The sequence below is a fragment of the Muntiacus reevesi genome, chromosome 1, assembly GCF_963930625.1.
Source record: "Muntiacus reevesi chromosome 1, mMunRee1.1, whole genome shotgun sequence".
In the NCBI taxonomy this organism is placed as follows: Eukaryota; Metazoa; Chordata; class Mammalia; order Artiodactyla; family Cervidae; genus Muntiacus; species Muntiacus reevesi.
The window spans coordinates 22,723,837-23,215,407 of NC_089249.1; the positions used below are offsets into that span (position 1 = coordinate 22,723,837).

General features: G+C 38.1%; 4 protein-coding genes, 1 non-coding gene and 2 pseudogenes across 13 annotated transcripts; 4 read left to right on the forward strand and 3 right to left on the reverse strand.

Annotated features, from left to right (window-relative positions):
* Positions 1-250: 250 nt before the first annotated feature.
* Positions 251-91,383, forward strand: PKP2 (plakophilin 2). The gene is made up of 13 exons (XM_065939384.1): positions 251-517; positions 15,394-15,506; positions 15,867-16,546; positions 25,461-25,596; positions 45,864-46,071; positions 54,642-54,819; positions 68,836-68,953; positions 69,807-69,971; positions 70,843-71,016; positions 77,307-77,460; positions 81,548-81,737; positions 84,375-84,462; positions 84,593-91,383. The coding sequence occupies exons 1-13, from the start codon at positions 304-306 to the stop codon at positions 84,659-84,661; spliced, it is 2,487 nt and encodes an 828-aa protein (XP_065795456.1). The 5' UTR covers positions 251-303; the 3' UTR covers positions 84,662-91,383.
* A 21,467-nt stretch (positions 91,384-112,850) lies between these two features.
* Positions 112,851-135,556, forward strand: YARS2 (tyrosyl-tRNA synthetase 2). 2 transcript variants are annotated; one of them, XM_065939456.1, is made up of 5 exons: positions 112,851-113,653; positions 114,480-114,647; positions 121,361-121,516; positions 121,829-121,999; positions 134,797-135,556. In XM_065939456.1, the coding sequence occupies exons 1-5, from the start codon at positions 112,872-112,874 to the stop codon at positions 134,873-134,875; spliced, it is 1,356 nt and encodes a 451-aa protein (XP_065795528.1). In that variant the 5' UTR covers positions 112,851-112,871; the 3' UTR covers positions 134,876-135,556. The 2 variants fall into 2 exon arrangements, with proteins under 2 accessions (XP_065795528.1, XP_065795520.1); XM_065939448.1 differs by lacking the exon at positions 134,797-135,556 and adding an exon at positions 122,597-122,955.
* On the reverse strand, positions 125,011-190,609 carry DNM1L (dynamin 1 like). 5 transcript variants are annotated; one of them, XM_065939432.1, is made up of 20 exons: positions 190,419-190,609; positions 159,200-159,347; positions 153,717-153,763; positions 153,243-153,314; positions 151,911-151,997; positions 144,613-144,775; positions 144,100-144,220; positions 140,618-140,749; positions 139,224-139,430; positions 136,160-136,280; positions 135,916-136,071; positions 135,574-135,663; positions 132,356-132,448; positions 129,883-129,939; positions 129,152-129,229; positions 128,802-128,834; positions 126,609-126,785; positions 126,347-126,456; positions 126,058-126,217; positions 125,011-125,717 (listed from the first exon to the last, which is right to left on the reverse strand). In XM_065939432.1, exons 1-20 carry the CDS (start codon positions 190,518-190,520, stop codon positions 125,661-125,663), a joined length of 2,211 nt encoding a protein of 736 aa, XP_065795504.1. In that variant the 5' UTR covers positions 190,521-190,609; the 3' UTR covers positions 125,011-125,660. The 5 variants fall into 5 exon arrangements, with proteins under 5 accessions (XP_065795504.1, XP_065795478.1, XP_065795471.1 ...); XM_065939406.1 differs by lacking the exon at positions 129,152-129,229 and having other exon boundaries at positions 190,419-190,608; XM_065939399.1 differs by lacking the exon at positions 128,802-128,834 and having other exon boundaries at positions 190,419-190,608.
* On the forward strand, positions 167,238-167,775 carry LOC136159435 (ADP-ribosylation factor 1 pseudogene; annotated as a pseudogene).
* Positions 190,610-199,976: 9,367 nt separating the features above from the next.
* LOC136156746 (U6 spliceosomal RNA) lies at positions 199,977-200,079 on the reverse strand. The gene has a single exon (XR_010661229.1). It is a non-coding gene; the product is annotated as a U6 spliceosomal RNA (small nuclear RNA).
* A 26,256-nt stretch (positions 200,080-226,335) lies between these two features.
* On the reverse strand, positions 226,336-460,747 carry FGD4 (FYVE, RhoGEF and PH domain containing 4). Of its 4 annotated transcripts, none has more exons than XM_065939562.1 (18): positions 460,181-460,747; positions 307,981-308,133; positions 300,530-300,710; positions 293,797-294,304; positions 277,959-278,048; positions 275,266-275,411; positions 274,676-274,832; positions 258,467-258,605; positions 255,809-255,867; positions 255,337-255,483; positions 245,078-245,250; positions 241,511-241,541; positions 241,079-241,171; positions 240,641-240,766; positions 237,362-237,502; positions 234,883-235,023; positions 232,129-232,306; positions 226,336-228,457 (listed from the first exon to the last, which is right to left on the reverse strand). In XM_065939562.1, exons 1-18 carry the CDS (start codon positions 460,455-460,457, stop codon positions 228,330-228,332), a joined length of 2,868 nt encoding a protein of 955 aa, XP_065795634.1. In that variant the 5' UTR covers positions 460,458-460,747; the 3' UTR covers positions 226,336-228,329. The 4 variants fall into 4 exon arrangements, with proteins under 4 accessions (XP_065795634.1, XP_065795650.1, XP_065795642.1 ...); XM_065939578.1 differs by lacking the exon at positions 460,181-460,747 and adding an exon at positions 375,861-375,996 and having other exon boundaries at positions 226,343-228,457; XM_065939570.1 differs by lacking the exon at positions 460,181-460,747 and adding an exon at positions 337,748-337,920 and having other exon boundaries at positions 226,343-228,457.
* LOC136159441 (large ribosomal subunit protein eL33 pseudogene) lies at positions 308,649-309,042 on the forward strand (annotated as a pseudogene).
* Positions 460,748-491,571: the final 30,824 nt, after the last annotated feature.

Below are 491,571 nucleotides of genomic sequence, written 5' to 3' on the forward strand. Positions count from 1 at the left end.
CCGCTCTCCGGCTTCCTTGTGAGCAGTTCAACTCGCCAGGTGTCGGCGCGCGAGGTCCGCTCGGCCCAGCTCCCTAGCCGAGTGCTAGGCGCGCTAGAGCCGCGCCCCTCTCTGGCCTGAGACTCGGCTCCGGCCTCCGGAGGTCGAGCTCTCCTCGACTCCGGCCTCTCACCGGCGCGGAGGCGGGGCCGGGGGAGGGGCCGGGGCGGTGGGGCGGGGCTTGCACCGGTGCCTCGGGCTCCGCCGCAGCTTCTCCAGCAGGTCTCGCGGCAGGCAAGCGGCTTGGTCGCCAGCTCCGGCCTCATGGCTGCTCCCGGCTCTTCGGCTGAGTGCGGCTACATCCGGACAGTCCTGGGCCAGCAGATCCTGGGGCAGCTGGACAGCTCCAGCCTGGCTTTGCCTTCCGAGGCCAAGCTGAAGCTGGCGGGGAGCACCGGCCAGGCGGTCAAGAGCCTGCGGATCCAGGAGCAGGTGCAGCAGACCCTGGCCCGGAAGGGCCGCAGTTTCGCGGGCAGCGGTGAGTGGAGCCCGGCTGTCCCCTACACCGCCCTCATCCTGCCCTTTATCCCTTCCCTACCGCCGGTTCACCCTCAGCGCCCGGTTGCTTCCTCTTGCCTCTTCCTGAGGCTGCAGGACCTGGTGTGCACACCTGTTGGTTGCGGGCCATTGTACGGCCAGTCGCGCCTCCAGATTCAGACCAGCTTACTTTGGAAAAGCACTCTTTCTTAAAATAACCTCTTACTCAGATTTGTCATGCATGTATCTACGTACATTAAATGCATATACGTATGTATATGTATATATTTGAAAAGAATTCAGTCCAAGATTTTCACCCCTTCCTTAACCTACTACCCTAGGCCCCCCAACCCCACCCCAGGGGACTTCATCTGGAGGTTCCAGGAATCTGTAAACATTTTGAAATTCTGTGCAGAAATTTGATATGATCATTTTTTTCTGGGAGAAAGCGCCCCTAGCTTTTATTAAAAATTTTAAAGGATCTGTGACCTCCATAAATATTTTTAAAAAGAAAACCTGAAAGTACTGGCGCTCCCACAACCTATGGATTGGGATTGTGGGACTTGCCCAGATACTTCGGGGCACTCCACCCAGTGTATGGAGCGAGTGGTTTCATCTAGGAAGTGAAAGGTGGGAGTCTTTGGGCTGGGGAGCAATCACACCACCCCGCGGGTTGACTAGGAGGAGGAGAAAGAAGGGGACTTTGACCCGGCCAGCAGCAGTCCCGCCTGCCTTGCTTGCTGTGCCCCGCCAACGCACTCGTGAGCACAGCGCTGGTATTTTCAAAAAATTAAACTTTGGAGGTGAACAAGGCTTGGTTTGGCTTTTTTTTAAAAAAAACTATATTAGTAATTGATAGTCAAGGAGGTGGAAGGGGAAGAAGATCGCAAACCAGTTCTGAAAATTAGAGAATGTGAAATACTTTTTCTCTCTTGCTAAAAGTCAGATGATCCGATCCCACCAGTAATTATTTTATTAGTTGTTTAATTTTTTAATATAAAAGTATTCTAGGCTTATTATGGAAATAAAGAGAAGAGGAGAGAAACAGTTAAGTTGGCTTACCAGTTGTTTCATGCAATGTTGAATTGTTTCTCTAGGAAGTTAACTTGAGAAATGACAAATGTAGAATCGATTAGGAACAAGAAAAATGCTTACAGACCAGATCAGAGATATGAAATAGGAGAAGCTGAGAGGCTGTATTGTTTTCCATTTGTGCAAAATAATTTTAAAGGATCAGGCAATCAATATTTCCATACTTGAAAGGTAAAGAGAAGCTGTTTAATGATTAGAGTTGATGTAATTGTGTGCCTACTATGTGCCAAGAATTGGACTTTGTGGTGTGTATTCATTATGTTATTTATGTTTCCCCGGGGGGCGGGGGTGGGGGGATGCTTGTGAGGTAGGTTGCTTTGCTAAACAGTTAAGTAACACTTTATTTCCCACTAATAGTAAGTAGCAGAAAAACTCCCAAACCTCAATTTTTAAACTACTCATCAGTTATGTTGTTAAGCTTTTTGGTAATTAATACAAAATAGGATTTTTATTAGACCCAAGCCTCTCTATGGTCCATTTCCATTTTTCCTTTAAATATAATTGATAGAGTTCTGAGAGAGCGGAGACATCTCAGTGACACAGAACTGCCATAGCACATGGAAAACAAGAACCTAATTTACATTTAGGAATCTGACTAAAGACCCCAGGACCACTGAGGCCAGTTTTTGACCAGTGAGATCATTGTACTCCTTTAGCCTGTGCAGATCCAGTGCTAAACTGGAGCCAGACAAGCTGCTTCTGCATAGGGGAACACAAGGAAGGCACATGAAATATTTTTCCTACCCTTTGAGAATGGCCAGGAAGAGCAACCAGACATCAGCTATTCAGTAAATATAGGGAGTGAACAAAAGGAAAGGGAGCATTGCTGAGAATCTACCATGTGCCTAACCCTGTTCAAGATTACGTTTGCATTTTATTATATCCTTCAAATAATTATATGAGATAGATACGAGGATCCATTTCACATATGAAAAGTCTGTCAGTCTCTCAGTATTTATTGGACGCTTAGTCCCAAACCCACACATGCTTTGTTCTCGTGAAAATGGTGCATTCGTGTTGTGTGGTGAATTCAAGAACTTTCTGGTGTGTCTAGTCTTCATTCAGGGCACTGTGCAGGAGCTGAACTAAACACACACTCTTTTTGCTTTAAAGCAAGGAGTTCCAAGTCTATAGAAGGAAACTGCTCTCTAAAAAATGTGTTTATCAAATAAAAATGGTAAGCTACCCAAAGTAATAACAGCCAACAAACTATGGAGTTTAGAAGTATGAGTTAGACTATTTTCTGGAGGGAATTTTGAAAAGTTTCTTGGAGGAATTGGGATTTTAGGTCTCAAAAATTCAGTAGGATTGGACATAGGTAATGGGTTGAAGGAAGAGCATTTTCGGGGGAACAGCATGAATATTACAGAGTTCACCGAATTGATATGGTAGAACAAAGGGTCCTGTCATGATGCTTCTGCTATAACTGCTTGAGTCCAACTAAGGAACAAAGCTTCTGAGACTCAAAGAGGAAATGAGCTTCAGAGGAATTTAGCATTAACATACTATGGAACAGTTACCAGGGGTGGTTTGTGTATATTGTTAAAGTTCTTTGAAAAGGTCTGGGGGCTTCTTAGGGTTGTGAGTGTTGTTTCAATGTTACTATCCTGTCTCTAAAGTTGAAACAGACAGGGGACTGTTGAAACTGTGGTGGTCTGGAAAGAATCCTGTATCAACAGAAATTCCAGGAAGAAATGACCCTAATGTTAACTGCTTTTAGCTCCAGGGCCCTGGAGAATTCTGAATTGTTGACATACCTGTAAGATTGAAGCAGCAGATAAGCTGTTGAAAGCAGAGATGAGATAAATATTTGTTGATAAATATCCTGCAGGGTTCTTTAACTTGTCAACTTCTCTCTAATGCCTTTATATAAGTGAGTGGTTTTCATTGTAAGTTACTCTAACTTTTGATGTTATTTTTAAATTGTGTTGAACATTTTAAAATTGGCTGTAACTCTTGGGGGCTGGGGAGACGTAACAGAGCAACATTGTGATATGAGTCTGTATTATAGAAAATTTTAATTCTTTTATAAAAGTTAGAACTCATTTACAAATTGGAAGTTCATTATTATATTAGCAAAGGGAAGAATTTTAAGTGTCCATATCCTATTTACTACGTTTATTTTGAAAATACTGCTACTTTACTTATTATAACAGTTCCCCCTTGGGTGCCTGGGTAAGGAAGTCATGTTTTAAGTTGTCATATGTAATACTTATAAACACAATGAACAATATCCTAATAAAATTTGCGACTTTGGAAATCAACCAAAGGCATGCTGTTTACTTAAATGGTTTTCCTGGCCAAGATGTTTTGAATATCTGTGATCAGAAGGATTTGAGGGGAAAGGACTAAAAATTGGCTAAGATAGCAAAAAAAGGCAATTAATAGGTATTATTGGGGCTGGGGGTGAGGGTTGTTGGACATTGTTTAAATCCTGTGTGAATTACTTGTTGCCAAAAAAGGAATTCCAGGAATGAAGCAATTCTGGGAGCAAGGCGACTAGTCCTTTACAAAGTAGGAGAATTCTGGAGAGAAGGAAAAAAAGTTAGATGATGGGGTGGCAGGAACATGGCCGTGTTGCTGTGAAGGTAAAGTATCAGTAGTGCCACCTGATTTAATGTACTTCGTTGTCTGCCTAATATATAATATAGCCTAGTGTCTGGCAAAGCAATTACAATGATTTAAAAAAGTGTTTTTATTTTTTTTTCAGAAATTCTTCTGATTATAATTAGTCAAAGGAAATAGAATGTTAATAACATGGTGATTACCAAAAACACTAACTCCTCATCCCTAGATAATGGTGAAAACACATCTTTTATGGATAAGGTCTTGAGTGAGGGCATGAGTAGGGATGCTTAAGAGTCAATCGAAATGTAACAGTGTTTGATTATAAAAGTACGTTGCTCTATGTCCCGGATAAGGTATCAGAAATTACCTTAAGAGAAGACAACTGTTCACTTAGACTTTTTAAAGACTGCATTAATGTTATTTATGCCCTGTGTTAGTAAGTTTCAGTCATGAGAACAGAGGGTAGCTCACTTGAGCTAGATATTCTAGGCATATGTTGTTCACCTTCTCCTAACTGTTTTGAATATCAGCTTTAAATTTTTTCCAATATATATTAAAATAAGGCTTTACATATTATCTTCAAATAGTTAACATTAATTTTATATTCAAATTGAATTTCTGGTCTGATCAATAGAAATTATTAAAAACTTTTTTTCATTTTCTGAGAGAACAAGCATATCTTTAATAATAATGAAATATAAATAACAAATATGTTGCTAAAACCTCTGGAATTTCTATATCAGACTTGATTAATACTGTCTATAACAAGACCATTCGGTACTATCTCAGATGACATTCAAGAATTTTAAATTATACAATTCTGAGGTAAATCTTGGACGCCAGCTATTTTGTGCATGTACACAAATGTATGAAGACATAAATATCATACTTCTTCTGGGAGAGTAAATAGTAAAAAGAGTATTGCAAATGGGAATAGACAATTAGTAGAAATACAATTAGTAGAATATTTAATCTTTGTATCAGAGTGAACCATCCCCTGACTTATTAGGATAAGAACAATAAGCAGAATTTCAGGTCCTCTTAGAATTATTGAAAAATCTATTGTGTATCTTTTGTGTAATGCCATTAATGGTGACCGGATATATGACATAAAAACAGTTGCTCTGTTATTAAGAATATGTGCTTAAAGATGAGCTGAGGAGCCCAGTCAATATGTAGACTTAAATGAAAATGAATATTCAGAAAAAAGAACTTAAGCATTTGAAAACACAGCTTGCTGTTACCATTAAAAGAATTCACATACTTGTGTTCTTGGAATAGTCAGCTTTAGGCTTAAAAGTATTAATTGGCCAAAACATCATAACCAAAGTTCTGCAACTCCTTAATATCCAGAAGAAAATACTACTTACTAGATGCTTAATAAATTATTCCCACTAAATCTTAAATCTCACTAGTATGGTCACAGGATGGTGGTAAGGAAGATCACATCGGAATTATTGTATCTTGATGACCTTTTCTTTTGAAGGAGGAATATAAATTTAAACTTTTCTTGACAGATCACAGGAACTTATTATAGAATATCAAAATATTACAGATAAATAGACACACCAAAAAGATAAGAGAATGACAGTAAATGTATATTATGCAGATGTAGAATCAACCTTGCCACAATGAACATAGTCAGCTTTTCTAATCACCTAGAAAAAGTCTGCCTACCTTTCAGGGAGATTTTTTTTCTTCCTCTCTTTATTTCCAGAATAACAGAGAAACAATAGGAAATATTTGAGCACCTTCCGTCCACTCTAAGACAAAAGCGTATATGCAACTGTCATCCTCCCGGTTTGGCTCCACCGTGGTGATCCACAGGAAGGATTAAGTGCAAACTGAATATGTGTAACTAGGATATTTTGAATGTACAAGGAAATATTGACTGATCACCCATTAACATGTCAAGTGCTGATTAGGACTGCCAGAAGTGGTAGTAAAAGATGGATTCTGTGTTAAGAAGGTAAAAATTTACTTGGAACGTAAGACCTCTTCCTGCTTATACTCGCCTTACTCCAATTTGTTCTCCACCTAGGTAGTAAACTTTCTAAAGTCTCAGCACACCATTTCCTGATTTAAATGCCTTCAGTTTCTTGCTGTTCTCTACAGGAGCGAAATTCCTTATTCAGCATGGCATTTCAAGTTCTCTAAGCTCTGATGCCTGCATCTTCTCAAACTGGGTCCTATCACCACTTTTCTGGCGCACAACCAAATGCCAGCAATTTATCTCGCTCAGTTCCTCTCCCTATTTACCCTCACTCCCCCTCCCCTTCTCTTGGCTGGCTTAACTCTTAAATGCCCCTCAAAACTCAGTTCAGCCTGTGCCCCTGGATAGGCAGCTTTCCCTCATCCCTCTACCTCATGGTGTCGAGGTAAAGGTCCAAGTTAAAGATTTGATCACTGTGAGTCAAATAAGATGTTTCAATAGGGAAGAAACATGAAATATCCAGGGGGTTTCTGAAAATACATTTGGCAGACTTGGTGGATTTCAAGAAGGGACAGAAGTTTTGGAGAGAAGAGGTTAGCACTGGCAAGTGAGAGGTAGTGGAAATATCATGATTTAAGAGTTACTACAAAAACTTATAGTTTTTTAAAGGAAAAAGTTCTATAAATTCATCTATTTGACTGTTAGTTGCATCATTGTGAGTATAATGTGTTGTCATTGCAGTTCTAAAGTTTTATAAGTAATCATTATGAGATATCTCAGCAAATAAATTGGCAGGAATGCCAAAGTACAGTGATAAATTATAGGAATTCCTATAGATTTAAAAAATTCCAGGATGTATCAACTTAGTATCTTACCAGTATGCTAAATTACCAGTTTATAATCACATATTATGGCTACTCAAAGTATATGATATAGATGCCTGCAGTATAGAAGGAACTTTTAAATGTGTGTTTTGTGGTTATCTAAAGCAATAATTTGAGGAATACCTCCAAAATGTCATAAACTGATATCATAAACTACATAGAAAGTGAAAGTTAAGTTGCTCACTTGTGGCCGACTCTTTGCAACCCCATGGACTGTAACCTACCATACTCCTCCATCTATAGGATTTTCCAGGCAATAGTACTGGAGTGGGGTGCCATTTCCTTCTCCAGGGGATCTTCCCAACCCAGGGATCGAACCCCGGTCTCCCGCATTGTAGATAAACGCTTTACCATCTGAGCCACCAGGGAAGTCCTATAAACTACATAAGGGACTCCTAAAAAATAAGGACTTCTGACCGCTGGTTAGTATATTAGTGGGTGATAGCCATTGACTAGTGACACAGGGGCACTTGGAGTTCAGGGCCCTTCCTGCCAGGATTGTTGTCTCTCTCTGGCATATTCAACTCTGAAGCCAGCTGTGGTCACCACTGTACTGCCACCACTGACTCCTGGCATATTCCACTTGGTAAGAACTCATAGCCATTACTTTCCAACTGTATACTCAGTACGCTGAGCTGTTCCTCATGGTTGATCATGTGAGCCTTCTTAACTGGTCATTTACAGCACCACCACGTTTTGTTGATTTTTTTCATGATGCAAGACATTAATAGACTCTTGTCTTCTTTAAAACAATTCTTCACCATAGTTTTTTCAACCAACAAATTCCACTCATTTTCCAGCCTGAGCAAGTGCTTACCTGAGTTGTTACACAAGGTTGTGGAATTGTGGTTTTCATGAGTACATTTTTCTTAGAAAGTAAAAACAGAAGGTAAAAGAAATAATTTTTTTTAATGTTGAGTTAGGGAAAATGAATTCTATGTTACAGGACCTCACAAAAGTTCTTCACTAACTCAGGAGTCCTGATGTATGCTTCTTAGTGAAACTGAAAGAGTTACAGTCACTCCATCGTTTCCAACTCTCTGCAATCCCATGGACTGTAGCCCCCCAGGCTCCTCTGTCCATGGAATTCTCCAGACAAGAATACTGGAGTGGGTAGCCATTCCCTTCTCCAGGAGATCATTCCAACCCAGGGATGGAACCTGGGTCTCTTACTGTCTCCTGCATTGGCAGGCAGGTTTTTTACTATCCAAGCCACCAGGCAAGCCCATTTGGTTCTTGATGGGTCCTATTTTGTGTTTTCTTTTAGTACCTACTTTTGTTAGTAAATTATTTTTTAAGGAGCTATTTAAATATGAATTGCTATACGGATTCCTTCTAATAAGTTTCAAGACGTCATGTAGTTAAATCTTTTTTAAGGTATGTGGAGAAAGAGAGATGTTGTTACCCAGAGGTTGCTGTGAAAAGACCAAAGAGAAGAAGGTGATAGCTTTTAGACTTCCAGAGTAGTCTGTTTCCATCAAAAAGATCATTGTGAATTCATACAGTGAAGGCAACTGTTTGGGATTGAGCACAATAAATTGTAGCATTTAAATCAACACCAGTAGTGAACACACACTGATTTCTATGCGTACCTATTTTCATGGGAATTTCTTATACTGCCATCTCTACACATTCTTCCTTTGGAGCTGAATGGGAACCAAGTCAGTTTTTCAGCCATGCTTAGAGAGTGCTGGAGGCTTGAAAAAAAAATGCTTTTCTGAATGTGAATGCTACTCTCATCTCTCTAATAAACACAGGTTATTTAAAAGTGTTTGTTTAACAACTGTTTCACCTGTTAATGCTTGCTATAAGGGAAACTGTGTTTGATTTTTTTTTTTAATGTGCCCAGATACAGGTAATGGAGTCATAATTAGAGGCTTGTCAATTTAGTTTCATAAATGTATTGTTCAGTCGCTAAGTCATGTCTGACTCTGCGACCCCATGAACTGCAGCATGCTAGGCTATCCTGTCCTTCAATATAATAAATGTATTCAATTTATTTATCTATAATATATACAAATCAGTGTCTAAATTTAACCAATTAGATACTTATATATGTTAATATATATAAATAAATTATTAAATTTAACCAATTAAGTAGTAAGCTGATCACAAAAGCTACAAAGAAAGAACTGATTATAGAAATTAATTTTCTATTTTTGACTCAAAGAGTATTTCATTTTCTTGGACAATACTTGCATAGATGACCAAAAACCAAGATATTTTCCCACGAACAGCTGCTTAGGGATCACATCATTGAGATTAACATTCAGAATTGGAAAGAGAGAAAATTACATTTCCTGTGAGGTCTACACCTCTGCAATCCTCTAAGCCATTTGGAATCAAAACCAACCCCTCCTCACTCTCACCCTCCTACCCTGCCCCCGCAACTGCTTTGATCTGAATTGCTTGTTATTTGAGGAGGACTGAGTTCTGTAACTTCCTCCTTTATTTTCCTTAAATTGGGCTCCATAGATGTCTGCAGTGTTCTTAGAAGAAACAGTTTGGATAATGTTGCCTGAGTCAGTATTAATTTGAAATAGTCCCTATAAATCATTGCCTTTTTAGGAAATAGCAAAAGCACATTATATGAATGACTATTTAAAACCACAATAATGTCATTGTGATCATCCTCAATGGATGGGTCAATCAAAATAACTAGAAAAAGACAAATTCAACACCTGAATAAAAACTCTTAGATATAATACAGCGTGAATTAAAGCATGCAAACCAGTTTATCCCTCTTTCTACAACAGATTAATTCATGAAAATGTGTAAGATACAAATTTTGTTATCCAAATTCTGTTTTTAAAGCCTTATCTCATTTTTGCATGTTGCTTTATAATTTTAAAAGCATTGGATATATGCTTTCTCAGGTAAATGTCTCTCACCAACTCTGTTAATAGGTGGAATTATGGGAAATAAATGCAGGTAATTTGTCAAGACACTGAGAAAGTAGTAGAGTTGGGGGCCTCAGACAGATTATTTCAGTTTAAAGAAGATACCCATGTCCTTTTGTGATGTAAACAAATCCTTTAAAATAAAGGCATGACCTAATTTTCCATGTTAGAAAAGATGAATTTTTATGCTGGATTTGTTTAAAGCAGTATGTACCTGTATGTATAATATGTTTTTGTTGATTTCTTATTTCTGTTTTTGGAGAAGGGCATAGCTGAGTTATATGTTCAGTAGTCATATTATTATGTGTTTTATCCTCTGAGTGAACAGAAAATAATGACTTGCCTTAAGGAGATATGTTTCCATCCTGATTAATATTTTTTTTTAATTCCAGCCAGTTCAAAATATCTTTTAAATCTTAGATCACAGCTGCTAATTCATTAGTCCCCTATACTGATCTCAAACTCATGAAGGCCTAGGCAAATTAATGTGCATTATTTGTTATTTAAGATTGGCCTTTTAACCAGAGAAACTATCTATTGAGCCATCCTGCAGTTTGAATATCAAGAATCACAACTTTTCTTGCCAGGAAGAGAGTCTGTGATTTAAAGATCTAATCTTATTTTATTCCCTGTTACCAACTATCTTGTAGTTATTTTGGGAACCAGTAAATCTGTCTCAATTCATTCATCTGAAAACAGAAGGAGAACTTCCTTATAAGGGTTTATGTCAGCAAATAAAAAACTTACAGAGTATTTGGAGTTGTCCAGGTAAAGGTGCTAGAGGAAAGAGAATGATTGTTTTGGTTCTTATAAAAAACTGATGATAATTCCTCCCGGGTTTTGATAAATGACAATTTCAGAAGAGCCACAATGCAGTCAAATACTAGAGATCAATAGTAGAGATCAGTGAAAGGATGAACCCAGAGTTCAAACCTGATATTAAGTCTCTTTGCAATTTAAAGCAAGCAATTTAAGTTTGCTTTGAGCAAACGCCCTCTTCCAGCAACACAAGAGAAGACTCCACACATGGACATCACCAGATGGTCAATAGCGAAATCAGATTGATTATATTCTTTGCAGCCAAAGATGGAGAAGCTCTATACAGTCAGCCAAACAAGACCAGGAGCTGACCGTGGCTCAGATCATGAACTCCTTGCAAAATTCAGACTTAAATTAACCAATGTGGGGAAAACCACTAGACCATTCAGGTATGACCTAAATCAAATCCCTTATGATTATAAAGTGGAAGTGGCAAATAGATTCAAGGGATTAGATCTGATAGAGTGCCTGAAGAACTATGGATGGAGGTTCGTAACATTGTACAAGAGGCAGTGATGAAGACCATCCCCAAGAAAAAGAAATGCAAAAAGGCAAAATGGTTGTCTGAGGAGGCCTTACAAATAAATAGCTGTGAAAAGAAGAGAACCGAAAAGCAAAGGAGAAAAGGAAAGATATACCCATTTGAATGCAGAGTTCCAAAGAATAGCAAGGAGAGAGAAGAAGCCTTCCTCAGTGATCAATGCAAAGAAATAAAGGAAAATAATAGAATGGGAAAGACTAGAGATCTCTTCAAGAAAATTTGAGGGAACATTTCATGCAAAGATGGGCACAATAAAAGACAGAAGTGGTATGGACCTAACAGAAGCAGAAGATAGTAAGAAGAGGTGTCAAGAATACACAGAAGAACTATACAAAAAAGATCTTCATGACCCAGGTAACCACACATCATGAAGATGGTGTGATCACTCACCTAGAGCCAGACATCCTGGAGTGTGAAGTCAAGTGGGCCCTAGGAAGCATCACTACGAACAAAGCTAGTGGAGGTGATGGAATTCCAGTTGAGCTATTTCAAATCCTAAAAGATGATGCTGTGAAAGTACTGCATTCAATATACCAGCAAATTTGGAAAAGTCAGCAGTGGCCACAGGACTGGAAAAGGTCATTTTTCACTCCAATCCCAAAGAAAGGCAATGCCAAAGAATGTTCAAACTACTGCACAATTGCACTCATCTCACACACTAGCCAAATAATGCTCAAAATTCTCCAAGTCAGGCTTCAACAGTACATGAACCATGAAATTCCAGATGTTCAAGCCGGTTTTAGAAAAGGCAGAGGAACCAGAGATCAAATTGCCAACATCTGCTGGATCATCGAAAAACCAAGACTTCAGAAAAGCATCTACTTCTGCTCTATTGACTATGTCAAAGCCTTTGACTATGTGGACCACAACAGACTGTGGGAAATTCTTCAAGAGATGGGAATACCAGACCACCTAGCCTGCCTCTTGAGAAATCTGTATACAGGTCAAGAAGGAACAGCTAGAACTGGACATGGAACAATAGACTGGTTCCAAATTGGGAAAGGAGTACATCAAGGCTGTATATTGTCACCCTGCTTATTTAACTTACATGCAGAGTATAACATGCAAAATGCTGGGCTGGATGAAGCATAAGCTGGAATCAAATTGCTGGGAGAAATATCAATAACCTCAGATATGCAGATGACACCACCCTTATGGCAGAAAGCAAAAAAGAACTAAAGAGCTTCTTTATGAAAGTGAAAGAGGAGAGTGAAAAAGTTGGCTTAAAACTCAACATTCAGAAAACTAAAATCATGGCATCCGGTTCCATCACTTCATGTCAAGTAGATGGGGAAACAATGGAAACAGTGACAGACTTTATCTTTGGGGGCTTCAAAATGACTGCAAATGGTGAGTCACTGCAGCCATGAAATTAAAAGACGCTTGCTCCTTGGAAGAAAAATTATGACCAACCTAGACAGCATATTAAAAAGCAGAGACATTACTTTGCCAACAAATGTCCGTCTAGTCAAAGCTATGGTTTTTCCAGTAGTCATGTACGGATGTTGGACAATAAAGAAAGCTGAGCGCCAGAGAATTGATGCCTTTGAACTGTGATGTTGGGACTCGAGAATCCCTTTGACTGCAAGGAGATCCAACCAGTCAATCCTAAAGGAAATCAGTCCTGAATATTTATTGGAAGGACTGATGCTAAAGCTGAAGCTCCCACACTCTGACCACCTGATGTGAAGAACTGACTCATTGGAAAAGAACCTGATGCCAGGAAAGATTGAAGGTGGGAGGAGAAGGGGACCACAGAAGATGAGATGGTTGGATGGCATCACCGACTCGATGGACATGAGTTTGAGTAGGCTCCTGGAGTTGGTGATGAACAGGGAAGCCTGGCATGCTGCAGTCCATGGGGTGGCAAAGAATCAGACACGACTGAGCAACTGAACTGAGTTTAAGTTTCCCTCTTTTAAAGGGATAAGATAATAGCTAACTCTGCATCACAAAGTATAAAATAAAATAATTTGAGTTCCTTAAAAGTAATCTTGCAGTTTAAGGTGTTAATCCATGTTGCTTTAAAAAGCCTTACCACCCACAGCAACAATGTTGAGTTAAGAATGTAAGTCAAACATTTAGCCTCCTTTCCCACATGGGTGGGACTCTTCCTTGCAGCATTACCTCCCTGGTAGTGAGGGGTGGGGGTAGGGGCGAGAGAAGGAGCAGTGAGACCTGAGTTGGGGACTACAGACAGCCTGAGCCGGAACCTCGGGCACACACTGAGAGCTGAGCAGTTAAGCCTCGCACAGCTTTTGATATGGGGTTGTACAGAAGATTCCTTTCAGTGTCCAGGTTCTAGGCTTCTTCTGACACTGAAGTTAAAAATTAAGAGGCTGACTGACCTTGTGCTAACCCTTAAGAAGAAATCAAGCCCCTGGAAACAGCTGTCTGCCTTTGCTCAACTCCCCCGATCTTTAGGGTGATAGTTACAAGCCATAGCTGTCTTCCCCAGGACCCCTTGAGGCCTGAAACATGTTTACTAGCCAGATTATTTGGCTCCAGGAAATAAAACACATGTACAAAAATAATCTGGGATGGATTCTTACTTTTTTAGCTTTTTGACAACAACACTCTCCATTCCACCTCTCCCTCAAAATAGCTTATGAATATATTGTTAGTTAGACTATGATAATTTTTTGGGAAAGTATATTGGTATGTTCCAGTTGTATTGGAAAGGATCTACCTGTGTTATTTTATTACCAACATCTTTCACTAGTCTCTGAAGCCTAGAAGAGTTAATTGAGTATTTTATTTTTCCTCTAATTTCTAAAAGAATGCTATGTGACAGTAATTTGGTTAACATTCAGTTCAGTTCAGTCGCTCAGTCGAGTCCGACTCTTTGCGACCCCATGAATCGCAGCACGCCAGGCCTCCCTGTCCATCACCAACTCCTGGAGTTTACTCAAACCCATGTCCATGGTTAACATTAGGAAATTAGAAATTACCTAGGTTTTAGAGATATTTGATTATTTTGATTAGTTTTTTGGCTTTTTTTATTTTTGTTTTTGTAAAGCAGTGGGAGATTACAAAAGAACTGATTAAAAAACTGGAAGCTTTTTAAGACATTTGAAGCTCAAAGAGGAGTATTTTAAGATGTGCCTTCGTTAGTCTGACAGAACTTAGCAACTAAACAACAAACTTACTCGAGAGTCCCTATAGTCCCCACCGACCTGAGCAGGAAGGGCTCGTCTCCTGTGCAGCATTTGCAGGAACAGGCTACCTGTTACACCCCAAACTAAGAACCAGCCACCAGTTCTTTTTTGGTGTGGAAGTGGATTCCCTCTCCTACCTAACTCTCACATTGCCTAATGCCCCAGGCCCAGAGTTGGCATTTTTCAAACTGACTCATGTTTTGTCCGACCACATTGACCCATTATATTTGTTGCCTCACCTACATTCTCTCAGGAACCTTCAGAATTCCTGCCTTGGGTATTCCTCTAACTTACAGAAACTGAACTATTATAAGTACAGATCACATAAGCCAACTGAGTGTTTTCCAAATTCTTCAGCATTGTAATAAATGTTTAGATTTTTGTGAAAATCTCCTCTCTCCTTTCTTCCCTTTCCTCGAAAAAAAAATTTTAACTTTATTTTTAATTCAGCTTTTATTTTGAAAAACTTGTGGAGGATGTTGCCAGAACTTGTGATCCTCTGCCACATCCAAGTGTCATATTAACCTTGCACTGCATTGCATGCATGCTCAGTTGTGTCTGATTCTGCAACCCCATAGATTCTAGCCTGTCAGGCTCTTCTGTCCATGGAATCTTCTGGCAAGAATACTGGAGTGGGTTGCCATTTCCTATTCCAGGGGATCTTCCCAACCCAGGGGTCTAACCCGCATCTCTTGCATCTCCTGCATTGGCAGGCAGATTCTTTACCATTTCGTCACCTGGGAAGCCCCATGATAGCCTAGCACTGAAAAACACTAATATAAATCTTATACTTGTCATTGACTTTAATTACTTAAATTTAAAATATACTATTGTTATATATTCTTTCCTGGAGGATCCCATGGACAGAGGAGCCTGGCAGGCTACAGTCCATGGGGTCGCAAGAGTCGGTCACAACTTAGCGAGTAAACCACCACCACCACCACTGATTGGCCCACTTATTTTATTATATGCTTGATTACAGGAAATCTTCACCGAACTAGCAGTGTTCCTGAATATGTCTACAATCTACACTTGGTTGAAAATGATTTTGCTGGTGTGCGTTCCCCTGTTACTAAAACCTATGACTTGCTAAAGGTAGGATACCAAAAAATATAACCATAGTTATTAGAATACCAAGAAAACATTTTTAAACCTCTGTGGGTTATTTTTTAATGTGTACCGTTCTCAAGTATTACCATTTCCTAAATGTGTTATAAGAAGATTGGTTTTGTGTGGACATCATGGAAAACTGGAAACTTTAAACAGTATCAAATCCTGGTGCAAGTAACTAGACAACCAAGTCTTGTTAAGAACAGATTTTACCCAGAAAGGAGCCGACTTCTCCATGTGATTTAGAGAAACTAACATCTTGTCTAATAGTCTTAGGATAATTGATCTTCAACAGAGATAAAACTGATTCATGCCTCATTTTAATTTTATTTCTCTTTTGTGCAGACAGGCACAGCCCCCACTTATGAAGGTCGCTGGGGAAGAGGAACTTCGCAATACAGCTCCCAGAAGTCGGTGGAGGAAAGGTTGTTCAGGCAGCCTCTAAGGAGACTTGAGATTTCCCCAGACAGCAGCCCTGAGAGGGCTCAGTACGCACACAGCGAGCACCAGTACAGCCAGAGAAGCCAGGCCGGCCACACCTTGCGGCACCAAGAGAGCAGGAGGTCCACGCTTCTCGTGCCTCCTCGCTACGCCCGCTCAGAAATTGTAGGCTTCAGTCACTCCGGGGCGGTGAGCAGACAGCGTCACTACGACACCTACAACAGGCGCTACCAGTACGGGTCTGCGAACGAAGCCGTTTTTGACGGCGCCCCGGCCCACCCGGTAGTGCTCACCTACCCCAGGCCGGGGACCAGCCACAGCCTGGGCAACCTCCTGGAGAAGGAGAACTACGTGACTGCGGGCCTCGCCGCCGGGCAGGCCAGGCCGGCGCCCGTGCCACCGGGCACGCAGGGCCGGGCAGAGCGCTCGTCCTGGCATCAGAGCTCCTTCCACAGCACCCGCACTCTGAGGGAAGCCGAGGCGGGCGGGAGGAGGCCGCACATGACCGTGGGCCAGGTGGCGGCAGGAGGAAGTGGGATCGTGGTCGCCGGCGAGAGAAGCACTTTCGCCGAGGCCCAGTCGGGGTGAGTCCCTCCTCAATCTGCCGCGCTGGCAGTGCCAGCACATTCTGTTCCCACAGCCCTTAACTGCGTGAGCTGGCGCTGCTGGGGCTGCAGAGAAAGGCTTCCAGAGATAAGTGATTAAAATAATGACTTCTCAGGCTGCTGCCTAATTGACAGATTAGCCTATTTACCTCAGGGACAAGGGCCAAGCTACCTGCTTGTATGGCAGCTCTGCGGGGAAATGTGGCTTTTAGTCCATCTGTTTCAGTTTAGATGATGGCTAAAGGGAGGCCTGACCCCTTGGTTATGTGAAAATCTGCTTTGAATGAGAGCTAACTCCAAAGTAGATGAAGAAATGCATAATTACATGCATTTTTCTCAATCATTCCTTGAAATAAAGGAAGGAAAAAGGCAAAAATGTTTACTCGCGGTGTTAAAAGTGAACCGCAAATGCTGTTTTGATAACACTACCGAAAAATGAAGAGCTAATCAGAGGCAACTAATTTCTAAATGTCTCTTTACTTTTCTTTGATATACCTGATAATTTTATTCAATATTATTTGACTCTAGTATAAGGGATTTATCGGAGTTTTTGTTTTGTAGTACTGAATAATTAAAATACTTGAAATGTCAAAGTCATTCCTTTGCCTCTCCTGTTTACGTTATGGCTTGACTAATCTAGTGTTTGGAACTTTAACTTTCATTCAAGTTTAATGCTGGAGCACAAATTTCGTAAACTGAGGAACTCACTAAGAGAAAAGTTGAGAAATGGATGGATGATTACATTAGTAACTACTAAAATATGTATCATTATGGTAAAACATTAAATATTTGATTTTTTTTAACTTTTGAAGTTGGTTAATGGAAATTATTACCTTTAATCATCCCTTTAAGTGAAATTGTGCAGTATACTTATTGATTAGGTAGGCACCGGTGAGAAAAGATTTTAGGGCTAATCTAATCTTGAAGCAAGAAATATTTTTTATAAAGCAAAATTGAATATGAGACTTATAACCTTTCTTTAGAAAGTAGATCTTTGTCAATATGGACACACTTATAAAAAGAAAAATGCATGAGGTAATTATTTATGGAGGGAAAAGCTGATCAATTCTTTTAAATTGATAATTCAAGATGTATTAAATGCCTGCTATATTGTAAGATTTGTGCTTGGTCAGTTTTAATGAAGTGATTCTAACAGTAACAGAACTATTGCTTCACCTTCTCCACAACTGGCACTCTTCTCTTCTTCCATCTCTGTCCTCATGCTTCCACCGCCTTGTCACTTCCCAGTCTATCATCCACTCACTGCAGTATGACTTTAGTCCCCAGCATTTCTGAAATAGGCTCCCCACAGATCTTCCAAAGACTGCCCTAATACTACATCTGAAGCAGACACATAATTAGCACTTATATTAGTCTGTGGGCAGCATTTGATAAACTGCCTGTGAAATTCTCTCTTCCCTGGGTTGTCGGGACACCAGCTTCTCCTGATTTCTTCTAGCCATGTCTTAGTCTTCCCTGAGAGGACTTTTTTGCATGCCCAAGGAAGTCATCTTCATCAACCCTTCTGTTTTGGTCTTGGTGCTCTACTAAAGAGGCCCTGCATACTGCACTTACATCCTGTGATTCCCAGTGTTTCATTTTCATCTCTGTCCTCCATCCTCAACTCTAAATTTATGTGTATTTCTAACAACCTCATGGACTCAGTAGGTTCAAAATTAAATTTATCAGCTCTTCTCTACCTTGTATTCCTGACCATCTCCTCATACTAAAGTCCTGTCATTTATAAACCTGGGAGTCATTTTTGTGTTTTCCCTTCATAGTCACATATCACCATGCTATTATTTTTAACTCCTTAATGGGTTGTAAATTTTTACCCTCTTTCTGTCTCTATTGCATAGGTCTCTCTGCCTCTGGTCTTGCTTACTCAACCATTCTCTAAAATTGTTAGAATGATCTCCAAACTCTGATGATTCCTCTCCACAACTGATGATCTTTCCATAATTCCACCAAACTTTTGTGCTTTTTAGCATGGCACACAAGGCCCATGTTTCCACCTCTGCTTACACTCTAATCTGATCTCTTTATACTCTTCTTCACTCTTCATCATCTCCATCACCAAAAACATGCCTAAAAACTCAAAGCACCTTGAACCTCTTGCTTCTCTTGTTGTTGTTCCGTTGCTAAGTTGTGTCCAACTGTTTGCAACCCCATGGACTGCAGCATGCCACACTTCCCTGCCCTTCACTGTCTCCCCGGGTTTGCTCTAACTCAAGTCCATTGAGTCAGTGATGCCATTCTACCATCTCATCCTCTGTCAGCCCCCTTCTCCTCCTGCCATCAATCTTCCCCAGCTTCAGCATCAGTCCTTCCAATGAATATTCAGGGTTGATTTCCTTAAGGATTGACTGGTTTGATCCTCCTTGCTGTCGAAGAGATTCTCAGGAATCTTTTCTAGCACCACAGTTAGAAAGTATCAGTTCTTTATGGTCTAGTTCTCACATCCATACATGACTACTGGAAAACCATAACTTTGACTATATGAACCTTTGTCAGCAAACGGATGTCCCTGGTCTATGTTTTCCCTGGTGGCTCAGACAGTAAAGCATCTGCCTACAATGCGGGAGACCTGGGTTCAATCCCTGGGCTGGGAAGATCTCCTGGAGAAGGAAATGGCAACCAACTCCAGTATGCTTGCCTGGAAAATCCCATGGATGGAGGAGCCTGGCTAGGCTACAGTCCATGGGGTCACAGAGTCAGACACGAATGAGTGACTTCACTTTCTTTCTTTCTTTCTTTCTAGGTTTGTCGTAGCTTTTCTTCCAGGGAGAAAGTGTGTTTTAATTTCATGGCTGCAGTCCCAGTGATTTTGCAGCCCCAAAAATGAAATCTGTCTCTGCTTCCATTTTTTTTCCCTTCTATTTACCATGAAGTGATTGGACTAGATGCCACGATCTTAAGTTCTTTGAATGTTGAGTTTTGAGCAAGCTTTTTCATTCTCCTCTTTCATCCTCATCAAGAGTCTCTTTAGTTCCTTTGTGCTTTATGCCATTGGAGTGGTATCATTGGCATTTCTGAGGTTACTGATATTTCTCCCTGCATTCTTCATTCCGGCTTGTGATTCATCCAGCCCAGCATTTCTCATGATGTACTCTGCATATAAGTTAAATAAGCGGGATTACAATATCCAGCCTTGATATATATTCCCAATTTTGAACCAGTCCATTGTTCCATGTCCAGTTCTAACTGTTGCTTCTTGACCTGCATACAGGTTTCTCAGGAGGCAGGTAATGTGGTCTGTTATTCCCATCTCTTGGAGAATTTTCCACAGTTTGCTGTGATCCACACAAAGGCTTTAACATAGTCAGTGAAGTAGAAGTAGATGTTTTTTTGGAACTTTCTTGCTTTTTCTGTGATCCAACAGATGTTGGCAGTTTGATCTCTGGTTCCTCTGCCTTTACTAAATCCAGCTTTTATATCTGGAAATTCTCAGTTCACATATTGTTGAAGCCTAACTTGAAGAATTTTGAGCATTACCTTGCTAGCATGTGAAATCAGCAGAATTGTATAGTAGTTTGAACATTTTTTGGCATTGCCCTTCTTTGGGATGAAAGATATTAATTCACTTATTTTATTTCTTTTTCTCTTTCTGCCTTCTTTTCTTATCTCCTTCCTTTCTTTCCCTCTTCCTTTCTTCTTTTCTTACCTACCTATCTAATCTATTTCTTCCCAGTAGCTATTTTTTGACTGGTTAATCATGATTCTAGATATATCTCAGTTACCACCTTTTCCCTGACCACTAGGTGCTCCAGATAGCTGCACTGTGTGGCTGTCTCTAATACAGAATAATACATTGTGGTTATTCATTTACCTGTCTGCTCTCCCTCTAATTTTGAGTTATTGTTTTAATAGAGAAGATTTTATTACAATAATTAATCATATTCCAAGAATAGAAGAAATACTTGGGATCAATAAATTTAAAATAGAGGGCAAGAAATCTATTCTTAATGATCCCCAGAGTTGCCATCCTAGAGAACAGAAATCATAGAAATGACCACTTCTTGAAAATGTTGCTATGTATGGAAAGGAAAGGGGGTCAGGGATATTTGCTATAATGATCAAGGTGGCATCCATATCTGATTCTTTGCCTCCTTTGATATGTTCCATGGCTCATTTCAGTTCCCCAGCCTGCCCCTGAGAACACATACTCTGCTCCCCTATGCCTTGCAGTGTCTCATGTTTCAAGCTCTATCTAGTGCCTATATATGGAATTTGATTTTTTCACAAAGTCCCACATGTGAAGAAGTGTTCTTTCACATTTGTGGAACATTCCTATAGAGTAGGAATAAAACTATACTCTCTAAAACTGTAATCCTGCATAATGACAGAAGGTATTAAACAATGGGTCTTTGTTTCTAAAAGAAGAATGGCTGGTCATGTAGCCATTTTCTAATGTAGCTGAAAATCAAAACATTGGAGTAGAAGAGAGATAGTCAACCGCTGCTATAAATCAGACTATTGAAAAAGATTTAAGAAATCACTAAGTAAAACACTGTAATCAGTTTTATGAAAATATGATTTCTGTACACATAAGGGACTGGTGGTTCAGCAAATGAATATTAGGTTGCTCCGCTGTCCCCAGCACTGCAGTAAGCACCATAGAGATAAAAATTTAATGGGATATATGAAAGTCTAGAGAGGGTCTGTAAAGAAGAAAATAAGACACATCAAGTGCTAGATTGCACTAGTGTCTGCAGGAATTCAGAGAACAAAAGAGTGATGCTTTTGCATTAGTAGAGGGAGACAAAGGTGAGTGACTATGTCTCTGGTATGATCGCCAGTCAAGTTTGTGATGTAGAGCAGCACAGAACAGAAGAGATATCATATTAACTTCTCTTCACATCCTCTTAGTTACCTGATTCTTTAATTCTTTGATTATTCAGGTTTCTCACAACTTTATTGCTTCACCTAAGACTTTTGTAATGCCCTCAAAACTCTCTAGAAACTCATATCCACTGTAAAGTCACCTTTGTAAAGCAATGCTTTCATCACACCTAAAATCTTTGTGAGGTAGGAGTGTTTGCATTTCCTAAGCATCTGACAACACGAGGGAGCTCTTCACTCATCATCTCTTGTTTGCTTGACCTTCAGAGCTGTTCTGGTATCTGTGAACCAGCCTGGGGTAGGGCTGTGTTGTTATGGTCAGGAATGTGGTTGCTGAGGGATTGCATACCAAAAAAAAGTACTGTTTTTAATTTTTTCCTGTAATTGCTCATATTCTGACCAATAATACTTTACACTGCTTCCTGTTTACATTTTTATGATGAATGTATTGACATCATATTAACATATTAACTAAAGTGGTTAAAAAGACTCACTATTGGAGAATATATTCAGTGGATAATGGGACCCAGGAATAACTGCTCATCCTGATCCTTCCCTCCCCAACCCTTTCTCCCAAGCCACATTTCTATAGGCTTCAAGAAGTGTTTTGTGAGTGAGCAGAAAGGGAAGGAGGAGGGAAGAAATGGAGGCAGAGAAGAAAGTAGGGAGGAAGAGAGAGAGATTGAAGTGAAACCAAAGAGGAGCCTGTAGGGCCTTGCCTGTGTACAAAATTCCCTCCATGTCGCCCATTTCTTATTTGAAGAAAGGCTTTAGTCTCCTAGGCTTTCTCTGAGACCCAAAGAGCAAAAGCTTAAGCAGTTAATGATTAGAACATGAGTCACAGGACTCCTGGTTTATCATGAGGAATATAGATAACAATCTGACATGTATCTTAGAGTTGTTTTGCAGAAATTAGGACCCCTAATCATAGTGGATGGGGACTGTATGCTCACCACTAGCACCTTGACCCCATACTGGTTGGAACCAGAAGGCTGAGTGTTGATATTCTGGAACCATCATTCTGTTACCCCACTAGGAATCAATCAGAAGCATATCCACAAGCTGACCAGGCACCCTGCAACCCTCACCCCTAGTTTTCCTTTTAAATATCCTGTCCTGACAGCCATCCTGTTTTTGAGCATGAGCTGCCCTTTCTCCTTGCTTGGTGTCCTGTAACAAACACTATACTTTGCTTCAGCACAACCCAGTGTCATTAGATTGGCTTCGCTGTGTGTTAGGTGAGCAGACTCCAATTCCACTGGGTAAAGAGAGGAGAATAGAGGAGGAAAGGAATAGCTTTAGCTGGGGATAGGAATACAGAAGGGATGATATTTGAATTGAGTCTTGAAGAATGAGAAGAAATAGATAGAAGGGTGGGTTTCCTAGAAACATCAGAGAGAGTGGCTTGTGAAGGGGCATGCAGCATTTAGAAAAGGATTAAAAGTTGGGTGTGATTGGAGGATGAGTTAGTCCATCAGGGGAGGGAGCGAAGATGGGGTGGAGGGTGGCAAGAGATGGAGCCAGACTGATGTCAGAACATGTGCCATGCTATACGGTTGGACTTTACAGACATTAACAAAACAGAAAACTGATGCCCTGACAGCTGTGGCAGACGTTCTTGTTGAGGAAGTCTGTTCTGTTTGTGAATTGTTTTTAGTAATAAACTGAAGTAGCATTAGGTTGGCTGGTAGTGAATGAACTTCTTTGTGACTCATGTTCAGGAAAATAAAGGATTAGAGTAATGGAATTATTTGTTGGTTGGGAAATTTTGGTTTGGATGGGAAATTTTGTTGGGAAATTCACACTTTCCTGAGTCAGTTATGACTTACGAAATGGATTAGTGGCTAAATCTTTAAAAAAGAAGTATTAAACAGAAGGTTATTCTTAGCTTATGAATGCTCTGTCATCAGTTTAAACACCTATAGTGGTAGATGGTGAAAGACTTAAAATTTTTTTGACTTTTGATTTCCCTGTAAAGTAATTGGAGTCCATGCCTGTGAAATATTTCCATCTCTTTTTAAAAGGGAGTTTATGTTAAATAAAAGTGATTCAGATTCTAGTTTTAATGGTAATAGCCTACATTTTTACCAATTAAATTGACTCCTGAGGCATAAAAGTTTAAAATATGAGATCATTATGTAATTCTCAGTATAGATGCCAGAACTGCTTCATTTTTAATACCCTTATACTCATGAGGTAACACTTCCGTGTTTGAACATGTGTTTCAGAAGTAGTGGGAATTAGTTTTTAGTCATGAGGCCCGTTACTGTTATCCTCTCACCTGTGCCACACCCATTCACACACAAACATGCCCCTCACAACATAAAAATGCTCCCCTCAGTACGTAGGTGCACATATTGGTGGGTTAGCCTGATATGAGAGAATTTCTTCACCACGCTTGCTAGCAGATGCTGGAAAATACCCTCCCATAATGTTTAAGAAGCCTCTGTTAACTGAAATGAATCAGTTGTAATCCTCTTTGACACCATAGAGAATCCTAGGTTACTTTTAAGGCATGTCTTTAGCCGCAATCCTAAGGTGTTCCATCCTCAGTATGGTTTCTCTGAGGTGATACTTTGTCATCGTTGTTGTTCAGTCACGAAGTCATGTCGGACTCTTTGTGGCCCCATGGACTGCAGTATGCCAGGCTTCCTTGTTCTTCAGTATCTCTTGGAGTTTGCTTAAATTCATATCCATTGAATCAGTGATGCTGTCCTAACCGTCTCATTCTCTGCCCCCATCTTCTCCTTTTGCCTTCAATCTTTCCCAGCGTCAGGGTCTTTTCTAATGAGTGGGCTTTTCCCATTAGGTTCAAAGTATTAGAGCTTCAGCTTTAGCGTCAGTCCTTCCAATGAATATTCAAGTTTGATTTTCTTTGGAATTGACTGGTTTGATCTCCTTGCAGTCCAGGGGACTCTCAAGAGTCTTATCCAGCACCACAGTTCAAAAGCATCGATTCTTTGGCACTCAGCCTTCTTTATAGTCCAACTCTCATGTCCATACATGACTGCTGGAAAAACCATAGCTTTGACTGTATGGACCTTTGTAGGCAAAGTAATGTCTCTGCTTTTTTAATATGCTGTCTAGGTTTGTCATAGCTTTCCTTCCAAGGAGCAACCGTCTTTAAAATAAATAAATAAAATTTAAAAAATGAAAAAGGAAGTACAAATACACCTTGGTAATAGGCTGCCTAAACTTTGTCACCCTCCAGGCAGAAGTAAAAGGGGAAGGAGAATTAATGCCATTTTTGTGAGGCATTTGGGAGTTATTGTTTTATTCATAGCAATTTTATTTATTCTCTATAAATTATCTTCTCAGTATCAAACTATATCAGATTTTGTCAATACTGTGTGAATTTGCAATTAATAGAGGACAAAGTATGTTACTTAGCTGTAGCTGAATGTCATTTCATTGGTAACAGAATGTTTATTAAATTGTATTTAAAAGGGGCTTTTTATTAATATTATTGCATTTAACCATTATCTTTCCTGTTGGATTCTGTCATAACTTATTTTAACCAAACACACTCAGTTTTCCTGGCTTATACTGTTTATATACTACTATATTCATTAAGTAGTAGCACTTTTAGAATGCTTCTTTTAAAACTTATTCTCAGGTGTAATAACAGATTTTGAGCAGCTGTGAGAAAAACCTAATAAATTTTTGAGGGTAGGTAGGTATTTAACTTTCAGGTGTGAGATTACCAAGGTAGGGATAATTTTTAATTTCTGTGACCAAATTTCTTTTAAATTTCATTTCAGTTACATTTATATTTCATGTGAGACATATATGTAACTTAAATAGAGGGAGGTTTCTTCTCAATTCAGTGGTGTCCTCAGAGGCTATTCTGACCAGAAGTGGAGTGTTTCTGCTGCTGGCTTCCTGTACCTTCTGACCTCAGAAGCTAATTTTTCCTTTGCCTGAACAGGAGCCAAGGCTCAGATGTTCTAGGTGCTTCCCGATATTAGCCAGGTTATCCCCTGGAGGATCAAGTTGACAGGCAGGAGGGAGCAGGTTTGGAATCTTGCTGAATCTGTGATTGTTTGTCTAGGAATGTAGACATGGAGATGACTCTGGAGCGAGCAGTGAGCATGCTTGAGGCAGACCACACGCCACCGTCCAAGATTCCTATTGCAGCTACTTTCATACAGCATGAATGCTTTCAGAAATCTGAAGCACGGAAAAGGGTGAGTATATCATCTCAAGTCTGGTGCAAAACAAGCATACTTTCACATCTATTATGGTGATCCTGCAAACTGAAACCAAATTTAATTTAATATTTGAAATTAATGAATTATTTGTGGGCTTCCCCTGTGAATCAATTGGTAAAGAATCTACCTGTGATGTGGGAAACTTGAGTTTGAACCCTGGGCTGGGAAGAGCCCCTGGAGAAGGGAACAGCTATCCACTCCAGTAATCTGGCCTGGAGAATTCACAGTCCATGGAGTCCCAAAGAGTCGGACACGACTGAGTGACTTTAACTTTCATTTTTTTCATGTCAATCATATCTTATTTTTAAAATTAATTAATTAATTAAAAATAATCTTTTATTGAGACCTTTTAATCTAAAAATATATACTGATTACCAAAAAAATTTTATGCAATCCAGAAAATTAGAACATAAATGACTACATGTACCTCTCCCTTCTCTGTCTGACCTCTCCCTTTAGAACCATCTCCAGAGACCATTGTTTGAGGCAGTCTGTGTACTTTCAGATTTTTTTGAGAGAGAAGAGGGGAGAGAGAGAAAATGAGTATACATTTTAGGCTATTGTTTTCTATATTTAAAAAATATATTAAATGTGAGCAATGTGTTCTAAGTTTTTATTTTCCCTAGTTTCTTTAACATTACATCAGTGACTCAATGAATAACTTTATACATTTATCTTTTGGCATTTCCACCAGTGTTGCTATAGGACAGATCCTCTAAGATGGAATCAATAGGTCACTTTGTTTTAAATGGTACATTTGTGGGGGGTGGGGGGAAATCATAGTTTGAAAAGGTACGCAGTGAAAAGAAGTTTTTCTCTTACTTCAAACCCCAGTCTAGGCCTCCATCTCCCTCTTTTTCTCTCAACCTCCCATTCTCTGTCCTCCTCCTCCCCTTCTTCTCTCTTTGTCTCTCACATCAGTTTTAAGGTATCTTTCCAGAGTTAGTTTATGCATGTAGAAGCAGTTATTGGATGGGTTGATTGAATATCCTTTTTGTTTTAAAATAAAATCACAAATGGTAACAGGTTACGTACAATACTCAGTACTTTGTTTTAATTTAACACTATATCTTGGAAATCTTCAGTATATATTAGCCCTACCATCATTCTTTAAACTGCTACATAGATTTTTTTAAATTTATTTCTTTTTAATTGGAGGATAATTACTTTACAGTATTGTGTTGGTTTCTGCTATACCTCAGCATGAATCAGCCGTAAGTATACATATGTACTCTCCCTCTTAAACATCCTTCCCACTCCATCCCACCCCTGAGGTTGTCACAGAGCACTGGATTTGAGCTTCTTGTCTATTTTACATATGGTAGTGTGTATGTTTCAATGTTAACTCTCAATTCATCCCACTCTCACCCTCCTCTACTGTGTCCTCAAGTCTGTTTTTTATGTCTGTGTCTCCTTTGCTGCCCTGCAAATAGGTTCCCATCAGTCCCATCTTTCTAGATTCCATATATGTGTGTGTGTGTGTTAATTAAAACTGCTACACAGAGTTCTCTTGTATAAATGCACTAATTTTGTTTGTTCAGTTTTTTAACAGTTTTATTAAGGGTAAAAATGACAAAATTTTTGATACATGTTTTGATGCAGTGAAGCCATCATCACAGTCAATACAGTGAGCAAATTCATTACCTCCAAAGTTTCCTTGTGCCCCTTGGTTATCAATACATCCCACCCCTCCACAACCCACTTCCCATCCCCAGGCAGTCAATGATCTGCTTTCTGTTGCTATAGATTAGTTGAATTTCTAGAATTGTATATAAATGGTGTCATAGAGTTAATATGCATTTTTTCTGTCTGAATTCTTTTACTCAGCTTAAATCTTTCAAGGTTATATGTATCAAAAGATGTGTGTGTGTGTGTGTGTGTGTGTGTGTGTGTGTGTGTGTGTGTGTGTGTGTGTGTGTGTGTGTGTGTGTGTGTGTGTGTGTGTGTGTGTGGCTGAGCAGTATTTTGTTTTGTGGTTACCATAATGTGTTTATCCACTTACCTGTTGATGGGCCTTTGAGTTTTGGCTATTACAAATAAAGCTGCTATGAACATATGTTTACAAACAAATGTTTTAATTTCTCTAATGTAAATACCTTGGAGTAGAATGCCTGGATGATATTGTAGTTGTTCGACTTTTTAAGGATTTGCTAAACTGTTTTGCAAAGTTACTATACCATTTTACATTGCCATTAGCAATGTATGAGAGTTCTGGTTCTTCTATGTCCTAACACTTGATATGGTCAGTCTTGATTAGAGTCAATAGGTTTGTAGTAGTATTTCATTCTGGTTTTAATTTGCATTTTCCCAATGACTAATGTTGAGCATCTTTTCATTTGCTTGTTATCTATATATTGATACCTTCTTTGGTGAAATGTGTTTTTAGATCTTTTGCCTATTTGTTATTTGGGTCTTCTGTTTTCTTATTATTGAATTTTGATATTTCTTTATAGATTCTGGATATAAGTCTTTTTTCATATGTATGATTTGGAAATATTTTCACTCAGTTGTGTTTTGTTTTTTCATTCTTTCAACAGTTTTAAATTTTGATGGAGTATAAGTTATCAGTTTTTTCCTCATGGATCACACTTCTCATTGTATATCCAAGAAATCTTTCTGTACTCAAAAGGTCACAAAAATAATCTATATTTTCTTCCAGAAGTTTTTTTAAGTATAAGTCTTTATAGTTGAATAGTCCATTTGTGGTTAATCTTTGTATATATTGCAAGATGTTTACCAGAGTTCCTTTTGCTAAAATATATATATCAATATATGCAATTGTTTAGGCAGGATTTGTCAAAAAGATTACCCTTTTGGTACTGAGTTATTTTTGTACTTCTGTTGAAAAGGAATTAATCATATACATGAGTTTAATTCTGGACTATGCATTCTATCCCATTGACCCCTATCTTTATACAAATACCATACTGTCTCAATTACTATAGTTTTATATTAAGTCTTGAAATTAGGTACTGTTAGTCCTCTGACTTTGTTCTTTTTCAAATTATTTTGGCTGTTATAGGTTTTTTTTTGCAGTTCCATTTGAATTTTAGAAACAAGCTTGTCGATTTCCAATTTTAAAACCAACTGTTGGGATTTTGTTTTGAGGTTGCATTGAATCTGTAGATCAATCTGTGGAAAACTGACATCTAAACAAGTCTTCTGACCTCTGAACTTGGTATATTTTACCACTTATGTTAGTCTTTAGTTTCTCTCAGCGGTGTTTTTTAGTTTTTACTCTAGAGATCTTTCATGTCTTTTGTCAGACCTGTCCTTAAAGTACCATATTTCTAGATGCTTTTATAAACGGTCATGATTTTTTCATTTTAACTTTTTATAGTTTAATGATAGTAGATAGAAATTCAATTCATTTTATCTATTTATTTTGTATGTGTGTTATTACTCAATTTACTTATTAGCTCTTGTAACATATTTATAGATTCATCACATTTCTACATAGAAGATCATACCACCTGCAAATAAAGACAGTTTTTTTTTTCCTTTCCAATCTTTGATTTTGTGCTGGCTAGAACCTCCAGTACAGTGTTAAAAAGAAGAGCGGATATGTTGTCCTGTTCCTGATCATGAGGGAAAGCATCCAGCTGTGCTTTCATTCTAAGTATGATTTTTACCTGTAAGGTTTTCTGGTTGTTTTTCCTTTTTTTGAGGAATTTAATTTGGGGGATTTTTGTTTTTTTTTTTTTTTTTCTTTTTTTTGGAAGAAAGGAAAAGGCTTATACTTTAATATTCTTAATAACAGTTTTTCCTGCTTTTTGTCTTTTTTTTTTAAAATTGAGATATAATTGGCATATATTAATTTTAGACATACAATATAATGATACTATATATGAAAGTATTGTGCAGTGATCACAACAGTAAATCCGGTTACCATTCATCACCACACATAGTTATGAGAATTTATTTGTCATGAGAAGTTTTAAAATCTACTGTCTAGCAGCTTTCAAATATGCGGTACCGTATTATTAACTATAGTCATCAGGCTGTACAGTACATCCCTGGAACTATTTATTTTACAGCTCTAAGTGTGTACCTTTTGACCCCCTTCACCCAGTGTACCCTCCCTCAAACCCCCTCCCCAACCTCTGGCAACTGCCAACCTGTTCTCTGTATCTATGATTTTGTTTTTGTTTTGTTTTGTTTGTTTCTTAGATTCCAGATGTGAGTGAGATCATAGGGTGTTTGTCTGTCTCTGACTTATTTCACTCAACATACTGCCTTTAAGGTCTATTCATGTTGTTGCAGTGACCGTAATTGCTTCCTTTTTATAGCTGAATAATATTCTGTACATATATGGAATATATGTGTGCACACACACAGACCCCACAACTTCTATATCTGCTCATTCATCAGTGGCCACTTACGTTGTTTCCATGTCTCTATAAATATAATGTTGTAGTGAACATGGGGATTCATCTGTCTTTTTGAGTTACTGTTTTTGTTTCCTTAGGATAAATACCTATAATTAGAATTGCTGGATCATATGGCAGTTCTACTTTTCATTTTTTGAGGAACCTCCATACCATTTTCCAAACTGTGCCAATTTACATTCCCACCAGTAGTGCACAGGGTTTCCTTTTCTCCACGTCCTTGCCAGTGCTTTTATTTCTTGTCTTTTGGTGATAGCCGTTCTAACAGGTGTGAGGTAATCATCTCATTGTGGTTTTGATTTGCATTTCCTTGATGATGAGTGATGTTGTGCATCATTTCATGTATTTTTTTGGCCATCTGTCTGTTTTCTTTGGAAAAATGTCTATTCTTGTCCTCTTCCCATTTTTTAATCAGGTCGTTTTGATGTTGACTTGTATGAATTATTTGTACATTTTGTATATTAACCCCTTATCAGACGATTTGCAATTATTTTCTCCCATTTACAGGTTGCCTTTTTTATTTTTATTTAGATTTTTTTTTGGATGTGGTCCATTTATAAAGTTATTAGTGAATTTGTTGTAGTGCTTCTGTTTTATGTTTTAGTATTTTGACCACAAGGCATGTAGAATCTTAGCTCCCCAGCCAGAGATCAAACCCATACCCCTTGCACTGGAACATGTAATTGTAACCACTGGACCACTATTTCTGCTTTTGTTGCTTTTTTCTTCGTGTGTCAAATCCAGAAAATCATCACCATTACCAAGGTCAAGGAGCTTACAGCCTATATTTTCTTCAGGAGATTTATGGTTTCAGGTCTTAACATTGAACTCTTTAATCCATTTTCATTTGATTTTGGGGTATGGTATAAGATAGTTATATTAAACATGTTTGGAGCTAAGTTGTCCACCAGGAAGGGATAAGGAGCAAACTTGTCAAGAGCTGCACTTGCTGCATGTATATTTTCAACTCCTGTAGAGGACTAATTATCCCAGGAGCTGCAAGCACATCTAGTACATCTTAATTTGATCACAGTAACCTGTGACAGTGGAGAACAGCTAATCTTACCTATTCCCTAAGAAAGGTTTTGCAGCTTGCTATATCTGACTGGAGAATGGACATGTTGGGTTTTTAAAGTCATGCCTTTGGGTGCTCTGGGCATCATAAGGTGGTAGGAAGGGATTTTTCCAGCCCTTTACAACGTGACCAGCAGTCACCCTTCCGGGGGAAAAAAATGGAAACACAAAATTAGATACTGTAGGACATTTTCATATACTTATTGATGTCTATGAATGTTCAATAATTTGATTCAACAAGTTTTGGGTTTTCTGGTACTGAAATAAATTTCTGAAAATCTAGGAATAAATGTATTAAATACTTGCACAAAAACTGTGTTTCTTCAGAGGCACCTAAAAATACATTATCAATATAATTTTAGCTAAAATACAGCTGCTAAGTTCTTAAACTGCCTTCTATCAACAGATAAAGTGGTAAAAATCAACAAAATACTTATGTTTCTGCATTTTATGTGTGCTGTGCTTAGTTGCTCAGTCATGTCCGACTCTTTGCAACCCCATGGACGGTAGCCTCCCAGGCTCCTCTGTCCATGGGGATTCTCCAGACAACAATGGAGTGGGTATCCTATCCCTTCTCCAGGGGATCTTCCTGACCTAGGAATCGAATTGGGGTCTCCTGCAAGGCAGGTAGATTCTTTACCAGCTGAGCTACCAGGGAAGCCTGTTTCTATGCTTTCTACTACAATATATGTATGTATGTATGTATGTATGTATAGTATATATATATATCGGAGAAGGCAATGGCACCCCGCTCCAGTACTTTTGCCTGGAAAATCCAATGGACGGAGGAGCCTGGTGGGCTGTAGTCCATGAGGTCGCTAAGAGTCGGACATAACTGAGCAACTTCACTTTCACTTTTCACTTTCATACATTGGAGAAGGAAATGGCAACCCACTCCAGTATTCTTGCTTGGAGAATCCCAGGGACGGGGGAGCCTGGTGGGTCTATGGGGTCGCACAGAGTCGGACGCAACTGAATTGACTTAGCAGCAGCAGCATATATATATATATATATATATATATATATATATATATATATATATAATCAGTCAGTTCACTTCAGTCTCTGAGTTGTGTCCAACTCTGTGACCCCATGGAATGCAGCACACCAGACCTCCCTGTCCATCACCAACTCCCAGAGTCGGTGATGCCATTCAATCATCTCATCCTCTTTCGTCCCCTTCTCCTCCCGCCTTCAGTCTTTCCCAGCATCAGGGTCTTTTCAAATGAGTCAGTTCTTCATATCAGGTGGCCAAAGTATTGGAGCTTCAGCTTCAGCATCAGTCCTTCCAATAAATATTCAGGACTGATTTCCTTTAGGATGGACTGGTTGGATCTCCTTGCAGTCCAAGGGACTCTCAAGAGTCTTCTCCAACATCACAGTTCAAAAGCATCAATTCTTCAGCACTCAGCTTTCTTTATAATCCAGCTCTCATATCCATACATGACTAGTGGGAAACCATAGCCTTGACTAGATGGACCTTTGTTGGAAAAATAATGTCTCTGCTTTTTAATATGCTGTCTAGGTTGGTCATAGCTTTTCTTCCAAAGAGCAGGCATCTTTTAATTTCAGGGCAGCAGTGACCATCTGCAGTGATTTTGGAGCCCCCCAAAATAAAGTCAGCCACTGTTTCCACAGTTTCCCCATCTATTTGCCATGAAGTGATGGGACCAGATGCCATGGTCTTAGTTTTCTGAATGTTAAGCTTTAAGACAACTTTTTCACTATCCTCTTTCACTTTCATCAAGAGACTCTTTAGTTCTTTTTCACTTTCTGTCATGAGGGTGGTGTCATCTGCATATCTAAGGTTATTGATATTTCTCCCATCAATCTTTTTTTTTTTTTTTTTTTTTTTTTTTTAGTTGGAGGCTAATTACTTCACAACATTTCAGTGGGTTTTGTCATACATTGACATGAATCAGCCATAGAGTTACACGTATTCCCCATCCCGATCCCCCCTCCCACCTCCCTCTCCACCCGACTCCTCTGGGTCCTCCCAGTGCACCAGGCCCGAGCGCTTGTCTCATGCATCCCACCTGGGCTGGTGATCTGTTTCACCATAGATAATATACATGCTGTTCTTTCAAAACATCCCACCCTCACCTTCTCCCATAGAGTTCAAAAGTCTGTTCTGTACTTCTGTGTCTCCTTTTCTGTTTTGCATATAGGGTTAAAGTTACCATCTTTCTAAATTCCATATATATGTGTTAGTATGCTGTAATGTTCTTTATCTTTTTGGCTTACTTCACTCTGTATAATGGGCTCCAGTTTCATCCATCTCATTAGAACTGATTCAAATGAATTCTTTTTAACAGCTGAGTAATATTCCATGGTGTATATGTACCACAGCTTCCTTATCCATTTGTCTGCTGATGGACATCTAGGTTGCTTCCATGTCCTGGCTATTATAAACAGTGCTGCAATGAACATTGGGGTGCACGTGTCTCTTTCAGATCTGGTTTCCTCAGTGTGTATACCCAGAAGTGGTATTGCTGGGTCATATGGTAGAGCTTGTGCTTCATCCAGCCCAGCATTTCTCATGATGTACTCTGCATATAAGTTAAATAAGCAGGGTGAAAATATATAGCCTTGATGTACTCTTTTCCCAATTTGAAACCAGTCTATTGTTCCGTGTCCATTTCTAACTGTTGCTTCCTGACCTGCTTACAGATTTCTCAAGAGGCAGATCAGGTGGCCTGGTATTCCCATCTCTTTCAGAATTTTTCACAGTTTGTTGTGATCTACATAGTCATAAGCTTCAGCCTAGTCAATAAAGCAGAAGTAGATGTTTTTCTGGAACTCTTGCTTTTTTGATGATCCAACAGATGTTGGCAGTTTGATCTCTGGTTCTTCTGCCTTTTGTGAATCCAGTTTGAACATCTGGAAGTTCACAGTTAACGTACTGTTGAAGCCTGGCTTGGAGAATTTTGAGCATCACTTTACTAGCATGTGAGATGAGTGCAATTGTGTGGTAGTTTGATCATTCTTTGGCATTGCCTTTCTTAGGCATTGAAGTGAAAACTAACCTTTTCCAGTCCTGTGGACACTGCTGACTTTTCCAAATTTGCTGGCATATTGAGTGCAGCACTTTCACAGCATCATCTTTCAGGATTTGAAATAGCTCAACTGGAATTCCATCATCTCCACTAGCTTTGTTCATAGTGATGCTTCCTAAGGCCCACTTGACTTCACATTCCAGGATGTCTGGCTCTAGGTGAGTGATCACACCATCGTGATTATCTGGGTCATGAAGATCTTTTTTGTACAGTTCTTCTGTTTATTCTTGCCACCTCTTCTTAATAGCTTCTGCTTGTTAGGTCCATACTATTTCTGTCCTATATTCTGCTCATCTTTGCATGACATGTTCCCTTGGTGTATCTAATTTTCTTGAAGAGATCTCTAGTCTTTCCCATTCTATTGTTTTCCTCTATTTCTTTGCATTGATCACTGAAGAAGGCTTTCTTATCTCTGTTTGCTATTCTTTGGAACTCTGCATTCAAATGGGTATCATCTTTCCTTTTCTCCTTTGCCTTTTGCTTCTCTTCTTTCCACAGCTATTTGTAAGGCCTTGTCAGACAACCACTTTGCGTTTTTGCATTTCTTTTTCTTGGAAATGGTCTTGATCCCTGCCTCCTGTACAGTGTCACAAAGCTCTGTCCGTAGTTCTTCAGGCACTCTGTCTATCAGATCTAATCCCCTGAATCTATTTCTCACTTCCACTTTATAATCATAAGTGATTTGATTAGGTCATACCTGAATACTCTAGTGGTTTTCCCTACATTCTTCAATTTAATTCTGAATTTGGCAATAAGGAATTCATGATCTGAGCCACAGTCAGCTCCCGGTCTTGTATATGTGTGTGTGTATATATATATACATGTATGTGTGTGTGTATATATATGTGTCTGTGTGTGTATATATATATATATACACATCATGCATATATATTGGGCTTCCCAGATGGCTCAGTGGTAAAGAATTCACCTGCAATGCAGGATACGTCAGTTCAATCCCTGGGTTGGGAAGATCCTCTGGAAAATGAAATGGCAAGCCACTCCAGTATTCTCACCTGGGAAGTCCCATGGACAGAGAAACCTGGCAGACTGCAATCCATGGTGTTGCAAAAGAGTCAGACGTGACTTAGTGACTAAATAAGATAGTGGTACAGTTACATTCTTTTGCATGTGGCTGTGCAGCTTATGCAAAATCTTTTATTATGTATTCTTGGCTCCTTTGTTGTAGATCAATCAATTATAGTGTTTGGATTTACTTCTGGGTTCTCTAATCTGTTCCACTGATCTGTATGTCTGTGTTTATTTCCAATATCATACTGTTTTGATTATTATAGCTTTTTAATATAGTTTGAAATCAGGGATGCATAATGCCTTCAGCTTTGTCCTTTTTTCTCAAGATTCCTTTATCCATTCAGGGTGTTTTTTGTGGTTCCATATAAATGTTAGGACTGCTTGTTCTACTTCCATGAAGAGTACTATTGGAATTTTAATGGAGATTTCATTGAATCTGGAGATTGCTTTAGATAGTATAGACATTTTAATGGTATTAATTCTTCCAGTCTGTGATTGTGGAATATTTTTCCTATTTGTGTTTTCAGTTTCTTTCATCCATGCCTTATAATTTTCAGTGTACAGATCTTTCATCTCTTGGTTCAATTTATTCCTAGGATTTTATTTATTTATTTTTTGATACAATTGTAAATGAGATTGTCTTCTTAATTTCTCTTTCTGATAGTTTGTTATTAGTATATAGAAATGCAACTGGTTTTCATATATTGATTTTGGATCCTACAACTTTACTGAATTTGTTGATTAGTTCTAATAGTTTTCTGTGATGTCTTTAGGGTTTCCTATCTATAATATTGTGTAATCTGCAAATAGTGACAATTTTACTTCTTCCTTTCTAATTTGATGCCTTTTATTTCTTTATATTGCCTAACTGCTCTGGCTAAGGCTTTCAATACTATGTTGAATAGAAGTGGTGAGAGTGGACATCCTTATTTCTGATCTTCAAGGAAAAGCTTTCAGTTTTTTACCATTAAGTGTGATGACTTCCCTGATAGCTCAGTTGGTAAAGAATCTGACTGCAGTGCAGGATATCCTCCTTTAATTCCTGAATCAGGAAGCTTCGCTGAGAAGGGATAGGCAACCCTCTCCAGCATTCTTGGGCTTCCCTGTGGCTCAGCTGGTAAAGAATCCACCTGTAATGCAGGAGGCCTGGGTTCGATCCCTGGGCTGGAAAGATCCTCTGGAGAAAGGAACGACTACCCACTCCCAGTATTCTGGCCTGGAGAATTCCTTGGACTGTATAGTTCATGTGGTCACAAAGAGTCGGACATGACTGAGCGACTTTCGCTTTCACATTGATGTTACCTGTGGGTATAGACTTTTCATAAATCACCATATCAAGTTGAACAACTTCCCTTCTATCCCTAATTTAATAGAGTTTATTTTTACTAAAGGGCTTTCCTGGTGGCTCAGATGGTAAAGAATCCTCCTGCAATGTGGAAGTCCTGGGTTTGATCCCTGGGTTGGGAAGATCTCCTGGAGTAGGGCATGGCAGTCCACTCTAGTATTTTTGCCAGGAGAATCCCCATGGACAGAGGAGCCTGGCTGGCTACAGTCCATGGGGTTGCAAAGAATTGGACATGACTGAGGGACTAAGCACGCAGAAATTTTTACTAAGGAGTGACTTGAATTTTACCAAATGCTTTTTATACATCTATTGAAAGATTTCTGGGTTTTTTAATTTTGCTAATATTGTCTGTTACTATTATTTTTTTTTCATTTATTTTTATTAGTTGGAGGCTAATTACTTTACAATGATTTTTAAATTTATCCCATTCCTATGATAAAACTCACTTGGTCATGATGTACTGTCACTTTTTATATTTCTTAATTAGATTTACTAAAATTTTGTCAAGAAATTGCACAGCTAATTTATAAATGATATTAATCTGAAGTTTTCTTATAGTATCTTTGTCCAGCTTTAGATTGAGGATTCTCCTAGCCTCATAGAATAAATTGGAAAGTGACCTCTCCTCCTGAAAGAATGTGACTGGGCTTGGTACTCTTTCTTCCTTAAATGTTTGGTAGAATTCACCAGTGAAACTGATTTTACCTTTAAGTCTTATTTGTGAGGTTATTAACCATAAATTTAATTTAACTGATATGGGGCTATTTGGACAGTCCGTTTCCTCCTGTTGAACTTTGGCAGTTTATGCTACTCAAAGACCAAAATCTTTGTTCATTTTGTCTAAGTTGTTCCGTGCTCTTCATTTCTTTTTATAAATATCTTCTGATGTCATTTCCCTTTGCCTGAATAATTTTTTAAAACATTTATTATAGTACAGGTATTCTGATGATTAACTATTTTAGCTTTTGTATATCTGAGAAGGAACTTCATTTTTGCTTTCATTTTGCTTTATTAGCAACAAAGCTCCTAAAAACAGAACTTGAAACTTGTTATTCTACTGTCCTGCCACTTGCATTGTTTCAAACAAGAAATGTCCTGTCCTCCTAATTGTTCCATTATACTTAATGTGTCTCTCCCTACCTACTCAAGTTGCTTTTTTTTTTCTCAAGTTGCTTTTAAGATTTTATCTTTCTAGTTGCTGTGGACAGTTTGATCACAATGTACCTTGGTGCAGTTTTCCATAGGTTTTTTATGCTTAGGAGTTCATTAAACTTCTCAAAATTGTGGGTTTCTACTTTTCATCAAATTTTGAAATTTTATTTAAGAAATCTTCTGTCCTGCCTTTGGGAACTGCCATTACATATATATTAGGCTGCTTGAAGTTGTACCACAGATCATGTGTACTCTGTTTTTCTTTTTTAGTTGTTTTTCCTGTATGTTTCTTTTTGGGTAAGTTCAGTTTCTGTGCTTTAAATTTACTGATTTTTTTCTTCTGCATTGTTGAATATGCCATTATTCTCATTCAGTGTATTTTTTATTTTGTAAATTATAGTTTTCGTGTCTAGAAGTTAAATTTTAGTCTTTTTTTATATCTTCTGTGTCCATACTTAACATGTTTCTGAACATATGCAAGACTGTTAAAATAGCTATTTGACTCACCTTGTCTTTCTGGCTGGCTGGTGAGAATAGGCACTGTTCACAGGCCTTTGTGAGCCTGAGGAGCAGTAACTTTATTTAGGCAGTTACTTCCTTGGCCTCAGGCAATTTCCTCACAAAGATAAAACTGGTTAATACTCTACTGAATACTAATTGGGGGCCCTCTGCAGATCTCAGGAGTTCTCCTGTGCAGTACTTTTCTTACTTGTACTCTTTCTTCCTTGTTCTTGGATTCTTCACTCTTTCTTCTCAGCTCTGCTTGTTGAATTCCACTTAAGATTTCCCTCACAACACCACAGCCTGGGGTCTCTCTCAAGACTGTGATCTGAGGCAGCAGTAGGGCTCTCCTTCTTGTTCTCCATCTCTTAGGGATCACTGTCTATCTTTGCCTCATGTCCAGCTATTGAAACAATTAGATATTTTGTCTGGTTTTTAAAATCATTTAAGTGGTAGGTAAATCCAGTCTTCATTACTAGTAAGTCATTTTTAATTTTGATAAATAACTTGCTATAAATCTTCCCCTAAATTATACAAATTTACCCTCCCACCAACATGGTGTCAAAGTGCCTATTTACATGCACCATTATCACAAGATATTCTTCTTCTTCGTTCATTTTTGCTAATCTGGTAAGCAGAAAGAAAGGTATTACTTTATATTAGAATTTTCCTCTTTTTGAAATCAAGACTTAATAACTGATCTGGTTATCAGAATTACAGAGAAAATCTTTTAAAAAATTATAAACACACAGAGTTTGTCATTGTTTTTCATATATAAACTATGCCCATTATGTTTCACTTGCCATTATTTAGATTTTTGGGAGTAAAATGAGAACCTAATGGCCCTAATTCATTGGAGTTCATATCCTTCTAGATTCTTATATTTTTACCTAGCCTTTTAGGTTAATTTCTTCCAATTACAAATCTTTTCAAAGCTCTTCACCTTTATCTAGTCTTTCTGAAGCATTCAAATTAGCTTTCAGACAGACAGCTTTTTCAGAATAGGTAAATAAATTACATATTTACAGTTACAAGTACAGTTGGCATAAATGCATTGGGTAACAAACCTAATTTGCTCTTGGTAAAACAGAATAAATAAGAGTCCAAAGGCCAACATATACTATCCTGTCAGCTTTGACAGTACTCGAAATCTGGATTTCACAGAGTAGAAAGAGCATGGATTAATCCTACAGATTGAGTAGTAAGTCAGAGTTTCCACTGGTTTTTTTTTCCCCACTTGCATTCATTCATTAACTATTCATGAAGATGAGCACCTTTTTATGTTTTTTGACTTCGTATTTATTCATTGTCATTGTTTAACTCATTTGTTATTTTTCTAAGACATTTGCCTGCTTCTTACTGAGTTGTTAGAGTTCTTTATTATGTACATTAGCCCATCGCTACATATGTGACAATGTTGTTTCCTAACTTCTCTTATATCTTTCATTATGCATGATTTTAAATTCTTATGAAGTAAATTTGTCAGTATTTTTCTTCATGATATCTATTATGTATTGTTTCAAAAGATCTATTCCATCTATTTTTGCTTTTAAAAGTTACATAAGTCTTGGGTATTTCTCACTTACCCTTTATCTATGTTTATTCCATGGAAAAATTAAGGATTAAAAAAAAATAGTATATTTAGTAATATCTAATATATTTAGTAATAAACCTTCTTTATACACAAATCTTTTTTTATTCCCAGTTTTTAAAACTGAGCACTTTTATACATGCTTTCATTTTATAATGTGGGATTACATGAAATATTCTCTTGTTACCCAAGTTGGGCTAGATTTCCACTCTTAAATTACTAATTTGACTATAAATATAACTCTGCTTACATGTAGGATTAAACCTGTGCTTTCCTTCCTAGCTCTTATTCAGTGTGATAAAGCTAAGACAAAGACTGGTTTTGAGAAAATGAAACACGAAAACTATATGAAACCTAAACACATACATGCTTGATAGGAAATCTAAGAATTGTGACAATATAACCCAAGGGCATTCACAAAATCCCATTAATATTAAGAATGATGGTATAGTTTTTTTAATGTATTTACTAAAAACAGCAACAATTTGGATATAAAGGTCAATATTTGAAATAAAAAACTTTTAAGACCACTGGCAACTTTTCAGTTATTATTTTAGATAAGATTCAGCATTTAACACCATCAATTCCTCATTCCTTTTTGAAACTTTCTTTTTTTGGCCCAGAGTCTTCTGGCTCTTTTTCCATCTCTCTGGCTTCTTCAGGTTTCTTCTGTTTAAAAAAAAATTATCCTCAACCTGTACCTTAAATGTTTATGTTTCTTAGATGCTTTCCTGGGACTTTTCTTATATGACACCATCTCCTGACCCACCTTATCTACTCCTCTGACTTCCGCTAATGTGATCTCAGTGCTAACGACTCACAGCATCTCCAGACCATGTCTTTCCCTGGGTCCCAAACCCCATGTCTGTTTATCTCCTCGGCATCCTGCTGTACTCAATACCAGCTCATCTAAAAATGAACACAGCTTCTTTGCTGCATTTTCTCAAGTATCCAGTCCTCCTTCTAAACTTGTTCTTTCTGCTGAGTTGGGAGGTTCAAGCATTGACTCTCAAAAGTAGCCAGGGGCTGAGTGTGAGTCCCAGTACCCTAATCACCTATACTTTACCACTCTCAACCTCAGCTTTCCTACCTTTAAACTGAAAATAATAGTCCTACTACTGAGTTGTTGTGAGAATGCAGTTAGATAATCATACAACACTTGCCCTGAAATAATAGCTATCTCCTCTCTGAGTGGTCATTCACTCAGGTAGTTTGATACCAAAATGTGGACAGACTTTAAGCTTCTTTTTTCCTTACCTCTCATACTCATGCAGTCTTCAGGTCCTGTTAATGCTGCTCTTACACGTGTCCGGACTCTACCTACACTTTCTCTTCCTACTCAGTGCCACCATGCTCATCCCTGTCACCATCATCTTTGTTAATACAGCTCCTAATTAACCTCTCTGTGTCCATTCTTATCCACACCTAAGCCCACTCTCTTCATAGCATCCAGGAGACCTTTCCAATATCTGTCCTGCTTGCCTACAGTATAAAGAACAAATCCTGTAATTTATTCTGTAAGACCCTTCTTAGGCTGGTTTTATTTCCATGCCTACTTCAAATCTCATCACTGAAGCAGTGACTGCCATAACTGTTTTGCAAAATCTTTTTAAGTTTATTATAAAAAATTTGAGAAATTAAAAAAGAAAAAATGCTTTAGAAGGAAATTAAGAAAGAAAAAAGCCCAGAGTCCATCTATTATTATTTTGGTTTTACTCTCTAATTTTTTAATGTTTGCATGTACATAGATGTCATCAAATTGAATATGTAGCTTTATTTATGAGGACTTTTTGTTTTGTTTTTAAAAAGCATGCATAAATATATGCTTGCTGTTCAAAAACAATACAAAGTAGCAATCCCCATTCATACATTATAATCCCACCATTTCTCCCAAACTCCCTAGTCACATTCCCTTCCTTGTATCTGTGAGCAGAAATGCATAGATATTCAGCTTTTTTCAGTAACATTGCATGAATCATTTTCTTATAACATTAAAGATACTTTTTAAACAGAATTCCCTAGTGGTCCAGTAGTTTGGATGCCATGCTTCCACTGCAGGGACATGGGTTCGATTACTAGCTGGGGAACTAAGATGTCACATGCCATTGCATGGCACAATATATATTTTTTATTGGTGGCATAGTAATCATAATAGTAGTAACTACTATATGTTGAGAACTACTGTGGGCGTAGCACACAATTGCTCATCTTATATAATCCCATTGAACTGATGAGGGAACTATATGACCAATAAAATCCCTGTCAGTTCAGGCATTGCTCTGCCTCTTCTGTGGATTCCTCAGTCTATGAATATGTGACAGTTAACCATTAACCTGCCTTCCCCATCATTGGACATTTATGGTTTCTTATTTTTTAGTATTATAAATAATGTAGTTACTATTGTCATGTTAATCTGTGTCTGCATTTCAAATTATTTCCTAATGAAGTTTACTAAAAGGGAGTATGTTTGAAGTTTTTAACACATATTGACAATTGCCTTCCTTAAAGGTTATACCAGTTTACAAGGAGTGATTAATTGTAATGAGAGGAAAAGAAAGAGTAACACTTTGCAGAGGGAGGTAACATTTGAGCTGGTTATGCAAGATGAGTGGGACTTTGCCAACAGAAAGGCAGAATGGCAGAGCATTCCAGACAGGAAAAGAATTGAGAGTGAAGGCACTAGGGCATGAGGGAGCCCTTGTGCCAAGATATTTGATCTGTTCCCTCTTACTTATTTGCTATCAAGAAACCCTCATCATTTAATTCTTTAAGAGTTTTCAGGGAAGAGAATTGGAATAATGAAGGAGAAAGTTAAAATTCTTGTGTGCGATTCTGTCCTTTCATATATTTAGAAACCATTTCAAATGAAGTTTTTTTGAAGTTCTGATATGTTCATGTAATTCTGATTTTTTCCTTTCCCCAAAGGATTTTCCCCCCCTGAGGATTCAGGGTAAAGTAAACATATACGACTTCTCTGGTCCTGCCTGTTTCCCTGAATTCAAAGGGGCAAGAACAGTGCATTTAACATTGGACCTAATGTATATAGGGCTTCCCAGGTGGCTCAGCAGTAAAGAATTCACCTACCAAGCAGGAGTCATGGGTTCAGTTCCTGGGTTGGGAAGATCCCCTGGAGAAGGAAATGGCAACCCACTCCAGTATTCTTGCCTATATATCCCATGGACAGAGGAGCCTGGTGGGCTGCAGTTCATGGGGTCACAAAGAATCAAACACAACTTAGCAACTAAACAACAACAACAAATGTGTATAGGAGTCATTACCAGCTGTCCAAGTTATAGGCAATACACAGAATATCATCAACTTCTTGCACTTGATATGATTTATATTCATTTAATTGATAAAATGGGTAAAAATAGCTAAAATCTATTTTTAAATGTGAGGTAGGTGTCAAACACTAGGGAGGCACATTCTCCAGTGAGCAAAGCTGTAGCTGGATTTCAGCATTTATCCGAGTATGGTGTGTCTGAAGTTTCTTCTTTCTAGACTGGAGCAAGTGCTGAAAGCCAAGGGGATAAAGGTGACAGGGTAATGGAATGGGTCAGAGGGCTGTTAGCAGAAGCCAGCCATTCATGCCACCTGGACAAGGCAGTGGAGGTTTCCACTAGCCACTTCTGACCCATGCTGTCATCACAGGTAGAAATGAAATTTGGCCAGTAAGCCATTTCACATCATAGTTTGAAGAAGGCAACTTGTAAGTTATAAATTAAGAAATGAAATATTTCCATAGTCAATCTACCGTTTAAGGAGCTTATAGGATAGGGATTCAGCCATCATAAAACCTAACTATTGACAGAATTAGGGAAACACAAGAGTTATCGGCTGTTTTCAAGTAAGTTTTACCTTTCTGTTTTTGAAACAGATGATCAAATAGATGATCTGCTGGACCAGATGTAATTGATAGCTATCATTAGCATTTTCTTACGAACACATTAGAATGATTTTAGACATAGCCCAACAAAATTGCTGTAGCCAGTCTCCCATTGTCTGTTCCCTCTGAAGGGAGTCAAAAGTGGAAGTGTTCTTCTTTATTGCCTTAAAGGGACCCAAAGAGTACTTTGCTCTTAAGGTTCTTGCAAGCTATTGCTTAGATAATGTATGTATTAATATATAAAATTTTTAATACTATGCCAATACCTCCTAATGATAGAAGTAGGAGGAAGAGTTGTTATTTTTATTTTATTATTATTGTGGTTATTATTTTTCCTAGATTATCTTATAGCCTTGACTTTTATTCCTGACTTGCTAATCTCTCCCCAGTCCTGACAAAGGAAGATGTAAGACTGGAAGACAGTGTCTTAAATTCCATTTATCTGCCTATCAGATACATAGAAAATGTGAAATGCACCACTGAGCCAAGTGTGTAGCTCTCTCCTGTTTGGAAACTGTTGTGCAGTTAGGACATCATTCATAAAGTGATAAACTTTATCCTAAGGGGAAATATATTCACAGCAACTTAATTCCTATAAATTTCTGCATTAAGACAGTACAAGTGACTGAGATCCTTACCAAAAGGTCTTACCGACTAAAAAGTTTTAATCAGATGCTAGTGGAAGCCTCTGAGAAAGCAAGCCCTCAGTCTGTAACTTAACATTTCTCTTCAGCAATACTGCATCCACCTCCTGATTTCTTTCAACATTTGCAGCCTAAAACACAAAGTCACCTTGTTCACACTGTCATTATTTGGCCTCTTCTTAAACAGCCTTAGGTTTCAGAATCAAAGCCACCTTTTTTTTTCTTCCTAGTTCTTACCCTCAGGTTCCTTCTCCAATAGCATGCCCTTTCTTACATATTTGTATAGAAGAAATATTTTTTAAGTAGCATATTGAAAATTATAAAGCTATGTTATTTACTTAAAATGCTTGCATAACTTATTTAAATGTTTTTAAATAGCAAAAACAATTGATTATAAAAATAGCTTGCATTCTTCTAATTATAAAATAAATGTCATGGGAATGTAATGTACAGCATGATGACAATAGAAAGTTGCTAAGAAAATAGATCTTAAGAGTTCTTATCACAAGAAAAAAAATTTGTAACTATGTGTGGTGAAAGTGAAAGTTGCTCAGTTGTGTCTGTCTCTTTGCAACCCCATGGACTGTGTAGCCTGCCAGGCTTCTCTGTCCATGGAATTCTCCAGGCCAGAATACTGGAGTTCCCTTCTCCAGGAGATCTTCCCAACCCAGGAACTGAACCCAGGTCTTCCACATTGCAGGTGGATTCTTTCACAATTGAGCCATCAGGGAAGCCCAATTATCTGTGGTGGTAATAGACTTATTAAATACAGATACTGAATCACTATGTTCTACACCTGAAACTAACATAAATGTTATGTCATTTATATCTCAAAAAAAAAAAAAAAAACCAACTTGCATTTAGGGTTGGTTTTGCATTGCTACTACAATTGCCATGGTAAATGAAAAATGAATTTTTATTTCTACTACTAATGGAGGTGATTTCTATTGTGTATATTGACTATAGCTCTGTCCTGGAAAACAAATTCATGTAATACGGTATTCTTCCATAAAACTTTCTCTATTTCTTGGATTCCTAGTTCTCTTCATCTTTATTGTGATTAAGGCTTTTCTGTCCCCTTAATTGGGCTTCCCAGGTGACTCAGTGGTAAAGAATCTGCATACAATACAGGAGGCTCAGGTTCAGTCCCTGGGTCAGGAAGATCCCCTGGAGAAGGAAATGGCAACCCACTCTAGTATTCTTGCCTAGAAAATCCCTTGGACAGAGGACCCTGATGGGCTATAGTCCCATGGGGTCCCAAAAGAGTCAGACATGACTGACTAAACAGCCACAACATGCACTTAATTACCATTTATTCACCCTTTGTCATGTAACTTTGTCCTTCAATTTTTTCATAGGTTTCGATCTTAACTGCAGATTTATCCTGAGCCCTTGATGAGAGTTACTGCCTTAGAGCTGGGGTGTTGTACACTGGAGTGTCAGGTTGCACCACACCTTAATTGGTGGGAGCTATCAGCAAATTCAGTGAACTTCATTTGTTCATTCATATTACATTGACTATCTTTACTATCAAATAAAAATTAATAAGTATCTGAAATATGCATCTACTTCCCCAGGTTTATCAGCTTCGTGGCATCCCCAAGCTTCTACAGCTCCTAAAAGTTCAGAATGAAGATATCCAGCGAGCTGTGTGTGGGGCCTTGAGAAACTTGGTGTTTGAAGATAATGACAATAAATTGGAGGTAGCTGAACTCAGTGGGGTGCCTCGGCTGCTCCAGGTGTTAAAGCACACCAGAGACTTGGAGACTAAGAAGCAAATAACAGGTAACGCTCACTGACTATTAACAGGGCTAGCACGGTGCGCCCCAGCCAGCTGTGTTAATGTCATCTGTTTCTGAAGTTTCCTGAAACAGATGACGGATGTGCTCATTGTTATCTGTGAAATGCTTTCAAGGAACATTATTACTGCTGGCTTAGACCCCAGATTCAAGTCCAGTTTGAATTCCTTTTTTTTCTAAAGGGGAAATTTTTCTGAAGCTTTTGGTTAATATTTTTAATTAAATATTCTGTGCACCTTTCATCACCTGGACCCCTGTCAATACCAGCTTCCTAACTTCCCTGTCCCTTGACCTCCTAAAAAGAAAACATGACTAGATAGGTTCTTCAGTTCTCCATTTCATATTTCTATTCAAATACTGATTTGGAAAAATAAATATCTCTTTTCTGTGTGTGGATTGGAAAACTAAAATAATCAGAAGTAAGTAATGCTTTTAATAATTCTTGAAGCATGGAGAAAGAAGGCTTAATTTCATTTAAAGGAATAGTGCATATGATAGAAAATAACTCATTGAGAATGATTCATCAGCTCTCTGCTGAAACTCCCTGAATACATTTCAAAGAATGTAAGAAACCATTACTGAGTATAATCATCAGTAGTATTATCTTGGGGAAACTTTTACGTATCTTCAGTGTCCTAGGTAGTAGAAATTTTTAATTTATTCTCACAAAAACCTTAGGTTTTGAGATATTTTGAGGTATTGGGTACTAAATCTCAGTTCTACAGATGAGAAAGTTAAGTCCAAAGAAGTTAACCCTTTTTAATATATAAAAGTTATTCTTAGTGATAATAGTTGACAGTGTTCATACTTATTTGAAAGAGTTGCTCCATAAATATTGTTTAAATTGAACTGAATGTCTGTTGCACTTCTGCTATCTTTTATTATACAACAGTTGTCTTTTTTCCTATAAAAATGTTTTCATTATATCTTCTCTACCCATTTGCATCTCAAAATATCACATTTTTCTATCTTGATATAATTTAATTTTGTAAAACTACAGAAGTTTTGTAATTGTATAAAACTATATGAAGAGTTGCAGCATACTACCCTCCTGCTAGCATGCTGTCGTGTCCTATGAGAGATTTCCTTTCATATCCATAACTTATATTAAAGTACCTCAGAAATTAAGAGTAATCTCACTTATTCATTCATTCATTCAGCCAACATTTAGCGAGCAGCCTTCCAGTGTCAAGTAAGGCACATCACAGACTAGAGAGGTTGTGAATTTAATTTTCCATCTACTAAAGCATGAACAATTATACAATGGTTAGCCTTAAAAAAAAAAACAAAAACCAACCCTCACATTTAGAACTCAACATTTTCTTCATTAAACTACAGTAGTGAACACAAAAGAGAACTAGATACACACACAGTCAGAAAGGACTTCATGAAGGAGACATGTTTCATTGTGGACCTTAAAAGAGGTGTAGACTTTGGACTAGTGTTTTGAAGGAGAATGAAAGTTATTCCCAGCATAGTGAAAGTCACTAGTAGAACAAAGAAACTGCTGTTCATCTAGAGTAATCTTCAGTAATAAAGTGATCAAGGTTAGGGTGCATGATAGCCAGAAAACTTAGGAGGGTGTGTGGGTGTTTGTAAAGGAAATAATCTGTTTGTGGACTTCCTCTTCTTCTGTGTAGGAAGAAGGAAACAGAACAGAGAATATTCTGTGGTATTGATACCATAGAAATCATTCAGTCTTTAGATAATCTACAGAGCTGATAAATGGAATTTGTGCAATTCCTAGAGTTTCTAATGTAAGCCAAACATCACTACCAGAAAGTGCTCATTATATATTCATTTAACTGAGTTGATACTTGAATGTCTGATACAAATCCTACTAAACAACAGGCTTCGCTGGTGGCTCAGTTGGTAAAGAATCTGCCTGCAATGCAGGAGACCTGGGTTCAGACCCTGAGTCAGGAAGATCCCCTGGAGAAGGGAATGGCAACCCACTCCAGTGTTCTTTCCTGGAGAATTCCATGGACAGAGAAGCCTGATGAGATACTCTCCATGGGGTCCCAAAGAGTCGGACACGACTGAGCGACTCACACTACTAAATAACTTCCTTTAGCTCTATTAATAGAAGTGCTAAATAAGTGCTTTGTGAACCTCAAAAATAAATTGTTAACTTAGTTTAGACATGTTTATTTCTTTGTTTAGAAACATAAAGTGAGTAGCCATATATATGAATCTTTTCTTGTCTGTTTGTAAACATCTTTTTTTTTTAATTGAGCCTCTATTATGTGCTCAGTCATGTCTGACTGTTTGCGATCCCATGGACTGTAGCTCAGCAGATTCCTCTGTTCATAGAGTTCTCCAGGCAAGAATATTGGAGTGGGTAGCCATTTTGTTTGTCGAGGGAATCATTCCCAAACCAGGGATCAAACCCGAGTCTCCAGCGTTACAGGCAGATTACTTAACATCTATGCCCAGTCATAAGCTTGAACTTTCCATTTTTTACCTCTGTTCTTCCTGACAGCTCCATAAAGTATGGTATTATTGACTGTTTACATATGACCAGTGTAAGACTCGGGGGGTTACATGAATTGCCCAATGTTGCACAGCTAGCAAAACAACAAAGCCCAGATGTGAGTCCAGTATTACCTGAGTGTTTTGCTGTATCAAAGTCTCCAAAGTTGCTCCCTTTAGCAGCAACTGACTATCTCCTGGAGTTTGCTCAAAATCGTTTCCATTGAGTCAGTGATGCCATCCAACCATCTCATCCTCTGTTGCCCCCTTTTTCTCTGGCCTTCAATTTTTCTCAGCATCAGAATCTTTTCCAATGAGTCAGCTCTTCACATCAGGTACTGGAGCTTCAGTTTCAACATCAGTTCTTCCAGTGAATATTCAGGGTTGATTTCCTTTAGGATTGATTGGTTTCATCTCCTTGCTGTCCAAGGGACTATCAAGAGTCTTCTCCAGTCCTACAGGTAGAAAGCATCAATTCTTCAGCATGCAGCCTTCTTTATGGTCCAATTCTTACATCCCTACATGACTACTGGAAGAACCATAGCTTTGACTATATGGACTTCTGTCAGCAAAGTGATGTCTCTGCTTTTCAATATGCTGTCTAGGTTTATCACAACTTTTCTTCCAAGGAGCGAGTGTCTTTTAATTTCATGGCTGCAGTCACAGTCCGCAGTGATTTTGGAGCCCGTGAAAATAAGTCTGTCACTGTTTCCTGTTTTTCCCCATCTATTTGCCATGAATTGATGGGATCAGATGCCATGATGTTAGTTTTCTGAATGTTGAGTTTTAAGCCAGTTTTTTCACTCTCTTTCACCTTCATCAAGAGGCCCTTTAGTTACTCTTCACGTTCTACCATTAGGGTGGTGTCATCTGCATATCTGAGGTTATTGATATTTTCCCCAGCAGTCTTGATTCCAGCTTGTTATTCATCCAGCCTGACATTTTGCATGATGTGCTCTGCATAGAATTTAAATAAGCAGGGTGACCATATACAGCCTTGAAGTACTCCTTTCCCAATTTGGAACCAGTCCGTTATTCCATGTTCAGTTCTAACTGTTGCTTCTTGACCTGCATACAGGTTTCTCAGGAAGCAGGTAAGTAGTCTGGTATTGCCATCTCTTGAAGAATTTTCCACAGTTTGTTGTGATCCACATAGTCAGAGGCTTTGGTGTAGTCAATGAAGCAGAAGTAGTTTTTTTTCTGGAATTCTCACTTTTTCTGTGATCCAGCAGATGTTGGCAATTTGATCTCTGGTTCCTCTGCCTTTTCTAAATCCAGCTTGAACATCTGGAAATTCTCAGTTCACGTACTGTTAAAGTCTAGCTTAAAGGATTTGGAGCATTACCTTACTAGCATGTGAAATAAATGCAGTTGTACAGTAATTTGAACATTCTTTGGCATTGCCCTTCTTTGGGATAGGAATGAAAACTGTCCTGTGACCACTGCTGAGTTTTCCAAATGTGCTGGCATGTTGAGGGCAGCACTTTAACAGCATCATCATTTAGGATTAGAAATAGTTTAGTTAATACTCCATCACCTCCATAGTAGCTTTGTTGGTAGCGATGCTTCCTAAGGCCTACTTGACTTCACACTCCAGGATGTCTGACTCTAGGTGAGATGATCACACCATCGTGGTTATCCGGGTCTTTAACACCTTTTTTGTACCGTTCTGTGTATTCTTGCCACCTCTTCTTAATATCTTCTTCTTTAGTTAGGTTCTTAATTTTTCTGTTCTTTCTTGTGCCTGTCTTTGCATGAAATGTTCCCTTGGTATCTGATTTTCTTGAAGAGATCTCTAGTCTTTCCCATTCTATTGTTTTCCTCTCTTTGCATTGTCTACTTAAGAAGGCTTTCTTATCTCTCCTTGCTATTCTTCGGAACTCTGCATTCAGGGGGGTATATCGTTCCCTTCCTCTCTTGCCTTTCACTTCTCTTCTTTTCTCAGCTTTTTGTAAATCCTCCTCAGACAGCCATTTTGCCTTCTTGAATTTCTTTTTCTTGAGATTTATTTTCAAATAAATGACCTTTGTTATAATATGATATTCCTGATAAATTTTACAAAAGTTACGTTAAAGAAGGAATGATCCATGTAAGGGAAATTACAGAAGCACACTCCTCCTGTTTTATGATCATTTTGAAATATAAGTTTAAAAAGAATCACTTCTCCTCCTGCTGCTCCTTGAAGATTTAATCATAAAATTTACAAGTTTTGCTATTAATATTATACAGATTTGGTTAACTATATTTCTGGTCCTAAGGGCAATATTAATAAAACTGGGGTTTAATATCTATTAGATCCCTTTATTCAGTAACTATATTTTGTAAATATCAGTTGGCAATAAGTTTCTCAATAATACAGTTATCATTCTTTCACTTAAAATTGCCAGTTATTCAAATTATACCCCTTACCAGAATCCTGTTCCTTTCTTTTTGGCTAGAAAGAGAGTTTAGTGACAGAAAATTACAGACAGTACACCTACAATAAAGATCTGTAATAATAGAAATTAAAGCATTATGAATAAACTGACCAGAAGTTAAAGCAAATGAAAATCTAAACCCAAAATATAATGCAGTATCAGGGAATACAGAATGTAATCATTGAAAGGGACATCTATTCAGGGTCATCTAAACCATTAATTTCTCAATGCCAAAAATGTGAATCATTTTTAAAATGTAAATTCCTGGAATCCATCCTGAGAGTCAGGCTTAGTAAATTTTTTTTAGGAGTATGCCTAAAAAAATTGCGGGTGTGGCCCAAGAGTTCAGTTCAGTCACTCAGTCATGTCCGACTCTTTGCAACCCCATGAATCGCAGCACACCAGGCCTCCCTGTCCATCACCAACTCCCAGAGTTTATTCAAACTCATGTCCATCGAGTTGGTGATGCCATCCAGCCATCTCATCCTCTGTTGTCCCCTTCCCCTCCTGCCCCCAATCCCTCCCAACATCAGGATCTTTTCCAATGAGTCAACTTTTTGCATAAGGTGGCCAAAGTATTGGAGTTTCAGCTTCAGCATCAGTCCTTCCAACAGTACGTGATTCTGATTTGCCACTGGGCTCATTTGAAAACTGCTAGTCTCTTCTAATACTCTAGTTTTGAGATAAAGCACCTTTTTCATGTTTTCATAAAAGATGAGCTCATTTTTGTTGGCTCCAGTGATAATGCTGGATCTTACAAGATCTTTTTGTTTTCTTCAGTGTTCTTTTAGAAGTTTATGCTTTCACTGAGCCAAAATCTCCTTCCTCAGAATTTCCACTCATTGCTCTGGTTTTGCCACCTGTAGCTACAGAAAATGATATGTAGTTGTTAAATAATGCATTTTTTTTAGTTACTAGAGAGCCTGCATTCTTATGTGTATTAGACACTTTTCACTTTGGGTTGGGCTTCCCTTGTGGCTCAGCTGGTAAAGAATTCACCTGCAATGCAGGAGACCTGGATTCGATCCCTGGGTTGGGAAGATCCCCTGGGGAAGAGAAAGACTATTCACTCCAGTATTCTGGCCTGGAGAATTTCATGGACTGTACAGTCCATGGGGTTGCAAAGAGTCAGACACGACTGACTCTTTGAGTTAATTTTTCTACTAATAATTTAATTTTTAAAGATTATAGAACTTTGTATATTAATGGTATTTAACCTTTGTCCTGTATTGTCATATACCTTTTCCCAATTGGTAATTGGTCATTTACTGATTTTGTATGAATGTGTGTGATGGTGTGTGTAAGGATGTACAATCCTGAATCTCTGGTGAACATTTAAGCTCTTTCCTAGCTTTGTATCATACAGAAATTTGGCAAGCATGACATTTCTGTACAATATCTTACATTAAAAATTCAAAAACTATACTGAAACTCCACAAACCATATACTTCTGTAGTAATAATATAGCATGCCAAACTACAAAGGACATTGACTGTTGGGAGAAAATTCCATTCCCTTTGTTCAAATTAATCCTCTCTGGTTTTCATTGTAAGGTGTACTTTTCCTTTGAGTGCTCTGTGTGGTCCTTTTTAAAGAGAGGAAATGCCATTATGCTTCACATTTTAAGCTTCTGGCAGGCAGAGACTGTTAATTTGTTTGCTTATTTAGAACAGGAAGCTTTTATTTTCCTCTTCTCTCTTTTCTCTTCAGCTTTCTTTTGTAGCTTAGTAACTAAAACTCAACCTCAGACCTGCCATTCAGTTGTTTTCAGCCACCTTAGGAGTTTTCTGGAATTTTATTCTGTCTCTCCCCTTCTAGGACCTCTTAATATGAGGTGTAACCAATGAAGTCATTGTGTTGCAAAGCCTGTGGCTGAGTGACACTGCTAACCCCAAACGCCTGTTTGATCAGGAAAAGACCTCATCAGCCAGAATTCTAGTCCTCATGAAACACTATACCCTGCATTGCCTTGTCTAATGGAAGCTAGGTGTAAGCTGTGGTGGATATTTGGTGAGTTAAAAAATTAGTTACTTGTACACAGCTAAAGTAAACTGTTTAAGCCCCAAAAGACTACATCAGGCCTAGAATGCTCTAATTGAAGGACCAGATACAAGTATGGTTGATTAACTACTCAGCTTTAATCACAGACTAGTATTTCTGTCATTAATATCAGGGGAGGTAATATCACCACATAATTTAGCTGAGACCACCATGTTTGCTTTATTCATAAAGCAGACTCTGTTCTTCACGCAGACGAAGCAATAAATTTAAGAAGTAAGAATTACTGATTGGGCGGTGGGGCATAAATAGGAAGAAAATTCTCTCTCTTGGATGACAGTGAGTTATGGTAATTTACTGAAGAATGAGTGATGGCACAGGAAGTTGACACCTGCTGGGTCACTGGACCAGCGAGCAGTAGGGATATAGTCCTTCCACTCAATCAGAGGTATTTGAGCACCAAATTTGTGAGAAAAACAAATCCTAAATGTAAACATATGCAACTTTGTATTCTCTCTCAATACCCAGCTTCAGTCCCTGTGGATGCCCTGGGAAGTACAGTGTTCTGTTATCTTAATTTCTCCCTGAGTTGGCTGATACGGCCTTTCTTTTTAATTGGGGGTGGAGGGGATTCAAGAGGATGGGAAAGTTAAGTGAGTAAATGTGGTACCAGTCTTAGACTGATTCTTAGCCACTGCAAGTTGGCAAGTAGAGTAAATACTCATCTCTTCTCTGCCAAACTGTAAGATGAGGTAGCGCTAACATCGGAGAAGGAAATGGCAACCCACTCCGGTATTCTTGCCTAGAGAATCCCGTGGACAGGGGAGCCTGGTGGGCTGCTGTCCACGGGGTCACACAGAGTCGGACATGACTGAAGCGACTTAGCATGCATGCATGCGTTGGAGAAGGAAATGGCAACCCACTCCAGTATTCTTGCCTAGTGAATCCCAGGGACAGAAGAGCCTGGTGGGCTGCCGTCTATGGCATCACAAAGAGTTGGACACAACTGAAGCGACTTAGCAGCAGCGGCAGGGCTAGCATAAATTCTGGGAGGACATAAAGTCTACCATTGGGTAGGAGTTAATATTCTTTGGTGATATTGATCAGCCTACTCTTGACAGGCATAGGCAAAGGCTTTCTACAGGCTTTTCCTGCTGTTATTGGAAAGCAAATGTCAGGTGGGTAGTAGGGAAGCAGGAGTCAGGCAGAGATATTCTTAGATATGTATCTAAGGGAGAGAAATATGAGCCTTAAAATGTTGAACTCTTAATTACAGTAGGATCATTTCAAGCTTTCCTGTTGATGAGCCCAAAATTTATTATCCTAATGAGGTCAGCTTTGTGGTAGGATCTTTTAAGAGAATAGTAGTAAGAATTTTTGGCATTCATTTATGTTCTTGATTAATTTAAATATGTATAGTTTCACATTGTAAGTTCTCTTTGTTTTAGATATATTTTAATTGTTTTTTTGGGACAGCTTCCATTGGCATCTAACGATGTCTAAACAGGCACTTTGCCTTGTGAAAAGGACTATCTCTCCCACCTTCTTTTTTTTTTTTTTCCGTTTTATAACCAGTCATGGATCTAAGGGTGATGGTCTTAACTGACCTTTTCAGCAGTCATTTTGACCTATTTTGACCCTGTTTTGATGGTACTCTTTACTTTTCTAGGTTTGCTGTGGAACTTATCCTCTAATGACAAACTTAAGAATCTCATGATAACAGAAGCCTTGCTTATCCTCACTGAGAATATCATCATCCCCTTTTCGGGGTGGCCAGAAGGAGACTACCCCAAAGCAAATGGTTTGCTTGATTTTGATATATTCTACAATGTCACAGGATGCCTAAGGTAATGCCAGTCTACATCTCCCTCTACATTGTCTCTGTTGACTCTGAATACTACATCCAGATCTGTCTTAAACTCTACCCAATTACCTGGAAATACAGTTAAAAATTATAAAGATCACTCTAAGTACTAGAAGAACAATATAGAAAAGAGTATTGTTTTTCCAGACATGTTTGATTCCAGAAGCTACCCACATTAGCTCAGGAGAGAGAGCATATCATTTCCGATAGGTAAACTGGAAATCCAATCTGAACACCTACAAGTTCAGGCAGACTGGAATTTCCTGTCTCACAGGATTTAAGTCAGGCTGCATGCTATTTTTCAGCTGACAAAAATATAATTTAATGACATGGTAAAAAAAAAAAATAGTTTTGAACCTGGTGTTTTTAAATAGGCAACAAAACCTAAAAGGATAGATTATCTTGCCACAAGAATAGCTACAAAAGAAATTAGTTTGATCAGCATTTCTAAATATTGGGATGAAAAAGGTGCTTGAAATGTTTTCTACCCTGGACTGTCAGATGCCAGCTAAACCGGGAGGAAATAGAAGTGCATGCAGGAAGAGGAAATGTTAGTCTTAACTCCTCTAGAAATGTGTGTCTCAGGCTTTCTTACTTATATTTGAAAATAATCATTGTCCTTTATGTCTAAAGATTGAAAGAAACCAAATAGATATGTAATCAAAATTAGGCAGCCCAGAAGAAACTGGGATATATTTCTGCCTTTTGATCTTTTCTCTAGTTTCACAGTTCACATTTTGAGGGAATCTGTTTGGATGATAACAGAGGGAATTTATTATGGTAAGATGTTTATCTTATTCTCCATAATTAATCACTGTGTGTGTGCATGCACACACGCTCAGTTGTGTCCAATTCTTTGTGGCCCCATGGACTGTAGCCTTCCAGGCTCCTCTGTTCATGGAATTTCCCAGGTAAGAGCTGTGGAGTGGGTTGCCATTTCCTCCTCCAGGGGCTTTTCCCAACCTAGGAATCAAACCCACATCTCTTGTGTCTCCTGCAGTAGCAGGCAGATTCTTTACCACTAGCACCACCTGGAAAGCCCATAATCACAGAGTAATACATATGAAATACCCGGTTATTATGAAGAATTATGTCAGCCACTGAGAGTTTTTCAAAGATGAGTGAGAAAATTCTTAAGAAACCTTTAATCTAGCAGGGGATGCAGATGAACAAATAAACTAGAATGCAATGAAATATGTTATAGCAAATTTTTCTATAGCTCCCATTGCCTTACCACGTGCAGCAGAGTTCTTAGTGTGGCAGCTTAGGTTAGGACTCTTTCACTTCGTTGTGTACGTGGCAGGTACACAATTCAAACTTCCTTTTTTAAAATTTTTTTGCTTATTTATTTTAATTAGAGTATAATTACTTTACAATGTTGTGTTAGTTTCTGCAGTATCACAAAGTGAATCACCTTCACACCCCTCTAGGCCATCACAGCACCAAGCTGAGCTCCCTGTGTTATATATAGCAGCTTCCCACTAGCTGTCTGTTTTACAGATAGTGTAAATATGGTAGTGTATATATGTCAGTGCTGCTCCCTCAATTTGTACTCCCTCTCCTTCCCCTACTGTGTCCACAAATCCATTCTCTACATCTGTGTCTCTATTCCTGCCCTGTAAATAGGTTCATCAGTACCATTTTTCTAGATTCCATATATATACATTAATATGTGGTATTTGTTTTTCTCTTTTGACTTACTTCACTTTGTATGACAGACTCTAGGTTCATCCACATCCCTGCAAATGATCCAGTTTCATTCCTTTTTGTGGCTGAGTAATATTCCACTGTATATATCTACCACATCTTTTTATCCATTCATCTGTCACTGGACATTTAGATTGCTTCCATGTCCTGGCTATTGTAAATAGTACTGCAGTGAACATTGGGGTATGTGTGTTTTTTTCAACTATGGTTTTCTGAGGCTATTTGCCTAGTAGTGGGATTGCAAGGTCATATGGTATTTTTTGTTTTTTAAGGAACCTCCGTACTGTTCCCTATAATGGCTGTATCAATTTACATTCCCACCAACAGTTCACGAGGGTTCCCTTTTCTCTACACCCTCTCCAGCATTTATTGTTTGCAGATTTTTTGATGATAGCCATTCTGACCAATGTGAGGTGACACTTCATTGTAGTTTTGATTTGCATTTCTAAAATAATGAGCAGTATTGAGCATCTCCATGTGTTTGCTGGCCATCTGTATGTCTTCTTTGGAAAAATGTCTGTTTAGGTCTTCTACACACTTCTTGATTTGCTTATTTGTTTTTTTGATTTTGAGCTGCTTGAGGAGCTTTTGTACTTTGGAGATTAATGCTTTGTCAGTTACTTTGTTTGCAGATATTTTCTCTTAGTCTGAGGGTTATCTTTTCATCTTGTTTATGACTGCCTTTGCTCTGCTAGAGCTTTTGAGTTTAATTAGGTCCCACTTGTTTATTTTTCTTACTGTAGGAGGTGGATCAGAAAGGATCTTGCTCAATTTATGTCAAAGAGTATTCTGCCTGTTTTTCTTTAAGAGTTTTATAGTGTCTGGCCTTTCATTTAGGTCTTTAATCCATTTTGAGTTTATTTTTGTGTACGGTATTAGGAAGTGTTGTAACTTCATTCTTTTGTATGTAGCTGTCCAGTTTTCCCAGCACCACTTATTGAAGATGCTATCTTTTCTCCATTGTATATTCTTCCCTCCTTGTCCTATTCCATTGATCTGTATTTATGCTTTTTTGCAGTATCATGCTATCTTGATTACTATAGCTTTGTAGTATAGTCTGAAGTCAGGGAGTGTGATTCCTCTAGCTCCATTTTTCTTTCTCAAGATTACTTTGGCTATTCGGGGTCTCTTCTGTTTCTATACAAATTGTAAAAAAAAAAAAAAAAAAGTTTCTAGTTCTGTGGAAAATGCCATTGGTAATTTTATAGGGATTGCATTGAATCTGTAGATTGCTTTGGGTAGTATAGTCATTTTCACAATATTGATTCTTCAAATCCAAGAACCTGATATATCTCTCCATCTGTTTGTATCATCTTTGATTTCATTCATCAGTATCTTATAGTTTTCTCCATACACGTCTTTTGTCTCCTTAGGTAGGTTTTATTCCTAGGTATTTTATTCTTTTTGTTGCATTGGTGAACAGGATTGTTTCCTTAGTTTCTCCTTCTGATTTTTCATTGTTAGTTTATAGAAATGCAAGGGATTTCTGTGTAATAATTTTGTATCCTGTGACTCTACTAAATTCATTGATTAGCTGTAGTAGTTATCTGATGGCATCTTTAGGATTTTCTATGTGTAGTATCATGTCATCTGGGAAAGTGACCATTTTACTTCTTCTCTTCCAATCTGGATTCCTTATATTTCTTTTTCTTCTCTGATTGCCATGGTTGGGACTTCCAAACTTCCTTAAACCAAGTGACTCATGTAGCTGAGATGTTGACAGTCACTTGTGGAAGTGAAAGAAGTATACCAGGAACCATGGCCTCAAGGACTGGGACAGAAATTCAGCATCCCTAGGACTCAGTCTCCTGTTGACAGGCATAACTCAGATATATTGTAAATTCAGTTCCACACCACTGCAATAAAGTGAATATTGCAATGAAGCAAGTCACAAATTCTTTCATTTCCCAAGTGCATACATAAGTATATTTGTATTATACTATAGTCTGTTAAATATGCAATGACAGTATGTCTTTAAAAACTCAGTATACATATGTTAATTTAAAAATACTTTACTACTGGGATGTCCCTGGCATTCCAGTGGTTAAGACTCCCAATGCAGAGGGCCCAAGTTCAATCCCTGATTGGGAAACTAAGATCCCACATGCTGTGCATGGCATAAAATAAATAAATAAAGGCATTAAATAAATAAAGATTAAAAGAAATAATTACTAAAAAATGCTAACCATCATCTAACAACATAAGAGTTGCCACAGACCTTCAATTTGTTAAAAAATAATTGCAATATGTATAAAACTCAATAAAGCAAAGCATAATAAAACAAGATATGTCTGTACATCCCGTCTCTGCTTACTCTTCTTTGAAGACTGCTGGGCTCATTCTCTAAAAATGCAAACAAGCCTTCTCCACATAGCAGATCCCTAAATCACAGGCCACCCAGCAGAAAAAGTACACTTCTTTCTTCAAATGTCAGTCTCAGGGAAAGTTTAACCCTGGCCCTGCTTCTGAAAAGTGCATATCATTTGAGCCTCTGTCCCCTGGATTGGCCAGACCTGGATCAGATACTTGCTTCATGGCAACGATGACAACAAGGTTTGTTAAAATAGCAAGAGGGAGGGGAACACTTGCTGGGAAAATAAAGCAAAAATCGAAGACACCTTCCTCAGTTACAGCATATGCAATCTTTCTGGGTCTTTCTACAAGCTTCTTTACAGTCTTACTTCACATTTTTCCACAAACATACATCAAAGTATAAGCAAACTACAAAATACTTGCTTTCCTTAGATATTATAGGTAATTTCATATAATCAAGGCTTTATTCAATTTTATTTCCTGGGAAACATTTTCCATTATCTTCCAATTAAATACTTAATCTCCTAATCATCTAATACCAAAGATAAAGTTTATCTTTTCTATAAAACATTTTTCTGCTTCCTCAGACAAACACCATTAGTTGTTTTTAAGAATTCAAATAGGAATTTTTACAGGTAAATCACCTGTGTACAGATTTTGCATCCATTACTGTTTTTATGGGAAGTGATTTACATACCTTTTTTATTAGATTGTGAACTCTTAAGAGCTGAGCCTATGCATTGTTTTAATATCTAATTCCTAGCACCTAGCAAGGTTTCTTGGAGAAGGAAATGGCAACCCACTCCAGTTTTCTTGCCTGGAGAGTCCCAGGGATGAAGGAGCCTGGTGGGCTGCCGTCTATGGGGTTGCACAGAGTCGGACACGACTGGAGCAACTTGGCAGCAGCAGCAGCAGCAGCAGCAAGGTTTCTGACACATAGTAGTAAGCAAGTATAAAGTATTTGAGTGAAATGGGTAAATGAATGAATGAGCATATTAAAATCCATCATAAATTAGGTGGATAATCAAGCCTGGCAAGGTAACAAATTTGTAATGGAAAGTAATGAAACAGAAGTTAGAAACATTAGCTAAGGCAAGACTATGGGGGCATTATAAAACATGCTAATGAATTAATTTTCTTCTTCTGTAAGCAAAATTCAGAGTGTGGGGAGAATAGAAATATAAGTTCTGTGTGAAGTAGAAAAATTATATCAACTTGAAAGGTATGTTGGGAAGGTAGGAATCTAAAGACAAAGACGTTGGTTACAAATTTTGTCCTGTAGTCTTCTTTTATAAACAAGGAATAACAGACTTGCATGGTTTGAATGAAGCACATTTTTCAGATATATTTTATCCTAAATCCACTCCTATCATAATGATACCATTTTAAACTGTTTGCAAAGACAATCCAAAGCACTGGTTTGAACTACTTTCAGAAGCAGAATACTACACAAAGACTGGGAAATTGAGCATCGTGGTATTTGCTTACTAAAATAATCTATTCTTATTTCATCTGTATATCTAGTTTATAATAATAATAGCTAACATTTATTATATATTATGTTGTAAAAACTGTTCAAATTGCTTTATGAGAATTTACTCGGTTTCTTCTCAGAGTGACCCTTGTAAAGTAGGCCTTCCCATTTTATGGATAAGGAAACTGGAGCTGAGAGAGGTTAAGTGATTTTCACAACATCATACAGCCAGTAGGAGACAAAGCTGGTTCTAATCCAGGAAGCCTGTCTCCAAAACCAAGCTCTTCATCTTGTCCCGGATATGTTGATATTAATCAATGTATACAAACTGTATACGTGCTTACAAACTGCTCTGCTGTGGATTAAGCCTCTGCCCTTTACAGTCTCGTAACCTCACAGTCATGTTCTGTCTTATTATAGGTGTTATATGTGTTTCAGTAATTGTCTTTTTTAAAGAGTTCTATGCAAGTAGAACCTCTGCACTGAATTTCCTATTAACAGAGAAGACAGAAAGCATATGAAGTTGGAGGTCTTTCCAAGAGAGGAGTTGGCTTTGTAGATGTCACAGTGGGCATAAAAGTCAGTAAGGAGATGTAAATTAGAACCTAAGAAATGACCTATAGGGAACCTTCAGTCAAATAGACTGGATTTCCATGAGAGCAGAGCTGTGTTCTGAATAGTTGCTTACTTCTTTTTTCTTTTTAATTTTTAAATTTGTATTGGAGTATATAGTTGCTTTACAATACGATGTCATTTTCTGCTATACAGCAAAGTAAATCAACTACATATGTGTGTGTATGTATATATATACCCGCTTTTTTTGTATTTCATTCCCATTTAGGTTACCACAGGGCACTGACTAGAGCTCCCTGTGCTATACGGTATGTTCTCATTAGTTATCTGTATTATACAGAGTAGTGTAAATATGTCCAGCCCAATCTCCCAGTTCATCCTATTCCCTCTCTCCCCGTTTGGTGTCCATACGTTTATTCTTTACATCTGTGTATATATTTCTGCTTTGCAAATAGGTTCATCTGTACCATTTTTCCAGATTCCACATATATGTGTTAATATACAATATTTGTTTTTCTCTTTCTTACTTCATTCTATGACAATCTCTGGGTTCATCCATGTCTCTGCAAATTGCACCGTTTCATTCCTTTTTATGGCTGAGTAATATTCCATTGTATATATGTGCCACATTTCTTGATCCATTCTTCTGTTGGTGGACATTTAAGTTGCTTCCATGTCCTGGCTATTGTAAATAGTGCTGCAAAAAACATTGGGGTATATATATCTTTAGGAATTATGGTTTTTCTGACTCCAAGTTACTCTAAAAAGATTTTTGACTGGTGTTGACTAGCTCTGATAAAAATGAATCTTAACTGCATAAAAAGGTCATAAATGTTAACAAATATAATTTCTACAAGTTCATTGGAGGTATTGTCTCCCCTGCTGAGTGTGGAACCAACAATGAATTGGCATCCTGAGTGTATCTTTGACATTGTGGTTGACTTAGGTTAGTGTGGCTAAATTCCTTCAATCTGCTTTGGAGTAAAACATCTGCATACCAGTGGCTTTGTCTCTTGATTAACTTGATGATGAGATCAGTTCTGTGAGGGACTACCCCAGTCTTTATGTAGCAGTGGTGCAGAGTGAATATGCTCTGCAGGTAAAGTGTTTGCTTCATTAATGAACTTGTGACAGTGACTCCAGTTCTGCCCACCTGGAGCTGTTGCCAGCTCCAATGCCATAATGTGAGGTGGCATTCAGACAGGAGAACACACATGGGTTATCCTTCAAAAACTGTCAGGTACACCACGTGCATGCATGCGAAGTCGCTTCAGTCATGTGCGACTCTCTGCGACCCTATGGACTGTGGCAATTTTTTCTTAAACAATATGCTAGCATAATGAATAGTAAAGTTAGTAGAAGAAAAATAAATTGATACATTCCAATTTGTGGTAGAGCTGTCAGAAGCAGTTATTAGAATCTCTCCATACCTCCGCATGCAGTGGCATCATGTTGCCACCTTGAAATCAGCCATGGTAGGAATATTTACACCACAGAAGTTTGCAAATGCTACAAACCAGAACTATCCCCACTCCGCTTCCCTTGCCTCCAGGGGTCAGACAGGCACTTAAGTGGACAGATGTGAGACTGTGGGCTGCTGTCCGACTAGAAAGTGTGGGGGGAATGCTTACCCCAAAGAGAAGTAATATTCAAAAGTTCTGGAAAACACTTGAGGCCAGACACAGACTCTTCTGAGGCAGCCTCTGTTAGCAGTCTCATTCTTCAGTTGAAGAAATTAAGTGCCAGTGACTCTTCCACAATAATAGTAGCAGTTATCAGAAATTTGAGAAAAGCAGATAATCCATGCTTCTTGGGATTTTACCACTGGTCTGTCTTTCCTCTTGCTCTTATCCAGCCCTGTCCAGTCCTTGAGTGCCTGCTGTATCCGAAGCACTGTTTAAATTTCTGAAATTTCAAAGGGGAATGGGACCTATTTTTGCCCTGGAGGAACTCCAGGTTTAGTGGGGGAAACACACCAGAAGAGATAATCACAATCCATGTGATAAGAAGTGTAGAAACGGTCTTGAAAAGACTGTCATGGAGGCCCTGAGTTGCTTAACTGATGTTTCCTGGGAGGTGGGGAAAATGTTGACTGGAGAGTCACATGTGGTAAAGGATGAGTAGCTGTGTGAATGAATGTCTCCTCAATCATAGCTCATCATTCCATCACTGGTTCATTTCTGTCCTTTTTCAGTATTGCCATATAAAAATATTAATTCACAAAAGTCTGAAAAGTTGCTTTCCTGAAGTCCTGTTATTTGTTAGCCATTTGTTTAATTTTATCTCCACATCTGATTACCAGATGTTTCCAAGACTCACAGACTGAGAGAACCAGTGTGTGATTAGGGGGAGGGGATAGATTGGAAGTTTGGGACTGACATATACACACTGCTTCTTTTAAGATAGATAACCAACAGCACAAGGAATTCTGGTCAATTCTGTAATAAGCTAGAAAAAGAATTTGAAAAAGAGTAGATACATGTGTATATATAACTGAATCACTTTGCTGTAAATCTAAAACTAGTACAACATGGTTAATCAGCTACGCTCCATTATAAGATAAAAATTAAAAAAAAAAAAAACACAACCATTTCTGCATTGTAAAGGCTACCTCAGAATTTTGTTTAGAATAATAGGACAAAATGACAAAACATTACTATGGAACATTATGAAACATATTCCTTTTTCCTAATTGTATTTTATGCTGAATGAAGAAGAAAAGCGATTGGTAATGCATTTCACCTGCAAATGACTTAAACTTAACTCTTTCCTACATATGTCATGGTTTAGTAACTGTGTTTTAATGAATGTATAATGTAGTTATTTGTACTAAACTTTATAAGTCTTAAAAGAAAATTCCATTTTCACTTATCACTGAAGATCTAGCTAGGATGGGGAGTAATCAGAGGAAGCAAACTTTCTAGAAAGAAAAGCAATAATTATTAACCTTAATCGTGATGAGCCTCTTGATTAAGGACAAGGTTTTTGGTAATATCAATACCAACTACTTTTTGGAAAAAGAATATCTCCATGTATATTTTTAATATATTCAATTATATCTGTCTACTCCTGCACAATAAAACATGTAATTGTATTTTTGAATTTCATTTTTTACACATACCTGGATATCAAACTTCAGAACTTTGCTGAATCTGAGTTTCCTTAACTATGCTTTTCATTCTGTTTACCTTTGCTTAGTTATCCCTTATTCTGAGTACTCCTGACAAAAAGATTTATCTGGTCTGTCTCTGTGCATAATCCTATTTAGTTACTCAAATAATTAAGAATTAGATAATTAAATGACAGTCTAATTCCTCTTATTATTAAATAACTGTTTTCCTTTTTTGTAAGACATATCTTTAGTAAAGTTGATGTTCCTTGTCCTGGAAGGAACAAGACATGTGCTTTGTTCTGTTCCCAATGTTGCTTCTGTTTGCAGAATGAGCAGCTGACTTTGGCTGATGTTTGCGGTTACCTGCAGGATCTGATGTTGACTTCCGAATAACAGACAAACCCTTCTTTTGGCATAGAGTTTTTGTTCCTCTGCCAGTTCAAGTGAGGCTCCCCTTTTGTTCTGTGCAACCACAAGCTGCCTCTGCTGCTTTCTCCAGGTTAATCACAGACAAGGCCCAACTGTTTGATATGTATCAGCTGAGAGCTAAACAAAAGCCCAGACCTAAATCTCAAATAACAAGAGGAAGAAGGATGCCTCCTTATCAGCCAAGGTCTTATCAGGTTTCTATTGGGTCTTAGAATGGACTCAGACCAAGTTATTAAATTGACTGGTACCACTTGGGATACAATTTATAACATGTGTTATTAGGAAGCCTAAAATTGTTGGTGAAAATGAAAATATAGCCAGAGTTTTTTAAAAATCATTGTGGTGATCACTAAGTATGCTGATTAGACCTTTAAGATAGGTATATTAGCATACATGTAAATTTGTGTGTTACTAGAATACCACCTATTATCAGAAGAAGTAGTCCCTCGTGTTTTTTGTGTTATTTTTTTATTTTCTGCATCTTAGAATTACCTGTCGGTGAAATGTCTTGAAAAGATTCACTCCTATCCTATTATTGCCTGCCATTCTCATACCCTGGTGACTAACTATGGCCTTTAATTCCAGTTGTCCATATATGACATTTGGACATTCTGTGTTGTAACAAACTTTCTCTCAATGCTGATAAGACTATATTTGACAGCTTGCCTGCACATAGCCCCACACATATAACTTTTTATGATAGGGCCATTAAAAATCCCATTAGAAGTGGGTAAATCTGATTTTAAAAAATAGTCATAGGTCAGGAATCTGAATGAAATTCAGCACACCCTAATTTCAGGAATTTTGTGAAAGCATAATATTTGCAAAGTATACAATAATGTCTAGCACATGCACTAAATTGCAGTTATTCTTATCATTTGACACTGTTCACACTTTGGTTTGCCATAGAATTTAAAGTATATTGTCATTAATCTTAACAAAGACAGTTCTTTATTTTCATTCCAGCAAGGTCCTGGGTGTTTGTTTTCCGTTTTTGTTTTTTTTTTTCCCCTCCTTTTGATTGTGACACTGAGGAATGTGTGAGATAAATGGTCCTGGGGAGAGTCAGGAATCACTGATTCACTTTTAGATAAATCACCTGAAGCCTCCTATGTGAAGTTTTGGTCAGAGACATACAGAGGTTCAGATTCTATTTTTTTCTCACCCCTCACAGGTCACATTACAAAAAAATTCTTAATATCAAACACAAGCAGCTATAGTTTGCGCTGGTATCCTCCTACTCAGGCCCAGGGGAGGTGAAGAGCTCTGAAACAGCCCTGCCTTTATATTTAGAGTAGTTCACATCCTTCTCTACCCATCTCCTCCTGAGGCCCCAGCCCCTGGCCCCAAAGACCTGGTAGTTAAATTTTAATATACAGCAGGGTGCTTCTAATTTCTAGAAAGGTGCTCACATATTTACTCAGACTTCTGCTAAATTATACGAAGGGGAAATAAATTCATCATTTAATCAAATTCAAACCATAGACACTAAATTAAACATTTCCAATATATTCATTGGGTTTCCCTGGTGGCTCAGAGGGTAAAACGTCTGCCTATAATGTGGGAGACTCAGGTTTGATCCCTGGGTCAGGAAGATCCCCTGGAGAAGGAAATGGCAACCCAATATATTCATTGATAACTCTGATAATGAACTTTTATCGAGTAACTACTGTGGTTTTTATGCTCTGTTTTACTTTTCAACAAGATAGTTGTTTTAATATATTTCATGAACATGAACATGAGGTAGTTTTCCATATTAAACCTCTATCGGGCTACATCTAGGAAACAGTGATACATATTTCTCAGGACTCAGGAGACACAGTGTGAAAGGATTGATTCTTCCTAAGATTAGCCATGTTAATTCTCTCATTCCCACAAATTTATGTATTAACTGTTGAAAAAATACTGTAAGGTGAATTTCTTAATAATTTCCTAATAATTACTGATTATTTTCAGAGTGATACAATAGCAAATTCCTTTCTAACTAGTGACCTCTATTCATGGATGTATTGCTGTAAAATAATCCACCCTTATCATTTATATTTCTGAGTATCTGAGTAAGGTAGGAACTATTTTTGATATGCGAGAACAAATATTGAGGTAGTAGTGTTCCATGCACTTTCTGTCAGCAAAGGTATCAGCTGTCAGGAACCCCTGATAAGTCCCATTTCAAGCTAGTAGAGTCTGGATAATACCAAACTACAAGACAACAGTTAGTGTGTGTGAGCTGGAAGTACTGCCAAATTGAATTACCATCCTCACCCAAAATAAACAGCCTGAAGTTAAACAAAGCTGAGTCATTTATCTGCACGGTATGTAAGGGGCTTCACTAGGAAGAAAGACCTTTTGATTTGTCCCAGCCATTTTAAAACTACTGCCATTCTCCAAGCCAGATGCTGAAAAGGTCAAAGGGAAGCTTTAAAATATGATAACACTGTCTCGGAGTTGGGGGACATATGGTTCTTACTAAACAAATGGCAGACTGAATGAATGTTAGATAAGGTTTGCTCTACTCTGGTGCCGCCCTCGGCACAGAATAAAAAATAAAAAACAGCTCTCATATCCTGACTTCACCACTAACTTAATCTCACCAGTAAAAGTAACTTCAGCTCTTTGGTCCTCAGTTTCTCCATGTGCAATATAAGAAGACTATGAAAGATACTTTTTCAAGTTTTGTCAAGCTTAAGATCCCATGACCTTAACGGGCTCAGAGAATAGACAGAGGATCTTGGTTCAAATAATCATTTCTTGAGAAAAAAATTATAGGAAAAAATGGTTTTATTTACAGTCTATGAGCCAATTCATAATTTTCTTTTAGTGGACAAAGTATCAAAAATCTTTCAAGTACAGTGAAAATAAGGAAGTGAATAATTACATTAGAAACACCAAATAAGAACCAAAGTCACAGAGGGAATTTTGTTAAAATAAAAAACTCACTGTATCAATTCAGCAACCATTAAATTATTAGTACATGCTTAGTTTTAGGGTACTTGTCTTATCTCCTCAGCTATTAGGTTGGATTCTGAAACTGCATTTTCATGGGTTAAAGACAGCTTTATATTATAGATGTGATCTCCCTGGGAGCAGGTGCAGTGCTGGGTGCTCCTTCCTTGTTCCCTGAAGTTCTTTATACAATGCCAGGTACTTTTGTTCTTTGACAATATGTATTGAAAACAGTATTTGTGGACAGAAAGGCTTTTAAGAATCACTTAGTGCAGTATATTAAAGATGAAGAAAATATGACCCCCAAAGTTCTCAGAATTGAAGTTCTTTCAATGTTGAGTATCACACTGAGACATTATACACAAAAAGAATATGCTTTGTAATGTTCTGCCTACAGTGAAAGGAGCTGGTCTGATAAATTTTATAGGAATAGTTCTTAGCCAATGAAGTTAGCAAAAGAGAATAAGGGTGGTTCTCAAAATTCTATAAACCTGAAGTCGTTCTTTTGGCATTTGTGTTTATACAGCTGTTAACATTTTTGGGAAAAAAAATTTTTAAATAGTTAATGCTGACAAGAAAAATTAATGCAAAGGAACATAGTAATACCAGCATAAAAACATTATCTGAATCTGAAATATGATCCCTAAATATATTACTTTACTGTATTTGATAACCTTCAGTGTCTATAAGGAAGCACCTTCCACTTGTAGATTTAGTTACTGTTTATAGAAAAGTGTCATGGCTTAGCCAAATTAGAAATAGACTAAGTGCAAAGATGTTTATAGGTCATGCTTGTAACTTAGGTCTTATACACTGTGAAACTGCATTTTTCGTGACATCTCTCTGTCATTTTAATTATAAAATCATCACATTTTAGAGCATTTGGTTTAATATTTGTCAGTAACAGTTTATATTGAAGCCTGGAAAACCTCCAAATGGTATAGTCTAACACTCTGTATTTACAAATGAGGAAGCTAAGGCCCAGAGAATTTAAGAAATTTTAATTTAATTAGAGTAAAGGCACGGAATAAGTTGAAACTTGGACATGTAGTATATTGCTACAGCTAATATGCCATTTATTCTACTTTTAACTGTAAGATGTTTTCCTCATATATTTATACCCTTTCAAAAGTAGGGTGAAGATTAAATATATAATGCTCTGACCTTGGTGCTTGGAATAAAGTAGACAGAAGGCTTATATTACACTATTATGTGTTATGAATATATTTATAAGCTGTGTCCAAATTTGATGACTGTAGGCAATTGGTGATTTATTGAGTCTAGGACAAGTCTGTCATACTTTGACAAATTTTCCAGTTTTTCAAACCCTTGGGAAAAACTTTGAAACAAAAGTAAAGCTTTGAAACAAAAACCTATTAGATACAGAGCCTAAGTGTATCTCAGCCTAAGCCTAAATCTTATGACTGATTGTTTGTTTTTCCTGATAGAAACATGAGTTCAGCTGGCCCTGAAGGGAGAAAAGTGATGAGGAGGTGTGATGGACTGATTGACTCACTGGTCCATTATGTCAGAGGCACCATTGCGGATTACCAGCCAGATGACAAGGTGATTTAAGAGTTAGATATCTCTCATATTAAATTATTTATTTTGTCTTACTAAGACTTCAGAGTATTCTTGAAGTAGCCGCTAGGGTTTGGCTTTATTCATTAACTCATTTGTTGAGCTTAAGATTTCCCATACATGCTCATAAATTTTAAAATCTATGTAGTCCGGTTTTTCTTTCTACTTTCCAGACCCAAATTTCAAACTGTATAACACCTCTAGATATTTGAAAGGAGCTTAGATGCTACATTTTCAGCAATGAAATTCATCTCTTCCTTCATCCCCAAACTTGCTCCTCTGTATAATCCTTCTTAATAGTTATTACCATCTACCAAATGAAAATAGAAATCTAAGTAATCGAGGACTTCCTCTCTTCCATCACATCCCACATCCACTGGACAACAAATCATGTGCATTCTACTTCTGAAATACTCTTCAGTTTAACCACTCCTCTTTAATGCTGCTACTGTACCCTAATTTGTGCATCTTTCATACTGACTATTGTAGTCAACTCCTGATTGGTCCCTATAAGCAATATCTCCTCCTGTCTTCCAACTCCACATGGCTGGTAAGCAATGTACCTAAAATATAAAATCATTCTGAACACTCTGTAAAAACCAATGTTTTAAAAAATTCAGCCTCTACTTCTTAGCATTGTGCTCATGACCATTTATGATTTAACCTAGCCTTTCTAGCCATACTTAGTGAGTCCCCCAGGCACCCCCTAGTCCAGGCACACCCTGTTGCATCCAGTTAACCTTGTAAGATCTAAAGCCTCAAAAGTTCTGTGACATGATACCTGCGATGTTACCTATATATACATATATATAATCTATATTCATGTCCTATTTCTCAGGCCACAGAGAACTGTGTGTGCATTCTTCATAACCTCTCCTACCAGCTGGAGGCAGAGCTCCCAGAGAAATACTCTCAGAGTATTTATATTCAAAACCGGAATATCCAGGCTGACAACAACAAAAGTATTGGGTGTTTTGGCAGTCGAAGCAGAAAAGTAAAAGAGGTATACTGGGAAGTCTTTGAAAGAATAATTGTGCGTGTGTATTTCTAAGTACTTAGTGTATGTCCGGCTCTATTTTAAGTTCCTTTAATCTTTGTATCAATCCTATGAGGTGTGTATTATTAATATTTTCCTTTACTGATGAGGAAACAGAGATACAGAAAAGTTAATTGATTTTCCCGAAGTAACTCAGCGAATTAGTGGTGGAGATAGAATTCCATCCCAGGCAATCTGGCCCCAGATTTATGTTGCTAGCCATCAAACCATACTATTCTGTGCCCCGCAGTTTAGGAAGTAAACTTAATACCATGTGGCCACTGGTATAGCATTGTCTTAACATTAAAAGAAGCCCAGACATTCAGCTTTAAATGTTCTAGAAAACAAACAAGACATCCTAAAAGCAAACCACGTAGGAAGGATACCTTCCAGACTGGCATTTTATGAAAATTGAAGGAATGTGATCTCTCCTACTCTTCAGAGTACCACAGTGTTGATGAATGTGGAGAATACTTGGTAAATTTAGAATCCTCATGCTATCCTGGACAACTTCACAAGACTCTGTGAAAAGAGGCCTGTTTTTCTTATCTTCAGAGCAGTTGTGACTAATTTAGCTTTTAGCTTATCAGCAGCCTGAAAAATATTCTAGAACAGTCTTTGCTTAATTCTCTGTATTCTCTGTCATGGTGAGGGAGAAATAATCATCATGGGCTAAAAGTTAAGTAATTATAAATCATACATGTGTGCCTTTTTAATGTTCAAGGTCTTCTTATTAGTCTCTCTAGATAAGACAATACTTCTGGTCTCTTGGTTTGGGTATGGAATTGTAGAAATCACTTGGAGTCTTTAATTTTGGATTCCATTGTGTGTGTGTTAGCAATACCAGGACATGCCAATGCCAGAGGAAAAGAGCAACCCCAAGGGCGTGGAGTGGCTGTGGCACTCCATCGTGATACGAATGTATTTGTCCTTGATCGCCAAGAGTGTCCGAAACTATACTCAAGAAGCATCTTTGGGAGCTCTCCAGAATCTCACAGCAGGAAGTGGACCAGTGAGTATCATGCTACTTTTAAAAATAATGACATTATAGAGACACCTACATTAAGTTCAGAAATGATAGTGAAGTAAAACCATCAATTTTCTTGCTTTAGTCAAGAAAGTTCTCAGGAATTGCCAGAGAGTTAGGCTTTCCAGGACTTCCAGCCTCAGCTTCTGCAGAGCCAAGTCAAACTGTAAGTGAAAGACTCAGTATTTATCAGTGTTAGTCAGAGCTCTTTCAGCAAGAAGTCTCAAAATCCTACCTAAACTGGCTTAGGCAAAAGAAAGGAATTTCTTGACTCATATCACTGAAAGTCCAGGATGGGTTTTCCTTCTATTGTGGTGGGATATAGGTGCCCCAGGATTGTAATTGTGATTCTCTATCTCTGGCCTTTGTTTTCTTTCCTCTGTTGGTTTCTTTCTCAAAGGCTTTCTTCATATTACAGCAAAGATAGCCACCGGTGATTTCAGGCTTACCTATCATCCAGCCCAGTGTCTCCACAAGAAAAGAAACTGCTACTATTTTCCCAATAGCTCTAAGAACTTAGCTATTTGCAAATCAGTTTTTGTGGCTAGGAGTCTGTGATCTAACTGGTCAAGTCTGAGTTGTGTGTTCACATGTGAATTTCAGGGGCATGTGGTTGAGTGAGCAAGGGTCACTGCCACTTGTACCATGTAGAGTGACTCTCTGATGGAAAGTCAGTGTTGTTAACAAAAGAATGACTGCCAGAAGGCAGAGACAACATATGTCCACTGCAGTTGGAAAGGACGTCTGTGCTTTTGTGTCCCAGAAAGTCAACTACAAGATGAAGAGCGACGTCTCTTCTCAGATGTACTTACTTTATACCAGCAAAATCAAAATACTAAAAAGAGTAAAAACTTACAGGGTCCTGTGATAAGCCATAATGGAAAAGAATATGAAAAGGAATGTGTGTACATATATATGTATACCTGAATCACTTTGCTGTATAGCAGAAAGTAACACAGCACTGTAAATCAACTACACTCCAATAAAATTTTATTTATTTTTTTATTCTTTGCTTAGTTCCCCAAGCAGAGATCAAACCTGCATCCTCTGGATTGGAAGTGCAGTCTTAATCAATGAACCACCAGGGAAGTCTTAAAAACTTATTTTAAAAAAAGAGTAAAAACTTGTTCCTTCTTCCATGTATTTTGCAACATAGTAAGGAATTCTATAAATATTTAATTATTTGAACTAAGCTTGTGTTCTTTGCCTTGATCATAAAATGATTAATCTCTCTTCCAGTAGTTCATTATAAGGCCAGCCTAATTATTCATCATCAGAGAGGAAAGCACTCTTGTAGATAACAAAAATATTATTTGTTCTTTACTTGAGAAGCCATGTTCATTCTTTTATTGTGTTTATACAAAAGCTTGTTCAGCTTCAAATAAAATTGTGAAATACTGAAGCCAGTATTTCTCTAATTTTAGCACTGTGGTTAAGAATACAACCAAACTTTAATCTCTTTGAAATTCTTTAAAACATATTTGTGCACAAGGAGAAGAAAATGGGGAGTGGCCAGGGAGCCCTGACAGACAGAAAGACATAGTTTATCATCTTATCTTCCCACTTCCCCATGCTTGGTTTCCCAAAACCACTTCTTTCATTTTCCCAAACTACAGAAGCTCTTATTAACTAACAACCAGTCAACGTAATAGAAAAGATCAGAAATTAAATTGCTGTGTATTTATGATTTAAGCTCACTGTGCTCTGAGGGTGGTTCAATGTGAGCTAACCCTTTAATTTGGATTTAAGCCTCTTCCATTCCAAAATCTATGTTGGATCAAAACCATTCAGAAGTGTTTCCATATTCCTATCAAAACAAGAATATTTGCCACCTAATATACAGGAATATGCCACTTCAATTCTGAATATGTAGTTTGTTACCTAGATTCTAATTCCTCTATTCATTTATTAAACAGTATTTGAGCACTAAAAGGTACTAGACTAGTGCTAAGCATATAGTGATGAATAAGACAAAATCTCTGTGTTTGGTAATAATTTAGCTGGGATAAAATAAATAAATAAATAAATAAACAGAAATCTAAGATTCCAGGAGAGTTCTGAGTCCAAAAGGAATCCAGGAAATGGAGATATCTTCACAACTGTTCTAATTATGTGAAGGCATTTAAAATCATACCTAACCTTAGACCAGTCCAGTCCCCTGAAAGGAGACTGTACTAAACTGGTATTAATCTGTACCCAAAGCTGTTGGAGTTGAACTTAAATAGAGATTTATAGGAGAAAATTATTAGCAGCATGGGACTGCTGCTATGATAATGATAGAGGACTCTTTATTCTTGATAAAGACTCTTTATTCTTGATATTTATTCAATAAGAGGACTGTATTCTTTTAAGTTGTGAGATGCTTTTTATTAAAGTTTTGACTTATATGTACTTCTTTTCTAATTATTGCACTCCCTGATTTTCTGTGTTAGATATATGATAAAAAGAATACTTGGCTTTGTCATTTATAAAAGGAATCACTGAAAAACATTAAAAACTGGCCATTAAACATAGTTCTAGAAAATACTCCGTCCATCTACCTGTGTTCATAACAGAGACATCACTGAAAATTGATGGCCATGTGTCTTAGATGGCAAAGAACCTGAACTGGACTGAATAGCTTCTAAAAGATAGAGTATGAAATTTTTATATAAAATATGACAGTAATTTCTTGTCAGTAAGAATACCTTAATGTAAACTTTATTAGCTCAAGTATAATGGCCATTATCTTTAAATGACACAAAAAACACAAAAAATATAAGGAAAGGGGATGGGATGATAAAATTTGCCCATTTAGAAAATTCTGTAAATACAATGTGAAGTATAAAGTATAATATCAATAACTTCTGGGGGTGTAGTGTACAGCATGGTGACTATAGTTAACAGTAACTGTATCAGTTCTCATCACAGAAGGAAAAAAATTGTGACTATGTGTGATGATGGGTGTTATCTAAACCTACTGTGGTAATTATTTCACAAATGTATATCAATACATGTATCAACTCATTATGTTGTATACAAATAAAACTAAAAAGTACATTGCACAAGTTAAAATCCATTGAAATAAGCAGTTTTCAAGTTTCTAAAACACTAAAGACACTTAATTTGATACCCACTGAAAAAAAACAAAACATATTTCTTATATCACACCTTACCCACAGATTAGTTCCAGCAGCAGTGCGATTTAAATGTGGAAGATAGAACAATAGAGATTCTAAATGTTAACATAGAATATCTTCATGACCTGAAATAGGGAAAGATTTCTTAACAGTAGACATAAAAAGCACATAAAAGTTTCATGAATTGATTATATAAAAATTAATAGCTTATGCTAGCAAACAAGCACAAGCTGGAATCAAGATTGCCAGGAGAAATATCAATAACTTCAGATATGCAGATGACTCCACCCTTATGCCAGAAAGCGAAGAAGAACTAAAGAGCCTCTTGATGAACATGAAAGAGGAGAGTGAAAAAGTTGGCTTAAAACTCAACATTTAGAAAGCCAAGATCATGGCATGTGGTCCCACTTCATGGCAAATAGATGGGGAAACAGTGGAAACAGTGACAGACTTTATTTTTGGGGGCTCCAAAATCACTGCAGATGGTGACTGCAGCCATGAAATTAAAAGACGCTTGCTCTTTGGAAGAAAAGCTATGACCAACCTAGACAGCATATTAAAAAGCAGAGACATCACTTTACTGACAAAAGTCCATACATTAAAAGCTATGGTTTTTCCAGTAGTCATGTATGGATGTGCCAGTTGGACTATAAAGAAAGCTGAGCACTGAAGAATTGATGGTTTTGAACTGTGGTGTTGGAGAAGACTCTTGAGAGTCCCTTGGACTGCAAAGCGATCCAACCAGTTCATCCTAATGGAAATCAGTCCTGAATATTCATTGGAAGGACTGATGCTGAAGCTGAAACTCCAATACTTTGGCCACCTGATGCGAAGAACTGATTCATTTGTAAAGACCCTGATGCTGGGAAAGATTGAAGGCAGGAGGAGAAGGGGACAACAGGGGATGAGATGGTTGGATGGCATCACTGACTCAATGGACAACAGTTTGGGTAAACTCTGGGAGTTGGTGATGGACATGGAGGCCTGGTGTGCTGCAGTCCATGCTGTCAAAAAGAGTCGGACTGACTGACTGAACTGAACTGATGCTAGCAAAAGACGGTAAAAAGGCAAAGCACAGAAGAGGAAAAGATTTTGATAACACATATAAGTAACAAAGGTTGGTATCTAGGAAATATTTTAAAAAAAAACTCATCAATTTAACAATGAAAGGATAGACAACCAAATTGAAAATGGACAAGAGATTTAAACAGGCATTTCACAAAACATAATCTAGAAATGGCCATTAAACATTTGTAAAGATGCTCAGCTTTGTTAGTAATCAGGACAATATGAACTAAAATTGCTATATGTAAATAGTTATAGCAGTCATTTTCACAAATTCCCTAAAACTGGAATATGAAATCTCTATTTGGTAAATCTCATTGCTTATTTTCCTTATGAGCAAATTCTCAAGGCCATTCCATGTCAGCCTCTCCCATTCCTTCAATGAATCAGAATTCATGTTTCCATAATCATTTTTATATACTAGACCTTGAGATGACAAAGAAAATGCTATGAAAGTGATAGAGCTCAATGGCAGTGACTCAGAAGAGCAGAGCTTTTGCATACGAGGAAAGATGTAGTTACTTAGATGGACCATTGGAAAGAGAGATGAATACCTCCATGTTCAAGGAGGAGGAGTTTTACAGAATCCTACAGAGGAAGGATTTTTCTCAGAGGAGAGAAAAGAATCTAATGGAATGTTCTGCAAATTAGTGAAAGACAAAGCGTAACTTTGGAATAAACATTGCAAAATAGTGGTTATTAAACTTCCATGAGATACTCATGGATATTTTGAGTATCTAATAAAAATGATAGATTCTTTCCTTGAGAAAGATTATTATAAACACAAAAATAATTTTAAGGACCTCCTGTTCCCTCCCTGAAACCAATCCTAGCTCCTATATTAACTCCTTCTCTGGAAGGTATAGTGGAGAATGTAAGGAGAACAGTCTGCAGGAGGTAGGGAAAGCAAGCAGTGTTAGGTAAGATAAACAGGAGATAGACACCCTCAAGAATGGTTAAGAATGTATGGATTTTTGGCACAGTGACCTAATATTAGCTTCAAATAAAAATACATCAAGTTGCAGACACAAGTTAAGGCCCCAGTATTGTTGGGGGTTTACGCTGATGCCAGGTAGGGCCTACTTGATACTCAGACCTGTGAAAGTAGGTGACCAGCCTGATTCCAAGTTAAGATTTGCTTCTGGTGGACTTAGACCTGAAACAAGAAACTTGCACATGCAGCCTCCCATACAGAGCATAGAGTTACAGGTAATCTGACTAGCCATATACTCCTTTCTTTTAAAGTCCAATATATCTTTCAGAATAAACTGGCTTTTTAGAAATGGATAAGTTTATTAAGATATATAAAATGCCAAAGTTTAAACTAGAGAAACAGAAAATATGAATAAGCCAACAGCCAGTAAATACATTTAAATAGTAATCAAAGACATCTCCCTATAAGATTTTTCTCAGCTCAGTTGGTTTATAGCTCAGTTCTACCAGAGCCACAAAGTTGAGAGTATTTTTGTATTATACACATAGTTTAAGAAAATAGAAAAAGGAAAAAAACAATAAATTTTATGACGTTAGTATAAATTTCATCCTAAAACATTCTTTTCACAACAATGAACTGAAAATGTGAGTAAAAAGCAGATTATGATGAAAAAGAAAGGAAAGGGAAAGACAGACCCATTTTATTTATGAAGTAAAGTGAAGTGAAGTCACTCAGTCATGTCCGACTCTTTGTGACCCCATGGACTGTAGCCCACCAGGCTCCTCGGTCCATGGAATTTTCCAGGCATGAATACTGGAGTGGGTTGCTATTTCCTTCTCCAGGGGATCTTCCCGACCCAGGGATCAAACCCAGGTCTCCCGCATTGTAGGCAGACTCTTTACCATCTCAGCTAAACTGATGCAAAAAACATTGTAGCTAACCAAATCCAATATTTTTATTTTAAAATACTGAATAAACTGTCTTTATCCAGTAATTGAAAACTTAATAAGAATTTGAAGCTAGCTTTTTAAACATGTTTACATCTTATATTATATAAACATCTTATATATTACAATCTCTAGTAATCTACAGAAACTTAGAAATTTTACCCCAAAATGAAATATCGTAGTATTTATAGGACATGTCTCACAAAACAGATGCCAACATCAGTAGCTCAGACGGTTGTCCAGAAGGAAAATGGCCTTCAGCACACACGAAAGATGCTGCATATTGGTGATCCAAGTGTGAAAAAGACTGCCGTCTCTCTGCTGAGGAATTTGTCTCGGAATCTTTCTCTACAGAATGAAATTGGTGAGTATAAATCTCTAGATGTAATGTGTCTGTATTGAAAATACAAATGCACTAAAACAAAAACATTGTCCTTATCCCATTCTTTTTACAATGATGAGTTGAAAGTGTGAATAAAAAGCAAAATGTGATCAATAGAACTGGGTTTCGTGTACCTAGACATCAAGAGTAGACTTTCACACTGGTCTCAAATAGGATTTTTCTTAGTATCCAACTTCATTTTTGTTCCAATTACTACTGGAGAAAAATTTTAAACCATACTAATAACGAACAAGGTAGGTAATATATATAATATTTCTTGGCCCTCAGCTATGCCATCCGATGAAGTCTTTTTTAAAGCATGTCTTTCAGAATGTTCTGTGTAATCTGCTTAAGCACCATCCTTCTAAAATATTAAATAAACACACACACACAGTGATTGTTCACTTAAGAAGCTTGGTCATTGTTATACTAGAAAAAATGGATGGACGGATAATCACAGAAAGAATGAGTCATTGAATATAGCAGATTTGGCATAGGTTTTAGAATAAATACGATAAAACACATTTGCTCCCTTTTTTGTAAGCCCGTATTATTGACAAAAATAATAACATGTTACCCTTTCAAATAACATAATTTTTTATTCATTTTCTTTATATCTGAATATGTAAATGTTTGTGAATTAAGTCAAAAGCTGTAAAATGAGATAATAGGATGATAATGCTAAAATTAATCATGCTTCCTAATGTTCCATAAATTAGTCATTTCAGACTACTTAAAATTCAGTTTTTCAGAAATTCCAGTATAGTTGTTTGTTTGTTTGTTTTTAATGAATTAGATTACTTTGGAATCTACACACAAACTCACACAGTGTGGTTGTGTTTTAATAATGTCATTTTCAAAGACAACCAACAGCACAACGTTGAACAGGAGGTCTCATACAATGGTTTTGTGCCCATTATAAATGCAGAGAGCCTGGAAATTTTTCAGTGAAATCTGAAAGAAACTTGCCAAAGGCAGTATCTCAAAATTATGAAAGTGTTCTCCTCATTGTCTTTTATGGACTTTTGTGCTGTACTTCAATCAGGTGTATTATCCTTTGATTTTTTTTTTTCTCTCAAATGAAATATTGACTCCATCTTTAGAACACAGCTGATGAGAAGAACTGTGCTCTACACACTGAGCCTGTGCCTTCAGGGCAGAAATGCTATTGTCTCAGGTTCCACCATCCTCCAGCTGTTAGGATAATAGAGCTGTAGCCCCACAAGTTACGAAAGGTGATTTCACTGATAAACCTCTCCAGGTTTTATGGACAATCATGAGAAGAGGCTTCAGTAAGATAAATGCAATTTTTGAATTCCATATTGGCATTATGTCAAATATGTAATTTGAGTAAAATAACCTGTCTTGATTTAGAGTATTAATAGCCAGGAAGAAACGAAAATCAGTTTGAAACATAAGCTTTTTGTTTTTCTTGAGATTTGTAGGCCAAGTAAAACTTTCCATGTGTTGACTTGGAATGAAGTCATCACATTTTACGTAGATTTACAGAAATAAACTTGAAATTATATTTTCTTAAAAACTTGAAGATAGGCAACTTGGCATGGTGACAGAATAACAGGTCTCATGCAGAAGACACTGATCTGTGTCTTCCAATGCTACTTTGCCACATGTCACCTTGGATAGTCATTTAAGTGCCCTAAGCTGAGTAAAATTAGTAATCACTATGAACAGTGTTTTTCCAGGGATCAGATAACCTAATGTATGTGAAGGCACCAGCATTAAATAAAGTCTCCCTCAACAATATGACATTGAGCTATGATCCTCCAATATCATGATAGGGCCCTTAATGTTATATTTCACTGTTGAAGATCTAATTTTAACTATCTCAAAGTGAATGTATTTACTCAGGTCCACAGGGTATGTGTGTGTGTGTATAAAGACAGAATGACCCTCCTTTACTATATTGTAATATTTAACTTTGTCATTGTAAGCAGTTACATTACTTTCCTAAGAAAAACAAACAAGATATAAAATGTTAAAGACTCTAATTTCTCTAATTCTCACTCCTCCTCAAACATAAGCCAAAGTTTCAACCATAAAATTGATCTGTAGAATTGAACGTTCTTGTTGGTCACACAGAGGCAGGAGAGCTGAAACTCTCAGCAGGGATCAGTCTCAGTCCGGGCAGCCTGGTCTCAGCCACCCATAGCTGCATCTGGCAGAGAGATCAGTTAGACATTTTCTGGTGTCATTGTCTCACACTTGTTTTCATGCTGTCAACCTAAATTCAGCAAAAGGAAAATCAGGTTCTCAAGGCTTTTCATTCTGTGTTTTACCTTTCTAAAAGGAGGAAACCTTCTGGTAATAACTCACATCTGTGGAGAACTTACTGTGTGCAGGGAACTGTGACACAGTTCACACATAGTAACTCATTTAATCCCTCAAAACAGTCCTGTGAAGTAAATACTATTATTATCCCATTTTACATATTGGGAAAATGTAGCATAGAAGAGGTTAAGTAGATTGCCCAGACCACACAGCCATGAAGTGGCAGAGACAGGACTAAAATTTTAGAAGTGTAGCTTCAGAGACTCAGCTCTGAGAGCCAACATTACGTTGTGATGCTTAGACAACATTGAAAAAGGAAGTGTTCAGGCCTTTGAGCAGAAGGTATGTTTTTCCTGTCAATCAGTTCCAGGTATTATCAAAGGAAGACATACAGTTCATTTCCTTTTATTGAATTTCTCTTTTAGGCATAGTGATCGATGTTGAAATCCAGAAATAAATACAATAATTATCCTCAAGAAACTCATGGTTCCATTTAGAATTCAGACATGCATGTAACTAATTATAGTCTGGTATTAGAGAGAGGGATTACCAGGTGGCACAGTGGTAAAGAACCTGCCTGCCAGTGCAAGAGATGCAAGAAAGACCCTCTGGAGTAGGAAGAGACAACCCATTCCAATAATTGTTCTTGCCTGAAAAATCCAATGGACATAGGGACCTGGCAGGCTACTGGTTCAGTGGGTCACAAAGAGTCAGATACAAGTGACTAAACACACACAGCACCAGTATTCTTTCCTGAAAATTTCTGAGGACAGAGGAGCCTGTTGAGTTACAGTCCATGAGGTCACAAAGAGTCAGATATGACTGAGCATGCATGCATGTATCAGAGAGAGAAGTGCAGTTCAAGGTGCCATGTAAACTCAAATGAAGAAACAATGAAGTTAGGCAGAAGTATTTGTACAACCATGATAAACACAGCACTTTGTTAAAGAGCTGTGAGCAACAACAAAAGCAATAGAAGCATGCTATCTTTCAAAGAGAGTCCAAAGTAGTTAGAGGTGGAGAAAAAAGAAAACCTCTCTTGTTACAATAGAAAAAGCTAAACAAAAACTCTGTAACCAGGATATTACATATGTAGTGAAAAAATAAATTTTAAATAATTTATCTTTTTTTAAATAATGTTGTTATTTTCACATTAAGGAAACTTTGGGTAGTACAGATAATTTTTAAAGAATATTTTGAGTTCACCATCAATATTGTAGAAAAATAAGTCCTATTAGTATTTTAGTGTATTTCTTCTCAGGTTTCTTCTGTATGAGTTTTCCTTTAAGTATATCAGTTATTTGCACATGAAATATTAATAAATATTTTCTTGTTATTATACATGCTTCATAGATATGTTTTGGGATGCATGAGATGCTTTGAAGACATGTTTTAATTAATCATAGTCATATAACTGGGATGTTTAGACTTTGTAAATTTTTCATTTTATATGACACTATAATAAAGATCTCTGCTTTTTCAGTTTTTAAAGTGATATCTTCAGGATGAATTCTCAAAAGTGAAAATACTGAATCAAAAAATGTGAATATTTAAAAAAAAATTTTGACATTGCTGTCAGATTGCTTTCTGGAAAGAGTTCCAGTGCGCTGAGCACATAATATCATATTGTTTAAAATCTTTTTCTTTTTGTAATTTGAATATTAAAATGGTTGCATCCTTTCATATTTGCTAACCAAATGTTTATTCTTAAATGTTATTGAGATCCTAAGGTTAAGAAACAATCTTTTTAATCAAGTGTTCTTTTTTCTTTCATTTGTAGCCAAAGAAACTCTACCTGATTTGGTTTCCATAATTCCTGACACAGTCCCAAGTACTGATCTTCTCATTGAAACTACAGCCTCTGCCTGTTACACATTGAACAATATAATCCAAAATAGTTACCAGAATGCACGGGATCTTCTAAACACTGGGGGCCTGCAGAAAATTATGACCATAAGCGCAGGTGACACGTAAGTCCTTTAGCACTGCCTGTCAATGTCTCCCCTTTCCCCCACCACCAATCCCATATATAAATAATGTAGTGAATGTTCAGTCTTTGAGTACCATGGCCAAAAAATAAGATTGTAAAGCTGGGCCAGATCATGTGGCCCAGTCCCTGGTGATCAGTTAAGTGAAAACCTGAATCCTCTAAGCCAAATAGTTGTTCATTCTCTACTGAAATATCCAGAAATAGTCAAACTTCATAACTTATCTGAGTCATGCATTCCAGCATTTTATTGACCTAATGAATTGTTTCCCAGAGCCATAGCTGTGATTTAGGAAGAGAAGAATGTAGGCAAATTGGAGTCCTATGAACAAAGAATGCCCTTATCCTTACTTAACTATGTGAAACCAGGGTCACCCCAGGAGGAGAAGTAGGAGGCAACATAACAAGAAGTTCTTGCTTCCTCAGTTTTCTTTATCACATCTCTTCCACCTCTTACTCTCTTTTGAAAGTAGAAAGTTTAATGCATGTAAGTCATCTCACGTCCTTGTTTCTATGTCTTTAAATACTCTCCATTTTTTTAAAAAAGATGAAGAAGAATGTAATTATTACTGTTAGTTAATTTACAGTGGTGGGATTCCAAGGAGGTATGAAGATTATTATTTTTTCTCTTTATACAATTCTGAATTGTTTGACTTGTTAAATAAAATTAGTTTTGTAAGTAACCATAAAAGAAAACCAATGTTATTATAGTTCAGACTCATAATGAGTTGCAAAGCAAATGGACTTTTGACTTGTCGTAGACAAACGTGTGCTTGGCTGCACAGGGGCTAGCATAGGGATCTGTGGTATCCTAGAATGAGCACATCCCTTCTCCCACAGCTCCACCCAATTTAGCCCCTTGTGCGTTGTGATTTCCCTCTGCAAAGTTCACAGGGAAGGGGGACTCCATTCAGAGTCACATGATTAAAAGAGCTCAGTTAGAATGTCAGTTTCCCAAAAACAGGGAATATTTACCTGCTCCCATGTAGCAGTTTCTCTGCCTTTGTGGAAAGTCATCTTTGACTTTCCTTTGTGGAAATAGTCATCCAAACTTCTAACCAAATCTCCATAGATGGTATGTGACTTTTTTTTAATATGAGTATTCAGATATCATAATAAGCACAAGGGAATATACCATCACTTTTGGAAATTTCTTGTAGCTTAGCCAGTTATGGGGTGTGCTGTTCTGTTACCTCTTTGTTGTACTGAGTATCCATTTGTAAGTTTGTCCTCACATGTTCTGTCTCAGAAAAAAAACCAACAAGGACACCCTCCCATTGAGTCTGCTTCCTTGCTAGAGTGTTGTATAGCTAACCCATAATTTATAGACTAGCCTGATAACCAATCATCAATTACATTTCCTCTTTGAGTAAATGAGTTCCAAGTGCCAAGTAATCAACTTACAAACAGATTTTGTAACACCTTTGCAATTTAAGAACTTTCAATAATAAATATTAGAGCTCCATAGCTTTCATGGATGTCCTAATACTTCAGTTATTAGCAAGTCACTCTGAAAAGCCCCTGAGATACTAAAGAATCTGTGAAGTGCTAATTTGACTTACCCTCCCTATTATGCTAGTAGCTAGCTATTGAATGAGCCCAGCATGGGCTTCCTCATACAGCTTTGCATTCTCTATTCTTGGTTGCATACTTACAAATTCCTATGATAGGAAAAATAAAATATTTTGTTTATTTGTTCAGAGAAGAAACTACAGTCAGGTGCTAATTCAAATGATAAAATTCAAGAGAAAAATATCTATGAAAGTAGTGACCTTTAGCCAGAAACTATAAGTTTGAGATGAATTTAAAAGAACATCAAAAACTAAGAACATATAATAATAATAATAAAGTTAAAACAAAAAAAAGTAAGAGGACGTCCCTGGCTGTCCAGTGGTTAAGACTCCACACGTCCAATGCAGGGAGCATGAGTTTGATCCCTGGTCAGGGAACTAGAATTCCCACATGCTGTGCAGTGTGGCCAAAAAAAAGTAAGGACAGTGTCAAAATCAGTGGTGACTCAGATTTATAACAGGAACACATTTTCCATTTGCTATACAAAAAAGCATAAATTTTTAAACTATTTTAAATGCTCCAGTAAGAATTTATTAATTTGAAAAAGATACATAACTCCTACATTCATGGAGTCACTAAGTCTAAGAGTTATACATATTTTTCAGTCATAAACTTTCAATGGTTGGCTCTATAAATATGCATTATAGACAGATATTTTCTAAAAATATAAAATGTAAATACAAATATAAATTTTATTCTATAAATTCAAGGATTTATAAAACTTTTAAGAATATATGCCTTATAAATATCAGGAAGGGCTTCCCTGGTGGCTCAGATGGTAAAGTATCTGTCTGCAAATTTGCTTTGTATCTATTTATTTGTTAGCACTTTGCTAGTGGTTTAAAAAGATTAAAAAAAAAAAGCGCCCACATGGCTCCTGCCTCCTAAAGCTCTCCATCCTAACCTCTTGTCATGGTGAGTGGCCTGACTTAATGGATGGCTCCTGAGCAACAGCAATTAAAGAAGATCTACAGAACATCCAAGGGTAACATCCAGAAGCCTCACACATTCTCACTGATCAGGGGAAATGTCCTTTTCTTATTTTCAGCTGTGCCTCCAGCAAAGCAAGTAAAGCTGCTTCTGTTCTCCTGTATTCTCTGTGGACCCACGCAGAGCTCCATAATGCCTACAAGAAGGTAAGAATGCTAAAAAGAGCCAGCTATTGTTGTCCCACTTGATTTGACCCTGGTGATAAGTTACTAAAACCTACATTGTCTTGTGTGTAAATGTTGTTACCTTTCACATTTCTGTTTGCTTGTCCCAAAGGCTCAGTTTAAGAAGACAGATTTTGTCAACAGCAGGACTACCAAAGCCTACCACTCCCTGAAAGACTGAGGAATGTGAAGAAGTGCTCTCAGAAATACGAACCTCTTCATCCTCAGTTACAAAGAGCCCCAAAGGAAAACACCTATTTTTCTACTTCCCAGCTTAAGAAACCTCAAAAAAGCATATCCTGTTTCTACACTTTTCTATTTCCATGGTCCTTGAATCCAGAAGACATTTGTGAGTTTGACACCAGTAGATACTGGCAACAGGCTCAATTTTACCCTCTACAAATAGTGGTCTTTTTGATCAGGGCTAATAGTGCATGACCTCCTGGAATCAAAATATGAATTTATATGGAATGGACATTAACAAAGTAAATAAGGAAGAAAGCTGTTGTATCACTAGGATTTTAAATTTTGACTTACGTTTATATTCCTTTTCTGATTTCCATGTTTTGTTACTCACATGTGTGTTGTTTCACCATTGAGCCATGAGTGTACTGTTCTGCAGTGCTGAAACAGAAACAAGAAATATTTGTGGAGTTGTCCAGGAGAAAATATAATGGCAACACTGCCGGTTTGTTTACTTTGTGCTTGTTTTTATCCTCTTGGATTTTTTTCTTGGCTTTTCAATAAATGTAAGAAATTTAGATCACAGAGCATGCATGACTATAAGAAGAAGAAATTGAAAGGAAGTGATCATAGAAAATTTTTTAAATCTTTTCTACAGTTTGAAATTTGGTGTTCCCTCTAAATAATAAATAGGATTTTTACTCAAGGAAACACTTCACCTATAACAACACTATTAAATGCAAATTTCTCCTGACAGTAGTATTCACGATACTGTTTCCTGGACGTTAGCCACTGCAATGAGCTGGTGAAGAATGAACTTTACTGTTTGGCTACAGAAGGAACCTAGATCTGTCAATCTGTTGGATCAGCCAGGGCCATGAAAACCCAGCTCATTTTAATGAATTACATTATCAACCAGCCTACTTTGCCTAAAATTTTAAAAATAGCACAGAACCACTAAGTCTTATGTGATCTTCCTTAAGCCATTATTTTAAGTCAAGAAAACACTAGAGAAGAAAAATGAAATTATGTTGAGGAAAAAAATATTGTCTAGGCCATCCAGAAATGATATGAAAAATGCTAGCATTTAAAAGTTGACAGCATCATCTATTGGAGTCTATATTAAGTGTTATTTTAACTGGACTATGATTAATACCACTCAGATAGAATTAGTCTTCTTAACCATAATTCTGTTATATTTTTCTTTTTAAAAAGAATCTGACAATATTTACTTCAAGAAGTAAGAAGGGAAAAAATCCTTCAGCTCCTTTTGGCCACCAAAGTGTGATAGGAAATAAATTGCCACTTTCAATTTGAATGTGTACTTAAGTCTTTTATATTTGGAACTTAAATTCTTTCCATTTCAAAAGCTCAGTGAAGAAGACTAAGGTTACTACTTCAAAATGAAATTATTTAGATACCAATTTTTAAAACGCTGAAGAGAGAAATCTTCTCTTTTTCTAAAATTCTAATGATAAACATTTGGAGTATATTTATTCCTCCAGATAATTAATGTATATTTTAGAAATTTCTGTGCTTTTAAGGCATAGTAGAGCCTTCAATAATATTAAACATATAATGAGGCAAAAATAGCATTGCCTGCCTTGGTAGCTGGGTATATGTGACTTATTTGTGTATCTTGGTATCTGTGGTATGATTGACATGATGTTTGAGTATTTGACTTATGAAGTTCAACTTTAATTGCTAAGAGTGTAATAAGAAATATAATTGCTTCTATTTCTCCCCTAATTAGTCCTAAATTCTTTTCCAAGAAACACTTCCTGTAAGAAAGATGGGAGTAACTAGTGACTAAAGACGGAGAGACATACAAATCTAGATATTGTTAGATTTTAGTAAATTGAGTGGGTCTTCGACCATGAGAAGATAGACTATGTTTGATCCCCAAGTTCTACTTTGTTTACAAAAACCTCAGTACTTTACTGTCTATGAACACTTCCGAGGGAGGTCCGTATGCAGCTGAATATCACTTTGATCACAGGGCTATATACATACGCAAAGCTTTTCTTCTTTTCTGTGTGTCTGAGACTGTGTCCATGTCATCAAAGGGACTGAGTTGGACCTCTGCACTTATTTCTGCTAAGAGATCTAAAGGCCTTGTTGCTTTGTCAAGAATTCTTCATGATTTTCTGAAATGGGGGAGGTTGCTGCCCTGGATTTCTATTAAATGGAAACATTGTTTATACTTGATGGAAGTAACCAAAGGGTTATCTGACAAGATAAAGAGGGGATTAATGTGTCAAATGGGAAAATAAGCAACATGAGTAGATAAACCATAAAACCAATCTAATCACCCTATAAAAGAGCAATTCTTTAGAAGAAAGAAGGAAATGGAGGGGAGATATATATATAAAAACATGTATATATAATTTACATACTATAGTTACAAATGAAACTTCCTCTAAATAAAGTGCATGGAGTGAGGACTTCAATATGTATATACTTTGAACAAAATTGCAGAAGCTTCAAGTCACAAAATCTGAGGATTAGGAGCGAATTTAGAGAACATCTGGTCGCGAATTTAGAGAACATCTGGTCAAGTCCTCTTTAGAATATCTTCTTGTATCAGAAAAGATTCAGTTCTTATTAAGAGGACAGAGAAGAAAAATGTGCAATCATTTATTCAGTTAATGCCCAACATGACCCTGTAACTGGCCCATCTTAAGATTCAGTAACTTATATTTTAAAGTATTTGTTGTAGGAATGAAAATAGATTAAAAAGGAAACAAACTTTTCAAAATAAAATTCTACTTTAATGTTTTATTTATAGTAATACTGACAGTTTCACCTCTTAAGAAATAAACTTCAACCCTTTAAGGACTATGAGTAAAAGGAAAACTTTTTTATGGTCTATTCAGGAGAGAAAAATCAAAATACCACATATTGGCATAGGAGTTGTTTAAAATTTGTTAAGGGGAAAGCATTCTAAAAGTCATAGTCTGAAAGACAGTTGTTTAAAAAACAGCAGTATTCAGCCTGGAAGAAGAGTGTCACGTTATCTATCTTTAAATATCTGAAAGACCATTGTGTAGAAGATGACATGGTCTTCTTCTGACAGAGTAGAGGACAGACTAGGGTTAGTAGGGGGAGGCTTGTGTGACTATCTTTGACTGAACAAGAATGGACATATGTTGAGCGTTTCTCACAGCCTCCTCATAAAGTATATACTTTTTTATTTTCTTTTTACATTTTCAATGTGAAAATAACCTGAAGCAGAGAAAGGTTAGGTTACATTCCAAAGTGGCTTAGTTGGAAAATGCAGAGGGGCCATGTGAATCCAGGTGAGATGGCTTCTCTCTGGGGTTTCCCTGGGAGCCAAGAATGCAAGACTCTGTCTTCACTCTGGGGAAATGAGGGGCTCCTTTTGGTTTGTCTCTTGGCCAGTTAAGAGGACTTATTCTAGGACCAGCCACCTTGAACTCAAATTGCGGTTGCTCCACTTGCTGGGAGGGTAAGGGTTAGGCTTAGTTGCGGTAAAGTCCTTACTCTCTCTGAGCCTCAGCTTTCCTTCTCTGTTAATACGTGAATGATAGGGGTAGTTACCTCATGGGATCCCTTTAAGGATTGAATGTTTTCATAATTATAAAGCACTTAATGCCTGACAGTATCTACACAATAAACACTGACTAAATTATTTGGAGTTTTCTGTTTGGATGGGCCTTTGTTTTGCTTTTTTAATCTATTTGTTTGAATTTCTCTTTTCAGATAGGTTGATTTAGATAAAAGCCCAATCTTCCTCCCCCCAGTCAACCATTTTATACACACACATAGACACTTATTGACTCATTCCTCAGAAGGCCAGGTAGAATGAGGAAGATAAATATTGCCCAGACAAGTATTCCTCAAAGTCTGTTCTTCAGAACACAGGTTCTTTGGGGGTATTTATACATGTTATGTGATAAGAAATAGCCTATACTTAATAAGTTTGAAGATGGCTGAGTTATACAAAGATTGAAAAGATCTAGATTACAAGATTTCTCAGAGTCCCTAATATGCAGCATGCATTGTGAAATCTCCAAGAAGGAATAGAGTATGCTGCATGTTGCCAATCTTTTTGAATCAATAAACCCCTTTTTTTCCAGATGATTCTTGAAGCTGTGTCTCTGCTGTAAACACTGTGACATCAGTGATCTGAGCCATAGTCAAGAGGGGAAAGGGCATTTATCTTATTCGCAGTCTAGCCCGGGCTTCCCTGGTGGCTCAGTGGTAAAGAATCTGCCTGCAATGCAGGAGACACAGGTTCAATCCTTGGACAGGGAAAATCTCCTGGAGAAAGAAATGGCAACCCACTCCAGTATTCTTGCCTGGGAAATCCCATGGACAGAGGAGCCTGGCAGACTATAGTCCATAGGGTCACAAAACAGTCAGACATGACTTAGCCACTAAACAACACAACAGTGTAGCTCAGTTCATCTAGCTAAAGCCTGGACTACTGGTAAATCAGACCTGGGCCTAATCATGATTTAGTAAAACCTGAAAATGAGTCATTTCAATTTAGGATTAGTTCCTGAACATTTTGTCTTATTCCCACCTGGAGTGCTGCATCTATGGATGGAAAGACAACTCAGGAGGTATAGATAAGTCCAGAGAAACAGGTTGAGGCAGCCACAGACATTCCTTCATCTTGACTGATCAGACCTTTAAAAATCCCACTTCAAGAGGCAATTAATTCTCTCAGAAGCCTGAATTTTGCTTATAAGCTGCTAACATACATCTGGCATTTTTATTTTGAATAAAAATGAAGTCCAAAATGTTGCAGATTTTCTTTGAACCATTGCAGGGTGTTTTCTTATGTTTAAAAGAAGTTAGGGATTTCCATTTTCATTTAGAGTATCTTTCAACATACATACACTGAACACTTATTCCTAGAGCTGTGGACCAGTGAGATGTACCTTTCTAAGGAAGCACTCACAGCTCTTGATGGAACTGACTTCACTGTGACACCGTCACAGTTTATAGTGCCCTTTGATCCACCTGGGAAATGAGGAGTCATCAACTGTGTAGTGAGAGTTAAGGCACTCTAGACCTATACAGGTCTTCTGGAAAAGATCTCTCATAAAACAAGAAATGATTAGTGTGAGAAGCAGAGAATTATTAAGAAAATACTTTTGTTTTAGCCAAAATGGGTGAAGTCAGAATTGACAGCCTCTATAAGAGGAGTGAGTGAAAACTAGTATTTTTGAAAATTGACACTATTTTCCTCAGGAACTTGTTTCTTTTACTCCTTGCTCAAATTGGAGATTTTTGCAGTCATAAATTTAAAAGATAGAAGTAATCTATTTTAGTGGTATTTTCAAAACAGATTTTTAAAAGAGTTAGGTGTGAACATATTAATAGCATAATAAATCAAAACAGATTTTTAAAAGAATTAAGTGTGAACATATTAATAACATAGTAATATATTCCCACTTTTGGTGGCTCATATCTAAAGTGACCCAACTCCTCATCTCAGGTGGTGTTTCTCCTGTTTCAGTTTATCACTTAAAATGCTTCATTTTACAGTTAGCAAGAAAGTTCAACTCAAAATGGTTTAGGTAGTAAATGTTTTTTTGTCTAAGAAACAGAAATGTCAGGTTTAGGCTCAGATTTGGTTATTTAGAGATTGATTGCAGTCATCAAGAACTCAGATTCCTTCCATTTGCCTGCTGGGTCATTGTCACTGTATCAGATTTTGTCTCTAGGTTGATTTCTTCATTTTAACAAAATGGTACAGCAATTCCAAACACCTCATCTTCACAGAGCCATGTTGAAAGGCCAGAAAAGTAAGCATTCTTTTCTTGCATTCTTCTTTTTAAATAAAGAAAAATTTCCCAGAAGTTTCCATCAGACATCATTCATACTGTCCAGTATTAGATCACACATCAATTCCTAACTCAATTCATGGCAAGAAAAATGAAATTACAATTCGTTTATTAAACCAATCATATTTCACCAAAGGCAGGGGCCACCTTCCCTAGGACTCATGAATGGTGACTACTTGAAAAAAATCAGTGTTTTATTGAGCAAGGAAAAAGGGGGCTGCAGAATAGTCAACCAGCATTGCCTGTCCTATGTAGAGACACTCAAAAAGAATTCAACAATTTTAGCAAACTGATTTCATCTGACTTTCAAGGTAAGTGTTCTTTCAAATGCTACAGATTATCAACTATGGCTGTTTCATTGTATTCAGGACAAAGTTCATGAAAATTTATGGTTAAAGAATGATAGGTGAGCTAAGAGCTGCAGTTAAACCAAAAATCATGGTTTCAAGGAGAACAATAAAAGAAGATGATGTGCAATTAAACTACAGGGATGGAATAAAGTCATTTGAGAAACTACTGTGCCTCTTTTTTCATTCCTTACTTTTCTTGACAGCTGCCACTCCTCACCTTTAACTAATTATGGAACACAAGCTGTACCTTCATTGAGCAGATTACCTTGGAAGAAAGGTGGCTTGAGCATGAGCTGTTTGGATAATCTCGTTACTTCAATGAGACATTAGTTTAGCTGAGTAGAGAATGGGGTTTGGATTCTAACTTTACTTCTCAATGACTGTGTGACTCTGGAGAGTTACTTTAACTTTCTGAATGTCAATTTTACCTCATTGATAAAATGGAGTTGAAACTTATTGATTATAAGATTGTTGAGGAAATAAACTAACATGATGTTTCCAAATGTCTGGCTCCTGCTTAATAAAACATAGTGATTGTTGTTGTTCATTTACTAAGTGTGTCTAACTCTTTGCAACCCCGTGGACTGTAGCACACCAGGCTCTGTCCTCCATGATCTCCCAGAGTTTGCTCAAATTCATATCCATTGAGTCAGTGATACCGTCTAAACATCCCATCCTTTGCCGCCCTCTTCTCCTGCCTTCAGCATCAGGGTCTTTTCCAATGAGTTGGCTGTTTGCATCCGGTGGCCAAAGTATTGGAGCTTCAGCATCAGTCCTTCCAATGAATATTCAGGGTTGATTTCCTTTAGGATTGACTGGTTTGATCTTGAAGTTCAAGCAACTCTCAAGAGTCTTCTCCAGCACCACAATTCCAAGGCATCAGTTCTTCAGCATTCAACCTGCTTTATGGTCCAGCTCTCACATTCTTACAGGACTACTGGAAAAAACATAGCTTTGAGTATATGGATTTTTGATGGCAAAGTGATATCTCTGCTTTCTAATACACTGTCTAGGTTTGTCATAGCTTTCTTTCCAAGGAGCAAGTGACTTTTAATTTCATGGCTGCAGTCACTATCCAAAGTGATTTTGGAGCCCAAGAAATAAAATCTGTCATTGCTTCTACTTTTCCCCCTTCTTTTTATCCATGCCATGAAGTGATGGGACCAGATGCCATGATCATACTTTTTTGAATGTTGAGTTTTAAGCCAGCTTTTTCACTCTCTTCTTTCATCCTCATCAAGAGGCTCTTAAGTTCCTCTTCACTTTCTCCCATCAGAGGGGTATCATCTGCATGTCTGAGGCTGTTAATGTTTCTCTCAGCAGTCTTGATTCCAACTTGTGATTCATCCAGTCCAGGATTTCGCATGATGTACTCTGCATAGAAGTTAAATAAGCAGGGTGACAGTATACAGTCTTGTTGTTCTCATATCCCAATTTGGAACCAGTTTGTTGTTCCATGTCCAGTTCTAACTGTTGCTTCATGGCTCGCATACAGGTTTCTCAGGAGATGTATAAGATGGTCTGGTATTCCTATCTCTTGAAGAATTTTCCAGATTGTTGTGATCCACACAGTCAAATACTTTAGCAAAATCAATGAGCAGAAGTAGATGTTTTTCTGAAATTCCCTTTCTTTCTCCATGTGTGATCCAACAAATGTTGGCAGTTTGATCTCTGGTTCCTCTGCCTTTTCTAAACCCATCTTGTACATATGGAAGGTTCACATACTGTTGAAGCCTAAGTTGAAGGATTTTGAGCATTCCCTTACTAGCATGTGAAATGAGCAACTGTGCAGTAGTTTGAGTATTCTTTCTCATTGCCTTTCTTTAAGACTGAAGTGAAAACTGACCTTTTCTAGTTCTGTATAATATTTATTTATTTGGGAATACCAGACCACCTTACATGTCTCCTCAGAAACTTGTATATATATTTATATGTGTGCTTAGTCACTCAGTCATGTTGTACTCTTTGTGATCCCATGGACTGTAGCCCACCAGGCTCCTTTGACCATGGGGATTCTCCAAGCAAGAATATAGGAGTGGGTTGCCATGCCCACCTCCAAGGGATCTTCCCAACCCAGGGATCGAACCCAAGTCTCCAGCATTGCATGCAGATTCTTTATGCTCTGAGCTACTAGGAAAGCCCATATTTAAATATATTTATTTATAAATAATTTATAATATAAATAATTATAATATAAAATTATAAAATATATAAATATTAATGCAAATAATTATAAATTATTTTTATAACATATAATTTTGTTATTTAAATAATAATGAATAATTTTTTAAATAAGAGGTACAAACTTCCAGTTTTAAAGGAAATAAGACATGAGCATAAAATGCACTGTGTGGGAAATACTGGCAAAAACTATATAATATCTTCAGTGACACTGTAACAACTTATTTTGGTGATCACTTTGAAACGTATAGAAATACTGAATCATATTGTGTCTTAAGAATTAACATCACTGACTCGATGGACATGAGTTTGAGTAAACTCCGGGAGTTGGTGATGGACAGGGAGGCCTGGCGTGCTGCAGTTCATGGGGTCGCAAAGAGTTGGACGTGACTGAGTGACTGAACTGAACTGAACTGAACTGAAGAACTAACATAATGTTGTAAGTCAAATTATACTTCAAAAACAAACATAGAAAAAGAGATCAGATTTGTGGTTACTATAGGCAGGGGTGGGAGAAAGGGGAATTGAATGAAGGCAGTCAAAGGTACAAACTTCCAGATACAAGAAAAATAAGTACTAAGGTTATAATTTATAACATATAGAGTTAACATGGCCAAATGTCATATATGAAAATTGCTAAGAGAATAAATCCTAGTTCTCGTCACAAGAATAAAATTTTTTTCTATTTTGTACCTCTATGAGATGATGGATGTTCACTAAACTTAATATCACTTCATGATATACATAAATCAAATTAGTATTCTGTATACCTTAACTTATACTGTATGTCAGTTATATTTCAATAAAACTGGAAAAATAAGAAACCACTATGCAATGTCACCTCATTGTTAGAGTGGCTGTGAGTGCTAAATCACTTCAGTCATGTCTGACTCTGTGTGACCTATGGACTGTAGCCCACCAGGCTTCTCTGTCCATGGGATTCTCCAGGCAAGAATACTGGAGTGGGTTGCCATGCTCTTCTCCAGTTAAAATGGCCATCACCTAAAGAAAGATAAGAGATAACAATTTCTTTTGTGAATGTGGAGAAAAGGGAACCCTGTACACTGTCGATGGGATAAATTGATACAACTCATATAAAACAGAAATGAGGATCCTCAAGACATTAAAAATAGAATTACACAGTTCAGTTCAGGCAGTTCCGTTCAGTCACTCAGTCATGTCCGACTCTTTGTGACCCCATGAATCGCAGCATGCCAGGCCTCCCTGTCCATCACCAACTGGAGTTCATTCAAACTCATGTCCATCAAGTTGGTGATGCCATCCAGCCATCTCATCCTCTGTCGTCCCCTTCTCTTCCTGCCCCCAATGCCTCCCAGCATCAGGGTCTTTTCCAATGAGTCAACTCTTTGCACGAGGTGGCCAAAGAATTCGAGTTTCAGCTTCAGCATCAGTCCTTCCAATGAACACCCAGGACTTATCTCCTTTAGGATGGACTGGTTGGATCTCCTTGCAGTCCAAGGGACTCTCAAGAGTCTCCTCCAACATCACAGTTCAAAAGCATCAGTTCTTCAGTGCTCAGCTTTCTTCACAGTCCAACTCTCACATCCATACATGACCACAGGAAAAACCATAGCCTTGACTAGACGGACGTTTGTTGACAAAGTAATGTCTCTGCTTTTTAATATGCTATCTAGATTGGTCATAACTTTCCTTCCAAGGAAGAAGCGTCTTTTAATTTCATGGCCGTAGACACCATCTGCAGTGATTTTGGAGCCCCCCAAAATAAAAGTCTGCCACTGTTTCCACTGTTTCCCCCATCTATTTCCTATGAAGTGATGGGACCAGAAGCTGTAATCTTAGTTCTCTGAATGTTAAGCTTTACACCAAATTTTTCACTCTCCTCTTTCACTTTCATCAAGAGGCTCTTTAATTCTTCTTCACTTTCTGCCATAAGAGTGCTGTCATCTGCATATCTGAGGTTATTGATATTTCTCCCAGCAATGTTGATTCCAGCTTGTGCTTCTTCCAGCCCAGCGTTTCTCATGATGGACTCTGCATATAAGTTAAGTAAGCAGGGTGACAATATACAGCCTTGACGTACTCCTTTTCCTATTTGGAACCAGTCTGTTGTTCCATGTCCAGTTCTAACTGTTGCTTCCTGACCTGCATACAGGTTTCTCAGAAGGCAGGTCAGGTGTTCTGGTATTCCCATCTCTTTCAGAATTTTCCACAGTTTATTGTGATCCACACAGTCAAAGGCTTTGGCATAATCAATAAAGCAGAAGTAGATGTTTTTCTGGAACTCTCTTGCTTTTTCAATGACAGACCGAATTTTGGCAATTTGATCTCTGGTTCCTCTGCCTTTTCTAAAACCAGCTTGAACATCTGAAAGTTTACGGTTCAAGTATTGTTGAAGCCTGGCTTGGAGAAATTTTGAGCATCACTTTACTAGCGTGTGAGATGAGTGCAATTGTGTGGTAGTTTGAGCATTCTTTGGGATTGCCTTTCTTTGGGATTGGAATGAAAACTGAACTTGTCCAGTCCTGTGGCCACTGCTGAGTTTTCCAAATTTGCTGGCATACTGAGTGCAGCACTTTCACAACATCATCTTTCAGGATTTGAAATAGCTCAACTGGAATTCCATCACCTCCACTAGCTTTGTTCATAGTGATGCTTTTAAGGCCCCCTTGACTTCACATTCCAGGATGTCTGGCTCTAGGTGAGTGGTCATGCCATCATGATTATCTGGGTCGTGAAGATCCTTTTTGTACACTTCTTCTATGTATTCTTGCCACCTCTTCTTACTATCTTCTGCTTATGTTAGGTCCATACCATTTCTGTCCTTTATCAAACTCATCTTTGCATGAAATGTTCCCTTCGTATGCCAGCAATTCTACTTCTGAGAATATATTCAAAGAAAATGAAAACACTAGCTCAAAAAGTTATCTGCTGCCCCATATTCATGGCAGCATTATTTACAATAATCAAGACAGATAAGGAACCTAATTCATCATTGGATGAATTGATAAAGAAGCTGTGATACATGTAGATACTATACACATATACTATGAAATATTATTCATCCATGAAAATGAGGAAAACCTATCATTTGCAACAACATGGACAGATGGTAAAGGTATTATACTGAGTGAAATAAGTCAGACAAAGACAAATAGTGCATGATCCCACTTGTATGTGGAATCTTTTTTAAAAAGAACAAGCAAACTCATAGAAAAAGAAACCAGATTTATGGTTACCTTAGGTAGAGGTTCAAGGGAGAGAAAGTGTAGGAAGGTGGTAGAAAGGTATAAACTTCCAGTTATAAATAAATATTATGGTATAATGTACAACATGATGACTATAGTTAATACTTCTGTGTGATATATAGAAAAGTTAAGAGTATATCCTATGAGTTTTCATCAAAAAAATTAATTTTTCCCTTTCTTTTTTTTTTCTTTTCTTTGTATTGTATGTTTATGAGAAAAGGGATATTTGCTGAATATATTTCACAATATATTTCAAAATATATGTAAATCAACCCATGATTCTGTATGCCTAAAACTTAAACAATGATCAATTATTTTTCAATAAAACTGGAAAAAAGTAGAATCCTTATAAGAAATGGCAGAAGGTAGCCTTAATAATGGTCCTCAGACTTGAAAGGTTTTTGCCAAAAACAGTAACAATCTAGTATTTTTCTTGGGTTCAGAACAAGAAAACTCCCCTTTTGAATGCTCAGTGTTAGCAAATAAACCTGTTACATTTCCTTATGACCCTTTGTACAACATATTGTGATGTCATCTATAGTTTCCTTGGTCTGTACACTAACTGATGTTTATTGGCCTTCTCAATGTTAAGAATTTCACAGTGAAAAGATGATTTATAATCTGCTTCCCTCTTCATACTGTAATATGAAATACAAAGATAATGATATGGAACATGCGTATGTGAGCTCCATGCTGAAAGTTTGCATTTTCTTAGCCAGGAAGATCCCTGTTAAAGGCCATTTCCAGGACTAAAAAGAATTCAGGCTGAGACCTCCCCTAGGATGATATCCCTCTTAAGACAGGATTGACTGAGCCACACCCCAACATGGCACTTGAGAAAGATTTTAATCTTTTTAATCAGGATCGATTATACAGTGGAAGTAGGAAATAGATTTAAGGGACTAGATCTGATAAACAGAGTACCTGATGAACTATGGACAGAGGTTCATGACATTGTACAGGAGACAGGGATCGAGACCATCCCCAAAAAAAGAAATGCAAAAAAGCAAAATGGCTCTTGGAGGAGGCCTTAAAAATAGCTGTGAAAAGAGAAGCAAAAAACAAAGGAGATATACCCATTTTAATGCAGAATTCCAAAGAATAGCAAGGAGAGATTTTAAAAAAAAGTCTTCCTCAGTGATCAGTGCAAAGAATTAGAGGAAAACAAGAGAATGGGAAAGACTAGAGATCTCATCAAGAAAATTAGAGATAACAAGGGAACATGGAGAAGGAAATGGCAACCCACTTCAGTATTCTTGCCTGGAAAATCCCATGGACAGAGGATCCTGTTAGGCTACAGTCCATGGGGTCGCAGAGTCAGACACAACTGGGCGACTTCACTTCACTTCAAGGGAATATTTCATGCAAAGATGGGCTCAATAATGGACAGAAATGGTATGAACCTAACAGAAGCAGAAGATATTAAGAAGAGGTGGCAAGAATACACAGAAGAACTGTACAAAAAAGATCTTCATGACCCAGATAATCACGATGGTGTGATCACACACCTAGAGTCAGACATCCTGGAATGTGAATTCAAGTGGGTCCTAGGAAGCATCACTACAAACAAAGCTAGTGAAGGTGATGGAATTCCAGGTGAGCTATTTCAAATCCTGAAAGATGATACTGTAAAAGTGCTGCACTATATATGTTAGAAAATTTGGAAAACTCAGAAGTGGCCACAGGACTGGAAAAGGTCAGCTTTCATTTCAATCACAAAGAAAGGCAATGCCAAGGAATGTCCAAACTACCTGACAACTGAACTCATCTCACACACTAGTAAAGTGATGCTCAAAATTCTCCAAGCCAGGCTTCAACAATACTTGAACCGTAAACTTTCAGATGTTCAAGCTGGTTTTAGAAAAGGCAGAGGAACCAGAGATCAAATTGCCAAAATTCGCTCTATCGTTGAAAAAGCAAGAGCAGTCCAGAAAAACATCTACTTCTGCTTTATTGATTATGCCAAAGCCTTTGACTGTGTGGATCACAATAAACTGTGGAAAATTCTGAAAGAGATGGGAATACCAGAACACCTGACCTGCCTTCTGAGAAACCTGTATGCAGGTCAGGAAGCAACAGTTAGAACTGGACATGGAACAACAGACTGGTTCCAAATAGGAAAAGGAGTACGTCAAGGCTGTATATTGTCACCCTGCTTACTTAACTTATATGCAGAGTCCATCATGAGAAACGCTGGGCTGGAAGAAGCACAAGCTGGAATCAACATTGCTGGGAGAAATATCAATAACCTCAGATATGCAGATGACAGCACTCTTATGGCAGAAAGTGAAGAAGAATTAAAGAGCCTCTTGATGAAAGTGAAAGAGGAGAGTGAAAATTTTGGTGTAAAGCTCAACATTCTGAAAACTAAGATCATGGCATCCGGTCCCATCACTTCATGGCAAATAGATGGGGAAACAGTGGAAACAGTGGCAGACTTTTATTTTGGGGGGCTCCAAAATCACTGCAGATGGTGACTACAGCCATGAAATTAAAAGACGCTTCCTCCTTGGAAGGAAAGTTATGACCAATCTAGATAGCATATTAAAAAGCAGAGACATTACTTTGTCAACAAACGTCCGTCTAGTCAAGGCTATGGTTTTTCCAGTAGTCATGTATGGATATGAGAGTTGGCCTATAAAGCTGAGCACTGAAGAACTGATGCTTTTGAACTGTGATGTTGGAGAAGACTCTTGAGAGTCCCTTGGACTGCAAGGAGATCCAACCAGTCCATCCTAAAGGAGATAAGTCCTGGGTGTTCATTGGAAAGACTGATGTTGAAGCTGAAAGTCCAATATTTTGGCCACCTGATGCGAAGAGCTGACTCATTTGAAAAGACCCTGATTCTGGGAAAGGTTGAAGGCAGGAGGAAAAGGGGATGACAGAGGATCAGATTGTTGGATGGCATCACTGACTCAATGGACATGAGTTTGGGTAAACTCTGGGAGTTGGTGATGGACAGGGAGGCCTGGTGTGCTGTAGTCCACAGGGTCGCAAAGAGTCAGACATGACTGAGTGACTGAAGTGAACTGAACTGATGAAGAAGAGTCATGTTGGAAGAGAAGAAAAAGGAATGCTTCCTCTTCCTCTCCTTACAGGCATACAAGTCATCAAGACTGTCACAGCCCTCACTGATTGGAAGGAGAAAGCAGACTCTGGTCAAACGTGCCTGCAGAAACTAATAAAGTGCATAAAATAATAGCCCGTATTTTACCAAAGGTGTAACGCTTGTTACTGCTTCCATTCTTGTCAATAAATCCTCAAAAAGTAGACTCTATTCTCACTTTATTACAGATAAGAAAGCTGAAACTCAAAATGGCTAAGTAACTTGCTCAAAGTCACAGTCAGAAAGAATTTAAGCTGAGATTCAAGCCATGTTTGTCTTCTTAACTGCACTATATAGCTCCCCTGATTCAAAAGAACTCTAATCAGAACTCTGCCAGGAAAGCTGCTAGAGTAGGACGCAGGCTTCCGAGGTCAGCATGCACCAGCTCTCCTGGAAAAGAAGCACATGGTTACCTTGACTTCCAACAGCAAAAGCAGAGATTCAAAAGCAAGGGTTGAGCTACTCCTCGTCTGAGGCCCCTGCAAAAGTCAAACCCTGGGTAAGCAGGTCAGAGTGAAGAATTAAAGCCCCTAAGACTAGGATCATGGATAAGAGGTCAGCATGAAGCAGCCTGTTGTGGATTGCAAGATACAGGTTGACACAAGGCTTAAGCCAACTCTGAAAAAACAGTAGAATTGAGTTTAAAACTGTTTGGATCAGCATCACAGACTCTTTAAAAGTAGAGGGTACCCACTGAGAAGTAACATTCATCAAGATTGACTCATTATCCCAAGTACAGGGTCTTTCTATCCTCTGCTGTCACTTTAAATTGCTATTATACGTGGGTGAATACAGCTAAGTCCATGTGTTCAGCTATCAAATCAAGGCAAGATTCTCTGTATGCCCTTTAAAGAAGACTTGGTCTTCTGCAAAGCCATCTTAGTTCTAATAAAGCTAATGTAACCATAAAAGAGATGACATTTATAATTATCTTCACCATTTGGGTAAAGGTACAAATAGTGCAAACCCCATTGCAAGAGCACCAACTTTCTTGCCCTGTAATTGCAACTACAGTCTACACCACAGTCTTCGTATATTTTCAGTTTAGAGTTCTGGACATATTGTTGCCATCTTCTCTGCTGATAAGACTTCATTTACACCCTAAATGCTTTCAACTTGAGAGAACGCTGAACTGTATCTTTGCTAAGTACATTGACTTCATCTGAGGCATTAACAAGAATATGGTTTTATCCAAAGATGCACACTTGGAAGAACAAAGCTTTGTTTCTCATCTGAACAAACACGTCCAGTGAAAATGACTTAGTTTTGCTTTTTAGGTTGTAAAACCTAAGGTTACCCTTCTATCTTAAAGTGACTGTTACTTTGTAGGCAGAACCGTTGCAGTTAATATGATGTAAGTTTAGGGCGGAGTTTAGATGGATGGCTTACCTCTGTTATCTCACTGTGCCCACACCAGGACAAGGAAGCAATAAACCCAGAAACTTATTTGTCAAACATGAGCTGATTTTGAATTTATTATTAAAAAATAGTCATAATGCTTTAGTCTTAAAGATTATATATTTCACATTTCTGTCACATATACTGCTTTATGTGATTTTACAAAGGTAAATTGGATCAACAAATGAATATATGAGTTCTCAAACAACTATAAAGCACTGTACCCAGGATTGTAAAGGACACATTATTCACTCTCATATTCCTGGAAAAAATTGCCAATACCTATAAAAGTTAAAATTACATATCCCCTGATCAGCAATTGAATTTCTAGGAGTTCATACTACAGATGCATTTCTGCATATGTAAAATAGCATGTGTAAGATGATCCATGCAGCAGAATTTGTACTGGCTAAAGATTATGCTAATGATCATCATTAAGTATTGGTTAAACAAATTAAACAACAGACAAGACATGGAAGCAACCTAATTGTCCATCAGTAGATGAATGGACAAAGAAAATGTGGTGTATATACATGAAAGGATATTATTCAGCCATGTCTAAAAAAGGGGGAAATATAGATCAATGGAACAGAATAGAAAGCCCAGCGATATATCCACGAACCTACGGACACCTTATCTTCGACAAAGGAGGCAAGGATATACAATGGAAAAAAAGACAACCTCTTTAACAAGTGGTGCTGGGAAAACTAATCAACCACTTGTAAAAGAATGAAACTAGAACACTTTCTAACACCATACACAAAAATAAACTCAAAATGGATTAAGGATCTACATGTAAGACTAGAAACTATAAAATTCCCAGAGGAGAACATAGGCAAAACCCTCTCCGACATAAACCACAGCAAGATCCTCTATGACCCACCTCCCAGAATATTGGAAATAAAAGCAAAAATAAACAAATGGGACCTAATGAAATTTAAAAGCTTTGCACAACAAAGGAAACTATAAGCAAGGTGAAAAGACAGCCCTCAGATTGGGAGAAAATAATAGCAAACGAAGCAACAGACAAAGGATTAATCTCAAAAATATACAAGCAACTCCTGAACCTCAATTCCCAAAAAATAAATGACCCAATCAAAAAATAAGCCAAAGAACTAAACAGACATTTCTCCAAAGAAGACATACAGATGGCTAACAAACACGTGAAAAGATGCTCAACATCACTCATCATCAGAGAAATGCAAATCAAAACCACAATGAGGTACCATTACACGCCAGTCAGGATGGCTGCTATACAAAAGTCTACAAGCAATAAATGCTGGAGAGGGTGTGGAGAAAAGGGAACCCTCTTACACTGTTGGTGGGAATGCAAACTAGTACAGCCGCTATGGAGAACAGTGTGGAGATTCCTTAAAAAACTGGAAATAGAACTGCCATATGACCCAGCAATACCACTTCTGGGCATACACACCAAGGAAACCAGATCTGAAAGAGACACGTGCACCCCAATGTTCATCACAGCACTGTTTATAATAGCCAGGACATGGAAGCAACCCAGATGCCCATCAGCAGATGAATGGATAAGGAAGCTGTGGTACATATACACCATGGAATATTACTCAGCCATTAAAAAGAATTCATTTGAATCAGTTCTAATGAGATGGATGAAACTGGAGCCCATTATACAGAAAGATAAAGAACATTACAGCATACTAACACCTATATATGGAATTTAGAAAGATGGTAACGATAACCCTATATGCAAAACAGAAAAAGAGACACAGATGTACAGAGCAGAATTTTGGACTCTGTGGGAGAAGGCGAGGGTGGGATGTTTCGAGAGAACAGCATCAAAACATGTATATTATCTATAGTGAAACAGATCACCAGCCCAGGTTGGATGCATGAGACAAGTACTCGGGCCTAGTGCACTGGGAAGACCCAGAGGAATTGGGTGGAGAGGGAGGTGGGAGGGGGGATTGGGATGGGGAATACATGTAACTCCATGGCTGATTCATGTCAATGTATGACAAAACCCACTTCAATATTGTAAAGTAATTAGCCTCCAACTAATAAAATAAATGAAAAAAATAATAATAATTAAAAAAAAAGAATACTAGAGTGGGTTGCCATGCCCTCCTCCAGGGTTCTTTCCAACTCAGGGATTAAACCCAGGTCTCCCTCATTGCAGGATTCTTTACTGTCTGAACCACTAGGGAAGCCCTGTAACTATGGTGAGGGATGCTAACATTGTGGTAATCATTTCACAAATTATACAAATATCAAAACATCATGTTGTACACCTGAAACTAATATAAAGTTACATATCAATTATATTTCAACTAAAAAAGAAAACAAATGAATTGGGTTACAGTTTTTCCTTAGACTATAAAAAAAGAATAAGGGTGTTGCTCTTTCTGTACTGACTAGCAACTTTGCCAAGATACAATGTTAAATGAAAAAAGAAAGATGAAGAACAGTCATTATCAGTGTTATACATGGTATATTTGAAAAGACATGAAAGAAACTGATAACAATGGTTGTCTTTTGGAAGAAAACTAGGCCTATTTAAATGCCTCAAATTTGACTATTAGGTTTTTACATTGATCCTAAGATATGATGGCCACGTGGCTGAGATCACAGGCCTCATTATGCAGTGAAGAGTCACCCTTCTAGTTCGTAGAGCTCCTCGTATGTGTCTCTTCCCTTGGGTGGATTCTTGGCTTTTCTTGTAGCACAGACCCCAAACACCAGTCTTCACTTCCACCCCAAGTGAAAAAACTGAAGAAATTGAGACTGACTCCAAGTCAAAGGAAACATCTGCTTTGCCTAAGGAAGGATAAGAACAGCAAGAAGAGGAAGGATTGGAAGATATTGTTGAATTGGATGAGGACAAACATGAAGATGAAGATGATGGTGAGTGGAAGGAAGGAGAGGAAGATGAAGGAGAAGACAAATGGAACACTAATGGATTCCAGTAGTAGTAGTCACTCAGTTATGTCCAACTCCTTGTGACCCCACAGATTGCAGCCTGCCAGGCTCCTCTGTCCATGGAGTTCTCCAGGCAAGAATACTAGAGTGGATTGTCATTCCCTTCTCCAGGGTATCTTCCTGACCCAGAGGTTGAACCCAGGTCTCCTGCACTGCAAGCAGATTCTTTCAATGTCTGAGCTGCTGGGAAGCCCTTCCTTTTTTAATTTTCTTCAGTCCATGGAAGCAAGTTGCAACCTTTTATTTTTTCTCCTCTTGTGCTGGGTTGGTCTGTTTTTGAGGTCTCTTTTCTTCTTTATACTATGGTTCACAACTTATTTGGGGGGGCAGATACCTTGAGCAGAACTCAGTTGAAAGAAACTTTTTACCCTCTTTCTGTTCCAAATTCATTTTAATTCCTTCCAGTCTCAATAAAAACTTTGTGTGATCAACACCACCATGTTCTGTGAGAAAACAGAAGAACCTTCTGCTCCCTCAGTTCTGTTGGAAGCTGGAGGGTGCTAGCTCCTATGTAGTAGTGTACAGAGTTCTAGCTTTTTTACTCCTCTCTCTAAATATTGGACTCAAGAGATTACACTGTGTATCTATGTGAATATGGACAGTTAGCATTTACCAACATGTAGCTGTCTATTTTTCTCTTGTTTAAAACAAAAAAGCTTTTTAAAATGAGGTTATAGAGGTCAGCAAAGTATGGTTTTGAAATGATTGGGTGAGTTAGGTGGACATTTTAATTACATGGCTTTTCCTCTGGCATATTTAATTATAATGTTTAATGGACATCCTTATAGTATAACACCTTTTAAATAAAATTTTATCTTAATGAAAAAAATTTTTTAAATAGCTACCTTTCTAGGGAAAAGTAATAAATATCTTATTTCTATTCATGTCTCTTATATATATTTTTTTTACATGTGGGAAATGCCAAGTTATTTTCCAATATTCCAGCCAATTAGCAATTATCCAAGACTATGAGTGGCTTCCAGGTCCTTTCCATCTTGGGCTGAATCCAGCTGATATCTAAAAGAAATCATTCTTTCTTGCTTGCATGTATATCTTGTCAATTTTTCCAGGAACAATATTTTGTAAAATCAATGTAAGTGTGGGAATTCCCTGGCTGTCCAGTGGTTAAGACTCTGTGCTTTAACTGCTGAGGGTCCAGTTTCAATCCCTGGTTGAGGAGCGAAGATCCTGTAAGCCATGTAGCAAAGCCAAAAATAAAAATAAAAAATCAATATAATTGCATGTCTTTAAATATTAAAATGTGATGCAAAATAGATTCTCTGAGAGAAAACAAAACTGAGAATAAGAAGAGTGAGCAAAAGAACAAAAGTCAAAGGAAAAAAAAAGAGAGAGAAATCAAGGATTAAGTTAGTTAAGGCTTGAAGTAAGAAGGGTTACATGTATGCAGAGAGAAACTAAAAAGCCTTTTTTTTTTTTAACTCTTAAGAAATTTAGTGTCATTCTGAGGGTGATTTGGGATCCAGCAGCTGCAGAGAAAAGATCAAAATGACAAGAATCTCATAACATTTTATTCCCAAAGGAAGAGCCATCTTTAATACCTGAGAGGCCACAAAAGAAATTAGGTAGAAATTCAGACAATATATTTTAATAGTTCCTCTCAATAGTTCCTCTCAAATTACATGATTCATTCAGTCTAGAATATTTATGGAGGCATTTCTAATCCTACCAAGATGGAATAACGGTTAGCAGACTTGTCCTTCCACTGTAAACAACTGGAAAATTAGACAAAAATATGTGAAACACCTGGTTTTAGACCTGAGACAATAGACATTCCACAACTTTGATCACTGAGAGAAAGAATAAAATGAAGTGATGCCTATGATCACCTCATCTGTCTGCCTGGAGGCATTTCCCAACCCATAGCATAGGGAGGAAGGATCCAACCAGAGAAGAGCAGTTGCCAACAAGTAAAGGGAGAAAATTATCCAGCAAAGTTTGAAAATGTCATCATCAGTCAAGCAGTGAGGAAACATAAATGTATAAAATTTTGTGAATCATTTTGCTGTTATTTAACAAACTATAGCATAAACAAATACATATATACATAGATGCATTGCAATAACAATATCATTTTTGTTCATGTGAATTCTAATACGCTTTCTGGAATACGAGGTAAAAGCATAGATTATACCCTCAGGTCATGTGGTTTTCATGCATGCAAATGTCAATCATTATGTATGTTGTGAAAAATTGTTCTAAAAGATTATTTTAATGAGTACAGAATATATCATCTTATGATATATAGTATATAGTAACAGTGATATCTAAGAACAGGGCTTTGATTAGGTCACGAGGACCTATCATCTGCTTTGAGAATCCAAAGAAAGAGTGTGAAAGTCAGACACACAGTAGTAATAGCAACAATGATAACAACAAGAATAACATAACTGTCATTTATCAAGTTTCATTATGTACACAGCACTTACACAAGGTGGCATTTAATCTCCATGACAGTCCTGTGAGGTATATTATCATCACTATTCATATTTTACAGTAAGGAAACTGAGACTCCTAAAGGTTAAATGACTTTCCTATGGTAATTGAAGAAAATTTGATGCCAAACCTGATTCCAGAAATTATATTCTTATCCATTACACAGACTATCAAGTCATGATAGGATGGCGCCTAGGGAGCGTGAAACTAGAACCATGAGAGTGAAATAAATCAAATGAGAATTGAGTTGTCAGTCAAGATTCAGTGCAGGAAACAAATAACTCCAGAAAATTTATGGGCAAGGGATTCAATAAGGAATCATTATTGTTGGAAGGAACAAAGGAGTAGGAGTGAAGGGGCTGCCACTGGAATTTCTGTGGGCTAGTAATAAGGAGGATCAGAAAACTAGAACCAGAAAACCATAGCCGCTTCTACTACTTCCATAATTGCCTCACAACACCCATGAAGCTGGACACTAGACACTAGAACACAGTCTGGCTCCTTATAGTCACCCTTTCAAACTCTTGACACATTTCCATGACTTGCTTGCCAGGAGAAACAGCATCAGAAAGACAGCTTCAAAGACTATGCAACAGGGAAAGGATAATCTCTTTAAAAAATGGTATTGGGAAAACCAGACAGCCACATGCAAGAGCTAAACTGGAGGGGGTGAAGTCAAAATGGTGGAGTAGTAAGATGTGAAGTTCATGTCTCCTCACAACTAGGGCACCTACTTGACATTGGTGGGGGATAGATATGGACACCTAAGAGGATGAGAGGAATGCCCAAGCTACTATGTAGGATGTGGGGGTGGGGGGGAGCAGAGAGGGGGAAGAGATGGAGGCAGGAAGGAACAGGTACCCTTGAGGGGGAACTGGGAGAGAGAAGGGGGGTCCTACTACTGGAGGGGTCCACTCACCATGAAGAGAGCAACAGGAACAGGAAGGGACCCTCAAGGGGTTGGAGGATGGGAGGGTAATGTGGCCAACATTTCTCCTGTCCACTTCAGCCCCAGAGAGCCTACTGGGTCCCAAGCCTGGTCCTCCACCCTCTGATGCTCCCTCCAATGTCCCCTTCAGTGCCCCCTTCAGGTCCTGGGAGCATGGGAGGGAGGAGGAGGAGAGGAAGAGTAGAGGTAATTGGGGTGACAGGGAGGGACCCTTAGGGATAGGAGGATCAAAGGGGAACACAGCTAGTGTCTCCCTAATCCACTTGGGCCACAGCAAGCCTGCAGCAGTCCTGGTCCTGATTTTCCACACTTGGAGATGCAAGGCTGCACCCTGACCCCCACCCCTAGGGCCCTTTCCAGACCCCTGGGTCCTGAACCTAGGCCCCGCTCCCACCAAACATCAGCCCCACCTAATCCATACCCACACCTAAGCTCCAGCCCCGCAACTGCCAAGGCCTTTTCCAGAGTTTTTGGGTTTTTATTTTTTGCCATTGTGGTTCTGTTTTATCTTGTTGATGCTTATCTTGTTTATCTTGTTGATGTTATCTTGTTTCATTTCTATTTTTTCTAATATATGTTATTTTTCTAATTTTATTTTTTTTTTATTCTTTATTATTATTATCCTTTTTTTTTCCTTTGTGGTGTCATGCAGTTTGCAGGACCTTGATTCAAAAGTCAAGGGTCAGGCCTGAGCTCCTGTGGTGGGAGCATCATCCTGAAACCACTAGACTAACAGAGAACCTCAGACCCCCAGAAATGTTCATCAGAGTGAGGTCTCCCAGAGATCCTCATCTCTGCACCAAGATCTGGCTCTACCCAATTGTCTGCAAAGTCCAGTGCTGAAAGCCTCAGGTCATACAACCAGTAAGACAGGAACATGTTCCCACCCATCAAAAGAATAAAACAACAACAACAAAAATATGTTACAGATGAAGAAGGAAGGTAAAAATGTACAAGACTAAATAAATGAAAAGGAAATACACAATCTACCTGAAAATGAATTCAGGATAATTATAGTAAAGATGATCCAAAATCTCAGAAATAGAATGGAGGAACAGATCAAAAAAATATACGAAATGTTTAACAAAGACCTAGAAGAACTAGAGAACAGATGAAGAATACAAAAATTGAAATAAAAAAGAAAAATACACTAGAAGGAATCAATAACAGAATAGCTGAGGCAAAAGAATGAATAAGTGAGCTGGAAGATAGAATGATAGAAATAACTGCCAAGGAGCAGAATAAGGGGAAAAAAATTGAAAAGAATTGAGGACAGTCTCAGAGACTCTGGGACAACATTAAATGCACCAATATTTGAATTATAGGGGTCCCAGAAGAAGAAGAGAAAGAGAAAGGGTGTAATAAAATATTTAAGAGATTATAGTTGAAAACTTCCCTAACATGGGAAAGGAATATCCACACAAGTTCAGGAAGGACAGAGAGTTCCATGCAAGATAAACCCTAGGAGAAACACATGCATATTAATCAAACAAGCAAAACTTAAATTCAAAGAAAAAATATTAAGAGCATCAAGGGAAAGCAATAAATAGCATACAAGGGAATCCCCATCAAGTTATCAATTGATTTTTCAGCAGAAACTCTGCAGGCCAGAAGGCAGTGGCAGGATTTATTTATTTATTTATTTTAATTTGAATTTTTTAAATTTTTAATTGGAGGATAATTGCTTTACAATATTGTGCTAGTTTCTGCAGGATATATTTAAAGTGATGAAAGGGGGAAAAAACTACAATCAAGATTATTCTATAAAGGATCTCTTCCAGATGTGACAGAGAAATCAAAAGTTTTACAGAATAAGTGAGCTGGAAACTAAGAGAATTCAGCACCACCAAAACAGCTTAACAACAAAACTAGGGACACTTACAGACTGAAAGTGAGGATAGGGAAAAAGAAACTACAACAGTCTCCTGAAATCTCACCTCAGGAAACAAGGATAATCTCAAACTGTCTAGCCTTAAAACCAAAGCAACTAGAGAAACAAGACTAAAGACAACTGAAAATCAGTAGAAAGAAAGAAGTCATAAAGATCTGAAGAGAAAGAAATAAAGAAAACAATAGCAAAGATCAATAAAATTAAAAGTTGGTTCTTTGAGAAGACAAAATTAAATCTCATCAATTTTGATAGCTAGACTCATCAAGAAAAAAAGGGAGAACTCAAATCAATAAAATTGATTTGGAGAAATTACAACTGACGCTGCAGGAATACAAAGGATCATAAAAGACTACTACAAACAACTATGAGTATTACCCTGATGGCTCAGATGGTAAAGAAGCTGCCTGCAATGCAGGAGACCCAGGTTCAATCCCTGGGTCAGGAAGATCTCCTGGAGAAGGAAATGGCAACCCACTCCAGTATTCTTGCCTGGAAAATTCCATGGATAGAGGAGTCTGGTGGGATACAGTCCACGGGGTTGCAAAGAGTTGGACACGACTGAACCCTGTCACTTTCACTTTCACAAGCAACTTTATGCTAATAAAATGGACAACTTGGAGGGAATGAAAAAATTCTTGGAAACGTACAACTTTCCAAGACTGAATCAGGAAGAATCATACAGTATAAACAGGCCAATCACAAGTAATGAAGTTGAAACTGTAATTAAAAATCTTTCAACAAGCAAAAGTCCAGGACTACACAGATTCACAGGCAAATTCTATCAAATATTTAGAAAAGAGCTAACATCCATCCTTCTGAAACTCTTACAAAAAATTGCAGAGGGAAAAACACTCCCAAACTCATTCTACAAGGCTACCTGATACGAAAACCAGACAATGATCACACACACACACAAGACAGCTACAGGCCAATGTCACTCATGAACACAGATGCAACAACTCTCAACAAAGTACAAACAAACAGAATCCAACAACACATTAAAAGGATCATGTACCATGATCAAGTGGGACTTATCTCAGGGATGCAAGGATTCTTCAATACATGAAAATCAACCAATGTGGTACACCATATTAACAAATGGAAGAATAAAAACCATGTGATCATCTCAATAGATGCTGAAAAAGCTTTTGACAAAATTCAACACCTATTTATGATTAAAAACTCACCAGAAATTGGGCATAGAGGGAATCTATCGCAACATAATAAAGGACAAATATGACAAACCCACAAGATCATTATCAATAGTGAAAAACTATAAGCATTTCCTCTAAGGCCAGGAATAAGACAAGGGCATACACTCCTGCCACTATTATTCAACATAGTTTTGGAAGTCCTAGCATGGCAATCAGGGAAGAAAAAGAAGTAAAAAGAGTGCAAGTTGGAAAAGAAGTAAAACTGTCTGTGTACATTTATGCATTCATTTATCAATGAATTTGATAAAGCAGCAGGATACAAAATTAATGCACAGAAGCCTCTTGCATTCCTATACACTAACAATGAAAAATCAGAAAAAGAAATTAAGAAAACAACCCCATATACCATCACAACTAAAAGAATGAAATATCTAGGAATAAACCTACCTAAGAAGGCAAAAGACCTGTACTCAGAAAATTACAAAACACTGATGAAAGAAATCAATGATGACACAATAGATGGAGAAATATACCATTTTCTTGGATTGGAAGAGCCAATACTGTGAAAATGACAGTGCCACCCAAAACAATCTACAAATTCAGTGCAATCTTTATCAAATTACCAATTGCATGCTTCACAGAATTAAAACAAAAAATTTTACAATTTGTATGGAAACAAAAGACCCCGAATAGCCAAAGCAATCTCGAGAAAGAAAAATTGAGCTGGAGGAATCAGGCTCCCCAGTTTCAGCCTATACTACAATGCTATAGTAATCAAGACGGAATGGCACTGCCACAAAAAAAAAAAAAAAAAACCAGAAATATCGATCAATGGTACAGGATAGAAAGCCCAAAGGTAAACCCATGCACCTATGGTCACCCAATTTATGACAAAGGAGGCAAGACTATACCATGGAGAAAAGACAGTTTCTTCAGTAAGTGGTGCTGGGAAAACTGCACAGCTACATGTAAAAGAATGAGATTAGAACACGTCCTAACACCATAGAGAAAAATAAATTCAAAATGGATTAAAGACCTAAATGTAAGACTGAACACTATAGTACTGTTAGAGAAAAAACAGGCAGAACACTCTTTGACATAAATCATAGCAAGATCTTTTTTTACCCACCTCCTAAAGAAAATAAAAATAAACAAGTGGGGCCTAATTAAAAGAATTTGCACAGCAAAGGAAACCATAAACAAGATGCAAAAACAACCCTCAGAATGGCAGAAAATATTTGCAAACAAAACAACTGACAAAAGATTAATCTCCAAAATATACAAACAGCACATGAGGCTCAATATAAAAAACCAAAAAACCCAATCAAAAAATGGGTGAAAGACCTAAATAGATATCTTTCCAAAGAAGATATACAGATGGCCAAAAGACACATGAAGAGATACTGATCATTAATTATTCAGTTCAGTTCAGTTCAGCTCAGTCGCTCAGTCGTGTCCGACTCTTTGCGACCCCATGAATCACAGCACGCCAGGCCTCCCTATCCATCACAAACTTCTGGAGTTTACTCAAACTCATGCCCATCGAGTCAGTGATGCCATCCAGCCATCTCATCCTCTGTCGTCCCCTTCTCCTCCTGCCCCCAATCCCTCCCAGCATCAGGGTCTTTTCCAACGAGTCAACTCTTTGCATGAGGTGGCCAAAGTATTGGAGTTTCAGCTTCAGCATCAGTCCTGCCAATGAACACCCAGGACTTATCTCCTTCAGGATGAACTTGTTGGATCTCCTTGCAGTCCAAGGGACTCTCAAGAGTCTTCTCCAACACCATAGTTCAAAAGCATCAGTTTTTCAGTGCTCAGCTTTCTTCACAGTCCAGCTCTCACATCCATACATGACCACAGGAAAAACCATAGCCTTGACTAGATGGACCTTTGTTGGCAAAGTAACATCTCTGCTTTTTAATATGCTATCTAGATTGGTCATAACTTGCCCCTGGAGGAGGAAATGGCAACCCACTCCAATCCCATGGACAGAGGAGATTGGCGGGCTACAGTTCATGGGGGTTGTAACGAGTTTGACACGACTGAGCACTCATATGCCAAAGCTGTGCCCCACTTGGTTACCTGTAATGGAAGTAAATGAATTAAACAGGGCCTTTTGCATTTAATTCATTGGATTATATCTGGTTATAGCTTAGACAAGACTGCCACCTCCTGGCGAAGCTAATAAACACTGGTGACTGAGGTGTTCCCATCCTTTTGGGAATCGGTATTAGGAAATTGATTGCATCTCCAAGCCAACTCAGTATCTCTCCACGAGGTTCTACCAATTCCTAACCTCTCACAACCTCTGTGAAAAAATTTTTGCATAGGACCAAGATTTCAAAGAATTTGTGCATCACGACTTTTCTTAGGTGATAAGAAAGCGGTAATTTAAATTTAAACAAAAAATAATATTTTAGAACTCTCAGGTCTTAATTCTTAATCCTCACATCGGTTCTCTGAAGTAGGAACTATTATAAACACATCCACGTTACCAAGGAGGAAAATAAGGTCTACGGAACTTACGGTTACCCGACTTTTAGCGAAAACCCCACCCAGGAAGTCAGAACTCAAAGGCTGAGGCGATCAATAACCAAGTAACCGCTCCGCCTCAGTTGGGCATGCGCAGAAAAACACTGACAAATTCTATAGAAATTTCAAGAGGCGGGAACTGAGGGGTGTGGTGGGCCTTTAAGGTCCCAGCATTCCCTTCGTGTCGCCGCCAAGATGGCGGCGCCCATGTTGCGGTGCATTTACCGGAGCCAGTGGCTTGGTACCCAAGGCCTGTCAGGAGTCTTGCCCTTGGGGCTGCGTGAGGCCCACTCGGCCGCTCAGGGGTTGCTGGCGGTGCAGAAGGCTCGGGGTCTGTTCAAGGAATTCTTCCCCGAGAGGGGTACAAAGACAGAGCTCCCAGAGCTCTTCGACCGCGGCACGGGGGGGAAATTTCCCCAGACCATCTACTGCGGCTTCGACCCCACGGCCGACTCGCTTCATGTCGGGCATCTGCTGGCGCTTTTGGGCCTTTTTCATTTCCAGCGAGCGGGCCACAACGTGATCGCGCTGGTGGGAGGCGCCACGGCGCGCCTGGGAGACCCAAGCGGTCGAACCAAGGCGCGCGAGGCGCTGGATGCGGAGCGCGTGCAAAGCAACGCGCGTGCCCTGAGCCAAGGGCTAAAGGCTCTGGCGACTAATCACCAGCAGCTCTTTGCAAATGGGCGGACCTGGGGCAGCTTCACCGTGCTGGACAATTCGGCGTGGTACCAGAAGCAGGACCTGGTGGACTTCCTAGCGGCAGTGGGTGGCCACTTCCGCATGGGAACGCTGCTGAGCAGACTGAGTGTGCAGACTCGCCTCAAGAGCCCCGAAGGCATGAGTTTGGCCGAGTTTTTATACCAGGTGCTCCAGGCCTATGATTTCTACTACCTGTTCCAGCATTATGGATGCCGGGTCCAGCTGGGTGGATCAGATCAGCTGGGCAATATCATGTCTGGATACGAGTTCATCCACAAGTAAGCGCCTATAGGCCGGGAGAAATCTTAGGTCAAATACACACAAATAGCTTATAATGCACTGTCAGTATTGTGGAGTGACGCCCTTTGTTTCAGCCCTTGTTGGTTTTATATCCCCTAAGAGTCTAACGGAGTTAATTTTATATCACTGGCTAATGAGAACTAAAGTGCTAAATTAATGATATTAGGTATGGGATATATTCTAGAGCTCTGAAGGAAATAGACCACCTAGCCAGGATTCAGATTGTATCTGTTTGCTGCTTCTAAGAAGTTTTTTCTGTTTCTAATTTGAAAGACTGTTTATAACCTGACCGTGACTGGGCCACCTTGAGTAGTTTCTGCTTTTGCTCTGCACCTTCCTTGAAGCTGTGTTAGTCATTGGTTGGCATCTCAAAAAAAATTTTTTCAGCACCAAATATTTGCAAATAATGTATCTGTAATGGCATTTCCTGAGGGAGATGAAATACAGGGCTAGCTCATATTCTACTCATTTTAAAAATCCTTTAAAATATCTCTTTTAGTGTCTCTACCTGACCACACCTTCACCTAGTTTTCTCTCCTCTTCCCACCCAACCTTTAAAAATTTCTAGGCCCCAATTATGTGGCATTTCCCCTTGGCTTGCCCAGAGTCACTAGTTCAATTGCAGTTCAGAATGACGAATGTCAAAATAGGGTGCTGTGAAAGCAGAGAGATGGACAAGAATCCTGGTTTAGAAGGTTAAGGAAGGTTTCTTAGAGCAAAAAACCACACTGAAGTCAGAATGATTAGCAGAATCTACCACCACTTGAGCTTGAAGCACATAATAAAGTTCTTCTTTATGCATAGGTTGACTGGAGAAGATGTATTTGGAATCTCTGTTCCTCTAATTACAAGTACAACTGGAGCGAAACTGGGCAAGTCTGCTGGCAATGCTGTTTGGCTAAACAGAGATAAGACATCTCCATTTGAATTGTATCAGTTTTTTCTCAGGCAACAAGATGATTTGGTAGAAAGGTGAGTTCTTAATAATTGTGTGCTGAGAAAAATTAAGTTCATTAAGCTCATGATACAATTTTAGTCATTGACTCTCTCTCTACCTTTCATCCCTTCATAGTTTTTTGGGTTTTTTGTTTATTTTAACGTAGATTCTATTTAAGGCAGTACATCATGTAACATTGTCATTAAACACTGTTGGTTAAAGCAGAAAACCACTGTGGGTACTAAAAAAGTTAGAGCCAAGTTTATGATCTACATCTAGCAGGTACTTAGGACATAATTGCTTGCATATTCTAGTTTTTTACTCCTTTCATCATAAACTTTTATTTTAACCATTGTCTCTCAAGTTCCTTTTCTTTAACATAAAAGAAGGTCCTTTTTTTAAGTGATTTTTCTCATTGTTTCATAATATGTCAAACTCTTGGAAGAATATAAATTAATGAGAAATACATCTGTAACAAAGAAAAAGTGAATTTTTCCCAAAAAATGCCATTTGACATAATGATCATCAAAAATAATTTAGGAATAATTCTTAAATTTTTTAAATATCTAAGACTTTACTACAGAACGTGAAAAAACACTATTGAGTAGAGAAAAAACTTCTCTCAGAGGGTGTCTTGAGGATTGCCAGAGGGGACCAACAGTGGGATTTGGGTGAGTGTATAATAGTTGGTATATAGGATGTGAAGGCCCAAGAGGTGAGAATTAAGCAAGATGGGGGTCTGGAGCAAGAGTTCAGTCCATTTTGGGAACCAGTTGCCTGAGAGTAACTTCAGGTGTATCTCTTTAAGGAGGTTGATGGTGCTCAGTGAGGCCAGATGCCTGGGGCATCAGATGCCTGGGGAAATTCCAAAAAATATTATATTGGAAAGCCCATTGTTTAGTCTCTGGAGGGGTAAAGTGGGTCAGAGTCAGTAATGCCTGGCAATTCAAAGGGAACAAAAATAAATTTACTGAGGCAAGAGATTTGCATCATCCAGAGAAGTCCCGTGACTGAAGGCGTATCTGGAGGCCCCAGGAGAAAAGGGGAGTGGCCAGTGAAATTCACTGCAAATGGGAACATGGTTGGTCTCCCTAGGGAATATGTCCCCATCTGAATATCCTCCATTGGTTTGGGAACAGAGAATACCATCATCTGTTACAACTTTGGCTGCTGCTGAGAAGATGATGGTGAGTCCACTCACTAGAGCCCAAGCTGTTAAGGCCTGAATTCCTTAGTGACCCAAGGAGCCCATTTTTTTGAGCTGGTAGGGTGTGTGCTGGGCAGAGTGTGGCGGGCTTAGTACTGCAACAGTCTGCAGTACTGTTGAAATGGCTTCTAGCATAGAGCAGGTGGTGCTAGTATTCTTGCCAGGAGACTCCCTTAGACAGAGGAGAGTGGTAGGCTACAGCCCATAGGGTCACAAAGAGTCAGACACGACTGAAACGACTTAGCATGCACACACAGAGCAGGTAGTCTGAACAGAAACATAAGTAGCAATGATAGGAACTAGGGACTCCTTCCAGGTTTGGGCCAAACAGGCTTATCTTATATGAGAACATTGTCCCTTAGCCATTGGCCAGACCAACTCGAGGTCATTAGCAGCAGCCCAGGAGTCTATGAAAATGTAGGTCTGCCAACATTCTCTTTTTTTGGTTTCCTAAGGGCTTCCCTGGTGGCTCAGCTGGTAAAGAATCTGCCTGCAATGCAGGAGACCTGGGTTTGATCCCTGGGTTGGGCAGATCCCCTGGAGATGGGAACAGCTCACCTTCTGGCTTGGAGAATTCCATGGACTACATAGTCCATGGGGTTGCAAACAGTTGGACACGACTGAGCAACTTACACTTTCAAGGGCTAAGTGAACAGCTACAAGTTCTGCCAACTGGGCTGAGTCAGGACTGCCTTCTTCAGCTGGAGAGGCCCCTGAGACCAGGGGGAATGCTGCAGTCCTCCAGCTAGCTGCAGTGCATACAGGCGATGGTGGTGCTGTCACTGGTTAAGAATATGGACTCCCTGTCCATCTCAGACAGTTGGTCCCAGGGGTCTCCAAGAAGAAGGAGCACCACTACCAACTCCAAAAGGCTCTTAGGCAAGGAGCTGATCATGAGGGAAGCGCCATTCTCCTGTAATTTTTAAAAGCTTTGATATCCAGGTTAGCCCTCTCCTGAAGGTACCATTTTCATTTTACCAAGGACACGTCTCTAACCCAGGGCATTAGGTGGTTGTATTGGTTGAGGGCTGATTAGGGCCTCAGTTTCTAAAAGAACCCGGTAGAATCCTTTGGGGTTAGCCACTTAATCCAAAATTCATAGGAAAGCAAGTAGACTTATATTTGGTCAGAGACTCCAAGAAGACATAATCAGATATGGTCAAGTACTGACTTGGAATGTGGAGCCAGATGGGACTAAAGGTAGGGCTCATCGGCCTGCCTGCTGGGCAGCTTCCCAAATGTACTGTTGGGCTCGCCCCAGTGAAAGGTGGTGCCTTGCATGTGATTGTGGCAAAGAATTGGTAAAAGGTGAGGGATGTGTTGCCTCCAGAACATGAAAAGGCCTAGGACACCTTGTACCTGAGTGTACTGGTGGTTTAATGATGAGTAATTTCCTCCATGTCTAGGAACCCTGTCAGTGCTCGCCAGTGCCCTTTGAATGGTTTTGACAGACCCAGTAAAATGCACAAGCATTACCCCATGATTAGACAGAGCACCTTGTAAAAAGAATTCTCGGGACTTAGGGTCAAAGAGACTCAGGGTTAGAATGAAGAGGGGGGTCATTGAAGTCACTCTGGTCATAGAAATGATAAACCAGCTGGACCATGCCAGTTTTGCACCACAGGAGACAAGCCTCTAGCAGTAATCACCGTGGTGGAAGGATGGGCCGAGTCAGGCAGTAAAATATCCAGATGAGGCAAGGGAGGGCCCTGGTACCAATACTGGTGGCTCTAGGATCATCTGCCTTCCTTTCTTCTCCCTCTTCATCCTCACTGGAGGCCTATAACCCAGTCAGCCTTTCCAATGGTGGCAAGGGTATCTCATGAGGCATGTTGCTTTGTTCTATCCCATTCAGGGGAAATCTGAGGGGACTCAAGATCTTTGGTTTCTTAGAGGAAGGAAACATGTTTCCTGGACAGATAGATCTCTGAGAAGGTTGTAGATTTTAGGATCTTTAGATACCAGCCAGCTGATGCATTTCAGCAGCAATGAGTAGCAATTTAGGTTCCAAAAACCTGCAATTGCCAATCAACTCCTTTTCTTCCTTATGCACAGAATTTCAGTTAAGGTATAATGTCTGATCTATGTTTACTTCCTGATTCTCATTACCTTAATCTTACATGTTGTCACCAGAAAGTTTGTGGAAGACATCCCCATGAGCCTTCTTCATAGGTGGCTGCCTCCCTTTTCAGGGTGTCCCAGTCATCCTACCCAGGACTGGGCTCTCCCTCCAATGGCAGGTTACCACAGGGTCTTTGGGAGAGCCCTCGGCGTCTGGAGCATAACACTAGAGCCTTGGCATATTGGTACACAGCAGCAGTAAGCAACGCCCAGGAAGCCTCCATAGGGGTTCTGATTTATCAAGGAGCTGCTGTACTTCCTCAGGGGTCTTACAAGGCATTGGCACAAGATATTCTGAGCATTTATGTTTATCCACTGTTCAACAACATCACACCAGATTCTGAACCCTTGGTATCCCATCGGGTTTGGGGGACAGAGGAACAGCACGCCTCAGCTGTATTTCCCTTTCTTTGCTGTTTTCCTGTTACAGGGTTGTTTCATTCATCCAGGTTAGGAAGTGTAGTCCCAGTATGACTCACTCACAGGGCAGGTCTCTTTCCTCCCGACATATGTGAGTATCCTTTCCTTTGCCTTGCACTCAGAGCCTCAGGTCGGGCAGTGATAATAGCCTTGGGATCCATTCCACCCTCCTTAGCTCTCCTTACCCTGAGATGTAAAGGACCTTCATGTACGTTAGGAGTCAATCAGGGCTTTTATAATTAGTGGTCTGATCATCTCTTTAGAGGACATGACTTTGATTGTTGATCACAATACTGCGGATATTGTTGAATTGTGGCAGCAGTGACATTTTGAGATGAGTACTGAGGTAACATGAGGCAATATGAAAAAGACATAATAGCATCATGGACCTCCAGCATACATTGCTACCCTTGCAAACGAGTTATCTATCTGGGTTATCCATCTGGGTTATCCAGTTAGTAAACTAGTTAAAGCTAAAGGGCAGTCGTGCAGTCCTGCCAACTATGCCTTTGCCAGTTATGTGGGCCTCAACCTGTTGGTAGTGTTACCATCAGCTAGAAATGCCTGGTGGCAGGGGAGGGGGAGGTGGCCCTCACCTGGGCCCATACTACTTGCGGGAGCCCCCACAGACATTTCCTTGGCCAGAGCCAAACTTGTGACTAGATTAGACTTGTGGTTTATTATGACTATAAGACACACCTCAGTGACAATCATCAGGGAACCTTAAGAAGTAAAATGTATTAGTTAGTTTCTGAAGGGCACAGGCACACAGTGAGTCAAGGATAGCAAGGGAGGGAGGACCCACCCAGGGCTCTGCCTTTATTGGGTGCCTAGGATTCCACAGGTTCACTCTTCACTGGCTGATTTAACAGGGAAAACTAAGGAGTGGGAAGGCTGGAGAGGGGTCATTCAGGCAGTCAGTTATCTCAGTCACCCAGGGTTTTCTAAAAGGGGATTTTCATTGGTGGGGGTAGCCTGGTTCCTTGCCTAGTTGGTGGGTGAACTCTGGGAGTTGGTGATGGACAGGGAGGCCTGGCATGCTGCGGTTTATGGGGTTGCAAAGAGCCGGACACGACTGAGAGACTGAACTGAACTGATGACATACAATTGGCAGTTGTTTATTTGAGATCAGTGTCTTTGAAAGCAGTCAGAAGCTTAATGGCAAGCACTTACATTATACATATAGAACCACTTGGAAAAATATGTGGCTGTACCAGCTCAGTAGAATGCATTTATGACTTGTGTTAATACCAGCAGTACCTTTCCGGGCACATCCCTGACAGATTAGTGCACCAAGAGAAATACCTGGGAATAGAGGTAGCAGCACCATTAACTACTATCCAGGAGTAGGAACAACACAAAACATCCACACCAAAATACATACACTGTGAACTATTTTTAATGTGGAATGCTGTATTCAGCCGCTGCACACAAAGCAGCATGGGTGCATTGCCAACATCATGATGTGCCAGTGAGTGAAGTCGCTCAGCCGTGTCTGACTCTGCCACCCCATGGGCTGTAGCCCACCAGGCTCCTCCATCCATGGGACTTTCCAGGCAAGAGTACTGGAGTGGGTTGCCATTTCTTTCTCCAGAGGATCTTCCTGACCCAGGGATCAAACCCAGGTCTCCCACATTGTAGGCAAACACTTTACCATCTGAGCCACCAAGGAAATCTGATGTGCCAGAGTAGTTAAAAAAAAAAAAAAATGTTCTGTATGATTGCTTATATATATAAAGTCTAAAAAGAGGTAAAACTAAGTGACACTGTTTAGGGAGGCATACTGAGATGGTAAAAATATAAACAAAGTAGTGACTACCATCAAAGCTGGGAGAGTGGTTACCTTGAAGGGTGAGGGGACGTGATGCAATCATGCTTCCTTGGGTAGGAGCACTGTTGTGTATCTGTTATTGTTGTTCAGTTGCAAAGTCATGTCTGACTCTGCAGCCCTGTGAATGTAGCACGCCAGGCTTTCCTGTCCTTCACTATCTCCTGGAGTTTGCTCAGACTTATGTCCATTGAGTCGGTGATGCCATCCAACCATCTCATCCTCTTGTTGCCGCCTCCTCCTCCTCCTGCCCTCAATCTTTCCCAGCATCAGGGTCTTTTCCAGTGAGTTTGCTCTTTGCATCAGGTATTGGAGCTTCAGCATCAGTCCTTCCAATGAATATTCAGGGTTTTCCTTTAGGATTGACTGGTTTGATCTCCTTTCTGTCCAACGGACTCTCAAGAGTCTTCTCCAACACCACAGTTTCAAAGTATCAATGCTGTGCTTAGCCTTCTTTATGGTCCAACTCTCAACATCCATACATGACTACTGGAAAAACCACAGCTTTGACTATACAGATTTTTGTGGGCAAGCTGATGTCTTTGCTTTTTAATATGTTATCTAGGTTTAATACACTGTCATAGCTTTTCTTCCAAGGAGCAAGTGTCTTTTTTAAATTTCATGGCTGCAGTCACCATCTGCAGGGATTTTGGAGCCCAAGAAAATAGTTTGTCACTGTTTCCATTGTTTCCGCATCTATCTGCCATGAAGTGATGGGACTGGATGCCATGATCTTCATTTTTTGAAAACTGAGTTTTAAGCCAGCTTTTCCACTCTCCTTTTTCACCCTCATCAAGAAGCTCTTTAGTTCCTCTTCACTTTCTGCCATTAGGGTGGTATCATCTGCATATCTGAGGTTGTTGACATTTCTCCCAGCAATCTTGATTCCGGCTTGTGAATCATCCAGCTGAGCATTTTTGATGATGTCTCTGGAGCAAGAAGCATATATATGATGGGGATGGGGTCATCCGTGTCTAGACTATTACTTTTAAAAAGGAAGTATCTGAAACAAAGATGGCAAAAGTAAATCTTCAATCGGGGTGATGTTGTTTTATTGTCATATTTTTGGTACATTTCTGCATGTTATATTCCATAATCTAAAATAGAGGGGGGGAGACAAAAACTAGTTGTGTTACATAACTCTAACAGGCTTTTTTTTTTTCACCCCAAAGATACCTGAAGCTCTTCACTTTTCTGCCTCTTCCAGAGATTGACCACATCATGCAGCTGCACGTCACAGAGCCAGAAAAGCGGGGTCCTCAGAAGCGACTTGCTGCGGAAGTAACAAAGCTTGTTCATGGACAAGAAGGGCTGGCCTCTGCTAAAAGGTGACCTTATAGAATAATGATCACTTGATTAATTAGTTAAAGAGACTGCAGAACATTTGGAGCCACTGTTTTAGAGTTACTTTTTACCACTAACAAGGACTGTCAGTGTTAACTGGCTTAAAATACTAGCCTTCATTTACTAGGAAAAAAATTGTCCTGAATTAAGCTTATAAATTATACAAGATAAATGTTGCTGTTTGAAAAACTTCCCATCTGGAATATAATGGGTACTTCATAATTGGTTATTGGGTAGTAGAACACGTATCTGTATAAGCTGTCAACGTGATGTGGTTCTCAAAACATGTTTTCCAGGTGTACACAAGCCCTTTATCACAGCAGCATAGATGCGCTGGAAGTCATGTCTGATCAAGAGTTAAAAGAATTGTTTAAAGAAGCTTCATTTTCTGAATTAGTTCTTGACCCTGGAACAAGCGTCCTAGATACATGCCGCAAAGCAAATGCCATTCCAGATGGTCCCCGAGGGTAAGGTTATTTACCTTTTAGGTTCACAGTTATATTTCATAGCATGTGTTTTCAGAGATGGTGTTTTCCTGATAATGGCATCTCATTCCTTATAGATGTTAGGTTAGTCTGAGAATAAAGTGAAAACTGAGAGTACTTATTGCTGAAAATAAATTTTCTATATAGTATTACTGTACTCTTATTAAGTCCCTGGTAAGTTTTTTCTCCAGCATTAGAGAATTGGTTTAAGGGACCACAGTTGTATAAATAGGCTGAGATCAGTTGGCTCAAGGATAGTCAGTTTGAGAAGATCACAAGATCAGAGGCCCTAAGTATACAGATTCACACAGCCTCTCTCATGCTCAGTCTGTATCATCTTTATTTGAGGGGCATAGTGGGGTTGCTCAGCCTGTTTTAAAATTTTAGTTGAATTTTTTCCATCTGTTCCTTTAGAAGAACTAAAGGGGAGGCAGAATCTAGCAAACATGAAGATAACAACTCAGTGCTAATGGTTTCAATTAGCCTTTGAAATTTAAATGAAACAGTGATATATGTGTATTGTTGGGAGTGGTCAACAATGATTAGATTTATCTAGTTACTAAACATTTCTATTTTTAGGTATCGGATGATTACAGAAGGTGGAGTCAGTATAAATCACAAACAAGTAACAAATCCTGAGAGTGTTTTAGTTGTTGGACAACATATTCTTAAAAATGGACTTTCATTACTTAAAATAGGAAAAAGGAACTTCTACATTATAAAATGGCTTCAGCTATGATGAAAAATCCTTCTGGTGTTCAAACATCATCATTCATTATCAAGATATACAAACTTATATCTTCACTTATGCAACTCAAAACAAAGAATGGAGTATATTCTAGGCCTCTGTTGAGTAATTTCATTGTTCATACAGGTTCGTTAAGTTTGTGGAATATTTTATTTCCTGATCCTTAAATATTAAAGACTAACACAGAAAAGCATGCTTTCTAGGTTTAATCTCAATAATTATGCTTTATGAAAAACTAAATGCTAATAAGTTTTCTATCCTGTCCTTGCTCTTGTATCAGGTAAATATGTCACTGGATTTTTGTTGTTGTTGTTCAGGAAGCAAATTCTATAAAACAGGAGGAAAGTTAGAGGAAGCCATAGACAGCATTAGAAATTACAGTAGAAATAGTTTCTTTTTGAAGAAAAATCAGTACGTGACTTTTCAGAAAGCTTATAATTCAGTGTTCCAGTCTCCTGTGTTTCCATGAAATTAAATTTACTCATTAGCCTTGTTTTAACTCAGTAAAAAAGGTAGTGATGTCTTATATCAACTTTTAAATTAGTCTTAAGTTTCAACTTCTGTCCCCAGCAGATTGCAGCTTGAGATGAACCAAAAAGTTAAGTAACCAACAAGATAAAATAGAGGCAAAATATATACACGGAGATATCCAAACATATGAGAATATCAAAAGATATTCCAGGAAGGGAAGTTTTCAGGTCAAATTTAAAGGATCTGGAATTAAGATTCAGTCAAATTAAGCTCTACGTTCTTTAGGCAAGTTGATTCTCCAGAACCGTTTGCAACATCTAAAAAATCAGATCATTGATTTTTCTTGATTTCCTTAATTTCACTTGATCACTTGAGGATCAAGTAAAACACACACATACACACAAAATAGTTAACAATCAGATTTGTTCTAGAAAATCTTACAGGCAGCAAAGCATGGCTTTAGAGTTCAAATTCTAGCTATTTACTACCTGGATTATTTGGAGCAAGTCATTTTCATATGCAAAAAAGTGGAAATGTATTATAATAAAACCTCAGTCAATTACAAAAATCTAAAAAGAAAAAAAGTCATTAAACTTTTATATAGTATAAACTATATTGCTATGTTCCAAAGTAGATTTTCATGTACTCTTCTGGGAGTACAGTTAGGAAGAATTCACTTATTGACAAGCTTTTTAATGTCACTTCATACCAGCAACTTTATTTACAAAGTGAGAACATACAGGTATCCATTGTAAGTCAGAGATCATCTCTACATTTCAGAACTTCACTCGGTTTAAGGGCCAACAAAAGGAGGTTTCCTCTTTCTGTACCTGTCTTGCCTGTTTTTCTTTGTACATGGTGTGTAGTACTAACACGTGCATTACCACAGCAGGTAATGTTTTCAATTTGAAGTTTGCTGGAGAAAGGTGCATTATAAGGTTCTGTCCCCCTTTACAAAAAAAAGTTAGACTAGAATGGTAATCATCTGATCTATCTCAAATACATGAGTCATGGATGGCTATAATTTCAAAACTGATGCTTAATAATGGCAGAATGATTTTAAAGTATGCTAATAAACATTTTGGAAGCATGTGTTCTATAAAGACGGTACTGCTAACAGATTCTTAGTCCTGTATCACCAGACTGAATCTGTTATGTTTGAGATCAGTTGCTGATCCTGTTGTTTCTTGGTACAGTATCATTAGCTAAAGGTGACACACATTCATATGTTCCTGCCAATATTTCTTGATAAATGTCATAACATAAAAATAAATTTAATATCTGCAATATAGAATTCATCTTAAAATTCATCATGTAATTCATATCAAGAATAATCTGGGGAATTTTGGTAAAATGTGTTCATGTTCTAAATCTCACTCCCAGCCCTCTGAGAGCATTTAGGAGTATGTGTGTATCAGGATGTTTTTCTGTGAATAATAAAGCCCCACCGTTATTTTCGTACCTTTATTCTTATCTACTTTGTTGGTGTGAAGCAAAAGTAATAACTATTACCAACTAGAGAAAGAAGATATACTTAAAATCAGTACAGTATTTGGTTCTAAGACTCTCTTCCAAGTGAATCTTGAAGTGTGATCTGTGGGCTCCAATTTATAAATGGATTACTGGATTACTACTATTATATTTGAAAGCCAAGGAGAATTTACTAGTTCTAAAAACTAAAAGGAAATGGTCATGACCAAGTCTTACCAGATAATCAAGGCTAGATGGTTGGTTCTTAATGCAGTAAAACATAATTCATGCTTCCAAGTTTAAGTAAGATCAAAGGTCTTTTAATTTTTAATGCACCAGGGGAAAGTGGACCCAGAAGTGGAAGGACGGCAGCTACACATAATGCACATCACATCACTGTCAGTGTTACAGATCCTCTCGTGTGTTCAGCTTTCTTACAGACACATCAAAGGTTGCAGTGAAGCTCAATAAAATTAAATCAAAAGATAATTGGAACAGCTGACTACGTGAGTAACTTGTCAACCCATCTCTTTCAGAGCCAGGTCGGTTTATATAGTGCATGCATCGTAGTCGTATGAAATGGCGTCTTGGTGCATTCTTCTCGAAGGGCTATGGCAGCAGCTTTAAGACTACTAGCATATCACACAGGTCATTTATTCACAGACAGACTGCTGTACAGCTAGGACTATTAACGGTTCCTTTTAAGTTCAAATGAAACTGTCACAAGACAGACTTGACGTATTTGTATATACTAGGAAATTTTAGAAATAGCCATTTATTATTTGGATTAAATGTGTGATTTGTTCTGGAATACAGAATACAATTTTCAGTTTATAGCCAGTCTTCACATGAGCAGATTCATATCACTGCAAGACACAGGAGTTCATAAATAAAATTCTACTCAAGTAGGCAGTACTAACAAGTCAACAAAATCTCAGGATTACATAGTTCTCTTCACCAAAGATGAGTCTCTCGGATTTCAGCAATAATTTGACTGGCTCCTTGTAATGCCTGCATTAAAGAAGATGGTAAAAATTACAAATGTTTAAATTATAATACCAAAGAATCTGAATTAATATGGGATAATCTCTCCACTTTATATGTGGTTGATTCATATCTTTGCTGAAATTTGAATCGAATCAAGTGCCAACAGAGTAATATTTAGCCATCATACAAAGACTATATATTTTTTTTAAAATAATATTTTAAATATTTTTTAAAGCATTTTAAATAATGTTTATACCTACAACCCAAATAAGTTGGGTTGTAATTTTAAATAATTTTATTTTAAATAATAAATGTTTATACCTACAACCCAAATAAGAAAATTTTTTAAAAATTCACAGTTTACCTTTAGCATATCAGCTGCTTCTTTCCTACGTTGTGCCATGTCCTCAGATTCAGTCAGAAGATCATCCAATAGGGATGATTTATACAGCTGTCCTACTAACTCACTCTGAAGAGTATCTTTCACATGATTAACCAAAAAATGCATTACTGCCTTTGGCACACTGCAAAACAATCAAATAATCCATTTCTTTGAGAATAAAAACCTACATTTTTAAAAATACATATATTTTCAAAACGAGTAATAAATTATCCAGCAGTATTCTAGTCTGATTTATATACATAATACTAACCTGTCTTGAATATTCTTTCTGACAATAAGAAAATATGATTTGATGAGTCGTTCAATAACTTCACAATCTCGCTGTTCACGGGCAGATAGTTTTCGTGCAACAGGAACTGGCTAAATTGGGTGAAGCGGAGAACAAACTTACTGTTGTGCCATTTTGAAATGACAACACGTAACTACGTTTTTGAGATACCAGTTCCTTCTGTCTTTTAAAATGCTTTCTTGGTAATTTGGTTCTTTGTCCTCAACCAAATTCTACAGCTTACCACATCCAGCAAATTCACAGCGTGGCCTTTTTGTGGACTGGCTGGCATAATTGGAATTGGTTTTGATTTTTCCTCAGCTAGTAGCTCCTCAGCTTTTGAAGTTTTCAGCATTCCTCTCCAGTTGCCTGTTGTTGGTTCTTGAACAGCATCTCCAACCCCACCACCTCCAGATGCAACCTGAAAAAAACATGTTCCAAGACCTGTACCAACCATATCAAACTGGCATTATCTAAACAAAGTTAATATTTTTTTGATAGGAGTCAAGGAGACTATCTAGTACTCATCTGGAGTTTAATCTATTCAGAGAGATAGCAGGGTCAGAAAGAGATGGTGACTGGCATTTACAACTGAAACCCTGAGCTGTCTAAATAAGAGGTCCTGTTCTAAATTGCTGGCAAGGCCTTGGCCAGGATATCTTAAATTCCTTTTTTATTACTTGCTAACTTTTCAAAGTTTTTCCTCCTCTCCAACGTCTAACACTAGAGACTATGGAGAAAATGTGAGCTACCCTTTAAAACAAGACTAACCATTAAAAGCACAAGGAAAGCCAAAACTGCTATTCACATTATTTCTTCAAAGCAACTTTAAACACTGTTGAACTGTGATCTCTCTGAAAGTTCAGTGAACTCATGTCTCCAAAAGTTAAGACTTTATATATTTCTCAAGTCAGTTTATGTTCCTTATAATCACAGGATAAAAGTAGGAATCCTTTAATTAACAGAAACACGAACACACTCATGATTCTATGAGTTTGCATGCATGCTTGTGTGTGTGTGTTAAGTCATGTCCAACTCTTTGTGACCCCATGGACTGTTGCCCACCAGCATCCTCTGTCCATGGGATTCACTAGGCAAGAATACTGGAGTGGGTTGCCATTTCCTCTGCCAGGGGATCTTCCCGACCCAGGGATCAAACCCACGTCTCCTGCATTGGCAGGTGCATTCTTTACCACTGAGCCACCTGGAAGGCCCAATGATGACATTAAGCTGCCTAAAATGTGGAATATGACAAACACAACATCAGTCCCCTCAATGTTTATACCCATGAGAAAGGATATGCTAAAAGAAATCTAATGTCATTAATCACAAGTGCTTTTGCACCTTCTTTTTTAGGATGTCTGTTAGTCTTGATTTATAAAAGAAAAATGACTGTTTAAGGTAACAGGGAACACTAATTCATCAATATTTAAGACATGTTTTTAGATATTCTTTAAGATTTTACAATCTAAAATGAAGATAAAATGGCATTCAGAATTATAGAAATAAAAATGACTTTAACAGTGTGATAGCAATTGTTAAATGTTTTTTGTATCATTTTGATTCAAAACACTGCCCAAAATTTGTCTCTAAAATATGTATTAAAGATGATGTTTATCAATATATAGGTGGAATATTTATATACTACTTTTCAAATGAGTAATTGTATTTCTAAATGCCTGTTAACCATACATGAGTGATAGACCTACATATGAAATCTTAAGGAGAGTAAGCAAATTCAAGGTGAAGCCATGAGTAAAATAAAAAGCAATGATTTAAATGGTTCTCTTAAGATCTTAGTACAGTGGGCTGAGAGAAGATAAGACATTTAATTATAAGGCTTTATCTGAGGTTCAGAATCTTAAACCTGGACAATAAATAAAGGAAGGAGCTGAATGGCAAAAATAAAAATAAGAATGGGTCTGAATAACTTACAGGTTATTTTATCAAGAACTGACAACAGTCTCAAACTCTCACAGTCCCCCTCTATGCTCTGAATTTGCTTAGGCTGTTGAGGCACATGTTAAGCTTTAGGGTGACAAGTGCATAAGAAGGAAGTGACAAGTGCGTAAGAAAGCATAAGAAAGAAGCCTAAGAGGACCATCTATTAGCACTGGACAGATCTTAGAACCTTTAAAGAGGAAAAGTCCAAAAGTACAATTTTCACCTCCAGAATTTTAAATCCCTACCAAAATATTAAATTCAACAGTATTCTTGAAGGTAACAGAAAATGGTTGGAAAGGCTGTTATTATTTAAAACAATGTTAAAACTAGAATTAATACCATCTTAGAAGTTAGTTGATTAAGAGAAACATTAAACATAACAAAGACAATGAGAGATAGATGCCACTGTTACAAACAAGTTCTTCAATGGTTTTGAAGACAGTGTTTCTAAAAACCAGGGGTACCAACATTTTCATTGTGAAGCAAGACTCACATTTTTAGTTTCTCTTCTGCTGTCCTGAATTAACTGTTAAAAGATATGTTAAAACATGCAGTTTAACAACCAAAATTTAAATACCGATGGCTTGAAATTCAAAAAGTGCAGGATAATTTCCTCTTTAAATTCTTTTTCTGTGTGCATCTTCTATATTGCAAGCAAAAGCATGTTAACAAATTTATGTTATGAAATATACACTGTTAAACGATTCAAAATTTCTATTAAGACTAAAATTTGATCTTAGCACAATATCCCATATTAATATTCTGCTATTCAGTGTATTGTTTCCAGATGATTATGTTGCACCAAATTAGGCATGCAGGCTTAGATTAAGAATCAGAACAGACCTTGCCATCAGCCTCAGCAGAAGCAGCAGGGGAGGGCTCCTGGGAGGCAGGTGCCAAAGCACTTGGAACTTTAGAAGACTAAAGGCAAAAAATTCAGGGAAAAAAAAATCAAGGATGCCAAAAATGCATTCAGAAACATTCTATAAATACGAATTTTCCCATGAAAAACAAAAATGGGACATAATGTTTATTTTGCCTTATTTTCTGTACTATTGTCACTGTTGTCACCTTTGTTTAAGACTTGTTCAGATGAATTCCTAAGAAAAGTTCAAATCCAAAAGCTTCATTTTGATTTTTACAAGCTGATAAGATCTTTTATGGTAAAGAATTAAAGGTAACAGATTTTTACACAAAAACTTTAATATATGCAACTATTACAGGAAACTAAAACCTGGTACGCAGATATTGTCATCTTCCCTCTCCAAAAAAGCCTCTTGTTACAATAAAGTCATTAGTCATTTCAACTAATTTTTCAAAGTTGACAGTCACTGAATTCTTCAAAAAGCCTTGATACTTAAAATCCACCTTTAAGCATTTATTCCAATGTATTAAAAATATTTTATCTTTAAATTACTCAAAGCCATTCTGAAACTTGCATAACTTTACTCAAATATGCCAATGGAATATTAAAGTAAGAAGAAAAAATTACTCCTAGAACTCAGTAATATTCTGAGGCTCACCAATCCATCTCTGCATATTGGTTGGGAATATGCTTTAAAAACATTTTTTACCTTGTCTCGTGATACAGCTGAAGGTAGTTCTCTTGCTAGCCTGTTTCTCCTTTGTTCCTATAAAACACAAGAAAGCATAAGATTCATGATTATCAGAACATAAGAGATGTAAGCTACTAAAAAAAATGTTCAGCTTAATTGAAAAGTATGGAATAACTAACAGTATATCCTCCCACTGTTGAGATTCATACCATAATTATATTTTAAAACAAACAAGAAATCATTTAACCTGATGCTTCTCAATCTTTTTTCTGCTCCAACATACCTGAAGGATAAATACAACATCAGTAATAGTGGCTTTCTGTACCAAGAATTCTCAAGGGAGGGGCAGTGGACCAGCATCATCTCTGCCTTTCCCACTAAGTTAAGAATCACTGATTTAAACTGTTCCCACATAAAAGTGTACATAAGCCTTCAACACACCATATAGAATCTGAAGTACACAGATCACAGAAAACTTAAGCAAAGCCTTTAAAAATCACTCTAACCTGCTGACATTTGTGTTACATTCACACAATTCTCACAAAACAATAAGAAATATCTATAAGAATATTCTGCTTTCTTAGTGTTAGAAACTGAAAGTCTGTTCTGTAACTTGAGCAATTTAGCAGACTGATCACCTGCCACTCTTCTAGTTTGTTGATATCATCGATATAATTCTGGTACCAAACTATAAAGAAACTGTAAATTCAAACCAATAGTACCTACTGTATGTAAAGCACTGTAATAGGTGCAAGCCTATGAAAATATAGAAGGACGAAGGTGTTAATACTGGCTCACAAGCAGCATCAAATACAGCAGAAAAGCATTTAAGTTAAATGCAGTCAAAATGCTCCTGAGTAGAAAGCCTTTCAAGAACACTCAGACTTGCAAAAAAGGTGTAAGTTAACAAAGCTTCACAATGTTGCTTTTGGGTAAGAAAATTTTGTAACAACTTATACTAACTTTTCACTTACCTAGTGATAAAAAATATAGCAAATGATAAAAATACATGGATTTTTAACAACTTTCAGAATTACAAGTTAGCATTTAAATGTACATTTTCAAGAAGAACACAAAGCAAAAGGCAGAGGAATCAAGAGACCAGAAATTTTCATGCTAGTCTATTACCAACCATTACCAACCAGTTATGACCTTAGCCGGCCCTGGAGAGCTGGCTTACTTGCTTTGTTAACTGAACAAGTTACTAACTCAGTCCCGGTTTCATAGTCTATTAACATTACCTTTATAAGGTTGCTCTAAAGATTAAATGAGAGTATCTATGTGTTTGTTCTCTGACACATAGTTATTAAAATCAGAGACATTCACCTGTAAGAAAAATACTGATCTGAAATCATATCATAAATGACCTTGTCAGTACTAGAAAAACTGTTTCAGACAAAAATCTTCCTTGAAGGTTTCCATGTTACAGGAACTAACTCCTATCTTAAAGAAAGTGTCTACATGCCAATTTTTAACATGGCAATTGTTATAGAATCCACTTTCTTAAGTGTTTTCAAGTGCCTTACTTACATATGTTTTGGAATTTTTTCTGGCCATGCTACCCAGCTTGCAAGACCTTAGTTCTCCAATCAGAGACTGAAGCTGGGCCACAGCAATTCTCTGGAATTTTTTCTGACAATAGGAGTTACCTCAACTATGCAGCTAAAAAACAGTCCCCTATACCTGTTAAAGAGAAGGTGCTTTCCCCCTCTAACAGTGTCCAGCAAAATATGCAGTAAAGTAACAGCTGTTATCAGCTGTGGGTCTCGGGTTCTTCATCTTTTTTAACTAAAAGGTCCTTTGCAGTTTCCAAATTCCATGTTTACAATTTTCTCTCTCTGTGCATAAGAGAAAATTTGATACAGAAGAGAGACTGAGGTCTTCCTGGACTATGAAACAACAGAAAATTTTACTGTTTTGTATAAAAATGTCAGAGAAAAAAATTCATGCAGATACATCATTCTATCCATCAGCCTTGGCTCCTTCTGAGTTCTTATGCAACCTACAACATTAACCTCAAATGGAAAAAAGAAAGGATCCATGAAATGCAGAAATCATAGTAGTGGTGAAACAGTACTGTTTTTCCAAATACACTATAATTTAGGTAATTCTTGGATTGTTTCCTTCAAAGCTTTCAGAATCAAGTAAAAACAAGTTTAAACATCCACTGTTTTACATACTTCAGTCTAATAAACTGCAACAACAGTTAACTGAAATGGAACCAGGCAGTCCTTCAAATACAAATACTAAATCAATGAGCCCCAGATCCTCTCTGAGTTAGTTTCATAAGCAGAAAATAAGAACAATCCCTCCAGGTGATTTTGAGGATTAAATTTAAGAAAACAATGTAATGCCCTCAGCATAATTCTTGGAATATGACAATAATAAGGTATATAAATGTCTTATAGTTATTCCTTGCTCAGTAAATTTGATATAATTGATCTAAAACAGATTTTCTCTCTCAAAAAACACAAATTCAAATTGTATTTACCTCTATATTGTTGTTCATTAACCCACAAGCATCAGCAAAGTCTGGATGTTTTGTGTTGATATAAGCCAATTCAATTGCCACTAAGTTATGGACCTAGAAAAAAATAAAATTAGGCTATATACAATATTATGCCAACCTAATTTTAATTTAGGAAACATATTAACTTATTTAACAGATAAATTCTGAAAGACCATACAGGAAACATGCCTAAAGAAATACTTGATAATTATGCTTCGACTGATAAATCTTATACCAAATAACAATTTGCTCTCTCTTTTAAATTATTTATATTTCAGCATCTAAGACTGCATTTCTGACACTGAAGTAGATAAAACTATACTGTTAGGGAGAAAAAAGTTATCTACTTGATGCGTATCTAACTTCCAAGCAACTCTGCTATATAAAAACCTTAGATCATCCACTATTCCATGTCAAAAGCTCAGGTTCAATAATAAAACATTACAGAATCAGATATAAGTTAAAGATGTTAACTTTACTTGGGTAAAGGACACATTTAAAGGCCTGAGCTAACCTAATTGATTAGCCCTAATTATGAAGCACCTAGTTTAAATATATGTAGTTCAAAATCCTAATTGGGATAGTAATCAAAAAGGAAAGTTAAAATTAATTACTTTAGCATTATAGAGAGATTAAACTAAGTCCTAAGTCATTTCACTGTCCTGACAAATCTTAGGTATCAGAACAGCACTAAAAGATCAAACCAGTGAAAATGATTTATGTAAATGAAATTCTGGTGACTCTGCTATCAGTGGGTAGAGTCCAAGATCAGGCTAATCATGTTCTCACTCATTTTAATTCGCGGTTATGCTTGCCAGGAAAACAGCTGAGCAGCAGCGCTTACATTCTATACTTCCAAGGGTGGCTTTGTACTTGTAAAGTAAATGTAAGTAAATGTCCACTGGGGCTCACCACCCTGAGCCAAGGACCCAAATGCACTTTTAGAGACCAGAAAGGAAAAAAAGAAACGGTCAACAATTAGAGGCAATATGGACAATTTCAAATGCTTATCTCATATTTACGCCAATTTCAGGATTTTATTTTTAAGGATAGCAGCCATGATATTATGACATTAGGTCATCAAACAAGCAAGCTGTACAAACAGCCAAACTATCCTGACATACATCAAAGTTAAAAAATAACTTGCTATATAAAGGCTCAGTTTATGGGGGCTGAAGATAAAACCAACTTTCCATTAGACAGCGCTGCTATATGTGTGTGCTCAGTTGTGTCCGACTCTGTGGATGTGAGTAAGTAGAGCCACAAAATGGAAAAAGTTTAATGGCTAGGCTTAAAAAAAATCCTTGTCTATTATGTTACGTATGAGGGCACTGTATTAGAAAAAAATATTATTTCATTTACATCCAGTCAAAAACGAGTTTTTTAAGGTGGTAGTATTTTAATAGATCAATGTAACCCCTAGCATTAGTGATTCTACGTAACTGCCAGGATGTGACTTGAAGACATTTTATCAAAGGTATCCTAATAATATCTAAAGGCAGCTGAAATTAAAAATTATGGACAGGAAACTAATTACTATTGAGTGTCTGCTTATGTTTTAGACACTCTACTGTGAGAAATTTGCAAATGGTATCTCTTTGAACCTTCCCAACATACCGGAGAGCTATTATTTTAGTCTGTTTTACAATCAGGAAACTTACTAAATGATACATTTACCAAAGTCACATGGCTGGTGGAAGCAGAGCCAGATTCAAATTAAGATCTTAGTCCAAAACTTTTATAAAATAGGAAGCACTGAAACTGTCATGAGGTCTGGGTTCTACTCCCAGTTCATCCACAAACTAGGTGTAATGTGGGGTTAAATGATTCCTGACATCTTTGGTCTCAAACCTTTTAAAATGAAAACGTTACTCACTGATGTCTTCATACTTGTCTGCTTCTAATCACACGTCTTTCTCCCTCACCCCTGCTCTTTTTTTAATTCCCATTATCTCTTTTCAAGGCAAGCAAGTGTTATAAAAGTGTATTTGTAGATGGCTACTCTCCAATTTAGTTTCTTGTCCATGGATAAAATACACAGTTGATTAAGACATATATTTTTACCTGTTACTTAAGAGTACTGCTTTTGACTGTGGTTAATGGTAATAATGTGGTCTATGTTATTCAAACATTGCTTACTTAAAAGTCACACAGTTTGAATCTTGGCTGAATTACTTAATATGTGACCTTGGGCAAATTAATCTCCCTGGGCCTTCCTTACTTTGTTATAAAATGAGATAATACCTATTGCATAGAATTATTGTCAGAATTAAATAAAACAATTCATGTCAAGCATTACAGACAATTACTGGTGCCACCATCATCAATTTTAGGCCATCATTGTCATCCTCCTCACCATCCAAAGTACTTAGTAACACAGTTTCCTTTAGTTGAAACAGTTTTGTTAATTTTTTCAACCTTAGGAGCCAGCTAGATATTAACAATAAGAAGAATGTATCTGATTCACTCAGTGATGAATATGCTTTCCTTCAAAAGAAATAACCATCTCTGGCTAATAGAAATGGAACAAAGTATCTTGTCCAGACTTTAAACAGGTAACATTTTTTACCTTTTGGAAAATGAGATGTTTCTGGTTTGCCAATAGGTGTCTGAGACCTTTCATTACATTTTTAATACTTACATTTTTATACTGTGCGTGTCTATAATATTTCACTTTTTGTTTCTTGTATAGTAGGTTCTTATAATGTATTTATTTTTATTGAGCTGTGCCCAGTCATGTCTGACTCATGGCCACCCCATGGACTGTAGCCTGCCAGGCTTCTCTGTCCATAGGATTTCCAGGCAAGAATACTGGAGTGGGTTGCCATTCCTACTCCAGGGGATTTTCCCAACCCAGGGATCAAACCTATGTCTCTTGGGTCTACCTGCATTGGCAGGCATATTCTTTACCACTGCGCTACCTGGGAAGCCCATATATATAATAAAGCATACCTGAATACAATCCTCAACAATAAACTTCCGCTGGCTATTTTTAGGAAAATGTGGCTGCAGGCTAACAGTGATTAAAATATGAGGAAAAATGCATTTTATACTAGAACTACTGAGGTTTCCTTTGAAATAAGACTGAAATTCACTTCTTTTTCTTTTTGATACACTGGTAACATTATGCCTAAACTCATAAAGTATACAAAATGATTCTATTAACAGTGATTACAACGATTTATGAAATAATAGCTCACCATTTCATTTGTAACAGGCAACCGTTTACGAAGAAGACAAGTCACTACTTCAACTATGGCATCATGAAGTTTAGGGAACCGCAACAACTCCTATATATGATGGAAGTAAGAAACAGTCTGTTTGGTTTGAAGGAAAATTAATCACTGAAATACTAAACCAGATTTGGAAGCTATATTTAATTATATATATTTAACTATATATAAGTGATATCAAATATCACTTTTAGATAAGAAACTAAAATTTTAACTTTTAGTCCATCTTCTATATTTCCTCCTGTCCCTTGAAACTATCACCTCATGTCTTTTACTACTTAATCAGAAACCTGTTACATTTCTCAATACCTGTGTACTGTAATTGCTACAGTGCTGAATGATCCTTTGCATTTCTTCATGAACCAGTTCCACACAACGGAGGCTGGGCTCTTCCAGACGTTTAATCTGCCGTTTGACCAGTAACTCAAATGAAACTTCAGGCACAAACAAAGCAGGACGAGGACCCTAAAAAGATACAATCATGAGCTCTTAATGGATTAAAAAATAATCTTTAACCTCATTTCAAAAAATTCTAAAAGTTAAGCATACTCACAGTTGCATTTCTAATGGCAGTCAAAATGTCAATAGTGTTAAGGCCACCGAGAGGGTCAACAGATTCTAAGGTTCGCCCAAAAGTCTCATGGAAAATATAACATATTCGAGCACCCCCACATCTGAAAGGCAATGAAATATATGATTTCTAGTATTACTAAAAGGGAAAGACCCTACAAACTAGAAGTCTTTCTGTAAGCATTAAGATGATAGACAACTACATTTAGACCATTTCCATGTATTCTCAACTGTTATGAACCAATTTCTCTAATCTTTTTAATGGGGAAAGGGGTCATTTCACAAAAGGCATTCATATATGCATGTGCACGTGCGCACACACAGAGTAAATTGTTCTGTCAGAAAACATCAGTTAACTAATAACGACTAAACATTTTTCTCTGCTCTAGTTTTCAACTAGACGACATGCTCCTTAAGGATAAGAAAAGTATCCTACTAATTTCTATTTATTCACAATCTAGAGTAGAGATCAGCAAACTTTTTCTATGAAAGGCCAATTAAATATTTTTAGACTTTTCAGGCCTCTGTCACAACTTGCCAATTCTGCCATTGAGCACAAAAGCAACCACAGACTGTATGTAAACAAATAAGCATAGCTATGTTCCTGTAAACTTACACACGCTAAAATTTGAACTTTACATATACACTACATAAAAAATTCTTTGAATTTTTTTAAACTATTTAAAAAATGTAAAAATGATACTTAGTCAATGGGCTTATCCCTGCTTTAAACAAATTAAATCTCTACGCCTACATACTGGATACCTTGTGTTTCCTGTCTTAATGACTAGAAATCCTGGTATTATCTTTTATTTTTTTTTTTGTCTTTTATTTTATTCATGTAAGTCCAGTTGAAACTTTACAAATATGGTATATCCCCCAAATCATTCATTCTTCTCTATTTTAACCATCACTATTCACTACTTTCTTAACAGTAGCCTAGGCAGAAGGTACCAGTCTAACATTATACTAAGTGAAATAACCCAGACAGAAAAGGACAAATATTGTATGGTTTTCCTTATATGAAATATCTAGAATAGGGAAATTCACCTAGACAGAAAGTAAGTCAGAGGTTACCATGGGCTAGGAGAAGAGAGGAAGACAAATACCACTGTTTATTTGATACAGAGTTTTTGTTGGGATGATGAAAAATCTTGGAAATAGATACTATTGATGGTTGTACAATATTGTGAATATACTTGGTAGTACGTATGATACTTTAAAATAGTTAAAATTACCAGTAACTAGTCTCTCTGCCTCCAACCTTTACCTTCTCCAAATAGTTTGCATAATAACCAGAATTACCCTTCTAAAGTAGGGAACTCCTGTGACCAAAAATGTTTTCATTTTTTTAATAGTAGGAAGCTCTTCAAATTCTGACACATTACACTTTCCACAGTCTTGTTCTTCTTAGACACCTTTCCTGCCTTACTTCCTGTTACATCCCATCACTGTACGTGCCATTCTCCAAATTCGTCCTGCACTATTCTCTGCTGTTCCAAAGCCTAAAATACCCTTCTGCTTACTGCCTTCCCCATATTCTATTGACAGCCCAACCCAAATGCATTCCTAACTATGGAGCTCTCCCAATCCTTGAAAGAGATATAAATGATCTCTCTTCAATGTTCTAATGAGGCTTGATTAAATAATTACAAAGATATAAATATTCTATGGAGTTAACTCACACAGAAGGCTACCAGGGTCACATGAAAGTACACAGAACTGTACACCAACACACACATGAAGTGTAACTGGTGAAATCTGAATAAACTTCGTGGATTGTACCAATGTCCATTTTCTTGCTTTGTTATTGTACTACAGATATGCGGGATGTCAACGCTGGGGGAGGTGGGGTGAAGGGTGAATGGAACCTCTCTGTATATTTATCTGCAACTTGCTAGAAATCTATAGTTATTTTTCAAAATTAAAAGGCTTTTTAAAGGTGAGAGTTCAGAGAAATATATTCTTATATATTGCTACTAGTAATACAATACAATCTACTACTAACATGCCAGGTGGCACTAGCGGTAAAGAGCCTGCCTGCCAATACAGGAGGATGTTACAGAACTCCTAACATGTTGGAGGACGTTAGAGATCAAGGTTTTATCCCTGGGTCATGATGATCCCCTGGAGGGAGGCATGGCAACCCACTCCAGTATTGTTGCCTGGAGAATCCCATGGACAGAGGAGCCTGGTGGACTACAGTCCACAGAGTCGCAAAGAGCCAGACACGACTGAAGCCACTTAGCATGCACTACTAATATAGCAATGATAAGAGACTTTGAGGATGTGATATACCTTTTGATCTAGTAATTCTACTTCTAGAAATTTACCCTAAGGATTAACTTGGATACATGCTCCAAAGATAGTCCATCACAACATTGTATATATTTGTATATAACTGAAAGCAAACTACCAAGAGTAGGGGACTAATTGAACAAATAAGAGTATATGTCTAAAAAGTAAAATACTATATAAACCTTAAGGTTGAAAATACAAATATGCAACTTCTACTGGCTGTTTGTGACAAGTTGATTTAAAGAAATGATTCTGTAGTATCTGATTTTTAAAGATGTGTATTATAGGCATTTATATGTTCTATAAATATATAGAAAAATGTCTAGATTAATGCCAAAGTAATAGGGATTATTTCTGGATGATGGAATTGAAAGTAATTTTATCCTTATACTTTACTCTTTTTCCTTATCTGCATTTTTTTAGTTTTTCATGAACAATGTTGTTGTCCATATTAAAGAAACAAACTCTCTTAAATTAGAAAATGTTATACTTACCAATTAAAGTCTTGTTTTTAAAAAAAAAACACCTGAATGTTTACCATGTTTTACATATTTTTACATACTTTATAAGGCATTTTACATACATATCAAATATCGTTCATAATTTCTACAAAATTATATTCCTGTTTTACAGATAATAAATCATAATCAGATAATCTCAAAGTCACTGTAACAAAAGATGTTTATCTTTCTTCTTTATCTAACCTAGCAATCCAGGTAGCCAAATCCATAGAGAAATTTCTTACTTACAGCTCTGAAGTTTCAATGTATTTTGCAGTTCCTTCAATAGTATTACAATATTCTGTGGCAAATTTGGTAATAAGCTGGAGTAAAGTAGCACTTTTATCATCCACAGGTTCACCATAGCTATTTAGAAGAGACTGATATTGAGCAGCTAGAACATTTATTCTCGTTTTCAACTCTGGTAAGCAATCTCTGATGTGATGCATCAGTAACCTAACAAAGATTAGAAAGGAAGAATTTTAAAGTAAAATTGTGTATTTTGAAGATCCAAGGAGCTCAAATTTTAAAAATGCAAATAATGGGGAAACCTGTCAAACAACTTGTCTTGGCAGGAAATAATGCAATTTTAGAATAGACGTAAATACTTAGTCTGAAAAAAAAAATGACAGGAAGGAAACTGTCTTGTTAAAATGCCTTTTAAATTGCCTTCAATCCAATAAATGGTAACAACTGCTAGAGAATCAAATATAAATTTAAAAAATTTTTTCTCTATTACAGCAATTACCTTAAAGGAAGTTAGCTACACAATCTAATTATACCTACATTATTTTGGTCTCAGCACAGTGAAAATCAATCTTGTTAAAATCCATGTCCATCCACTTTTTATTTATTTAGGGAATAACCAAAGACACAGACATGATTTAGCAACTGAATGACAACAACAGAAGGAAATAGCTTTCACTTAAGTTGTGTATAAATCATCTAGAAAGTTCTTCTAATTCTTTGAATGATCTAATACCATCAGTGGATATTAAGAATTCAAAGGGAAAAAAAAAGAATTCAAGGTATACAGCTTACATTCTTTCTATGAACAGGACTAGAAGACATGCTAATTAGGACAAGATTATGTGAAAATTATATATTTTAATTCAGTTCTTGAAATACAAAATGGAAATGACATCAACTGCCATCTATTTCTATCATCAAAGTAGAATGACTGTAAATAATTTCATGGTTAATGTATTTTAAAAATCACTTGAGCATTCCTAGATTACATGATGATTTAATGCCAACTCCCTCAATAAAAGGGTTTCCCAGGTGGCACGCTAATGGTAAAGAAACCACCTGCTAATGCAGGAGATGCAAGAGACACAAGTTTGATCCCTGGGTTGGGAAGATCACTTGGAGAAAGGAATGGCAACACACTCCAACATTCCTGCCTGGAAAATTCCTGGACAGAGGAGCCTGGCAGTCTACAGTCCATGAGGCAGCCATGAGTCAGACATGACTGGGCACAGCTCAATAAAAATAAATACATTATAAGAACCTACTATACAAGAAACAAAAGTGAAATTTCATAGACAAGCACATTATAAAAATGTAAGGAATTGAAAATCAAAGGTCTGAGATACCTACTGGCAAACCAAAAACATCTCATTTTCCTAAAGGTAAAATGTTACCTGTTTAAAGTCCGGGCAAGATACTTTGTTCCGTTTCTATTAGCCAGAGATGGGTATTTCTTTTGAAGGAAAGCATATTCATCACGGATTGAGTCAGTTACACTCTTCTTATTGTTAATATCTAGCTGACTCCTAAGGTTGAAAAAATAACAAAACTGTTTCAACTGAAGTAAAATGAGGTACTAAGTGCTTTGGCAACATCCACTGGATCATGGAAAAAGCAAGAGTTCCAGAAAAACATCTGTTTCTGCTTTATTGACTATGCCAAAGCCTTTGACTGTGTGGATCACCACAAACTGGAAAATTCTGAAAGAGATGGGAATACCAGAACACCTGACCTGCCTCTTGAGAAATATGTATGCAGTTCAAGAAGCAACCGTTAGAACTATACGTGGAACAACAAACTGGTTCCAAATAGGAAAAGGAGTATGTCAAGGCTATATATTGTCACCCTGCTTATTTAACTTATATGCAGAGTACATCATGAGAAATGCTAGGCTGGATGAAACACAAGCTGGAATAAAGATTGCTGGGAAAAATATCAATAACCTCAGATATGCAGATGACACCACCCCTATGACAGAAAGTGAAGAACTAAAGAGCCTCTTAATGAAAGTGAAAGAGGAGGGTAAAAAAGTTGGCTTAAAATTCAACACTGAGAAAACTAAGATCATGGCATCCAGTCCCATCACTTCATGGGAAATAGATGGGGAAGCAGTGGCGGACTGTGTTTTTTTGGGCTCCAAAATCACTGCAGATGGTGACTGCAGCCATGAAATTAAAAGACGCTTACTCCTTGGGAGGAAAGTTATGATAACCTGGACAGCATATTAAAAAGCAGAGACATTACTTTGCCAACAAAGGTCCGTCTAGTCAAGGCTATGGTTTTTCCAGTAGTCATGTATGGATGTAAGAGTTGGACTATGAAGAAAGCTGAGTGCCGAAGAATTGATGCTTTTGAACTGTGGTGTTGGAGAAGACTCTTGAGAGTCCCTTGGATTGCAAGGAGATCCAACCAGTCCATCCTAAAGGAAATCAGTACTGAATATGCATTAGAAGGATCGATGCTGAAGCTAAAACTCCAATACTTTGGCTACCTGATGTGAAGAGCTGACTCATTTGAAAAGACCCTGATGCTGGGAAAGATTGAAGGCAGAAGGGGACGACAGAGGATGAGACTGTGGGATGGCCATCACCGACTCAATGGACATGAGTTTGGGTAAACTCTGGGAGTTGGTGATGGACAGGAAGGCCTGGTGTGCTGCAGTGTGGGGGGTCGCAAAGAGCCAGACACGACTGAGCAACTGAACTGAACTGAAGTAGTTTGGATGGTGAGGAGGTTAACAATGATAGCCTAAAATTAATGATGGTGGCACCAGGAACTGTCTATAATGCTTGACGTGAACTGTTTCATTTAATTCTCACAACAATTCCATGCAATAGGTATTGTCTCATTTTATAACAAAGTAAGGAAGGCCCAGAGAGATTAATTTATCCAAGGTCACATATTAAGTAATTCAGCCAAGATTCAAACTGTGTGACTTTTAAGTAAGCAATATTTGAATAACATAGACCACATTATTACCATTAACCACAGTCAAAAGCAGTACTCTTAAGTAACAGGTAAAAATATATGTCTTAATCAACTGTGTATTTTATCCATGGACAAGAAACTAAATTGGAGAGTAGCCATCTACAAATACACTTTTATAACACTTGCTTGCCTTGAAAAGAGATAATGGGAATTAAAAAAAGAGCAGGGGTGAGGGAGAAAGACGTGTGATTAGAAGCAGACAAGTATGAAGACATCAGTGAGTAACGTTTTCATTTTAAAAGGTTTGAGACCAAAGATGTCAGGAATCATTTAACCCCACATTACACCTAGTTTGTGGATGAACTGGGAGTAGAACCCAGACCTCATGACAGTTTCAGTGCTTCCTATTTTATAAAAGTTTTGGACTAAGATCTTAATTTGAATCTGGCTCTGCTTCCACCAGCCATGTGACTTTGGTAAATGTATCATTTAGTAAGTTTCCTGATTGTAAAACAGACTAAAATAATAGCTCTCCGGTATGTTGGGAAGGTTCAAAGAGATACCATTTGCAAATTTCTCACAGCAGAGTGGCTAAAACATAAGCAGACACTCAATAGTAATTAGTTTCCTGTCCATAATTTTTAATTTGAGCTACCTTTAGGTATTATTCAGTTCAGTTCAGTTCAGTTCAGTCATTCAGTCGTGTCCAACTCCTTGCAACCCCATGAATCACAGCACGCCAGGCCTCCCTGTCCATCCCCAACTCCCGGAGTTCATTCAAACTCATGTCCATCGAGTCGGTGATGCCTCCAGTCATCTCATCCTCTATCGTCCCCTTCTCCTCCTGCCCCCAATCCCTCCCAGCATCAGGGTTTTTTCCAATGAGTCAATTCTTCACATGAGGTGGCCAAAGTATTGGAGTTTCAGCTTCAGCATCAGTCCTTCCAATGAACACCCAGGACAATCTTTAGGATGGACTGGTTGGATCTCCTTGCAGTCCAAGGGACTCTCAAGAGTCTTCTCCAACACCACAGTTCAAAAGCATCAATTCTTCAGTGCTCAGGCTTCGTTACAGTCCAATTCTCACATCCATATACAACTACTGGAAAAATCATACCCTTGACTAGATGGACCTTTGTTGGCAAAGTAATATCTCTACTTTTTAATATGCTGTCTAGGTTGGTCATAACTTTTCTCCCAAGGAGTAAGCATCTTTTAATTTCATGGCTGCAATCACCATCTGCAGTGATCTTGGAGCCCAAAAAAATAAAGTCTGACACTGTTTCCACTGTTTCCCCATCTATTTCCCATGAAGTGATGAGACCAGAAGCCATGATCTTAGTTTTCTGAATGTTGAGCTTTAAGCCAACTTTTTCACTCTCCTCTTCCACTTTCATCAAGAGACTTTTTAGTTCCTCTTCACTTTCTGCCATAAGGGTGGTGTCATCTGCATATCTGAGGTTATTGATATTTCTCCCAGCAAAATTAGGTATTATTAGGATACCTTTAATAAAATGTCTCCCAAGTCACATCCCAGCAATTGCGTAGCATCATTAATGCTAGGGGTTACATTGATCTATTAAAATACTACCACCTTAAAAATCTCTTTCTTGACTGGATGTAAACTAAATACTTTTTTCTAATACATGAGTTTTCTAATACCGAGTGCCCTCATCATACATAATAGACAGGGATTTGTTTTTTTTTAAGCCTAGCCATTAAAGTTTTTCAATTTTGTGACACTGCTTACTTCATAAACATTTTCTCTTTAAAAGTATCTACAGGAGGTTTTAGTGAATCTCTTTTCTTCCTTTAGAGCAACGAATTCTTTTAACAATACCAAGATTATAGTAAAAGGGGAAAATATAGGGACACTATCACATTTCAGACTGAATCAAAAACTTTAGGTTTGCTTTGAAATGAGAACACTGCGATCTTGATTGCTCACCTGTTAACTACTCCAATTATTCCCAGTTTGACTGGTATAACCCTTCCCATCAATACATCCATGGCATCAGTACCCGCATCCATGAGATCAAGTTTAGTGATTACAGCTAGGGTTCTGCGACCTGATAAATGCAAAAAAGAAAAGAAATGACCCATTAAATTAAGCTTTTAAGTATTAAGAAAGGAAAATCCTAATCTATAATCCCACCTAATGTTATCTCTGCCAACATTTTGTTAATGTTTTTCTAACCTTTGCTTACAAATATTTTTTTAAAACTAATTTTAATCATGTTTAATTTTAAAATTTTTTCATATATAATTTTTATTAGCTATTTTTGCCTAGCCTATATAGCAGTTTATCCATTTCCATCAAAATTTCTATTTGATACTATGAGTAAAATAGAAAAGCATTACTAGCTAGACATACTCCTTTAAAAATTAAAAACACCTCTCTTGAAGGCAGATTCACCTCTGTTAACCAAGCATCTCATTAAAAATTTATATCCATCCTTACCATCTGGATCTACCTCTCTTGAAATTTTCAGTGCCTCTGATGTTGCCATATCTGTATTAGCAGCAGTGACAGCGAGGATAATGGAATTTGGATTACTGATGAACCGAAGAATGAGCTCTCTGATTTGAAGCTCAATATCTTTAGGTTGATCACCTACAGGCACCTGAACAAAACAGAGATGATCAAGGAACAGGTAATAAAAATCAACTCAGCTTTTTCCCCTCATTTAATCCACAGAATATAGGTGTTACTCCATTTACAGATAAATAAAATGAATTTATATACTTCAGTGTTCATACAAATTTGGTAATATGTATAAGTCTCAAAATGTAACTCCTGCAAATATTAAACGTCTACCATGTTAAGGATTGGTCAGTGTTAACTGTCTAGAGACAAATTCATTCATTCACTCAATTAGCAAATATTTATTGACAACCTACTATATTTCAGGTACTATTCCATATATCAGATTATATCACAGTAGTGAATAAACAAAGACCAAATTTCCTGCCTTCACTGACTTTTAGTGATAAAAAGGAGGTAATAAACACTTTATATACATAGTATCTAGGTGTTGGTAAGACTATGGAAAAAATAAAGACCAGGAGGCTAAGGAATACTTAGGTTAAAGCTTATACTTTAAACTATTATTTTAAACTGGATTATGCTTTTAAATTGAGTAATCAGGGAGACCTCACCCAGACAATGACATTTAAGAGAATGACTGCAGAATGAAAGAGAGAAGGGAGAGGTACAGGCAGCTATCTGGGGGATGAACATTTGAACAAAATGGCAGAAGACTGACTGGGGCAAAAGGAATAAGAAGAGTAATAAGAGACAGATCAAGGAGGTACTTTCGATCTCTATAAAAACAAAAGCTTTTACTCTGAGTGAAATGGGAAGCCTCTAGAAAGATTCTGAGCCAAGGAATGACAAAATCTTATTTTCACTTTAACAGTATCACTCTGGCTGCTTAGTTAATAAATTATGAGGAAGACCGTTTAGGAGACTATGGTGGTAATCCATCTGAGATGACAGTGGCTAGCTCAGGATGGTAGCTATAAATTTTTAAGACATGACAGAGTCCCAGATATACAGGCACAGTTTGTTTTATTGCATTTTTCAGATTTTGCATTTTTTTACATATTGAAGGTTTGTGTCAACAAGAAAGTCTATTGGAGCCAATTTTTCCAATAGCATTTGCTCACTCTGTGCCTCTGTATCACATTTTAGTAGTTCTTAAAATATTTCAAACCCTCCACCAGCAGAAAGATGATATCCAACTCACTGAAGGTGAGATGGTTAGCATTTTTTTTAGAAATAAAGTATGTTTTAATTAAGGTATGTACATTGCTTTATTAGACATAATGCTGTTACACACCTAACAGACCAGAGTACAGCTGACCCTTGAGTAACACTGACCCCTTCATGTGCTTGAAAATCTGCTTTTGACTCCCCAAAAACTTAACTACAAACATCCTCCTGTTGACTAGAAGCCTTATACCAGCAATAGGCAATAACATATATTTTATATGTATTATATACTGTATTCTTATAATAAAGCTAAAGAAAATGTTTGTAAGAAAACTGTAAGGAAAATACATTTACAGTACTGTACTCTGTCAGTACTTAAGTTTATGTCATCTGTTTACAAGATGTCTTATCTGTCAGTACCTGCATCAATACTGTCTTATGATACAAAACACTGTTGTTATACAGAAGATAATGTGAAAGAGAAATTCATATTTAAAGCTATAACAATTCATGCATTGATAATGAAGTAGCAAGAAGACTGTTTTATGATAGCCTAGTATAATTGAAATGATTGCTTCATAGTAGCCTAGAGTATGTAGCGAAGAGTGAATCATTATAAAATGTTTATAGATTCCAATGTTGAAGTCATATTCATAACACCACACAGAAACCAATTACCTGTGATGATGGGCTGACACGCAATTTCTCCAATTACAAGTGAAGGCATAGTGTACAGTAAAATAATTCTTTGAAAGCAAAGTTACAAAACAGAAAAAAAAAGAAAACCTAACACATTATTAATTTTATATTAAATGTCCCTCCCATTATGCCTATGTAGGGTTTTCCTGGTGGTTCAGACAGTAAAGAATCCACCTGCAATGCAGGAGACCTGGTTTGATCCCTGGGTTCTGACGATCCCCTGGAGAAGGGCATGGCAACCCGCTCTAGCATTCTTGCCTGGAGAATCCCCATGGACAGAGGAGCCTGGCGGGCTACAGTCCATTGGGTTGCAAAGAGTCAGATGCAACTGAGCGACTAAGCACATCCCTATGTAAGGATAGGATATTCACTTCAATACAAGTCTTGTACATGATGTTCTATATGAGTACACAGGCGATGATAAAGATGACATAAAAACATACAGTTCTTGCCATATAGTTACTAGATTTCACAAGAAGACACATACAACAGAATGCACGATTATTTGCTATTTGTTAAGTGGAAGTGGATCACCCTCGTCTTCACATCAAGTAGATAAAAGAAGAAAAGGAGCTGGTCTTGCTGTCTCAGGAGTAGCAGTGGAGGAGGCCAAAGGGGAGGCAGGAGAGGTAGGCACACTCAGTGTAACTTGATGGAAATACATCATAATTTCTGTCTGATACTTTTTTTTTTCACTCCAAAAATGTTTCTGTATGGTTCCATTCCTTCTTCAACCAAATCAAAAGTAGTCTTGAGTAACTGTGACTTTTCTCACAAAGTGCTTACTGTCGTTATGTTTTCCAGTACAGTTTCTTTTAAATCTTCTTTCCCACCATATGGGCTTCCTAGGTGGCTTAGCAGTAAAGAATCTGCTTGCAATGCAGGAGACACTGGTTCGATCCCTCAATCAGGAAGGTGCCCTGGAAGAGGGAATGGAAACCCACTCCAGTATCGTTGCCTGAAGTATCCTATGTACAAAGGAGCCTGGTAGGCTACAGTCTATAAGGTCACAAAGAGTTGGACATGACTGAAGTGACTAACCACACATGCACCCCCCTCATCTGGCACTGTTTCAGAAGCACTCATCTCCATCAAGTCACCCTCTGTTAATTCCTCTCACATAGTGTCTACTTTAGCTCTTGGATTTCTACGAGATCCATATCTTGAAAGCCTTCACCCATCTAACCCACTTTTTCTTTTTTGGTCATGTCCACAGTCACTTTTATGATTTCCTTGATTGGCTCTGTTGTAAATCCTGAAGTCATACACAGCATCTGGACACAGCTTTCTCCAGCAGGAATTTATTATTTCAGGCTTCATGGCTTTTTTAACAACAACATCTTCAATAGTGTAATCCTTTCCAGACTTTTCATGCTGTTCTCTCTATCAGGGTTCTCTTCCATAGGAATGACAATCCTTTCCATACAGTTCCATATGTAGTGAGCCTTAAAGGTCCATATGACCCCCTGATTTACAGGGGAATAAGGAACAATGTGTTTGGGGGCAAGTAGAGCACTTCAACACCTGTGGCCTGGAGCACTGTCTAATATCAAAAGAACTTTAAGTCAGTCCATTACTGGAAAGGTACTTCCTGACTTCAGGGACAAAGCATTGATGGAACCAATCCAGAAAAAGGGTTATGTGTGTCCAGGCCTTCTTGGTGAGCAACCAAAAGACTGGCAGCTGGTGTTTAATCTTTTGCCTTCAAGGATCGAGGGTTAGCAGCTTTATAGATAAGGGCAGTCGCAATCATAAACCCCCTGCATTTGCACGGAATAGTAGAGCTGGCCTATCCCTTCCTTTTTTGAATTCTGGTGTTCACTTCTCTTCCTTACTAATAAATGTCCTTTGTGGCATTTTTTTCCCCCAGAATAGGGCACTTTCATCTGCAATAACATTAAAAACCTGTTCAGGCAGCTATCCTTTCTCCTTAATGATTTTCTTAATGGCATCTGAGAACTCATCTGCTGCCTCCTATTAACTTGACTTTTTTTAAGCAAAACTTTCTAAAATTATCAAACTATCCTTTGCTGGTAATATATAATCCAGCTTTAGATCATTCACTTTCCTGTTGCTTTAAGTTGTCATATATTGAATATGTTTTTTCTCAAATCATGTTAGTCTACAGATATGCTTTTCCTATAGAAATCCTGTACCCAGATAAAAACTGAAATTTCAATAAAAAGGCATTTAACATAAAGTGCAAGGTTTTCATGCCTGCTGGCATACCTGCAGCATTGCTTTCATGAATTTCCTTTTTTTCCCCCCAATGCTTAAGCTGGATTCATTTATCTTGAAATGGTGGGCAACCATAGCTGGAGACCTCAATCTACAGACAGAGTACATCAAGCATTTTAACTTCTTGTAATGTCATGACTTCTCTCTGCTTGTTGGGAGCACTTCCAACATCACTAGTGGCACTTCATATGGGTCTCATGGTGTTATTCAGGGTATACAGTATTATACTAAACACGATGAAAAAATGCAAAAACCTCAGTTCAGTTCAGTTCAGTCATTCAGTCACGTCTGACTTGTTGTGACCCCATGGACTGCAACACCCCAGGCTTCCCTGTCCATTACCAACTCCCAGAGCTTGCTCAAACTTACATCCTTCGAGTCAGTGATAGCATCGAATGATTTTACCCTCTGTCGTCCCCTTCTCCTCCTGCCTTCAATCTTTCCTGGCATCACGGTCTTTTCCAAGGAGTCAGTTCTTTGCATCAGGTAGCCAAAGTATTGGAGTTTCAACTTCAGCATCAGCCCTTCCAATGAATATTCAGGACTGATTTCCTTTAGGATTGACTGATTTAATCTCCTTGCAGCCCAAGGGACTCTCAAGAGTCCTCTACAACACCACAGTTCAAAAGAATCAGTTCTTCACCGTTCAGCTTTCCTTATAGTCCAACTCTCACATCTATACACGACTACTGGAAAAATCATAGCTTTGACTAGATGGACCTTTGTCGGCAAAGTAATGTCTCTGCTTATTAATATGCCATCTAGGTTGGTCAGAGCTTTTCTTCCAAGGAACAAGCATTTTTTAATTTCATGGCTGCAGTCACCATCTGCAGTGATTTTGGAGCCCAAGAAAATAAAATCTGTCACTGTTTCCATTGTTTCCTCATCTATCTACCATGAAGTGATGGGACTGGAAGCCACAATCTTAATTTTTTGAATGTTGAGTTTTAAGCCTGCATTTTCACTCCCCTCTTTCACTTTCATCAAGAGGCTCTTCAGTTCCTCTTCGCTTTCTGCCACAAGGGTTGTGTCATCTGCATCTCTGAGATTATTGATATTTCTCCCAGCAATCTTGATTCCAGCTTGTGCTTCATCCAGCCCAACATTTCACATGATGTACTCTGCATATAAATTAAATAAGCAGGGTGACAGTATAAAGCCCGGACGTACTCCTTTCCCAATTTTGAACCAGTTCATTGTTCCATGTCTAGTTCTCACTGTTGCTTCTTGACCTACACACAAATTTCTCAGGAGGCAGGTAAGGTGGTTTGGTATTCCCATCTCTTTAAGAATTTTCCACAGTTTATTGTGATCCACACAGTCAAAGGCTTTGGTATAGTCAATAAAGCAGAAGTAGATGTTTTTTTGGAACTCTTGCTTTTTTCTATTATCCAACAGATGTTGGCAATTTGATCTCTGGTTCCTCTGCGTTTTCTAAATCCAGCTTGAACATCTGGAAGTTCTCGGTTCACGTATTGCTGAAGCCTGGCTTGGAGAATTTTGAGCATTACTTTACTAGTATATGAGATGAGTGCAATCGTGCGGTAGTTTGAGCATTCTTTGACACTGCCTTTCTTTGGAATTGAAATGGAAACTGACCTTTACCAGTCCTGTGGCCACTGCTGAGTTTTCCAAATTCCCTGACATATTGAGTGCATCATCTTTTAGGATTTGAAACAGCTCAACTGGAATTCCATCACCTCCACTAGCTTTGTTCTTAGTGGTGCTTCTTCCTAAGGCCCACTTGACTTCAGACTCCAGGATATCTGGCTCTAGGTAAGTATTTTACAGCATTACACTAAACATGATGAAAAACATGCAAGAACCTCAAGAGATCACATTTTACTGTGATATGCAAATTACTGAAGCAATGAACTACTGAGAGATGATTTCCATCACACAACATTTTGGGATACTCAACCACCTTGACTCAGTGCAACAGGAATAGAAGGTGGCTGTGAAATTATTACATTAGTACAGTATGTACTACAACCAATCTTATGCAGTTATGATTAAATACTGCATCTTCACATTTGTTTACATTTCTTTCTACTTAAAGCACCATGTACAGTCTTATGTCTATGGGTGTACGTTTTGATAAATTTTAACTTTTTACACTAGATTTGTGTATTAATTTTTATTAATCTTTTCCAGTTGTTCTAGGCTATGCAGTTGTCTGCAAGTTTTTTCAAATTGTTACAAATCTTGAAAAAATTTTCCAATATATTTATTGAAAAAAATTCACATATCACATATAAGTAGACCCATGTAGTTCAAACCCCTTGTTCAAGGGTCAATTGTATAGTATAAACATAACTTTTATATGCAATGGATAAACAAAAAAATTTGTATATTTGTTTTACTGCAATACTCACTTCACTGCAATATTCACTTACTGGGATGGTCTGGAACCAAATTTGAAATACCGCAATGTATGCCCATATTTTAAGTTAAGGAAAGCTAACAGGATTTGCTAACAGGGAAAGTACGGTAAAAGATAAGAAATGTCAAGGATGACTACAAACTTTTTGGCTAAGCAACTGGTACAACAGAGTTGCCATTTATTGAGATGGGGGAGACTATAGAAAGACCAAGTCAGGTTGAGGGACAGATCAGGCATTTGGTATTAGACACATCATGTTTTAAATTCAGACATGTATACATCAAGTAGACATACAAGATGAATATGTAAGCTGGAAATATTTGAATGTGGTCAGCATACAGATACTCATATTAAAAATCATAAGACTGGATGAAATCATCAAGAGGTTAAGTGTACACCCTTGACAAGAGGTCCAAAAATTGAGCTATGGGATACTCACTGTTTAGACATTGAGAAGATAAGTAATCAGCAAAAGAGACTGAGAAGGAGTGGCTGGTAAGATCAGAAATAATCCTCTAGAGTGTGGTGTCCCGGAAGCTGAGTAAAGAAAAGTGTTTCAAGGAGAAAGGAGGGCTCAACTATGTCAAATGCTGCTAAAAGATCAAGATAATTGCAAAAAAAAAAAAAGGCTGATCATTCCATATGAGGTTAAGGAAAAACTATGTTGTTTATTCAAGTAAAAACAAACATGACCACATCCATAATGAGTAACAACTATTTTTACCTTGGTCATTCCTGGCAAATCCACAAGTGTCAGATTGACAACATTGGGTGAAAAAATCTTAAGATGAATTGGTTCAGGGCTTACTCCCTAAAAATAAATTTTCAAATATTATATTAAAATCACATTAAAATGTCAATGAAATAAAAATGCTAAAGTAAAACCTCATTTCAAGTATTATACATTAGATGCTTTTAAATATTAAACCATAATCTCTAAAACATTTCAATAATCAAAACCTAATGAAACATAGAAAACAAGGCAGCCTGCCATAGATTATAATCCTATCCAACCTTATACTATTAATATACACAATTTATTTCCTGTTATTTCACATTCTTTTCTCCTGATTCTCAGAGATAACCTTTCTTAAATATGTTTAATAGACTCAGTGCTGAACAAAAGAACAATGTATTACTATCCGAATTTATGAGGTTCTTGAATTCAGAGTGAGACACAGGTAACAAGTAATCCAAATCAGGGAACTATGGCAGCAGTAACTAAAAGATAACCTACCCAGAGTTCAATAATAAATCTTAGTCAATCACTCAAACAGAGATAAATATCTTGAATAGACATAAAGAAATTAACATGGCTCCAAAAAATGCCTTTGGGTCAGGAAAACCTTTCCAACACAGTATCCAGCAGATAAAAAGACTCAATAAATATTTTTTTTAATATTAGTACTCAGCTCAGGCCCAGTTGTGCAATTAAATGTACCCATTCAAGAATGGAGGTAACAACACAAAGGGAAGAGAACAGAAAGGTAGTAAGAATAAAGAAAGAAGACAGAGAAAATAGAAGCATTTAAAGAAGGCAGTGACAGTACCTCATTTAAATGTGCCTCATTTACCATACAATGGTATCTGAGACATCTAATTTAAATTCTCATAATCTTAGAAAACAATTCACTTGTTAACATTACTTTTCATTTTCACTGAAAAAAAAAAAAAAAAAACAACCTTGCTTTGCCTCTCTTTGCTTTCATAAGTAAATCTCGACTTACTCAGGTAAGAAAAAGAGCTCTTCAAAATAAATGTATCTCGTAAGTTATATATTGCTTCTTGAGTTAGAGTACAATCAATCCAGCAGAAAAAAATATAACTGTAGGAAGTATTAAATTGAAAAACTATATGATAAAGTGATATATACAAGATCAAGAATAAACATCTAAATGAAATACCTGTTTGTATATGAAAGCTCTAAGAAATAAAAGTGGTTTTATATGAAGTTTCTATATATTTGAGAAAATACTCCACTAGCTTAAAAGACCAGAATGCTCTTAATGATAAATTTACTGATGGTTATACTTTCCAGCTCTAAAAAGATACCTACCTTATTATTTCCTGAAATCCTCTCTGTTTCATTTTCAATTTCTTGTCGAATTTCATCAAAATCTGTGTAAAGCTAAAAATTATTGAAACAAAAAAAAGTATTCAAAATAAGATTTTAAAAGTTCCTAAGAGGGCTTTGATAAATTTCAAGGATGTCTATGGATCTGCTTCAGAGAATTAGTAAACAAATTCTAATATACACAAACATCATTCTGAGCCAAAGTCAGAGTTTATATGAGTTTTTCAAAGCTCCTTGAGCCCACAACAGTTAAGAGTCTCCAAATTAGAGAGAATAAGGCTCAACTTAATGTTTTCCAAATAAACTACTATGGTTAGAAATGTTACTAAGATAAGATTTACTTTACAAGATAACAGTGCTACATTGCCAATCATAAGAAAACTAAATTATCAGTTACCTGTACCAAAAAAAATATTTTCAACATGTTACTTCTTCAACATGTTCTTTTATAATTACCTTATTTTTGGTGTGAAGAAATTTACCCCATTCTTCTGCTTCAACCCCTGGAAAGAGAGAAACTTCACTTATTGAAAACTATGGAAATTACCTTAGGAATCCAAAAAGACAGTACAATATTATTTGTTCCTACTTTCCCACTAACTATAAGTTAACTTATATTTGAAATCTAGATTTTAACTAATAAAACTGTTCACCTCTCCTCATATTGTAATAAAATATGTATACTTTTTTTTGTGGTATCTAAAACTTTTTATTTGAGCAAGTAGATATAAAGCGTATTTTAAAAAGACCTTAACCCATATATTAAATGACTCACTACAATTCTATAAAATGAATAACTCCTTCTAATTCATTATGTGTTCAGTTAAAACTGTTTCTTCCAAGAATCCTCTAAGAATTGGATTCCAAAAATCCAAGTATTTAGTATAATTTAGAGCAATGGCCAATTAAGTATTAGATTATATTTAATTCTTCATTTTCATCCAACCTGGTACCTGTCTTTCTCTTTTTCTTTTGAACTTTTTATTTTGTATTAGGGTACAGCCGATTAACAATGTTGTGATGTTTTCAGGTGAACAGAAAAGGGACTCAGCCATGCATATACTGTATATTTTATTTTTAAATATCTCACATATAAAAGCAATTTTATCTGATGAAAATACTCAAGCTAATGGCTAAAAGAAGAACACTTATGAATCATACTGAATAATAATGCAAAAAGCATATATTATAGACTTACACACATAACTCAAGGTAAAAATTTGCAACATGTCAACAAGAGTTAACTTTTTGTTCTGTTTTCTCATTTTTCATTTTAATTCAGTTTACTGTTGGCAACCCATAAAGTCACAATTTTCTGTTACTTTAAAGAGCTCTCAGTAGCATGAAGGTATTCTGTATGCATTTTCAAAGTGATTTTTACCCCCTAAGAACAAGATTATGTTTTTCCTTGGAATTGAAGGTAGGAAAGAAATGAAATGGCAAAGGGTAAAAGGCTGGGGGAACCTGGCATGTATACTGTATGGAATTGCTACTCGCCAGTAGTTTCCAATAATAGGTCTGTTCCTCTTGCACTTGCTGAAAAAAGGAAAAAATTATTCATTTTAAGTACTGTTTTGAGTGGCCCAAGACTTGGAGAGCAAGTTTTGCTCTAATTTTTCCAGACAAGCTAGAATGTAGAAAAATTAACTTCGCCTTCTCCAAGCACAACTATTCTGCTTTTGTCAAATTCACAGATTTAAATGTCTTAATGATTAACACATATCAGCCACCTGATATCAAAATAAAAATGACTGTAAGATATTCAAATAAGTATTTACAGAGGAAAAGGTGGAGCAGTTTCTTTGGTGGGTAAAGGTAACAAAACTGGATCCTTTTTGCAAATAAAATGCTCACCTACTTGAAGCTTAGTACATTCTTCCAAGAAGTCTCACTGGAGGATTGGAATAATCTAAGTGAACAGAACTCAGAGGCAAGTACTGTACACCAAAGGGTTGTTTTTTTTAAATTTACCTTATCATATAGAAGAGATCTGGCTTCACAAGCATGTTTTTTAAAAATAAAAATAAAATAAATTACATTCACCAAAAAAAGCCTGCATTGTGATGCAATGCCAAAAGGTAACAAGAACCACTAACACCTGCAATCAATCAATGTGGATAAGCAAATAAAAATGGAAGAAAAAAAAAAGCACACAGCCTGTAAGAGTACCAAAGCACACATGCAGGCATGATGGGAAAAGAAGGGCAAAAGCAAATGGATAAAGGGAACCTTTGGAAAGGTGTCTTGAGTTTTTCCATGTAGCAGGGTCTGTAGTCAAAGAGAAACAGCACAGAGTGAGAAGTTTAGTGCTCATCCCTAATATTTCAAACCTGTCTAAAAACTCAAATGTGCAAGAACCTGAACACATTTCAAATGCATATTCCAAATGCATTCAGTTATTCCAAATTTACTACTGTAAATTTTCCATTACAATTAGTTATAATTAGAGGGATGTATATAAATTTTAAATGGCATAAATGAAGTATATTGAGAGTCATAATTTATTTTTATATTTTCCACTACATTAATTTTATCACCTCTGGTTTCTAACTCTAATATAAGTGGATTGAAACTAATGTACTACTCAGAAATTTGCTATATAACTACAGGAAAAGATAAATTACCTAATGAAAAAAAAATCTACAAAACATATCAAATACATCTTGAAAGTAATAAAACCTTGAAAGTAAATATTAAAGTATTTACCCTAATTGCTAAGACTGAACTTAATAGGGGTTTATTTTCTTTGAAATATATAATAAATTTAACAGAAATAATTTTGGTATTCCGTCAGCATGCTACCTTTGGAAATAGTCTAAAAGGAGATCTGAGGACATACATGAAAAGTAATCATAAAGTTCAAAATTCAAACTAAACCACTTGAAAACAGCTTTTGTTTTTAATAGATTTTATCAGAAAATTCTTTTACATTGGCAGAAGTGGGGAGCAAGATGAGAAATACTATAAATCTATATACTGACACCTAAATTATATTATGTAGTTGGCAGAATGATCTCATGTTAAATAAATTTTCCTGATAATTAAATTATACATGGTAAATATTTTTTAAGAGTTTAGCCAGTTTTGATGGACCTATCCATGTTATGTTAGAATCCACTGCCCTTTAAACTTACCTACTAATGGTAACTTAGGTCTTTGTTACATAATAAAGCCGTTTATGTATAGACTACAAATCCCTATACAAAATGGTTAGAGACTAATTTTTTCTTTTTTTAAATTCTCCTGTTTTCCTCCCCTTTCTCCTCTATGGTTGCCAGGCTGCCAGGTAGTTCATACTTTTCTGGCTATCTCCTGCTTCATTGTTTCTAATTTCCTCTAGAATAGAGTGATTTGTGATAAGGTAGAATTGCTTATCCTGAGGATAAACAGGCTCTAATGATAAGTTAAAGAACTATCCTAATTATTAATAAGATACATGATATTTAGTACTCAAAACTTACAAAATCTATTTTGTGTTCTGGGTGTCTGAGTTGTCATTTTAAGTATTATGTTTTTTAATACAAAAAATAAGCACTAAGCTTGGGGGAAAAAATATATATAGGCAAAGATATGCAGGTTTACTGACCTACCACCACCAATAAGAGACGTCAACAAAATAAAGTGAACAATACAAACAGATAACAAGAACTGACACCGCTACAGTTGTGAAATGTACACCCTTTCTAGAAATGCTGCCCACGTACTCTGAGAGAAAAGATATCATCTGTCCTTTCCAAGGTGACTGAAGAAAATTAAGAGTTAAAAGAAACAGACATCATCATACAGTTACTTGAAGTTTTAGTTTAAGGCATTTGGTAAATTTGATGTTAGCAAGACTGAAATTTTTGAATAATTATTCTATACATTTGAAATTGGACCATAAATTAGCCCAAAATGATTAAATTCAAGGTTCAGAATTTCAATAATAAAGAAATATTACAGAAATGCAAAGTGATAAATAACATACCAAGAAGCTACCTAATATAATCAAATGACTTTTACATATCCTCTGGCATCCTATCCAAAAATATTACTTGTAACCTGTGACATCTACAACTTCATTAATCTACTTCAGTGATTCACATTCTATAGTCCTTGTAGATGCTCATGACATGTCTTTTTTAAAATCCCTTTAAAATAAAAATCAAGCTCTCACCATCCAGTAAGTGAAGGAAAGGATCAGATACGGAAATTAAAGTAACTTCATTGCATCAAACTAATGAAGCTGCTGGAGAAGGCAATGGCACCCCACTCCAGCACTCTTGCCTGGAAAATCCGATGGACAGAGGGGCCTGGTAGGCTACAGTCCATGGGGTCGCAAAGAGTCAGACACAACTGAGTGACTTCACTTTCACTTTTCACTTTCATGCACTGGAGAAGGAAATGGCAACCTACTCCAGTATTCTTGCCTGGAGAATCCCAGGGACAGAGGAGCCTGGTGGGCTGCTGTCTATGGGATCGCACAGAGTCAGACACGACTGAAGCAATTCAGCAGCAGCAGCAATGAAACTGCATTTAAAACAGATCTCTCGCAGAATGAGAAACAACCATGGTACTCTGCTGCAAATGTAATTTAACAACTAGAACATTTTACAGACTTTTATAAGTAAGATAGATGGCTTCCTTGATGGGTCAGATGGTAAAAGAAGCTGCCCGCAATATGGGAGACCACGGTTCGATCCCTGGGTTGGAAAAATTCCCTGAAGAAGGGAATGGCAAAGCACTTCAGTATTCTTGCCTGGAGAATCCCACAGACAGAGGAGCCTGGTGGGCTACAGGCCATGGGGTCACAAAGAGTTGGACATGACTGAGCAACTAACACACAAATAAGACAGAGTCTGAGCCAAACACTGAAGATCAAATATATTACTCTCATCAAACATTCCAAACTTCTCTAATATAAAGGTACAGTATGTAATAGGGCACACATTTAATAAGCAAACTTAAATATGTTGATAAAGAGAGCATTTCTTAAAATATTTTCAGTGTAACTAAAGAAGAAAGGATGGTGCATGTCTTCTAATCCTGATACTCCATGTTTACTATTTGGGTGAGGGAGGAATCTAAAGAATCAAAGTAATACATGCTATAGGTAAGTCTTAGCAAAATAAGCACAGTAAAAATAATAATAATAATAATTAGGGACTTTCCTGGCAGTACAGTGGTTAAAAAGACTCCATGCTTCCACTGCAGGGGACTCCATGCTTCCACTGCTATAGGTTAAGTCTTAGCAAAATAAGCATAGTAAAAATAATAATAATAATTAGGGACTTTTCTGGCAGTCCAGTGGTTAAAAAGACTCCATACTTCCACTGCAGGGATCCACTGGATCCCTGGTCAGGGAACTAAATAAGATTGCACATGCTGTGCAGTGTGGCAAAAATATCTTTTTTAAAAAACTCTTTCTACAAATAATATTTATCTTGGATTGAAGGGCCAAAGATTCAAAATTCACAGGCACATGGCAAGACAGAAAAGTGAAGGTGAGATAACACTGTTATGCAGAAAAGCTGAATCATTTTAATTTTATTTAAAATAAAATCTTTAAACTAGAATGTAAAATATTTAAATTCTAAAACAAGTTGAAACAAAAAACATTGCTTTAAGCACTAAAAGTTTAAAACATTCCAAAAGACACAAAAACTTTTAAAAATAATTGATTCTTGTTTACTAAGTATCTCACTAGATCCTCCACTAAATAGTGTTAACAAGTTTACTGAACTACATTACCAAAAAGATTCTTTCAAAAAAGTTGACTCACAGTCCTCAAAAACAAAAAAAAATTACTCCCTTTTTCCATGAGAAAAGACGCATATCACTTTCTTTACAGGACTTCTGACTTCGCTACAGCCACTAATTTCTGTCTAACTCATATCTTCTTAAGATTGACCAAAAATGAAGAAATTTTAAATAATTCTTATTCCAATTCTAAAATTTACCATTTTCTTCTCCTGTTGTTTTTCGTTTATCTTCAGGTGAAACATGGACTAGCTGCAGAATGAGAGGTCTCCGGGTGACAATACCAGTGCCTCTGGGAAGCAGGTCCCTCCCCACTAGGCTTTCTAGCACTGAGCTCTTTCCACTGCTCTGAAAATGGAATACACAAAAGCAAAATGAGTTTCTTAACATTTTTTTGCAACTCAGTAAGACTATACTATATAATTTTTTTTAATTATTGCAAAGTCTTTTAAAATGAAATAAAATTAGTTGTATTTTCAATTATACAATCTTTATTTCTTTAAAATAAAAAGGTACAAAAAGAATATAAATGCTAGTACAAAATAAAATCTGTAATTCAAAAAAAGGGAATATAAAAGTTCCACTTGCCCATAATTTTCCCACCTCTTCTGATACTCTCCCAACCATATAATATTGGTGTGTGTATATATATATATATATATATGTGTGTGTGTGTATGTGTGTGTGTGTGTGTGTGTGTGTATAAGGTATTTTCAAAACCCATATAATATTGGTATACATAAATTATGCCCATAACATGTAGATATTTTACTCTAAATAAGATAGTATTATGTGTATTTTTCTCTAACTCACTTTTATTTTTATTGTTAACAATCAGGGATATCATTCAATATCAATATATTAATTTCTTTAATAGTTAAATAGTATTTTGCATGTAAAACCAAACCCTGACTGATGGACATATAAATGGGTCTTGCTACAATGTTGCAATGAACGTGATTTGTACATACAACCATACTCACTTATTCTTTCATTAGACTTATTTAGTTCATTAAGTGAAACTGCTGTGATTAAAGAACATACAGATTTTATACTTTCACAGATACTGCCAGACTACACACTACAAGATAGGAGGCACCACACTGTGCTTCATGTTCAATCTGCTACACCCACATCAGCACTGGGCATTACCACTTTTTTGAATCTTAAATACTTTTTTTGGATAAACACTGACAGTTCACTTACATTTGCATTTCTTTATTCAGTCAAGTATCACTTTGTTTAAGGACCTTTTGTATATCTCCTTTGGTGATCTGCTTGTTCAAATGCTGGTATATTATGTTTCTCATTAGTTTAAAGATCTTTATCCATATAAGTATTTATCTTTTATTATGCTGAATACTTTCCCTTAACTTTTTATTTTGAAAATTTCAAAGCCACAAGAGTTGCAAGAATAGTAAGTGAATACCCATATAACTTAACAAAGGTACCCTATATCTTAACCAATTATTAACATTTTGACATATTTGCTTTATGTCTCTTACACATGCACATACTTTTTTCTTTTGCTGTCTCTTTTGTGTTAGTTAATATGTCATGACATTTCATCCCTAAATATTGTGGCATAGCTCTAAGAAAACAGCATTCTTCTATATAATCACACTACAATGATCTCACTGAGGAAATTTAACAGACACAATACTAATGAACAGTAAATTATCAAATATATATAAACCCATTGTCCCTATCATACATTTTTATATGATACATAAAATTGAAAAATTTGCTATTTTTTCAAGTTGATAATTCATGTTTTTCTGTAACAGTATTTTTTCTGTACTGTATTTCTTCTTAATCAAAACCATTACATCTTCTAATTTCTTACTTTCTACAAAGGCAAAAACCCTAAGCTCATCTACTGTATCAGAAAGGGTTTTCAGGAAACAGATGGCCCACTCAAGTTAGATTAATTTAAGGACAATTTATTTACAAGCAGACTATTTACAAAGTTTTGGATGAGGGGGATCACAAAAGATAGTGGAATAACCCAGGCTAGTAACAACACAGCAGCTCCTATCACCCACAAGCTCCAAGAGAAGGATGAGGATTTTCAGGGAGAACCAGCACCTACACATAGGAAGTCAAGTCAGGGGAGAATATACCCAGACTTTAGTCCCCAAGTCCCGTCTAGGTTTCCCATTTCCAAATCCAATCAGAAGGCAGAACACGTTAAGGGCCCATTCCTGTTGTCCAGAAAGGTCCCCTATGATGGAGAACAGTAATGTTGAGTGTATAAAGTGGGTCAAATTTAAAACTTGATGGTTTTCCATGGCTAAGTCAAAAATTTCTCTTGGTAAATGTCACTCTGCACTTGAAAATAGGTGTTATTTTCAAATATCTTTTGATATTGATTTCTAACATAATTCCACAATGATAAGGGAATAGACTGTATGATTTCAATACCTTTGTTGTTTAGTCACTAAGTCATTTCTGACTCTGTGACCCCATGGGCTGCAGCACACCAGGCTTCCCTGTCCTTCACTATCTCTATTCAATACCTTTAGACCACAAAATTTTTGAACCTTGTTTTACGCTCCTGGATATGTTTCAGTGTCTCCTAGTTTACAGCCAATGGGAACTTGAATAGGAATTTGCGTTGTGTCAAAACTGTATAAATCTTTATTATGTTGAATTGGTTCACCGTGATTTTCAGGTCTACTATATGCTTCTACTTCTCTGTATATTCATCCTATTAATTTTTGAGAGTTTGACATTGAAACGCCAACTAAAAATCTTAATGTAGCTACTTAAACTGTTCACTTCTAATTCTTTACCTTTATGTTCTTTTTTCTGACCAAATTTCCCAATTGACTATGACATTGATTTTTGCATCAAATCTGTATTTTATTGATTTCACTTTGTAATTATTTATTATTTATTTTTTAATACTGCTAATTTCTTCCTATCAGTGTGCGCAAAACGCCTCCCAGTTTCAGCTGGCATTCTTAAAATCATCTTCCAGACTTTCCAGTGATCGGCTATTTTTTGATTCTCACATACATCTGAAATTCCATGGCTTCTTTCTTCTTCTTAAGTAGATATTAATACACAGGTATTGAAGCTCTTGGTGGTCTATTCCCAAACCACTGGTACGTGAGGGTTTGTAGAGAAAAACAAGGTCAACTAATTTTCTCATCAATGTTCATGGATCTGGGGTTTTCCTATATGTTCTGTTTTTATGGGAAAGTCATACAGGATTAAGAAACTATTCTACCATTGCTATCATCCTCCCAGAATCCCCAAATACAAAAAATTGGTTATGTCTCTGTGGGAAAAATGAATATTCATCTGGGTAGTTAATATTTTATTTCTTTAACTGGGAGGTAGACACAATGCTGTCCTAATATTCTTTGTATCTTTTTGATGTTCTCAGTATTTCAAAACAATTTTTTAATCCTCCAAATGTGGCACATGATTGTATACTGATGAGGAAGTTAAAGAACTTACATTTCCACCTCCCTCCCATACCTAAGCAGACATTTGGTACAGCCACACACAGCTTGGATAGAGGTTACAGACTGGTCCCTTTGTCCACTCTGTCCTTCTGTGCAAGTGATTTATACTAGCTTAAGAACCCAGCTCTGCTACAAAGTTCAAAGTATTAGTCAAGCAATAACAGATATCTGGAAGCAATTCAGGTAACATTCCAATTTTATTTCACAATATCATATATGTGGGAAATAAAAGAATTTTTGAAATTTTTTCTGTTCTTATTGTCCAGTTATTTATGCTTCAGTGCATTCGATGGATAGTTATAGTACAAATGGATACAGAATTTTATAATCACAATTAATTCCCCCAGGAACTCTAAATTTTAAACACTTCTCCATGTCATCTAATATTTACTGATGCAGATTGAAAGTATGGTGCCAATCTGAGTCTCTTTCCCTTTCGGGAAATCTTTTTTTCCTCCTTCCTTCTATTTTGACACTTGGGAGAATTCTGGGGTTTTGTAAAAGTTTAGATTTCAGAAATTTACCCAGGTTATGTGAATCCTTTCAATATTTCTGCCCAGCAACTGAAATATGAAGATGTGGGAAACTTTGGCTTACTATCTGACTATTCTTTGTCCCTCTGTTCCAAGTGTTCTTTCTCAATTAACTATGACAAGGATTTTGGCTCTCTTAGCTCTCACCAACAAGTCTCATCTCTAATTTCAAAACATATGATTTTGATTTGACTTTTAATAGAATTTCTAAAGTTATTTTTCTATGTCATAAATTAGGTTCTCAACAATATCAATGTGACTGTTGTTCCCCATCACCCACTATGCCATTTTATTCTTCTTTCTTAAATGTCACAAAAAATACTTAAATTCCTCTCCTAAATTCTATCTCAACCTCAATTTGTTACTCTGACTATCTACCTTAGTCTCCTCCTTTGCAGCTACTGCTTTTCAATGTTTAAATCTACCAAATTAAAAAAAAAAAAAAGATCTACCAAATTTTAAACACTGGCAACTCTTTTTTTTTTTTTAGTTCAGTTCAGTTTCTCAGTCATGTCCAACTCTTTGCGACCCCATGGACTGCCGCATGCCAGGCCTCCCTGTTCATCACCAACTCCTGGAGCTTACTCAAACTCATGTCCATTGAGTCAGTGATCCCATCCAACCATCTCATCCTCTGTTGTCCCCTTCTCCTCCTGCCTTCAATTTTTCCCAGCATCAGGGTCTTTTCAAATGAGTCAGTTCTTCACATCAGGTGACCAAAGAATTGGAGCTTCAGCACCAGTCCTTCCAATGAATATTCAGGACTGATTTCCGTTAGGATGGACTGGTTGGATCTCCTTGCAGTCCAAGGGGCTCTCAAGAGTATTCTCAACACCACACTTCAAAAGCATCAATTCTTCGGTGCTCAGCTTTCTTTATAGTCCAAATCTCACATCCATACATGATCACTGGAAAAACCATAGCTTTGACTAGATAGGCATTTGCTGACAAAGTAATGTCTCTGCTTTTTAATATGCTGTGTCGGTTGGTCATAACTTTCCTTCCAAAGAGCAAGCATCTTTTAATTTCATGGCTGCATTCACCATCTGCAGTGATTTTGGAGCCCCAAAAAGTAAAGTCTATCACTGTTTCCACTGTTTCCCCATTTATTTGCCATGAAGTGATGGGACCAGATGCCATGATCTTAGTTTTCTCACTGTTCGTTTTAAGCCAACTTTTTCACTCTCCTCTTTCACTTTCATCGAGAGGCTCTTTAGTTCTTCTTCACTTTCTGTATGTGGTATATATCAATTCAAGACAGCAACATGGAAGGATCCTGAACTCACCTCCTATCATGGGCACACTGAATTTACAGCCACAGATAGAACAATTCCCTCTGAAAGAAACTAAAAAATTAGATGAGCAACTCCTACATATCAGGCAAATGACAAACACCCACACTGAAACAGGCTGGAGAGGCTGAGACACAGTCTCACCATAAACCTCACCCAGGGGTAGTAACCCACAACCGTGAGGGAACTCACAACATTCAGCTTCTCTGTGAGGAGCAAAGAGTTACAGCCCCACCTCTGGCAGCCCCAACTCCTAAGACCTGCACCTGAAAGACAGGCCACCAAAACATCTAGCTTTGAAAGCAAACAGGGTTTGCATTCATGAGAACAAGGCAGAGTGAACTAAGAGTTCTTGGAGGGATTGTATAGGTTCACTGTGGCTAACCTCCCAGGTTACAGTGCAGAGCGAGCAGAAAGAAACACCCATGTCCCAGTTTCCCCCTGAAAAAGGGATTTTTGCATGTACTTCAAAAGCTGCTCCCTGAGCCTCTAGCTTCCAACTGGGCTGAACCTAGATACTAAGATCCTCCTCTAGAGATACTGATAGATCTTAGACAACCTAAACTAATGGGACCCACTAAGAATAAGGTAGGCTATTTGGACAATCACAGAGGTTCGAGAGACAACCAAGACCTAGGGCAAGGTTGAACAATTCATCTCCTACACAAGGCCACTCTTCAAGACTTGGAGAGGTTGCTGTTTATTCTAATGCACCCAAACCACCATAGAGACTCACAGAAAAGAAAGAAACAGAGGAGTATGTTCCAAACAAAAGAACAAGATAAAACTTCAGGAAAATAGCCTTAATGAGATGCAGATCAGTGATATATCTGAAAAGTTCAAGTTAACAGTCATAAAAATGCTAAAGTTGCTCAGATGAACAAAGAGAGATTTTCAACAGAAAGAAAATACAAGAAAGTACCAAAGAGAGTTCAACGACAGACTACATGAAGCAGAAGAATCAGTAAACTTGAACACAGAGCACTGGGACTCATCTAATCAGCAGCAAAAAGACAGTTTAAGGGACTTATAGGACAACATTAAGTGGACCAACATTCACATTATAGGAGATTCAGAAGAAAAAGAGAAAAAGGGGCAAAAAACTTGAAAAAATAATGGCTGATAATTGCCCTAAGCTGGGGACGTAAGAGACATTCAGATCCAAGAAGTTCAGAGAGTTAGTATAAGATGAACCGAAAGAGACTCAAACCATTTATAATTAAAATGTCAAAAGTTAAAGACAAGGAGAGAATTTTTTAAATAGCAGTACAAAACAACTTACTATGTATAAGGAAAATCTCCCACAAAATCAGTAGATTTTTTAATAGAAACACTGCAGGTCAGAAGGGAGTGAGTGGCACAACATATTCAAAGTGCTGAAAGAAAATAACTGCCAACCAAGAAATCTCTACCCAGCAACGCTGTCTTTCATTATGGAAGAACAGGTAAGAGTTTCCAGACAAGGAACAGTTGAAGGAGTTCATCACCACTAGACTGGCCTTAAATGTTAAAGGGATTCCTGCAAGTTGAAACAAAAGGGAGTGAGTTAGTAACAGGGAAACAAAGTATGAATTTCACTGATAAAAATAAATATATAGTATAATTCAGAATAATCTAATGTAAAGACGGTAGGTTAATCACTTGTAAATCTAGTATAAAAGACAAAAGTAGTAAAAACAATTAGCAAGGGAGGGGAATAAAAGCTTTATATAAGCTTTTTATAACACTATACTGATGTTATCAAATTAAAATAGACTATATTATCAATTTAAAACAGACTTATAAATAAGTTTTAAATAAACTTCATGGTAACCACAAACCAAAAACTTATAGTAGAAATGTAAAAGATAAAGAAAAGGAATCTAAACATACCACTATATAAAAACCATCAAATCACAGAAGGATGAGAGTAAGAAAAGGAAAAAAAAAGAACAGGAATTATAAAAGTCAGAAAACAATTAACAAAATGTCAATAAATACATATCTATCAAAAATTACTTTAAATGAAAAAAAAATTACTTTAAATGTTAAATGGGCTAAATTCTTCAAATAAAAGATAGAGTGCTTAAAATCATAAAAAAAGAAAAGACCCATGTATACAGAGCCTACAAGAGCCTCACTTCAGATGTAACATAACATACACACAGAAAGTGAAAGGATGGAAAGAGGTATTCACATGCAAATGGAAACTAAAGAAAGCTCGGGTGGCCATACTTATAGCAGACAAAATAGACTTTAACACATTACTCACTGGGGGATTTTTGTAGAAACTAAAGTCCGTGGCCCATGATTTGTTATGTAAGAGAATATTGAAACATCTCCATTTGAGTAAATATCACCAACTTATATTGCACTTCATGTACTTATTTGAAGCCTTGTACGTGCCTCACTAAAGCATTTTAGTATTTCATTAAAGTGTGACAAGCAGTACAACAGGTACCTCTGTGCAGGGGAACGAACACCCAGCACACACACACCATGGTTCACTGCATCCTGCCCCGGAAGAGCAGACTCGACACTTTCTGGCGGCATTTTTTTTCCCCAGTCCTGTAGGTATTATTTCCTCTAGAATACGTTCTTTTATTTCACCTGGTAGTTGACAAGGTGGATCTTTGCAGGAAGCTCTTTTAGAAATGCCACAAGGGGCTTCCCTGGTGGCACAGTGGATCAGAATCTGTCTGCCAATGCAGGGGACATGGATTCTATCCCTGGTCTGGGTGGATCCCACACGCTGAGAAACCAGCTAAGCCCCTGTGCCACAACTACTGAGCCCGTGAGCCACACCAACTGAAGCCCATGCACTAGAGCCTGTGCTGAGCAACAAGAACCGCCGGCACAAAGAGAAGCCCGGCGAGTGAAACCAACACCTCCGAGCAGCAGCTGCCCTGTGGCCGAAGAGGGCTTCTCTGGCCAGTGTTGCTCCCACCTGTCTACAGCATGGGGAATATCTTTACAAACCTATTCAAGGGCCTTTTTGGCAAAAAAGAAGTGTGCATTCTCATGGTGGGCCTAGATGCTGCCAGAAAGACCACCATCCTGTACAAACTAAAGCTGGGTGAAATGGTGACCACCATTCCCACTAACAGACTTCAATGTGGAGATACAAGAACATCAGCTTCACTGCGTGGGACACGGGTGGCCAGGACAAGATCTGGCCTCTGTGGCACCACTACTTCCGAATCACACAAGGTCTCATCTTTGTGGCTGACAGCAATGACACAGAGCACGTGAATGAGGTCCACAAGGAGCTCATGAAGATGCTAGCAGAAGACAAGCTCAGGGACACTGTTCTGCTCGTGTTTGCTAACAAATAGGACCTTCCCAATGCCATGAATGCAGTCAAGATCACAGACACGCTAGGTCTACACACACTGCGCCACAGGAATTGGTACATTCAGGCCACCTGTGCCACCAGCAGGGAGGGGTCTACGAGGGACTGGACTGGCTGTCCAATCAGCTCCAGCACCAGAAATGAGCTGTACTCGTCTCTCCTCCCTCTTACTCCCTCCTCCCCTCTCACTCCCTCCTTCTACCCTCGTTTTACTCTCATGTGGCAAACGTGACCCTATGATGTGAGTGCCAGACGCGGTCTCCATGGTTGGTCACAGTGTGCTTCACCATGCTGTAAATGTGCAGATGCAGCCTACAACTGGGTTTTTATTTAATGTAAATAGTTCTTGTTTCCAATGAGGCAGTTTCTGGTACTCCTGTTCAATATCATGTGGTAGTCACTTAGTCCTGTCCAACTCTTTGCAACCCCATGGACTGTAGCCCACCAGGCTCCTCTGTCCATGGAATTCTCCAGGCAAGAATACTGGAGTGGGTTGCCATTTCCTTTTTCAGGGACCTTCCTAACCCAGGAATCAAACCTAGGTCTCCTGCATTGCAGGCAGATTCTCTACCATCTGAACAACAGGGAAGTCCCCCTGTCCAATATTACTCAGCTTTTTTTTTTTTTTAATTGTAAAAGGAAAATCAACCCACTGTTTAGTACAGAGAAGGGATTTTTTTTTTTTTTAACAGAGAAGGGATTTTAAGCACACAGGTCATCCAGGAGTTGCTGTGTCAGACGAATCCGATTTTCCTCCTCTGGGCTTTAGATCTGTGTTAAGATGCATTTTGGTGGTTGATTTTTAACCCAAACTCAGTGCATTTTTAAAAATAGTTACAAATACAAGACAAGGAGAACACTTGAACACACAGAAGGGAGAAATATACCTAGTATAGGTTCTGCAATAATGGCCTGAATCCAGTCTACTGGTGGTCTCTTTCCCACTGGGAACGTGGAACAGGGCAAAACCAGCCATGATCCATTCTGCATAGTCACAATAGGGTCCCTGTGATTTGCTGTCTTGGGTCATCCCACACCCCATAGCTTTTGTCTTGCCTTTGGGCTTACATGGCAACCCAGGAAATGGGGTGAAGGTTATAGCCACCACTCTCAGACCCCTTGGAAGAACCCCAGTCTCTTCTTGGGTCAGCATGGGCACTTTGGTTGAAACACCCTGGCTGGAGCAGGAGTCCTTGAAGTCCCCTTGCCTGCCTGATCTGGAGGCCCCTGTCTACATATGCTTTCACTCCCTCAGCCTAAGAGTCAGATCTGCCATCAAAAATGATTACCTTTTTCCTTTATATTTTCATAAAACACTGAAGAGCTAAGATGGCAGAGGAATAGGATGGGGAGACCATTTTCTCCCCTACAAATTCATCAAAAGAACATTTGAACGCTGAGGAAACTGCACAAAACAACTTCTGATCGCTAGCAGAGGACATCAGGCACCCAGAAAAGCAGCCCATTGTCTTCAAAAGGAGGTAGGACAAAATATGAAAGATAAAAAGAGAGACAAAGGAGCTAAGGGCGGAGACCCGTCCCGGGAAGGGAGCTGTAATAGAGGAAGTTTCCAAACACCAGAAAACCCTCGCACTGGCGGGTCTGGGGGAAGTTTTCCAATCTTGGAGGGCAACCTAACTGGGAGGAAAAATAAATAAAACCCACAGATTACATGCCTAAAAGCAACTGCCAGCAGAAAAGTACCCCAGACGCCCGCATCCACCACCAGCAAGTGGGGGCTGAACGGAGAGGAGCGGGCGGCATCGCTTAGGAACAAAAGAAAGACTGAGCAATTCCAGAGAAGAGCTTGCCAGCAGCGGACCGGCCCATCCGCCGCCAGAGGCAGGAGGCAGGGGGGAGGGGAAAAGGGCAAGAGACGGCACCCCCTACAAAACTGCAAACAGGTTCCCAGTTTCTAAGCAAAGACTTCCTGAGATTCTGGATGGTTGACATCTGCCAGGAGGGTCGTGGCTAGAGACCATCTCCCCAGAGCAGACACAAGGTGCACCCAACGGGCACGCGTGGAAACTGAGGCAGGGACCGCGGAGGGGATAAGGCGCACTGTACATGGGGAGAGTGCGCTCCTCAAGCTCCTGGCTGCCTGAGCTGCTCAGGCGGGGAAGGCACAAAAGGAAGGCCCAACCAAGTCTGCGCTTTTGTGGAGAACCTGAAAACTGGAACTGCATGCAACTCAGGGCCCGCTCCCTGAGATTTGTCTGCAGCACCCCTCCCTCCCCACAGTACGACTGAACAAGTGAACCTAAACAAGAGACCACCTCCACCCGCATGTGTTAGGGCGGAAATGAGACACTGAAGAGACCGGCAAAGAGAAGCCAAATAAAAAAAGGGAGCCGCTTCAGAAGGGACCTGTGCACAGATTAAAATCCATGTAGGTAACACCGACGACACTGGAAGGGGCCTGTAGATATAGAGAAGTGTAAGCTGGAACAAGGAGCTATCTGAAACTGAACTGAACCCACACTGCCCATAATAGCTCCAGAGAAATTCCTAGATATATTTTTACTATTTTTTTTAATTAATAAAAAATGTTTAATTTTTTTTCTTTTATTTTCTTTTAAAATTCCCTATTACTCCTCTATTACTCCTTAATTTTCATTATCATATATTTTTACAATTTTTTAATGAAAAATTTTTTTTCCTTTTTTTTAATTTTCTTTTAAAGTGTTCTATTGCTCCTCTATTACTCCTTAATTTTCATTTTCATTCTCATATAATTTTACTTTTTAATTAAAAAAAATTTTTTTTCTTTTTTTTCTCTTATTTCCTTTAATGTCCTCTATTACTCCTTAATTTTCATTTTCATTTCACTATAACCTTGGGGGGAAAAAAAGACCCTATTTTTAAAGCAAAGTTCATATATCTTTCTTAATTTTCTGTGTTTTTCTTTTTCATATTGTATTTTTAAGAGTCTAATCTCTACTCTAGATTATTAATCTTTGTTTTTCAGTATTTGATATCAATTTTGGACATTTAAGAATCCAATATTCGGTACCCATTTTTACTCAGGAGTGTGATGATTACTCTTTCCCCATTTTGACTCTCCTTTTTCTCCCCCAGATCACCTCTATTTCCTCCCTCCCCCTTCTCTTCTCAATCCAATTCTGTGAATCTCTGTGGGTGTTCTGGGCTGCGGAGAACACTTAGGGAACAGAGTACTGCCTAAATCTGTCTCTCTCTTCTTGAGTCCCCCTTTTTCTCCTCCTGCTCATCTCTATTTCCTTCCTCCCTCTCCTCTTCCTCATGTAACTCTGTGAACCTCTCTGGGTGTCCCTCACGGGGGAGAATCTTTTCACCATTAACCTAGAAGGTTTATTATCAGTGCTGTATAGTTGGAGAAGCCTTGAGGCTACTGGAAAAATAAGACTGAAAGCCAGAGGCAAGAGACTTAAGCCCAAAACCTGAGAACACCAGAGAACTCCTGACTACAGGGAACATTAAGTAATAAGAGATCATCCAAAAGCCTGCATACCTACACTGAAACCAACCACCACCCAAGAGCCAGTAAGTTCCAGAGCAAGACATACCATGCAAATTCTCCAGCAACGCACGAGCATAGCCCTGAGCGTCAACATATAGGCTGCCCAAAGTCACACCTAACACATAGACCCATCTCAAAACTCATCACTGTACACTCCATTGCACTCCAGGAGAAATCCAGATCCACACACCAGAACACTGACGCAGGTTTCCCCAACCAGGAAACCTTGACAAGCCAAAAGTCCAACCCCAGCCACTGGGTGAAACCTCCACAATAAAAAGGAACCACAGACCTCCAGAATACAGAAAGGTCACTCCACACACAGCAATCTAAACAAGATGAAAAGGCAGAGAAATACCCAACATGTAAAGAAACATGAAAAATGTCCACCAAGCCAAACAAAAGAGGAGGAGATAGGAAATCTACCTGAAAAAGAATTTAGAATAATGATAATAAAAATGATCCAAAATCTTGAAAACAAAATGGAGTTACAGATAAATAGCCTGGAGACAAGGATTGAGAAGATGCAAGAAATGTTTAACAAAGACCTAGAAGAAATAAAAGAGAGTCAATTAAAAATGAATAATGCAATAAATGAGATCAAAAACACTCTGGAGGGAACCAACAGTAGAATAACGGAGGAGAAGATAGGATAAGTGAGATAGAAGATAAAATGGTGGAAATAAATGAAGCAGAGAGGGAAAAAAAAAAGAACCAAAAGAAAAGAGGACAACCTCAGGGACCTCTGGGACAATGTGAAATGCCCCAACATTCAAATCAAAGGAGTCCCAGAAGAAGAAGACAAAAAGAAAGGCCATGAGAAAATACTCGAGGAGATAATAGCTGAAAACTTCCCTAAAATGTCAAAGGAAATAGTTACACAGGTTCAAGAAACCCAGAGAGTCCCAAACAGGATAAACCCAAGGCAAAACACCCCAAGACACATATTAATCAAATTAACAAAGATCAAACACAAAGAACAAATAGTAAAAGCAGCAACAGAGAAACAACAAATAACACACAAAGGGATTCCCATAAGGATAACAGCTGATCTATCAATAGAAAACTCTTCAGGCCAGAAGGGAATGGCAGGACATACTTCAAGTGATGAAAGAGAATAATCTACAAACCAGATTACAGTACCCAGCAAGGATCTCATTCAGATATGAAGGAGAACTCAAAAGCTTTACAGACAAGCAAAAGCTGAGAGAATTCAGCACCACCAAACCAGCTCTTCAACAAATGCTAAAGGATCTTCTCTAGACAGGAAATGCAGAAAGGCTGTATAAATGCGAACCCAAAACAGCAAAGTAAATGGCAAAGGGACCATACCTGTTAATAATTACCTTAAATGGTAAATGGGTTGAATGCCCCAACCAAAAGACAAAGACTGGCTGAATGGATACAAAAACAAGACCCCTATATATGCTGTCTACAAGAGACCCACCACAAAACAAGGGACACATACAGAATAAAAGTGAAGGGCTGGAAAAAAATATTTCACGCAAATGGAGACCAAAGGAAAGCAGGAGTCTCAATACTCATACCAGAAAAACAGACTTTCAAATAAAGACTGTGAAAAGAGATAAAGGACACTACATAATGATCAAAGGACCAATCCAAGAAGAAGATATAACAATTATAAATCTATATGCACCGTAATATGTACGGCAAATGTTAATGAGTATGAAAGAGGAAATTAACAATAACACAATAATAGTGGGAGACTTCAATACTCCACACACACCTATGGATAGATCAACTAAACTGAAAATTAACAAGGAAACACAAACTTTAAATGACACAATGGACCAGCTAGACCTAATTGATATCTATAGGACATTTCACCTTTTTCTCAAAAGCACACAGAACCTTCTCCAGAACAGATCACATCCTGGGCCATAAAGCTAGCCTTGGTAAATTCAAAAAAATTGAAATCATTCCAGTCATCTTTTCTGACCACAATGCAGTAAGACTAGATCTCAACTGCAGGAAAAAAACTATTAAAAATTCAAACATAAGGAGGCTAAATAACACGCTTCTGAATAACCAACAAATCACAGAAGAAATCAAAAAAGAAATCAAAATATGCATATAAACAAATGTAAATGAAAACACAACAACCCAAAACCTATGGGACACTGTAAAAGCAGTACTAAGGGGAAGGTTCATAGCATTACAGGCTTACCTCAAGAAACAAGAAAAAGTCAAATAAATAACCTAGCTCTACACCTAAAGCAACGAGAGAAGGAAGAAATGAAGAACCCCAGGGTTAGTAGAAAGAAAGACACCTTAAAAATCAGGGCAGAAATAAATGCAAAAGAAACTAAAGAGACCTTAGCAAAAATCAACAAAGCTAAAAGCTGGTTTTTTGAAAAGATAAACAAAATTGACAAACCGTTAGCAAGACTCATTAAGAAACAAAGAGAGAAGAACCAAATTAACAAAATTAGAAATGAAAATGGAGAGATCACAACAGACAACACTGAAATACAAAGGATCATAAGAGATTACTACCAGCAGTTCTATGCCAATAAAATGGGCAACTTGGAAGAAATGGACAAATTCCTAGAAAAGTATAACTCTCAAAAACTGAACCAGGAAGAAACAGAAGATCTTAACATACCCATCACAAGCAAGGAAATTGAAACTGTAATCAGAAATCTTCCAGAAAACAAAAGCCCAGGACCAGATGGCTTCACAGCTGAACTCTACCAAAAATTTAGAGAAGAGCTAACACCTATCTTACTCAAATTCTTCCAGAAAATTGCAGAAGATAAACTTCCAAACTCATTCTCTGAGGCCACCATCACCTTAATTCCAAAACCAGACAAAGATGCCACAAAAAAAGAAAACTACAGGCCAATATCACTGATGAACACAGATGCAAAAATCCTTAACAAAATTCTAGCAAACAGAATCCAACAACATATTAAAAAGATCATACATCATGACCAAGTGGGCTTTATCCCAGGAATGCAAGGATTCTTTAATATCTGCAAATCAATCACTGTAATACATAAATTAACAAATTGAAAGATAAAAACCATATGATTATCTCAATAGATGGAGGAAAAGTCTATGACAAAATTCAACATCCATTTATGATAAAAACTCTCCAGAAAGCAGGAATAAAGGGAACATACCTCAACATAATAAAAGCTATATATGACAAATCCACAGCTAACATTATCCTCAATGGTGAAAAATTGAAAGCATTTCCCCTGAAATCAGGAACAAGACAAGGGTACCCACTCTCACCACTACTATTCAATATAGTTTTGGAAGTGTTGGCCACAGCAATCAGAGCAGAAAAAGAAATAAAACGAATCCAGTTAGGAAAAGACACTTCTTTTCCTAACTCTCACTGTTTGCATATGATATGATCCTCTACATAGAAAACCCTAAAGACTCTACCAGAAAATTACTGGAGCTAGTCAATGAATATAGTAAAGTTGCAGGATATAAAATCAACACACAGAAATCCCTTGCATTCCTATACACTAACAATGAGAAAACAGAAAGAGAAATTAAGGAAACAATACCATTCACCACTGCAACAAAATAATAAAATACTTAGGAGTGTATCTACCTAAAGAAACAAAAGACCTATACATAGAAAACTATAAAACACTGATGAAAGAAATCAAAGAAGACACAAACAGATGGAGAAATATACCATGTTCATGGACTGGAAGGATCAATATTGTGAAAATGAGTATACTACCTAAAGCAATCTACAGATTCAATGCAATCCCTATCAAGCTACCAACAGTATTTTTCACAGAACTAGAACAAATAATTTCACAATTTGTATGGAAATACAAAAAACCTCGAATAACCAAAGTAATCTTGAGAAAGAAGAATGGAACTGGAGGAAACAACCTGCCTGACTTCAGGCTCTACTACAAAGCCACAGTCATCAAGACAGTATGGTACTGGCACACAGAAATATAGATCAATGGAACAAAATAGAAAGTCCAGAGATAAATCCATGTACCTACGGACACCTTATCTTCAATAAAGGAGGCAAGAATATACAGTGGGAAAAAGACAACCTCTTTAACAAGTGGTGCTGGAAAAACTGGTCAACCACTTGTAAAAGAATGAAACTAGAACACTTTCTAACACCATACACAAAAATAAACTCAAAATGGATTAAAGATCTAAATGTAAGACCAGAAACTATAAAACTAGAGGAGAACATAGCAAACACTCTCCGACATAAATCACAGCAAGATCCTCTATGAACCACCTCCCAGAATATTGGAAATAAAAGCAAAAATAAACAAATGGGACCTAATGAAACTTAAAAGCTTTTGCACAACAAAGGAAACTATAAGCAAGGTGAAAAGACAGCCCTCAGATTGGGAGAAAATAATAGCAAATGAAGCAACAGACAAAGGATTAATCTCAAAAATATACAAGCGACTCCTGCAGCTCAATTCCAGAAAAATAAATGACCCAATCAAAAAATGGGCCAAAGAACTAAACAGACATTTCTCCAAAAAAGACATACAGATGGCTAACAAACACATGAAAAGATGCTCAACACCACTCATTATCAGAGAAATGCAAATCAAAACCACAATGAGGTACCATTACACGCCAGTCAGGATGGCGGCTATCCAAAAGTCTACAAGCGATAAATGCTGGAGAGGGTGTGGAGAAAAGGGAACCCTCTTACACTGGTTGGGAATGCAAACTAATATAGCCCCTATGGAGAACAGTGTGGAGATTCCTTAAAAAACTGGAAACAGAACTGCCATGTGACCCAGCAATCCCACTCCTGGGCATACACACCGAGGAAACCAGATCTGAAAGAGACACGTGTACCCCAATGTTCATCGAAGCACCGTTTATAATAGCCAGGACATGGAAGCAACCTAGATGCCCATCAGCAGACGAATGGATAAGGAAGCTGTGGTACATATACACTATGGAACATTACTCAGCCATTAAAAAGAATTCATTTGAATCAGTTCTAATGAGATGGATGAAACTGGAGCCCATTATAGAGAGTGAAGTAAGCGAGAAAGATAAAGACCAATACAGTATACTAACGCATATATATGGAATTTAAAAAGATAATAACGATAACCCTACATGCAAAACAGAAAAAGAGACACAGATGTACAGAACAGACTTTTAGACTCTGTCGGAGAAGGCGAGAGTGGGATGTTCTGAGAGAACAGCACTGAAACAAGTATACTATCAAGGGGGAAACCGATCACCAGCCCAGGTTGGATGCATGAGACAAGTACTCATGGGTGGTGCACTGGGAAGACCCAGAGGCATGGGATGGGGAGGGAGATGGGAGGGGGGGATCGGGATGCGGAACACATGTAAATCCATGGCTGATTCATGTCAATGTATGGCAAAAACCACTACAATACTGTAAAGTAATTAGCCTTCAACTAATAAAAATAAATGGAAAAAAACTAATTAACATTCCTCCTTCCCAAACTAGAGCCAGACATCCTGGAATGTGAAGTCAAGTGGGCCTTAGGAAGCATCACTACAAACAAAGCTAGTGGAGGAAATGGAACTCCAGTTGAGCTATTTCAAATCCTAAACAATGATGCTGTGAAAGTGCTGCACTCAATATGTTAGCAAATTTGAAAACTCAGCAGTGGCCACAGGACTGGAAAAGGTCAGTTTTCATCCCAATCCCAAAGAAAGGCAAAGCCCAAGAATGCTCAAACTACCGCACAATTGCACTCATCTCACACGTTAGTAAAGTAATGCTCAAAATTCTCCAAGCCAGGCTTCAACAATACGTGAACCATGAACTTCCAGATGTTCAAACTGGTTTTAGAAAAGGCAGAGGAACCAGATATCAGATTTCCAACATCCGCTGGATCATCAAAAAAGCAAGAGAGCTCCAGAAAAACATCTATTTCTGCTTTATTGACTATGCCAAAGCTGTATTTGACCGTGTGGATCACAATAAACTGGAAAATTATGAAAGAGATGGGCATACCAGACCACCTGACCTGCCTCTTGAGAAACCTGAAGGTAGTAATCAGGTATGGATATGAGAGTTGGACTGTAAGAAAGTTGAGAGTCGAAGAAATGAAACTTTTGAATTGTGCTACTGGAGAAGACTCTTGAGAGTCCCTTGGACTGCAAGGAAATCCAACCTGTCCATCTTAAGATCAGTCCTGGGTGTTCACGGAAGGACTGATGTTGAAGCTGAAACTCCAATACTTTGGCCACCTGATGTGAAGAGCTGACTCATTTGAAAAGACCCTGATGCTCGGAAAGATTGAAGGCAGGAGGAGAAGGGGACGACAGAAGATGAGATGGTTGGATGTCCGACTCCATGGACATGAGTTTGGGTAAACTCCGGGAGTTGGTGATGGGATAGGAAGGCCTGGCGTGGGGCGGTTTATGGAGTCACAAAGTGTTGGACACAACTGAGTGACTGATCTGAACTTCCCAAACTCTTCCAAGAAAGAGGAGGAGGGAATAATTCAAAATTCATTTTACAAGGCCAGCATTACCTGATACCAAAACCAGGCAGGACCACCACAAGAGAAGAAAATTGTAGGCTTATATCCCACAAAAACATAGATGCAAAAATCCTCAACAGAATCACAGCTAGCTGAATTCAAAATTCATTAAAAGGATCATATACCATGATCAAATGGGATTTATTCCAGGGATACAAGGATGGCTCTGTTACACAACGCAGTAACAAAATGAAGGATAAAAATCAGATGACTATCTCAATACATGCAAGAAATACATTCAATATCCAATTCAATATCCATTCATAATTAAAAAAAAAAAAACTCAACGAAGTGAGTAAAATAGGGAGCATACCTCAACTTAATAAAGTTATATATGATAAGCTGTCAACTAACATACTCAATGGTAAAATGGTAAAAGCTTTCCCTCTAAGATTAGAAACAAGACAAGGGTGCCTACTCCTGACACTTCAACTCAACAAAACATTGGAAGTTCCAGCCAGACCATTAGATAAGAAAAAGGCATCTAAGTTAGAAAGTAAAGTAAAACTGTTACTATTTGCCATATTATATGAAGAAAACCCTAAAGACTCCAGGAAAAACAGTTAGAAGTAATCAATGAATTCAGTAAATTTGTAGGATACACAGTCAATATGCAAAATAGTTTTTGTTTCTATACCATAATAATGAACTATCAGAAAGAGAAATTAAGAAAACAATCCCATTTACAATTGCTTCAAAAGAATAAAATACCTAAGAATAAACTTAATCAAGAAGGTAAAAGACCTGTACATTAAAAACTATGGAACACTGATGAAAAAATTGAAGATACAAGTAGAGATAGTCTGTGCTCATGGATTAAAAGAATCAAGAATTCTAAAATATCCATACTACCCAAAGTAATCTACAAATTCAATATAATCCTTATCAAAATTCCAATAACATTTTTCAAAGAAACAGAGTAAATAATCTTAAAATTTATAAATAGGATAGCTAAAGCAATTGTGACAAAGAAAAAAACTAGAGGAGAGGCATCATACATGTTTCCTGATTTCCAACTATGTTTAAAAGTTGTAATAATCTGGGAGTTCCCAGGCAGCCTAGTGATTAGGATTCTGAGCTTTCACTACCATGGCCCTGGTTCAATTCCCCTGGTCAAGGAGTAACTGAGATCCCTCAAGTCACAATAAGATGATGCCATAAAAGATATCACTTCACACCTGTTAGAATGGCTACTACCAAAAAGGGAAGAAATAAATGTTGTGCAGGATGTGGAGGAAAGGAAACTCTCATATGCTGTTCGTGGGAATGTAAATTGGTGCAGCCACTGTTTTAAAAACAAATACACAGACCAATGGAACAGAAAGCTCAGAAATAAACCTACACATATATGGACAATTAATTTACAACAAAGACGACAAGGATATAAAATGGGGAAAGGATAGTCTCTTCAACAAATGGTGTTGGGAAACATGACAGCCACATGCAAAAGCATAAAACTGCACTACTATCTTACACTAAACAAACAAACAAGCAAAAATCAGCTGAAAAATGGGTTAAAGACTTGAATATAAGCCCTGAAAATGTAAAACTCCTAGAAGAAAAACAAACCGTAAGCTCCTAGACACTGGTATGGGTGATGATTTTTTTGGATTTGACACCAAATCAAAGCCAACTAAAACAAAAATAAACAAGGAGGAGTACAAAAAACTAAAAAGCTTCTGCACTGCAAAGGAAAACATAAATAAGGTGAAAAAGGAACCTATGGAATGGGAAAATATATTTTCAAACCATTTATCCCAGAGAAGAAAACGGCAGCCCACTCCAGTACTCTTGCCTGGAAAATCCCATGGACGGAGAAGCCTGGTAGGCTACTGTCCATGGGGTCGCAAAGAGTCAGACACGACTGAGTGACTTCACTTTCACTTTCAGTTCTCTCAATCATAGAGAAGCAGTCTTCTCTTAAGAAAGGGAGAAGCAGCAGCTGCTTGCTGCCAGCAGTCCCCAAATCTTTTTTTTGGCTTTGCTTTTTATTTTCTACGTATCACTGAATATAATTAACACTGGCCACCTTGAATTCATAGTTGTAACAAAGGAACAGACCTAAGACATCACCAGCACTAGCCTAAGGAGAGCTGACCCCTTTCTCTGCAGCTGTGGTTTACTACTTCCTGGGTTAGAAGGAATAACTGAGAGCTCTGCATGGATCAGACCCTTCAGTCAAGAACCAGTGTGTTAATAGTGTGAATTAGATATATTAACTACCTGCTCTGCTTAATTGCTATGAAACTGAACTAAAAAGCAGTTCAGCAGTTATAAAGCACATACTTTGTTATGTGCTAGGCTCTGCCTCCTGGCCTGTAGATAATTTAAGAAGACCTACGGAATACCATCAGACGTGCTAATTGTATTTGGGTGTTAACAAAAGCAGATCTAGACAAGCTGTCCACTTAAATGGTACCTTTTGGTCAGAAAAAATTTATTTAAAGATTGTGATCATGTAAAATTACTCAAACCTTCTAGCAAAAATATTTTTTGAAAAATAAATTAAATGCCTTTATTAAAAAAAAAAATCCAATTAGAGGCTAACATACAAAACATACAAAGAACTCAGACAACTCAATAACAAACAACAAAAGACAACACACACACACACACACACACACACACACACACACACACATAACCTGATTTAAAAATGAACTTTGGGGAATTCCCTGGCAGTCGAATGATTAAGACTCCAGGCTTACACTGCCAAGGGTCAGGTCCCATTCCTGGTGGGGGAACTAAGATACCACAAGCCACATGACATAGACAAAAATAAATAAATAAAAATGAACTTAAAAGCCAAGTAGATATTTTTCCAAAGAAGACATACAAATGGACAATAAGGACATGAAAAAAGGCTCAACATCACTAATCAGTGTGCTGTTTTGTGTAGTCAGTAGTACCTGACTCTCCACAACCTCATGGGCAAGAACACTGGCTGCTGCTGCTGCTGCTAAGTCACTTTCGTATCCAACTCTGTGCGATCCCATAGACGGCAGCCCACCAGGCTCTCCCGTCCCTGGGATTCCCCAGGGAAGAACACGGGAGTGGGTGGCCATTTCCTTCTCCAATGCATGAAAGTGAAAAGTAAAAGTGAAGTCACTCAGTCGTGTCCGACTCCTAGCGACCCCATGGACTGCAGCCCAGCAGGCTCCTCCATCCATGGGATTCTCCAGGCAAGAGTACTGGAGTGGGGTGCCATTACCTTCTCCAAAGAACACTGGTGTGAGTTCCTACTTCCTCCTCCAAGGAATCTTTCTAACCCAGGGATTGAACCTGTGTCTCCTGCATTGGCAGATGGATTCTTTACTGCTGTGCCACCTGGGAAGACCCCTAATCACTGGGAAAAAAACAAATCAAGGCCACAACATATTACCACACACCTGTTAGAATGGCTATTACCAAAAAGACAAAAAATAAATGTTGTTGAGCATGTGAAGGAAAGGAAACCCTCATATGCTGCTGATGGGCATGTAAATTGGTGCAGCCACTATTTTAAAAAACTGTATGGAAATTCCTCTAGAAATTAAAAATAGAGCTATGACCCAGCAATTCTACTTCTGGGTATTTATCTAAAGGAAACAAAAACACTGAACTGAAAAGATATATGTATCACCATGTTCGCTGCAGCATTATTTCAAATAGCCAAGAAATGGAAATAACCTAAATGCCCACAAGTGTATGAACAGATAAAATAAAATAAATAAATAAAATACACACACACACACAGAGGAATATCATTTAGCCATTAAAAACAAAGAAGGAAATCCTGCTATTTGCAACAACATGAATGAACTTTGCTAAGTAAAATAAGTCAGAGAAAAAGCAAACAGCGCACGATCTCATTTGTAAGTGGCATCTAAAACAAAAACAAACAAGTCATAGAAAACAGACCAGTGGTTGCCAGAGGTGGTGGGGGGCGGGGGGTGAAATGGGTAAATGTGATCAAAAGGTACAAACTTCCAGTTAAAACTAAGTCACGGGGATGTTAAGTACAGCAAAGTGATTATAGGTAATAATACTATAGTATATATTTATAAAGTGTGAAAGTTACTAAGTGAAAGAAAGAAAGAGTTAGTTGCTCAGTTATGTTGACTCTGCACGGCTGGACTGTAGCTCACCAGGCTTCTCTGTCCATGGGATTCTCCAGGCAAGAATACTGGAGTGGGTTGCCATTCCCTTCTCCAGGGAATGGAGAAAATCTTAATAGGAAATCTTAATAGTTCTCATCATAAGAAAGAATTATAACTGTGTAGTGACAGATGTTAAGTGTTGTAGACTTATTGGAGTGATTATTTCCCAATGCATACACATCAGATCATTATGTTACACAACTGAAATTAATATAATGTTTACATGTCAATCATATCACAATTTTTAAAAATTTATGTGTCAACACACATACACCAAACAAAACATATCTGTGCACTCCCAATTTTTACCTTAGTATTCTAAATGCCATCAGCTTCTTCAACAATTGGTTAGATCAACAATTGTTTCCCCCTGGTGATATAAACACTCCCATGTCTGCACTCTTCCACAAAGGTGAGCAGCTACAGGAGCTTCAAAGTGGCAAAAGTCACAGCCACCTTGCTGTGAAAATAGGGCTCACTTGGCAATGCAATGTCTTTGCTCTTTACATCTCTGATATTCCCAAAACTGACTCAATACCCTGTATACTTAGGGGTTAAAAATGTATGTATATGGTCTCAGGGTCAGTTTTTAGTTTCTTCCAAACTGCACTGTATTGAGATTTATAATGTCCTGAAGTTATATTTTGAGATGGACCCTTAATATTTTGTCATAGCTCTAGCTCTTTCTGATAACTAACATCAACTGGGACCAGGAAGTTGTATTCTTTTCATGCAACGGAAAATAGAATTGTTGTAAATATTCACTCATGTCACATTAACCAAAGCTGATTTAGTTTTTAACTTCTAAATTTTTACTTTTCATTGCATAAAGCAGACCTCTCAATTGTTTATTTTGATATTAATATATAAAAATGTACATTTACTAATTTTTTAACTTTTTATTTTGAACTAGTTTTAGTTTTACAGAAGGGTTCCTTAATATTTTTCATGTTTAAAGAGTTCATTTTTTAAATTTTTATTTTTGGCTGTACTGGGTCTTGGTTGCTGCATGCAAGTTTTCTCTAGTTGCAGCCAGCAGGGGCTACTCTCCAGTTGCAGTGTGCAGGCTTCTTACTGCAGTGGCTTCTCTTGTTGCAGACCATAGGCTCCAGGGCCCAGGCTTCAGTAGCTGCAGCTTGCAGGCTCAGTTGCGGCACATGGGATTAGCTGCCCCAAGGCATATGGAATCTTCCCAGCCCAGGGATCGAACTAATGTCCTTTGATTGGCAGGCTGATTGCTAAGCACTGGACCACCAGGGAAGTCCTATCTCATTATTTTAAATAAAATATTTCTGAGTATCCTTAGAAATATTAACTTTTTGGGTATTTAAATAAATACACTAATATGTTTTTATCACAAAGCTCAAACACTCCACTTATTGACAAAATGGGCTTCCCCAGTGTACTTCAGACAGTTAAGAATTCACCTGCAATGCAGAAGACACAGGTTCAATCCCTAGGTCAGCAAGATCCCCTGGAGAAGGGAATGACTACCACTCCAGTATTCTTGTCTGGAGAATTCCATGGACAGAGAGCCTGGCGGGCTACAGTCCATGACGTCACAAAGAGTCGAACACAACTGAGTTACTAAGCACACAGCACACACTGGCAAAATATAAATCTAAAATTTAAACTACTTCAATTATCCCAGATCCAAACTAGGTAAAATGCTAAAAATCTAACAGTCCTTAAGGAGCAGTTTTTTCCTTGGTTATAAAATACAGGCCCAGTGCTATCTGGAACATAAATGGTAAGAGTGAAATATAGATATCTGAAAAGCAAAAATAATATCCAGAAAAATCCCTACTTTTTCCATAAAAGCAGGAAAACTTGGGGAATGTGGCATGAATCTACATATTAAAGAACTCAGTGAAACTCCACCATGTAGGATGAAGACAAAGAGATCCACATGGGGACAAATTATAGTCAAACTGGTGAAAGACAAATATTGAAAGCAGCAAGAGAGAAGCAAAGAATCAACACAAATACAGGGGATCCTCAATAAGATTAATAATAATAATACAATAAATTTATCACTAGACATCTTGGATGCCAGAGGTAATAGTATGACATTTAAAGATGTGAGACAAAAAAATCTATCAACCAAGAATTCTAGATCTGATTCAATACTTCGAGGGCAATACTCCCCAAAGCAATGCAGATTCAACACAACCCCTACCAAAATCCAAACAATCTTGTCTGCAGAAATGGAAATGCCAGTTCTAAAACTGCTATGGAATGAATGGCAAGGGACTCCTCACTGCAAAACAATCTTGCAAAAAAAAATAAAAGAAAAGAACAAAGTTGAGAGGCTCATTCTTTTTGTTTTCAAAATATACTACAAAGTTACAGTAATCAAAACTGTGTGTGGTACTGACTTAAGAGGAGACCTAAAGACCAGCAGAAAATAATTGAGAGTCCAGAAATAAGCCTATACATCTATAGTCAACTGATTTTCAACAATAGTGCCAAGAACTAAAGCTGGAAAGGATAGTCTCCAACAAATAGTCCTGGATCAACTGGACAGGCACATGGAAAGGAATGAAGGTGAACCTGTACTTCATACCAAAGACAAAAATTTACTCAAAATGGATCAATACCTAAATGTGAGAGCTGAAACTATAAAACACTTAAAAGAAAATACAAAATAATAATAAAATAATAAATTTTCATTACCCTGGACTTGGCAATGTGTTATATATGATACTGAAATCACATGCAAGGAAAGAAAAAAATAGATAAGTTAGACTTTATCAAAATTGAAAACTTTTGTGCATCAAAGGAATGATCATGAAAGTAAAAAGACAACCCAAAGAATGGGAGAAAATACGTGCAAATCATATACTGATAATGATCTTGTATCCAAAATACATAAAGAATTCTGGCAACTCAACAGTAAGAAGACAAATAATCCCAACAAGCACCTAAAAAGATAGATATTTCATTAGTCCCTAAGGAAATACAAACTGAAACCACAATGAGATACCACTTCACATTCTCATCAGAATAGCTATAATAGAAAAACACAATAACAAGTTTTGACAAGGATGTAAACAAGTTGGGACCCTGGTATTTTGCTACCATAAATCATCTGGGGCTTCCCTGGTGGCTCAGATGGTTAAGACTCTGCCTGGAATGCAGGAGACCCAGGTTCAATCCCTGGATTGGGAAGATCGACTAGAGACGGGAATGGCAACCCACTCCAGTATTCTTGCCTGGAGAATTCCATGGACTGAGGAGCCTAGTGGGCTAAGAGTCAGACACGAGTGACTAATACACACATAGACAGTGTAGAAACAGTCTGGTGGCTCCTCAGAAAGTTAAAACATAGAATCACCATATGATCTCATTTTATTTGTAGATATATACCAAAAAGAACTAAAAACAGGCATTCAAATATCTGTACACAAGTATTCACAGCAGCACCATTCACAACAACCAGAAGATAGAAACAATCTAAACATCCATCAACAGGTGAATGATAACATTATGGTAGACTCACACAATAGAAGGTTAGTCAGCAATGAAAACCAAGCAACGGTACATGCTACAATGTAAATGAATCATGTTACACTAACTGAAAGAAGCCAAACATAAATGGCCACATATTGTATGATTCTGTTTCTATAAAATTTCCAGAAAAGGTAACTCTATTAAGACTGAAAAAAAATTGGTGGTTGCCAGGGACTGGGGGGGAAGAGAATTACAAAATGACAGCTTAATGGATACAGAGTTTTCTTTTGGGGTGATGAAAATATTTGACCTAGACAGAGGTGGTGGTTGCACATTATGAATGTACTAAATGCCACTGAATTATACACTTTAAAATAGCTAATTTTTATGCTATGTACATTTCACCTCAATGATTTTTTTTTTTAATTCTTTTAAGTAATCAGCACAGAGATCTGATCTTTTAAGGTCTACACAGAGAAACAAGGGAAAAAGAAAAGGAAAGGGAAAAACATGAGTTTACTTAAGAGTACTCACAATATTGAAAGAATTAAACACTGAAGGAATGAAACTAAGATCAGTATTTGGCACCAAATTACAAAACTTAATGAAGCCATCACCTCTACAAACACAAGACAAATGTAGACGTTATCAGGAAGGAGAGGGCAAGATTTCAGAAGGATCTAATAAAATGTAGATAACAGTGCTGCAGAATGCAGGAAGAGGGAATATATATGTGCACATTTTTTAAAAATAAAGAATTCCAGAAATGATTTAGCAATTTCTAAAAAAATACAACAGCAAGAGTTTGTAAAGGTGTACAGAACCTGAAACCTTCATATACCAGATAGAGGTTTGTAAAATGGTACACTACTGTGGAAAACAGTTCCTAAGGAACTATGGCAGTGCCTTTTTTTTTTTTTAATGGCAGTGCCTTAAGAAGTTAAACAAGAGCTACCAAAGTGAAAGTCGCTCAGTCGTGTCCGACTCTTTGCGATTCCATAGACTATACAGTCCATGGAATTCTCCAGGCCAGAATATGGAGTGGGTAGCCGTTCCCTTCTCCAGGGGATCTTCCCAATCCGTTCAAACCCAGGTCTCCCACATTGCAGGCAGATTCTTTACCAGCTGAGCCATGAGGGAAGCCCAAGAGTTACCAAATGAACCAGTAATTCTACTCCTACATACAAGTAACCCCAGAAAAGCACAAAAGGTTAAAGGCACTAACAGTACAGAAAAAAAATCTGCATGTAACTATACGGTTGGCCCTCGATAGCTACACTTCCACATCCACAGATTCAACCATCCACACATTGTGTAGTACTGCAGTATTTACTGGAAAAAAAAAAATTCAAGTAGGCAGTACTGAAATATTTACTGAAAACAATCTGAATATAAGTGGACCTGTACAGTTCAAACACATATTGCTAAAAAGTCAGCTATATATATCCAAGAGAACTGAAAACATATTTTCACACAAAAACTTCTAAACAAAAGTTCATGGCAGCATTATTCAATATAGGCAAAAAGTGGAAACGACCCAAATATCCATCAACTAATGAACAGATAAACAAACTGTGGCATATCTAGACAAGGGAATATTATTCAGCCATAAAAAGTAATGAAGTATTAATATCAATACATGCTACAACATGGATGAACATAAAAACCATTATGCTGAGCAAAAGAAGCCAGACACAAAAGGCCACATATTGTATGATTACATTTATTTATGAAATGTCCGAAGAGGCAAAACCAGAGACACAGAAATTAGTGGTTGCCAGGCCAGGGTGCAGGGCAAAATGAGGAGTGAGTGCTAATGGATATAGAGTTTCTTTCTGGGGTTATGCAAATGTTCTGGAATTAGTGATGATGGCTGCAAAACCTAGTGAATACACCAAAACCCACTAATTGAGTGGTTGGAATGTATGTTACATGAATTATACCTTAATTTTTAAAATAAACAGTTGGTTTTGCAGGTTGGTCATTTAAAATCCAAGATTCCTTTTCCTTCTGTATTTGTCTGAATTGCTGAAAGTAAAGTGCTGAAATTACTGAAATAACAGGCAAAGTGAAAAGCACAATACTAGCAGCACTAATCGGAGAAGGCAATGGCGACCCATCCCAGTACTCTTGCCTGGAAAATCGCATGGATGGAGGAGCCTGGTGGGCTGCAGTCCATGGGGCCGCTAAGAGTCAGACACGACTGAGTGACTTCACTTTCACTTTTCACTTTCATGCACTGGAGAAGGAAATGGCAACCCACTCCCGTGTTCTTGCCTGGAGAATCCCAGGGACGGGGAAGTCTGGTGGGCTGCGGTCTATGGGATCGCACAGAGTCCGACACGACTGAAGCGACTTAGCAGAAGCAGCACTCATGTCACCTCTATTGGGATTCCTCTACTAGGTTGTGGTTTACAGGGTTTATGTGGACTACCTACCTGGAGGGCTCCCCCTTTCGATTCTCAACTTAAACAATGATCAAATTTCCCAAGTGGAATCACAAATGTCACTGAAATCTTATCTCCTCCTCTACCTGCAAAGTACACCAAGGTTTAAAAGTATCGACCTTCTCTCTTCCCATTTTCTGTTCTTTCCACATGGAGGTTCTCAGCAAAAGAAAAAGAAAAGCAATTTATTTAGCTAAATCATAAAACCTGTGAATGATCAAATAAAACATCTCTCTCTCCTCAACTTCTCCAACTCTCTCGGCCTCATATAAATATTATTTGAAATTTAAGAAATAAAAATATTCAGGGGTCAGCAAAGGTTGCCTGGAAGTTGATACTTTGAAGCAAGAATGCCACCAAATTCAATAGGCTACTGAAGAGTGGCATGCCCTTAGACTAAGCTTCTCTGCTTTTTCCAGTTTTAAAATCAAAGACTCACTATTACACTTTTCAAATCAGGTTCTATGAACCATCTACATCAGAATCATCTATGTTGCCTGGACCACCCCAGACTTGTAAAATCAAAATCTCTGGGGATGGGGTCCAGGAAATTTATTTTCAAAGTAATTCTTATACATTCAAGTTTGAGAAAAAGTTCCCCAAAATGAGACCTGTAGCCATTTAAAGTATAGGTAAAGTGTAAGACAGAGACATTACTGCCACTGAGAAGTTTACCACTCGAACTAACTACAGAGCACCTACTACATCTGTAACTCACTGACTGTACACTACTCCATTAAACGTGACTGTGAGGTGCTGTATATATGCTATACAACATTAAATGGCTTAGATGACAAAGTAATGATGTACTTATATTCAAATCCAAAGGTTTTTTTTCAACATATTGAGGAAAATATGGGGAAAAAATACATTGCTTCTATTCTTATGTATTTCTTTTGTACCTGAATAATAAAGGACTGAATTTCAGTTATCAAGGGCATGAATGAAGATAACCCCTATTAAATCAAGTCTAAAATCTGAATATTTCCCTTCTGCGTAATTCTAAACATTAGCATGCAAATATGGCATACACCTATATAGCATTTAACTATCACTATTATGATGGTTTTTGCTGACATATGTTAACAATGACTTTCACAGTGCTGAGATCTTTACTTTTCTACCCTGCTCCCTCCCTAATTTTGCCAACAGATTTACTCACTGAAATAAACTCTATTTCATGTAAGGAAAATCCTTCTTGATTTTAAACTATTTATGCTGACACACTAGGCTCTGATTCTTTTACTGCTTCATGCTTAAAAAGCATTGAGACCCTCTTAAAAGTATTTGGAAAGTTTCTGATCTACAGCTAGGAAACACAAATTACTATCAAAGAAGATTTAATTTCTTCTCCTCTATTTTTATTTACAAAAACAGATTGGTTTTGATGATAGAAGTCCAAGTATTTAAAAAGTATTATCCAGTAACTCATTCAAAGTATTTATCTTTGAAGCATCTACTACATACACAGAGACTGTACCAAGAGCTAGGAATAGGAACACAGCAGTGAACAAAATAAACTAAAAAAAATATATTCTCTTAATTTACTATGTTAATGAACCAGAGTATCTAGCCATTACAAACATTAAGTTACAAGTACCATAATATGTGAAGGCAGAATTGAGCACATATTGGTATAGGATCTATACCAATCCTATAATCAACCAAGGAAATGTGTTTCTGAAATAATTTCTATTGTTTTAACTATTTAAAAGCCCCTCTCGCCCACCCTAGACAGGATGTCTACGGTTTCCAGGGTTACTAGTGTCTGGAAACACTCTTGAGTCCCCTCTCAAAATATTTATACCCTATACTCTATATTAAGTTCCCTCTCAAAATATATATACCCTACACTTTAATTTTTTAGCAAGAAGTAGTGATGAACCTGATGGAAAGTGAGGAAACAGTCCCCTTTCCAACGGAAAACATCATTTCGAAAAGCCTGTGTTTGATTCTCTTCAACCAAGAAAAGCAGCAGGCAGAGAAAATGAAATGTATACTTCTCTGTCATACTAAACATAACAGTTATTTCTTCAACATTTCCACATGTAAAAATGTATTATCTACAAGAGATGCCAACATGAAAAGATCAGAGAACCTTGATGCCCAATTTAGATGGAAGTCAAAAAACCACAGCCTACGCAGAAAAATTGACTCTCTCTTCCTTATATCCACAAACTCCAAGTACAAGTTGGTCTGGGGGTTTTTTTGCTTGTTTTTAACTGCTTCGGTGTTTTCGAAACGGGAGTCACACGGCAGGAGAACACTCAGGTGCACACAAGTAGGGGCTTCCTGGGCCCCGACACCGCAGTTCCGAAACTGATTCCGCAGCCCCTGAGCCAGGCAAGGAGGGAAACAAACATCCCGCCGCCCTGAAACCAACGTAGAGGGGGCTACCTGACCCCGCGTGCCCCACGCGTCCCCCAGGTGCCCTTGGAAGCAGCGGCCCGCGGGCGAAGCCGCGCCCGGTCCCCGCGGACTCCAGTTCCGCCCGCCCGTCCCTCCCCCACCCCGCCCCCGGGACCCGCAGGACCGCCGCGCCGGCTCCGCCCCTCGCCTCCCCGCCAGGCCCCGGACTACCAGCCCCGGTGCAACGCAGCCCCAGGCGTCCAGGCGCGGCAGCACCCTCCTCCCACAGGCCGCGAAGGCCGGTCGGGGAGCAAGCGCTGCCGCAGCCTCATCCAGGCCTGCGCCCCAGGCTCCGGCCTGGACGGAAGCCGCCCTCCTCTCTCACCTGCGTTCCCACCACCACGATCTGAGGCAGCTGGATGATGTCGGCGCCCACCGTGTTGAAGACGTCCTGGAGTTTGTTAATAACAGGAATTAGCGCCTCCATAACTCGTAACACACGAGACCCCAGCCCGGCCGGCCGCGGCAATGAATGGGGCCGGGGCCCAGAGTCCGCCTCCTTCCTCCTCTCCCCCGCCCTCTCCTCGGGAGCCCGCACCCATTGGACCCCGCCCGCCCGCTACCTGCCCCCTCCCGACGGGCCATGCGCCACGACGGAGGCGCCGGAAAACAGTCGCTGCTGGGAGTTGTAGTTCTGGCGAGGTGGACCGCCGGGACTTCCAGCTTCCGGAAGGCTTCGCAGCGCAGGCGGGTCGCCAGCGTGGAGGGAAGGATGCTTGGGATTGGGCTGCTGTCAAAAGAATAGGGAGCGAGGCCCAGAGAGTCAGAAGGAAGAGATACATTTATACTTGTCCGCGAGGCAAAATAAGTGTGAAAATTTCGGATAGGAATATGTGTTAAATATAGAGGAATCTGTTCATTATCCAGGACGTTAGTTCCTGAAAAGGACACTGTCAAGTCGGGCTGGTTGGAAAGGCTTAAAGAAAAGTAGCCTCAGACCCCCCAGCCAGCTACAAATGGTATACAGGCTGATACTAGATGTGAGGTGCCATTCTGCAACAAAAATTACTAAACCAGGTCAGGTTAGAACACGAGGGTTCTCTAGAATGTTAAAATGTATTCAGAAAGAATATAAAATTGCCAGGTTTTCAAGAGAAGGGCTGGGACTGGGCCCTCATTCTCTATATTCTGTATAAATATGTATTCACCGTGGCCTCATTTCTGGCAAAGTGGAGAGCTGATAACTGCCTTACTAGCTGTTTGCTAAGTGTGCCTACTGTTTTATTTCTAAGTGTTTTTCTTTTTTAGACGGACAGTATCTCTCCTCTACTGTGAACCTCCAAAGGTTTCCTCTCTCAAAATAAAAAAAAAGGTGATATCTGAACAAAGAGCCAAAGTAGGGGAGGAAAAAGACCCCTTACCTACTTGACTTTTCTCCATGGTGTATCTCCATGTAACATAATACATACTGAACTTGTTGACTTTCTCTCTCTTCTAGATTACCAGCTTGTAGACGCCAGGGATTTTTGACTGTTTAATTCACTGATGCATCCCTAACCCCTGGAAAGGGACAAACAAGGTAGTTCCAAACTCATTATCTTCTGAGTCTGCAATCTAACAGAGGATGACACCGTAATAGACAAATGGGTAAAGTGCTGTGACTGGGTCTATTATGGAGTCCTTTTTCTAATCCAAGATAGGAGTGAAAGGTCAAGCAAGACTTCCTAGAAATCACTAGGTATAATCTCCTTGAGAGTAAGCACCACTCCCTTGAGAGTAAGGACCACTGCACAACCTTACTGAATACATTCACCAGCACAGCCATACATATCGTGTGCTAAGTCGTTTCAGTTGTGTCCAGCCCTGCGACCCCATGGAGTGTAGCCCACCAGGCTTCTCTGTCCATGGGGTTTTTCAAGCAAGAACACTGTAGTGGGGGTTGCCATGCCCTCCTCCAGGGGATCTTCCCAACCCAGGGATTGAACCCACATTTCTTATATCTCCTGCATTGGCTTTACTACTACTACTTCCTTACTACTAGCACCACCTGGGAAGCCCCCCATATACATTGGCTGTGGGGAATATGCTTGATTTGTTCAGCAAGACACATGAGAGATGATCAGTAAATACTTCTGAACAAATGAATTAAAGTTCATCTAAGCTAAGACCTGAAGTTCCACTAGTGTTGTTTGGCATCAAGTTTTATGAACATTTCCTTCTAATTCTTTTTTTTTTTTTAAATTTCAGAGTCAAATTATGAGACAAACAACTTGAGAATTCCAAAAACAGAAAGCAGACCAAAGAGAGTATTTATTTTCTACCAAAGATAGTATTATATAACAGTCAGATGTTACCCACTTTGTTTCTCAGCACTCTGTTGATGGAGCTTTTGGTCTCTTCTTTATCTCTGAGCAGTCTATATTTTGTCTGAGAAGAAACAACAGACAAAAGGAGAAGGTAGGCTCACAGTGAAGTTCCATGGGCATAACCAGTAACTGCTTCATAGGGGCAAGGTGCCCTGGGCAACAACTGTGCAACTGCTTTTCCTTTATTTGTGGCCTCAAAGGACACAGTCTTTTTTATTTGTTAATGGCAAAATTTAAAGAGCAGGTGTATTAATATATAATATAATATGGGGTAATATTATAATATATCCATGGGGTCGCAGAGTCGGAGACGACTGAGCGACTGAACTGAACGGGGAAATTGTCTGCAGATGGTAACGTCAGTTAGGTGGCTCAGAAGCTAACAATTAAATCTGCTAATAGTGAAATACTGACAAACCCTTAGAGGGCAGCGTGACAACACAATTAAGAATTAAGAGTAGTAGAGTTATTTCTTCGCTCTAGACTGTTTTCTTTGCTTTGCTCCACGCCCATATACCAGTGGAACTTATCACTTCCTTTAATCCTCCCACCTTCAAAACATGTGGCATATTTTATTAAATGTTTGAGTTAATAGGCTGATTTTACCTCACAACAATGCCAACAACAAAATGTTACATGTTTGACGTCCCTGTTCTTAAACACCTACCCTATCTCTGGGAATTTCTCATTAGCCTCTTTATATCTGTACTTCAGGTTCCCAAAATGTTGTTTTGCATTCGTAGAAACTCCTCAAACCTCCTTTCTCCTCTGTTTTTCAGGACTCTTTTTCACCTTTCCTGCTGCTGCTGCTAAGTCACTTCATTCGTGTCTAACTCTGTGCGACCCCATAGACGGCAGCCCACCAGGCTCCTCCATTCCTGGGATTCTCCAGGCAAGGATACTGGAGTGGGTTGCTGTTTCCTTCTCCATCTTACCTACACCAACTCAAAGCCCATACTTTATGGTGAAGAAAAATGTAGCTTTTCAGACCTTGGTTAGCTGCCTTTGCATATCCAAGGGCTCACTGGTACACTGTGGTAAACAAAAGTGACAAAAGCCAGGATTTCTTCTGTCACCAGCCCAGTCTAGGAGAGACTTTGAACATCTCTCCTTTCTAATTCCCAACCAGTCCATCTAACCAATAATGGGCAGCATGAGTCAATTTGAGTTTTAAGAACTAGTTTTCTGGGACTTCCCTGGGTTTGGTTAAAAAACCACCTTCCAATGCAGGGGACATGGGTTCGATCCCTGGTCAGGGAACCTTCGTTCCCTTCGATCCCACGTGCCGCAGGGCAACTAAGCCCATGCACCACAACTGCTGAGCGTGCGTGCCGCAACTAAGGCCTGATGCAGCCAAGACATAAATAAATATTTTTTTTAAAAAGAATCAATCTTCTAGAAATGCTGTATAACTGGGATGGATGATAAAACTTACACATCAGTGACACAGCAAAATTAGTGAATAACATAGTGTATCATAAAGTTCTAAGTATATTACCTATAATATGTATAAAGTTTTATCCATCAGTTGATCTTTCATTTCTTTTTGATGGCTTTTATTTATTCTCTTTCCTCTTCAGTTACTGAATATTTGACTAAATGGATAAATAGATAGATGTCTGTATAAATGAATGATTATATGTTTTGCATATTAAATATACTTTATTTGGGCTAGTCAAGAAGTAGAACTTATTATTTTAGACTTAGTACATCATGAGGGAAGGAGTTCTGGATTAATCATTCTATTTAAGAATGATGTGACCTTACTCCCAATCCCAATCTATAAAATAGGAATAATAACATAACTACTAAAGATGTGACCTACTACCAAAATGAAATTAAGTTTTTAAGCAGCATTAGCAGTACTAGGAAGCTAATGCAAAGGTAGAAAATGATATACCTCAAAATCCCGACAGCAGACTTTAATGTGTGCTACTCTTCACACCACTGACAAAACCAAAAGCAAACAAACCAAAAGTAAAATAAAGAATATAAATAACTAAATCAAAGCTATATTAAAAACTAACGCTACAAAGGTGAATAGAATACATTCTGCAAAATTGCTCAAATCTCTCTTCTCATTCTCTCCTCTGAGGAAGAAAATCAGCAAGTAACTAGAATTAATATGGAAGTCAGCACATAGGAGAGGGATCTAGCCTGGGCTTCCTAGATGAAAGGATTAATAGGAGTTGACCTGACAAAGATGAAGGGAAACAACTTCCAAACCAGACCGAGGGAACGACTTGTGCAAAAGTGAAGAGAAAGGAAAGGACATGAGGCATTCTGGATGGTTTAAACAGCTTAGTATGGCTTAGATAGGGCGCGGCCTGTGAGGGAATAGTGAGTGTCAAGGCTAATAGCTGGTCAGACCAAGGTGAACTCATGAGAGGGAGGAGTGAGCGATGTCTCCTGAAGATAATGAAGAGAATCAGAAGGGTGACCAAAGAGAGACATGATGTTATGAATTTTACAAAAATCACCTCCATCCCACTGATTTGGGATGGGGGAAGAACAGGAAACCTGATAGGGAGTATTGTGGTAATCAAGTCAGAGATGACGGTAGTATATCCTGGGGTGGTAATGATGGGTGTGTGTGTGTGTGTGTGTCACTCAGTTGTGTCCGACTCATTGTGACCCCATGGACCGTAACCTGCCAGGCTGCTCTGTTCTGGAATTCTCCAGGCAAGAATGATTGAGACACCTGGACTAATTTAGAATGCACTTGTCCAGAGAATATAAAGAAGAAGAAAAATGACCAAGGGCAAAATGGGTAATAGGACTATTTAAGAGGAATCAGAAGAAGGATGTTAAAGAAATAAATCATAAAATGGTGACCAAAAAGATAAAAGGAAAACAACAGCTTGTTCAAAATGTATTTCAACCTCTTTCTTGTGGGTCTTTTCTCTTTTTCTGTTGCTTCAGAAACTAAAAAGCTAAAAGCTACATATCCAGATATATTTGCAACAAAGCACTCCAGGTATTTTTGTTCCCCAAAACAGGCTCAAAGGCTTAAATTCTGAACTAAACTGTGAGAGGATGGAGGAGGTATGCAAGGCATCCATTTTGCTTGTGCAGATCATGAACGTGAGACACAGTTCTGGAGTTGATGGTTCTGATAATGTTTTCCTGATTCTCAGATAGTGGCTAAGGTGAAGCGATCCTGAGAGCCAGTTCCTGATTGTAGTAAACATACCACTAATCCTAGGAGTCCCAGTGATTCTGGGAGTATTTCCTAGATGTCTAGTCTAGAGCCTGTTTTTTAATTCATCCTAACAGAGGAAATATTAAGCATCTAATTCCATGTATTAAATCCCTTTCTGCTTAGATTTGATAGAGAATTGTATTTGTTTTCTAGGGCTATTGTGGCAAAGTACCACAAACTGGTTTCTTTAAAACATAGATGTTTATTGCCTTATATCTCTACAAGTTAAAAGTTCAAAGTCAAGACCTCAGCAGGTTTGGTTTCCTTTAAGGACTGTAAAGGAGAATCTGTTCCATGGCTCTCCCCTAACTTTTAGTGACCACAAACATTTCTTTGTTTGAAACAGCATAACTCCAATCTCTGCCTCCTTCTTCACATGACAGTCGGCTCCCTGCATGTGTTCACATCAACTTGCTTTCTGTGCGTGTCTGTCTCTGGCTCCAAATGTCCTCCTTTTATAGAAGCACTTGTCTTATTGAATTAGGGCTCACTCTAATGACCTCATTTTACTAGAGACAGAAGAAAGATTTTTTGAGTTTGGTGTGTTTTTTTTCTTATGTAGACCATTTTAAAAGTCTTTATTGAATTTGTTACACTATTGTTTCTGTGCTAAGTTTTGTTTTTTTGGTCGCAAGGCATGTGGGATCTTAGCTCTCCCATCAGGGATTGAACCTGTCCCTCTCTCCATTGGAAGACAAAGTCTTAAGCACTGGACCACCAGAGAAGTCCCAGGAGAAAGATTTTTACATCAAGGCATTTTTCAACTTGATTACTTCTGTAAATACACTATTTCCATATAACATCATATTCTGAGGCCCTGGTGGAATATATTTCAATCCATAACAAGGAGTATGACAGGAAAATTTGGCATTCTTTATATGTTCAAAATGGATCTCTGAGGAGGCCTTGAAAATAGCTAAGGAGAGAAGCTAAAGGCAAGAGGAAAAAGGAAAGATACACCCATCTGAATAAAGAGTTCCAAAGAATAGCAAGGAGAGATAAGCAAGCCTTCCTAACTGAGCAATGCAAAGAAATAGAGGAAAACAATAGAATGGGGAAGATTAGAGATCTCATCAAGAAAATTAGAGATACCAAGAGAACATTTCATGCAAAGATGGGCAAAATAAAGGACAGAAATGGTATGGACCTAAGACAAGCAGAAGATAAGAAGAGGTGGAAAGAATACACAGAAGGACTATACATAAATGATTTTAATGACCAGCTAACCATGCTGGTGTGATCACTCACCTAAAGCCAGATACCTTGGAGTGTGAAGTCAAGTGGGCCTTAGGAAGCATCACTATGAACAAAGCTAGTGCAGGTGATAGAATTCCAGCTGAGCTATTTCAAATCCTAAAAGATGATGCTGTGAAAGTGCTGCCCTCAATATGCCAGGAAATTTGGAAAACTCAGCAGTGACCACAGGACTGGAAAAGGTCAGTTTTCATCCCAATCCCAAAGAAAGGCAGTGCCAAGGAATGTTCAAACTACCATATAATTGCACTCATCTCACACACTAGCAAAGTAATGCTCAAAATTCTCCAAGCCAGGCTTCAACAATACATGAACTGTGAACTTATAGATGTTCAAGCTGGATTTAGAAAAGGCAGAGGAACCAGAGATCAAGTTGCCAACATCTGTTGGATCATAGAAAAAGCAAGAAATTCCAGAAGAACATCTACTTCTGCTTCATTGACTACGCCAAAGCCTTTGATTGTGTGGATCACAACAAACTGTGGAAAATTCTGAAAGAGATGGGAATACCAGACCACCTGACCCACCTCTTGAGAAATCTGTATGCAGTTCAGGAAGCAACAGTTAGAACTGGACATGGAACAACACACTGGTTCCAAATGGGGAAAGGAGTACGTCAAGGCTGTATAATGTCTCCCTGGTTATTTAACTTATATGCAGAGTACATCATGAGAAATGCTGGGCTGGATGAAGCACAAGCTGGGATCAGATTGCCAGGAGAAATATCAATAACCTCAGATATGCAGATGACACCACATTTATGGCAGAAGGCAAAGAGGAACCAAAGAGTCTAAAGATTAAGATGAAAGTGAAAGTGAAAAGTCGCTTAGTCGTGTCCGATTCTTTGTGACCCCATGGACTGTAGAACCCAGGCTCTTCCTCCATGGGATTTTCCAGGCAAGAATACTGGAGTGGGTTGCCATTTCCTTCTCCAGGAGATCTTTCCAACCCAGGGATTGAACCCAGGTCTCCCGCATTGTAGGCTTTACCACTTTACTGTCTGAGCCACCAAGGAAAGATGAAAGAGGAGAGTGAAAAAGCTGGTTTAAAACTCAACATTCAAAATACGAAGATCATGGCATCCAGTCCCAATATTTCATGGAAAATATATGGGGAAACAATGGAAACAAGGACATACTTTATTTTCTTGGGCTCCAAAATCGCTGCAGATGGTGATTGCAGCCATGAAATTAAAAGACGCTTGCCCCTTGGGAGAAAAGCTGTGACAAACCTAGACAGCATATTAAAAAGCAGAGACATTACTTTGCCAACAGAAGTCCATCTAGTCAAGGCTATGGTTTTTCCAGTGGTCATGTATGGATGTGAGTGTTTCACCATAAAGAAGGCTGAGCACTGAAGAATTGATGCTTTTGAAGTGTGGTGTTGGAGAAGACTCTGAGAGTCCCTTGGACTGCAAGGAGATCCAACCGTTAATCCTAAAGGAAATCAACCCTGAATATTCATTGGAAAGACTGATGCTAAGGCTGAAGCTGCAATTCTTTGGCCACCTGATGCAAAGAGCTGACTCAACTCTGATGCTGGGCAAGGTTGAAGGCAGGAGGAGAAGGGAACGATAGAGGACAAGATGGTTGGATGGCATCACTGACTCAATGGACGTGAGTTTGAGCAAGCTCCGGGAGATGATGAAGGACAGGGAAGCCTGGGGTGCTGAAGTCCATGGGGCTACAAAGAGTTGGACATGACTGAGCAACTGAACAATAGCAACAATGTTCATGAAGTGGCACTTCCTTGGTGGCCCAGTAGTTAATAACCCACCTTTCAATGCAGGGAACATGGGTTTGATCCCTGGTCAGGGAACTAAGATCCAAATGAAATAAGGTAGCTAAGTTCACACACGCTGCAGCTACTGAGCATTCTAGAGCCCATGTGATGCAAACAGAGTGCTCACACACCACAACAAAAGACCCAGCATGACAGAATGAAGAAATCCTGTGTGCTGTAACTAAGACACAACACAACCAAATAAATATTTTCAAATAAAAATCAATCAATAAATATTCATGTAGTTCTCATATTTCCCAGCTTCCTTTGCAGGTTTGTTGGGGTCATGTGACTAGTTCTATGAGCAGAGTTAGTGTATGTTTCTCCTGAGCTGGGTTAGTGAAAAACCTTGTTTGACACTCTGGTTTGCTTTCCATGTTTTGGCAAACTCTGAAACCATATGTTGAAAGAGTAATGTAGCAAGATGGTCAATCCTGTCAGCCTGGGTCTCTGCCTGTCTACATAGAATAGAGCTCCCTGCCAAAGTCTGTTAGACATGCAACATGAACAAGAAGTAAATCTTTGTGGTGTAGAAATACTAAGATTTAGAGGCCAGTTGCAGCAGTTGGTGCTAATTATCTTCATTAATACAGTCTAACCCTGATGGTGTTGGAGAAGACTCGAGCGAATCCCCTGAACTGCAAGGAGATCCAACCAGTCCATCCTAAAGAAGATCAGTCCTGGGTGTTCAATGGAAGGACTGATGTTGAAGCTGAAACTCCAATACTTTGGCCACCTGATGCAAAGAACTGACTCATTTGAAAAGACCCTGATGCTGGGAAAGATTGAAGGTGGGAGGAGAAGGGGATAACAGAGGATGAGATGGTTGGATGGCATCACTGACTCAATGGACACAAGTTTGAGTATGCTCTGGGAGTTGATAATGGACAGGGAAGCCTGGCGTGCTGCAGTCCATGGGGCCGCAAAGAGTCGGACATGACTGAGCGATTGAATTGAACTGAACTGAACCCTGATGGACATATTATTGAAAAAGTTCCTGTGATGGAAATTCAGGTTCTCTCCTGAAGTAGGCCTTTTAAAGCATCTGCTTTAAAAAATTTAAAAAAAAAAAAGTGTCTCTTTCAACAGAGACTATCCAATAACAACAGTATAAAAGTTTCTACATAACTGTATTAGTCTCCTCAAGTTGCTATAACAAGATACTATAGACTGGGTGGCTTGAGCAACAGACATTTATTTTCTCAGAGTTCTGGAGGCAAAAATTCCATAATCAAGGTGCCAGCAAGTTTGGTTTCTGGTAAAATCACTTTTTACCTTGCAGATAGCTGCTGCCTCCTCCTATTCCTCCTCCTTCTTTTAAAGTGTTGATCTTGTTTTAAAAAATATGGAACATTTCATGAATTTGTGTGTCATCCTCATGCAGGGTCTATGCTCATCATTTCTGTACAGTTCCAATTTTAATATGTACTGCCAAAGTGAGCTCAGTAGCTGCCTTCTCGATATGTTCTCATATAGCCTTTCCTCTGTACACACATGGAAAGAGGGAGTTCTCTGGTGTCCTTCTTATAAGGGCACCGCAAGTATGGCCATTATCATACCCTATCTCCAATTCAGTCACACTGGGTGTTAAGGTTTCAGCATGTGAATTTAGAGGAGACACGGTTCAGTTCATAACAATATTACTAAGTGAATAATATAAAAAATAAAAAAGCTCACTGCACATTGTACTCTCCAGATGAGAATCACTGTTAATAGTTTCTTTCTGTTCATACTTTCCACTGTCCAGACACAAACATATAATATAAATTAGATTGCTGTTTTTGAGTCACCTAGTCACGTCCAACTCTTTGCGACCCTATGGAGTGTAGCCTGCCAGGCTCCCCAGTCCATGGGATTCTCCAGGCAAAAATACTGGAGTGGATTGCTATGCCCTCCGCCAGGGGATTTTTGCAACCCAGGGATCAAATGCACATTTATTATGTCTCCTGCATTGGCAGGCTGGTTCTTTACGACTAGAGCCACCCGAGCGCTATGTAGTAGTTCATACTACACATACTGTTGTTCATTCACTCAGTTGTGTCTGAATCTTTGTGACCCCATGGACTACAGCATGCCATCTTCCCTGTCCTTCACCAACTCCTGGAGTTTGCTCAAACTCATGTCCACTGAGTCAGTGATCCAACCATCTCATCCTCTTTCATCCCCTTCTCCTCTTGCCTTCAATCTTTCCCAGCATCAAGGTCTTTTCTGATGAGTTGGCCCTTCACATCGGGTGGCCAAAGTATTGAAGCTTCAGCTTCAACATCAGTCTTTCCAATGAATATTCAGGATTGATTTCCTTTAGGATTAACTGGTTTGACCTCCTTGCAGTTCAGGGGACTCTCCAGAGTCTCCTCCAACACCACAGTTCAAAAGCATCAATTCTTCGGTGCTCAGCCTTCTTTATGGTGAAATTCACATCCATATATGCTGCTGCTGCTGCGTTGCATCAGTCATGTCTGACTCTGTGCGACCCCATAGACAACAGCCCACTGGGCTCCCCTGTACCTGGGATTCTCCAGGCAAGAACACTGGAGTAGGTTGCCATTTCCTTCTCCAATGCATGAAAGTGAAAAGTGAAAGTGAAGTCACTCAGTTGTGTCCGAATCTTAGCGACCTCAAATCTGTAGCCTACCAGGCTCCTCTGTCCAAGGGATTTTCTAGGCAAGAGTACTGGAGTGGGTTGCCAGTGCCTTCTCTGCATCCATACATGACCACTGAAAAAACCATAGCTTTGACTAGACGGACCTTTGTCAGCAAAGTAATGTCTCTGCTTTTTAATACATTGTCTAGGTTTGTCATAGCTTTTCTTCCAAGCAGCAAGCTTCTTTTAATTTCATGGCTGCAATCATCATCTGCAGAGATTTTGGAGTAAAAGAAAACAAAGTCTATCCTTGTTTCCGTTGTTTCCCCATCCATTTTCCATGAGATAATGGGACTGGATGCCATGATCTTTGTATTTTGAATGTTGAGTTTTAAACCAGCTTTTTCACTCTCCTCTTTCATTTTTATTTTTAGACTCTTTAGTTCCTCTTTGCTTTCTGCCATAAGTGTGGTGTCATCTGCATATCTGAGTTTATTGATATTTCTCCTGGCAATCTGATCCCAGCTTGTGCTTCATCCAGCCCAGCATTTCTCATGATGTACTCTGCATATAAGTTAAATAACCAGGGTGACATTATACAGCCTTGACGTACTCCTTTCCCCATTTGGAACCAGTGTGTTGTTCCATGTCCAGTTCTAACTGTTGCTTCCTGAACTGCATACAGATTTCTCAAGAGGTGGGTCAGGTGGTCTGGTATTCCCATCTCTTTCAGAATTTTCCACAGTTTGTTGTGATCCACACAGTCAAAGGCTTTGGCGTAGTCAATAAAGCAGAAGTAGATGTTTTTCTGGAACTCTCTTGCTTTTTCTATAATCCAACAGATGTTGGCAACTTGATCTCTGGTTCCTCTGCCTTTTCTAAATCCAGCTTGAACATCTGGAAGTTCATGGTTTACGTATTGCTGAAGTCTGGCTTAGAGAATTTGAGCATTACTTTACTAGCGTGTGAGATGAATGCAGTTGCGCAGTAGTTTGAGCATTCTTTGGCATTGCCTTTGGGATTGGAATGAAAACTGACCTTTTCCAGTCCTGTGGTCACTGCTGAGTTTTCCAAATTTCCTGGCATATTGAGGGCAGCACTTTCACAGCATCATCTTTTAGGATTTGAAATAGCTCAGCTGGAATTCTATCACCTGCACTAGCTTTGTTCATAGTGATGCTTCCCAGGGCCCACTTGACTTCACATTCCAGAATGTCTGGCTTTAGGTGAGTGATCACACCATCATGGTTATCTGGGTCATTAAAGTCGTTTATGTATAGTCCTTCTGTGTATTCTTTCCACCTCTTCTTATCTTCTGCTTGTCTTAGGTCCATACCATTTCTGTCCTTTATTTTGCCCATCTTTGCATGAAATGTTCTCTTGGTATCTCTAATTTTCTTGATGAGATCTCTAATCTTCCCCATTCTATTGTTTTCCTCTATTTCTTTGCATTGCTCAGTTAGGAAGGCTTGCTTATCTCTCCTTGCTATTCTTTCGAACTCTGCATTTGAGTAGGTATATCTCTTTTTCCCCTTTTTCTTTAGTTTCTCTTCTTTTCTCAGCTATTTGTAAGAACTCCTCAGACAACCATATAGTTCCACACATATAATTCTGGTTTTTCACTTATAATAAATAAAGTTCCATATATTACAGTTTTTCTTCACTTATTGCTATGTCTTCCATACCAGGACATAAAAATCTCAAAATATTCTTCGCAATGGCTTCACAGTAATTTCTTATAAGGATTATGATAATTTATTTAACAGTTTTTCTCTTGGTAGTTGATAGATCACTTGGAAATTCTTAAATTCTTTATGGACAATGCTGCAGAAAATATCCTTATACATGTATATATTCATAATTTTGTTAATATTTCAGCAAAGTAGATTCCTAGAAGTTAAATTGCTAAGTAAAAATAATGCATGTTTAAATATGAATAGCTATTGTGTGCTAGTTTATATTCCAATGAAGTTATATAGGAGTACCCATTTCCTCATGCCCACCTTTGAATAGTATCAATAATTTTACTTTTGCTAATATAATAAGGTTAAAAAGCAAACATTTTTATTTGTATTTCATTATTAGTATATTTTTGCATATTTGTCCTTATTTCTTTTGGGTGAGTTATTTATTCACATTCTTTGCCCATTTCCATTGCTCTATTATTTATAAATAGTTATTTTTGATCAAGGAGGAGCCAAGATGGCAGAGGAATAGGACGGGGAGACCACTTTCTTCCCTACAAATTCATCGAAAGAACAATTGAATGCAGAGCAAACTTCACAAAATAACTTCTGATCGCTAGCTGAGGTCATCAGGCACCCAGAAAAGCAGCCCATTGTCTTCGAAAGGAGGTAGGACAAAATATAAAAGATAAAAAGGGAGACAAAAGAGCTAAGGACGGAGATCCGTCCCGGGAAGGGAGTCTTAATAGAGGAAGTTTCCAAACACCAGGAAACCCTCTCACTGGCGGGTCTGGGGGAAGTTTTTGAATCTCGGAGGCCAACCTGACTGGGAGGGGAAGAATAAATAAAACCCACAGATTACGTGCCTAAAAGCAACTCCCAGCAGAAAAGTACCCCAGACGCCCGCATCCGCCACCGGCAAGTTGGGGCGGAACACGGAGAGAAGCAGGCGGCATTGCTTAGGGTCAGGACCGGGCCTGAGTGCCCTGAGGACAATCGGAGGGAGTTTTTGTGAGATACCAACTTAAACTGTGGGATAGTAAGAGGGAGAGAGAAAATTAACAGGCCCGAACTCACTGCCAGCCGTTCACAGAACAAAGGGTCTGAGCAAGTCCAGTGAAGAGCTCGCAGTCTGCAGGCTGGCCCAGCCCCGCTGGAGGCAGGAGCCAGGGGGGAGGGGATAGGGGCAGGCTCAACCCCAAGGACCGCATCCCCTACCGCACTGCAAACAGGCCTCCAATTTCTAACAAAAGACTTCCTGAGATTCTGGATGGTCGACATCCACCGGGAGGGTCCTGGCGAGACACAGGGCTCAGGCACCCGACGGGTGCAAGCAGGGACTGGGGCTGGGGACGCGGAGGGGAGAAGGCGCGCTGCACCTGGGGAGAGTGCGCCCGTCAAGCTCCTGGCTGCCCGAGCCGCTCGGACTGGGAAGGCACAAAACGCAGGCGCAGCCAAGTCCACACTTTTGTGGAATACTGGAGGGTGGGAACCGCGCACAGCGCAAGGCACGCTCCATATAGAACAGCCGGGAGCCTGAGCAGCGTAGACAGGGAAAGCAGCACCAGTTCCTCTCTGCAGCGCGACAGAATTAGCAACCGGAATAAGAGACCCTCTCCGCCCGCCTGTGTCAGGGCGGAAATTAGGCACTGAAGACCCCAGCAAACAGAAGCCAAATAAACAAAGGGAACTGCTTCAGAAGCGACCGGTGCAACAGATTAAAATCCCTGTAGAAAACACCAACTACACCGGAAGCGGCTTATAGATATTGAGAAGTGTAAGCAGGAACGAGGAGCTATCTGAACCTGAACCGAACCCACACTGACCGCAACAGCTCCAGAGAAATTCCTAGATATATTTTTTACTTTTTTTTTTTATTAAAAAAATTTTTTTTCTTTTTTCTCTTTTATTTTCTTTTAAAATTCCCTATTACTCACCCATTACTCCTTAACTTTAATTTTCATAGATTTTTATGATTTTTTTAATTAGGAAAAATTTTTTTCTTGTTTTTTTTCCCATTTTCTCTTTTTTCTATTTTTCTTTTTCTCTTATTTAGTTTTGAAGTCCTCTATTCCTCCTCTACTACTCCTTAATTTTCATTTTCATTACACTATAACCTTGCAAAAAAAAAAAACCCTGTTTTTAAATCAAACTTCATATATATTTCTAAAATTTTTTTGTGTGTTTTGGTTTTTGTTTTTAATATTGTGTTTTTGAGAGTCTAACCTCTAGATTTTTAATATTTGTTTTTCAGTATATGATATAAATTTCGACATTTAAGAATCCAATATTCAGTTCCCATTTTTATTCAGGAGTGTGTTGATTACTCTCTCCCAATCTTGACTCTCCGTTTTCTACCTCAAAACATGTCTATTTCCTCCTATCCCCTTCTCTTCCAAATCCAATTCTGTGAATCTTTGTGGGTGTCTGGGCTACAGAGAACACTCTGGGAACAGACAACTGCGTAGATCTGTCTCTCTCTTCTTCAGTCCCACTTTTTCTCCTCCTGCTCATCTCTATCTCCTTCCTCCATCTCCTCTTCTTCATGTAACTCTGCCAACCTCTCTGGGTGTCCCTCACGGGGGAGAATCTTTTCACCATTAACCTAGAAGTTTTATTATCAGTGCTGTACAGTTGGAGAAGTCTTGAGACTATTGGAAGAATAAAACTGAAATCCAGAGGCGGGAGACTTAAGCCCCAAACCTGAGAACACCAGAAAACTCCTGACTACATGTAACATTAAGTAATAAGAGACCATCCAAAAGCCTCCATACCTACACTGAAACCAACCACCACCCAAGAGCCAATAAGTTATAGAGCAAGACATACCATGCAAATTCACCAGCAACACAGGAACATAGCCCTGAGTGTCAACTTACAGGCTGCCCAAAGTCACACCTAACACATCGACCCACCTCAAAATTCATTACTGGGCACTCCATTGCACTCCAGAGAGAAGAAATCCAGTTTCACACACCAGAACATCGACACAAGCTTCCCTAACCAGGAAACCTTAACAAGCCAATCGTCCAAACCCACCCACTGGGAGAAACCTCCACAATAAAAAGGAACCACAGACCTCCAGAATACAGAAAGCCCACTCCAGACACAGCAATCTAAACAAGATGAAAAGGCAGAGAAATAACCAACAGGTAAAGGAACATGAAAAATGCCCACCGAGTCAAACAAAAGAGGAGGAGATAGGGAATCTACCTGAAAAAGAATTTAGAATAATGATAATAAAAATGATGCAAAATCTTGAAAACAAAATGGAGTTACAGATAAATAGCCTGGAGACAAAAATTGGGAAGATGCAAGAAATGTTTAATAAAGACCTAGAAGAAATAAAAAAGGGTCAATTAAAAATAAATAATGCAATAAATGAGATCAAAAACATTCTGGAACCAAGAGTAGAATAACGGAGACAGAAGATAGGATAAGTGAGGTAGAAGATAAAATGGTGGAAATAAATGAAGCAGAGAGGAAAAAAGAAAAAAGAATCAAAAGAAATGAGGACAACCTTAGGGACCTCTGGGAAAATGTGAAACGCCCCAACGTTCAAATCATAGGAGTCCCAGAAGAAGAAGACAAAAAGAAAGCCCGTGAGAAAATACTCGAGGAGATAATAGCTGAAAACTTCCCTATAATGGGGAAGGAAATAGCCACCAAAGTCCAAGAAACCCAGAGAGTCCCAAACAGGATAAACCCAAGGCGAAACATCCCAAGACACATATTAATCAAATTAACAAAGATCAAACACAAAGAACAAATAGTAAAAGCAGCAACGGAGAAACAACAAATAACACACAAAGGGATTCCCATAAGGATAACAGCTGATCTATCAATAGGAAACTCTTCAGGCCAGAAGGGAATGGCAGGACATACTTCAAGTGATGAAAGAGAATAACCTACAACCCAGATTACTGTATCCAGCAAGGGTCTCATTCAGATATGAAGGAGAAAAGCTTTACAGACAAGCAAAAGCTGAGAGAATTCAGCACCACCAAACCAGCTCTTCAACAAATGCTAAAGGATCTTCTCTAGACAGGAAATGCAGAAAGGTTGTATAAACATGAACCCAAAACAACAAAGTAAATGGCAACGGGACCACACCTATCAATAATTACCTTAAATGTAAATGGGTTGTATGCTCCAACCAAAAGACAAAGACTGACTGAATGGATACAAAAACAAGACCCCTATCTATGCTGTCTACAAGAGACCTGCCTCAAAACAAGGGACACATACAGACTGAAAGTGAAGGACTGGAAAAAAATATTTCACACAAACGGAGACCAAAAGAAAGCAGGAGTTGCAATACTCATATAAGATAAAATAGACTTTAAAATAAAGGCTGTGAAAAGAGACAAAGAAGGACACTACATAATGATCAAAGGATCAATCCAAGAAGAAGATATAACAATTATAAATATACATGCAGCCAACATAGGAGAACCGCAATATATACAGCAAACACTAACGAGTATGAAAGAGGAAATTAATAGTAACACAATAATAGTGGGAGACTTTAATACCGCACTCACAACTATGGATAGATCAACTAAACAGAAAATTAACAAAGAAACACAAATTTTAAATGACACAATGGGCCAGCTAGACCTGACTGATATCTATAGGACATTTCACCCCGAAACAATCAACTTCACCTTTTTCTCAAGTGCACATGGAACGTTCTCCAGAATAGATCACATCCTGGGCCATAAATCTAGTCTTGGAAAATTCAAAAAAAAATTGAAATCATTCCAGTCATCTTTTCTGACCACAGTGCAGTAAGATTAGATCTCAATTACAGGGAAAAAATTGTTAAAAATTCAAACATATGGAAGCTAAATATCACGCTTCTGAATAACCAACAAATCATAGAAGAAATCAAAAAAAGAAATCAAAATATGCATAGAAATGAATGAAAATGAAACCACAACAACCCAAAACCCATGGGACACTGTAAAAGCAGTGCTAAGGGGAAGGTTCATAGCATTACAGGCTTACCTCAAGAAACAGGAAAAAAGTCAAATAAATAACCTAACTCTACACCTAAAGCAATTAGAGAAGAAAGAAATGAAGAGCCCCAGGGTTAGTAGAAGCAAAGAAATCTTAAAAATTAAGGCAGAAATAAATGCAAAAGAAACTAAAGAGACCATAGCAAAAATCAACAAAGCTAAAAGTTGGTTTTTCGAAAAAAAAAAAACAAAATTGACAAACCATTAGCAGGACTCATTAAGAAACAAAGGGAGAAGAACCAAATTAACAAAATTAGAAATGAAAATGGAGAGATCACAACAGACAACACTGAAATACAAAGGATCATAAGAGACTACTACCAGCAGCTCTATGCCAATAAAATGGACAACTTGGAAGAAATGGACAAATTCTTAGAAAAGTATAACTTTCTAAAACTGAATCAGAAAGAAATAGAAGATCTTAACAGAGCCAACACAAGCAAGGAAATCGAAACTGTAATCAGAAATCTTCCAGAAAACAAAAGCCCAGGACCAGATGGCGTCACAGCTGAATTCTACCCAAAATTTAGAGAAGAGCTAACACCTATCTTACTCAAACTCTTTCAGAAAATTGCAGAAGAAGGTAAACTTCCAAACTCATTCTCTGAGGCCACCATCACCTTAATTCCAAAACCAGCCAAAGATGCCACAAAAAAAGAAAACTACAGGCCAATATCACTGATGAACATAGATGCAAAAATCCTTAATAAAATTCTAGCAAACAGAATCCAACAACATATTAAAAAAATCATACACCATGACCAAGTGGGCTTTATCCCAGGAATGCAAGGATTCTTTAATATCTGCAAATCAATCAATGTAATACACCACATTAACAAATTGAAAGATAAAAACCATATGATTATCTCAATAGATGCAGAGGAAGCCTTTGACAAAATTCAACACCCATTTATGATTAAAACTCTCCAGAGAGCAGGAATAGAAGGAATATACCTCAACATAATAGAAGCTATATGTGACAAACCCACAGCAAGCATCACCCTCAATGCTGAAAAATTGAAAGCATTTCCCCTGAAATCAGGAACAGGACAAAGGTGCCCACTCTCACCACTACTATTCAACATAGTTTTGGAAGTTTTGGCCACAGCAATCAGAGCAGAAAAAGAAGTAAAAGGAATCCAGATACGAAAAGAAGAAGTGGAACTCTCGCTGTTTGCAGATGACATGATCCTCTACATAGAAAACCCTAAAGACTCTACCAGAAAATTACTGGAGCTAGTCAATGAATATAGTAAAGTTGCAGGATATAAAATCAACACAGAAATCCCTTGCATTCCTATACACTAACAATGAGAAAAAAGAAAGAGAAATTAAGGAAACAATACCATTCACCATTGCAACAAAAAGAATAAAATACTTAGGAGTATATCTACCTAAAGAAACTTAAGACCTATCCATAGAAAACTATAAAACACTGATGAAAGAAATCAAAGAGGACACAAACACATGGAGAAATATACCGTGTTCATGGATTGGAAGAATCAATATTGTCAAAATGACTATACTACCCAAAGCAATCTATAGATTCAATGCAATCCCTATCAAGCTCCCAGCGGTATTTTTCACAGAACTAGAACAAATAATTTCACAATTTGTATGGAAATACAAAAAACCTCGAATAACCAAAGTAATCTTGAGAAAGAAGAATGGAACTGGAGGAATCAACCTGCCTGACTTCAGACTCTACTACAAAGCCACAGTCATCAAGACAGTATGGTACTGGCACAAAGACATAAATATAGATCAATGGAACAGAATAGAAAGCCCAGAGATAAATCCACATACCTACAGACACCTTATCTTCGACAAAGGAGGCAAGGATATACAATGGAAAAAAGACAATCTCTTTAACAAGTGGTGCTGGGGAAAACTGATCAACCATTTGTAAATGAATGAAACTAGAACACTTTTTAACACCATACACAAAAATAAACTCAAAATGGATTAAAGATCTAAATGTAAGACCAGAAACTATAAAACTCCTAGAGGAGAACATAGGCAAAACACTCTCCGACATGAATCACAGCAGGATCCTCTATGACCCACCTCCCAGAATATTGGAAATAAAAGCAAAACTAAACAAATGGGACCTAATTAAACTTAAAAGCTTTTGCACTACAAAGGAAACTATAAGCAAGGTGAAAAGACAGCCCTCAGATTGGGAGAAAATAATAGCAAACGAAGCAACAGACAAAGGATTAATCTCAAATATATACAAGCAATTCCTGAAGCTCAATTCCAGAAAAATAAATGACCCAATCAAAAAATGAGCCAAAGAACTAAACAGACATTTCTCCAAAGAAGACACACAGATGGCTAACAAACACATGAAAAGATGCTCAACATCACTCAATATCAGAGAAATGCAAATCAAAACCACAATGAGGTACCATTACACGCCAGTCAGAATGGCTGCTATCCAAAAGCCTACAAGCAATAAATGCTGGAGAGGGTGTGGAGAAAAGGGAACCCTCTTACACTTGGTGGGAATGCAAACTAGTACAGTCGCTATGGAGAACAGTGTGGAGATTTCTTAAAAAACTGGAAATAGAACTGCCATATGACCCAGCAATTCCACTTCTGGGCATACACACTGAGGAAACCAGATCTGAAAGAGACACATACACCCCAATGTTCATCGCAGCACTGTTTATAATAGCCAGGACATGGAAGCAACCTAGATGCCCATCAGCAGACGAATGGATAAGGAAGATGTGATACATATCACCATGGAATGTTACTCAGCCGTTAAAAAGAATTCATTTGAATCAGTTCTAATGAGATGGATGAAACTGGAGCCCATTATACAGGGTGAAGTAAGCCAGAAAGATAAAGAACATTACAGCATTCTAACACATATATATGGAATTTAGAAAGATGGTAATGATAACCCTATATGTAAAACAGAAAAAGAGATACAGATGTACAGAACAGACTTTTGGACTCTGTGGGAGAAGGCGAGGGTGGGATGTTTCAAGAGAACAGCATCGAAACATGTATATTATCTAGGGTGAAACAGATCACCAGCCCAGGTGGGATGCATGAGACAAGTGCTTGGGCCTAGTGCACTGGGATGACCCAGAGGAATCAGGTGGAGATGGAGGTGGGAGGGGGGATCGGTTTGGGGAATACATATAACTCCATGGCTAATTCATGTCAATGTATGACAAAACCCACTGCAATTTTGTGAAGTAATTAGCCTCCAACTAATAAAAATAAATGAAAATAAAATAAAATAGCTATTTTTAAGGGTCATTTATATTTATGATGGCAAATAAACTTTATTATATGTGTTTCAAATATTTTTCTCTCAATATGCACTTTGTCTTCTAATTTTGTTAATGGTATTCTTAACTCTATGGAATTGAAGTGACAGGGTCAAATTTGGCCCATTTTCAGGTAGATGGTACAGCATATGTATGTTGGAGGTTAGGAATTAGACTCCAGGCATGACAGGTGGGCAGGGCAAAAATAGCCACTACAGATACCTTCTCAGTGCCTAAGTGCAACACTTAGAATGCCTTATCTGACAATCAGCCAAACTTATTTGCCTGACTAAAATCTTTGAATCTTGAAGAGGAGATTTTATATGCTTATCAGCACTAGTGCTGAGACCACCAGCTACCTTATTGAGTCTCACAGGATCCACTGATGCTCAGGGACTGTGGCTGAGAGACTGAAACCTTCTGAATGGAAAGGAAGGGAGAGCAGACTGGTCTACAGTACCAAATTGAGGAAGCATATGAGTAACATTTGAAAAAATGGAAGTGACTATGTGTATTCATACATACAATATATTAAACTTGCATATGATACCAAATACAGGCTTTCAAAGAGGCAAGGAGATTCATGGGAACAATGAATAATAAAAATGTAAACAATAAGAATCTTACAACACTAAAACCTAAGGGAACATTAGCAATTTTCATGATTTTAAATTTTAGTCCACTTCAGTATTTTACAAATAAGGAAACAAAGGTTCAGAGAAGTAATATGATGAGCTCAGGTTTGCAGCTCTAGTTACTAGCAGAGACAGGATTAGAACTCAGTTCTCTTGACTCTCAATTTGACAAAACCTCCTCGATTTAGGAGTTCCTTGTATCTCTGGATAAACAACAACCAAAAAACCCATACATTTAAAATAAGACTTTTAGTAGAATTAAAATACAATAAATTAGTAATCAGGTTTTAAAATTATTTTAAGTCTCTGTCTGAGACCCACTGCATTCTTTGGTAGAAGGTGAATCCTAGCCCTGAAGCCAGCTCAAAGCCCCAGGAAGCAGCATCCCTGAGTTTTGCCCACAGATTCTGACTTCATCTAGACAATCAGTTCCCCACATCAGCAACTCAGAGCTACCCAAGACACACCTCTGGCCTATGTACCTTGCTTGTAGGTTTTCTAAAAGCCACTTCCCACCCTCAAACCCACCCACCCTCCTTGCCAACTGTGTGTCAGAGAGCACACCTCCCTGTCTAGATCCCTTTATGGAACATTAGCCTGTTGGCAATCTTTGGATTACTTTTATGACACCCAAACTAGTGTATGTTCTCAAGCTAGGAGATTGTCTGAGACTGTGTTTAGATTGTTTCATCCGAAAGAAAGGGTAGAAAGTGAGGTTGCTCAGTCGTGTCCAACTCTTTGCAATTCCATGGACTGTAGCCTACCAGGCTCCACTGTCCATGGGATTTTCCATGCAAGAGCACTGGAGTGGGTTGTCATTTTAATGAAAAGTATAAGGGAAAGGCAGAAGTTGCCTGATGTCTGTTCAATCTTTTGCCCATGAGCTAACTGCTATTAAGAGTTTCTTGTGTGGGAAGGAAAGAGTGGGACGAATTGAGAAAGTAGCATTGACGTACATATACTACCATGCGTAAAATAGATACCCAGTGGGAAGATGTTGTATAACACGGGGAGTTCAGCCTGGTGCTCTGTGATGGTCTAGAGGGATGGGAGGGAGGAAGAGAGATGGAAAAGGAAGGGCATGTGTGTATGTATGTATGTATCTATCTATATATATACCTATAGTTGATTCATTGATTCATGTTGGTGTACAGCAGAAACTAACATTGTAAAGCAATTATCCTCCAATTAAAATTTTTAAACTTTAAACATTTTATTTTGTAATTTTGTATTGGGGTATAGCCGATTAAAAATGTTGTGGTAGTTTCAGGTGAAGAATCGAAGGAACTCAGCCATACACATAGTTGTGTCCATTCTCCCCCAAAACCTCCTCCCATCCAAGCTGGCACGTAACATTGAGCAGAGATCTATGTGCTATACAATAGGTTTATCCATTTTAAATATAGTAGCGTGTACATGACCTTCCCAAAGTCCCTAACTATCCCTTCCTTCCCTCAGCTAAAATTTTTTTAATTTATTTAATTGGAAGATAAATACTTTACAATATTGTGATGGTTTTTGCCATATATCAACATGAATCAGCCAAGGGTATATATGTGTCCCTCCATCCCAAACCCCTCCCACCTCCTTCCCTACCCTATCCCTCTGGATTGTCCCAGAGCACTGGCTTTGGAATGCCTTGCTTCAAGATCAAATTTGCACCGGTCACCTATTTGACACATAGTAATAAACATGTTTCAATGCTACTCTCTCAAATCATCCCACCCTTGCCTTCTCCCACTGAGTTCAAAAGTCTATTCTTTGCGTCTTTGTCTTCTTTGCTGCCCTGCATGTAGGATCGTCCTTATTGTCTTTCTAAATTACATATATTGTGTTAATATACAGTATTTGTCTTTGTCATTTTGATTTACTTCAGTCTATTATAATAGGCTACAGTTTCATCCATCTCATTAGAACTGACTCAAATGCATTCCTTTTTATAGCTGAGTAATATTCCATTATGTATATATACCACAACTTCCTTATCCATTCATCTTATGATGGACATCTAGGTTGCTTCCATGTCCTAGCTATTATAGTGCTGCAATGAACACTGGGGTACATGTATCTCTTTCAATTCTGGTTTCCCCTGTGTATATGCCAGCAGTGGGATTGTTGGGTTGTATGGCAGTTCTCTTCTGTTTTTAAAGGAATCTCCACACTGTTCTCCATAGCGGCTGTACCAGTTTGCATTCCCACCAACAATGTAAGAGGATTCCCTTTTCTCTACATCAAGAGTTGCCTACATGTGCTTTTAGAAATTTTCCACACATGCCTAGGTAGGAGTACCATCACATTGTTTTATAATTTATTTCTTTAAATTTTCACATACTATCTTGTCATTGCCTTTTAAAATTACCTCATTTTAAACCTGGAGATGTATAATATGTATGTAGGACACAACTTTCTTATGATTTGGTTTGTTTTCAAAACTACACTGGGGCTTCAAAAGGGACCTACGCTGATTGAAGTTGAAAATTATTGCTGAAGTATTAATATATTTCTTACCTAATACAATCCATGTATATGGCTTAGATAGGTTACCTGTGCTATCTGAGCTTCAGTTTTTCCATCTGCAAAAAAGGTACAATTTCTTGGCAGGAGGCTAGTGGTAGAATTTGATGAGATAATGCTTGTAGCACAACCTGGTGAGGTGGAAATGATGTTTTGGGGAGACAAAACAAAATATACTGTATTCTTTAAAGCAGATGAAATGTGCTTGAATCCACAATCAGTTTACCAGTTCTAATCCAGGGTAAGTGAGGTAAGCTTCTGAGCCTCAGTCTGCTCTCTATAAAATACACACAAAAAAATAGTTGTGAGATTTAAAACAAAATAATGTATATGAAGGTCATACTAGGGTATCTTTTTCCTAAAATGTACTCAGTAATAATAGTATCCATTACTGTCGAATGAGGCCCTTGATCTGGGCTTAAAACCTGCTTGTGCCATTCCTTAGATATGTGTCTCTAAGGAGCTGTCTTGAAGTTTCTGAGCTTTAGTTTCCTCATCCCACCTTATTGGATTGTGAGGATTAAACAGATGCTTAGTATCATCTCCAAAACATGGTAGATACAAGTACTTAGCACTGTGTCTAGGTCTTTGAATAGAAACACACATCAGATGCTTTCCTCATCAGTTAACTTCTCTTTTTCCTTTCCAATTCTTCACTGCATAGATGAGGTGTATTTAAACTAGTGCAGGAGTGTCGAAGATAGAATTTTAAAGTCAGAATCTCTGCTCCTTTTTTTTTTCACTGTTAATTTTAAAGTCCTTTCTATGGGCTAGTTTTACCCTATAACTCACAAGATAGGTAATGATGTGTAATGAATAGTGATAAAGCGTATTCAGATCAGAACATTAATCATTTAAGCAAAACAAGCCCATAGAGGACTACTTTCTTCAAAGTATATATATTTTCATCAAATTAATTTATCAAATAACAGTTAACACAAGTTCTAGTTCTCTGTTGAATTTACAAGTTCAATAGAAATATAAATCATAATGGCATATTGTGGGGATGGGTAGTGGTTATTGGAGACTGAATCATAGTCCAGAGGAAAGGCAACACTGAGAAATATTCTAAGAAGATGTTAAACTAGAGAAACAGTTTTTGAGAGAAAAAAAGCTTTGCAATCACAGTCCAAGGCCACTTAAGGACAGTAGTTCTCAAACTCTGAAGAACACAGATCATGTCCCACCCCAGGTGTTTAGGCTATTCTTGTCTCTCCATGAGTTCCCAGATCTCATAAATGAGATAAGGAGTCACTTAACTCAAGGAAACTTATTGCTAAAGACTCACCAACTATAGACTGAGAACATAGGGAAATTGCTTGAGACCCATGAAGCATTCTGGCTAGATGCAGCCATCTTTCCATTTGAATCTGAGAGAAGAGCACTGGACAGGGGAACAAAAGAAAAAAAAACCGTTGTAGAAAAGGGTTGTAGGGCTTCAACTCTGGTGCTACTGACATTGTGGTCTGAAAAATTCTTTGTTGTGGGGTACTGTCTTGCACGCTGTAGAATACAGAGCGGCACCCCTGGACTCGATGGTATATGCCAGTAGCACAATTTCCCTCCCAGCTGTGACAAGCAAAAATGTCTCCAGACTTTGCCAAATGTTCCTGGGGATGGAGGAGAAAGGAGATAGAAAACCAGGTTGAGAACCACTGTTCTGGAGTATGTGGAAGCAAGGAATAGGAATATACCCTGGTCACCCCCAGTTTCCTTTTTCCCTTACAAATATTTTGCTGCTTTAGAAAGGCTTTTTATGGATATCTTAATTCTCTTCTCTCTTCCTGGGTAGCTACTTCTGTTTTCATTCCAGTCACCCCAGAACAGGCTGAGGCTTACCTTAGAGACCCTCAGTGAAGTCCTGGGCAGCTGGGAGGAGAGCAGGAGAGCATGAGGTCAAGGCAACAGGCCAGAGACTGAGGTCTCCTCTTGACAGCACTTGTGGTATCTGGCCTGAGTACAACACTGAAGACTAATGTTATTCCCTCAGTTTTGGCTGTAACAGTGGTTCATAAAAGTAGGGTGGGTAGGTACAGGAAGAATAGGAAGAATCAGAATCATTGGGAGAGAATGACACACCTTTATCCATCTGCCAGCATATAGCCCCAGGCAGGTCAAAACTGCAGCAACGCGTGGCATAGGTATGCATGTTTTCAACTCCAATGCACAGTTAGTGTAAGGTGTTACTCTCAGTCTCTTCTTCCAGTGGAACCACCTGTCTAAGAAGTTTTCTATGATATCTAACCTATTGAAGAGTAACTCTCAATAACAAGTTAGAGATGTGCCTTGAAGCATTATTTGAACTAGTGAAAAAAGATGAAAACACTAATTTGAAAACACAGGCATTTTTATGGTCATTGCAGTATTATTTACGATAGCTAGAATATGGAAGGAGCCTAAGTGCCCACTGATAGATAAGTGGGTAAAGAAGGTATTATAAAGGTAATAGAATATTACTCAGCAATAAAAAAAGAATATAGCAAGCCCCTACATATGAATTAGTTCTATTCTGAAAGCACATTAGTGAGTCCAATTTGTTAAGTCTGACAAAGTAGCCTAGGTACCCAACTAACACAATCTGCTATATGGTATTGTACCGTAATAGCTTTATAATGCTTTTCACACAAATAATACATAAAAACAGACAAGAAAAGTATAGAAAACATTTCTAAGCTTACAGTATAGTACCTTGAAAAGCACAGGAGGACAACACAACAACTGTCATCCAGGGGCTGGCAGTGAGTGAACAGGCAAGAAGTGCTGCCGACTGGAGAAGGGAGAGAAGGTGGGAGATGGTAGAGCCGAAGGATCGTCAACAACAGGAGACAAAGGGCCAGCTGCAATTTCACCCACATCTGACTCTAATGGAATGCACATTCACCCCTTTCAAAGTTTTCAACGTGAAGGTTCATATGTAGGGGACTTACTGTAAAATCTTGCCATTTTCAACAACATGGAAGGACCTAGAGGGTAATGCTTTTGTTCAGTTGCCCAGTCATGTCCAACTCTTTGCGACCCCAAGGACTGCAGCACGCCAGACTTTCCTGGTGCTGCAGAGGGTAATATGCTAAGTGATATAAGTCAGACACAGAAAGAGGAATACAAATACAAACTGTATGACTTCACTTATATGTGGAATCTAAAAAAACCAAATGAATAAACATAACTAAACAGAAATAGTCATAGATACAGGGACTAAACAGATGGTTGCCAGAGGGGAGCAGTTGAGGGAAGAAAGAAGTAGGTGACGGAGATTGACAGGTACAAACTTTCAGTTACAAAATAAATGAGTCATAGTTATTAATTATACAATGTGGGGAATATAGTCAATAATTATGAATTAACAGTATCTTCATATGGTAACAATGGCAACTAGACTTATCATGATGATCATTTTGATAGAGAAATATTGAATCACTATGCATTGTACCAGGAACTAATATAGTTTTTTAGTTCAATTATATTTCAAATACAAAGAAACAAACTCATAGAAAGAGATCAGATTTGTGGTCGTCAACAAAGGTCTGTCTTTTCAAGGCTATGGTTTTTCCAGGGGTCATGTATGGATGTGAGAGTTGGACTATAAAGAATGCTGAGTGCCGAAGAACTGATGCTTTTGAACTGTGGTGTTGGAGAAGACTCTTGAGAGTCCCTTGGACTGCAAGGAGATCCAACCAGTCCATCCTAAAGGAGATCAGTCCTGGGTGTTCATTGGAAGGACTGATGTTGAAGCTGAAACCCTAATTTTTCGGCCACCTGATGTGAAGAGCTGACTCATCTGAAAAGACCGTGATGCTGGGAAAGATTGAATGCAGAAGAAGGGGACGACAGAGGATGAGATGGCTGGATGGCATCACCGACTCAATGGGCATGAGTTTGGGTAAACTCTGGGAGTTGGTGACAGACAAGGAGGCCTGGCGTGCTGCGGTTCACGGGGCCGTAAAGAGTTGGGCACGACTGGAGCGACTGAACTGAAGTGGGGTTGGGGACAAGGGGAATCAGAGGAAGGTAGTCAAGATGTACAAATTTTCAATTGCAAGATAAATTTTAAGTACTAAGGATGTAACATACAGTATAAGTAACACTGCTCTATGTCATATATGAAAACTGTTAAGACAGTAAATCCTACGATTTCTCACTGCAAGAAAAAATAGGTTTTATACTTCTTTAATTTTGAGATGGTGTTCAAGAAATTTATTGTGGTAATTAGTTCCTGACTCACGTGAGTTAAACCATTATTCTGTACACCCCAAACTTATACAGTGCTGCATGTCAATTATCTCTCAAAAAAAGTGGAAGGAGAAAAGAACAATAGATACAACCATTGAGATTTTTTAAACCTGTTAGAAATAAATGTAAACAACCTTTTATACTGATACACTAGAAACTGAGAGGGAAAAGTGACTTCTATTAAACACAGGATACCAAAATAAAATAAAATAAAAGATATGGGATATCAAAAGTAAATTAAAAAGAATGAGAAACTGGAAGAAAATGGGAAAAACAAACTATAAGCATTTGGAAGCATTAAAAAACAAACTAGTGCAAAATGGGAAAGTTTCAAAATGGGAAAATCAGGGTAGATTTTCTAAATAAATTTGTGGGGGAGAATAAATGAAATAATCCATGTAAAGATCCTACAATAGTGTGTAGTAAGCCCTCAAATGTTGACCATAACTATTAAAAACTGTTTTTAAAGATAAAGTGCTTAGAGTATGATGTTAAATGAAACTAATAAGATCTAAGACTACAAACAGTAGATCTCTATTTCATAAAAAGATACCCATAATTTGGGGATCAAGACTGAGTTGTGATAGTCTATCCCTTGGACTCAGTGTAGACATATTTGAGAAACTATTCTGTTATTTGTAAAGGAAGGAGAGCAAGGGGACAGGGTTGATGGGACAAAGGTGACTGGGAGAACCACGAGGCCGCTGCACTGTCACCTGCTCTTCCGAGCAGAGCTGGGTTAAGGCGTGGACCAGCAGGGGCGCTGCCCATGCGGCCACTGTAGGGGCTGCCGTTGTAGTGAGCACTGTCGCGGTAGAAAATAGTGATATGGAGAAAGCCGTATTTATGAAAATCCTTCTTATGAACAGAATGTGGTTAAAATCATTTGTCATAGCTTGAAACCCCCAGGGGGCACACTTGAGCAATGGTCTCTAAGCTGCTGTTTAGTGAAACTGGGTCCGGTTGATTTCCATCTTTTTACTTTGTGAATAGTAAGTGTATACAACTCTCTTGCCCAAACTGAAGAACTGAGAATACAATAGAAGAGCTTCCCCTAAGTCTTAATACTTGGCTATTCCTTTTCTGAATAAATACTAAACAACTGTTTCAGTAACAATAATTTTGGTGGCTCAGATGGTAAAGAAGCTGCCAGTGATGTGGGAGACCTGGGTTTGATCCCTGGGTCAGGAAAATACCCTGGAGAAGGGAATGGCTACCCACTCCAGCATTCTTGCCTGGAGAATCCCATAGACAGAGGAGGCTGGTGGGCTACAGTCCACAGGGTTGCAAAGAGTCAGACACAACTGAGCACTAATTTTAAGAGGTACCAAATTATTACTGTACTTGGGAACCTGTGTATCCCATTGGACCCTCATCCTTGGCCTCCTTCGGGGCCATAAAAGGCAGATTATTGGCAGAAGTTGGAAGAAATTCCCTTGTTATATGCTGGTTATGTTGACCAAGGAATCTTTTGAATACTGAGATCTGCAGCATACGTCATATAATTGGAGCTCAGGTGACAAACAGTGATGCAAAGTGCATTAGCTGGGGATTCTCTCTTCTGCGTGGAGCCCAGTTTAACCACCAGATAATGCCCTGTGGCTGAGAGGAAGTTTGAGTCTGCCCTGTTGCCACCACTATTGGTAAATGATGGTAGGTGGGCTGGTAGTACATTCTTTGGTGAATGTTGGTAGTTCCTTAATAATGACACTTCTTAACTTCTATTTTTAGACTTTAGAAAAACTGGAAAATACAGGGAAGGAGAGTTAAGAAAAAAAATTGCCCAGTATTTCACCATTTTTTCAACTTCATTGAACTTTGCTTTGGCAGCTTGATTTTCTGCTCATATGGTTTCATAGTTTCCTTGCCTTGGGTTCTGAATCCTGAAACGTATAACTTGTTCTACTGCACTTTTCCTACTGTTTTCTGAAACTCAGGTCCTCTTGAAATTTAGGATTTTTAAAATAAATGACGCAGCCATTTATATCTGTATAAGAACACCAAATTCATGAAGGAGCTCTGGAACTTGGAAAAGTCAAGAGGCTTTCTCAGCTTGCTATCTCTTTTATTCTGACACAATTTTTTTCCTACTCAAATTCCATTAGCATTTCTTGGATTCCTTAAATAAACTAATATTACTAAATATTAACCAACCAGGAACATAGTCCCTTATTTGAAACAATGTGTAATTTTATAATATTTTAGATACTTATTTGTTCATGTTGCCATTTTGGTTAAAATAGAATGCTTCTGTTTTTACTTCATTTTATAGATCTTATATTAGGTTGAATCATAGATGACAAGTGTCAGAAATTTACCTTGTGAATATTGACATACATACATTTTGTGACAATATGACTAATATATTTTAAAATATTCAGAGTATTTTGTTTACAAAGAACATACTTTCTGATTAGAGGCATGATAAAATATAAGGAGAGTTATTTGTATGGTAAGAAAAATTTAAAAAGAAACCAACCGTCAGTATATTCAAAGTAATCCTAGACCTTAAATATTGATACAATAAACAACTAGCATATAGGAAACACTCAATATTTATGTTCACCGTCCCAGATTTTGCTATTTGGAGCCTTTTCAAGCTGACTTCTGAGTTTTTTTTTGACATGTTCACATCATTCTTTGCATACTTTTTCACTTTTTCTGAGTGAGAGAGTCACTCAGTTATGTCCAACTCTTTGCGACTCCGTGGACTGTAGCCGACTGAGCCACCAAGGAAGCCCAAGAATACTGGAGTGCATATCCCTTCTCCAGCAGGTCTTCTTGACCCAGTAACTGAATCAGGGTCGCCTGCATTTCAGGCAGATTCTTTACCAGCTGAGCTACCAGAGAAGCCCCTTCACTTTTTGTCACAGTGTGATATTCCAGGCTCATCTTGAATTTTCTCTGCTATACCCCTAGAATCAGTCAGTTTCTCAAGCAGCTCTGGCTCCTTTAGTAGAAATGGTATTTAGAAACCAACATAGGTATGCACATTGCTATTGGGGTATTATTGCTTCTTGAGCCTCACAGCATGTGTGCTTACACAAACACACATATGTACACACATCTATATAGGTATTATATCTATACCTAGTTAGCTAGATAACTTTATAAATTTATGTGTTCATATTGATACCTGTAATTCTAGTCCAACAACACAAAATTTATCGCATTCCCCCTTTCCCATATGGTAACTGCCTTCTCTTGTCAGTGAGAAATTTGGCTCCCATTATATTCAACATGCTAATTTGCTCAGTTCTAGAACTCATAGACTTTTGAAATGTTGTCATAACATTGGATAAAACAAATCAATGACCTAGAATTCATTACCTCTCTAAGAGTCTATTTGCCTTTAGTCTAAGCATGTATTGTCAGCATACTGCATTCAAAAGTAAGCATTAGGGACTTCCCTGGCGGTCCAGTGAGAATCCGCCTGCCAACACAGGGTCATGGGTTAGACCTTTGGTCCAAGAAGATTCCATGTGCTGCGGGGCAGGTCAGCCCATCCACCACAACTACTGAGCTTTAGAGCTGCAACTACTGAACCCGTGAGCTCCAGGGCCCATTCTCTGCAACAAGAGAATCCCCTGCAGTGAGAAGCCCGCACAATAAAACTAGACAAAGCCCGTGGGCAGCAACAAACACCTTAAATAAATTGCAGCCAAAAATACATAAATATTTACTTTCTTTTTAATGTGCATTAATTCTAATTTTTGTCTACAGAGTGGTTGTTACTCACTTGGCATTTTTTTGACAACTGATATATGTTCATTGGTATTTATGTTCCATTTCAGTGTTTTCATCATTTTTTATCATGTGTGCTTGTGTACATAAAACATCAAAAGAGCTGAAAAGTCAAAACTCATCAAAAAAGGTATACTCAGAAAAGCATCAAGACTTAAGAAAATAATTTCTCTTCATTTCCTTCCCTTCTATTTAAAACTGGGAGCCTGTGCCTCCCTTTAGTCTGTGCCTGCCTGCTTTCCACTCCCCAAGGACACACACATCTTAATGGAAAACTGCAAGATGATCTTTAGGATGTGGTATGTTTCTCCCAGCTTTGAATATGATTCCATATAGAAAAATATACTTGTTTGTTTCAGTTATTACCTTTGTTCAGTGTATGATAACCATATATGTAAGCAATCTAAAAATATGGTTTCCTGTGAAAACACCGTGACTGTGTGGTACCATCTTACTCTATAAAAGCAGTTTCCTTTATTGAGACAAAGCAACCTGGTTCTGTATTTATAAATATAAGACCAAAACAAAACATGGATCATTTCCTCTGTAAGAGACTGACTCCAGACCAGGAGCTCATTATCCAAACCCTCTGGCAGGTCCTCTCTAACCCCACTTCCTTGGGACATGCATCTTTCACCACTTCTGGCTTTTTCTGGAACAGTGACCAGCAGCCTCTAAGTTCCTCACAGACTAGATGTTGCAGCGATGGTGAAGAGAGCGAGTTGAGACTGACTTTTTTATAGCAAGACTCCATTTGCAAAGGCTGACTAAGATTTCCATTATTATATTTTGAAGTCCTTGACTATGTTTTAAACAATCAGGAATTTGGTTTTGTTACTAAAACAATTTAACTATATAAAATGTTGCTTTCTTTTCCTCTCATTCCCTGTTCCAAAGTTCTGTGTTCACAACAATTTGATACTTTGGAAGTACATTTCTGTTCATTTTTAATTTTTATAGCCTAGCTTTTGTATCCAGTTTTTATTGAAATGTTTACAAAGTGCCAAGCAACTCCTAGTACTGGGGATTGGGGGCATCAGTGATTAGAACAGATAAAAATCCTCCTTTCAAGGAGCTTATGTTCTAGTAGATAAAGAACATAGAAAACAAAAAACCAAACAGCTAATTATCTAGTTTGTTACAAGATGCCAAGTGCTATAGGAAAAAATAGGTCAGGTTGAGGAATGAGAGTGCTATGTTGGTAGTGGAAGCGGTAAACTGAGGTTGTGGTGATGAGAACTGAGCAGACTCCCGACTGGAAAAAGATGATCATGCAGACATCTGGTAAAGGAGCACTGCAGGGAAGAAGGAATAGTTTCTGTTACAAAGCTTAAGTGTACTTGGCTTGCTTAAAGAAAAGTAAAATGTATGCTACAGGGTGGTGTAGTGGGGAAACATAGAAACTTGTGAGGCCAAAGGACTTTGGCTTTTATTCTAAGTGAGATGGGAGTCCCTGGAGGGATTGGGGTACAGAAACCATATAATTTGATTTGTGTTTTAACAGACTCCTCTGGCTGCCTTTTTAACAGTGGAGGAGTGGAGGAAGAGTTGGAAGACTTGAGACTAATTAGAAAGCTACTGAAATAATGTAGCTAGAGACAATGATGGTTTAGGCCAGAATGGGAATTGGTAAAAAAAAAGAATCTGAAAAATTCTTGCAATATTTTAAAGGTGAGCTAATATAAATTCCTGATTATTGGATGTGTACTCTGAGAAAGAGAGGAGTCAAAGATGAAAGCTTTTGGCTTAAGAAACTTGAAAACCAGAGTTGCAATTAATGAAGATGGAGAAAATTATGGATAAAGTAGGTTTTATCAGGGGAGGTACGTTTTTCAGTCTGATTGGAGTACATTCAGGAAAGAATGGGAAGAGAGGAATTGGAAACAAGTATAGAAAACTCAAAGTGGTAGGGAAGGAAAAATGGGTGGTAGCTGGCAGGGGAAGTGGAGTAAACAGGTTTATTTAGGTTGGGAAATATTGTAACCTATGTGTTTGCTTGTAGAAAGATTCAGTTAAGAGGGAAAATTGATATTGTATGAGAAAAAGATAATGGTTGGAACAGCATTCATGAGAAGGTGAGTGGGGACAGGATACAGTGTAAACTAGAAATAAGATTTAAGTAGGAATATGGATGGTTAGGAAGATAAGAGTAAAAAAAAAAGATAAGAGTATGTAGAACCTGTGTTGGTAGATGGCTGGATGTGGCTGTGGGAAACTGCAGGAGTCCTCTGTCAATTAATTTTCTGAGTAAAGTAAGAAAGAAGGTCATCAATTGGGTGGAGGATGAGGGAGGCGGTGTTGGAGATATGAGGAGAAAGGGGATACGAAATGGTAATCCAGTAATGAATTTAAAATGAGACCAATCAATATAGTTGTTCATTTTGTTTGGCTACTTGGCTGTAGGCATGGAGAAGACAGAATAGAGTCAACTAGGTTTTGGTTTTGTCAAGCAAATAAGACAAAGCTAGAGAGGAGGTTGAGTGAATTGAATGCAAAGGAGTGATTATAGTGATTGAATATTTAAATCAGATAAGGAAGAGAGGACTTCAAGAGTTGAGTGACAGGGCCCTCCCTTGGTGGCTCAGTGGTAAAGAGGGCACGGGTTTGATCCCTGGTCCTGGAAGATCCCACAAGTCGTGGAGCAGTTAAGCTGGTGCATCACAACTATTGAGCCTGTGCGCTAGAGCTCAGGAACTACAATTACTGAAGCCCACACTCCCTAAGGCACATGCTCTGCAATGAGAGAAGCCACTTCAATGAGAAGCCCATGCACTGCAACTGAAGAGTACGCCCCACTCACTGAAACTAGAGTAAAGCCTTCGCAGCAATGAAGAGCTGGCACAGCCAAAAACAAATTATTTTTAAAAAGCTGAGTGACAAATTAGTTAATCTTTCTATTCCTGCTTATTTAATATGAAAATGTTAAGAGTGCTGTGTGAGGCTTATGTGGAATAACGTGTGCAATCACTTTCTTGAGGTTTCTCAGCAGGATCACCTGGGGTATTTTTGACACTACTATTGTCCACAGCCCAGCCCCACAAATAGAATTTCTGAGGGGAAGGCCGAGGATGACTCAGTCTAACTACTTTCCAGGTGATTCTAATGCATAGTCAAGGCAGCAAACTTCCATGTTACCTTAATGATCTCTATTCATGATACAATTATTTAGTAAATGTCTCCTATGAGCCAGGCAACATACTATAGTATTCTCTCATTTAAGTTCCACAACTTTTCAAAGAGTTTGTGCCTAAAGTGACAAACAGTACGTGACACAGCCAGGGATGTCTAGCCAGTTGTCTATGATATAAAGCTTGTTACTCCAAGACTAGTTTGAGGAGCAACAGCATCACCTGAGACCTTGTTAACAAGAACTGCCTTCTCATTGACCTGTTAAATCAGAATCTGTATTTGAATAAGATCTTTAGGAGATTCCTACATATATTAAAGTTCCAAAACAGGCCACACAAGCTCTCTCCACCATAATTTCTATTCTGGGGTAAGATGGACCCAAACAATTCATATCAGTGGGCCAAGGGCAACATTTAGTTTAAGAAATTCTTCAGCTGATCCCAATTGCTTGTAAGTATCAATAAATAGTTCTTTAATCCCTGAAAAAGGTAATAAATGCCTAAAAAGGATTATGTCTAGAAATATTTTACTTATAACACTGAGAGTCACTTAGGATTCCTTTGAAGGATATCTTTTATTTGTTAAATTAAAGGCCAATAAGGTACGATCCCAATGAAGTGTTCCATGAAATGCTATTTTGTATAGTGCTTCATAGTTACTAAATGTCTTTTTGTTATTCCTTGAAATGAACTTGAGTTTGTTACTGGGATTCAGGCAAATTGTGTAAGATCACATAACAGGTAATTGCAGGACTAAGACTCAAACACAGTTCCCTTGATTTCTGTTTCACAAGATGGAGCACTATGGAGGAAAGCAGTCATTTCAAAGAGAACAAAGCAGCCATGCTTTACCAGTTCCTGGAGATCGAGCCTTGTAGTTCTTACAGGGAGAAGCCTCTAGATCTCTATAACCAGGCAATCTTGGCTTCTGTCACAAACTTTATTCTTGAAACATTTACACAGGGTTTGGTGGGATTGGAGGTAGGAAGGAACATCAGTACCTTATGCAGTAACTTTTTTCTGAATCAACCAAAATTTCTAACAACCAGAATCATTGTGAATTGAACATACATAATCCTAGCTCAAATAACATCTAAGCCTTTAGATTTCATTCAAGGATGTATTTATTTACAAGATACAAGTGTTTATTTAATAAGAATTAAAGTGCTTAATTTTACAATGTTTCCAGCTCTCTGACCAAATATACATATTTACACAATATATACACTATCTGCAAGTATTTTACATTCATACAGCTAGAAAAGAAAATTTACTTTTTGTGTACACTTTTTCACATTTGAGTTAACTTTAAAATTTTGCTAACATACCTTTTCAAATTGATCATTCAACAATTCAAAAACCCAGATAGCACTTATTCAAAAATAACAGTCAATTGTCACTCACAAAATGAAATGCTAGTTTGTAAAATAAACAAATAAAATCCCCCAAGTTTTATATACAGATATGATTGCTGATGGAGACCTTCCCCAAGTGATACATTCCAACATCTATATAATATGTACTATATAATGCAATTCTGTTATCATAATGGTCCCATAGACTATTATATCTTTTCCCAAACCTATATATTAATGTATATATATGTCACTCTATGTATTTGGTATTCACTTATTCAAATATGCTACAATATTTCTTGATTTAATTTCTCACTAGTCTACCTAATCTCACTAATTCAATCTATAATGAATTTTAGGAATGGGTAAACATCATTTAACTCTCAGTGACTCACAACGAGTTAACTATCTTGTAGAAGCGATGTGCTATTTCATTTCAAAAGACAGAAAAGACACTGTTTCCTGCCAAATGTTCAGTCCAAAAAGTAGAAGACAGACCATGACTGACTTTAGAATAATATTTTTTTTATGTCATTAAACAGTGCAGAAAATGGTCCAATAGTATTATTATTATTTTTTAAGTCTAAAAGAAAAAGAAAGCAATATGATGGTTGCTGTTTAGTTGCTAAGTTGTGTCTGATTCTTGCAACGCCATAGGTCACAGCCCACCAGGCTCCTCTGTCCATGGGACTTCCCAGGCAAGAATACTAGAGTGGGTTGCCATTTCCTTTTCTAGGGGATCTTCCTGACCCAGGGATTGAACCCACATCTCCTGCTTAGCAGGTGGATTCTTAACCACTGAGCCACCTGGGAAGCCCAGTGACAAGATACTAATGCTATAATTTAGAGGTCACGGTGAAAGGCCCAGGTGCAACAGATCCATGAGTGTGCAGTTACACAGATTTGCATCTTACAGTTTATACCCCCTGCGGTTTAAGTAATTTTCATTTACCTTAGATATATTGCTCTGATTTGGAGACCATGGGTCTCTTTCTGTCCACCTTTCTGTCCGTACTTGCTTGTTTCAGTTCCTAATCATATTCCTCTTTGCCATATCAGTAAAGAAAGGAAAGTTATTTTCTCATGACAACATGATTACAGGGCATACATAAGAATAGATTTTACTAAAAATCCATGTATATAATTTACGTTAAAATAGTTAAGTTAAAAAGAATACTTTCTATAAAAATTTGATTCCGATGGAAAAACAGAATTTGAAATCAATAGTGCTTTTACATGTATACCTGTATGCATAACTCACAGAAAGGGTTTCAAAAGTATATCTAGTAGTCTTTCTACATCATACTCCTATTTTCTAAATCTGGAGACTCTATAGTAAATAATAGCATTACAATAAAAAGCAATTTGATTCTACTAAAATTGGATGAGGATGAAAAAGTAGCATGATTCACTATAGATGCTCAATATAGCCCTAAGAGTAAGAACACATTAGTCACAGATTTCATATTAATATATTCTTAAAGAATACAAAATTTAAGAATGAAGACATTAAGATATTTTTGCTTTTTGAATTAATTTTAGCTTATATATACCATGTGCTTTTAATCTTAGAGGCGCTAACAGGAACATTATGTAATGTAGAAAAAATTTTCTATTCTGCAATACAGCAAGAATACCTGCAAAAACAAAAAACAAAACAACAACAAAAACCTTTTGCTCCCTAGAAATTTATTTGTTCCCATTGTTACCTTTTCCTCAGGATATACTCAGCCCACAAAGATCATTATTATAGTTATCACAGACAATGAGCTCAGAATAAGAACTTAAGGCTTTGGGTATAACCAAAAATGAGATCCAAAATTTAGAGGGGGACAAATCCTGTTTCCACAAATAAGACAATAAAAGGTTTGGTAAGTTTTAAAAATTGGGATTTTCTTTTTCTTTTTAATTTGCATACATTAGCCAGTAAATATAAGTATACCAATCTACATCAAGCTTCATGGAAAACGAAATGTAACCTGATGAAGTTGTGCAGATGTGCTTTCACATTTTTTTTTTTAACCATCCAGACTCTTTGCAAAAATAAAAAGGCTTTTGATGGTTACTTGAATCCCAAGAATAATGTTGTCCCTACCCCAAACCCTGCCACATATACTTTCTTTTCCTTAAAATGAGCAATTCGAATTACAGTATCACTCCTAGAAGTTAACTCTCTATATCCTTGTGGCTACGAATGTTCACATTAAAATTTCAGTATAAAATTCTACCCTGTAAAATTTTATTGCTTGTATACATGATGGCATTATAGATGCCACTGTCACAAAAGTGGCTGGTGACATTTTTCAATTTTGGGTCCCACTTAAAACCCGAAGATAAGTCTGCACTACATTTCATATTCAGTATACCAAATGGTAGACTTTCAATAAAGCAAAACTTATATTTAAAAAACTGGAATGTTTTATAATAAATAGTAGTTTTTATCAAAGTAGTAATTTTTTTTAAGTCTGAAGGAAGGGCATGTTAAAGAAAAGATGACTTAGAGGAAAATAAATAATAAGGCCCTTATGGAATGTTGTTTTAATAGTAAAACAATCAATTGCTTTTCTAGGCTCAATTTATTATGACAGCTCAGGTGTTTCAAAAAGCAAAGACATTACTCTTATAATCAATTAGGTGCATTCTGAGGTCTTTTGGTTGAGTGTTTCTAAATGGCTAAAAGTATTCCTTTGCCTTTCTCCAAGTAAAACCATTAGTGAAAACAAAGCTGCTTCATTGCTTCTCTTTGTGCCTGACAAAAGAACATGTGGAATGTGAAGATGGTGATTGGATAAGCAGAAATTCTCTTCTGATACTAACATTTCTATTTTTTTGGAAAAAAAAAAAAAGATAATATTAAGAGTATGATAATAAATATTCCCTTTACATGAGTCTTCTTTCAATACTCTAAATTAAATAACATCTGATATTTACTGAGCCAAAACTTGAATGTGTTCATGTTACTTCCATTCCAGGAGGACTTATTTGTAGGAAAAATGTAATCTTTTTACTCTTCAAAACAGTTTTCAAAAATAATTTGACTTGTAAATCTAACTGGCCCTTACATTTCCATTTTTATATCCTCATTACAAAAGTCACCTTCTCCTGATAATCATTCTACATTTTTACTGCTTCTCTTTTCTTGAGATTAAGAAAATCAAAGCATCACCTACAGCCATATTATAACCTTCTCAATAATCACCCCTAAACACCACATACACAAATACACCCACGCCTAGCAACTAGAAAAGAGAAACAATGTGAAATATTTTAAATTTGTCCTCAATTTAACAGGGCCTAAGAAGCTACCTTTATCTTTTTTGGCTCCAAGTATTTGGCATAATGTTGATGGTAATGGCTGGTATTCCTTTTTCAGAAGAAGGCAATCTAATCATGCCCACTATAATTAGTTTAGCTTCTCCTTAGGGATGTGGGGGGAAAAAAGAGATACTGAAACTTCATGTATTTCTTTAAAAAATAGGGCCTGAACAAAATGTGTGGCAATCTCAAATTCCGAGTAAATCTAATCTACCTTTAAGGTGTAATCTCCAAAGGCTAGTAGGATCATTCTTGTGGATTTCTAGCAGACAGATAAATTTAAAAAATGACAATGTTTGGAACATGATAGAGTAAATGAAAATCAAGACAGAGAGATCTAAGTTTGAGAAAAGGATTAACTTAAATATCCAACAATGTGAGATTTTAATCACAACTACAATATAATGAAGAACAGCCTTTGTGACAAGGAATCTATTAATATTAAAACTGTTTATTAAAATTCCCCAGAGGATAAAAGGGGGAAAATGCTCAAATTTTCATCAATCATACTGTACCCCCCAAAACCTGCCATTAAAATACTATTTTTTCTATATTGTATTCTCCCCCACTGTTCTTTAGTGAGGTGGTTTAAAAAGTTAAGCATAAACTGTCTTAATTACCTATCCTTTACCCTTAATCATAGATTACCACATGTGAATTTTTTTCCATATCTGACAAAGAAATAAGCCCACAAAGTTATCTTAAGTGTTAATTATATATAGTCCTCATTTAACCAAAATTAACAGTCTTAAGGGAAAGGAAAACATAACAATAAATGTAGTTGCTGTATGTCCCAGTTCTGTGTAAGGTCAGGAATCTTGAACATGCTGATATCAACTGCCACAACAATTAGAGGATGGTAACAGGTAAAATAATCTGTATGACTTCATCTTCCCAGTGACCAAAATGCACTTTTATCTCAGAGTAATCAAGACTGAAGCATTAATTAAACCCTCATCTTATATTTAACTAGGTATTATTAGCACCTTCAAAAAGAGGCACTGTTTTAAATAGGCACAGAACAAAGAAAAATAGTACTTTAAAAATACTGTTGGAACTCACTAATATATCCCATGCCACATAAATTACAGCTTTTTATTATAAAAATACCAATACCCTTAGATGTTAATCAATTAAATGTAAATCAGCAAAAACATCTCATAAGTTTAGAACACTCCTCAGTTCCAAGATAAAACATGCTGTATATTTAAAAATAAATTAGAGACAAATATGAACCTAACCTGAAAAGTGTGGATACTGTGTATATATATATTTGTATTTAATACTATATGTACATAATTGCTATATACTTAAGATATTTTATTCTTAGAAGTATTTCTACAAACACAAGTATTATCTTGAGTACCAACAATGTGTCTTTTTTCTTTTGCTTTAAAAGAATGTACATTATTTATGCAGCTTGTTTTATAAACTAACTTAAATAAGTTAATACAATAGCCTAAATTGTCCCTGTATTGTTGTTTTTCTTTCTTTCTTTTTTTTTTACTGTGGATCTATTTTGGCAACATGGAGGTATATCTTTAACTGTTATAAAGCCTACATGTATAAGTGAAGACATTAAAGGATTTCTTAAATGAAAGAGGACTTCTCTAACCTGAAGTGATAGAATTAAATGATATCACTTTTTTCCAAGACAAAAGTACATATGCAAGGAATAGCTCATTAAGAAAATGCTCCACTTTTCACATTATTTCAATCTTTATGGGTAGAATGGCTGTGCACATTAATTTCACTAAGAGCACATAAACAGAGGAAAACAGTCCCCCAAAAGATGCATTTATGAGCCTGTAAAATTTTTCAACATAAAGTGCTAAGAGATGAATAAGGAGAGCTGAGAATATCGTGAGCTATAAATCTTGAGACACGCCCTACACCGTGGTAGGTCTTGAAACTTAGCATTCTGATTTTCTCTTAGGTTCAAGATGATCGTCCAAAGTGTCTGGATGCTGGCTAGGACCATCTGGCGTCTCACCTGTGACAGCTAAAAGGATGATTTTCAGCCACTTCTGCTTCAGTTCCTCACTGTCGGCAGCAAAGCTGTGCACAGACTTAGACTGGGTCAGTTTGAAGCTGTGTGGCAGGTCTGCACTTCTTGGCATGTCGTCCACAATATAGCCCAGGAGTGGGATGGTGGCCTGGGCTCTGACATCCTAAGGAAAAAACATGGTGAGATGTGATCCGGCTCCCACTAACGCTCCTTTCCCACCATCTCTCCACAGACTTGTACTGTGAGCTCTCCATGGAGATGAGACAGATCCATTGCTTAGCACTGTGCCTCTGCATGAGGCCACTGGTAATGTCACCTGAGTGAATTAATGAATAAGCACTAAAGCCTAAATCAGCCAGAATTCACTGACCCCACACCTCTTTCCCTGTGAGGGAGCCCATTCAGCTCTTTATTCAGTGTAAAAAAGAAGAAAAGAACAGTAATTTTATTGTACAAAATCAGCGAATGTTACTGATGATTTCATTACCAAACACAGTTCCATTTGGTGTTTAATTCATTCATGCATCAATTTACTTATGGACAGGAAAAACAATGAAATAGAATAAAAAAACAAATAACCCAATAAAAAAAATGGGCAGAAGACCTAAACAGACATTTCTTCAAAGACATACAAATGGCCAAAAGGTACATGAAAAGATGGCTCACCATCGCTAATTAGAGAAATGCAAATCAAAACTACAATGAGGTATCATCTTACACTGGTCAGAATGGCCACCATCAAAAAGTCTATAAATAATAAATGCTGGAGAGGATGTAAAGAAAAGGGAGACCTCCTACACTGTTGGTGGGAATGCAAATTGGTTCAGCCACTATGGAAAACACTGTCGAGGTTCCTTAAAAAACTAAAAACAGAGAAAATGACGTGCTGCTTCATGGAGGTTGCAAAGAGTCAGACATGACTTAGAAACTGAACAAAAACAACAAAAAGCAACTCTATGATTCTGCAATCCCACTCCTGAGGATACATCAGGAGAAAACCATAACTCAGTAAGACACATGCACCTCAATGTTCAATGCAGCACTATTTACAATAGTCAAAACATGGAAACAACCTAAATATCCACCCACAGATGAAAGGATAAACAAGATGTGGTTTATATATATATACACATACACAATGGAATATTGCTCAGCCATAAAAAGAATGAAACAATGCCATCTGCAGCAACTTGAATGGACATAGAAATTATTATACTAAGTGAAGTAAACCAGGAAAGGAAAGGCAAATATTATATGATATCACTTATGTGTGGGCTCTAAAAGAAAAAAAAGACACAAATGAACTTATTTCCCAAACAGAAAAAGACACTCACAGACACAGAAAAAAAAAATTGGCTTTTTGGTTACTAAAGGGGAAAAAGGGGTGGAAGGAGGGATAAATTAGGAGGCTAGGATTAACACATACACACACACACTAATATGTATAAAATTAATAACCAACAAGGACCTATTGATAACACAGGGAACTACACTGAATATTATGTAATAACCTAAAAGGGAAAAGAATCTAAAAAATATGTATATGGGCTTCCCTGGTGGCTCAGACAGTAAAGAATCTGCCTGCAATGCGGGAGACCTGGGTTCAATCCCTGGGTTGGGAAGATCCCCTGGAGAAGGGTACAGCTACCCACTCCAGTATTCTTGTCTGGAGAAGTCCAAGGACAAAGGAGCCAGGCAGGCTACATGGGGTTGCAAAGAGTTGGACACGACTGAGGGACTTTCACTTTCACACACACACACACAGAGTGATTTCTGAATAGCTGTGCTATACATCTGAAGTTTATATGATATTGTAAATCATTTATACTTCAATTTAAAAAATACATGTACACATCTTGGCATTTTTAGTCTATTTTGAAAATAAAGTTTCACTAGGCCTTAAAGTAGATATAGGCTAAAATACAATAGGTACATTAAAATTTTCATGTTTCTAGGTGAGTGCACAACTGACTTATGTGTTGTTGGTTTTTAAGCACAATATAATCCATTAATGCCAGGTGTATGTCTGTTGTTCCCAAATACTTATTTCAGATACATTCACACAAGGTTCCCCAAAATTATTACTGGATAATGGTAATCCAAGGTTGATTTAAAGTCACCTTCTTCTCACATTGCTTTCTTTTTCAGGTATCCATCCTTTCAGGGGTTAAAAAAAGGCTTATTGATATTTCCTATCATTAAAAAGTCTCCTTGCCTTTCCCTCTGATTCAACCTCTTCTTCCCATGCTCTTTACTAATTCAACCCATATTTTCTCAAACCCACTGAATAGGATTGACAGAAGAGGGCAAATGATCCATAGGGAGAAGACATTTTTGTCTATAGAAGGAATCGGGCTTCCCTGGTGGCTTAGACAGTAAAGAATCTGCCTGCAATTCAGGAGACCTGGGTTCGATCCCTGGGTCTGGAAGATCCCCTCTCCCTTGGAGAAGCAAATGGCTACCCATTCCAATATTTTTTGCTTGGAGAATCCCATGAACAGAGGAGCCTGGTGGGCTACAGTCCATGGGGTCACAAAGAGTTGGCTATGACTGAGCGACTAAGCACACATAGAAAGAATCAGTCTAAACGAATCTGAATTACAGTTATATTTTGCAACTATAATGAAAAATAGTGAAACTGTATGAATTCTTTTGTTCTATAGAGAAGTAATGGAAAAATCTTAAGTTCAGGGTCCATTGGCCCCCCTCTGTTCCTTCAGAAAGATATAGTTTAGATACCTGGGGGGCACCGTACATGTACAGCACGAGAGGGTCTTGTTTGGGGATCACACACCAAGACTTCTGCCAAGGTTTTGACTTTTCCATATACTGCAGAAAGCTGCACACCACACTGTTTCCAGATACTTCCGCTGATTCAATCTAGAAAATATAATGCAAAGAGACAGTGAGACAGAGAAATGAACACAAAATAAAACCAGATAGCGAAGTGATTCAACTGAAGGGAATATTCATAAATTATATTTACATAAAATGCCTCTTGGGATTGTCCAAAAAAAAGGTTCATCTGCAACAGTTAATTAAATATGCATCTAGATCTATGATGAATTAGTCAATTTTAATTGTATTAGCAGACCTTGAATTTACACAAAATTAAACATTTATTGACTACTTACTATGAAGGCATTTTTCTTAGCTTATTACTTTTATCAGTTCATGTGACACTCACACCAACACCGAAAAGTTATACTTTCATTATCATGAGGTTTAGAGATGAAATAGCTTTCCTAAGATTTAGGAAATGGTGTCCTAGGATTTGAGTCTGGATCCAGAACTTGAACTCTTAGCCACAAAGCTATAACAGTGTCACTACTTAAGAATACAATAGCAAAAAGGCAAATGATTACCAGCAATCTCTGCCCTTAAGCTGAGATAATTTCAAATTTTTTAAACTACATTAACTCTTGGTAGAGCCCTGTACAGTTTTCTGCTTTGGCTCCTAATACATAAATAACTGGTTAAAAAGGGAACAAAATCCTTTAACTAATAATGGTTTTTATTACATATATTATGGAAAGCAATTGGTTTGCATCTATTTTCCGTTTTTTCTTTTCAATTTTTTGGCCACGCTAAAAAATGACCAACGGTTTGCATCTATTTTCTGCCTTTTTCTTTTCTTTCTATTTGAGGCATGCAGCATCTTTGTTCCCTGACCAGGTATTGAACCTGTGTTCCCTGCGGTGGAAACGCAGTATCTTAACCACTGGACTGCCAGAGAAATCCCTGCATCTATTTTGTATCTCTCAAATCCAGTGTCATCCACTGAGCAGTGCTGGTGTGCAAACTGTTTTGCTACTAGTTAGAGATAAGTACAAAAAGCAAGAATAAGCATTTAGAAACTTTTACAGCAATCTGACTTGTGATGATACCTGAGTACATAATTGTGTATTTTACAAAAATATAGCTAAGCAGAGATCTTATAGATGAACATTTAAAATCAATCTGAAGACAAGGAACACTAACTCTGGACTCAAATGAAATGTTACCTATCTTCCCTGACTCCAAGGCATTCCATACTTTTTATTATCATATTGCAAAAATTTTATACTAAATTATGACTTTTGTTTCTAGGAGATACTGAAGCATGTCTTTGCACCATCCCCTGCCAGAGAAAGTCCACTCTGGTTTGCCATACAAGCAACACCCATCCTAGAAGAATAAGGTTATAGCTTGTGGGACCGTACTTTAACCTCAAGTGGACTTTAAAGTTTATGATCCTTCTTCAGTTAACAGAAATTATTTTTGTATGTTTATACAGCATAGATGTTTAATAAATACTAAGTGATTCTTAGAATCAATGCATTGTAGAAATTCTAGATAAACCAAGTATTTCTATAACTTTAGACACATAAGAATTTTGATCACAGATTTCCAGGCTATCTTGAACTTTCTCTCACCAAGAGTCTTATTATATAACTTATTACTTACGTTGTTAATATATTTGGGTATAAAACTCATTTCAGATATTAGCTGCATTATAGTTCCTAGGTTTGGGAGGTCTGAATTTATGTAAAACATTAAATCAAACTCAGTTGTAAGACACTTCATATTTCAGTGTAGTTCTCAGATTACTGTCACTGGCCATTAAACAATGCTTTTAATGCAATAAGCTGAAAAGTGTTTTTCAGGTAATAAGACTTTAATCTAAATTTTTATATCATACAATAGTTTTCAAAGCCAATATGATGAAATTGAGAGAGACACTTTCCTCTTAAAAATAAAGATATATTGTAGTAAGTTGAGCATTAAAAGAGATACAATTAATACTCTAATATTTGACTATACCTTCACAAAGTCAATACACAGTCTGTGGATACAGACCCTAAGGATATGAAGGGCTGGCTATACCACACCACTAAATGGATATAAGAGATTTGAGCATCCATGGATTTTGGTATCTGTGGAGGGGCCTGGAACCAATCCCCCAGATACCAAGGAAGGACTAGATTTACTCTCAAATGCATTTTGGTTAATCGAGTACTGCCCCTCTTCTTTCTATACAACTGAGCACGATTCCAAGAGTCAGCAATAGAACAAAAGTATAAATCTTGCTCGTCATGGTCCAAATTGTTATACTAAGAGAAATAAAAAAATATATTACTTGTATTTTTCAGAGTTAAAAGGAAATTCTAGTATAAAAAATAAAAGAAAGAAAAAAAGAAAAAAATCTGAAAGATAGCCAATATTTAATATTTCATACCTCTAAAATTCCTTTCCTTTTCTTTTCTTCACTGTCTGTGAATCCACTTATTATTTGATAACAGTCTTTACAGACTTTGCTCAATTTACCACCATCATACTCAAGTTGAGCTTTATAATCAGAACACTTCCAACAAACCACCTTAAATCAAGAAAAAATAACAGAGTGAATAACCATAATAAGATATAAGCAGTAATCAGTTATGAGTAATAATAAATGAGAAAAAGCTAAATGCAAATTTTTATTAGACTAATAATATTCCCATGAACATTTGGAATATTTGTCATCTTATTATAATATTATTTGTGATGGGCTCTGCTTGCTCATCCTTCTCTTTCTGGCCCCTAATGGTAGGAGATCTTCAACGGCTTGGTACAGATTTTCATACTTCATGTGCATGCATGTATACTGTCATGTCTGACTCTTTGTGCCCTATGGACTACAGCCCACCAGGCTCCTCTGGCCATGGGATTTTCCATGCAAGAATACCGGAGTGGGTTGCCATTTCCTCCTCCAGAGGATCTTCCTGGGAAGCATACTTCTGGTATTTAATCAATATCCTCCCCAAAGGAATTCATAGTCTTCCTTGCCCTCAGCTTTCTCCCTATTACACTTAGCACCCCCACCCCCAACCTGTTCCCCTCTTACAGTACTCTCTATTGCTCTAAATAACAGTCTTTTAACCAGACATGTCAAGTCAGAAACCTAGGAGTCATCCCGACCCCTCTCTTCACCTCACCCCATAGATTCACCTTATTATAAAGCCCTGCTGATTTTACCTCCTAGACACTTTTTCAATCTGTCTTATCTTTCTTGCAATCACCTGAGTCCAAGCTATCAGTGTCCTGGTTTGGACCATTATAGCCTCATGACTGGTCCTTGTAGCATATTTACTGGCGTGCAGGTGCTGCTCTAAGCGCCCCTTCAAGCTATTTTCCAAATGGAATGAGATGCTTCCTTTAAAATGCTAATCTGATATGTTTCTCTTCTATTTAAATTCCTTTAACATCTTCCCTTTACTCTTGGATAATGAGCAAATTTTTAACCATGGCCTATAAAGTCTTGCATGACCTATCCCTTTTATTCTGTCTTCAGTGACACTGACTTCTTATAGTTCCTACAGTGCTATGCTTCCTTCCCTCTCTCATCTATGCTTCAGTGAGTTAATTCTTGCTCATTCTTCAGATATTTTACTCAAAGTTTATTTCCTCAAGGAAGACTCCTCCAGCTTCCAGAATATAGCCCATCTCACCACTGTGTTACTAAAGTTTCATGCACTTTTTTCATTTACTGATCACAATTTTTAATCATATGCCTGTGTGATAATTTGATTAATGTCTGTCGACCTCACTAGGCTCTAAACTCTATGAGGAATCATCCTTGTATATTTTGCTCCCTATTTATATAATAAATATTTATAGAATGCCAATGACATATATAGAATACCAAGGACATTTATAGAATGAATGACTACAATGCAAATGCAACCTACTTCTTAGTGAATGGTATTTTTTTCTAATTATTATAAGGTAATTATTAAAAAAGAAAACCTTGTGGTTTAAAAAATTATCTCCTTGCTTCTAGAAGAATTTTCCATTTATAGTAGAAAAACTATATTTGAGAAATATAAATATTAGCAAAACTTTCGGGGTAGATTCACAGCATGTAAAATTCATGATAAAAATTATCCATTGTTTTCTCATGATTACAATGAAATTACTCTAGGATTTCAAATTAGACATGTCTGTATCTGCGAATTCATATCAACTAATATTTATTCTTCAAATTAGGCCACAGAATATTCAAACATATTTTTGTTTATTTAAAATAGTATGTCAATATCTGATATCATTTCAAGTAAACTCAGTGATAGATTAAAAAGTCTTACCCTGGGGGGGCAGTGGGGGGAGATATTTGCTATCAATTTGGTTTTGCTTATAAAACTGTTTCATTTGAGTCAAATCTTGGGAAAAAAGGAAGAATAAATCTGCATAGTAATTGAAAATAATCTATGTGTACTATCAATAAAAACTGTTGCACAAAAGCATACTAATAATACATTCAATCATGACACTACAATGCCTACCCTTCTGTCTCTGTGTTGGTTTTTAGAAGAAAGTACTAATCTTCAACTTGGCTTACAAGGCCCTCCAAGACCTGCTACTTCTCTCCAGTTTCAGTTCATGCTTTGTCTCTTCTCACTCTTTTCATATGAAACAATTCAATTGTAAACCTGTCAGCTGCCTTTTCTGATTTGCGCTGCTGAATCTTGTTAGAGAAATATCACTGTATTAAATGGACTAGTGTGTCCTTTTAAATTTATAACCATAAACCTCTAAAAGGTAGCCAGAAGGCCATCATTGTTTTTTTGGTAGGCTCTTTTCCTTGCCCAGAGACAACTCTCTTTTTCGAATCTCCTGCCTTCTTCTTCCTTCCCCTTTTACTTTTGGATGATGACTCTTCCTCATATTTCAGTGAAAATGTAGATATTATCAGACCTAAATCCCCTCATTTCCCACCAGAAAATCAAAAACACATCCACAAAAAATAGATAATAAATCAAAGAGAATAAAAAACAAAACAAAACAAAACCACATCTACATTAGCAGTCACCTTTCCCTTCATCCTCTGTTATAATGGAGAGAAGCTCCCTTCTCCCTATCAAAAGCCTGAATGTCTACTTAAGCTATAGGTTTCATCTCTTATTTTCTCAAAGCTCTTGACTCCTTTGGTTCTTATTTATCTATTTCTTAGATTGTTCATTATGCTTCAGCTGCATGACCTTTTGATAGTCTCAAGAACAGATTACGTTTTTTCCTACCAAAGGGCTTTTGATATACAACTCTTACTGCCTGAATGTACTTCCTGCCTTTCTTTTTTATGGTTATCTCACGTTTTAGGCATCAGCTTAAATATCAACCCCTCAGATAGGTCTTCATTTTTCTAAGTAAAATTGCTTCCAAATCTTGTTTCATTACTATTATTCTCCATTTTAATTTCTTGATTTCTTATTGCATTTATAGTCACAGTTGAAATTCTTGTCTCTTTACTTGACTGATCTATTTTCCCCATTAAAATGTAAGCTCTGTGAAACTGGTTATCACTTTGCTTACCAGTTTTCCCCCTGGACCCAACACAATCTTTTGCATAAAGTTATCACCAAAATAAGTTTACCAACTAAGTGATTTACTGAATGATTTCTTTTTATTTTCCAAGATAATGATTTCATAACCCTTAAATACTGATTAGCAACCTCAATGACCAAGAAATCTCACGTACATGTCCACATGCTCGACAATGATGCCTTCTTCTTGTCAGGGCATTAAAAGACTCCTTGCATTTCATACACATGGTAACTTCATTATCTCGGATCCATTTTGGAGCTCTTTTCCCTAGCTCAGCAGTCTAAAAAGGAAAGAGATTCAATTTTAATGGCAAAAACTGTCATTTCCATCCATCCATTCATTTATTTTAAGAAACATTTTAACAACATTGTTCATACTATGTCCTGAAACTCAGGATGCAGAAGAAAACAAAGGTTCAAAGAAGTTTAAGCAACATGAAAAGGCACTCTATTTTAGTCAAATAAGAAATGAGATTCTGTCCAAACAGCCAGTTTTGGTGTCAGAAAGGGAAAAAAAGTGGATAACAAAATGACTAGACAGATTTTCTGCAACTGCAGAAAGAAAAGAACTCAAAAGAATTAATTCAACTTACAGAAACCTCTGAGTGAATCTCATTATCCTTGGCAATTGCATTTCTGAAAGTTTCATGCCTCTGATGGAAAGCATCAATAGTCTCTTGAAGTGCCTAAAATATATATGAAATTCAAATATATATTAAAGTATCACATGCAAATTAAATAAACAAATAAATAGTTTATTAAACAAATACCTAAGATATAAATCACCTTAAAAATTGAATTACCTTATTCTGATGACTACAATATGTGCACAATACAACAAGATATGCACATCTGGGTACGCATACAGTTGTTGTTTACTTGCTAAACCATGTCTGATTCTTTCTATGACCCGATGGACTACAGCCTGCCAGGCTCCTCTGTCTGTGGGATTCTCAGGCAAGAATACTGGAGCAGACATACAGAGGTTACCACAAAACAAAAATGAAAACAGAAATCAGGTTTACCTTGATCCATTCTTCTTTGTCTTGCTCAGAACTAAAACATGAACAACAAAAAATTCAAGTGAAAAAAAGAGAACATTAATGAGTTATACCTGGTGCATAAAACTATGTTTTTATGTTATTCCAACTTTATGAAAAATTTGGGGATGTCCAAGAAGGAGTTATAATAAAAATAAAACAGAATCTCTGGCAACTGAACAAATGAATTTATAAACATAGTTTTAGACTATCCATTTATTTCGGTACATACAATTTTTGACAGAGAGAGTTAAGCTGGGCTTTTACTGGTTTAACAATCATCAACTAGTTGTATATATTAGGTATCTGTAGACCTAGCATTATACTAGATATAGGCTTAGTCTTCCAATTCACTTTTATGAAAACACATGAGGCTTTGAAAGGCTACTAGTCACAACCCATCTTAGGAAAGATTGTAATTATCCTTGAGAACATAAATTGTCTTTGTAAGGGGGACCTATTTAACATTTCCTTTGATAAGCAATTTAATTTTGCTAGGAGGCTTCAGGCAACATCATGCCTAATTCATTATAGATAAAGCACAACAAAGATTTAAATGCCTATGGGAAGGAGATTTCACAGATTAATGGACCCCAGTATTTAATAATTTTCCAGTGGGAAAATAATTTCCCATTTAGTAGACTTTATCTCCAAATTGAGGGATTGTGAAGAATGGGCTCCATTTGTTTGTGTGTATTTGGTAGGCTAGGGCTAAGTTTGAGTCCCAGTCTCAGCCTGAATGTCACATGCCTCAGTCCCATAGGTATCACATATGTGAGAGTCTGGCAGGAGGCTTGCTCCTGTAACACCATCCATCTTTCTCACAAATTTATTACTGAATATCTATCATGATATGCCAGGAATGCTGCTGGAATCTGTGCCTGTCAAATGTTAAAGACTCTGCTTATTTTTCACATGGGGATCCTTGAACCAAGAACCTTGGTTGGGGCAGGGGCTTCAATCTTAACCCTCAAAAAAGATTTCTCCTAATGCTATGCACACTCCCACAAAATCAGCTCTGTTGCTCTGGAAGCATAGTCATCTGCTAGCTGCTTTTAACTTTTTAAATGCAAAGTAACTTGACAAGTCTTCAACATTTTTTGTTTTACTTTCTCAATCATGACAGATTTTTTTACTCCTTTGTTTATTCATTACTCTATTTTTATAACCATTTGGCAATAGAAAACCATTGATGAAAACTAAATAAAATAATTTTGATTCAAAAACTTATATTCTTTTGAATGTGGAAGGGGAAGCAGAGTGTAGTCTTGAGGCTGACTTATTTAGTAAGAAAAGCAGTACATTGTTCCCCATATTTGCTTCAGAAGTGAATTCTCATTAAATACCATCAAATATATACCCAAATTGAGGTTCCATTTAATCCCTCTGACTTTCTGAGAATTTCAATGTGCGTCTATACTCTTGAGAGAGTCATTATGGACCAGAAGATAAATAATCACATTTCATTCAGATCTTCGAGTCACCAAATAATGATAAATACAACTAATGTAATGAGATTGGGCTGCTGCTGCTAAGTCGCTTCAGTCGTGTCCGACTCTGTGCAATCCCAGAGATGGCAGCCCACCAGGCTCCCCCGTCCCTGGGATTCTCCAGGCAAGAACACTTGAGTGGGTTGTCATTTCCTTCTCCAACGCATGAAAGTGCAAAGTGAAAGTGAAGTCGATCAGTTGTGTCAGACTCTTTGTGACCACATGGACTGCAGCCTACCAGGCTCCTCCATCCATGGGATTTTCCAGGCAAGAGTATTGGAGTGGGTTGCCATTGCCTTCTCTGAATGAGATTATAGAAATAAGAAATTTAAGGAAAAATGAATGCGTTTTCAATACTAATAGTAATGTATCCTATAGTACATGTTGCAACTCTGCAAAATGATAAACTGCCTCTACTTAAGAAAAAAATTTCATGGATCAGCCCCATCCTGAAGCAAAAAATAGCCCAACCTGCTAATGGAGGGGCTGGAGTTCCTCACTACTCGGGAAAGCCAAGAAACCCTGACAATTTCTTTTCTGCTGTTCAGACACATCTCTTAGGTTTGCAGATTTGAAACTGTGCTCATATTCAGAGCCAGCAACACCTTCATTCATCAGTAATGAAGACTTCTATGATGATGTGAAATATTGATGAGTCTTCCCTGTCACCAGGGTCACTCAGTAAGTTGACCACTGAATAAGGATTTCAGTCAAGAGCTTCCACGCACAGCAAAACACATTGTTCTCTTAGGTTTGACAGCGGGGTCCAAATCTCACCATGATAAAGTAGGAAGACTGTAACATTTAAGGCCAAGTACTTCACCACTTTAACTCATGCTTGAAATTCCACCTTCTAATCCTCAGAGAACCTTCCTGGAAGCTCCCTAAGCAAAACAGGTTCATTAAATATTTTCTGTGGAAAATCAAAGAACTGGCGAGGTATTTCTTAAAACTTTCCTAGTCTGCCACACATTCCATATCTGTATTCACCATTCCCTTGCTCCCTGGGCACAAATTCATACTAAAATAATTTATTCTCTTTTGAAAACATGAAGTTTAAGCTCGTACAGAATTATGTGTGCTAAGTCGCTTCAGCTGTATCTGACTCTTTGCAACCCTATCGACTGTAGCCTGGCAGGCGCCTTACTAATGAGCACAAATATCCTGGATGAGCTCACGTGGGCAGCCAGAACCACACAGAAAGGAACACAAGGGCTCTCTGATTCTCCACAGGCTCTAAGGTATCAGAACTATTAGAGCTGGGATTAGTAGTTAACCTTCTGATCTGTACAGAACTTCTGGCAAATTTCAATTTTCACCATGCTTGGTCTTTATAGGATAAAAGGATGATAGTTTCTGACAGCATTCTGTTTTCTAGAGGTTCACACATGAGGTGGCTGTGATCTACTACAGGTGGTTCTCAGGTTTTTTTTTTTTTCTTTCCAAATATGGTTATGCTAGAGGGATGGATGCTAGACCTCTAGCTCTTTTCTCCTACTCAATAAAGCATATAAGAAGAGCCACCCCTTCCAGAAGTCCTGGTTGCTAGAGGCTACTAGAGCCCCAAATGACCCCCTTCATGTATCCTCAATTGTGGCAGGAGAATTATTTTTTCCAAAATGCCTCCTCCAGTCACTCTCTAGACCAAAGTGCCATTAAGTCCTACAGACGCAGAGTCTCTGAAGGACAGACTGCTAAAGTTTCAATGTTTATCATGAAATAATAAACATCAGTAAACATTTGTGAACCAAAAGGAAGGATGGAAGGGAAAATGGTTAGGAAATTTTTCCTCCAAGACTTGAAACTTCAGCTTGAATGTAACAACTTCATTCTCTGTACCTTGTAAATCTAAACAACCAAATTAATTTATTGAATGTTTACTGTCTGAAAAACCACTATTCAAGGCACCAGGAATAAAAAAGGAAGACAATTTCTGACTTTCAAGAGCTTACATCTTTCCATTTATGTTCAACCAAGCTTGGGAAAAGGCCTCAGAATTGTTGTATCCTATGATTTAACCTGATGCTTTTGGAAAGTTGTGAGAGAGGAATGGTTCTCTTACCTGGCTTGCAGTTCCAGTGTTCTCTCTTTTCCAGATACCTGGAAAGTGTGTGGATATTCTTCATTGTGAGTCTCTACAATTTTCATTCCATCGATGCCTACCCTGGTTCGAACAGTGAACTTAGAGCCCACCAAGCTGAATTTTGGCACACAGTATAACAGCATGTTGTTGAACTGCAAGAAAGAGGAATACACGTTAAAAAACAGGAAAGCAAGGCAGAGGAAAGTGACCAACATTGAAAGTAGCCCGAGACAAAAATTCCAGGGAATATCATGCTTTCTCTGTGAAAAAATTATTTCTGTACTATAGAGCTTTTATGCCTATATCAAAATGATTATATTATAAAAAAATTTGTAGCATGTATTTTCCTTTGTCGGTTCAAAAATATTTTGCTAATATTTAAGTAAAGAAATCATTTTATACTAGTAAGAAAATCAGTTAAAGAAATTAGGTTCAGTAACAATTTATTAAGGATATACCAGAAATTGAAGTTCTCAACCATATAAGTTGAAGCCCTTAGACAATAAAATTTCTAATTGTTGTATCTCAGGCAACAAGTCTATAATAGCTGTTAAAGGAAAACAGCAATATTTAGCAATTATTTTTACCAATGTGCTTAATGTTAAGTTTAATATACAGAGTGAAGTAAGTCAGAAAGAGAAAGATAAATATCATTATTCTAACACATATATATGGAATCTAGAAAAATGATACTGAAAAATTTATTTACAGGGCAGCAATGGAGAAACAGACATAGAGAACAGACTTACGGACATGGGGAGAGGGAAGAGGGTGAGATGTACAGAAAGAGTAACATGGAAACTTACATTGCCATATGTAAAACAGATAACCAAAGGAATTTGCTGTGTGGCTCAGAAAACTCAAACAGGGGCTCTGTATCAACCTAGAGGGGTGGGATGGGGAGGGAGATGGGAGGAAGGGTCAAAAGGGACGGGATATATGTATACCTATGGCTGATTCATGTTGAGGTTTGACAGAAAATAACGAAAGTCTGTAAAGCAATTATCCCTCAATTAAAACAGAAAAGTCATCTATTTTAGTAAAAAGTCTTTATTTAAAATGAAGAATTTATTTTGAAACTGAATCAAATTACTACCTCATTTCTAGTCAACAATGAACAGCCCCTGCTAATCACTACCAAGCAATGATTTGGGGAGGGCATTTAATTAACTTTTAAATATATTAAATCATGCAAAAGGATGAAAGTCTAAGTATCTAGATTAACTTGTAGGCAGATTCCTAAAGAAGGTCCATAATTTTCTTCCTACTTCATATTTATTCTTTCTAACATTGTTTCTAGGATTAAATATATTTTTTATAAGACAAAAGCAACTGAGAACTTAACCTCTTATGTAACCTCTCATTCCTCAGGATCATTATCTGTAAAAGTCACAGGTTGCTGAGAGGATTAAATGAGTAATAATGTCCTGTTCTGCCAGGTCTTCTATTTAGCTCCAAACATCAAAGAAATGTTGATGGATATTTAAAACATTTCAACATGTTTATGTGACAATGTCCACTGTACTCATTCTGAAAGCAAATTTTTTTTTACCAGTTGTTCCTCATACATTATTTTTAACTTCCTATGACCAGTGTCATAAATTTCATTTCCACACTGGATAACACAGAAATAAAAGGTCACTGAATACATTTTTATCAGATATACCTAAGTACAACATTTCAAATTCACATTTCTAGAAGGGAATATAATCCATCATTATCATTAATTGCCCACTATATTCTAAGTATGGCAATCACAGCCTCCTTGTAGTACACAGAATCTGGAGACCTGAAACTACTCTTAAAGGTTATCATCATCAATGCAGCTTGATTAAGGCAACACCTTGCTTGCTAACTGTTCGTGTTAGTATTTCTTTCTCTCTTCTATCAAGGCCTTCTCAGAAGGGGGTTTTGCTACATCTGAACAGTGCAGCGGGGCTACAAAGCAGCCACCAAGATGGAGAGGACTCACACTTTCAATAACAATCAAATTTTTCTGCAAACTGAGTGACAAATGTAATGCTATGGAATGAAATTTCTGAGTTATGAGATACACATACTCAAATTTGCTGTATAAAGTTCGACAAAGTCTTATCATCTTATAGAAACACAACCCATGAACATGGAAGCTCTGAGCATTTGCTTTCGGCAGTTATGCTCACAAAAGATGACAGACTGTCTTACAATGATGTGCTTCTCCTTCCCTTTCATGCTTTCAGGATTACATTCTCCCTATTCTTCCTAAGTGGGACTTCACATTCTAAATTGTCAGTACTATATATTAACCTTATATAAACTCAGGTTACAACATACCTAATAAATACCCTTCTTCTTCTACGTAGAGGTGCAGGTGATATTGCTTACAAAGAAGTCCATGTCATATACACAGAGGAACTAAATAGCTAGTCCTGTTCCCTCTGTAAAATCTTGCTCCTATGGCAAAAACCACCATCACCTTCTCTGGGTTTTTACTAGGACTAAAAGAGGAAGTTATAACAACTGTAGGACCAAGTAGACTGACTTTCCCTTTCAGTGAAAGAGTTCTTTTTATTCCATGCCCATAGCTCAGAAGTAGTTGCTGACAAAGCACTCTCTGGCTGGCAAGCTCTAGAAGAGCTGCTGCTGCTGCTGCTAAGTTGCTTCAGTCGTGTCCAACTCTGTGTGACCCCATAGATGGCAGCCCGCCAGGCTCCCCCATCCCTGGGATTCTCCAGGCAAGAATACTGGAGTGGGTTGCCATTGCCTTTTCCAATCTAGAAGAGCTAGACTGAGCCAAAACCTAAAAGAAAATCTCAACTTTATTAAAAGAGATGGGGAGTTTCACCTACTTAATCTCCAGTGTTCCTTGATTCTTTCAATTCTCTTAAAATATATTATCTGACTGAAACAATTCAATTTTATGTCCCACTCATGACACTTCACTAAAGTTTGCTTTAGAAGGTAAAAATATACTGTTGGAGAAAATTTCCAGTGCCTGGTCTATATTCAAAGTTTTAAATTAGTCAAGAGAAAAAAATATATATGTACATATATACATATATGTATGTATGTGTGTGTGTATATATATATTATACATTTTATATATATATAATAACTCGGTCAAAAGCTACAAGGAAATAAGGACTAGAACTCCAAAGAGCCAAGAATAAGTAAAATCTCTTATTCTATGGGAGAATTTAGTGGTTTTTTTTTTTTAACTTTCAGATGTCAGATGTGATTATATACTTACTCAACAGAGTGCCCTTTTCATTAACATGAAAAGCATAATGTGGAGGCAACAAAACAATGCAAACACATGATGATCATTTGAAAGCCGAAATCAAATTTTAAATATAAATTTGGCTTTTCAGATTTACGAATGTAACATCTTCAGAGTAAGAAATAGAAAACTAGCCCTCATTTTACGTATAGAGAGAAAGGAAAATAAAAAGGTACTTCTGAAGTTTCTGCATATAAGAAAAGTAAGATACTCCATGGGAATAAATGTGTGCTGCAGAGAAGAGAGGTTCTATGATAAGTGCAGTACTAGAGGGGGAGGACTGAAAGAATGGACATCATAGGAAATGCTTCTAAGATGGTCTTCAAAAGACGGATAAGGCTTTCCTAAAATTTCTACTGTAGGACTTCATTCTCCCGGAAGGAGAATGATAAGTTTGATAACTTATAATAACTGGAACAAGATAGGTACTTTCAGGTACTTTCCTCAAAGTCACTACTGCTGTATCCCCTCTCAAGGCCCTTTGCCATCTGTTCTCCGAACAGCTTCTTACACTGGCTCTGTATTAAGGTATTCAATCCAAAACTATTTCACAATAATTCTCAAATGTGAAAATTAAACGAAGACCACTGGGAGACACAGAGTTTAAAGTTTAACTACAGAAACTGTAACACTAACGTTGAAGAGGGGGAAGGAAATTTACCTAAGCACCTAAAGGTAGAGTAAAGACGAACAGAAGACACTGACTACCAGGCATTATGCCCAGAATAGATATTAAGCATGTCTTTTTAATCTGGGTTTCTGATGCTCTGACATTTTGGGGCCCTGCTGACATTGGAGGACTGCCCCCTTTAAGTCAGTCAGTTCAACCGCTCAGTCGTGTCCAACTCTTTGCGACCCCATGAACCGCAGCACGCCAGGCCTCCCTGTCCATCACCAACTCCCGGAGTCCACCCAAACCTACGTCCATTGAGTCAGTGATGCCATCCAACCATCTCATCCTCTGTCGTCCCCTTCTCCTCCTGCCCTCAATCTTTCCCAGCATCAGGGTCTTTTCCAATGAGTCAGCTCTTCACATCAGGTGGTCAAAGTATTGGAGTTTCAGCTTCAGCATCAGTCCTTCCAATGAACACCCAGGACTGATTGCCTTTAGGATGGACTGGTTGGATTTCCTTGCAGTCCAAGGGACTCTCAACAGAATTCACCAACACCACAGTTCAAAAGATCAATTCTTCTGTGCTCAGCTTTCTTCACAGTCCAACTCTCACATCCATACATGACCACTGGAAAAACCATAGCCTTGACTAGATAGACCTTTGTTCACAAAGTAATGTCTCTGCTTTTTAATATGCTGTCTAGGTTGGTCATAACTATCTATCCCTCCAAGGAGTAACTGTCTTTTAATTTCATGGCTGCAATCACCATGTGCAGTGATTTTGGAGCCCCCCAAAATAAAGTCAGCCACTGTTTTCACTGTTTCCCCATCTATTTGCCATGAAGTAATACCCCCTCTCAGGACTATCAGTTCTGAGACAGTGAGGGACTCATGTGCAAGTATAACTCTAACAGGCGCGGAGCCCACACCCCAGCCACCTTCCCCACTGAATTTTCATAGGCTGGGCCAGTGTTCCCCTTCTCCAAGAACCCTAAGGCTAGGTACCAGGCGATGGTCCCTGTGCCTCACAGCCTAATGAAATGATTTAAACCAGTAAATTCTAAGCATGTTTTCCCTGTCTTGCCTATTCCTTCTTGCAGAAACCAAACTAAAAGTTCTTGCCCACATGTTCTGCTTGCTCCCTCTGCCTTCTGGCCAACGCTGGTGCTTTTTCACGAAGCCCTTGGTGTGGCAATCCCCCGCCTTTTGGGATCTGTGATTATAACTATCTTTTCAATGGCAATCATCTCCTGATGTGTTGGCTTCACCATATCTGAGTAACAAAACCTATATTTCTAAGTAAATAGCTCTCTGAATCCTAATAAAACATTACAAGTCCCTGATTTACATTTAGGTCTCTATAAAACCTCTGAAAGGTGAAGTTCTTTTGAGCCCAAATGAAGATTTTTTTATAGGTAATTTGGAAACTATAAAAATTATAAGTTATGAGATATAATTCAAAAAACCCTTTTAAAATGTAGAATTCATGGACTTTTATATAGTTGTTAACTGTGCAACCATCACTACTAATTTCAGAACACTTCATAACTCTAAACAGAAATCCTGTGCCTATTTCCTCTCCCCACTAGCCCAAGGCTACCACTACTCACTTCCTATAAGTAGTAAGTAATATTCTAGACATTTTATTTAAATGAAATCATATCATACAGTGTGGCCTTTTTGTAAGTGGTTTTGTTCACTTACACGATGTTTCAAAGTTTATCCACGTAGCATACGTTAGTATTTTATTCCTTTTTACTGCCATATAATATTCCAGTGAATAGGTATACCAAATTGTTTATCTATTCATCATTTGATGAACATTTAGGTTGTTTCCACTTTGGGGCTATAATAAATAATTTTGCTACAAACATTCATGTACAAATTTTGTGAGGACATGTTTTCAATTTTCTTGAGTTTTATAAACTTGAACTAGAAATGTTTGATCACCTGGTGACCAAATGTTCTTTTTTAAAAATGAGAGATATCATGAATACCCTCTGCATGACAGTTAGTTTCTATAAATTTGTCTTTCAAGGGAAGCTTCAATCAGACAACAGAATCCTCTAGTCCCCAACAACTCATACTAAGGCTGGTGATATGACTGCCATGCAGCAGAAAAGTCAGACATGAATAACATCCTGAGAATGTGTCATGTGACAGTCACAGGGCAGCCTCTTTATCAATGTCACTCTGTTTCTTTGCCTATAATAACAATCATATAAATAGCTAAAATTTACTGAGCTATTATTCAATTATTCAAGGTTAGCTTATTATTAACATTGTTAGCTGTTATGATTATTATTGATCATTAGATATAGAAAGGGACTGGAAATAAGAGAGACTAAAAATAAAGACCCAGATGCCCCAAGAAGAGCTCTTATTTTCAGTAAGTCCTAATTCAGTTCAAAACAGTTGTTCAGTTGTGTCTGACTCACTGCGAACCCATGAACTACTGCATGCCAGACCTTCCTACCCATCACCAACTACCAGAGCTTGCTGAAACTCATGTACATCAAGTCAGTGATGCCATCCAACCATCTCATCTTCTGTCGTCCCCTTCTCCTCTTGCCTTCAATCTTTCCCAGCATCAGGGTTTTTCCAATGAGTCAGTTCTTCCAATGAGGTGGCCAAAGAATTGGAGCTTCAGCTTTAGCATCATCCTTCCAATGACATTCAGGAATGATTTCCTGTAGAAGTAACTGGTTTGATCACCTTGAAGTCCTAGGGACTCTCAAGAGTCTTCTCCAACACTGCATTTCAAAAGCATCAATTCTTCGATGTTCAGCTTTCTTTATGGTCCAACTCTCACATCCATACATGACTACTGGAAAAAACCATAGCTTTGACTAGATGGATCTTTGCTGACAAAGTAATGTCTCAGTTTTTTAATACGCTGTCTAGGTTGGTCATAGCTTTTCTTCCAAAGGGCAAGCGTCTTTTAATTTCATGGCTGTAGTCACCATCTGCAGAGATTTTGGAGCCCAGAAAAATGAAGTCTGTCACTGTTTCCTCACTTTCTTGCCATGAAGTGATGGGACTGGATGCCATGATCTTCATTTTTTGAATTCTGAGTTTTAAGCCAGCTTTTTCACTTTCCTCTTTCACTTTCATCAAGAGTTTTTTTAGTTCCTCTTTGCTTTCTGCCATAAATATTTCTCCTAGCAATCTCAATTCCAGCTTGTGTTGCATCCAGCCCAACATTTTGCATGATGCACTATCCATGTAAGTTAAATAAGCAGGGTGACAATATACAGCCTTCATGTACTCCTTTCCAAACTTGGAACCAGTTTGTTTTCCATGCTAGGTTCTAACTGTTGCTTCTTGACCTATACACAGATTTCTCAGGAGGGAGGTAAGGTGGTCTGGTATTCCCATCTCTTGAAGAGTTTTCCAAAGTTCATTGTGATCCACAGAGTCAAAGGCTTTAGCTTAGTCAATGAAGCAGAAGTAGATGTTTTTCTGGGATTTTCTTGCTTTTTCTATGATCCAACAGATGTTGGCAATTTGATCTCTGGTTCCTCTGCCTTTTCTAAATTCAGCTTGAACATCTGCAAGTTCTTGGTTCATGTACTGTTGAAGCCTAGCTTGGAGAATTTTGAGCATTACATTGCTAGCATGTGAGACAAGTGCAACTGTGCGATAGTTTGAATATTTTTGACATTTCCTTTCTTTGGGATTGGAATGAAAACTGGCCTTTTCTAGTCCTGTGCCACTGCTGAGTTTTCCAAATTCGGTGGCATATGGAGGACAGCACTTTCACAGCATCATCTTTTAGGATATGAAATAGCTCAGCTGGAATTCCATCACCTCCACTAGCTTTGTTCATAGTGATGCTTTCTAAGGCCCACTTGAACTCACACTCCAAGATGTCTGGCTCTAGGTGAGTGATCACACAATCATGGTTATCTGGGTCACTAAGAACCTTTTCCTATAGTTCTGTATATTCTTATCATCCCTTCTTAATATCTTATATTTCTGTTAGGTCCATACCATTTCTGTCTTTTATTGTGCCCATCTCTGCATGAAGATGCTTCCCTAATAGTTCAATTGGTAAAGAATCCACCTGCATTGCAGGAGACTCGTTAGATTCCTGGGTGGAGAAGACCTGCTGGAGAAGGGATAAGCTACCCACTCCATTATTCTGGCCTGGAGAATTCCATGGACTGTATAGTCCATGGGGTTGCAAAGAGTCAGACACAACAGAGCGATTTTCACTTTCACTTTGCGTGAAATGTTCCCCTGTTAACTCTAATATTCTTGAGTCAAATATTCTAAGTCAGAGTTGTATCACTCATCTCCACTAGCTCTATTTGCAGTGATGCTTTTTAAGGCTCAGTGGACTTCCCAGTCCAGGATGTCTGACTCTAGGTGAGTGATCACACCATCGTGGTTATCTGGGTCATGAAGATCTTTTTTGTATAGTTCTCCTGTGTATTCTTGACATCTCTTCTTAATATCTTCTGCTTCTGTTAAATCCATACCGTTTCTGTCCTTGATTATGCCCATTATTGCATGAAATGTTCCCTTAGTATCTCTAATTTACTTGAAGAGATCTCTAGTCTTTCCCATTCTATTATTTTCCTTTATTTCTTTGCATTGATCACTGAGGAAGGCTTTCTTATCTCTTCTTGCTTTTCTTTGAAATTCTGCATTGAAATGGGTATATCTTTCCTTTTCTCCTTTGCCTTTACCTTCTCTTCTTTTCTCAGCTATTTGTAAGGCCTCCTCAGACAAACATTTTGCTTTTTTGCAAAACCAGTGATGGTTTTAACCACTGCCTCCTATACAGTGTTATGAACCTCTGTCCATCATTCTTCAGGCACTCTGTCTATCACATCTAATTCCTAGAAACTATTTGTCACTTCCACTGTATAATCATAAGGGATTTGATTTAGTTCATACCTAAATGGTCTAGTGGCTTTCCCTACTTTCTTCAGTTTCAGTCTGAATTTTGCAATAAGGAGTTCATGATCTCAGCCACAGACAGCTCCTGGTCCTGTGTTTGCTGACTGTATAGAGTTTCTCCATATTCGGCTGCAAAGAATATAATCAATCTAATTTTGGTGTTGGCCATCTGGTGATGTCCATGTGTAGAGTCTTCTCTTATGTTGTTGGAAGGGGGTGTTTTGTATGACCAGTGTGTTCTCTTGACAAAACTGTTAGCCTTTGCCCTACTGCATTTTGTACTCCAAGGCCAAACTTTCCTGTTACTCCGGATATCTAACTACCTGCTTTTGCATTCCAGTCCCCTATGATGAAAAGGACATCTTTTTTTGATACTAGTTCTAGAAGGTATTGAAGGTCTTCATAGAACTGTTCAACTTCAACTTCTTTGGCATTAGTGGTTGAGGCATAGACTTGGATTACTGTGATACTGAATGGTTTGCCTTGGAAATGAACAGAAATCATTCTGTCATTTTGAGACTGCATCCAAGTACTGCATTTCAGACTCTTTGGTTGACTATGAGGGCTACTCCATTTCTTCCCCCCAGTAACAGATATAATGGTCATCTGAACTAAATTCACCCATCTGGTCCATTTTAATTCTCTGATTCCTAAAATGTCTTGCCTTGTCCTGTTTGACCACTTCCAATTTACCTTGATTCATGGACCTTACATTCCAGGTTCCTATGCAATATTGACCTTTATAGCATCAGACTTTATTTCCGTCACCAGTCACATCCACAGCTGGGTGTTGTTTTTGCTTTGGCTCCATCTCTTCATTCTTTCTGGAGTTATTTATTCACTGTTCTCCAGTAGCATATTGGGCACTTACTGACCTGGGGAGTTCATCTTTCAGTGTCATATCTTTTTGCCTTTTCATACTGTTTATGAGGTTCTTACGGTAGGAATACTGAAGTGATTTGCCATTTCCTTCTCCAGGTAGTTCTAGACTAACTGCCATTTCCAGGAAGTTAAGAGAGGGGCAGAGAGTGACTACAGTGAAAAAGAACTATGTGGCAAACTCATGTACTTTTACACAGACATCAGAAGCACAAGTTTTGCAAATTTGTCTATATATTTCTTTAAACAAGAATAATTAAAATAGTGATCCCCATGTATACACTGATGCCTATGATCTTCAAGGAAAGATTAAATTTATCTTTACTGTTACTGAAATAAATTACTCATGATAAGGACACAGAAAAATTATAGAAAAATACTTGAAAAACAGATTTATGTCCTTCAAAGAACAAGTTTCAGTTACTATGGACCTTCCCTGATGTGGAATTCAGACAGTATTGACTAAATCGGATAAGAAATAATTGCTTGGGTGAGCAAGCAAGCACCCTACTTTTCTAAGATACATAAAACAGTGTTATGAGGTATTCTTATGTGACTTCCTCATACTACAAAACTCACTAGGAAAAGGTAGCGCTCTTGTGCTGATGTGTTCCGAGCAGCTAGTTTGAGGATCTGTCCGTCTTTTATTAATTCATTTGAAGGATTTACAATGTCTTCTTCTTCTCCCAACATTTCATAAATCTCTAAGAGTTTCTTTAGGTTTTCCTAGGAAATTAAAACAAACACAGAAAGATCAAATATAAGGAGGTTTCACCTTAATGCCTTTAATCAATGAGTGCAGCTAAAATATACACAATTCAGAAAGGATTGGAACTAAGCATAAACTTAAGTGTAAAGATCAGTTAAGAGCAAATTAAAACCTGGGAGAAGTGGGAAGAGCATAATCACAGATAGTCCTAAACATTTTATAAACAATATTTTTTGTTCACTTGTATCAATTCATTTTGGTCTAAAACTGTAGATAATATTAGACTACATTATTAACAATTATCTAACTAAAAGATTCCCATTTCCTCTGAAAACTACTTACCATTTTTCTTATTGCACTATTAGAATGGCTTGCTGCTGTAGATATAATTTCAAGTGATTCTAAACAGGAAAAAAGAAAAGTAAATATATTCTGTCCTTACTATATTACTAGATAGCTGAGTAATATATAGTTTAATAAGGAATCTGAGAGCAAAGACACACAGTAAAAGCAAGGGCAATTTCCATTTACAAACTGGATACTTCCAAAGTTCATTTTTAAGCAGATGATTTGGAATTTGAAAGGTATTTACTCATAAAAAGTCATATATAGTGACTAGGGAGAAGGCAAAGGCAACCCACTCCAGTATTCTTGCCTGGAAAATCCCATGGACGGAGGAGCCTGGTAGGCTGCAGTCCATGGGGTCGCTAAGAGTCAGACACAAGTGAGAGACTTCACTTTCACTTTTCCCTTTCATGCATTGGAGAATGAAATGGCAACCCACTCCAGAGTTCTTGCCTGGAGAATCCCAGGGACAGGGGAGCCTGGTGGGCTGCCGTCTATGGGGTCGCACAGAGTCGGACACGACTGAAGCGACTTAGCAGCAGCAGCAGCATAGTGACTAGACTCACAGGTACATTTAATTCATTAGGAATCTTCAAAATAGCAAACATCATGACAATAGCTTGTTATAAGCACTTTGTCAGGGGTGTTCACATATATTATGTCAATTCATTTTTATGCAACCCTGAATGGAAAATACATTAGCTTAATTTGGCAGGTGAAAGAAGTAGAGAGTGATGTTACTTGGGTAGGGTCACAAATTATGATACTGTAGGGCTACATCTGAACCTAAGTCTTCTGACTCAAAAGTTCTACATTTCAGCAGTAATAAGTATTTAACTAGTTTTACAAGTAAATTAACCAAGAAACATACTCAGTTTTCTCTGGGAAAACACATTCACAGTTCTAACCTAGGTGAGAGAGAATTTTCTGATGCCAATGTCAATGGAAGGTTTTGTTGCTAGGGCAGGTGGTAGTGAGAGATGGGAATGGGGAAGGTAGGATCTTCAAGACTACTTCAAGGTAGGAGCTTCAGGACTACTGGTGAAGAGAGGTTGAAGGTGGAAGCTGAGGCTTCCTGCTGGGTTAACCTGAGGGAATGTTCTCAATCCCCCATCATGTCCTGCTCTCCTCCTTTCTTTTCTATCTTATGAATACTGGTTGGGTTAATTCTGGTATCACAATAGCCTCATCATTCTGAACCAACTTTTCTGTCTTCTTTGTTCTACTGCTGAACAAAATGCACTTTTGCTGCTTTCCCCTCTACTTTTAGGTATCTAAAAGTATTTTTGTGTTTCCTTAGGATGTTAGTATAAGTAGTAATGGGAAATCAAAGAGTAATAAAATACCCTATTATGTTGCTGACATTCTCATTTTGGAAAAGGGGGAGGTGGAGTGGGGACCACCAGCCCCTACCCTTCTCACCACACAGTCTTTTTTTTCCTATTTTAAAATTTTTATTTATTTAATTATTTTTTGGCTGCCCTGGGTCTTTGTTTTTGTGTGTAGGCTTTCTCTAGTTCAGCAATCAGGGGCTACTTTTTGTTGTAGTGTACGAGTTTCTCACTTCTGTGGCGTCTCTTGTTGTGGAACACGAGCTCTATGGTGCATGGGCTTTAAGTAGTTGGGGTTCACAGGCTCCACAGTTGTGGTGCATAGCCTTAGTTGCTCTGCAGCATGTGGAATCCTCCCAGAAAAGAGATCAAACTTCCAATTCAACTGCACTGGCAGGTGAATTCTTAACTACTGGACCATCAGATAATTCCGACTTTCTCACTTTTGACATAAGTACCTCAGCAGCAGTCAAAGTCTTTGAATACAGAGGAAAAGGAATTTTTATTTATATTTTAGAGAACTATCCTGATTTGGGCAACTCAGTACATTCCATATAGGATCCAAGGTAGAGGGAGACAAGTTAAGATGGGCTGGGGCTACTGCCCAAGAGACTAGTCTGAGAAGTACCAATAGTAATCCAACTTCCAATCCTACCACTAGTTCTGCTGGTTTTAGTAGCAGTTGTAGTACATGTTGATTACCAACACAAGTTAAATTTTCATTCTACACAGTTAATTGATTTTTTCAAAAGTACACAAGAAAACAAATATCTTATTGAAACACTTAGGTCCTAAAAAGTCTTTCATTATGAACTAATGAAAAAAAAAAAGATAATGAGTAGAACAGGAATAAAGTTTTCTCAGGGAAAACGCTAACTAACACTAAACAGCATTATTTTTCCTTCTATCAGTAAAAGGTAGAGAGAAATCACTTTGCTTAGGCTATTTTTAAATAGTAAATGCCATCTTAGTTTTCTTGGTATATATCAACCCCCCTAATTAACCAGCAGCACTAGTAATTCCGAGTGGTTTTATTCTTCCTGTGAGAAGGTAATTGTGTATTGCTATCCCAGATGTCTCTAAGACTACAGTTTTATATTTCAGAGTTAATCACTAATGTGAAACCAGCATGAGAAATGTGATTTGCATTGCTCTAAGCCTATGATTTGGGCTCAAAAGTGCTTGCCTAATTGAGGTGTTGATAACAATTTCCAGTGAGGTTATTTTCTGGCACCAATATTTTACTAAAGTGGCTTCTACTTCACTTTGAAATCACAAGGCTACTTGGCCACTAAATTATCCCATAATGGAAGGAGGGATTTACTTTTAGCATCATTCCAGTCCGGAGAATCAGGGGGCAATTTCCTTAGGTAGTCCTTAAGGAGCATCTCATACCGGGGAATGCGCTGAACAGGTTCTAGCATGTGATGCTGCAAAGTCAAGCTCCCACAGATCTTCTGTTTCTGTAATGAGAAAGGTTTTTAAAGAAAGATTTAAAAATTAGGTTAGCCAGTCTAAAAACTCAAGGTAATACAGAACTTTCACTAAGGGCAGCGTTTCTCTACAAAGTGTGGCCTGCCCGACACCTGCCTTAGATACATTCTTGGGATGCTATTAAAAATGGAAATCCTAAACCCCACTCCAAACTACGAAACCACAGTTTTGAGGCCACAGCCTGGGCATATGTATTTAAGAACATCCTCAATTTTTTCCATTAAAGTCTGAGGACCACCAATCTACTCAGAAAAAAAAAAAAAAAAAAAAAATCAAGCAGAATTTTAAGCAAGAAAATTCCAGATTGATAGCATCTACTTTCACTGGTCATTACAAGGGTTTGTCAGGTCACACTATCAAATCATTACTCCAGAGATTTTCAAAAGAAGCATCTATTTAAAGAGGTTCACTAAGTAACTATATTAAATGACTATGGACTCAGCAGAAACTATCCCATAATAAGGCTACTATAAATGTCATTTCCTTTGAGCTGAAAAGACTCCACATGTAGAAGGGTGACAAGATAATAAAATTTTAATTTTTATTACATCATGGCATTCTTTTCCATTAGAAACCAAACTTTGAATAGATTTCCTTTGCTCTGGCAAAATTGAGTCTATAGAACATGCTTTCAGTAAGCAATTAATGTGGAAGGGGAGAAAAAAGATTACTTGAAAAATAAGATGTGTTCCTCTTCATATTAAACAAAGCAGAAACCCCTTAATATATTTACTGATGACCATGACCAGGGCACTGCAGGGTAAAAAATGTGTCAATATTAAGATAAGACATGATATTTGCATTCAAAGCAAACATGAAACTAAAATGTAACCTGGTGTAATAATATCAAGCTGGGTTTAGATTTACCTTATCTAATGCAGGTTTTCAGGCAGGGGAGTGATATCATTAGATATGACATCTATTAAGAGTAATCTACTGCAAGACGGCTTTGGGAACATGTGGGGAAACTAGTTTGAAAGTTACTGTAGACCAGGAAAAAAGTAAAAACAGCCTGAAATTAGCATGGAAGCTGAGAGTGAATGGCTCTCCTTAATAACCTGTAAGATACAATTACTATAAGTTTAGTTATCCCATTTGACTTTCTCCAGCAAGCTGAGGGGACACACACACACACACACACACATACGCGTACACACACATATCTCCAGGAAAATATTACTGATCCCAAATTTTACGTGAGGTACTGGTCCAGAAAAGTTAGGGGAGCTTTCTAAGGTCAAGTGACTATAAGTGGCAGAGAAGAATCTTAACTAGTTTAGCTGATTCTCAATCTACCACTCCTTTCACAACTCTATCCTTTCCTTATAATGAGGAGAAGACAGATATTGCTGATTCAGAGTTTTAATACTTGATGAAACAATAGTAACAATCATTATCACCATCACCATCACCACATGCAACAAGCTCCATGCTAAGTCCCTTGAATATATTGTTTAATGAACACATACAGAGAATGAGGAAAAATGATAAATCAAAGATAAAGTCCCGTGATCAAACTCTGGTGAATAAAAGAATATTGGTGCTGTGTAATAAATCAAATCATATAATCACAGAGGTCACGAAGTATAAATGTTATGTGGAAAAAATGTTTGAAAGCTAAAGACGGGAATTGAACATGTTGACTTTGTATTGATGACAAGATGCTCATACAGAATTGTGAAGCCACCACTCAGAATTTTGTAACTAGAGTATAGGCATGAAGGACTAAATTAGAAATAATGACCCTTTAAGCAGATGGTGACTTATATGCAGAGTACATTATGCAAAATGCTGGGCTGGATGAAGCACAAATTGGAATCAAGATTTCTGGGAGAAACATCAATCACCTCAGATATGCAGATGACATCAACCTTATGGCAGAAAGCAAGGAGGAACTAAAGAGACTCTCAATTAAAGTGAAAGAAGACTGAAAAGGCTGGCTTAAAATTCAAAATTCAAAAAATTAAGATCATGGCATCTGGTCCCATCACTTCATGGCAAATAGATGAGAAAACAGCAGAAACAGTGACAGACTTAATCTTCTTCGGGCTCCAAAATCTCTGCAGATGGTGACTGCAATCATGAAATTAAAAGACGTTTGCTCCTTAGAAGAAAAGCTATGACCAACCTACACAGCATATTAAAAAGCTGAGACATTACTTTGCCGACAAAGGTCCATCCATCTACTCAAAGCTACGGTTTTTCCAGTAATCATGTATGGATGTGAGAGTTGGACCATAAGGGAACCTGAGCACGAAAGAATTGACACTTTTGACCTGTGGTGTTGGAGAAGAGTCTTGAGAGTCCCTTGGACTGCAAGGAGATCCAACCAGTCAATTCTAAAGGAAATCAACCCGGAATATTCATTGGAAGGACTGATGCTGAAGCTGAGCCTCCAATACTTTGGCCACCTGATGGGAAGAACTGACTCAATGGAAAAGACCCTGATGCTGGGGAAGATTGAAGGCAGGAGGAAAAGGGGATGACAGAGGATGAGATGGTTGGATGGCATCACTTGGACATGAGTTTGAGCAAGCTCTGGGAGTTGGTGATGGACAGGGAAGCCTGGCATGCTGCAGTCCATGGTGTTGCAAAGAGTCAGACACAACTGAGAGACTAAACTGAACTGACCTTATAAAAGCATCTGTATGACATTATGGTTAAAGGCTTGAGAAGCTATGACGTCACTGAGAGAGTGGAAAGAAAGATTATGCAGGGCAAAAAACCTCATATTCTGCTCACATTTCAATATTAGCAAAAGGAGTTAGTGAAAGGATCAAAGAAAGACCCAGTGTTCAGAGAGATAGAGGATGCTTAATCATGAGAGAAAAGAGACATTACAGAAAAGGGCAGGACTTTTGGCTACAACTGAGTAATAAGAATGCTGGCAAAATCACCCCTTTAAAAAGCAACTTTAAAGCTGGATAAAACTTAACAACAACAATCATTTCACTACTTTGGAAATTGACCAAAAGCATGTAACAATCTGAAAATTTTATTTTGTTTTTGTTTTTTAAACTGCTGAACTTTGGGTAAGAACAGTAAGAATCTGTGGTCTTCTGGCCTGCGTGTGTTAGTCGCTCAGTCATGTTCAACTGGTTGCAACCTCATGGACTGTAGACCTCCAGGCTCTTTCATCCATGGGATTTTTCCAGGCAAGAATACTGGAGTGGATTCCCATTTCTTTCTCCAGAAGATCTTCCCAACCCAGGAATCAAACCAGGGTCTCCCACATTGCAGGCAGACTCTTCTGTCTGAGCCACCAGGGAAGCTCTGACCTGACGCTTTTGGCCTGAGGCTGCACCTATTTTATCAGCTCAGTCAGTGAAGATTTTCCCAGGGTGGGACAGGCTGTGAGGACCAGCAGTTTCTCTGCTGAAACTGAAGAGGACTCATTTGATTTAGAGTGATAAACACAGCACACACCCAGCAATACTGTCAGCGAACAGGATGAAAAGGCAAAAAGACAGGACACTGAAAGATGAACTCCTCAGGTCGGTAGGTGCCCAATAAGCTACTGGAGATCAGTGGAGAAATAACTCCAGAAAAAATTAAGAGATGGAGCCAAAGCAAAAACAACACCCAGCTGTGGATGTGACTGGTGAAAGAAGCAAAGGCTGATGCTGTAAAGAGCAATACTGCATAGGAACCTGGAATATTAGGTCCATGAATTAAGGTAAATTGGAAGTGGTCAAGCAGGAGATGGCAAGAGTGAACATCAGCATTTTAGGAATCAGAAAGATGGCAAGAGTGAACATCGACACTTTAGGAATCAGCAAACTAAAATGGACTGGAATGGGTGAATTTAACTCAGATGACCATTACATCTACTACTGTGGGCAAGAATCCCTTAGAAGAAATGGAGTAGCCCTCATAATCAACAAGAGAGCCTGAAATGCAGTACTTGGATGCAATCTCAAAAAATGACAGAATGATCTCTGTTCGTTTCCAAGGCAAACCATTCAATATCATAGTAATACAAGTCTATGCCCCGACCACTAATGCTGAAGAAGCTGAAGTTGAATAGTTCTACGAAGACCTATAAGACCTTCTAGAACTAACACCCAAAAAAGATGACCTTTTCATTATAGGGGATTGGAATGCAAAAGTAGGGAATCGAGAGATACCTGGAGTAACAGGCAAATTTGGCCTTGGAGTACAGAATGAAGCAGGGCAAAGACTCATAGAGTTCTGCCAAGAGAACGCACTAGCCATAGCAAACACCATCTTCCAACAACACAAGAGATGATTCTACACATGGACATCACCAAATGACCAACACCGAAATCAGACTGATTATATTCCTTGCAGCCAAAGATGGAGAAGTTCTATACAGTCAGCAAAAACAAGACTGGGAGCTGACTGTGGCTCAGATCATGAACTCCTTACTGCCAAATTCCGACTTAAATTGAAGAAAGTAGAGAAAACGACTAGACCATTCAGGGATAACCTAAATCAAATCCCTTACGATTATACAGTGGAAGTGAGAAATAGATTCAAGGGATTAGATCTGATAGAGTGCTTGATGAACTATGGATGGAGGTTTGTGACATTGTTCAGGAGACAGGAATCGAGACCATCCCCAAGAAGAAGAAATGCAAAAAAGCAAAATGTTGTCTGAGGAGGCCTTACAATTGGCTATGAAAAGAAGAGAAGGGAAAAGCAAAGGAGAAAAGAAAAGATACACCCATTTGAATGCAGAGTTCCAAAGAATAGCAAGGAGAGATAAGAAAGACTTTTTCAGTGGTCAATGCAAAGAAATAGAGGAAAACAATAGAATGGGAAAGACTAGTGATCTCTTCAAGAAAATTAGAGATACCAAATGAATATTTCATACAAAGATGGGCACAATAAAGGAGAGAAATGGTACGGACCCAAGACAAGCAGAAAATATTAAGAAGAGATGGCAAGAATACACAGAAGAACTGTACAAAAAAGATCTTCATGACCCCGATAATCAAGATGGTATGTTCACTCACCTAGAGTCAGGCAACCTGGAATGCCAAGTCAAATGGGCCTTAGGAAGCATCACTACGAACAAAGCTAGTGGAGGTGATGGAATTCCAGTTGAGCTACTTCAAATCCTAAAAGATACTGCTCTGAAAGTGCTGCACTCAATATGCCAGTACATTTGGAAAACTCAGCAGTGGCCACAGGACTGGAAAAGGTCAGTTTTCATTCCAATCCCAAAGAAAGGAAATGTCAAAGAATGCTCAAACTACCACATAATTGCACTCATCTCACACGCTAGTAAAGTAATGCTCAAAATTCTCCAAGCCAGGCTTCAACAGTACATGAACAATGAACTTCCAGATGTTCAAGCTGGATTTAGAAAAGGCAGAGGAACCAGAGATCAGATTGCCAACATCTGCTGGATCATCAAAAAAGCAAGAGAGTTCCAGGAAAACATCTATTTTTGCTTTATTGCCTATGTCAAAGCCTTCGACACAATACAATGTGGAAAATTCTGAAAGAGATGGGAATATCAGACCACATGACCTGCCTCTTGAGAAATCTGTATGCAGGTCAGGAAGCAACAGTTAGAACTGGACATGGAACAACAGATTGGTTTCAAGTGTGGAAAGCAGTATGTCAAGGCTGTATATTGTCACCCAGCTTATTTATCTTATATGCAGAGAACATCATGAGAAATGTTGGGCTGGAAGAACCACAAGCTAGAATCAAGATTGCCAGGAGAAAAATCAGTCACCTCAGATATGCAGATGACACCACCCTTATGGCCGAAAGTGAAGAAGACCTAAAGAGCCTCTTGATGAAATTGAAACAGGACAGTGAAAAAGTTGGCTTAAAACTCAACATTCAGAAAACTAAGATCATGGCATCTGGTCCCATCGCTTCAGGGCAAATAGATGGTTAAACAGTGACAGACTTTATTTATTTGGGCGGCTCCAAAATCACTGAAGATGATGACTACAGCCAGGGAATTAAAAGCTACTTATTCCTTGGGAGAAAAGCTATGACCAACCTGGACAGCATATTAAAAACAGAGACATTACTTTGCCAACAAAGTCTGTCTAGTCAAAGCTATAGTTTTTCCAGTAGTCATGTATGGATTGTAAGATTTGGACTATAAAGAAAGCTGAGCGCTGAAGAATTGATGCTTTTGAACTGTGGTGTTGGAGAACACTCTTTAGAGTCCCTTGGACAGCGAGGAGATCCAACCAGTCCATCCTAAAGGAGATCAGTCCTGAATTTTCACTGGAAGGACTGATGCTGAAGCTGAAACTGCAATACTCTGGTCACCTGATGGGAAGAACTGACTCACTGGAAAAGACCATGATGCTGGGAAAGATTGAGGGCAGGAGGAGAAGGCGACGACAGAGGATGAGATGGTTGGATGAGTCACCAACTCAATGGACATAGTTTGGGTAAACTCTGGGAGTTGGTGATGGACAGGGAAGCCAGGCGTGCTGTAGTCCACGCAGTTGCAAAGAGGCAGACATGACTGAACTGAACTGACTCTGATATTTCATTGTTAGTGTAAAGAAGTGGAACAGATTTTTGCATGTTAATCTTGCATCCTGCTATGTTGCTGAATTTGTTTATCAGTCCTAGTAGTTTCTGTGTGGAGTCTTTAGAGTTTTCTATATATAGTATCATGTCATATGCTTACAATGACAATTTTACTTCTTCTTCCAATTTGGATAACTTTTTTCTTCTCTGATTGCTGTGGCTAAGACTTCCATTTTCATGTTGAAGAGAAGTGCTGAGAGTGGGCATCACTGTCTTGTTCCAGATTTCAGCAGGAAGGTTTTCAAGCTTTTCCCTGTTAAGTATTAGGCTGGTGAGATTTGTCATAACTTTTATGTTGAGATATGTTCCCTCAGAGGGCTTCCCTGATAGCTCAGTTGGTAAACAATCTGCCTACAATGCACTGGTTTGATTCCTGGGCTGGGAAGATTTGCTGGAGAAGGGATAGTCTACCCACTCCAGTATTCTTGGCCTTCCCTTGTGGCTCAGCTGGTAAAGGATTCACCTGCAATGAGGGAGACCTGGGTTCGATCCCTGGGTTAGCAAGATCTCCCAGAGAAGGAAAAGGCTACCAATTCCAGTATACTGGCCTGGAGAATCCCATGGACTATACAGCTCATGGGGTTGCAAAGAGTCAGACACCCCCCAGCAACTTTCACTTTCACTTCCTGTTCCCTCAATATCCATTTTGGTAAGAGTTTGTATCATGAATGGATGTTGCATTTTATCAAATGCTTTTTCTGCATCTATTGAGATTATCATGTGGTTTCTGTTTTTCCTTTTCTTAATATTGTATATCACATTGATTTGTATATAGATACTTTTACTATTCTAACTTCTTTAAGATGTAAAATTATACAAAACAGTAATCATATCACTGTATTAAAGGGTTTTAAACACAGGTAAAATATATCCATGTAAGACAAAAGAAGGCAGTCAAGAATACACACCAAGAGGGGAGGAGCCAAGATGGCGGAGGAACAGGATGGGAAGACAATCTCCTCTACAAATTCACGGAAAGAACAATTCAACGCAGAGCAAACTTCACAAAACAACTTCTGATCGCTAGCTGAGGACATCAGGTGCCCAGAAAAGCAGCCTATTGTCTCCGAAAGGAGGTAGGACAAAATAAAAAAGATAAAAAGAGAGACAAAAGAGCTAGGGACGGAGACCCGTTCCAGGAAGGGAGTCTTAATAGAGAAAGTTTCCAAACGCCAGGAAACCGTCGCACTGGCGGGTCTGGGGGAAGTTTTCAAATCTTGGAGGCCAACCTAACTGGGAAGAAAAATAAATAAAACCCACAGATTACGTGCCTAAAAGCAACTCCCAGCAGAAAAGTACCCCAGACACCCGCATCCGCCACCAGCAAGTGGGGGCGGAATGGAGAGGAGCGGGCTGCATTGCTTAGGGTAAGGACGGGGTCTGAGTGCCCTGAGGGCAATCGGAGGGAGCTTTTGTGAGATACCAACTTAAACTGTGGGGCAGCAAAAGAGACAGAGAAAATTAACCAGCCCGAACACACTGCCTGCGGTTCGCAGAACAAAGGGTCTGAGCAAGTTCAGAGGAGCTAGCCAGCTGCAGAACGGCCCAGCCCCGCGGAGGCAGGAGGCAGGGGGGAGGGGAAAGGGGCAAACTCGGTCCCAGAAGCGGAATCCCCTACCACACTGCAAACGGGCCTCCAGTTTCTAACCAAAGACTTCCTGAGATTCTGACTGCTTGACATCCGCTGGGAGGGTGTTAAACACAGGGCACACGCACCCGACTAGCGACCAGCGCGAGCAGAAACTGAGGCTGGGGCGGTGGAGGGGAGAGGGCGCACCACACCCGGCGAGAGTGTGCCTGTCAAGCTCCTGGCTGCCTGAGCTGCTCGGGCCAGGGAAGGCACAAAACACAGGCGCAACCGAGTCCGCACTTTTGTGGAGTACCCGAAGACTGGAACCGCACGCAACGCAGGGCACGCTTCATATAGAGCAGCCAGGAGCCTGAACAGCGTAGAGGGGGGAAAACAGCACCCCCCCTTCCCCGCAGTGCGAAGGAACTAGCGAACCTGAACAAGAGACCACCTCCGCCCGCCTGTGTCAGGGCGGAAATTACAGACACTGAAGAGACTGGCAAAGAGAAGCCAAATAAACAAAGGGAACCACTTCAGAAGGGACCGGTGCAAAAGATGAAAATCCCTGTAGGTAACATCGACTACACTGGAAGGGGCCTATAGATGTCGAGAAGCGTAAGGTGGAATGAGGAGCTATCTGAAACTGAACCGAACCCACACTGACCGCAACAGCTCCAGAGAAATTCCTAGATATATTTTTACTTTTTTTTTTTAATTAAAAAATTTTTTTCTTTGCTTTTCTTTTTTATTTTTTCTCTTTTATTTTCTTTTAAAATTCCCTATTACTCCCCCATAACTACTTAACTTTCATTTTCATATATTTTTATGATTTTTTTAAATTAGGAAAAAAAATTTTTAGTTGTTTCTCTTTTCTTTTTTTTTCTTTTGCTCTTATTTTCTTATAAAGTCCTCTATTACTCCTCTACTATTCCTTAATTTTCGTTTTCATTTCACTATAAGCTTGCAAAAAAAAAAAAAAAGAGAGAGAAGCCCTATCTTTAAACCGAACTTCTTATGTATTTCTAAAATCTTTTGTCCTTGTTTTCAATATTGTATTTTTAAGAGTCTAACCTCTACTCTAAATTTTTAATCTTTGTTTTTCAGTATGAGATATAAATTTTGGACATTTAAGAATCCAGTATACAGTTCCCATTTTTACTCAGGAGTGTGTTGATTACTTCTACCAATTTTGACTCCCGTTTTCTACCTCAGAACACCTGTATTTTCTCCTTTCTCCTTGTCTTCCCAATCCAATTCTGTGAATCTTTGTGGGTATCCGGGCTTCAGAGAACACTTAGGGAACAGAATACTGTGTAGATCTATCTCTCTCCTCTTGAGTCCCCCTTTTCCTCCTCCTGCTCATCTCTCCCTCCCTCCTCTCTCTCCTCTTTTTCATGTAACTATGTGAACCACTCCAGGTGTCCCTCATGGCAGAGAATCTTTTCACCATTAATCTAGAAGTTTTGCTATCAGTGCTGTACAGTTGGAGAAGCCTTGAGACTACTGTAAGAATAAAACTGAAATCCAGAGGCAGGAGATTTAAGCCCAGAACCTGAGAACACCAGAAAACTCCTGACTACACAAAACATTAAGTAATAAGAGACCATCCAAAAGCCTGCATACCTACACTGAAACCAACCACCACCCAAGAGCCAGTAAGTTTCAGAGCAAGACATACCAAACAAATTCTCCAGCAACGCAGGAACATAGCCCTGAGCGTCAACTTATAGGCTGCCCAAAGTCACACATAACACATAGACCCATCTCAAAACTCATTACAGGGCAATTCACTGCACTCCAGAGAGAAGAAATCCAGTTCCACACACCAGAACATCGACGCAAGCTTCCCTAACCAGGAAACCTTGACAAGTCAATCGTCCAACCCCACCCACTGGGAGAAACCTCCACAATGAAAAGGAACCACAGACCTCCAGAATACAGAAAGGCCACTCCAAACAAAGCAATCTAAACAAGATGAAAAGGCAGAGAAATACCCAACAGGTAAAGGAACATGAAAAATGCTCACCAAGTCAAACAAAAGAGGAGGAGATAGGGAATCTACCTGAAAAAGAATTTAGAATAATGATAATAAAAATGATCCAAAATCTTGAAAACAAAATGGAGTTACAGATAAATAGCCTGGAGACAAAGATTGAGAAGATGCAAGAAACGTTTAATAAAGACCTAGCAGAAATAAAAGAGAGTCAATTAAAAATGAATAATGCAATAAATGAGATCAAAAACACTCTGGAGGGAACCAAGAGTAGAATAACTGAGACAGAAGATAGGATAAGTGAGGTAGAAGATAAAATGGTGGAAATAAATGAAGCAGAGAGGAAAAAAGAAAAAAATCCAAAGAAATGACGACAACCTCAGGGACCGCTGGGACAATGTGAAATGACCCAACATTCGAATCATAGGAGTCCCAGAAGAAGAAGACAAAAAGAAAGGCCATGAGAAAATACTTGAGGAGATAATAGCTGAAAACTTCCCTAAAATGGGGAAGGAAATAGCCACCCAAGTCCAAGAAACCCAGAGAGTCCCAAACAGGATAAACCCAAGGCGAAACACCCCAAGACACATATTAATCAAATTAACAAAGATCAAACACAAAGAACAAATAGTAAAAGCAGCAACGGAGAAACAACAAATAACACACAAAGGGATTCCCATAAGGATAACAGCTGATCTATCAATAGAAACCATCCAGGCCAGAAGGGAATGGCAGGACATACTTCAAGTAATGAAAGAGAATAACCTACAACCCAGATTACTGTATCCAGCAAGGGTCTCATTCAGATATGAAGGAGAATTCAAAAGCTTTACAGACAACCAAAAGCTGAGAGAATTCAGCACCACCAAACCAACTCTTCAACAAATGCTAAAGGATCTTCTCTAGACAGGAAATGCAGAAAGGCTGTATAAACGAGAACCCAAAACAACAAAGTAAATGGCAATGGGACCATACCTATCAATAATTACCTTAAATGTAAATGGGCTGAATGCCCCAACCAAAAGACAAAGATTGGCTGAATGGATACAAAAACAAGACCCCTATATATGCTGTTTACAAGAGACCCACCTCAAAACAAGGGACACATACAGACTAAAAGTGAAGGGCTGGAAAAAAATATTTCACACAAACGGAGACCGAGTCGCAATACTCATATCAGATAAAATAGACTTTAAAATAAAGGCTGTGAAAAGAGACAAAGAAGGACACTACATAATGATCAAAGGATCAATCCAAGAAGAAGATATAACAATTATAAATATATATGCACCCAACATAGGAGCACTGCAATATGTAAGGCAAATGCTAATGAGTATGAAAGAAGAAATTAATAGTAACACAATAATAGTGGGAGACTTTAATACCGCACTCACAACTATGGATAGATCAACTAAACAGAAAATTAACAAGGAAACACAAACTTTAAATGACACAATGGACCAGCTAGACCTAATTGGTATCTATAGGACATTTCACCCAGAAACAATCAACTTCACCTTTTTCTCAAGTGCACATGGAACCTTTTCCAGAATAGATCACATCCTGGGCCATAAATCTAGTCTTGGAAAATTCAAAAAAATTGAAATCATTCCAGTCATCTTTTCTGACCACAATGCAGTAAGACTAGATCTCAATTACAGGGAAAAAATTGTTAAAAATTCAAACATATGGAGGCTAAATAACACACTTCTGAATAACCAACAAATCATAGAAGAAATCAAAAAAGAAATCAAAATATGCATAGAAATGAATGAAAATGAAAACACAACAACCCAAAACCTACACTGTAAAAGCAGTACTAAGGGGAAGGTTCATAGCATTACAGGCTTACCTCAAGTAACAAGAAAAAAGTCAAATAAATAACCTTACTCTACATCTAAAGCAATTAGAGAAGGAAGAAATGAAGAACCCCAGGGTTAGTAGAAGGAAAGAAATCTTAAAAATTAGGGCAGAAATAAATGCAAAAGAAACTAAAGAGACCATAGCAAAAATCAACAAATCTAAAAGCTGTTTTTTTGAAAAAATAAACAAAATTGACAAACCATTAGCAAGACTCATTAAGAAACAAAGGGAGAAGAACCAAATTAACAAAATTAGAAATGAAAATGGAGAGATCACAACAGACAACACTGAAATACAAAGGATCATAAGAGACTACTACCAGCAGCTCTATGCCAATAACACGGACAACTTGGAAGAAACGGACAAATTCTTAGAAAAGTATAACTTTCCAGAACTGAACCAAAAGTAAATAGAAGATCTTAACGGAGCCATCACAAGCAAGGAAATCGAAACTAATCAGAAATCTTCCAGGAAACAAAAGCCCAGGACCAGATGGCTTCACAGCTGAATTCTACCCAAAATTTAGAGAAGAGCTAACACCTATCTTACTCAAACTCTTTCAGAAAATTGCAGAAGAAGGTAAACTTCCAAACTCATTCTCTGAGGCCACCATCACCCTAATTCCAAAACCAGACAAAGATGCCACCAAAAAAAAAAAAAAAAAAGAAAGAAAACTACAGGCCAATATCACTGATGAACATAGATACAAAAATCTTTAACAAAATTCTAGCAAACAGAATCCAACAACATATTAAAAAAATCATACATCGTGACCAAGTGGGCTTTATCCCAGGAATGCAAGGATTCTTTAATATCTGCAAATCAATCAATGTAATACACCACATTAACAAATTGAAAGATAAAAACCATATGATTATCTCAATAGATGCAGAGAAAGCCTTTGACAAAATTCAACACCCATTTATGTTGAAAACTCTCCAGAAAGCAGGAATAGAAAGAACATACCTCAACATAATAAAAGCTATATATGACAAACCCACAGCAAGCATCACCCTCAATGCTGAAAAATTGAAAGCATTTCCCCTGAAATCAGGAACAGGACAAAGGTGCCCACTCTCACCACTACTATTCAACATAGTTTTGAAAGTTTTGGCCACAGCAATCAGAGCAGAAAAAGAAATAAAAGGAATTCAGATAGGAAAAGAAGAAGTGAAACTCTCGCTGTTTGCAGATGACATGATCCTCTACATAGAAAACCCTAAAGACTCTACCAGAAAATTACTGGAGCTAATCAACGAATATAGTAAAGTTGCAGGATATAAAAGAAACACACAGAAACCCCTTGCATTCCTATACACTAACAATGAGAAAACAGAAAGAAATTAAGGAAACAATACCATTCACCATTGCAACAAAAAGAATAAAATACTTAGGAGTATATCTACCTAAAGAAACCAAAGACCTATACATAGAAAACTATAAAACACTGATGAAAGAAATCAAAGAGGACACAAACAGATGGAGAAACATACCATGTTCATGGATTGGAAGAATCAATATTGTCAAAATGGCTATTCTACCCAAAGCAGTCTATAGATTCAATGCAATCCCTATCAAGCTACCAACGGTATTTTTCACAGAACTAGAACAAATAATTTCACAATTTGTATGGAAATACAAAAATCCTCGAATAACCAAAGTAATCTTGAGAAAGAGGAATGGAACTGGAGGAATCAACCTGCCTGACTTCAGGCTCTACTACAAAGTCACAGTCATCAAGACAGTATGGTACTGGCACAAAGATAGAAATACAATGGAACAGAATAGAAAGCCCAGAGATAAATCCACGAACCTATGGACACCTTATCTTTGACAAAGGAGGCAAGGATATACAATGGAAAAAAGACAATCTCTTTAACAAGTGGTGCTGGGAAAATTGGTCAACCACTTGTATAAGTATGAAACTAGAACACTTTCTAACACCATACACAAAAATAAACTCAAAATGGATTAAAGATCTAAATGTAAGACCAGAAACTATAAAACTCCTAGAGGAGAACATAGGCAAAACACTCTCTGACATGAATCACAGCAGGATCCTCTATGACCCACCTCCCAGAATATTGGAAATAAAAGCAAAAATAAACAAATGGGACCTAATTAAACTTAAAAGCTTTTGCACAACAAAGGAAACTATAAGTAAGGTGAAAAGACAGCCCTCAGATTGAGAGAAAATAATAGCAAATTAAGAAACAGACAAAGGATTAATCTCAAATATATACAAGCAACTCCTGCAGCTCAATTCCAGAAAAATAAATGACCCAATCAAAAAATGGGCCAAAGATATAAACAGACATTTCTCCAAAGAAGACACACAATGGCTAACAAACACATGAAAAGACGCTCAGCATCACTCATTATCAGAGAAATGCAAATCAAAACCACAATGAGGTACCATTACACGCCAGTCAGGATGGCTGCTATCCAAAAGTCTACAAGCAATAAATGCTGGAGAGGGTGTGGAGAAAAGGGAACCCTCTTACACTGTTGGTGGGAATGCAAACTAGTACAGTCGCTATGGAGAACAGTGTTGAGATTCCTTAAAAATTGAAAATAGAACTGCCATATGACCCAGCAATCCCACTTCTGGGCATACACACCAAGGAAACCAGATCTGAAAGAGACACGTGCACCCCAGTGTTCATCGCAGCACTGTTTATAATAGCCAGGACATGGAAGCAACCTAGATGCCCATCGGCAGACGAATGGATAAGGAAGCTGTGGTACATATACACCATGGAATATTACTCAGCCATTAAAAAGAATTCATTTGAATCAGTTCTAATGAGATGGATGAAACTGGAGCCCATTATACAGAGTGAAGTAAGCCAGAAAGATAAAGAACATTACAGCATACTAACACATATATATGGAATTTAGAAAGATGGTAACGATAACCCTATATGCAAAACAGAAAAAGAGACACAGAAGTACAGAACAGACTTTTGGACTCTGTGGGAGAAGGCAAGGGTGGGATGTTTCGAAAGAACAGCATCGAAACACGTATATTATCTATGGTGAAACAGATCACCAGCCCAGGTTGGATGCATGAGACAAGTGCTCGGGCCTGGTGCATTGAGCAGACCCAGAAGGACTGGGTAGAGAGGGAGGTGGGAGGGAGGATTGGGATGGGGAATACATGTAAATCCATGGCTGATTCATGTCAATGTATGACAAAATCCACTACAATATTGTAAAGTAATAAGCCTCCAACTAATAAAAATAAATGAAAAATTAAAAAAATAAAAAAAATAAAGCCATAAAAAAAAAAAAAAAGAATACACACCCAAATAATCTTAGGTGATCTAAGAAATCTTTTTCAATATTTAAATAAACTTAAGCAAAAAAGTTATCAACAGTCTTGACTAAAGAATCAAATAGAAAGAATTATGGTATTATTAAAATGTATTATTCAGGTTTGACGAAATTTTAAGCCACATATATGAAATGACCAATTCCCCCCACACCCAAGGAACAAAACAGAATATAGTTGATCTTCGCATATGGTTTTGTACTGTGCAGGTCCACTTATACACACATTGTTGTTTTTTTCCCCCCAGTAAATATGTACTACAGTACTACATAATCCATGGTTGGTTGAATCCATGGATGCATAACCATGGATATGAAGGGCTAGCCATAAAACTATACTGGGATTTTCAAACAGTGGGGGAATAGTGATCCTAACCCCTGTGTCATCCAAGGGTTATCTGTAATTATGTTTCCAAGATGTAATGGTTCATAGCATTCTTTATATTCATTCCAACATCTCAACCTCTGAAAGCAAGCAAGAGTCACACAGAGCTGGGTGGAAACTTACTTTGTAAATTTATGTGGACCCTGATAAAATCAGTGTCCTTGCCTTAAAAATAAATGGAGAATTTACTGTTCAGTATATAGCATGAGCCCAATAAATATTTTAACTTTGCAGAGATAATTTTTGCATAATTTAGAATAGAATTTGGCTAGGAGTCTCAATCTAAAATTTAGATCTAGAAAACCTTGGAATTTGTACAGAAAAATTAATTTATAACCTTGAACAAAAGAGTTCTATTTACCTGAATTTCTTCAACTACTGATTTGAACTGGGGAATACGCTCTGTCATGTTTTTAACCAATTCCATTGCGTTATCAAATCCCTTCACATATTCTCCATACATCTTAAGGAATGGTGCCAATTTCTGAAGGATGTCACCAATTCTAGGGGTACTTTCCCTGTATAAAACATAAAAGCAAGTTAAGATTTCTTATAGAATGAGTGAATTAAGAGGACTCCAAATGAAGTAATCACTTGTTTTTTTTTCATTTATCTTTATTAGTTGGAGGCTAATTGAAGTAATCACTTTTTATACACACATCCTGTGCTTTTATCAGATCTACTTTGCTGTGAAACTGACAGAATGAAAAAAGCACTTTTTAAAAGAAAGTTAGGAATGACACAGTAAAGAGAGATGCTATGGAATTCTTGACGTTCCAGATAATCCCTAATACCTTGTTTCCACTAATCAAACTATAGCTTGGAAAGAAGAGCTAAAATGTTTTCAACTAAAGCCAAAAAATGTACTACAAGGTCTTTCAGCGATCTTTAAGATAAAAATTTTGCATAAATGTTGCCTTAGATATATTATTTGTTATCTACTCCTCTTACCATTCTTGCATTCTTTTCTCCAGCTCTGGCAATAGGAATTTACTATGGAAGGCATTTATTGATGAAATATTAGAAAAGATTTTATTCACCAGCTCTGCTGAAAATGAACCTCGATTTGCTTCTTCCAATAGTTTGCAATAAAATACCTGAATAAGAGAATAAAGCAAATATTACTTCAAATTTGGTTAACCATCTAGCCTTGTGCTAAGGCACACAGTGGGCTCTTAATAACTTTTTGTTGAATGGATGTAAAAGTTCATGATTCAAGAAATCAATCACTTTTGAAATGTAGAAATGAGCATATGCTTTGATAGAGAAAAACCAGGAATTAGAATTAGGAAACTAATTCTAACCTAGGCTGTGCCTCTATCTACTAATCTTTTCTGTTCCAGAGAAATTTCCAATCAAGGTTAACAGTGAAACAGGAAGAAAGGGGCCGGGAACAACTTCTGAAAGAATGACATAGCCCAAGAACACAACATAAACCAATTAGAATCAAATGGGTCCAAGATGACAGACAAGCCAACTTCGACTAGGCCTTGATCCTCAATCAGCAAGCTAAATGAGACACTCAGAGGCGCCATGATAGTCCCAAGGCACTATCAAAAGACCAAAAAGTGGGTGGTGGCCCAATTCCTAGAAATTTCCACCCCTTCCCCAAAATAGTTGGAATAATCTTCCTACTCATTAGCCTATGAAGTTACCCAGCCCATAAAAACTGATTATGCTGCATTTTTGGGCCACAACACTCGCCTTCTGTGATGGCCCACACTCTGTCTGTGGAGTGTGTTTCTCTCTGAATAAATCCACTTTTTATCTATCACTTTGTCTCTCACTGAATTCTTTCTGTAATGAGACATCGAGAACCTGAGCTTCATTACTGTAGGTTTTAGGTGAATGTCAAGTCCCAGTCATGTGGGTTAGAGTCCTAAGCAGAGTTTTGGTCAGGCTTGAGTCCTGGAACATGGGTTGAAGTTCGAATCTGAGAAAAATGGTTTCAATAGGATTTACCCTTCCTATCCATAGGCAGAGTTAAGAGATGTGGGAAATGATATATATGCACAATAACTGTATTTTCCACTCCTCTTTATATTTTGAATGATTTTTATGTATTACATGTTGCCCTTTATTATAATTTATTGGCATAAATCTCATCTTCCCTATTTAAACTGTACACTCTTTGGGGACAGAGAACACTGAATTAGTTCTCATAGCATGACAGGCACTTAATAAAAAGGCAGTCAACATATGAACAAAGGAGTATTTTGGTTCTCAGATGTTTTCCTGCTTTACAAAGTAATAATGTATGGTAACTTAAAACTCAGAAATGAGCATAAAAAAATCTTTTCTTGTACATAATAACAGGTATTTTAAAGACAGTAAAAATAGTTTTGCAGTCTTAGCTCTACTCCAGTAGGGCTACTATACCTCTTAATTGCCATTCTGTTAAATGTAGGCAGAAGGAAGTCTGTTCTTTCATAATGTCCAGATGGTTGTTTATTTTCTAAATTCACCTCTATTGCATTTTCTTGGGAGGCAAAAAGAATACAAAATTATGTCCTTAGAGACTCCAATAGGATATTTTACCAATTAAGATTCTAAATTCTAAAAGGTCAGCCAATGTCACTAACAAGATACCATGGCTGGAAAAAAGAAAGAAAAAAAAGTGCAACCTGATAAGAGGAAAAAGCACATTTCCACTAGAAGAATATCTAAAAGTTTCAGGTTTGTAATCTTCATTAGAAGGGACATTATTTCAAAGGTACAAATCAACATAAATTGATTGACTTATGGTGAAATTCCTTGGAAAGTGAATATTTGAGTCACAAACTCATTACTTTGGAGAACACAAGTCTTAATCAGGCCCCTTCAGGCTCACCCTAACAGGCAACATAGCTTAGTCCAGGGACTCCTGATGAGGAGGCATCCCCAGGATGACCTGCTTCCACAAAGTTCCATTTTCCAATTGCCACAGTGGGACAAGCCTTCTTGAAAGTAACACTCAAACATAATACTCATTTTCTCTTCTAATAAGAGGAGTCTATATCTGCAATCTACCAATTATCTTGATCTTTTATCAATGTAACAGGATTAAGGGGCCATTGTGTTGAACAGTTATTCTTAATGATGCATTTTAAAACTTTTTTTGTGAATGTATACTTGAGATGATTCACAAGCCTCTACCATGATAAAAGTACAAAATGTTATTCACATATTCAACAACTGTTAACACCAGGCACTGTTTTTAACTTTTCATGCAAGGCTGAACAAGTGAAATCTCAAATTTCCATCTGGTCCTATGACTGTAGGCAATTCCAATCACTCTCAATGGCTGAACAGCAAGTGAGACAAGAATCAGTGATGTATTCATGCCAGCACCAGAATCTCCTATTTAGTAACACGGTCTTCAGGATCACAATAAAGGGTCAAGAAACAGAGTAGGGTTTAGGGTTGAAAGACACAGATAAAGACATTTTGTGACCCATAAGAGAGTCTTTCAATCTGTTTTCTATGAATTATGAAACCTTTATACCTAATTAATTCACTGACAAAGTTGAAAATGTTAGCGATTTCCTTGAGGAAACAGCCAGAAATAGGCAAGTCCTTCTTGCGGTTTCTAAAACACTTTAATTATTAAGTTAAAGTGATGTATAATGACAAAAATAAAGTAATTCTGAAAGAGAAAATATTACCTGATCTAAGAGATCAAGTCGGCTGACATAAGCTCTTTCTGTAAGCAAAAGTTCATTGGCTATTTTGTGAAGTTTTTGCTCATCAGTCTCCTAAAAACAGAAGAGAAATTCACATATTAGTAAAGAAAGCTTGGATGGTATTTCTAAAGTAATAAACATTATCAAATGGTTTCATCAAAAGTTTTCTTAAGCTTCTCACATACCCAATTTCCTTAAGTCATCGAGGAACATCCAACCAGAAATGAACAAAACTAGACATCAGCGATCTGCTAGATTTAACCTATGACAACTTCTTTAGGTTATAACTTCTCTGATCTCTGTATCAATTAACAGTATCATCCATCTTTTCCCTGAAACATCTTTTATTTTTTTTATTTCCCAGGTACTACACTTTCCTCATTTCCCCCCTACCTCTTTCAGGCTACTCTTTGCACATGCTTGAATCACTTTATTAGCTCTATGCACAGAACTTTTTAGCTTAAAATTTCTTTTTAATTATAGAAAATTTCAATCTTATATAGAACTAGAGAAAACAGTAAAGCAAATTCCCATGTGTCCATCACCAAGATCCAACATCAACTCACTGTTAATGGTCTTTCATCTATGCTGCTACCCATCTCCCCTCTACCTATGTTATTTTTAATTAAAGCCAGACTTTATTATTTCCTCAGTTTACATCTATTTAACTCTTAAATATCTTTGTATAACCTTACTAGTGCCATGAGGATAGGAACATTTTCCCCTTGTTAACTGATCCATCTCTTGTGTCTACTACAGTGTTTCAATAAAAACACTGGCATTCAATAAAATATCACTGAATGAATGATGAACAGCAGTCACACATGCCTAAATATTGCTGGACATTTATTATTGCTTTGACATGTTGTAAATCTAAGACCTCATTACCTGTTCTGTAAAATCTCCATCCTACCACCATCCTTGGACCTTACCAACCCAGCAGTGGTTCTATCCCTTTCTAGTCAGCTGACTTAAATTACTTTAAGCTTAGTTCCCTATCACAAAACCCAGTCAGCCACCAACTCCTATTCATAATACTCTGTCTTTAGCATCATCTTTTAAGTTCTCATCACTAGTACCCTGTTTGCTCATACCTTATCTCAAGCCCAGGCCAATCAACAGTTGTCCAATTATTTGATTCCATTATTTTGGTGGCTCTAACCCACCTTGAGGGCTTCCCTGGTGGCTCAGAGGTTAAAGCATCTGTCTGCAATGCAGGAGACCTGGGTTCAATCCCTGGGTCGGGAAGATCCCCTGGAGAAGGAAATAGCAACCCACTCCAGTATTCTTGCCTGGTGAATCCCATGGACGGAGAAGACTGGTAGGCTACAGTCGACGGGGTCACAAAGAGTCGGACACAACTGAGTGACTTCACTTTCACTTAACCCACCTTGAATACTACTGTATAAGGAATCCTTCTAAAACTCTGCTCTGCTCACCTAATTCTAATTCTAATAGGAAAGGGAAAAAAAGTCTCCAACAGTCCTCTTCTCACTAACAGGATAAAATCTAGGCTCTGTGTACCATTCAGAGTTGTTTCTACCTACTTACTTTTCTGAAATACTCTTTTCATTCTAGGAGAGTATTAACATAATGAGTTTAGTAAAAACTTTAGTACCAAAGCAGACCAAAGTATACTTTAAGCCAGTGTCTAATGTGTATAAAGGCTACATTTTGAACTCTGTATAAAATGCTATGAAGTTGTGTAAATATTTCATGGTATTAAACATATAAGACATCTACTTTATGCTTTATATGCAATGCATATTCTAATATGAAAAGTTGCCATGTTGCTTCTTATATTACCACTGAATTGAGATATTTTTATGTGAGTCTTTAGGATAAAGTGACATAATGCTGTTTAAATAATTTGTGGTCTCAGAAACACTGAAATAGGAACTACATAGCAATCAAATTCCACAATTTGTCAAGATTTTGGTTTAACTTAATAAATTCAGAGTAAAGTACTGGCATCCCTCCCTTCCCCTTATCTCTTAATGGTATCCAGATTTGGTTGGTGTGTCTATCCCAGTACTGTAATCTTTCCGTTGCAGAAACTGACCTTATCCACAGATGAAAAGGGAGCCCTGAATGGTGTCGCTATCAACGGTATACAGCAATTGGTTTAGGAGCCAACGTGACATGAGACAATATGCAATGGCAGCTTTGGAAAAGAAGGCTCCCTACCCTTAACGAAGAAACAAAGAAAAAGAGATCTGTTTGCTGCTCCATGTAGATGAGGGCATATGCAGGCCTAAGTGCTAAAAAGCAGTCATCTCATAACCACAGAAATGAAGCCAATAAACTTCCTTATTATTTAAGGAGGTTGAGAAAAACATCTACTTCTGCCTTATTGACTACGCCAAAACCTTTGACTGTGTGGATCACAACAAACTGTGGAAAATTCTTAAAAAGATGGGAATATCAGACCACTTGACCTGCCTCCTGAGAAATCTGTATGCAGGTCAAGAAAAACAACAGTTAGAACTGGACATGGAACAACGGACTGGTTTCAAACTGGGAAAGAAGTATGTCAAATCTGTATACTGTCACCCTGCATATTTAAATTATATGCAGAGTACATCATGAGAAATGCCAGGGTGGATGAAGCACAAACTGGAATCACAATTGCCAGGGAAATACCAATAACTTCATATATGCAGATGATACCACCCTTATGGCAGAAAGAGAAGAGGAATTAAAGAGTCTCTTGATGAAAGTGAAACAGGAGAGTGAAAAAGCTGGCTTAGAACTCAACATTCATTGCTTCTTGGCCTTTTGGCTAAGATCAAGTGTAGAACTCAACATTATAAAAACTAAGATCATGGCATCCAGTCCCATCAATTCATGGCAAACAGATGGGGAAACAATGGAAACAGTGACAGACTTTATTTTCTTGGACTCCAAAATCACTGAAAATGGTGACTGCAACCATTAAGTTAAAAGACACTTGCTCCTTGGAAGAAAAGCTATGACAAATTAAAAATCAGACATTACTTTGCCAACAAAGGTCCACCTAGTCAAAGCTATGGTTTTTCCAGTAGTCATGTAGGATGTGACAGCTGCACTATAAAGAAAGCCGAAGAATTGATGCTTTTGCACTATGGTGTTGGAGAAGACTCTTGAGAGCCCCTTGGACAGCAAGGAGATCCACCCAGTCCATTCTAAAGGACATCAGTGCTGAATATTCATTGGAAGGACTGATGCTGAAACTGAAGCTCCAATACTTTGGCTACCTGATGAGAAGAACTGACTCACTGGAAAAGACCCCGATGCTGGGAAAGATTGAAGGCATGAGGAGAAGGGGACGACAGAGGATGAGATGGTTAGATGACATCACTGACTCAATGGACATGAATTTGAGCAAGCTCTGGGAGTTGGTGATGGACAGGGAAGCCTGGCATGCTGCAGTCCATGAGGTCACAAAGAGCTGGACACAACTGAGTGACTGAACTGACTGACTGATGAGTAGTACTGCTGTTACTGGTAGCATCCTGATCAATATAAAAAACTTAAAATACTAAAAAACATATGCAGTATATTCCATGAAACAAACTTTCAAGGAACTTTTAGATGATCATTATTTATAGAGAAGAAAATAAAATACTTAATGAACTAAAAATGTTACTTACAAAGCTATAAGTATAATAAGTAAATACATAAGAAATCTACTGATTCAGAATAAGTTATATCTTGTTTCACATACAGGAAATACTGACCTGCATGAACACTAGCTATTTGTTTCAGGTTTTAAGCCAGATTTACTGGGATAAAATTACAAATAAGTGAATAGTTCTAGGAGTTTTGACAAAGGCTTACAATCATGTTACTACCACCACAATCAAGATAGGTAACATTTCTATCAAAACTCTTCTTAGGTATCTGTAGTCAATTACATTCCTCTTCTACCACTAACTCCTAGTAATGCTGATCTGGTTTGTTCCAGAAAGACATGTAAATGGAATCACAAAGTATGCATGTGTCTTTTGTGTCTTGCTTCTTTCGCTTATCAAAAAGCATTTGAGATACATCCAAGTTGTTATTAGTATTAGCAGTCCATTCTTTTCCAGCCCTTCATTTTATTCTTATAGTGGTGATAATCTCTTTGACCCACCATGTTCTTTTCTATCTTCTAATGCTAAGATTTCTAACAGAAATCTTTAAAGAAAACAACCCAGCAGAATTTGTGCTATGATAAAATAATACATTTTATGAGTCAGAGAATTCACTAAACAACAGATTATACTGTCTACTACTGCTATGCGATGAGGTCACCCCTGAGGAAGAAGGGGAAGTGGAATAGGAAGCTTATAAGAAAAAGTCTTTTGTTGACTGCAAATTATACTTTAGCTGATTGTGGCAAACTGTGGGCATTCTGGTCATATTTTGCAAAATCCAAGGGAATGCCAGCAGTTATTTATAAGAACTATACTCCTTCCACACAGATGGTCTTCTATCATTAGGTTTCTGACCTTGCCAAAGCCAACACAAAGATAAGCAAAAGTAAACTTGCTAACAAATGGTTTAATCACTCATATATAAGGTTTGTGAAAAGTTACAAGGGACTTTATGGTGAAAGTGAGGACACCACAGAGTAATGAAGAATTTTTTTAGGTTAATCACAACAATAATGTTGATAATATCACCATAATAAGAATAGCTAACAATTATTCACTTACTGATTGTTATGTGTGGGATTCCCTGGTAGATGGTAAAGAATCTGCCTGCAATGTGGGAGACCCAGGTTTGATCCCTGGGTTGGGAAGATCCCCTGGAATAGGAAATGGGGCAGACTGTTGCAAGCATTTTACACAGACTGACTGGTCCTTACAACAAGTCTATAAAATGGGCGCCAATATTATCCCTATGTTATATGTAGTATACATATACAACAAAATTCCAGAGCTTAAAAAAAAAAAAATAAGACTCAAAGAGGTCAGGAAACTCACCCAAGGTTACACAGGTCTAAATCAGATTTTATTTAGCAGAGTATGTGATTTTGAGTAACTATTAGTAAATGGTTGGCTTTCACTCTAATCTTCTTTGCAACAAAAACTGAGACTATTACTTGCCTACAAGTGAACAGACTAATAAAATACCAACTATCCATTTAAAAATGGAATGAGCATTTTAATTTATATACTAGTTATTTTTCCAACATAAATTTTACTTAAAGCAGACTTCTAAACATTTTAGTAATAATTATCAGGTATAATAATTTCAGTCACATTTGATGCAATAATATGATGGCTTCCAAATTTTAAAAAATTGGTTTAGTTCCTGAAACTTGCTTATATTTCAGAAACATATATATTTCAGTACATTTAGGGAGAAGTATATGATCTCTCTGTATCCACAGGACTCTATTACTCTATCAGACTTACGCTTAAATAATGAACCAAGGAGTTTTAGAACTGTTGGTGCATTGGGGCTGTAGCCTGATATTTTTTTAAATAGCCCTTTACTAAGAAGTCATTTGTTTTTGTAATTCTTGGGAAAACAATAATGGTTACACAATACTGACTGGATGAGTAATCTCATTTGGTTCTTTTGGAACTGAATACACAGGCCTGATTTTACAAAATAAGTATAAATATGCTATTTGAAAAGTATCTTACTTTTGATATACCTCTATAAAGGGATTATTTTTTAATTCCATTTTTACTTGTAAATATATACTGTATTAAAAGCTGATTTTCAGAGTATTTCCTCGAACAAAAATACACCAGAGTATAATTAAACTATCAGAACTGAAAAAGTAAGATACACTCCCCTTACAATAAAAGACTATACAATTTATTTTGCCCTACTTCTCTCTGCTTAATACATTCCTAGGCTATTATTGTGTACCTTTAAACCTCCCAATAATCTTTTCACAGAGACCTGCTCCTTTTCGCTAGGGTTAGGGTCAGCCCAGTTATTAGTCAATGTACCCGCTGGCACATTGCAGTGTCAATTCTATCTCCTTTGCAGATGTCACCAACTCCTGCAGCTCTTTTCAGACCTTTTGGCATGACTCTTCCATATGGCAGGAACTGGGACAAAGAGCAGCTCACAGAGTTCATTCACTGGATAGGCTGAAAATGCTTGTGTGGAGCCAGCAATTCACTCTTCTGAATATTAGTGCCATACTCCCTGCCACATGCTTCAAAACTACCAAGAAAGGGAGTAGATATTTTGAAAAGAATTTTGGAAATGCCAATGAGCAACTGTTTCCTGAAAGATTCCTTAAGGGTAGACTCTTATTTAAAAATGAATCTGATATTGACATTATGCTTTATAATTCTTCAATAAATGCTCTCATGTCACTTTATTTTAAGCAGCTTTTTTCCTAAAAACACTGAATCAAAACTACTAAAAGTTCTTATAGCCTTCTTCATATATATATTTATAACATACTAAATATGTTATATATATATATATAATAAATTATCAGGTTTTACAGAATGGATGTTTCTTGTTCGTGGGGAATTTCTATCCAAATCTGTCATCAGTTAACCATACTCTTCAGTTTAGCAATAAGGAGTTTATGATCTGAGCTAGTAACTGACTGAAGTGAAGTGGAAGTCGCTCAGTTGTGTCCTACTCTTTGCGAACCCTGTTCTCCTGCACTGCAGGAGATTCTTTACCAGCTGAGTCACAAGGGAAGCCTTGTAAGTGACTGAGTTAAATTCAATTCAGGTTTGTGAAAACAAAGTTCTTATTTTGCTGCCACCTTACAAATAAGAGAACTTCCCCTGGATCTAGGGAAGAGGAAAATGAGAAGGTATGGGAATAAAACACAGATTTTGTATTTTAATAAGATCATATAATAATGCCATAAGTAAGGTCACATGGTCTCAGGGTCAGGAAGAAATGTATTACTAGGTACACATTATAAGAAAAAGAGAACAACCACTGTAACATGTAGGCATTATACCTTCCCTTGACTCATAATATAGTCTCACAAGCATAAATAGTCTGTTACTTTAACATGATCCTTCAGGAAGTTTTGGGAGCAAAAGCCAAGCCTAATTGAGACCAGCACCAATATTTTCCCAGTCTACATCCTCCACACTGTTTATCAAAATCGAAAGTAAGAGCTTTAAACCTGAAGGTTTAAATTACATCTTTTTGATAGAGGTTGCAGAGGAGAGAGGAACAGAGCCTGATCCGAGGAGGACAATTTGGTTACCTGCACAAGATCAGACAGAAAATGACAACAAGAGAGGGAAACTTTGTTCTTATACACAATTTCATATACATTATTAGACTAAGGTGTCCTTTGGGTTTAGCAGAAATTAAAGATCAAACATCAAGAAAATATAATATATACTCAGAATCAATAACTGAATTAACCTATCCCAAGCCAAGGCAGAATATCAACGTAACTAGGTCTCATGATATTTCTGATGACAGTACAGCCTTGTACATATTAGTGTTTTACATGGTAATAATCTATGATGTTCAGGCAGGACAAACAAACAAAACATAAAAAACCTAAGTTAATGGGCAAGAGGCATGCAAACTTATCTGTGTATCCTGTAAGGAGTACCTCAGTTTAAAGAAGAACTAAGAGTGAGGTGCTGGGATCTTCAGCAGGCACAATATGCTGAATGTCTATCAAGGGACATCTCAGATCATGAGTCTATTCATTTAGATTTACAAATAAGGAAATGGGATTTTTATTTTTTGTTTTATTTAACAAACATACAGCTCACATTGTTTCAAGGCACTGTTCTCTATACTATACAACTATTAAAAGATCTACATCTTGTAAAAATGTTAAGAAGTAGGTAATATTACCTCCATTTTATAGATGAGGCAACCTGAGGTACACAGAGGTTTAAGGTGACCTCCTCAAGGTCACATAGCTGGTAAGTAGCTGAGCTGGAATTCAAACTGAGAAAGTCTGGTTCTTGAGCCTGTCTTCCTGTTGCTCTGTTTTGCTTTTGTTTTTTTAAGCCACATACAACAACCACTGTTTTTCCAAGTTCTGATCTTTCTATTTCTTACAACCACACTAAACTGGATCTTTGTGCACACTGTGGCCTCCAAGCACCTGACTTTCCCAAATCTCCTGGTTCACATTAACACTCTGTTAAACCCAATCCCTGATTCTGTTGTCCCGCTGCTCTTTGCTCTGCTGCAAGGCCAATCCCACTTCAAGTTAGCTTTCTCTTTCTTGAGTTCCAGGCCACCCAGCAAGCTGGAGAGACTGCTGGCTGGTCCCACCATCTTGGACCTGAGTCCTCAGAGTCTTGGTCACAAGGCACCACAAAAGCTGATCTCTCCACTGTCTTCCAACTCAAAGTCCCATTCTTTGAAGATATTCCACTGGCCTTTACGGCAGGGGGTACCAACCCCCGGTCTACAGACTGCTGCTGGTCCATGGCCTGTTAGGAACCAGGCTGCACAGCAGGAGATGAGAGCCAGGTGAAATCTAAACCACTTAGCCCTACCCCCGCCCATGGAAAAACTGTCTTCCATGAAATTGGTCCCTGGTACCAAAAAGTTTGGGGTTCAAACTGACACACCCAGCACCAAGACTCTACGGGCTGTGTCTCAGAACCTCACTCACTTACTCGGTGAGCTCCAGACTGCCTGACTTCTCCATTTCTGCTAACAACAGGTAATTCATCCTCTCAGCCATGCTCCAAACCTTGGCTTTATCTTTGAGCTCTCCTTTCCCTCATGGTACCTTAAATAATGGTCATTTATCTTGATCAGCTCAACTGCTAGTTTGAATTTACTGCAGTGCCTTGCACATGGGTTATGTGCAATATAGATTCACTGTATTTAATCTGAATACCCAGATTTACTGAGCTACTTAGCTATAATGTCCCAGTAAAGGCCTAGGTCTCCAGGTTAACTCCTAATTCCACATTTAAATGATGACAGTCCTTGCAAGTTCACCAGTTCCAGCCCCTCATCCTCTGCCCTCTGAAGCCCAGCGATTCTCATAATAGAATCCTTCTTTCTCCTCTTGGAAAAATCACTATGTCCCCCTTTTGATTATGCTTGTACTCTTCAGGGCTCAGTGCCTGGCCTTCTTCTGGTTCCTACACATTCTATTTTGGCAATATTAATCACTTGCTTACAAACATCCTCTTACATTACTACCCTCTTTCCTGAGCTCCAGATCTTTATTTCACTTGCCTAATATCTTCCAATGGATGTCTTGTAGGTGGCACAAGCTGAGTAGTATAAAAGAAGTCTAATTAACAGTTCCACTCCCTCCCCTCATTCCAAACACAATCACTTTCCTTCTTGTCTGTCATCTCAACCAGGTTAGGAAACCAGGACCTGTAGAATTTAGTACTAACATGCCCTAAGGTTACACAGCTGGGAAGTAATGGGGCTGGGATCTGAACTCATCTCTTTTAATTCTAAAGCTTTAGAATCCTAAAGCTTTAATTCTACAGCTTTCATCCCTAACCAATAATCCATATGTCTCCAGAATATTCCATTTTTGTTTTAGATATCTTTACCTGGACTTTGCAATGTGTTGTGTTAGTTGCTCAGTGGTGTCCAACTCTTTGGGACCCAGGGACTGTAGCCCAGCATGTTCCTCTATCCACGGGATTCACCATGCAAGAATACTGGAGTAGGCTGCCATTTCCTTCTCCAGGACATTGCAAAAGTCCTTTAAATTCATTATGTCTATAAAGTCAATTAATTTTATTGCCCCCAAATATGTTGTTCTTTCTATTCCTTTATAGTTCAGTAAATGGTACACCATCTCATCTGCCACTTCATTGGATGAAGCTACAGGGAATGAACATGACTCATTCCCTATATCCAGTCATGCAGTTCTCAAAAATTTCTCTTCCTTGTCCCTAACCCTCTGCTTCATCCAGGACCTTTTCCTTTCACACCTGGAATACAACAGTTGCTTACTAACCATGTACCCTGCTCCATCTGTTTTTCCTTTCATCTGAGTCATTTTTCTAAAACCCACAGATGTACAATCATGTCACTTCCATGCTTTAATTAAATGCCTCTTAGACCAGCTAGTATTAGGCTTATGGAAAGCCTGAAATAACATGGGAAAATACCTATTCTACAAAACAGGATGCAGGATGACCATATATTATGCTATTGGAATTTTTTTTTTTTCAAATCAGCTGAGAAAAATACGCTAGATATCAAAGCACTTCAATAAATGCAAATAAGTTAGATATCAAAACACGTTTCTCTAGGTGGTAGAACTATGAGTGATTTTGTATTCCTCTCTCTTTTTTTTTCCTTTAGCCATGGACTTTATTGTTTGAATATTAACAACTATTATTCTATACGCACATTTTAATTTCTTACAAAACTCTACATTCCACATTGCTAGGTCTCTTCATTCTCCATTTTATTCCACATTTTCATGAAAAGGTATTTCCCTGAATCATAATCTGCCTGATTGTGGGTTTGTTGTTATGGTGGTTGTGGTGTAGTTGCTAAGTTGTAACCCCATGGATCATAGACCCCCAGGCCCTTTTGTCCATGGGGTTCTCTAGGCAAGAATGCTGGAGTGGGTTGCCATTTCCTTCTCCAGGGAATTTTGTATTCTCAATGCTTTACTGCATTTTCTTGATTTTCTATGAGGATTATTAATTTTCATTCAGACTTTAAAAAAATCTTCAAAAAAAAAAAATCTCCAGTGCTTTCGGGGGAAAAAATACAACGTAGGCACACAAACCCACTGCAATTTATCCTTAGCTTATATTTTCTTGTTAAGTCTATCCTTCTACCTCAACACTTGTTTCACCAGCCCTTCTGGCCTCTATTATGAGGCCAGAAAAATACCTAGACATGGCAACTACCCTCCTGTTTCTACTCTCAGCCCTGTGCTCAGCCTAGATGCACTCCTCTTCCCTACCCCCCTGTTCCCTTCTATTTTGGACCGCCAGCACCTCCCACTGCTCCTTCAAGTCCAATCATGCTAGCAGCCTTCCCCTTACCAGCTATCCTCCAGGCACGGCTGTTTTCTCATATTGTTTCCTAAGCCCTTATTGTACCACATCGTGGTGATTGACTCATGTCTCTCTCCCCTCAGCAGACTGAGACTTTGTGGAAAGGGCCTGCCTTATTCATTTCTGTCTCCAGGACCTAGAAAAGTAAGTCCTGCATACTGAATTTTTAAAGTGAACGATAGTAGACATTTTTTTTTTCCAGGTTTAGGCTCTCTGAAGTTCACTTTTTCTCATTTCTTTCTTAGAACTTTCCAACATACTGTTTAGTCACCACAATGTAAACAAGTTTTTATGAACTATCCACATCGTTAGTGGGGAAACTTGTCCATTATCCTACGTGCCATTTTTAAATGCCTACGACTTTAGTTGGAACCTTCATTATAATACTAGCAACAATGAAATATTGATTAGTAAAGCTGGATAATTTGTGCTGCCTTTCACTTTCTTGGAATTAAAAGCTGATTGGGCAAGAGAAGAAATATAGGAATAATTTTCTACTTGTTTTCAAATCTAACAAGACCACAAAAGCTGTCTCTTTATATTTCAAGATGTGAACCAAAAGAAATTTAAAGTTTTATTGGGGAATGGGGATAAATTGGGAGACTGGGGTTGACATATATACACTACTATATATAAAATAGATAACTAATATAAACCTACAGTACGGCATGGGGAACTCTACTCAATACTTCGTAATGACCTAAATATGGGAACAGAACCTAAAGAAGAATAGATATATGGATATGTATAATTGATTCACTTTGGGGTACAGCAGAAACCAACACAACACTGTAAATCAATTATACTCTAATAAAAATTAATTTAAAATAAAAATAAAGCTTGATTATAAAAGAACTTGTAGTCCATAAGAAATGGATAACCTATGTAAGCATTATGTTTTAACTCTCAGAAAACTCTGATAACTCATATTACACTCTATAAATTAATCAACAATTTTAAGAATTACAATTAAACTTAGAAGAAACTGAAGGAAAAATAGGAAAAGGGAATTAACTTGGATTACACCACTGGGTTTCTGTTTGCAATTTACTTCTGAATGTGATTCTCTATCATATTTCCTCCCCCAGGAGATAATTATCTTAATTTTTCAGTATGTTCAAAAGTTATAAATCCTAAAGGTTTATAAAAAAAGTAGTAAAATGGCAATTAAAAAACAGGAAATAAGCAGGAAATAAATATGTAAGTTTTTAAAAAATTCGTGTTTATATAAATCTCCACATTCTGGATACCATCTTCATCTACTCATCCACTTCATTACATGATTTCTTTCATCTTTGGTGGAAGAAGAGACTAATATTAAATCTATTATTTATATGAACGTTAATCTTAAAAAGTAAACATCTTTACACTTATATTTGGCTTGCTGTATGAAATACTGTCACCCTGCTTATTTCACTTACATGCAGAGTACATCCCACAAAATGCTGGGTGGCAGGAAGTACAAGTTGGAATCAAGATTGCTGGGAGAAACATCAATCACGTCAGATACGCAGATGACACCACCCTTATGGGAGAAAGTGAAGAAGAACTAAAGATCCTCTTGATGAAAGTGAAAGAGGAGAGTGAAAAAAGCTGGCTTCAAACTCAATATTCAAAAAAGAAAGATCATGGCATCTGGTCCCATCACTTCATGGCAAACAGATGGGGAAATAATGGAAACAGTGACAGACTTTATTTTCTTGGGCTCCAAAATCACTGCAGGTGGTGACTGCAGCCATAAAATTAAAAGACGCTTGCTCCTGGGAAGAAACACTATGACTAACCTAGACAGCATTTTGAAAAGCAGAGACATTACTTTACCAACAAAGGTCCATCTAATCAAAGCTATGGTTTTTCCATAGCTTTGTCACGTATGGATGTGAGAGCTGGACTGTAAAGAAAAATGAGCACAGAAGAATTGATACTTTTGAACTGTGGTGTTGGAGAAGACTCTTGAGAGTCCCTTGGACTGCAAGGAGATCCACCCAGGCCATCCAAAAGGAAATCAGTCCTGAATACTCATTGGAAGGACTGATGGTGAAGCTGAAACTCCAATACTTTGGCCATCTGATGCAAAGAACTGACTCATTGGAAAAGACCCTGATGCTGGGAAAGGTTGAAGGCAGGAGAAGGAGACGACAGAGGATGAGATGGTTGGATGGCATCACTGACTTGATGGACATGAGTTTGAGCAAGCTCCGGGAGCTGGTGATGGACAGGGAAGCCTGGCGTGCTGCAGTCCATGGGGTTGTAGAGTCAGATATGACTGAAACAACTTATTAGCATCAGGAACGAACACAACCTTGTAAAGCAACTATGTGCTTAGTTGCTCAGTCATGTCTGACTCTTTATGACCCCATGGGCTGTAGTCTGACAGTCTCCTCTGTCCATGGGGATTCTCCAGGCAAGAATACTGGAGTGGCTTGCCATGCCCTTCTCCAGGAAAGCAACAATACTTCAATTAAAAAAAAACACAACATTTCCTGGTTCCAATTGTTTGGTCCACAATATACTACTAACCAAAAAATTTTTTAATTTATTTTAAAAATTGTAGTAAAATATGAGAGCCCCTTGGACTGCAAGGAGATCCAACCAGTCCATCCTAAAGGTGATCAGTCCTGGGTGTTCAATGGAAGGACTGATGCTGAAGCTGAAACTCCAATACTTTGGCCACCTCGTGTGAAGAGCTGACTCACTGGAAAAGACCCTGATGCTGGGAGGGATTGGGGGCAGGAGAAGGGGACGACAGAGGATGAGATGGCTGGATGACATCACCGACTCGATGGACATGAATTTGAGTAAACTCCAGGAGTTGGTGATGGACAGGGAGGCCTGGCGTACTGCGATTCATGGGGTCGCAAAGAGTGGGACACGACTGAGCAACTGAACTGAAATGAACTGAACACTTAACATAAAATGTATCCTCCTAACACTGCTAACATTTATCTTTGCATTTTGGAATAAGGAAAGGCAATGTAACAAGCATTAGAGCAATAAAGGAGAGCACATCATCACCATGTAGAAATTAAATCCTATAGTCCTTTTTAGATGGGGGACTCATGTAGTGTTTGAATCAATAGCCCTGAAGAGAAAATTTAATTTTTCTTCCTTCATATAGCATGTGCCAACTATTGCTTAAATGCCCACTAGGAAAAAGACCAGATGTACATGTTTCACTAATGTAATAGGAAGCCCAATTAAGTCTCTCCCAAACCATGCAAGACACATCTATGAAAATGTATACACAATAATACACGACAGGGGGGAAAAAAGTAGTACCCAGCAACCACAGACATCATCACCAATTAAAATATTTTCCTTAATAAAAACAGTTCTTGCTGTTTTACTGATACTTGCTGGTGGCATCATCCCAACTGTAAAATGACAGATAGTAGTCTTGAGTTCTTTGGTTCTAAAATTCTCTTCTGTTCAAAGTAATTTAAGCACAGAGACACTAAAATCTACTACTATACTGAGATGTAAAGAGATTCACTTTGTATGGTCCTGTTTATTTAATGTTTCAGATATTGTTGCCAAGGATGACTCACTTTCTCCCACCCACTTCCCCATTTAAACTTTCTTTGCTTCAGAGTCAGCATTTAAAATTAAACCTCTGGCACTTTGCCCATATGTGATATTTTTCAGGGTCACTGTGAATTGAACTATAAGACAGATTTCACTGTAAAGTTCTGAACACATCAATCAATCATTTTTACTCTAATATTTTAGTATCAGCTTTTTTGAATTTTTGCCTATGGTAGTGCCACTTAAGACACAGTATCATAAAAAAAAAATTCTAAACAGATTTAGGACTTGGATTTGTTATTTACAAATTTTCCTATAATTGTCCAATTTTCAATTCTCAACTCTCCTACCTGGATTATTATTTATAATCAAAAAGAGAGACTAAACAATGGAAACCTTTTTTCCTTGTCTTCAGAATTATAAACAACTCACCACTCCAGGGAACTCTATAATAATGCTTATATTGCATCTCTGATCCAAGAAATTCCAAATGGAATTGAAATTTCAAATTCTAAATTTTCAATGTGTAAAAGTCACACTTATTGATCTTCCCAAAGCACTAAATTGGCACAAATAAAGAATACAAATGCAGTGGTCTTGTTAGTGAAGTGGTATAAAAGTTTCTGCTGTAGTACAGGTAGGTTATGAATATTATTTCATCAGCAAATCAGCCCTTTATTAGCTTAGAAATGCCATTCAGGTGGCTTGTCAAACTGCTGCTCTGTTCAGAAAGAAAATGAACTTCTAGTTTGATACAGTCTCACCTCTCATTAGCCCATCACTCATGATTGCTGCATTCCCTGACATTTACTGCAATTAGGCATTTATGCTTGGGACTTCTTGAGTCAGGACACAATATTGGCCTGAGTGTCAAAGCACAAGGTGTCTGGGCTTTTACTGTGAGTCTGGAACATCATTTAAGCTTCCCGGGACTATTTTTTCTTCTATAAATGAACTACTGAACTAAGATGATTTTCAGGATTAAATAATTTCCTGTTACTCAGACCATAAATATTAGGGATGCAGCCCTATGTTTATTATTAGGGATGCCCATATGTTGATGGGGAGCAATTTTTGATGTAAATATAAACACTATGTTTGTGATTTTCCTATATCAAAGTCTTCACACTATTCTGAATCTTGAAATCATAATAGAGAGATCAACAGAAATTATATAGAAGAAAAAGTGAAGTGTCTCCTCACAGAGTAGGGAAAACATGCATCAGCAGCTAGAGTTTGAAAACTGCTGAACTGGTGGTGAGGGTGATCAGACTTCTTCAACACATAAGTGCTATAAGATAGAGTTCCAAGCGTAGTGGAATAGTTAGTGCTTCCTCCTACTTATGCTTTACCTTCATCTCATGGTGCTGGTCCAGCTGTTCCAGTTCTAGGGGGCTTTCTTCACTTTCCCTCTCTTGTACCTTGGCTTCTGTGTCTGTCCTTTCTTCTTCCAGGGGGAGCACAGGGCTGGCATGTAAAGTCCTGCAGCTACTGTCAGAAGGCTCTTCATGACAGTTATTTGTTGTGGGTGATGCCGGGCCTGTGGCTGTTTCTTGCTTTTCTCCATTCATTAAGTTTGTATCGGGCAAGGGTTCAGAAGTTTGAATAGGAGTATCTGGGCTAAGAGCGGCCGCTCTGTCCTCCTCACATTCCGCCTGGTTTTGTGCTGCTACCATACCATTTGCCACACAAGTCTGTTCACCCTGAGATTGATCTGTACCATTTCCCTGCTTCTGTGGTGAGTGCTGGGAGAGGAGTTTCTGCTGAGATGTGGCTGTCAATCCATGCCTTCCTGGGGTTCTAGGAGCATTTGGGTTCACAGCAGAATCTTTTTTCAAATCGCTGTAATTTGATAAAGCACTAAAAGATAAAACACAAAGGAAGTATGAAAATGCTGGCATGGACAAGTTCTAGAATAAAAACAAATTTATTCCATTTGTTTAGGGATATTTAGTGAAGATATCCGTCCCCCTTGGTTTTAGAAACTTAGATAAAGACTAGTAGAGTAGCTCTCAGTTGTTCAGGATGTTATCTACACTCAAACATTTAAATAAAGACGATAAGTCTGAGCTTTACCTATAGGTTTGGAAGGAAACATTTCCTTGGGTTGTTTATTAACATAGTTAATTAGTAAAGACTTAGAGGTGAGGAATATATTTAATAAGGCCACCTTATCCCAAGATTTTTACTTTCTTAACATTTTATAGACAAGTATAGTCAGCCCTCAATTTATGAACAGGTTAGAAACCAAAGATTATCTGTCTCTGGAAAGCAGACACATTTCTCAAAAACCTTACTGCATGTGTTGCCACAGCATCCTAACTGGTCTTTCTGCTTCCACAGAGATCCCCTCCAGCCCCAGGTAGGCCACAGAGCTCAAACTCTGGGTGAGGGCTTCCCCGAACACTTGAAGGTAAATCTGGCATCTTAATCATGACCTACAAGATTCTCTATACTCTAGCCCCTACTAGCTCTGGCCTCATTAAATTCTGTTCTCGCCTCACTCACTGTGTTCTTGTCATATTAGTCACTTTGCTGTTCCCATACCCAATAAGCAAATGTGCATATCTAAGCTGGAATTCTCTCTGCCCAGGACAGTCTTCCCCAAGTCAGTAGTGTGGTTTACTTCTTCCCATCATTCATGTTTCTGCTCAAATGTCGCCTCAAAGAGGCTTAAGTTTAACTGCCAGTATACAGAAATGCTTCTGTGGAAATACTAATATAGTACTTTTTTTTTTTTAAGGTTATTAAAGTACTCTTTAATACATATCTGACAACATATCTTTGTGAGGGTGGATTTTTCTTCCTATATGTCAATGAAAACAAATATTCCAACAGACTGAATACAGAAGCAGATATGAGAATCTACCTGTCTTCCCTTAAGCCATGCATTGAAGAGATTTACAATAAACAATGTGACAATGCCAATAATCATTTTTGTTTTGGAAAATATAATTATTTCATTAAGATCGCTATTTTAAGTCAGGGGCAAATTGCTACAACACTGTTAACACTAACCTCCAAATACAAATTGGATACACAATAAGCAATCTCTAACACTTGCTCTATACCATGTCTTCCTTCAAAAGTTACACAAGATTTTTGATATGTTGCTTGATTCTGGACAAGATGCCTAGGTTTGTCTGAATTTGGTAGTTTCCAGCTGCTTTTTCAAATTGGTAAGAATATGTCATTGGTCATTATCATTAAGTGGAAAGAGACCTCTCTCCAATGTGGCTATGTTAGACAGAATAATGGCCCACTTAACATGTCCATGTCCTAATCCCAGAACCTGTGAACTTGACATGGCAAAGGGGATTTGGAAAAGTAATTCAGGTTACAGATCTTGAAATGGGGAGATTATTCAGGGTTATTTGGGTGGCCCCAATCAAACCACGTGAGTTCCTAAGAGCTGAGGATTTTCCTTGCTATGGCTAGAGAGATGCAATGACAGAATAAAGGTTATAGAGATATGGTTTAAGAAGGACCTGACTTGCCATGGTTGGCACTGAAGATGGAGGGAAGAGACCATGCTATAAAAGGCAGGTTCTAGAAGCTAGAAAAGGCAAGAAAGTGGATTCTTCCCTAGAACCTGCAGAAACAACTAGAGTCCTGCTGACACCTTGATTTTAGTCCAGTGAGACACTTGTGTCAGATTTCTGACAAACAGAAGAAAAAGATAATAAATTTGTCTTGTTCTATGCTTATTTAATGTATGGTAATGTGTTACAGGAGCAACAGAAAACTAATACAGTGGTAATGCCACTTCTCATCCACAATTGGTTAAGAGAGATTTAGCATAAAGTTAATAGAAAGTTTCAGCTTCAAGTACATTTGCCTGCATAAGACATTAAACCTAATTTTATATTGGTAATTTGTTCTTTCTGCTGCTGCTGCTGCTGCTGCTGCTAAGTCGCTTCAGTTGTGTCCGACCCTGTGCGATCCCATAGACAGCAGCCCACCAGGCTCCCCCGTCCCTGGGATTCTCCAGGCAAGAACACTGGAGTGGGTTGCCATTTCCTTCTCCAATGCATGAAAGTGAAAAGTGAAAGTGAAGTCGCTTTGTCCTGTCCGACTCTTAGCGACCCCATGGGCTGCAGCCTACCAGGCTCCTCCGTCCATGGGAGTTTCCAGGCAAGAGTACTGGAGTGGGGTGCCATTACCTTCTCCTAATATAGTACTTTAATCTAGGATTCCAGGAAGGAAAAATATAAAACTCTGGACTTCAGTCTTGAAGAGATTCTTATGACCTAATGAGAAAAAATTAAAATACACCAAAACTCTGTGACAGTACAAAATGTACCCATCTTGTTCTCTGCTTTATTCCCACCTCTTAGCACAGCACTTGGTATGTGACAGTGCTCAATAAAAAGTGGAGGAACAATAGAATAACTAATTGTGATGATGATCATAACAGCAATAATAATAACAATTCAATAATACCAACTAACATTTATTAAGTGCCAGAACAATTCAATAATACCAACTAACATTTATTAAGTGCCAGAAACTACATTAAGCCCTTTACATAGATTATCTTGTTCTATATCATAAATAATTCCAAAGAAGGGACCCCACAATACAGGCTTAAGAAACCTAGATAACATGGCTAATGTAATGTGGCTAATAAATGGTAAGAAAGCAGTCAGAGAAGACAAAAAACACAGTGAAGTTTATTATCACAAGAAGGGAAGGAAAAATTTGGTAGGGGAAAATGCCTTATAAAAGTCAGAGGTTATCCACAGACTTAGAAAACAAACCTATGGTTGCTGGGGGGAAGGGATAGTTAGGGACTTTGGGAAGGTCATGTACACACTGCTATATTTAAAATGGATAACCAACAAAGACGTATAGTACAGCACATGAAACTCTGCTCAATGTTATGTACCAGCCTAGATGGGAGTAGGGTTTGGGGGAGAGTGGATACATGTATATATATGGCTGAGGTACTTTGCTGTTCATATGAAACTATCACAACATTGCTCATCAGCTATACCACAACATGAAATATTTTTGGTGTTTAAAAAAAAAAAGTTGGAGGTTGCTAGTGTAAGTAAATGTGACACCCTCCACCATTGATGTCTGCCTTCTAGGAGTGTATTCCTTAGGCCTAATTGAAAATGCTGGTTTAAAACTAAACATTCAAAAACCTGAGATCACGTGATCCGGTCCCATCACTTCATGGCAAAAAGATGGGGAAACAATGGAAACTGAGAGACTTTATTTTCCTGGGCTCCAAAATCACTGCAAATGGTGACTGCAGTCATGAAATCAAAAGATGCTTGCTCCTTGGAAGAAAAGCTATGACAAACCTAGACAGCGTGTTAAAAAGCAGAGACATTACTTTGTCAACAAAGGTCCGTACAGTCGAAGCTATGATTTTTCCAATAGTCATGTACAGATATGAGAGTTGGACCATAAAAAAGGCTGAGTGCAAAAGGATTGATGCTTTTGAACTGTGGTGTTGGAGAAGACTCTTGAGAGTCCCTTGGACTGCAAGGAGATCAAACCAGTCAACCCTAAAGGAAATCAGTCCTGAATATTTGTTGGAAGTACTGATGCTGAAGCTACAATACTTTGGTCACCTGATGCGAAGAGCCGACTCATTAGAATAGGCCTTGACACTGGGAAGGATTGAAGGCAGGAGGAGAAGGGAACGACAGAGGACGAGATGGTGGGATGGCATCACCAACTCAATGGACATGAGTTTGAACAAGCTCCGGGAGCTGGTGACAGACAGGGAAGCCTGGCGTGCTGCAGTCCATGGGGTCACAAAGAGTCAGAGACACAACTGATCAACAACAAATTTCTCCAAAAGCCCTTCAAGATATGAATCAAACTGTCCTTTACCTGAACACATTAGTGTCCAGCAACACAGTGGAAAGATCCTCAGAAGATCCTCTGAACCAAACTCTGGACTTAACTTAGGATTTTTGGAAAGGACTGCTGTGAACAAGAAGCAAGAACCTCCTGTAATAAGTGACATCCAGAGGGTATGCATGGGAGAATCAGGTAGGATAAGGTGGCGAGGGAAGCCACACTACAGGTACATGAACCTCACTCAACAAGAAATAAAAACTTCCCGTTCAAGTCCTATAGACACAACGCAACAGAAATCCATTCAGATACTTTCCAGGGCCTGTTTCTATGGGTAATACTTCATTAAAAACATATAATTTTTTTTGTACTGGCAGTGGATTTCTGCCACAAGTACATCCCTTTACCAGATTGGTCCAAATGCTCACATTACAGCCTACCTGCTCTTAGAACAATTTTGCTTAAAATGTCATACATTATAGCACATCTTTCCTTAGAGCCAATCTTCAAGCTTTTCATCAAAAAAAGGCTTTGAATCTATTAACTGTAAAAGAAAACTGACTTGGAAGAATATATTGAAAAAATAACTGATATGGAAAAACTGTACTTTTTGTGTATGGAGAGAAATAACACTGGATTACCAAAATAGTGAGGAGTATTGACCCATTTGGGGCTTCCCAAAGTTATACCCAAATCTGAGGATACAGGCTCTAGCATGTAATATGAATTGGGGTCAGGGCCCATCCCCCCTCCTTTTATTATTAAATCACTGGACATGGACCTGGGAATCTGCAAACATGAGGCACATCACTTTGTGCTATAGAATCAACTTGCCATAGAAAACAATCTTTTCTAGTAAAGATTACTATAATTTAAGATAGCAAAGGTATTAAAAATCCTACTTCAGAGAGTGAAATGTTGAAATTTAAATATTATGACAAGTTTCCATAATTGATCAAGAGTGAAAAAATGAAGACAGGCTTCTGAACTACTTTTCTCCAGAATTTGTTATTAAATATAGTCTCACAAATGAGGGACATTACAGTTTTGCATTTGGTCACAATTTCTAGAAGATGTTGAAAGTATTTCCAAGCTATGATTCACTGCATAAATAAAAATATGTCCTGCAAATAAAAAATGAAATCACCTAATGGATAACCGTTCCCAAATATTACACTAGAATAAATGGAAATATTTGGCTTCATGAATGAAAGTGAAGTTAAATATATTGTTTAATTATATATAGAGTTTTGGTGACATACAATAAAATCCTTCTGATAAATTAAAAACAAAATTCTATTTAAGTCAGTGATGGGAATTCTAAGAAAAAACAACTGAGGATCATATAAGTAGAAAAGTAACTTATGTGAGTTTATTCTCATCTTTTCAACATTTACATTTCAGCTACTTTTTTTAAACAGAGCTAAAGAATAAAAAATTATATCTAATAAATAGAAACAGAGATTTAACATAAATTTTGCTACTGCCAGTATGTCTTCACAAACCTAGAACAGTATAGGTGTATGGGGCGAGGGAAAACAGACTGAATGGATACAGATCTATATGAAATAAAATGGAAAGAAAAGATGGAACAGGCCCACAGAAGTTCATTCAAGCATATGAAATGAGAAACAGACAGCTATAACTTCCTGCCCTTCCAACCCAGATATCCAGTGACCAATGGAATGACCACCCACAAGAAGCAACAACGCATGGAGTGACGCACACAGACAGAGGAAGCAAGGTGTGCGCAGTGCTGAGTGATGAGAAGGCTGGGGCAGAGGGCCCTGCACGCAAACAAACATGATAAGTGACAATTCACATAGGGAAGACTGTTGTTCAGTCGTTAAGTTGCGTTCGACTCTTTGCAAACACATGGATTACAGCATGCCAGGCTCCTCTGTCCCCTTCATGGATCACAGCTTTGTTATGGCTAAGGGGCTTGTGTAACTCAATGAAGCTATGAGCCATGCCATACAGGGCGACCCAAGACAGACAGGTCATAGTGAAGAATTCTGACAATTTACATTGGAGAAGGAAATGGAAACCACTTCAGTATTCTTGTCTGGAAAACCCCATGGACAGTATGAAAAGACAAAAAGGGTAAGATCAGCATTTTAAAAATCCACTCTTTCTAAAGGCCTACCACACCTAATGCAATAAAAAACTGTATTTTTTATTTTTAAATCTACATCTCTATCATACATTTTTTTCAAAAATCAGCTTTAGTCTCCCCTCAGCCTTCTCCCATTTTAAGTTAGCTCTTACCTGCCTCCTTCAAAGCGACTGATGAGATCTGATACCTTACTGGGCTTTTCCTTTGAGACACAAGCAGAGGCAGGTTTAACTTCCTCCATCCTTGGTTTTGCACTAGATAAAGCTTTATGCCTAGGAGTTTGGTGAATATTGGTTGAAGGTAAATTCTGCAGGTGTAGTGGCTTTGGAGGCACTGTAGAAAAAGAATTCATAGAATTCAGTATTTCACTGATATTTGTTCCTAAGCAAAAAATCCTAGTTCTTGCTGAAAAAATCTTTACCATTACCAAATTTTTTAAAGAGATCCGTCAAATTTGGGCTGAACCTTAACCAAGAGACCTTTATCTACCTTGGACACTTGTTCTGTGCCCTGCAGAAGTCCAATATCCAAGATTCAAGAGGTTCTTTTAATTTTAAGTGATTTTAAAATATGGCTTTAGTAAACATCTATGGATCTGCATATGACTAAGGCATTCCAAACTCTACTAGAGATGACATAGAAATTTTTTATCTAAACAGAGAAAGGAAAATACTAAATTTAAAACTAATTCCTAGAGATACATCGCTTGCTATAAAAGAGATTTTCTAATAATGAGTGATAAAAGATATACTAAAATTCAGAGGTAGTAGGTGAGACATAAAGCCAACAAAAAAGCCAACAAATGACATTAATATAATGTTGCATTACTTAAGCATCTTCTCAGTTAACAAACGCACTGTATCTCATTTGATCTTAGATGAATTTTTTTCTTTACAGACCTCTGAGATAGATCATTATTTGCCTCCTATGTCTATGAAGACTAGAACTTAAGTGATTACTGGCCTGGGGTAACAAGGCTGATCAGATTTTATAACTGGTACCCAGACTCTAGCTTTTTCCATTACTAGCACTGCTTCTCATCATAAATCTGCAAAAGGTGGTTACAGAACTTAGACTGCTACATTAATAGTTGTCTAGCATTAATATACCACATATAATCTGCTTACTAATAAGTCTTCCACTCAATTAACAGAATATGAACAGACCATTTCCAAAACACTAAAATCTACAGGTTTTCTCAAATAGGTCAGAAATTCTTTATCTGAGAAAACATAATATGCCATAAATGCTTAATTATTACAAGAATTACTTCAATTTTGAAAACCAGTACAGTATCCTTTTTCTCTTTAATTAACATTTTGGATAAAATAATATACAATTATACATGTTTCAATAAATCAAACAGAATCATCTCCTTTTTTTTTTTTTAATCCTTTTCCTAACTTCCTGAAAATGGGGTGAGAATCATGTCTTCTACTAACTATATGACCCTTTTCCTGGAGCTGGTTACCCTGGTTTTCAGTAATCTTATCTCTTTTATAAACTCAGCAAGCTGACAGTTGTCTGATGCTTACTGGCCTAGATTTCATCATTTCTGTTTCAGTAATCAATTCTTACAGAGAGGAGGGAAAACATATATATAACACAATGAGCTATAGGTATAACAATCTACCTCTTTCTCCATCAACACAAACAAGAAAAAAATTCCAATGAAAAAAATGACACGCTTCTTTTTATGAAAATGATACCATTTTCTAAGATATAATAATATTTGGGGGTGGAAAGAATAGTATAGTAACCATTGAGAAGGAAGGGGCTTAAACAAGTGTGATATTTGTTCATTTCAAGGAAAATTTTTCTGTGTAGAACAAATATATACCAAAATAGTAAACCAGGACAATATTCCACCTCCCCACCAAATAGTTTTAACATTAGTAATAATTTCAGTATTCCTAAATAGAATATGCAAAGGAGGAAGTGAATGTGTTCTTTATCATTCTGCGTCTAAAGAATTAAAAAATAACTCTTTCATCTATGGTTTACTCGGTGAACATACCTTCTTTGATACTTGTTGTTCAGTTGCTAACTCGTGTCTGACTCTTTGTGATCCCATGAACGGCAGTATGCCAGGCTTCCCTGTCTTTCACTATCTCCCAGAGCAAGCTCAAACTCATGTCCATTGAGTCGGTGATGACATCCAATCATCTCAACCTCTGCCGCCTACTTCTCTTGTCCTCAATCTTTCCCAGCATCAGGGTGTCTTCCAATGAGTCAGCTCTTCACATCAGGTGGCCAAAATATTAGAGCTTCAGCATCAGTCTTTTCAATGAATATTCAAGGTTGAATTACTTTAGGGTTGACTGGTTTGATCTCCTTTCTCTCCAAGGGACTCTCAAGAGTCTTCTCCAGCACCACAATTCGAATGCATCAACTCTTCAGGGCTCAGCCTTCTTCATGGTCCATTTCTCAGATTCATAAGTGACTACTAGAAAAACCATAGCTTTGACTGTAGAGCGATGTCTCTGCTTTTCAACACACTGTCTAGGTTTGTCATAGCCTTTCTTCCAAGGAGCAAGCATCTTTTATTTTTGTGGCTGCAGTCACCATCTGCAGTGATTTTGGAGCCCAAGAAAAGAAAATCTGTCACTGTTTCCATGTTCCCCCCATCTATTTGTCATGAAGTGATGGAATCAGATGCGATGATCTTCGTTTTTTGAATGTTTAGTTTTAAGCCAGCTTTTTCACTTTCCTCTTTCAACTTCATCAAGAGGTGTTTAGTTCATCTTTACTTTCTGCCATCAGAGTGGTATCATCTTCATATCTGAGGTTATTGATATTTCTCTGGGAATCATGATCCCAACTTGTAAGTCTTCCGGCCCGGCTTTTTGGATGATGTACTCTGCATGTAAGTTAAATAAGCAGGGTAACAATACATAGCCTTGTCCTACTGTATATTTCCTGATTTTGAACCAGTCCATTTTTCCATGTCTGGTTCTAACTATTCCTTCTTGTCCTGTACACAGGTTTCTCAGGAGACAGCTAAGGTAGTCTGATATTTCTACCTCTTAAGGATTTTCCACAGTTCATTGTGATCTACACAGTCAAAAGCTTTAAGTAGTCAATAAAATAGTAGTAGATATTTTTTGGAATTCCTTTGCTTTTTCTATGATCCAACAGACATTGGCAATTTGATTTCTGGTTCCTCTGCCTTTTCTAAATCTAGCTTGTAAATCTGGATGTTGTTGGTTCATGTACTATTAAAGCCTAGCTTGAAGGATTTTGAGCATTATTTTGCTAGCATGTGAAATGAGCTCAATTGTATGCAAGTTTTATATAACTAACAACTCACATAATAGGTTAAGCAATGTTTGGAGAGATCAGTAGTCTAGTCAAGGACATGGCAATGACATGTTAACTTTGAGGTCTCTCACTGATGATAAGCAAAATGGGCTCTACTAGAGTTAATTGTACAGATACTAAGTAGAACAAAAAAATTTTAATTGTTAAAAATTTCCAAATATGCAAAATAATTAGAGAATGAAAAAGTATTTGCCACTCTCAACTGAAAGAAAAATATGCAACAGAAAAGTTGTGAGTTAAGTTTTATTCAGGGACCTTACTGAGGACTATAGCAGGGAGACAGCCTCTCAGATAGATCTGAAGAACTGCTCCAAAGAGTTAAGGAAGGGGCCAAGATAAATATGAGCTTTTTTGCTGGGAAAAACATGTAGTCAAGCACAAAAAGATTACTACTAATCGCAAAGAGTTGGACACAACTGAGTGACTGAACTGAACTGAACTGAATCACAAAGAATGAAAGATATCTTAAGGTAATGACTTTAATGCTTTTCTTTGTAGGGAAGATTCAAGGATCTGGAGTCACTGAAATTTTTCCTTAGATAGGTATCTTACTATCTAGGGGATGGCATATCCAAAGCAAAGAATGCTCCCTGTTTTTCTCTATCACAAATTTTCCTCTGGGAACACATTTAGTGGGATATTAGCTTGATCCTTGTAGAACTGGAATGGAAGGTAACATCTTTTTTTTCCTTTACACCAGTTTAAATTTGCAGATTACCAGTAGGTTTCTATTACTCTTATTTTACTTACTATGAAAAACAGCTGGCTATATATTAATGCATTATAAATTTGTAACATATGTTAAGAATGAAGCATTATACATAGAATGCTTTACTTTAGAAGCAGATGAAATGAATTACTCAATTGAGTAAATCAAATTATTTACTTAAATTATTGAAACAATAATGTGACTTTCAAAGATGAAAAATTTTTAAACATTAAGATTTAATGTTTGAGAAGGGACAGTATGTGGGCTTTATCAAAATAATTAACTATGGAGAATGCTGTGGATCAAAGTTCCTAAGGGAAAAAGTATGACTATCTTTAATTGCTAAGGAAATTCTTTGAATTATGTCTAGTATAGCAGAAAATAGGCCAATATTAGAAGTGGTGAACAAGAAAGACTTAGTAATTGGGGTTGCTCAGTAATTTGATTTACTAGTAGGACTGGTATGAAGAGAATAAACCATTGTTTCCCAAGGCCTTAGGGTATTTTCTGAGGCAAAACAATCTCTAACTATATTACAAGATAATCACTACTAATAAAAGCTGTAAATATCCTCTTCTTTAAAAACTACCATAATAAATTGCAGCCATGATATTATTAGCACTTCACATGACAAACAAATACGATTTAATTGGTGTGTGTGTGCACTCAGATGCGCCCAACTCATTGCTACCCTATAGACTGTAGCCTGCCAGGCTCCTCTGTCCATGGGATTTTCAGGCAAGAATACTGGAGTGGGTTGCCATTTCCTCCTCCAGGGGATTTCCAACCCAGGGATCTAACCTGTATCTCCTGCATCGGCAGGCAGATTCTTTACCACTGAGCCACCTGGGAAGTCCAAGATTTAATTATGAGCTATTTTTAGGATCTAGATCACAGTTTCTCACACTAATACTATTTCAGGTCAGATCATTCTTTGTTAGTGGGGGGTGGAAAAGGCTGACCTGTGCATTGTAGAATGTTGAGCAGCATCCCTAGCCTCTACGTACTAGATGCCAGTAGCAAATCCCAAATGTGGCAAGCAAAACAAAACGTCTCCAGATAATACCAGTGAGCGCTAGTGTGGGTGCCACAGGCCTGCAGAATTATCTCCAGTTGAGAACTACTGATCTTGAATAAGTCTTCAACTGAAGTAAAATTACATAATGGCTCTTGAAGCCTCAGCAGCAGCATCATGCATAATTTATAAAGAATTTGCCAGGAAGTGGGCATAAGGGTATCAGTGTGATAATCCCTCAGTCTGAGCGGGAAGTCCCCACTGGTATCACCTTCATTTCTCAACCAACGTCAGTCACCCAAATGTTCTTAAGGATTTGGAGAAACTAAAAGTGGCTTCTCTCTGCTAAAGGGTGGGAAATACTATCATTCAGTCAAGTCAATAAGTAGTGATCTATTTGGCAGCTGATCTGACAATATCAAGATATAGCCTCATTTCAGGACACTGGTCTCTATATACGGGCTTCCTAGGTGGCCCAGTGGTAAAAACTCTGCCACCAATGTAGGCGACTTGGGAGACACTGGGTCAATCTCTGGGTAGGGAAGACACCCTGAAGGAGGAAATGTTAAACGACTCCGGTATTCTTGCCTGGAAAATCCCATGGACAGAGAAGCCTGGTGGTTGCAGTCCATCGAGTCATAAAGAGTTGGTTCGGACATGACTGAGTGACATAGCACAACAGTCTCTACATGGAACACATTCTAAGTTTTAAACAGAGAACAGCAGAAACAAAGTAACATGGTGATAGAGCAAGATTCACTCAGTGAGGATTACTGAAGGCCTGCGACACTGTGTGTGAGATACAGGGAATACAAAGCAGAAAAAAAACAAACATGGACGAGCTAAAAAGTAGACCAGTCTGTAATGAATGAGAAAAACCAAAGAAGAGATGACTAAATGTGAGATTTAAGGGGTGATAGAGGAGCTAAAAATTTAGCTGGGGCAGGGAGGGGGTCAGGAAAGGGCCAAACAACAAGACTATTTTGGAAAAAGTATACTCTTATGTTGTTTATTTTATATCTGGAAATACTCTGTTGTTATGCAATATATATATATATATATACACACATATATATATATAAATTCATATTCAAGATAGAAAGTAATCACATATGTTTAACTAGCAACACACAGACTTCAACAGAACTACAAGCAGCAAGTTGGTTCTTTCTCCCTAAAGAGCAGGGTTATTTTGGCACACAGCAGCTCAGAAAGAACACAGTTATAATTTATCTCACTGAACTAAAAACAATGAAGTGATGCAATACATCTTTCCAAAACATTATTTATCAATAATGAAATTCTTGCTTTTCATCTGGGGAATTACATAAAATTGAATTGCATTTACTTCTTATATTTTTTACTTTGAGGTCACCTTACAACTAATGAGCAAGGTGGAATTTTGTATTGTGCAAATAAAATGGCTTTAATCATGATCAGAAAAATTTCTATTTTCATATTCAAAATGTTATAGAGGAATATGGTCAAAAATTGAGGTTATAAACTCATCAATGAGTTATTCACTTGAATTTCCAATTATCTGATCTTGTTTGACAGCCATCATACCATCTCATACCATCTCATACATCTCATACCATCACCAATATAACTAGTAGTAAGAACAGTAAGAAAAATAGCCTGTGATTGGGAAGACTCCATTCTAACCTCCATTTAAAGGTCTCTTTCAGAAAAATTTAAAACATAAGAACAAGAAAAAAGACCAAAGAAAATACAAATAATCCAAACAGAAATTGATTTTTTCAAAGTATAGTGATTCTGAAAATGCCTAGTGTTGTTTCCTGATTGAATGTTCAGCATTTGATATAAACGAAAATACGTTTGAAACAAACTACACGTTAAGCCAGTGTAGCATAGTTCTGTGTTATACTTCAAAAGATCTTGCTCTCAATCATCAAATCAAAATTATAATTTTGGGCTTTTTAAAGTTAATTACCATTTACTAGAAATTTACTTACAAAATGAAATGGTTACTGAGCAAAGCATTTAGAGATTTTCATCACTAAAAATTTTCCCCTTGTTGGACGCTCAATTCCTGGATGAAGGGACTCAATTTTTGTGGATGACTTTACCAAGAAGCCTGAAAAGCCCCACTTCCTTCATATTGTAAAATCACATTCTAGCTAAATATATTAAAGCACTGTTTTAAAGCACTGTTTTAGAATGATCTGTTTCATAGACCCTCTCACATTTATAAAATCATGACAACTTTGACAGTACTTCTAAGTACATATTAATTTGTTACATATTTATTATGCAAATAGTAAGTTAGACTCTGTAGTATGTCAAGCATAGTACATGAAGAGGTCACATTTCCATTAAGGGGACATATAAACAATTTATGAAAAAAGCCATAATAGGGAAATATAGAAGGTATTTTCAGAGTAGAAACCCTGCCTGACTTTTCTCCTGAAAAAACAAATGCACCCAATTCCTCAATTTATAGCTTAAAACTCTTTCTGAGTGATCATCATTCCTTTGTGTCACTTTCTTCAATGAACAAAGCACCCAGCTTGATCAAAAAAACCCCAACAGCATACCTTGTGGCTTTGGACTTGCAGCTAAGTGTTTTGCTGGCGTTTTCCCATTTATTCCCTGAGCCTCTTCATCAGATGCATTCTGATCAATCAGTGCGGTTGTGCTGCTTTTCAAGCAGGGTGGAACTATAGTGATCTTTGGACAGATACTGCTGCCTGGGAGAGTTCAAGAAGAAAAGACAGGTAAATAATGATGTGGAGCATAACTACGTCTTGTGATTTAATTTCTTCTGACCCCATAAAATAAAAACAGTCACAGTTACAAGACTATGCACTAAGCACTGAAATACTTTTCCCATGTGTGCTGGCCCTGACAGTTTTCCTGAGAAAGATCTCTTTCCATGTGCTTGAGAAACCTTATAACATATGCTGACAAGAGATTGCTGACTTCTACTACTACTACAACACACACACACACACACACACTCCTCTCTCTCTCTCACACTCACTTTTTCTCTCTCTCATCCCTTTCCTTGCAGGGACACAGACAGGACAGAATGTAGCTGCTATGATGCAGGCGAAGGAGAGGACCAAAAGGCCCAGGATGAATCTGCTAAGAGTTCCTTTCCAAGATCCCTTCAGTTGCCAGTCATCAAGTGGCTCAAAAGAACAAAGCAGGAAACCACGAACATGACAGCTGACTTGAAGACTCTAGAATGGTTTGAGCTGTTTCAGCCATCTTGGACCCTGTGGAAGCCTGCTGGGAACAGGACTTCTAAAACGACAAATATGTCTGGAAGGCTGTGGTCCAAGGCCATTTTTGCTGGCTATAAACGGGGTCTACGGAACCAAAGGGAACACACTGCTCTCCTAAAAATTGAAGGTATATATGCTCGAGATGAAACTGAATTCTATCTAGGCAAGAGATGTGCTTATGTGTACAAAGCAAAGAACAACACAGTAACTCCTGGTGGAAAATCTAACAAAACCAGAGTAATCTGGGGAAAGATAACTCGAGCTCATGGAAACAGTGGCATGGCTCGTGCCAAATTCCGAAGCAACCTTCCTAAGGTCATTGGACACAGAATCCGTGTGATGCTGTACCCTTTGAGGATTTAAACTTCTTGAAAAGTGTGGATTTGTCCTGTTGTGCTTTTGTTTAACAAAAAAAAGAAAGAATGGCTTGATTACAAATGAAGAAATACATACACACACACCACGTCCCTCGTCTTACTAACATACTCAGGATCCAAATCAATGTTATCAATACCCATGTTTTCAAAAAATGATGAGATTATGTAGGTAACACTCATATTTAGTTACAACTCAAAATCTTTAAAACACTGCAATGCTTTAAAATACTGAAATACATCATGAGATACAGAGAACAGATCAATTCTCAGTTCAATTTCTGATAAAGTTAAATACTGAATTTCAGAGACTTTTAAAGAAATCATATGCCAGTGTTTTTATACACATATTAAGTTTTCCCTCCTTCCAGCTGGCACAGTGGTATTAACAACAGACTGAATCTGTTTAGGAGAAAATAAAAATATGTATGCCATTTAAGAAACTATAATCTAAGAAAGTTTATTTTCATAGAATCCAAATATCTAAAATGAGATCTATTAAAGATAAAAGGCCTTAATTATTGCTCAAGACAAGAAAAACTAATAAAACCTAGCAACTTTCTACTGAGTAAAAAAATTCCCTTTTACTTCAACTGATTATTGAGTAATACTGACTAAAAACTATAATACTGCTTTATTTTCTGGGTACACCTTAAAATGTATCTAGGTAAAACAAGTTTTATAAGATTTAATAGTTACAAGTATTGTCTGAGAAGTTATTAGAGAGCAAATGCTAAAACACATTAATGAGTTTCATCAGGCACCCTTCTGCTAAAATGGACTGCCATCTAAATAAAGGATTGTTTAGCCAAACATAACAAAGGCCATGAATGCAAGGTTTAAGGAACATTATGTGACAGCATATTGGTAAAATTGTAAACAAAGAAATAAAAGCTAAGTCTTCAAATATATGACCTTACCTACCTTCTTAGAAAAACCAATTTAGTAGTCAAAGTATATCTGGAAATACCCACAGTGTACCATCCAGTCACTTAATCTTTTAGGGGTATTAGAATTTTTGTTCCACAAATATCCCAAGAATGGCTTAGTATCTGAAAGACTACCTGCTGGGGTCTAGTGAAGGATGGCTTTGGGGCAGAAACAGTGAAAATTCACAACCCAACTACAAATCAGAGGCAAAAACTGTAACCTAACAGTAAAATGAGACACTGTGAAAGCAAGAATACAACTTTAGAGATGATTTGTGGCAACAAAACAATAAAAGGGGGCCAGCTGGAGGGGGTAAATGAGAAAATAAATTAAATTGAATCTTGAAAAAATAGACCACCACTGCTACATATTAAAAGATGAAGCTCCTTTAATAACTAACCTATTTAGAAACAAAACATGTCTTGAATAAATAATTTTTAACTGAAAACTAGGCACTTAATTTCTGGATAGCAAACTTGTATGATCTGATGGGTTTAACAAGATCCCATTTATTCATCTCAGATGAATGCAGTAAGAGATCAACTACACATCTATTTTCTTTTAAATCCATTCAAGTCATGATTATCAATCTTTTGCCAGTGATAGTAAATCTATAGCCAGAAACTTCATTATAGATCATTATTTAAAGCCCATCTCAGACTTCAACCATTATCACAAGGTATGAAAATATAGTGAAAGACGCATAAAACACATACTTAAAAGGTGGTTTTTTTTTTTAAACAAAGACAAATATGCAACAGAGACCATGCAAAGTTCAAAATCTTTACTATTATTTATTATCTGGTCCTTTACAGGAAAAGTTTGTTGACCATGGTCTAGGTCAAACACATCATGGTAAAGGAAGTGTGACTAAAATTAGCAGCACCATTTCATTAAACACTTCATCTTCTAACATTTGGATATTAGCAGCACAGAGGAATAGTTCTTTTTGCTTGTTTATGACTGACTCAGCCTACTCACATTTGGAGACAGTCCTTATTTGGGTACCAGTTGCATAACAGGGACTTGAAACCAAAATTGTAACCAGATGGTCTACCCATTCAAGAACTTTTATTATTAACAATAGAGGCTTTCAGATTCCAATTAACAAAGAACCAGGAGAGGTGATTAAACAGGTATCTTGGGCACAGATACAACATTATGTTAGCATGGGGAGTGGGGTTCTAACCATTTTTGCATTCCTCTGACTCATGCTTGCTGGGTCATATCTCCTGTAAGAAATGTCTAGACATATGTAACTGCAAGGTATCATCAGATATCCTCAGTTAATCCAGCCTCATCTGTGACTGCATAAACCTCCCTGTTCTAACTGGAAAGGTTCCCACTGTGGCTTAATTTTCATTTATTGTCTTCTGCATGATACTTGTGAGTGGGAGATAATCTCTCTGACTGGTTAGGGTGACTTTGTCTCCTATTTGCAAAACTTTGTGCTGGGTTGTTATATTTTGCCAACTTACTGTTGAATGGATCTTCCACAAATTAAGGTTGGATTTACTTCAAACCAAAGTCCACTCACTTCCTGATTCTTCAGGCATCACCTCTTGTCATTGGATCCATGACATCAAATCACACTTTATGGCCTTATTATAGCCTTGTCTATACTGCCTCACACAACCAAAACATCTCTCCCAACTGGGCCAATTCTCTAGCCTAGAAGATCTTCATGGACTGACCACCTCTCAGGACAAGAGGACCTCTTAACTTACAAGCACAGAGTAGTTTTCTAAGGAAGACAATCTTCCTAGGATTATATTGCCCAGAAGGAAAGAGATACTTAAAAAAGAAAAAGAAAAACAAAAACAGAAATAAAAAATCCTTTATTCTGAAATAACCTAAGACTTACAGAAGAGTTGCACTCAGGCTCTTAGGTTAGCATCTTATATAACTATGGGATGTTAAACAACTAAGAATTTAATATTGGTACAATACTAAACCACAGATTTCATTCAGATTTCACCATTTTTCCACTAACAGTTTTTTTTCTGTCACAGCATCCAAACCAAGATATCATGTTGCATTTAGTTCTCCAATCTGTGAGAGTTAACTCAGTCTTTGCTTGTTTTTCATTTCCTTGGCACTTTTGAAGAGTGCTGGTAGATATTTTGTAGAGTGGCCCTCAAATTCTTTTCTCATGATTAGGCTGGGTTTACAGGTTTGGGGAAAGAACATTCTAGAGGTGATTTACCCATCTCACTATATCATTGCATGATATTAACATGATTAGCACATGTGGTGCTAAATTTGGTCACTGAGTAAGGTAGTTCAAGGTAGGAGATAGATGGGCTCCAGGTTGGACATTTACAATCAGTCAGCCTCTCTTTGCCTGTCCTGAGATAAGAGATACGTGGGCTGCAGTTGAGGTATTACAACTAGCTCCATTTGCTCTAGGAAATGGAAGTAACAACAGAAACCAGGTAAATAGCTAGTCTTATCTCTTGTTAACACCTTAAGGCAATAATCATTGCAAGGACAAAGAAAGGCAAAAATTCTTCTGAGTAAAAGTTAAGATAGACACTATACATGTTCAGAAAGGCTCCTTGAAGTCAAAAGTCAAAGGATGATTCCAGGCCATAATGAGTCTTGCTCCTCCCAGAAGCCTTCACTTCAAGATCCATCTTGACTGCATGCGCATCCCAGGGCAGGGTCCAAGGTAGGTCAGGTGTGGAAAAAGAAATCAGACAACTGGTTTGAAGGAAGACTAAGGTCAGTTAGTCTTAAGACAGACCCAGACGAACTGCCTTTATATAAATGACTTAACACCACTCTTTGTAATGTTCCCCCTCACTAGAGGGGAGGACGCCCACATCCTTTTTCTCCAGTAGGAAATCTCTGCCTTGCTTCTATCTCAACTAAACAAATGTTTCTCTATGTGCTCTCCCACTTGTTGTTCTGCTATGTCTTTAATAATAAACTTTGTATCTGGTATTTACAGTTTCTGCCTCTGTGACAAACGCATTTTTCACTGCAGGAAAAGATCCAGGAAAAATTATCTTCCAGCCCTTGCTGATTTGGTGCCTAGGACTCCAAGTTTTCATCCAGGGTACCCAGGTTCAATTCCTGGGCAGGAAATTAAGATTTGACTTCATGCCACCAAATGCTGCTGCCTTGCTGAGATCAGTATCTGCCAAGTTTATCCACAGGAAAATGTTCTAATTATTATAAGACATTTTTCAACAGTCTTCTCCTATCATCCCTTCAAGATTTTCCATTTGTCTCACAGATTCTGGATATGGGTCATATCTCCCATGTGCCGTTTAAAATGCCTAGACTAAGACATAAACTGCACTTAAAAAAAAAAAAGTCATTAAGGTTATAAAACTCATGGCTTACAACTCATTTGCCAAGGGTTAACAAATCTATAGCAAGTAAATTTATTTCAGAAAACTACTTTAGTTTCCCAAACTTGAAGAACTCGATAACAAAATCCATACCCACGCCCACCCTGCCTTGCCAAGTAATTATTAAATCACAAAAGAGAAGAATTTTCTTCTTGTTGGAGAAGAAAATATATGGACAGTTTCAAGATATTTCCTTGGACCTAGAAAATCAAAACCTAGGAATCCAATCTACAGAAAAAATTTTGTGTGTGTAAAAGTATATGTACATGGATAATCAATGCAACATACACAGCTGTGAAGAACAAAAATAAGACTGGGAAAATCTTCAAGGTGTTATTAAATAAAAGACAAAAAAACTAGAAAAGTATGCATAATATAATCCAATTAAAAAAAAATACATACAAACATGTATAAATGTACTGAAAGGAATGGAAGGTAATATGACAAAGGGGTAGGGCGAGAGAACAAACGAGAACATGTATGTTTTGCTGTCCATAGAGCAATATCATTAAAATCATTTATAACAAAAATATACTTCTATAAAAAAGAAAATCTATGAAAGTTACCAAGTAAATGTACTACAAATTATTTTGAAAAGAATACCCTTTATATGCCATAGCTCAGTTGGAAAAGAATCCTCCTGCAATGCAGGAGACACCAGTTCGATTCCTGGTTAGGGAAGAACCACTGGAGAAGGGATAGGCTACTCACTTCAGTATTCTTGGGCCTTCCTTGTGACTCAGCTGGTAAAGAATCCGCCTGCAATGTGTGAGACCTGGGTTCCATCCCTGGGTTGGGAAGATCCCCTGGAAAAGGGAAAGGCTACCCACTCCAGTATTCTGGCCTGGAGAGTTCCATGGACTTTTTTTTTAGTCCATGGGGTCACAAAGAGTCTGACACGACTGAGTGACTTTCACTTTACTACACTCATGGGTGCACACGTATGTCCATAGCAGCATTATTCATAATAGCTAAGCTGTGGAGGCAAACCAAGTATCTGTTGACAGATGAATGGATAAATAAAAAATGTGGAATATATATACAATCGAATATTATTCAGCCTGAAAATGAAGGAAATTCTGATACATGCTACAGAATGGGTGGCCTTGAAGCCATTATGCTAAGTGAAACATGTCAGCTGAAAAACACAAACACCTTATGATTCCATTTATATGAGTTACAAAGAGTAGACAAAACTGGGGACAGCAATTAGAGTAGTGGTGCCAGGGACTAGAGAGATGGAAGAACAAAGTTACTATTTTACAAAATTTACAAAATATTTACAAAATATTATTCAGCCATTAAAAAGAATTCATTTGAATCAGTTCTAATGAGATGGATGAAACTGGAGCCCATTATAAAGAGTGAAGTAAGGCAGAAAGATAAAGACCAATACAGTATACTAACGCATATATATGGAATTTAGAAAAATGGTGACGATAACCCTATATGCAAAATAGAAAAAGAGACACAGATGTACAGAACAGACTTTTGGACTCTGTGGGAGAAGGCGAGGGTGGGACGTTTCGAGAGAACAGCATCGAAACATGTATATTATCAAGGGTGAAACAGATCACCAGCCCAGGTTGGATGCATGAGACAAGTGCTCAGGGCTGGTGCACTGGGAAGACCCAGAGGGATCGGGTAGAGAGGGAGGTGGGAGGGGGGATCGGGATGGGGAACACATGTAAATCCATGGCTGATTCATGTCAATGTATGGCAAAAACCACTATTGTATTGTAAAGTAATTAGCCTCCAACTAATAAAAATAAATGGAAAAAAAAAAGAAAAAAAAAGTTAAGTTTTATAAAATGAAAGAGTTCTGTGGATGGATGGTTGTCACAGCACTACAACAATGGAATGTACTTAATGGTAGTGAGGGCTTCCCTGGGGACGCTGTGGTAAAGAACCCACCTGCCAGTGCAGGAGCCCAGGGTTCAGTCCCTGGGTGGGAAGATCTCCTGGAGAAGGAATGGCAACCCACTCCAGTGTTCTTGCCTAGGAAATCCCATGGACAGGGAGCCTGGCAGCCTACAGTCCCAGGGGTCACAGAAGAGTTGGATATGACTTAGTAAATTACAACAATGTCAATGAACTATACACTTAAAATAGGAAAGATGTTAAATTTTTAATTATGCATTTAAATAAAAAACCAAAAGAGCATATTTCTTGCTTAATAAAGAAAAAATAAAGAAATATTAATACATTCAACTGCCTACTTAGCATCTCCACTAGTATGTCTAAGAAGTAATTAACACTCGACACATCCAAACCTGACTCTGTTATCTCCCAACTCTCACTCAAAATAAACTGCCTTTACCATCTTCTCCATCTCAGTAAATGGCAACCTCATCTGTGCTTAGGGCTAAAAGCTTGGAAGTATTCTAAAATCCTCTTGTTTCCTCTCGCGCTCTACATCCTAGTGAAAGTCGCTCAGTCGTGTCTGACTCTTTGTGAACCCATGAACTATATAGTCCATGGAGTTTTCCAGGCCAGAACACTGGAGTGGGTAGCCTTGCCCTTCTCCAGGGAATCTCCCTAACCCAGGGATCGAACCCAGGTCTCCTGCATTGCAGGAGGATTCTTTACCAGCTTAGCCACAAGGGAAGCCCAACAATACTGGAGAGGGTAGCCTATCCCTTCTCCAATGGATCTTCCCGACCCAGGAATCAAACCAGGGTCTCTTGCATTGGCAGGCGGATTCCTTAGCAACTGAGCTATCAGGGAAGCCCAAAAGGGGATGTAACCACCAGGAAATTCTGTTGACTCTACCATCTATCGTTACCACCTGTGCAGCTACTATTCTGGCCTAAATCACCACAATCTTTGACTGGATTACAACAAGCCCTCCATCTGGTCTCCCTGCACCCACCCTGTTCTCAGTGTGTGTGTCCTTAGTCGCTCAGTCGTGTCTGACTCTTTGTGATCCATGGACTATAGCCAGCCTGGCTCCTCTGTCCACTGCATTTTTCAGGCAAGAATACTGGAGTGGGTTGCCATTTCCTCCACCAGGGGATCTTCCCAACCTAGGGATTGAACCTGCGTCTCCTGTAGCTCTTGCATTGCAGGCAGATTCTTTACCTCTGAGCCATTGGGAAAAGTACTGTACTCAGTACATGTTTTCAAAAATGCCAGACAGTCCCTTTTAAAACCCAACGCAGATCACGTCACTCCTGTGCTTAAAATTCTTCAACAGCTCCACATTTCACTCACAGTTTAACAACTGAACTGTTGATGCAGCTGACAGGTTTTACATGATCTGGTCTTTAGTCCCCTTAAAAATGACCTCATTGCCTAATACTGCCCCCCTGCTCACTACACTATAGTCATACTGGTGCCCTGCTATTCCTCCAACAGGAAAAGCATGCTTTACAGGCATTGGTCTAGCTGTTTTCTGCTGCAATGCTCTTCCCCCAGATGACTGCTTTCTCTTCATATATTGGCTCAATGGCATCTTGTCAACATGGGCTACCCTGACCACTCTTATCTAGTATAGCTGCTACTCAAAGTTATAGCAGTTATACTTAACTGTTACAATATATAGTTATCAGTTCAGTTCAGTTGCTGAGTCCTGTACAACTCTTTGCAACCCCATGGACTGCAGCACAACAGGCTTCCCTGTCTATCACCAACTCCCGGAGCTTGCTCAAACTCATGTCCATTGAGTCAGTGATGCCATCCAACCATCTCATCTTCTGTCATCCCCTTCTCCTCCTGCCTCCAATCTTTCCCAGCATCAGGGTTTTTTTTTTTTTTCCCAAGGAGTCAGTACTTTGCATAAGGTGGCCAAAGTATTGGAGTTTTAGCTTCAGCATCAGTCCTTCCAAAGAATATTCAGGACTGATTCCTTTAAAATGGACTGGTTAGATCTCCATGCAGGCGAAGGAACTCTCAAGAGTCTTCTCCAACACCACAGTTCAAAAGCATCAATTCTTTGGTGCTCAGTTTTCTTTATACTCCAACTCTCACATCTGTACATCACCACTGGAAAAACCATAGCTTTGACTAGAAGGACTTTGTTGGCAAAGTAATGTTTCTGCTTTTTAATATGCTGTCTAGGTTGGTCATAGCTTTTCTTCCAAGGAGCAAGCATCTTTTAATTTCATGGCTGCAGTCACCATCTGCAGTGATTTTGGAGCGCAAAAAATAGTTTGTCACTGTTTCCATTATTTCCCCACCTATTTGCCGTGAAGAGATGGGACCAGATGCCATGATCTTAGTTTTGTGAATGTTGAGTTTTAAGCCAGCTTTTTCACTCTCCTCTTTCACTTTCACCAAGAGGCTCTTCACTTTCTGCATAAAGGGTGGTGTTATCTGCATATCTGAGGTGATTGATATTTCTCCGGGCAATCTTGATTCCAGTTTGTGCTTCATCCAGGCCAGCATTTTGCATGATATTCTCTGCATATAAGTTTAATAATCAGGGTGACAATATAAAGTCTTGATGTACTCCTTTCCCTATTTGGAACCAGTCTGTTGTTCCATGTCTAGTTCGAACTGTTGCTTCTTGACCTGCATACAGATTTCTCAGGAGGGTATTCCCATCTCTTGAAGAATTTTCTGGGGTTTGTTGTGATCTACATAGTCAAAGCCTTTGGTGTAGTCAATAATGCAGAAGTAGATGTTCTTATGGAATTCTCTTGCTTTTTCTATGATCTAAAGTATGTTGACAATTTGATCCCTGGTTCCTCTGCCCTTTCTAAATCTAACTTGAACATCTGGAAGTTCTCTGTTCATGTACTGTAGAAGCCTGGTTTGGAGAATTTTGAGCATTACTTTGCTAGCATGTCAGATGAATGAAATTGTATAGTAGTAGTTTGACCATTCTTTGGCATTTCGTTTCTTTGGGACTGGAATGAATACTGACCTTTTCCAGTCCTGTGGTCACTGCTGAGTTTTCCAATTTTGCTGGCATATTGAGTGCAGCACTTTCACAGCATCATCTCATTGTTTTACTCTTTCTCTTTGCTATGATCACTGAGGAAGGCTTTCTTATCTCTCTGTGCTATTTTTTGGAAATCTGCGTTCAAATAGGTATATCTTTCCTTTTCTCCTTTGCCTTTTGCTTCTCTTCTTTTCTCAGCTATTTGTAAGGCCTCCTCAGACAACCATTTTGCCTTGTTGCATTTCTTTTTCTTGGGGATGGTCTTGATCACTGCCTCCTGTACAAGGTCAGAAACCTCCGTCCACAGCTCTTCAGGCACTCTGTCTACCAGATTTAATCCCTTGAATCTGTTTGTCGCTTCCACTGTATAATTGTAAGGCATTTGATTTAGGTCATACCTGAATGGTCTAGTGGTTTTCCTTACTTTCTTCAATTTAAGTCTGAATTTGGCAATAAGCAGTTTCTGATCTGAGCCACAGTCAGCTCCTGGTCTTGTTTTTGCTGACTATACACAGCTTCTCCATCTTTGGCTGCAAAGAATATAATCAATCTGATTTCAGTATTGATGACCATGTGCAGAGTGTTCTCTTGTGTTGTTAGAGGGTGTTTGCTATGACTAGTGCATCCTCTTGAGAAAGCTCTGTTAGACTTTGCTCTGCTTCATTTTGTGCTCCAAGGCCAAATTTGCCAGTTACACCAGGTACCTCTTGACTTCCTACTTTTGCATTCCAGTCCCCTATAATGAAAAAGACATCTTTTTTGGTGTTAGTTCTAGAACGTCTTGTAGGTCTTCATAGAACTGCTAAACTTTAGCTTCTTCGGCATTAGTGGTTGGGGCACAGACTTGAATTACTGTGATAATGAATGGTTTGCCATTCAATATATAGTTAGAGTTAACTGGTATAATAAATATATTATATATATAGTGAGCTGCTATATATAATATATATAGTTAACTGCTATAAGATATAGTTAACTGTTATAACTGCTTTACATATTTTACCCCCTCCCATAGTACTCATCACCTTCTAACAAACTGCATTATTTATTTTGTTGTCTCTCTCCCCTGGTTAGAATGTAAGCTCTGGGAACATCTCATGAACATCACCTGCCAAATTAAGTAGATTCTCAGTAACTAACTGTTGAAGGAATAAATTCTAGACACTTTAGGCAAGTTTCTCTTCATCTGCTTTCATTTTCATTTTCTATTTCATGAGAAGTGTTTTCTAAATTCCAACAATAAGGAAAGATGGAGCTGCTTGAGAATTCAATCTACACAAAATTTCAAACATTTCCATTCTGAGGTGAAATTTAAACATTCTAAGTTATTTATATACAAATTCTAAATATCTAGGGGGGGAAAAGGAGAAGGCAATGGCACCCCACTCCAGTACTCTTGCCTGGAAAATCCTGTGGATGGAGGAGCCTGGTAGGCTGCAGTCCATAGGGTTGCTAAGAGTCGGACATGACTAAGCAACTTCTTTCACTTTTCACTTTGACTCATTGGAGAAGGAAATGGCAGCCCACTCCAGTGTTCTTGGCTGGAGAATCCCAGGGACGGGGGAGCCTGGTGGGCTGATGTCTATGGGGTTGCACAGAGTCAGACTCGACTGAAGTGACGTAGCAGCAGTAGCAGTGGGAAAAAACTTCAGCCAATTCATCTTCCTCAACCCAGGAGATTTCTAAACATCTGGAATTGTGGAACTATCTAGATGTTTGATTTAAAAAAAAAATGTAGCAGCAAAAAGTCCCAGCAATGGACTGAAATATTTTCTGTAGTTTTATTTACATTTATTAGACCAACTAAAATGCACTACAGCTACCAGTGTTTCTGACTCGGCATCTGATACTACCTAAAATTATAGAGTAGTATAGAGTTAAACTGTTAGGAAAAGTAGATTGCTTCAGATCTTCGAAGTTCAAAAGTAATATGAACTTAAAATAAGCCTTGAAGGTAGGTAACTATAGATATTTATTTTTTAAAGGTTCCACTGTGTGGGGAAATTAACAAGATGGCACCAGTCAAGCTCTCTCAACCCATGCTCTCAAGCCCCTTTCACCCCATGTTCTGCAAACAATGACGTTACACGGTTATGTATGGCTGAGATCACTTACAGAACTGTGCATGCGTGTCATGAGGTACTCGCTTGGTTATGGGCTACGTTTTGCAGTACGCCTGTAAGAACATCACCCTCGAAGCCCTGGCTGCTACTGCATCAGTCTACACTGGACTGACATCATGGTTACGTCATATGAGGTTATGTTATGGCTACTTATGTTGTGGCTGCTGCTACAGATGCTGCATCAGCCAGAAGAGAGGCTGTGTTACGGCTGCCAGGCCAGCCAGGAGAGAATATTTATGTCTGTAGTTCCTATGGCCCCTCAAGTCTCCTTCCAGCCTCTTACCTCGAGCCTTGCCTATCCTGGATTCAGCAAATAGTGTGGACAGTGTGAATAGCAAGACATCTGGTGTAACAAATAGGATCAGCAATACACACTGCTTTATGCTACAAATAAAACATGTATAAAGGTAACTGTTACTACTGTAGCTAAGGCAAATCCAACAACATATGTAATGAGATAAAATAAATGCAGCCTCTGAAAACACAAAAATAATTTGTTTTCAAACTAGTAACAGTTTATTTTCCTAAAACATGTTTCATAATTTTATTAAAATTTTTGCTACTCAAAAGTAATGGAAAGGTTAATAAAATTTCTAAAGACTGCAATAGAGACTAATCCTTTTAAAGTTAAAATTTTATTAGATGAACTGAAACACAACTCACTAAGACTGAGCTCCAGTTTTGATGGAAGTTTTGAGCTTATAGATGAGGCCCACAATCATAGTACCTGTTATGTATATGTACATATGCTGTGGCTACTGTTCCGTCACTCAGTCATATCCAACTCTGCAATTCCATGGACTGTAGCCTGCCAGGTTTTTCTGGCCATGGCACTTCCCAGGCAAGAATACTGGAGTGGTTTGCCATTTCCTTTTCCAGGGGATCTTCCCGAACCAGGGATCCAACTCGCATCTCCTGCATTGGCAAGTGAATTTCTTACTACTGGGCCACCTGGAAAGCCCAATACAGCAGATTGCATATAACACTATAATTCAGTCATGAGTTCTAGGGGTCTGAATCCCTGCTCCCCACTTTCAGAGTGATCAATCTGTTAGGTGCCATGAATCCCCACACTGAAAGTGCTGAAAATCACATTCCACCATGCCTTCTGGGTTGGTGCTGGGACTGCTTGATCAGTGTGTTCTGTTGTGCCTTGGTATAGTGTGATTCTGGGTAGAGACCAAACTTCCTCTGCATCATCCTGAGTGGGGAAGGGAGTTGGAGGCAGTTCTTCCACCCCCAACCATACACTGATGGAGGTTCTCCTTTTGGCCATAGTTAACAAAGAATGTTGGTCAAGATTACAGAAAAACTCTTGCTATTTAAAGCACAAAAAAATTACTCTGTGTCTACAGCCATGACCAAAGCGGAAGGTGAGAGTAAAGACAAACCACAATCAATAACATGTTGTTCTTTTTGCCTACTTGCAAAGGGCAGTTCTAGTTGACACCATCTGAGCTGGAGGAGGTTCATAGCCTGCTGTGCTTTATTGGATAAACTGCTGCCAATTTATTTGTTGTTCAGTGACTAGGTTATGTTTTACTCTTTGGGACCCCATGGACTGCAGCATGCCAGGCTTCCCTGTCCTTCACTAACTCCCAGAGTTTGCTCAAATTCATGTTCATTGATTCCATGATATTATCCAATTTATAACACCACCCATTTTTTAGTTCCTTCTTCCTTATAACCAAGTGGAAGAAACTGAGCCCTAGATTTATCAAAACATCCTGTATTACTACTGTACTGACAATGAGAAATATCCCGGAGAAGCTGTCCAACCTCATCAAATAAGTGCTGAGTTTTGAAGTCATCACACTTTTGCCCGAGTCTAAGGTTTATAACAGTTTTAAGTTTTGAAAATGATGAACAAACCATGAAAGACCTCTAAGTATATTAATGTGCAGATGGGCCTGCTAACTGGTGTTAGATTTCCCCATAGGATCATCTGTATAAGCTCAGATACTGCATACATGCACACCTAGGCAGCTTTCCTTGATCCCCAGAAGCATAACACATGGCTGTTTCTGGGCCAGTTGTACTAGTTCTACAGCTAGTTTACTAAACACCCCCTTGGGCTTTCTAGGTGGCACTAATGGTAAAGAACCTACCTGCCAACTCAGGAGACATGAGATGGGTGTTCAATCCCTGGATCAGGAAGATCCTTTGAAGGAGGGCATGATAACCCACTCTAGTATTCATGGCTGGAGAATCCCATGGACAGAGGAGCCTAGAAGACTAGAGTCCATTGGGTTGCAAAGAGTCAGACACAACTGAAGCAACTTAGCACACATGAAAACATACCTTTTCAGCAATTTAAACATTCTTCAGGGTACCTCTGTCATATTTACCTAGGTTCAAATCCTGGCTTTACCATTTAATAGTTGGGTGACTGAGTTACTTAAATTTCCTGATCTGTAAATGAGAATTCATAGGATTTACAGCAGTACCCCTCTTATAAGGTTGCTGTGAAAATTATGATTTAATTCTAGTGAAAGTACTAGAGCAGTAGCTAGCACATGATAATTGCTATATAACTATTTGCTCTTAGTCTTATAACCCATATAATACACAGTGCTGTATAATTGTCAGGGTGGTGGATCAGGGGACCAGATCTTTACTCTCTCCTCGCTTTAATCTCTTAAGGCCCTTCCCTTTTGCCTCCTCCTATGCCTGCCATTCTCCTTATATTTACCCTTACCAAGGCCTGAATTTTGATTTACCAGCACTTGCTCATGCTTGCTTACTGGCAGCTGCCATTTGCTTCAGTGTCTCTGCTACTTTCAGGGATTCCCAATAGGCTATTTTGGATAAATTCTGACCAGTTAATTACCCTTTTGCAAATTAATACAATAATGAATTATTTACAAAGAAGTGGCCTGGCACATTAAACAGTACTAGTGATACTGATAACAGTATCACTAATGTAATCACTAATACATGATAACAGTATTAGTAAGGACAATGTGATATCTGACTTTTTTTTTGGCTGCCCCATGAGTAATGTGAAATCTTAGTTTCCTGACCAGGGATTGAACCTCGGCAGTCAAAGTGCAGAGTCTTAACCACTGGACTGCAGGGAATTCCTTGAGCCTGACATTTGATGCAGAGTAGAATTTGCTGTGAAGGAAGGAAAGTGAAGTCGCTCAGTCGTGTCCAACTCTTTGTGACCCCTGGACTGTAGCCTACCAGGCTCCTCCATCCAAGGAATTTTCCAAGCAGTACTGGAGTGGGTTGCCATTTCCTTCTCCAGAGGATCTTCCCAACCCAAGGATCGAACCCAGGTCTCCTGCATAGCAGGCAGATGCTTTACCGTCTGAGCCACCAGGGAAGCCTGAATTTGCTGTAGATCATTTTAATCCCAATTTAATGATTATTCTTCACCTTTTACCATGATTATAAATACATATCCTGGATTCCATAACTTTTTTCATTTTTCCTCCATTTTACATTACTCACATTCACTAGTTTTTAATAATCATTTTCTGAAAAGTACCTTTAACTGCCCATAACCCCTTAAATTCATTATTTAATAGTTCTCATCTTTATGCCTTCAAAGTACAAACTACTTTTATAAGTTCTGAGAATATCCAATGGCCAACAGCAAAATGAGTAACAAAACCTTCTACTTTATTCTTTTTTCCTTTGGTTCCTAAGTGATAACTCCCTAATTAAAAGTGTCAGGTACTCTGCTAATTACTGGGGACAGGAGGACAAGTAAGACATAATATTACCCTTGGCTAATTCTGAAAGAGATATGTGCAGTCCCATAGGTGTCAGTCCCCTTTACCCTATCAGCAATGGCAGAGGATGAAAAGGAGAGAATTAGTAAGGGACTGACTTAAGAAGGGAGGGACAGCGAGGAGGAAAGGATAACATTTACTTAGGCTCCTGACTAACTGTCAGCGAAACAGTGTCTTTCACTTTAAGAGTGCAAGAAGACTAGAGTTCTGCATGCAATATTATAGGAGTCTGTGAGACTGTGCAGGAAGAACAGTCTGCCCTGTTCACTCATTAGGTTTGGTCAATCTTAACACTCTATACCTGCCTCATTTTCTAATCTCATTGTTAAACTTTTCAGATATATCCCCTCTGAAATTTTCTTTAAAATATCATTTCAATGCTTGTTAAGGTAAGGGGGAAAAGTCTATTTGCCCCATGCAAGGTCAGTTAAAAGAGACTCTGACCGTTTTTTTTTTGTCCCAGTAATTATGGGTTAATCCCTTGTCTTTCTTCAGAAGGGCTGATTTCCTGAATTTTATCAATAACAATAACAAATATCAGTCAAGGGATTAGGCTGGAGGGAGAGAAAATGCACTTGAGAGCAGGGCCAAGTTTCTGGGTGCTTGTGGGTTCCTTCAGGACTCCACAGGGCTCACAGAAGTCCATTAAAGAGCCCAGGTGAAAAGTAACAGCAGTCTTCACAGGAGGTGTCACATGTCCTAGGACAACTTTCACCAAAGTGTGCCCTGGGAACAAGATCTCTCAATTCCCTCCTCTACTACTCCGCCATAACCAACCAACTAATCATGATTCTACGAGAAATATTTGTGACTTGCCAAATTTGACAGTTTTATCTTGCAGACTCATGATACCAATAGGCATAGTGAGGCATCAAGAGCCCTACAGTGAAAAACGAAAACAAAAACCTGTTTAACTTTGAACCCAGTATATGTCCAGGAAACATTTTTATCATTTATTGCAAGTTAAAATCCCGTGGTGCTTAGAACACATTTTGGGACAAGTTTCCCCAGGAACTCCTCCCGTTCTAACAACTATTGCTCAGGCTACTTCCCATACTTTCCTAACTCCACTGCTCCTGACTTCCTGATAATCCTTTTGGCTGCCCACATGACCATAACTCTCAAATTATGAACTGAAACTCCAGCCTGGCCTTGGCTTTTAGACATGACCCTACTGTCCCCAGCTTCAATGCTGCACAATCCCACAATGTGCTGACCACAAAAGCAGCACTAGGGGCAGATCCAGGATGCTTGAGTCCTGCACATGGAGTCTAAAACTGGAGTAGCCCTCAGCTTTAAACAAAATGAGATTAAATGACACTGTGTAATTCTGCCAGTCTGCTTCTACTTCCTTGCCATTGTCTCTATCTCTCTTCCTCTCACCTGCGAAATCCCACAGCCTAGCAGACAAATGCATACAGTTTAGTAGACACTTAGTTCAATCCCTGGGTCGGGAAGATCCCCTGAAGAAGGAAATGGCAAGCCACTCCAGTAGTTTTGCCTGGGAAATCCCATGGACAGAGAAGCCTGGAGGGCTACAGTTCCATGGATTGGCAAAAGAGTTGGATACAACTTAGCAACTAAACAACAACAAGGCATTTTAGTGTCCATGACAAAGATGAGTCAACTGAGGTGGTGTTAAGTGACTAGGTTGGTGACAGATGTCATATCTACCTGTAGTTTGTAAGTACCTTCTGGGCAGGGACTCTAGCTGATAATCCTTTGGTTTTCACTCAGCAAGTAACAAAGTGATTACATCTGTTATAGTATAGCTATTTGCCATGACTCTGTGCCTCTATTTCAGTGAATACGGTGCAGCCAGGAGCTTCCAAATACCCAAGACATTTAAAAAATTAAAAAAAATAGATTAAGAAAAATGCAAGAGTGAGAATCTTATTTGGAGTCACTAAACAGAGACAGACTCCCAGATTTCCCTTTTCCCATCTTTGAACCGCCTCCCTACTTGTTCTTCAGTCTTTCAATTTCTGTTATCTTTGCTCTAGGATAAGTCTCTTTAGGAGACTCTTAGATATTCCCTCTGGAAACCAACAGAGTCCCTTAGGCTCGCTCCATGCTAATCTAGTCTTCTTTAGCTTTCGGCTACACAGCTGCCACTTCTGCTAAACCTGACCCAGGCCTCTTCAACCAGGCACTTCCACGTATGTCATACCATGTGAAAAGTAACAGCAGTCTTCACCTTCAGCATCCGTAAAACGTATGCAGGACAGATATCTGCATATTATGGTTGAAGGAAGTAAGGTTGGTAAATAGTGGTAAATCCAAGAGTCACACCAGGGTTTTTGATTCCAAGGTCAGTCCACTACAACTGATGGCCCTGTTGTCAGGCTTGTTTGCATTTTGCACTGGAAATAAGCTCATGATCTGGAGCTGTATTTCCAGTATTTCTGGGGCTATGAGGACTCATTAGTATTCACTCTGCTTAGCCAAAGATTCCATTAACCACATACAAGCACTATAGTGATCTTAAATCCAAATGAAGTGAAATATTGATCTGAGAAACTAAACATACCCTTTAAATTGTTAATGACCCCCTATTTGTCACAAGACCAAGTTTAAGAAATATTTTGAGTTTTTAAACAAAGTCTTGGTATCTACTATAAGAAATTAAGATCATAATAAATGACCTTAGGGAATCAGGTCTCTATTCCATTCAAAAATTCTACTAAATCCAGCAATCACAACTTGCTACAGACTTCAAAGGACTAAAGTGTATTTCTTCTTCATAACTGGAATACAGGCCAACATTTTTCCCTACCTGAAGACTGATTATAACTGTGGGTTGGAATTAAAAGATAAAAAGTTAAGAGTTAATACAGTTTTACTGAAATACAGTCACATTCCTTCTTGTGTATACCGTCTATGATGCTTTTTGCTAGGTTGACAGTTAAGTATCTATAACAGAAACCATATGGCCTGCAAAGCCTAAAATATTTATGATCTGGCCCTTTACAGAAAAGGTTTGCAGACCTTGACCTAAATAATCAAGGTAACAAACCACAAATTAGTACTATAAATGTTATGATATTATATGATATTATAACACTTATTGATATTATAACACTACTGTTATGATACTATAACACTATCATTATTATAGCACTATGTTATAATACATTCATACTATAATTTTCAGAATTAATCTTGGTTCTGTCCCCAGCTAGCAATGGGATCCCAGGCAAGGAAAAGCCTCTAGGTTTCAGGGAACTCACTGGTGGTACAACTGATCTAGCACATTTGGGGTTACAGATGACCCTGGGATATATTTGGTAAATTAACAATGTTACAAGGTATAATCTTTGGTTTGTTATTGGTTTAAATCCCACATGCCCAGCATCCTTGTAATTCAGTTGCAGGTGCCTTCCCATTTTTCACAAAAACTATCTTCCCCAGGAATCTACTGCATGTGAATTAATAAGCCAACAGGTCATGCTTTTTGGTCAGTGCTGCTCAACCATGAATCACCATGGAGCTTTAGAAAAGAAAACTATAATACCTTGGCTGAATCCCAAGCCAATGAAATCACGAACTCTAGGGGTTGGGACCCAGGAATAAGTGTGTTTTAAAGATTCCAAGGTGATTCCTATGTGCAGCCAAGGTTGAGAACCACCATTCCTATTGTCCTGGTAACAGGCTTGGATCAAATTAGTACACTCAGTGGAAGCTGTATGAAATAAATTTCATAATTTTAAGCTGTTGAGCTGAAGTTCCACCAAAGTTATATCACAAAATGTGGATTCCATGAAGACTGTGAAATTTTAATAGAACTGGTTTAGGCTTGCAGCATCAACTGACTCTTGTGTAAGTCATAGCCAATGCTTCTGTGTTGAGCGTGAGGCCCTCTTTAACACCTGGTTGATAAAGATTATCTGATTTTCGAACCCAGTAATGAAAAAAAAAAAAAAAAAAAAAAGACACCTGCTGGGTTTACATGAAAAGCTACCTTGAGAATCCAGAAGATTATTTCTGGCTGATGGAAAGTATGGCAAACTTTGCTATGGAAGAAGAGACTTCTGAAAATAATAAAATTAAAAATTTTTTTGACTTCATAAACTCGGAAGAAATAAAAACAGATGTAAGAAATGAACTTGAAGGGCAAAAGATGGCTTTTCTCCTAAGAGCTATAGCCAACTCATTTATTCAAGATGTCTGGTTTATAAGTTAACCAGAATCTTGGCTTTTCCTCTTCCTTTTTACCTACTGCCAAACTATTTTCCATTTATTCACAACAAATTTATCTGCAGGTCCAGAGAGAAGACAAAAATCAAACTGGCCAAAATGTTTCATAAGGTTTGACAAGGATGTTGCTAAAACCAAACAGAATTGTTTTTCACAATGTCAATTACAGCAACCAAGACTGGACTACTATTTCTCTACACAAAGGGAAAAAAATACATCCTTTTCATAAGCAAATCCTTCCTGACCTAGTTTGATTTCCATTCATTTTGTATCTGCTTTTCTGGTTTATTCTTCTGAACTTGATTTCTCTAAACCTGGTTTCCAGCACCCAAAACATTCTAGCCTAATGCTCTCTGAAAACTAAGCTCAGAAATTTTTACTGCTCTAGTGCTTATTGCTCAGGCACAGATCACAGGTAGATGCAGACTTTGATTATTGACAGTTTTTCTAAAAAATCTGACAAGATAGGTGGTTTTCCAAAAAGGGCATAGTGACAATCTGTGATCTATCTCAACTTTTTTTTTATCTTGATACCCTTTTAAGACAAATATTAGCATAAATATCATTTGACTAGAATGTTAATGCTTCACAGCTTATGTAGATATTTGCTTTCCTTACTCCTGGCTGTGTAATCAGACCAGCAGGCCTCATATTTTTTCCCTGGCTACATTTCCAGACCAGGAGCACAACAGTATTGTGTGTTTAGCTTCTAACACTGTGGGGGATTGTTCCAAGTCATGCAAAACTTAAAGAGCAAATACTGATATAGCTTATCTTTTATTTCTCATATGTATTTTTTGGTTGATAGAGGAAGGAAATAGGGAAGAAACATACTCCAATTTATCAAATAGACCCATTTCTCTAATTCTGAATTTTAAAACTGCACTACATAAGTCACGTTTAGTTATGTCTAACATGATTGCTCCTGTGTTAAAGAAAAAGTTTATTCACTCAATGAAGAAACCAATCTTATTATGCTCTTGTTTAAAATTCTGTAATAGTACTGAAAGATCTGTAGGAAAAACTCCATTGTTTCCAAACAGGACCCTTTATCATCAGACATAAGCCTGTAAAAGGCTTCATAATTGCCTACTCACAGTCATGCACCCCTAATGTTTTAACCACATTCTGATCTTCTCCATTCCTATAACACACTATACTTATTTTCAAGTCTGTATGATTTTGCATATTGGTTCCCTTAGCTCAACAGTCTATCTTTAAACACGTTAACCTAGTTTCAATGTCACCATTTTTGAGGAAATTTCCTTGAGTCAGAAAAACAGTCAGTTGCCCCTCCTATTCTCCACACACATTTTTTTATGTGTGTACTGTGTCTGTACTGTGTACTGACACCTGTACTATGTACTGACACCTGTACTATGACACCTGTCATGCGCAATCACTGCTTTTACTGGTTTTCTACCCTTTCAAGTAGTTTAACAACAACTGTTGAAGAGGAAGCATTTCTAGATTGCTACATTTTATTCTATCTCCTTTCTTTTCCTATCATTTTCCTAACAGGAGAATTTCAAAGAGCTAAATGTCTTAAACAGAGGACGGGAAAAAAAGAAAAACAAAAAAGGGAAGGGAGTACACCCTTGGAACTTAGCAAAATACCTTAAATAGTTTCTCTTCATCTTGCCACAATTTTCTTCATGCAAACTATTCTCTGAATTTCTTAGTCTCAAGAAAAGAGAGATGGAGTGCTTTCCATTTTTAAAGGAGTACTCAGGCTGCTGGGCAGAGAGAGAACAGAGTTCAAGAGGTTAATAATCCAAGGAAAAGTTGAGCATGACTTGAACCAGAGGAGTAGCAATGAAGTCATTAACACATGGTCAGTTTGATATCTTTCAAAGCAGGACTGATTTGACAGATTGGATTGACAGACTGGGGAGAGGAAAAAAAGATTCAAGAAGACTAGTTTTAGGCCTGAGCATAGGAAGTAATGGTTACTACATAATGACATGGAGATGACCAGGCTACAAAGGTTTAGAGGTTTTTTTATGAGAAGAAAGAGAGTCTTTCCCCAGGCTAAGTTTTAATAACCACCATGCAGAATGACCAATTTCAATGACTAACATTATTTTTCTTCTCAGAGGCACTTTTCTGTGGCCTGCTTTAAGATACGACTTAAAAACTACAGATCTTGGGTCAATTAGCAGAGGAAAAACCCTTAGAAGGGTCTGATCTGAATAGGGTTTAACAGGGACTGCGGAAAGGAATAAGCTAGAGAATGTATTTAAATCAGAGTGAAGACCTTCAAAAATATATTTCAGGCCAATAAAAATTAGCTTTGTGGGGCTTCCCTGGTGGTCCAGTGGCGAAGGCTCTCTGCTCCCCATGCAAGGGGTCCAGGTTCAATCCCTGATCAGGGAACTAGATGTCACAAGTAAGACCCAGCACAGAAAACCAAAAATAAATGTTTTTTAAAAAAATTAGCTTCCTGGACTTCCCTGCTGGCCCAGTGGTAAAGTGTCCACCTGCCAACACGGAAGACACGGGTTCCACCCCTGATCCAGGAAGAACCCACATGCCACGGAGCAACTAAGTCCATGCACCGCAACTACTGAGCCTGTGTTCTTAGAGCCCAGGAGCCGCAACTACCGAGCCTGTATGCTGAAACCGAAGCCTGCACACCCGAGAGCCGTTGCTCCACAAGAGAAGCCACCACAGTGAGAAACCTGCACACGGCAACTAAAGAGCAGCCCCTGCTCTCCACAACCAGAGAAAAGCCCGTGGAGCAACAAAGACCCAGAACAGTCAAAGTAAACTTTAAAAAAAAAAACAATTTTAATTAGCTTTGATTTTATATATATATATATCAAATAGCACAGAGTAAAAAAAGACTAACAGAGCGATAAGCACCTAGGAAAAATACTTTTTTATTTTATGAATGAGTGGTATTCCAATGTCTAAGGAAAACTGCTCAGGTTTAAATCTTGCCTTTCTTAATTTTAAACAAATTTTTATATTTATTATGTTACAATTATACATCTTTGAATCCATGTAAACACACAATACTGTCATTCCATGAGTCCCCACTTTATATTAAGTGATCTTTATATTAAGCAGAAACAGGACATGATATTGTAAACTTCACCATCTGCACCTTCTTCAGCCAGCTTTCCTCCCCACAGTCTAAAATGTGGCCATACCAAACTACTTATGGGTCACATAACATGAGAGACCTTGTGGTTTCTCATTCCGGCAACTTTGCACATTTTGCCTTTCCCTTCTCCAGGGAATCTTCCAACCCAGGGACTGAACCCACTTCTCCTGCATTGGAGGCGGATTCTTTACCAGCTGAGCCACAAGGGAAGCCCTTCTGCCTAGAATCCTCTAAATATGCCTTCCCCCATATTTCCCCATTTCATGAAGTTGACTTCTTAATTCCCTAAATATCAGCATTACTGATACATCCCTAAATCACAAAACTGCATTCTCGTGTGCTCCCACAGCCCATTATGCACACAGTCCTATTTTCCCATCTTGTATTTTTTTGTGTGTATGTTTGGTGGTCCATTTGCTCCAAGAGAGCACAGATCATCACTTGTTTGCTTCCTTATGTATCCCCACTGCTTACCAATGAGCCTGGCACATTGAATACCTATTAATATGAAAGTACTTTGGGGATTTTTGTATGACTACGCCAAAGCCTCTGACTGTGTGGATCACAAAAAACTATGGAAAATTCTTAAAGAGATGGGAATACCAGACCACCTTATCTGCCTCCTGAGAAATCTGTATGCAGGTCAAGAAGCAACAGTTAGAACTGGACATGGAACAACAGACTGGTTCCAAACTGGGAAAGGAGTACATCAAGGCTGTATACTGTCACACTGCTTATTTAACTTATATGCAGAGTACATCATGTGAAATGCCAGGCTGGATGAAACAAAAGCTGGAATCAAGACTGCCAGGAGAAACATCAATAACCTCAGATATGCAGATGACACCACCCTTATGGCAGAAAGCAAAGAGGAACTAAAGAGCCTAGTGATGAAAGTAAAAGAGAGTGAAAAAGCTGGCTTCAAACTCAACATTAAAAAACGAAGATCATGGCATCTGGTCCCATCACTTGATGGAAAACAGATGGGGAAACAATGGAAACAGTGACTGACTTTATTTTCTTGGGCTCCAAAATCTCTGCAGATAGTGACTGCAGCCATGAAATTAAAAGGCACTTGCTCCTTGGAAGAAACACTATGACCAACCTAGAGAGCATATTAAAAAGCAGAGACATTACTTTGCCGACAAAGGGCCATCTAGTCAAAGCTATGGTTTTTCCAGTAGTCATTTGTGGATGTAAAAGTTTGACTATAAAGAAAGTTGAGCACTGAAGAATTGACGCTTTTGAATTGTGGTATTGGAGAAGATTCTTGAGAGTCATTTGGATTGCAAGGAGATCAAATCAGTCAATTCTAAAGGAAATCAGTTCTGAATATTCATTGGAAGGAATGATGCTGAAGCTGAAACTCCAATACTTTGGCCACCTGATGCAAAGAACTGACTCACTGGAAAAGACCCTGATGCTGGGAAAGATTGAGGGCAGGAGGAGAAGAGGACGACAGAGGATGAGATGGTTGGATGGTATCACTGACTCGATGGATATGAGTTTGAGCAAGCTCCAGGAGATGGTAATGGACAGGCATGCCTGTCGTGCTGCAAGCCCGTGGGGTCACAAAGAGTCAGACACGACTGAGCGACTGAACCGAACTGAATTTTAGGGATGGTAGGACAATAGATGATTTTGTCTCTCAACTTTCCAAACTTTCTGCACACTTGTTATACAATCTTCATAATAAAAAGACTTTAAATCCCTTTCTTAAAAATGACCCCACCAATTGAAATTACCACCAATTTCAGATCACAGTGACTTGAACCTGGTTGAATTTGATAGTTGGAATAACTAATACAGTCCTTTATTTCAGTGCTCGAACTAACATAGTCTTTTCTGAAGCAGCTAAAAGCAAAACAAACGAAAATCTCCCTCAAGAAGAGATAGATACTCAGATAAACTGAGAAACAGAGTGAAAGTACAGTCAGCTGTCCGTATCCTAGAACACAGAACCTCTGGATCCTGGGTGCTGATTATATTATGCCATTTGATATAAGGGACTTGCGTATCCCTGGATTTTGGTATTTGTAGGAAGTCCCCTGCAGATACCTAAGGACTACTGTACCTCACTAAATCTACGCCAGCCTATCTGTAGACTGGATTTTAGGGAGTTCTAAGTGGGGTAGAGAATTTATTTTTAATCCTAGTCTTTTCCGAGCTGGTTATATTAATATTACTCCAGGAGATGCTGGAATTATAACATAATTATATATTCTGTATATTAATATTCTGCATATAATTATATATTCTATATATATAGTAGTATAATTATATATAGAAATGTAATTATAATTTCATATTCTGGGATTATAATACCCAGAATATGAGAAATATCTGCTACAACTAAATACATCAGAAAATTGTATATTTGATTGTTAAAAATGTTTTACAATAGTTAAGTCCATTTGCTCTATTAGCAGTAAGCATCAAACTCAAAACATTCTCCCTCTCCCCCGAAACTCTCCTCACAAGTATATGTTGAATAAAAGATGAATATAGGTTCCATGGGGCTTGCCTGGTGGCTCAGATGATAAAGAATCCATCTGCAATGCAGGAGATACAGGTTTGATCCCTGGGCTGGCAGGATCCCTCGGAGAAGGGCATGACAGCCCACTCCAGCATTCCTGCCTGGAGAATTCCAAGAACAGAAGAGCCCAGCAAGGCAACATCCATGAGGTCACAAAGAGTCAGACACTGAACAACCAACACTTTTACTTTCATACATTCCACAAGAAAATTGAAGGTATTTTTCTGATGTCTGTCTTAAACTCAAATGTGACCAAGTTTCTAGCTCTTGAAGAGCCCAACACTCCTCTTTAACACATAAGTTCTCATTCTGCATAAAAGCAAAAAGTTCGTTCACTTTCTCCCTATGTTTTGCAGTCTTCCTGGGGAAACTTCCTCAAACCCTCCCTGGTTGTTGCTTGTTGCCTCAAACTCCTGACCCAGTAGCATAAGGGCTAAGAGGATGGGCTGCAGCACGAAATTCTGATTTGCCTCCTCGTTCCATCACATGTTAGCCATGTGACCTTGAACAAATTTCTCAACCTGCCTAAGCATCACTTTCCTTGTTTATAAAACAGATATAATCACAATGCCAGTCTCATTTGGTGCTGCTATGGGGATTAAAGAAATGGGAAGTACACTACTTGACATATGACAAGCAACACCTACACAGAATGTCTATTATGCTTTGTTAATTGCTTCTTAACATTGTAAACTACTTCTCCAAAGGTCTCTTGCTGCCCCCATATTAATTTTCTAAAAAGCATGGATACAGCCACCTCCTCTAATTCTCCCAGTTTCTGCTGAAGACTAAGAAATAACAAAGAGAAATTACAATTAAAAAATGAGCAAACAAAAAAGGATGAGGAGGACACAAGATAAAATATTAGCTGGCTTCTTTTAGCTTACTGATTAAGCCATCTTGCTCCTTAGCCCTGGCAGGCCGCCAAGCTTGTAGCATATTTGGGGAAACAGAGGGAGGAGCAAGGAAAGCTCATGCTTTCCCAGTACTTACTGCCCCAAACTGCTGCTTTTTCTGAATTAAAGTTTGTTAACATAGAGGAAGTAGTTTGAAAGTGAGAGACAGACCATTTAATGGTAGAAATATCAGTTACTGAGACAGAGAGAGAAGACAACAAATCGTGTTATTTAGTAAATGCTTTTTCTCCCTAATGTTAGATCTTGGCTATGTTTCTGAGCCAACTCCATTCCCACTCCCCTCAAACCATTTCCCTACTACCGCCACCTCAGAATTGTAGCTTTACCCTTACAAAACAAAAAAGCTTGTCACAACATTAAGCGGTTCTGTTCAAACTGTTTGGGTCCCCACATAGCGCTGCCACTGCCAGAAGTCCCAGTTCTATACCCCCTAACCTACACACCAAATCTGACCCTTATTAAGAGTCTCAGACTTTGACTCCAATCTCCATTTTTTTAAATTTATTTATTTTTAATTGGAGGATAACTGCTTTACAATATTGTGTTTGTTTCTGCCATATGAATGAATATAATAGCCATAGGTATATGTATGTTCCCTCCCTCTTGAACTTCCCTCCCACCTTCTACCCCATCCAACCCTTCTGGGTTGTCACAGAGCACCAGCTTTGAGCTCCCTGTATATTACAGCAAACTTCCATTGGCTATCTAATTTTACATATGGTAATGTATATGTTCCAATGCTACTCTCTCAATTCATCCCACCCTGTCCACAACTCTTTATGACTGCATCTCCTCTGCTGCCCTACAGATGAGTTCATCAGTACCACCTTTCTAGATTCCATACATATGCATTAATATATGCTATCTGTCTTTCTCTTTCTTTTAACAGACTTCACTCTGTATAATAGGCTCTTAGGTTCATCCATCTCATTACAGCTTTCTGACTTCACTCTGTATAATACACTCTAAGTTCATCTACCTCATTAGTTCCTTTTAATGGCTGACTAATATTCCAAACCTCTTTATCTATTCATCTGTCTGTTTACATCTAGGTTGCTTCCATGTCCTGGCTATTATAAATAATGCTGGAATGAACACTGGGGTACAAGTTTAAATCTTAATCTTGAATTACAATTTAATTTACATATCGTTTGAATGAAAACCACGATATCATCCCTGCAAAGACTGACAAATACTTCCCATTGAGTCACTCTTCATGTTCCATTTTTCTCTTCAGTTTTCACGTGAGTTTGTCTATAAGCAAAAGTTTTTAAAAAGGAAAGTAAAACATGGGACTTTTCCTACAATTGTACTGCTTACTGTTAACTTGATTAAAGTTATTTGATTAAAAAAAGAAAAAAAATAAAAAGGAAAGTTTCTTCAAGACATTAAAAAAAGATAAAACTTTTAGAAATAATATGTACACTAAATGCACATATTCAAATTTTTTCTTGAACAACTTAATAGCAATAAAATAACCAGTGGTGTTGGCAGGAAGTGCTACATTACTGTCCTTTCAGTTTACAAACCATAAAAGGAACTTCTAAAACCCACACTATAGTGGCCCCTCACTATAAGGGGTTGTCCTTTAGAGCAGAAAATTCGAGTAGCACTTCTCTCCAATGATCCTTAGCTATTTGAAGGTGTAATGAGAAGAAACAGATGTTGCGTCAGAGAAAGAGAGAATTCACTAACCGAGAAAGGAAATACTTCCCCTTTGCTGCTTTTTAAACAAGTTTCATGTTTAGAGTGTAATGGTAAACCATGTGGGGATCACAAAAACTTTAAATTTTATGCAAGAAGAGTAGAACGCCTGCAAAGGAACTGAGGCTTCTTCCTGGATAATGGAGGGAGCCAAGGCAGACATGAAGTGGGTTACTCAATCTCTAGCAACTACTAGAACCCAGGAAAAGAGCCAGCCAAGACTGTGCAGCTGCATGAGGGAGCCTCAGCTTCCTGGCTGCAGAACTGTGACCAGCCCCACCCTTGGACTTCCATACTCAGTGCAACTCCCACCCCACCCCTCTCCCCCGCCACCCCCCAAGGCCTAAAGAAAGAGTGATACTGCGAGGAAAAGAATCCTGATAAACTATGAAGACTACCTGTTTTAAGGTTCAGTTCATTTTATTTAACAGTGCAGACAGCAGTGTAGACATTCCTCAGGAAGGTTAATAGATCCACGCAGAGAGTGGGAAAATAGCATCACAGAATTAAACCCATCTCAGTTTTAAAAAATATTTTTAGCAGAAATTTCCTGTCACATGATTACATTTCTACCACACAGAGTTTCATTCCCCTTTGAAAGAATCGATTTTTCATTAATACACTCCAGAATATTGGAGGAGAAAAACGATGGCTTAATACCACTAACAACAACAAAAATGCATCCATGCCTGTCTCTATTTGCTATCTCATATTGAAAAGCAGGTAGTATTCACTCTTCTGAACTTTGCTAAAACAAGAAGACTGGGATGGTGGATGATTTGTTTGCTTGAACAGAACAGTATTCTGTGCAGTAGTACTTGAAAATGGTAGCAAATATTTCTTAGCTTTGTTCACACCAGAAATGAAAGAAAAAAAGAGAAAACTGGTTTTCTTTCTCTGCATTCTCCCGTCAGTGACTAAATTTTCAGATTTCTAATGTTAGTAAGAATGAGTCAGAGAAACAGAACTATTAAACTTGTATTTTGCTAACCCAGAAACAGCCTCCTGGAAGAAGCAGAAACCATAAATAGAGTACATATTTGAATGTTAAAGTTGAAAAATAATGTGAACCTTATTCTTAACTTAAACCAAACTCTGCAACTTTCATGCCCTTTAAGCATGCTATTGTAAAATGACCCACATAAACTGGGGGGAGAAAAAAAAGAGAGAAAAGATACACTAGAAAATGAAACTACTTACCGTCATCAGTGGACATCATTTCATATATACTGAAAATTACTCTACTTTGGTTTGATAAGAAAATATTTGGCTTTACTCTTTTAAAGTTCATGTGATAAAATCTCACTCCTGGCTCTAAAGCCTCTCGCAGCCACAGGTCAGCTGGGAGCTCTGATGATGCACTCTTACTTCAGGACCTTCTCAGACCTCACTGCTCACAAACAACCTCATGCATAATATGCCACTCCTCCCCAGAGGAGGGTTGCTATAGTGTTTTTCAAGAGACCAAGTATATGAGGATGGAGAGATGTCTCTTTATTACAGTAAACAACAATGAAAGCTCATGGAAGCATCAAATGTACTAGAAATACACTTGGGAATAGGACAGTTTATAAACTGACTAATTCCTTAACTATTAGTAATGTTCTAAAAAAGCCAACATGAAAACAGTTTCCACTTGAACTGGGTCCATATGCTGGACCAAAGAGGTTTACAGATTCAGGATTCACAGGCTTAAGATGTTAAAATGTCATTTTGAAAGATCTCAAATGCTACTTTGCCACTGAAGACTTTCTATTTTAGCACAGCTCACGACCTTGGTGCAGGGTGAGTAACTACTACTCATAAATTTCCTAAGGAAACCAAGTTTTATGTGATTTCAGAGCACTGTTTACTTATTTTTATATATCTTTATAAGTTTTCATCATTTATCAGTACTTTCAAAATTTCTCATAGCCCTGAAAAATCAGAAAGTGTCAGTTAAAATATGTATAAAATCACAATGAAGTAACAGGCTATAGACCTCACTCTCACAGTTGAAAGCAGCGTTTCCAAACCCCTCCTTAGTGTGTCCAGATGCAGTGGTTCTCACACACCAGATCATCTGAATGGAATTTTAAAACACACACTGCCTGATCCTATGTCAGGAGTTGAATTCAACCCCAGAATCTGCACTTCTAACAAGCTCCCAGGTAATGCTGACACTGTTGATCTGGGACTACACTACAGGAACCACAGTTGGAGAACCACTGGGGCAGAGAGCTGATACTCAATGGCAGCCTAAAGCCCTGACTCAATTGCAACTGCTTAGGAAATGCTTAATATCAGGGGAGGTAGGAAACACTCAAGGTGTGGTATGAGGGAACTATGTATTACGCACTCAGATAAGGCTCATCAGGAAGTAGACCTATCAACTTAATTTTTAATAAAAGAAATCTGCATATTAGGCATGAATAGACAATTACAACATGGAGAAAAGGAGTCAAAAGAGAAGAAACCTGAATTGCCTTTTATGTCCTTCACAAACTTCACCTGTCTGTTTAAAATTCACTGTGTCAGGAAAACTCTTTATTTTTTGACTCCAAAGACCACTTAGCCTTGGCAAATTTCAGTAATGCAAAAAGCAGAATGTTTCCCTGTCATAAAATGCATCAATTTTGTGCTTGCTGAATTTTGATAGCCACATTTAAATTATAATCTTAGGTTTGGTTTTCAAACAAACACCTTTTCGGTTTTTATAGCTAACATTTACTTTGTGCCTGGTGCTCTGGTAAGCACCTTCTCTGCAGCATTTCATTAAATCCTCACTGTGAGGTAATAATAATTTGTCAATATTTTACAAAAGAGAATGCTCTTCTGCAAAAGGAATAAATAATATAGGTAAGGTATGGAGTAAAAATTACCATTCTGCAGAAGAGAAACCTAGGTTTAACAGGTTAAAAATCTTGGCCAGTAACACTAGTAAAATAAGAACCTCTAAGAAATTCAATTCTCTTTTGCACAATAAAGATATAATAAAATTCATGTTTGAATCTATACAGTAAAAACCACAATATGATTTGCAGCTAGGAAGTGATAATTACAGTTTTAAACAAAATATCATTGACTCTTATTGTTCACAATGGATAATTATATTTGCCATCTACCACAAACTAGCGACTAAATTTAAGCTACTCACTAGTAGCGATGGCAGTTTCTTATAAAGTTAAACCAGCACTTCCATATGACCCAGCAATGATACTCCTAGGTACTTACCCAAGTGAAACGAATACTTACATTCACAGAAACTTGCAAATGAAAAATTTTAATTTATTTATTTTAATTGGAGGATAATTACTTTACAATATTGTGATAGTTTTTCCCATATATCAATGTGAATCGGCAAAAGCTGGAAAATACACAATTGACCTTCAATCAGTGAAGAGATAAGCAAACTGTGGTAAATCTGTCTTTACAACACTCAATAAATGAACTAAGGACACTTGCATGTGCGTTAGAAGGAAGCCAACTTAAAACACTACAGGACTCCCCTGGTGGCATGGTGAATAAGAATCCCTTGCCAAAACAGAAGACATGGGTTCAATCCCTGGTCCACAAGATTTCACAAGCCACAGAGCAACTAAACCCATGGGTCACAACTACTGAGCCCGTGCTCTAGAACCCAAGAGCCACAACTACCAAGCCCATGTGCTGCAACTACTGAAGCCCAAGTGCCTTGAGTCTATGTTCCACAACAAGAGAAGCCTCCACAATGAGAAGCCCACACAGCACAACTTAGAGTAGGCCCTGCTCACCCACAACTAAAGAAAGACCATAGGCAGCAACAGAGACCCAGTGAAGCCAAAAATAATAAATAAATGCCACACATTTAAGATGCCATATGACATTCTGGAAAAGGCAAGCACAGTTCAGTTCGGTCACTCAGTCGTGTCCAACTCTTTGTGACCCCATGGACTGGAGCATGCCAGGCCTCTCTGTCCATCACCAACTCCTGGACATTACCCAAACTCATGTCCATTGAGTCGGTGATGCCATCCAACCATCTCGTCCTCTGTCATCCCCTTCTCCCGCCCTCAATCTTTCCCAGCATCAGAGTCTTTTCCAATGAGTCAGTTCTTCGCATCAGGTGGCCAAAGTACTGAAGCACACAGAGACAAAAACTAGATCCAAGGTTGCAGGAGGGTGGAGGAACTGATTGAGTACAAAAGGGTACAACAGAATTGTCAAAGGTGATGGGAATGTTTCATATCTGCACTGTTGTGCTGGTTAAATGACTGTATGCATTGTCAAAACTCAGAACTGTACCCTGAAGAGGGTGAATTTTACTGTATGTGAATTATCCAATAATTAAAAAAAAAAGATTTTTGGTATTATCTATTGTCTTTCTTGTCATCAATAGTAGAGATAGTTACTGGTTCATTGTATTTGTTTCCTGTGATTTTTTTAAAAAATATTGAAAAACTGAAAAGTGACCTAATTAGCTCCGCACACAATGTCCATTTGTAAACATGAAGTTTATAACAATATATTTAAAAGGATCTTTCAAATTACTGTTTGTTAGTTAGTTAGTAAGATTATTTGTCATTGACATCAGTCTTGAAAAATATCTAAAATCCATGCTAACCAACTCAGTTATTCACTTTAGTTATGTATTAAAGACTCTGAAGCAACTTAATACACACGCACAGACTTAGTGGGCTGTCACCCTGCTATCAGGCTTCTCCTCCTTGTAGAGTGGTTATTTCTTTACAAATTCTGTTGAGTAAGGAAGTCAGAAAGTTCTCCCAGTCACAAGGTATTTCATAACCACTTGCTTTATCACTATATTAACCTTAGTTTACCTTTTATTAAAGGCTGCTAGTATTTTCAAGAGCTTACCATTTCTAATGTAAATGATCTAAAACGAAAATTTTACCATGTAACCTGTGCTTCCTGAATTAAAATTTACTAATTTATAATGTCTAAAAGAAATTCTAGACATGGATGGTGGTGATGGTGGTAAAACAATGTGAATGCACTGATACTAGAGAACTGTACACTTTAAAATGGCTAAAATGGTAAATTTTATGTTGTGTATATTTTATGTACACACATATGCTGTTCCTCAATCTATTTGTTCATGTTCTCTACTGCCTGTACTGTTTCTCTGCATTCTTTCCTTTCTTCAGTGTCTACCTTGGACAACCTATTCACTCAAGGGCTCCAACTCCTCCACTAAAACATCTAATTCCAGTATCAACCTTTCTTAAACATTCTCCTTCACTGGAGAAGGGAAGCTTAAACTTTATCTTGAGGGATGAAGATTTCATTAGGCAGCAAAGAGAGGGAAAGGATCTTATTTCAAGTTCTAAAGTGAGGAAGCACGTAGCAGATTCACAAATCTCATTGTGGCTTGCAGAAGTATTCCTCACTTGTCAGCTGATATCCTCAATGGCTGCTTACTGCATTGAGAATGAAATCCTAACTCCTTATAAGGCCTCAAGGCACTGGCCCTTGCTTACCTTTCTAGTCTCATCTCTTGCCACTCTGTTTTCAAAGTATGTTCTCAAACCATGTTCCATCAATCATGGGTTTTGAGAAGGAAGTTAAGAAAAATGTTTTCTCTTCATAAATTTCCACAGAAACCTACTTTTTTTTTCCTTCAACTTTGAAATAGCTATGCAGTTTCCAGAAAAGGCTCCTCTGAGGCTTTAAGAAAATAAAACTTGGGCTTTGCCCTGCCCAGGTCAGATAAAGAGTAAATAAAATACAGCCAGTTACTTGCTACTAATGTGGGAGTAAAGAGAGAGAGCTTTCATTCCTCTCTTTTTAAAAACTTATTTATTTTTTAATTGAAGGATAATTGCTTTACAGAATTTCGTTGTTTTCTGTCAAACCTCAACATGAATCAGTCATAGCTATACATATATCCCCTCCCTTTTGACCCTCCCTCTCATCTCCCTTCCCATCCCACCCCTCTAGGTTGATACAGAGTTTCCTGAGCCATACAGCATACTCTCTTTTTGACCAAGATTTAAGTACTGTCTTCCTTTCCCGAAGACTCTAACGCACTACTTACTGGGGTAACAGCTGTTGCTTAGGCCTTTGGTGTTGGCCCAAATATTCCTAAAGGACAAACTCAATGTAAAGAAAAAATAAATATAACCCTAAATATAACCAGTATCTTATCTTCCACTCTACTTATTATTTCTTCCCTTTTACCCCACGATAATAAGGCACGATTAAAACATGCAGTTTAATTTCTGATGCAATCTCAGAAGTGCACAGTAAGTCCCCTACATACAACAAGTTCCATTCCAGGAGCACATTATTAAGTCCAAGATTTGTTCATTAAGTCCAACAAAATTAGCTCAGGTACCCAAATAACACAATTGGCTACATACTACTGTACTGTACTAGGTTTATAGTAGTTTTCACACAAATAATATATTAAAAAACAAATACATAAAAATAAAGAAAACATAAAACATTTTTAATCTTACCATACAGTACCTTGAAAAGTACAGTAGTACCAGCCACATCACCACTGCTTTTATGCTTGCTTCCAGACATCCTGGGCCTCAAATAAAGACACTTCACTACTGTTCTCCATATAAGCACTGTAAAGTACACAGAGGCACGACCACTTGTAGAGGATTCACGCACGGGATGATGTGCGCCCGACACATGAACTAACAAGGCATTAAACAGGCAAGCGCATGTCTGCATCTTTGAAAGTTTGCAACTTGAAAGTTTGTATGTAAGGGACTTTCTGTATTACAGGAATAAAGAAAACTCCAAAGAAAGAAAGAAAAATTTACATTTAGATTTCAATAAGCTTTTCAATAACTTTTCTAAATTATTGTCTTGGTGGCAGAAAAGAAGACCAAGGATAAAAAGGCAACTTATCAGTTTAATTAAAAAAAATTTTTAAGGTCCATTTCCATCATATGGGCCTTAACTGATGAATTGGTACTTAATAAATTACAAATGTACTTGTTGAAAATTTTAAATTATGATTCTAGCAATCTATATATTTTGAACTTTACAAATAATGCTCAAACAGATTTTAAGTATTATACTAAGAACTAAAAAATATCCATATAGTCTTTTAGGCACAATAGTTTGAACATTAATGACTAGTAGAACTCAAGATAAATTACTTTATAATGGTCAACAAGTCACTATTAAGGGAGTATGGAGTATTTTTATCTTTGACATAGGTAACAGGGACAAATGTATTTAGCATCCATGCAGATAATGAAATGGGTAAGCATACAGCTTGAATTAGTTATATTGGCAAATTAGAGAATAATTTTTTAAATTTAAATTTTAAAATTCAAAAAACTATTGTGTGAGTCAAAGAAAACTTGGAGCCATCAATTTGAGGTCCCTTTTAAAATTGTTTAACCCATTTATTAATAATTACAAAGAAATACTGAGTCCTTACATGTGATTCAATACAGTTCATTGCTAAGAACTTAGGAATCTTTTTTAGAAAGTTCTGATCATCACTTTTCTGGAATCTCATTTTTCTTTAGCCACACTACCCTTTTCAATTCCTGTGACCTTAAGGTTTTCACATATGACTAATCTCACTATCTTCTGGATTTCCTTTGAGGATTTATAACTTCTCAGCATTTGTCATCCCTACTACTGCCAAAGCTTCTGGAAAGCAAGGACCATAAGTGTCTCATTCACTATCATGGGTCCCGTGGATGTTGCATCAAACATAATAAAACTTCACTAAATGGTCTCTTCTAAGAAGTCAAGGAGAGAGCAGACAAACAAAATGGTGACTGACAAGTTTGGCCAGGGCCCTGTTACTGTTACTGGTACACAGAGGAGGCTTAGGGGAGACCTTCCAGAACAGTGGTCTCCAAACTTTTTGATGGCACATCCTCTCAGTATAAAAAGTGGGCACTGCACTCTCAAAGATGTATGTATGCACAGACACATGTAGGAATGTATATAAGTTAAATACAAGTATTACAGTGCAAAAATGAATACTATAAAACAAAAACAACTTAGAATAGGATGAGGTAAAGATAAAATGGCTTCCCAGGTGGCTCAATGGTAAAGAATCCTCCTGCCAATGCAGGAGATGTGAGTTCAATCCCTGGGCCAGGAAGATCCCCTGGAGAAGGAAAAGGCATCCACTCCGCTCTTCTTGACCCCAAGATCCCACGGACAGAGGAGCATGGTGGGCCACAATCCATGAGGTTGAAAAAGAGTCAGAAACGACTTAGCAACCAAACAACAACAAAGATAGAACACCGTTTTAGAAAAAACAATGTGATCCAATCTGCTTTGTTTTTTAGAAATATCTTGGTTAAATATCTCATGATACAGACATTTGAAAGAGTGGAACTAAGTCAATTTACTTCTGTACATGGTTTTAATGATTGCCACAGCTGAGATTTGCTGTTCTACAGGGAAGAAGTATATCTCTGGCTACACTTACAAAATCATGATATGTATTTCTCAATCTTATCTACCAATTATGGAAAGGATTTCCTTGAAATTCTTCTAGTAAATGTTCATCTTCCTAGATGTCTTGAAAGCTGTTGCATTTTTTCTTTAATTTGGTCTAATATCTTAAAACTACTTACAAAAAATTTAAAGAAGATTTTAAAAAAGACCTGAATTTACTACATACTACTATATATGATATAGATATTAAGAACCTACTGTATAGCATAAGGAACACTATTCAATACTCTGGAATGGCCTATATGGGAAAAGGATACACAAAAAAAAGAAAAAGAGAGAGAGTAGGTAGATGTATATGAGTCACTGATTCACTTTGCTGTATACCTGAAACAAAGACAACATTGTAAATCAAGTATGCTCCCAAAAAACTGAAAACCATACTTAAGTTTGGGTGTAAGAGGGTATTGTATTTTCTTAACACTTAAAAGGAAAAGATATATGTCATTTTTGGTGGTAAAATGACACAGTAATGGAAACATTTCCAATCATTTAAAAAACTTTCTGTCCATAGAGCACTTTTTCTCTGCTGACTGCAGTTACTTTCTCACTGATTCAAATATCACCTTTACCTGAAAAAGACACGTTGTATTTATTTTTTCAAATATATCTACTAGATAAGAACCTGCAAAATGCGTGCTGTGTCTACTTCTCTCCTTTTAAAAATAACTTTATTTCTGGCGGGCTGTGTCTTTGCTGCTCTGCAGGCTTTCCTCTAGCTGAGACAAGCGGGAGCTGCTCCAGTTGTGCTGTGCGGGCTTCTCATTGAAAAGGCTTCTCTTGTTGCAGAGCACGGGCTCTAGGAATGCAGGCTTCAGTAGTTGCAGTACATGGGCTCAGTAGTTGCATCTTCACAGCTCTAGAACACTTCAAGAGTTGTGGCATATGGGCTTAGCTGCTCCCTTGCATGTGGGATCTTCCTGGATCAGGGATCGAACCTGTTTCTCCTGCATTGGCAAGGGGGATTCCTTACCACTAAGCCACAAGGGAAGTCCCCTTGGCTACCTCTCTTTACATGAAGGGCTAGTAAATAGGGAACATTTGTGTTTTTTGTTAAAAGAAAAAGACACACTGTCTTTGGTTTGACAACTCATTTAAGTACTATGCCATGCATAAAACTTAACATTCAAAAAAACTAAGTTCATGGCATCTGATACCATCACTTAATGGCAAATAGATGGGAAAACAATGGAAACAGTGAAAAACTTTATTTTATTGGGCTCCAAAATCACTGCAGATGGTGACTGCAGCCATGAAATTAAAAGATGTTTGCTCCTTGGAAGAAAAGTTAAGACTAACCTAGACAGCATGTTAAAAAGCGAGACATTACTTTGCTGACAAAGGTTCGTATAGTCAAAGCTATCGTTTTGCCAGTAGTCATGTACAGATATGAGAGTTGGACCATAAAAAAGGCTGAGTGCCAAAGAATTGATGCTTCTGAACTGTGGTGTTGGGAAGGACTTTTGAGAGTCCCTTGGACTGCAAGGAGATCCAGCCAGTCAATCCTAAAGGAAATCAACCCTGAATATTCATCGGAAGGACTGATGCTAAAGCTGAAGCTCCAATACTTTGGCCACTTTATGTGAAGAGTCGACTCATTAGAAAAGACCCAGATGCTGGAAAAGACTGAAGGCAGGAGGAGAAGGGGATGAAAGAGGACGAGACAGTTGGATGGCATCACCAACTCAGTGAACATGAGTTTAAGCAAGCTGCAGGAGATGGTAAAGGACAGGGAAGCCTGGCATGCTGCGGTCCATGGGGTCACAAAGAAATCAGACACGACTGAGTGACTGAACAAAAATATACAACTTATAAATCTCTGGGTGGTACAAAACATGTTTGTACCTAACATATCAGGGCAGAAAGCAGGCAAGTAAACTTGCCACTGCCTACCTCCCACTTCTCCCTCAGAATTCCTCACCTGTACCTGAAATACTAGGTGTATTCAACACATAAACTGAGTGAAAGTGCATGAGTAAGCATCATCACTAGCATCACTGACTTAATGGACATGAATCTGAGCAAACTCCAGGAGACAGTGAAGGACAGAGGAGCTTGGTGTGCTATAGTTCATGGGGTCACAAAGAGTCAGACACAACTTGGTGAGCAACCAATAAAAAGAGCTTTTTGGTCCAACCCCTTAGGCAAAATGTTCCAAGTTCTAGGATCTGCTTCCTACACTACAATGATTCATTTTTTGTACCCTCAGGGCACAAAATGGTTTCATAGATAATTGCTTTTGAGAAGGAAATTTCTAGAAGACAGGAAGTTTTTCACAGGGATGTTAAATACATTTCATCTAATAACTCTTCAATCTTCAGGTTATTCCTGAAATTAAGTCAAAATGTTGACATAAATGTACTGTATCAATGTTAAAATAATGACTTCCCTGGTGGGCCAGTGGTTAAGAATTTATCTGCAAATACAGGGGAAATAGGCTCGATGCCTGCTCCAGGAAGATCCCACATGCCACGGAGCAACTAAGCTGCACCGCAACTGCTGAGCTCACATTCTATAAGCTGAGAGCTGCAACCTGAAGTCCATATGCTCCAGAGCTCTGCAATATGATAAGCCATCGCAATGAGATGCTCGCTCACCACAAAGAAGAGGAGGCTCTGCTTGCAACAACTAGAGAACCCGCACATAGCAACGAAGACCCAGTACAGCCAAAAATAAATTTAAAAAGAGAGCAAAAGGGCTTTCAGAGGTCAAACAGCTGTATTAAAAAAAAAAAAAAGAAAAGGAAATACACTAATTTGGAAAATAAAAATCTCCAGAACAATTTTAACCTGAATTTTTCCAAAATTTTAATCACATTCTCTACATCAGTCTAGATATGAAGACTACCCCACTTATAGTTTGATTCTAAGGATAACAATTATGATAATGAAAAATTAAGAAAATTCCATGATTCCATTTTCATCTAAAGGTAACTGTGGATAATATTGGTAAAGAGATATTTGAAACAGGATGTCATCATAATAAAAGATGAAAATTTAAATAATACAATTTTTTTACCCTGAGTTAAATGCTTTTAAATTATAAGATCCATCCTAAAGAAATTGTTATCTCAAGTACTGGAGCGGCGAACGGCCGAGAGGAGATATCCCACGTCCAAGGTCAGGAGCAGAGGCCATGAGGAGATACCCCACGTCCAAGGTAAGGAGCAGTGGCTGCCCTTTTCTGGAGAAGCTGTGAAGAGATACCCCACGTGCAAGTAAGAGAAACCCCAGTAAGACCGTAGGTGCTGAGAGAGGGCATCAGAGAGCAGACAGACTGAAACCACGATCACAGAAAACTAGCCAATCTGATCACAAGGACCACAGCCTTGTCTAACTCAATGAAACGAAGCCATGCTGTGTAGAGTCACCCAAGATGCCTAGGTCTTGGTGGAGAGTTCTGACACAATGAGGTCCACTAGAAAAGGGAATGGCAAGCCACTTCAGTATTCTTGCCTTGAGAACCCCATGAACAGTATGAAAAGGCAAAAGGACAGGACACTGAAAGATGAACTCCCCAGGTTAGTAGGTGTCCAATACGCTACTGGAGATCAGTAGAGAAATAACTCCAGAAAGGATGAAAGGACAGAGGCAAAGCAAAAACAACACCCAGTTGTGGACATGACTGGTGATAGAGGCAAGGTCTGATGTTGCAAAGAGCAATACTGCATTGGAACCTGGAAGCTAGGTCCATGAATCAAGGTAAATTGGAAGTGGTCAAACAGGAAATGGCAAGAGTGAACGTTGACATTTTAGGAATCAGTGAACTAAAATGGACTGGAATGGGTGAATTTAACTCATATATCCATTATATCTACTACTGTGGGCAAGAATCCCTTAGAAGAAATGGGGTAGCCATCATAGTCAACCAGAGAGTCCAAAATGCAGTACTTGGATGCAACCTCAAAAACCAGAGAATGGTCTCTGTTCATTTCCAAGTCAAACCATTCAATATCACGGTAATCCAAGTCTATGTCTTGAACAGAAATGCTGAATAAGCTGAAGTTGAACGGTTCTATGAAGACCTACAAGACGTCTTAGAACTAACACCCAAAAAAGATGTCATTTTCATTATACGGAACTGGAATGCAAAAGAAGGAAGTCAGGAAATACCTGGAATTAACAGGCAAATTTGGCTTTGGAATACAGAATGAAGCAAGACAAAGGTTAATAGAGTTTTGCCAAGAAAACGCACTGGTCGTAGCAAACATCATCTTCCAACAACACAAGAGAAGACTCTACACATGGATAGCACCAGATGGCCATCACCGAAATCATATTGATTATATTCTTTTCAGTCAAAGATGGAGAAGCTCTATACAGTCAGCAAAAACAAGACGAGGAGCTGACTGTGGCTCAGATCATGAATTCCTTATTGCCAAATTGAGACCGAAATTGAAGAAAGTGGGGAAAACCACTAGACCATTCAGGTATGACCTAAATCAAATACCTTATGATTATACAGTAGAAGTGAGAAATAGATATAAGGGACTAGATCTGATAAGAGTGCATGATGAACTATGGATGGAGGTTCGTGACATTGTTCACGAGGTTTGTGACAACCCCGAAGAAAAAAAGATGGAAAAAAACAAAATGGCTATCTGAGGCGGCCTTATAAATAGCTGTGAAAAGAAGAGAAGCAAAAGGCAAAGAAGAAAAGGCAAGATATACCCATTTGAACGCAGAGTTCCAAAGAATAGCAAGGAGAGATAAGAAACCCTTCCTCAATGACCCGTGCAAGGAAATAGAGGAACATAGTAGAATGAGAAAGACTACAGATCTCTTCAAGAAAATTAGAGATATCAAGGGAACATTTCATGCAAAGATGGGCTCAATAAAGGACAGAAATGGTATGGACCTAACAGAAGCAGAAGATATTAAGAAGAGGTGGCATGAATACACAGAAGAATTGTACAAAGATCTTCACAACCCAGATAATCACGATGGTGTGATCACTCACCTAGAGCCAGACATCCTACAAAGTGAATTCAAGTGGGCCCTAAGAAGCATCACTACAAACAAAGCTAGTGGAGGTGATGGAATTCCAGTTGAGCTATTTCAAATCCTAAAAGATGATGCTGTGAAAGTGCTATACTCAATATGCCAGAAAATTTAGAAAATTCAGCAGTGACCACAGGACTGGAAAAGGTCAGTTTTCATTCCAATCCCAAAGAAAGGCAATGCCAAAGAATGCTCAAACTATTGCACAATTGCACTCATCTCACACGCTAGCCAAGTAATACTCAAAATTCTCCAAGCCAGGCTTCAGCAATACATAAACTGTGAACTTTCAGATGTTTGAGCAGGTTTTACAAAAGGCACAGGAACTAGAGATCAAATTGAGAACATCCGCTGGATCATCGAAAAAGTAAGAGAGTTTCAGAAAAACATCTATTTCTGCTTTATTGACTATGCGAAAGCCTTTGACTGTGTGGATCACAATAAACTGTGGAAAATTCTGAAAGAGATGGGAATACCAGGTGGTCACCTGACCTGCCTCTTGAGAAACCTGTATGGCAGGTCAGGAAGCAACAGTTAGAATTGGACATGGAACAACAGACTGGTTCCAAATAGGAAAAGGAGTACGTCAAGGCTGTATATTGCAACTTATATGTGGAGTACATCATGAGAAATGTTGGGCTGGATGAAGCACAAGCTGGAATCAAGATTGCTGGGAGAAATATCAATAACCTCAGATATCTAGATGACACCACCCTTATAACAGAAAGTGAAGAAATACTAAAGAGCCTCTTGATGAAAGTGAAAGAGGAGAGTGAAAAAGTTGGTTTAGAGCTCAACATTCAGAGAACTAAGATTATGGCATCTGGTCCCATCACTTCGTGGCAAATAGATTGGAAACAGGGGCAGACTTTATTTATTTTTTTAATTTTATTTTATTAGTTGGAGGCTAATTACTTCACAACATTTCAGTGGGTTTTGTCATACATTGACATGAATCAGCCATAGAGTTACACGTATTCCCCATATCGATCCCCCCGCCACCTCCCTCTCCACCGGACTCCTCTGGGTCCTCACTAGCCCAGGTGAGATGCATGAGACAAGTGCTCGGGCCTGGTGCACTGGGAGGACCCAGACTTTATTTTTTTAGGCTCCAAAATCACTGCAGATGGTGACTGCAGCCATGAAATTTTTTTTTCTTTTTTTTCCATTTATTTTTATTAGTTAGAGGCTAATTACTTTACAATATTGTAGTGGTTTTTGTCATACATTGACATGAATCAGTCATGGATTTACATGTATTCCCCATCCTGATCCTCCCTCCCACCTCCCTCTCTACCCGATCCCTCTGGGTCTTCCCAGTGCACCAGGCTCGAGCACTTGTCTCATGCATCCAACCTGGGCTGGTGATCTGTTTCACCCTTGATAGTATACTTGTTTCAGTGCTGTTCTCTCTGAACATCCCACCCTCGCCTTCTCCCACAGAGTCCAAAAGTCTGTTCTGTACATCTGTGTCTCTTTTTCTATTTTGCATATAGGGTTATCGTTACCATTTTTTAAAATTCCTGACATATGCATTAGTATACTGTATTGGTCTTTATCTTTCTGGCTTACTTCACTCTGTATAATGGGCACCAGTTTCATCCATCTCATTAGAACTGATTCAAATGAAATCTTTTTAATGGCTGAGTAATATTCCATAGTGTATATGTACCACAGCTTCCTTATTCATTTGTCTGCTGATGGGCATCTAGATTGCTTCCATGTCCTGGCTATTATAAACAGTGCTGCGATGAACACTGGGGTACATGTGTCTCTTTCAGATCTGGTTTCCTTGGTGTGTAGGCCCAGGAGTGGGAGGCATGAAATTAAAAGACGCTTACTCCTTGGAGGGAAAGTTATGACCAATCTAGATAGCATATTCAAAAGCAGAGACATTACTTTGCCAACAAAGGTCCATCTAGTCAAGGCTGTGGTTTTTCTAGTAGTCATGTATGGATGTGAGAGTTGGACTGGAAAGAAAGCGCAGCACCAAAAAAAAAAAAGAAAGCCGAGCACCGAAGAATTGATGCTTTTGAACTGTGGTGTTTAATAAGACTCTGGAGGGTCCCTAGGACAGCAAGGAGATCCAACCAGTCCACCTTAAAGATCAGTCCTGGGTGTTCATTGGAAGGACTGATGTTGAAGCTGAAACTCCAATACTTTGGCCACCTGATGTGAAGAGCTGACTCATTGGAAAAGACACTGATGCTGGGAAAGATTGAGGGCAGAGGAAAAGGGGACGACAGAGGATGAGATGGTTGGATGGCATCACCGAATCAATGGACATGAGTTTGGGTAAACTCTGGGAGTTGGTGATGGACCGGCAGGCCTGGTGTGTTGCAGTCCATGGGGTCGCAAAGAGTCGGACATGACTGAGTGACTGAACTGAACTGAAAGCGAAACAGGCATTGAGAAGGCAAAATAGTAATGCATATCAAATACCAGAAAACTTCACATTATCTACCTTTCCCATTTGGGGTGAGTATCCTAAACAAAGTATACACATAAAAATGACTGTATAATGTTATTTGGAAAAGGAGGAAATTAGAAAAAACCTAATAGCTTAATAATTATTTTTATAAATATAGTCCTTCCCCCAAGATAAGGTCAGCTCAGAGTACTTTGGGGCCACACAATATGTGTTTATTTGAATGAATTAATAAAAAAGCTTTATTAAGCATTTATGTAATTTTGGGGCTACTCACTAAAAAATACTGACTTGAACTTGTCCAATATAAATTAGGGTAATTTCCAGGCCCCTCATAGTATTATATAATAAAGGTCCCAATATTATGTCATAGATCTGTATTCATTAGATAAATTATCATCTCAAATTAAAGTGATAAGTTTCCTATTATTTTTTTCATTTAAATAATGGATTAAAGTTTTCGTATACCTAAAACTTTCTACTAAAATTGTCTAATAACTCTCCTGGAATTTCAAATGAAATTTTTTTCTATTAAGATAAACATTATTATATTTTAAATGTAAGAGTTCATACTAAAATATCACTTTATAATTTACATAATTTGTAGTTATGGCATGCATCAATGTAAGCAAGCATATATGCTTACAATAGATTACCTTTATTAACCAGGATGGCATCTAAAAAATCTTGCAATATTATGTGCAAGGTAATGCTAAAAATCCTTCAAGCTAGCCTTCAACAGTATGTGAACTGAGAACTTCCAGATGTACAAGCTGGATTTATAAAAGGCAGAGGAACTAGAGATCAAATTGCCAATGTCCACTGGATCATAGAAAAAGCAAGAAAATTCCAGAAAAATCATCTACTGCTTCACTGACTACAATAAAGCCTTTGACTGTGTGGATCACAACGAACTATGGAAAATGCTTAAAGGGATGGGAATACCAAACCACCATACCTGCCTCCTGAGAAACCTGCATGCAGGTCAAGAAGCAACAGTCAGAACCAGACATAGAACAATGGACTGGTTCCAAGCCAGGAAAGGAGTACATCAAGGCTGTATATTGTCACCCTGTTTACTTAACTTATGCAGACTGCATGAGTGCTCAGTCACTTTAGTCTTGTCCAACTCTTTGTGACCCTATGGGCTGTAGCCTTTCAAACTCCTCTGTCCATGGGAGTCTCCAGGCAAGGATACTGGAGGGGGTTGCCATGCCCTCATCAAGGGGATCTTTCCCACCCAGGAATCGAACCTGCATCTCTTCATTGCAGGCAGATTCTTTATGGCTGAGCCACTGAGGAAGCCCTATATGCACAGTACCCAATGTGAAATGTCAGGCTGGATGAATCACAAACTGAAATCAAGATTGCTGGGAGAAATATCATCAACCTTGGATATGCAGATACCATTCTAATGGCAGAAAGTGAAGAGGAATTAAAGAGTCATTTCCTCTTCCAGGGAATCTTTCCAAACCAGTGATCAAACCCACATCTCCTGTGTCTCCTGCATTGCAGGTGGATTCTTCACTTACTGGGTCACCTGGGATGTATCCATACAAAACTTTTTTTCTTCAGGTATTGGCATCTGTATTTCTTCCTTTATTAAATATCTGTTCATGTTTCTAGATAACTAACTATTTAAGATCTTCTTAAACACAGGAGTCATTTATTCTCTCCCTTTATCTCTTTGGAATCTTGTTTCTACACCACTGCTATCATAACATTTGTTATATTTTTCTGTCTAGGTTAATGCAATGGCTTTCTAATTGAAACTGAGCATAATAGCTAAGATTATAGGAGTGAAGTAGAACATATCAAGGTTTTAATCCCAGTTCATCATTTAATTATTAGTGAACTTGAAAATAGTATGTATCTAACAGGAACAGTTTTATTTATTCAACAAGGATAAATTCCAGTTATTTCAAATGTTTAATAAAGGTTAAATGAGATGATAAATGTATTCTGCATGGTCAGACATATAGAAAACACAAGAAATTGGTACTGCAGTTACAGCAGTTGTATTGTAAGTGCATTTAAACTGGCCTGAACTGAACTATATACGTTTTGCAAATATAAAACACCTGTATCAGCACACAAACACAGGTGCAATAGTTAAAGGCAACGATGCTCATGGTCTCTGTTGTGGGAGTCAGACTGAGAGATCATGAGCCTGCTGCTCCCTCTTACTGCATACAGCATGACCCCTAAATACAAAAGGAATTATTTCATCTGGTGCCCAAGCAAAACAGCAACAATCTATTCCAACCCTCGGGGAAAAAAAAAAACACATGCTGGACTGGACTTAAGGAGAGAGTTGACCTCCAAAGTTATGCCCTCCTAAAGGAATTCTCAAGGACTTTTTGGACTCTATGTGAGTTTTACTTAATGTGCTGACTTTAAAATCTAAATATCAAGAATAAATATGACAATTATGTTGTGGTGGTAATGACAGCATAAGAAAAATCCTGCCTGGTATGGATGAAGATGAAGATAAGAAAAGGAAGAACTCAACCTGCCTTGGAAGTAGTTCTCTCCAATGTTTTCATCATTTTAACTATCAGTTATCTTTTTAGATGACAAAACTGAAGATTTATTCCCCAGATATTTAAAACTTTTCAAAGGTTCCTCATTCTTTATAGAATATGGTAAAAACTTCTATGCAAACCAAGGTTTCCATTCTCAAATCCTGTCCTACCTTACTTAGCTCAAATTCTACACTCAGCTACCAGCACACCTCCCTGCATTTGCTGCCACAGACTAGGATTCCAAGCCCATGCTACCTGTACAGTCGACCACCTGTTCCTCTGTCTCCCACACCGGTCCTGCACTGTGTCACCAATCATATTGAATGCAACTAACTGGTTAACACATTGTTAGTCGAGTACCAGGTGAGCACAGACCTGTGAGAACATGTCTAATCATGTTCTTTATGCAAAATCTAGCAAGGGCAGGTGGATGTGCAAAAAGTTTTCTTTTGGAAGTGATGAACACATTTATGGCATAGATTGCAGTGATGGTTTCACACGTGTACACCTGCAGAGGTGCTAAGTCACTTCAGTTGTGTTTGACTCTTTGCAACCCAATGGACTGCAGCCTGCCAGGCTCCTCTGTCCATGGGACTCTCCAGGCAAGGGTATTGGAGTGGGTTGTCATACCCTTCTCCAGGAGATCTTCCCAACCCAGGGGTCGAGCCAATGTCTCTTACATCGTCTGCACTCAGGTGGGCTCTTTGTCTCTAGTGCCACCTGGGAAGCCCCTTATAAGTGTATACTTATCTTCAAAGCTCTTGAAGTTACACACATTAAGTATGTACAGTTTTTTGTATGTCAATTATGCCCCAATAAAGTGGGTTTTTTAAAGCATTTGTTAAAATAAATGAATGTGAGGGATGAGAGAGGGAGTGGAAGAGATCAAAGAAAAATTATCCTATAGAGAGAAGGCTAATAGTACTCCCAGGTTCTCACTGCCAACCATAGAAAATTATTTTAATATTCATGGGATTATTACTGAAGCCCCTCAGAGAACCGAATGGTTTTTTTAATATTAACTCTTTTAATATCCACAATAACTCCAGAAGTACTAAAAAGTGGGGAAACTGGTTTAAGTAACTTGCCTAGAGACCTCCAGAGTAGACAGTCTGTGAGATGGGGCTAATCTAGGTCTGCTTGTGCTCTTAGCCCTGAAGTAGACACTACTTCCCATGCTATCCCATTAAATTCTGACTTTGGAAAAGAGCATATAGTCAACATTAAGTCCTGAAAGAAAAGACAAGTGGTATGGTTTTGCAGCACCAGGTGAACAAGGAATGGTCCTTATGACAGGCTTTCCTCAATTTCCACGGGAATAAAGTGGGGATAACAACACATTCCTAGCTTTCCTGGATCAACCTGATGGCTTATCATTTGTAACTCAGCTTATATGAGATCTCCCCTAATTTCTTGATAACTCAACATAAAATTTGTTGCCCTAAAATCCCCTAACACATTACATTTTGTCTTCACATACTCGTCACTATTCAAAATTACACTGTTCATTTATTTTTTTTAACTGTGTATTATCTGTCTCCCTATTACATAAGTTCACCAACGAACCTGACCATTGTGTTCCATGCCCTGTCCTCCACACCTGCAACATTACCCAGCACAAAGTAAACGTTCAATAAATATGTGATAAATGAATGATAACAGTAACACAGCCAAAGAAGCAATGTCTCAGTGGACAGTAGGGGGGTCCTGAACAAGGTGAAGCAGGTGGGTGGGGTAAGCACAACAGAGCAAAAGGAGGCCAGATAAGCAAACAGGTTTTATGTCTCCACCAATGTCCACAGAAGAAAGTGCATTAACTCGGAACAGAAATACACTAACCAGGTGACAACTGTGCCTTAGAATGGAATGGTATTTGTCCTTCAGGCTGTCCTTCCTCAGTGCTCCACCCCCACCCACTCTGGGCTCCAAAATCACCAAGCAACATCCTGATCATGATTTTACAACTATAAACACAGATACAAGGGCAAGAATCTGCAAACTAAGAAATACAAACATCTAGTTGACCTGGCAGTTACTTTTTTTTTTTAACGTTTAGGCATTTATGAAAATATATATTTCTTATGACCTTGATTATTAAGGGAATTATCTTTCAAAGTTACCCCTCTTTGGGCACATTGAAAATTGTTATCTGTGAGACTTTAGGGTGATACCCCAATGTTCTGTTCCTCATGAAGGTAACAATGTAGGAAGTAAGTTGGCTTTGCCCGTATCTTTGTACTCAATACGCGATAGTCAACATTACCTGTTTTTGCAACTCAAGTTCTGTGACCCTGGACAGGCTGCTTAATTCTTACGGGCCTCAGATTCTTCTGACTGATCCAGTCTTTAAATTATGTGAAAATAAACATCTAGCAATGTATAACAGGGATCTAAAAATTCTAAAAGATTTCATCTGCTTGCCTTATGGAAATACATCTTGCCTCGTAATTCATGAATCTGGGGTCAGGGCCAGGAAATTGGAAAAAATTTAAAAACAACACAGGAATTAAGCAGACAGGGAAGAAGGAAAGAACTACTTACAGGGGAAGTCGGTAACTCAACACTTTTATTACAAAAGAATAATGCAGCCCCCGCAGATTAGGGTTATCTGTAAAACCATGGAAGTTTCTTCAGATAAGGTACCCCTAGATACTCCCGTACAACTCCATCAAGTCATCACTGGGCTTTAAGTGGCAACAACTGTACGAGAAAGGCATGAGTACATTACACAGAGCTGTTCCAAGGATCTGCTTCTGCCTACGGAGACCCATGCACTGGCAATGTAGAGAAAGTTTGCCTTTTTATTTTACAGAAGCATAGAAGCAGTTATAAAAACAGAAGAAATATCTCAGAAGAAACTGATGATAATCAAATATATGGCACACTCACAGGAAGAAAAATCCTGCCAAACACAACCACCTTTGAGCCATAGCTTTTGGGTGAGTTTACATCTCACCCAAAATGTGCACATTTTATAGGCATCACACCCTGTAGCTCTATATCTAACACAGCAATGCAAAACTGTACTGATGCACAATGTTAACAACTCATTCTAAGCACTTCTTGAAACCATGGCAATATAGAATTGTGGGAGAGGGCAAAAGAAGGCAATTTTCAGTACATCTATTTTAAAAAGTCACATTTTTATGCAAATGGTTTCAATATTACCAGGAACATGACAACAAAGCAGCACCAGCGATGACAGCATAAGCAGGTTCTTCTTCCCTTCAAATCCCGAGGGCTCCACTGTCTGTCCAAGGGTCAAATGGACCATCATGGCCAAGACCAGTTAACAGCAAAAATGAATTATACATCAGTATCTCAAAACCAAAAGACAGAGTCAATTTAGAAGTGAGACTGAATGTGGTAATAAGAAAAATGTAAGAATTTAACTGATGTTTATGAGCTGTTTGGTCTACTTGTTGAAATAGTTGTGAGGCAGCCTCCCAGCATAAAGTGTCAAAGAAGCAGAAAGACTTGACTGTTTGTACTGCACTAGTGGTGGACTGAGATGCAGTCTACTCAGGTTGCTATGGATCTGAATCACTCCAGGTACTTTATTCAGTTTCCAATGTTTTATCTATATAATAATACCTTTATAAGAAATAACTCTGAATAAGGGTTATTTTACATATTTACAGGACATTTATATTTCATATTTATACTTTATAATACATATTTACATTTACATTTATATTTACAGGATAAAGGACAGAAATGGTATGTACCTAACAGAAGCAGAAGATATTAAGAAGAGGTGGCAAGAATACACAGAAGAACTGTACAAAAAAGATCTTCATGACCCAGATAATCACGATGGTATGATCACTCACCTAGAGACAGACATCCTAGAATGTGAAGTCAAGTGGGCTTTAGAAAGCATCACTACCAACAAACAGAGTGGAGGTGATGGAATTCCAGTTGAATGATTTGCAATCCTGAAAGATGATGCTGTGAAAGAAATGCACTCAATATGCCAGCAAATTTGGAAAACTCAACAGTGGCCACAGGACTGGAAAAGGTCAGTTTTCATTCCAATCCCAAAGAAAGGCAATGCCCAAGAATGCTCAAACTACTGCACAACTGCACTCATCTCACACGCTAGTAAAGTAATGCTCAAAATTCTCCAAGTCAGGCTTCAGCAATACATGAACCATGAACTTCCAGATGTTCAAACTGGTTTCAGAAAAGGCAGAGGAACCAGAGATCAAATTGCCAACATCTGCTGGATCATCGAAAAAGCAAGAGAGTTCCAGAAAAACATTTATTTCTGCTTTATTGACTATGACAAAGCCTTTGACTGTGTGGATCACAATAAACTGTGGAAAATTCTGAAAGAGATGGGAATACCAGACCACCTGCCTCTTGAGAAACCTGTATGCAGGTCAGGAAGCAGCAGTTGGAACTGGACATGGAACAACAGACTGGTTCCAATAGGAAAAGGAGTACACCAAGGCTGTATATTGTCACCCTGCTTATTTAACTTATATGCAGAGTACATCATGAGAAATGTTGGGCTGGATGAAGCACAAGCTGGAATCAAGATTGCTGGGAGAAATATCAATAACCTCAGAAATGCAGATGACACCACCCTTATGGGAGAAAGTGAAAAGGAACTAAAAAGCCTCTTGATGAAAGTGAAAGAGGAGAGTGAAAAAGTTGGCTTACAGCTCAACAGATCATGGCATCTGGTCCCATTGCTTCATGGCAAATAGATGGGGAAACAGTGGAAACAATGTCAGACTATTTTGGGGGGCTCCAAAATCACTGCAGATGGTGATTGCAGCCATGAAATTAAGACGCTTACTCCTTGGAAGGAAAGTTATGACCAACCGAGGCAGCATATTAAAAAGCAGACATTACTTTCCCAACAATGGTCCGTCTAGTCAAGGCTATGGTTTTTCCAGTGGTCATGTATGGATGTGAGAGTTGGACTGTGAAGAAAGCTGAGTGCTGAAATATTGAGGCTTTTGAATTGTGGTGTTGGAGAAGACTCGTGCAGGTCCCTTGGACTGCAAGAAGATCCAATCAGTCCCTTCTAAAGTAGATCAGTCCTGGGTGTTCATTGGAAGGACTGATGCTGAAGCTGAAACTCCAATACTTTGGCCACCTGATGCAAAGAGTTGACTCATTGGAAAAGACCCTGATGCTGGGAAGGATTGGGGGCAGAAGGAGAAGGGGATGACAGAGGATGAGATGGCTGAATGGCATCACTGACTCAATGAACATGAGTTTGGGTAAACTCCGGGAGTTGGTGATGGACAGGGAGGCCTGGCATGCTGCAATTCATGGGGTCGCAAAGAGTCGGACACAACTGAGCGACTGAACTGAACTGAACTGAACATTAAATTTTCCATTTAGTAAAATCTTAAATTGTATTGAAGGAGACTGAAAAGCCTCATGCCATTGAGAAGTTGGAAGAAAGGTCAGAAATCACTGAATCTAGCACCTCCCTCCACCTTCAGAGACAAGGAGAGTGAGAACCAGGAAGCAACGCTTCACAGCTGACCTGAATTTCTCAACTTGTTTCCACAAGACTGTGGACATGGTGGTAGGTGTCACCACCGACAATGTTTGTGAATGGAAGTGAACATCTCACCACGAGCAATACCAGATCCAAAAGCCACATTCCCTTAAGGGAACTACACATCATGGGACTGTGCACTCCTGTCCCCCAAGCACCCTACTAGGAATCACAAGTGTCAGGGACTATCCCACTGCCCACTCCTCTTCACCAATTTTAGAAAGTACAACCCTGGGCTTCTTGTCAGTGGCTGATGGACCAAAGTTTTTCAACAGTTTTTGAATACCCTGTGGCTTTATTGTTTATTACTCAGAAAAATTTAGCCAGGAAACATATACCCACTTAAAAAAAAAAACACAGTCTTACAACTTTAACTCAGTAGCAATCATAATAGTAAGGAGATTCAAGAATACTTAGGGAACTTGAGAGGTGTACTGATTTGTCCAGTTCACTTCAACTGCTTGAGCAATCACATCCCAGGCATGCAGAATACTCTAGTACTTCATACCCATTCACTCACAGGCCTTTTCAGGTTTCTAAGATACAAGGTAATTAAGGTAACACAAACAGCCTAAATGCACATGCTTTTAAATTATCTCATTTCCTCTCAAAACTTATATTGCTTATGAACAACTATTTTCATGAGTGAAAATTTCATCCAAATAATAAAATAGTCACTTACAATTTTTTACAGATGCTGCTAAGGAAATTTTCAGGCAGATACATGTCTATTGTTAGTGAAAAAGATGCTTTTTAGAGGTAGTATGTACCTGATCTGATTTTGCATATCAAAAAACTCGAGAATAATAAGAATAATACAATGTAAATAGCCCAGTAAGCACAAAAGAAGGTAAGAATTTTAACTACAATAAGTCAACAACAATAAATACCAAGAACCCATAATTAGCAGTCAGGCTTGAAAACCTGAAGTAAGAACATGAGTCCTTGACCAGTACAAGGTTATCTAATTTTATTCTACAATCAGAAAAGAAAATCAAAGTAAGGCCTGTTAACAATGATCTGTTCTAGCTCTCTGGGCAGCCACTGACCCACTGACATGAACATCCAAGATGACAGCAGAACAGCACAATTACAGGAACTAAAGCTGCATTAGCAAATCCTCTCTTTGCAACCCCTTCCCATATCAAATAAAAATGGCAGACCCAGTTAGACGCACATATCCCTGGCACTATGGTTTAAATGACAGGAAAACTTACACAAAAGAAGTATCCAGAGTATAGACAGCACTCTTTTTGTTTTTCACTTTTATGTTTTAGGGCACAGTTTTGGGGAAGGGTATATACAATGCTGCCTTACAAAGGATATAGAAGTCCCTTGTTTGAGCTACCAACCTCTTAGCCACACAGAAAAATGTCAGTCATCCATTTGTTAGCACCAAAATCTCCTTCTACTGCTTACAATATGCACCACACATTTTAAGGGGCTGTTCAAACAGAAAAACAAAGGAAGCCCTTGAAACAGAAGCAGATCTTCCAAGCTTTGCCCTTTCTTTTATCACTATGCCTATATGCCTGCTGGTAAAGCACTGTCACATTGTTTCCACATGCTCAAGCCCTTGAAACTTGTGCAAAAGCATTGCAAAATTAACTGTATAAACATCACATTACAAAACATGAGCTAGTAATGTTAAGCCAGTCACGTGGGCCAGAATAATGATGAATAAAATCATAACCTACAAATGTCCCTGACCTGAGACATTTTCGTATTTGAAGAAGACATTGAACACGTTGTGGCCATGGGTGTATTTCAAGAAGAGTATTGGTACAATTCGCTCTGAGAAAACATTTAAAATTACTGTCTTTTTGCCACTTTCAGAAGTCATAATACAATTTTGACTAAATTTTTAAAGATTAAAAAATAATTATTTCATTTTTTTCAACATCAACATGTAACTGTACAGGTATAACTGAGCTGCTTAAAATCAATACAACAGAAGTGTGTAATGCTGGAGGCTCCTTCCAGAAGAGCTTACAGCTCCCTTTCCTGGAACCACATGGAGATAATGCCCCACACCAAACGTAGTACAAATGGGATACATAGTACTAGAATTACTTACCTTACAAAAGCAGAATTTATTCCTCTTGGTTAGTAGTCACAAATGGTTAAGAAGTAAAACTCCCTTCATCTGTTCTTCTAGTGAGCCAAATCTAGCTCCCATTAACCCAGTCCATTGCAGATAATTCCACACTGCACACGCTCCCAGTTCCCACCCCAGCAAGGATAATCACATTCCGACGGGGAGTGAACAGATGGTGGATTCCATGGTAACCAGCCCTCCTAAGGCGATTGGTAGAATTGTGTGACTACTGCTTATTGGGTAACAATTGCTGTCTTTGTGCTCCAGCCTTGCAAATCCTAACGGAAGGAACATATAGCCACTCACATGTGCAGGGGCTTGCCTAGCAGGTGTTTGGCTATTTAAACAAGGCAATGCAGCCCAATTAAAAGCTGTCCTGCAAATCTACCCTTGGAGGTACAAAGCGCTAACATGCCAGATAGAGTCCACTGCTCATTCACAGAAAAAGGTCACATGAGGCTTAACTTGACAAACAGAAAATAAAACTTGAAAGTAAACTTGAAAATTCAAGATAACGCATTCCAGAAATCTAAGCTGTACCAGCAAGTCCTTTCTGTTGATTTACAATCCACATCAGAAGTGAAATTGGTTTTGTATTTAGATTTTTTTAAGTAAAATTTTCAAATTTGTAAAACTTAGTTTGAAAATAAGTTTTCAAAATCAACTGTCCTATAAATATACACATATTAATTTTTTAAACTTCTATGAATTCACTTTTACTGTTTTTGTTTTCTAGGGGAAGAGGGAAAGGCTACTGAACTTAACATTCTCATTAGGACCTTATCCAGTTATATGACTGAAATCTCTTGGTTATGTACTCTCTATGGGCTTTAATTTGTTTCTGCATCCATGAAAGTTCAATGCCAATTCAGCAGGAAAAGAGCTTCCCCTGAATTCATGGTATTCAAGGAATCAGAGAATATGTCCTTGGAAGAGCAAAATGACTGAAAACCAAATATATACCACATTAAGACCAACTACTGGAGATAATGTATAAATGTAAAACAGACAAATTCTGGGCACTCAAAATAAATCCAACAGAAATAAATTTTTCAAAGGCAAGAAAAAGAAATAATTAGAATAGGCCTAAAGCAAAAACTAAACAATAACTGTAAGCTGTGACTAGACTTTTACATCTTAATTACCTCCTTACTTTACAGTTAGCCACTATCTTAAATTCAGGACTTCTTTTCTTGGAATGAACAAAAGTGAGACACAAATGTTGAAAGGAAAAAGACAAAATTATTATTTGCAGATTGTATTGCTGGGGGAAAAATAAAAGAGATTATTTATATCACCTGAAATTTAATGATGTGGCTAAATATATTAAAGTAGTTCCTTTATAAGGCAAAAACATCAGAACATCAATAAAATGAAATTTACTAACAACATCAACAAATAGTGTATTGGGTTGGCCAACAAGTTTATTCTGGTTTTCCTGTGACATCTTATAACACTTTGGAATAATACTATCAAGAACTGTGTATCAACTATCTGGGGGACAAAGAATGAACTATCAGAAGAAATATTAATAAAAGAAAACTAAATGGAGAAAAATAACGCATTGCTGAATACAAAGATCCATTTTAAAGATGCCAATTCTTTTCAAATTACCAGTCTTTAAGTAAATTTATATATAAATATATATGTAATACATATACATATTCTTCTAATAAAATGTCCAGCATACTTTACAAAATAAATTTAACAAAGTGACCCTAAAGTTTATTTGGATTTTTAGAAAATGAAAACACCAATGAAATTCTATGAGAGGAGTAGGAATGGGTAAAATAACTGTACCAAGTTTTTAAAATACAATAAATATATAGCTATCTCCCAAATTTATAATTCCAGGATAAACGTCTTTTTCCAAGAATTGCAGACTTCTACAACTAACTATCTGTTGAACATCTCTCCCTGAATGTTTAATAAAAATCTCGAACATAACATCCCAAAACTTAACTCCTGATTTCTCCCCCAAATCAGTTCCTCCTGCATCCTTGTTTTTAGAAACAGCAACTCCACTCTTCCAGTCACTAAAGCTGAATGCCTGAGAGCCCATCTTTGACTTTTCTCTTTCTTTGACATCTTCACATCCAACCTGACAGCTCATGATGTGGGCTATTTCTTCCAATATGGCCACTTCTTACCACCTCCATCACTTCCACCTCGTCGAAGCCATACCATCTCTCACCTAGATTTCTTAATAATTTCCTAATTAAACTCTCTACTTCCACTTTGACTTGTACAGGCTATAAAACCTAAGCAGATAATGCAAATTCTCTTCTCAAAACTGACTTTCCCTTGCACTGAGGATAAATGTTGCATTCTGTATAAAGATTTAAAAGCCCTTAATAACCTGCACCTCACGCCCATCACTTGATTCCTCTCCCACAACCCTCTCTTGTCTTCCATGAGGCTCTCTAAACAGAATCTCACATTCTTTCCTCTTCTCAGCACTTTTTCAGTAACTTGGACAGTGACAATGTTTACCACAGGCCAGAGTTCTCTTCATGTACCTCCACTTACAAACTGAGAGCCCCTCAAAGCTAGGGACTTTTCCACTCTGAGTTCTGCGCTGCTGCCGCCAGGCAAAGGTCCTTATACATAGTATTTATTGAATCTGCTGAATGAATAACAGCTTGCTGAAAAATTTTTTATTCTACAGCAAATTTAGAGGAAACAAGAATCTAATAATAGATGAATGGTTACACAAATTGGAATATACTCACCTAGATAGAATATCATGCAGTTATTAAAAATATGGTCACAAGGACTATGAGGCATAAGGGAAATGTCAACTGGTATACTAATAATGATATTCTATTTGCTGAGCCCCTAGTCTGTGCTAGGAACTATAATTAGCATTTATAAATATTTTATTTGAATCTCACAGGGATTATGAAGTAGGTATTACTAACATCATTTTTTAGTTATGGAAACTGAGACTCAGAAACTAAGTTCTTTGCTCTATATCTCATTGCTGAGACTAGAACCTCAAGTGAGACCAAAGTCTGGGTTTGATCATTATACCACACTACCTCCTGGAAGTACAGGGGAAAAAAAAAACATAACTGAGTATTTGCCATGAATAATGGCAATAAAAAATGAAAGATTCTTAGAAACCAAAGCCTAAGCCTACCTATCTCAAAATTATAAGAGCAGTTGTGAAGAAGAGATTTTACTGATATTTTCCTTTCTCTATTTTCCAAAAATCTTAATGTTATAAATGATAATTTTCTAAAAGTAATATTTATTCTTCCTACACATATTTTTCAACGTTTACCCCACTATATTCTCGGGTGGATCTACTATTAAGCAATAGAAAAAAAAAATCCGAAAATGAATCTGGCTCACCACTTCTAGGAAACTGATTCTGAGGGAATCACTCAGAAAGAAAGAAAGAAAAAAGAGAGAGAGAGAGAGATCTAAGAAAAGCAAGTAAGCAGTAGTGTCCTTTTCAGCTCCAAGTTCACCTCTGGCTGTTCTGACATTGTCTCCACAATAGCACCTTAAGCCACACTGCTCAGAGTCTAATAATAGGGCCCCCATACTTAAGCTGTAGGGCACGTGACAGAGAGTCAATAATCCCCATAAAGGTTCTCAACATATAAAGTTGTTGGGAGCAGAGAAGCCTGATATCTTCTTCAAATACTGGGCAGTTGGCAATGTTGCCTACAAGCTGTTACAGTAGTTACTGTGTCAGCTAAGCAGTGATCAAATAACCCTGGGAGTACTATTCTATCTCCCTTCACTACTGAATCTGCACACAGACACATATTTTTGTAAGGAAGTTTTCAAGTTCTTAGCTTTTGTAAAGCTCAATAATAGAACCGCTGTTTAGAAATTAAGAAACCTGGACGCTAGTCCCTGCTTAGCCACTGGTATGACATGGCAAGCCACTGCCCTCTCTGGCCCTGGGTATTCCAATCGCAGAATGAGAGAGCTGAGTTAGATCATCTTCAAAGAGACCATTCTAAAGTAATGAGAATGAATGTTGGAAGGAGGGTTCCTCCTCATTCTTACTAATTTCAGCAGAAAAGGAGAAAAAAGCACTAAAAGGGCAAGAACAAATGCTTATTTTCCAGAATGAAATGGCATAGTAAAAGTTTCTGGGTTCAACTCTTGGGTGTGGTAAGACTGAAAGTTCTGAGCAGCGGGTATTACTAAAGCACCAGGTGATTGTACGTGTACAAAGATGCCCCATGTAGGTACATTTTGAGTAACACTGCCACCAGTTCTGCTCTTGCCACATTTTTTTTCCTTGCTGAAGCTGCTTTTTGACAAGCAGCTTATATTATATGGTGACTGGATATTGTTAGGGTTTTGTCTGTGAATACTAAACAGACTCAAATTATTCCCAGTGTGTTCACAAATTAGTTTCATTGCATTACAAACTCAAATTATTGTCTAAAAATACAGAATTTTGTATTTTTGCTTAACATTCTATGTAAAATTTTTTTGACTATTTTTTTCTTTTGCATCTAGTTCTTTAAAGATTTAGAGCAAAAATACACATTTGTAAGGTACAAAGCACCTCACAAGCAAAAAAAAAAAAAAAAAAGAACACTGAAATAAAAGGAACTTCTCTGTCCAGTTTGTAAGGTCTTAACAATGATGGAGTAAGGAATTCTCTGGTGGTTCAATGGTTAGGACTCAGCACTTTCACTGCTATAGTCCAGGTTCAGTCCCTGGTGGGGAACAATGTCTATAAGCTGCACTGCATGACCAAAACCAAAACAAAACAGGACTCCCCTGGTGGTCCAGTAGCTAAGAATCCACCTACCAATGCTGGGGACATGGGTTCAATCCCTGCTCCAGGAAGATTCCACGTGCCTCGGGGGGACTAAGCCTGTGTGCCACAACCACTGAGCCCGTGCACCCTAGACTATGCTCTGCAATAAGAAGCCACTGCAAAGAGAAGCCCAGGCACTGCAGCTAGAGAGTAGTCCCCACTCGCCACAACAGAAAGTCTGCACGCAGCAACGAAGACCCAGCACAGTCAGAAACAAATAAACACAAACTTTTTTAAAGCGAGACTGTCTTTAAAAACAACAACAAAGGAAAAACAATGATGGAGAAATAATCTAGCCTGATTTGATGAAAGCATTTTCTTTTAATTGCCCATCATTCCTCTGATATGGTTAGCATAGCAGCAGTACTGTACTTTCTAGGACCTGTCCAGTTACCATACTGCAAAGAACAAAGTGTTGAGGGTAAGTCTACATTAGGGACTTTCAGAGTGCCAGCCCTTTTTTCATCAAACTCCAAGCATCAGGACTCTAATCCAATTCTACCAATGCCCCAGGGATATTTTTTATTAAAATTAAAAGGATATTATATCTCAGCCAAATGAGAATAGTGGGATCCAATTCTTTACATCATTAGATTACTGCTATCTTCATTAGGGTAAAATTCCCTGTCTTTTCATATATTTAATATTGATTCTAAAACAGAGGTGGGAGGAAAGTATACAAATATCTGGGTCCTAGTCTGCTACTTTCCACATTCATCCTTACCCACATGCAACCAAAATGGAATCTAGGTATTTTAATTCTTTTCTCTTTCTTTGTCTAAGAAACTTTCTGAAATATATGCAAGGGAAGACTCTCTATGCTGAGTACATACATATAACATATGTTTAGTCATTGAGTCATGTCCAACCCTTTTGCAACCTCATGGATCGCAGCCCACCAGGTTCCTCCGTCCATGGGATTTTCCAGATGTGAATACTGGAATGGGTTGCCATTTCCTTCTCCGGGAACATAATACATATGCTAAATATTAATATTAATTATATTAATGACTATATTTTTCCAAATATGTGTGACATGTGGGAAAAGGATTAAGAACAAGGAATGTTCTATAAACAAGACTTATTGAGCATCTACAATTTGCAAAAGTTCTAACCTAAACTCTGAACACACAAAAAAAGGAGACACTGATTTCCTTCTCTTGATGAGTTTTTAATATGTTCAAAAAACAAAGACTTTCACCTCTTCAAGAGATGAGGGTAGAAAGGCACTTACAACTGGGATAGATGTCTAGCACTTGTTGCTCAGTCACTCCATTGACTGTCACTGTTTCCACTGTTTCCCCATCTGTTTGCCATAAAGTGATGGAATTGGATGCCATGATCTTTGTTTTTTGAACGTTGAGTTTTGAGTCAGTTTTTTCACTCTCCTCCTTAACCTTCATCAGGAGGCTCTTTAGTTCCTCTTTGCTTTCTGCCATAAGGGTGGTATCACCTACATATCTGAGGTTACTGATATTTCTCCCGGCAATCTTGATTCCAGCTTGTGCTTCATCCAGCCCAACATTTCTCATGATGTACTCTGCATATAAGTTAAACAAGCAGAGTGACAATATACAGCCTTGACATACTTCTTTGCAAATTTTGAACCAGTCCATTGTTCCATGTCTGGTTCTAACTATTGCTTCTACATCTGCATACAGATTTTTCAGGAGGCAGGTAAGGTGGTCTGGTATTCCCATCTCTTTAAGAATTTACTACAGCTTGTTGTGATCCACATAGTCAAAGGCTTTAGCATAGTCAATGAAGCAAAAGTAGATGTTTTTCTGAAATTCTCTTGCTTTTTCTATGATCCAACAGATGTTGGCAATTTGATCTGTGATTCCTCTGCCTTTTCTAAATCCAGCTTGACCATGTGGGAGTTCTTGGTTCACGTACTGCTGAAGCCTGGCTTGGAGAATCTTGAGCATTACTTTGCTAGCATATGAAATGAGCACAATCGTGCAGTAGTTTGAGCTCAGTAGTTTGGGTAGTAGGACTCAAACTACTTTGGCACTGCCCTTCTTTGGGATTGGAATGAAAACTAACCTTTTGAGTCCTGTGGCCATGGCTGAGTTTCCCAAATTTGCTGGCATATTGAGTGTAGCACTTTAACACTAGGACTAGGTTAAGTGAAAAAAATATATCACACAAACATCAATCTGTAAAAACGATCAAAATGTCAACATTATGGATGTTCTTTTTCATACTTTAGGGGCTGAGATCAGGCTACAATGAAAACTGTATCAATCCCAGTTTTGTGCGCATAAAAATCCAAGGTTGAACAGTTAATCCTCGAATCTTAAAAAATATCCTGAAGGACCAAAGCATACAACTATTGCTCTAGATCAAATATATGCAAAAACTATTTAGTATTCTACAGGGTTTCATTTGAGGAATGAAAGCAAATTCAGTGAAAACTGAATGATCAACTGAACCCTTATTGTTGAAGCCTAGGGATTTACAGACTTCCCCCTGAGATATTAAGTTTTGGTTCCAGACCATAGCAATAAAGCAAGTCATATGAATTTTTTGATATCCCGATGCATATAAAAGTTATGGTTCCACTATAGTATAGTCTATTAAGTGTGCAATAACAATGTACATACTTGAATTTAAAAATACTTTATTGTTAAAAACTACTGACCATCATCTGATGATGCAGGGTTACCACAAACCTTCCGTCTGTAAAAAAAAATAATAAGGCAGTATCTGCAAAGTGCAATAAAGCAAAGCACAAGAAAACAAGGTATGATTGTATTTACAGCCTCTAATCTGAGCTCATAAAATCAATTCTTTCTAACCCAGCTACTTTTTTTTACCCTAAGTCCAAACCGCAGAAAGAGAAAAGTAGCCTACTTTTGTGGGCAAGGACTAAAGTGTATTCAATTGTGAACATCTGCAGGCTGTGTGGGTGGCAGAGGTATTGTATGTGGGATGAGTGGGGTGTGTGTGTGTGATATAGGAGTGTGCACAGATGGGTGAGAAAGGTGTGTGGGCAGGGGGGAAGTAAAGGGGTATTTGGGAAAGCTTCTTAATCTGATCTATAAATTATACCTAAAAACGTGGATTTTTTTCTGGGGTAACCAGATGATAACCACTTGAATAAGGGGCAAATCAAGGTTAGTTAATGCTGTAAACACAGATTCCCAAACTCTGAGCAAGGCAGGGTGTACTTAATATTCTTGCCCCACAAGTTATCAGTGGAACAACTTCTCAGCTACAACCTCTGAGCTTTGAGGCTTTCATCTAAGAAACAGGCATAATATCTGGTACCTCCCTCTCAAGAAGATCAATGAGATCACAAAGGTAAGCCCTCTTGGAATACATAGAAAATTATATAATTCTAAGAAGTTTTAAACATGTTTAAAAGGGCAGGGAGGGAGGGAGACACAACTGTCTGCTCTGAGCCAAGAATAGCAAAGGATGACTTCCTGTCATGAGAAGAAAAAAAAAAAAAAACACCAAACACTGAAGTCTCTTCCAAAAAACGAAAACCCTCAAAACCCAAAGTAAAACAAAAAGCTCTTGGTTCCATCCATATTCTTCTCAAGCTGTCTAATCTCATCCTTTTTCTTATTTACACTTCTCAAAAATTGGGAAGCCCAGGTCACTGCCTCCATTTCCTCACCTCCCCTTTAGCCCACCTGTCTGACTAACACAGACCTGATCCTGCTCCCACAAAGGTCAGTGGGCCACTACAATCAGCAGCCCACCCCTCCTACCCGGTACTTCTCTGGGAGCATCTGACAGTGGTGAATGCATTTTCAATTTTTACATTCTTTGCTCCCAGGCGCCTTCACTACTAACTCTCCTGCTTCTTTAGGACTCTCTCCAGTAAACGCCTTTCTTCTTTGCTTTAATCAGCAACTCTTCTCCCTCCTCCATCACATCCAATCAATCAGGGCTGTCCAATAAATACTTACTGAATAAACATTCATAAAACACATCACCAGTAAATATGTTTAGATATTATACAGCAATTAGTTGGCAAAACATGAAGTTGCTAGTTCAAACACGGAACCCCAGGGAATGAATAGAAGGCTTTTGATCTTTATAAAAAGAAAACAAACCAAATAATACCTTACTGAGCATACAGTTGGAACAGAGTAAAAGTAAAGGCCTTGTTACCTTCCCTCATAAGCTGAAAGTTGTATAGGAATTTAAATACTTCCATGCCAAGTTCTTCAAGTCCCTTGCACTTGCATTTCCCTCTGCTTCATATGTTTTATCCAGATTCTCCTCGTGCTTCCATAACACATTTCATGCAAATCTGCACTTTGATGCCACTTTCTCAGGTGGGCCTTTCTTTCCTCACAATCCCATTTTTGTCACTTTCTATTAGTCCTAGCACCTTGGTCTTTGGTATTTAATAGCACTTATCACTGTGCAACATTATATTAAACATTTCTTTTTCACTCTTTTTATTTTTGGCTCTTAACCTATTTTTTAATGGACAAAAGTCTCAATTGGGAACTTCACGAAAGGTCTTCAATAAGCACATAAAAATTATTAATCAGAGACATGCAAATTAAAATCACAAAATAATACCACTAGATACCTGCCACATGGCTAAAATTGTTTTAGATAAAGTACTGGCTAGGAAGGGGAACTAGAATATTCACACACTAAAACCACTATGGAAAACCTTTAGGCAACATCTCCTAAAGCTGAACATATGCACTTGCAACAATTCCACTAAATGATGTACAATGATGTGCATAGAAACTTTCATCATAGTAGTTGATGTCCATTAACAGCAAAATGGAAATAAAATATTATTCACAATAAAAAAAAACCTACTGCTACAATATGCAATGGATAGGTCACAAGCTTTGGAAGCATGATCTTGGATTTGAATTCCAAGTAATACTATAATGCTGCTGTAACACTGAATATGTTGATAAGGGTTATAACCTTATTGAGTCTGCTTTCTCCACTGGAAAATTAAGGTCATATCACCATTCTTACAAGCTTATTCTGAGGATTAGAAATAATGTGCATACAATACAAAGTACTGTGTCTAATAGGTATTCAATAAACAGTAAGTCTAGGATTCAGGAGATACAATTATACCACTCAGGATCAATTATCAATCCTTCTTATACATAAACTTTCTTCTGGTAAAATAAAGATGATGTTTCCCCTGACCTGCCAAACAAATCTGTAGCACTGCTGTTACCAACTCAGTCATCATGAAAACTATACAAGGATCAGATTATAGCATTTTACTATTCAGCTACTTTATGGACCAATTGCAGCTGTTGGCCCTAATGCCACAGGATCAAATGAGTTGGGAAGATGAAAACAAACGGGTAGGAGAAGTGCCAAGAAGTATATAAACAGCTGGACAGAAATTCAGTTGGTTCAGTTACAAAGCTGATTTTGAGGATGCTGTGAATGCTGTATGCACACTCTGAAGAAGCATATGCAGGTTGGGATGGCTTAAAAAAAAAAAAATGCAGGCAAAAAAAAAACCCCCTTGAACTACTGTGGCTTTCTGCCTAGTTCTGAGTCTCCTTTGGTCTTCTAGATAAATCTATTCATACTTGCCATTAGAGAATAAAAACTACAAGTCTGAAAATAAATCCTATTTTGACTTCTTTTTAATATAAAATATATGTATCTATACTTCCCTGGTGGCTCAGAGGGTAAAGCATCTGCACATATATATGTATCTATATATGTAAAGCCTGGTATTTAATAGCAAAAAAATCCTAAATTTTAAAGTTACAATAAAAATTAGGAGAAATGACTATTTCTAAGTGTAATACATGTTCACTAAAATTTTACTCATTTATGAAGAAAAGTCAGGTATTTTATGCATGTTAAGTAGCCTTCAGTCATGTCTGACTCTGTGAGATCCTATGGACTGCAGCCTGCCAGGCTCCTCTGTCAATGAGATTCTCCAGGTAAGAATACTGCAGTGGATTGCTATGCCCTCCTCCAGGGTATCTTTCTGACCCAGGGATCGAACCCACATCTCTTACTCTCCTGCACTGCCAGGCAGGTTCTTTACCACTAGTGTCACCTGGGAAGCCTTGCATTAACTTATATTACCATCTAAACTAGCAAGATGGATGCAGAAGCAGTATAAAGAAAAAATAAATCCCCTATAATCTTGAAATCAAATATTCCAATCCAAAACAATTACTTGAAGAAAAACACTCCAAACTTTCATATTTTGATTGTATATTCATATTACTCTTGCTATTTGTATTCTATTAAAATTTATCATCATGCCTATAAAGTTTTAAGTAGAAGACACATTAAAGAACATTATGTTACTTTGTTACTTTAAGTTACTCTAAATTCAGTTCTATTCATCCCACAAGGTAGGTCAGTACTCCATGCTGGTGCAAGTCTGTGACATAGGGGCCTCTACACAATGGGAATGAAAAACAACAAGCTTTTTCTTTCTCTGAGGCTGAATTATTGGGAGAATCTCAGGCCAGGCCATTTCTAAGCTAGTGAAACAAGGAAAAACCAAAAGCTTTGGTTGAAGTCTTGTAAATCCGTGTTTTTCCTGGCACTAGTATTTTCATAGCCCAAGTGTTCTATGCATAGATTTAGTTTTCCATTCACATGAAGCTTGTGGCATAAAAGAACCTGCTTTGGTTAAGGAAGTTCTCTTTCAGTGTTCACCAATGATCTATTTGCAAATATTCTGTAAATCCCAGTCCACGAAGAAAGCAATGTCATCCACATTTGAAAAATAGCTAGCACACAGGCTGCCTGATGCACAGAAGTAAGTTTTTTAAATGTGATTCATAAGTTTAAACAAACATGGAATCCAACACATTTGCTTAAAATCCTAATACAATGCTTGTCCTTAAGTTCTAAGTGGTCTAAGGATCACTGGTGGTCCAGTGGTTAAGAATCTGCCTGCCAATGCAGAGTACTCAGGTTTGATCCCTCATCTGGGAAGATCCCACATGCAGCAGGGCAACTAAGCCCAAGCACCACAACTACTGAAGCCTATGTACCTAGAGCCTGTGCTCTGCAACAATTGAAACCACCGTAACAAGAAGCCTGTTTAAGGCAACTAAGGAGTAGACTCCACTCGCCACAACTAGAGAAAGCCCATGACATGCACAACAACAAAGATCTAGCACAGCCAAAAATAATACATTAAAAAACCAAGTAAATTAATTAAAAAACAACTCTAAGGTACAGCTATTATTAATGTCTTAAATCAGGAATACAAATATAATGGGAGGGGACTTCCTCAGTGGTCCAACGATAAAGAATTCACCTTCCAATGCAAGGCACACAGCTTTGATCCCGATGGGGAAACTAAGATCCCACATGCCCGGGGGAAACTAAGATCCCACATGCCCGGGGAAAACTAAGCCCATGAACCGCTACTAGAGAAGCCTGAACACCACAACGAAGACCCAAGACTGAGATAAATAAATAAATAAAATTAAGAAAAAACAAATACAGTGGGATTTTTCCCCCAAGTCATCTTGCAAAGATAGTCTTTAAAAAATGGTAATGTTCTCTGATTTATAGTCCAAAATCTTTAAAGATGTTAAATATCCAACAATAGAGTACATGCTAAAAAGTACTACTTTTTAACAGAATATCATACAGATGTTGAATTTTTACTAAGAAGTTTTGTAATGTGAAATATTTAATGTTATTTAGAAAGGGGAAAGAATGATATTTAAAAATCCTTGTAAATTATGACCTCAGCTTTACCAAACAACAGATACAAAAGGGAAGAACACATCAAAATATTATCAGTAGTCACACCCAAATGTTTATTTTCCTTCTCCTTATTACAAATAAAAAATATGTTTTAAAATGCTTTTTTTTTCTGACTAAAACATTCATTTAACATGGTTTTTCAGTTAAACAGAAAAGACCCTGAGAACATTAAAGCCACAATGCTAGGAGGATCTAGGCAAGTCAACTAGACTTTGGAGACCAATAAATCATAGGTAATTTCAAGAAATCCTTAACCTTGATGCATTACCAATGCACCTTGCTGATGTTTTAGAAGTAGAGAGAATTTTATCCTCAAATAATTGATGACTGAGAGAATATTAAATGCATAAATAAATTCTAAGAAACCTGCTGAAGTGTAGCTTTTCCACATTAGAAATGGAAGGAGTAGAAATAGAAACTAGAAATAGGAGGCATGAGGCTACAATACAGACTCAGCTGAGACAGGGCAACACTGACCGCACCTGGCACAGTTCACTCTCACTGCTCTCAGAGAACACTGCTGGGCTGCAAATCCACAGGAAGACGTGCCATTACCTCAAGCAACTGTTCTTGGGCCATGAAAATAAGAAAAACTGTGCCTCTGGGTTAAAATCACAGCATGAAGCCATTCTAAACAAGAGGCAGGAAAATTTTTCAATAATTATACAAATTACTTATAATTTGGTAGTAAACAAAGAGATAAATACCAATTACTTTATCTACTCATATACTTTGCATACTCAAAAAGTTCAAATGTTTTTAAACTAAGATATTTTAAAAATAGAAACTGTAAAAACAATACTCACAACCCCCCATAAAGAATTCCTTTCAAATAACATCCAGCAGTGCCTTTTTTTCTTCTGATTAATCATTCTTAATTCCTGCTTGTAGAGGGACTATCTGGATCTACAGCTGTGGGTAAAATCTATAGGCACTCTGCATTTAGACACCAGGCACGCACACATCTTCTGCTCGGCAGGGTACAAACTAACCAAGGGGAAGTGCAGAGCTACGTTTCATAACTCCCACCACGGATGCGGCCTCAAAGAACTACGCAAGTAAAGAATTTCAAAATTCCACAAAGGCATTTCAAAAGGTAGTGAGAGAACTCTAGAACGCTGTGGCAAAATGGGAAGGATGGGGCCAACTACATGTGATTTAATTGCAGTTGTAGTCTTTAAATTTACAAACTATCCTTGAGAACTAGGTCTTAAAGAATTTCAGAATTCTTTTTCATGGTCATAAGAAAAAAAGGATCATAACAAATGCTGAATAGCAAAACCATGTCCATCTCCCCCAAAACAAGTCTTTTATCTCTTCCTAGGTTACTAGCAATCCCAAATGACTTCATTGAAAAAAAAAAAAAAAATAGAATTTTAAACAAGAGGCACCAATGAGCAAATTTCCCATCCTTGTCATGTTTATAAGATAAAACTACTAATCAAAGTTAATGTTTTAGGTAATGTATAACACAGACTTCTCAAAACATCTAAGGTTTATCATCACATGTATTTAACATTTACATAGTGACATTAATTTCCCTTTCATGTGATATTTAGATGGTATAGTCAGGATCAAACTACAATAATCTAGACTCAGAACAACTTTATAACATCACTTCTTCAAATTATTGTGTTTCTGAAAGAATTGAAAATCATGTACTACCTTAAAGTACTTGACAGTATTTGAGGAAATTTTGATAGGTAGAATAAAACAAAACATGGAGAAAACTACTTGGAGAAACACACACTAAAATTACAAACCCTTAGAAATTTAGAAATCCTACCTTTGTATGGATAAGAAAACTGAGATCAAAAGTGTTAAGGAAGGCCAGATATAGACATATTGATATTAAAGAGACAAGATATATACATTTCAGACATTCTGATAGGCTTTTTTCAGTTCAATTTCCATGGCATTTTATTTCTAAATTAGGTCTTTCTTAAACATGCTTTCGAGGGGTGGTAGTTTTGAGAGTTAATAACTGGCCTGCAACAATCCCTTACTGTCAATGAATGTTGTTACTGCAAGCTTTCATTGCAAGCTCTGAAAGCTTATTTCTATGAAATGAAAGGTATAATAATGAGACATGGCACGTTCATATGGTGTGAAGAAGTATCCAATGGCTAACACTTTCCAAATTTCACCAACCTATGCCAGCACCCCCACCCAGGTCAGTTGAGGGCTGAGAGTGTCCTCTGCAGAGTCAGGGTAGATTTTGCACAGGAAGTGTTGGTGTATGTGCTCAAGCATAAGTGATGAAGTCAAATAAGGATGTCAGCATTTTTGGTTCCTTCTCTCTAGCTCAGAAGAGCACAGCAGGAAACTTCAAACTGACCACATGCCAGTGAACTGCTGGCTGAAACTGGACCTGTTCTGCCCTGCCACAGTGTACCAGGGCTGGAAGTATCCAAATAAGTATGCTGGCTCTGGTTCTTGATGTCTTCTTTTTCAACATTTTAGCAGTTTGGCAGGCAAAGAAAAAGAAAATTCATATGGAATATTTTCTGATTATTTGAAATTGTATATTGTAGATTTTTAATATCTTTATAATTAGCTAAACTTTTTCACTGTTTATTCAGATATTATGTGAATATAGCTCTAGAAATGTTACAGGGATTGTACTGAAACAAAATTTCATACATATGTGCTTTCTTTCCCCTTAGTTTTCTGTTTATACTTTGGTCTGCCAGTTTTTATAAAAACAGATTTATACCTCTTGACTTTAAATCAAGTGATTTTAATTAATTAATTCATATAATAAATTGAGAACAGCTTTAAGAATCATAGTATCAACCAATTTGTTATAAAGCTAAAATTAGTAACCCCCTCAAAAAAGAAAAAAACCATTATTATGTGGCTAAAAATAAGTCTTCATTAAAAAAAAGCACAAAGCTATTTATCTGCTCTTAACACCACAATCATTCCATTCCATGTCTTGGTAAAATTAATATTATCATTAGTAATTACACCTGTGTATTATTTTGCATCCTTCTCATAACAACCCTAACAAAAAGGCATTAATTAACCCCACTGTATAGGTGATGAAATTATATGGCAGAGCTGAAATTCAAACCTTGGACTTTTTAACTTCAAAACCTGAACTTGATTCCTGGGTCAGAAAGATCCCCTGGAGAAGGGATTGGCAACCCACTCCATTTATTCTTGCCTGGAAAATCCCATGGACAGAGGAGCCTGGTGGGCTACAGTCCATGGGGTCGCACAGAGTTGGATACAACTGAAGCAACTTAGCATTCAAGAGGCTCTTTAGTTCCTCTTTGCTTTCTGCCATTAGAGTGGTATCATCTGCATATCTGAGGTTGTTGATATTTCTCCCAGTAATCTTCATGTCAGTTCATGATTCACCCAGCATGGCATGCACCCCAATGTTCATTGCAGCACTCTTTGCAACAGCTAAGACATGGAAGCAACCTAAATGTCCATCAACAGAGGAATGGATAAAGAAGATGTGGCACACATATACAATGGAATATTACTCATCCATTTAAAAGAATGAAATAATATCACTTGCAGCAACACTGATGGACCTAGAGACTGTCATGAGTGAAATAAGTTGACAGAGAAGCAAAAATATCGTATGATATCCCTTATATGTGCAATCTAAAAAGAAATGATACAAATGAACTTATCTACAAAACAGAAATAGACTCACAAACTTAGAGAATGAACTTATGGTTCCTAGGGAGAAGGATGAGAGGAAGAGTTATTAGAGTTTTGGATCGGCATGAGACGATGCTGTATTTTAAGCAAAAAACCAATAAGGATTATCTGTATAGCATGTATTTTAATAAACATGCCATATTTTAAATAAATAACCAACAAGGACTTTTTGTATAGTGTAGGGAACCCTGCTCAATGTTATGTGGCAGCCTGGATGGGAGGGAAGTTTGGGGGAGAATGGTACATGTATATGTATGGCGATGTCCCTTTGCTGTCCACCTGAAACTATCACAACATTGTTAATTGGCTAAACTCTAATACAGAATAAAAAGCTGAAAAAAAAAATCTGATCTCTAAAATGCACATTGCCTGCCATTCTCCCTAAGTTTTCCCCAAATTTTTAACTTCAAAAAGAATAAGAAAAACTTTTACCCCTATGTCCGTCAAACTCAAAGCTTAAAAATGTTCATGTCTGGTAAAGTAAACTTCCTCTTTTTACTTCATGTAACTCTTCCCATTACTAAACTCCTCAAAACTTTGTATCTAATCTACTTATAAAGTGAAGCATTTTATACCTAGCTTAAAACATGAGAATCATTCTAGAATAACTTATCCTCTAGTCCACCAGAGCAACAGTCAGTTTTCATTTTGCTCATTAGTTATGAGAAAGAGAAGAGTCACTTCCTCAAGGTCACTCTGAGCCAGAAATAGAATTCTGGTTTAAGGTCTGGTCACTAAATCATGCTTCCTCTGCAACAGTGAGCCACCATTGGTAAACTGGTCACCAAGTGACAGAAAGTAACAAAAGATATGGGATACTTAAAATACTTTTTCTGTTGATGCTTATTTCCTCTACCTGTCCAGCCCTTCTATTTTGGCCAGTGCCAATATACTCTATATTGTAGTATGAAAAGAAACCACAACTGCCTTGCAGATAAAGGAAAACAATCTATTCCTATTTCAAACATGAAGCAAATGTTTCATTTCCCTTTCTTTTTAAAATATGGGATATAACCTCAAAAACTGATAGCTTTTAAAAGTGTCATATTAAATCTACTTTTTTCTATTTAAATTTTACTGGTACATACTAGTTTTTTTAACTTATAAACTTAAGATAGTTTACTAAGAAATGTGTAGATGTTCACATGTATGGGAACTGGCATCACTGTTTTGTCTAAAGCAGTAGTACCAACTGAACTTTCTGTTATTGATGGAAATGTTTTATATTTGTGTTATAGTATAAAGTAGCTATATGAGATTTGAAACATGACTTGTATAATCAAGTAATGTGTGATCAAGGAACTAAAATCTTATTTTAGTTACTTTTAGTTTTAAAAGCAATCTGTGGCTAGTGGACACCCAGTTCTAAAGCTTGGGTGTATGTGTGTGTATTTTTTTTTAACAAAATATATAAAGTTTATAACTTTTATTTTGAAGTAATTATTGACTCACAGGAAGTTACAAAAATAGTACAGAGAGGCCTAATTTCCCCTAATCATTATGTCATATTATATAACTATAGTACAATATCAAAACCAGGAAACTGACATTTGTACAACGTGCATGTTCAGTTTTATGCCATTTTATCACTTGTATAGACTTGTGTAACCTCTACTACAATGAAGATACTGAACAATTTCCATCATTATGAAGAGCTCCCTCATGCCACCCCTTTATAGGGTGAACATAAGGAGAACACCCTTGTCCCCACCTTCTCTAACCCCTGGCAGCCACTAATCTATTCTACATAACATGCTCTACAAATATGTCATTTACAGAATGCACTGTTAAGTGGAATCACACAGTATGTGACTTTTTGAGACTGGCTTTTTTTCACTTAGCATAATACCCTTGAGCTCCATTCAACTTCTTGTACGCATCAAGAGAGTGTTCCTTTTTACTTCTTTGTTGAATTCCATACTGTGGATATTCCATAGTTAACTTAGCCATTCATGTTAATGAACATGAGGATGCTCACAGTTTGGACTGTTACAATAAATAAAACTATGAACATTTTGCACAGGTTTTAGTGTAGATCTAAGTTCTCACTTCTCTGCAATAAATGTTCCAATAAATGTTCCAGATGCTAGATTATATGATGAGTGTCCACATGTGCTTATTTTCACCTGTCATCTGTGGATTTTTTTTCATGTTGTTTGCCCATTTTATAATTAGATTGTTTGGGTTGTTTTACTGTTGAGTTTTGAGAGTTCTTTACATATTTTAGAGAGGATCCTTTGTCAAATATAGGGCTTCAAAATATTTTTCCAGTCTACAGCCTCTCTCATCACCCTTTTAACAGACAAAAGTTATAAATTTTGATGAAATTTTATCAATCCTTTCTTTAACTATTCATGCTTTTGGTTACGTGACTAATAACTTTTAAAAAATTCTTTATTGAAGTACAGTTGATTTATAATGTGTTAGCTTCAGGTATACAGCAAAGTAATCAGTTATCTATCTATCTATCTATCTAATATATCTCCACCCTTTTCTAGACTGTTTTCCCATACAGGCCATTACAGAGTATTGAGTAGAGTTCCCTGTGCTATACAAGAGGTTCTGACAAATTATCAACCTTATATACAGTAGTGTATCTATGTCAATCCCAGTCTCCCAATTTATCCCTCCCTGTCCATCCCTTGATAACTGTAAGCTTGTTTTCTACATCTAGGACTCTAATTCTGTTTTGTAAATAAGTTCATTTATACCTTTTTTAAGAATCCACATATAAGAAAGATCATATATATTTGTCTTTCTGTGTCTTACTTCACTCAGTATGACAATCTCTAGTATCATTCATGTTGCTTCAAATGGCATTATCTTGATTTTTTTATGGCTGAGTAATATTCCATTGCATATATGTACCAAATCTTCTTTATCCATTTCTTTGTTGATGAACATTTAGGCTGTGTCCATGTTCTGGCTATTGTAAACATTGGGGTGCATTTATCTTTTTGAATTATGGTTTTCTCTGGGTATATACTGCTAATAACTTTTTACCAAACCCAGGTCCTGAAGATTTTCTATGTTGTCTTTTTAAATTTTTACAGTTTTTTATGTTTTACATTTAAATTGATAATCTATTTTGAATTAATTTAGAGTCATATTGGAAGGTTTAGTTTTTTTGTTTGTTTTTGTCTATACCTATCCAACTACTCAAGCATCATTTGCTGAAAAGACAAACTGTATTACTTTTGAACCTTTGTCAAAAATCAGCTGGCTGTATCTGTACGGGGCTATTTCTAAGTTCTCTATTCTGTTGCATTAATCTATTTGTCACTCTGGCAACCACAGAGTTGATTACTATAGCCATATAATGTTTTAAAACTAGATCAAGTAATTTTCTCAACATTACTTTTCTTTATCTAAACTGTTTTGGGTATTCTGGTCACTTTGTCTTCCTGTGTAAATTTCAGAATAACCTTATTCATACCTACACAAATTCTCTGAGAGTCTTGGGAAGAATTGTTAAACCTGTATATTAATTTGGGAGATCATCATCTTTACGATACTGAGAGTCTTCCAGAGCATGAACACAGTATATGTCTCTCCATTTATATAGACCATTGATTTCATCATCAGCAATTTATAGATTTCCTGGGTATATCTTTTAAAAGCAAGTCAAATGATGAACTAGAAACAGCTTGTAAATGCTACCAAAATAAAAAGTGGTAGTCCAAGTAAATTTTAGGAGTCAAAATAATCTTGGCTAACAGTTAAAAATCAAGAATAACATAAATACAACAAGTAAATTCACTGGGGGAATAAGTATATTTAGCTGAAAGACTGGCTTTATATAATTTACAAAGAAATGAAAGGGCACAACATGGTATTTTGCAATTAAAATAATAAAAAGAGTAGACTGGAGGCATAAAACAGATATAAAATATCCTCCAATAACATGCAGCACTGTCTTCCCTTTTTTTGATAATTATATTTATTCTATGAATCATCATACCTGTGTATTATGTATGCAACAACTGTATAAGATGAAGGCTCTAAATTATATAATTTCAAAGTCTCTTCCAAGTCCTACATTAAATTATTTTATTTTTTTGAAGATTTCGTGGTTGAAATCTTTATGAATTTTGCTACATAGGTATCTTTGGAGGGTAGGTCAAGTGGAAAAAATAATTCTATTGAATATAAGTGTATGTAACCATTTGGAAAATTTACTAAAGCTATGGGGGAAAGAGATACAAGAAATCTGAAAGCGATTAAAATTATCTAGCCCAGAAATGAGTATTCTGCGAAAATATCTGGAAGGTAATCAGGAACTTATGTACCTATCCAAAGGAAATAAAGAACAATTTTTAAATACATACAAAAATACATTAACAATTGAGTTAAAAAATAGATTACCATAGGTGTATTAACCCTGAAACAAATAAGGTCTTATTCAATGATGAATAAACTATAGTTGTGAAGGTGGAAGAGTACAAAAATAACTCAGCGACCTTCCTACCTACCTCCCATCAACATTCTACAAGTGTCTAACCCAAGCCTTTGGAAGTCGACATCCAGCTTTCAAAGATGACTGAGAAGGAAGAATTTGATGACTTGAGACTAAGGAACAAATGACCATGAGCACTTCCTATTCACCTGTTAAGTCCCTAGAATGTTTTATTGGTTCACACACACACTAACTGCTTGGTGAATTGATAGGTACTAAGGTACTAGGATAACACAAAACAAATGGTAAATTACTTTGTAGAGAAATAGAAGATGATACTTCCTAAAATCGAAGAGCATAGGTATCATTTTCTAAACTGCTGATAATGGTATCATCGCAAAGAAGTTTGACACTGCATGAAGAGTATCAAGAAGAAGCTAAAAGAATTCCTCATAGAGAACCATAAATACATGTATAATAATCATCTCATCCACAATACACATTCACTCCTAAATATGTCATCCTACCAGACTTTGTAGGGTATGAGGAGAATAAAGAAGAAAAACATCAATAGATGAACCAAGAAGAGAGAGAAAACAAAGGAAGCAAATTGCTAGTCACACTTGATAACTACTGGGGAAGAGTAAAACTAAAAGCAAGTTAGGGAAACCAGTGCTGCTTCAAACATTTTTATATACAATTAAAGAAAACATGCTCAAGTTATTTCAGTATTTAACAACTTCTCAGTGTTATCAAGATAACATATAACCAAACTCAAAAGTATGAAATCAAAGCTAAGCATAGGAATTAAAGCTCAAAGATTTAATTTACCAGTTAGAATCTATGAGGGAAAAAGCTGGCTTAAAACTCAACATTCAGAAAACTAAAATCATGGCATCCGGTCCCATCACTTCATGGCAAATAGATGAGGAAACAATGAAAACAGTGACAGGCTTTATTTTCTTGGGTTCCAAAATCACTGAAGATGGTGACTGCAGTCATGAAATGAAAAGACGCTTGCTCCTTGGAAGAAAAGCTATGACCAACTTAGACAGCATATTAAAAAATAGAAATATTACTTTGCCTACAAAGGTCCATCTAGTCAAAGCTATGGTTTTTCCAGTAGTCATGTATGGATGTGAGAGATGGACCATAAAGAAGGCTGAGTGCTGAAGAATTGATGCTTTTGAATTGTGGCGTTGAAGAAGACTCTTGAGAGTCCCTTGGACTGCAAGGAGATCAAACCAGTTAATCCTAAAGGAAATCAGTTTGAATATTCATTGGAAGGACTAATGCTGAAGCTGAAGCTTCAATACTTTGTCTACCTGATGCGAAGAACTGACTCACTGGAAAAGACCCTGATACTGGTAAAGACTGAGGGCAGGAGAAGGGGGCAACAGAGTATGAGATGATTGGATAATATCACTAACATGTATTTGAGCAAACTCCAGGAGATAGTGAAGGACAGGGAAGCCTGGCATGCTTCAGTCCATGGGGCTGCAAAGGTCAAACACAACTGAGCAACTGAACAACAACAAAAGTGTATGAATTTTAAAGCTATAAGATATAATTAAACTCTTTAAAATCACTATTATAATGGAACATTAATTTAGATTTTTTTTATAGCCCCAAATTGGATTGTATGCATGTGCTCAGTCACTCAGCTGTGTCTGACTCTTTGCGACCCCGTGGACTGTAGCCTGCCAGGCTCCTCTGTCCATGGAATTTTCCAGGCAAGAATACTGGAATGGGTTGCCATTTCCTACTCTTTCCGACCTAAGGAGTGAACACGTGTCTCTTGCGTCTCCTGCATTGGCAGGCAGATTCTTTACCACTGTGCCACCTAGGGGAAAATTTACTAATGTAAGTCTTTAACAAATTCAGTAAGTGATTTTACTAGTCTGCATTAGCTAACCTAAAGGATGATTTGGGTGAATAAGCAAAAGCTCGTGCAGCTTCTGCTACCATCATCTGTTTTGTCTTCTTTTGCCAATATGGAAAGAGCTGCACACAAAAGTTCCAAAAGAAAGAACCTTGGGATCCTTTCACTCTATTATTTACCCTCTGCTTTACCACAATCACTTTAACAAAGCATCCGGAGTCCACCTTTCACTGTACACAATCTTAAACAGCACCTACTCCCTATTTTAAGAAGAGGAATCTTTGGAATGAGACTATTTCTCTCCATCTGGTAACATATAGGACAACCTTTACTAAAAATAAACAGATCAGTGTTAAAACCAAATAAGATACATAAGTGCATTCAGACATCCTTGTCACATACAAATCTGCATACCAGGAATGCTTGAGAATATTTTCTGTTGATGAGAAATTTAAAAATTAATTTTACCCCCAAGATGACTTTTGTCCACCAAATTATAACATTTAAAATTGACAGGTATCAAAATGCTTTTTATGTATAAAAGTTTTCTTTTAACCTTCTTCCAGAGCTTACAATCTTACTTCAAACAACAAACAATTACTTTTTAACATCTCATAACTCAAACCAAGAGTGTCTTTTCAGTACTATAAAAAAAAAAAAAAACCCTAACAGTAGAGTCATGATAGCCAAAATTCTGTCACTACTGCCACCAACAACCCACCAATAGGTGGGGTCTATTTTGCCACCTCCTTGCTTCTGGGTTGGGCCTATGACTGTCCAAAGGAAAAAGGCAGAAATGATATTGTACTAATTCTGGGCTAAATCTTTAAGAGGCCTGGCAACTTCTCCTTCCTTCCTTTTAGAGTCCAGCTGCCATGCTATGAGCAGGTCCAAACAGCAACAGGAATGAGAAAGGCCCACAGAGAAAAGAAGAAAGGTCCAGATAACAGGACCTACTTGTCACTTGAAAGTGAACTATCCTGAAAGTAACTCCTAAAAGTTCTAATCAAGCTGCCTCTGCTGACAGCATACGACCTTGAGATAAGGTAAGCTGTCCTTATAAAAACCCTGCCAAATCCCAAACTTGTGAGTAGAAAAGCCATTACTGTCTTAAGTCACTAAATTTGGAGGTTGATCTGTTATATAACAATAGATAGAAAACTGAAAGAAAATTTGGTACCAGAAGTGGGGTTCTACTGCAGCAAAAACCTAAAATGTGTACCAGCTTTGGATCCAAGTGATGGGCAGAAGCTGGAAGAGTTTTGATGAGACTGCTAATAAAGATTTGAAAAAGTGAAGAAATGTTATTTGTGCCTAAAGAAAAGGGACCCAAGTTATGTACTGTGAAAACAATCAGCAAATCAATGCAAGCAGTGATGTGGAAGGTGGAAATGGTACCTAATGAGCTCATGATCTAAGTAAAATTCAAGGAAGAATGTTGAAAGTATCAACTGGCCCATTTTAACTGCTTCTGTAGTGAGAAGAACTAAAAAAGGAACTGTCTGGTTCCTTTTCAAACAGAATTTAGAGGAAATATAAAGGCGTCGCATTTGGCGGGTTGAAAAACAAAACCATTGCTCATTTCAGCATCATAGCAAAAACTAAGCTCAAAGTAAGAAATGGTTCAGGGCAAAGAGCAAATCCTGCACTGCCAGTACAATGTGGCCTTGAGGATGTGACTGTATGATCCTTTGTTGATCCCTCATAAAGATTTTAGGTTCCTCATAGACTTTTTCCTTTAAATCAGTGATTCTAATATTCCATGTACACACTTCTAGGTACTCATGTCCTTGTAGAGACTCTTCCCACATTGACTCTGGACAGAGCCTATTACTGCTTTAGACCACTTAGACTAGGGCAGAAATCATGCAGTGCCAATTGTGGGCCCAGATCTTACTTGGTTCGGCAACACCTATTTCTTCCATTTTGGAACCCAGACACTACAGGTGACCTAAGCAGCCATGGGTCCCAGCTGAGCTCCTACCCAAACCTCAAAGGACCACAGCCATTCTAGCATCCAGCTGACAGGACATGAAAACAAAATTGCCTGGTCAACCCACTGAATCACAAGATAACAAACTGCTGCTTTAAGCTACTGAGTTTTGGAGTGGTTTATTATACTTCAATAATAACCAAAACACGGGTTTCTTTCAGTGGTATATTAAATGTCACTTCTCTCTAATCATAAAAGGCTAGATAATTATGAAGAAATGCAATGAAAACTTTTTGTTCTTAAAATTTAATGTCCAACATGGACAGACCTAGAGGTTATCATACTAAGTGAAACAAGCCAAAGACAAATATCATATGATATCTCATATGTAGAATCTAACAACAACAACAGTAAAAAGATACAAATGAACTTATATACAAAACAGAAATATACGCGCAGACGTGGAAAACAAACTTATGGTTACCAAAGGGGAAAGAAGGGGAGGATAAACTAGGAACTTGGGATTGACATATACCACTACTATATATAAAACAGATAACCAACAAGGACCTACCACATAGCACAGGAAACTATACTCAATATTTTGCAATAACCTATGAGGGAAACAAATCTGAAAAAGAATATTATTGTGTTGGCCAAAAAGTTCATTTGGGTTTTTCCAATAAGATGTTACGAAAACCCTGAAAGAACTTTTGGCCAACCCAATATGCATATAATGTGTAACACAACATTTTAAATAAACAATACTTCAATTAAAAAAAGTATATATTATACCTAGGGTCAATTTAACAGTTATTTAAACAAATAAAACATACCTTCTAAGTCTAAGGAAAATTTTTTTTAGAGTCTATCTTACAGACAGATCTTAGAGTCTGTCACTAATAAGGACAAAAACTTTATTGTTTCCATTCAGTAGAAAACAATAAGCACCTATACATTAGGGAGGACTAGACAGGGAAGGAGATCTTAGCAAGGCATATGAGGGGTACAGACAAAACTGAAGAAAGGCATTGCTTATCAAGTAAATTCCAATAGGAATTCGGAAATCAGCAGGGGGAAATACACAGACACCAAACAATCTGTGGTAATAGCCAAGGAATTCTCAAGGCACAGTCACAAGAGTGAAGATGGCAGGTCTTCCAAAGCCTGTTGCTATAGCAGACAACAAGATTTTTACCATCAGTATCTCCAATGAGAAACTATAAGCTCTGCTTTCTCCTGTGCTGATGCAACTGCTGCCCTCTGCTTAGCTCCTTTGGACTTAAAGGGCCCTCAAACATCTGAGCCAGAACCCTGATTCCAGTCCATCCTGTGGATGACTATGATGGCATACAGGGAGGCTGGAGACTTTCTGCATCTTGAGAACAGGAACAATTTAAAGGTAAATTCTTCAAAATAGTAGTAGTATTATTTTAAGTTTCATACAACAGTGCTTAGAAGAGTTCTAGTCACATAGTAAACTCTCAACATTCAACACTATCAACAAATTACATTTGGTAAATTTGTTCAATTACGGGTGCATCTACCCTAAAAACAATAACTTTCAAGGAAAAAAAAAATTAAAACAGTATCAACTCAGAAGCCTATTAATAGGGAACTCGTTTAACAAACTGTAGTACAGCTATAAAGCTATAAATATGCTGCTTTAAATGAGATAATAAAAAATAAAGGAAGAGGATTTTAAAAGATTTGATGTGGAAAATTTCTAATATAAATGAAAAACCAAATTGAAAAAAATATATAACTCCACTTTAAAAATAAGTATATATTGTTATATATGCATAGAAAAGAATTTCTTAGAGTCACCAGACTAAACAGCACAATTTGGGTTGGGATTTCACTTTCAGTCACTGCTATAACATCTGAGATTTTTTAAATTTATTTTAACAGCAAGCACAAATGACTCTTACAATCAGAAAAACATTAAAATAAAGACACACAGATTCTTCTGAAAACAAAGCATGCTTTTACCTGAATTAGTTCACGAGTTTTCAGTGCTTATTCTTTGCACACAAGCAGCTCAGGTCTGTTTTTAGAACAGTGTCAGGAGCTGCTTGCTATATGAGCTGTTTCCTGTATCAGGCAGCTATTTTTAATTAATGAATATTTTGTTGTAAGAGTTCATCGGAAGATAACAACACTACCATTGCTGCAAGTGAAACTAAAGAAAGGGTTATTCTTCAAACTAAAATGAAAGATTTAAGTCATAAAAAAGTACTCCATGTTAAAAAGTATTAAGGTACACAGCAGTTAATGTTAAGCACTTTATTTCCACTGTGATATTGAGATAAACTCATTTAAAAATTCCTGAAGGAGTAGACAACATATTAAAAAGCAGGAACATTACTTTGCCAACAAAGGTCCATCTAGTCAAAACTATGGTTTTTCCAGTGGTCATGTACAGATGTGAGAGCTGGACCATAAAGAGAGCTAAGCGCCGAAGAACTGATGCTTCGGAACTGTGGTGTTGGAGAAGACTCTTGAGAGTCCCTAGGAATGCAAGGAGATCCAACCAGTCAATCCTAAAGGAAATCAACCTTGAATATTCATTGGAAGGACTGATGCTAGAGCTGAAGCTCCAATACTTTGGCCACCTGATGCCAAGAATTGACTCAAAGGAAAAGACCCTGATGTTGGGAAAGACTGAAGGCAGGAGAAGGGGACTACAGAGGATTAGATGTTGGATGGCATCACCAACTCGACTGACATGAGTTTGAGCAAGCTCCAGGAGTTGGTGATGGACAGGGAAGACTGATGTGTTGTAGTCCATGGTGTCGCAAACAGTCAGACACAACTGAGCGACTGAACCGAACTGAACTGAAAGAGTAGATATAATTCTATTTATTTAACTTCTCCTAAAAAATGATAAGAGCTTATTAGAGCTTCCCTGGTAGCTCAGTTGGGAAAGAATCCACCTGCAATGCAGGAAACCCCAGTTCGATTCCTGGATCAGGAAAATCCCTTGGAGAAGGGATAGGTTACCCACAGGGATTCAAATGTGAGCTGTGGAAAAATCAGACGTTAAGAGAAAAGAGAATGAACACAGAAATAGAATAAGATTTCTTCCAAACAAAATATTTATTAAGCAACTATGTACAAAATGCTGTCCCAAACTGACTAGAGAATTAAAACTGAGGTTACTCTGTCGGAATGAACAGCAACATAATCACTGCATCCGTTTTATTTTCTTCCAAAATTTATGAGATAAAATGGCTCAAAAGGTAGCTGCTATGTAAAGAAATTATATTTTTCATTTGTCCAATCCCATGCTCGAACAGCATCACAAGGAGTCCTCGGGAGGGTCAGTAGCAGTTGAGAGTAGGTGGGAATGCAATGGCTGATTAACAGAGCCAGAATTCCCAGGTCCCTCCCTAGATGCTCTCCCACAGAATGAAGATAGGATTTTCCTGTAGACCTAAGAGAAGGTTCTAAGAAGGCCTCACTGCACTGGGGATGATTATGTGCAGTCCAGTCACAAAAAGAAAGGTTTATTGTTCTCTTGCCAACCTATAACCCTCACAACAGGTGGCAATCCACCCAATTATGCTAACCTCTACCCACACCCTCTACACTCACCACTTCCCTAAATTCCTTGCATTTGTAAACTGCTTCACAATTTTTAAGTGCTCTCTTATCCATTAATTTGATTCAAACAGGTTATATCTACCTAATGTGTTTAGTTAAAACTGAATTTGAAGGGAGTTCTAAGGATGGAACAGGGCTCCCAACATCCTCTAAGGAGGCCTTGCTTTAGCACAACCCATGGCGGGGGTGAGGGAGTTAATTCTATGCATCAACATGGAGGGTGTTTTGGAAAAGATAAACATTTAAATCAGTAAACTCCATGTAAGCAGACTGCCTTCCATAACGTGGGTGGGCCTCATCCATTCAGTTGACAGCTGCAGAGAGTGAAAAGACTGGCCTCCCTGAGCAAAAAAGAATTCTTCAGCAGCCTGTCTATGGATTTCATCTGAACCACTGGCTTTCCTGGGTCTCTGCCTGCTGACCTTTGGACTGAAGCTGTACCACCAGCTCTTCTGGGTCTCAAGTCTGCCGGGTCTCAAGTGTGCCAACCCATGTTGTGGACTTGGACTTGCCAGCCTTCATAAACATGTGAGCCAATTCCTTACAATATATATATATGTACACATACAATCTATCGCTTCTGTTTCTCTGGAGATTCCTAACTAATACAGAAGTCCCACAATTTAATAACTACACAGGAAGAATCACTCAGTGAGGGACAAGTGGCCTCTCCTAACTAGGGGATGCCAGACCTTTCTCCCTACCATGGTGCTCTCCGGCAAACAATACTGTTTGAGGATGCATGAATATGCCTGGAATAGATACACGCCTTGTTACTGCTTACTTTTTAGATACCTAGGAAGAGAAATGAGTCCTGAAAATGGTCCACACTCTGCTCAAAGTTTAAAATCACAAATATAAAAATCACAAAATTAGCTAGATAAGCCTCAGCAATGCCTGCTGAGGTCACTGTGTAAAGGAGAGTAGAAGGAAAAAAGTAAAGCTGACAGTATTGGAAGCACAATGACCTTTGATTCAGCACATCACACACATTATTCTCTATTACAGAATTTATTCATGTCTGCCTCATAATATTTCAATTGTAATAATATCATAATATCTCAAATACCTCCCTTGATAGTTATGGAAATTTTCTACCCAGTTCTTTTAAAATCTTCATCAACATTTAGCATGGGTCATCTGCTTAACTAGACAAATGCACCACCTTGTGGTTATGCTTCATCCTAAACTCCCCATCCTCCAGAGGCTGTCTAGTCTGGACATCCCCCCCACCCCACATGCAGCAGCACCACAAAGGAGCCCTTTACCTCACTCCTCTCATCTACAACAGAGCTACCTGTACTTCTTGAGTGACACTTCTGGCCCCTCTCACTCACCTTCCCATTAAGGTAGTGCCTACACTGACAATTTTAATATTTGTACTCACTTTTCCTTCATCAAATCAATGGTTTGAAGTATTTTTGCACATAAACTTTTACAAAATATACTCTCTTCCACTTTCTATTGTCTTTACCTCCGCTATACAATTTATCCTTCACCATGGCCAATACATCTCTCCAGCTTTAATCGCCTACACAAAATAGAGTTGTAGATAGAATAGATATTATCACACAATTTAGAGATGAGAAAAGGGGCAAAAAGAGATGAAATAACTTGTGCAAGTTCAAATTTTAAATTAATGGTAATCAGGACCCATTTTCTATGATCTGTTAGTTGAATGTCTATTAAATAGAATGGTAATATAACAGTTATTATATAGCTCCTAAGATGGCAGAGAAGGACATCATCTTCTCCTGCAAGAACAACAAAACTGCAACTAGCCGCTGATTAATTATCAACAGGAAAATAGTGGATCCCACCAAAAAAAGATATCCCACATCCAACAGCAAAGGAGAAGTCCCAACAAGATGGTAGGAGAGGAGAAATCGAATTTAGAATCAAACCTCATACCCACTAGAGACGTGCAAATAAAACTTTGTACGCAACAGGTCCTACAAAAAGGTGCAGTGAGCCCCACAAGACACTGAGCCAAACTTGCCTCTGAGTGTGTGAGTATCTCCTGCAGAAGCGCGGGTCAGCAGGGGCCTACTACAGGGCAAGGGGCACCGAAGACAACAGTCCTGGAACGCAGGCATACTGCCATGAGTCCTTTTGAAGGACATCGCCATTACCACCATTACTGAGGCCAAACCAAAGGGAGGGCATACATGTCCAACCATCACCAGAAAATCGGATTAAGAATTTACTGAGCTTGGTATTTTCTAAGCCCCCTACAGTATTATATACCAACAGTCCCAATATTATGTCATAAATCTATATTCATTAGATAAATCATCACCTCTTGGAAGTCAAGAGATACCTGGAGTAACAGGCAAATTTGTCCTTGGAGTACAAAATGAAGCAGGGCACAGGCTAACAGAGGTCTGCCAAGAGAATACCCTGGTCATAGCACATACCCTCTTCCAACAACACAAGAGAAGACTTTACACATGGACATTATCCGATGGCCAATACCTAAATCGGACTGATTATATTCTTTGTAGTCAGAGATGGAGAGAAGTTCTCGGTTCAGTTCAGTTCAGTCACTCAGTTGTATCCAACTCTTTGCGACCCCATGAACATCAATACACCAGGATTCCCTGGCCATCACCAACTGCCGAAGCTTACTCAAACTCATATCCCTAGAATCAATGATGCCATCCAACCATCTGATCCTCTATCACATCCTTCTCCTCCTGACTTCAATCTTTCCCAGTATCAGGGTCTTTTCCAATGAGTCAGTTTTTTCCATCAGGTGGACAAAGTTTTGGAGTTTCAGGTTCAGTATCAGTCCTTCCAACGAATAATCAGGACTGATTTCCTTTACGAATGATTGGTTGGATCTCCTTCCTGTCCAAGGCCTCTCAAAAGAATTCTCCAACACCACTATTCAAAACCGTCAATCCTTTGGTGCTCAGCTTTCTTTATAGTCCAACTCTCACATCCATACACGACTACTGGAAAAATTGTAGCTTTGACTAGATGGTCCTTTGTCAGCAAAGCAATCTCTCTACTTTTTAATATGCTATCTAGGTGGTCATAGCTTTTCTTCCAAGGAGCAAGCATCTTTTAATTTCATGGCTGCAATTACCAACTGCAGTGATTTTGGAGCCCCCCAAAATAGTCTGTCACAGTTTCCATTGTTTCCCCATCTATTTGCCAATGAAGTGATGGGACCAGATGCCATAATCTTAGTTTTCTGAATGTTGAGTTTTAAGACAACTTTTTCACTCTCCTCTTTCACTTTCAAGAACTCTTTAGTTCTTCTTTGCTTTCTGCCTTAAGGGTGGAATCATCTGCATATCTGAAGTTATTGATATTTCTCGCGGTAATTTTAGTTCTTCTTTGCTTTCTGCCTTAAGGGTGGAATCATCTGCATATCTGAAGTTATTGATATTTCTCGCGGCAATCTTGATTTCAGCTTGTGCTTCATCTACCCAGCATTTCGCATGACGTACTCTGCATATAAGTTAAGCAGGGTGACAATACAAGCCGTGACGTACTCCTTTCCTGATGTGGAACCAGTCTGTTGTTCCATGTTCAGTTCTAATTGTTGCTTCTTGACCTGCATACAGATTTCTCAGGAGGTAGGTAAAGTGGTCTGGTATTCCCATCTCTTGAAGAATTTTCCAGTTTGTTGTGGTCCACACAGTCAAAGGCTTCAGCGTACTCAATAAAGCAGAAGTAGAAGTTTTCCTGGAACTCTCTTGCTTTTTTGATGATCCAACGGATGTAGCTAACTTGATCTCTGGTTCCTCTGCCTTTTCTAAATCCAGCTTGAACATCTGGAAGTTCACGGTTCAGGTACTGTTGAAGCCTGGCTTGGAGAATTTTTAGCATTATTTGGCTAGCATGTGAGATCAGTGCAATTGTGTGGTAGTTTCAGCATTTTTTGGTATTGCCTTTCTTTGGGACTGGAATGAAAACTGACCTTTTCCAGCCCTACGTCCACTTCTGAGTTTTCCAAAGTTGCTGGCATATTGACTGCAGCACTTTCACAGCATCATATTTTACGATCTGAAATAGCTCAACTGGAATTCCATCACCTCCACTTACTTTGTTCCTATTGATGCTTCCTAAGGCCTACTTGACTTCATACTCTAGGATGTCTGGCTCTACATGAGTGATCACACGATCATAGTTATCTGGGTTATGAAGATCTTTTTTGAATAGTTCTTCTGTGTATTCATGCCACCTCTTATTATCTTTTGTTTTTGTTAGGTCCATAATATTTGTGTCCTTTATTGTGCCCATCATTGCATGAAATGTTCCCTTGGTATCTCTAATTTTCTTGAAGTGATCTCTAGTCTTTCCCATTCTGTGTTTTCCTCTATTTCTTTGCACTGATCACTGAAGAAGGCTTTCTTATCTCTACTTGCTATTCTTTGGAACTCTGCATTCAAATGGGTATATCTTTCCTTTTCTCCTTTACCTTTCACGTCTTTTCTTTTCTCAGCTATCTGTAAGGACTCCTCAGACAACCATTTTGCCTTTTTGCATTGGCAGCTCGGAGTCTCAACCACTGAACCACCAGGGAAGTCCCCATTTTGCCTTTTTGCATTTCTTTTTCTTGGGGATGGTCTTGATCACCACCTCCTGTACAGTGTTACCAACCTACATCCATAGTTCTTCAGGCATTCTGTCTATCAGATCTAATCCCTTAAATCTATTTGTCACTTCCACTGTATAATCGCAATGGATTTGATTTAGGTCATATCTGCATGGTCGGGTTTTCCCTACTTTCTTCAATTTAAGTCTGAATTTGGCAATAAGGATTTCATGATCTGAGCAAAAGTCAGCTCCTGGTCTTGTGTTTGCTGACTGTATAGAGCTTCTCCATCTTTGGCTGCAAAGAATATAATCAATCTGATTTTGGTGTTGACCATCTGCTGATGTCCACGTGTACAGTCTTCTCTTGTGCTGCTGAAGAGGGTGTTTGCTATGACCAGTGCGTTCTCCTGGCAAAACTGTTATCCTTTACTCTGCTTCATTCTGTACTCCAAGGTCAAATTTGCCTGTTATTCCAGGTATCTCTTGACTTCCTTCCTACTTTTGCATTCTAGTCCCCTATAATGAAAATAACATCTTTTTTGGGTGTTAGTTCTATAAGGTCTTGTAGGTCTTCATAGAACCATTTAACTTCAGCTTCTTCAGCATTACTGGTTGGGGTCTAGACTTGGATTACTGTGATACTGAATGGTTTGCCTTGGAAATGAACAGAGATCATTCTGTCATTTTTGAGATTGCATCCAAGTACTGCATTTTGGACTCTCTTGTTGACTATGATGGTTACTCCATTTCTTCTAAGGGATTCTTGCCCACAGTAGTTGATATAATACTGAGTTAAATTCACCCATTCCAGTCCATATAAGTTCACTGATTCCTAAGATGTCGATGTTCACTCTTGCCATCTCCTGTTTGATCATTTCCAATTTGCCTTGATTCATGGACCTAACATTCCAGGTTTTTATGCAATATTGCTCTTTACAGCATCAGACTTTATTTCCCTCACCAGTCACATCCATAACCGGGTGTTGTTTTTGCTTTCGGCCCCTCTCTTCATTCTTTCTGGAGTTACTTCTCCACTGATCTCCATTGGCATATTGGGCACCTACCGACTTGGGGAATTCATCTTTCAGTGTCCTTTTTGTCTTTTCATACTGTTCATGTGGCTCTCAAGGCAAGAATACTGAAGTGGTTTGCCGTTCCCTTCTCCAGTGGACCCTGTTTTGTTAGAACTATCCACCATGACCTGTCCATCTTGGGTGGCGCTACATGGCATGGCTCATAGTTTCATTGAGTTAGACAAGTCTGTGGTCCATAGAAAAACTCTATACATCAGCATAAACAAGACCAGGAGCTGACTGTGGCTCAGATTATGAATTTTTTATGGCAAAATTCAGACTTAAATTGAAGAAAATAGGGAAAACCACTCGACCATGCAGGTATGATCTAAATCAAATCCATATGATTATATAGCGGAAGTGACCAATAAATTCAAGGGATTAGATCTGATAGAGTGCCTGAAGAACTATGGATGGAGGTTGGCAACATTGTACAGGAGGGTGATCAAGACCATCCCCAAGAAAAAGAAATGCAAAAAGGCAAAATGGTTGTCTGAGGAGGCCTTACAGATAGCTGAGAAAAGAAAAAAGACGTGAAAGTTAAAGGAGAAAAGGAAAGATATGCCCATCTGAAAGCAGAGTTCCAAACAATAGCAAGAAGAGATAAGAAAGCCTTCCTAAGTGATCAATGTGAAGAAATAGAGGAAAACAATAGAATGGGAAAGACTAGAGATCTCTTCAAGAAAATTAGAGATACCAAGGGAACATTTCATGCAATGATGGGCACAATCAAGGACAGAAATGGTATGGATCTGACAGAAGCAGAAGATATTAAAAAGAGATGGCAAGAATACACAGGAGAACTATACAAAAAAGATCTTCATGATCCAGATAACCATGATGGTGTGATCACTCACCTAGAGTCAGACATCCTGGACTGGGAAGCCCACTGAGCCTTAAAAAGCATCACTACAAATAGAGCTAGTGGAGGTGAGTGATGGAACTCTGACTTAGCTATTTCAAATCCTAAAAGATGACACTGTGAAAGCGCTGCACTCAATATGCCAGCAAATTTGGAAAACTCAGCAGTGGCCACAGGACTGGAAAAGGTTGGTTTTCATTCCAATCACAAAGAAAGCCAATGCCAAAGAATGTTCAAACTACTGCACAATTGTACTCATTTCACACATTAGCAAGGTAATGCTCAAGATCTCCAAGCTAGGATTCAACAGTACTTGAAGCAGAACTTCTAAAATGTTCAAGCAGAATTTAGTAAAGGCTGAGAAACCACAGATCAAATTGCCAACATCTGTTGGATTACAGAAAAAGTAAGAGAATTCAAGAACATCTACTTCTACGTCACTGACTATGCTAAAGCATTTGACTGTGTGGATCACTACCAACTATGGATATTTCTTAAAGAGATGGGAATACCAGACCTCCTTACCTGCCTCCTAAGAAATCTGTATGCAGATCAAGAAGCAACAGTTAGAACTGGACATGGAACAATGGGCTGGTTCAAAAGTGGGAAAGGAGTACATCAAGGTTGTATACTTGTGCTTATTTAACTTTTATGCAGAATACATCACGTGAAAAGCCAGGCTGGATGAAGCACAAGCTGGAATCAAGATTGCAGGGAGAAATATCAATAACCTCATATATGCAGATGATACCACCCTTAATGGCAAAAAGCGAAGAGGAACTGAAGAGTCTCTTGATGAAGATGAAAGAAGAGAGTGAAAAGGCTGGCTTAAAACTCAACATTCAAAAAATTAAGATCAGGGCATCCTGCCCCATAACTTCATGGCAAATAGATGAGGAAACAATGAACACAGTGACAGACTTTATTTTCTTGGGCTCCAATATCTCTGCACATAGTGACTACAGCCATGAAATTAAAAAAGACTTACTCCTTGGAAGAAAAGCAATAACCAACCTAGACAGCATATTAAAAAGCAGAAACATTACTTTGCCTACAAAGCTCCATTTAGTCAAAGCTATGGTTTTTCCAGTAGTCACGTATGGATGTGAGAATTGGACTGTAAAGAAGGTTGAGCACTGAAGAATTGATGCTTTTGAACTGTGGTGTTGGAGAAGACTCTTGAGAGTCCCTTGGACAGAAAGGAGTACCAACCAATCCATCTAAAGGAAATCAGTCCTGAATATTCATTGGGAAGGAATGATGCTAAAGTTGACACTCCAATACTTTGGCCACCTGATGCAAGGAGCTGACTCATTAGAAAATACCCTGATGCTGGGAAAGACTGAAAGCAGCAGGAGAAAGTTACTACAGTGGATGAGATCGTGGGATGGCATCACCAAGTCAATGGAGGTGAGTTTGAAGAAGCTCTGGGAGATGATGAAGGACTAGGAAGACTGACATGCAACAGTCCTTTAGTGCTGCAGTCAAACAGTCAGGCAGGACTAAGCAAGTGAACGGTAACAATAAAGAGTTATAAAAGGCACAGGCTCTCAAGTCAGATTACACTTGCTCTGTGTGCTGTGTGCTTAGTTGCTCAGTCGTGCCCAACACTTTGCAACCCCATGGATTGTAGCCCACAATCTCCTCTGTCCATCAGGATTCTGCAGGCAAGAATACTGGAGTGGGTTGCTATACGCTCCTCCAGGGAATCTTCCCAACCGAGGGATTGAACCTAGGTCTCCCGCATTGCAGGCGGATTCTTTACCATCTCAGCCACCTGCTTGATCACTTACAAATCAATATTAAGCTAAACTATTAGTGGTTTGGTTTCTTTATCTATAAAATTTGAAATAATGGTATTACCCTCACATGGGTTTTAAAACTTCATGAGATAAAATGGTTAATAAAGCACTTTGAACACTGCATAGCACACTGGGTACCCTCAGTACACTTTACCCACCTTATTACTATTTATGAGCTTCCCAATGGGTATAAAATATTAATGCCCTCCTCACCTTGGCTTTTTTTTCTGTAAGTTTTTATTATCATACTTTTTATTTGAAGGGTAATTGCTTTACAGAATTTTGTTTTCTGTCAAACCTCAACATGAATCAGCCATAAGTATACATATATATCCTCCCTCTTGAACTTCCCACCTCCCTCCCCATCCCAGTGTCCTTTTTCTTTAATCTTTTGTAGAATCATGAATTTCAGCTGGATGAGACCAAACATATAAAAACCAAGGTTAATTCATTGTTTATTGACATAACATGTTTCACTGGGTCACATGCAAAAGTTAAGTGCTATAAAAGAAACGGGGCAGAAAAGAAAATCATATTAAAGAATATTTCTACCTGTTACTGGCTATATGAAATAGCTGGTAAGTGCAGAACTTTACTTAACCTTTCCCTCCCTCATGGGATTACTCCGTTGCCTCATGTGATTACTCTGTTGAAAAGGACAAAATAGTTTTGACAAGGCTATACTCTAAACCCAAGCAAAAGATACATTGTGAATTATGAGGTCTTCCTCTACCATTTTCAACCTTGGGCCTTTACTCAAAACACTCAGTTACTCTGTCCAAATAGATTAATGCATCTGCAAAGAAGTCAGCCGATTGTCAGAAGATCCGAGCTCTGATTTAAACTCTCAGACCAGCTTGTCAAATTTTAGTGTTGCCAACAATATCTCCACCACATGCCCCCTCTACTTCAGAGGTTTTCAGAAAAAACCAGGAGAGATGACAAACCGAAAAACATGGGTATTTACCATAGGCTTCCAGCTTTGTTTACAACGAGGAAAAAAATGTATTTGTGGGGACTGCATCAACATTCCTCCAAATTAAAGGCATCTTAAATATCTGAAGTACAAAGTTGAGAAGAATGGTTATTTACCTTTAAACAATGATAGCTGAATGATACTTTCTTATGCTTTATACTCTTTTTTAGACTCCCCCCCCCCAACACACACACACAATGTGGATCATTTTTAAAGTTTTCTTTGTATTTGTTACAATATTGCTTCTGCTTTATGTTTTGGTTTTGGGGCTGCAAGGCATGTAAGAACTTATTAGCTCTTCAACCAAAGATTGAACCCACACCCACTGCATTGGATGTCAAAGTCTTAACCACTGGACCACCAAGGAAGCCCCTCTTGTGCTATATTCTTTGAACTAATTTGTCTCCCAAAGAATTAGTATTTTAAGTAGTATTTAATCAACAAGAAAAGTACTCTCGGTATCAACATTTTAAATATGAAGGGTTTTGGGATCAATATTTTTAGTAATAAGACAGGCCTGGGTTGAAGCTCTACTCTCTCCCATAGCTATGTGATTTGAACAAGCTAGCTAAGCTCTTGAATCCTTGGATTTTATTTGCCTGCTTGTTTTTCACTGGTGATGATGGTTTTGAATAAACATGATAATTTCATCTCTTCTCTCACAGGGTTGGGGGTACAAATGAGATCACACACTGCAAGTTATGAACAAGAAAACACCAGTCAACACTACTGGCCTATTCTATCTACTGCTGAGGCAGCAATCTGTTCCATTCAACAGTTCACACCTTACAGCACAATAAACTATGTTTAATATCCTGGGATAAACCATAATGGCAAAGAATATTAACAAAATCTATAGATAACTGGGTCACTTTGCGATACAGCAGAAATTAACACAATATTATAAATCAACTATATTTCAAAGAAAACAAAAACAAAACAGTTGACACCTGAATTTCCAAAGCTACCTCAAGTGGGTCTGTTAGATGATGTGAGTTAACATAAGCCCACTGATCCAAGAGCTGCAAGAAATGAGGTTACAATTGACCCACAAAAGAAATATAGGGTGAGTAAAAGTTTTAGCAGAAACGTTAGCTGTGTCTCACGGTACCTACGCTGCATTTTCTTTCTGTTCTCACTGCCTTTAAACATAGGTCGGGCACAGTTAACTGTGAAGTGAGCTGATAGAAAAATGTCAATACTCCTCAGGTACTACTGGAAGCACTTACATGTTCTAAGAGGTATAACCTTCTCATTTTATTTTGAATTTGACCCTGGATTTGCCAACCTGGAAGGACTTTAGTTAAGATGGAAGAAAAAAAAGAATCCCAAAATGAATGTTTTCTTATCTTTCTCTACAGCCTAAGATTTTTCAAACTATGCTCACATCTTATTAGTGGATCTGATAGAAAATAGTAGAGTATATAAACACACAGAAAGGATTAACTTTTATTTCAGACACAAACACAGATGTATAAGCACACACAGAGTACTGGGTTATGGTTAAAAAGTTTGAAAGCCGCTATTCAGAAGCATAGTGATGGACTGTTCTCCTTCTGAAAATAAGTGGGAAAGTATTATGTATTCAATTTCCACAGTAACACTACTTTCAAAAATCAAAGTTCACTGCTGTGACAAAGAAAAGGAAGACAATTTCTTCTAGAGAAGAAAGTTTTCTTTCCTATTTCAGTACGTTGGTTCCAACCAATCATTAATATGCCCAGATAACTAACATATTTTCAAAACAAAGAAACAAATATGAGGGGCAGCTTCAGAGGGAAAAACATTTTATTTTATTAATTTCAGGTTATATGCCAGACACACATATAAGCTTCCTCTTTTAATTTTCACAATTCTGTAACTCTCACAATGTGGTAACTGCTAGGACTTTATAGTTCTGCATTTTAAGTGACCGTCTAATGAAGGTTGTTTCCTTACTGTCACAGGACTGGCAAGTTAGTCATTACCACTTGTGACCAGTCTGCTTTGCGCTGCATAGGGCCCTATACTCAGGACTATGGAAAGCCAGAAAGTAGAATCCAAAACATCTTCTATTCTCTATTTCTCCTCATAAGTAGGCTTCACTTAAAATAATAGCTTAATTGGCACAAAACTGTAATTCAAAGAGCAAGACCAACCAGTGACTTGCTGTGAAATCTTGGAAAAATCAACTTCTATGGACATCTACTTGTGTATCTACAAAATAGGAATAACAATGCGTTCCTTACCAGCTTGATGGTAGAGCTCTGCAAAGTTTCTAAAAGCTAAGATTTTATGGTTCATGCTTTTGAAGACCATACATGCTAAATACTAACTTCCATCACCAGAAACTTCACTACCAGAGGCAGAATTAAAATCAGTAGTAGAGAGATAAACTCCATGTCTCAAATTCTTTCCAACTGTGGCACCCCAACTGACCACGCCATATCTCCCACCAGTGAAGTATGACTGAGCAGACTTCCTAACCTTACACATCTGCCTAGAATTTTTGCTTCTGTCTTGCCACCTAGTGGCAGCAGGATTCACATGACTATAGCAAATGCAGACTCCTGGTGTTCAAGAGAAAGAAACTGAAAGTCGATCAGTCGTGTCTGACTCTTTGCAACCCCTTGGACTATACAGTCCATGGAAATCTCCAGGCCAGAATACTGGAGTGGATAGCCTTTCCCTTCTCCAGGGCATCTTCCCAACCCAGGGACTGAACCCAAGTCTCTCACATTGCAGGCAGATTATTTACCAGCTGAGCCACAAGGGAAGCCCATAGAAAAACAGGTAAGGGCCATTTCCTGCCAACAAACTTTTTCCTCAGTCACCAGGCAGGAGACACAAACCTAGGAGCTCTCTCTGCTCTCCTCACTGGAATCTGGCCTTCAGATGCCTCCATCTTCCAAAACTTGTCTTCATTAAGAGAAACTTCAAGAGATGAAGTTTTATGAAGAAAAACGTCAACCTGAGATGCCATCAAGCATTTACAAGCATTTTTTTTTAATGGTAAAATATATAGATGGGATCCTAAAGAGACTAAAAGACCAATAAAAATAGAAAATGAACTCTTAGAATTTATCCATCTATTAGACTCAAGGCCACAGCTCTGGGGTGTGATGGGGCATTCACAACTTAGCATATAAGAACGGCACCCCAAACACCATTTACATAGGCTCAAGGGCCCTGATGAGACTTGCTACTACTTAATAAATACATCTCTGCATTTACTGTGCAAAACTTGTCAGCTTTATTTGTATCCAGGGCCTCCTTGCCTTATGCAAAGCTAAGCTCTAGAAATGCTTACTTCTTTAAAAAAAAAAAAAAAGGGAAAAAAAAATCTTCAAACTTTTAACAGAACCCTTTGAATCAGTTCTAGCTTTCTACAGGTCTCAGTTGACTCCCAGTTACCTTCAAAAGAGAAAAGAATGGTTAGCTTTTTCATGTAGGGCATTTCATTTCCTCAAGTTGCTCCTTCTCCCAAAGAAAGGAAACACAGCAACTATCCCCTTTGCTTCTTTTTAATTAATTGCTTCACTGATAGCTACAAAAGTTTACAAAGAGAGAGAAGGGAATCTACTCTTAATAAGAATCTACTCAACTATATTTCAACTAAATAAGCTAACTACATTTAGAAAAGAAGAAGAATTGAATATGTGACAGACTCCAAGTTAAGCCTTTTTTATATATAGGTTATACTTTTCAAGAAAAAGCAGTGCAACAGTTCAAAAATCAAAGATCAATTCCCTCTGTGTCAGTTACTAGAGGTTTACAACCTTGAAATGTTTGTTATTTATATTCTCTGGAGACTATTTCCGCCAGTGTAAAATGGGGATTACTACATTCTATTTTTACTAAACATTAAAGCACTGTGCCAGTGAAGTGCTGACTGCATTCTCTCCCTTACTATTCCCAGCTTCTGCTTTCTTAAAGCAATGGGGAAGAGGGTGGGGGTTGTAGAGTCCCACGCATCTTAGCACTTATAAACTGCCTCCAGCCTTTTGTTTATTTTTAGAAATATTTGGAATTAAGTTTCATTTAAAATAAAGGTACAGAGCAGCTTCCTCAAACATCAAAAAAAAAGGCAAATTTTAGTGCATGGAAGGAGTTCAATAGTATTTCCCTGGGGCTCAAATGGTAAAGAATTTGCTTGCCATGCAGGAGACCTGGGTTCAATCCCTGGGTTGGAAAGATCCCCTGGAGAAGGAAATGGCAACCCACTCCAGTATTCTTGCCTGGAAAATTCCATGGACAGAGGAATCTGGCAGGCTACAGTCCATGAGACTGCAGAGAGTCAGACACGATTGAGCAACTAACTTCAACTTTTTTCAGAAGTTCAATGGCATTCATTTTAAAAAGTAAGCAAACCCTGGAAAGAATGTACAAGCAAATAGTGAAAATTAATGACCTTGAATCAGAAAAAGGGAGCGAGTCAAATACAGGAGAAAACAATATAATAACAGCAATTAATTACTGAGCACTTAAAAGTTTTGCATGCACACTGTATTTGACACTCACCAGAAAAGGCCAACTAAGGACCAAGGTGTGACGACTTTTAAGGCTGCCACATTGGAAATAGAGAAGTAAATTCTATACCAATTTTCCTATGACATATGTAGTGTTTATTTTTATTAACCACCTACCACTGATATAATGCAGAAACCAAGTCAAATTCATAACTAAAAAAGTTAAAAAAAAAAGTCACAGCCCAAAGGAAAAGACAATAGTCACAGGGCAAAGGGCAAAAACCAAACAAAAGAAGCAGTTACTTCCATATTAAAAATACCCAACATTCCTGAAATTTCCCCAGGAAGGTTTCTGCTCCCTTTAGAGCATCTTTCAGTGACCTGTGCAAATAGGTGGATTCAGATTCCACTCTGCTAGTTGTATAAATTTACAGCAGATAAATCACCTCACACACACACACAAAAAATCAGGAGAACAAGATGGCAGAGGAGAAGGTGGACGAGGAGTACATTTCTCTCCACAGATACATCAGGAATACACCTTCAGACACAGAAGTGCATGCAGAACACCAGTTGAGAGCAGACAAGAGTACCTGACCAGTAGAAAAGAATATATAGAACCACAGCAAAACTCGGTAGGACAAAGGAACTAGGGGGAAAAACAGGAGTGTTAGTAGGACTGGACCTGCCCTCAGCCAGTGGGGAAACTGAAGCAGGGTCCGATCCCCACATCAGGGCAATTGTCTGAGTCAGAGGAGAAACACTTAAGGTTGAGAGTGAAACAGGTGATCTGTGGCGGCCTAAATGGAATGAGAATCAGACAGTCATTGCTGCAACCATACATATCCCAGACAGGGACGTAGGTCCCCTGGAAGGTGCAGCAGCTGGGAGTTGGAGTTTAGGGATTGTGGAGCAATCCCAGGGTGAGGGCTGCTGTTGACTGCAGATAGACAGACGGAGGGAAACTGAGGGAGGAGACTGTGGTGGAAAGTTCGGCAGCCATGCATAGTGGGTGGAGCCATCACCATAGCCTCTCTCTCCCCACAGGCCAGCATCAGCAACTGAACAATAGAGAGGCTGGCCCAACAAACATCTGACGCACTGAACTACAGAGTAGGACCCTGCCCAGGGTGCTCCTTTAAGTGACTGATGTGCCAAACTAAAGAGTATGACCACACCCAGGGGAGACCCTCTATGTACGTGTCATGTCAAACAACAGAGAAGGACCCCAGGCAAGGGAGCCCTCTAAGTGCCTGAATGGGCTGAACTGCAGAGAAAGACTGGCCAAAGAGGCCTTCTGATTGCCAGCTATAAGAGGCTCGAAGACTCTGATAGGGCCATAATTCCTGTGGTGGAGATAGTCCATGTCCCTGCATACTTGGCACCGCCAGGGTCCCTGCAAGTCAAGCAGCTGTGCCACCTTCACGTTCAACTCTCACTGGGGCAGAGCTGCCACAGGCAAAAAGTTTTACGTCTATGTGCATATCCGACTCTTTGCGACCCTGTAGACTGTGGCCTGCCAGGCTTCTCTGTCGGGGAGGGGATTCTTCAGGCAAGAACACTGGAGCATATTGGCCAATACAGGTTGCCATACCCTTCTAGAGCACTATAGTTCCTGCTGCCATAGCCGCCAACTTCCCTGAGTACGTGGTGCTGCCAGAACCCCTGCGACCCAAGCAGCTGCACCACCTCCACACCTGGCCCTCACAGAGGTAAACCCAAGTCCTCCAGGGCTGCCTCAAGAGAAAACCCCAGTGACGTCCCACATGCAGAGGTGGGAATAAGACCACAGTTGAAACCCAGGGGCGGTGTAACCAAGGAAAAAGACCCAAAACTCTCCCACCAGCTATACAAGCTGCAGATTAAATCCACACAATCAACTAGGCAGACTCTGTGTCAATGGAATATATAAAAGGTCAAAGAGAGCTCCCACAAAAGAAAACGCACAGAAGAGTTCTGATAGCTGTGGACACTGGAGGCAAGAACACACAGGAGTAGGGCCAGGTTAGAATCTGAGCCGCCCCCACAGCAGGTCCAGAGATCAGCACAATGCTGGAGGGCCTCCTAGGGAGGTGAGGTAGACTGTGATTCCCAGTGAGAGAAAGGACTCTGATAGCAGTGACTCAAGAAAAATATTTACTATTCTTACGTTTTGACTTCTTCTATAGATTCTTTTGGATTTTTTTGCTATTTTTCTCCCCTCTGTTGTAGTGGTTGATTTTATTGGCACTATGAAATCTAATTAGACTTTTGAGCTTTTTTTCTTCTCAGTCACATTTTTTATTGTTGTTATAGACCTCTGCCTCTACATCAGGCTTTTGCAGTTCTCTGGAGTTTTCCTTTTCTTTTTTTCTTTAATTTTAATTTTTTAAACCTATTATTATTTGTACATTTGTTTCTTTGTTTGCTTTTCCTACTGTTCTTTCCCCCTTGCAGTTAATCTTTAATGTATATACATCTTCTTTATCTACCTTTATTTAATGCTGCGTATCTATTCTTTCTTTTCTTTCTTTCCTTTCCTCTCAACATATATGTTAGTTTTATCGTCATTGCTTTATTCCTCAGTTGGTACCTTGCTTTAGTTTTGTTTTCCACTTTGTGCTTCAGTTACTTTTGTTCTAATAGATATAATTTTTGGTTTCCTTTGGTCACTGGGTCAATCTATTGTACTTTATTTTTATTGGAATGTTTTGATTTTGCTTATGGATGTATATATATGTGTGTATATTCAGTCACATTTTTATTGTTGTTATCAACCTCTGTCTGTATGTGGTCTTTTGCAGTTCTGTGGGGAGTTTATCTTTTTTGTTTCCTTTTTTCTTTCTTCTTTCATTTTTTTCTCTCTACTTTATAATTTTAATTTTTTTAAAACCTATTATATTTTTTCTACATTTATTCTTTTGTTTGCCTGTCCTACTGTTCTTTTCTCCTTGCAGTTAATCTTTAATGTATATAAATCTTCATCTATCTCTCTTTAACTCTGCATATCTATTCTTTCTTTCCTTTCCTCTCAACTTATTTGTTAGATTTCTTTTCATTGTTTTATTCCCCATTTGACACCATGATTTAGTTTTGTTTTCCAGTTTGTGCTTTAGTTAGTTTTGTTCTTAACTGGTAAATATAATATTTGATTTCCTTTGTTTACTGGGTTAATCTACTGTACTTTATTTTTGTTGGACTATTTTTGACTGTGCTTATGGATGTATATGTATATGTGTATATCCATTATTTAAATTATTAGTTGCCTAATTTTCTAACTGCCATTTGTTGGAGGTTCATCTTTGGTTTCTCATTTTTGGATATTTGTTTTAATCTCACTTAATGTCATAACAAACCACTTTTGGAATCTTTGTTCCTGACCAGACATCAAGCCCTGAGTTTTGAAGTGAGAGCACTGACTCTCTTAGACTATCAGAGAACTAACCGTAGGGAGCATTAAACAGTGAGAACTCACACAAAGGAAACCACTTGAATACAAGACCTGGCATCATCCAACCACCAGTAGTACCCTGTGCAAGACACCTCATCTAAACAACAAACAACAAAAATACAAATCCAATCATCAGCAGACAGGATTACCACCTCATTCAGCCTTGCCCATCAGAGGAAAATCAAACAAACAAAACCTCAGCACAAATCTCACCCTATAGGAAGCTTACACAAAGCACTGGACCAACCTTAGGAGGGCAGAAACCAAAAGGAAGAAAGAATTCAACTTTGAAGCCTGGGAAAAGGAGACCTCAAACACATTAAGTTAAAAAAAATAATAATGAAAGGGGCAGAGAAATAGTGCAGTAATGAAGGAACAAACTAGAAACACATAAGTCTGAAAAAATGAAGAGGAAACAAGCAAACTACCAGAAAAAGAATTCAGAGAAATGATAGTAAAGATGATCAAAAACCTTGAAAACAAAATGGAGAAAACACAAGAATCAATTAACAAAGACCTAGAAGAATTAAAGAATAAATATACAAACAACACAATTACTGAAATTAAAAATACTCTAGAAGGAATCAATAGCAGAATATCTGAAGCAGAATGAATCAGTGAGCTGGAAGATAAAATGGTGGAAATAAGTTCTGAAGAGCAGAATAAAGTAAAAAGAATGAAAAGAACTGAGGATAATCTCAGAGACCTCTGGGACAATATCAAATGCACCAACATTTGAATTAGAGGGATCCCAGAAGAAGAAGAAGAGAAAAAGAAAAAGTATGAGAAAAAATTTTAAGAGATTATAGTTGAAAATTACCCCAACATAGAAAAAGAAATAGTCAATCAAGTCCAAGAGGCACAAAGAGTCCCATAAAAGCAGCAAGGGACAAGCTACAAGTAACATACAATGGAAACCCCATACGCTTAACAGCTGATCATTCAGCAGAAACTCCGCAGGCCAGAACGGAATGGCAGGATATATTTAAAGTACTGAAAGGTAAAAATCTACAACCAAGATTACTGTACCCAGCAAAGATCTCATTCAAAATTCATGGAGAAATCAAAAGCTTTTCAGACAAGCAAAAGGTAAAAGAATTCAGTACCATCAAACCAGCTTTACAACAAATGTTAAAGGGACTTATATAGTCAAGAAATACAAGAGAAGAAAGATCTACAAAATCAACTGAAAAAAATTAAGAAAATGGGAACAGGTACATATATATCAATAATTACTTTAAAAGTAAATGGATTAACTGCTCCAACCAAAAGACACAAACTGGCTGAACGGATACAAAAATAAGACCAATATATATGCTGTCTATAAGAAACCCACTTCAGACCTAAAGACACATATAGACTGAAAGTGAGAGCATGGAAAAATATATTCCATGCAAATGGGAAGCAAAAGAAAGCTGGAGTAGCAACCCTCCTATCAGACAAAATAGACCTTAAAATAAAGATTACAAGGGATAAGGAAGAACACAACATAATGACCAAGGGATCAATCCAAGAGGAAGACATAACAATTGTAAATATCTCTGCACCCAACATAGGAGCACCTCAATACGTAAGACAAACACTAACAGACATAAAAGAAGAAATTGACAGTAACACAATCATAGTAGGAGACCTTAACACCCCACTCACATCAATGAACAGATCATCAAAACAGAAAATTAAGAAGGAAACACAAGTCTCAATAGATACATTAGATGAGATGGATCTCATCGATATCTTTAGGACATTCCACCCAAATGCAGAAGAATCACCTTCTTCTCAAGTACACATGGACAGTCTCCAGGACAGACCACATTTTGGGTCACAGATCAAACCTCAGTAAATTTAAGAAAACTGAAATCATATCATCATCTTCTCCAACCACAACGCTATGAGACTAGATATCAATTACAAGCAAAAAACTGTAAAAACCACAAACACTTGGATATTAAACAACATGTTTCTAAATAACCAACAGGTGACTAAAGAAAGCAAAGGGAAATTTAAAAATTTCTAGAAACAAATGACAATGAAAACACGACAACTCAAAACCTATGGGATGCAGAAAAAGCAGCTCTAAGAGGGACGTCTATAGCAATACAATCCTACCTCAAGAAATAAGAAAAACATGGACTAGACAACCTAACTTTACACCTAAAACAACTGGAAAAAGAACAAAAAAAACCCCAAAAAATTAGTAGAATGAAATAAATCATAAAGATCCCAGCAGAAATAAATCAAATGAAAGAAACAATAGTAAAGGTTAATAAAACTAAAAGCTGGTTCTAAACAAAACTGACAAACTTTTTCCAGACTCATCAAGAAGAAAAGGGAGAAGAATCAAAACAACAAAATTAGAAATGAAAAAGGAGAAGCTACAACAGACAATACAGAAATACAAAGGATTATAAAAGACTATTATGAACAACTAAATGGCAATAAAATGGATAACCTGAAAGAAACAGACTGATTCCTAGAAAAGTTCAATCTTCCAAGACTGAACCATGAAGAAACAGAAATTATGAACAACCCAATCACAAGCAGTGAAATTGAAGCTGTGATCAAATATCTCCCAAAAAACAAAATCCCAGCACCAGATGACTTCACAGAATTCTATTAAACATTTAGAGAAGAGTTAATGCCTATCATTCTAAAACTCTTTCAAAAAATTGGAGAGGAAGGAACACTTTCAAATTCATTCTACAAGGCCACATCACTCTGATACCAAAACCAGACAAAGACAACATAAAACATGAAAACTACAGGACAATATCACTGATGAACATAGATGTAAAAATCCACAACAAAACTTTAGCAAACGGAATTCAGCAACACATCAAAAAGCTCATACACCACAATTAAGCTGCATTTATTCCTGGAATGCAAGGAGTCTTCAATATATGCAAATCAATCAATGTGATATACAATATTAACAAATTGAAATATAAAAACCATATGATAATCTCAATAGCTGCAGAAAAAGCCTTTGACAAAATTCAGCACTCAATTTAATTCAGTTAACTTCAGTTTGGTCGCTCAGTCATCTCTGACTCTTTGTGACCCCATGAACCGCAGCACGCCAGGCCTCCCTATCCATCACCAACTCCTGGGGTCCACCCAAACCCATGTCTATCAAGTCAGTGATGCCATCCAACCATCTCATCCTCTGCTGTCCCCTTCTCCTCCTGCCCTCAATCTTTCCCAGCATCAGGGTCTTTTCAAATGAGTCAGCTCTTCACATCAGGTGGCCAAAGTATTGGAGTTTCAGCTTCAACATCAGTCCTTCCAATGAACACCCAGGACTGATCTCCTTTAGGATGGATCCAGGAATAAAACCACCATATGACCCAGCCATCCCACTCCTAGGCATATATACCCTGAGGAAACCAGGGATGAAAAAGACACATGCATCCCACTGTTCATTGCAGCACTATTTACAATAGCTATAACACAGAAGCAACCTAGATATCCATCAACTGATGAATGGATAAAGCAGTTGTAGTACATATACACAATGGAATATTACTCAGCCATAAAAAGGAATGCATTTGAGTCAGTTCTGATGAGGTGGATGAACCTAGAATCTATTATACGGAGTGAAGTGAGTCAGAAAGAGAAAGATAAATATTGTATTCTAACGCACATATGTGGAATCTAGAAAAATGGTACTGAAGAATTTATTTACAGGGCAGCAATGGAGAAACAGACATAGAGAACAGACTTATGGACATGGGGAGAGGGAAGGAGAGGCTGAGATGTATGCAAAGAGTAACATCGAAACCTTCATTACCACATGTAAAATAGATAGCCAATGGGAATTTGCTGTATGGCTCAGGAAACTCAAACAGGAGCTCTGTATCACCCTAGAGGGGTGGGATGGGGAGGGAAATGGGAGGGAGGTTCAAAACCAAGGGGATATAGGTATACTTATGGCTGATTCATGTCAGAAAACAACAAAATTCTGTAATGCAACTATCTTTCAAAAAAAAAAAATTTAAAGAAAAAAAAATCAAAAGAGGGCTTCCTTGGTAGTATAGTGGTTGAGAATCTGCCTGTCAAAGCAGGGGACACGGGTTTGATCCCTGATCCGAGAAGATCCCATATACCACAGAGCAGCTAAGCCCGCGTGCTGCAGAGCCTCTGCTCTGCAAGAAAGGGAAGTCACTGTGATGAGAAGCCCTAGAAATCACAACTGCAGAGAAGACCCTGATCACCACAACTAGACAAAGGCTGTGCACAGCAATGAAGACCCGGTGCAGTCAAATATAATAAATATTTTTTAAAAATCAAAAGAATCAGAGAAACATAAACAAATGGAAATATTACTATTGTGAGGGAAGTCTTTGTGTGGATGGAACTGTTTTGTATCTCCTAGGGTTTTCTAGTTTTTTTTTTGTTTTTGTTTTTTTGTTTGTTGTGTTTAGCTGGTTGGTTGGTTGGTTTGGTTTTTTTAGCTGCACCATGGATTGTGGGATCTTAGTTTCCCCACCAGGAATCAAACTCAGGAGGTCCATGGCAATGAAAGTCCAAGTCTTAACCACTGGGCCATCAGGGGAATCTCTGGAATTATGATTAAACTCATCAAGTAAAAAGCCTCTTAAACATTGTGGCATTTTTCTTCATTGTGTTAGCGTCTATGATTGAAGAAATTTTTTGAAAGATTTTGTTACAATCCTGAAAATACATGAATCATAAGTGACCATGAAAATCTTTATCTGAAAAGGGCAAAAAAAAAAAAAAATCAGTAAATGTGTATTTATACCATTTAATTGTACTTAATTGCCTAAACAGTTTTCCCCACATGATCCTGATTCAAAATATGATAATTTTTCAAGGGTAAAATATTTTTTCCTAAATGAATATTCTAAAATCAAACATAAACTTTGAAGAATCAATATTAACTTTGAACATGATAAATATGATATGGATCCCCAGAGACAGAAATTAATAATACACATCATATATGGATTACATCCCACCTAATAGCTAGGGTAATACGATAGGTAGGATTACTATACATATAACTTCATTAAGAATTCACGAGTAATCCACTGGATAAAATTAGTTACTTATACTCTTTAATCTCAGCTAACTGAATTTTCAAATGCCCAGTTATTCAAAGGAAACAATAGGTAGAAAGAATGTGGGTCTTAAAGAGACCTAGGCTGAAATACTGAACACCATAATTGTGTCCTTAGGCAAGGTATTGAACTTCTTTGAGCCTCAGTTTTGCCATCTATAAAATGGCAGTATCTACTTCATAGGATCACCATTATATCACATAAAATATGCAAAAGAAACCACATAATCTATAATATGTAGTAGAATCTGAATAGATCCTTCCATGACCTCTTTCCCTTAAGCTTTTTAGCATCTTTCTCTCAACCAGTCATCTCAAATTTTTTTCATCATACAACCAATTAAAACTTTTGACTCTGCACCTGAGGAATGTATATTTATGTTATATTACAAAATATACAAAAATAGAAATTTTAATAAGTGCTAAAGATGACACGAAAAGCAGTTTTAAATACTGGCCTCATAGTATTAGTTAATACTATCTCAAGGCATAATAAAACTTAACATACTTAACAAGAGTAGGACTTCCCTCCTGGTCCAGTGGTAAAGATTCCCTGTCAATGTAGGGGACACGGGTTCAATCCCTGGTTCAGGAAGATTCCACATGCTGCAGGGCAACTAAACCCAAGCACTTCAACTACTAAGACCCCACTCTGCAGCAAAAGAAAGCCCATGAACAGCAACAAAGATCCAGTTCAGCCAAAAATAAATAATAAATTTAAAAATGTTTAAAAAGCGAGAGCAGATGTAAATTCAGACTTCAAATAATGTTCATGGTAAATTTGCTTGTTTGCTTGCTTTTTGTTCACCTTTAGGTTCACATTTAGGACAAGATGTCCTAAATGGTTAGACAGTCTGATTGTTTTTAACATCATAATATGACTCAGAGTTACTAGAAGAATAAACTGTACTGTTTACTTATTGTTCATGTGCCTTGTATTCTTAGGCTTATCTTCAAATTGTGGTTTCTTTAAGACAGTATTTGATATCATGTATCATTTTATGAGAGTTTAGTTAAAGCTAAACAATATATCCTATAAGTTCACTAAACCAAATACTTTAAAATTATACTGTTTAGCAAAAAGCAAAAGGAAAGGGCAAAATGGCCTGCCATCTCTCTGAGTCATAGAATTTCCATTCTCCTTTTAGGAACCCTTCTCTACCACATGGGATATGCCATGTGACAGTGTGACGTTCAGATCAGGAAGTTACCATAAACACATAAAATGATTTTTCAACATATATAATAGAAGTTAGTAAGGCTTATTTTTCAAACAATAAGCAGAAGTTCTAATATTTTCTCCCAATACCTGGATTGCCTTACAAACCCCCAGTGTATACACAGCTTATACTCACTTGACCTTCAAATCTTAAAACAGTCTCATGACCAATGTCAGCTTCTCCCCTCCTTCAGTCTATCTTCTACACTGCTTACAACTGTTTCTTTTTACATTATAAATCATACTGCTACCCACTCCCTCTCAGGAACCCTCAATGGCACTACAACTCCTTACAGAGAAACTCCAAACTCTTTAGCATGGCATAAAAAGCCTGTAGCATAAAAAGTCTAGCTCCAAACTCATGTACATCCAGCTTCATCTCTTACCAATGCTCATACTATGCCTTATTCTGGAGCCCCACCCAAAGGTCAGATGTTTCCCACACATGGTCTCATATACCTCCCTTCACTCAGCAAGCAATCATTGGCTACCTACCATATATGAAGCACCGGGGATGATAAAACCAGTCGATGCCCTTGAAGCCACCAGTCTCCCAGCATGACAATCAAGTAAATAAAATTACAGCATAAAGTGAAAAGTACTCTGATGGAGATATACAAAGTACGTATTGTGCAAGTCTGGGGTCAGAAACACTTCCCTCCGTGTTGCCAGAGCTACACCAGATCTTTGTTCAAAATCTGCCAACCCCTACCTTTAGCAGGAGTAACCTAAATCTTTAAGGCAAAGGAGCCAGAGATTTCTTTTGTAAAAGGAAGCTACAAACAATAACAACAAAAAAAAGCAGAAATGGCTAGAACCAAGAATGTGAGTAATCTGACTTCCAACAGACTCTGAGTCTCAGTATTTGATTTTACTATCAACAGCCATGACAGTCCATTACAGACCAGGAAAGGTAACGGGTTAGCACTGTACTCCCTCAAAAAGCCCTGACCCTTTCCTGTTAGACTAAAGCATAACGCCTTCCAATCATTAACCTCACTCCACTTCCCTTGTTCTTTACTCTTTAAGATTAAATCCCTCTTCCCTTATTCCTTGTATGATAACTTCTTAATAACCCTTCAAAATGTCAATTTTTACTTCATAAACTGCCCTGGAAAGATGTGGTCTCTTCTTCCCATAAGCTCCTGTAGCACTTTGTCATGCTGTTATAATACTCACTGCTATTTCATACTGATAACTTTAAAACAAAAGGATCTTCAAGTGTTGGAAAGACTTGGGGAAAAATCTGTAAAATAATAACTTAATGACAATTTAAAAAATAAAATAAGATTAACCATTCAAGAAATATACTTGCTCTTTGAGGGGATTTCCATTTCCAATCTTCAATGGAAGTATAACATACACAGACAAAGGTGCTCATATGCTCAATGGATTTTCACACACTGAACATGCTCCAGAAACTTTGCACCCATCCTTAGGTCTTTATGAATCTCAGCAACTATCTGATCATCCATATTTAGACATTATGAGATTGATAATCTAGATTTTAACCACTGAAGCTTCTTTAAAAAATGAGAATGCTTTCTTTTAAATATTAAATTGAAAATTCAAAGGACAGAAAAATTATAGAATGAAAATATTTTGTAAATAAACATGACAGCTTTAGTCAGTTACATAATTAATACTTTCATTTCTCATACTGATCTAAGATATTTCAAAACAAATATCTTTTTTCTTGATGCATATGCTTCCTTTTACAAAACTTTATCAGTGTCTTTAAGTGCCTTAAAATATTTTCTGTGATCCTTATAATAGAGGTATTCAAATATTCTAAAATAACCACAATTTATCAACCAAAATGATACTCTCTTTCAAATATCCATCTGCAGATCAAATTCTTCCTGATGTCTAAATTCTAGAAATTTTGTAATTCTAATGAGTCAATGACTCAAGAGATTTCTGAAAGTACCATCACTCTTGTTTATAATTTTTAACCAATTTCATGAAGTATCAGCAATTTCAGTACATGATCCGACTTCGTCTTCAACCAGCAGAGAAACTTAAGCAAACTTAAGCAAATCCCTTAAATAGTATAGGCCTGTTTCATCTGTAAAAATGAAAATTACATAAGTGAACAATAAGTCCCTCTCAAACAAAAAAGCTCACTTCAAATTCAGCTATACTACCTGTGAAGTATTGCTATTAAATCTAGAACAATGAATATAAAGTTAGAAGCCGTATAATAGAGCCCTTCTGCTCACCAGGACCTAGAGACCCCACAGAGATTGAGCTAGAATTATGTTTAAAGACAGGTCGAAAGTGGCCTGTCGCATGGGCAGGGGCTCAAGATGCAGTAGACCTGGGTGTGGCATAAGTTCTCTTTGAGGAAGTCGCCATTAACCCCAATGTAGAGCCACCAGAACTTACACAGCACTGGGGAAACAGACTCTTGGGGGCACAAACAAAAGCTTGTGTGCACCAGGACCCAGGAGAAAGGAGCAGTGACCCCACAAGAGACTGACCCAGACTTCCAGTGAGTGTCCAGGAGTCTCTGGCAGAGGTGTGGGTCGGTGGTGGCCTGCTGCAGGGTCGAGAGAATTGGGTGCAGCAACGCGGGCACGGAACCCAGCATGGGACATTTCGAAGGAGGTCACTGTTATTTTCATTACCTCCACCATACTTTGGCCTCAGATCAAACAACAGGGAAGGAACAAAATCCCACCCAACAACAGAAATTGGATTAAAGCTTTACTGAGCATGGCCCCAAACATCAGAACAAGACCCAGCTTCACCCTTAGTCAGTCTCTCCCATCAGGAAGCTTCCATAAGTCTCTTATCCTTACCCATCAGAGGACAGGCAGAATGAAAATCACAATCACTGACTGTGATTGTGACCAAACTGATCACATGGACGACAGCCTTGTCTAACTCAATGAAAATATGACCCATGCAGTGAGCGGCCACCCAAGAGGGACTCACAGTGGAGACTTTTGACAAAATGTGCTCCATTGGAGAAGGGAATGGCAGATCACTTCAGGATTCTTGCCTTGAGAACCCCATGAACAGTATGAAAAGGCAAAAAGATATGACATTGAAAGATGAACTCCCCAGGTAGGAAGGTGTCAAATATGCCACTGGAGATCAGTGAAGAAATAACTCTAGAAAGAAAGAAGAGAGGGAGCAAAAGCAAAAACAACATCCAGTTGTGGATCTGCCTGGTAATGGAAGTAAAGTCCCATGCTATAAAGAGCAATACTGCAGAGGTCCTGGATTGTTAGGCAAATTGGAAGTGGTCAAACAGAAGATGGCAAGAGGGAAGATGGACACTTTAGGAATCAATGAACTAAAATGGACTGGAATGGGTGAATTTAACTCAGATGCTCTATATCTACTACTGTGGGCAAGAATCCCTTAGAAGAAATGGAGTAAACACCATAGTCAACAAGAGAGTCCAAAATGCAGTACTTGGGTGCAATCTCAAAAACGACAAAATGATCTCTGTACATTTCCAAGGCAAACCTTTCAATATCACATTAATCCAAGTCTATGCCCCGACCAATAATGCCAAAGAATCTGAAGTTGAAGAGTTCAATGAAGACCTAAAAGACCTTCTAGAACTAACACCCAAAAGGGATGTCCTTTTCATCAGAGAAGACTGGAATGCACTCTTGGAAGTCAAGAGATACTTGGAGTAACAGACAAATTTGGCCGTGGAGTACAGAATAAAGGACGGTAAAGGCCAGCAGAGTTTTGCCAAGAGAACACACTGGTCATAGCAAACACCCTCTTCCAACAACACAAGAGAAGACTCTACACATGGACATCATCAGATGGTCAATACCAAAATCAGATTGATTATATTCTTTACAGCCAAAGATGGAGAAGCTCTATACAGTCAGCAAAAACAAGACCAGGAGTTGACTGTGGCTCAGATCATGAACTCCTTATTGCCAAATTCAGACTTTACTTGAAGAAACTGGGGAAAACCACTAGACCATTCCCGTATGACCTAAATCAAATCCCTTACAGTTATACAGTGGAAGTGACAAACACGTTCAAGGGATTAGATCTGATAGAGTGCATGAAGAACCATGGACGGAGGTTCATGACATTGTACAGGAGGCAGTGATCAAGATCATTCCCAGAACAAAGAAATGCAACAAGGCAAAATGGTTGTCTGAGGAGGCCTTACAAATAGCTGAGAAAAGAGAAGTGAAAGGCAAAGGAGAAAAGGAAAGATATACCCATGTGAATGCAGAGTTCCAAAGAATAGCAAGGAGAGATATGAAAGCCTTCCTCAGAGCTCAAAGCAAAGAAATAGAGGAAAACAGTAGAATGGGAAAGAGTAGAGATTTCAAAAAATTAGAGATACCTAGGGAACGTTTCATGCAAAGATGGGCACAACAAAGGACAGAAATGGTATGGACCTAACAGAAGCAGAAGATATTAAGAAGAGATGGCAAGAATATACAAAACAACCATACAAAAAAGATCTTCATGACCCAGATAACCAGAATGGTGTGATCACTTACCTAGAGCCAGATATCCTGGAATGTGAAGTCAAGTGGGCCTTGGGAAGCATCACTACGAACAAAGCTAGTGCAGGTGATATATTTCCAGTCGAGCTATATCAAATCTTAAAAGATGATGCTATGAAAGTGATGCACTCAATATGTCAGCGAATTTGGAAAACTCAGCAGTGGCCACAGGACTGTAAAAGGTCAGTTTTCATTCCAACCCCAAAGAAAGGCAATGCCAAAGAATGTTCAAACTACCGCATTGGTGGTTTGGACTCATCTCCCACACTAGCAAAGCAATGGTCAAAACTTCTCCAGGTCAGGCTTCAACAGTACATGAACCATGAACTTCCAGATGTTCAAGCTGGATTTAGAAAAGGCAGAGGAACCAGAGATCAAATTGTCAACATACACTGGATCATCGAAAAAGCAAGAGAGTTCCAGAAAAACATCTACTTCTGCTTTATTGACTATGTCAAAGCCTCTGACAGTGTGGATCACAACAAACCTGAAAAATTCTTACAGTGATGGGAATACCAGACCACCTTACCTGCCTCCTGAGAAATCTGTATGCAGGTCAAGAAGGAACAGTTAGAACTGGACAGGGAATAACAGACTAGTTCCAAATCAGGAAAGGAGTACATCAAGGCTGTATACTGTCACCCTGCTTATTTAACTTATAGGCAGAGTACATCATGCAAAATGCCAGACTAGTTGAAGAACAAGCTGGAATCAAGATTGCCAGGAGAAATATCAATAACCTCAGATATGCAGATACCACCACCCTTATGGTAGAAAGCAAAGAACTAAAAAGCCTCTTGATGAAAGTGAAGACAATAGTAAAAAAAAGTTGGCTTAAAACTCAGCATTCAGAAAACTAAGATCATGATTCCAGTTCCATCACTTCATGGCAAATAGATGAGAAAACAATGGAAAAAGTGGCAGACTTTTATTTTTTTGGGCTCCAAAATCACTGCAGATGGTGACTGCCGCCATGAAATTTTAGATGCTTGCTTCTTGGAAGAAAAGCTATGACCAACCTAGAGAGTATATTAAAAAGCAGAGACATTGCTTTGCCAACAAAGGTCTGTCTAGTCAAAGCTATGGTTTTTCCAGTAATCATGTATGGATGTGAGAGTTGGACAATAAAGAAAGCTGAGCACCAAAGAATTGATGCTTTTGAACAGTGCTGATGGAGAAGACTCTTGAGAGTCCCTTGGACAGGAAGGAGACCAAACCAGTCAATCCTAAAGGCAATCAGCTTGAATATTCATTGGAAAGACTGATGCTGAAGCTGAAGCTCCAATACTTTGGCCACCTAACTCAAAGAACAGACTCACTGGAAAAGACTCTGATGTTGGGAAAGATTGAAGGCAGGAGGAGAAGGGGACCACAGAGGACGACATGATTGAATGGCATCACTGACTCAATGGACACAAGTTTGAGTAAGCTCTGGGAGTTGGTGACGGACAGGGAAGCCTGGAGTGCTGCAATCCATGGGGCCACAAAGCTTGGACAGGACTGAGCAACTGAACTAAACTGAAAAGAGCCGTAACCCTACTGTTGATTTTTTTGGGTCACCTTAATTGAGTCATTAAATTTCTCTGGGCGCCTCACTGATAAGTCAGAACACTGGACCATACCACTAGTTGTATTAACTACTAGGTGATGGGAGTACTTGAAATTCATGATGATCTTTGCAGAACATGTTCCTGTGGGATAAAGTATTGATTTACCACAAAAAACAAGCTGCTTGAATTTTTCTATTAATTTGCATTAATTTGTACTAGCACAAATTTCACTTTGAATTCAGTTAGTGTTACCAAACAGACAAACGGCAGGAAATGATAAAATTTTTTTTAAAAATTAAGCAAAAAAATTTAAATGAATAAATTCAATTAATTACCTAATAGAAAGGAAAGCAATCTTGTCATTATAAAATTTAATTATTAATTACTTATTTAATTGCAATAGCAGAATTCCTCACTCCAGAACCCAGAAACAGAGCTAGAGTATGGAAGCATAAGACACTCTCCAAGATTCCTTTCAGCTCTAGGATTCTTGTTTCCACTGAAATTTGTATTCTATCTGTAAATGCTACAAGCTGCTCTGGGCACAAAAAAATATATAATGTTTTTAATAGAGTCTAATAAGTTGACTACTTTTAATGAAATAGCCCATCACACTCATACATAAACAGATACCCACAAAACTCAACCCTTCAGTTTTAGGTCCACAGAAGACATCTTGAAGCTCACTGAACGCTGTAACAGTGCATATTATTTCATATTAATTTGACAGATGAAACAAAACCATCTTTTTTTGCAAAAGAATCTAGCAACTAGAAGTTAGAAGTTTCCTTTAACAGTCTGTACACACTTATGGTGTATTGTGATGCATGCTTGTGGCACTGATTAGACAAGTTCCAAAATGAGAACAGTTTTAAGTGGTAAGAAAAGTAACCTAGCTATTGCATTTCCCTATCTTAAAAGGATCATGACACCTTCAGGTGTTATTATTTTGGCTGTAGAGTCATGAATTAAGTTAATGGACAAAAATAACCCTAGGTGCACTTCAGCTATAATATAAATATTTCATAATAATTCTCCTTCATGTAACTCTGATTTCTAGTTAAAATGAAACTTACAGTTACCAAAGGGCAATAATAGTAGGATAAGAGAGACAAATCAAAAGCATGATACTAACAGATACAAATTCAGTTTCATTCAGTCGCTCAGTCCAACTCTTTGTGACCCCATGGACTGCACCATGCCAGACTTTCCTGTCTGTCACCAACTCTCGGAGCTTGCTCAAATTCATGTCCATTGAGTCAGTGATGCCATCCAACCATCTCATCCTCTGTGGTCCTTTTATCCTCTTGCCTTCAATCTTTCCCAGCATTAGAGTTTCCCAGCATCTTTTTCAATGAGTCAGACTTTGCATCAGGTGGCCAAAGTATTGTACAGTCCTTTATTGTATTGTATTGGAAGTCCAGAGTACACTCCTTCCTATGAATATTCAGGACTGATTACCTTTAGGAATTGACTGGTTTGATCACCTTGCAGTCCAAGGGACTCTCAGGAGTCTTCTCCAACCCCACAGTTCAAAAGCATCAATTTTTCAGCATTCAGCCTTCTTTATGATGGTCCAACTCTCACATCCATACATGATTACTGGAAAAACCATAGCCTTGACTATATGGACCTTTGTTGGCAAAGGAATGTCTCTGCTTTTTAACATGCTAAGTTGGTAATAGCCTTTCTTCTAAGGAGCAAGTGTCTTTTCATTTCATGGCTGTGGTCACCATCTGCAGTGAATTTGGAGCCCAAGAAAATAAAGTCTGTCACTGTTTTCACTGTATCCCCATCTATTTGCCATGAAGTGACAAGACCGGATGCTGTAATCTTCATTTTTTGAATGCTGAGTTTTAACCCAGTTTTTTTCACTCTCCTCTTTCACTTTCATCAAGAGGCTCTTTAGTTCCTCCTTGCTTTCTGCCATAAGGGTAGTATCATCTGCCTATCTGAGGTTATTGATATTTCTCCCAGCAATCTTGATTCCAGCTTGTGCTTCATCTAGCCTGGCATTTCACATGAAGTACTCTGCATATAGGTTAAATAAGCAAGGTGACAATATACAGCCTTGACATACTCCTTTCCCAATTTGTAACCAGTCCATTGTTCCATGTCCAGTTCTAACTGTTGCTTCTTGAACTGCATACAGATTTCTCAGGAGGCAGGTAAGGCAGTCTGGTATTCCCATCTCTTTAACAATTTTCCACAGCTTGCAGGGATCCACACAGTCAAATGCTTTAGTGTAGTCAATGAAGCAGTAGACATTCTTCTGGAATTCTCTTGCTTTTTCTATAATCCAAGGGATTTGGCAATTTGATCTCTGGTTCCTCTGTCAGATGCATCCAGCACAGCAGTGGAGAAAGACCTGAAAGTGGGGCAAGTGAGTAATGAAAAGAGAGACACATATAATTTGGCAAGCGGGGAGACAGAGGGCCCTTCTGTTCTCCATGGCAGGAAGGCAAAAAGGTTCCTTTCTGATGCACTTTTACAGGCAGAAGTTACAGGAGATCATCACAGAATCGCTATTCTGGGGAGTTTGATCACCGCGCCATTAAGAGGGAGTAGAGTTAAGGCTCTGTTCTTGATCAGGAACATCTTGTTTTGTTTCCATGGGGAGAGACGCAGGGGCAAGCAGTGAAGTGGAGCAAAGAGCACGTCTTGCCCCAGGAATGTCCATCCGACATGCTTACTAGGACAATCTCGACAGCACAGTTTGCAGCACCCTTGAGTCATGGAGCAGGTTCTGGTCTCTGCTCCACCAGCTTGCAACACCTGCCTTTGCTAAATCCTGCTTGAACATCTAGAAGTTCTTGGTTCATGTATTGTTGAAGTCTATCTTGGAGAATTTTGAGCACTACTTTGCTAGTGCGTGAGATGAGTGCAACAGTGTGATAGTTTAAACATTCTTTGGCATTGCCTTTCTTTGGGATTGGAATGAAAACTGACCTTTCCCAGTCATGCCACGACTGCTGAGCTTTCCAAATGTGCTGGCCTACTGAGTGCAGTGCTTTCACAGCATCATCTTTTAGGATTTGAAATAGCTCAGCTGGAGTTCCATCACCTCCACTAGCTTTAATCATAGGGACACTTCCTAAGGCCCACTTGACTTCATACTCCAGGAGGTCGGGCTCTAGATGTGTGATCACACCACAGTGATTATCTGGGTCATTAAGACCTTTTTTGTATAGTTGTTCTGTGTATTCTTGCCATCTCTTAATATCTTCTGCTTCTGTTAGATCCATACCGTTTCTGTCCTTTGTTGTGCCCATCTTTGCATGAAATGTTCCCTAGGTATTTCTAATTTTCTTGAAGAGATCTTTAGTCTTTCCCACTCTACTGTTTTCCTCTATTTCTTTGCATTGATCACTTAGGAAGGCTTTCTTATCGCTCCTTGCTGTTCTTTGGAACTCTGCATTCAGATGGATATATCTTTCCTTTTCTCCTTTGCCTTTTACTTCTCTTCTTTTCTCAGCTATTTGTAAGGCCTCCTCAGACAACCATTTTGCCTTGTTGTGTTTCTTCTTCTTGGGGATGGTTTTGATCACCATTTCCTGTACAATGTTACGAACCTCCATCTATAGTTCTTCAGACACTCTATTAGATCTAATCCCTTGAATCTATTTGTCACTTCCACTGTATAACTGTAAGGGATTTGATTTAGGTCATACCTGAATGGCCTAGTGGTTTTCCCTACTTTCTTCAATTTAAGTCTGATTTTGGCAATAAGGAGTTCATGATCTGAGCCACAATCAGCTCCTGGTCTTGTTTTTGCTGATTATATATAGTTTCTCCATCTTCGATGAAAAGAACATAATCAATCAGATTTCGGTACTGATCACTGACATCATTAATGTCCATGTTTAGAGTCGTCTCTTGTATTGTTTATATAAGCAACAAGGATTTACTGTATAGTTATTTTCACTATCTTGCAATAACCTATAATGGAACATAATCTGAAAAAATAATTAAATCACTGTATTGAACCCTTGAAATTACATTACTAATCAACTACACTTATTTTTTTAAAAATCTAAAACAAAAAAAAATCAACAATATTGGAATGGAATACTTATTAAAATGACACTATTGGAATTTCCCTGGTGGTCCAGTGGCTAAGTCTCCACATTCCCAATGCAGGGGGCCTGAGTTCAATCCCTGGTCTGGGAACTAGATGGAAGATCCTGAGTGCTGCAATTAAGACCAGGCGCAGTTGCCTGGAGAATCCCCATGGACAGAGGAGTCTGGCAGGCTACAATCCATGGGGTCACAAAGAGTCGGGCATGACTGAGCGACTAAGCACAGCACAGAAGTCAAAATAAATAATTCAAAAAGCATAAAATGACATTGTTTTTCTTGATAAAAATTATGGTTTACCTGAAAGTAACTTTCTAAAGACAACATAGAGTACATGGAAAGTAGAGAACAGAAGCCCTGTTTTGCTTTTTAAAATCTAAAGGTTTCCAAATTAATTCCTTCATCGAGTACATGCCTGCTTATTACAGAATTCATAACCTAAACCAGTGTAACCTACTGGTTCATGTTCTCCCATTTCCATTTTTTTCCCAAATATTACCCAGGCAACACAGAAACAATTAACATTTATTTATTTATTTATTTTAAGGCAAAAGCAGCCCAGCTCATTAGGTGACTGAAGAGCTTTGTGTCTTAAACACAAAAAGGAGGCAAAAATCTCAGATCATTCAAACAAGAAAATGTCAGATTACTTGTTCACAGAAACTTCCGTCTTAAACGACCCCATCCCTCTTTGGAAAAAGTAGTGAACTTCTTTAGAACATACAGCACTCTATTTTTCTTAACATTTATCAATTTTTTAGTATAAGTTTTTATTACCTTGGTTAATTCTTTCTGGATTAAGCACATTTGAACATAAAAGAGCATGCTGAACTTTACAGGCTTTGGTTGAAACAGATCCAAGTTTAAGTTAATGATAATAACAATATCATTAATCTCAATATTAATATCAATCTCATTAATACGGTTATAAATAAATCCTACCAATGAGTTGCTTTGCCTTCTGAATACCTTTGAGTTTTGAGCAGAACAAATTCTCCTAAAAGTGGTAATTCCAGGAGAACCAAGGGACATTATCCTTTTACTACAATACTCTCAGCCAAGTCACTAAATAGCCTTTATTCAGGTGCCATGAAAACAGGAAAAGCAAGGAAAATAGACGAAAGGATTACTGTTCTTACATTGTCCTCATACAACACATTCACATTATCTGTTTTCCTGAAGCCAGCAAGTCACATGTCATGATCATGCATGATCACATGCAAAAGTATGTAACTACAATGAGGAAACTGATAAAATGTATCTCCTGAATTTCAACCAATGTTAGACAGCTCTTAATAACAGCTATAAGAGAACTATATTTGCTAATGTAAGAGAGCTATGATATTTGCTATTTTAAATATAATTAATCAAATGGTATTAAAATCAACACTTAACATAGTACTTTAATGACAGTGATCTGCAAATGGAAAAGTACCTATCCATTAAATTATTAATTCTTTTATTTTCTCAATCACTAGGCTACTGTTCTGGCAGTCACCATAACTCCTTTTCAGGTAATCACAAAGAGAATGACAAAAATCACCAAATATCTTTCTCTAGGACTCTATCAGACGTCATCTTATTCACTCCCAGTGTAACTTTACAATTCAGAGGGCAAAAAATGTCATGCAGGAAAGTTCTTAAAATGGCATAGACTGTTGCCTTATTCAGGATCCAGAAACTTTACACTATATCATGATGCCTCCTAGAGGTCAAGGTACATAAAAACACTTCTACATTCATCATACTGTAACAAACATCACATATCTTAAAATTCAAATCTTGATAATGACCAAATGGAACATAACCTACCTATTTTATTTTTTAAGTGATTCTTTTTCTAATCTCTGTATCTCTTTGCATTTAAAAACCTGAAACAGTTAGGGAAAAAATCTACTGCAAGTGATCTAACCCTAAAGAAGGCAATGACATATTCTGTCAATCAAAAAATCAAATACTGGGACTTCCCTAGTGGTTCAGTGGCTAAGACTCTGCACTCTCAATGCAGAGGGCCTGAGTTCTATCCCCAGTCCAGGAATTAGATACCACATGCCACAACTAAAGATTATAGATGTGGCAATGAAAAGATTCACCTGCCACAACTAAGACCTGGTATCACCAAATAAATATTCTTTAAATCAATAATAATAAGTACAAACATTAAAGATGTATACTATATGCAGTTTCAATCATATGCTATATGTTAAATATAATTATCTTCATAGTTCACCTTTAAATATGTAAGGGACTACAATGCTATATTCTTAAAAATGGCAATTTTAGGCATAAAGTCATATGCCTAAAAAAGTTCTCAGCAAACTTTTCTGTATGTATCAATATGATGCCCTATTAAACAAATGCATAAAGCTATTTCTATGAAATTCTTGTTCAAAATATTATTGTAGTAGAGTCTGTAGAACTATGAATAAAACTTAATTCAAGGAAGTCAAGCACAATGTAAACTTCCTCACTTCTTTTTGGCTGCATGCAGCTTCATTGTGTTTGTGTAATAAAAGACTTTGTAAGTGGGAAGTTTCAGGGCATTCACCCAGGGCAATTCTGTAGCAGAAATAACCCTGGGGATAAATATGCTCTCCAGCACAAAGAACCATTCTAAGTAGGTCAAAGCACCCGCAAAGAGTTATTTAGATCACCAGAACCTTCATGAAAGACTTTAATACTCTGTTACTTCACCAAGAAAGGAAGAAAACTACAAAGAATCACAAGATACATTGTTAAAAACAAGAACATGGAGGGATTTTTTTTAAGGCAATTATTAAAAGAATTTTTTGAGATTTTAAATTGGAGTCTAATCAATTTAAGAAATTTATCAGCAAAATATCTGGTCAAAAGCATACTTATAACCTTGTAGAATTAAATAATTTTTTTAAAAAACTGCTAGGTTAGAGATACAGACCAATAGCAATCAAAACTTGTATAAAACAATCATTTGGTATGAATTCAGAGGCTGGAATCTATCACATTGCACTACTTTTAAAACATCAGTGATTTTAAAAGGATTAAAAGGACTTACAAAAGACTAATGATTAATGAAAGGACAAAATCAAAAATACTATCTATTTAATAACAAAACAGGGTATTTTGTAGAGAAAACTAGAAAAGCAAATTATTCATATATGAAACTCTTAATTTTTCCTGTACTCTCATACCAACATTGAGGCACCTGCCACTGTTTCCCTGTTTCTTCAACAATTTCTGGTTTCCTGGGCACTCTAGATAGTGAGAAGAGGAACCAACTTTAAAAACATTTTTTTCCTCCAAGACTTAACAGAAATGCAAGGCCGTAAAGCTCTCTGAGAAAACATGCTGAATATCTCAACAATGATGGACCCAACATTTCTCATGATGTACTCCGCATATAAGTAGCAATATACAGCCTTGATGTACTCCTTTTCCTGTTTGGAACCAGTCTGTTGTTCCCTGTCCAGTTCCAACTGTTGCTTCCTGACCTGCATATAGGTTTCTCAAGAGGCAGGTCAGGTGGTCTGGCATTCCCATCTCTTTCAGAATTCTCCAAAGCTTACTGTGATCCACAGAGTCAAAGGCTTTGGCACAGCCAAAAAAGCAGAAATAGATATTTTTCTGGAACTCTCTTGCTTCTTCGATGATCCAGCGGATGTTGGCAATTTGATCTCTGGTTCCTCTACCTTTTCTAAAACTAGCTTGAACATCTGGAAGTTCATGGTTCATGTATTGGTGAAGCCTGGCTTGGAGAATTTTGAGCATTACTTTACTAGCGTGTGAGATGAGTGCAATCATGGGCTCAGGAAAGACTAAAACAGAGAACTGGAACACATCCAAAAGCCAGCCTCACCTCTGCATCTCATTTCATGGACTAGTCTTTCTCCGCTCACAACCTTCTGTTATTCAGTCCCCATGGTTTACCACACAGAGGTCCAAGTTTCACATATTAATATGATTTTCTCAGTCCAAGTTCCCTATTCCTAGTGTCGACTAAAAAAGATGCACATGAAACTTGTGAGTTAAGTTTTATTTGGGGCAAAATGAGGACTGCAGCCCGAGAGACAGCACCTCAATAGCTGAGAAACTGCTGTAAAGAGGTAGTGAGGGAAGGTCAATATATAAGATTTTGATGAAGGGGAAGTTCAAAGCAATCAAGTGCTCATTTTACAAAAGGATTTTTGCTAGTCACAAGGAGCTGATGTCACCATGAAGGGATTTAGTGCTTTTCGAGATATGAGGTGATGCAAGGATTGGGATCATAAAATCAGTTCCTGAAAAATACCTATCTAGAGACCTGTTCTACCAGTTTCCCTGCAGCACAGAGTGCCTCACTCTCCACCCTGAACTCCCTTCAGGCATGCTGAAGGTCAACAGCTGCAGCAGCCCAGGGTTCAATCTCCACAGAGGCAGGTGGTAAATGCTCTTGGCAAGCACCAAGTACTTGTAATTGACACTAGAAAGACATTCTGACTGACCAAGCTAACGTCTGCCTATTTATGGTCAAATCATCTTTGCCCAATCAAGCAGTGTACCTGAAAGTCCATCTATTTGATGATGACTTCCTCCGGCTTTTATATGTCTGAATATGTTTATTTTTTTAATTTTTAAAAAATATTCATTTGTTACTGGACTGCAGCAGGCCTTAGCTCTGCACATAGAACCTTCACTCTTCACTGTGGCACGCAGGATTTTTTAGTTGCGGCCACATGGGGTCTTTTGGTTGTAGCGTGCAAACTCTCAGTTGTGACATGTGGGATCTAGTTTCTGGACCAGGGATTGAACAAGGGCCCCCTGCATCGGAAGCATGGAGTCTTAGCCACTGGACCACCAGGGAAGTCATAGAAAATGTTCAAAATGTCCTTATTTCACTTTTATTTTTGAAAGATATTTTCAATGGGCACAGAAAAATAAGTTAAAAAGACTCTTTCTTTGAGTACTTTAAAGGTGCTGCTCATTTGTTTTCTTGCTTACATTACTTCAGAGGAGAAATCTGCCACCAAGATCCTTATGTCTATTACTCTACATGTAATAAATCTTTTAACTCTGACTTCCACTTATTGTAAAAACCCTCAACAAAGTGGACATCGAGGGAATATACTGCAACATAATAAAAGCTATATATGTCAGGCACTTGGCTAACATCACACTCAGCCATGAAAAGCTAAAAGCATTACCTCTGAGATCAGGAACAAGACAAGGATGCCCATTCTCACCATGTTCATTTAACATAGTATTAGAAGTACTAGCCATACTGACATGGAAAAAAAATAAATAAAAGGAATCTAAATTGGAAAGGAAAAAGTGAAACTGTCACTGTTTGTTGATTACATGATGTTATACCTAGAAAATCCTAAAGACATCATCAAAGAAATACTAGGATACATTAATAAAATTGGTTAAGTTACAGGACACAAAATTAATATACAGAAATCCATCAAATTTCTATACACTAACAACAAACTATCAGAAAGAGAAATTAAGAAAACAATCCCACTTACAGTCACATGAAAAAGAATAAAATACCTAGAAATGAATCTAAGAAAGTAAAAGACCTGTACACTGATGAAAGAAAACTGAAGACAACACAAACAGATGGAAAGATACACTGTCTTCTTAGATTGGGAAAATTATTGTTGAAATGACCATAGTGCCCAAAGCGATCTACAGATCTATGCAATCTTTATCAAAATACCATTTTTAGAAAATACTCTTATCAAAATAGCATTTTTCACAGAACCCACGATGGCAGAAAGCAAAGAGGAACTAAACAGCCTCTTGATGAGGTGAAAGAGGAGAGTGAAAAAGTTGGCTTAAGATTATGGCATCTGGGGGCTTCCCCTGGTGGTCCAGTGGTTGGGAGTCCACCTTCCAATGCAAGGGACACCAGTTCAACCCCTGGCCTGGAAAGAGCCCATATGCCCCAGAGCAGCTGAGCCCATGCACCACAACTACTGAGCCCTCACGCCCTAGAGCCCGCACTCTGTAATGGGAAGTCCATGCACTGCAGCCTCTCCTCAGCTCAACTAGAGAAAGTCTGCACAGTGACGAAGATCCAGAGCACCTCATAAATAAATAAATATTAAAAAAAAAAAAAAAGATCATGGCATCTGGTCCCATCACTTCATGACAAACAGATGGGGAAAAATGGAAACAATGACCGACTTTATTTTCTTGGGCTCCAAAATCACTGTGGATGGTGACTGTAGCCACAAAATTAAAAGACACTTGCTCCTTGGAAGAAAAACTATGACAAACCTAGATAGTGTATTAAAAAGCAGAGACATCACTTTGCTGACAAAGGTCCATATAGTCAAAGTTATGGTTTTTCTACTAGTCATGTATGGATATGAGATTTGGACCATAAAAAAGGCTGAGTGCTGAAGAGTTCATGCTTTCAAACTGTGGTGCTGGAGAAGACTTCTTGCAAGACCCTTGGACAACAAGGAGATCAAGTCAGTCAACCCTAAAGGAAATCAACCCTCAATATTCACTGTAAGGAATGATGCTGAAGCTGAAGCTCCAATACTGTGGCCACCTGGTGTGAAGAGCCAACTCATTGGAAAAGAGCCCAACTCTTTCCCTGATGCTGGGGAAGACTGAAGGCAGAAGAAGGGATGACAGAGGATGAGATGGTTGGATGACATCACTGACATGGACATGACACCATCAATGTCAACATGGATGATGACATCATCAATGGACATGAGTCTGAGCAAACTCCAGGAGATGAGAAGAACAGGGTGGACAGGGAAGTCTGGTGTGCTGCAGTCCATGGGGTTGCAAAAAGTCAGACACAACTTAGTGACTGAACAACACAAAGAAAAAATACTTATAAAATTTGTATGGAAACACAAAAGATATCAAATAACCAAAACAATCTTAAGAAAGAGAAACAAAGCTAGAGGTATCATGCTCCCTGATTTCAAACTATACTACAAAGCTAAAGTCATCAAAACAGTATGGTAGTGGCACAAGAATAGACACAGAGGTCAATGGAACAGAATAGTAAGCCCAGAAATAAACCCACAGTTATATGGTCAATTGATCTATGATAAAGGAGGCCAGAATATACAATGAGAAAATTTTAGTATCTTCAATAAATGGTTTTCAAACTGGACAGCGACATGCAAAAGAATCAAACCAGACTACTCTCTCACACAATGCACAAAAATAAATTCAAAATGAATTAAAGACTTCCATGTAAGACCTGAAATCATAAAATTTCTAGAAGAAATCAGAGGCAGTTCACTCTTTAACATCAGTCTTAACAGTATTTTTTTGGATATGTCTCCTCAGGTAATGGAAACAAAAGCAAAGTGTCACTGTATCAAATTAAAAAGTTTTTGCATAGAGAAGAAAACTATCAACAAAATGAAAAAGCTGTACATGGAATGGGAAAGGATATTTGCCAATGATATAGCCAACAGTATTAACGAACATTTAAAAGGAAGGCAATGCCACAGAATGCTCAAACTACCACACAGTTGCACTCACCTCACACACTAGTCAAGTAATGCTTAAAATTCTCCAAGCCAGGCTTAACCAATACATGAACCATGAACCTGCAGATGTTCAAGGCGGTTTTAGAAAAGTCAGAGGAACCAGAGATCAAAGTGCCAACATTCGCTGGATCATTGAAAAAGCACAGAGTTCCAGAAAAACATATATTTCTGCTTTATTGACTATGCCAAAGCCTTTGACTGTGTGGATAACAATAAACTGGAAAATTCTGAAAGAGATGGGCATACCAGACCACCTGACCTGCCTCTTGAGAAACACGTATGCAGGTCAGGAAGCAACAGTTGTAACTGGACATGGAACAACAGACTGGTTCCAAATAAGAAAAGGAATATACCAAGGCTGTATATTTAACTTATATGCAGGGTACATTATGAGAAAAGCTGGGTTGGAGAAAGCATGAGCTGGAATCAAGATTGCCAGGAGAAACATCAATAACCTCAGATAGGCAGATGACACCACCCTTATGGCAAAAATTCAAGGAGAACTAAAGAGCCTCTTGATGAAAGTGAAAGAGGAAAGTGAAAAAGTTGGCTTAAAGCTCAACATTCAGAAAACTAAGATCATGGCATCTGGCCCCATCACTTCATGGCAGATAGATGGACAAACAGTGGAAACAGTGGCTGACTTTATTTTTCTGGGCTCCAAAATCACTGCAGATGGTGACTGCAGCCATGAAATTAAAAGATGCTTACTCCTTGGAAGGAAAGTTATGACCAACCTAGACAGCATGTTAAAAAGCAGAGACATTCCTTTGCCAACAAAGGTCCGTCTAGTCAAAGCTATGGTTTTTCCAGTAGCCATGTATGAATGTGAGACATTACTTTGCCAACAAAGGTCTGTCTAGTCAAAGCTATGGTTTTTCCAGTAGTCATGTATGGATGTGAAGAAAGCAGAGTGTCGAAGAATTGATGCTTTTGAACTGTGGTGCTGGAGAAGACTCTTGAGAGTTCCTTGGACAGCAAAGAGACCCAACCAGTCCATCCTAAAGTATAGCAGTCCTGAGAGTTCATTGGAAGGACTGATGTTGAAGCTGAAGCTCCAATACTTTGGCCACCTGATGTGAAGAGCTGCCTCACTGGAAAAGAACCTGATGCTGGGAAAGATTGAGGACAGGAGAAGAGGATGACAGAGGATGAGAAGGTTGGATGGCATCATCAACTCAATGGACATGGGTTGGGAGGACTCCGGGAGTTGGTGATGGACACGGAGGCCTGGCGTGTTTCAGTTCATGGGGTCGCAAAGAGTCGGACACGACTGAGCGACTGAACTAAACTGAGAAGATTTAGTATACTTTTAGGAAAAAAACATATAACATTAAAATATATTAATTTATAATCCTGCTTTAAAAATATTCTGTCTTAGGAGATGTCTTATGGTTTCAGGTTTTCCCCAGTTTTTCCCTGCCTCCCTCTTGCACGTCCTCTCCTATAATTCAGCCTACAGGAAGTGATCAGTCTGCTCCTATGTTCCCCATGACCTACTGTTCCTTCCTTTCAATATTTTTCCCTTCCCCTTGCTGAATACACATTAATATTTCAAGACCAAGCTCAAAACACCCCCTTTCCCCTGAGTCCATCTGACTCTGTTCCATGTGCTCAGACAGAAATGATGCCTCTCTTATATTCCCACTATACCTTCTACATAAATTCATCACAGTACTTCTAATACCATATAGCACTGTGATCTGCTTCTATTCACTGCTCTAGTAATATCATGGCATGAGCCTAAGTTCATCATGCTTAAACTTGGTAGGAGCCCAGTAAGTGAATTCCAACTGAATGAATTGACCAAAGTGAATGAACAAGTGAGGGAAAAGTAGAAGGTATCGATCTGAGGACCCTGAAGATTTGAGGACAGATCAGGCAGACAGGTAGGCATTCACTTCTCATTTCTGTCAAACAGATTTTGTCTCATATCTGTGTTCTTCCCCTCCTCTAACACCATGAGGGCGGGGGGCAGCGCAGAGGTCCTCTTCTACACCGATTTTAACCAATGTAGAAGGGAAATTCCCTCCCTCTGTGGCGTTAGAAGAATTAAAAAAAAAAAAAAAAATGCTGTCCCTTCCCCTATGCGTGTTATGTGTGAAGATTCCACGGTGAACATATTAAGAGTGTCATGGGGGAAGAGACAGAATTTCTGTTTGTGTATTACAAACCCTGCCCTATTAAGTATTTAGCCAGACTACACTTTATTTAACAGGTGAAACAAACAATGCAAGTCACTCAAGGTAAGAGATTTACCCTGTAACTGAGTAAGTTAATGGATGACCCAAGACTAGAATGTTAACCTTTCACTGTACACTTAACTCTTAGTTGTGTCCGATCAGCTCATACTTCAAATGGCAGTCTCACTTAATACAGAACAACTGTGTTCATATAATGGTGTCACTTTAAATCAGCAATCTAATGCTTAAAGGGAAGGACAATAAACTTTAACTCTGAAAAGGTGAAAGAATAACTTTAATAGCTTTTATTTGAGTCATCCAACCACACCCCAGAAACTACTCCTTGAGAAATATAAAAACTCTAAAACGTGAAAGTATGGTGAAGGAAAAACAAAATTTAAGTGACCAAAGACTTAAATTCTCCCAGTACTGAGCCAAAATCTTCTTTACTTACAGATGTGTGAAGGTTTTATTTTCAGTCCAGTGACTCGTCAGATGAAAAATGGGTGATTACTTAAAGAACAGTAGACCAAGCAGCAGCTCCCCAATAGAAAAGTACATGATGCACTTGAGGAGGTTTTCTGTTTGTTGTTTTCATTTTTTGTTTGTTTGGAGGAGTTTGTTGTGGGTTTTGTTTACTTTTTTGTGGGAAGTGGCTTACCCAGATTTTGAGAAGGGCTTTACTTGGAATATCTCAGCCTGTGGCTGGTGGTTAAAATAACTGCACTCACAATAACTAGCCTGTGATTTCCTATTCCCAGGTGGTGCCAGTGGTAAAGAAACCACCTGCCAATGCAGGAGACACAGGTTTGATCCCTGGGTGGGGAAGATCCCCTGGAGAAGTGCATGGCAACCCACTCCAGTACTCTTGCCTGGAGGATCCCCATGGACAGAGGAGCCTGGAGGGTTACAGTCCACAGGGCCAAAAAGTCAGACACAACTGAAGGGACTTAGCACACACGCATGCACACTTTCCCAATCTAGGCAAGGCAAACATTCCTGATTGACCCAAGGCCAAATCGGGGCCTGGACTGGTGCCCCCTCCTCCTCTCTGGACTGTTCCTTATGGCTCCTGCTGTAGATTCTTGGCACCTCTATGTGCTTTAGGAGTGATCACATAGGTACTGATTGTATACTATTGATGCTCTCTCCAATGAGGGCAGAATCACATCCCACTCTGCCTAGGCCAGGTACTGCACATGAACAAAACCAACCAACATTTTTAAAATTAGCTGCAATCACTGAGAAATTTTACATAGCCTTTAGGCTTCTCTACAAAAACTGGAAGTTTGACAAGCAGGAAGTCCTTACGTGAGCTGTTTTGAATCTGTGCTTAACAGATAAATTTTAGACTCTTAGAAATAATATGTTATCTTGTTCACAACTTAGAGTTTACCTAACTCCCAGTCTCAAATTATGCCTCATTCTCCAAATGATTATTTATATAAAATGTCTGAGTTTGGTTCCAAAATAACCAATGCATAAAGACCTACTGACAGAATGCAATAAATATGCTTCCTGACTGCCATTTTCAGCACTAACACAAACAACAGATTTTATTCAGTATCCTAGCATGAGATGTTTCCTTCAGTTCTTACCCATATAAAAAGCCATTGTACTATAGGCAACCCCCAATCTGCAATCTAATCATTCCTAAGCAATGGTCAAAGGGTAAGAATTACATAAGTCAAAGTCAAATTTCCTAAATAATTATTTTATATCATAGAAACAGCAAGATAAGAAGAAAATTTCAACATAGGCTTTTACAAATACTAAGCATATAAAAAGTTATCTTAAAGATATACCATATTATGAATATGGTATATCTTTTTAAAGGATTTTTTTTCTTGTAACAACTAGACAAGACTGTTTCACTAAAAACTTCATTAGCAACACCTTCTTTTTCTAACAAATCTTATTATACCAAGTACAGGCTTTCCTATCTCTTAAAAGAAATTTGAATCTTTACACTTCATTCACCTCACAATCTTTCATGGTCAATTATGAACACGCCCAAAGTCTTCAACTGGTAAATGTTAGAGGAAGGTATATATTTGCAAGGGAACTTATTCATCAATGACCCTTGCTCTTCTATGCCACTCTGCTAAAAGCTTCTGTGCAAGATACTATGAGTAAGTCAACTGTATCTATTTATACTATCAATCACCATTTCAATGTTACACAATTTGGTTACAAACTGAGGCAGAGTATCTTCATAAAGGCTGCCAAACCTTTCTGAATTCTGAAGAAATACCACCCATTCTTTGATCTTTGCCTTAGTTCTTAACTTGCCACAATTAAGCACTGAGAAAGAGAAGAAATTCGTCTGTCAAAAATCACTGCCTAATTCAGAGTTCTATGGGATAGTATCAAATCAATTCAGTTTCTCCATCTCAGAAGTCAGTCTATCCCTTTCAAATGAGTAAGCTGTACGGCATCTGAACTCTACCTCAAAAAAACTTTTTTAAAAGCCAGCCTGTCAACTTTTTTGTTTTAATCACAATGTATTACTTTATTTTGGTTTTAGGCCCTTTCAAATACTATTGCTTCTTCAAAATTGTCATCACAGTCAAATGCAAAAAAAAAAAAAGAAATTGAAAGCTGTATCATTCATTTTCACCTGGCCTTTTGATCAGTATCAGTACCATGCTCTTCTAGAATGAAAGATTTTCTTGATATATGTCTCTCACAAACTCTTTCCTTAGAAAGAAAAGCAAAAACTTTTAAGGACTATGATAATATACAACAAGAATAAGGATAAAATAAGGATAAGGATAATAAGGATAAACAATAAGGATAAAACTTTTTTTAGGAACAGCTGGGGACAGGAATTGAGATAAGAGACAGAAGGACCTCAGGCTGGGCAGCTGAACAGATACTCCAAAACAGCAGGAGCAAAAGAAGAGCTGAGCCCTGCCCAGATAAATGATAGAGACCACATATTTCTCATTCTTGAGCTTAAGGAGACCTTTCCAACTATACATGTGCAAAAAGACTCCTCAGAAGTCAAAAGAGAGGGGGGTGTCACCTCATAGCAAGCAATGTCAACCTACCCATAGGCTTCTTTGCTAGAATCCACTTTGACTAAGAGAAGCGCACAAACACATGGGAGTGTACTGCTATATACTAAATACAGATTCAGAAGCAGGCAAAGCAAGATGACTGGCCAAAGGAAACCCAAAAGAAATGCCCCATATAAGTAATTCAAACTACCATGAAAGCATGACTCTCTGAGCCCACCCATGTGTATATCCACATGTACTTTTTTTTTTCCTTAAATGAACACTTTACTGGTTTCACTACTTACTGTGCCTTTGCAGAAATTCATTTCTGCAAAATCAAAGGGCCAGGGCCGTGTCACTGGCCACTGGTCTAGTGGCTAGGATTCAGCACTCTCACTGCCATGGCCTGACTTCAGTCTCTGGCCGGTAACTGCAACCCCGCTTCAAGCCACTACAAACCAAGGCCATCTGAGATTAGAATGAGCCTAAGTCACTATGATCAAATACCAGAGCTGAGAGTTCAGTGAACTTTCAGTAACTAGGAGGGTAAGAGGAGTTGATTTATCATAAAACATACCATAAAACCAGAGGGCTACTAGCCTACTGCTTCATAAACTGTTATCACCTGAAGTAATTCACTAAGAAAAGAACAATGTAGAGGTTTTTATTTAAGCAGACGGTAGTGGGCAAGAACACTGAGATATATCCAGATGATTTATAGATTTATCTTACCATAAATTAACACTTACTGTGCATGCAATCTGCTTTACAGCATTAAAAAATATGTATCCAAAAAATGAAAAAAAAGAAATCTACCTAAATATCCACCTGTATTAACAACCTACCAACCCAAACGAGGAAGGCACATGTACACACATGAGGAGAAAAGGAACGAGTGTTATTCTGCTAGAAGACACAGGCTCTCACAGGGCCAGAGAGTGCTGTATTTCTCCTCTTCTCAGTGGTCTGACCTATCAGTAAGCAAAGGATGCCACAGACAACAGCTACTGCCAATAGTGAGCTGGTGAGCCCTGAGTGAAGGGAAGAATATCTGCCATCTAGCAGGCATCAGGCTGCAGTCACTCCCCACAGGGAAAACACAAGATACCAGCCCCAGATAACTGACATTCATATCAAAGGAATGATTTCACTGAGTCCAGACTTTGGCATCTTCCCACTCACAGAAAAGTGCCAAATTACGGAAACTTTCCATTTCTAGTTTTATTTAATTAACAGTAATCTCGTCTTCCTACTACCTTCCCTTTGTTGCAAAAGTCCCACATATCACAGCTCCTCCCTTTGCCTGCTCAGAGCAGTTGCTCAAGGTTACTTGAGATGCTGCCTCCTAGGCTTGTCATCCTAAAAATTCCCACTGAATACACCATAACTCTTAACTTCTGGGTTGTGAATATTTTTTAAGTCGATATGTCCGAGAACTTTAGTTTCTCCTTATTTAATTAGAATAAAAGATAAGTTTCTACTATCTGTGTCTCTAAAACTTCCAAACTAGAAATGTAACTTCTAGCAGCATATTATGGAGAAGGCAGTGGCACCCCACTCCAGTACTCTTGCCTGGAAAATCCCATGAACGGAGGAGCCTGGTAGGCTGCAGTCCATGGGGTCACTAAGAGTTGGACACCACTGAGAGACTTTACTTTCACTTTTCACTTTCATGCATTGGAGAAGGACATGGAAACCCACTTCAGTGTTCTTGCCTGGAGAATGCCAGGGACGGGGGAGCCTGGTGGGCTGCTGTCTATGGAGTTGCACAGAGTTGGACACGACTGAAGCGACTTAGCAGCAGCAGCAGCATATTAACTGAATAATGCTGTGGTTACTACTGCAGGCTTCAGAACTGGACCGGCCTGGACGTGTCCTGGTTCTACCATTTAGTAGCCTTTGGGCAAGTCAGTCACCGTTCTAAGGCCCTGGCCTCCTCATCTGTGAAATAAGTGTAACAGCACCTGCCTCAGCAAGTTGGTGAGAAGATTAACTGAAGCTGTGTATAACAAGTTCTTTGCTTAGCACCTGGCACGTACAAGACTCAAATATGAATATGAATAAAATGTCTACTCTATAGAAATATCTCTTCAAATCCCCTTCACTCCTCACATTCTGCCACTATTCCTGGGCCTATTTAAAACTCCCTCATGGCATCCCCATAGCCTCAGCCTCCTTAGTGCTTCTGCCTATCCCTGGTTCGTGCTACTGCAAAACCAATATGAAAATGCTAAAACTCTTGCTGGAATGAGAAGGGAAGAAAATGAAAAAGCAAGGCCAACAGCACCCCCTCTGGCCAGGAAGATAAAGGCTGGCAACGTTCATTTCCCTCAATTATCTGTGTGTTCCCTCCCATGGTGTTCAGCGCACCCAGAGATTTAATTCAAGAGAACCAGCTAATTTAGGGCACCGGTACAAATCAGGCAAGTTGAAAGTGCTCTTCCCTTCAACCAGCACTTGGCATTCTACTAGAATCATATGGCCTGCCAAAAACTCTAGAAGCTTCTACAATGTGAAGCTATTAGTAAAACAATGTATTAGTAAAACAACTCACAAAACACTTCGTTGTGAGTCACAGAAATCTTTTACAGAACTTTAAAGAGGCAATAAGGACAATGTGAAAAAGTAGCAAACACAGGCAGTTCTCTTCTCTACTCAACAACAACAAAACAGTGAGACCAGAAGGTATCCAAAATAACCAACCAGAAATGATGGTAACTGGATGCTCTACATCAGTTCAGTTCAGTTCAGTTCAGTCACGCAGTCCTGTCTGACCCTCTGTGACCCCATGGACTGCAGCACGCCAGGCCACCCTGTCCATCACCAACTCCTGGAGTTTACTCAAACTCACATCCATTCAGTCAGTGAAGCCATTCAACCATCTCATCTTCTGTTGTCCCCTTCTCCTTCCACCTTCAATCTTTCCCAGCATCAGGGTCTTTTCCAGTGAGTCAGTTCTTCCCATCAGGTGGCCAAAGTAATGGAGTTCAGCTTCAGCATCTGTCCTGAATATTCTTTGGAAGGACTGATTCATTGGAAGGACGTCCAAATAATATTCAGGACTGATTTCCTTTAGGATTGACTGGTTAGGTCTCCTTGCAGTCCAAGGGACTCTCAAGAGTCTTCTCCAACACCACAGTTCAAAAGCATCGATTCTTTGGTGCTCAGCATTCTTTATAGTCCAACTCTCACATCCATACATGACTACTGGAAAAACCATAGCTTTGACTAGACGGACCTTTATTGGCAAAGCAATGTCTCTGCTTTTTAATACACTGTCTAGGTTGGTCATAACCTTCCTTCCAAGGAGTAAGCGTCTTTTAATTTCATGGCTGCAGTCATCATCTGCAGTGATCTTGGAGCCCCTTTACAAAATAAAGTCTGTCACTGTTTCCACTGTTTCCCCATCTATTTGCCATGAAGTGATGGGACCAGATGCCATGATCGTAATTTTCTGAATGTTGAGTTTTAAGCCAGCTTTTTCACTCTCCTCTTTCACTTTCATCAAGAGGTTCTTTTTCTTCTTTGCTTTCTGTCGCAAGGGTGGTATCATCTGTTTATCTGAGGTTATTGATAATTCTCCCAGCAATCTTGATTCTAGCTTGTGCTTCATCTAGCCCAGTGTTTCTCATCATGTACTCTACATATAAGTTAAATAAGCAGGGTGACCATATACAGCCTGACGTCCTCCTTTCCCTATTTGGAACCAGTCTATTTTTCCATGTCCAGTTCTAACTGTTGCTTCCTGACCTGCATACAGGTTTCTCAAGACGCAGGTCAGGTGATCTGGTATTCCCATCTCTTGAAGAATTTTCCACAGCTTGTTGTGATCCACACAGTCAAAGGCTTTGGCATAGTCAATAAAGCAGAAATAGATGTTTTTCTAGAACTTTTGCTTTTTCGATGATTCATCGGATGTTGGCAATTTGATCTCTGGTTCCTCTGTGTTTTCTAAATCCAGCTTGAACATACGGAAGTTCATGGTTCACGTACTGTTGAAGCCTACTTTGGAGACTGCTCTGCATAGCTAAAATAACAATGCATTTGGTTCACACTTAAAAGTCCCCACCTAACTTAAATGCATTTACACTAAACCAGTGGTTCTCAAACTGGGGCAATTTTGGCTCTCAAGGGATATCTGGCTATGTCTAACTACTGGTTGGAGAAGGAAATGGCAACCCACTCCAGTGTTCTTGCCTGGAGAATCCCAGGGACGGTGGAGCCTGGTGGGCTGCCGTCTATGGGGTCGCACAGTCAGACATGACTGAAGCGACTTAGTAGCAGCAGCAGCAGCAGAGCTACTGGTATCTAGTTAATAGAGGGTAGGATGCTGCTAAACATCCCACAACACACAGGACCGTCTCCCACAACAAAGAATTATCGAGCCCAGAACATTAATAGTGCTGACTTGAGAAATTCAGCACTAACCAAATACCTTATTGATGGCCATCTTAAACATCATAATCATTATCAATAAAGAAAATTCTGTTAACTACATTCATTTGTTAAATAAAATTTTAAGATCCTTTAATTAAACAGTTTCTTTAGATCTCACAAAGACCTAAGAAGTGCGACCAATGGAAACCAAAGAAGAAAAGAGATGCCTGGCTGTGATATTAATATAATGGTCGGAACACTATTTCTAATTATTTTACATTATATGTGTATATGAACTACACTATATGCATATATGTATACTATACTGGTACATGAAACTAAAGTTGAAAAATACTTCAGTTGAAATTTCTAGGAAATTAAATACTAACTCGTTTTCTACAATAATGAATATTGTTCAACATTTTTTATGAAAAGGATATATTTAATGACTATCCATTACTGAAATTATGGGTGGTAATGAAAGCTATTTCTACTCTTAATACCAGATTGTCAGAGAATTTCCACTGTCATATCTAAAACCACATTCCTGTAGCCACTTCCCATCACATCAACTGTCATCCCTTTTCTCTTTTGTGGCATTTTATTTGCCATGCATAAACAGTGAAAAAATTAAAACCAAGTTCATTAAAGAATTTGCTGAGTGAAAGCTAACATGAATAAAAGACAGAGCTTTCCACATTATTTTAACAGCAGATATTCTTTCCTTTTTCAAGTTGGGCTGATGTCCTAGAGATTAATAATGTTATGTCAGGAATGACCTATGAAAGCACAGTTTTAAAAGATACTCTATTTCCAAACCATTTCTATGAAGCAAGTAAGAATTTAATGTTTTCTAAGATGTGAAGAAACGGTTCAAGAACACATTCCTACCTGCCATAACAGAGAGCAATAAAATTGTGAAAAATAATCTTCACAGTAACAAAAGGTATATACCTGCTATATACACACACACACACACACACACACACATATATATATGGTATCTAGGATAACAGAGTGAAATAATGTGTGATAGCAGGACTGTGTACCTAGAAAAGATACTTCACTTTAGCTGAAAATGAATAGGTACTGGTCAGATAGAAAATATCCAAAAGGGTAATGGGGAATTCATAAGACATGTTAATGTAATTTCTCTTTGAAAGAGGTTAGAAGCAAATAAAGCTGGGCTTCCCTGGTGGCTCAGTGGTAAAGAATCTACGTGCCAATGTAGGAGACATGGGTTCAACCCCTGGTACTTCTTAACCCAAACAACAGCTTATTCCCTGGAGAAGGAAATCACAACCCACTCCAGTATTCTTATCTGGGAAATCCATGGACAGAGGAGCCTGGAAGACTACAGACCATGTGGACACAAAAGACTCAGACAAAACATAGCAACTTAACAACAATAACAACAACAAAGGCATATGTGAATATGAAACCTGTTGACTCTACACCACATTCCCTCCACAAGTGAAAGTGATCAATGCAAAAACAATGCCCAGTTGTAGCTGTGACTGGTGATGGAAGTAAAGTCCAATGCTGTAAAGAACAATATTGCATAGGAACCTGGAATGCTAGGGCCGTGAATCAAGGTAAATTGGAACTGGTCAAACAGGAGATGACAAGAGTGAATATCGACATTTTAGCAATCAGTGAACTAAAATGGACCAGAATGGGCAAATATAATTCAGATGACCACTATATCTACTACTGTGGACAACAATCCCTTAAAAGAAATGGAGTAGTCCTTATAGTCAACCAAAGAGTATGAAATGCAGTACTTGACTGCAATAGCAAAAACAACAGAGTGATCTCTATTCGTTTCCAAGGCAAACCATTCAACATCACAGCAATCCAAGTCTATGTATGCCCCAACCACTAATGCCGAAGAACCTAAAGTTGAACAGTTCTATGATGACCTACAAGACTTTCTAGAACTAACACCAAAAAAGATGTCCTTTTCATCAGAGGGGACTGGAATGTAAAAGTAGGAAGTCAAGAGATACTTGGACTAACAGGCAAGTTTGACCTTGGAGTACAAAATGAAGCAGAGCAAAGGCTAATAGAATTTTTCCAAAGAAAACACACTGGTCATAGCAAACATCCTCTTCCAACAACACAAGAGACAACTCTACACATGGACATCACCAGGTGGTCAATATGGAAACCAAACTGATTATATTTTTGCAGCCAAAGATGGAGAAGCGCTATACAGTGAGCAAAAACAAGACCAGGAGCTGATTGTGGCTCAGATCATGAATTCCTTATTGCAAAATTCAGACTTAAATTGAACAAAGTAGGGAAAACCAGGACACCATTCAAGTATGACCTAAATCAAATCCCTTACGATTATACAGTGGAAGGGACAAATAGATTCAAGGAATTAGATCTGATGATAGACAGAGTGCCTGAAGAACTATGGACAGATGTTCGTACACTGTACAGGAGACAATGATCAAAACCATCCCTAAGAAAAAGAAATGCAAAAAGGCAAAATGGTTGTCTGAGGAGGCCTTACAAATAGCCAAGAAAAGAAAAGAAAAGTGAAAGGCAAGGAGAAAAGGAAAGATATACCCATCTGAGGGCAGAGTTCCAAGGAATAGCAAGGAGAGATAAGAAAGACTTCCTCAGAGCTCAATGCAAAGAAATAAAGAAAAACAATAGAAAGAAAAGACTAGAGATCTCTTCAAGAAAATCAGAGATACCAAGGGAACATTTCATGCAAAATGGCACAATAAACGACAGAAACAGTTTGGATATAAGAAGCAGAAGATATTAAGAAGAGGTGGCAAGAATACACAGAACAACTATACAAAAAACATATATGGCCTAGATAACCACAATGGTGTGATCATGCACCTAGAGCCAGACATCCTGGAATGCGAAGTCAAGTGTGCCTTGGGAAGCATCACTACAAATAAAGCTAGTGGAGGTGATGGAATACCAGTTAAGCTATATGAAATCCTAAAAGATGATGCTATGAAGTGCTGCACTCAATATGCCAGCAAATTTGGAAAACTCAGCGGTGGTCACAGGACTGGAACAGGTCAGTTTTCATTCCAATCCCAAAGAAAGGCAATGCTAAAGAATGTTCAAACTACCACACTATTACACTCATCTCATATGCTAGCAAAGTAATGCTCAAAATTCTACAAGCTAGGCTTCAACAGTATGTGAACTGAGAGCCTCCAGATGTTCAAGCTGGATTCAGAAAAGGCAGAGAAACCAGAGATCAAATTGCCAATATCCATTGGATCATAGAAAAAGCAAGAGAATTCCAGAAGAACATCTACTTCTGCTTCACTGACTACACCAAAGTCTTTGACTGTGTGGATCACAACAAACTGAAAAATTCTTAAAGAAATTGGAATACCAGACTGCTTTATCTGCCTTCTGAAAATCTGTATGCAGGTCAAGAAGTAACAGAACCAGACATGGAACAATGGACTGGTTCCAAATTGGGAAAGAGCACATGAAAGCTGTATATTGTCACACTGCATAGTTAACTGATATCCAGAGTATATCATGCGAAATGCCGGACTGGGTGAACAGATGCTGGAATCAAGATTGCTGGGAGAAATATCAATAACCTCAGATACGCAGATGACACCACCCTTATGACAGAATGTGAAGAGGAAATAAGAGCCTCTTTTTTAAAGTGATGGTGGAGAGTTAAAAAGCTGGCTTAAAACTCAACACTGAAAAAATGAAGATCATGGCATCTGGTCCCATCACTTCATGGCAAATAGATGGGGAAACAATGGAAACAGTGACAGACTTTATTTTGGGGGGCTCCAAAATCACTGCAGATGGTGACTGCAGCCATGAAACTAAAAGATGCTTGCTCCTTGGAAGAAAGGCTATGACCAACCTAGACAGCATATTAAAAAGCAGAGACATTACTTTTCCAACAAACGTCCATCTAGTCAAAGCTTGGTTTTTCCAGTGGTCATGTATGGATGTGAGAGCTGGACCGTAAAGAAAGCTGAGCACCAAAGAACTGATGCTTTTGAACTGTGGTATTGGAGTAGACTCTTGAAATTCCCTTGGACAGCAAGGAGATCAAACCAATCAATCGTAAAGGAACTCAGTCCTGAATATTCATGGGAAGGACTGATGTTGAAACTGAAGCTCCAATACTGTGGCCACCTGATGTTAAAAACTGACTCACTGGAAAAACCCTGATGCTGGGAAAGACTATGGACAGAAGGAGAAGGGTATGACATAGGATGAGATGGTTGGATGGCATCACCGACTCGATAGCCATGAGTTTGAGAAAGCTCTGGGAGTTGATGATGGACAGGGAAGCCTGGCATGCTGCATGCAGTCCATGGGCTCAGAGTCAGACAAAACTGAGCGACTGAACTGAACTGATTCTACTCATTTAAATACCATGGCTATTTGACCCAGAGGGATGGGATGGGGAGGAAGGTGGGAGCGGGGTTCAGGATGGGGAACACATGTAAATCCATGGCTGATTCATGTCAATGTATGGCAAAAAAAGCTACAATATTGTAAAATAATTAGCCTCCAACTAATAAAAATAAATGAAAAAAATTAAAAATATATAAATAAATAAATACCATGGGTATCTGTCTAGAAATTTTGCTACATTAGTTTTATCAGACATCTTCAAAAGGACTGGGCCAACTCCAATACACGCACCACACACATACATACAAAATACATACACATAATTGATTGCTACCATTTACTGCATAGTGACTATGGAAAAGCACCAAACTTTATAAGCATCACTTCATTTAATCTTTCACAGCCACATGAAATAAATATTCTTTCATTATCCCAATTTTATAAAGGAATGGCCTGAGGGAGGTTACACAACCCACTGAAAGCTGTAAGAGGCAGAGGCAGTATTTAACCTAAGGCCCAGTCTGATTCTCTCGTGGCTCACTGGTATAGAACTGCCTCTCAATTCAGGAAACTGGGTTTGATCCCTGGGTCAGGAAGATACCCTAGAGAAGGAAATGGCAACCCACTCCAGTATTCTTGCCCAGGAAATTCCATACAGAGGAGCCTGGCAGGTTAAAGTCCATGGGGTCACAAAAGACTGAGACATGACTTAATGACTAAATGCCATATGCCAGTCTGATTACTGAACCAGATGTTTCAACCATTTTACATCAGTTTCAAGAAAGTCAGAACAGAAATTTCCATCAGTCACCATAATATTTGATTTTTTAAATCTTGTCCATATTCCATGATTTATACATGTGTGCATGAAATTCAGTCAAAACATCATATCTTGCCTCATCATACTGTGCATATTTTTGAATTAGAATAAAGTTGAACTTTGTTCACAAGTTTATAATTTTAAATGTTAATATCTATTGATACAAATGTTTAAAGTAGTTTCCATCTTCCTGGCATAAAGAACTGAGAAGGTAATTAAGTTAATTACACCCATGAAAAAAACCAGAGTGGGCTCAGAAGCAAAAATATACTACTTTACAGGAAGGAAGTGACCTTCCTAAAGAAGACAGTATGATTAAAGCTTTCTTTTTGAAAAGGTCAGACTATTTCAAAGGAGCTAAGAAATTTACTTAGCCTACACATTTAAAATTATTTTCATGTGCATGAGTTTCCCCATAGAGAGAGGGAATGAAACTACTTAAATATTCCAGTTGTAAAGAGTTATTTATATTCAAATTGTTACTGTTCACCTGAGCCGAATTTTTTAGTTATAGGACAACCAACTTTTCTGTGGCTAAGGAACATCTAATGCAAACTAATAGCACAAAATATATTACTGTGGTTTAAGGTTCTCTTCATCTTATAAGTATAGTCAGAAAGTCAGAGAACATAGCATTAACTAAAAGAGCTGAAAAGGAACAGAATGTGTGCAGAACATTACAAAACCAAGGGAAAAGGCTTAGCTTGTTATATAGTTGAGGTTAAATTACAATAAGAAGGTCAATTCCTTTGCTTTACCAAAGAATTTTTTCATGCACCCCACCCTCAACCCATGATAGAGATTTCCAAAGATGTAACCTGTCTCAAAGAAACAATTAATAGTACTGCAACTTCAACAGCTATAATTAGAAAATACTTTGTTACATAAAACAGATAGTTCTGAAAGTTATATAGTTAATGCACTTTTAAGTTGAATCATCTCTCAAAATTATCAAGGAAACTTACTTAAAGGAATGCTATGTTGGAAAAATAAAGAAACTGAGCTAAAAAATCGAGATAAGATAGTGATAAATCTTGTGTATTAACTAGATATTTACATATTGGCCATAAAATATGCACTTTGAATTTTTTTTAATTCAGTAACTCTACTTTTTAAATTCAATAACTCTACTTTTAGAGAAACCTCCATACTCTTTTCCATTAGTGGCTATACCAATTTACACTCCCACCAACAGTTTAGGAGGGTTCCTTTTCTCCACACCCTTTCCAGCATAAAACACGTACTTTGAAAGGTAGCACTCAACATGGATTTCATTCACTTACTCAGTTAGAATTTCACAAACACCTAACATGAAACAGACTTCTACTGAGTGTTGGGTAAACAGCAGGGAACAAGACAAGTACGGCTACTGCTCTCATGATGCTAATGCAGTTTCATCTTCAAGTCAAAATAATTCAACAAATTACAAGACTGATAAAAGTTTCTCTGTATACACAGCTCAACTTGACGAACTGAAGCCTCATGCCAACTCCTCTCTCTCCCTTACTCTTAACTTAGTTTAAGCCCATGCCTGACTCCACCTGTTCCCATTAAAGCATCAGTCCATGCTGTCTCCGGAGAAGGCAATGGCAACCCACTCCAGTACTCTTGCCTGGAAATTCCCATGGATGGAGGAGCCTGGAGGGCTGCAGTCCATAGGGTTGTGAAGAGTTGGACACAACTGAAGTGACTTAGCAGCAGCAGCATGCTGTCTCAGTTGCTATGGCTGCTGGCGCTTTGGTGCAAAGGGCCCAGACCTGGCACTCGACCCCTAAGATGTGTCAAACGCTTACCTTAACCCTAAATATGAACAATCACCACCTCCTTCCCTGTCTCACAGACCAGCCACTGAGAACAAGTCCTCAGGCCCAGGCTTGGTAGTTTTCACAGAGTATCCTGATTGCTCCCTGCCTCTGGAAAAGAGAACACAACAGAAAAAGTCCCCTGCTCTTCCCCAAATTATCACAACATTGTTAATCAGCTATACTCCAATATAAAACAAAAAGCTTAAACAATAAATAAATAAAGCACAAATGTCGGGGGAAAAAACCATGCTCTCATAGAATTTACTGTATATTGGGATGGGGATGGAAGGACACAAAAAGATTTTAAAAAATAAAGAGTTAATGGTAAGTGTTGTAGAGAAAAAGAAAACAAGTAAAAAAGAAAGAAAGAAAGAAAGAAAACAAGTAAAGGAGTACTTCAAGGCTGTATATTGTCACCCTGCTTATTTAACTTATATGCAGAGTACATCATGTGAAATGCCAGGCCGGAGGAAGCACAGCTGGAATCAAGATTGCTGGGAGAAATAACAATAACCTCAGATATGAAGATGTCACCACCTTTATGGCAGAACATGAAGAGGAACTAAAGAGACTCTTGATGAAACTGAAAGAGGAGAGTGAAAAGGCTGGCTTAAAACTCAGTATTCAAAAAATGAAGATCATGGCATCTGGTTCCATCACTTCATGGCAAATAGATGGCAAAACAATGGAAACTGTGACAGACTTCATTTTCTTGGGTTCCAAAATCACTGCAGATGGTGACTGCAGCCATGAAATTAAAATACGTTTGCTCCTTGGAAGAAAAGCTATGACCAACCTAGAGAGCATACTAAAAAGCAGAGACATTACTTTGCTGACAAAGGTCCATCTAGTCAAAGCTTGGTTTTTCCAGTAGTCATGTATGGATGTGAGAGCTGGACCGTAAAGAAAGCTGAGCACCGAAGAACTGATGCTTTTGAACTGTGGTACTGGAGAAGATGCGATAAGAGTCCCTTGAACAGCAAGGAGATCCAACCAGTCAATCCTAAAGGAAATCAGTCCTGAATATTCATCGGAAGGACTGGTGCTGAAGTTGAAATTCCAATACTTTGGACACCTGATGTGAAGAACTGACTCATTGGAAAAGACCCTGATGCTGGGAAAGATTGAAGGCAGGAGGAGCAGGGGATAACAGAGGATGACATGGTTGGATGGGGATGGCAACACCGACTCGATGGGTATGAGTTTGAACAAGCTCCAGCAGTTGGTGATAGACAGGGAAGCCTGGCGTGCTGCAGTCCGTGGGGTCGCAAAGAGTCAGACACAACTGAGCAACTGAACTGATCTGAAAGGAGTAGAGGAGTGGGCCTTCCACTTTTAAATATAGGGACCAGGGAATGGCCTCAATGAGAAGGTGTATTTAAGTAAAAATGTGAAGTAGATGAATTCAATACATTTTAAACACTGAAAGTAAGATTTCAACTGACTGAAGTTTCCTGTTAGTCAAGACTTTTAGGTCTACAATAAAAAGTTGTTTTATTTAACATAAGAACAAAGGGAAAATATTAAAAGAAAAAATTAATAAAGGAAAATTATTCTTTTTTAACCTATTTTGAGAGTGGCAGTTTCTGAATAAAGGAAAATAAGCAGACATAAACTACTAATCTTTTCTCAATGTCCAAATGTCTATTTTCTGAATGAAACACTATAGCATTTGAAGGAACTAACTGTAAGGAACTAGCTTTGAGACCCAAACTAAGGAGTGAGAATAAAAATCCCTTTTCCAGATGAAAAAATATAAACTGTAGTGACCCAGGAATTTATGCCAGAAATGAACAATTAACAAAGACATGCAGGAATGACTGTTCTGAAATATGGCATTTAGTGCATCAGTTATAGATGGAAGTTTATAGAAATGAACCACCATCAAGACCATGGGGAAGAGAAGCACTGGCCCCATCCCTGCCAGCTGGCTCATTAGAGGCCTTCAGACATTGTTTGATGACAGCTGCCACTGAAGGTGGCGGTTATGTGAATATCTTTTAATTTTCTATTTACTTTTTCTACCTCCCCAATGCCCACAATGTGGTTAAGGCAAATCCCCCAGGTTAACAAAAATATACAAGTCAGTCATTCAGTTCCAAAACTCAGAAATGGGCATTAATTCTCCATGAAAATGAGCTTATACTGGGCACCACGCTGACTTCAGAACAATGACTGCCATCATTGGCAGTTTCCTCCCTGCTTCCTCCTGAATCCTTCTCTTCCCTTCTTTTCACAGTTTTCATAACCAGTGGCCTGAGTTTACTGCTTTCTGTAAAAGGACAATAAGGGCCTCTAATTAGCACCCTAGTCAGTTCCCCAGTTCTTCTATGGGAGACAGCCTCTCTCAGTATAACTACTCACATCCAAGTTTTTATTATACCAAGATATTTAAAGAGTGAAAAGAGCTATGCGTAATTTTCTTAATTAAAAAAACTAAAGTGGTTTGCCAACACATACCAACAGGATCATGGTATTGATATATTAATACCACATACATACACCTGTACATGTATATTGTATTGATATGTATTATGTTAAGATATACATTCTATATTATTCTATACATTCTATTATACAGCCACTCATTATAGCCCTTTTAAATGGGGTAAAAGAGGAGAAATGCAGTTTTGCCTCTTTTTTGCAGAACACCTCAAATTTAACAGAATTCTTGAAAATTAACACTATTTACATAATTTCAAAATTCGGTATGTAACCATCACCTTGCTAATGAGATGTAAGAAAAAGCAGTGGGGCCTGAATTAGGTAAGTATTCCCATGAGGTCTGGTTGTACAGCAAAGACCAGAAAGCTATGCTTTGTTTCCATCTTCAGAATTGTTTCTAAGATTGTTTCTCCTTTTCCTTGATATGTCTTTTTTTCCCCTTCCTCATCCACTATAGTTGACCAGAGTTGCCCTTTTTAAGACTCCAGATAAACTGGATAAAAATATCAGAAACAGTGTCTTTCCCATTACTAAAGATCAATAATTAGTATTCTTATATTTAGAGATATTAAAAAACTGGCAATAAGAAATTTATGGAGGTAGGAAAGTACAGTGGTAGAGCTGGAGTTTAATCTCGGCTCCCTAATAGTGAGAAATAACAAGCAAAGACAAAAAAGGCTGCTCAAGGAGAGGACACCAGGAACTGGAAATGACAGATGTAATGAAACTATTGACAACTTAACAAAGCATTCTGAGGCCTTTTAGTGGAGGAGCAACCCAGGGCCTACAAACTCAGTACAAACTCTTGCGCCAAGACATATCACAGTATCAGAAAGGATGCCAGGAATAACCAGAACTGTTACACTAAAAGGGACATCTAGTCCATGAAACCTCAAAGAGAACAAAGTATACTATTCCCATGCCTTTCCTAATGATACACTCCTGCACAAAATCAGTACATATTCTTGATAAAAGAGTACATGAATGGTGTAGATACAGAAGGACAGCTAAGATCACTGACAGAATATTTTAGTGTGTAAGCTGGGATTACTAGTCAGAAAAGGTTACATCTGACATTCTGTCTATGCTACAGGCACCAAGGCATCCTGCCTCTCTTTGAATATTTTCATAGGGAATTCACGACCATCAAAGGAAATCAATTTCGTATTCTGTCAGCATTGTCAGAAAATTCGTATGTTGAAGCAAGATATGATGCGCTGCTTTGGGGTTCTTCTGTTGACACAATATTTACTGAGCCCTTGAGTGGACTTTGAGGAGCAATGGCAATGAATGACTCAATTCAGGGACTGGTGGGGCAGGCACAGGAAATACAAGGAGAAATTTAGTCAAGAAGTTGAGGTGGCTAGCAGGAATGAATTCAGAAGGATTTTTTTTCTAGGAGGGCAGAAGAAAAATACCCAGGAAAAGGGGAAAACTGGGTCTTACTCTGATGGGCTCTTTGCCACCCCATGGTGTGTACCCTGCCAGGTTCCTCCATCCATGGGATTTTCCAGGCAAGAATACTGGAGTGGGTTCCATTTCCTTCTCCAGATCTTCCCAACACAGGGATTCAACCCGGGTCTCCCTCATTGAAGGCAGACTCTTTACTGTCTGAGCCACCAGGGAAGCCCTGGGGCCAAGCTCAATAAATCTTTAATCCAATCTTCTGTTGATGGGTGGGACTGTGTTCCCTCCCTGCAATTTGGCCTCAGTATGACAGAGGTAATGGCAACCTCCTTCAGAAGGACTTATGCCAGGCCTGTTGTATTCAGTGCCCTTGAACCCACGGCAGGTCAGTGTCGACCCACGCCTACACTAGAGACTCCTGGACACTCACAGGCAAGTTTGGCTTAGTCTCTTGTGGGGTTACTGCTCCTTTCTTCTGGGTCCTGATGCACACAAGGTTCTGTTTCTGATCTCCAAGAGTCTGCTTCCCCAGTCCTGTGGAAGTTCTGTGATCAAATCCTACTGGCCCTCAAAGTCAAATTCTCCAGAGGGTCTCAGTCCCTTTGCCAGATCACCAGATTGGGAAATCTCTTGTGGGCCCTAGAACTTTCGCAACAGTGCAAGAACTTCTTTGGTATAACTGTTTGCCAGTTTGTGGGTTGTCTGCTCAGTGGCTCTACGCTGGGGCTCACACGCCATGCCTCCCAGGTCTGTTGCAGTGAGAGCCCCATCCCTGCCACAGGCCACTGCTGACCTGTACCTCAGCAGGAGACGCTCAAACACTCAAAGGCAGGTCTGCTTCAGTCTCGTGGGGCCCCCGGGTCCTGGAGTGCGCAAGGCTTTGTTTGAGCACTCAGAGCATCTCTGGCGGGCATGGGGTTTTGGTTCTAAACGTGATTTCGGCCCTCCTACTGTCTTTTTGGGGCTTCCCCTTTGTCCTTGGATGTGGGGTATCTTTTTTTTGGTGGGATCCAACATTCTCCTGTCAATGGTTATTCAATGGTTAGCTGCAATTTTAGAGTTACCATAGGAGAAGAGGAAGTGCACGTCCTTCTACCCTGCCACTTGGAAAACTCAGCAGTGGCCACAGGACTGGAAAAGGTCAGTTTTCATTCCAATCCCAAAGAAAGGCAATGCCAAAGAATGTTCAAACTACCACACAACTGCACTCATCTCACACTCTAGCAAAATAATGCTCAAAATTCTCCAAGATAGGCTTCAACAGTATGTGAACCGAGAAACTCTAGATGTTCAACCTGGATTTAGAAAAGCTTTAAAAAAGGATTTTAAAAAGGCAGATATCAAATTGCCAATATCCACTGGATCACAGAAAAAGCAAGAGAGCTACAGAAAAACATTTACTTCTGCTTCATTGACTATGCTAAAGCCTTTGACTGTGTGGATCACAACAAGCTGTGGAAAATTCTTCAAGAGATGGAAATACCAGACCACCTTACCTGCCTCCTGAGAAATCTGTATGCAGGTCAAGAAGCAACAGTTAGAAATGGACATGGAACAATGGACTGGTTCCAAATAGTGAAAGAACATCAAGGCTGTATATTGTCACCCTGCTTGTTTAACTTATATGCAGAGTACATCATGCGAAATACTGGGCTGGATGAAGCACAAGCTGGAGTCAAGATTGCCAGAAGAAATATCAATAACTTCAGATATGCATATGACACCACCTTTATGGCAGAAAGCGAAGAGGAATTAAAGAGCTTTTTGATGAAAGTGAAAGAGGAGAGTGAAAAGGCTGGTTTAAAACTCAACGCTTTAAAAACGAAGATCATGGCATTCAGCATCATGTCACTTCATGACAAATAGAAGGGAAAAAGTAGAAACAGTGAGAGACTTTATTTTTTTGGGCTCCAAAATCACTGCAGATGGTGATTGCAGCTATGAAATTAAGATGCTTGCTCCCTGGAAGAAAAGTTATGACAAACCTAGAAACCATATTAAAAAACAGAGACATCACTTCACTGATAAAGGTCCATACAGTCAAAGCTATATGGTTTTTCCAGTAGTCATGTATGGATGTGAGAGATGGACAATAAAGAAGGCTGAGCACCAAAGAATTGATGCTTTCAAACTTTGGTGCTGGAGAAGACTCTTGAGAGTCCCTTGGACAGCAAGGAGATCAAACCAGTCAATCCTAAAGGAATTCAACCTTGAACATTCACTGGAAGGACTGATGCTGAAGCTGAAGCACCAATACTTTGGCCGCCTGATGAGAAGAGCGGACTCACTGGAAAAGACCTTGATGCTGGAAAGATTGAGGGTAAGAAGAGAAGAGGTGGCAGAGGATAAGATGGCTGGATAGCATCATGGACTTAATGGACAGGAGTTTGAGCAAACTCCGGGAGAGGGTGAAGGAAAGGGAAGCCTGGCATGTTGCACTTCATCAGGTCGCAAAGAGGTGGACTGGACTTAGCAAATGAATAAGAACAAAGGGGAGCAGAGGGCTAAGCAGGAAGTGGATAAAGAGGGTGGGAAGATAGGTGCCTAGAAGAGCTTACATTTTGGGCAAGCAGCATTTCTGCAAGCAGAAAGGTGACTATGAATTAAAATTCTCTCAACATTCCTAGGTTCACAAGTTTACGTGGCTACTCACTGAAAGACGACTGACTACTCTTAAAAGTGCTCTTGGCCTTCCAAGAAATAAGAAAACTCTTCCTGGTTTCTGCTCCTCTGAAGGACTTTTCTTATTTCAAAGTCAATCTTAAGCAGCTTCTAAGAATAACTGATAAGATCACCATTGCCACTTTATTATAAATTTTTAGATAGTTTGCTTAGATCACTGTTTCAAATATAATACGCATTCATTATTGTTACAAACAACATTAACCCTAACGTATGTGAAACACAGTACTTGCACTGCACTTTGCCTCCAAAGCCCTGAGAAACCTTAAGAACTAGTATTATAAGCATGTGAGTACTGGAATCAGAGAGACCTGGTTCATTCTCTCTCAGAAGGTTAGACTGGTTGTAAAACACTGAAACTTGATTTTCCCTTTCCCCTAAAATGATAATACCACCTATCTTGCAGTGCTGTCATAAGAATAAGTAAAACACAAACAGTCCTGGTTCACAACCAGCAATCAATAAAAACAAGTACTCTTACAGTTTTGTTTAGTCCCTAAGTCATGTTCAACTCTTTTGCGATGCCATGGACTGTAGCCTGCCAGGCTCTTCTGCCCATGGGATTTTTCTAGGCAAGAATACTGGAGTGGGTTGCCATTTCCTTCTTCAGGGGACCTGTCTGACCCAGGGATAGAACCTGTGTCTCCTGCATTGAAGGCAGATTCTTTACTGCTGAGCCACCAGAGAAGGCTACAATTACTCTTACTGCTATAACCTGAATCTTCATCCCTCCTTCTCCAACAAAGGTAAAAGTCAGTCCTCAAAAAGTGCACAGGATATTGGAGTATGTGTTGAAAAAACACGCCTGGGTTGGGAAGATGCCCTGGAGAAGGAAACAGGTTACCCACTCCAGTATTCTGGCCTGGAGAAATCCATGGACTCTATAGTCCATGGGGTTGCAAAGAGTCGGACACGACTGAGGCACTTTCACTTTCAGGAAAAATCTGCCTTCCATCCTAACAAGGGTGAGAACTGGGAAAAGGAAATCTACTTCTAGGAAGTCTGCACATCAAATTGTATGGAAAGCCCTTGACCCACAATGGACCCAGATGTTGAATAAATTACAACAGATATACTTTTAAATGCATTGCTGAAATCATAAGAAAACAAAGGAGATTCCTAAGGACAAGAGTAAAAACGAAGAAAAAAAACAATAAACCTAAACCTAGGTGATAGAACCTAGAGCCCAGGAACTTCCGCTCTGGTAGGATAGGACATGGGTCTTGAGCTTGTAAAACTGAAAGGAACTGAACCTGGAACCCACAACGAAGGAGTTACTGTAACAACCTTGGAAAAAGAATGGCCTAGGGCTTCCCTGATAGCTCAGCTGGTAAAGAATCCGCCTGCAATGCAGGAGACCCCGGTTCGATTCTGGAGTTGGGAAGATCCCCTGGAGAAGGGATAGGCTTCCCACTCCAGTATTCTTGGGCTTCCCTGGTGGCTCAGCTGGTAAAGAATCTGCCCGCAATGCGGGAGACCTGGCGTCGATCCCTGGGTTGGGAAGATTCCCCGGAGAAGGGAACAGGCTACACACTCCATTATTCCGGCCATGATAGTCCATGGGGTCGCCAAGAGTCAGGCAAGACTGAGCCACTTTCACTTTCAGGAAAAATCTGCCTTCCATCCAAGAGAAGTCTGTAAACCTACACCAAACCTAAGTGGAAAAATTAATGACAACAATGCTGATCTTCCCTCAGCAAACCTGAGCTAAATTTACACATTCTTCAAGTCTGAGAAATGCTTGGCTAATCAAAGTGGCCATGGTTGGAAGCAGAAGCAAATATATTTTCTACAGAAAATCATCTTCAATAAAGATTCTTCAAGATTCTCATAAAGCTAAGGAATAACTGAGGAGATAAGCTACCTTCAATGATATTCAATAGATAAACTCTCCCTCAGCCCCAAAGGCTTTGGATATTCAGACTATGGAAAAGAAAAAAGGGAAAACAGAAAAAAAGCTGGACCAAAAACAAAAACACATGCACACACACAAAATAAGAAAATTTTCATTCTACTGTGTGCATAAAATATACCTTTAAATATATGTTTTTACCATAATGGAATTACATGCTTTATGTGAAGTGTGGTAAGAGCACTGCCTTTAATGCCAGGCACACATGAATTTGAAACTAGCTAAACAAGTACTAGTTTAAGATTCCAAGCAAGTTTACTAAAACTTTCTGGGTTTTTATTTCTTTAGCTGGAAAATGAGCATAATACTCCCTATCTACTAAAATTGTTGTGAAATAAATTCGCACACATACATACTTATATGTGTATCACAAACCACAGTTCTTAGTATAGAAAATGCACTCAATAAATGGCATGAACATCACAGGAGAAGGATTTTCATTCATCTGAAGTAGTTACAGTGTCTCTTATGTGCCAGTCCCAGCGCCAGACTTTGGGAAACAGATGGATAATGACTCCTTTTTATGTGCTGTATTGCTAGTTTTGTGTCAGACATTCATCAGTATAAGCTTACTTTATCCTTCCCACAATCTTATAAAGTTCTATTATCTCCACTGTCCAGATGAAGAAACTGAGAAATTAAGTAACTTGATTCAGTTCATACAACTGGCAGTGTAAGGACTTGAAATCAGGCGCTATACAACCCCAAAGCCTATATCTTAATTACCTCACCTGGATGAGGACATTCTCATTCAGATATAAATGGAAGATGCAGTCGGTAGACTGTCTTCTGTCTTTTTCTTTTTTAGGAAAAAGCAGAGGACTCTAAAAATAATGGCTTTCGCAATCATAGAATATAACACAAGATCATTAAACTGAATTCTCTACATTCTTGACCTTTCAGTTTTTGTTCCTTCTTCAACAAAGAAAGTAACATTTCAATTATGAGTAACATCTACTACATATGCAATGGGAATAAATGTTGTAGTTTTCATTTATAAATACTTTTCTAGGTACTACAGAGTAAACTGGCATTTCTTGGAAATTTAAACGTGGTTTACTTTTTGATGAGGGGAGGATCTTACTTATATAATGATAACAGATAAACTTAATAAGGAGGAAGATAAGACTCAAAAAAGGAAGCAATTTCTAAAATGTTTTCATCCCACCAAACTGAATAGTTTCAGACTACTTTGCAAAACATTAGATCACTCTCCAACAGATACTATAGATTACACTATGGTAAGGACAAACAATTATTCCATACGGTAATTAATTTTCAACCTTGAAAATAACGGCAACAAAAACTTTTGAGTTCTTTAAACAACACTGAGACAACCTAACAGATCTAGAAAAGTTATTGCAGGTTCTCCACCTCAATTTTTTTAAAAAAGTGTTCTGGATTTTCTCCTAAGGAAAAAATAGAATAGAAAAGAAGAAAGGACTCTTCTAAAGGCACAGCTGCCTTGTAGAAATGATTTACAGACTGCTCACTCCTACTTTTAGGAGAGAAATTCAACTTCCGTTCACCGACTCAGAGCTTGAAACTAAGCATGTGATTTTAAGTAACAGTAATTTTAAGTACTAAAAAGCAGAGGCATTACTTTACCAACAAACGTCCGTCTAGTCAAGGGTATGGTTTTTCCAGTGGTCATGTATGGTCATGTTTTTCCAGTGGTCACAGAGTTGGACTGTGAAGAAAGCTGAGCACCGAAAAATTGATGCTTTTCAACTGTGGTGTTGGAGAACTCTTGAGAGTCCCTTGGACTGCAGGGAGATCCAACCAGTCCATCCTAAAGGAGATCAGTCCTGGGTGTTCATTGGAAGGATTGATACTGAAGCTAAAACTCCAGTACTTTGGCCACCTCATGCGAAAAGTTGACTCACTGGAAAAGACCCTGATGCCGGGAGGAATTGGGCGCAGGAGGATAAGGGGACGACAGAAGATGAGATGGCTGGATGGCATCACCGACTCGATGGACATGAGTTTGAGTCAACTCGGAGTTGGTGATGGACAGGGAGGCCTGACGTGCTGCGATTCATGGGGTTGCAAGGAGTCAGACATGACTGAGCGACTGAACTGAACTGAACTGATTTTTAAGTAATAATGATGTAAAGAAACTGGATCCCTTTACCCTCAAACTGAAAACTGCTGATGATTAAGAAATCAAGTAACTCAAACAATTTAAAAATTGATAAATAGTAACTCCAAAACAAAGTAATGAATTTTCACTTAAAATGGAAGAAAATCCTCTTCTATTCATTTTAGAGTGACTCACACCTAAATCTGGAAGAGATTTTAGAGATTATTTCACCAGTCTTCACTTTGAAGATAAGGAAATTGAGAGCTAAAGCACTGTGATTCAATTACCAATCCCCTGGAGAAGGGAAAGGCTACCCACTCCAGTATTGTGGCCTGGAGAATTCCAGGGACTGCATATGTATAGTCCATGGGGTCGCTCGCAGAGTCGGACACGACTGAGCGACTTTCACTTATATATATATTTTCTCACATCATTATTTCTTCCCTTATCTAACGTAGCTATAAATTTGTAAGTCATCATCCATCATGTTTTTCCGCCCTGTGAATACTACAGCTTCAGGACAAGGACAGAGAAAAATTTTTAAGTTTCAATACTTCACATTTAATCCATCATAACAGCTTTGCTTAATAAGAATAAAGTGAGTGTAAGTGAATAAAAGAATTATTTCCACTACTCAAATAAGGTTTCTGTCTCATAACTGGTCTATATACAAGCCATCTCTGGTTTTTCACAGGAGCACAAAACGGGGGGCAGGGATTTTAAAGAAAAGTTTCGCAATTCAAGAGAAAAATCCCTGGCGTGTCCTACATAGCTTCAAGCCTGCCTAGGGAGAACAGAATGCCTTTAAAGAAAGAAGGAGAAAAATTGTGGGCTGGAATAGGTCAGTCTGAGGATTTCTTCCATTGACTAAGAGTCAATGAGAATTCAGAATTCAAATACCACATTGCTGATCATCTTAATTTAACAACACAAAAACACAATAAAATTCAGTTTCTTGATAGTAAGAATATGTTTCCTTCTGAGAGACCTGCAGTTTTTCAGACTCAAGCGTCTTTTTCAAAAGGGAAAACTAGAGCACTCAGGATTGCTGGTCCGAAGTCACTCAAACACGTCTGCCGGACCAGGGTGGATCTAGCCTGCCGCATTCATTGTATTAATTCTTCACAACGTCTGCCCGAAGCAATTTAGCGAAAAAAACTTAAACCTCAGCCTGTAGAAAACAGGTCTTATTAATTCCTAACCAAACGGTTTTGTTTGTTTTTTAAAGTTATCCTTTACTTCCGGAATTCCCTGGTGAGTGACCTCCAGGACAGGTAGTTCGGCGCCAGGCGCGCCCCCACCTAGGCCCTTTGGGGGAAGGGACACAATTAGCTAAGTGGCTGGGCGGACCGGCGCGGGCCCCCGGGAAGGTCTCGGCGCCGGCTCCCAAGGCTGCTGCGGACCCGACGCACCTGCCGGGCAAAGGCGGTCCCTCACCTGCGACAACGCCCCCGCGCACCCTTACCTCCCGAGACGCTTACCTGGGGCGTCTGCCGAGGCCTGGCCCCTGGACGTGGCCGACTCGGCCCAAGCCAGGTGCGACGACGGCCGACTCCAGGGTCGGGGGGTCCCGAGCGGCAGGTAGGAGGGGTTGGACTTCCGCCGAATCGCCACCCGCCTGAAGTTATAGTCGCCCTCGCCGCTCATCTGACCGCTTTCGTTCGCGGCTCGGCACCCGCTCCCGCCCTCATCCGGCCGCGAGCGCGCGCTCGGCGGGCACCTGAGGGGCGACCTGACCCAGGGGGGCGTCGCTTGCATGACACGCTCGGTGCGACTCGACAGGGGCAACTTCTGCGTCGAGTCGTCTGCAAGTGTCTCCGCGTCCCTTCCTCCCAGGACGCGCAAGGCCGCGCCGAGAGTTTGGCTCCGACTCCCTGTGCGGCAGCCGCCACGCCCGAGTCTCTGCGGCTAGCGCTCTCACCTGACGCCGCCGCTAGAGCGGCGGGTTCTGGCTACCGCCACCCCCCTCCTCTCTGGACCAATCACCGGCAGATCCCCCAGAGCGCCGAGAGCTCGGCCTGTGGGCGCCACTGCCGCTGCCGCCTCCTCGTCTCTCCCGGGCAGCAGCCCAGGACGCGCGGTGCCGCCGGGAGCGTCCCGGGCAGCTCCGCCCCTCCCTCTCCCCCTCCCCCCTCCCCCCTCCCGCTTCCTTCTCCCCTCCCCCGCCACCGGCCGACTGGAGCCAACGGGGCGCTCACCTGCCGACGCAGACCTGGAGGGCTCCGAAGGTCAGCCGCGCTCAGCGGTGGGGCACACGCACTGGGCTCCGGAGGAAAGAAGAGATCGTGACAGCTACTCTGAACTCTGTACAGGGCCTGCCATCCTCGCAGACGCGTAACACAAGGGTCACACGTGTGTCTCAAGACGCTCCTGAGCCCTTGATAATGATCTTACTTATGTTGTAGAGCTACCCAGTGAGGTAAGTATTTCAGATAAGGAAACCGAGATGCGGAACTTATGCTGGGTCACTTGGTACTGCAGAGCTAGGATGCTTACCTGAGGCTCTGCCGCAAAGTCTGGCCTTATCTCAGTCAACCAAAAAATCTTGCCGGGAGCATCGAGACAGAGAAAGGTGAAAAGGTGCGTGAATGTAAAAGAAAAGAAGGCGCTGACGATCCACAGGTTTCCTGAACAGCATCAGCCTCTCCATCACCACAAACACTTTTGGGGCTTCGTTAGTAATGCCCTTTAATTTGTCAAGTCATTTTTTAGAAGCTTCAGCTAAATAGCAAATTGAAATTTTTTTCGTTGGTTTGCTTACCTGCATTTTAGAATTCATTAATAATGAAGAGGCTGAGTTACAAAACCACAGAGATAGGAGGTGAAAGAGCAGCGTTCCAAGTATCCCAGCTGAAGCAGAAAGAATTCCCCAGCCATCACTACCACCTTGGAAGTCACCCCACATTTTTTTCAGATGGGCCTTCACCCAGGTAACATCTCTTCCATCTCCCCGATGTATGTCCCATAACCCAGTCCTCCTCAAGAAACCTTTCAGGAAGCAGTTCAACTGTCTTAGTCTCCTTGGCCATTACTCCAATAAATGTACCTTTTAGAAGAAACTACATGCATAGTTTTTAATGCATCCATTCAGACCTTGTTAAAAGGAGCTTTTGCTCCCTTTGGATTTATTATCCTTGTATCACTGTATTGTAACTGTTGTTACTCCTTCTCTGTAATTGTGTTATCTACTACACTATATGATATCAGAAATGATTTAAACAAATGCTTTCAAATATAAATAATGAAAGAGGTTTTACCTCCGTATGCATAAGTTAACTGTAACTTAAATGCAGGTTTTTAAACATAATTTATTTGGTTCAATAAAAAGGCAATGTGGAGTGGGAGCAAAAAAAAAGAAGGTGGTGTTGCAATCAATAATACCATACTAGCAACCTACTTCAGAGTGACCTATTTTTAAGTGAGAAGATGAGGGCAATCTTCTCTTTTAGAGAACTGGCTACTGATGAAAAGTACCCCCCAACTGCCTCCCTGTTACTATTCAGTATCGGTGCTTACTCTTTCTGTGGAGAACTGCAATAAACATACCGATATGGGGCAAAAAGATCTTATCAGACGTATGTAAGGCAGCAGTTTAATGCTTCCTCATTTGGATATTTTGACTTGTTTATATTATACATATGTCTATTTCTTGGCTCAAGTCGTTCACATTACTTAAGATAATATTAGTTCACAACAGTGGATGTCATATTTTCAGGCATTCATACATCATCTGACATTTCCTCTAGATGTTATGATGCTTATTATTTTCTGATAGAAACCATTTCTAAAGAACTTTGCATTTGATGACTACATTTTTGCAACATTAAAGAAATAGGTCAATATAACTTTACTTGATCTCAAGTTGTAGGCTAGAATAGAACAAAATTTTTGAAAATAATTATAAATGATGATATAGTCCCGATGTACTATTTTATTTGCTTATATAGCCAACAGAAAATTCGATAGCAATTCATTACCACATATTGAAAGAGAACTGTGCTGGGTCCTGAAATACAGAGATGCATGCGATACATAGCAGCTTATATGCCATGTCTCCGTGACTGAGACACTGCTGAATGCTGACTAAGTCATGTATCTTTTTCCTTAGGCACACTAAGAGACTGATTTGAATCTTCCCTTACAGTTAGGTGGAGCCACCTAACTAAATTTTTCAAAAAGTTTTGTGGGCAAAAGTAATGTGTGTCACCTTCAGGCCTGACTTTAGCACGCTGGATATCTTCTCCAACTGCCCGCTAGAATGCAAGGGGGCCAGTGGGAGAATCTGAGCCCTCAACCATGGTGGAGCCACTGTATGGAGAGGAGCTGGCAGCCCAGAATCACCCCTTTGCTGCGAATTAACACAAAATCAGACTAGCAAAATGCATAAGAAGACTATGAACTAATTCATGTTCCTTAAATATTATCTTTATATGTTCTAGTGTGGCAAAAATTATGTATATATTATGTCTCTTAATTCTAATTAAAATGTTTTAAACAAACATTCAATTTAATTTTAACATAACCAGTCTCAGATTGGTCTGCTGCTGCTGCTGCTGCTGCTGCTGTTAAGTCGCTTCAGTCATGGTCTAGTCCCTAATAAATAAGATAAAACCAAAAAGGAACGCTCGAGAAAAAATATGAATCAATAAGCAATTTCAGCTGTTGGCAGAATATCACTTCCAAAACTAGAATTTAAGAGAAGTCAACACTTTATAGCAGATTCACTCATTTTAATCTCACTAGAGAAAGAAAAATATTTCTCTTGCTTTAATAATAAATTGTGTTATTTTCTCAGTAAACGAATTATAAATTTATTAGTTATTTGATGCTGTCACTGAGTAGGAATTTATGTAAATATCATTAAAGGTCACTATAATAAAGGTGACTAAAAGGCATGAATTATACTGACTTTCTGTAGTAGTATTAGGGGCTGAAAAATTGTTGACGTAAAGAAAAACCCACAGTATGAAACACTGGGAAAGACTGAAGGCAGAAGGAGAAGAGGGTGTCAGAGGATGAGATGGCTGGATGGAATCACCAGTGCAATAGACATGAACTTGGGCAAACTTCGGGAGATGGTGAGGGACAGGGAGGCCTGGCATGCTGCAGTACATGGGGTCGCAAAGAGTTGGGCACGACCGGGCAACTGAACAACAACAATGACTTTTAAAACTTTCAAGTTTTATTCAGAGTCTTACTGAAGACTATAGCCCAGGAGACAGTCTGTCAATAACTGAGTAAACTTCTCTGAAGAGGTCGGGAAGGAGCCAGTTTATATTTATGAATTTTTTGCCTAGGATATACATGTAGTCGTGTGTGTGTGTGTGACTTGCGCAGTCGTGTCTGACTCTTTGCGACCCCATGGACTGTAGCCCACCAGGCTCTTCTCTCCATGGAATTCTCTACGCAAAAATACTGGAGAGGATTGCCATTCTCTTCTCCCAGGGGATCTTCCTGATCCAACCCTGTCCCCTGCATTGCAGGCAGATTCTTTACAGTCTGAGCCACAGGGAAGCCCATAGTCATGCATACATCTTGGTAAAAGATTACAGTAGTCACCAAGAAGAACTATCTTAAGGTAATGATTTTAGGGCTTTTCTGTGTATGGAAAGATGCAAGAATCCGGTAATTTAAATTCTTTCTGAGATATACATCTAACTATTTAAAGGCCTGTTATCCTCTGCACAGAGTGCTCATCCTGTTTTTTCATGCTGATTTCATCTCAGGGAATAGGGTTGGTAGCCAACTGCAGTGAGTTGTGACTTAACCCTTTTATATCTGGTTGATGAAGGATGCTCCTCGTTTTTTGTTTTTGTTGTTCACAATACAGAAGATAATTTCAAGAAGACCTAATTGAAGATGATATATTTATTTTAATAGAAACTTAGTAAGCAATATGATATTTTGAGTTGGTGCAAGTTGAGATTTCAATTGTTTGTGTATATGCATAATTTATAATATATTAATTTAATCTCTGGGCTTCCCTTGTGGCTCAGTTGATAAAGAATCCGCCTGCAATGTGAGAGACCTGGGTTCAGTCCCTGTGTTGGGAAAATCCCCTGGAGAAAGAAAAGGCTACCCACTCCAGTATTCTGGCCTGGAGAATTCCATGGACTGTATAGTCCATGGAGTCGCAAAGAGTCGGACACAACTGAGCGACTTTCACTTCACAATTTAATCTCTATATCTGTATCTTGACCAGGTATTGCATATATTAATAGCCTTTGGAAGAAAATGCATGTGTGCTAAGTCACTTCAGTTGTGTCTAGCTCTTTGTGACCCTATGAACTGTGGCCTGCCAGGCTCCTCCCTCCATGGGATTCTCCAGGCAAGACTACTAGAGTGGATTGCCATGCCTACCTCCAGAGGATCCTCCCAAGCCAGGGATTGAACCCACATCTCCTGCATTGCAGGTAGGTTCTTTACCACTAGTGACATCTGGGAAGCCCTAAAATAAAGTATATACATATATATATATGTATATGCACTTCTTAGAACATTTGCACAAATCTGAGGTGTCAGTTGAAACTGTCAAGGTACATGTTTGGCTTGTACTTAATTTGATAACTGTTGTTCCTTAAAGGGAAGTGATCAGTCAATATCTTTTTAAAATTGTTTAGAAACTGGAAAGAAAGCAGTTACTTTCTAAAGAACATGGTTCATGGCATCATGGAGCCTGTAATTCCGTGAGATTAGAGGAGGGTCACCCAATTTGAAACCTCAAGTTTCAAGTTCCTAGAAGATGTCAAAATTAAAGGAGACCTCAAAGTGAAAAGTTGGCCTGGTGGAGGAGATAGTTACCCTAGTGTAAGGAGCAGGACACAGAAGGGAGAGAAAGGCAGAAGAGGAAGGGGATGGGAGAGAAACAAAGTTGCACTTACAGGGCATGGAAAGAGAGAAGTGAAGCTGGAGAAAAAGTAAGGTCAGATCAAGAACTTTGTATGTCATGGTAAAGAGTTAGAACTTTAAAGGAAATAATGCTTTTTGCAGCAACATGGATGGAACTAGAGATTATCAGACTAAGTGAAATCAGAAAGAGAAAGACAAATGCCATATGATATCACTTGTGTATGGGAATCTAAAATGTGACGCAAATGAGCCTATCTACAAAGCAGAAACAGTCTCACAGCATAAACCACTTGTGATTGCCAAAGGTCAGGGGGTAGAAAGGGTGGACTGGGAGTTTGGGGTTAGCAGAAGCAAACTGTTAACATATAGAATGGATGGACATCCTGCGTGGGAAAACCATCTAAGTGTTGGAATCTGCAATATCTGCTCACGTTTACCCATCCTGGACTTCATCACTGACTCCCTCAGGCTTGTCTCAAGTCGGAGATTCTGTCAGCAACCAAGGCCTTCTGTTCAATGATGGGTTTTACTTACAATTCCAGGGCTTTTGTCTATGAAATCTGCAGTGTTCAATACATTGCTCCATTAAAAGCTCTGCCTATTGTAATTTTATTTCAACAATCATTTATTAAAAGCTCTGCCTATTATAATTTCAATAATCATAATGTTGGTTTTAAATGTTAATAAAACAGTATACCTAGTAAAAAAAAAAAAAAAAGAATGGATGCACAGGAAGGTCCCACTGTATAACACAGTGAGCTATATTCAGTGTCAGGATAAGCCATAATGAAAAAGAATATGAAAAATGTAACTGAGTCACTTTGCTGTATAGCAGAAATTAACACAACCTTGTAAATCAACTATACTTCAATTTTAAAAAGAAGACTTTATTCTGATGCAGGAGGTTTTTAAGTTTTAAGCCAGAAGTGATGTTATCAGATTTGCATTTTAGCAATCACTGTAGCTGTCCACATCCCTTATTTTTATCCCATTAGATAAAAAAATACTGATCAAGGGACTCCCTTGGTGGTCCAGTGGCTGAGACTCTGCATTCCCAGTGCAGGGGACTCAGGTTCAATCCCTAGTCAGTGAACTAGATAGATACCACATGCCACAACTAAAGATCCTGTGTGTTACAACTAAAACCTGATGCAGCCAAATAAATAAATATTTTTGCAAATGTTGGTCAATACCAAAATATTTAACCTCAAAAGATATACCACTTCCAAGACTGAATGAATGAATGAATGAATGAAATATTTGGGAAATTTACTTATATCTGGCACATATAGGAAGTTTTAAAAAAAACTTTTTTTATCCCTGTGACAGATCCTCATGTCTTTCTGCTACCTACATTATAGGTATTTTGTTTTTTAATTTAGTTTTTGTTGTAGTGGTTTGTTTGTGATTTGTTAAACTTCTCTTATATAAATGTTGCTTAACTATCTTATTGGTTGCCAGAACAATTAGAGCATGGATTAATGGAATGCAATTCTATACATTTACACTCTTCTGACCAGGAAATACAACTCAAAGATACTGAACACTCAAACTTTCCATGTGTTATTAACTATTTTGCTTGCTTAATTAGCAGTAAGTATTGATGTTACATGCTTTCCATAGACCAGTTTAGTGCTGTGAAACAGTAGCCTATGAAGTAGGCAGGAACAAAATGTAAAGATTAGTTTATTAATTCCAGGGGCTACATCCCCTAGAATGCTTGGGTTTTTGTTTGTTTTGGAGTAGGAAATATGGAGATACATCTCTGACAAGTATTTGCTAATATCATGTTTGCACCCATTACTAATGTTATTAATACCACATTTATACCTGTTGCTCTATTTCTATATCTTTCCAAATATATTCTAAGATCTTTGTTTTAATTCCAAATTGTAGTGAAATCTCTTTGGAGACATTTTAAATGCATTTAAACCCAGCATGCAGATCTACAATGCATAAACTCACTGATTATGAGGTATTTAAAGGAGTCAAACTCTTAGAAAATAGGATGGTAGTTGCTGTGGGTTGGAAGAGGGAGGAAAGGGGAGCAGTTGTTCAGTGGGTGTAGAACTTTGGTTTTGCAAGAGGGAAAAGCTTGAGAGTTTGTTGCCCAGTAATGTGCAGATAGTTAACACTACTATATTATACACTTAAGATGATAAATTTCATGCTATGTATTTTTACCATTATTACCAAAAAGAAAAAAAAAAAAAAAAACCCTCAATGATCAAGTTTACAACACATAGACAATGATATATCTTATCAGGAGCCATTTGGTTTTTAGCAATTATATGATGCTGTTGCAGGAAGGGGAACCCCTTCCAGGGCCCGAAACTGGGCTCTTGTCTCACACTCGGAAATGAATTGTCCAAGGAGACACATGTGCTGACAAAGCAAGAGATTTTATTGGGAAAGGGCACCCAGGTGGAGAGCAGGAAGGTAAGGGAACCCAGGAGAACAGCTCTGTCACATGGCTTGCAGTCTTGGGTTTTATGGTGATGGGATTAGTCTTCCAGGTTGTCTTTAGCCAATCATTCTGACTCAGAGTCCTTCCCGGTGGTGCATGCCTTGTTCAGCCAAGATGGATGCCAGAGAGAGAAGGATTCCAGGAGGTGGTCGGGAGGTGGTCGGGTAGATGGTGTCTCCTCTTGACCTTTCCTGAACTCTTCTGGTTGGTGGAGGCTTATTAGTTCCCTGTTCCTTACCAGGACCTGCTGTCATAAAACAACTCATGCAAATAGTTACTATGGTGCCTGGCCAGGGTGGGCGGTTTCAATCAGCGTGCTTCCCCTTGGGAGACTTGGGAGACTCCCCCTTGGGAGACTTCACACACAAGATACTTCTTGGAAATTGGGGCAAAGGTCTGTTTCTTCTGTAACTTCTTCCTGCTGTGCGTGGGTGTAGGCCTGCCTAGCAGAGCAGAAGTCTCTCTCCACCTGATCTAAGTCAAGGTATTTTTTTTGCCTGAAACCAGCATTCACCCTTGTAATAACAGCAATTTAGTTTGAAACTGTTGGCTCCTCTAAGAGATGAAATAGAAAGGGGCCAAATAGGAGACCTAACAGGATGGTCATCACTGGTCCCCAGAAACAGGAGGCAACATTTGGGGTAAGGGCTGCAGGGTTTGTGACTTTTTTTTTTTTTTTTTTTGATTGGTTGGTGGTGAAGCAACAGAGCTGTGCTCCAGGAATCTTGTGTTTAGTCTGAAGTTACCATCCTCCATCTGGGTGGGGGCTCCAGTTCTGTTAAAGTGAAAGTGAAATTGCTCAGTCGTGTCCTACTCTTTGTGACCCCATGAACTGGGGCCTACCAGGATCCTCTGTCCATGGGATTTTCCAGGCAAGAGTATTGGAGTGGGTTGCCATTTCCTTCTCCAGGGGATCTTCCCGACCCAGGGATCAAACGTAGGTCTCCCACATTGTGGGCAGATGCTTTACTATCTGAGTCACCAACTCAAAGGCATTGTTTTGCATATTTCTTTGAGTAGGAACCAGGACCCTGTCTCAAGGCTGTACCACATTTGATTGTTTCTCCTCTGTTTCTGTATCCCCTCCCTTCCCTGATTAGCAATTGTTCGAATCCACCCTTTGGAACTCAGGGAAGGTCAAGGAAGCTGAATGAAGCATGTATCATAAAGATAAAATGGAGAACACACAGCAGATCTGTACCCCAGAGCCCCACAGAGTTCTACTCAGTTTTAATTTAGGGAACAGGGCAACTATGACTGTGATAACTTCCTGTCAAAATGGGGCATAGGACTGCCTCAGCTTGGAGAATAGACACTGAATTGGAAGTATTCCTGAGTTCCAAGTCCTAGATCTGAGCCTTGTATGATTAAAATCTCAATCCTTTGGTCTGCCATTTTGTTGTAACAGACCCAATTAGTAGCTGGAGGAGGGATAACTGGAATTTTAATAGACAAAATAAATCGCATTTCTTTTCAGAAGAATAGGCCTGAAACCCAGTCTGGACCTGGCACTTCAGGGAGACTTGTAGCCAGGTAGCCAGTTGCCTAGTTTTATAAAAAGTTAGGTTGCAGTTACTAGCTTCCAGCAGACATTGTTTTGAGAATGGTGGCATCTAAGCCTGACATGACTCAGAAAACTCAAGTGTTTAGTAATACAACATATAATCTGAAATTACACCCATAGTATCACCTAGTTATTTCCCTGGATGTCTGAACCATAGCTACTCTATTTTGACTTTTAATTGTAAAATTTTTCTTAATAGCCAAAGCAGATGTCACCATTAATGATGCCAGTGTTTTTCTAGGTATGAGAAGATGCAAGAATTGAAACTCGTAAAATCTTCTCCTGAAAAGATCTAACTATCTGAAGGCCTGTTCTGCCAGTTTCGCCCAGAGCACAGAGTGTCTCATTCCTGATTTTCACCCTGAACTCCTTTCAGGGCCGTTGAAAGTCAGCAGTTGCAGTGGCCATGATTTAATCTCTATAGATGTAGATGGCAAGTGTCAGTCTTCAGTTGGCAGAACCCCTTTTTGCTCATAAACTTGACCATGATTTTGAGGGGGGCATTTCATGACCATTTTATCCCATGGTGCTAAGAATGTCCATTCTCAGGTTTGGCAAAGATTTTGTTGATAGGCCACTCAATGTGCTGTTACTGGACTAGGCCATAAAACAGTATCCAAAATTTTCTGGACCACCTGTCTTACTAGCGTCTTGGTCCAGGAAAATACTCCCTCTTGTTGCTTCTTCCCATATCTACAGTTACACTGTTACCATCCTTGATCTCTATTAGAGGCCTCAGGCACACATTTGGCAGTGTTAGAAACAACAATTTTGTAAAACAGGTGAAATACAAATAATATAGCCAGCAGTATTAGTAAAGTCACAAATAAGATTTAATTTAAGAGCTTCCATTAGATGTAGCCCAGTATATCTCAGGTCATCTGACTTAGCCTACTCTATAGAATCTTTATCTTCCAGGGAAATTATATATTGGCACCACCGTCTATACATAGCCCAGTTTTCTAGTGTTACTAGACTGATTATCCTTAGTATGATTTAATTGTTTCCAACACAGAGGAGACTTTAAACCTAAATTACCATAGCCTGGTGTTATACCTATAAATCCATCCCATAATTGTGGGAGTTTTTTCCTCCTTTGCTGAAATTTTTCTTGTTGCTTTGATTGAGCTTGAGTTATAGCAAAAGGCTCAAATTTACCGCCAAAGTCAGAGCAGGCTTTATTAATTGGCCCAGTGAGGGGGTCCCACCTAGTAATATCACAGTGACCTAAATATGACTATAATATTTTTTTAAAGTAAATTTTCTCAGAGCCAACCAGTTAGAGTCTTGTAGTAGAGAAATTTACCAAGGTAACCCAGAACTAGACACATGTAATTGGCCACAAGCCCAACAATTGGATTATTGCTTTCTAAAACTAGCATAGGATCAGGCCTATGATAGAAAAGCATTTGATTTATATGCAAAGGTCTAAGAAGTCAAGAAAACATTATAAATGATCATGCGAATCAGGTTCAGCATCTTGGGCAAGCTGTCTACATCTGATGTCGTCGTCTTCTCATCCTGGTGTAGCGTAGTTTCTCCTGTTTGAGCATCATTTTAAGGTGAGATCAGGTCAATTGTCTTCTCTATAGACCAATCCAGTGTAGGGGCCTTTGGAAGTGGGAATTAATCTAAGAGTTAATTTCCCTTCAGTTTCATTGTGCATGAGCTAGTTAAGAGTACCTGATAAAAATGTCCTTCGATCCAGGTTGGAGACAGTCCCTTAAATTATGTCTTTTTCCAGTCCTGGTTGCAGGTCATGAGGCATCTGATCTTCATTCAAAGATAGCTTACTGAGATAAGCTTCAGAAACAAACTTAGAGTGTTCTTTAAGAATTCAATTAAATTTTACATTAATATCACATAACAGCAAAGAACTATCCAAGAAATGAGTCTTATTACCTCCATTGGTAGACCTCCATGAACAAAATGGGATTTAACATTTATTGAAACATCTTTTTCTCCCTAAAATTACCCTCATTTTTATCAAATATAAGATATTTGATATATTTGGTATATTTATCAAATATACCAAATTAAGGCTAGCTTGTTTGCAAAATAGGTCTGTTCTCACTAATTTTGGTCTGATGATTTATATAACCATAATTGATCATAGATTTTTTATTTTGCTGAAACATTTATAGAATCTCAGACTGAACTTTTAAAATAAAACAGAGCTGGGAAACTCACACCAAAGACTCATCACAGATTTTGCCTAAAAAATCTAGGTGAATTCTTCCCTTTTTAAGGTCTTAAAAATTCCTTGAGATTTTTGTACCTGTTAGTGAGATAACCTTCCTAACTCATTTGATAAACTTATTGGAAACCTAAGAGTTTCAAATTTCTGGAGGTGTCAGAGAGAAAATATAATTGTTTTGTTTATAAGGTATAATTTTACCAAATTATTTTCATAATTAGTTTGAGAGGAAGATTTTCCTTACTCCTGGAAAACACAAGATTCAAACCTGTAATTTTTCAAATAGAAACCATAAAAGTTATAAGCATATTCACTGGTTCATTCAGTCCTTTGTTAACTTTTGTGAAGTCATCAGGTTTTTCATTAGAATACCAGGACATATCAAAATGTTAAGAACTCCATATAATTTTTGGGATATCTGTATTAGTAATTTTATTGTACATTATAACATGAGTGGATTTATTACTCATTTGATAATCTTTTTCATGTAATTTAACCAACCAAATAAACACTTTAACACCTCTCTTTGGGATGTTTCAGGGGTCCTCTGAAGAACCCCAAAGTTAGCTAGAGGTCAAAGGATTGTCAAAAGAATTTGATTTAGGAAGTTTTATCGAAAAGATCAATTAAAAGCATTTAGAACATTTGGTCAGATTTAGTCAATGTTGGGTGGATCATTTAGCTTGTTGATATGTCACAATGGGTGTAAATACAAAGGCTCAAGGTCTAGTGAAAGTCAGCTCCACCATCTTGAACCTAGTTGGCTCTAACCAGTTTTCTTATGGCTGTGTCATTCCTAACAAAATCCATTTATCTAACTAATTGTAATCCAATTTTAGAAAATCTTAGTCATGCATAACTTTTTTTTAGTATTTTTTCATACCTTTTTTTTTTTAACTGAAAACACACTTCCTACATTCCTTTAGCAACCAAGAACTATTATATTAGCATTTTATAGATTGGTGAGCATAAATACCAGTGATAATTTCTAAAACCCTTGCTTTCTTAGAACATTTTAGGATGGCACCAAACATTATTCGTTTATAGTCCCAAATCTCTTTAGTTTCTCTGTAAAAGGAAGTTAGTGTTTAGTAATAAATGTTTCAAAATCTTATTTTATTTGGAAATGACCTAACTATTCAATAGACTTCTAACACCTAACACAACCGTTAGAAATTCAAGTTGCGCTAATCTGGAGAGACTGTTTTAGATACTCCTAAAGAATAATTATTCTTAATAGAATTTATATAAAAGCTCATATCATTTACATTTTTTTAGAAGTTTCTTCACTCGAGGTAATGTCCTTGTTGATAAACTTGTAACAGATATAATATTTAACTTATGTTAAACCTAGGTACAATGAAAATATTCTACTTAATGTTAATTACTCTAAGACATGTCTATATTAGATAGGTCAACAAACAAACATTAATATCAGGTATTTAATACTGAATATTTCCCAGTTCACCTGAACTTGGAATTTATTGTTTAATTTAGAATTATTTGATTTATAAGTGCTTACCTTTCTTTAAGCCAATTAAGTAGAGCTCATTTACAAATTAACCTCAAAAATATTACCCAGAGACAAAGACATACCAAGACATATTTAGACAGAGTGCAAGATCTAGCTTCATTTTCTAAGTTGAGTCATGAATTAGATATTACAATATAAAATTTACTAGTTTATAAAAAAACGTTGAAATAAAACTTTTAAAGGCTTTTTCCCCTTTCCCCTCAGTCTCAGGAGTTAGAGATGGTCTAGATAAGTGTTCCTGAGAGCCCTGGTCTCAAGGCACAGGGAAAGAAAATCAAGTTCTAACAAAATGGTGGCAGGTCTAAATCAAACAGTGGCCAGACAAAGCAAAATGGCCGTCAAAAGTCACAACACAGAACACAGAGTTAAAATACACACATGTAAACCTGGCAGTCCTCATCAGACAGTCCCTTAAATACTTCAAAGGTTTCAAAGGGAGAAAACGAAGCCAGGTTGAAAGAAGAAGGGGGAAGAGGTAGGAGGGGGGAAAATGGGTGGCCTTATAGATGTCTCCTGCCACCTGCAGATACCCAGGCATTATGGGACTTTATCCTGGGCCTCCAGAGAAGGGAGGACTGGAACTCAGCCCTACCAGAAATAATTCAAGCTCTCTGCCAAGAGAAGGTGATCAGTCTCCAATACTCAGCTCAGGCTGAGGCCCTTCGACCAGATTCCTGCGTCCAGGACTGAGGGACTAGAAAAATGGGGAAGGATAGGAAGGGTTAAGGAGAGGAAAGAGAGAGGGAAGGGGAGAGAGGTCAATAAAGTCTCTTGTTCCTTAACAGTCGGGGCACTCTGGTCAGTTGTCTGCATCAGGAGGAGACCAGGGACAAAAGTGTCCCAGTTGTGGCTGCTGGGTCTGGTCCATTGCCAGGCAAGCTGGCCCCTGAGTACCCTGAGTGGTCAGGATGTCAGTCTCAGTGAAGAAGAGTCCCACCAGAGTCACCATTTGTTGCAGGAAGGGGGACCCCTTCCAGGGACTGAAACTGGGCTCTGGTCTAACACTCTGAAATGAATTGTCTGAGGAGACACGTGTGCTGACAAAGTAAGAGATTTTTATTGGAAAAGGGCACCCGGGTGGAGAGCAGGAGCGTAAGGGAACCCAGGAGAACAGCTCTGTCACATGGCTTGCAGTCTTGGGTTTTATGGTGATGGGATTAGTCTTCCAGGTTGTCCTTAGCCAATCATTCTGACTCAGAGTCCTTCCCGGTGGTGCATGCCTTGTTCAGCCAAGATGGATGCCAGAGAGAAGGATTCCGGGAGGTGGTCGGGAGGTGGTCGGGCAGATGGTGTCTCCTTTTGACCTTTCCTGAACTCTTCTGGTTGGTGGAGGCTTATTAGTTCCCTGTTCCTTAGGAGTACCTGCTGTCGTAAAACAACTCATACAAATAGTTACTATGGTGCCTGGCCAGGGTGGGCGGTTTCAGTCAGCGTGCTTCCCCTAATAATGCCACTAATTTAAAGATGAAACACAATTTCAGAGATGTGAGAAAGTAAAAAAGAAAAAGTGTGTCTTAAGATGTATGAAATGTGGTATACATATATTTGTGTATAAATATTAATACCACTTTGTACTTTTATAAATTAAAATAAAGTTCTGGTAGAATTTGTCTAAATGTTCCTATATTGCCTGATTTAAATAAATTTCCTTTATTGAATGCTTGTTTATTTTTATTTACTTATTGCCAGAAGAGGTGAAACAGTCCAGGATTGAAAAGAGCAAATTTAATGGTGGAGTATATAAGGAAGTCAAAACAAAAGCAACACCCAGTTCTGAATGTGACTGGTGATGGAAGTAAAGTCCGATGCTGTAAGAACAATATTGCATAGGAACCTGGAATGTTAGGTCCATGAATCAAGGTAAATTGGAAGTGGTCAAACAGGAGATGGCAAAAATGAACATCAACATTTTAGGAATCAGTGAACTAAAATGGACTGAAATGGGTGAATTTAACTCAGATGACCATTGTGTCTACTACTCCATTTCTTCTTCTATCCCTTAGAATAAGTAAGGGATACTCCTTACTATCCTTCTAAGGAATAGCAGAAGAAATGGAGTAGCCCTCATAGTCAACAAAAGAGTCTGAAATGCAGTGAGTGAGTCAAAGTCGCTCAGTTGTGTCGCACTCTTTGTGACCCCACGGACTATACAATTCATAGAATTCTCTAGGCTAGATACAGGAGTGGGTAGCCTTTCCCTTCTCCAGGGGATTGTCCCAACCCAGGGATCAAACCCAGGTCTCCCGTATTGAAGGCAGATTCTTTACCAACTGAGCCACAAGGGAAGCCCGAAATGCAGTACTTGGATGCAGTCTCAAAAATGACAGAATTATCTCCATTTGTTTCCAAGGCAAACCATTCAATATCACAGTAATCCAAGTCTATGCCTCAATCAGTGATGCTGAATAAGCTGAAGTTGAGTGGTTCTATGAGGACCTACAAGACCTTCTAGAACTAACACCCAAAAAAGATGTCCTTTTCATTATAAGGGACTGGAATGCAAAAGTAGGAAGTCAAGAGATACCTGGAGTAACAGGCAAGTTTGGCCTTGGAGTACAAAATAAAGCAGGGCAAAGGCTAACATAGTTTTGCCAAGAGAACACACTGGTCATAACAAACACCCTTTTCCAACAACACAAGAGAAGACTCTACACATGGACATCAGCAGATGGTCAATACTGAAATCAGATTGATTATATTCTTTGCAGCCAAAGATGGAGAATCTCTATACAGTCAGCAAAAACAAGACCAGGAGTTGACTGGCTCAGATCATGAACTCCTTATTGCCAAATTCAGAGTTAAATTGAAGAAAGTAGGGAAAACCACTAGACCATACAGGTATGACCTAAATCAAATACCTTATGATTGATTATACAGTGGAAATGACAAATAGATCCAAGGAATTAGATCTGATAGACAGAGTGCCTGAAGAGCTATGGACAGAGGTTTGTGACACTGTACAGGAGGCAGTAATCAAGACCATCCCCAAGAAAAAGAAATACAAAAAGGCAAAATGACTGTCTGAGGAGGCCTTACAAATAGCTGTGAAAAGAAGAGAAGTGAAAGGCATAGGAGAAAAGGAAAGATATACCCATTTGAATGCAGAGTTCCAAAGAATAGCAAGGAGAGATAAGAAAGCCTTCCTCAGTGATCAGTGCAAAGAGATACAGGAAAACAATAGAATGGAAGTTGGTGATGGACAGGGAAGCCTGGCATCCTGCAGTCCATGGGGTTGCAAAGAGTCAGACACGACTGAGTGACTGAACTGAGCTGATAGGATGAGAAAGACTAGAGATCTCCTCTAGAAAATTAGAGATACCAAGGGAACATTTCATGCAAGGATGGGCACAATAAAGGACAGAAATGGTACGGACCTAAGAAAAGTAGAAGATATTAAGAAGAGGTGGCAACAATACACAGAACAACTATACAAAAAAGATCTTCATACCCAGACAACCACGATGTTGTGTTCACTCACCAAGAGCCAGATATCCTGGAGTGCGAAATCAATTGAGCCTTAGGAATCATCACTACAAACAAAGCTAGTGGAGGTGATGGAATTCCAGTTGAGCTATTTCAAATCCTAAAAGATGATGCTGTGAAAGTGCTGCATTCAATATGCCAGCAAATTTGGAATACAGCAGTGGCCACAGGGCTGGAAAAGGTCAGTTTTCATTCCAATTCCAAAGAAACACAATGCCAAAGAATGTTCATACTACCACACAATTTCACTCATCTCACATGCTAGCTAAGTAATACTCAAAATTCTCCAAGCCAGGCTTCAATGGTATGTGAACTGTGAAACTTCAGATGTTTGAGCTGGATTTAGAAAAGGCAGAGGAATCAGAGATCAATTTGCCAATATTGTTGGATCATTGAAAAAGCAAACGTCCAGAAAATCATCTGCTTTATTGACTACGCCAAAGTCTCTAACTGTGTAGATCACAACAAACTGTGGATATTTCTTCAAGAGATGGGAATACCAGACCACCCTACCTGACTCCTGAGAAATCTGTATGCAGGTCAAGAAGCAACAATTAGAACTGGATGTGGAACAACAGACTGGTTCCAAATCAGGAAAGGAGTATGTCAAGGCTGTATATTGTCACCGTGCCTTTTCTTTCTTTCTTTCTTTCTTTTTTTTTAATTAGTTGGAGGCTAATTACTTTACAATATTGTAGTGGATTTTGCCATACATTGACATGAATCAGCCATGGATTTACATGTGTTCCCCATCCTTAACCCCCCTCCCACCTCCCTGCCCTTCCCATCCCTCTGGGTCATCCCAGCACGCTGCTTATTTAACTTATGTGCAGAGTACATCAGTGAAATGCTGGGCTGAAGGAAGCACAAGCTGGAATCAAGATTTCTTGGAGAAATATCAATAACCTCAGATATGCAGATGAAACCACCCTTATGCCAAAAAGTGAAGAAGAACTAAAAAGCCTCTTGATGAAAATTAAAGAGGAGAGTGAAAAAGTTGTCTTAAGGCTCAACATTCAGAAAACTAAGATCATGGCATCCGGTCCCATCACTTCATGGCAAATAGATGGGGAAATGATGGAAACAGTGACAGACTTTATTTTTTTGAGCTCCAAAATCACTGCAGATGGTGACAGCAGCCATGAAATTAAAAGACGTTTGCTCCTTGGAAGAAAAACTGTGACCAAACTAGACAGTATATTAAAAATCAGAGACATTAGTTTGCTGACAAAGGTCCATCTAGTCAAAGCTATGGTTTTTCTAGTAGTCATATACGGATGAGAGAGTTGGACTATAAAGAAATCTCAGTGTCAAAGAATTGATGCTTTTGAACTGTGGTGTTAGAGAAGACTCTTGAGACTCCCTTGGACTGCAAGGAGATCCAACCAGTCAGTCCTACAGGAGATCAATCCCGAGTAGACTGATGTTGAAACTGAAACTCCAATACTTTGGCCACCTGATGTGAACTGACTCATTGAAAAAGACCCTGATGCTTGGAAAGATTGTGGGCAGGAGAAGAAGGGGACGACAGCAAATGAGATGGTTGGATGGCATCGCCAACTCGATGGACATGAATTTTTGCAAATTCCATCTGTTGGTAATGGACAGGGAAGCCTGGCATGCTGCAGTCCATGGGGTTGCAAAGAGTTGGATACAACTGAGCAACTGAACTGAACTCAACTGATATAAAGAAGTTAGAAAATTTATTACAGTGTCATAAAAGCCATATGTCTCATTCGATAATGTGTGTTCTTTTCTATTTCGTTTTACACACCTTAAATACATCACTTCAAAAATTAATTACAAATTAAAAGATTCAGCAAATACTCTTTGTTGTTTACTCAACTGCCATTCCCACTTTTCCTTGTTAACCAAACCCAGTTTCATTCAAATGTTGATATCAATATGGTCTGACTTGTTGTGCTTCTTCATATAAAACTGGATGGGGTCAGGCAATTTTCTTTGCCAAGTGTTGAGTTAGGAGGAGCATATGATGTGGTTCTGAGTCTAGAGTGGAAATAGGCTGTGGATTTCTGGAAAGGATTTTCTTCCTCAAGAAGAGAACCCACTCCATATCTACCTTCTCCCTACTCCTCTTGATTTTAGATGTGGTTTTGTAGAGCTACAGAGTGAGTCCTGGACTGCTGTAGCCATCTGGTGACCCAGAGGGAAGATGATACCAATCTGTTGAGGGTGGCAGATCAGGATGATGGAAAGAATCCTGAGCATTGCCAAGTTTAATATGCTACTGAATCAGCCCTGGAACTTCCTACCTCTTGAGTCCTTAATAAGTGACAAGATAAACTGTCCTAGTTGTTAAGCCACTATCAGTCAGGTTTTTTGGTTACTTGTAGCCAAAACATATATGCAAAATTCAGCTTTTGAACTTTCAAAGATGCGTGTATTTGCATGTCCAGTCGCAATTATTTGTCTGGTGTACATTTTCATGTGCATGCGTTCTCTACGAGTAGTTGTGATTTTGTGTACTTTACTGCATAGTACAGTATGGAATACAGTAGTACTTTATTTCAAGTCCAGAATGTCTGGAAACAAGTGTAAAAGCAGTGGTGATGTAGTTGGTATTGATAAGAAGCACCAAGCAGTAACAATGGAGACAAAAGTGAAAATAATTGAAGGGAGCAAGGTGAAAAGATGGTAGAGGCTGCTCATTCTTATAACACGAATCATTCACCCATCGGCACAATTCTGAAGAACAAGGACAAAAGCATGGAACGTGTGAAGTCAACAGTGCCAATGATGTCAACAATAATACTATCAAAGAAGCATGGAAAAATGATGGAGGAAATGGAGTAACTTCTCAGAGTATGGATGTAGGATCAGCATTGGTGTCAAGTCCCACTCAGTTTATTCCTGATTCAAGAGAAAGCTAAAAACCTTGATGAAGACTTGAAGAAACACAACAAAGAATCAGAAGGCATAAATTTTAAGGCTAGCCATGACTAGTTTCATAATCCCTGAGTCAGAAGATCCCCTGGAGGAGGATCCCATGGGCAGAGGAGCCTGGTGGGCTACAGTCCATGGGGTTGCAAAGAGTCGGACACGTCTGAAGCTATTTAGCATGAGCGCTAATAGGTTTATGGGTTTGTAGGTTTATAGGTTTGAGGCTAGAGCCAACCTTCACAATGCAAAAGTAAGTGGTGAGGTAGCAAGAGCAGATATGAGAGGTACCCAGGAATTTCAAGGAACTCTTTAGGAAATTATTAATGAAGATATGTACCATAGAAGACCTGATGGAATTGGAGGCCCAGAGAAAGCATAAAGAGAGACAACAGGAAGAAGAATTAACTGAAGAACCTAAGAGATTCATGAGAAAATAGTAAGGGGATTTTCTTTATTTGAGTAGGCACTGTTAGTTATTGAGGCACAAGACTGGAATGTAAAGTGGTACACAAAGGCTGTGGCAGTTGTTCAAATGCAATTCCATGCTACCACATCATCTGTGATGAGAAAAAAAAAGAACTACCACCCAGACATCACTGGATCATTTTTATAAGAGGGTAGACAGAACTGAATCCAGTAAGGAACCAGAGCCTGTGCCATCAACATTAGGCATGAGAGAAACTGCAACCTGCCCTCCATTTCCTATTGCTGATGAAAAATTCTTCAGCTCTACCTTCTCCCACCCCCTCTTCCTCCTCCAGTCAGTAACTCTTCTTGCCTGTTCACTTGATGCCAGCCCTTGTATGCCAGCTGCTGTACTCTACTACTGTACTTCTCAAGGTACTGTACTGTAAGATTTTAAATGTTAATTTTTTGTGTTTATTTTTAATGTATTATTTGTGTGAAAAGTATTATAAACCTAGTACAGTACAGTACTACATAACCAATTGTATCAGTTGGGTACCTAGGGTAACTTTGTTGGACTTACAAACAAATTGGACTTAGGAACGTGTTCTGGGAAAGGAACACATTCATATGTAAAGGACTTTCTGTACTGATACAGGAAAAATAGTTTATCCAAATTTTAAGAAAAGCTCTTGAGGGACTTCCCAGTGGTCCTGTGGTTAATTAAGATTTCACACTTTCAGTGCCGGGGATCATGGGTTTGGTCCCTGTCTGAGAACTAAGAGCCCACATGCCTCACAGTGCATCCAAAAAAGAAAGAAAGGAAAGCGCTTGAAGTTATAACATTGCAAAGCCTTACACTTAATGATTTTATTATTTTTTACTTGAAAAGATTTTATTTTAGGATTTATACATATCCCTTCATTGTTTTTGAGTAAGATTATCTAGATAAGAGGTCAGCAAATTGTGACTTGTGGACCAAACCTAGCCCACAGTTTTTTCTATGGCCCTAACAATGGTTCTTTTGCCCTGTGTTCCTTTTGTTTTGACTCCACTGCCCAGCATGCAGGATCTTAGTTCCCCCACCAGGAATTGAACCTAAACCCCATATTGTGGAAGCACAAAGTCTTAACTACTGAACTGCCAGGGAAATTCTCTAACAATTGTTTTTATTTTTTAAATAGTTAGAGAAAATTCAGAGGGAGAATATTCCATAATATATATGAATTATGTAAAATACTAATTTCTTAAATAAAGCTTCATTGAAACCCAATCAAGAGTTTATACCTGCTTTTACACCACAGCAATGGCATTGTATAGTTTGGACAGAGACCAGATAAACAGCAAAGTTGAAAATATTTACTACCTGGCCCTTTATAGAGAAAGTTTGTTGACTTTTGATGTAGATGGACATAAGAAACTTACATAAAAGTTTCATTTGATTTTGAAAAATGGTCAAACTATTATCAAAAACTACAAGCTCTGCCTTTGTACATCCTATAACAATGTCAACAGAAAGTGACAAACATGTAAGACTGTGATGCCAATCTACAATTATAAATTTACATCTTTCTCCAATGTCACCATTGCTTTATTACAAGGCTGACACCTCTGTAAGCATTTGCAGTACCCCACATAGCTCTGAATCATTAGAATACAACATAACCATATTCAAGACATCCTAAAATTTCCCATGAAAACAAGATAAAGTATAAATTTGAAATCATTGATATTATTTATGCAGTACTTCCAATAGAGGGTTTTTCTAAAGTATACACAAATAGATATATGATAAACATTTTAATGAGAACAGTAGCAATCTGAAAAAAATTTTTAAAAAGGAATAAACATTTTCGTGTGAATGATTTTCAATTTGTCATGTGAAGACAGACTCCTAGTTTTTGAGTCTCCAAAGCACAAAGCAAAACCTTTATTCATGGAATGTATCACCTGCCACCATATATTATTCTTATGTATGTGTGCGTGCTAAGTCTCTTGAGTTGTGTCCAACTCTCTGCGACCCTATGAACTGTAGCCCACCAGGCTCCTCTGTCTAGGGATTCTCCAGGCAAGAATACTGGAGTGGGTGGCCATGCTCTCCTTCAGGTGATCTTCCCCACCCAGGGATCAAGCCTGCATCTCTTATGTTTCCTGCATTGGTAGGTGGTGGGTTCTTTACCATAAGCGCCACCTAGGATACCTTCGTCTGATTTTCCTTTCTAGATTGTAAGCTCCTTTATGGCAGTTCATCTAATTCATATCCTCTGTAGCATCTTGTACAGTGACTTCCACATAGGAAAATAGTGAAATTTACTGAAGAAAAATGCATGAAAGGAAAAAATTCATGACCATTAACAGTATTCCTCCTAAAGAAATGGTCTGTAAGTAGTTAGAAATGTAGATGACAATTTCTGTATAAAGATTTTAATGGTGTAATTATTTGAAGTAGTAGGAGTCTAGAAGTAACTTAAATATCCAGTAGTAGGAGATATTTCTGTTTTAAAAAGAATATAAAAAGTCATTAATATTTGTATTTTATAAAATATTTTAAAATAATATAAATATAAAAAGATTAATAGATGCTGTTTCTTTAAAAAAAAAAAAAAGCATGGCTTATCCATCCCATAGAATATTATGCCAGTCTTAAAAATAATGTAGTTGTGGACTTCCCTGGCAGTTCAATGGTTAAGACTATGTGCTTCTACTGTAGGGGCATGGGTTTAATCCCTGGTCAGAGAATTATCCCACGTGTATCAAAGTATGGCCGAAATAAATAAAAATTTAAAAAATAATAATGTTGAAAACTTTTGATAAACTAGGGGGAAGATCACCATAAAAATGTTACGAGAAAATTTCAGGATTCAGAATTATGTATTCAGTATGATTTCATGGAAAGGCACCAAAATGTTAACAGCAGTTTCCACTGAGAAAAGATTATGGGTGAACTTAATTGGTGCCTCTCTACTTTTCCACATTTTCCAAATTTGCTATAATAAGCATGCTTTTATTACTGAGAAAATAGAAATAAACATTTGGGAAATAAATGAATAGTGTTGGCAGAAACTCATAATGACCATTCTGAAGAAAAATAACCTGATTTAAGTGAAATGAGTGTTTTTATCCTGAACACAGCAGGTTTTCCCAAACTTTCTGGCTGTGAAAGAGAGATGAAACTCCCATCCAGACAAAGAGAAGCTCTACCAGGGACAAATATGAATGAACAACTCTGGGCTATGGGTAAATGACCTTCAACTTAAAAAGTTGACACTGCCTCCACAGCCTCAGCCTCACTGGTATGATCATCACTTACCCAGACAATTATCACCCTGTGTCTTTGCTAATTATAGAATATTTAAGCACACAATCAGTTCTTGAATAATTTGTTCTGTATCTTAGAATGTTCAGATGGAAGGTTTTTCCATCTGAAAATAGATGCAGTCATGGACTTTCTGTGCTTATTTTCAAACTTTATCAGATGTATTCTTGTACATATTATAAGAATATTCTGATTCTGTCATATGTCCTAAATAATAGGACTGCTCTAGAAGCATCAATATTGTTCAGTGTAAGGTTTCAAATGATAGAAGAATGCAGTTATTTCAGCACATACTCTGGTTTTTCATGTTTGGTAGTTGTTATAATTTTGCTCATTCTTAATCTTAAATCTTCGAGATTCTATCTACTGATGCCTGTAGTATGCAGTCAATAAATGTTTATCTACTAACTGCCATCAATTTTTAGTAGTAACTAAATTGTTTATAAGAGAAAACTGCAGTTTTACTGTTCCTAAAAAGTTATTATCGAGAGAATATAGAAGAATCTATATCACTGGAACTCATTTAGTTATAATTTCAAAAATAGAAGAAACATTAAGTTATGCCATTTTCCTGACTTGATCTCACCTTCAAAGTTCTAATGAAGTACATTGAACAAGAAAATATTGTTTTAAGTTGTCAACAAACACCTTTAAATATAAGGTGTATATCTTTTAAAATATATAGAAATTATGTAGGAATGTGCACAATATATGCAAATATGGAATTTGGAGCATTCAACATCCAATAAGAATGTTTCTAAGGAATATTTCAGAAAAATCTTGCTTTTCCCATCAATCATTAGATGTGGAAATCAAATGATATTACAAATAATGGTAGACTGTGATCGTTCAGTCCAAAGAACAACTATTTTCCAGATAAAGCACACTTTTTAAAAAAAAAAAAGCATTTATTTTTGGCTGTGCTGGATCTTTGTTGCTGAACACAGACTTTCTCCAGTTGTGGCAAGCGGAAGCTACTCTCCTGTTGCATGGCATGGGCTCTAGGGCTTGTGGGCTTCAGTAGCTGCGGCACTCCGGCTCAGTAGTTGTAGCTCGCAGGCTCTAGAGTGCGGGCTCTGGAGTTGTGGCACGCCAGCCTAGTTGCCTGCAGCATCTGGGACCTTCTTGGACCAGGGACTGAAGTGGTGTCTGCTACGTTGACAGGCAGATTCTTAACCACTAGACCACCAGGGACTTTGAGGCACACTTTAAAAAGACAACCTTTGACTGGTTTGATGTATGTAATTAAAATCACGTTATCATAATTATACCTGTATACAGGTCTGCTTTCCTTTTGCATCTGCTTGCAAGAAGTGACATTAAAGAATGTTTCACATGAGGTAGTGAACACTTTTAATAAGTAATTATTTTCATCAGTTGGATTTTATTTTCATCTTTGATATTTGTTAAGTATGCATACTTATCTAGGCATGTAATTTGATGAGGCCCTTTCCATATTACATAAATATATTTAGTAATGTGGCCTTTATTTTCTAATAAAATAACCCAGAATTAGGACAACTATTCATGACAGAAGGCTGAGTTTTAAATACATATTACTTTCTGTCAATTCTACTAAAATAGCCATGCTTGAATTCTGGATCTATCCAAATCTAAGTAAAATGGTAACACTCAGCAAAAGGCAAATGCAACTCTTAGTAAGACAATATTATCTCTCTTATCTTTGTAATAGGAAGAAAGTTTGAGAGACTATATTTTACAAGATGCCCTGGATTTTACAGAAAATTTGGATGAAAGTGTCATGCAAGGAGAGAGTTGGGATTAAGGACTAGAAGAAAGAATAGCTACAACTTTATGAGTTATTTTAAAGCCTATGTAATTTAATAATTTTTTAAACTGAAGCAATCAGGGTATAAACAGGATGATTTTTATCTTATTTACTCTTCTTTTTAATAAGGTCCAACCTGACCACACCATTTAATATTCTAATCTATTTGACTTTTTTTCCCACTCCAAACCAGCACAATCTATTTTCCCTGTTCTACTTTATTTTTCCATAACTGTCTTACTAACACACTTTGGTATTTCCATACTTATTAATATTATGTTTGCTGGGATTTGTTTATCTCCCTCATCAATGCCACATAAATGATACAAACTTCAAAAAGGCATGAACCTTCTTTGTTTTGTTCTCTGCTGTATCTGAAGCTCCTGGAGCAGTATCTGATATGATAGGCTCTCAACAGATATTTGCTGAATTAATATATGTATAAGTGAATGAATGGATTTCATCCATATGGGACTCCAGTAGCTTAGGCACTGTTCTGTTGGAAATAATATTATTATTTCCAATAAAATGAAAGGCTAGATACTGTTTGGAAGATGTCATGTGTGTTGTCTAACTTAATCTTTGCAATAACCTTACCAGGTAGACAGTTTTATATTCTTTAAAAATGAGACAGTAGAGCCTTGTAGATGTGAAGTAACTCTGTAAAGTCTCAGATTTGGTAAATGCATGGCAGAGTGAAAATTTGCACAAAAACTCATGCATTAAAAATATTTCTACTGACAGAGCCTGCTTTAGAACAACTATTTCTCTAGAATTCGTGTTAATTTTAATTTCTGACTTCATTGTGACAAGTTTGAGCTATTTTCTTTATTTTTTCATTTTTGGGTAGATGCTATATTTAGGAACACAAAATAAAAAGGTATTCACTTACTGAGGAATCTGGCTCCCCACTGGTTCCCCTCCACTAACCCTTTGCTCTTTCACAGATAACCATTTCTATAGGTTTCCACTGTTACTTTATCAGAAACAGGAAAAATAATTATGTATTGTTATTTTCTCCTTTTCTTACATATAGGATAGCTTACTATAACAAAAGCCCATATTTCCAGTGTCATTAGATTTCATGAGGTAAATAATTTTTCCCCTTTGATTATTTAGAAGAAAAGTTGATATAAATCCCTTATTAATCTTGGGCTAATAGATCTTATCAATGAGGTGAATCTTAGTGTGACATTTGACTGACATTATTAATAATTTATAACTTCAAAGGAAGTCAAATTATGAAGGTATCAGGATTCTTAGTTTTATTTTAATATACACTAATTATAAAATGTCTACTGCTGACATTTTGAAGATTTCTCAATTATTTTTATAGTTTCTGTACAACTTGGTACACATGTGAGAGTTCAGAAGCTTTGAGTTGAGAAGTATGACTGCGTTGGGGTATAGGAGTATTGCAAGATTCAATGCTATAACTCTTTGAAGTTATAGCATTAAAATTTTTCTCCAGAACAGAAAACATATTAGTTTTTCTTCCAAGCCCACAAATTGGAAGATCCATTGTTAAAAATAAAGCCCAGGTCATTTTCTGGGTAGCTGCATTGTGTTGAGTTTCTAAATCATTATTTCAGCATATTTTGAGAATAGGCTGGCTTCTTGGGCATGTGGACTTCTACAGTCGCACAGGGCCCTGTGCCTAGAACTCCCTGTTAATGTAGTGTCTGCTGTTACTGTCTTGAAAATCTTAATAATTTTTGAACAGAGAGATCTACATGTTAATTTTACACTGGGTCTCACAAATTATGTAGACAGTTATAACATTTCTTTACTACTTAACAGGATGTCACTATACTTAGTTATGATTTGTTTACATTGTTTTTTACATTTGACTTATATTATAAATTATGTTTACCTTTGACATTGACAATATTTTTTCCCAGTGAAATTTATCTTCATTGAGAGTTATGGTGTGGATGAATTATTCTGAGTTTCTTCTTAAGGTATTTAAATGATAGTTGATTCTATGTTTCATTATTCACCTTAAGTTTCTCTCAAATACAACCTTAGAGATATAGTTTTTAGATTGACAGGAGAAAATGATAGGAATAACAATTCACTTAATTTAAAGACCATTTCCCCCCATTAGTTGGCATTTAGTGCCTGTTCATTTTATGGCAGGTGACAGTTTCTATAAACTCATTTCCACATGTGTTATCAGAAAAGTAGATGGCAAGGAGTCAAGGACTTCCATTGAGTTCTTACAGTGTGACAGTCAATGTGTAACCCAAAACTAAGAAAACTCCTTCTAGGAGATGTCATCAATGCTGGCCCCTTTCTTATCCTCAGTGGGGTTGCAGAACCATCCACACTGCCCTCAGTCCAAGTTGCCTACAAAATGTATGATGAGAAGAGACCCTGATACTCCTGGAGAGTGATCCAGTTGTTTTTGCTTTTGAATGTAGCAGACTATCTATCAGCTTTATTGTATATGAGAAAATCAAGGATCAAATATACTTATAACCTCAAAGAAAAACAATAGCTTTCAGAAGACACAAAAAAGAGATTTTTAGGGAACTTTATACTATTCTTTCTAGCATTATATTTATTCAACTGGTAAGCAGGTTACTTCCGCTGGGACTGTTGCAGTGTCCATGGTGGGTTAATTTGATTCATTATAACAAGGCTTGCATTAGAGGCTTCAACTCATTAGAACCTCACATAAGTCAATATTCTGGTTCTCCTCTGCCTCTAGAAATAAAACCAAGTCAAAGCAGATGACTCCCAAAGCAGCCGATTTGCCACAACACATATCTGGAGAAAGAGTTAGTCACTCATTTGTGTCCGACTCTTTGCGACCCCATGGTCTGTGTAGACTGCCAGGCTCCTCTGTCCTTGGAATTCTCTAGGCAAAAATGCTGGAGTGGGTAGCCATTTCCTTCTCCAGGGGATCTTTTCAACCCAGGGACTGAACCCAGGTCTCCTGCATTGCAGGCAGATTCTTTACTGTCTGAGTCACCAGGAAGCCCCAAATATCTGGAGAAGGAGTTAGTAAATTAACCTTCCTTAAAGTTTTGGGATCTGCTGTTTCTTCATATGGAAGAGAACAAAGCATTGTCTCCCAAAATAAAGTATACAAACTTCATTCTTCTTTCATTAAAATAATATTTCCTTTCTTAGGAATAGGCATTTCCTTAATGTTGGTATGTTTCTAATCTAATTCAGCTAAGCATATCCTCCTGTCAAAATAACTTTAGAAAAGATTACAAGTAGGAGTGATGATATTAAGAAAAAGAGAAAATGGACAAAGTTGATACATGTTTCTTAATAAGAATGTGTAGAAATGTCAAAGCAAAACATTCAGTTTTTAGTTTGAGTAAGTGCTCACTTTGAGTAAATATATAAATCATAGAAATTCATAATTTTTTTTCTTTTTTTCTAAGAACAAATCAATATAAAATACAGAAAAACTGCTCAGACTGATAAAAAATGTAGCATAGATGAAATGAATGAAAGATAACCAGTTTATTTACTAGAAAGAGTTATACATTAAACCATGTTCAGTTGGCAACATAAACCAAGATAAAAGAATTGATATATTGATGTATTGGCCTCAGTTATTTTCTTAGCACTGTAGTGCCTTTTCCAACCATTGAGTGCATGATCAAATACAAATACAAGCCCATATTGTATGGATTCTCCCATGAGACATTCACTTAGGATTGTCAACAACAAAAAAGTTTAAAAGGACAAGCAAAAATGAATTCATAAAATAATTTTTTGGATTTAAAATAAACACATTTGTCTTCAAGAACAAATTTCCTTTGAAATTCAAATTTAAAAAAATAATTAGCAACTAAAGAGTTTCTTAGGTCAGATTTTTAGTCATGTTTTCATATGGTATCATTATTCGGTGGAAACACTTTACATCATTTAACACTGAAAGGGATAATAACAAAATTGCAATTAAATGCAGGATCATTACAACAATAATCATACAGTATACAAATCAAGGGTCGGCCACACATTACGCAAGTATTAATACTGGAAAGAAATACAATGCCAGAATTATGTATGGCTCATCACATATGCACATTCGTGCAAATAAAAACACTGTGTAGAGTACCAAGATGTCATAAAATACTTTCAAAGAATTGTTTAATCAACTCTAACAGTCAAACCATTGAGATAAAAACTGTGACAATAATATTAAAATCATTTACTTCCTCTAAGATTTGGTGCACAACCATATCTCTGAGGTCAAACAACAAAACAATTCATTCTGTGTCTCCATTATCATCAAATAATGATTTCTCAACAAAATGATGACATTTCTCTTTATAGTTCTCTGATTTTTGTTTTAAAATGACTTTTTAAAGAGAAAAACAGTCACACTAGAAGCATCAGATTTACTTCTCAGTGTTTTCATTAGAGAACCACAACAATAATTCTGACAGAAAAAAAAGTTTAAAATGTGTTCTCAACCAAAGTTCTATAGTAATTAAACTTCGATCACAGAAATAATCTGGCTTGGCAGTTTATCCAGGCTTCAGTTTAAATAGGGCAAATTTTAAATAACTCCAGAGGAAAGGGATAAAAATACACTGAGGAATAGAGCCATGCATTTCAATATGGGAAGGAGACCAGATACAGGTAATGATCTCCTTACATACCTAATGAGAGGTCACAAGAGAAATAAGACTTTCTATAGTGTTTGTATTATGAATATGGGAAAGCTTACATGATGTGAAATATCTCATGCAACATTTTACACAGCAGACTTTATGCACTCACACCCTTACACTAAAGGCAGTTAATTGCTGCTCTTCTTTGTAAGCAGAATATTATTTCTGGAAAATTCTTGTTTGGGGAATATATCTTAATACTGAATATTTTTTTTTTTAAGTTATTCTTTGAGCAAGAAGGACAAAAGAGCTGTTTAGATGACGTCTTTCAGATGTAAACATGAAAGAATCAGGATACATATACCACATATTGTGGTAGTTAACTTGGCATTTAAATAAAGATGAATTAAATTACAGATACAGCTCATGTGGGGGCATTATTACAGACAATGGAAAGATCACTCGGGAGTTAGATTGGTCTTATATATCCACAGAAATTGATTTTAAAGTAAAAACTTGTTAATCAGTATCAGCATTGATTCATGTTTTCAATTTAATAGCTTTTTGAAGAATTATATTCTCTTTACTGGAAACATGTTGTAAATTTTTTGCAATCTTAAATATAAGGACTATTTAAAATCACTCTGAAAAAAAATCACTCTGGTTTATAAATAAACAAAAAACATGGAGGGCAAATTTTTAAAATTTATCCTAAGAGTTCCTCTTGAGTCTAGTTCTTCCTTATACCTATGATATTAATGTAGTGGCCTCCATGGGTTGAATCAGCATAGTTCCTTGGTGAAAATCCATCAGTTTCCCATGGTGTGTCTTTCTGAGATACAGATTATGTTTTTTGGCTGGTTGATTATAATTTGTCATTCTTAACCCAGTATAAAATATATTTCATTTCTTCCTTTTCATATTTTGTAATTTCCAACTGAGAATTATAAGGACTTTATTTAAAGCAGAATATCAAAATGTCCACATTTGTAGTTGATTTATTTGAGTGATGTTTCATGCTTGTTTGAAACAGAAAGACTATCAATACAGGAAAATTTTCCAAAGCATGGAAAAAGCAAATACTTTAAATTGAAGATTCTTTAAAGAAAAGATAAAATTTGAGAGGCATTTGTTCCCCTGAGGGATTGCATACCTATTTCTGAAATATTCCTGAGGACATTTGTCTTTTTAGACTCTGACAATTGAGGCTTTTTTATAGTAAAATTACTACATTCTTTAAAGATATTATGAAATATAGCTGGAAGGAAAAATAACACCAACAACCCTGTTTTGTTTTTCACCAAATGTTTTGGAAAAATTAAGATTGCTATCCTATTTTCAAGGGACAAAATAGTTCATGTCTAACCAGTATAACTTTAATGTATTTTTTAAGTTTTAAATAAAAGAAGCGAAAAAAAAAAAAAGAAGCAAAAAATTGTGGAATCGCGGAATTGTCACACATTATCATATCTTGTTACACAACTTAATCCTTACTAGAAAATCAATAATATTTAATTCTCAACCAATAATATTTAATTCTTAAAAAACAAATCTTCCTTATGATTATCAATTTCACTGATCAATTTCCCACTGTTAAAAAATCTCTTTCCCGGAGTGGATATAAATGCTTCACAGTGATGATTGTTTTTCTTATTCTAGACTTAGTAATGGTAGCCATAGTGGGTACCTATCCTTTATTAACTTTTCTTTTCTTGAAGATCACTACTGTACCTCTTCTTCTTTAAGCTAATGTATAATCTTTATAAGTAGGTCTTTTCTTAATT

Excerpts from the sequence above, each read along its gene's own strand:
- PKP2 (XM_065939384.1), top strand. The coding sequence starts at position 304 with ATGGCTGCTCCCGGCTCTTCGGCTGAGTGCGGCTACATCCGGACAGTC. Across the intron at positions 71,017-77,306 it reads TCACAGCAGGAAGTGGACCA|ATGCCAACATCAGTAGCTCA; the intron begins GTGAGTATCATG and ends CTCACAAAACAG. Across the intron at positions 81,738-84,374 it reads ACCATAAGCGCAGGTGACAC|CTGTGCCTCCAGCAAAGCAA; the intron begins GTAAGTCCTTTA and ends TCTTATTTTCAG.
- YARS2 (XM_065939448.1), top strand. The coding sequence starts at position 112,872 with ATGGCGGCGCCCATGTTGCGGTGCATTTACCGGAGCCAGTGGCTTGGT. Across the intron at positions 113,654-114,479 it reads GGATACGAGTTCATCCACAA|GTTGACTGGAGAAGATGTAT; the intron begins GTAAGCGCCTAT and ends CTTTATGCATAG. Across the intron at positions 114,648-121,360 it reads CAAGATGATTTGGTAGAAAG|ATACCTGAAGCTCTTCACTT; the intron begins GTGAGTTCTTAA and ends TTCACCCCAAAG.
- DNM1L (XM_065939432.1), bottom strand. The coding sequence starts at position 190,520 with ATGGAGGCGCTAATTCCTGTTATTAACAAACTCCAGGACGTCTTCAAC. Across the intron at positions 139,431-140,617 it reads CTTGCCCGGACTTTAAACAG|GTTACTGATGCATCACATCA; the intron begins GTAACATTTTAC and ends AATCTTTGTTAG. Across the intron at positions 128,835-129,151 it reads CTGCTGAGGCTGATGGCAAG|TTAATTCAGGACAGCAGAAG; the intron begins GTCTGTTCTGAT and ends ATCTTTTAACAG.
- FGD4 (XM_065939562.1), bottom strand. The coding sequence starts at position 460,457 with ATGCAAGCGACGCCCCCCTGGGTCAGGTCGCCCCTCAGGTGCCCGCCG. Across the intron at positions 300,711-307,980 it reads TGCAAGTCCAAAGCCACAAG|TGCCTCCAAAGCCACTACAC; the intron begins GTATGCTGTTGG and ends CTTTTTCTACAG. Across the intron at positions 294,305-300,529 it reads AGTCGCTTTGAAGGAGGCAG|TGCTTTATCAAATTACAGCG; the intron begins GTAAGAGCTAAC and ends TTTATCTTTTAG.